At 42.3% G+C, this 547500-nt stretch overlaps 4 protein-coding genes across 18 annotated transcripts; 2 read left to right on the top strand and 2 right to left on the bottom strand.

Moving 5' to 3' along the window:
- The first annotated feature begins 79119 nt into the window (after positions 1–79119).
- Positions 79120–383337, top strand: SRCIN1 (SRC kinase signaling inhibitor 1). 11 transcript variants are annotated; one of them, XM_075278229.1, is made up of 24 exons: positions 79120–79388; positions 117185–117232; positions 232599–232882; positions 285744–285860; positions 290239–290262; positions 330095–330290; positions 330724–330922; positions 331753–331846; positions 338443–339275; positions 342247–342339; positions 347312–347346; positions 348886–349061; positions 349903–350078; positions 350213–350343; positions 351655–351802; positions 354609–354921; positions 355746–355986; positions 356080–356234; positions 359338–359490; positions 362793–362924; positions 366852–366932; positions 371813–373063; positions 375576–375719; positions 381221–383337. In XM_075278229.1, exons 1-24 carry the CDS (start codon positions 79367–79369, stop codon positions 381350–381352), a joined length of 5178 nt encoding a protein of 1725 aa, XP_075134330.1. In that variant the 5' UTR covers positions 79120–79366; the 3' UTR covers positions 381353–383337. The 11 variants fall into 11 exon arrangements, with proteins under 11 accessions (XP_075134330.1, XP_075134328.1, XP_075134335.1 ...); XM_075278227.1 differs by having other exon boundaries at positions 331753–331915; positions 354630–354921; XM_075278234.1 differs by having other exon boundaries at positions 331753–331915; positions 381498–383337.
- Positions 383338–393967: 10630 nt separating this feature from the next.
- ARHGAP23 (Rho GTPase activating protein 23) lies at positions 393968–459200 on the bottom strand. 4 transcript variants are annotated; one of them, XM_075278242.1, is made up of 25 exons: positions 435623–436242; positions 424300–424476; positions 423625–423643; positions 419318–419416; positions 418947–419025; positions 417925–417979; positions 416366–417629; positions 415699–415854; positions 412944–413055; positions 411903–411960; positions 410359–410496; positions 409870–410163; positions 409421–409482; positions 408511–408635; positions 408195–408316; positions 407721–407876; positions 406969–407047; positions 406574–406647; positions 405757–405846; positions 405130–405255; positions 404523–404564; positions 403806–403899; positions 403467–403489; positions 398749–398780; positions 395897–395992 (listed from the first exon to the last, which is right to left on the bottom strand). In XM_075278242.1, exons 1-23 carry the CDS (start codon positions 435809–435811, stop codon positions 403470–403472), a joined length of 3630 nt encoding a protein of 1209 aa, XP_075134343.1. In that variant the 5' UTR covers positions 435812–436242; the 3' UTR covers positions 395897–395992; positions 398749–398780; positions 403467–403469. The 4 variants fall into 4 exon arrangements, with proteins under 4 accessions (XP_075134342.1, XP_075134340.1, XP_075134341.1 ...); XM_075278241.1 differs by lacking the exons at positions 403467–403489; positions 435623–436242 and adding an exon at positions 459020–459200 and having other exon boundaries at positions 393968–395992; XM_075278239.1 differs by lacking the exon at positions 403467–403489 and having other exon boundaries at positions 393968–395992.
- A 21669-nt stretch (positions 459201–480869) lies between these two features.
- Positions 480870–505568, bottom strand: SOCS7 (suppressor of cytokine signaling 7). 2 transcript variants are annotated; one of them, XM_075278303.1, is made up of 10 exons: positions 504886–505568; positions 494397–494461; positions 494216–494320; positions 493916–494017; positions 491694–491824; positions 491442–491610; positions 491112–491240; positions 490845–490980; positions 486038–486195; positions 480870–482434 (listed from the first exon to the last, which is right to left on the bottom strand). In XM_075278303.1, the coding sequence occupies exons 1-9, from the start codon at positions 505476–505478 to the stop codon at positions 486075–486077; spliced, it is 1551 nt and encodes a 516-aa protein (XP_075134404.1). In that variant the 5' UTR covers positions 505479–505568; the 3' UTR covers positions 480870–482434; positions 486038–486074. The 2 variants fall into 2 exon arrangements, with proteins under 2 accessions (XP_075134404.1, XP_075134403.1); XM_075278302.1 differs by having other exon boundaries at positions 480870–482415.
- A 19160-nt stretch (positions 505569–524728) lies between these two features.
- GPR179 (G protein-coupled receptor 179) lies at positions 524729–541070 on the top strand. The gene is made up of 11 exons (XM_075278243.1): positions 524729–526454; positions 533050–533158; positions 534052–534136; positions 534337–534530; positions 535279–535347; positions 535434–535543; positions 535628–535866; positions 537441–537579; positions 537848–537953; positions 538033–538176; positions 538387–541070. Exons 1-11 carry the CDS (start codon positions 525484–525486, stop codon positions 540775–540777), a joined length of 4557 nt encoding a protein of 1518 aa, XP_075134344.1. The 5' UTR covers positions 524729–525483; the 3' UTR covers positions 540778–541070.
- Positions 541071–547500: the final 6430 nt, after the last annotated feature.

The following is a 547500-nucleotide window of genomic DNA, read 5'->3' as shown; positions in this document are numbered from 1 at the left end:
TATCTATCTATCTATCTATCTATCTATCTATCTATCTCTCCTATCTATCTATCTAGGCATCTAGGCTAGTCCTATCTATCTATCTATCTAGGCATCTAGGCTAGTCTTTCTATCTCTGTCTATCTATCTATCTATCTATCTATCTATCTAGGCTAGTCCTATCTATCTATCTATCTATCTATCTATCTATCTATCTATCTATCTATCTATCTAGGCTAGTCATATCTATCTATCTATCTAGGCTAGTCCTATCTATATCTATCTATCTATCTATCTAGGCTAGTCCTATCTATCTATCTATCTATCTATCTATCTATCTATCTATCTATCTATCTGTCTCCTATATCTATCTATCTATCTATCTATCTATCTATCTATCTATCTATCTATCTATCTAGGCTAGTCCTATCTATCTATCTATCTATCTATCTATCTAGGCTAGTCCTATCTATATATCTATCTATCTATCTATCTATCTAGGCTAGTCCTATCTATATATCTATCTATCTATCTATCTATCTATCTATCTAGGCTAGTCCTATCTATCTATCTATCTATCTATCTATCTAGGCTAGTCCTATCTATCTATCTATCTATCTATCTATCTATCTAGGCTAGTCCTATCTATCTATCTATCTATCTATCTATCTAGGCTAGTCCTATCTATATCTATCTATCTATCTATCTATCTATCTCCTATCTATCTATCTATCTATCTATCTATCTATCTATCTATCTATCTAGGCTAGTCCTATCTATCTATCTATCTATCTATCTATCTATCTATCTAGGCTAGTCCTATCTATATATCTATCTATCTAGGCTAGTCCTATCTATCTATCTATCTATCTCTCCTATCTATCTATCTATCTATCTATCTATCTATCTATCTATCTATCTATCTAGGCTAGTCCTATCTATCTATCTATCTATCTATCTATCTATCTATCTGTCTCCTATATCTATCTATCTATCTATCTATCTATCTATCTATCTAGGCTAGTCCTATCTATCTATCTATCTATCTATCTATCTATCTATCTATCTATCTATCTAGGCTAGTCCTATCTATCTATCTATCTATCTATCTATCTAGGCTAGTCCTATCTATATCTATCTATCTATCTATCTATCTCCTATCTATCTATCTATCTATCTATCTATCTATCTAGGCTAGTCCTATCTATCTATCTATCTATCTATCTATCTAGGCTAGTCCTATCTATATATCTATCTATCTAGGCTAGTCCTATCTATCTATCTATCTATCTATCTATCTATCTATCTATCTATCTCTCCTATCTATCTATCTATCTATCTATCTATCTATCTATCTATCTATCTAGGCTAGTCCTATCTATCTATCTATCTATCTATCTATCTATCTGTCTCCTATATCTATCTATCTATCTATCTATCTATCTATCTATCTATCTATCTATCTATCTAGGCTAGTCCTATCTATCTATCTATCTATCTATCTATCTATCTATCTAGGCTAGTCCTATCTATATATATATCTATCTATCTATCTAGGCTAGTCCTATCTATCTATCTATCTATCTATCTATCTATCTATCTATCTAGGCTAGTCCTATCTATCTATCTATCTATCTATCTATCTATCTATCTACCTATCTATCTATCTATCTATCTATCTAGGCTAGTCCTATCTATCTATCTATCTATCTATCTATCTATCTATCTATCTATCTAGGCTAGTCCTATCTATCTATCTATCTATCTAGGCTAGTCCTATCTATATCTATCTATCTATCTATCTATCTATCTATCTATCTATCTATCTATCTAGGCTAGTCCTATCTATCTATCTATCTATCTATCTGTCTCCTATATCTATCTATCTATCTATCTATCTATCTATCTATCTAGGCTAGTCCTATCTATCTATCTATCTAGGCTAGTCCTATCTATATATCTATCTATCTATCTATCTATCTAGGCTAGTCCTATCTATCTATCTATCTATCTATCTATCTAGGCTAGTCCTATCTATCTATCTATCTATCTATCTATCTATCTATCTATCTAGGCTAGTCCTATCTATCTATCTATCTATCTATCTAGGCTAGTCCTATCTATCTATCTATCTATCTATCTATCTATCTATCTATCTATCTATCTAGGCTAGTCCTATCTCTATCTATCTATCTATCTATCTATCTATCTATCTATCTATCTATCTATCTATCTATCTATCTATCTATCTATCTATCTATCTATCTATCTATCTGTATTTCTATCCATCTAGACTAGTCTATCGCAGATTCACTACACAAACACCAAGTAGATATTTTAAAACGATGACCTCGTGTGAACAGCATGGCCATTTGCTAAGGGACAGGAAACAGTCACCAGTGAGCGCCACTAGGCGGCGATGTTACACCCGAGCAGAAGCGATAAACAGGAGATCTAAACAGTATCGCACACACCAAATGTCCATCGAAATAACCCGGAATATCCAGTAAATCGTTGCTGTCCCGGTAGCTACAAATCTTGTGCCCTGTGTAGTATCATCTCCAGCTCTTATATCCCGGCTATTTACTGCAGATACAGGAAAGCCGCGTGTATGTAGTGTGAGCTGTGCTCAGCACATGAGCTGCGGTCACTGGCCGGGATCACCCGCGGTCACATCATACATATACCCGATCATTTGTGTCTGCCGCCGCGCAGTGTGCACACGTTCTAAAGCGGCTTATTCACCCTGGTGCAAATAACGCACAGTAGTATACGCACATTATATCGCGTTATCATTACCTTGTAGCTCAACTTTTATAGATTTTATATTATAATAGCACAAGACCGGATATGACATAATTAATTCTATATAATACTATATACTGATTATGTACTAATCCATAAGAATATGTACAAATTATGTATGGGTTATTATGTATTAATTGTGTATAATATGTCATATGTAATAATTATGTTATTGTGTTCTATCAATTATGATAATAACAATATATCCCCAATTTGTACTAATATAAAGTATGGACCAATATGTACTAAACATATTATAATATACATAATAATAATAATAATAATATGGACAAATATGTAATAATATATAATAATATACACCAATATTTACTAATTATCATAATTACTATGCTAAGGAGTTCTCTAATCTTCAGAAAACTTTATTCTTACAAGCCTAGAAGAGGGTTCTCCCAAATCTATCTATCTATCTATCTATCTATCTATCTATCTATCTATCTATCTATCTATCTATCTATCTATCTATCACATGAGATATTTAACTATATAAAGAGATACATGGATAGATAGATAGATAGATAGATAGATAGATAGATAATAGATCTGGATAGATATATATGATAGATAAATATATATATATATATATATATATATATATATATATATATATATATTAGATCATAAATATGAAACAGAAATAAATATACTATAGATATGATATAGAAAGATTTGATATAATGAATATTAAGATGCCCTATAGATAAATAGAATTCCGAGAGATTTGAGACATTCATGTGAATAGATATAAGATGAATGTATATGTGGATATATGTTTGTATACGTGTATATAGAGAGATAATATGTATATGATAGATAGATAGATAGATAGATAGATAGATAGATAGATAGATAGATAGATAGATAGATAGATAGATAGATAGTGGGATCTCTCCTTATATTTCTGTATGTCGGTTTCGTGCAGTGTATACAGCCCCTGGGTTGGCTTTGCTAAGGATATATATATAGTACTCGCTGTATATCCCGGGCTGCAGATATAATATAATAGACGGATATATAATAGTAAGTTCTGCTCCCGGTCTGTATTTCGTCGTGATACAACAGAGTGCGGTAGTCTCCCGGTACACGGAGCCTATAGATAAGAGCCGGGCTATATACCGTGTGTATACGGCGTTAAACTTGTGTGGTATATACGGACAGAGAATACACAAAGAAGCTTAGCCCGGTGTACGGTGTATACTTGTTAGCACAGCAGACATGGTGGCACATGGGGAGCCATGTATTAGAGGGGCACAAGTGGCTTCTAGAAAGTTCATGGTGGAGCCTGCAGTATATAGTAGTCAGTGGCCGCACAGGAGCCATACATTTACCATGAAGCTACACGGTCTCTTTGTGAGATATTGGTGAAGGGGAGGGAAGGGGCGGATAAGTTTTTTGAAGCTGTGACGTCACGATGGGCCGCAGCCAATGAGGTGAGAGCGTGCCGCTCGTTGATTGGCTAACTCGTCGTCCAGAGTGTTGGGGGCAGGACGGAGAAAGCGCAGAAGGCTGCACAACGCCGTGCATGCGCTACACCCGACTCCGTGCACCCGAGCTGCGGGACCGGAGACCGCTGCTGACCGCTGCTCATAGGAGTCTACACCGCCATACTGCCTGCTCTATATGCTGCTTGCACTGAGAGAGCCCGCCGTCCACATACTGCTGTGTATGAGAAGCTCAGCACTGGCTTGTGTGATCTCACATGGAAAACGGAACTGACTATCTGCACCTGTGAATACAGAGATGGAGTATGCATGTGGACACTGAGTATTCCTGTGGACTACACTCTTCCTCCAGGTCCTTACAGCCCAGGATACACGTAGGGTCTAACTTCTGATACTAGCTGATCTCAGGAGACTTGGACTGGGTTGACCTCCACTTCATTGATCTCGTTGGATCTGTCTGGATACATATTGGCAGCATGTGGGGAGAAGGCTATGTAGCTGTTCACATTTGTTGACTGTGAGGTGACCCTGCTTCTCTTCTCTAATAGCTCTGAAAGCCACATGGACCCTGATGGAGCCCCGGGCAGGATACCAGGAAATAGCTGGCATGCGGATGGGCTACCTTCATGTTGGAGGCCGACAACTTTTTGCACTTTCGGAAGTGCTCAGCGGCCCACTAAGAGGAGTTCCTCGGGGGCGGGTCTGTCGGCGTATGGAAAGGCTGCATATTCAGAGCCGACGCTGTGACCTGCGAGAGCTCCGTGCATTGAAGGCTCTCAGATCTGTCCCGAGTCGAGCTGTGCAGTGTTGTCTTATATCCCGAGAGGATCTCCATGTCCTTTGCTCCTCCTCATGGGGGCCAAATACTGTGATTTCTAAAGACTGGACGCAACTTGAAGGTGACACACCTGAAACACCGCAAAAGGAATGTGTGCCCTCCAGAATGAGAGCCACGTTCCCAACTGAGCTTGTGGATATATTTCCAAGTGCCCCACACAGCCCAGCTACCTCAGTGGGCTACTCCAGCCCCTCAGACTCTACTATTGATCAGACAAGTTCCTCAGACACAGAATCTGACAGCAGCGGAGATGTTTATCGCTCAGTGGAGATTAATAAGATAAATCGGCAAATAATAACGCGGAGCCGTGACTGCGGAACAGTGAAGCAACCATTAAAGGACACACAAACTGCTCTGCGGGTCAGTAGTCCAACACCTCCTCAGGAATCCCAAACTATTGAATCCTCTGAGGATAAAAAGTGTGTGACCCAAGAATGTGGACAGTCTCCTAAAACAGCAGAGGACAATGGCGAAGAGGCCACTCTACCTCCAGAGGAGGAGAACCATGATGAGGATTCCCAGCCTGTGGAACCAGAGCCCAGGGTACAACAGTTCGATAGGCTGGTGCGCCAATCCAAATTGTGGTGTTACGCCAGGGGCTTTAGAACAGATTTGAGAGACTTGCACCCTGCCATTACCCGAAAATGTAGTAAGTCCCCTGGTGCCAAGAGGCCCGGAAGGCCTAAAGGAAAAGGGCTACTAAAAAAGAATAAGAAGAAACAGGACAGAAATGCCATTGGAAAGAGATCTGCTTCTAATCCTCATGCACCTGTTAGACCTCCATTTAGCTTTTTGGGGAATTTTCCAGCACCTCCCTCTCTTGTGGTTGGAGAGGATGGAGACCTGTGCCCAGCTTATTCTTTAAAGACACAGGACCAGAAAGTTGTGCCTAGAACTCACCCTGTCTGGGGCTGGCACCCAGGAGGAAATGCTATCCCTTTACCTCCTAGTCTGAAATTTCGGACATTCCCTACTGAACACTTGTGATTTGGAAGTGAACAAACCAAGTAGCGTGAGCTCCTTGGATCACCGTTTCTTTGATCTCCAGTAACTATCTTGCCCACTGGCATGACCGGTGGCCTATAATGAGTACCACATGCCATGATGTGGGTCAGTTTAAGCTTCGCCTGGAGGAGGTGCTATTTCTTCTTCTGCACTGACTTTGCTTTTACCCCTCTATAGCACACAATCAAACGTTATGTATTTATTTTTAATACCCTATGGGAACGAGACGAGTGGTTTTTTTTGTTCTTTCATTTTTTATTTTGTTTTTGGTTAACACTTGTTGAATTTCAACCGTGGTGCTATTATTGCCTAGGATAAATATTTTGGAGAGCAAAGTATTTTTGTAACTTTTCTTTGGAATACGTTATTTGTTGTTTATTGACTTTTGGTCTTCTTTTGACTTTTTTTTTTTTTTTCTTAATTTGGTTTTTTTTTTTTTTTTCTTTTTTCTTTGTGGGACAGGGGATTTTTCATGACTAATTTAGTAAAACCAAAAGAAAATTTTCAAGATATTGGTAAAAAAAAAAAAAAAAAAAAGAAAGAAAGAAAAGCATGCCAAAGTAATCTTTGTCTACTGAATAGAAGTTCCCAGGGGACTTGAGAAAACAGGACATGTGGCAGGGAAACACAACAAAGTAGATGGAGGTAGACAGAGCAGGATGGTTATAGCCTGATGGAAAGTGAAGAGGTGAGAGATGATGGAAAGACAGAGGCAAAGGGGGTGGGGAAAGTTGAAAGGGGAAAGAAAAAACTTTCTTTTTTTTTTTGTTTTGTTTTCCCCCTTTGCTTTGGTTAGCAAGAGATGTTTGGAATCATATAAATGATTTATCATTACCAGAGGCCTAGAATATATAGTGGTATATATTATGCCATCTGAATTTACTACTGTAGTAACCAATGGCACATTGAGTTCTTTTGGGAAGGCACTGAGGGGTTATCATCCAGCTGCTGACCCTATGCCAAGCTTCTGTTAACCCTATAAGTGATTCCACAGAAGAGGTATGCAACCTGTTGTTACTATCTGAAGTGGAATAAAACATCCAGTGTCTCTAGTGGAAGCTTGACATAGCATGCTGGGACTTGTGGTTTTTACTGTAGGTAGATAGCTACAGAAAGAGAGCATATTTAAGCCTTGTAAATTGTGTTTGCAGTTACAGGGTTAACCGAGGCAGCCTGCATAGCCAATGTATACCTCTGTGAGTGCACTGGGGTCAGCTCCCTAATCTGATTATTGTGTGCAGGAGAAAACAGACATTCACACAAGGACTTCTAGTCTCAGCTACAATGGGAAGAAACTGAAATTAAGTTACAAAACAAATAGCTGGTGGTCAGACTGCAAGCTAGCAGAGTGGATCGTATGTGCAGATCACTGACTGGGTCTCAGGGAATGGTTAAGTTAGGGAATGGGTTAAATTAATATTGTGAAGTTTTCTGCAACTGTTTTTTTTAATTTAACTAGACAGAAGCTGTTTGATTTTCATGCAAATTAGCAAGACAAGGGTTAATGCAGACTTGACCCATGTGTGTCAGGCACAAAACCAAATCCACACAGAAGACGCATTCCCCCCTTCCCTACTCCCCCCTGGCCCCCACACCTCCCCTCTAGGAGGCAAGAGGAGGCCTGTAGTGATGCATCAAAGGGGCATCTCGCTTGAGATCTTGTGCCAACCCCTGCTCCATGCTAACCGGAATCATTCAGTAAGTGGCTATTTACATCTAAATGAGATCCTATTAAAGGGAGTGGGGAGAGGTGGGGGATGTGTAGCCAGGCCCCATCCTAGAAGATTTATTTCTGAAAACACAGTCCCACATACCATTCTGGTATTCCCACATAGGCTTCCTCATTGCCAATGATCTATAAGTTGTCTGGACTATGAAGTTTCTTGTCATTCTATTTATTTTTGAGTTATGGAGTTAAACACATGAGGATGTAGGAATAATAGAAGATTTTCTGGTTTCTGTTGTGCAATATGAAAGCCAAACTGATCAATAAACATCAATCTTGAAGTTGAAGTGTTGTTTGTTTGTTTTTTTGTATATACCTATGGTAATTTGTCTTCTGATTTGTCTTATACAATTTTGTAATTGTATGACAACTTTAATATAATATAGACAGAGGACTCTACTAGTAGCTGAGTCTCGCTCTGTTTCACCATCTGTTGATCCTATAACAAATCTTTTTAATTTCCAGTTTTGTCCACCATAAGGAAAATCCATCTGATGCTTTATTAACACTCCTTATATTTCTATGAAGCAGACAACAGTGCTCTTATAATATGTTATAATAACTTGGGCAAAGTGGATACAAAAGTCTGATTTCTAGGAAAAAAATGTTAACAATTCTGCAAAGGGGTACAAAATGACCCGACTCCTCTTTTAGTAACTACTTGAAACAAAGTTCTAGATCCTCTTCTACTTATGTGCTGTGCAGTTCCTCTGGTTATTCCTCCTAGAAATCTATTATATTAACTGTTTCACACTCAGTTGTCAATTTATTAATAAATATCTAGCAGTAATGATTGCGGAACAGATGATCCAGAACTTTTATTTCATGGGTTTTCCTCTGCGATCTTTCTGCCTCTATTATATCTATATGGAAAATGCCAGCATTTCCGTTAGTTATAATTGACATTCTGCAACTTTCGAAAATGCAGCGTTTCCATTGCAGATTTCTTTCTGCAGTGTGTGAGTAGGATTAGCCAGAATCCCATCCACTTTACAGGTAATGTAAAATGTAGCATTTTCGCAGTGTCTGGCCCCAGCCTGATGCTGACTGTAAGGTGACTGGATTCATAAATGAAGATTTTGAACTCAATGGCTATAAAAGAGAAGTGATATAAAACTGTTTCCTCTGTATTTTTCCTCCTTTCACGTCCATTTTGGCACAAAAACTGTATGTGTGATCATACTCTAATGTATTTTAGGCTGAGGCCCCACGTTGCAGAAACGCAGCCAACGCCAAGTATGACTACAAAAGGAATGGGAAATATATATAGGAAGTTCTTATAGTCCTTCTTTCTGCTTGATCCATTCTGGAATTTAGCTAAAAAACAAAACAAAATACAGCATTTTATAGTCCCTGCAAAGTTCTAGCCAATTCTATCCACACATTGCCGAAAAATGCACGCAGCAGGCATGCTGCGATTTTGAAAACAGTCATGGTATTGGAAATCGTAACATATCCCTATGGAAACGCCAGTGAAACTTCTTCGAACTTTCTGCGAAAAGCGCTGCGGGAAACGCCATGATGCGTTGCCACTGTGGTTTTTCCTGCAGCTCTTTTTTGCTATGGTCCGCTATGTGGGGGTTTAGTCTAAAGTGCAATGTGTACCCTAAACCTGAAAATGGCTATCTATTACTAAATTAGGAGTTAGAGACAGTGAGAGACACAAAGTTATGTAAATCATTTTTGACAATTTGACAGCCACATTAGTTCTCACCTTTAGGGTGAAGACACACAATGCAGGAGACCCTGGCCATGTGTGGCCATTGACCACCATGGGTGTATGAGGCTTTCCATGCAGATGTGGAGCACGTTGTGTCCTGCTTCCTTACCGTTATAACTAATCAGAAACTGACCAGCAACTATTGTTTTGTCACCATTACTGTTAAAGTATATAATATACCTGTAAAGGTATGGCAACACAGCTGAGAAGCCATCTTCTTGTGGAGCCCAATAGTCAAGATTCTGGGTGTAATCCACCAGCCACAGTGCCTGATGGCTGAACAATTCTGAAGGTAGGTCAAAGGTATAACTCTGTATTACTTGCAAAAATGCATGGCCCTTGGCCACCATGGGGCCATGTGTGGTGCCTGCATTTTCTGTCCATGTCCTATAAGTGTCAGGTTCCGGCATCTTTCACATAAAACTGTAAGTTATTGTTTGTTAGCAGTAAATTGACAGGAGTACAATGCAAACTGTATGGATATGGTTTATTCATTCATCCCAATGCACCAGTGAAGATGTTCATAGAGCACATGAGGTGGCAATGGTCATCAACGAAAGTTTCTAGGAATGTCTGTTCCTGATCATTGCCTCCTCGATCGGCAAGTGTAAAAGAACTGAAACACAGAAATAACACAATTGAACATCTGTACTGAAAACAATTACCTACCTGATCACTGCCCTGACTTCTGGTTTACTTGTACAATGTATGTCTAAGTTAAGGGTTTTGGAGGAATTTTTATTTTCTGTAAGGTCAGGGCCACACAGGCAGGAATAGCAGTAGCTTAGCCTTTGCAGTTTTGCCAGTGGTTAAGATGCTGGGATCTACAGTAGCATCATTGTGAATGAGACTGAATAAATATCCACATGCTATAGCTAAGGCTAGGTTCACACTAGCGGCGAGTTTCTTTTCTTCTGGTACGCATGGGAACCCAAAAGACGGAAACCCTGTCTACTTTAAAAAGCGGTGACCCCGTAAACTATAATGAGGTCCGCCGGGTTTCCACCAATTTAAGCAGAATCCTGGAGACGGGCAAAGACTTGCTGTGCAAAGTGCGTTGTGCTGTGGGTTCTAAACCTGCGGCATAGTAGTTATTGCAGTGGGTTTTACACGTGGCAGGCTCAGAATGAAGAAGGGGGAAAAAGAAGAAAAAAATCACGGGTTGGTCAAAAATGGATACAAACGGTCAGTTTTTTCGATGAATACCCATTGACTAAGGCCTGGTTTACATCTGCGTTCGGGCCATTCTGTTCACCTATCCACATGAAATATGCAGAGAGAAAAGTCTTGCAAGCAACACTTTTCTCTCCACATTTTTCATGCAGAAACCACATGGATCCCATTAGGGCTCGTTCACACACGGGCAAGAGGGGGTGGATTTTGGCACTGAATCCTCCTCAAAATCTGCCCCCTCACAATAGAGGTCTAGGCAGACTGCTAGCCTTCTTTTTTCCGCTGGTGGTTTGTTCCCGCTAGTGGAAAAAAAAAGCGAGCTGCCCTTTCTTTAGGTGGATTCTGCATGCTTCTGCAGCATCCACCTTGCGGCAGCACCCTCCGGACTAAGTCCTGCATCAAAATCAGGACCAAAATACGGGGCCTTATAGTCTATGGGGTCTGCGGATTTCCTTATGTAACCGCTTTTTTTTATGTGGTTAGGTTTCCGTTCGGAGCTGTGAACCTGGTCTCATCCGTCTAAAAAAATGGAATTGGGTGTCCTCTTAAAACAGTTTGCAAGCGGACGGATACCAGACGCAGATGTGCCCAGCCTAAGTGAGCTTAAAAAAAAAAAAAAAATCCCGTTTTTACCAACCAAACTTGCCAAAGGCACACTAATTTCGTATGGCTTAATAGATGTCAGTGGGCACATGTCAGATTAATATGTGTACGTCGAGTTCTTTCCCACCTACACACTGAATCTAGTGTTCCAACATAATGTAAGCCTTATGAGGTTGAACAATTTGATTTTCTTTGTATGACATTGGGGACTTACATCTGGTGTATACATTTGTATGCCATAAACAAGCAAACAAAAATATACAGAAGTTATATTTTTGGCTTTAGCTTCTCTATAAGGTTCTTTTGGCATATGTGTGACAGATTTGTGATTATACTCAATAGTGCAACTTTTTCTTTTGTTTTCCTTCCACAAACATCTGTGGGTGTATGATGCAAATGTATGGCTTATGTTTCTGCAGTATACACATTTGGACCAAATAACCCCTGGAATTTTTTTTTAAGGAATATTGGTCACAATGCATACTTATCCATTAAAACCTGGCTTGTGGTCTGGATTATGTCACATTAAAAATGGTAGGGTATTTTTAGAGTGAAAAAAACTGCTGCCTTTGATCAGTGAATACTGATATACATAAGCTGACATGCAATGTTCTTTGTCATTTTCAGATAACACAGTGGTTATTTGGGGAGGGGGTGGTCTAGGCTGAAAGTATCCTCTATTTATACAAGATAACAATATAGTCCTGAATCAATCACTAGTATAATATATAAAAGCTCCACTATCTTCAGCCATTTATGGTTTATTTTCCTGGATCATGATGTGCTGTTGTTTTCCTTTATCAGGCTTGTAAATCTTTTGGGTTGTATTTCTAAACAATAAATACATTTAAGGGGTTGGAAAAAAATGTCCTATCTTGGGCTGGGTTTACAAGAAGCAAGGTTTGCCTCCGCTGACCCTAAAATAAATTATCTTGGTGTTGATCTGAGGTCGGTGTCCATTCTAGGAAGACGAGTCCCTGCTGTCTATATACAGTCTATACAGCGCCCTATATGTGACACTGTATTACTAAATCTGAGCCATTCTTCCCTACAAGTAAGCCTTGTGCATGCTGGGAAACTGAACGCTCCACTTAAAGTATGAGCTCAAGTCTTAGCAAACTGAAGAATATGGCTGATTGGTGAAGGCTTTGTGTACATGAGTCTTTAACCTTTGTCTCCAAAATTAACATTTCCTGTCTTTGTACAAGTCTCAAGATGAGTTACCTGCCTCGGCCTATTCACATGCATTCCTGCAGCTGCTGGGGGAAATGTCCAGCAGACATCTAATTAATAACCTATTCAAGAGGACCCCATAGAGAAGGGGTGATAAGTGAAGCTAATCACATGGCAATCCTGAATGGAATGCCAGAACTACAGTGAAGACTGACATACACACACACAGAAGCACTATATAAATGTAGATGTATATATTGGGTCTGCATAAAGTTGGATGACAAAGGCTTATGAGCACATTAGTGACTGACAGCATATTTTCAACATCTACAATTTCTAGTATTATGCATCAGTAATTGTAAGCAAAAATACGATGTGGGTCGAAGACATAGAAGAGGTACTAATCTTTTACTACATTTTCCTGTAGCTTTGTTTCCTAGTTTTGAGATAAAAATACTAAGCAATGCTGCCATGTAAACGTACCTTAAGGATAAGGCTCCTCATTGCAGAACGTAGCGGAAAAACCGCAGCATAAGCATACATTTTTATTCCGCTCCTTTTATAATTGTGTTTTGCCTGAGTTTTTCTCTGTAGATTTTCTTTTTGTTTCCCTTCAGTCTTAGGGATCATGCGTACGATCACATGCAAGCCACCAGCCGAGATTGAACGGAAAGGGGGCACACGGATGTCATCTGTTTGTCACCCATGCTTCCGCGGCCCCATTCATTGGGACCAGCAAGCACAGCCACAAAACCGGACAAGAATAGGACCTGTTTTGAATTTTGCAGACTGACAGCCCGCACAAGGATCTGCGGAAATCACGGTCGCATGCATGGGCTGATAGAAATGAATGGGTCACTGTGATATCTGGGAAAAACCCGGATAGTACACTGAACTAGCGCACGGCCGTCTGCATGGACCCTTAGACACTGTAAGCTTAGGCACATTGCACCAGAATTCTTGGACTGGTGCTTTTTCTTTACAAATTTCCCCTTTTTGTCTGAAGAATTCCATTTCTCTTAATAAAAGGTATTTTGAATGCTCTCTTTTGTTAAGTTGTGAACAGTTAGGCCCCATGTTGCGGAAACGCAGCTTCTTTTGTTGCAGATTGTGACACTTTTTTTTTGAGCCAAAGCTAGGAGTGCATTGCGCAGAAGGGAGAAGTACAATTACTTTTTACAGATTTCCCATTCCTTTTGTAGCCGTTTTTGGCTTCGGCTCTGAAAACCGCAACAAAATCTGCAACAAAAAAAGCTGCGTTTCCGCAACGTGTGTCCTCAGCCTAATACAGATATTTCTCTGCTGTGTAGCTATAGACATAGCACCATTGCAGCTCCTATTGGGATTATCACCTAACTTTCCTAGGTACCTGAATGGTAAATCTAACTAGTTATGTAGTGATAATCTCCCAATCCCATTTATTTACATAGGTAATAGGAATAGGTAAATTTACTGTTCAGGACTGTGTGAGCTGAAGTAGTGGTCCTATTGATTGTTACCCATCTTGTTAGTACTTGCAAACCCTGGACAACATAGTTATAGCAGTTGCACCTGAGCCCTGGTACGTGAGGGGTCTAAAAGCCCACCTTCATATAAAAAGAGACCAGTATTATAAATAACACATGGTAGGTGGTGTTTCTATTACACATTTTGCATTGGAGCTCCAGTTTATGCCTCTGTTGGGCAATGTGCAACCTTCTACATTTATACCGCTATCATATGTTTTATGTGTCTGAAAATCAGAATAAAAACGTTGGATCCTGTAATGTAAATATGTGTATGTATATACGTAATATATGTAATCACTATATACTGGTAAGATTCCTCCACTATTATTACTAGTTACTAGTCTCTTGTTTAGATAGAAATATCATGTAGAGAATATTACATTTTCCAATATATATGACCAACATGTTCCTATTGGAGCACTCACTTTTTCTAAGTGATCTTCTTTGTTACTGTTTTTTTTTTTTTCACATCTCAACCCCCCTCCCAGTCTCCCAATGATTTGCCCACCCCCATAAGCATTTAATCCTGGATCAATAGCAAGAGTTCTCATTTACTAGCCCACAGGCAAATCCTCTTTTGTAAATTACATGTGTTTTTATTTTGCCGTGAATTTCCTCTCTCCCTGGAACCAGCCTCAGACATTTGGTGACTTTTTTTCTTCTCCAATAAACAGATTTGGAATTTCAGGCTTCAACTAAAATCACCCAGTTTTGTCTCAAGATTTACAACCAGGAGAATTTAGGTGATTGAACTTAAAACTGTTACAATGTATTTATACTTAAAAAATACTTAATTTGAATCAAATTACTCCCATCAAGTTTGCATGTAAGTAAAAGACACCTAAAGTACTAATATATATATATATATATATATATATATATATATATATATATATTATAATATGTGTGTGTGTTAGTATAAGTACTATATATGTGTGTGTGTGTATATATATATATATATGTATATATATATATATATATATATATATATATATATACTGTATATATATATTTATATACACACAAACACAGAATACATAGATAAGCAGCCACAAAAACGTAATAAACAGTGCAAAAACCACCTTAGAATGTTACCTTGTTCTCAGAGCTGCTAATCTAATCCTTGTAAAAGATAAAGATAACATCCTACCCTTCAGCTGCCAGGCCAAGAGGACAGAAAGCCCCCCATGGGTGGGAGGAATTATACAGATAAGATAAGTAGTTTAAAAATGGGACACCTGTAAATACAGAGAAAAGTTTAGTTTCCAGCTGCATATTCATCTAATATGAACAAATACAGTAAAAATGTTGTTTGTATAATTGTTAATATTATTTACTCTGGTCGATCTTTCATTTATTTTTTTGGTGTAAAATGCAGTTTTTCTAGTTTCCTATCTTTTAAAATTTTTGGATACAGATTTTGTTATCAATCAGCCTCAAAGGTTCACTAACATGGCAGAAAAACTTGTTTGAAAGACTTGTTGAACATTTGCATTTGTGCTCATTCACACCTTCTAGTGTTAAAAGCTGGTACTAATGCATTGGATATCTAGTGGTGGTTTTAACAGAACTTTTTTTAGTTTCTTTTTTTGGAATCTCTCTCTCTCTCTCTCTCTCTCTCTCTCTCTCTCTCTCTCTCTCTCTCTCTCTCTCTCTCATATCTATCTATTTATCTCTCCCTCTCTCTGTCTATTCTATATATCTTATCTTATCTATCTATCTTTATCTATCCTATCTATCTATCTATCTTATCTATCTCTCATATCTAGCTAGCTATCTTATCTGTCTATCTGATTTCTGTCTTATCTGTCTATCTGATTTCTGTCTTATCTATCTAGCTGATGTCTCTGTCTTATCTGTCTATCTTATCTCTCTGTCCTATCTATCTATCTATCTATCTATCTATCTATCTATCTATCTATCTATCTATCTATCTATCTATCTATCTATCTATCTATCTATCCCATACCTAGAGAAAACTTTGTTTTATAAAAGATTCTACTGACACTGAAAATGTGAACAAAATTGCCAAGAAACAAAGCAATATCGACTTTCCAATGTTTCATTCTAGGCTGTAAAGTAACATCTGGCTACAGCAATACTGTCAACAAATACCAATGAAAAATGCATCAAAACACTTTGTGTGCAACCAAAATCTCTTTCAATGCAGTTTAAAAATAAATTGAAATATCTGCTCCCCGCTAAAATAGGTCACATAGTGAAGTTTGAGGGTTTTTTTTGTTTTTTTTTAGGAAAAACTTTGCATATTTTCTTGATAGTGTTATCCAGTTTAGGATCCAGAGAACCAGTACGGTATTACAGTATCTCTATATAATGGAACTTTTCAATTCACATTTTGTTGAACTTTTTCTTTTTGTTTCTTTCAGGATACATGAATACTATGCAAAGACTACGTGATGACTTTTAGGGTATTCTCTGCCCCAGTAGTCACTGGACTGGAGGTGTAAGTAGCACTGGAGCCACTTAATGCATTTATGACTTAGTGTTTGACTGTTAATTGGTTATTAGAGAGCTGGAGGTGAAGTTCATGCTGAGAAGCCACAGGAGTGAGAGGTCTGTATGAGGTGGGAGGAGGGAAAGGGACTTGTGTCACTAAATTCTCCTCCATCCTTTGTTTACATGTGACCAATGGAAAAGAGCAGACAAAGGGTTATTGTGAGCCCAGGGTCTCCCCGCTGCCCCCTCCTCCTGGACGCTTTTTACAAAGAACAAAATGGCTTGTTCCCATCCACACACCCAGATTTCCCACCCACAGACCTGATGTTTCAAAACAACTTTAAATAAATGATACAGTCACCTTACCCTCCCAGCATACAATAGAAAATGGGGTGGGAAGGAGGGGGGCAGCTCCAAGCCAGGCCTCTACATACAAGTCCAATTATTTGACACTATTTTAGGTAATTTGACTCCTAACTTCAACTGTTTGGTGAAACTGTATCCTTTTAATTAACTGAAAAACCTCCCAAAATAATAGGAACAGGGAATGGTGTTTAGCAACTTCACGGGCCTTATAAAACTTTCTAGAACCCCTGGGAAATATTGATCTGACACTATAAGAAAATATACAGTATTAAAAACCACCTATGGTTCAGCTCCATTATATATATATATATATATATATATATATATATATATATATATATATATATATATATTATAAATATATTTTTTTTTTGTAGATTGTGAGCCCCACATACAGCTCACAATGTACATTTTTCCCTATCAGTATGTCTTTGGAATATGGGATGGAAATCCAGGCTGACACGGGGAGAAAAAACTCCAAGCTCCTTGCAGGTGGGTTTTTTTGCCCTTGGTGAGATTTGAACACCAGGACTCCAGCGCTGCAAGGCTGCAGTACTAACCACTGAGCCACTGTGAGGCCCCAGCTCCATTATATTTTTGTCAAATCTATGAAAAGTACAAAATTCTCCTAAACATGTAGATCCGAGGATATCCAACATGTCTCCTATAAAGATCGCTCAGAAACAGTGGCGTAAATACCAGGGTAGTAGTGGTAGTGGCTGCCACAGGACCTCGGACTTAAGGGGGCCCCTAATATATATATTTTTTTTGTTAATAGGCCGTTACCTTCTAGAGTAACCCCATTAGGTAACGGGCCTTATTTACTTACCAATCCCTGCTCCTGCTCACGGCCGCCTGCCCTTCCCTTTCTGCGGAAGCGGAGGTGGCTGTGATCAGGAGCAGGGATCGGCAAGTGCTATCGTTATACTCTGGAGTCTTTTCATTTCAAATGTTGGCCTTGGGGCCCAGCCATTCCTAGTTACGCCACTGCTCAGAAAGATCTGCCAGATTCAGGAAAACCATGGGTGCTTTATACATTATGGAGCAGGGGCTGTACGTTGGTGCATCAGTGAATTTCCACAACCCCCTAAAAATAGAGGACTTAAAATGTCAGCTCCTACTGCAGATAGAACTACAGCTCCAATAGTATGATTGTAGTATAGGACAAAGTTAGTACTTTCCACATTTTGTTCAATTACATAAGGATATGGAGGACATGCCAAGTTGTTGTAGTGCCGAGTTGCGGACTGGGCTGTTTGTCCTGCTTTACAACTTTACTATCTGCAATAGGAGGTAAGATAATTTTACGGCCTACTTGGCAACTCTTGTAGATTCAGTTGTCAACTATATGGTCAGCAAGGGATGGTCATAAGTAGTTATGCCCTATTTGTTTTCCTATTGTTGACTGGCTATGGTGTGATATTCTAAAGGGCAACCCTAAGGCACAGACAATATCCCTGACGTGGACACCCCATTCTTCTCCCTTCAATGTGTTGGGTTTATCAGGGAGCTCATGGACAGCCCGTGCCTGATATAATGGGTACTTATGACTAGTGGGTATATATTATAAGACCATGCAGCTGATATAATGGGTACTTATGACTAGTCGGTATACAGTATATTCTAAGATCATACAGCTGATATAATGGATACTTATGACTAGTGGGTATAATTATCATGATCATGCGGCTGATATAATGGGTATTTATGACTAGTGGGTATATATTCTAAGATCATGTGGCTGATATAATGGGTACTTATGACTAGTCGGTATATATTCTAAGATCATGTGGCTGATATAATGGGTACTCATGACTAGTGGGTATATAGTATAAGACCATGCGGCTGATATAATGGGTACTTATTACTAGTGGGTATATATTCTAAGATCATGTGGCTGATATAATGGATACTTATGACTAGTGGGTATAATTATCATGATCATGCGGCTGATATAATGGGTATTTATGACTAGTGGGTATATAGTATAAGACCATGCGGCTGATATAATGGGTACTTATTACTAGTGGGTATATATTCTAAGATCATGTGGCTGATATAATGGATACTTATGACTAGTGGGTATAATTATCATGATCATGCGGCTGATATAATGGGTATTTATGACTAGTGGGTATATAGTATAAGACCATGCGGCTGATATAATGGGTACTTATTACTAGTGGGTATATATTCTAAGATCATGTGGCTGATATAATGGGTACTTATGACTAGTCGGTATATATTCTAAGATCATGTGGCTGATATAATGGGTACTCATGACTAGTGGGTATATAGTATAAGACCATGCGGCTGATATAATGGGTACTTATGACTAGTGGGTATATATTCTAAGATCACGTGGCTGATATAATGGGTACTTATGACTAGTGGGTATGTAGTATAAGACTATGCGGCTGATATAATGGGTACTTATGACTACTCAGTATATATTCTAAGATCATGCGGCTGATATAATGGGTACTCATGACTAGTGGGTATATAGTATAAGACCATGCAGCTGATACAATGGGTATTTATGACTAGTGGGTATATAGTATAAGACCATGCGGCTGATACAATGGGTACTCATGACTAGTGGGTATATAGTATAAGACCATGCAGCTGATACAATGGGTATTTATGACTAGTGGGTATATAATATAAGACCACGCGGCTGATACAATGGGTATTTATGACTAGTGGGTATATAATATAAGACCACGCGGCTGATACAATGGGTATTTATGACTAGTGGGTATATAATATAAGACCATGCGGCTGATATAATGGGTACTTATGACTAGTGGATATCTATTATAAGACCTTATTATAAGAAGACGCCGCTGATAAATAACTCGGCCCACATTCCACTTCTACATCAGCTTGTTTGGACTGTTTCCTAAGAATATGTAAAAACTACACATTAATATAACAGTTATAGACGCTCAGCTACTTGACAAATTGTCAGAGATTAAACATTTTCAGACAGCTGAAAGGATATTCCCCTGACAGTATATTTAGAGATAAGTGCATAAGAGCGCTCATTCGCTCAGACAGGAGTGGTTTACTATTCTCAGCACTCGCTGCTGTATTGTGGGAAGATATTCTTATGATAACATGCTGGATTTACCATCGCATATGAGGCTGGAAAAGCTGAATCTGTAAACTGTGTGTTATGTACTTATGAGTGTAATCCTTCATTATTAGCAGTATTACACACCCTTCATTATCACTATTAGGGTATAATCACACAAAGCAGATTGCTTGCATATATTTCTATAACTGAAAATCTGTTCTATACATCTGAGGGCTGTATCTACAGAATGTGTATGGTGCATAATATTTGCAGCATATGTTACTATACACTTAGACTTAAAAAGGGTTGTCCAGGTTTTTTTTTTATATGAGGATGTGGAAGGTGAAAAAAAACCCATACCCATCTTTTCCCAGTGCTCCAGTGTCTCCCACTGGAGTCCAGTCCTGCTGCTCCAGTGTCTTGTTTTGGCGGAAGTCTCCACCACATGTGACCGTTGCAACCTAAGGAGAGGACACGGGTGTCACAGATGACATTTGCGAGTGACGTCCTGGTTCCTTTACTTTGGCTGCTGATTGGCCTGATTGCAAGTCCAGCTTTTTCATACAGCCAGATCAGGGAGAATATAATAGATACCTCATAGACTCCATTGTGGGCAGTGGGCTCCCTTAGGACCCATTGTTATCTGTCTTAAGATGTATATATGATATATTACTTTTATTGTTTAATCCATTCTTCTAGTCCAAGGACAGACCAGAAAGACGGATTACAGTGTTGGACAAAAGTATTGGCACCCCTGCAATTCTGTCAGATAATACTCAGTTTCTTCCAGAAAATGACTGCAATCACAAACTCTTTGGTATTAATATCTTCATTTATTTTGCTTGCAATGAAAAAACACAAAAGAGAATGAAAAAAAAGTCAAATCATTTATCATTTTACACAAAACTCCAAAAAGTACCTGAGGCACCTAACAGGTGGTGGCAATAACTAAATCACACTTGTAGCCAGTTGAAATGGATTCAAGTTGACTCCACCTCTGTCCTGTGTCTTTATGTGTACCACATTGAGCATGGAGAAAAGAAAGAAGACCAAAGAACTGTCTGAGGACTTGAGAGGCAAAGTAGCCTAGAGGCAATCTCTAGGCTACAAGTCCATCTCCAAAGACCTGAATGTTCCTGTGTCTACCCTGCGCAGTGTCATCAAGAAGTTTAAAGCCCATGGCACTGTGGCTAACCTGCCTAGATGTGGATGGAAAAGAAAAATTGACGAGAGATTTCAACGCAAGATTGTGCGGATGGTGGATAGAGAACCTCGACTAACATCCAAACAAGTTCAAGCTGCCCTGCAGTCCGAGGGTACAACAGTGTCAACCCGTACTATCCGTCGGTGTCTGAATGAAAAGGGACTGTATGGTAGGAGACCCAGGAAGACCCCACTTCTTACCCAGAGACATAAAAAAGCCAGGCTGGAGTTTGCCAAATCTTACCTGAGAAAGCCAAAAACGTTTTGGAAGAATGTTCTCTGGTCAGATGAGACAAAAGTAGAGCTTTTTGGGAAAACATATCCACATAGAGTTTACAGGGAAAAAAAAAAGAGGCCTTCAAAGAAAAGAACACGGTCCCTACAGTCAAATATGGCGGAGGTTCCCTGATGTTTTGGGGTTGCTTTGCTGCCTCTGGCACTGGACTGCTTGACCATGTGCATGGCATTATGAAGTCTGAAGACTACCAACACATTGTGCAGCATAATGTAGGGCCCAGTGTGAGAAAGCTGGGTCTCCCTCAGAGGTCATGTGTCTTCCAGCAGGACAATGACCCAAAACACACTTCAAAAAGCACTAGAAAATGGTTTGAGAGAAAGCACTGGAGACTTGTAAAGTGGCAGCAATGAGTCCAGACCTGAATCCCACAGAACACCTGTGGGGGAGAGATCTCTTGATGGCAGTTTGGAGAAGGCCCCCTTCACATCTCAGGGACCTGGAGCAGTTTGCTAAAGAAGAATGGTCTAAAATTCCAGCAGAGAATTTTAGACCGGAAGCGGTTGTGCGCAGTTATTTTGTCTAAAGGTTGTGCTACCAAGTGTTAGGCTGAGGGGGCCAATACTTTTGACCGGCCCATTTTTGGATTTTTGTGTAAAATGATCAATGATTTGACTTTTTTTTTCATTCTCTTTTGTGTTTTTTTCATTGCAAACAAAATAAATGAAGATATTAATACCAAAGAGTTTGTGGTTGCAATCATTTTCTGGAAGAACATGAGTATTATCTGACAGAATTGCAGGGGTGCCAATACTTTTGTCCAACACTGTATATCTCCACATATATATGCACTAGCTGGTACCCGCGACTTCGTCTGCGGTGATTGTAGAAGTGGGTATATACAGCGTGGGTAAGGTTTTCGTATCAGGGATGGGATATGAAATGTAACTTTGTATCTTCAGAGACAAAACTTCTTTGTAATTCAGAGAATACGTGAGACTTTTGTGTTGAAGTTACTTTGTATTTCAGCTGCTATATATACGGTGTTGCGAGAAACTTTACATAGTGACTTTGGACAGAGGTATTTGAAGTTAACCCCTTCCCGTCGATGGCATTTTAAAACCTTCTAAACCCCATAACTTTTTTATTTCCCCGCTCCCAGAGTCATATGAGGTCTTAATTTTTCTTGGGACAAATTTTTCTTCATGATGCCACCATTAATTATTCTATATAATGTACTGGGAAGCAGGGAAAAAATTCTGAATGGGGTGGATTTGACCAAAAAATGCATTTCTGCGACTTTCTTAGGGGCTTTGGTTTTACGGTCTTCACTGTGCAACCAAAATGACATGTCCCCTGTATTCTGTGTTTCGTTACGATTCCGGGGATACCAAATTTATATGGTTTTATTTACATTTTGACCCCTTAAAAAAATCCAAAACTGTGTTAAAACATTTTTTTTGGAAAAGTCGTCATATTCCGACAGCCGTAACTTTTTTATACGTGCGTGTACGGGAATGTATAGGGCGTCTTTTTTTGCGGGGTTGGGTGTACTTTTTAGTTCTACCATTTTCGGGAAATGTTATTGCTTTGATCACTTTTTATTCAAATTTTTATCAGAATCAAAAGAGTGAAAAAACGGCGGTTTGGCACTTTTGACCATTTTTCCCGCTACGGCGTTTACCGAACAGGAAAAATATTTGTATAGCTTTGTAGAGCGGGTGATTTCGGACGCGGGGATACCTAACATGTATGTGTTTCACAGTTTTTAACTACTTTTATGTGTTGTAGGGAAAGGGGGGTGATTTGAATTTTTAATCCTTTTTATTTGTTTTTATATTTTTTTTACTTTTTTTTTAAACTTTTTTTTTTTTGCATTTATTAGACTTCCTAGGGGTATTGACATGGGTGGGCGGTGTCGCGGATTGTCAGAGCGGTGGGGGTTGGCAAACATGGCTGCTCCGGAGCGTTAAAGAGAGCCTCCTGGAGTATCGTTAAGGGGAGGGGCAAAGTGGTAAAGTATATGTATATGAGATTGTGTGGGGTTAGGGGCTAGGCTGCAGAGGGCAATATGAATTTTGTGGCTTGCTATGGTCCAAAGTATGTGAGATTTCAGAGATGGTGGTGTGAGTTTGGGTTTTGTGGGGGTCCTGGCACAAACGTATGTGCGCTATTGTGACGAAAAGTAGCCTATTGCGCAATCGAGTGTAGTAACTATGTTTGTGGAAAATTTCAGCCAAATCGGTCGAGCGGGTTTTGCGTGATTGAGGAACAAACATCCAAACATCCAAACACACAAACCCACAAACATCCAAACTCACAAACTTTCACATTTATAATATTAATAGGATAAACTGAAAAACTGTCAGATTTGTTTAAATGTCTTATACATTATTGGGGGGTTGTAGAAATAGATTAATGTACCAATAAATTTCTCATTCTTAATAATATATAATGTATCCATACTTTTACACACACACACACACACACACACACACACACACACACACACACACACACACACACACACACACACACCATCAGTGACAAATTGGAAGATAGATGACAAGTTCCTGGTAAAGGTCTTAATTTGTAATCCATAACCTCAGGCATTATGCATATGGCTTCACCATGAATGGAGTCTGTACTGCAGACCCAGAACCCCTGTGGTTCCATAATACAGAGCCTTAAGTACATAGTTTCACAGTTTAAATACCTTTACACATTGCTTTATTGATTTCTGTTCTGACTTAGAGTTAGTTAATAATTTTCTTTGTTTTAGGCTGGATTCACATCTGCGTTCGATCAGCGTTTGGGGATTCCGTCCCTTATTCCGCTTGAAAAATGTGGAGAGAAAAGTCCTACAAGCAGGAGTTAGCTCTCCGCATTTTTTAAGTGGAAACTCGGCAGACCCCATACAGATTTAATCACGGAAACCCCATTGCAGGTGTGAACCTAGCGTTATATATACATATTGATATATTGTCCACAGACAGATTCAGAATTTGTATAGCGTTCTGCCAGTTGCACTTGGAGCAGATAGCGGTTTATCTCTGGGCACCATGATAGCTCTGGGAATAGCACTGTTGTTTTGCAGGGGTGCTGGATTGGAAGCCTACATTGGTGACTATATGGAGTTTGGATGTTGTCCCTGTATCTGTGTGATCTTCCCAGGTATTCCGGTTTCCTTGCAGACTACACAAAAAACCTACTACTAATAAGTTGATTTAGATTTTAGATTGTGAGCCCCAGTGGGATCTGTGACTGATTTGAGTGATAACACTCTGTACAACGCTGTGGAATAATTTGGAACTATATAAATGAATGGGGAATGAATGAAATGTCTTCTCTATTAGACGTAACAGCTTCTAACTATTGAGCTATGCATATAAGTTTCCATAATGAAGAAAATCAGATAAAACTGAGAATTTACATTGTTTATTTCTCTTGCTTATATAGCGCCAACATATTCCACAGCAGTTTACAGACATTTTCATCAATCACTGTCCGAAGTAGGACTTTTATTAATATACAAACTTGACTTTTTATACAGATTTAAGTCGTTTAATTTTTTTTAATACATTGTTCGAAGTGGAGTTTCTCTTTAAAGATAAAATCGGAGCACAATGGCTTTTCCTATCATTATTTCTAAGATGATCCTGTCCACTTTCCTCATTTTACATATAATTAAGATTTTAGTAATTTTCGACCTTTGCTCTCTATACAACTAGCATTCATTTTCCTCAGACTTTGGCTATTACATCTGTGAACCTTTCCAGACTGGTAAAAATTCCTCTTGTCCTACTGTCATTAAAGCACTAATAAGTCACAGATGAGGCGGCAGACCCACCCTGCTTCCGAGTCTGACTACTTATAGTGATTAATCGCTAATCAGGAAGATTGTAATGAGTGCTCCCTCTAGTGGATACAGGGAAGTAGTGAAATCAATAATCTGATGTAGCCCTGCTGCATTGCTGAGTGGCAATGAAGTCACCCTGTATGCTTGCAAAGTTTGGGATACATTCATACAGTGGTGTGGTGCTCATTGTTCAATATTGTAGTGCACTCTTGTGTGTGTGTATATATATATATATATATATATATATATATATATATATATATATATATATATATATACAGTGGCGTAACTAGGAATGGCGGGGCCCCGTGGCGAACTTTTGACATGGGGCCCCCCCTCCCCAAACCGATGCCGAAGACCTTGACTGACCCCCTCCTCCGCACTCTATTATGTCCCTTAGTAAGCCCTGCACACAGTATTATGTCCATTAGTGGCCTCTGCACACAGTATTATCCCCAATAGTGTCCCCTGCACACACAGTATTAACCCCTATAGTGTCCCCTGCACACACAGTATTAACCCCTATAGTGTCCAATGCACACACAGTATTAACCCCTATAGTGTCCAATGCACACAGTATTATTAACCCCTATAGTGTCCAATGCACACACAGTATTAACCCCTATAGTGTCCCCTGCACACAGTATTAACCCCTATAGTGTCCCCTGCACACAGTATTATTAACCCCTATAGTGTCCAATGCACACACAGTATTAACCCCCATAGTGTCCCCTGCACACAGTATTAACCCCTATAGTGTCCCCATATGTCCCACTGTGGACACCTATAAACATTTATTATACTCTGGGGTCTGAAAAGACCCCAGAGTATAATAATCGGAGACCCAGGGGATTAAAACCATTAAAAGAACAGAGATAGTTGCTTACCTGTTCCTGTCGGCTGCCGCTCTGGTCCAGCTTTAATGACGTCAGACGTCACATGACCCGGGAAGCTGGCCTGGGTCATGTGACGTCAGACACGAATGACGGAGGCCTGGCAGGATCGTGGAGAGGTAAGTAACACTGTTTTTTATGTTACCTTACCTCTCCGGTCCGCCGATCATTATACTCGGGGGTCTGCAAAGACCCCCGAGTATAATGATAGCCTCTGTGGGGCCCGCAGTGTCACTTGCCGATCCCGGCCCAGCCAGGATCGGCAAGTGAATAGGGCCCGTAACGGACTTAAAAAAAAAACAAAAAACAAAAACGCAGCGGTAGCGGCTGTCACCGGGCCCCCTAATGGCCCGGGCCCTGTGGCAGCTGCTACTGCTGCTACCACGGTAGTTACGCCCCTGTGTGTATATATATATATATATATATATATATATATATATATATATATATATATATATATATATATATATATATATATATATATAGTATAGAAATTCCCTCTAGGTACATTTTATTAGATTCATTTTATTGCCATTTTTTTCTAGATTTTGCAAAACTTTTATCTTCAGTTGTTCTGCCAGGATCCAGATAGTCTCCTGTGACCTCTTGCATGTCCTGTCTTTAGGGAGACCTTTCACGTCATGATAGCATCGTCTTGCATAAACACTATACTTGTGCACTGGATGTTGCAACAGCAGAACCTCTAGAGACATTTCTGGTCATATATTATTATTATTACACAGTCACCTTTACATTCATCCTTATCATTGGGTGTGCTATCCAAAATGATTCTTTTTACTTTAAATAGTTTTTATTGGAACATGGAAATATTTGCGGTGAACATTTACAACAAATGATCATATAACAAATCATTGATATACTTAATCGGCTCGAGAGTACAACTTTCTCCAGGGCCCAAATACAGGCGATTCAAGAACAAAGTAATAGAAGCATAAAGGCCATATTGTCATACACAGTACAAAGGAATAAGCAAAGCTCAGAGAAATATTTCCAGACAGAGAACAAATAAAGATGGACACAAAAGGGGAGACAGATGGAACAAACATAGAATCCAAACTGAAGAAGGGGAGGGAGAGACAGAAGGATGGAGGAGAACTTAGAAGGGATGTAGGTTAAGGGTGTCCTGAGTGGCACCTCCATAGAATAGCAGCCGTGAGATGGAACATCTTTATGCACAGCTTTCCAGCTGGCTGACAGGTGATAAAGGTGATCAGGTGATAAACCTATATGTACCAGCAGACCACCAGACATGATACATGGCCCCTCTACCCCCACATCTCCTAAAGCACAATGGTGAGACCTCTGGGTACATCACGGCAAGTTGGGAAGGGACCAAATAGCATTGTAGGAACACCTGCCAACCAGCCTCGCCAAGGACATATTCATAGATCTTGTCACAGTTGCTTCCACCATGTTTGACCAATTTAATAGGTCAAGTGCCCTCTTTCTACTGCAGCCTATATGGCAATTTCTCGACAATGGTAGCAAAAATAATCAGCGGCCTGAATCCCTTAAAGTTACTTATCTAGAATAGACCCTTGTTCATCCACCCATCATATGCTGAAGGGCTCAGCCCTGGAGGGTAGCTCCGATTTCTCAGAGTCAGACCAGCCGTCATGTAAAGTGATTGCAAAGTGTAGCATGCCTGGAGTCTATCCCAGAGAGCCAGGGTATAAGATAATAATAATCTATTGTATTTATACAGATAGTATTGGGAGCTAGCCGCCGAGGCCTCAATGGCCACCAACTGTGGAGTATTTCATCTCATGTGAGCTTGCATTAGCTGTGCTAGTGTAGCCACATGATAATATCTAACCATATGAGGTACTCCCAACATTCCTCTATGACGTATTCCATCTGCCTCCCCCTTGCCCATTTAAATTTCCGCAGTTCTCTTTGGAAATGTTTCAGCAATGACATAGGGGAGCCTGCACACGGAGTTTACGCTCGCTCATTCTGAACGTAAAACTCGTTCAGAGCAAGCCGTGTAAAAAACAGATCCCATTGACTTGAATACGCGCGCTCCTCATTGAAATCAATGGGAGGCTTTTTTACCTATTGCTTTCAATGTGATACGCGCGTATCACATATGGAAGATCCTTCCATATGAAGAAAAGTTGTATCCCGTGCAGTGAAGAGATGTGGGGTGCAGGGTGTACTGTGTGGGGAGAGATGTGGGGTGCAGGGTGTACTGTGTGTGTGGGGGGGCAGGGTGTACTGTGGTGGGGGAGAGATGTGGGGTGCAGGGTGTACTGTGTGTGTGTGGGGGGGGCAGAGATGTGGGGTGAAGGGTGAACTGTGTGTGGGAGGGAGAGATTTGGGGTGCAGGGTGTACTGTTTGGGGGGGGGAGAAGAGATGTGGGGTGCAGGGTGAACTATGGCTTCTAAGCTTCTATTGGCTAATACAGTAATCATGTGAAGTGATATGGAGGTTGTTCCTTTATGTGTAAGATAGTGATGTGGAAGCTAATTCAGAAGTGCCTGATTTATCTATTTGCTATTGTTTGGCCATGCATAAAGAACAGACATCAGACAATAGAAATTAATTTTCTGAGACGTACAAAATATTTTCTAAACTTTAATTAACACAAGATACATTTTTATTTATTTCACACAAAATGAGCAGGGTAAAAGAGTTGTCTAGGTTTCGATAAAAGGACAACCTCTTTTGCCAGAAACAGTGCCACTCTTGTCCATGGTTGGTACCTGGTATTGCAGCTCCAGTGTATTCACTTAAATGGACATCAGCTGCAATCTTGGACATTACCTATAAATAGGTGTGGTGCTATTTCTTCAAGGGCTTTTGTAAATTCTAAATGCGCATGAGGTGTTGAGTGTTGAGAACAAAAGCCTGGGGTAGTTAAAATTCCATCTGCCAGGCCCTTATCTCTCCTGACATCTGCCTTTAGTGGAAGGTCAGTAGGTCTAAATGAACTGTAGGTGTTCAGATGGTCTTGCTGAAATCCAGAAGCTTGTTTAATTTTTTAAAAATAAATAGAACATGTGACGCTAGGTTCACACTAGCGTTCGATCTCCGTTCTCAGCTTTCCGTCTTCTGCATGCAGAAGATGGAAAGCTGTCAGACCGGGTCCAGCCGTGAGCGGCGGTGAGCGTTTTATGCTCTCCGCCACGAAACCGTTTTTTTTTAAAATCGGACACAGTGTACTGCATGTCCGACTGTGTGTCCGATTTAAAAAAAAAAGGTTTTGCGGTGGAGAGCATAAAACGCTCACCGCCGCTCACTGCCGGACATCTTTCAAACCCATTCAAATGAGTGGGTGAGAGAGACTCCTGTAGGTTTCCGTCTCCTGCCTCTGTTTTGTGCAGGAAATGGAAACCTGCAGAACGGAGACCGGGCACAGATGTGAACGAGCCCTGACTCACATTACCCCACACAATATGATGTCATTTCAGGCTAACTTTATATGTCCAAGCTCCATCCACATGTTAAAGGACACGACTGGTGATGGCTCATAAAGTTTTATGTTTGTGTAATAACAACAACCTCTATTACAACATTGTCTGACCACTGTATAAGCAATGCCGCCCCTGCTACCTCTTGTGTCACTCCCTCTACCTCATAGATTGTACATCGCTGCAGAATATGTTGGCGCTATATAAATAAAATTTATTATTATTATTATTATTATTATTATTATTATTATTCCCTTTCCAGTCATCAAGCTGAGTTGTTTTTTTACATATTTTTCTATGGAGAGATGGTAGAAGGGGCTGCTGGAAAAGGCACACAAATAACTGCAGCTGCTACACTCTGCTACACTGTGCACACATCAACCTGTGCACAGGAAGAGGAAGAAAAAAAAGTTGGCATTATCCATGTCCTGTAATATCATTGTGTACTAACACTTTGTAATGTGTATTATCCCTGTACTGTGACATCACAGTATGTTATCCCTGTATTGTGACTGTTACTTCACTGTTTGCATTATCCCTTTATTGTGACATCACTGTGTTCTTTATTCCTGCACGGTGACACTGTGTTTATTATTCCTGTAACAAGACAGATTATGTTTATTATCCCTGTACTGTGACATCACTGTATTTACTATTCCTGCACTGTGACATCACTGTGTTTATTATCCCTGTACTGTGCCATCACTGTGTGTATTATCCCTGTCCTGTGACATCACTGTATTTATTATCCCTGTACTGTGACATCACTGTATTTACTATTCCTGCACTGTGACATCACTGTGTTTATTATCCCTGTACTGTGCCATCACTGTGTGTATTATCCCTGTACTGTGACATCACTGTATTTATTATTCCTGTACTGTGACATCACTGTATTTACTATTCCTGTACTGTGACATCACTGTATTTACTATTCCTGTACTGTGACATCACTGTGTTTATTATCCCTGTACTGTGACATCACTGTGTTAATTATCCCTGTACTGTGACATCACTGTGTGTATTATCCTGTACTGTGACATCACTGTGTTTATTATCCCTGTACTGTGACATCACTGTGTTAATTATCCCTGTACTGTGACATCACTGTGTTTATTATTCCTGTACTGTGACATCACTGTATTTATTATTCCTGTACTGTGACATCACTGTGTGTATTATCCTGTACTGTGACATCACTGTATTTATTATTCCTGTACTGTGACATCACTGTGTGTATTATCCTGTACTGTGACATCACTGTTTATTATTCCTGTACTGTGACATCACTGTATTTATTATTCCTGTACTGTGACATCACTGTGTGTATTATCCTGTACTGTGACATCACTGTGTTTATTATTCCTGTACTGTGACATCACTGTATTTATTATTCCTGTACTGTGACACCACTGTGTGTATTATCCTGTACTGTGACATCACTGTGTTTATTATTCCTGTACTGTGACATCACTGTGTTCATTATCCCTGTACTGTGACATCACTGTATTTATTATTCCTGTACTGTGACATCACTGTGTGTATTATCCTGTACTGTGACATCACTGTGTTCATTATCCCTGTACTTTGACATCAGTATGTTTGCTATCACTTTACTGTCACACGTGTTATCTGTACAGTAAAATCACTATGTGTTTTATCCATATGTGTAAAGGAGATATTTGTAAACTGTTCAAGTTCTGAACTTGAAGCTTAAGGTGGTCATGTTTGAGTGGGGCCCTATTACAAGTTTTGCTATGGGGCCCCATGGTTATGCCCCTAGTATGAATCCACCATTAATCTATTGCAATGCAAACCACAGAATCAGCTGCAGAAATTTTCTAACACACTTGTGAACCCAGCCATAATCTGGTTACTATATAGAACATTACATCCTGTTTAGGTGCTGCACATTCCTCGTCTAATGCAACAGTTGTATTGTAGAATATGTCAGATTTATTTTAAGTTAAGCATCTGCTTTAAGAATGATCATATTTTGGTCGGCAATAGATCAGGGCTTTCCAGTTTGTATGACGCAGAATTTGTACTGACCTTCAAGGTGTCATTTCCCAAAAGTCACCAGCAGATGGCAGCAGCTGCTCACTACAACATCAATATGGTCCAGGAATTACATTCATCTTCCTAGAAAACAAGCGTCTCCCTTGCATCACAGGGTCAAGATGCCGCATGTTTTGTGTATAGGAGGCATGGCATTAGATGGTGAGAAGTTCTACATTTCACTGGACTGCACTGCAATAAATGCAATATCAATCACCTTAATCTGTACATCATACCGTTCCTTGGATTGTGTCATTTAGGACTACAAAGGCAGTCAGCCATGTTGAAGTACAAGGACCGGGAAAGGCGTGTTTCATTACTAATGTCTTTCCCAGGTATCTTGTTCTTTCTCGCTGACTACTACAAGTTAATGAGATTTTAACAAGACACTGTTATTTCTACAGTGTGACATTAAGGCATCTGTCGCAGGAACACAATGTGCGGAGGATACCAGGCAGCGTTCACATGTGATGATTAAAGCTTTGTGAGGATTGTAGGTTTCTATGGCAACCGCCTCACAATTGCGTGCTGTGTTTCGGGTAACAAAACCAAAGGCAGGTGACTTGGAGGAGAAATCCAGGCTGGTTAGCGATGATAAAGTGGACGGAGAATGTTACCTTAATGCCACAATGCTTCACTTTTCATCAGCTTCTCCTTTGGCCGCTCTGCTCACCTTAGAATCGGCCTCTATTTGTAAGATTGACAGTGCGCAGTCTGTAAGGCGGCTCTGATCATGGCCCTCTCAATGGATAATGGTCCAGGTAGAAGAAATTGCCAACTATAGAAGAAAACGGCTGGTGATAAGAAAGGGATTTATTACAAAAATAAGGCAGAAAAGGATAAAAATAGGATAGGCCTCTATAATTGATCTGTGGAGGTTCAGATACCTAAACCAAAGAGAGGGCCAAATCTCCCTCATTGTGCACTGACTGGCACTAAAGCTGCCCATACACATTGGGCTTTTGTCAGCCTGGCTGTTTCAGCCAACAATCGGTATAGAAATAATGTCGGCTGATGGAAAACTTTAGTCTGCAAAAGGATTGGTTGGTAGTCCGCCAGAAGAAGACTAGTCCAATGGTTGGCTGAAAATATCCATTTTAGTCAATCATAGTCAACATGACTTATGGCAGAGTGGGGGCAATTTATCAATACTGGCATTAGTATACCATTGATAGTCCCTGCTCCGCCAGAGGATGTGCCTCACTTATGACAAGGTGCACGGCTGATCATAGATATTGATCTTAGATCAGTAAGTGTAAAAGAAGAAAACTCACCAACGATCACGTGCATCCTCCGACAGCCAACGCATTAGCACTGAAATCTATGACAGCTCTTGGCTGGTATAGGTGACAGGCATCATTCACACATGAGAGCATGATAAATACCCCCCCCCCCTTGATCTGGATGTTAATGTACAAATGATCCCATCATCAATTGCATGGCCACATGGCGCACCACAGTATCAGTCCCAGCCACAACCTTATCACATGGAAAAACTGAAGTTTTGTACCAAAATGGGTTCTTGGAGTTGGACCCCTAGTGATGAAATATTTTTTGCAACATTAACAATATTGAGTTTTTTGTCCTCATTTTCTGAATATTTAATCCATGCACTTAAAATTCTAAGGTGAAATCTGTATGTAACATAGACCTTGCTGCAAAATTCAGGCTACCTGCTTACAGATAAATCTAGCCAATGTATCATGCAGTGATAAATTCTGCAGATATAGGAGGGATATACAGAAAACGTACATGTTTCTGACCTTGACTAATAATGAGTCACGTCTCAGGTAGTACAAGCCTTCTGCTTACCATAAATACACAGTGGATCTGCTCATGCTTTGCTCCATATTAATATCTTCAGGATGCTTTTGCTGCACACAAGACAATTTTACCTTCTTGCTTCTAAGGCCTCATGCACACAACCATAGTTTTTATCTGCAATTGCGGTCCCATTCCCATTTTTACAGCAATGGGTCAATGCTGTATTTAAAAAAACGCAAGTTATGAAGCATGCTTTATTTTTGGCCACATTTGCAGCATAGACTGGTGCAGGGAATCATACAAGATCCGAGATTGCAGACAGTAAATCCAGTATGGTCATGTACAGGAGGTCTAAAGCAACTACACAGTCCAGTCACATGAATGTGACCACCTGTCAAAATCCAGAATAACCACCTTTCACAGAGCGGACCGCTGCGAGAAGTGCAGGAAGAGAGCGGATGTTGTGATGATGTGCACTGGGATGTTGAGCCATGCCGACTCCAGTGCCGTGCCCAGCTGCGCTAGATTACATGGTTGAGCATCCATGGCGCGAACAACCTGATCGAGGTGGTCCCACAGATTCTCAATTGGGTTCAAGTCCGGGGAATTTGCTGGCCAAGGGAGTACGGTAAACTCATCCTGGTGCTCCTCGAACCACGCACATACACTGCAAGGTTTATAACACGTCGCATTGTCCTGCTGGTAGATGCTATCATCCTGAGGAAAAACAATTCGCATGTAGGGGTGAACATGGTCCGCAAGGATAGATACATACTTGTGTTGATCCATCGTGCCTTCCACAATGATGAGTGCACCCAGATGGCTGATGACACGTGCCTTCTGCGATTGGTTATTTAACGTCGACGTCAAAAGTAGGTGGTGATCACATTAATATGACTGCACTGTGTATCATTATTTCTCCTCCCAGAATGCACCATTGCCACACCTGAACATTATGCTTGGAATAAAGTGCCCCTTGCCATCTGACAGACCTAGTTGCCAGTCAGGTGCACATTCTGCTGGTCCTTTCTATTGGGGCTCTGTGTGTCTGTCAAAAAGGCCAAAAATTAGACATGTCCTATTTTTTAATGGTGAATAGAAATGGACCTTTTAAAAATACAGATATGCGAATAGTCGTACTGGAATCAATGTTGTAGATTTATTAAGACTGATATTTCGCTGACACTGTGAATGACTGCTTTATAAGAGGTTTCAGCTTGAGTTTGGAACTGATGTAGATTTCCATTGCTACTCACAGCAGAAGGTTGACTTCCCCACAGACTAACATGGGGAACACAAAACCTTAGTAAGGGCTTGTTCATATCTGCACCCGGGGTCTCCGCTTTCAGGTTTCTGAAACTGGGCAGGAAACGGAGACCTGCAGGCATTTTTCAAATCCATTCATTTGAATGGGTTTGAAAAATGCTTGCAGGTTTCCGTCTCCTGTCCAGTTTCGGGCAGGAAAAGGAAACCTGAAAGCGGAGACCCCGGGCGCAGATGTGAACGAGCCCTTACTCTAACAATGCAGTGCGTAAGTAAACATATATATATATATATATATATATATATATATATATATATATTTTTTTTTTTTAATAAATTGATATGCAATATACAAACTTTGCAATATATTTCACTAAGAAAGTGCCTGTGTCTAAGTATTTACTTCTGTCTTTTTCTTCTTAGCTGAGTGATTTCGTTTCCACTCCATTCACAAGCAGATCATTTTGCAAAGAAGTCTATGGAGAGGGGAGGGATAGGAGGTGAAGGAGAAAGAGAGACCAGTGTATGAGGCCATGTTCACCATTAAATTACATACATAACATGTTGTTTATCAGTCAGAGGCATTGTCTAATAGAACTGCTGTGATTTTGCTATTCACTGCAATACAGTAGTATTGCAGTGAATAATATGAGCGATCAGACCCCCCAAGTTTCAAGGTACCTAGGGGGTCTGATCAATAAGTGTAAAAGAAGAAGACTCCCCAAACAAAATACCGAATGCAGGCCTAAGCTAGGAGTGAATTAAGCAGAAGGTGATAGTATAAAAACTTTTTTCTTGTATTTTCAATTCTTTTTATAGCCACTCCTGGGTTTGGCACAAGAAAATGAAGCAAAATTTTTCAACAAAAATGCAGTGTTTCTGCAACGTGGAGCTTTAGCCTAAGAGTTATAAGGCCCAGGGACATACTGTGCAAAATCACAGTGGGTTGGCAGTGGCAAATTTGCTGGCGGCTAACCTGTAATTTACATTTGCAGCATAGTGAATTAGATTTAAGCAAATCCCATCTACATACTGTGTAAAAATCCCAAATTGCAAAGTGACTTACGCTTCAGGTTTTAAATCCATTACATGTCAATTATTGCTGTTGGTTTCCCTATTGATGCAATGTAAAGGTTGAAAGCTGAGGGTGGCCTGCAGAGATATCTGTAGGTGAGCAACATCCAAAAAACACCCTAGTTTGTGCATTTTTGCCGCAATAATTTTGCAGTGGACCAAGCTGCAGAATATCCCGATGTCTTCAACTGGATTACTGCCACTATACTGTATGTATGATTTTTGTGCAGTAGTTGTGTTACATGTGAATTTCAGTGCAGATATCCAAAGGACAAACTCTAAAATCCACAACTTAACCTTTACGTGACGCCGACATTTTTAATTTTTGTGTTTTTCGTTATTTTATCCCCTGCATTTCAAAAGCCAGAACTTTCTAATCTTTTATGTAGTCGTATGAGGACTTGATTTTTGTGTGACAAGTTGTACTTCAAAATGGTTCCATTTATTATTCTGCACAATGTACTGGGAAGCGGGAAAAAAATTCAGAATGCTGTGCAATTGAAAAAAAAGTACCACCATTTTCTTATGGGTGTGGTAAAAATGCTATGTTAGCTTTATTTTCTGGATTGGTATGATCAACGTGATACTAAATTTATATATTTTTTTCTTGTTTTAATAACTTTACAAAAATTCTAAATTTGGAAGAAATTTTGACGCGTAACTTTGTTATATTTCAATGTACAGAGCTATGTAAGAGCTTTCATTGATCCTATGTTGGGGAATGTATGATGTTTTGATCACTTTTTATTCCATTTTTTTGAGAGGTAAAGTCGCAAAAAAACGCCAATTCTGCCACTTTAATTATTTTTTCCTGCTATGCTGTTCACCATATGGGACAAATGTTTTTTCATTGTCAATTTTGGTTGTACTTTATGTGTATTTTAACATGCTACTGATTTTTTTGCACATCTGGATGGAAAATCTGCAGCGTATCTGTCCATTGTAAACACTCCTTAAGGCTGAGGCCCCACTAGGCAGAAACACAGCAAAAAAATGCAGCCTAAAAAACTGCAGAGAAAACGCGTTTTCTGTTGTGGAAAAACGTGCATGTACATGCGTTTTTCTTTGTGTTTTTCAGTTTTGTGCTGTGGAAATTCATATCAGTTTTCTGTTGAGCTTTCATCGTGTTTTTGCTTCAGTTTCTCTTGTGCAATAAAGGTAATTGAAAGGCTGTGTTGAAAATCCTAAGGAATTATGGTCCTCTGCCATTTAGGCCAGGGCCCCATGGGCTGGACACGCTGTGGGAAAAATGGCGGCGTTTTACAGTACTTGCAAAGTGGATGGGATTCATGCGAATCCCATGCCCACTCTGCGGGGAAAAAAATTGCAGTGCGAACACGCTGCGATTTCCAAAAACTTTGTGGTTTTGAAAATCGCAGCATGTCAATTATATCTACGGAAACGCCAGCGGCTTTCCCATATATATAATTGTAACAGTAAGTCCACACAGGAAATCTCTGTGAACTTTCTGTTCAAAGCGCTGCGGGAAGAACCTCAATGCGTTCAATCCGCGGATGTTCCCACAGCGCTTTAGCACGGTGGTTCTGGCCCATGGGGCCTTAGCTTCAACCAAGCAAAACAGTGAGTTTTTGTCTGCGGATTTTGATGCTTTTCTGTGGCGTTTCTGCGGAGTTTCTACAACACATTTATCATGCTGCGTTTTTGCTACAGTTTTCACACTTTCCATAGAAATCTATGGAGGAAAAAAAACTCAGCATTTCCACAACTATAATCGACATGCTGCATTTTTCAAAAACGCAAACGTTTATGAAAAACGCAGTGTTTCCACAGCGTTTTTTTTCCACAGTGTGGGGCTAGGATTAGACAAAATTGCATTCAGCATGCTAGTACTGTAAAATGCATCGTTTTTTTACGCTGCATTTCTGCAATGCCCAAAAACACTGCGTTTCCACCCAGTGGGGCCTTAGCCTTAGGCTGAGGCCCCATGTTACGGAAATGCAGCTTTTTTGTTGTTGCAGATTTTGTTGCGGTTTTTTGAGCCAAAGCCAAGAATGGCTGCAAAAGGAATAGGAAAAAACTAAGAAATACTTAAGCTTCTACCTTTTCCTAAATCCACTCCTGGCTTTAGCTCAAAAAAACACAACAAAGTCTGCAACAAAAAAAGCTGCGTTTCTACAACACAGGGACTCAGCCTTAATGTTTTCTTTGCCAGTATACATTTTTATTTGAATTTTCATCAAACTATTTAGATGGACACTAGTTTGCCAAAAGTTTGAACCTATAAAATTCAGAATTTAACATCAAGATACCGTATATGCTCGAGTATAAGCCGACCCGAATATAAGTCGTGGCCCCTAATTTTACCACAAAAAACTTGGAAAACTTATTGACTCGAGTATAAGCCGGGGGTGGGGGGGTGGGGGTGGGTGGATGCAGCAGCTACTGGAAAATTTAAAAAATTAAAATGGTCGGAGTTTTTGGGTGCAGTAGTTGCTGGGTGCTGGGAAAGGGGAGGGGGTGTTTTGGTTGTCTGTCTGCCCCTTCCCTGAGCTTGAGGACTGTTTTTTTTTTTCCCCCACATGGAATTCAGTCTGGCTGTATATACGGTATCTGCAGTGCTCCTATTAACCCCTTCCCGACAGAACAGGAGCATTGCAGATCCCCTATATTCAGTAGACCGGGCACTGTCAGACACAGGGATACCTAATGTGTTTGTGTTTCACAGTCATTTTCTACTTTTATATGTATTCTAGGGAAAGGAGGGATTTAGAACTTTTATTTATTTTTCTAATTATATTTTTTTAAAGCTTCTTTTTTTCCCCACTATTTTATGGGAGATTCTATACATTACTATTGTGGCTGGTCATAGAACCCCCCCCCCCCAAAAAAAAAAAAAAAATAAAAAAAAATAAAAAATTTTTTTTTTTTTGCTTGACTCGAGTATAAGCCGAGGGGGGCTTTTTCAGCACAAAAACTGTGCTGAAAAATTCGGCTTATACTCGAGTATATATGGTCCCTTTTCTGTACAGGTTCTTTCCACTGGTTGAAAACAACTTTTTTCTTGTTTTTCTCTCTCAGACACAAATAGGTCTGAGCTGGCTGGCTGGGAAGGTCATATTTTTTCCTCAATGCTATATTAACCAGTTGGGGGTCAGCTAAAGATAAATTCTCTAAATGACACTGTAAGTCAAAAACCTTTATATATCTTGAATATTGGGTCATTTTAAGCTTTGGAACATGCCTCTCTCTGGACCAATTTTTTTCTCTGCTGGATACTACTTTTGTCTTTCACATTAGCGGATGTTCTGAAACCTCCAGAAAAAAAATCTATATTTTTATGGTGCTATATTTGGATAATAGGACATTAAATTGCATATGTTTCTACTGGTTGTATAACATGTAGCGGGTATATTGCAATATTGAGAAACCTCATTGTCCTACCTATGTCATACAGAAGGTAATTGGTTCATGGATCCTAACCATTACGCTGCCAGTGCTGAGCATCTAGGTGCTGCAATGCATCAATACACAGGGAACGGCCTCTTCTACAGACAGAGTCCTAATAGTTAATGCTTTTTTCTTTTTCATTCTTTTTGTGTCTGCTGTGAAATTGAGGGTAATTTTCTCTAGCAGGGAATGGCGAGCTGCTGTAGGATTTGTACCGCTGCTGAGGGTGAGCCAGCCGCTCAGCAAGAAAACAGAGCAGTCATAAAGCAATATACCACTTGAATCCCAATATTTTACAGACATATTCCAACTTATCTAAATAAGATATAACATTTCTATATATTGTACCTGAGTAAATATGACCTCATTATTTTATAGGGTATTGATCCACTGATCAATTGTTTATATACCAGTGAGAGGAAAAAATATAACAGTGATACTGCATGGCAATGCCTAAAGTATTTCACCGTAGCAGCCATTTATTGACATTTATTGTAGTATTAACTTCAGCCCCCGAAATGTTTACCCTCAACCTAGGGCACGTACGTTCAACGTATTGGATATTGCAGGAGAACAACATAAACCACATATTTACTTTGATGGTTTATATAACTTTTAATTGGAAAATTCTACCCATAGAGGTAAAAATAGTCATTTTATACATCAAGCGGCAAAGTCTGCAACACGACTTGCCGCATCCTACATTACCTATGTAGCCTAGCCTGCTATAGTGCATGCGGTCATATTGGAGGCAATCATAAACCATGTAGTCTGATATCATCTTGACACTTTTTTTAATATGTCGAGTAAGATGGGATCTCAGTGTAGTAAGGACATATTTTTATGGATGAGTACTGTCAGGAGGACATCATGGCTGGGCAGTTAGGAACATTCCCTCTGACAGTACAGCGCTATGGACCGTACAGTCAGTCACAGACTGTCAGAAATGCCCTTCTGACACTGAAGAGCTACGGTAATGGCACTAATAGCTCTTCACCAGGAACACATAATGGGAAAGTCAATGTTAGCTTTCTAATGGTATGTAATACTGCACATCTATAAGGACATGAAACGTCCTCTTTAAATACAAATATTTCTCTTCCCATAAGGCCATATACAAATTAGGCAATGAATCTTTGCAGCTCACCCAAATAATTACTATACGTGTTATACATGCTAAATCATGTGGAATACATGTGTATAAGGCAGTGATATCATACGTCAGCCTAATATGTTTTTTATTTATAACTCAAGTGATGTTTGGTCCTTCCTGGAACCCAGGAGAGGTAAGTAACAGTGTTTTTTTTTTGTTGGTATCCTCTCTCGGTCTCCAATTATTATACTCTGGGGTCTGAAAAGACCCCAGAATATAATAATTGTTCATGGGTGGTCCACAATGGGGCATAATACTGTGTACAGGAGCCACTATGGGGCATAATACTGTGTGCAGGGGCCACTATGGGACATACTACTGTGTACAGGGGCCACTATGGGGCATAATACTGTGTACAGGGGCCACTATGGGGCATAATACTGTGAACCGGGGCCACTATGGGGCATAATACTGTGTGCAGGGGCCACTATGGGGCATAATACTGTGTACCGAGGCCACTATGGGGAATGATACTGTGTATAGGGGACTCGTCCACAGCCTTGTACTGTCAGAGGGGTGTTCCTTACCACCCAGCAATGACGCTGAGCTGTGTGGAATGCCCCCCAGTACGGGGCTATGTAAGAGTACTGTCAGGAGGGGTGTTTCTCACAGACCAACTAGTCTGTCAGGAATGCCCTTCTGACAGTGGAGTGAGATCAGTGCTGAAACTAACAGCATCGATATCTCCAGCCGGGGGCACATAACGGGAAAGACAACAGTGCACTGAACTGTTGACTTTATAGTGGTATATAAAACCGCATGTGCAGGAGAAAATAAAAGGTCCTCTTTAACTCATTTGTTGTTTTTTTTTTTTTTAATATTGGTGAACATTTTTGTAACATACTTTATTAATCTATTTTACTTCCCTTTAGGAGAAACCAAGCTCTGAAGTTCTCCATAGCAATGGTCTAAGCTCTGTTCACATTGGGAAGGCGTATCATTAGTAATTTTTAAGTCAGTTTTCATACTAATGTCATGTTTAATTCTACCTTTTGGATTTATTCATTTGGAAGAGTTATAAAGATTATGTTTATAAACAATAAGTCAGTCTTGCTGGATTCTTGTTTTGAGCAATTAATTTTTTAAGATGTTTGATAAATTTGTCTGCCCTGAGAGGTTATTCTAGTTTCTATACCACCCACTCATGATCATGATATATTATACATGTACACAATATATACATAAGATGTATTGATGAAGAGTATTTATTTATATATCTCTTATATATTTAGTGCTTGATAGACATTGGGGGCAACCAATCCCAATCTAAGTTTCTTAACAGAATGTCTTTAGACTTTGGGAAGAGAGCCGTGCAAACTCCATGCTTGGAATCAAACCCAAGACCCAAGTACTAAAAGTCGACAGTACTAACCATTGAACCACCATGTTGTCTGGGGTGTTTGCTGTCACCTCTTGAGGTTACATTTCCTTTCTCTCTTCATTTCCTATTAGATATCAGGGTGTTACAGACCATGAACAAGAGAAAAATGTAAATCAAATCAAAATTTGGTGCCACCGCCTTTTACCTTTAGAACAGCGTCAATCCTTCTAGGTGCACTTGCACAAAGTCAGTGATTTTGTAAGATTATAGTCAAGTGTATAAAACATCAGAGAGCCTGGTGGATATAGGAATATTCTGCCAGGTCTGAGAGATTTGCCCTCTCTTCCAGAAGATGGGACTTCACCCCTGTGTTCAGTCCTCCTCGTGTTCAGTCCTCCAGGAGAGTATGGCAAGTATATGCATATATAGTATATTACTTGTATTACTCAGTGTAGTTATCATGGTTTCCCTTGTGTATATACTGTAATAATCAGTACTGTTATAATGGTGGCCCACATTGTGTATGTATTAAGCAGTACTATTTTAATCTGTAGATAGATAGACAGATAAAGATATAAAATATATGTTGTATTTGGAAGGGAATCTAGACTTCTGCTGCCTGAGGCAAACATGGAAATGGCATCCCCCCAAGATAAACCTTCATTGCATGCAGCAACAGTACTATAGGATTTATAAGGATTAAAGGGGATGCAAACTTTTTCAGATGCATTGACTGTTAAAATACTCCTCCGATACAGCACCGCACAATGTTAAGTGGTTCATATATCCAAATCCTGGAAAATGTCTTTAAAGTGTAAAACTGTTTGCAAAGCATAAAATCTGTGTAAATCCTGAAAATGTACTGAAAATATTATCCTAGTGGATAAGACAGCGCCGAACATAAGAGGTATATTCCACTCATGTATATGAAATCAGTACCAATTTCATGTAATAATAAAGATGGAGCTTCTTTAATTTGGCCAAATATCATGTATTTTTTTGTTTGCTTCTATATATTGTATTAAATTTAACTTTATCAGAACAAGCAATGACCTAGAAGCTGCCAAAAAATATGTTTTTTTTTTATATTTACCCAGAGTAGGGGAGACTGGGCTCTCAGCAGCAGCAGTACAGTATGGAACATGGGACAAGGAAAGAGTATTACATTACTCCATCCATCACATAATGTTCAATAATAATGGTGACCTCTAATGGGTCTCTGTGTTTGCCTTCCTTCCGCACCCCTGCAATGATACATCTGATGTAGCAGAGCCGAGTGTACATAAGGGTTCTAGTGCACTCTCGGCTCTGCTACATCTGATGGGCTGACCGGCACACGGTGTAGTTGAGCAGAACTGGCTCAACACTGCTAAGTCTCTGCATTCCCATAGGAATGCATTGGCCAGCCTTCGGCCAATCAGCGCTGGCTCTGCCGGAGGAGGCGGAGTCTAAGGTCGGACCTGAATGGAGACTGGTGTGGAGCGATCTTAGACTCCGCCTTCTCCAGCAGAGCCAGTGCTGATTGGTCGAATTCCATACTCTGGCCAATCAGCGCTGGCCAATGCATTCTATTAGCCCGATGAAGTAGAACTGAATGTGTGTGCTTAGCTCAACTACGCCGGTGGAGTAAAAAACCATCTGCAAGGAGTTTGTATGTTCTCCCCGTGTTTGCATGGATTTTCATCCCATATTCCAAAGACCTACTGATAGGAAAAAAAAAAAAGTACATTGTGAGCTCTATGTGGGGCTCACAATCTACATAAAAAAAACCCACTGAGATTAGATGTTCATTGTAAGGTCACCTCAAATGGCAAGAAGAGGGTAAGAAAGTTAGTTTCTTTGGTACCCCTCTACCTGTTATAGTTGGTACAACGGTAGTAACCCCCAAGGTCCCCCTGCCACATTAAAAATATCATAATTCTAAATGCCATAAGGTAGATAGCGGCCCCATATGTTCATATGGTGGAATTTGGCACTGAAATTGAGGTGGATACTACCTCAAAATGAGCTCCAAATTCTGTTTTCAATGGGAGGCAGATGCTTATTTTTTCTTCTAACTCATGGGTACTCCAACTAGTTTTAGCAAAGGTCCGCTGACTGGCGATCGCCATCAGGTGAGGGTCTGAGCTGAACAGTAGCTGAGAACATCCTATATTTGCTGTATTTTTGAATGATACAATCCAGGTTTACAAGAAAGATGAGGAAAAAATATTTCATTAAAATTTAACCTTCCGTGATGGACAAATAAAGTTGTGGAGGCCAATTTCACTAACTAGTGAGACGGCACTAAGACGCCATATACAAAATGTGGGGGTACTAACATGGCATTATAGTGTGTGGGGGCAATAAGGAGGTTTATGGTATGTGTGGAGAACTAATGTGGCATTGTACTGTATGAGAGGGCATTAATGTGGCATTATACTGTGTGTCACGGGAACTAATATGTCATTATACTGTGTGGTGGGCACTAACGTGGCATTATACTGTGCGTGGGAGCAATAAAGAGCTTTATACTGTGGGGGGAACTAATGGGACATTAGAGACCCACACACACAGTATAATGTCCCATTATTGGCCCCCACATGTTATAAAGAACTACTGGTGCCCCTCCTGACCATTGTGTCCCTGATACTTTACATCAGCGGCATCAGGTATCAGCAGTCATCCCTGCTGCCGGTACATGAACAGAAACAATTGCCGATCCTTGCCGCTGCTGTAAAATATCAGGGCTTAGAGGATAGCAGTCCAGAGATGAATCCTAACTGCTGTCTTATTGAAAGAGCCTGATGTCAGGGGTCTGGACAGTTGATGGCCGCAGTCTGGCAGTCGAGTATCCCTGCTGTTACAGGGAGTGAGTAGCCAGGCTTTCCCACACTGCCTCAGTACTTGTGATCTGCAGGGGTTCCAGGTTTTGGACTCTTTGCTGCAAGAGCAATGAAGTAGTGATCACTTTAAGAAAGGCTTAGATATTGTCTTGAGACAAACTATCATAATTTCATTTGTAAATGTATAAAATTACCTGGTTGATGATGTTTTTGTCTCATTGTCATAAGGGAATTTTACTTTCATTAGGGAAAAATATTCATAAGGATACCTAGTGTCATGTAATATGGCTTGGGGTGCTTTCACACTTGTGTTGTTTCATCCGTTCTTCTGTTCTATCATGTATAATGGATAAAACAGTATTAACTGTATTAAACAGTAATGTATTGTAATGTATTAAACAGTAAAGACAGAGCCAATCTATGATGTACAAGAACGGATCCTTAGGGACCTCATTGGCAATAATAGGGTCCATCGGACATCTGTGATTTTCTAGCTAACCTAGCTGGATGAAAAGCTCATGCTTGTAGGTGCTTGCAGATGTGAACACAGCCTTAGGCTTAGTAGAAAAGTGTAAAATATCGATGCTACTGCAATCTCTTCGGACATGTGGTGCTGGTGTGGTAGAGTTCTCCAACCCAATGCAACCAACAGGACAATCCACTGCACACAGTCTTCGGCAATGCAAATTATCCGTCTGATTTATTGGACACTTCACATATATTGTGTAAGGTATATAATATGTAATGTTCCATAGGATGTCAGTATAGTCACCAGCCACCATGTCAGAGGTAATTCAAAAAGATCAGTATGGAACGTTTCCGTCCAGTTATAAGTTGTATCTGCTTGTAGGAGACAAGAAGCTTGGTGGAGGTATTATACAAGTAAAGGATGCATTGTACATAAAGGATAGCTCTCAGTATTTCCATTTATGCAGAGTCAGGCTGGTCATCAGATATTTTTCTGCTGATTCCTGCAATGTTCTCAGTATCATCTCACAGTCTATACATTGGTAGAGTATAGCGGCAGATCCACTTCCATTTTTTATTCCGTCCTGTCTGATCCTTTGTTCCCCATTACTTTCATGTTAAAACCTGAAAGAGCATCCATTACTTATTCTAGTCTATGCTTTGAAATGTACGTAGCAATATGCAAATACTGCACACATCTGCAGAGTGCGCACCAAGCTATATATTCCTGCATGATTCACCGACAGCGGGGGATAGGAAATACATCTATCCCGTTTCACACATCACAGATTCTCTCCATCAACTCTCACAGACAATTCTTATTTAATGGAAATTTGTATGCAAATAAGAATATATCTTTTCGGAATTAATGTAAGCAAAGAAAAACGCTACATTAACAGTTTCAGTACAAATGACTCCACATTATCTGTTTATTTCTAGCAGCTCATCTCCCATTTTTATACAGCTGTATATATCTACATAGCCTATGTCACTTGAAACTATACATAGGACTCTACCCCCTCATTGCAGTCAATCTCAGACTTTTTGCTATATTGCTTTATCTGCCAAATCCAATTCAACCCAACAATTTTGCATCCTGTGGCCATATTGATTCCTGTACCTGAAATTCCCTTAGACGCCTCCAATTGGTTGAGCAGGTAAGAAGCAGAATAGTGATGCACTGCCACCTACTCGCAGTATATTCAAGAAATTTGCTGGAATTTTTTTAAATAACATACCTAAGAGAAGGTTATGGTATAAAACAAATAAATAATCTATAATGTGAAATCTCCCTTCTGCTGCAGTGGTCCCCACTATTCGACTGCTACAGTCAGTCACTGGCTTCGGCAGTGGAACTTGATGCTAGATGGTAGATGCTGTCACAGGATGATTTGTGAATGGTAAGTAGCAGCAGAAGTAGGAGTGGCCTTTTTAAAGGATGTGGCCTCTATAAAAGGGCACAGTTACTAGAGATGAGCGAACAGTGTTCTATCGAACTCATGTTCGATCGGATATTAGGCTGTTCGGCATGTTCGAATCGAATCGAACACCGCGTGGTAAAGTGCGCCATTACTCGATTCCTCTCCCACCTTCCCTGGCGCCTTTTTTGCTCCAATAACAGCGCAGGGTAGGTGGGACAGGAACTACGACACCGGTGACGTTGAGAAAAGTAGGCAAAACCCATTGGCTGCCGAAAACATGTGACCTCTAATTTAAAAGAACAGCGCCGCCCAGGTTCGCGTCATTCTGAGCTTGCAATATACCGAGGACGGAGGTTTCCGTCCAGCTAGCTAGGGCTTAGATTCTGGGTAGGCAGGGACAGGCTAGGATAGGAAGGAGAAGACAACCACAACAGCTCTTGTAAGAGCTAAATTCCAGGGAGAAGCTTGTCAGTGTAACGTGGCACTGACAGGCTCAATCGCCGCAACCCAGCTTTCCCAGGATCCTGAATGGAATACACTGTCAGTGTATTCCCGTATACCCGATATATACCCCCGATACCCGTTCCAACGGTGTGCCCCCCCACCTTCACCCCAGAAATACCCTGCAAGTCCCCTAGCAATAGAATTGGGGCTATATACACCCACAATTTTTACTACTGGTATACAGTGCCATTGTCTGACTGGGAATTCAAAGAATATATTGGGGTTATAAATACCCTCATTTCTTGCTACTGCCATATAGTGCCAGTTTCTGACTGGTAATTCAAAGAATATATTGGGGTTACGTGCACCCACAATTTTTACTACTGGTATACAGTGCCATTGTCTGACTGGGAATTCAAAGAATATATTGGGAATACAAATACCCTCATTTCTTGCTACTGCCATATAGTGCCAGTTTCTGACTGGTAATTCAAAGAATATATTGGGGTTATAAATACCCTCATTTCTTGCTACTGGTATATAGTGCCATTGTCTGACTGGGAATTCAAAGAATATATTGGGGTTACGTGCACCCACAATTTTTACTACTGGTATACAGTGCCAGTTTCTGACTGGGAATTCAAAGAATATATTGGGGTTACGTGCACCCACAATTTTTACTACTGGTATACAGTGCCATTGTCTGACTGGGAATTCAAAGAATATATTGGGGTTATAAATACCCTCATTTCTTGCTACTGCCATATAGTGCCAGTTTCTGACTGGGAATTCAAAGAATATATTGGGGTTACGTGCACCCACAATTTTTACTACTGGTATACAGTGCCATTGTCTGACTGGGAATTCAAAGAATATATTGGGGTTATAAATACCCTCATTTCTTGCTACTGCCATATAGTGCCAGTTTCTGACTGGGAATTCAAAGAATATATTGGGGTTATAAATACCCTCATTTCTTGCTACTGGTATACAGTGCCATTGTCTGACTGGGAATTCAAAGAATATATTGGGGTTACGTGCACCCACAATTTTTACTACTGGTATACAGTGCCAGTTTCTGACTGGGAATTCAAAGAATATATTGGGGTTACAAATACCCTCATTTCTTGCTACTGCCATATAGTGCCAGTTTCTGACTGGTAATTCAAAGAATATATTGGGGTTACGTGCACCCACAATTTTTACTACTGGTATACAGTGCCATTGTCTGACTGGGAATTCAAAGAATATATTGGGGTTATAAATACCCTCATTTCTTGCTACTGCCATATAGTGCCAGTTTCTGACTGGGAATTCAAAGAATATATTGGGGTTACGTGCACCCACAATTTTTACTACTGGTATACAGTGCCATTGTCTGACTGGGAATTCAAAGAATATATTGGGGTTATAAATACCCTCATTTCTTGCTACTGGTATATAGTGCCATTGTCTGACTGGGAATTCAAAGAATATATTGGGGTTACGTGCACCCACAATTTTTACTACTGGTATACAGTGCCAGTTTCTGACTGGGAATTCAAAGAATATATTGGGGTTACAAATACCCTCATTTCTTGCTACTGCCATATAGTGCCAGTTTCTGACTGGGAATTCAAAGAATATATTGGGGTTACGTGCACCCACAATTTTTACTACTGGTATACAGTGCCATTGTCTGACTGGGAATTCAAAGAATATATTGGGGTTATAAATACCCTCATTTCTTGCTACTGCCATATAGTGCCAGTTTCTGACTGGGAATTCAAAGAATATATTGGGGTTACGTGCACCCACAATTTTTACTACTGGTATACAGTGCCATTGTCTGACTGGGAATTCAAAGAATATATTGGGGTTACGTGCACCCACAATTTTTACTACTGGTATACAGTGCCAGTTTCTGACTGGGAATTCAAAGAATATATTGGGGTTACAAATACCCTCATTTCTTGCTACTGCCATATAGTGCCAGTTTCTGACTGGGAATTCAAAGAATATATTGGGGTTACGTGCACCCACAATTTTTACTACTGGTATACAGTGCCATTGTCTGACTGGGAATTCAAAGAATATATTGGGGTTATAAATACCCTCATTTCTTGCTACTGCCATATAGTGCCAGTTTCTGACTGGGAATTCAAAGAATATATTGGGGTTACGTGCACCCACAATTTTTACTACTGGTATACAGTGCCATTGTCTGACTGGGAATTCAAAGAATATATTGGGGTTATAAATACCCTCATTTCTTGCTACTGGTATATAGTGCCATTGTCTGACTGGGAATTCAAAGAATATATTGGGGTTACGTGCACCCACAATTTTTACTACTGGTATACAGTGCCAGTTTCTGACTGGGAATTCAAAGAATATATTGGGGTTACAAATACCCTCATTTCTTGCTACTGCCATATAGTGCCAGTTTCTGACTGGTAATTCAAAGAATATATTGGGGTTACGTGCACCCACAATTTTTACTACTGGTATACAGTGCCAGTTTCTGACTGGGAATTCAAAGAATATATTGGGGTTACGTGCACCCACAATTTTTACTACTGGTATACAGTGCCATTGTCTGACTGGGAATTCAAAGAATATATTGGGGTTATAAATACCCTCATTTCTTGCTACTGCCATATAGTGCCAGTTTCTGACTGGGAATTCAAAGAATATATTGGGGTTACGTGCACCCACAATTTTTACTACTGGTATACAGTGCCATTGTCTGACTGGGAATTCAGAGAATATATTGGGGTTATAAATACCCTCATTTCTTGCTACTGGTATATAGTGCCATTGTCTGACTGGGAATTCAAAGAATATATTGGGGTTACGTGCACCCACAATTTTTACTACTGGTATACAGTGCCAGTTTCTGACTGGGAATTCAAAGAATATATTGGGGTTACAAATACCCTCATTTCTTGCTACTGCCATATAGTGCCAGTTTCTGACTGGTAATTCAAAGAATATATTGGGGTTACGTGCACCCACAATTTTTACTACTGGTATACAGTGCCAGTTTCTGACTGGGAATTCAAAGAATATATTGGGGTTACAAATACCCTCATTTCTTGCTACTGCCATATAGTGCCAGTTTCTGACTGGTAATTCAAAGAATATATTGGGGTTATAAATACCCTCATTTCTTGCTACTGGTATGTAGTGCCATTGTCTGACTGGGAATTCAAAGAATATATTGGGGTTACGTGCACCCACAATTTTTACTACTGGTATACAGTGCCAGTTTCTGACTGGGAATTCAAAGAATATATTGGGGTTACAAATACCCTCATTTCTTGCTACTGCCATATAGTGCCAGTTTCTGACTGGTAATTCAAAGAATATATTGGGGTTACGTGCACCCACAATTTTTACTACTGGTATACAGTGCCATTGTCTGACTGGGAATTCAAAGAATATATTGGGGTTATAAATACCCTCATTTCTTGCTACTGCCATATAGTGCCAGTTTCTGACTGGGAATTCAAAGAATATATTGGGGTTATAAATACCCTCATTTCTTGCTACTGGTATATAGTGCCATTGTCTGACTGGGAATTCAAAGAATATATTGGGGTTATGTGCACCCACAATTTTTGCTACTGGTATATAGTGCCAATTTCTAACTGGGAATTCAAAATGCGCAAGGCTCCCGGAAAGGGACGTGGACGAGGCCGTGGGCGAGGTCGGGGGAATGGTTCTGGGGAGCAAGGTAGCAGTGAAGCCACAGGGCGTCCCGTGCCTACTCCTGTGGGGCAGCAAGCATTGCGCCACTCCACAGTGCCAGGGTTGCTTGCCACATTAACTAAACTGCAGGGTACAAACCTTAGTAGGCCCGAGAACCAGGAACAGGTCTTGCAATGGCTGTCAGAGAACGCTTACAGCACATTGTCCAGCAGCCAGTCAGACTCTGCCTCCTCTCCTCCTATTACCCAACAGTCTTGTCCTCCTTCCTCCCAAAATTTCCAAGCTTCACAGAACAATAACCCCAACTGTCCCTGCTCCCCAGAGCTGTTCTCCGCTCCTTTCATTGTCCCTCAACCTGCCTCTCCACATCACGATTCCACGAACCTAACAGAGGAGCATCTGTGTCCAGATGCTCAAACACTAGAGTCTCCTCCATCTCCGTTCGATTTGGTGGTGGATGACCAGCAACCCACCCTCATCGACGATGATGTGACGCAGTTGCCGTCAGGGCATCCAGTTGACCGGCGCATTGTGCGGGAGGAGGAGATGAGACAGGAGTTGGAAGAGGAAGTGGTGGATGATGAGGACACTGACCCGACCTGGACAGGGGGGATGTCAAGCGGGGAAAGTAGTGTGGATGTTGAGGCAAGTGCAGCACCAAAAAGGGTAGCTAGAGGCAGAGGCAGAGGTCAGCAGCTTAGGCGAAGCCAGGCCACACCCGGAATCTCCCAAGATGTTCCAGTTCGTACCCAGCCCCGAAAAACTCCCACCTCGAGGGCACGTTTCTCGAAGGTGTGGAGTTTTTTCAAGGAATGCGCCGAGGACAGATATAGTGTTGTCTGCACAATTTGCCTCTCGAAATTGATTAGGGGCTCTGAGAAGAGCAACCTGTCCACCACTTCAATGCGCCGTCATTTGGAATCCAAGCACTGGAATCAGTGGCAGGCAGCAACGGCAGGACAAAGGCCGCCTGCCGTTCACGCCACTGCCTCTGCCACTGCCTCTGCCTCTGCCACTGCCACTGCTGACTGTGCTGGCGATGCACTCCAGAGGACGAGCCAGGACACCACTTCATCTGCCTCCGCCACTTTGTTGACTTCTCCCTCATCCTCCCCTGTTCCTGTCTTATCTCCTTCTCCTGCACCATCAAAGGCACCATCAGGCGCTTCTTTACAACAACCCACCATCTCTCAGACATTGGAGCGGCGGCAGAAATACACTGCTAACCACCCACACGCGCAAGCCTTGAACGCCAACATCGCTAAACTGCTGGCCCAGGAGATGTTGGCGTTCCGGCTTGTTGAAACTCCCGCCTTCCTGGACCTGATGGCAACTGCGGCACCTCGCTATGCCGTCCCTAGCCGTCACTACTTCTCCCGGTGTGCCGTCCCCGCCTTGCACCAGCACGTGTCACTCAACATCAGGCGGGCCCTTAGTTCCGCGCTTTGCACAAAGGTCCACTTGACCACCGACGCGTGGACAAGTGCATGTGGACAGGGACGCTACATTTCACTGACGGCACACTGGGTGAATGTAGTTGAGGCTGGGACTGCTTCCCAAACTGGCCCGGTGTACGTCGTCTCCCCGCCTAACATTCCTGGCAGGGACACGAGAAGAACACCCCCCTCCTCCTCCTCCTCTACCGCCTCCTCCTCCGCCACCGCCTCCTCCTCCGCCACCGCCTCCTCCTCCGCTGTTAGATTGACCCCAGCTACGAGTTGGAAACGTTGCAGCACTGGCGTTGGTAGACGTCAGCAGGCTGTGCTGAAGCTGATCAGCTTGGGGGACAGACAGCACACTGCCTCCGAGGTGAGGGATGCCCTCCTCGATGAGACGGCAATATGGTTTGAGCCGCTGCACCTGGGCCCAGGCATGGTCGTTTGTGATAACGGCCGGAACCTGGTAGCAGCTCTGGAGCTTGCCGGACTCCAACATGTTCCATGCCTGGCCCACGTCTTCAACCTAGTGGTGCAACGTTTCCTAAAGAGCTACCCCAATGTTCCAGAGCTACTGGTGAAAGTGCGGCGCATGTGCGCCCACTTTCGCAAGTCGACAGTAGCCGCTGCTAGCTTAAAATCTCTCCAGCAACGCCTGCATGTGCCACAACACCGGCTTTTGTGCGACGTCCCCACACGCTGGAACTCAACGTTTCAGATGTTGAATAGAGTGGTTGAGCAGCAGAGACCTTTGATGGAATACCAGCTACAAAACCCTAGGGTGCCACAATGTCAGCTGCCTCAGTTTCTCATCCATGAGTGGCCATGGATGAGAGACCTTTGTGACATCCTACGGGTGTTTGAGGAGTCCACAAGGAGGGTGAGCTCTGAGGATGCGATGGTGAGCCTTACAATCCCGCTCTTGTGTGTTCTGAGAGAATCCCTGATTGACATCAGGGATAACTCAGATCACACAGAGGAGTCAGGGATAGCATCCGATCCGTCACAGCTGGAGAGTAGGTCCACACATCTGTCCGCTTCATCGCGTTTAATGGAGGAGGAGGAGGAGGAGGAGGAGGAGGAGGAAGAAGAGTTGTCCGATGATGTGATGGTGATACAGGAGGCTTCCGGGCAACTTCGAATCGTCCCATTGTTGCAGCGCGGATGGGTAGACATGGAGGATGAGGAGGAAATGGAGATTGAACTTTCCGGTGGGGCCAGAGGAGTCATGCCAACTAACACTGTGGCAGACATGGCTGAGTTCATGTTGGGGTGCTTTACAACCGACAAGCGTATTGTCAAAATCATGGAGGACAACCAGTACTGGATCTTTGCTATCCTTGACCCCCGGTATAAAAACAACATCTCGTCTTTTATTCCGGTAGAGGGGAGGGCCAATCGCATCAATGCTTGCCACAGGCAATTGGTGCAGAATATGATGGAGATGTTTCCAGCATGTGACGTTGGCGGCAGGGAGGACAGTTCCTCCAGTAGGCGACCAAGTTCTCACCGGTCCACACAAACGAGGGGCACACTGTCTAAGGTCTGGGACACCTTGATGGCACCCCCTCGCCAAAGTGCCGCCACAGAGGGTCCTAGTGTCACCAGGCGTGAGAAGTATAGGCGCATGTTGCGGGAATACCTTTCCGACCACAGCCCTGTCCTCTCCGACCCCTCTGCGCCCTACACGTATTGGGTGTCGAAGTTGGACCTGTGGCTTGAACTTGCCCTATATGCCTTGGAGGTGCTGTCCTGTCCTGCCGCCAGCGTCCTATCTGAGAGGGTGTTCAGTGCAGCCGGTGGCATCATCACTGACAAGCGCACCCGTCTGTCAGCTGAGAGTGCCGACCGGCTCACTTTGATAAAAATGAACCACCACTGGATAGAGCCTTCATTTTTGTGCCCACCTGTGTAAAGCACCCCAACATGAAACTCCATGTCTGTACTCAACCTCTCCAATTCCTCCGCATCCTCATACTCATCCACCATAAGCGTTGCACAATTCTGCTAATACTAGCAGAGGCAAACAGAGAGCGGTACATTGAAGAATGGAGAAACGAAATAAATAACTCCAAGAAACTCACCGTGTACCAATCCCTACAAAGGGACTACACCATGGCCACCTACCTGGAGAGAATACGCCATCCCAAGCACAGACAGACCCTGAGCCGATACAGACTGAGCGCCCACAACCTAGAGATAGAGACGGGGCGATACAGACAGATGTACAAGCCACGGGAGAAGAGACTGTGCCAGCACTGTGACCAGGGGGCCCTAGAAGACGAGACCCACTTCCTGCTACACTGCACCAAATACTCAGCTATGAGGGCCGTCTACTACCAAAGACTCTCTGCCCACATCCCAGACTTCATATCTGCAGACGAGAAGAGGAAACTCTACATCCTACTGGGAGAAGAAGAGGCCACTGTGGAGATCGCTGCCCAATACGTGTCCAGCTGTCACCAAACAAGAGGAAGATGAGACTCCATGGACTGTTATATTTATCCCAAAATGGGCTAGTTAGAGGCTCCCTCCACCATGAATTTGCCCAAACTGGGCTGGTTAGAGGCTCCCTCCACCATGAATTGGTCCAGACTGGGCTGGTTAGAGGCTCCCTCCACCATGAATTGGTCCAAATTGGGGTTTTTAGAGGCTCCCTCCACCATGAATTGGTCCAAACTGGGCTGGTTAGAGGCTCCCTCCACCATGAATTGGTCCAAATTGGGGTTTTTAGAGGCTCCCTCCACCATGAATTGGTCCAAACTGGGCTGTTTAGAGGCTCCCTCCACCATGAATTGGTCCAAACTGGGGTTTTTAGAGGCTCCCTCCACCATGAATTGGTCCAAACTGGGCTGGTTAGAGGCTCCCTCCACCATGAATTGGTCCAAACTGGGTTTTTTAGAGGCTCCCTCCACCATGAATTGGTCCAAACTGGGTTTTTTAGAGGCTCCCTCCACCATGAATTGGTCCAAACTGGGGTTTTTAGAGGCTCCCTCCACCATGAATTGGTCCAAACTGGGGTTTTTAGAGGCTCCCTCCACCATGAATTGGTCCAAACTGGGGTTTTTAGAGGCTCCCTCCACCATGAATTGGTCCAAACTGGGCTGGTTAGAGGCTCCCTCCACCATGAATTTGCCCAAACTGGGCTGTTTAGAGGCTCCCTCCACCATGAATTGGTCCAAACTGGGCTGTTTAGAGGCTCCCTCCACCATGAATTGGTCCAAACTGGGGTTTTTAGAGGCTCCCTCCACCATGAATTGGTCCAAACTGGGCTGGTTAGAGGCTCCCTCCACCATGAATTGGTCCAAACTGGGTTTTTTAGAGGCTCCCTCCACCATGAATTGGTCCAAACTGGGGTTTTTAGAGGCTCCCTCCACCATGAATTTGCCAAAACTGGGCTGTTTAGAGGCTCCCTCCACCATGAATTGGTCCAAATTGGGGGTTTTAGAGGCTCCCTCCACCATGAATTTGCCCAAACTGGGCTGGTTAGAGGCTCCCTCCACCATGAATTGGTCCAAATTGGGGTTTTTAGAGGCTCCCTCCACCATGAATTGGTCCAAACTGGGCTGTTTAGAGGCTCCCTCCACCATGAATTGGTCCAAACTGGGGTTTTTAGAGGCTCCCTCCACCATGAATTGGTCCAAACTGGGCTGGTTAGAGGCTCCCTCCACCATGAATTGGTCCAAACTGGGTTTTTTAGAGGCTCCCTCCACCATGAATTGGTCCAAACTGGGGTTTTTAGAGGCTCCCTCCACCATGAATTGGTCCAAACTGGGGTTTTTAGAGGCTCCCTCCACCATGAATTGGTCCAAACTGGGGTTTTTAGAGGCTCCCTCCACCATGAATTGGTCCAAACTGGGGTTTTTAGAGGCTCCCTCCACCATGAATTGGTCCAAACTGGGGTTTTTAGAGGCTCCCTCCACCATGAATTGGTCCAAACTGGGGTTTTTAGAGGCTCCCTCCACCATGAATTGGTCCAAACTGGGCTGGTTAGAGGCTCAATCCACCCTGATTTTCAAAACAAATGTTGGTGCCAACCTCAACTTACTACAAGGGCCAAATTCACTGCTGGTGACAAGCTCTCCTCACTGCAAGTGCCAAATACACATGTTTCAAGGTGTTTTCCTACTGTCAGAGAGGTGGTATTGAGTGTGTAAAGTGTGTAGTTGTTAGGCTGTGATGTTGGGGTAATAGAGGGTCTTTGGTGTGTTAGATGCCCCCAGACATGCTTCCCCTGCTGTCCCAGTGTCATTCCAGAGGTGTTGGCATCATTTCCTGTGGTGTCATAGTGGACTTGGTGACCCTCCAGACACGGATTTGGGTTTCCCCCTTAACGAGTATATGTTCCCCATAGACTATAATGGGGTTCGAAACCCGTTCGAACACACGAACAGTGAGCGGCTGTTCGATTCGAATTTCGAACCTCGAACATTTTAGTGTTCGCTCATCTCTAACAGTTACACATATAGCTATATAAACCCATATAATGATATGAGACTCTAGATTGTTACTAGTTAATTAAAATTAACAATTGCATTATTTTTATTTATGCTATTTAGTAAATATATATACTGAAAATATATATACTTTATATATTGGTATACAATCTACTCGCATATAGAGATATCTCTATTCACCCAAAAAATATGTAGGACAGTAAAATGTTATTTCAACTTGGTACAAGAAAAAACTTTTATTAAAGCTAATAGAACTTGTGACTTAGTCAGCAAAGTAACAGCCTTACATCTTGGGTTCAAATCCCTGTAGATACCTAATGAGAAGAATGAATAAAGTTAAAGGGGGTTATCCAGCTTCCAAAAGTTATCTGACAATACATCAACAGCAGTGTTAAATACTAACTGTTCCCTTTGCTTGTCTTTATTTTACTTGCTGCTTCTTGTATCTTTAAGGAAATTTCTAGAACAGCAATTCCCCAGTAGCTGCTGCTGAACCCTGGGGGGAGGGGCACAATAGACATTGAGCCTTAAACTGAAACCCCCAGCTGTCCCTTCCCGCTTGCCAGTCCTATACTAAGCAATAGGATAGCAACAACTGGTCGATGGGCCCTTCCTATATATATGTGACAACACAGAATGCAGACAAGATAAACAACAACAAAGGGAGGTCAACTAGCCAAGGGTCCGTTAACAGTAAAGCAACGCAGTACAGAATCAAAATCTAAGAGAATAGTCACAAGGGAAGCCAAGGGTCAGAGGTCAGCAATACAATATAACCAGAAAGAGGAGCTAGCAGGGACAAAGTCTAAGGACAGTGTCACAATAGCCAGCAAGTCTATGAGGGCTGATCTCCTGTATATAGGAAGCCCAAGACCCGCCCAAGGCTTGATTGGAAGACAGGCTGTCAATCACCCTGGAAAGACTAAAATTAACTATTTGATGGACATAGGGAACAAGGTGAAGGAGATGGGTGTGGTTGAAATTCAATTACAGAGATAGATAGAGCAGTGTTCACACAGAGCAATGAAAAACACTAAGCAAGGAATCAAACTGAACTTGCCTCCTGTGCCTCAGTGTGCGAGTGTAGGGTGGTGCAGAGACCCGAACAGGCAGAGCCGTTACTGTATCATTGTTATTTACATGCAGTGAATCTGTGGACAAACTACATTTCCCATGATTCATCTGCTTCTTCTCACTCTCTGTGCAACTTTCCTTTCACCACTCTCCCTTCAATGAAATCACAGGTAACAAATCACTCCCATAGCCAAGGTCACATGCTGCTGTGACATCTCATTTATTGGCTTCTATTGCTCACAGGGAGGTATAGTGAGTTTGCAAACAAGACATCACTCTGAGGTCATTCACCTAAAAATAAATTAGATAAACGGTGTTGAGTTTAAACAGGATATATGTAGGTATTTTGTACTTATACATCCTGCTATTTGGCCCTTATTTTTTTTTTGAAACTGAATAACCCCTTTAAACGTTAAATTGATAGAGGATCTCCCCTCATGCCCCCTCGATGGACATGTGCATTCGTCGCAGTCAGCCATTTACCTGTGGTCTTTCCCAATCGGCCACAGGAAAATGGCTGACGGACATGCGCAGTTGGCACTTTTGGACAAAGAGAAGAGGAGCGCGAGAGAAGAGGTGGGAGGCGGAGAAGAAGATGGAGGCCGTTGCTGGAGAGTTTTCAAGCAGCACTGGGAACAGCCCTCAAGTACAATGATAGTGTTTGGGAGGTTTGCGGGCCTGCGACCTCACTTACCGATCACAGCCGCCTCCACTGAAGTGGAAGTGCCTGCTGTGAGCAGGAGCCAGGATCGGTAAGTAAATAGGGCTCATTACCTGCTGGAGTTACTGCAGCAGATAAAGGCCTATTAAAAAAATAAATAAATCCATAGCGGTAGCGGCTGACGCCGATAGTTACGCCCCTGCCTATAGGTATAAAAGAAGCAGAGTCAGAATAGGAAAACACTACAGACTTTCTGTAAAAAGCAATGTGGGCCATGTCACAGCGCCACACTAACATGTTTCACCTGTAAGGTACAGGCTAGGCCCACATGGTGACATTGACTGTCTCACATGTCACACAGCCAAATTTTGCCCTGTCATGCTGCCTACTTTACAGCTAAACGCATCTGCAGGTTTGGATTGTTGACATCTGTCATGTTACAGTCGTGTTAAGTTGTAGGACACAACGCAACTACATTCACATACAGTATATTAGTTATGATGCAGTGCGAGACTGCGTTCTTTGCTTCTGTGTGTGGCTGTTGCTCCAAAGAGATAATTGGCAATTCCCTTGATACTCCAAAGAGCTGACAAAAATTACAATATCTCGAAAACCAAGGTATTGATACAAAAGGGTGAAGACACTGTTTGATTCAGTTGACCCTAACCTATATATCTGGGGGACTGGATTGATTTGCTGGGTTCTGGTGACAGACTCCCATTAAGTCTCTGTTAGTCTGGACTGATTTTTGATGCTTATTATTAGGCATGTCTAGCAAAACTAGAAGACACTATTTACCTTTTTCCCTGCGGAAGGGGAGCATTTGTATTATTCCTATGTATTAGTGATTATGATTCCTTCTTACATAAAATTACCATTCATTTAAATCTTAATGACCAGCAATGACCAGAATGTATGACCCAGTTTTTGCCCCTGATACATACATTCCCCCTTGTCACATGTCCCATAGATATATCAAGCATATGTTTCCTTTATCACTTCCTCCAGTGGCAGAGAGATATTTCTAACACTTTATGGTAATATCTATTACTACCTATTATATATTAACAACATGGCATCCGTCAGAACAGAAATCCACAAAAAAGCTTGATCTAGCAGTTCAGATTGAAACGTCCATATATTATTGATTGAGCAAGTTTTCCTTTTTTCACCAAAGAGAATTTATTTGCATAATATTTTCCTGGAATCCTGCACATTGAAAGTGGTGTGTAAAGGCAGTCTCCTTATGGAGATATACTTCCCCTTATAACTCATGCCTAAAAATACAAAAAGGCAAAGACTGTGCAACCAAACTGATGAGAAAACACACCTGTAACGTCTCTTCAGCTGCTGCCCTTTACCTTGCTCCGGCTCATCCAGGATTTGCTTGCTCTCAAGGCCATATTGTGTTGTTGTGACTCCATCACAACCCATCCAGGTGAGCAGGTAATACACCAGGATCGGCTTGGTGTTTTCTCTTTTTTTCTTAGCCAGAATCTCATCCACTTTGCAGGTACTGTAAAATGCAGCGTTTTCACAAGACTCCCCGGCCGTACAAATTCAAAGATTGAAAGCCAGGCCAAACCACACAGAAATCATGGCTGAAACCTTTGCTATTTTTGTCTGTTTTTTTTTGCTGTGGGAGGGTCTGTTGTGGGATGCCCACTGTGGATATCCTATAGCAAAGGCAAAATGTGTGGCCTTAGGCTCTGTTCACATTTGCGTTCAGTATTCCATTCGGGGAATCCGCTTAGGGACACCCTGAATGAAAACCTATACGCATTAAAAAGTGGTTAGCTAGAAACCACACGGACCCCATAGACTATAATGAGGTCTGTGTGGTTTCCGCTCGAATTACGTGGAGAGAAAAGTACTGCAAACAGCACTTTTCTCTCTGCAGATTTTGTGTGGAAACTGAGCAGGAACCACGCTGACCCCATTATAGCTAACCGCTTTTTAATGTGGACTCCCTGAATGGAATACCGAACGCAGATGTGAACCAGGCCTAACTGCAGCAACCCAGTGAACATTGGTAAAATGTTTTTCTTACCCTTGGTTCACATCTGTGTTTGGTAATCCGTTCAGGGAGTCCACATGGGAACCCCCCCCCGAACGGAATACCGAACACATTTGCTAGCAGTGTGCAGTGAAAGCACACGGACCCCATAGACTATAATGGGGTCCGTGTGCTTGCCGCGAGATCTCCGAACAAGTCATGCGGACAGAAAAATAGATTGTGAAGTACTTTCCTGTCCACGTGTTCCCTGCGGAGATCTTGCGGCAAGCATTATAGTTTATGGGGATCCTTGTGCTTTCACTGCACACCGCTAGCTAATGCGTTCGGTAGTCCGTTCGGGATGGGGGTCCCCATGCGGACTCCACCGAATGGATTACCAACGCAGATGTGAACGAGGCCTTATATAATGTGTCGTACATAGTTAAGCATGTACATGCACGTTACGTGAGCCTGACCTATATATCTCCTATCTATCTCCTATCTATCTATCTATCTATCTATCTATCTATCTATCTATCTATCTGTGTTGCTAGTTTATTATACTCTATCCTGGTGACAGACTATCCGTAAGACCACTTACACAGCTAGTTTCGTAAGTAAAAAGCACAGAAATGTTTTTGGCACAAAAACACACAGTGCTTTGTGTTTATGACTATGTGATGCTAATGGCGGTGCTTTGTTGTTATCATATAAAGGTTAATTTAACAATTGATGAGAAAAACAAACTCGAAACTTTGTAGGGTTTTACTGCTCGCTGCTAATATAATTCAATAAAACAAGCTTGGATCGGTGTGACTGTATTATAAACTGGAAAACTTCGATAATGTATTTCATTCCACAGCCCTCTAAATGGTAGCAGATTCCCTTGGGCATTTAGCTGCTTCTATCTGAATTGCCTGTTCAATTAATTAAAATGCTAGGTGAGATATTTTTGTGCCATTTTGTGAAACGTGATATTGACTATTTCTCACCTTGACACATTTAGCACCCTTCAGATTTCTGCATCAGTGAATAAAAATACATTTCTAATACAGAATGATCTTGACAAGATGTCGTCTGCTTTGCTAAAGATCCTCCCTTTTTGCAGATGACTAAGATCCAAAATTGGAATGATTGGCAGGTATCTGTCTGCAAATTGCAAGAAAACAACACCTAAGGCCTCGTTCACATCTGCGTTGGTATTATGTCCAGGGGAGTCCACATGGGGACCCCCCGAACAGAATACTGAACGCAACTGCAAGCGGTGTGCCAATTAAAGCACATGGACCCCATAGACTATAATGGGGTCCGTGTGCTTGCCGCCAGATCTCCACAGGGATCATGCGTACAGAAAACCCGTTCACAATCTACTTTCCTGTCCACATGATTCGTGCGGGCAGCACGCGGCAAGCACACGGACCCCATTATAGTCTGTGGGCTCCTTGTGCTTTTACTGCACACCACTTGCAATTGCGTTTGGTATTCCGTTCGGGGGGGTCCCCATGCGGACTCCACCGGACGGAATACAAAGGCAAATGTGAACCAACCCTCAGGTTAAACCCCCACATTGCGGAAATGCAGCTTTTTTTGTTGCAGATTTTGCTGCGGTTTTTTGAGCCAAAGCCAGGAGTGGATTGAGCAGAAGGGAGAAATATAAAAGTTTCCTATATATTTCCCATTTCTTTTATAGACACTCTTGGCTTTGGCTGTAAAAACTGCAACAAAATCTGCAACAGAAAAAAATCTGTGTTTCCGCAATGTGGGGCCTCAGCCCAAAACTGCAGCATAATTGGGGAAAAACTGCAGATAGTGGGTACACAATCCTAAAGGAAAAATATAGGGCCAGATTTACTATTGTGGTTACAACTAGACACTGACTTAAACATGGCGCATCTTTGGTGCAATGTGGTGCAGTGTGGCACTTCTCTGCTTATCTTACCACAACTAGTTTGGAATTTCCTGTCTTGCCAAACATGTGGGTATGGCTTCTTGGAAAAGGGATGTGGCTTAAGTGTACCAAATATGCGCCAAAATTGTGTTGGAAAATTCTGCCTCAGACTACGCCAACTAAGTTGGTATAAATTTAGTTTATGGTTTAAAGATATCCCACATTTATCATACACATGGTGCATTTTTAGACTAACTTTTAGTAAATACGGGCCCCAAAATCTTAAATAAAGGTGTGCCATTTACACTGGATGGTGACTCCACTTATTCACAGATCACTATGCATCATCTTGCACAAGAGCTTACCTGAGGGGACTTTCACATGTGTGCCCGTGTCTGCCCACCATGGGTTTTTGGGTTAAAGGTTTTTAAAGCAAACCGCCCGTGTCCATATGGATCCTCTTTGTGCGGAAGCCATTTTTTTTTTACATGTCTTGCATATCCGATTTTGCCAGTGTCTGTGCAAAAACAACGGTTTCCCCACGGAGAGGCTGCATATGGACACCATTCAAATGAATGGGTCTTAAAACTGACTGCTGGGAAGCCGTCCCCTATACAGTTTCCCCGGGTAGTAGGACAGACACGGGCACAAGCGTGAACGCCCCCTTACTAAGGTTTGCGCCATCCAGACATGGCCAAAACCTGGTGATGACACGTTATTATTGCAAAATCATGTAGTCAATGGCCATCCATTGGGTGTTGTTTGTGCTTGCGCTGCACTCTGTGTCTGTACTCTAAGGCTGTTGCGCAAAAGCTGTTTTTTTGTTGCAGATTTTGCTGCTTTTTAAAAAAAAAAAAAAAAAAAAAAGTTGCTAGATATAGAATGGGAAATGTATAGGAAGCTTCTTCTCCCTTCTGCGCAACCCACTCCCGACTTTTGTTTAAAATTAAACTTCAGCAAAATCTGCAACAGAAAAGTAACTTTCTCGCAATGTAGCACCTTGGCCTTATAGTGCACATATTGAGATATATAATGTGAGTATAAATAGTCATGTGAATATTCCAATCAATAATTCATACAACATGACATTAAAAATATGAAGATAAACAAGAACATATGATAAAAAGTTAATAAGGCCAATAAAGCAGATGGTTGGTGCAATGTCAGTAGTGAAATAAAAAGCATGTAATGAATGATTGATACAAAATACATCAGGTGCGAAACATACATAATGAGAAAAGGTAATGGCAGGCACAGGCTCTGAGCATCATTCTGTACATGGTTCCCATATTACCATTATTTCTCATGTACCAAATTATAAAGAGTATATTGGGAAAAGTCCCTTTAGCATTGTTATACTTTGGAAAGGTATACAACTGACTAGAAACTAAGTTGTAGTAACCCAGCCAGGCCTAGTGCCATTCTCTATTCTGGAGCTGGCATTGGCACCTGCTGCAAACAGCTAACCATTAAGATGACGGGTGCTGAACCGCTACCGATTGATACTAATCATAGGTCATCTATATTTATAAATGCTCGAAATGGCTGAATTAACCCTTCACATTAGCAAAGACAGCCTGGCACAGCCACTACATGGAGAATGAAGCCATTCTTTATGCTGGGTTCTGGTGCTTGCAGCTGCTGCAAATGCTTGATTGTTGGACCTCCACCCACTATTGGCGTATCCTTAAGGCTAAGTTCACACAGAGTTTTTTGGTCAGGATTATAAGACCGTATCTGCCTCAAAATGCTGACCAAAAAATGGCTCCCATTGAAATCAATGGGAGCCGCTCAGATCTGTTTTCCGGAAGCCGTTTCTTCTGGCTGCCAGAGAAAAGAAGCGAGATGCTCATTCTTCAGGCCGTTTCACCTCACGATTCGGCCTGAAGACACACCCTCCTTCATTCATTGGGCCTAATCCGGAGCGGAGTGCGCGGCTGGATTAAGATGCAGTGCACAGGCATTCAGTCGCGGCTACCAGTTTTATAATCCGGAACTTGAGGCGGCCTCCGCCTCAGGTTCCGGACCAAAAATCTCCATCTGAACTTACCCTCAGAGTTCTCATGGTTAGGATCAGGATATATACAATGTGAAATGTCTGACAGGAATCTAAAAAAAAAGGCTTAGAATGGGTTAAAACCATGAAATGGTACCCATCTTACCGATTCCCTGACCATTCTACTTTACTGCTTCCTGTATGATGAGATGGGCTCAGGATGAAGAGACTAGAAGGCTTAGGCTGGGCTCAGACGGGGTTCTTTGGTCCGGAATTTACCGTGGAGGCCGCTTCAGATTCCGGACTAAAAAACAGATAGCCACACCTGCAGTGCATCGGTATCCAGTCGCGGCATTCCGCTCTGGATTAGGCCCAAATGAATGGGCCTAGTCAGCTATGACTAAGGGGCAGTATGGCCCTGAAACGCGTCAGCTATCTTTTTAACTTGCACTTTTTGTATGTTTTTCTTACCTTTCATCACTTGTTTGTTAACTATCATTTTAATGGAGATTTAATAAAGAAATATATTTAGAAGATTCGTGGAGTTCCAACCTCTCCTCTTCACTTTTTGCGATACTATTTATTTGTAGGGTTGCTCTGTATGTGCACTTTTAGGATGCAGGCATATAATGCAGCACCAGAGCGAGATGGAATCTGCCACAGGACCGTCCTTTTAAAATGAGACTATCTATTACATGCTCTACCTAAATGCTGCAACCTCTTCCCAATGGACTATGCCATGTTTAGCATCTACATTTTTGTCCCTGTTCTATGGCGCCACGAAAAACAGTCCTTTTAATGATGGACAATAACAGATCCCAAGGACCCCTATGGCTGTAATGGGGGTCCCGTTGGGTGTCTTTTATTTTATTTCACAAACATCGGTGGGCAGGACTTTTTCATCATTATGATGGACTCTACACCGAAGGCTTCAAACAGACTCGGGGGCGGATGTGAATGTAGCCTTAGTGTGCTTTTAATATGAGAGAGGATAAATATACCAGTTAGTGAGTAGGAGCTTCGGGATTCCACTGGGTCTGAACATGATTTACATGTTTTAATAAAATTTAGTATAGAAAATCTTTATTGCAACACAAAAAAGCTATCTACATTCAACTCCATAGAATCAGTGTAAAAGAAATCAGAATATGAAGGCAAATATGAATATCCTTAAGATACAAATGTGGCCTATTATTAACTCTTGTAGCCCTGGTTTGCCTGTTGGGTAGTGAGCTATATCTCCTCTCCACCAGGGAGTGTCAGCATTCATCAAGGGCTGTCTGCATGGTGCATAGATGTTACCAGGGAGACTGCTCACTCTCTATGGTAAATATGTAGTCAGTATGGAAATACAGGTCAGTCCGTGTTGTCGTGCACGCTTAGGCTGGAAGGTGCATTGGTCATGGTGCATTCAGCTGTCTCCGCGTTTACAATAAAGATTTGTGAATCTCTATGGAAACAGCTGTTTACTAAGTGGCCCTTGCGTATTATGGCGGAGGAAATGCAGCCTGATGCCAGTATCGTGTAACCCCCTCATATTATCCTGCTCTCTTCCCGAGGTTTACACCTCCTTAAGACTGGCTTACCCTTGTCCTCATACCCCTAGTCCCGGCCATCATCATGACGCCCTTTCCTTGCAGTCAGCCTTGACTGGGGACTGTGGCATTAGCATTTTTAGAGCCATTGTGTGACTTTCACACAACCCATCAGTCTACAGCCATGATTTTTTTTTAGAACAAGATGAAAGACCTTTTTTTGACTTGTTTTCAGAGTTGGCTTTCATTTTTTTTTTCTTTACCTTTTTCGTCGGGTTTCTAGGTTACCACATTCTGTTATAAATGATAGGCCCGGAATACAAAAAAAAAGTCTGCCATAGTGAGATCTGATAAGCTTATACCAATGTGAATGAACATAACCTCTTCACAATACCCCTTCAAAATGTTCCTGTGAGGAGAGTGCTCCTCCATCCATGGCAGGATGCCGCCCTCCCTCCTGAGGATACAATGTGTGCGCCTCAGCTGCGGGAATGAGAACGTCTCAGAGTGTAAATAGCATCTCGATTTAGCACACTCCACTGCCTTTCTCTGCCTGGACGCAGATCAATATTCAGCAGCCTCTCTCTGGCTGTATGGCAAACTGGCAGTGTCTGGGAATCGGGATTGATCATGCTGAAGCAAACATTACACTGTACATGTACATAAACAGTATGTACTGCCTGACACAGTGTGTAAACAACCCACTAGTTACTGGCTGCCAACGTACTATACAAAACTCTGACCATTGACTGATAGCCAGTGGCATGACTAGGAATGGCGGGGCTCCAAGGCAAATATTTGACATGGGCCTCACCAGTGCTCTAATGTCCCACTGACCCCCTTCCCCCACACAAACAGCATTCCTTCCACACTATTATGCCTCATAGTGGTCCCTACACACACACTATTATGCGCAATAGTGGCCCTGCACACACTATTGTGCCCCATAGTGGCCCCGCACACACTATTGTGCCCCATAGTGGCCCCCACGCACAGTATTATGCCCCATAGTAGCCCCTGCACACTGTATTATGCCCTATTATGGACCAATTATGAACAATTATTATACTCTGGAGTCTTGTCAGACCCCAAAGTATAATGATCGGAGACCCAAGGGAGGATACAAACATAAAAAAACACTGTTACTTACCTCTCCCTCTCTTCGCTGTACTCCTTGCGGACCTCTTCAATGTTGAACCAGACGTCAACTGACCAAGGCCGGCATTGTGACGCATAATGACGCTGGCCTGGGCCACGTGATGTCTGTGACTTCACCAAACAGGCCTGGAGCCTGCTGGAGTGCAGGAGAGGTAAGTAACAGTTTTTTTTTTAATGTTCCCTCACCTCTCCTGCCCAGCGATCATTATATTCCAGGGTCTGAATATGGACGGCAGTGCACCTGTACGACAGCTACTTATTTCATATGGACGGCAGTGCACCTGTACGACAGCTACTTATTTCATATGGAAATACAATGGACACACAATACTGTGGGTAAGGATTAGAAGCAAACTTGCAGAACCCCTTTAATATTCTGTAATATATAGACAGGTAAGGTCTCCCAGAGCAAGAGTTCCCCTTTATAAGGGTCTTTCTGATATGAGTCCTGAGTAGGGGATATACTTTATGTAAAGTGAAATGGCTGCCCATAATACCCACAGCACTGTTCTCTGCTCCCTGGCACCAGCAGTGCCCACAGCTCCTGTGTAGCCATGATATTACAGCCTAGAAGAGGCGGCTCTGTGTGTCTGTGACACAGTGGGTAGGCAGCATTGTGTAATAGGGTTGTGCTAACAAAAACCCTGTAAATAAATTGTAGTTACTATATTAAAAATGGCATTGTATGTTTGTTGTACCCAATTAAAGGTTAGACCTTAATGTTTCATTTAGTTTTGCTGCAGATGCTTTGTCATCTTGAAGGAATCGAGGTAATTGGGTTATAAGTTGCTTTTTCCTAGGAAAAGGAGTAATTTCATCATCATTTTGTCATTATTTCTGTATCTGTTGGATCTAGAAATGTGGCCAATGTGAAGCATTAAACCCTGCAAGCTAATGTGAAAATTGATGTGTTTTAAATATATTTTCCCATTCATTATGTCAAGCATGTTTAGTGCTTTCTTGCTTTGCATTTAACCAGTGGAGCTGAACTTCCCGGCGTCATGGTTCACCACCCTAAAGAAAGCAAAAACAAGATGGTAAATCAACAAGCACACAAAAGCCATTCTGTTCTTAAATAGTTTTACATCTATTGATAAGAAGTATCAGAATAGGCAGATGGAGCTGAATGTTGTAACATTGTCACAGATCATATAAGGAACTGAATACACCTGTATGCCATAAAGTCAATGCTTCCAAAATAGGAGTATGCATTGTCCTATCCAACCAGTGTCTGGTGACCCAGATGGCCTTTCATATGTATATTGTACAACATGGGCTAGTCACTGACAACGAAGCATTATAAAGAAACTATACACTTGATGGAAACTGGATCTGAGACAGTGAGAAATATGGAATTGCTGATTTATTTGGGCTATTTCAGGTAATGGCGGCAGCAGCATTTCTGATAAAAATAATCACTGGCATGGCTAACATTGGCTTCAGCATATTTGGCTGTTAAAATAAGATAGCATTGCTCATTTTGTTGCTGGTGAATTGCATTGGGCACGTGGGCTTCAACTGTGGGAGGTTTGAGGAAATATGTTCGCTAGGAAAAGAATGAGGTTTTCCATATTCAAAGATGCTGTAGACTTCTAGCTCATATCACATATATTTAATGGTATTTATTTCTTGTACTTGACTAATGTTTTAGCACATGAATTTTCTTTGCTTTTTGCTTAGATATCTCCATAAGGCCATAGTGTGACTGTATTTCACTGTCCAATGGCGGGTCCAATGACCAAACCTTACAATGGCATAGATACCTTTGATGTTGTATGTTTGGGTCATTTGACCCACAATCAGGACATGATTTGAGGACAAGATACAATGGCATTACAGTGTTTGAAGTATACGTGATAATCCATTCCACTTAAAGATTTCTTCAATACTTAAAGGGGTTGTCCACTTTCAGACCAATATTGACATACAAATGTAGAATAAAAATTTATACAATTTTCCAATATACTTTCTGTATCAATTCCTCTCGGTTTTCTAGATCTCTGCCTTCTGTCATTCATTCTGTTACTTCTAGAGGATAAAAGTCTGACCATGGTCATGTGATTTACGGTCCATGGTCATGTGATGAGCACACAGGTGCACAGCTGATTACCAGGCAGATGTCTGATTACTGTGCTGTGACTATAACGAGCGGCACCTGTGTACTCATCACATGACCATGGTCAGAGCTTTATCCTCTAGAAGTAACAGAATGAATGACAGCAAGCAGAGATCTAGAAAACCGTGAGGAATTGATACAGAAAGTATATTGGAAAATTGTATATCTTTTTATTGTACATTTGTTTGTCAATATTGGTCTGAGAGTGGCCAACCCCTTTAATAGTGATGGTCTATCCTTGGGTTTGGTCACCAATGTTGGATTGGTGCGGGTTCACAGATCAGCTGTATCAACACAACAGTGTAAAGTGGACCATACATATTAAATTATGGATGGCCGTTATGCAGCCATCTGATTGATAAGATCATACATGCTTTGTATGAACGATCCCATCATCAACATTACCAACTACACTACCCAATTGGAAGGCAGGTTAAGTTTCTCTTATAAAACAAACAAACAAACAAACAAAAAAACATAAGCGCAGTAAGTCTGTGCAAGCTGGCTGATGAACAGTCAAAGAAATTGATCATGCCACCAAAGAAATTGTTCATGCCAAACATTAGTATTTCACAAATCTGTTTTTTGGCCAGCATCTATTTCTCAAATAACTGTTCATTGGCCCAAATGGTCTTAGAGGTCTGGTCTGCAAGGACAGATTTGGTAGATGTTGATGTAGTCCTGTAGCTCACAAGAAGTTATATTATTAATACAATTTGTATTACACTATTGCATATCTATGCTGCAACATTGATTTTAAATAACAATTGATGAAAATTGGATTTTAGGCAAACGTATCACCTTAAAAATGCTGTTTAATCTGCAGGCAGAATGTTATACAGCAGGAGGAGATGAACAGATTGATGTATAGTACTATTGGGGGAAAAGATTGAGTATAATCTGAGGTTTATCATTTTAACTCTTTTTATGCTTAGAAGCAGTCACCTAGTCTTGGGGCGATGCATTTAGGGATTTGCATCTATTAGTTTGCACAGTCATACATGGAGGGCTGACAGTCACTAAGTAGAATTGTCCCTATGTCTTAAATATAGAAAGATATGAATACGTATGAATATGCAATGAAAGATTTCATCAATGAATGACAAGATATACTGAATCATACAAAACTAGAGATTGATCTGTTCACTGCCTCCTGCTCTGTAACATGCTGCCTGTAAATTCATCTGAATTTTCATGGTATATTCGGGCAGATTTATGGAAACTGTCTTATTTTTCCACAGCAACCAGTAACAGCGCACCTCTCATTTGGTATTTTGCTCCTGAAAAAAGAAGTATGAAAGATACTCCATGATTGGTTGCAATGGGAAAATAAGACACTTTTTCATCTAGGCCATTTTAGTAAATCTGCCACATTGTCCATAGCACCAATTAGACACCACATTAGAAAAATGACACTTGGAATCTGGTGGCTATGGGTAACATTTCTATTCTAGTTGTATAACAGGACTAACGCATAACAGAGTTCTTGACCTCCTTACTGTCAGATTATTCAGATTATCTGTGTCATACAATTCTGTATAGTGTAATATATATGCTTGCCCTGACCTGTGATAAAATAACTTTGGACTGGTTTTTAGGCTACCCTACTACCCAACAAACTTATATAAAAGGCTGTACTTGTGGACAGGGTTAACTAGCCCTCCAAAGGGTCAGAACATCCTGTGGTGGACTCAGATTCTGGTATAATAATAGGCCCCAAAGGTCCACCTCCATTTGGAGCCTATTTTGAATTGCCGCTAGTCTAATATAATATATTGATATACTGTTAAGTCCTGTTTGTGCAGTGATAATAAAAAAGTATCCACCTCCCTCGCTGTGCTACACTGTTTCCATAACTCTCATTAACTGTCCCTTTCAGGGAGCACAACCCTTATAATCTCATCTTGGTCAAGATTGCCCTCCTATAATGGTTGTTCCACATAGATGAAGGTTGGGCCCTCAGTATCATCTCCTCTGCGGAACCCAAGTAACTCCTATCTAAAGCCAACTATACACATTAAATTTTCTTTGATCAAAATGGTCATTTTGCCTAGCAAATAGTTGTTGATTTGATATGTAGATGTCACAAATTGTCGTTCGTGGGTCGGCCAATGCCAGACTTCAATCTGGTCAAAACAGATCACCCATGCTGGATATTTTTAACAAAAAATACCAGTGCCTGGAATAATAACCCTTTTACTTGATCATCAGGCTACTTGTACACATTCACTGGTGGAATTTTTCACAAAAAAATTTGTCTTTTTTTTTTTTTTTTTTTGCACAGCCTGAAACAGAGAAGTGATGAGGGTATGTATCTACACCAGTTGACGTATGTTTCCCTCCAGTCTCATGGCATGGTAGAGGGTACAGCTCATATATGAGGAGGTGTGCATCTTATCATAGATGAGACATGTTCGGTCAATACTGAATTTCCATTGTGCTTGAGCTGGGTAAAACAGCAGCAGATAATGACATTTCTCATCATAGCCTATGCTAGGAATCCGATTTCTTAAAAATAGATTTTAGTGAAGAACTTTTGCATAGCGACATGTCATGTCATTTACATCAGACAATGGATGTGTTAGCTCTCGATAGTTGCCTGCCCAGTAAAATGGCTTTTAATATTTGATGAAGTAAATGATGATTTCCCCTTTCATGTCAGTCCTTTTTTTTAGCTAGTTGCCTAATTGTTATGAAGCACATTAGTATCTGCCACTTCTCACAGGACATTATTATCTTCCAGTAAATGGAAAATTACAATATATTTATTCCCTGTCCTTTTAAGATGAATTTCCATTAATAGGGTCTGGAGGGCAGAGGTAATTAACCAGGATCATTTGCTGGAATCTCTAGTGCCAACCATGCTTGCAGCACTGCCATAATCCCTCTGCGCTCTTGTAGATTACCTGTCAGAGAGAAGAGCACAAGCCTAATATTATGTATTCAGTAAGGGATAAAAGCCAATGATCAGACTTCTTCCTTAGGAATCAGCCATGAATTCAAACAAGTTATTGTATCTAGATTAGCATGTAGCATATGTTACTCCAGGCTGGTTATGTGATATGTGTTCTGTTCCTGCCTGTGTCCTCCCAGCTCCCGCCCCATCACTTCTAGAATTACAACTGTACAGTACGTCTCTTTGCAAACTGGTTTGCTAAGTCCCTTATTTTATTTCTTTCTCACAGTCTGAATATTTAGGAAGGAATTAGGTACTTCCACGTACAGAGTGATATATCATCATCTTTACCTTGTGGCGGTAAGTCATTTATAGCTGACTATTAAATTGCACATTATATGTCTGTACATATCTCACAAGAGAAGTGCCAGGCACTGTATACAAATACAGCAATATTTTTTAGCCATGTTTTGAGACAGTAAAATTGTACCGGTTAGAGAATAAGCAATAATTTATCTTTTGTTATCATTTAATATAGTGGTGTTTAATGATAAAATCTGACTCCGTGGTATAAAATGTTCCTGTCGACAATGTTGTCAAATAGTGCTCCATGTATTGAGTTGTAACGATTAGGTATGTTGGTGTTTTAGTGCAAGGTTAATTCCATGGAATTAGATCACTTTTCTCTCGTGATGGAGGAGGCCATTTTGGTTGTTGTGCAGGAATTAGATCAACCTGTGAGGTCCGGGAAAGGTGTACAATAAAAAAAAAAAAGCATACTCATTTGTCCCCAGTGCTCTGTTGTCCACCACCGGTCCTCAGCCTCACATGATTGCTGAGACCAACAGAATCAGTGGTCACTGTCAAGGAACCTATGACATTAGTGACATCAACCACCAGTCCTTCTCTAGGGTCTGCGGAGGCCTCTGATTGGTCTCAGTGGTCACATTAGGCTAAGGACTTCTGACATCCTGGCACTGGTGTGAGAACGGACAGACAAGGGCAGCAGACAACAGAGTGCTAAGGACAGGTGACTATACTTTATTTTATTTTACACCTTCTCCAGCCTCAACACAGATTGCTCCAACCGGGGACACAGAGGTTGGTAGTGAGCAGGGTAGGAGCAGCAGGCAGCTCCCATAACCCATGGGTGCAATGGTCAGTAGAGACCGCAGCAGACAAATGGTTGGATAGTTGTACTATCTCCCCATTTAGTCCCCTTGCCCCCCCCCACCCCCCCCCCCACCCCCCGACAAGGGGCCTTGCACCTACAGAATTCTGTATGTTTGTCCTGCCTCCAAAAAAATAAAGAGAGGGACCCCTGTCCACTTAAACTGGAGCTACAGAAAAAATTTACCAAACAGGAATGGATTTTGTAGGAATGGGAAGCTTACAGGAAACTTGTATGCAGGTAGTATTATACCCCATATATTATGTCTAAAATAATTTCAGAGACTACTCGCAAATGCTGGAGATGTGTGGGGAGGTTGATAAGAAAATGCCTATATGGTGGTATTTCAGTAACATTAATCTTTATTGGTCCAATATTGTCATCTTTTTAGGTTTGTAGGATCTCCCATCAGGAGATATAACTGTGGTTTCCCAATTTTTAATGGTTGCTAGACTGTATGTAAGAACTGGGGAATAACAGGATGTCACGTTTGAAGGGTTCTCCAGGAAAAAAGTAAAAACCCAGGGACAGCTGGGGGAAAGTGTAAAATAAAAAAGTGATACTCACCTATCCCCTGACACCCCACCATGCACAACCAGAATACCAGAGGATCGTCTGGTGCGCCCAGGTACTAACTTAATAATGGTCCTGTAGAAGGCACCAAAATTTCAAGACTATTATGCTCTATTTCATAGGGGTATTTGGAGGGTGGGCCCTAGAATAATTTATTATTACTTTATGCAAAATCTGATCATATATGGTCAGCCTCAAACTATAACCGATTCTGGCTGAATAACTGGAATATATATTATAAAGCCCTATGTAGCAAGAACTCATAATAAAATTGGTACTGTAATAAGAAAAAACATCTTTCATTCCCCTGAATGTTTCACATTGGTGTTTTTGTAGAGTGTGAAAATCTCACCTTAAATTAAAAAAAAATATGAAAAAAATATACATACATATATCTTTTTATTTGTAAGTAATGAATTGCTTTTACTTTTTTTGGAAGCCTAGTGTAAATGTATTTCTTACAGGCACATAACACTTATAGGAATTTACAAATAACCTCTACTCCTATTTCTTCTACTTTCAGGGTCAATGGTTTTGGGTAGGCTAGATGATTGGAAGTTATACATGGATTGATTTTCTCCTGGGCCAAGGAAACTTCAAGCTTCCTTTGGTTAAATGGTAATAGTTAATGTACTGACAAATCTGCCTTTTCAGCAGATACCTACTTTCTATCTACTCGTATGGTCAAGCAACCCTAGCAGTAGAAAAATTATTTTTATATTGAATGTGTGAATTCCTTGTCAGTTCAGATAAAATGCTAGTGAGACTCGGAAACCTTAAAGAGAGTCTTCGGTATTATTACATGTGTATTCAGTGATATGTAATACAGCTTTACCTGCTGGGGAATAGAATAACAGGTGCTGTTGTGACTGATAAGTAGGCAAAGCTTGAGAGTGTTCTGAGTCACTGGTCTTCTAATTGTGATGCCATTTAAAGGGTTATTTCCATTTTGGATAAACATGGATGACATAAGAAAAAAATGGCCATGTGTCCTGATCTTCAGGGTAGGATTTACCCAAGCAGTTCTGCTCTACATTGTTTTTGTAACCACCATGGAGGTGAATGGAAGCACAGCACATTCAGCTATTCTGTTTCTGCAACTGGAGCTTCGGGAGCAGAGTAGCTGAGCTGTTATACACTGCCAGTCATCTCTACAGAAACTTAATAGATTGGTGCTGCTGTTTCCATAGGTGTGGCCCTGGATTTTGGGACTTGTGGCCAGTTATCTTGTCTTGAACAGGATTTGCAAAGTTCAGAATAACCCTGTAAGAACAATATAAGGTCTGGAATACTGAAAAATGCTGAAAATCAGATATACTTGTATAAAGGAGTCCTGTCACCTGGTCTCAAAAGTCCAATGACATACATTATCTGATAGGTGCTGTCAGCCTGACCATTTTGGTGTTTTGTTTATCCAAATTCGTTCAGCTATTCAAAAGCTATAAGCCCTGTTAGTGTTAATGTTAATTAGGGTAACACTGAGCAGGGGGCAATAACACACCCCAGAGGGTGGGGTCTCTGTTTGTTGTATGCTGTATGCAGTGTTGCCGTCCTCCTTGCTAGTGTACCTTAATTTGCATCAATACCAGCAGGGTTTATATGCTTGGAATGGATGAAAGGATTTGGATAAACACAACTGGAGCATGCTCAAGGTGACAGCATCTATCAAATTATGTAAATGAATGATATCACATTCTCTTTGCACTTTTTAGACCAGATAGGATATAGATTTATTAGATACGAGGTAGTATGAATTGCTAGAAGGTCTCCATGATAACGCATCATATATAAGAGTCTCCATAATACAACTGATACAAAGCAGAAGGAAGAAGGCATGCTGTCATCACTGTCCTGCATTGCCCCTGTAACTACAAGCTATCATACCTATCATAGGTATATTAACCTACCGGAAAATTATATATATATATATATATATATATATATATATATATATATATATATATATATTTATATATACACTCACCGGCCACTTTATTAGGTACACCTGTCCAACTGCTCGTTAACACTTACTTTCTAATCAGCCAATCACATGGCGGCAACTCAGTGCATTTAGGCATGTAGACATGGTCAAGACAATCTCCTGCAGTTCAAACCGAGCATCAGTATGGGGAAGAAAGGTGATCTGAGTGCCTTTGAACATGGCATGGTTGTTGGTGCCAGAAGGGCTGGTCTGAGTATTTCAGAAACTGCTGATCTACTGGGATTTTCACGCACAACCATCTCTAGGGTTTACAGAGAATGGTCCGAAAAAGAAAAAACATCCAGTGAGCGGCAGTTCTGTGGGCGGAAATGCGTTGTTGATGCCAGAGGTCAGAGGAGAATGGCCAGACTGGTTCGAGCTGATAGAAAGGCAACAGTGACTCAAATAGCCACCCGTTACAACCAAGGTAGCCAGGAGAGCATCTCTGAACGCACAGTACGTCGAACTTTGAGGCAGATGGGCTGCAGCAGCAGAAGACCACACCGGGTGCCACTCCTTTCAGCTAAGAACAGGAAACTGAGGCTACAATTTGCACAAGCTCATCGAAATTGGACAATTGAAGATTGGAAAAACGTTGCCTGGTCTGATGAGTCTCGATTTCTGCTGCGACATTCGGATGGTAGGGTCAGAATTTGGCGTCAACAACATGAAAGCATGGATCCATCCTGCCTTGTATCAACGGTTCAGGCTGGTGGTGGTGGTGTCATGGTGTGGGGAATATTTTCTTGGTACTCTTTGGGCCCCTTGGTACCAATTGAGCATCGTTGCAACGCCAAAGCCTACCTGAGTATTGTTGCTGACCATGTCCATCCCTTTATGACCACAATGTACCCAACATCTGATGGCTACTTTCAGCAGGATAATGCGCCATGTCATAAAGCTGGAATCATCTCAGACTGGTTTCTTGAACATGACAATGAGTTCACTGTACTCCAATGGCCTCCACAGTCACCAGATCTCAATCCAATAGAGCATCTTTGGGATGTGGTGGAACGGGAGATTCGCATCATGGATGTGCAGCCGACAAATCTGCGGCAACTGTGTGATGCCATCATGTCAATATGGACCAAAATCTCTGAGGAATGCTTCCAGCACCCCTTGTTGAATCTATGCCACGAAGAATTGAGGCAGTTCTGAAGGCAAAAGGGGGTCCAACCCGTTACTAGCATGGTGTACCTAATAAAGTGGCCGGTGAGTGTGTATATACAGTCCTATGAAAAAGATTGGGCACCCCTATTAATCTTAACCATTTTTTGTTCTAAATATTTTGGTGTTTGCAGCAGCCATTTCAGTTTGATATATCTAATAACTGATGGACACAGTAATATTTCAGGATTGAAATGAGGTTTATTGTACTAACAGAAAATGTGCAATATGCATTAAACCAAAATTTGACCGGTGCAAAAGTATGGGCACCCTTATCATTTTATTGATTTGAATTCCCCTAACTACTTTTTACTGACTTACTGAAGCACAAAATTGGTTTTGTAACCTCAGTGAGCTTTGAACTTCATAGCCAGATGTATCCAATCATAAGAAAAGGTATTTAAGGTGGCCAATTGCAAGTTGATCTCCTATTTGAATCTCCTCTGAAGAGTGGCATCATGGGCTACTCAAAACAACTCTCAAATGATCTGAAAACAAAGATTGTTCAACATAGTTGTTCAGGGGAAGGATACAAAAAGTTGTCTCAGAGATTTAACCTGTCAGTTTCCACTGTGAGGAACATAGTAAGGAAATGGAAGACCACAGGGACAGTTCTTGTTAAGCCCAGAAGTGGCAGGCCAAGAAAAATATCAGAAAGGCAGAGAAGAAGAATGGTGAGAACAGTCAAGGACAATCCACAGACCACCTCCAAAGAGCTGCAGCATCATCTTGCTGCAGATGGTGTCACTGTGCATCGGTCAACTATACAGCGCACTTTGCACAAATAGAAGCTGTATGGGAGAGTGATGAGAAAGAAGCCGTTTCTGCACGTACGCCACAAATAGAGTTGCCTGAGGTATGAAAAAGCACATTTGGACAAGGCAGCTTCATTTTGGAATCAAAAATTGAGTTGTTTGGTTATAAAAAAAGGCGTTATGCATGGCGTCCAAAAAGAAACAGCATTCCAAGAAAAACACATGCTACCCACTGTAAAATTTGGTGGAGGTTCCATCATGCTTTGGGGCTGTGTGGCCAATGCCGGCATCGGGAATCTTGTTAAAGTTGAGAGTCGCATGGATTCCACTCAGTATCAGCAGATTCTTGAGAATAATGTTCAAGAATCAGTGACGAAGTTGAAGTTACGCCGGGGATGGATATTTCAGCAAGACAATTATCCAAAACACCGCTCCAAATCCTCAGGCATTCATGCAGAGGAACAAGTACAATGTTCTGGAATGGCCATCCCAGTCCCCAGACCTGAATATCATTGAACATCTGTGGGATGATTTGAAGCGGGCTGTCCATGCTCGGCGACCATCTAACTTAACTGAACTTGAATTGTTTGTCCAAAATACCTTTATCCAGGATCCAGGAACTGATTAAAAGCTACAGGAAGCGACTAGAGGCTGTTATCTTTGCAAAAGGAGGATCTACTAAATATTAATGGCACTTTTCTGTTGAGGTGCCCATACTTTTGCATCGGTCAAATTTTGGTTTAATGCATATTGCACATTTTCTGTTAGTACAATAAACCTCATTTCAATCCTGAAATATTACTGTGTCCATCAGTTATTAGATATATCAAACTGAAATGGCTGTTGCAAACACCAAAATATTTAGAACTAAAAATGATTAAGATTAATAGAGGTGCCCAAACTTTTTCATAGGACTGTATATATATATATATATATATATATATATATATATATATATATATATATATATATATATATATATATATATATTGTGTATTAAATACCATTTAATATATGATGATGAGCGAAAGTGGTGGTCATGTATGGAAAAAATCCTGCAAAGTAAGAAGCTTTTAGTAACAGAAGTGTTAATATTTTATTTTTGTCAATTATCAAAATACAGTGAAATGTAAGTCACATGAATATTTGGTGCCTTTTGCCTTCCATTAATTCTAATCTGTACACTTGCAGACAGTTTTTGCTAGAATTCGGAAGGGTGATTGTCCCAAACATCTTGCAGAGATTTTCTGTGGATGTAGGCTTGCAATCCATCTCTCTCTCTTCATGTACTCCCAGACAGACTTGTCTAATATTCAAGCATAGGTTTACTAAAATTAAATCTGTTCTTTCAAAGAAACACTTAACCCATTAGCGACTGATGGAATCTCCTAGGCTTCTAAAGAAAATGGATCTGATCTATGATGCGTAGAACAGCCAGAAGCTTTGATGATCTTCCCAATATATACAGCCCATATAAACCTGCAGATCATTGGATCAGGCCATAATTGACCAAAATCAAAGTGTGTATGACCAACCATGATAGAGGTGCACAAGGTCAAGTACAGATTCTCAGGGCTTGCAGATGTTTAAGGTGTTGAAGGCAGGAAGGTGCTTTCCATTGTGTCTATGTTTTGCTTATGCCCAATTTTGAATCAATATTAATTTGCGGGTTTTTGGCTCCTGATTATTTTATAAAGGAGTGAGGATGTATCTGTAGGGAATCCCGGTGACCTGATGCTTTGTGTCATGTTTATGAATGACATTTGCCATTTGTCTCTCCTTCTTTGGCCCTTCCCCTTCAGCTCTTACACTGCCAATCATTAGCATAATGATATACCGGCATCATTCCAGACACCTATCCCATGTTTTAATGTAGGATCCTTTAAGACAGAGGGAGAGCAAGGGATGATCACTGCCCATTAATGTATCATGAGAGACTGAGCGCTTCCTGTTTTGTTCCCCTGCACATCATCACACACTTGCACACCCTCACTCTGTCTCCTTCTCTCCCTCTCTCACATCCACACACCTCCCACCTCAATGCTTGGCTGGGCCTGATCGACTCGCAAGGAGAAAGCTGGAAAGGAAGGAAGCAACATGGGCAACACACCTTCTCAAGGCATGTCTTCCTTCAAATTGTGCATCCATTCTTAAGTAGCAGGTATTTCTTTAATTGTGTGTTAAGCAGATGGGTAGCCTCTGTGCGAGCAAGAAGTGGTGATGCTGCAGATGCTCACCTCTGTGCACAAGAAGGAGATGCTTGCAGGCACAGGGATGCCTTGTAGAGGACCAGGAGGAGAGCAGGCATAGATGAAGATAAAGGAAGAGCAGAGTAGCTTTGCTTTTAGAATGCTCTCACAAAGGAGATTGTAGCAGAGAAGAATGCAGAGAGGCAGCTGTCAGCATAAGGAGCAGAGACGGGTTTTTTTCAGGGCTCTTGGGAACATTCAGCTCTCTGCCCTAGAAACTGTATGCTGGCAACATTATTCTATATACATACCAGCTGTAGAGATTTGTCCGCGAGTGTTTGGGCAATGTGTGCGTCTATTATTGTCCTTATGCCAGTATTGCTAATTAAGCAGGGCCACAGAGGCTCCAAGGGGCAGGTTAATAATTCTGCTTCCATTCAACGCTGTCCAGCACTGTGTTTTTTCTTAAGATACCTATGTCTAACAATAGCTGATCTATCAGCACAATCACTGCATTGACGTCTTCTCCGTTTCCTGCATTTAAGGTTTTCATATATCAATATAGCCATCATCTGAAATTTACCGCAATATTAATGCCTTCCCTTTGTAGCCAATTATGTTTCTACTTCTGTCTTAAGTCTGGGATTCTGGACACAATGAGATTGAGATTGTGTCTTCTATTCCAAAAGCCATTGGTGTTGTAGTAGTACAGTGATAAAACAAAGAGACTCTAGTGATATCTATGTAAAGGGCGTTAAGATTGAGAGATGGTTCTGGGCAGAGAGAGACCTGCAGGGGAAGAAAAAATCAACTTCTCATCTCTACCATTCAGGTTGTTCTATGACCCAATTTAAGGTGTCACCTTGGACTGCAAGCTCTTGAGACCATTCCGAATGACTGTATGATTTATTTATACTCGGCCTTGTTGACTTGAGGCTGGGGCATGCTGGGTGATAAATGGGCACAAGAGTAATGTTGCTTTGGTAAAAACGCTTGCAGAATATATGTACCAAATGCATTGACCTTCTTTTATAGTAATACACACATATCCACACAAGCTACTGTACCTGCATTGTTATGTGCTTATCTATGTTTATCTTCCCATATATGTCTGGAGGGAATTATTCTGGTCATATCTTATGGTGCACTGATACTTTAGACTATGTTTGGCTCTATCAACCTTCTATAACCATGTAAGTCCCCAAATGAATTAACTTGGGCAACAATTGTATGGGTCATTTGGCATTAAGTAAACTAGACCTGACCTATATATGTTGGTGCATGACTGTTGTATTGCAGCTTGGATGTAAACGTTTACAACACATCTTTACCTAATAACAATAATTTTACCTCTTAGGGTGCTTTCACATTATCATTATTAATGTCCATTGCCCTTATTCATCATAGGATGAGAGCAATAAACTTAAATGGCAATAGAGTGACTGATGCAGACGGAGCACCGTCCATCTGCATTCACTGTAATGTAAGAAAAATGGCCTGCATGCAGTACTTTTTCTTTTGTCAGGAAAGTAAACAAACATGACGGAAGACAGCTTCCACCATGTTTTTAACTCTAGAGTGAATGGGAACAGACGTTCCGTCTCTGTAACGCTATTAAAGTCCATTGCTTTCATGCTGTGATGGATGAGAGCAATGGACATTAATACGGTCATGTGAATGCACCCGTACTAGTTGACCTTGGCGCAAGGCCTACTTCTGTATTTACTTTGTAAGCAGTTTTGTGAGGAGTGTCGCTCGCACCCGGTGTGACTTGGTCTGGCTTTCTGTTGAATTTAGATTTATTACTTCCCAATCTGAATACTTCAGTGTGAAATTGATCCGTTATGCCCCCCTGTATAACAAGGGTACAACTAAAGAGGATGCAGAAGTTTTGGTTGCACTCTGTTTCTTAACCTTACTGTATATTAGAAGACCAATATTAGGCACAGGAGCGTTAAGTTATGACTTTTTAAGTGATCTTTGTACCCTATTTTGTCATACTATTGCTATTAGAAAAGCAGGGGCAAGAAAGCATTTTGGGTAACGCAGGAAACAAAACAAGTGTCAGTCGCAGTACTGAGATTAATGGGACAAATCTATCACCGGCTTATTCTGCTACAAGGCAGTGACATTGTGCTGACATCTTTTATTTCTCCAGGATTTATAGACATGATGTTCAACATGTTTAATCATTTCAGAGCATTACATCGATCAGCCCCGTACAATATTCCATAGCCTGTTTTTAAGAGCAATGATTATGTAAAATGTTAGAATTCAATTTCTTCCTACGAGAACACTAGATCGATATATGCTGGGTCCATCCATACATCTGAATATTTTATATGCAACACTTGTCATATCGTAGGTGCATGGGAGAGATCATATGCATTAACTACAACTAACTTAGTACCAAAGTTATACTCAGACCCCTTTGACCCTGCCTGAAGATGTCGGCACTTTACGCTAAGCATAGTGCCACTGGTTTCAATGCAGTTTGACTTTTTCTGGTCTGATATGAGACGTTACCATTGCTTCACTAATAGAATAGGACTTATTATGGCGCTGGTCATGTAACAAATCATGTGACCCCTGGAATTTAGTAAGCAACTGGGTTTACATACGTTTGTTTTTGGCACACAGGACACATTCATTGGAACACTGAATATGCCTAATGGTGGAAATAGATCCTTACTAGAGATGTCTCACTGTGTGTGTATTTACATGGCTGTCTGTTTCGGGGGGGGGGGGGGGGGGGGTGTTGTAACATGGCTGTCTGTCTATAAGTGATGCTGCTATGTTGTTAATAAAGGTAACTAAAAAACCCCAATTACAAACGATTATAAAAACAAACAAACAGAGGAGATGCAGAATGAAGAATATAAGACAGACAGGATAAGATGGTGCTGTAGTAATACTATCCATATTCTGGTCTTCAATGCATTACTATTAGCCTATCTCCATGGCCATGTGAACAACGGACATGATGTCACTTCCTGAGAAGAAGAAAGCATCCATGTTTTTTTGAGCCCCGAACAACCCTTTTAACTGAATACCAGGGATCACATGGCTTGTATTGTTTCCTGTTCTCTACACAAGTAAAGTGATGGAAACTGGAATACTTCTTCAAGTGGATGGTCGTATGCAGTAAATCTGAGGCAGACATATCTGCGCACCTGAAAATAGTATGCACATGTTGCAAATCCAATCCCCTTCATATGTATGGGACTGACTTTTAGCAACACAGACTTCTAGAACCCATCTGAGGTGTATCAATACACCCTTTACATTAGTTCAGACCGCATTGAAACCATCCTGGTGATTGCTTTAAGTTCAGCTCCTAAAACTCCGGGTGATCAGTCTTTTTTACTTTACTCTATGTAACACCTTTTTATCCATTAAAATTCATGTCTCTTTTGCCAAGATATTCCATTATTTCACAATATTCAAAAGACCAATCTGGAACACTGGGGGTACTCTGTTGCTCTAAATTGCCATGTCTTACAATTCTCTAATACGTCCTCCTTACCTTTGTCCTTTTTTGAGTGATAGGGCTCGGAAGCTAAGATGAAATTATCTTATCCCTTATTATATTATGGATCAGAACCAGATTTCACCTTATAGTGATACCACAAGGTTAAATAAACAGTATACAATTCTAATGGCTTTTATTCCAAAATGTAAAAATTATAATCTGGCCATTTCACACCTAAAAATATCTGCTGCTATTGTCCTCTAATTGTATGCCCTTGTAGCTACATGGCACTTCCATTACTTGTCTCGCTCTTCTCTACATGATATTATGGTTAATTGTGATACTAAGCAGTAAGTAGCCGTATTATCACTAATTAGGTCAGCGCTGTGCGGCAGGAAAGATCCTGATATTGTGTCTGGTAACAAATAGCTATTATCAGAATGGAAAAAAAGACAAAAAACACAAATGGAAAAATGCATTGACCTAGGGTTTTAGTGTATTTCACACATACATCAGTTGTTACCTATCAATGTGCACAGTTTTATAGTCTACACAATGTACCCTGTTTTGTTTCTAACGTTTCTCAACTTTGCCATGGGCTATACCTGACAATATTGTGGCAAGTTTTCTCGCTGTATATTTAAGTGCAGGAAAAACTATGTAAAATTGAACAAGTCTATCATATGACTGAAGTGTCTTCTTTGCCTTAAAAGGAACCTATCTCTCAATATGGATTGACATGTAAAAACAAAGAGACAGAGGCGCTCATGGGTTAGATTGATAAGGTTATGTAGGGAGGATATGCATCAATGTATCCACTCATCTATTACCCTTGTACTAAAGAAGGTCCTGTAGGCAGGCATCTATAGAGATGACCTGAAGCTGGCCAGCCCCTGCAGTATACTATATCTGGATACACAGTGAGGTCCATCCTAGGATGGGATCATCAGCAGTCTTCTTAAAAGGTTAACCAGATGAGAGAGGTGCCAATGGACAAAGATAGCTACTGTTCTGAAGTTGGGTGCCATCAATGCTATCTGATCAGTGGTCTCCAAACTGGGTTATGTGTTGATAAACAGATATTCTTATTAAAGAACTACATGGTTCATGCCACAACAATAGCACTCTGTCAAGTTCTTCTTCAGATAATACCCAGGTGACCATTGCATCATCAGGTGGTACTCACCCTGGATCAGAACGATATCCATCTTTGTCCAATCCGGTTAACCCCTTTGGAAGGCTTCCCATCCTAGTGTGGACCTCAGAGTACGTGTCATGTTATACTTGCAGTCCCATCATGTCATATAGTAGGAGCTGAGTGGAAAATAGTTTTGTAGGAAAGATTCAGTATAACTTGTTTGTGTCTTTGGATCTCTGCTCTTTCTGTGCCTAGGAGTCCAGTAGGCGGTTCTTCTTAGTGACTGACAGCTAGCTCTGTATGCACTCTCATATAGTCAATAAATAGGACTACCCAATAGACTGCTAAGCATAGAAAGAGCAGGGATTCGAACGAGACAGGAAAGTTAGGCTGATTTCACATGACCAAGTTTCGGTCGTGAAAATTGGATTTCCCAGCCTGAAAACCATGTAGGGATAGGGACTCTTAGCATTATAGTTATCCTACGAAATGCTGTAGAATAGTGATTATTACACAGGACTGTGTATCAGGGGGGCAGAAAATCCTAAAATCATATATATGTATAACCCTAGAAGTCTGTTTCCCTACATAGTGTTCAGGCTGGTAAATCTGGCACATATGGAATGACTTTCACAGTTGAAACTTGGTCATGTGAAAGCAGTGTTATACTGACTGTTTTCCCCTGAAAAATTGTATAGCTTTCACCCTATAACCTGCTGCCTGCAGATCAGATACCATATTCAATGTGACAAGTTATCTTTTAAGCAACTTCTAAAGTTCTGCATTTGATTATTTATGTCATAGGTCACTTGTGTCTGTTTTCAGGCCTATTTTACAGCAGCTAAATCTACTCCTGTGTATCTTCACTTGTACAAATTCACAAACCCTTAATGCAGTGGGACAGGCTGATCAATAATGTATGGAGCAAACTCTCATTAATGTTAGCTATGTCTGCAACATAATAACTGTAGCTAAAGGCTCATGCTCATGTCATAGAACCATGTTGTATGGATCTGTAATATGGCACATATACAAATCTATAGACCTCTACTGTACCTCTCAGTGCGAGTGGAGCATATGTAGATTTTGCATCATAAAGAAATGGCATGTTTCATGTCATATTGTGAAGCTATCCTCTCCTATAAGAATTATACTGGAGAATACAGTGATATACAAGACACTATTTGGCTCCAGCCCTGTAATATGAGGCTGATGCTAATACTAAGACACAATATTGGCTAACATGCACAGCTGAAATTAACAATCCATACCACTAAATGTCTTTTCCTATACATTCCCCTTAAAGACAACCTTTCACCACCTTCATTAATGCCAGTCCTTAGCAGGTGCCGCTCCACTGATTCTGACACAGTTGGAATATTTTCTCTTGCCTCCACCATTCCTGAGCAATCAGCGTAGTTAGTTTTGGTGCCTGATGTGCTTTTTTTTTGTCTCTTTGCTGTCAGGGGGGCGGTGTCAGGCAGTGGGTGTGACTCAGAGCTCCAATCAGAGGTGGACAGTGTCAGGGCTCAGAATTACACCCCTTTCCTGCCTGTCACTGCCCTCCTGACAGTAGAGAGCCTAAATAACATATCAGGCACCAAAACTAAACAGCACTTATTGCTCGGGAACATTAGACAGCAATAATGTAGTCAGGGAGCTAGAAAAAATTGCCAATGCTCCAGAATCAGATGAACAGCGCCTATTAATTGACACAAAGCAATGGACTTGGCGGATATGTTGAAAGATCATCTTTAAAGGCAACATGTCAAAATATTTATTATTATACTAATAAAAGTATTTATTTTCTTTTTTTATTATCTTACATTTTGGGGGCAAAAATTTAGATATTTTTATTTTTGAGCCTAGCTATTATGTGGAGGAACTTTGGCTGGCTATGGGGACTAAGTAGGGGAAAAAATAATTTTAAAATAAAAAATGATTGTGAGAATTTTAACTAGATACTGAACCCCTACCATTCTTCCCTTATTTATTGTGTATATTAGACCATGAATAGAGCCCTAGGTTAGTGCAATAATGTTGTGATCCATCATTGTAACCCATATGTCCACTGATAAGACGGCAATTCTAATAATACACCCACCAGTGGTGTAACTAGGAATGGTGTGGCCCCAGTGGGGAACTTTTGATATGGTGTCCTGCACCCCCCAATCAGCAGGTAACGACCTATTTAAAAAAAAATGCAGTGGCTTCTGCCAGGCCCCTAATGTCCCCGGCCTTGTGGCAGCCACTACCGCTGTTACTCCGGTAGTTACGCCCCTGACACCCACCATCCTGCACAACACTGCTGAAAACTGAGCTACCAGAAGTACAGGAAGTACATCTGTTGTGAATGCTCTAGTAACAGAGAGAAAACAATGTTGCACTTTTTGGAGTATACATAGTGACTTGCATAATCAATAAAAAGTTTACCTTAAATAAATACATTTAAATATGTCATTTTTTTCTCGACACATTCTGATCAAAGGGGATTTCCTCACCATAGGTAACAGTAGCCATATAAACCTGTAGAGTACAAGCCGCACCAATAAATCCGCGATCCTCAGTCATTTTGACACCATAACAATCTATAAGCAATCTATAACCTTTCCCAATCCGTTCATTTACACTGTAGATAAGGCGCTGCTAAATATATCTGGTGACAATCCTCATCTACTTTCATGAAATAATACGTTGAAACCTTGTATTAATTTTTTATACTTTCATAACTTGTGTGGCCAGTTATATAATATATACCGTAATACATTATATGTAATAGGAATGTAATGGCATTTTGTTGGAATACATATCATTAAAATAAGAGTCCAAGCCTATTGTATAGTGTAAATCTCATTCAGAATACACAGGGTTAAGACAAAAGCTATAAAATCAATACGTTCCCCTGTTCCATTCACCAGTCCATCTCAGCCATTGGTTGTAATCACACTTTCATTACTATGTTACTTAACCCCTGTGAACTTTGTAGAAGGTTGTCATTGAGGGACACTTATTTTTCCTTAAGCCTTCTAGGAATGGACAGAGCCATTACACGATTATCTGTCTGTACATTTATCTGTGCTATGTCCTCTCCTCTGTAATATCTATATTATGTCCACGCTATTACGTGACGCTTACAGTGCGGTATTTCGTGGAGATAATTATTTACATTTCTCATGGAGTAATAGACATAAATGCTGTTTTCCCTGCCTGGAACAGACCAGACACAAAGCTTTTTTGACGTTGTGGTACACAGTGGGACGGATATCAGGAATCTTTAGAGTTAGAGAACAAAAGACATTGCTGTGCTCATTATTGCTACAGTAACTGGAGACTGCTGTTCATTTGGTACAGTGATCAGCATTGTGCGATTCACAGAGGATAGAAGACAAAGGAAGCACAACGTTTGTCTTATGTAGCATCTAAGAAATTTGGGAGTTATAAAGCAGTGTCTAACTGGATCGGGATAGCTTAATATACTGTCCCACTGTATATAAGGGCAGCATATTATAGCTATAGCTCTATACAACAACGCAAAACATGTGCTACTTGGCAGCTAGCAGTGCTCAGAACTAAAGCTTTATCTGGAGTCCTGGGTTCGAATCCTGCAAAGGACATCTGCAAGGAGTTTGTATGTTCTCCCTGTGTTTGCGTGGATTTCCTCCCATACTACAAAGGCATACTATACTGATAGGGATAGCCCTGTATGGGGCTCACATTCTACAAAAAAACTCAAAAAGCTAAAGCTGTATCATAGTTTGAGTCTGGCTGTATTCATGAGCGTAAAGCTGGTTGTGCTAACTGGCGGCCGTGAATGAACGGCACATGGGGGACACACAGATGTCATCCGTGTGCCTCTCATGCATCGGCTGTGCTTCCATGGCACCTTTCATTCAATGAATAGAAGCAGCGGAAAAAAGGCCGCAAAGTCGGACAGGAATAGGACCTGCTCTGTATTTTGCGGCCCAGACTGTCGACCCACAAGCGTGACCATGTAGGAGCCCATAGAATTGAATGGGTCACTGTGCTAACTGGGAAAACTCAGATAGCACACTGACCATTCATAAGGTGGTGTGCAAGGGGGCTAATACTAAATCCGCCTTCCTCCACCCCTTGGGTCCATGATTGACAGACTGCTGTGTATCCATTTAAAGCATCTGCCTCATTTTCTGCCCCAGCTGGCAGGGGTGCATTATGTGACAACCTCTAGGGGCCAAATGCCATGGTAATTTTTGTGCCTTTTTGTGCTACTAGCAGTATGAACCTGAACCTATAATATACCACCCTTCTACACTACCATACAGTTGTAGGGGACACATCCTTCAATAAGGTAACATTTTCAATAGGAATAACAGAGGAACATCATAGTTAAAATGAAAGGTATGCTTATATTTCCAACACGAGTGCAGCCTTTGTTTGTGGGCTTTGTCTACTGTGGCAGCTTATCTGTATTCAGATGGCATTGTTATGACTATTATTATATCATTTATGTGAATAAAATGAAAATGATTTTTACTGCAAGATATGAGCAGATTTAAAGTGAATTTCCATTAGCCTTCATTTTCGTCACAATATAAAATTATGTATTATTAGAAAGGTAGCATTTCTCTAAGAATATAAATAAGAAATAGAATTACTTAGCATGCAGAGTGTAATGGGTGAAAGATACATTATTGTGTATGGTTTGCATAACTAATGTCCACATGTGTAAGGCCACTTGCACACAGCCATATGTTTTGGTGCATGATCTATATTTTTTTTAACAGCTGACACACAGACACATTCATTGCTTAGGCCCCGTACACACAACCGTAATGTACATGGATCTGTGTAGGGGCCATAAGGTCACGCTGCAAAAATTCAAGACATGTCCTATTATGGCATCATTTTGTTCTGGCCATCATTCATCCAACTGTGTGGGTGGAAAGCACTCCATTTGTCATGGACAAGCACACAGTAGTGTACAGGAGGTCTACAGCCAGGTCAGTTTTTCTAAAGTGTTAAGACTGGACAGCAGTCCTGGTCAGGGGACTATTGTGCTGTAAATCATTTAGACTGAGTTGAGTGATCGGTACTCTCAGAATAGTGTAGACGGCTCTAATAGAGAATGCTGTATTGTCAAACTCAATGTGGCCATACACAATGCTGCTTGGGGAGCCTGAAAAGGTCAGTACAACTAATACTGGTGGAGGCACTGCTATGAAATCCACTTGCGATTTAACTTATAATATAAAATGAAACACAGAAAAAATCATTTATTTCTTGCTTGTGTAGTTGCCAGTAGGGGCTTACAATGTAACATCATTTTCTTGCTCAGCAGCTTGGAGGCAGATTTACTAATGAAAATGCTCCAGAAATCTGCTTCAATTTGCCCCCCTAAAACCGGGCATACAGTTCATTCCTTGCAACATATCCAGTTACATTTCTTACAAGGGAGGGGGAGTAATAGGAAAGGGGTTGCAAAAGGTGAAGCATCGTGCACCAAAAAATGTAGTCTAAGCCAACACATAGGTTGTAGAAACTTAGTCTTGTCTCAGTCCAAAGATACACCAAATGTAACATCCGGTATTAGCCATTGTGATAAATTTAAGGTTAAGGCTTAATGGGATGTCCTGCAGCAATAAAACACTGTGGAGAAAACCGTGGCGGCAACTCATCACGGTTCTTCCTGCAGCGCTTTAAACAGAAAGTTTGCAGAGTTTTCCACTTTCTGTTACAATTATACCTATGGCATTTCCTTGGGTATAATTGACATGCTGCGATTTAAAAAACCCCACCAGTTTTGGAATTTGCAGTATGTCCTCACTGCGGTTTTTACCGTACAGTGGGCATGGGATTCGCTAGAATCCCATCCACTTTGCCCATACTGTAAAACGCATATAACACATACAAGCTCATGGCAGATAGAGAAATCCTAGGAATCATAGCAACTAAAAAAGAAAGAAACACAGACACACTGCAGGATCATTTAGTTCTCTGTGCAGAGTGATGTTAATAATAGAACCGTGGTTGGAGGACATGAGGAGGGGTCACAGCATGTAGATATAACAGGAGGAAACTTTTTTTTTTTGCTATTGTTGATGGTGTCACCCATGTCTAGTACCTGTACCCATGTCTATGTCTTGTAAAACACTGCAGAGCTCATAATACTATATACCTTCCAGAACCTTACACTGTGAGGAAGACGTCACGACAGATCCTGAAAGTTGCACCATGTGCTGCTGATAACTGTCATCTTCTTGGCTTACCTTTATAGGGATCCTATGATTAAAACTCAATTTTTTTTCTCACTAACACATCGGAATAGCCTTAAGAAAGACTATTCTCCTACCTTTAGATGTCTTCTCTGCGCCGCCTTTCGGTATAAATCCCAGTTTTCGTCGGTATGCAAATGAGTTCTCCCGCAGCACAGGGGGCGGGCCACAGCGCTAAAACAGCACTGGGGGTATCCCCAATGCTGCGAGAGGACTCTCCAGCACCGCCTCCAATCTTCTTCAGGAACGTCCTCTTCATGCGTCTTCTTCTGTTGCAGGCTTCAAACTTCTAGGCCTCGGGCCTAGGGCAAAGCCGACTGCACATGCCCACTGGCCACAAGAAAATGGCCACTTGTACAGTATTGTAAGCGGCCATTTTCTTGTGGCCGGTGGGCATGCGCAGTCAGCTTTGCCCTAGGCCCGAGGCAAGAAGTTTGAAGCCTGCGCCGGAAGAAGACGCGTGAAGAGGACGTTCCTGGAGAAGACAGAGGCGGCGCTGGAGAGTTCTCTCGCAGCATTGGGTTCGCCCCCAGTGCTGTCTGAGCGCTGGAGCCTGCCCCCAGTGCTGCGAGAGAACTCATTTGCATACCGAAGAAAACTGGGATTTATACCAAACAGCGGCGCGGAGAAGACATCTAAAGGTAGGAGAAGAATAGTCTTTCTTAAGGCTATTCCTACATGTTAGTGAGAAAAAATTGAGTACGAGTGCTGCATGCGTTTCCTAACTTCATTCTTTCTGCAGACTGGTGGTGAAAAATTTGGATATTGTACATATCCCCTAGCAATGGGTGGCAAGCAGCTTGGAAATCTGCTGGAGATCTGAACTGATAGCAGAGTGAGGGGGCTTCAATCAATCTCCCTACCCTACAACCCCCAACAACATAATTGAGGGGGGTCTGAGTGATTGTTATGGCATCTGTGGGCTGCCAATCCTGCCATGGTAGCATTCCCTGCCTCAGGCAGAACTTCATAGAATGACGCCACAGGCACAGTGAAAGGTATACCTACCATGGAGGCAGGATAGGCAATTGCTATCGGAGCCATGGAGGGAGGGGGGCCCAGAGGTGCCTCTCACAATATTTTGATCTTTTTTGATGTCTGCCAGACAAGTATCGTAAATCCTTCTTCCCTATTCTGTTTATGGAAATTAATGATACAGTTTGTCAGACGTACCCCCTACCCTGGCAAGAGATCATTAAACTTTACATTAGAAAGCAGCAGTAGGTCGCTATATAGTGAAATAAAGGAGGTTGTGGAGGAAAAGGAACTGAAAGGGTTACTGCCTGTCAGCATGACAAGCGGACTCTGTACGCAGCGGTAAACACACCATTGCTGTAATTGTTGCTGGCTGAGGGATAGATTTTTATTTTTTAAATGCATTTTTTTTATTTATTCATTTTTATTTTTCAAATGCATTTAAATACATTCAAGAGAAAAGACTTTATTTCTGTGACCGTTTTCCTTCTTTAGGCCGGGACCCCACATTGTGAAAATACAACGTTCTGGCCGGGGCGGAAAAACTCTGCATTTTACATTACCTTCAAAATACATGGGATTCTATCTAATTCTATCCACACATTGTATAAAACAATATGTAGGGGAAAAGCTGCGTGTTTCAAAATGGAAACCAAATCCATTAAAAAAGCAGTTACCTGTGGACCCCATGGGGACCGCCAGGTTTCCGCCCGAAAAATGCAGAATCAAAAGTCCTGTTTGCAGGACTTTTCTCTCCGCATTTTTAAAGCGAAAGGGGGAACGGAATCCCTAAACACAGATGTGAGCCCAGTCTGAGACTGAAGCCCCACTGCACGTCTCACAGCAAAAAAAGCACTGCGGGAAAAACTGCGTCTTCAATGCATCGCGGTTCTTCCCGCAGCGCTTTAAACAGAAAGTTTGCAGAGTTTTCCTCCACGGACTTTCTGTTCCAATTATAGCTATGGGGAAACCGCCGGTGGTTCTGTAGGTATAATTGACATGCTTCAGTTTCCAAAATCGCGCCAGTTCTGGAAATCACGGCATGTCGGCATGCCGGTTTTTACCGCGAAGTGGGCATGGGATTTGCTAGAATGCCATCCACTTTGCCAGTACTGCAACCCGCCACCCTAAATCATGCCCTCAGCCCATTCGCACGGAGTAAACGCGCGTATATTTTGGCAAAATACACATGTAAAAAACACACATGTAAAAATAAGACACTCATTGACTTCAGTGACATTTTACACGTGTATTTTGACGTGTTTCTGTTACACGTGTAAAAAAAATGTCATTGAAGTCAATGGGTGTCTTATTTTTACATGTGTATTTTAAAATACACGCACGTATACTCCGTGTGAACGGGCCTGAGGGTTCTAAAAAAATTCCAAAAGTTTAATAAAGCTTTTAAAATATAAAAAACACAAATATTAGGCTAAGGCCCCACGTTGTGAGCTGCAGCCAAAAAGCTCTGAGGGAAAAACTGGCAGAAACACCTTGCGGTTAGAGATGAGCGAGTACTGTTGGGATCAGCCGATCCGAACAGCACGCTCCATAGAAATGAATGGATGCACCTGGTACTTCCGCTTTGACGGCGGCCGGCCGCTTAACCCCCCGCGTGCCAGCTACGTCCATTCATTTCTATGCGAGCGTGCTGTTCGGATCGGCTGATCCCAACAGTACTCGCTCATCTCTACTTGCGTTTCTTCCCACAGTGCTTTTCACCAGCTTCAGTTATACCTATATGGAAAGCACCAGCGTTTCCATAGGTATAATTGGCATATTGCAATTTACAAAAAGGTAAGCATGTCCGCTGCAGATATTTTTCTGAAATGTGTGGATGGGATTAGCCAGAATCCCAATCACTTTGCAGGTATTGTAAAACGCTGTGGTTTTTGCAGCAGAGTTTCCACTGCAGCAAAATTGCAGCATTTATGTTGCTTGTTGACCAGGCCAACTTTTCTTCCCCACTAAACAAATGAAAAAAAAAAATCAAAGCAATAAAAAAATGAACATCATTTGTATCACTTAATCTGGATATATCTAAACTATTGCAACAACACTTTGCTAATCCTGCATGAAAAAACATACTGTAACATCTCTGCCTGTTTGGGCCTCTGTGCCACCCTCTGCTCGCGTGCTGCGGCGCAGGAGGCGTGTGCAGTTTGATAATCTGCTTAAAGTTTTTAGTTGCACTGTGTGAACACGGCTCTAGTCCTTAATTGGATTTGCACCACACCTGTCTTCTGCCAAGGTTGCCGCTGTCCATTAAGTGGTTAATCTGGCCTTGCCCTGTGATTTACAGCTGCCTTCCTGTGAACTCCATGGGCGGGTTCTTCCTCCCTATTTAGCCTTGGTTCCCATTCACACCAGTGCTTGTTATTGCCGTGTGTATACTTGCTCTTACTGTCCCTGTTTTGCTTATACTATTATACTTGACCTTTGGCTTTCCTCATTGACTATTCTCTTGACTCCGATTTGGAACTGCATCACTCTCCTGTTACGGAACCCTGGCTAGCTGACCTCCCTTTGTTGTTGTTCGTCTTGTCTCCATTTTGTGTTTCACATATTCAGGGAGGGACTGTCCTCGTGGTTGTCACCTATTACCTAGGATAGGGCCTGGCAATAGGAAGGGAAAGCGGGGGGCTTCAGCTTAGGGCTCACTGTCTCTTGTGCCCCTCCCAGGGTTTAACAGTTCTGGGAATTGCTGTCTTAGCAATTCCCTCACACATACAATGCTCAATGGATGCCTCTCCAGCCTCAAAAAATAATGTAACTAGTGATAAAAGTCATATATTATAAATACTGCTCATCCAGCCAATAGTAAACTGTCAAATGGAAAAGGAACTTGCATCAGGCTATGGCAACACAAAGCAAATATTAAAAAAAGTAATGTTTTAAAAACATTAAAACGTTCCAGAAACCATATTTATATCGAAAACTGCATCTCCTACTACAAAAAGTAAACCCTCGCACAGCTTTGTTAACGAAAAAATAAAAAGGAAAATGTGTCAGGATATGGCGACACAAAGACAAATTTTTTCAAAAGGATAGTAAACATTACAAAAACAATATGCTTATTAAAAACTGCAGCTTACCCCGCAAAAAGTGAACCCTTGCACAGCTTTGTTAATGGAAAGATAAAAAAGGAATGTGTATAAGGAAATGGCAACATAAAAGCAGATGTTTAAAATAGCAAGTTTTTCCTGTTTCAAAAATAGTAAAATGTTACAAAAACAACGTACATAAAGCTGATGTTTAAAGAGGATTTCCGCATATTTTAATGTATGCTGTTTTAGGAAACAGACTATTAGCCCATTGTTGTAGGATTTTTGCTTTCTGACACGGTTTCATGGCTGGCAGAGAACTGAAGCTCTTTCACACTATGCAGATAGTGAATTAAAGCGCCCAGTATGTGCTGATCCCACTATTACATTTATATTATGTCCACACAATAGTATATTATGTCCCTAGACAGATTTCTGTGTTGAAGAAGAAATTGCAACTATAATATTCTGCTGCTGGGAGACTTCTGCTGACAATATTGTCCAGACATATTATTGCACTGCTGAGACAACACCTTCCAGGGCCAGTTATTGAGAAAAGTAAAAGAATAATCTTTTCTCATATTTTCACCTTGAATGGTTTCCAAAAAAATGAAGAGACTAAATGAGGAAACTTAAGACAGTAGATGTAATATTGAGACGTAATACAGTAGTGGAAACCTAAAAAGAAAGGGGGTATTTGTGCTGCCTCGTAAACAGGGTATTTAGCCTGATTCATCCCCTTCCCCGAGCACAGGCTCCTGAAGTTGTAGTGGGTTTCCTAAGGAAGAAATGTTTTCCCAATTTATTTAGTTAATTAAACATTTTAATAACTGTTCCTGAATCAAAACTGCAGGGGGCGCTGTCTTTTCACTTGACCACAGGTCACATACAAGTACAGAAAGAAATTGGTTTGGTTAAAAATCCAGCACATTTCACTGCACTATTGATATAACCCCACAAATAGACAATTACTGTATATACTTGTATATTGCGTATACTTTGTAATTTGTCATTAGAATGGTCTGTCATTAGATGTATCTGCTGCCAATAACTTGCTACAGGAGCTGATTTTGTGCAATGCAGATGCTTTATTTGCTCACGTACTAAGCTAACACACAGCGTATGATAAACCTAACCGTACTGTATGAGGCTCCTGCAGACTAGCACATTAAGGTTCTATGCATGAGCAGGGTATATGTGGTGCCAAGGACAGGATCGAATACTATGGGAAAAGGTTTCCTGATGTCATAAGACAAGCATTTGATTTATTTTAATGCAAAAGTTGAGAGGTTGTTACAAACCATCTACTGAAGAGCAATGTGCAGAACAGGTCTCATAAATATCACATTAAAGTTATCATTACTCAGAATGGATGAAGATGTGTTGAAGAATTCTGTGACATCCCATATATTTATTATCCCTGTTCTATGTTTCTGTTCCCTGTTCTATGACCTTATAGCTATTCCATGACATCACTATGTTTATTGTCCCTGTTCTATGACCCTGTTCCCTGTTCTATGTCCTTATAACTATTCCGTGACATCACTATGTTTATTGTCCCTGTACTATGTTTAGTATATCTTGTTCTATGACCCTGTTCCCTGTTCTATGACATTGTACCTATTCTGTGACATCACTATGTTTATTGTCCCTGTACTATGTTTAGTATATCTTGTTCTATGACCCTGTTCCCTGTTCTATGACCTTATACCTATTCTGTGACATCACTATGTTTATTGCCCCTGTTCTATGACCTTATACCTATTCCATGACATCACTATGTTTATTGTCCCTGTTCTATGACCTTATACCTATTCTGTGACATCAATATGTTATTGTCCCTGTTCTATGACCTTATACCTATTCTGTGACATCAATATGTTTATTGTCCCTGTTCTATGACCTTATACCTATTCTGCGACACCACTATGTTTAGTATATCTTGTTCTATGACCCTGTTCCCTGTTGTATGACATTGTACCTATTCTGTGACATCACTATGTTTATTATCCCTGTTCTGTGATATTATACATATTTTGTGACATCACAATATTTATTATCCCTATTCTGTGACATGATTGACTGCCAATGTTTAAGATCCATTTTAAGCCATGTCTAAGATAGGCAATCCATTTTTGAGAAGTGGGTGTCAGACTGACCTTTGAAAGTGTCCTCATTGATAAAGGAGTTAACCGCTTTCTGATACTGAAGACCTCCTTATGAGAGGCTGGGGAGGTTGGGGATTTGATACTCAGGACTCCCTGTAGATCAGCTACTCTGATAATGTTTACATGCTGAGAGTCAGACTGCTCACGAGTGTAGAGATGAGTGAGTAGTATTCGAAACGACCGTTTCGAATAGCACGCACTCATAGGAATGAATGGAAGCGGCCGGCACGTAGACTTTGATGGCGACCGACCGTTTAACCCCCTGTGTCCATTCATTTCTATGGGTGCGTGTTATTCGAAATGGGAGTTTTTGAATAGTACTCGCTCATCTCTACTCATGACCTGTATAAACAGTAGTGGCAGCTTTAGGTACTGCATCACTGTCCCATTGAAGTCTACAGTCTTTTTTCTGTTACTTCATGGACTACTACTATTGACCATCAGGCACAGAAATACTAGTGACATGTTAGAGGGGTTACCCAGGTTTATAAACCTGATGGCCAATCCTTAAAGGGGTTGTATGACTTTGAAAATATGGCTGCTTTTTTCTTCTCAGGAAATGACATCATGTCATGTCATAACAAACAACACTTTTACAATATGCACAGAATGAATGTGGAATTGGAATTCACTCTATAATGTAAAGCCAGGGCAAACTCATGTGAAGGCTTTACTCTGGGTATGTCATTGAACTGAAGTGTATTGACCGTTAATATCTGAGACCTGACGCTTGTCAAAATGGGAACTTGTTTTTCCACCTATAGTTTGAATAGACTTCTTAGGAATGACTGACGATTGGTTTGTGACTTTACTGAATTAAAGCCCGTCATTCTGATTCTCTGTATTTGACTGTATAGTTTTTGAGAATATAACAGAAAATTCACAATAGCAGTGCACAAAAATCTTTTCCCAAAGCGTATGAAAGGAAGAAACGGAGCCGCTCACTTCTCAGCTAATGAATACCAGGTGCTTGCTGAGCGGAGTAGCCGGCGCCAATCAGCACATGAATGAATAAACCTCATTAAAACTCACTTTATTCAGGGTTACACAAAGTTGTCAAATGTTGTTTTGTACCTGCCTTCACAACAGGTGTTGAAAACTTGCAGAAAAAGAGTTGCCTTCTGAATTTTATTTCGAGAAAATCTTATGTCTAACCAGGGGTTTCAAAAAGTTCTTTAATTTTAGCCGTATTTTCTGCATTGAAATATGTGCAGGATCTTGCTGGGTGATCTATTTTATGACCATATAAGCCTTCATACATGGTGTCCCATCAGTTTCTCTGCTGTTAATAGACTCCAAAATCCAATGGACGCAAAATCCAGGTTATGATGCAACTAAACAGATCCCTGACACAATTTTTTTTTTTTTTTTAACACAAGCAGCTAGTCAGAAGTATTTATAGTAAATCTTCCTTTTCACATTTTAGAAGCTGCAGAATCTTCTCAGTGCCTGTTGTTATCAGATGTGTAGACTTGTTGTAGATGTGTAAGAAGAACTTGCCCCTCCCCTCTCCATTCACTTAGTAAAAGAAAAAAACAGTCCCTCCACTCACTGTGAAGCAATGTTAATTTTGAAAGTAACTAAGGACAGACATCCATAGTAACAAGGAGAGAACAGCAAATTAGTTAGAACACCTAGCAGCAGCAGCAACTCCTTAGAAGTCTTTCAGGCAGAAAACAGCAACATTTTTAAATAAAGCGCAATACATTTTGATTTCTGATGTAAACTATAGTACAATTGTTTGTCCCAGCTTACACCATGTCAGTGCACAGCATAAAATGGTAAAAAGTTGCAAATTTTTGTGGAAACTTTTTTGATAGCATTGTGGTGACTATAATAAAGTCCACGATTAGTTATTATTATTGCACTTGTAGATTTTGAAGGAAAGTGTCATTGAAATTTTTGACCGAAGCTATGTCAATTTCTGTGTTTTTGCAGGTTGGTATAAAGTTTTGTTGCATGAACCTGACACCAACCAGTATCTGTGAATTTACCAATAAGTGGATTAAAGAGGCAAAATAAATATTTTTAAATCACAATCACAGCACAGCGCGATTGGCTGTGCTGTGAAGAAGGACGTCTCTGACTGACTGTCAGAAACGCCCTTCTGACCATAGAAGAGCTACGATACCGGACCGTAAGCTCTTCACACTGGGCCCAGATCGGGAAAGCCGACAGTGCGCTGAACTCAGCGCACTGTCAGCTTTCCGGCAGTATATAGAACTGCCTGTGGGCAAAATGGTGAAAGGTCCTCTTTAAGCTATAGGCACTGATTGGCCAGTTAGTGGCCTCAGAAAGAGACCCCTCGACGTCACAGGTAGTGACGTCACATGCCCTTTGCTAAGGCCACAGTGGTCATGTGCGGTGGGGACTTCTGCTGGAAGACAACAATGGACTGACAGGACTTTGCTGGTAGGCACCAGAGCATGAAAAAGTGAGCATGATTTTTTTTTCACCTCCCCTATTTAAAATATAAAAACATTTTTGCCTGGACAACCCCTTTAAAAAGGACCTTTCATGGTTTGGGGCACAGGCAGTTCTATATACTGCTGGAAAGCTTTCCCGATCTGTGCCCTGGGTAAAGAGCTTTCGGTCCCGATACCGTAGCTCTTTACAGTCAGAAGGGCTTTCCTGACAGTCTGTCAGGTATGTCCTTCTTTAAAGCAGCGCCTATCGCGCTGTACAGTGTGAGCGGGGAGGAACGCTCGGAGGAATAGCATAGAGAGGATAGCTTAGGGTAATAACATTAGCTTGGTGGGCAGTAATATAAAAATGCATGATCAGGTAGTGTGATTGTCAAGGTAGAGCATTCCAAAGAACTGGTGCAGCTTGAGAAAAGTCTTGTAGACAGGAGTGGAATATTTGGATAACAGAAGATACATATCTAAGGTCATTGGCAGAACAGAGGGGATGGATGGCAGACAGAGGCGAGTTAAGGTTTGTTCTATACCATTTAATTTAATTATCTTCTCTCGCTTTGCATGCATGAAATAAAAGTAATATAAGGTGTTTATTTCTTCATTAGTCATTATGTCAAAAAATTTGGACCATAAAATAACCTGAAAAGTTTATGCTGAGGTGCTATTCCTGTGGTTGTGTGGGCGGCCCACTGTGACTAATTCACTGGCAACACTTCTAGCCTGTTAGTCACCAGTGGCAGCCTGCACTACCTTGAAGTGTGCATTCAGCACATGGATGTGCATTTTAAGTATGTTTTCAAATATGAATCATATATTTATACACACCATCTACATTGTGATGGGGGAATATCACACTTTAGGAGCATCTCCATTGAAAACATGCTTTCCATTCTATTTTAGACAATGGTAAAATAATTGATATGGCCATGGCATTTATTTGTAACAACCTATAAATATTATCAAGCCATCTGATCAAAAAAACATTTTCAATTGGTTAGAACCAATAATTTTTAGGACCATAGTAAAAATCCATTGCTCTGGAGGACAAAACGCACTTCACACTTCATGTAATGACCACATTCCTCCTGTAGAAGAATCATGGGGCCCATTGCACATTGTCTTCTTTGGAGATAGTTGATAGCGGAGTGTTTCAGATGGAACCTGTGCTGATCAACTTGTCACTAGCGAGTCTACTTCTTCAGATAAGGATGTCTATTTTGAAAAATTGTTTGGATTGGATTAGTGTTAGGGTGCATTCACACTGAGTAAACGCTAGCTTATTCTGAACGTAAAAGACGTTCAGAATAAGCGGCGTCTAAAGCAGCTCCATTCATTTCTATGGGAGCCGGCATACGAGCGCTCCCCATAGAAATGAATGGGCTGCTTCTTTCACTGCGAGCAGTCCCATTGAAGTGAATGGGGAGTGCCGGCGTATACGGCAAGCTCTGCTCATGCCGAGCCGTACACGCCGGCACTTCCCATTCACTTCAATGGGACTGCTCGGAGTGAAAGAAGCATCCCATTCTTTTCTATGGGGAGCACTTGTATGCCGGCTCCCATAGAAATGAATGGAGCTGCTTTAGACGCCGCTTATTCTGAACGTCTTTTACGTTCAGAATAAGCTAGCGTTTACTCAGTGTGAATGCACCCTTAAAGGGGTTTTTGGGCAAAAAATCTTTTTTAAAAAAGGTCAGTTAGTGCTATTTATAGGTTGATAAGTGTACCCAAATATACTTAGCAGTGTTTTGAGTGATTTCTGGGTGTCTCTGAGAGCTTCTGGCATCTTCTGAATTTTTTTGCATGGGTAGCTTACTGTTCTTTCTTCCTACAACTACCTTGATACATTGCACTAATATCCTACTTACTCTAGCTCTCCCTCTCACTACCTTCCCCTTCCTCTTTCACTCTCTCACAACCCCTCCCTGTTTCCCTTGCTAGCCCACTCACTACTAGCCTTTTCAAACTAACTCAAACCTCGACCCCCATCATACTTACCTGTCTACCTGTCCAGATCTTCTGGGCTCTGAACATCATTATTTTTTATGTGGGGTCGGCGTCTTCTCCTGAAATCTGCGTGGGAGACTGGCTGACATCAAGAAGAGGAGAAGTCAGCGCTTCAGAAGGAAATGATGTTCCATAACCAGAAGATCTGGACAGGAAGACAGGTAAGTATGATAGGGAGGGTTCATATTGGTGACGCTCTGTTTCTGGAAACGGGGAAATGAAACGTCAATGTAAAATCTGGAAAGGAACACCCCAGCTATCTAGGTAAATATAGCTAAATATAGATTTTTTTGGTAAAGTAACTTAGAATTTAGGTGGTGGGAGGGTGTTTAGCTTAGTGTAGAAATATAATTTTATCCTGGACAACCCCTTACAGAAGGAAATTAAAGTGTGAAGAAAATTGATATCTAGAAGGTTTCCAAAAGTTTGTCCCCGTCCTGTATGTAGGACACTGTGATTTGCAGGTTTCTAGCAGAGCAGAGAGAGTTTAATATATAGCATTGATTATATATTGTATGTACCGCATTGAATATGCATACAGTAAATTCACATTTGTCACATTCCAGAACTTGGCCCTGAATTTTATGAATATTATTTATATCATTGGAAGCTGTTTTCATTATCTCTTGCTCAACTTTTTTTTTATGAGACTGAGACAATTTTCTGCACTTTCCCTGCATTAATATTATACTTCCCATTACTTCTGTATGAGATAACAAAAAAAACAGGTTCAGCCAACTAAAATATAGATATAGATGGGTCATATGAATACATCATATTGTATATTCTGGAGCCTGTGGGAACATGGCCCCTTTAAGAAGGTGAGTGTAGAATATTTGGGTGGTATTACTGTTAAAGGAAGGAAAAATCGGTATTTAACAGTGATGTAGGATCTCCAAGATTGAGTCTGGGTCTCCTGTATTTTGTAGGAAATACCGACAATGTTTCAGAAATGGGGGCACCATGGTGAAGATGAATCCATGTATGGGAGCTATAAAATTAGTGTAAGAGGACAATGAAAGTGGTTGTATTTTGGGACTAAATGACACTATGTGAAGCCTTACGCAGTGACTGAGGGGGTGGCTTGTAACTATTTGGAGTTTGGCTCTCTGAGCATGCACTGCCCCAGAAGACCTGCATTAGGCATAACAGAGTGATTTAATTGAAAAGGGGTTTCCCATAAACCTATCTACGGGATAAGTGATAAATATATGGTCGCTGGAGGTCCAACTGCTGGGACCCAGCAACCACATAGAGGGGATTCCTGAATTTCTCTGTTAATTGAGTGGTGATCATAGGCTCTACCTGCTCAGGAGGCTGAGGGCCTTTGCAGTCCAGGAGGGACTTCTTAGGGCCTTTTTCAACTCTGTGGTAGCATCACCCATATTTTTCGGAGTGACCTGCTGGGGGAGTAGTATACCAGCCAGAGATAGAAATAGACTTGACAGGCTGATTAGAAAGGCCAGCTCTGTCCTGGGGAGCCCCCTGGATCCAGTAGAGGTGGTGGGTGACAGAAGGATACTGTATGTGGTGAGCTCCATGCTCTAAATCAACTCCCATCCCATGTATGAGACCGTGATAGCACTGGGCAGTACTGTCAGTGACCGACTGCTTCACCCCAAATGTGGGAAGGAGCGCTATCGGAGATCCTTCCTCCAAACTGCGGTCAGGCTGTATATTCAACATCAGGCTAAGCGGAGATCAAATGAATGGGTTTGAAAAATGCCTGCAGGTTTCCGTTTTCTACCCAGATTCCGGCAGGAAACGGAAACCTGCAAAACGGAGACCCAGATGTGAACGAGCCCTTAGTTGCCATGACTCTTAGTATCTTTCTCTATCTGCTATGAGCTTGTATGTGTCTTTCTTGAATTATATTACTGTATTATCCATGCTGCTATAACACACTGAATTTCCCCATGGTGGGACTATTAAAGGATTATCTTATCTTACAGCTTCATTCACTTCTGTGAGACTGATCAAACCATATACAGTGTTCTGTCAGTCTCATAGAAGGGAATGGAGATATGGCCACACCTGCGCACTACCACTCCATTCGCACATGATCACTCATGATCATGGGGGTCACAGCAAGTAGACCTCTAGTCATCATGCTTTTTAGTACAAGAAAATGATAACTAGAGACACTTGAATAAATCTTCCTTGTATCTATAACCAGAACTGCTCATTATCCTTTATGTGTTAAAGTAGAGGCATCTGGGACCTTCCCGAAATAGTCACAATTGGAAAAGTTACAATTCTTTGTTCTAACTCAACAAATGGAGTTTAGAGACGAGAAAATCAATTTACCAAGTTGAAGATTCTCAGTTTTCGAGTAGGTTGTGAATCTATATCCATTATTAAATACAATTCAATTGATTTACTTCAAAGTTGGCTAATCGACTCGCCCAAATCTCATAACGTCTAAGGATTTGCAAACCATTTCACATAGTGTGACTCTCAGACTTGACTAATTGATTCTCTCCTCTCCGGAGTTAGGTCTCTGGCCCTTGCATAATGTACAATTTGCATATTTGAGCCATGTACATTGAGCTTGCCAGTTCATAACATGGACTAGAATGGAAGGGACTCGGCCTTAGCCACACATTTACTTTTATGCTGACTGCTCACATTATCGTTGTTTGCCGTGCTTGAAAAGAGAAAAGTCTAATCTGTATTTCTTGAGGGCACCTGGGTTAGACGTGTCTTCTAATAACTGGCTGTAACTTGTCATATTAGTTCCTGCCGGCTTCGCTCGGCTGCAGGTGCAGGAGGACAATTAAACTCTGCTGATGAGAAAAACGCGCCATAATGAGTCATTTACTGCTATAGAGTCTGCTCAGTTAATATATTTTTACCATCGGCTGCTTCCTCCGAACATTTGACCTTCAAAGCCCGCACAGTAAACTCTCGATTTGTTAAAAAATAGAAGAAAAGAAAAATCTTTGCTGTCAGCTTCCATATTGCAGCCCCAACGAAATGAATTATTTTAAACCTGCCACAGAAATAAACATATGTGTCACTTCAGTTGTGTCTTGGCTTACAATGCTGGTGTGACAGGTTGAAGTCCCATTAGCTCTGAATACTAAATATCCTCACAATGCTAGAAGGGAGGCTTCCAGGAATTTTAACACTGCAAATCTTACAGGAAATCTGTTGTGTTCTTTCTGCCCATTAAACCAATTAAAGCGCTGGGTATAGACTTTGTGGCTGTCGAATAAGGTCTAATTACGGAGAAAACAAGCTTTTATCTTATATGCAAATGAGCTCACAGGTGCCCAGTGGGAGGTCCTAAGTCCGGCAAGTGCTCAAGCTCTACCAAAGCCTGAGCCTCGCCTCATTCCAGTGTTGTCCTGTGTCACTCTGTCTGACACTGAAACCCCTGAGGCCTCTGCTTACAACAGGAGTATTACTATACATGTACCATTCTAGAATCGGATAGCTCAATGGCAGAAAATATCCAATATATTCCTTTTAAATCAATTACTGTATAATGTTATCTCTTGTTATATGTGAACAACTTACTCACATGAACACAATTGTTAGTACCCTTCAGTAAAAGAAAATAAAACCCACAAGGATCAATGAAATAGTTATAACAAAAGTGATAATAAATGTAAATTTACTGAAAATCAGACATTGCTATTGAATTGTGGTTCATCAGAATAATTTTAAAAAACAACAATGAAATTGACCTGGTCAAAAAAGATGGTCAATGGGCAATGACTACAATCCAAGGATTTCTGTAACTGTCAATGAGACTTCTGCACCTGCCCACAGGTATTTTGGCCCACTCCTGGTTAGCAAAACTTCTCCTGCATTCTCAGGTTAGAAGGGTACCTTCTCCAGACTGCATGTTCCTTCCACAGACATTCAATAGGATTTAGATCATTGAAAACAGAAGGCCACATCAGAATAGTCCAGTACTTTGCTCTTACAATTCTTAGATGTTTTTAGCTGTGTTTTTTGGGTCATTATCCTGTTGCAAGACCCATGACCTGCTTTCTGATACTGGGCAGCACATTTCGTTCCAGAATACCTTAAAAGTCTTGAGATTTCATTGTACCCTGCACAGATTCAAGACATCCTGTGCCAGATTCAACAAAGCAGCCCAAGAATATAACAGAGCCTCCTCCATGTTTCACAGTAGGGACAGTGTTCTTTTCTTTGTAGGCTTCATTTTTGTGTTTGTGAACATAGAGCTGATGTGACTTGCCAGAAAGTTCCAGCTTTGTCTCATCTGTCAAAAGGACATCCTTTCAGTGGCTTTATAGCTTGTCAATATGCATTTTGGTAAATTCCAGTCTCGTTTTTTTATTATTTGCTTTCAACAGTGATTTCCTCTTCAGTCGCTGTCCATTAAGTCCACTTAAGCAAAGACAGTGATTCAGGTTGCGATCTGACACTGATGTACCTGGACTGTGGAGTTCACCTCTTTCTGATCTCTTTAGTTACTATTTGTATTATCCACCTCTTCAGTTTGTCAATTGATTTTCTTATTGCGGCCACGTTCAGGGAGGTTGGCTACAGTTCTGTAGACCTTAAACTTTGGAATAATATGTGTGATTGTATGTGTGATTACGGTAAGCTGTTTGGAGATGGTCTTATAACTTTGACCTATAACATCTCCTGAGACAACTCTCTCCTTAGCTTTCTTTGGTCCATGTTGAGTGTGGTACACCATGATATCAAACAGTAGAGTAACTGCATTCACCCATTAACTGAGCAGACTGACTGGTTACAAGTGTGAAGAAACCCATGATGATAATTATGGGACACACCTTACTTCTAGGGGTAACATCAATTTTGTCCAGGTCAGTTTCATTAGTTTTTCTTTTTTAATTACTATGTTGAACCTCAATTCAAAAGCAATGTCTGATTTTTCTCAGTTGGTTTTCAGTAAATGAAATTTTTTGCCATTTTCAATTTGTTTCAATGACAATTGAGTTTTTTTTTTTTTCTTTAACAGAAAGGTACCAACACTTATGTCCTTGTGTGTATTCCCCAGCACAGTATATAGATTGCAGTTAGGCTAATTGCACACATCTATATGTTCACCGTTGGCTGTGATTGAACGTCACGGCTGGTACACGGGCAGCACACAGATATCATCCATGTGCTGCTGTGAATTGACCATGCTTCCATAGCCCCATTCATTCAAGGAATAAGAGCTGCGGAAGCACGACCACAAAACCAGACAGGAATAGGACCTGTCCTGGTCGGAACTGACGACCTGCACACTGATCCATGTGATACACAGTCATGTGCGTGGGGTGATAGAAATGAATGGGTCAGTGTGCTACATGGCAAAACTCAGATAGCACTCTGACCTACGCCACGGTCATCTGCATGGAGACTTAGTGACATTAGTTCATGTTTCCAGTTTTGCTTACACTTTGAATTCCATATTAAGAGAGACGCATACTCTGTAGGGAACATTTCTAGAATTCCAATGATCCTTCCAGATAATGGGCTCCTGCTTGAGGCAACCTATGCCCAAATGACTTATCAGGGCATATTCTAAAGACAGACTTCTGATAACAGAGTTTTCCTTGATAAGGACTCATGTATGAAGCAGAACAGAGTCATGTCAGGGCCACTAGCATTCAATGAAACCAATAGATGCCAAATGATATGACAGAGTGCTGGGTAATGTTTTCAGAAGCAGTTGATGGTTCACATTGGGAGGAATTTACTAAACTGGTTAAGGTTGCTGTATATACCATGGCATTTTACAGTACCTGCAAAGTGGATGGGATTCTGACTAATCCCATCCACACATTGTAGGATAAAATCTGCAGTGGAAGTGCTGTGATTTCAAAAACACTTGTGTCTATGTAAATCACAGCAATTATACCTACGGAAACGCTGTTGTTTACACCTGTTATTACTTTTATATTCACTGTTCAGTGACTGTTAGAGCAAGCAACTGTCAATACGACTGCTTACGTTATTGTCGGTAACATATCTATCCCCTGCTTACACTACACACCTCAACTTACAAATTGCAACACCAAGAAGGACAAGCTGTAAGATTATGCAAATCATAGAAGTACAAGGTGTCACTAAGATATGCAAATGATCAAGTTTTCAAGCACCTAGCACCAACCTGTGGCTTGTAGGCGGGACATAAAAAACAGAGAGAAAGATACGTTTTGTAGGCAGAGGAAGCCTCAAAAATCGGATCAAGAAGTATATTATGATTGTGTGATGCCTCCTGTTTGTCGCCAGTTACCACCACTTGCCACAGTCTGAGAAGAACAGAAGAGTACTTGGTTTATCACTCTGGCGGATGGCTACACTCCTAGGCCAAAATGTCAGCATTGTTCAGTGTTGCGTGTCCTGGTGGCTAGTTGCGAGATCAATGACAAACTGGAATGGTAGTAAGAGTTGTATGGAGGTGAACTTCTGCACAGACGGATTGTCTGATTGTGAGAATGGCACTTAGTGATCCATTGTGCACTGCAACTGAGTATGAATGGCACATTCCAAGCCTAGGGCAGCAAACAGTGTCCTAATAATGGCATGATGTACAGTGGCGAGACACCTCTAGACTTTTTTTCAGGTGCATTAACAGCTTACTATTTTATGTTTTTTTCTTCAATGTATCCAAGGAGCTGTTTTTCAACAGGGTACCACCAGGTCACATCTTGCTTGTGCGACTGTGCGCAGCCTGTGTAGCCTAAATGAAATTCCAAGGGCTGCAGTGTCTCCAGACTTGTCTCCCATCGAGCACATCTGGGATGTCATTGGTTAGCAGCTGCAAAGGAAGCTGCCAGCAACTGCATAACATTCCTCAGACAACCGTTAATAACCTCATTGATAGCGTGCCCAGTGCATGTATTTCTGTGAATAGTGCTCATACTTGATACTGGATAAATCGAAATGTTTTTGATTTATTTTTTTTAATCATTTGCATATCATTAACATGTCTATCGATCCTGAGATTTCTGTAATTCCAAGAATTTTCCTTCATGGTGTTGCAATGCATAAGCTAATAAACAGGCGATTGTTCACTTACTCGCTGGCAGGTTTGCATGGGGCAATGATTCGGATCTGGGAATTACACTCATTCAGTCAGTCTTCAGCTTGTGTAAAAGTTCTCTAAAGGAGCTCAAAAGACCTTTTGCTCAATTAGAAGAAACAAAGGCTATAAATGTTGTATGATAGATGGGGGAGGGCTGTTTCAGATTTAGCTTTGGGCCCCTGGAGCTATAAATTACATTTCCAATGTTGCTATTATAGATGCATTGAATAGTTGGTATCATGTGAATCAGTGCCTTTCTTTGGATGTGGTTCCATGTATGTCAATACTTGTTCTGAACCCATTTTTCATGGATATGAAAGGTTTTGTGTCCTTTATGAGTTAAATGAATAATAAGAGCAGGAATACTTGTTTCATTGTTGGGTTTTACATACTTGCAATTATTATGAGAACGTGAGCTTACACCTGCTATTTGCCACCACAGTGCTTGCTAGTTCACACAGTCACTATGAATATGCAAAATATGAATATATGAAAAAATATGAATATAATTAGAAAGAGACAGAAGAAATATGTGCTGTAATGTTCTTATATTTGCAGATGGTGGCAGAGTTTGCTCCTTGTGATAATAATTATGGTGCGTACGCTGTAGGCTCTGTCCACGGTCCTGAAGTTCATCTGTAGGATATCAGACTCTATCTCGGGATGATTTGTCTCGTAAATGTGCCGTGGTAATAGGGACACATTTATTCAGCTTAGACTAAAGACTGGACCTCCCAACCTACTGCCATCACCCTTATTAGGGGTCACCTAAATACAAGATCTGAAGCACGTCAGGTGCCGAAGGTCTGGTCAACCACACCACTTATGGCCATAAAATCCTTTATATCAGACCGAGCCGTGGGTAAATTCTGGCTAGCAAGCTTTGGATTTATGGAGGCTGAATTGTATAGGATTTTCATCTGCTGGCTGATTTACTGTAAAGCACACAAGTACATGATGGAAACCTCTGTCTGAACCAGCAGCTCATTTTAATAATGCCCTTGGGGACACACTGCGACTGCCGAGCTGTATTACTGAGTTTTTCATGTAAAGCTATGTGTTTAGAACTGTACATAATAATTAGGCTCTTATTTTTTTCCCATTATGCCGTTGCGATTACCCCCAATTTCTTTGTAAACATAGTGATTTTTACAAAAGAATTTTAAGTTCAACTCCAAGGCGCCTTTTGACATTTCCAGCACGAATATTCAAGGGGCTTTAACTATTGAGCAATGCCCTATGAGCGGATGTAAGTGGTATTTGTGATGTGTTGCACCATACTATATTGTACTTGCACTGCGCCTCTCTTTATGGAAATTATACAGTAGTGTCTTTTGGACTGTTTAAAATGCCATTAGCAGACCTTTATAGATATGGTGCTGCTATTCCACAGAGATTATCCTGCTTGTGCTGGCTCCAAAGCAGCAATCTACCTGTCTCTCCACGTCCTGTACCTACCATATGTAGTTATTCAAGAGCTGAAAGTTACTTGGTTCCATGTGCATCATTTCTTTTTCATTGTATTTTATATAACATGGTGTTTTTTTGGGAAGAATATGCAAATTTGACTTCCATGATGTAATTAGGATGCCAGTGCCTCAAGTATGCACACCAATAGAGGGCGCTGACTGAGAATGTGCAAGTCTATCTTCCATGATGTAATTAGGAGGACAGAGTCTCAGTCAAGCAAACCAATAGAGGGCGCTCCCTTTAACATCATGCCGACCTTCTCAGAGGCCTTTTTTTGCAATGATGTTGGGATGTTGGGATTATACCAGATATCTCAACATCATTGCAAACAAAGGCCTCTGAGAAGCTCGGCATGATGTTAAAGGGAGCGCCCTCCATTGGATGTCTTGACTGAGACTCTGTCATCCTAATTACATCATGGAAGATAGACTTGCACATTCTCAGTGAGCGCCCTCTATTGGTGTGCATACTTGAGGCACTGGCATCCTAATTACATCATGGAAGTCAGATTTGCATATTCTTTCCATGTTTCTTTGCAGTGGAGCGCTCATGGCTTAATAAGACTCCACACACCTATATGATGGTCTCTCCCTATGGAGTGATGATATCTCCTTAATGGTGTTTTTTGTTACATTGATCATTGTCAGCACGTTATAGGATGTAGAGAAAGCTCCGATCACAAGAAAAGACAGTTTCGTTGTCATAGTTTTCTTGGAAGTGTATTGTGACAAAGCAGGTGGAAGATTACGTCAACAGCTCAGGTTTTGGGGGGGAAAATGAGAATTGATACTTTAATCAATTTTGATGAAAAAGAAATCACTGATGGGTATGTGCGGTAGATCTCATGAATGGCATTCCGTCATAGTATAGAAAAGTTGATAAACTCTGCATGACATGAAACCATCATAGGAACTTTTGCCTTGTTCCTGTCATGTGACAGAAGAACAAACCAGAATTTAGAACCAAATTTTTTAAAAAAGCTCCTAAACAAGAATTGTAACATTTCCAATGGGTGATGTTATCCATAGGAACTTCTACAGTCTTTTTTTCATAGACGGACAAACCTCTCACTAGGTTCACAACTAGAGATGAGCGAACACTGTTCGGAACAGCTGTTCCGAACAGCACGCTCACTGCACGCTCCCATAGAAATGAATGGAAGCGGCCGGCATGTGCGGGGTTAAGCAGCCGGCCGCCGGCAAAGTCTGCGTGCCAGGTGCTTCCATTCATTTCTATGGGAGCGTGCTGTTCAGATCGGCTGATCCGAACAGTGTTCGCTCATCTCTATTCACAACCTAATCTGCTTAAAAAAGCGGTTACCTTCGGAAACCTGCGGACCTCATAGACTGCAAAGCGGTTTGCCGGGGTTCCTCCTGGTTTCCTCCCGAAAAGCGCTGCTTGTAGGACTTTTCTTTCCGCATTTTTAAAGCGGAATGGGAAATAGAATACTCAGGCGGAGACCGGGTGCATTTCTGAACCCAGCCTTAGTGATTGACCACTATCTCTGAGTGCACACTTACACTTACACTTAAAAAGACTTACACAAAAGTTACTGAATAGGACCACCAAGGGGTGTAGCTATAGGGAGTGCAGAGATAGCAGTGGCTACCTGATCATAGACCCTGAGGAGGCCCCAAAGGTCTTTATACTGCATAAAATATGCTACTATTTAAATGACACAAGATGGATAAGAGCCCTATTACAGCTCTATCACCCACTGAACTCGCAGGGATTTAAATGAACAAAATAAAAAGCTATTCTGAATGTCTTCCCACATAACTGTATATAAATCTGCTCAGCTCCTCCTGCTCTATAACATGTTCTTACTACAGATCAGATATGATGAATGTGACAGGTTTCCATTTAAAGAGGTCCACAGGTTAGTAACACATCCTAGGACCCGTAGACTGCCATACTGGTAAGGCAGGACATCATTTACAGGTATTGTGGACTTATTATGAGTGTTAAATCGTATATAGACAATAACTGGGGAAATTTACGAGTTATACCATGTTATAAATACAATGATCCATTCTTTATGTTCATGCCTATCCGGTATAATGGGAGATTTGTAGTGTTAGGATGTTAGACATCAGACCGGCATTAGGAAATAGGAAATATGTTCCTTTGGGTGGACCAGAAACCTTCAGGAGACTTCTTTAACACACAAACCAAGCTTGTTTTACAGTGTAGTCTAGTTTATCTTTCTGGTTATTAGATTACATGCACATTGGCTGTTTGTACATCACATTGACTAGACCCTAAGGAAGTCTCCTGTACAATACAGTGCAGCTTTGGGAAGGCTTAACCATACCAGACATCGAAAACTTTCTTCAGTCTTGAACCATAATTCTGTATTACAAGGAATCAATTTGTCTCCTAAAGCACTTTGGGGCAAATGTATACCTAATGCATGAGATCTGGAGAAGATGAGCATGCCAGGTCTTCAATAACAGATGCTAGGACGCACCAGTGTGTGTATTCATTGCTGTGTATATAGTCCATGCAGCTTGAGGGCAGCACTTGCCTTGGAATTAGCAGAAAGCTTTTATGTTTGGTTAATTTCCATTTTTATTCTGCCTTTGCCTGGTCTATAGCAGCCAACATTTCATCTAATAATAACCAGGGGTTGCAGTGTACGGCTCTTACGTAGAATCATTAATAATTTAGAGCACCTTCATTCATTCATGGTTGCCCAGGGCAGCATAGGCATTAGTAACAGCAGATATCTGCTCATTCTCTCAGATACCATGGCATTATGTGGATGTAGTGCTTAGTACAAGAAACATTTATACCAGCGCTTGTGGTTTGATAATGGGAATTATATTATTGCAGATAATTCAGGATTTATCTAGAAGACTTAAGAGAGATTTCCTAGAGGAAAAATCTCCAATAGAAGAATAGGACAACTATAAGATGAGTAGGGCTCGGGCCGATGTGCACCTCACTAATAAGGAGGACAAGATGCCATGGTTTTCAGTGTGATAACAAGACAAGGGTCATGTCACATTTTACAAAAGCGCTGAAAAACGAAGAGGATCTAGCTCTGATCCTGATATGTCTGTTTCTGTACATAGATGTTACAGATGCCCACCTTGATGTTTTGGCTACTTGCACGGAAAGGGTTAACTCCTTTGTGGTGAAAGCAATGCATATAGCAAGCAGGGTGGTATTGCATTGTGTGTTATATGCCTGTGTCATTTTACAAGGGGCAAGTCATTGTGCAGTCATTGTTCTAGTGCTTTATGGAAGTTGTATCATGTACCAACTCCTTAGGCCTGTTTCACATCTGCGTTCGGTAATCCGAAATAGTAGTACTTTTCTCTCCGCATGACTCGTGCGGACATCGCGTGGAAAACACACGGACCCCATTATAGTCTATGAGGTCCGTGTGCTTTCATTGCTCACCACTTGTCAATGCATTTGGTATTCCATTCGGGGTTCCTCATGCGGACTCCACAAATGGCATACCGAACGCAGATCTGAACCAGTCTTAGAGGAGGAATAAAGTTGCACTTGTGTGATGCCTTGTGGGAAAAGATGTTTTTTGCTTGTACGTGGTGAGCCCCATTTATTTTAGGCATTGCCAGGTCTCTCTAGTGCAGGATCGGCTCCATATTTAAGTGCTTGTTTCTGTGCGGTGAGTCCAGCTTGGAGGCCAGCTTGAGATTGGGATTGCTTGTAGATAAGGATGAAAGCTTGAAATGTGAAAAGCTTGGAAGTTTGTTGGACAGCTTGAGGAGTGGAACCACCTCACAGCTGGAGCGACACCAACCAGTTCCCTAAACTGATATACGTTAGAAGCACTCGTGAATATGAGATTAGGTTCTCCAGTAGTGGGCAGTACATCCCCCGAATCAGTAGAAGCTTGCTGTTTGTGGCCTGTAATTTGTAAACTAGGCCATACACTCTGTAATCCACCAAAGTATTCCACGTGCTGTTTTTGCAACATCCACCCCAGTAAAGAGAACTGTCTATTCTTCATTGCCAGTCATCAGTAATATGGCCTGAATACAGCTCAGTCCTATTCAACTGAATCGGCTGAAAGGGGAACTCCAATTCATTACCTCCCTCCCCCCTCCCCCACACAGGGGCTTAAATTAAACTATGCATAATCACCTCTCCTTTTGTAATTATAAGGACTATCATTACTCCAGACATATCTGATTTCTGATCTATTGGATACTTACTGTATATTGCTAATGAAATAACAATTCTTGAATATCTTTTCTTAGACTTCTATATTGTGCTGTTCCTCTGTTATTCCTCCCAGAAATTCATGAATAAATTGTCAACTGGGTGTTACTATTTCCCTTGTCACATTGCAGAGCTCTAGGAACCAATACTCCAGAACTGTTATTTCATACGGGACACATGTATTTAATAAAATAGACATATCATTAGATTGACAGGTCCACTTTAGGCTGATCACTGGGATTCTTGCCACTAGACCCAACTTTATGTACTTGGAACCACTTTTTATAAGATGTCAGGCTAGTAAAAATGTAGGTACATCCAGGTTAATACAGTAGTTACACCTGGGATCAATATGGGTGGATAAGACATCAGAGGTCATGGCGCATGAAGGTAATAATACCAGAAGTAATTCTATACTAATATGCTCCTGTATGTTATATTACCGTATATACTCGAGTATAAGCCGAATTTTTCAGCCCAGTTTTTGTGCTGAAAAAGCCCCCCTCGGCTTATACTCGAGTCAGCAAAAAAAAAAAAAAAAAATTATTATTTATTTTTTTTTTTTTGGAGGAGTCTATGACCAGCCACAATATTAATGTATAGAATCTCCCATAAAACAGTGCAAAGAAAAAAAAAATTTAATAAAAAAAATAAAAGTTCTAAATCCCTCCTTTCCCTAGAATACATATAAAAGTAGAAAATGACTGAAGCACAAACACATTAGGTATCCCTGTGTCTGATTGTGCCCAGTCTACTGAATATAGGGATCTGCAGTGCTCCTGTTCCGTCGGGAAGGGGTTAATAGGAGCACTGAAGATCCCCTATATTCAGCTAGACTGAATTCCAAGTGGGGGAAGAAAAAACAGTCCTCAAGCTCAGGGAAGGGGCAGACAGACAACCAAAACACCTCCTCCCTTTCCCAGCACCTACTGCACCCAAAAACCATTTTAATTTTTGAAATTTTCCAGTAGCTGCTGCATTTCCCCCCCTAGGCTTATACTCGAGTCAATAAGTTTTCCCAGTTTTTTGTGGTAAAATTAGGGGGGTCGGCTTATATTCGGGTCGGCTTATACTCGAGTATATACGGTACATTTCCAAAATGTTTAGTGTACATGTGGCAACAGATGAGAAGAAAGGACCTTTGTGTGTGTGTATATATATATATATATATATATATATATATATATATATATATATATGTGTGTATATATATATATATATATATGTATTTATTGTATAGATTTTATTGTATAGATGAACATTCCTTTCACTACGTTTCTGTGATCTGAATCATTGCCTGGAACAAAATTGAAACACACAAATCCTGCTGTCCAAACGCACGGAAGAAATCCCATCCTTGAAGTGTTTCTTCAGATGATATATCCGTGTACTGCTTTTAGAGAGAAGTGGGGGGAACCAGTAAATGTCCGCCTCTCTCCTGGACCTTGTTATCTTAATCATCATCAAACCTGACAAGTGGACATTCAATATCCTTTGTGCAGATTCTGCAGGCCTCGGTCCAGAGCTGACAAAGACTCTCAGCATGCTGCTGGCAGCTCCACACAGCATTGCTCAATGGGGATAATGAGTATCGCAGTCAGGAGCCAGGAGAATACTCTCAATATTTCTGGGAAAGGTGGGAGATATGAGAGCGTACACGTGTTCAACACTACCAGGATGTATGCCTATGTGCATATACATGAACACATAGCTTTCTGCCATATGCATATGATGGGACGGGTTTGCTAATCTTATCTAATATTTAGCCAAAACGTTGACTAAACTACCTACAGATTCTGAATAATAAATGTGGCGCACTTTTACTGTCTAGTCTAAGCTTATGACACCTATTATTTTGCTTAGTTTTGCTTTCCCTTTCACACCCACTTTGCCATTCTGTTCCCAGCCTCAGTGCTCTTTAGGTGCCAGCCACAATTCTCTCTCTCCTCTGTTGGTGATGGGGTTTTCATCCCCCATCTTAGTTTCATGCCACATGTGAACAACCATGGACAGGACTTTAATTTCTTCTTCGTTTGCTATTGACATTGGGTCAGGAAGTGAAATTGTCAAAATGAGAAACAATCCATGACAGATTGCATATGTAACACTACCCACTTCTGGATAATTGGCACAATCTGACATCAGAACATGCACATTATACGGACGTTATCTGCATAAATGTCAAAGCATTCACTCCAAATCAAACCCCATGGGGGAAGTTTATCAGGCCTTATAATCCAGGTTTTTGGCATGCAAGGCATAATAAAGTTATTATTTTTTGCACAATTGAGGGATTTGCATAAAACATTGTGACTTTTTCTTTTTTATGCCATGCTCATTACTTTTCAGAAAGGGCAGGGCTTCCAGCGCCATCAGATTCCTGATTTACCCCAGTTTGCTCTCCTTAAGGGTGCCTGAAATCTACACCAGCTATGGGTTGGCATACGACCACACGTGTGTGCCTCATCATAAATAAAGACTGGCATACTAGGTGCCAGTATTGATATACTCCCCTCCCTGTGCCTTTGTGTGCACACATTCTTGTACGGTCAGCCATAGCTCCTAAGTGGAGAATTAAATTACTACTTCATTTCTCATTATAGCCATCTGCTTGACCATGTACCAGCTCAGATCAGGTTTGTAGTCCGAATCTCTGGGCCATTTGGCAGCTAACCAATGGGTTTGCTGTTACATCTTGAGACACACATACACTGTATATGTCTATTGCCAATATTACATACCTGCCATTTTTCCTGGAATATCCGGAAAGTTCCTGATTTTGCAAATCTCCCAGCCCTCTAAATTATCCTATTAATGACGCGGGCACATTATGTATCAATCACATCACGAACAGGGGTGTTGCTGGCACATTTTCATGTTTATGTCACAAAAGGGGGAGTGCTACACCCCAAAAGGGTTGTAGTATTTCCAAAATTGGCTGTAACCAGCCCGAAAATTTGCTTGGCACACTTCACATGCCGCTCTCCCAAAAGTTCCTGTTCAAATCTTTGCAATATTCAGCAGGGTATGCAATATTAGCACTACTTCAATATTCAGCATGTCCATGAATTTTATTGATTTTAATGGGTACCATGTAATGTTTCATTGAATTCTTTTTGCTGGGCTCCTCCGCAGTTTACAGCTATTTGCAGTGGAGCTGAGATAAGCTGTGTCCAGCTCAGTGGTGTAGCTATAAGGGGGCATAGGTAGCACTCGATACCAAGCTTTGGAACCTGTGGGGTCCCCAAATGTCCATAGCAGAAGGTAGATTACAGATTTTGCATTACTGCATGGAGCCTCAAGTTGCGCCAGTTTGTTAGGGGCCCCTTTTAACTAAGATTGAGCGCTCTAAGCAGATAGTACCCTTAAAAGAAATGTTGTCCAGTGGCACAAAGATGTTCTATTCTGTATAAAATGTTATATAATTGACTTACCAATGTTTTGTATTGTTGAAATCTACTCCAATGTTCTGGTTTCAGGTTTGGACCCATTATAGTCAATAAGATCTGTTGGGCTCTGTCGGTGTTTGTCATATACATTCTGTTTTTCTATTCCTATTACAGAACAGAAAAACCGAGTGTCCAGAGGAGATGCAAACCTAGCCATACATGGTAATGTGAATTTCTGTGTCTTTAGTCATTTTAGACCTATATAATAGGAGCATTTTTTGCTATGTGTCAACTCTTTTCTTTAACTGGTATTGCAGATCTCCTTAATGTTATGTCTGTCTTCACACAGTGTACACTTATGAATATTCATGACAAGGTCCATTTCTGTCTAACCCTATTAGAATACATTATTTTTTAGCTTCTGTTACATCTTGACATGTGACTACGCTGTCATCTTATCTCTCACTTACTTCTGGTAAAAGTGATAGATAAAAGCTTGCACTGTAGCGCCAGTTTTATATCACATTCAGAGACAGACAAAATCCTGTAAGCTTCATGTGTATGAAGGTTATACAGAGAAACACAATGTTTTTGCATCTCCATGCGGTAGACCCTCTACTTGCTTATATGGTGCCTCTTACCTATATGGAGCGTCTGTACGTTGCGATGTAGACTATATTCATTCCATTAATCATGAACAGGACGTGACTCTGCCCATTTTTGGGTCCTTTGCTGTCTGTGGTGGATCCATTTTTCATGTCCATGTAAAACAGATCAACTTTTGTATGTCTCTGAGTCTGAGGAAAACAACCAGCACATGGATGGCATGGATAATATCAGAGAGATGCATAGGTACAGTGGAGCCTCATTGTCTTCTATAGATATTCTTTTTAGGAGGGCATACTGGGTTAAAAATATTGATGACCCTTTGTAAGGATAGTTTATCATTGCCAGATCAGTCTGTGTCCAACATTCGGCAACCCCATCGATGAGCAGCTGATACACAGAGAATGGAGCAGGAAGCAGACAGCTCTGTTCTGTCACTGCAGCTTAGTTCCTATTCAAGTAAATGTTAATTGATCTGCTGGTCTGGAACCTATACAAGTAACATTGCTGCCTTCTTCCTTCTCCATCCTCTGAGTATCAGCTGCTGAAGAGGGCTGATCAATGGCTCTTCTTATTCACATTGATCTGATATTGATGAACTATCCTTAGGATATTCTTGGCCAGAGAAACCCCCTTAACTTGGAATTGATCCAGAAGCATGCATGTGTCCTAAGACTCACTCAATCATTCAAAATAAATAAGAGATGTAATTTAATTGAAAGCAGAGGGACAAATTTACTAAGACTGGTGTATCGTACGCCAGTCTTAATAAAAGGCCCGACTGGTGCAGGGAACTGGAGATTTATGAAGAGACTGTGGCCTCTTCATTACTCTGTTGAAAGTCCCGGTGTCAGAATATAATTTACATCAGGTAGGAGCTGTATTTCCATTCTATCTTGCACCAGAAAACTAGGGTGAGTTATAATAAAACAGTTGGGCCTAGACATTCCCCTCAGCCTGTCTTGTTCCCCTCCTTGTTCTGCCGACATTCACACAATGTGATGAGCAAGGTACATATTGTGGTTTGTGGTGCACGGCCCTTTGATGCAAGAAACACGCGTCTCGATATCTCGATATCCTACTGCGTCAAAAACTATCATAGAATTATTATGTACTCAAAGATCACAATACCAGGTTCTGGGGATATTATCACTCCTTAAGGAGAGATCACCTTCACAGGCGTATGGTGACTTACAAAAGCCCTTTTCGCTCCACTGGGGGATTATGGGAAAAATATGCAAATCTGTTTTCCAAGATGTAAACCAGAAAACAGTGCCTCTGCTTGCTGACCTCTAGTGGCAGCCCCCTTAAACATCATGCCCGACTTAGTCATCAAGCCTTAATGCTATGATGCGGGTTTTAGCCAAATCAGTATCCCAGTATATTTGGCTAAAACCCGCATCAAAGCATTAAGGCTTGTTGAAAAAGTCGGGCATGATGTTTAAGCGGGCAGCCCCTAGAGGGCAGCAAGCAGAGGCACCGTTTTCCTATTTACATATTGAAAAACAGATTTGCATATTTTTCCAATAATCCCCAGTGGAGCGAAAAGGGCTTTTGTAAGTCTCCATAAGGAGATCTCTCCTTAAGGAGTGATAATATCCCCAGAACCTGGTATTGTGATCCTTGAGTACATAATAGCTTAAAGGGGGTTATCCACCATCTAAAAAATGTTTGTAAAAATAAGAGATTACAAGTACAGTATTTTCTATAACTGGCATATCATGTTTTTTTAATAAGGTCAAACTGACAAAATTGCAAATTTGCAAAATGACCTACATAACTCCAGTGTATATTATACATAATGGCAGCCTATGTTGTACATCCCTATGTAGGGCCTATATAGCACAAATATTCACGGCTTGAACTCTCTGTAGCCCACACAGTGCTTGAGATTAACTGTGTTCATCTTCATTCTGGATCCGTGTAACACAATAGTGAGACATGATGTTCACACTGTGGTAATTGTCTGGTGGCAGTAAGCCCCCTACCATGCACAATTCAGTGGTACTCCGGGACCACAGTGCACACTGTGCAGTACGCACACACTGAAGGACGTTCAAGGGCACAGTGCTTCTCTCCTGAAATGGCTGTCTTACAAAATGAAGACAAACCGCTGAGAAGGATCACAGCACATTCTGCTTGCAAGAAGGAATAGAAGAGCACTTCTCCTTTCTTGCTGTTTCTGCTGCTCCGTTACTTACCTTTTATGTAAAGCTTTCGCAGCTTGAGCCTGACCTAGCAGCCAAGGAGTTAACCTTTCTCAGTAGTCTTTGGAGCGACTGCGCGGGTCTGTGGCCTGTGTAATTAATTTTCCTCTAATGTCTATGTTGCATAAAGTGTGGGAAGCAGAATATGTGCGCACCTTACCAACCATGAACCTATGAGGGAAGTCGCTGGAGCTATTTTGGTTTTTTTTTGGAACACCAGCTAACTTGTATATACTTGTATATAATATAAAGACTAAGACTAGATTCACATGACTATGGTTTTTTCATGCCCGTTTTGCACCTGAGGGGCAACCATCTTCATGGATCCGTCCTACGTAGTGTATAGAAGGATTTGTGAAAATGGACAAAAATAGGACATGACCTATTTTTTGGACAGTCTATTGAATAGCCCCCGTTGGCATACAGTGAATTGGCTACCGTGTGACGGCTGTTAAAAAACTAATGCACATTGTTTAGATGTAAGGCGTGCAGTATTGTGCCAGATTCATGGCCTAAAAGCCCCTGACAGAACCCAACCCGGAAGTAGGTAACACGTGGTCTCAAACAGTCCCATTAAAGATGACATTGTGTAACTGTGAATTGTCTACATCAAGATATTTGCCTGTATAGTGCAACAATTACTGACAGTTTTATTGCAAAGTTATTTGCTTCTTTCCAGAGCACTGATCTCCTCTTCGTATCTCTGTTGTACACAGTGAGGCAAAATTTATTTAGACTGTCATTCTGTATGCCAGTTTTAATCCATTTCCCCATGGGCCCTAACTGCACCTGAATTATTAAGCAGCTCTGACCATTTAATAATTGAGGTTTACCCTATGCGTACATGGGATAGCAAATTCCCTTAGGGGGCATTCACACGGAGTAACGCCGGGCGTGTATCACAGCCGTACACGCCGGCGTTACGGCAGACTGCCGAACACTTCCCATTCACTTCAATGGGAGCGCTCGTAAACGCCGCTGTTACGAGCGCTCCCATTGAAGTGAATGGGAAGTGTTCGGCAGTCTGCCGTAACGCCGGCGTGTACGGCTGTGATACACGCCTGGCGTTACTCCGTGTGAATGCCCCCTTAGGGTGCATTCACACTGAGTAAACGCTAGCTTATTTTGTAGAGTAAAATTACACTTGTAAATTTTGCTATCCCATTGACTTCAATGACATTTTACAGGCGTATTTTTACAGGCGTATTTTTTACAGGCGTATTTTTTACAGGCGTATTTTTACACTTGTAAAAAAATATCATTGAAGTCAATGGGATAGCAAAATTTACAAGTGTAATTTTACTCTACAAAATAAGCTAGCGTTTACTCAGTGTGAATGCACCCTTAATTTGCTATTTGAAGAAGAGCATAAACTATCAATTCAATGCTTGTGTTTCCTCACTACAAGGAACACTGTATCAGAGAATCAGATAAATGTCCAGCGCTCCAGAGGGGAGCATATAACTTCACAATAAAGCTGTCAATAAATTACTCAATAACATTACCCTACATATAGACTCATTTTAAATGAGGGGGCATACTGTCTTTATGATTATACATGAATAGAAGACAACTCTAACAATAAATGTTATATGTCAGGCTGTCCTGCTGTCTCTTCTTAAAGCTTATTTTGCCTTTTTACACTGACACTCAAGGTTGTTCTAGGCCTTTTCTTATACTCCACCTTAGACTTGGGAATGAATTTAATAGAGACGTACAGTACTACTCAGCTTGGTTCTGCATGGCAGCCTCCTGCTCGGTGTCCTTTGTAGGGCACGCTGAGAGCCCAGCTCTTGGTAGATGTCACCTGGCTAGGAAACTGCTGCTTGTCATCATAATGTAGCTTATCTTTCTTCCAGCTTCCTCAGGGCTGCTGACCCAGTAAAGCTGTGATGGCAAGATTAATGTCCTTGTGTAGTGACACCAGTCCATCAGCTCAAGGGTGATGAAACTCTATGTCACACACTTCAGTCTAGCCACTTTTTCCAATGTCAGTTGTGTCGCTCTACTGTGATTTTAATGTTTAACATTATTGTTTGACTGTACATAGTAATTAGATTATAATTCTTTTTGTCGCATAATCAGAGCCTTTCTCAAGCAAAAGGTGCAGGGACAGACAAAGACAGCAGAGGGACCCTGTGCAAGAACAGGATATGGCCCCTTCCTCTGCAACATCACACACCCCCTTATGTCTCTAGTAATCCACCACTAGTAATTGGGATAATGAAATCAATTAGCTCTGCCTCTATACATTCTAGTACACACTAGAAAGTTGATTTTACTGAGCCCATGCACAAGTATTAGGCTGAGCTGCATACAAGTCACATGGTGAATAAATGTAATGTTACAAAGCCTCTATTCCTATTAACCCTAATAGACTGACACTTGCTAATTCCATGGTGGGTTATTTTGAAGTGGTCATTTACAACACAGACAGTATTCCCTTTAACACACAGTAGTATGTGCTCCACAGTGGACCCCACACAGTATTGCATGCTCCACAATGGCCCCCAAACAATATTGCATGCTCCACAGTGGGCCCCAAACAGTATTACATACTCCATAGTGGGCCCCAAACAGTATTAATTGCACCACAATGGCCCCCAAACAGCATTATGTACTCCACTGTGGCCCTCAAACAGTATTATATGCTCCACAGTGGCCCCCACATGGTATTATGTGCTCACCAGTGGCCCCCACACAGTATTATATGCTCCACAGTGGCCCCCTCAAAGCTTTATATGCTCACCAGTGGCCCCCACACAGTATTATGTGCTCACCAGTGGCCCCCACATAGTATTATGTGCTCACAGTGCCTCCCCAGAGCCTGAACCCCTATTCCCACCTCTTGCTCACACACAGCCTGTGCCATTACTCATTTTTAGTTCCAATCCAGCCCTGTAGGTGCCTAAAGAGGGTCAAATGCCCCCCGCCACACCTGTATTATATAATGGTACATAGTGTTGAGGGCTATAGTTGCGCCTCAATGTGTAGCAGTAGTGTAGCACACTACTATACTGATGTGTGAGTCCAGTGTATGCAGCCATCTTCCTCTTTAGGCTTCTTGCATGCATGCTTAATAATGGCTTGTCAGTGATAATGGTAACATCTCCCTTTCATCGATTCTCAATATTTCTTCATTTCCTAGTGACGATAGGCGATTATGATTTAATGTTATCACCAAGACATCCTAATTATATCGTTAATTAAAAGCTGCATTGTTTGGTCTATTTTATTACATTTTTTGTTCTTATTTTGGAAGGAGGATCCCTCCAGGGTAAACTAGATTCTGCCTGTATTTAGTGTGCGCAGAACCTTGGCAGATGCCTGGAGAGGAAGAAAGGGTAATTGTGTAAAACAAACGAGAGTCTTTAACATTTCATCAGACCCAAGAACCATGGCTGGTGAGAAAGAGGGTTTCTTCAGCCACATGCAGGGAAAAGTACATATCCTTCCTGGATTAGGATCTTCTAATTATGGCAGGAATGGGTGCCAGGAATCACTCTCCTCACAGATAGCCCAGTCTGGGGCAGAATAACATTTCATTAAATTCTGCGCTCCTTTCACATGCAATGAACATCACAAGACAATATAGTTTTGCATAAGTCAATGTGAGTGCCCTTGATGTTATCTGATCTCAGTAAAACTGGACATGTGCATCCTCTGGTGGTTAAGAATAGAACTGCAAATTAGCAAAACATTCATATTATCTAGCAAAATATTACATTTACAGTCATTTCTTAATTCATTTACTTTACTTACTTAATTAATACAGTAATTTCTTATACCTAGTATACTATTCATACACTGCTGCCATTGTGGTATATTATTGCAAATACCAGTGTTAGTCCGCATTCACATGACCAAGTTCCAGTCTGTGCGTTGGTTGGGTTTACCCCAGCATCATAGTTATGCATGATGGTAAGAGCCCCTTCCACCCCAGTGACATACTGTCTCATACAGATAGATAGAATGGGACACTATGTCGCTGGGAGACAGGGACTCCTTGCAGCATAGATAACTGTATAGCCTGGAGTCCTGCTCCCAGCATACTGCTCAGGCCGGAAAATCTGGCACACATATGGACGAGTTTACTTTTGAATGTTGGGTTACACTATTACAAAGTTGTAAATGAACTTTTAAGATGAAATTTACACGGTGCAGAAAAAAAGTGCTGAAAAAACGTGGTTTTAAGGGCCTGATGTTTTAATTGTTTGTTGTTCTGTCATGTTTATGAAGGTTTTGCAACATTAACCCATGATCTAGGAACTGTAATGAGTTAGGCCTGGTTCACATCAGCATTCAGTATTCCGTTCGTGGAGTCCACTTGAGGACCCTCTGAACAGAATACCGAACGCTTTAAAAAGGGTGACCAATGAAACCACACGGGTCCTTTTCTCTCCGCATGATTCGTGTGGACACCACGCATAAAACACACGGACCCCATTAGAGTCTATGGGGTCCATGTGCTTTCATTGCTTACCGTTTTTTAATGCGTTCAGTATTCCGTTCAGGGGGTCTCCAAGCGGATTCCCAAACGGAATACTGAACGCAGATGTGAACCAGGCCTTACTTGCATATTTTTGCTATGGGTTTTGTTTCTCATGATGAGTCCAGGTAAGTAAACAAAAATTATTTGGGCCCATTCACATCACATTTTGATTATCAGTTTAACTTATCATTATTATGGATAAAAAAAATCTAAACCCCCCCCCCCCAAAAGTGTGGTTTGTCCTAAATTTCTGTTCTACAAAAAATGATCCTGATGCTTATCATCCGTTTCCTTCCGTTTTTGGCATCGGTTTCTTATATCAGTTATACTGATGATCAAAACGTCACGTGAACGGGCCCTTAGTGCCAGGCAACTGTTACCATGATACATAAAATCAAACGCTACATCAAATGTATCCCATGATATTATATATATTCTATGGATGTTCATAATAAGAATATATAGAGAGAATTTATTATGTCTTGCATGTCAATTTTCTGGTCTACAAGGAATAAGAAAGTTGCACATTTTTGTGCAAAAATGATTACTTATTTCTCTTTTATGTTGCAATTTTCCTGAAAGGGGACGGAATGGATGGGACACCCCGCTGTCAGATTTATTAGCATTTGTACCAGTTTGCTGGCATACATGTCTGATTTTACTGCATGTTAAATATCTTGTATTTGCCGGTGAGACTTGTGTCCACTGTTAAATATCCGTACCTGGCCTTGAAATTGTGGGATAGACTTGTGTCACGTGTTGTAGGCCTTATCCACGATAGGAAGAAGTCAGCTTGTTATAAATCAGTGTAGAGGTTTATTAATATCTTGAAGGAAAACACAGGAACAGGGAAAATGTCCAAATAACACAAATATCAGTCAATTGTCAATAGCTTACATCTTCAGAGAAGTTAAATCATCTGGATATCTTGTAGTTACAGCTTGGTTCATGCTTGTCATCTGGTTGGTGGACTTGGGTTGGTTACGACGTCCATGGATGTCCATCTGCCTGGACCACCCACCCTGGTGTTCCCAAAGAGACCTCCTGGTCTTCCCCTGGTCTTCCCAAAGACAGACCCAGACATGTGTATTTCTTACTCATTTATATTCATGAGAGTGGGTGTTACCTTCCATCTTGTAGCTATGTAAGGAGATTTCTAAAATAGTGTACTCTAACCGCACCCATGTTCCAAGAATATAAGACTATGATGTCAGTAGAGTGTTAACCCCATGTCTGCTAGAGAATATTGTAAATATATAATATTTAACATTTCCCCCTTTTGAGAGTGAAATATCTGTTTGAACTCTCAAGATATACCATACGACAATATTCATACAATTAGATGATATCTTCTTTCTTCTTTGCTGAATACTGGAACTTAATTTTCATTGATTGTCCATGTAACAATAATTTCATCAATTTGCAATAAATTTTGTCATTAATAAATGTTATGGTATGTTATGGTAAACTGTGATCAAAGATGTAAACAATTTGATCCACTATCTAACCTACACCTGATGAAGGCTCTTCTTTCATCGTCTGGTCTTCTGGTCATCTTCTTCCATCATAATAGAAGGCTTATTACCACAAATGTAGTTCTTGACTTAAAGTCCTTTATAGATTTCCTCCATATTGTGCAGATATTATAACATTGTCCATTAAAGTTCATAGTATCAACAAAGTCCATATGTTATGTTTCACTTTACCAAAACATAGACTGTAGTGGAGTTTTTCCTTCTGTAATTACCTTGACCACCTGTCACTGTAGAATCATGTGACACTTCTGGAGCAATACTGCAAAAGCAAGGCAAGTGTGAATTCTGACATCATCCCTGCTGCTTGTCAGTAAGGTTCAGTCCTGGAATCTCAGTCTCTTGGATACACAATATCTGTGTTCGGGTTTTATCATTCACAACCCTTTTGCTCACCAAACAACTTGAAGTCTTGAAATAGAGAAGATTCCACCAAACATTGATGAGGACGTCTTTATATTTGTCCAATCATCAGCTGATCAAAGGTTCCAACCTCCAGTAATAATTTTTAAACACAGTCCTTGGCATAAGCTTAAGCATATAGCATCATACCTTCAGATTTTGTCTTTTCCCGCACATCTTCTTCTTGTAACTGTTAAAGTCTTTTTATTAACATTTGATATCAAACTTTATCATAATCTTGGACTTGATTGAAGATAAGTTTTCTTTCCCTAATAACTAAGCCAAATTAGGCAATTTACTAAACTATAATATCACAGTGTACCATACCATTCATTTATATATCATACTTCTCTTTATATTGTATCAATATTTATATTCGACTTGTAAAATATTGATATTCAATACATTTATCAAACTATCAGATAATCAGATAATAGTACTTTGGATACAATTATCTATGTAAACATCATATATCAACATATATCTTTATATCTATATGCATGAATATATATGTGTACTTTACTTGTGATGACAAATTGCAACATGACTTTGACATATAATGTGATTATTAATTACCATTCTATAGACAATCACAATATTTATTCTTTAGTTAGAACTTTTCACCAATTATACTAAACATATGTTCCTATATGAATGTGTTATCATACTTAATCATACATTTTCCTAAAGTTTAGTCACTTTATTTACCTTTTTTAATAAGAAATAATTTTATTTTGAACATTACTTTATTAAATATCATTGTGTTCTTTATCTGAGACACAATATTAACCCTTTATTCATAAAACGTATGTGCCTAAAGTTTCCTCTTAACACCTCGTCTCTTCACAGACTCCTGTGACCTTTTTCACCTTTCAGGTACCTCCAATACCAAGAATAGAGACAAGACTTAAGACACTTGACTCTGTCTTACACTTAACTGTATATATTCTTGTGTACTGGCTGTATATGAATACCATATATATGAAATAAGTATATAAAACATAAACATTTCAAAATATGTCACATCCTATAATCAGAAGTTTAAAGAATAAACCAGAGACTATCTCTCTTGATATCCCATATCCTTTGATGATATTATACTTCTCCTTTCATGAAGATGATTAGCTTATCTTATTTGCATATAAGACACTTATGTTTTCCCAATGTTTGTTTTCCCAATGTTTGTTTTCCCAATGTTTGTAGATGTTGATGTGTGTAAGTGTATGCAAGTGTGTGCATACATGTAAGAATACATAATCAATAATAATACAATAAAACAATAATACAATACTGGCTATAGCTAACTAGATTTTCCCACCATAACTAATATATTTATTATCCCATGATCCAATTACCACAATAAACCTTTATTCTTTGTTAGGTTTGAACAAATATATTGAAGAGCTATCTGTATCTTAGTCAAAAGCTTCTTCTTTTGCTACAAAATATTCACAAACTAAAATAACCTTCACCCTACTGCATCTGTCACCTTTCCTCAGCTCATGTGACTTAAACACTTGGTTTTCCTGTAGGTATAAACATATGAGGTTCCTTTTGATGGATTTCAAATATATTTGCTGATTTCCCAATTTAATATAGAGGATCACATAAGATAAAAAATAGAAAATAGAAATAGATGTCTTTGCTGGATAGATGTCTCTTTTTCCTTGTTGGATGCATCCTGATTTTCTTAGGCCTATTTGTGATGTCACAGATCTGTTGTATACACCAGTCGACACATAACACTTAGCACTTATACTGACCAGCCCATCAGGGTCACAGGTCACAATGTGTTGCTGTCAATCAACTGACCACATGAACGGACATTTACTCACAATAAGTAAGAGCTCCATGCCTAGTTGCATGCCTCCATACACAACATGGATTATAACTTGAAAATCCTAAAAACATGGACTTTACATGAAACTATTGAAAAACATGCTTAAGGTAAGTTAGGACTTATATCACTTTATCATGCATTGTTATTAGTCACACCATGTGAAATTAGTTTACTCATTAATAGTTAGACACTCCATGTATTCTTTTGGCTATAAGGAAAGAATGATGAATGAATGGACATCACTGATTGAACTGATCCATTTTTCCATATATCTATATCTGAAGAGAAAAAATAGATAAACTTTAGCAAAAACCAAATTAATACAATAATGATTTTAACCAATGGAAAATTTAATAACTTTATGGATCCCTAGTACTATTTGATCATATTCATATAATGTACATAACATGTTCCTCCTCTCTCTGCATCCAGAGAGTGGACTATGACAAAAATCTGTCACCACACATCAGGCTCTCCTCCTATATGTGTGTGTATATATATAATAATATGATCCATAGTATTATTCACAATAGCATAATTAGGATTATTTTGCAAACATTATCACATAATCATGTGGGTTATATCTGATCATTGGACTTCTCCTCATATAAATGGGATTTCTCTTTACATAGTCAAATAATACATAAGTAAATACTCAATAGACAGTCATTCCTTCAGAGATACTTTTAAACTCGACCCCTGACCTTCCTGTCAATCACATCCCACAATAACTCCACCAGGTCATTAGAGAATGCCAAGCTTGCCCTTTTCCTAAAAATATTAGGTAGCTCAAATTCCTCTTGGTTACTGGGAAGATCTGACATTTTGGAGACAACTGGTCCCTTCCCAGATACATTCCTTTGCAGATACTCAATAGATTTGGTTGGCTGCAATTCTTTAATTTCAGTTAATAATGGAATTTCAATTTGTGGATTTTCTTGCATGGCATATGGTTTATATGCAACATGTAATTTCCTACGTTTCTCATAGATTTTGTCACTTTCCCTCCTACAAATAGGGGATACTACAACCTGATTTGACAGATGTCTCTTAATAGGCTTTGCTTTTTGCTTTGGACATACTCGGTTTACTTTTGCCATTTGTCTCTCATGTGTTCTGGCCATGTCCAATAAACTAGCAGCTTCAAATAAAGACTTTTTATCTGAGGCACTGGCAAGGGTGACTGCATCCAAGAATTTGAACTTTTTAACAAAACTTTTCACCATAGATGAAGAGTTCACCTTTTGAATGACAGTTTTGTATGTCCTTTCAAATTTAGACATGAATGCATATGTACATTCTTTTCTGCCAATCTTTATCTCATTCAGTATGTCAGGTGTTGGCATGCTGTCACCTCTAGTGCACCAGATTAATTTCTTTAATCTCTCCACATCACTGTCTTTTAACCATTCATTTGACTCATTATCATAAGACATTTTTGCAGACAAACGTTCTGTAAAATCAATAGGAAGCCATAATTTAAACAGTTTATTTCTCTGTTCAATATTTAGATCAAATTTCTCTGCATGGCTTTCAAAAATTTCTGAGTTTCTACACACATGGATCTTTACATCATATGTGGGAATGGCTTTACTCAGACTGATCAAATATTCCTGAGATTTTAATTTCAATTCAGTTTCTTGTATCATTTGTTCCTCACCATCTATGGCCATTAATGCCACGTGGTGCTCTTTGTCAACATATTGAGATTTCTCATTATCTGTCTGAACAGATTTATGCATACTATTGCTTAATTTCTTCTCTGTTACCACGTCATTAAAAATCTTTACCAAAGAAGCAATATTCCTAAATACCTGCTTCTCTTTTGTAGAACAAATTCTATTTTCAATCTTAGAATTTGCCTGCTCACATTGTGTATACAAATCTTGCCATATACTCGCTAAATTGTCACTAGACACAATTTTAAACTCAACGTTACACTTTTTAGACAACGACTCTAATTTTTCCATACTTTAAAAGTAAAATCTTTACTCACCACTGTAGAAAGCTTCACCTTCAGCTTATCCTTGGAACAGTTGGTCCCTGTCAACAGAACGTCTCAGTACGTCTGGCACTTGTGGTCCTTCTGTATTTCCTCACAGGCTTTCCTCACACAGGCTTCCGTATCATATAACACGTGCAACAGTCATCTGTATCTCACCAATATAAGTTCTTTTTCGAAGTCTTCCTGAATCTTGCAATTCATACAACTTGCAAAATACTCCTCTCTTCCCCCTTAATTGCAAGTGAACGGAACAAGAAAAACAGGAAAAAACCGACCGTGCTGGCTCGCCACTGTTAAATATCTTGTATTTGCCGGTGAGACTTGTGTCCACTGTTAAATATCCGTACCTGGCCTTGAAATTGTGGGATAGACTTGTGTCACGTGTTGTAGGCCTTATCCACGATAGGAAGAAGTCAGCTTGTTATAAAACAGTGTAGAGGTTTATTAATATCTTGAAGGAAAACACAGGAACAGGGAAAATGTCCAAATAACACAAATATCAGTCAATTGTCAATAGCTTACATCTTCAGAGAAGTTAAATCATCTGGATATCTTGTAGTTACAGCTTGGTTCATGCTTGTCATCTGGTTGGTGGACTTGGGTTGGTTACGACGTCCATGGATGTCCATCTGCCTGGACCACCCACCCTGGTGTTCCCAAAGAGACCTCCTGGTCTTCCCCTGGTCTTCCCAAAGACAGACCCAGACATGTGTATTTCTTACTCATTTATATTCATGAGAGTGGGTGTTACCTTCCATCTTGTAGCTATGTAAGGAGATTTCTAAAATAGTGTACTCTAACCGCACCCATGTTCCAAGAATATAAGACTATGATGTCAGTAGAGTGTTAACCCCATGTCTGCTAGAGAATATTGTAAATATATAATATTTAACACTGCATACATAGTGCAAACATATGAATGAACAGAACAGGGATCTATCTAATATCTTTTGACACCTAGGCCTGTAACCATGACAAGGAAGAAGACTCTATGAGAAATAACTCAACTTCATTATAGGTGGAGATTCTTTACTGTAAGACCAGTGAGACTATGGAACTCTCTGCCATAAGATGTTGTGATGGTTGACTTATTGCCCAAGTTACACTAGGTTCACACTAGCCTTCAATTCTATATCCGCAAGGGGGCCTTGGAGATGGAGACCCTGTCCACTTAAAAAACAGTTACCTGCGAAAACCTGCCAACCCTATGGGGCTCCAAACAGTATCCACCAATTTTAAGTGGAATCTGTGGCAGAGTCTCCTACGGAGATTCCAACACAGATGTAAACCTAGCTATAGGGGGGTGCTGAAGTTGCAATTACTAACAGGCCCTGCAGCCATAGAAGGCCCCAAGACCATAAGAAGACATCCGTATTATAAATAGCACATAGGAAGTGGGGGGCTCATTACAGATCTTGAATTAGGGCCCAATCATTTGTTCCTAGACTTTCGATTGTTTCTCGGTCAAAGCCCTTTAATGGAATCCTAATACCAACACTGTTGCATTACATTAAAATGCATTCATTAACTATTTACATGCCTGTGTACTTTCTACAGTAATTTAGTTAGTAATGATAGGTGAATTTTGTTGTAGACGGGAAGTACTGAGCAATATATCTTGGGGTACATATAAGGACACAGAATAGCCTCGCTCGAGGAGTAGCTGGAGCCAATTCTGTTTTTGGATAAAGAAGTAAATTAGTGAAGTAAGTTGGCAGTGGTCTAGCATATCTCAGCTGTCTCGGTGCTCCTGCATATGAAGAGAAATATCCATCTGGATGTGGAGGGAAGGAGGGAGGTTACAGTTTATTTATTTTTATCTACAGGCAATAATTGTGCTAATTATCCTCCTGCCGCAGCATTCTGCCAGGAATAATGGCCATGCGGGTGCCCGCTGCTTCTGCAGCTCTGTCCTGATCAATGCCTTCTGATTGCATGCGCCATTACTGAGCGCTCACGGCCTGCATGACACAACTTTCCACTTGAGAATTCAAGACTTTCGCTCTGCTTGTCAAATCTAAGAAAATGAAGGGGGATTAGATGCCCTTTCCAGACAGATGTTAGGCTTGAATCTCCCTCTGCCTCTTTAATGACAGCCCTGTAATTATTTCCCCATTTATTCGAAGGGTCAGCGTCAAATGTGCTTTGGAATGACAGAATGGGCCAGGGCCAGGGCTTGCAGAGTATGGCAGAACTAAACAAGTCTGTCTGTGATGGGGAGAGATAAGACCCACCCCAGACATGCTGGAGGAATATTAAAAGCAGCAATGTGAGATGTATATATGTTGGTTTTCTACTTCATGTCTATTGCAATGGTTTGCTGGACAGCTTTATACATACTGAACCATAGCTGTATGTACCTGACGTTGGCTGTCGATAACACTGTATGGCAACTAGACTTTCCCTCCTCTTGGTTTGGTGCCTTTCTTCATCCATCATTATTACTTTAGGCAATAAATTATAAAAATGCCTTTTTCTATATGTATATTGTGGAATTTTTTTTTATCAATACTCTCATCATCATGACAACAGATCTCAGCAGTTCTTCATGGATTCATGTAAAATACTTCAATTGACAATGTCATTTCAACAAACTTTGCATGAATCAATAGTAGATATAGCTATAGAAGTAGGTATAAAAAGCTTTGTCATATATAAAGTCTCTTTCTCAATTTATCAAATTCTTCTCCCCCTTCTTCCAAAACTGATTACTCACCATGAATTCACTGCAAAATCCGTCTGAAACGATGAGACAGTTTCCACTCAGTGAGGGATCAGGATCAGAAATACATAGGGAGATGGCTGCAGCTTTTAGTGAGTGTTGTATCTCACCACAGTGCTGGATTTACAGTTACACCAGCCAGTACATCTCCATAATGTCGTCTATGATACTGCGCTTTCTCATTGTGTGTCAGGGTGGTTAGATAAGTAATGTCTCCTCTTCTTTGTGTGCTGTTTATAGGAGATAACATAGCAGCTACTTTCATCTCACAAGCTCAGGGAAAATGGGCAACTGTTGTATGTTGCAAACAGGAAAACTGATTGAAAATTGCTGTAAAATGCATCAGTGCCAAAAGAATAGATTTAATTATTCTTTTGGCACCATGGACTTATGACGGAAGGCATAAGTAGCTGATTCATGCTTACCAATAATTAAAGTGTGTAACATCCTACTTTGTGGGACAGTCCTGCCAAAATACAGACATTTGCTCACAGCTTCTTAAATAATATGTTAGAGTAGACACCACTGAGATTTGCATATATTCCTCTCTACACCAACTGTAGGCCCATTCCCTCCATATTATGTTTTCCATCTCCCTTGATGCTTTATGGGGCTTGAATTTATTTGCGGTTTTCATAGTTTTAATTACTTCCTAGTTTCCATTGTCCGATTCTTGATCTCCATCCAAGAGGTAGAGACCCATAAAACATGAGGTCAAACTTAGAGACAGATCAATACTGATAGAGGTCAGAGATAACAATATTCTGACTAATGTACTTTTTATTAGGTTCATTGGATATTTGAGTGTGCATGGAAGGACAAGCAATGTCCAGTTTTGGTTTTATGTTAAAAGAGGAATTGTCAATACTCCTAAGACGTCTGTTTTTATAAAAAAAAAAAAAAAAACTAAACTAAAAATTAAGGGCCTTGTCTCCAAACACTGATATTATTCCGTCAGTGACGTACTCTATTGACAAGGAGACAACACCGTCTTATCAATCTATTTATACACTTACATGGAATTTTAAGGATAGGTGCCCTGAAATTGTCAGACAGGGCAGATGAGCTGACAGGACAGTAGACATGACTACTTTATCCCAGTAAATTTAGGATCTGTACTAGTATACATTGGCCTTTTTTCCTCTCTAATAACCTAGTAGTATTTTACTGCTCTCCTCCTCTATAATTTTTGTGCATTGCCCACATCTAAGTTAAAAACTATGGTAGAAAATGCCAGACAGAATTGGGGGCAACATGGTGGCTCAGTGGTTAGCATTGCAGCCTTCCAGTACTGGAGTCCTGGGTTCAAATCCTACCAAGGACAACATCTGCAAGGAGTTTGCTTGTTCTACCCGTGTTTGCATGGATTTCCTCCCATACTCCAAAGACATACTGAAAGGGAAAACTGTAGAGTGTGAGTCCTATATAAGGCTCACAATCTACCAAAAGTAAAGATGATAGTAGCCCAATGGAGCTCATTATAGTCACACAGTTTCCCCCTACGCCCAACAGCAGCACAACTGGGGTAATCCTGCCCCTATGAGCTGTTAGGACAGGTGGAATATTTAATTACCTAACAGCAATTAACCCCTATAAGAGGTCAGAGGACCAACTCCCCTTTGTGTTTTTTTCTGTCCTGTGGGACAGGACAGGTGGACGGGGGAGAGGTGCTTTGGCCTCCTATAGGGGTCCCCTCTCCCCCCCTAAAGATTGTACCTTGCTGCGTGGCTCTCTACCTGCGCCGGTCCGGGTTCCCTGCTGGAGCAAGTGGGTGTCACCTGATGGTCCCCGGGATCTTCTGCTTCCAGTATCCTGGGTGATGACCATTGTATCTAATCCTCCGCTCTGCAGGCGGCATCGCGGACGTCCGGGCGCTGCAGGTTCCGGCAGGTAGGAACCTTTTGTCTGCCGGCGGGGGCTGGGAACTACTTCTCAGCTCCCAGGTTCCGTCCGAGCCGGGGACTGCTTCCGGGGAAACCACGCATGCGCAGGCCGCGCGACTAAGGTATGTGCTGCGGCAGGCTGCGCAGGATCATAGGAAACAATGAACAGCAGGTAAGCAACTGCTGTTAGTGTGTCTTCCCTCCCCCCCCCGCTTGCTCGAAAAGGGGGGGGCGAGTTGTTATGAAATTAGGTGGAGCTCGGACCCAGGTGAAGGGGGCGTGGCTCCACCCCTGTCCCTCCCCCAGCCGACCTATTTAAACCCCCCCTCCACCACAGTATGGTACCTGTCGCTCCGGTTGCAGGTACTTCTGAAGCATTGCTGCCTCAGGAGAAGCTCAAGAGCTGGAAGTTCAACTGCGTGTTATCAAGGTTGGTGGTGGTGGTGCTGGGGGGGGGGGGCTGCTCTGTTGTGGCTACTGTTGTTGCTGAGGTCCGGATTTTCTGTTTTATGCTGCTTCTTTCCTCCTAGTATGTCCTCCTCATCCTCTTCGACCCTCCCTCGGAGGAAAACCACTGCGAAGAGGAGACATCTGTCTTGTGCCCGATGTAATATCCCCCTCCCTGACACCTGTGAATACAGGTACTGCCAGGGATGTAGAGCGCCTCCCTCCGAAGCTACCCCAATCAGAGAGATGGTCTCCTGGGTTAAGGACTTCGTGTCCCAGTCCATGAGGAAAGTGGATGAGACCATTTCCCACCTCGCCAAGAGGCCTCAGTTGGAGCCTTCTGAGCCCTCCCTCCCGCCCCTAGAACGCCTTCACATCGGGGAGGTTGAGTCTTCAGAGGAAGACCCGGTGGTGGTGGAGAAGGAGGTGTTTCCCCTCGAAAAGATGGGTAGACTTTTCAGAGTCCTCAGATCATGTGATCGGGAGGCAGGGGAAGGGCCAAGCAGGAGGGCAAAGTCCTTTAAAGCTAGTGCGGACCTGGTCCAGGTAATGGAAGGCGAGTGGAGGCGTCCCGAGAAAGCATTTACACCTTCCGCTAGGTTCAGGGCACTTTTTCCTATATCTGAGTCCCAGCAGGGGGCCTGGGGACCACCGCCAAAAGTAGACGTGGCAGTTGCCAAACTATCCCGCCGCACAGTCCTGCCAGCCGAGGACGGCTCAAGTCTGCAGGACCCGTTGGACCGCCGCGTAGAGGGGTCCCTGAGGCATACTCTGTCGCCTCGTCGCAGGCCTCCGTGGCCATATCGGCTAATGAGGTGGTCTCTGCCCTACAGGCCGAACTATCTTCCCTTGCTAGGGATATAGACACGGGGGTCCACCGGGACGACCTCCTATCGGCTATGTCCGATATTAATTTATTGGTGGACCACTTGGCTGAATCCTCCAGGTCGCAACTAAGACTCGCCTCCAAATCTATGGCCCTCACCACTGTGGCCAGGCGACCGTTGTGGGTTAAACCATGGAGGGTGGACAACTCCTCCAGACTAGGGCTTTGTACCCTGCCCTTTGAGCCCGGTAGGCTCTTTGGCAAAGCCCTGGACAAAATCATGGAGGATCTGGCGGACACTAAAACTAAAAATCTGCCGCAGCCGCCAGAAAGGAGAAGAACTGCCTTTCGAGGCCGAGGGTCCTCCACCAGAGGTTTCAGGGGGCGTGGACGCTCCGCTCCCCAGGGCCGAGGTAGAGGACGCGGTACTTTCCGTGACCGTAAGAAGGATCCCTGACCCATTAGTGGTCTGCCATCCTGGGAGAAAGCGGGCCCGTCCATCTAGGGCCCCGACGCAAAGGTCCCAGGGTCCTTGGCTACATCTAGGCTCCACCGGCCGAGAGAACATCTTGCCCTTTTTAGGGCCCCAAACAACTTCATCTTTGAGTACCCGTCCAGAAGGATCTCCCTCCAGGCTTCGTGGTTTCCAGAATCTTGGGCGAAGGACTCAGGTTCATCTTCGACATAGACCGCTTCCGTCTCGGGATGCGGCTTCCTTAGGGAACCTTCAGGCCAGGTACACTCGCAGGATCTCTCATAGCTCGGCCCAGGACCTTAGATCAATGGGACGAACACCCAGATGGAAAACCTTGTCTTCAAGTTTCCACCCTCCCAGATGGCAGAATTTCAGCCCCCCCTATCTCCAGGGGAGTAGTATCCACGGGTCTTCCCCCAGCTCCCTAGTAGGGCTGGGGAGCCCTTTAGGGGGACAGAAGGCCTCTCAGAGCCAGGATCAAAGAAGACCCGTTAAGATTTTTCACGATTCCATCAAATCGAATCCAGTTCCGGGGATTCACCAGGGACTCTCCTACCTGGAGGCACCTTCTCTATGTCAAGAAGCTGCGAGTCCGGAATCGCTGTCCCTAGGGACTAAAAGAGCCTATCCAGTGAACCATCAGTGCCCGGCCATGATTGGCCCGGCAGACCCATCTTCACGATGGCAGGTCCTCGGTCAGGTTTACCTAGACCCTGTTGACCACAGATGCCTCCCGGTCCAGGGGAGCTCATCTGGGGGAGACCCTGGTACAGAGCACCTGGCGTTACCTGAAGAGAACGCGCTTACCCAGCTGGCAAGAAATTACCAGAGCTCAGGTGAAGCTTCTGACGTGGACTCCACAAATTCGGGAGTAAAGAACCAGGACGGACAGCCTGTTCACAGCCGTTTACGGTCATCCCGGACAGAGGACGAGAACCCTCTCCACGTCACCAGACGCCAGGATCCTCATCTATTTGGATCTATGTATTCCCCAGCGGCCAGCGGTTCAAATTCCAGGTTACAGTCGGTGGGACTGACTCACCAAGATGCGGAGGACCTTAGCCAGGTCATCCCCAGACCAGGATGCTCTCCACTATCCTATCAAAGGATGAGGTCTCCCCGAGGTGGATCTGATGGCCACCTCAAACGGCGCTGCAATATAGGAACGTCGCTCCCCAGTTCGGGAAGACAATCCTCCAGCGCTGTATGCCCTGTCAATACCAGGGAGGATCAGACGGAAGTGCGTCTACCCTCGTCAACTGAGGATTTGGAAGGTATTGACAAAACGCAGGCAGAACCGGAACTTGGCAAGGAAATCGCCATTCTGGTTAAAAAGGGCATGGTTCACCGTCCTCACTCTCATGAGACGGAGGAACACCTGGAGGCTTCCACCAGTGTAAACTCTGGTAACCCGGAACAGCCGGCCCTATCAAGGCCTGAACAGATGCAACCTCACTGCCTGGAGGTCAGCCAGCCTTTTAGCTGGCAGAAGAGGATTATCCCAGGGAGTGCTAAGAACTTTGGCGCACTCAAGAGCAGAGTCAACTAACCAGAGCTACCAGAGGGTCGCCCGAATCTTTCAGAACTGGTGTTCGAGTAACCAGCGCGACCCTGATAGGAATGCAGTCTTGGAGTTCCTACAAGACGGCCTGGAGAAGGGGCTAGCACCTGCTACCTTGAAAGTCCAAGTCTCAGCTCTGTCCGCACTCCTGGAGACCCGGCTAGCACTAGATCCTCTGATTAAGCAATTTTTAAGAGGGGCTACTAGACTCCGTCCTCAGGTGCAGCCACCGGTCCCGATCTGGGACCTGGCCGCAGTTTTGCAAGGGCTCTGTGCGCCCCCCTTTGAGCCCCTATCTGAGGTGGATTTGAAGTACCTAGCATACAAGATAACTTTCCTGTTGGCAATAACCTCCGCCAAGAGGGTCGGTGAGCTACAAGCCCTAGCGGCCTCTGAGCCATTTATAACCTTCTTTCCAGACAGAGTGCAACTGAGGTTTGTCCCAGGATTCTTGCCAAAGGTACCCACGCCTCAGAATGTTAACCAGGCAATCGTCTTACCAGCGTTTTTTCCCTCTCCCACCTCTGAGTGGGAGGAAAGGATGCACAAGTTGGACTTGGTGAGAGCATTGCAGATTTATCTAGAGCGGACTGCGTCCTTTCGGAAGTCAGAGAATTTGCTGATCAATGTGTTTGGCCACACCAAAGGGACCAAAGCATCCAAACCAACTCTATCAAGATGGATTAGAGAAGCCATTATCTGCTCCCTACGTGCTCAGGACCTCCCGGTACCAGACCTTATCCGTGCCCATGCCACCCGAGCAGTGGCGACATCATGGGCCGAGAGACGTTTTCTTTCCTTGGAACAGATATGTGCAGCGGCTTCTTGGAGTTCTCAGCTAACTTTCGCCAAACATTATAGACTTGAGTGGCGAACAAGGGAGTCCACAGCATTTGGACATTCGGTATTGGCATCAGCTTGCCAGAATCACCCGCCCTAAGGGAAAGCGATACTTGCTAAATCCCCAGTTGTGCTGCTGTTGGGCGTAGGGGGAACGAAAGATTGTGAATGACAATCTGTTTTCCCTTAGCCCAAACAGCAGCACAAGGCTCCCTCCCTATGCTGTAATTGTACTATTTGTTTGGATGTCATATTACTTCTGTTAAATAGATGTCTAAAACTTTACTTGCTACTAACACAAAGGGGAGTTGGTCCTCTGACCTCTTATAGGGGTTAATTGCTGTTAGGTAATTAAATATTCCACCTGTCCTAACAGCTCATAGGGGCAGGATTACCCCAGTTGTGCTGCTGTTTGGGCTAAGGGAAAACAGATTGTCATTCACAATCTTTCGTTGTCAGGTCATTTGGTGATCCTGCACTGCCATAATTTTCGTTGTTCTGCTCCTTTGATGCAGATGTAAACAGGACCTTAAAAATTACCTTTTTTTTGAAAATTAACAGCTTCATTACCCTCATTATGTGGACCGTTTGTGACAATTTTCTTCTCGAGTACCTATTAAGTGGGTCTGTGTAATGTCTCTATTTAACCAATATAGGCAATTTAAATGGTCACCAATTTTCCACAACCTTTGAAATAAATCTTTCAAGAGAAAAATGCTCCTTTCTCCACTAATTTGACTCTAAGTTCACATTTGCGCCATCATAAAAAAAAACTACCAGAAATCAGCAGAAGGAAAAGTCCTGTATGGAATAATTTTTTTTCTCCATTGGTTTCAGTATAAAAAGGGTGGACACCTGGCAGACCTCATTATATTCTATGGGGTTTGCCACTGTCTGCGTGTAACTGCTGTTGTGGTGGTCGGGTTCCTCGTTGTTTGGGTCCCCCAGGAGACCTGTCCTCAGTCTGCTCTCCCTTACCTGCTAACATTCACTCTGAATTCTCTGCTGAATTTTATGTTGAGATGGGCAGAAGGTCACAGAGAGTCAAATGAGCAGATTCTCCTCTACTTCCTGTGTGTTCTCTATGAGAGACATCATAGGAGCTAATCTTCCATCTGTTCTGAGACAACTAAAATTAGAAATCAAGTATGCAGAGGGAAAACTACTAAAAATGCAGGGACTCTCTAAGAGAGTTAAATGAGCAGATTCTCCTTTACTTTCTGTGTGTTCTCTATGGGAGACATCATAGCAGATAATCTTCATCCATCTGTTCTGAGACAACTAAAAATTAGAAATCGAACATGCAGAGGGAAAACTGTTAAAAATGCAGGAGATGTCATATAATGGACAGAAATTATGTTACCTCTCATGTACATACTCTGCAATAATGATTTATGCAAAGTTTTTGAAAGGTTAGGAACACTTTAAGTGATGGTTTTAGTTCATATGAACTTGTCTGCTGTTGGGTCTGCTTTTAAATAGTGAACTACTGAATCATACACTGCAAGAACATCTATTACCAGGGCCCTAGAACAAGGCTAATGTCCTTTAATGAACATATTATTACACGTTTACCTTAAATACATCCAGTAGACAAAGAGGAATAGAGCAAGCATAGAGAGCTGTACCAGGGTTTTTATTGTCATATACCGAAGAGAAATATGTTCTGTGTCTAAAGACTATAACCTAAATTGTTGAACTGTAATTCCATGTACTTATGTTATTATCACAAAAGGAGAACTGACGTGTCAGCAGTCAATTATTCCTCTGTTAGAAGCAATTAAATGTGAAAGGGGTAGAAGGGAACCATATTGGGTAAATTGAGGAAAAAATGAACTACTGAATTCCAAAATGTATTGATTTAATACAGACATTACCTAACTGGATTTTATAATACAAGCAGATATTAAATGCAGTTCTTGGGCCCCAAGCTGTGCGTCACTAATTCAAGGCTTAGTTCTTCACATCATCATGCTATACAGATCTGATAGTCTAGGGAAACTCGCGGGGCCGTTCATGTAAGGTAAGGTAGGTTCGTGTTCAGGCCACCAGATTCCCGACACTGGAAAATATGGGCCATGTGAATGTAAGACAGGGGAGACATGATACTTCTCTATAGTTCTTGTATGCTTACATTGGGTAAGCTTCTATTTACATCTGCACTATAGCTACTATATCTAATAGACTCCATAATGCTTCGTCAGTACTTATGTACTGATCTTACCTGGTAGACTCCAATGACTCAAAGTGGATTTCTATCTGGGGAAGTCATCTCTTATCCAAGGGATAAGATTGGTGGGGATCCAACTGATCAGGCCCCCAACAAACAGAATGGGTCTTTTTGGTTGCCTGCTCTGAATAGTGGCAGTCGCATGGTGGTTACACGCACGCCGCTTCATTCATTTCATTAGGATTGCCATAGATAGCCAATGTACAGCAATCTGTGACCTCATATTGAAATGAATGGAGGGGTATGAACATCACCACTGTGACCACTGATCCATGCAGAATTGGGGGCAAAAATCGGATGGGGATTAGGAGAATGACTAGTCATCATGGAAGTCAGATTTGCATATTCTTCCCTCGTTCCTTTGCACAGTGGAGCGCTCATGGCTTAATAAGACTCCACACACCTAAATGGTGGTTCTCTCCCTATGGAGTGACGATATCCCCTCAACCCTGTCTAAGCCTCTCACCTCTGTCAGATCAGTCCTCTCTGCGCCAAGCTGATGAGATGCAAATACATTGAAACAGCTGTCCTTGGCTGAGACTGTATCTGGTAAAATCCCAACATCATTGCCAACAAAGGCCTCTGAGAAGGTCGGCATGGTGTTAAAGGGAGCGCCCTCTATTGGATGTCTTGACTGAGACTCTGTCTTCCTAATTACATAATGGAAGACAGACTTGCACATTCTGAGTCAGCGCCCTCTATTGGTGTGCATACTTGAGGCACTGGCATCCTAATTACATCATGGAAGACAGACTTGCACATTCTCAGTCAGCGCCCTCTATTGGTGTGCATACTTGAGGCACTGGCATCCTAATTACATCATGGAAGTCTGATTTGCATATTCTTTCCATAGTCAATATTTAGTCAGTTTTATGTCATAAATGATGACACTGTCCAAGCTATGGCTTCACGCTCGGCATGACCTTGCCCCTTTCAGAAGTGTTGTATAAATAAGATAAGATAATCCTTTAATAGTCCCACCATTGATGCAAGGTGTTCTGGCATAGGGCCATCATAAACCTTCCCCACTGTCTATAAACCTGATAGGAAGTCCCAATGCTATGTGAACACAACCCAAGGCCTGGTCATTCATAGGAAACACTTGTCGCCAAATGTTCTCTCAGCTAACAACTCTCTCCCCCAGTTCTTCTATAGACATTCATCTTTATCTAATGGATAGAGGGAGAAAGCTGCAGTCAAACACCCACAAGTTATCTCCCTGAGAATAAAAGGATCCAGCATGTTGAAATCCAGCTTTTCTGTCCTGACTACTGCCATTGGGGTGAAAGGTTGGAAGAACCAAATATGCAATGTATGGATGGCTTGTGCCACCAAAACCATGGGGTTTGGTTGGCATACATATAAGGTGTATAGCCGGCTAAGACATAAAGAGGGTGAGCCACAATCATATTGACACTGTCCAGCAGAACAGTAATAGGATACCGAACCAAAAATACTATAGCACATCTAAAGTCTTCTTCTGCACTACGTACATACTAGTTTGTAGCCATGTATATAAAACGTATTAACCCAATGGGTATTTTTTGTTGTTGTGAGTTGTGACGAATGAGACCAACTTACTGTACACTGGGGTATCCTTGATAAGGGACCCCATGTCAGCGTCTGAATATACTTCTAGGGTAAGTGTGCCCTTGTTTGGCTGATAGAGATAAAAATACATTAGTCGGTAAATTGTTATTCCTGACCTCTACTAGTATTGATCTGTCTCTGGGTTTGACCTTTCCACTGTGTTGATAGAGATAGGATTTCTTATGTATTTTCCTGAGTTTATTATTTCATAGAGACAGTTTATTAGTAACCTTATATAGCCTTATGGGACCATCCGCCTAGATTAACTGCTGTCTGCTATGGTACTTCACAAATGACACAGGTAAATAATCCCATTATTCGGCGGCTTCTGAGCAGACTGAAATAAATAAAAGCTTATTTTTATTTGATTTTCTTGACATCATGAAGAGGTCTCATATTTAGCCTCTGTGGGCTAAGTAAATGCAAGCTTCTCACAGTTTACTCCATACAAATTCACATTTAATATTTTCATTAAATGTGGTTGATTCATCTGGTAGAAGTGTGAATTTTTTTTGTATTATTCGTTTGAGCCGACTTCCTATTGTTTCTCATGTAAGGTTATAAAAGCGGAGTCAGCGATTTCTATGAAAAATAAACATGAATGTTAGTGAATCACTTTCCCCAGGCAATAGAACAATGAGTAAAAAAAAGTGCAAGATCTAGAAAAAAACGCAATGTTGTTAATTAAACCTGATTAGAAATTGCCTTATAAAATAGGCTGGAAATAACAGTCAGAAACCATTATATCTATTAGCAAAAACAATAAGACTAGGGTTTAGCAGTGGTTTTGGCTGTGACTCCAGTCGCATGACCACAGATCGCTGGGATCTCCTACATGACCACGACTAGAAGTCATTGTCACCGAACACTAGGGGTTGCAATTTGAATCCATTCACTAACAATAGTAAAGGAGTTGTGAGGCCACCTGGCGATCTTTGGTTGTGCAACAAGCCTTAATCTGATACTGAATTGATCAGGTAACTACAGAAATGCCGGCGGCTTCCCTATAGGTATAATGGAAACAAAGTCCGCACAGGAAGCCTCTATGGACTTTCTATGAAAAGCATTGTAGGAAAAACCATGGCGCGTTTTTTCTCGCAGCGTTTTTTTTTTGCTGCAGTCCATTACATGGGGTCTTAGTCTAAAGAGATTGTTGGCAAAGGCTCAGCAACTGATAGCAATTTGGACAGAAAGAGAAGAGAATATGGGTGGGCAGGAATAGGGACTGAATCATCTACCTCAACTAGAAATGTGGCCTATAACCTATGCAAGGAGATGTAAACAGTGAGGAGACATAATGAGCCATACCTGGCAAATGAAGCAAGATAGATAAAACAATGTACTGGCTATAACACTTCAGTTAGCGTAAACCTTTTATGTCCTCTGACATCGGCAGCTGACAGTTAACTCTGGTGCCAGAGATATCAGTGCCACTAGTTTTGGTACCGATATCCCTGCACTCTCAGAAGGGTGAACCTTACACCCCACCCCCCTACAGTACTCTTCTACAGTCTTGTATTTGCTCAGAAAATGCAGAAGTCCATTTTTATTGCTATTTTATATAACACAGACTTCTTGCTCTTTGAGCCTGTCTGTGGAACAGGAGCTGCACCCCTAACACAAAATACAGTTGGGGCTTCCCAGGATGCCATGAGGTGTTAACTGAGGCTATTATCTGATGTCTGTCTATGTACAACCTGATCCAGGTGAGATCTACCCTAATGGATTGGGTTTTGTCCTTTTATGATAGTATTCTATAATTTCTACACAAGGGAGCGCCTATCTATTTTTCTTATATAGTCTTGTACCGGAGAAGATGTATTAATGCCCGTTACAAAGACTCTCTTCTTGGCATTAACTGCTGCATCTGCTGTATACAAAGAGCTCCATGCAGACAGCAAATATGTATTAAGGTGTCCTTAAAGTATACCTGTCATTGCATTTGACTTTTCAGGATAAGTTGCCATGTGTATGTACTTAAGGAATAACACTATATCTGACCTATTTATATACCTATAATCTGTACATTTGCCACTCTTTTGCATGCTGTATCTATAGTTTGCAGCAGTGTACTTTACGGAGTCTAGCTGTCATACACTGCTCACAGTGAGTAAAGGAGAATCTCCTTCTCACTTAGAAACAGTCCAGGAATATGCAGGAGATATATAGAGAAGTGCTGATGTGAGTAAAGTACTTTTATTGCCTTCTACTCATCTCTAGCATGAGTCTAAACCTGGGTTTCATGTTGGTTTCTGTTTTTCATGTTGTTCCTCCACCTCTCCTCTCCATAGACCTCTATAGAGATGGGTCATGTGACCCTCAGTCTGCCTTGAGACAGATAGAGCAGTGATTTTCACAGTTAAAGTTGTTTTATCAGATGGAAGAACAGTCTGATAAGAGCAGAAGAGTCATTTCTCTATGATAAAGTATATGACACAATCACTTGTACTTTTCAGTTATGCAAAGTTTGTTGAGATGACAACACTTATTAAAGTTACATATTAATAAACTCAGTTTTTTCTACTGAGGTATAGATGCAAACAAATTGAGATAAACATATGATGAAGTGTAAAAAAATAAAGGGTTAACTTCGCTCCTAGCAGCAATGTGTGAATATATTTCGTTTTCTGGCATTTTGGTCCATTCCCCTGCGTAGAGGTGTTGAATTCCTCTGTGATATTCTGTCAGAGTTGTCTAGGGCTGTTGTACTAAAAGTTTCTTGACAACCGAAACTTGACAGTAATTTGTTGGAGCCCGGAGAAGCCGCTCAGTTTTGTCCACTGGAGTATATTCACTTTAATTAATATGAAAAGATCTGTAAATATCAAAAATATTCCCATATGGGTCTTATATACTGAGAAAATAAAGCTATGTTACCAGTTTCTGTAGTGTGACTTAGAAATGTTCATTAAAGGGAACCTGTCTGCAGATTGTAGGTACTAAAACCAAGCGCAATACCTGGCAATGCATTCCATGGCTTCCCATATGGGGACCTTCAATTTTGCAGGCATCATCTATTTACTAAGGTTGGGGCCCCACGTGGCATTTTACAGTCCACTGTGTGGATTTTCCTGCAATGCGTGGATGGGAATCGCTAGAATCCAATCCACATGTTGCGGGAAAATACGTGTAGTGGACATGCTCCGATTTCCAAAACCGCCATGGTTTTGGAAATCGCAGCATGTCGCTTATACCTACAGAAACTCTTGCGGTTTCCCTATAAGTATAATGGAAGCAGAAAGTCCGCATTGGAAACCTCTGCGGACCTTCTGTGAAAAGCGTTGCGGGAAAAACCGCAGTGTATTGCTGGAGTAGTTTTTCCTGCAACGCTTTTTTGCTGCAGCTTACTACATGGGGCCTTAGCCTAAAAGTTAGACTTACTCTGCCTCGAGTCTTCCCCTCTGCTGTAAAGAGCCTACCCAACTTTTCTTATGTCTGCTCAATGGTTCTTACAGATTCTGTGCTTTAACAGTGTACAGTGAACTGGGTATCTCATGTGCTAGAGATACTAACAGCAGTCTGGCGCATGCGCTGTGATTCACAGAAGCCCGGGACATACTCCTGGCTTCAATGTGCAGGCGCCCAAACCTCACTGTACACTGCTGAAGCCCGGATTCCCCAGGCCCATTTGGCAGACGTAAAAGAGATTGGGTGGGCTCCTTACAGCTGAGGGGGTGACTTGGGGAGGGGTTGTCCTGACTTTTATTAGTTAGACATTAGTTCCTTGCAAGTTTATGCAGTTAATTTACACCATTCCCACCCTTGCCACCCCATACCACCCTTGCCTGTATTGATAAATAAACCACTTACACAACATTATGCTTCGTTCCCATTGAAGAACCTCCATGCTTCAGTACCAGTAGCTGGAACCATCAAGCTTATTTGTCCCTCACTTTAGAGATCTCCTGATGTAAAATTGTTTTCTTGTTGGAACGGAGCCCAAGTCTACGGCGAATCACAACTCTGTTCTTCCCTCCACTATGTAGGTAATGCTGCCTGAGGGATATCAATACCTCTGGGCTGCTTCTTCCCTCCCAGTCCTTTACATGCCAGCCCTATACACCTGCAGCATGCTTGTTGTCCTTGAGCATTGCTCACCAGCCAAATACAATGGTGTTTCAGCTTACAGAAGGTAGCGGCGCTCACAAGTTTTGGATTAATTATGTGTAAATAATGAACACGCCGCAGTTTTCTGACACTTATTAGGAAAACGGTTTGCATAAAGCTGCAGGGAATAACCATTGTGCTTGACTGCCTGAGTAAATTGAGGTGACTGATTCTCAGCAAAAAGTATATGATCATGGAAATAGTTTGTTTCATTGGCGTCCAATTACCCATTAAGGTTTCCTGGTTGTACAAGGTTTACATTCAATACAATAGGGGTTATTGTCTCCAGATCTTCACTACCACGCACCCAACATTCACAATAGATGTGTGACACTCACATTGTGGTGTCTTTGCTGATAGTTACATAGTTACATAGTAGATGAGGTTGGATAAAGACATTAGTCCATCAAGTCCAACCTATAACCCTACAATCCCTACAGTGTTGATCCAGGGGAAGGCAAAAAAACCCATAAGGCTTGTGCCAATTGCCCCATTTCAGGGGAAAAAACTCCTTCCCAACTCTAAATCTGGCAGTCAGTATAAAAACCCTGGATCAACGTGTCCTTAAGACCTAGAGTCCATAACCTGTTATATTGTTCTCTTCAAGAAAGGCATCCAGGCCCACTTTTAATTTGTTCAGTGAATCCGCCATCACCACTCCCTGAGGCAGAGACTTCCAGAGCCTCGCTGTTCTTACTGTGAAGAATCCCCTTCTATGTTTCTGGTGAAACCTTCTCTCCTCCAGACGTAGAGAATGTCCTCTTGTCACTGGCCTAGGAGTAAAAATATCCTTAGAAAGTTCTTTGTATTGTCCCTTCATGTATTTGTACATTGTTATTAGATCTCCCGTAGACGTCTTTTCTCTATACTGAATAACCCCAAGTTTGTTAATCTATCATTGTACTCCAATCCACCCATTCCCCTAATCATTTTGGTTGCCCGTCTTTGTACTTTTTCAAGTTCACTTATGTCTTTCTTGTATATCGGGTATTATGATAATAATTTGTTGTCGTATTATTTGGGTATTATATAGTACTGTTATTAGGGTACTGGTATATGTTCATAGCATGACACCATTATATAGGAACTGTATGGTAGTATTATGTAGGCTCTATATGCTATAAAGTACTATTGTTCGGATATATCTAATATGTGGACAGTGCGAGAGGACATTCACACATAGCTGTTTGGGTGCATTAACTGGATGAAAAAAATCTTACTTGACTTCTTCATTATCATGATCAGTTTTCATTTGGATTCCATCTAGGGCTTTATTCACATGACGGTTAAAATCAGCTGTCTGTGCCATTACACAACCAATTACAGAACAATGAGAATTTATCGGTCAATGCACATGTCCATTTTTTTGATGGCCCATGTGAACGGTCTATCAAAAAATAGGACCTGTCCTATTTCTGGCCATTAATGGATCACTGATAGAATCAAGTTCATAGTTGTCAACAAAATTCCAGGCATGAATGCCTCTTTCACATCCAGGAACACCCACAAACCACCCACATTGGGGGTTACTTTTACTCAAACCCCACACCTTTTGTGGTTGGCATACCCCTTCCCATCTATTTCCTGGGATTACTGGAAACTATGCTCAAGTCTGAAGCCTGAAAACGGGTGTCCCACTGATGAAAATTGGTCATGAAAAATAGACAGTTTCATCTATGTTTTTTCACAGCCATTTTTTTTCAACAAAGTTGTGTAAATGTAGCCTGCTCTACCTAACTCTTCCTTCCCCTATGTGGCAATTCCCCTGGCTTAGAACAATAAGGGACCTATTACACCTACAGAAGAAGACACAGAATGATCGCAGATCAATGATAAACACATCGATCGTGGTCACAGGGTGCGAGGAAGACCTTGGGTCCTACTTATCTACAGAAACATGGTGATGATGTTGCAAGATACTTAGAAAACGCAATAGCCAAGTGGGCCTAGTTCAAATACAGAACCTATTTAATATCATCCTGCTTGAATTCCATATACTCATATGTTTCTGCCCTATGCGTATGCAAAACAAAAGGCGCCATGAAACATACATGGTGGTCATGTACCATGGTTAATTCATTTTGGTCTTGTATATCTTCGTTTATCTTGTGCTAACTTTTCATAAGAAACTGACATAACAGACTGATAGTGAGAAATCCGCTGCTTTATCTATTTCTTTCCTAATGCTAAGTTATTCTCTTAACTACATGGATTTCTATTACTTGTAAATGGCTTTGTAATGTCTGCAGTGTTGCGGCAATCCATTAGATCTGACACTATGGAACCCTGCACTAGTATAACTATAGGGGTCACGGTGGTCACAGCGGCAACCAGGCCCAAAAGCCAAAGGAGCCCAAAGGTCGCACTCAACATACTAGAGTTAAATAAATATCTTTGATCTCTTTTCTGATTTCCCTTGATGGCTGATAGTCTTGTGCATCCTAAATGTATTAACTCTTGCCCTCTGGTGCACTGGAGTGAGAAGATTTATAATAGGTATCCTTCCACTGTCAGAAAGATGAAAATTAACCCTTTTATGCAAACGGAGATATTCTGTGGGGGAGGCTATGACATATAAGGGGGCATGATTACTATGTGGGGCCACTGACAGGGTATGATCAGAAGCTTGTGTGCCCAGACATTTTGTGAACGAGTCTAGGCCCACATAGAGAAGTAAAGAAAAATATACATGCTGCTATAATGTACGGATGCGACACAGATAGCAGTTGTGAGGAGAAGTTATGCAAGGAGCCCAAGATGAGCCTTTAGTTTCACCCCTAAACCCCTCATCCACCATAGCCCATTTGATGGTGCTTCTTTGAACCTAGGAAAATACCTATAACAGAGGCATAACTAGTGTAGGTGGTGGGGGGTAGTGGCTGGTGGTCTGATGCTTATCTGCCAGAGTGCTGTTACTCCAAGGACCTCAGTGCTATGTATCCTGGGATGGCTCCTCACTGGGCTCCCACTGGCTGAGCAGGATGAATTAGCCAAGGCCAAGCACATGCTTATACGCGGCTCAACTACTATGTGTGGCTGATCAGGGAAAGTACTGTGGAACTGCTAAGGAGCTTCACAGCATCCTTACATCAGTGATGCACAGAATACCCAACTTCCTAAGAGTCCATCTCTGAGGTTGCCGTTGTTGTAGAAGACAGATAAAAAGGAGCAACACATCTCCTGCAGCTATCCTCCTAGTGCTAGGCTAGGCTCTATGCTCCGGTACTCCCAACAGTGGTTAAGTCGCAGAGGCATGAACAGGCAGAGATGTTACAAGGTCTTGCATTGGTTTTCAATTGGATTTTTGCATATTCATGTTTGGCTTGTAAAAATGGCTACCACATAAAAATGTGTTTTTCTGATATGTTTTTGGTGCAGTTTTAACAGTACCTCAACCAGTATGTCTGAATCTACCCTTATAGTATATGACAGTATTAAGATAATATAATCCTTTAATAATCCCACCATGAAGAAATTCAGTATCTTATCTTCCTTCTCAAAGCCAATATACTGTAAATCTCATCATGATCACCACTGTGTATTATATTCAGGGTGCTTCCTATAGAGGGCAGCATAACAGAGGCACTGTCTCCCTATTTACATCTTGGGAGACAGATTTGCATATTCCTCCCATGATCCCTTACAGTGGAGCGACTATGGCTGTATAAGTCTCCACACACCTAATAGGTGATCTCTCCTTAAGGAGTGACATTATCCCTATAATCATATTTGCTAGTCAACATTGTGAAGTAGTGGCCACAGCTTACTTGGGCACAAGGCCAGAACTATAGCCATGGCACATTTACCACCTACTGTTGGGCCCATAGTCTTGGAGGTCTATTCAAGTCTTGTTAGAAACAGGTAATGATAAAAAAAATATCCTATATGTTCATGTCAAAGTAGCCATACTGCCCCTTCCTGACTTAGAGGTGTTACTTCTGCCCTCTCTTGGGACTCTAACTAAACATGGTGACGAAGTGACACAAAAGCCATGAAATTGTAAATTGAGCTCAGTAAACCATACCCAGCATTTTCTTTCACCGTAATATTGAGCAGTCGTATTATCTAGAAAATGACTGAACGAAATCATCTCTTCGATGTAATCACCAAATTCCAGTGACATTGATTCACTGTGACAAGGATTTTTTCTTTTTAATAACTTTCCTATATAATCTGCAGAGAACGCAAGCGCCTCATAATTAAAATTACCTCTGGAGGAGCCGCCATGGATGAAGCGCTATTTCTGTCTATGCTATAACATTCACAAATTGCTCACATTCTCCCTGTCACTGGTATGGATGTCAGCTCTATACCGCACTGGTTGTTACTGCTGTAAAATATGCAGGTCTTCGAGTGGAAATTTTATGGTAAATCTATTTCTTGGTCTTATATTTTGCTGGTTACCGCTAGAATACTTGCTACCTAAATGTCTGTACAAGTATTTATTTTTCACAGCCTACCCTTAGGCCTCATGCACATGAAAAACAGACTGTTTTTAGTAGGTTTCACGTCTGTTTTTAGAACAACATAGCTAAGTGGGTACATATATATACACACACGTTTTTTAATGGACTGCAATAATGTGCATTAAAAATAGAACACATCTTATTTCTATCAGTTTTTCTGGCCTGGTGGACCCAATACAAGTCATTTTTAAGCACATTTTTGGCTAATGCATGCAAAAAAATAATCAAATCTCCAAAAAACAATTTTCCCAAAAAAATTTGCACGTTGTACAACACCACTATTTGAGGAAAACAAGAATGAAAAAAAGGAAAAGAGAATAAAAAGATGGATATCTTACTGAGGCCTGGTTCACATCTGTGTTCAGTATTTCGTTCATGGAGTCCACTTGGTGACCCCCGAAAGAAATACCGAATGCATTGACAAGCAGTGAGCAATGAAAGCACACGGACCCCATAGACTATAATGGGGTCTGTGTCTTTTCCGTGCGATGTCCAAACTACTTTAAGAACTACTTTTCTCTCCTCATGATCCGTGCAGACACCGCACGAAAAACACAGGGACCCCATTTTAGTCTATGGAGTCCTTGTGCTTTCATTGTTCATCGCTTGTCAATGCATTCGGTATCCTGTTCAGTGGGTCCCCAAGCGAACTCCCCAAACGGAATACCGAACACCGATGTGAACCAAGCCTAAGGCTGAGTCTTACACACCTGAGGTCTATGTTATACAGTCAGAACACCACTTATGTAGAAATTATGACTGTCTTCATTTCTGGTTAGAGGTAATGTGGAACATTAAATATTATTTAGTACTTGTAAAGGAAGTTGAGTTGCCATAGTGTGGAATAGCCACTACATAGAGTATAAAGTCATCTGCTTCTCACTCCGTAGACAGTGCAGATATCAGCTCATTGGTGGGGGCACAAGTTATTAGACCCCCAATCTCAATTTGGTAATGATCCTACAGATAGGCTAGTCAAATGTAGTCTTAGATAACTCCTTTGAGATATCTATCTATCTATCTATCTATCTATCTATCTATCTATCTATCTCCTATCTATTTATCTATCTATCTATCTATCTATCTATCTATCTATCCATCTCCTATCTATCTATCTATCTATCTATCTATGCATCTATCTATCTATCTCCTATCTATCTATCTATCGATCTATCTATCTATCTATCTATCTATCATCTATTTATAACTAAATATCGAGTGCAAAGAAATAAAAATTACAACAGTGAGCAATATCAGCTCATGATATTATATCCGTATATACCCTGACATACACTGTTTTTATACATTTGCCTCAAGTGTTCACAGAAGGAGTTGTGATAAATTGATGGTTCATCCAGTCTGGATGGATTAGAGATGACGAATCACATACACCAGGACTCAGGAGTACTTACAGCAGCAGAAACCACCGGTGTCCACTGTCTCTCTAATAGTCTTGGCAAGTCTTCCTGTTGTAATTCATCTAGTGGGACCTTGTATACCATCTACTGACACAAACACAATTAGTCAGGTCTCACCTCAAGGACAACCTTGGCAGCTTATAGCCAGAACCGGTCATAGGAGGCCAAAGCAAAGTTTTCTCTATAAGAGTTATTTTGTACAGAATGTTATTCAGACAAGAATCATAGTGAAGTTGTTTGGTCTAGAGAAAAAATGTAGCGTTGTAGATCTAAAATCCTGCCAACAGGCAAATCCGCCAGTGTAATACCAGTGCCAGGGAACTTATCATCGCTTAAAAAACACTTTCACTGTTCAGACGTCAACCCCTGTGGGGGGACTTTAAGGTCAGCCATATTGGATGTCCCTACAGCTTCCTAGAAAGACATTTGAAGAGAAAAATTTTACAAATAAGACTCTCAATTGGTTTATAAGGAATTGTGCTAAATGGTGAACATGACAACTGCTGGAAGGGGGGCAGAGCAGTCTTCTTGTTCTGTATTGAAGACTAGAAGCTCTTGGAAGGTATCCATTCTTCTTGTGGATATGCAGTTGATATAGAGAGTCCTAGTGGCAATACTCTATGGGAAAAAGGAGTAAAATGTTCTCTCTCATACCACCAAAGGGGTTTCAAGGAATATACTATTAATGACCAATCTTACAAATAGCTTATCATGAAGTTGGTGGATGTTGGACCCACTCCGATCATCTATTGATGGCTTATTCTAATAATTGGTTGAACTTTTGGACAACTACTCTTTAAATGGAAAATCCAGCCAAAAATCCTATAACATGTCATAGATATATATGTCATAAAATTATATCAATAGGGGTCTAGCAATCTCTACAGAACACCTGAAGCTTTTGGAAGTTTTAATCATATGCAAATGTAGGGAGAAGTGCCCCAGAATCTAGAGCTAAAACCAAAGCCCAGATAAGTGAAGGCATACTCCAAAGCACTTTTCCCCTCCAAACTTCCTGCTGACAGATTCCCTTTATTTAGGCTACGGCTCCACGTTGCAGAAACTGTTTTTTTTGTTGTTGCAGATTTTGTTGCAGTTTTTTGAGCCAAAGCCAAGAATGGCTAAAATGGAAAATATAAAGCAAGTTCTTATACTTCTCCATTCTGCTTAATCCATTCCTGAGTTTGGCTCAAAAAACTGCAGCAAAATTTGCAGCAAAAAAAGCTGCGTTTTTGCAATATGGGGCCTCAGAATTATATGGGAAAACATTTTAAGTCTATTACAGAATCCTTTGAACAGAACAAGGGTGGTTTAGGTAGTTTATAACCTTGGAATATGGTGAAGATCCAAGCTCACAGTCTGCACCCGTGTGCTCTTTGTTGCTACCTCTGAGTTGTACCGAGCAGTAATACAGATTCTGACAGTAAAATAGGATACAATATTGCAGTGCTATTTTTCATTGAAAGCATTGCTTCTAGGTGAGAATAATTCAGTGGTAGAGCACCATATGGCGGCACAAATAGCGCCTCTATGCACATTGAAGTGCAGCATCAGTTAATATGTGGATATAAAATCTCTGATGTTTATGGACAGTATTAGCCCCTGTGGTGCTCCTTACTTCTTCATATCTCTGCAGTATCAGTCTCAGAATGTTATATTAAAGCCGTATTAACATGTACTACCGCCATCTGTCTTTAATCAATATTCATTTTATTTTGCTTTATTTTTTGCATCTGTCTGGGCTGTTTCATTGAGCTATCATTTATGCAGCTGCTTCCATGCTTTGCCCAGTACTTGGACATTACTGATAGCTCAGACATCAAGCACGCAACGTAGTGAGCGCTCCCTTGTTTTTAATCTTAGTATCTATAAAGGTGATGTACTATCAGCTAAGGGGTTATGTTACTGACATGAAAACACAAGTACTGTCCCTTTCCAGCAGCGTAGATCTATTATCTATTACCCCTGTCTAGCTGTCCTTTCTCAATGGGCTTCATGAGCTCAACCAGAATATTAAACTTTTCATTGCAAATCTTCCTCTTTCATCTGACTTGGTAGAGTGATGTTGGTGATAAAACATGAATACATCTGAAATTCATTCTTATGTGACTCTCTTTACAGGACAGGGTGATGTAAAATGGATATACGACGTACCTTGTGTTGAATTATTTAGAATACTTACAAATACACACCAAACACATGTAAAATTTGACTTGGATCCCTGAGTGTATAGAGATTGCAATTCATGTCTCTGCATTAAAGAATATTTCCATCTGGCATGAAAAAAAATCACTAGTAAATATATATATATATATAATATATAAGCCTTCAAGATGTTCCCACTCCTCAAGTTTTTACAAGTTTAGATTTTTCTTGGCATTAACTGTTTCAGCCTTCTGTGTTTTGATAGGAGCTAGAAGCATTGCATTTGCTGTTGTCACTTTTGGAAAATGTAGAGCAAAGGAATAATTGTTGTAACTGATAAATTGTCTGACCAGAACTCGATGAAAAACATTTCAAGGGCCTTATAAATTAAGAGAGAGAGAGACAGATAGACAGACAAATCCTCAGCACATAGAATTAAATGATAAAATTTGGGTTGTCTGCATCCACCACTAGAGGGAGCCCAATTCTAGCAAATCCCATCCACAGATTGCATTGACCTTTCACCTTATCTTTTGTCGAAGGGGTGTGTCCCTACAGTACCATCTAGCAATGTCAACATCCGCCCCCCTGTCTCCCTAGCTAAACTATCCCGCCTACTACTAAGCTCCCACCAACCCCCTCCCCATCGCATCATACTTACCTATCTTCTGCTCTGGGAGACGGCTCCTCCTTGCTCCTTCACTGTGTGCAGGCTGGAGTCGCTGTGCACAGACCTGCAGAGTAGGGATGGAGTGCCATCTCTACTGTGCATGTCTCACAGCCACCTCCAGACAGCGCATGTGCTTAAAGAGAGGAATAATGGAGGAGCTGTTCCCAGAGAAGGAAGGCATGTAATTTTTGATGGGGTTGAGGAAGAGTACTGGTGACGTTCTGTTTCGGAAGTGGTGAAATGGAATGTCATCGGATTATCAGAAAGTGTCCCGGGGCGGTCACATGACCACCCTAGGAAAATGGGTAATTAAATATATTTTTAATACAAGTAAATTAGAACTTAGGCAGGGAGGGGGTTTAGTTTAGGGGTTAATATGAATTTTATCCTGCACAACCCCTTTAAAGAGTAACTGTTGATTTGGCTTTCTTTGTAAATAGAAAGTCTATGTGCATATAAGAAAATGTAATATATCTTATTAGAGGAAAATGCTTCTATCGTCCAGATCTTTATTCACATCTATACTGCTCAGTTGTTCTAAAACCTGAAAAACTGTTAGGCTGTATTCACACTGAGTAATGCTGGCGTTTTTTGTGCTTATTTTTGCACATAGCGCCGCGTTAACGTCGCGTAGCGCCGCGTGTACGCCGCGTTAACGCCGGGCAACGCCACCGCAAAATAACGCGGCGTTAACATCTGCTATAATGCTGCTAAATACTTACTGCTTTGTGTCTGTGCTTTTTTTTCTCCCTCACAAGATCCTCCTTCCCCTTCCCTCTCCATAGACTTCTGTGTAACCTGATTTAACTGTAAGTCTTCAGTGTAGATGAATCTCTCAGGGAACTGAGCAATTTAGTGGATAGGTAAGATGCTGATAACAGGACTTAGAAGCATTTTCTTGGATTACAAAGTTTCATAAATGTATCTGAATTATACATTTATATAATAAATGTGAAATGACAAGTACTTTTTAGTTGTTGGGAACTTTGTATAAAATCGCAGATCTCCAACCAATGTAAAACATATTGTGAAATAAATAGCACTCATGTGTGGGCATTCACTTCAAGGTAATAATGATAGTCACAGTTGTAAAAATGGCTTCCAACAGAGATAGGAACCTGCGCTACGGAACAACAAAGTAGAAAGCAAGCGCAATAGGAAAAAGACATCAAAGATGGGATGAATTAAATATTTTTCCCTCTTTGAAAAGTCTCCTGACAGTGGGAACATCTGTAGGGGTCTAAGAGTTGGACCCCACTAATGCCCAGGGGGATGAAAGCTGCAGTGCTTTGAAATTACACACAATACTTCATTGTCACACTTTAGCATTTCCAAAACAGCGATGAACCAGAAAAGCCATTGATTTACTGACCCTGCGATGTGGAAATGAGGTTTCAGTCTGCTACTTGTCATACTTAGAAATCCTATTGTGAGATGTGATCTCGTAAACTGGTGAATATGTAGAACTACTGCGCTGCCAGATTTAGGTAGACGGCTCAGGTCACGCGGCAGGAGAGTAGTCAGCTCTAAAGACTGATGCGATCATCTCTGTGGCTCTATAGGGGTTTCAGATTTTTTTGGACAGAAATCTTGAAATCATTTGAGAATAATCTAAGGATTAGTTTTTCACTAATAATGTAATATCTTCTTTTAATTCTTTAAATCCTCTCCTGTCTACTAATAGAGGATGAGTAGTACTATGTAGCACCAGGTTACACCCTTAAAGGGAGTCTACCACCTTCCCTGAGTATATCTAACTATCGCCACTGCGTTATAGAGCACATTACAGTGATAAACAATATACACTGTTAAAGGGATTGTCTGGGATAAAATCATCCTTCTACACTAAACTAAACATCCTCCCTCGTCTACCTTCTAAGGGTATGTTCTCACGGCGGAATTTGCATTCCGCGTGTGAACACTTCCGTGCGGCTAGAATGGGCCTAATCGGGAGGGAGCCTCGCACCGCGGATGCCGTGACTGAATCAGCCGCGGAATCCGCAGCAAGATAGGCCAGCTTGGTTCTTTGTTCTGCTACTAGCTAGCGGAAAAAAGAAACAAGCGGCTCCCATTGAACACAATGGTAGCCGTTTTTGGAGCCAGATTTTGAGGCAGATTCTGTGTCAAAATCCGCTCCAAAAACTGTGTGAACATACCCTAAATTGCTTACTTTACCAAAAAGGTATATTTACCTAGATTGCTGGGGCGGTCATGTGACTGTGCTAGGAACATTTTCAGATTTTCCGGTGACGTTCCATTTCCCTGCTTCCGGAAACAGAATGTTACCGATTCTTGACATCTGCCAGCCTCCCATGCCTGCACGATTGAGCCGGAGTTCTGGCACTCCAACTCTATTGCACAGGCACCGGCAGAAGTCAAGAGGAGGAGGAGCCGACCCCACACAATTAAGTGATCTCCCGTGCCCAGAATATCTGGACAGGTAGACAGGTAAGTATGATGTTGTTAGTGAGCTAGGAAGGGCTAGTAGTGAGCAGGCTAGCTAGGAAAACAGGGAGGGGATGTGAGAGAGGGAGGAGGAGGGAGTAAGAAGGAGAGGTAGTGTGAGTCCACTCTGAGTGAAGAGCAATGCATCATGGTAGTTGTAGGATAAAAGAACAAGAAGCTTCACCACATAAACAAATGCAGAGCATGCCAGGAACTCCTAGAGAAACACAGAAATCACACAAAACCCTGCTAAAAGTATTTGGGTCCACTTATTAACCCATTAATAACACTCACAGACTAAAGGTTTTCTGCCTGGAAAACCCTTTTAAGTACGGTATGTCACTGACCAGATAGACTTGGTAACTTTTGGTAAGATGTTGTTTTGCAGTGCGCTGCTTTTTTCATCAAGTTGTCATGAGTTAGAATTGCACCCTGTTGTATATAGAAGAATATGTGTAACACAGTGGGGCAGGTTTACTATTACGTTCTATTATTTTGACAGTGTAAACAGTGACTCACACACTATGACAAATTTGGTTCATTTTTAGTCACTTTGGTCGTTTCCTAATAGTCAAACAGTGCAAACTTCGAAGTACAGTCTTACAACACAACAGATTTATCAATGTGGCCGAAGCTAGATGACAAAACTTGCATATGTTAAGACTAGACTGTTTAGACTAAGTTCATACCACCCTGTAGTTGGTTTACTTTGGGCCATAATTTTGCAACAGTACTTTGGTGCATTTTCGGCACATTTAAGCCACACCCCTTTTTTTTAGAATGCTTACCCACAGGTCTACCTTGTCAAAACATTTTAGCCCAAACTAGATACGCCAAGATACATCAGAGATGCACCGCATTGCGCCAAAGTTGTGTAATAGTAAAACTGGGCCTTATTCTAATTTTACACCACCTATTACAGTACTTAGTAAATCTCTTGGCCCAGATAGACACTGGTGTAAACTTGGCACATCTTTGGTTTATCTTGACACATTTAGTTTGGGGTAACATTCTAGACATGTGGATGTGGATTTTCAGAAAAAGGGAGTGAGGCCAAAGTGCACCAAAAAGTAAATAGTGTTGAAGAATTCTGGCTCGAAGTAAGCCAACCAAACAGTGGTATAAACTTAAAGTACACAGTATAAAGATACTCCAGATTTATCATCCAGCCTCAGTCATTGTGATAAATGTGGCATATTTTTAGGCTGCCTGGCTAGGTTTGCACTGCCAATATGTCCATCTACTGCCAGTAAAGTGGAAAAGGTTCTTCAAAGCAGCAAAACATCCTCCTGTCTTCTCCCATCCACAAGCATAGCTGCTCTCTTCTTGGCACCAGTACTGAGTGAAACTATTCTCTCCATTCTACACTGGGAAACATAACGCTGTATGATGTGGATTCTATCAAAATAGAAATTAGCAATTACAATCTGGCACCATGGCCATAGTCACGTGACAGCTTATGGCAGGAAAGATTCCAGAGCTATATATTTGGAAATATTAGCTTGGCGGTTGAAAAAAAAAACATATCTAAGAAAGGATTATGGAAAAATATGCTATAAAAACCTCATAAATATCATTAAAAAAATGGCCTGGGCGCATGTGCAGTAGCCGTAGTAGAAGCAGCATGCTACTGCACATGCGCCCAGGCCATTTTTTTTTAGCAATGTCAGTTCGCGAGCGCCAGAGGAGGATGGGACCCAAGGACCTCACTGGAAGAAGAGGCGTGGATGAAGAAGACGGCGGACCCTGAATGCCCGCCCACCGTGCACGATGGGTAAGTTGATCACATTATTTTTTAGGGTATTATTTTAAAACTGGGGGGTAGTTTAATATAACTTTAGCGGTGCCTGAATAGCCTTTTTAAAGGCTATTCACGCATATGTGGGGCTCTATCAGCATGATTTTGCTGATAGAGCCCCTTTAAGGTAATAGGGCCCCCTGACGTACTGGAACCCTGTGCAGCTATGTCATCCCTACATTAAGTGTCCACAACATATGGCAGTGGTTTCCAATCTCCAAAACTGGGGAAGAAGGATTGATATTTCTACATAGCATCCTCTGTTCATCAATCAGCAAGTAGCTCTGCACCAATTACTTGGTGTCTGGCACTATATTTCCCTATAAGCAGGTTGGTTAAACACATATGGACAGTAAATGCAGCGGCCAAACAGCACATCCTTATAGCATCATATAATAGAGTCACGCACAATAATAGCAGTTTTGGGCATGACCAATTATATACACACAGAAAGATTAGATAGATAGATAGATAGATAGATAGATAGATAGATAAATCAAAACTTACATTATTCTGTTCACTATGTGACAACAGTGGCAATTAAGAAGAACATTCTAAAACCAGATACATAAAGGGAGAGTCCTGGCGCTTATACTATATATGTACAGTAAAGAACAAGATAGTAACAGTTTCTGTATATTAAGGAGGGGCTCTGCAGACCACAATCTATGGCTTTCCAATTGTTTAGAGATGCTGGGATTTGTAGTTTCTACGAAAATCCTCTGAGAGTTGATCCTTTCCAGTTCTTGTAACAAGTCATCCGGACTCCAGATACGGAGAAGAGTTAATGTAACTGTTTAGCTCTCGCCCCGGGTCAACTTTTGCTAAAAGGCATAAAGCATTTAGATATAATGAGGGAAATGCTTTGAGAAACGGAAGCGTTTACTGTGCAGATGGAAGAATTGCAGCTCTGCATAAATAATGGGTCAGTTGGTACACATACCATCCATTACTTGTTACCACCTTCCCGCACTTCCCACCTCCTGCAGACTACAGACTTTACGTCTGCTCTAGTCAGGCAATCAGACCCATTCATGCACGCTTGCTCTAGTGTCAGCAATTCGCTGCTTAGCAATGCGCATTTCATGACAGCTGGGTATTAAATAAAAAGTTCTTTCTGAAATATCTGCATCGTTCTATATTAATTGACATCAAATAAACAGGCCGACATCATGCTTCAAATTATTTTTTGTAGTAGGAATGGTTGTACTGATATTCCAGTGGAAGGGCAGCGCTCCAAGTCTTGTGTCAGCAGCATAACTCTGCGCTATCCGCATCATCAAAACCAGTTAGGGATTTGTAGCCTTTGATAGTCAGCAAAACAACGGCAAATACAATGAAATATATGCTAATTGGTCATGGTCATACCGAATATGAATGAGGAGACGGGACTATCTTCTACCTTTTGATATCACATTGATAACCAGGTTTATTTTATGCACAAAGGATGTTACATTGATTCATTCCTTTAGAAGTCTCCCTGTTAATAATGACAACTCTGGCTCTATTGCCAATCCGACCTATCCTGTACACATATATACTGTATATGTGTGTGTATGTATATGTCCATGGCATTACCAGTGATAGCTGAGTCCATTCAAATAGGGCAAGGGACCCTGTTCTCATAATCTGTGAGGGTTTTACCGGTGGATTGGGGATAACATTAGATCAAATTCCTTTAAGAATAGGCCAAACAATTGGAGGTAATGTCACGAAATGTGAATTTAGTTTTAGGATTAAAGGGGTTGTCCTATGAAAAGCATCCTATCTATACTGTTAGTTTATGTGGATTTAAGACTTTTCCTAAATACATCGCTTTATCAAAACTGCTTTGTTTGACCGCTATCTTAATTTATTCACTTCATTGTTTACACTCTGTTTCTGGCCATGGGGGCTTATCTGCTCAGTTCCCAAGTGATGTAGCTGCCTGCTCTAAGGGAGGGAGGGAGGGGCTGAGTGCTCGGCAGCAGCTCTGAGCTGTTTATGTCTGACAAGTAACTGAGCTCCTCAGATTGGGGAGGGGGTTGGTGAGAGCTTCGGCATTTCTGAGCTGTCCATCTTCAGCTCTTCCATTTATCAGCCGGTTTAATTGAATTTGGCTGATAAGGGCTGAGATAGGGAGTCCGTTACCTTTGTATGTAATGGAACCTGACTCAAATCCAGCTCTGCTACATCAGTTTCCACATCAGCTTCATACTGTGGTAATTCATTACCACCAATCCCTCATTACTGACTGCAAACATAGTAGAGAGCAGAGCTAGTGAAACCCCATCCACCAATGTGCCAAGAAGACCAGGAAGTGAAGCGAGCACAGAGCCTGCAGGTTGGTGAACAAGGGTTATGGGAATACCCCTTTAAGTTATATTTCTGTTCTATGGTGTTTAATGGTCCATTATTAGGGTAGGCTCTCTTTATTATATTGTTGGGGGTTCTCTGACCATCAATATGCATGCTGTTCATATAGTAGAGGCTAATAGTAGAGTGCATGGTATTGCAGTTTTGTTGTGGGATTAAGTAAGTAGTGCGCTGGTAAATCCCAATCCCTTTAAACAGCTGATTGTAGGCTTGCTGAGAATCAGACCCCCCCCCATCTGATGTTTATGACCTATCCTGACAACAGACCATCAGTATCCTGATCCTGACAACCCCTTTCCAGTATATTTGAGAAAGTAAAACTGTGTTATGCCAAGTGCAGAGCTCCATCAACAACACAAACATTCAACTTATTTCATTTACAATCTTATTAGTGTCCCATTATTGCTTGTTACATCCAGCTTGTCGGGATAGGGATAGAATACTACCTTCATTTGTGCGCACAAAAAAAATCTTGTATATATCTTCTTGTGTTCTGCATTTCTAAGTATTTTATTGACTTCACCCATTCTGACGGCAACTATTGACTCAAAGTGCTTGTGTAGTCTTATTGTGATTCCTATGCCAAGTGCAGGGCCTGAGGAGACGTGCATGACTTCTATATTTAGTGCTTTTTATATCACTAGCCATGTCAAAGGCCCCTCCAGCCCTCATTTGGTATAACACAGTATCTGGAGTGTTCCTGGTAGCGTTTGTGTATGAGAAAATGCTATTGCCATTTTTATGTTTAATAAATAATTGGTAGAAAACTTAGGCCATAATGGAAGCCTCTATAGAGTGTGTCCACTACATTGCCACATACTCTCCATTTAGAAGGTCCAAAGTATGGTTAGATATTAAAGGGTTTTTTCAGGCTAGAAAGATTGATCCTAAGTGTGAAGGATATCGCCTTATCAAGCCACTTGGCACACCCGCAATCACCCTTCTTACTTTTCACTCACGCCCTGTGAGTGTGCTGAGTTCATAGAATAATATGAAACGAGCTTTATAAATTTTATATATTTGTTAACCTGAGTGGGTTGGTACTGGCCACTAACATATACAAAAAAATACATCATTGGATCGTCAAGCAAATATGGGTAAAAGCACAATACAATACAAAAAAATAAAATAGGAATAAAAGATAGAAAAGAAACAATACCAAAACGACTTTGTAGGTTGGTTCACTGAGTCCTGATTCCTAAGCCTCAGTGCAATTACTTAAGTCAGTCAAAGGGCATGTCTCCTATATATTGTCCACGAACAAAGAGACATTCTTCCCCCCAGGTGAGACCATATACTTCCCTAGTCTCCTCCCCTGAGTGATGTCACTCCATCTTGAAACCAAATAACTATGAACAGTCCTATTTCCTTGCCAGTCGACCATAGTGTAAGGCAAGGGGTATGGTGGGGTTCGTGGAGAGACTCCCATCGTGTAGACACCAAGAATGACCCCACAGAACCCTTTGGGAAATGTTCAGTGTCTGGACCTTTTCACTGCACCCAACAGTACCTTGTGTGGACTCCGCCTTTCGCACTCCAGAAATTTAATAGGGTGACTATAGGACTATTGTCCTCCTAGGCAAATATTATCATAAAACCATATTTCCTGTGTAGTTTGGGTTACAGACACCAAGTCTGGTGTTTGTATACTCAGAGGTCTTTCAATACACAACTCTAGGAGACCCCCCACTGTAATAATGAGTTTAGCATGGGTATGCAAATGGCGGTACGAATGGAACAACAAAAGGGCTTTGTTACAACAGACAGGGCTTGCTTACAGAACAGAAATACCACATTCCTGCCCCAAAGGGTTAATATGAACAAGGTGTAATACACAAAAGAAAAATACAGGACTGGAAATACATAACCGATGGTCTCTTCATCACACTAAGGATAGATCATCAATATCAGATGGTATACAAAAATGGAGCAGGAAGCAGACAGCTCTGTTCCCTGTGTAGTGGTCAGACCAGGTTACTGCAGATCAGATACCTTCACTTCAATGAAGGCTGAGTTGTGAGACCCTACTATCTCATAATGATGACCTAATGTCCTATTCTTAATTCATGTAATCTGCTCACATAATTCATTTACTAACCAGGTGACATAAAGTAGAATTTCAATAAATCTGTTTAATCTGCTCTGGAGTCTGGGTATTATTCCCAAAAATTCTACCTAGAGTCTCTTCTCTTGCTGTCCATAGATACCGCCACAGGTTTATTTTACATCTTTCTTGCTTCATTTCAATCCATGTTAGATTACCGCTCTCCCACACTCACAACATCTGATGAGTCTATGTTGATGCGTCCATTGAATTGGCCACCCCTGTCTCATTTACTTTACCTGCTCTCAATTTATCATACCCTATCCTGACAGCGCTCTCTCTTCTCACTTACCTTTCCTCCTAAGCCTTGGCATTTTATTTCTATCTAAATGACATTCATTTCCTTGCTTATTGATTCTGATATATCTAAACCGCTGGAGATTCACTTTTCCATCCTCTAACACAATATGTGGCTTCAGTTATGTGGAAAATAACCTCTTCACAACTCTGCCAACTCCCTGGTTGCAAATTGTGAGAAAGGGCATTTCACTGGGATGAGAAAATTGAGAAAATTGCACGCAGAGGTTATTAATAGCAATGATTTCTAATTTTTACTTTCATGGACTCCATAATCCTAACCATGATATTATATGAACCCGCACAGACCTGTCATTGGGTGTCTCTGCCATGATATTATCTGTTGCTTCCTCTTGACCGTGAATTTATTGTTGGCTGCAGACTGTAATGAATATTTCAAGGTATAACTTGCAATCCCTACGTCATTGATCCATTCCCTAACATCCTTGCTTTTCTTCATTTTACTGTGCATCATCATTTTCTGACTGGCAAAATAATAGATGAATTTAGAGAGGACACAGATTTTTTAAATAATAAGCAAGGAGTTTGGTGAGTTTCTCCATTGCAGATTCTGTCATATTTAATAGGAAGAATAGCGCTTTGTGTATTGCAAGTTTTTCAGTTAAACACTGTGGTGGATCCTGCTGGACCCCATTATAAGTCAGTGATCTCCATTAGGGGCCAGTGGTATTTGTTGTGCAACAAGTCAGGCAAGGCTTTGTGGCGTCTGAAGATACATCTGGCAACCAACTTTAAATCCTATTCTTGAAACACACTTATTGTGTTGAATGGCTTTCTATGGAGGAAATTGTATCGCAGAGCTATAACAGGCACAGTTGGCTCCAGGTTTCTGTGCACAACTCATGTGGCACAACTGATGTGTTTGTTCCTTTTTGATGAGTTTGCTCATCTAAAAGAGGTGCCAGCAGGAAACATCCAAAATAGTTTGTTTGCTGCATTATAATGGACTTCTAATTATGTCCCCACTATTATTATGGCCCCTTATGATCCCACTTAGTATAATGGCTCCTGTGCCTTCACAGTATAATGGGCCCTTTATGCAACAAAGTATACTGGGTCCTTTATGCCCCACACAGTATAAAGACCCCCTTGTGCCACATTACTTGCCAAATTACATCGTGTGAACCCGGCCTTATGGTACCTCTAGTGAGTGTTTCCCCACATTATAATGTTTGCTGGACCAATGCTTAAGCATAGAAAGAGGGAGTAACCCAGAGAGCTAGGAGAGGTGAATAGTTGATGAAGTAGATGAAGTATGTACAAGCCGCTCACTCCCCAGGTCATTAATAAGCCAATGATTGATGGAAGTGCTCATTGGATGCTCAGTTGGCCCCCCTAAGCACTCAGGAGCTGACGTCTGATAACAGGGGTCTGAACCCATAGCAGTCAGACATTTATTCCATAACCCATGGATGGGAATAAGTGCTCTAAGTGGAAAAACCTCTATAAGGCATAAAACCAATTTCCAAGGCATCAGCCCACATTATTAACACACTTCATTCACCAACTGTAGGAGCTTGTTGCAGCATTTGATATCATGAGATGACTTATAGGTTCATAAGAGTGAACATAAGTATTGTATAAGGCATTTACAGCTTTATGACTCAAGCTTTATTGTGCCATTGTACAAACTCCAATTCAAGGCGAGATGATACCTATAGAAATTCTGATCTCTATAATCAGAGAGAAAAAATATGTCGCACGCTTCACTGGATTCTGTATTAGAAATACATTAAAGGAGTCGTTCAGGAATTCTTTATTTATGGCCTAACCTTAAGATATATCATATATATATATATATATATATATATATATATATATATATATAATAGCTGGCCCCTGTACTGATCGGCTGCTCAGAGCTGTTTCTGACATCTGTATTAATAATGCATGGATCCAGATAGTTTTTATGCCCTTAATGACGGCTGGATGCCATGATTGTAGCTCATCTCCAATGACATGAGTGGGAGTTGATCTTCAGTAATGGCGTCTGACCACTGTACAGGTCACAAAGCTATATGCGTCAACAGTGGCGTAACTACCGCCGTAGCAGCAGAGGCAGCTGCCACAGGGCCCGGGACATTAGGGGCCCAGTGACAGCCACTACCGCTGGTATCATTATATTCGGGGGTCTTTTCGGACCCTCGAGTATAATGATTGGCGGCCTGGGAGAGGTAAGAAACATAAAAAACACTGTTACTTACCTCTCCACAATCCGGGCAGTCTTCGGCCTAGTCGTCTGATGTCTCATGACCCTGGCCTGCGTCCCGGGTCATGTGACGTCTGACGTCATTGAAGATCAACTACTTCGGAGGCCGACAGCGTAGGAGCCGGGAGATAGGTGAGTAACAGAGTTTTTTTTATGTTTTTCTCCCCCTGGGTCTCCGATTATTATACTCTGGGGTCTGAAAAGACCCCAGAGTATAATAATTGTTTATGGGTTTCCACAGTGGGGCATAATACTGTGTGCAGGGGCCACTGAGGGACATAATACTGTGTGCAGAGGCCACTATGGGAGATGATACTGTGTGGAGGGGCCACTATGGGGGATAATACTGTGTGGAGAGGTCACTGAGGGACATAATACTGTGTGCAGGGGCCACTATGGGGTATAATAGAGCGCAAAGAAATGCGTAGTAGGGGTCGGTTGAGGTCTTCGATGTTGGTGTCGGTCGGGGGGGGGGGCATGTCAAAAGCTCGCCACGGAGCCCCGCCATTCCTAGTTACGCTACTGTGCATCAAGCTTCATCCACTTTTAGTATGGGAGTAAGAAAGTGATCTAAATAGCTGATCCATGTGGGAATAAATTGTCGGACCCCCGTAGATCAGATATTTATGGCCTATTCTAAGGATAGATCAAACATAAAAAATCCTGGTCAACCCCTTTAAAGCATCGAATAGAGCATGCTACAATTTTTATTCTCTCTTCATATGAATACTGTGCCCTATGGTGGCACCATACAGTGTCACAGAGTCGCATAGACTCGGAATGGTGCCATACAGACTTTGTGCACATGGTGATACAATGAGGCCTCACACAAGTTTTTGAGATACATCACATAGAACCCACTGCTGTCAATATGTCAACAGGTACGTACAGTTTCCATAAACAGGTTAATTACCATCAGCAGGAAAATTACAGAGGAAATTAGAGAAACGAGATTTCTCCTAGAAACTGTTAATTTGTATCAGGCCGAGAATGATGACATGTCATGAGCTGCTGGATGTGACAGCCGACGAGAATCTCAATCAGTCAGTCAATCAATCAATCTGTGTAATTGCAGAACACAAATAGACGAATTGACATATTTCCATAGCCACCGGTGCAGGCTGGTCTTATGCAGTTTCAATGGGTGACATTTATTTTCCCCTGTTCCAGCATGTCGCTCAGAGCCGGAAACCCAACAGGAACAAGATCTTGTCTTAATTGCTGTCTTTTATGATAAGAGAACTGGGCTGCATATTTTATTCTGAAAGAGCCTCCAAACAGCTGCATCTTGTTGTGGCAGAGAAATCTATCTGTCTATGGAAAATCGAATATTTTACTTTCTCCATTCTTTTTAATGGCCCATATAATTTTACTAGTGAAATATAGTTGCAATTATAGAAAAAAAGGACATGGACTGCACATCTACTTTTTACACATTGTTCTGCTGCTACTAAGCAAAATTTTCAAAATGAACATTAGTTTTCCAGGCACATTTTGATCCAATTGTATAGACCCGCTTGACACTATAGAGAGATCCCTTTGAAGTGGTTCCCTACTTTATTCAGTGTCACTGAAACACAGGACCTGCAGGGAAATCGACCCAGAAACCCAACAGCACCCCTGTTGCCAGGCTTAGGCTCCATGCAGACGAACATGTCATTTGTCAGTGTGGTAGCCATGTGACCCATTATATTCTAATGGCCTCATACAATGTATTATCATGGGTCCGTCTAAGAGGTCATGAGCCTGGAGCAAAACTCAGAACAAGTCCAATACCTGTCTGTTTTGCAGTCCAGGGTCGCTGAAAAAAAATATTGGGTCCATGGAGGCATGGGTGGTACAAGGATATCATCCAGGGGTGCAACTACCAGGGTAGGAGCGGTAACGGCTGCCACAGGGCCTGGGACATCAGGGCGCCCGGCAGCAGCCGCTGCAGATTTTTTTATTTTATTTATTTTTTAATATGCCGTTACCTGCTGGAGTAACACCAGCAGGTAACAGGCCCTATTTGCTTACCGATCCCTGCTCCTGCTCATGGCTGCCGGCACTACCCCTTCTGCGGAGGTGGCTGTGAGTAATTGTGGTGAAGTCTCTTGTAAAGGGTGAAAGCCGCAGTAAAATCCTGCAACATACCCTGACATACGGCTGCAGCACAGGCAATATGCACTGTGGGATTTTTGCACAGCGTGTAGATGAGATTTATTTAATCTCATCCACTTTACTACTACTGTACATCACAATGGGTTAGCTGCCTGCAATTCCAAGGTATCTAATCCCCTACAAGTACATCCCATGTGGACATAAATTTAAAGGTGTCTAAAGCTTCTCATGGATGAGAACTTTTCTATATTATTCCTTCTTAAAACTTTTTATCAAATCATTAAAGAAACTTTAATATTACCAAATTTGTATTCACTAGTTCTTACAAAAGATATTTCTATAAGTAACATCCCACTAATTTAGTGCTTTTAGGCATATTTGCTGTGAGTTCAATATAATAATAGATAAGGTTGGATAAAAACAAAGCTCTATCAAGTCCAACCTATAACCCTACAGCCCCTGTAAATAGCAAGAAGGTGACTTCTACCTGCGATGTGCTATTGTGAGCAACGTTTTCACACAATGTAGGATCTATATACTGTTAAGGTATATACACACGGTATTCCTTAGTATAGTGTCTACCTCTATTTGTCTCCGATAACTCAAATCTTCAGATTATGGAATTCTTGAATTGTAGATCCACTTGAGATAAACTCTTGGCAGGGCTTTAGCTGGCCATACATTGATCAAATATTGGTTCAGATGAGAATTATCTACGAATCTTCCTAAACATTCTTCATCAGATCAGCAGAGTTTCCATTTTGCTTACATATCAAGGGAAGACAGCAATTTTGCTTTCCAGAACCTGGTAAAATCTACCTTACCCACTTTTCTTTTGTCCATATTTATTAGGCATTATATTATCGACAGATCCTATTAAAAGTATTGTATTTTATGGTTTTAAAGGTCAATGGTTGGTGCTGTGGTCATGTTGGTATAGGGATAAGTAAACAGGGAGGACTGGAGTACCAATGTTGGAATGGTGGTAGTATAAAAAATAGAAATAGGTTCCTTATTGTTTTATCACCTCTACCCTCTTTAAAAGGATTACCCAGTTCTCCAGCTCTAGACTTCCCACCAATCAGTTCTCTGAAGTGGCTGTGGCACTTGTGTATAGGAGCCTGTGCTGCAGTTCTCAGTTATATGTACCAGCTTATTTGGAAATCGCTGCACTGTCCCCTTAATGTGAATGGAACACCACTGCAATACCCATAACAGTAAGAAAAGTATGACATTGAGCATTTTAGCACAGGTACCCAATGTAAATAATATAGAGACCCTAATGCTCTTACAAGTGTCAAGGCCCCTTCAAACAACAGATCATCGTGAGTGCAAAGTCAGACCTTGAACCGATTTATCATATATATCTTCTCTTACAGTGATTATCCATCTCAGGATTTCATCTCCTCTCTTGTCTCCTTTCCCCTTCACTTCCAAGTTTTTCTGACAATTTGGGGGATGCACTTAGTCAATGGACAGTTCAAGCCAGCAATGCTCCTGAGCCTAAACTGTACACTGCTATCTTTGGATTTACATACAAAGATAGGAGAGATACAGATCAATAGAAAGAAGATGGCTAAGGTGCTCACATATCCAACAGTATATAGCATATCCACATATCCAACAGTATATAAAAGAACTCAGAACTCCTGAATTATAATGCAATCCAGTGTATTTATTCAGTTTTCATCACAGTTAGAACACCAATAGCGAGTTTTCACTCTACATATCGCCAGTTGCCCTCATCCCAGCATTATCAATGAGTCTGATGAAGTCCTGGAGGGACAAAATGTCACTATTGGTGTTCTTACTGAGATGAAACATGAATATTTAAATACACTGGATTGCATTATACTTCAAGAGTTATGTGTTCTTTTATCTAGAGTCCAAGATCAAGGCATTGTCATAGCTCTTCTCAGGGCTCAACAGCTAAGAGTACTTTGCAGAGCTGACAGAAGGCTCCATTAGCTTCAGCCACTGTGGAGAGTAATAGGGACTGACATCACCAGCCTGGCCAGTGTTGCTAGATAGCATAGGTGGCCTGAAACCTAGGCTACAAGCTGTAAACACTTGGAGATATTCAGCTGTTTCTGACTAACAGAGCAAGATAGATAAAGTAATGAATTGGGTAAAACACTTCAGTTAGATTAAGCTACAAGCTTAAATAAGATCCTGGGGATGGAAATGCCCTTTTAAGGACAAGTCATCATTTTTAAAAGGTTAAATAAGCCCTTTAAGTTTCAGCAGGGCTCTGAATGCTGAGGCTTGATTCCTAAGATTACCGATGGACTGATGTTCAATGCTTATAAATACAGTCATTTAGGCCCAATTCATTCTTGCGATACTCTCTGACACACTATCGCCTTTAGCATTTAGTAGAGCTGCAATATTTCCAGTAGAGGCCTCGATTCATCATCTGGCTGCGTAAAAATCCCTTTTAAACTGAGAACGGATAAAAATCATAACCTATTTTCCTGCATAGCTTTGGAGATAAAGGAAGCAAGCATGACTTTTCTGAGGCTAGTGATGTGGTTTATCAGCTCTTTAGAGACGTGACGATCAATAATATTACTCTGCAGTTAAATATGGTCTTAGTGTCTGTAATGAGTGTTTTTCGGGACTGATACCATCCGTTTAATTTCCAATTTTCTCAGCACTTTTGACTTCACAGTCATCCTAGATTTAATTACTGTGTCTTGTGGAAAGAGACTGATTCAACGGGAGCGCGTGCTGGTGATTCACGGCGGACAAACAGACCTGTTCTACTCTATAATCTCTATGGGAAAATTTTAGTGCAAATACTGAATATACTTCTCCGCAATGGAAAGTACGGTAACCTTTACATATTAAAAAGAAGAAAAAAATTACTCTCTCCTTCAAAATAAAGAGGACCTTTCACCACCTCCACCAACTCCAACTCTTTGCATTTCTATAATAGCTGCTGTTCCACTGATTCCAATGGAATTTTTTCTCTAGCCCCCACCATTCCTGAGCAAACATTTCTGTTATTTTCAGGACAATTTGCTGTCTACTGCCAGGTGGGTGATGTCAGGGTAGAGCTGACAGATAAGGACCGCCCACATGACAGTAAACATCATAATTGTTCTGAAAGTAACAGAAATGATTGCTTATGAATGGTGGGGCTAGAGAAAGAATTCCACCTTCCCCAGAATTAATGGAGTGGCACCTATTACAGAATGCGGAAAATTGGAATTGGTATAGATAGTGAAAAGTCTTCTTTAAAGAGGACCTTTCATGTCTTCTGACATTGGCGGTATGATATACAGCTAGAAAGCTGACAGTGTGCTGAACTCACTGAACTTTGTCAGTATGCCAGAGATAGCATGAAATTCGTTTTGGCACTGATATCCATCCACTGTCAGAAGGGCGGGACTTACAACTCAGCATCATTGTTGGACTGTAAGGCACGCCCTCTCTGACTGTACTCGTCCATAGCCATGTACTGTCAGGGAAGGCATTCCTCACAGTCCAGTGATGACCAACCTCACCGATATGTCTGATGCCAGGGCGCCTACTGGCAAAGTTGACAGTGCAATAAATTCAGACCGCTCTCAGCATTCTATAACGCCGATGTCAGAGGACATGAAAGGTCCTCTTTAAGTCCATTTGAGGACATATTCCATGTAGATCATCCAGTATCACCAGAAAAACTCAGGGCAGTTACACATTATATCTGCGTTAGCTACTGCAGGGGAAAGGTATAGAAGTATTAGGCTGTGTTCACACATTGCTGCCAGGATGCATGCCAACATGGAGATGGGTGGGGTTTTCAAAACACTGCAGATGAAGGCATTTTTATTATTAATGGTCGCATAGTTATGCAGTTGACCACTTAACCATTTGGAAATGAACATGGTTTCAGCATCAGCATTTGGATAACCCAGCAAACGTGACCGTAGCCTGCCAAATGCTGGCCACAACATGTGAACACAGCCCAACACACAATGCCCAATTGCAATGTACTACATAGTACCAATAGTGGATTATAATATGGCCTTTTTGGATGGCCTCTAAGGGCCCAGGGCCTTGGGGGCCCATGGTCACACAGGTCTCCCAACTTTAACAAGTGTGTATGATACTTAGAAGTTGTCTGTCATGGTAGTATAGTTTTATATGTCCCCGTAAAAAAATGTATGGGTACAGCTAGTCTTCCCATAAGCAAGAGGGCATAGATCATAGTGTGGACAGTATGTGCCTTCTCTGGCATACTGTAGTAGCTCTTTCATGGTGAAGTTACCCCTCCTGTACCCCATGGCATTAAAACTAAAATTGCCTTTATCTCATCCCTAACTTTGGGAATTGCTTGAGAATGACATTCCTATGAATAATTGATCAGCCCACTTAAAAGACCCTGAAAACTTTAGCCAGGTGGGGTCCACTATCTTCATACAGCCCAATATATGGTCATACTGAGTCTTCAAGCATGAACCAGTGTTTGTATTGGTTTTCCACTCTGGATAGTGTTCGATGCAGATGTAACAGCGGTTATCCCAATGGCGCAATCGATTTAAGGTCTAGGTCACACAATGATTGGAATGAAAATTTAAGAAATATGCCCAGCCTTCTGAAAATCTATATTAACATTTGTAAATTATATTGGTGTTACTATGGCTGACTATTGACTTCCATGTGATAATAAATTACTGTATATGAACCGGTGGAACCAACCAAAGCCACCCCATGTAACAGAGTTATAGATCGTGTAATAAACTTCTCAAGTTCCTGTGGGTCATAGTAATAGAAAAAAACAGTAGCGTCCATATCGTGTAAATCGGTATTATGGGATTTCATGGGTCTCTATTGAGTTTCACATTCAACATCTGTCTGTCACAGCTATTCATAAGAAAAATCAGCAGACAAATGGCAGGCCCATGTCCTGTGTCATGTCTTAAAACCTCCTGAAATAGAAAGCTATGGAAGTAAATCTTATAAAAGAGCTTGTAATATCAACCGCACCTATGTAAATTATTCACAAGATGCTCACAACTGGAAATTTGTGAGATATAGTAGTGAATGTAAAGAGGAAGGAACTTATTATTGGATGTACAGTATATAATCTTGAGAAAAAATTCCAAAAAGGATTCAAACAAAGTTTGAAGGATCTGCAGCTCAGAGGAGGTTAAAACTCAAAAAAAAACTTTATTTCATACTTTTAAAAGGACTCACCCCAAGTGGGTGAATACATTCAGAGGTTTAACAACAGAACATAGTGAGAAAAAGATAGAAAAATGTGAAAATAAAAAGTATGAAATAAAGTTTTTTTTTGAGTTTTAACCTCCTCTGAGCTGCAGATCCTTCAAACTTTGTTTGAATCCTTTTTGGAATTTTTTCTCATCGTTTTGCTCCAGGAGGTCAAGGAGAACAGGGTCGTGCACCACAGGAGGATAAATGAACGGAAGATAGGTGAGCTACTTCTCTATTTTTTCTAAAAGTATATAATCTTATAGATGGATCTCTCACTAGGCAAGAAAAAATAGAATGTATGGTACTGTATAGTAGATGGAGGGGAAATAGACTTTATTTAACTTATTTTTATGTGTTTGGTATTTGACCTTTCTTTAGTGAATTCCGTACAAAAACGGCTTTGTATTGGTCACATTTTTACTCTATTATAAAAAATAAGTCTGTAAATATTTTATCACCTATGAAAATTGTTAGTGTTTGACAACTGGTACATAAAACAGTCCAGAAGCCAGTGAAAATTCACAGAATTATATTTACAAGCACAAGGTCACTATGAGGAACACAAGTTGTGAATTACACATCTGTCAAACCCCATCATACAGCTACATTTTATACCCTGCGGCGTGCGCTGTGTCCATTCACTGCTGAAATATAGCCGCACTCCAGAAGACACTGTACAAAATTCAGGCACCATATAAATCTTTTAATGTACCCATTGAACAGCTATTTCATTTGGAAAGCATATGGAATAAAATTAAACCAAGGGAAAAGGGTGTTAGATGGTACAGTATATAGCTATAAACATGTGTATGTGCATATCTGTAAAAGAGGTGAACTGGAATCTTGTAGAAGCCAAAATGGTGTATTTTTGGCTGCAGGTTTTACCCTATATCCTTTGCAAAGGTAAAATCCATTGTGAAAACCAACAGCATAAACGCTGTGTCTTGAAAATTCATGCCGCAGGTCAGTTTACTCTGTTTTTTTTACAGAGTGTGTATAAGATTTGTTGAAATTTCATCCAGTTTGCTTCTCGGGTACAAGGCAAGGGATTTTCTGTCTGCTATTCAAAGTTAAAAATCCACTGTAGACGCATCCTGTGTGGACCAACCCTTAGGTCAGAGCCCCATGTGGCGGAAACACTGTGACGTGTTACAGTTAGGGCAAAGTGGATGGGATTCTAGTAAATCCTATGTGCTCTATGCAGTAAAAACCACAGTGCGGATACACCACGATTTCCAAAACTGACGTGGTTTAGGAATTCGCAGCATGTCAATTATATCTACGGAAACCTATGGTTTCCCCATAGGTGTAATTGAAACAGAAAGTACGCAGAGGAAAACTCTGCAAACTTTCTGTCTAAAGCACTGTGAGAAAAAGATGCGTTGCCGCTGAGGGATGCCACATGGGGCCTTAGCCTTAAACACACTTACTAACTCTCCTGGAATGTTATGTGCCAGTCATATCCAAAAAAGGGGCATCCCAGCACGTATCATGCCCTTCTAGCATGAAAAGGGATGTGACCAGGCCAATAGAGGGCATGAACAAACCAATATGGTGATGTCCAGAAGGAGGCATGATCCCTGAACCATGTTTCACTAATTTTGGCAAGTATGACCTTAAAATGAACCTCACACCAGCCTCACACACATATAGGTTTCCAGCTGACATAGAAGTCTATGGAGTGAGGAGAGAGAAGGAGGAGGTTTCAGTTGAGAGGGAGGAAGAGACACATAAACACACTCTGCTGCCTCCTAGCAAGTGTATTATTGTCTCACGCTCTACAGTAGTATCTTGCTTAATAAGTATGGTATAGCAGCTGCTGACACCCTTCCCTCTCCATAGACTTCTATGGTATATAAAAGGTAACTCAATCTGTATGTGAGGCTAACAGTCTCCTCTTTGGACATGGGTTCCATTTATAATAACAAAGTGAAATGAGCGGCCTGAAAACTGGATAAAGCTTTTTTTTATATTGTGATGTGTATATATATATACTAGCTGGTACCCGCGACTTCGTCTGCGGTGATTGTAGAAGTGGGTATATACAGGCGTGGGTAAGGTTTTCGTACTGTGTATAAGGTATGGGATATGAAATGTAAGTTTGTATCTTGTTTTTGCTGTAATTCAGAGAATACGTGAGACTTTTGTGTTGAAGTTACTTTGTATTTGAGCTGCTATATATACGGTGTTCTGAGAAACTTGACATAGTGACTTTGGGACAGAAGTATTTGAAGTTAACCCTTTCCCGCCGATGGCATTTTTTGATTTTCGTTTTTGACTCCCCTCCTTCTAAACCCCATAACTTTTTTTATTTCTCCGCTCCCAGAGCCATATGAGGTCTTAATTTTTCCTTGGACAAATTTTTCTTCATGATGCCGCCATTATTTATTCTATATAATGTACTGGGAAGCAGGGAAAAAATTCAGAATGGGGTGGATTTGAAGAAAAAATGCATTTCTGCGACTTTCTTACGGGCTTTGGTTTTACGGCATTCACTGTGCAAACAAAATGACATGTCCCCTGTATTCTGTGTTTCGTTACGATTCCAGGGATACCAAATTTATATGGTTTTATTTACATTGTGACCCCTTAAAAAAAATCCAAAACTGTGTTAAAAAATTATTTTTTGAAAAGTTGCCATATTCCGACAGCCGTAACTTTTTTATACGTGCGTGTACGGGGATGTATAGGGTGTCTTTTTTTGCGGGACTGGGTGTACTTTGTAGTTCTACCATTTTCGGGAAATGTTATTGCTTTGATCACTTTTTATTCAAATTTTTATCAGAATCAAAACAGTGAAAAAAAGGCGGTTTGGCACTTTTGACCATTTTTCCCGCTACGGAGTTTACCGAACAGGAAAAATATTTGTATAGCTTTGTAGAGCGGGCGATTTCGGACGTGGGGATACCTAACATGTATGTGTTGCACAGTTTTTAACTACTTTTATATGTGTTCTAGGGAAAGGGGGGTGATTTGAATTTTTAATCCTTTTTATTTATTTTTTTATATTTTTTTTACTTTTTTTAAACTTTTTTTTTGCATTTATTAGACCACCTAGGGGTATTGACATGGGTGGGCGGTGTCGCGGATTGTCAGGGCGGTGGGGGTCGGCAAACATGGCTGCTCCGGAGCGTTAAAGAGAACCTCCTGGAGTATCGTTAAGGTGAGGGTGAAAGTGGTAAAGTATATGTATATGTGATTGTGTGGGGTTAGGGGCGAGGCTGCAGAGGGCAATATGAATTTTGTGGCTTGCTATGGTCCAAAGTGTGTGAGATTGCAGAGATGGTGATGTGAGTTTGGGTTTTGTGGGGGTCCTGGCAGAAACGTATGTGCGCTATTGTGACAAAAAGTAGCCTATTGTTTAATCGGGTGTATTAACTATGTTTGTGGAAAATTTCAGCCAAATCGGTGGAGCGGTTTTTCCGTGATTGAGGAACAAACATCCGAACATGCAAACATCCAAACACACAAACCCACAAACTCACAAACTTTCACATTTATAATATTAATAGGATATATATATATATATATATATATATATATATATATATATATATATACAGCTACATCAAAATATATCACATTACACAGAACATTTCTTTTATCTACTTGTTCTATTCATTTAGGACCTGTCTTTTAGAACAGTACTTTATAAAGAGCCTTCTCATAAAAGTGAATAGTAGTAAGTAAGCACTTACGGCAATTTTACAGACAACTGAAATTTTTTTATTTGCAAAATTCTCTACTCACATAAATCCCACTATGAAAGCAAAGTATATATGGCGGAAAAATCTACTTTCTACAGATTTCATCTCACAATAGTATAACCTTAAGCCACATCATACAAGTTGTACATGATAAGCACGTAACATGCTAATAACCTTATTTACATGATTTATTGCTAATGGTCGCTATTGCATACAAATTTGCATGTGTTGTACTTGATACGTTACCTTGTGTGTAATTGATGCCCTAGTGATTTAGGCCAATGAATACAAACGTTTTAGCCCTTGGTATATGAATGTTCTTGAATAATTCCCACTTTCCTCAAAAGCTGTTAGGAATCTGATTGGCATTAAGTTTCTTTAAGCCAATTATTCATATAAGCGCATTATACATGAGACATTCATTAGCAGCATTTTAGTTTGCAAGCTTATTTTGTATTAAACAATGATATCGGCAAGTCTGATTTTTCTTGTTGGAAAGGGAACTAGCACATCAAATTTCCTTTGGGTTAAAGGGTTAAAGGGGATCCTATCTAAGGATGAGGAAGAGTCCATAAACTATACTACCATACTACCAGAGTCCAAGAAATATACTACCTTACATGTATTCTACCATACAACCATTATAATATGACTCTATAACCGGTATGATCTATATATCAGAGGCGTAACTTGAAACTCCTGGGCCCCAAAGTAAAATACGGAATTGGGATCCCTGTTCTATGTATAATACTGGTTACATTTTTTTAAGAGAGGTTTTTGGGCCCTCTGAGGTTCCAGGGTCCAGTACTAAATGCTACCTCGATACCCTCTATATATCTACACCCCTGGCCTACATATAACCTTACATAACACCACTATATATCACCATATAACCAGTATGCCTATATATACCATTGTATAACACTACAATATGCAACTATATAATCTGTATGTCTACACATAACCTCCCAAAACACAAAAATATACAATTATATAATCAATATGACTATGTGTAAACTCATAATATTACAATATACCACCATTTAACCACTATGCCTACTGTAAGCCAATGGCCGGTCAGGTAATGGAGGGGGTGTACATCTCACCCAGACTACTCAGGTGGGTGAGATGAGAAAACTCCAGAAGGAATGTTTGTTCTCAGCAGACAACTTTCGTCTGCTGAGCATTTTGGTAAATGCTCAGTATTGGGCTGGATTTTTAGGAATGGCAGGTAGGTTGGTAGTGGGACCTGTCATTCCACCCCCCTCCAGTCCACACTTTGGGGATGTTCCGGTAGCAACTCAGCTGCAGAGAGTCTGCTCATCAAGGAGGCTTAAGAAGCCAGCTCCAGCAACAGAGTTTGGGCAGAGCTTGGCTGGAGAGCGAACTGAGAGGTCATATTTTTGGAGCTGTGTCCTGACTGATTCTACTGGCTTTTGGATTTCTATTATTCTAGGTGAGGTAACCTATTCTATGTTTAGTTAGAGCCTAGCCGGGCAGAGATTTATTTTTGTATTGTTTCCTTTTGTTGCTGCACTGCCTTTTTGAGTGAAAATAAAACTCTACTTTTGTGTTGGACTAAAGAAACTGGACTTGTGTGTCTATGCCACCCCGCCTAGCAACCCCAGACCCTGACACTACATATAACCTCACATAACACCACAATATATCAGCATATAACCAGAATGTTTACTTATAAGACCAGAATATACCACCATTTAATCAGTATGTCTTTCTATAACAACACATTATTCCACTATATAATCAGTATGTCTATATATAGTCTCACATAACACCACTTTATACCATCATGTAGCCAGTATGGTTACATATAACAACACAATATACCACTACTCAGGGTTATCCTTGAGATGGGGCCATGGTACCACTGCAACCCAACTTGCATAGGCCTAACAATTTCAGCCAGAATTCGGAGGGTTGACTTGGGGTCGTCCACAGTTTGAACCACATTTAAAACTGTGGACAACCCCAAGTCAACCCTCCGAAACATAACAGAACATAACGAATAAACATATAAAGCGGATACTTCAATGCCAACCTACAACATGTAGGTCCAGAATGGTATTCCTCCATGAAAACCACCAACTGTGGTGATCCAAAAATAGTTTTCCATGAGTGCAACACACATATCAAAGATCAGGAAAATAAGAATGGAGGGCGGGCAGGAGAAACTGTCCAAAATAAGCAGGCTCCTATACCACCAGCCTTTCATTAAACAGTTGCTGCCAAAGATAGGGACCACCCACCAGAAACTGCAGCCTCCAAACCCACCCTCCTTAAGGTCACAATACACTGCAAACTGAGGTTGGGGGAGAAGTCCCTGGCCAAGAGACTACTCAACTATCTAATTTGACTGGGAATATAAGGTTGTTGGAGGTGCAAAGGGAATAGGGTACATTGATAAGCTTAAATTATTGACTACCGTATTTTCCAGTGTATAAGATGACTTTTTAACCCCCAAAACGTTTCTGAAAAGTTGGGGGTCGTCTTATACGCCGGGTATATGGTGGGGCAGAGGGTGGAGGAGCGGGATCGCAACCTTCCTGCCACCGCTGGCTTCCTGCAGCGGCAGTAGTGGAGTGATAATGTGGCCCCGGCCTCCACCAGGTATGTAAAGCTAATGGCGATAGCTCTGCTGCAGAGCGGTCTCCATAGCAACCGGGTCTCCGCTTAACGCGGAGGCCCGATGCTAATGCCCGCAATCAGAATGTATTCTAATTGCGGGAATTAGAACTTAACCCCCCCACCCCAAAAGTGCAAAAACACCCCCTGGGGCAGGTCCCCATCGACCCCATACCTTTAAAGTTGTAGGCCAGCTCCTGCGCGACGAGGTCGCAGGAGCCGGCCTGTTCCGGTGACAGCCAGGAGCCTAATGGAGGCTTCCAGGCCTGTCATAGCAATATTACTATCGCAGCTAGTCTATGACCAGCCGCAATAGTAATGTACAGAATCTCCCATAGACAGCAATACACTTGTATTGCCGTCTATGGGAACTTGCAAGCAAATTATTGCAGGTTCAAGCCCCCGGGGGGGAATAAAAATAGTTACAAAAAAAAAATGTTTAAAAAAATAAAAATATATTTATAAAATTTTTTTAAAAAGTTCTAAATCACCTCCTTTCCCTATAATACATATAAAAGCAGAAAACTACTGTGATACATATACATATTAGTTACCCCTATGTCCGAAAATGCCCGGACTACTTATAAAATATTTTTCCTGTACGGTGAATGTCAAAATCAAAAGTGCCAAACCCCCTTTTTCTTTCACTGTTTAGCCTCTGATTTAAATAAAAGGTGATCTAAGCAATAGACATTCCCCAAAATGGTATATCTACGGTAAATCTGGCCCCGCCAGATTGTCTGTGCAAAAAAACGGTTATCCAGGCGGAGAGGCCGCATACGGACACTGGCGGTTTGCTTTACAACCCATTCAAATGAATGGGTTGTAAAGCACACCACTGGCAAGCTGCCGCCTGTCCAGTTTCTCCAGGGTTTAGGACGGAAATCCCAGGGCGGACATTGGTGGTAGTGTGAACCCTCCTTTACATAAAAGATGGTTCGGGACTAGAGATGAGCAAATAGTATTCTAAACTATAGTTTTGAATACCTCGCTCCATAGGAATGAATGGAAGCGGCCGAACACCAAGGGGTTAAGCGCCGGCGTCAGCCACTTCCATTCATTCCTATGGAGCGAGGTATTCAAAACTATAGTTTCAAATACTATTCGCTCATCTCTATTCGGGACTGGAAAGCAAATAAAAAAGCATTAAATAGTATGCCAAGGGGTAAGTCTGCGTATATCCCAAACTCTATATTTTAACTGGAAAAGTTGGGGGTTGTCTCATATGCCCAGTCGTCTTATACCCCGGAAAATTCGGTAGTTTTTCCAATACCTTCAACTTGATCTTTAGTAAAAGCAAAATTCTGGCTTGTTTGTCTGGGATTGGGTTTTAAGCTAGAAAATGGATTGTAAGGCCACAATGGAACCTCTATTATAAATGTCAAAATTCTGTCAATAAGATACATATAAGATACATACTGTATATCGAAGGATGCCATATGATAAAGGCTGAACTCCACTGTACTTAGACCGTAAGAAGATCATATAGTATGTCTCAATCTAGGTGTAGAAATTCACCAAACAAATTCCCTTACACAAAGCCTAAAATCAGATTACAAATAAGCCTGGTAGGAATTGGGGCAGAATGTTTAACAAGCACTTTGTTTCTCCTGACCACAATAGTGGAATTGGTGGCCATTTCTATATGTCAGATTGTAGTGTGTCTGATAGGAGGAGTAGTCATAGTATAATATCATGAGCTGAATCAGCAGGGATGACAATTCCTAGGTAGTTCTATGCTGGAGATTGCAGGGAAATTAAAAGGATCCTATAAGTGGGTCATCTCTGAGGTTGGTAAGGTAATATTAAAACTCGAAGACTTCTGAAGAATAACTTTGAAGAAGATGGGCATTATAAACTGTTTGTACTTACTTATCACCACCAGCTATCCCACCCCTGTGAATGGGATGTAGATTAATAATTCATCTGCATACAGCACACGTTTTTGCTGCTTTCATTGTCTCTTAGGGGGTTAATCAGAACTTCCACCACCATATATAAATATGGGGAAATAGGACACCCCTGACATGCTCTGTTATTGGTATCAAATGGGTCGGACTGGGATCCATTGATCCTTACCTGAGCACAAGGGAAGCTGTATATGGCCATATTTCAAGTTCAGAGTTGTGGGTTTAATCTTAGACTTTTTAGGGTTTCCTCAAAGAAACCTCAGCTGAACTAAGGCTCGGAGTTATTAGATAAGAATAGTGCCTGATATGGAGAGCCATAGGCTAGCAATCTTGAAACATCAAGCATATAACAAGCAAACTTGTTATATCAAGCATGTAAGTTAATATCTTTTTATATGAAACATAGAAAATCTCCAGCACTATGAGAAAACATAGATCAAGTGAACCCACATCTTAGACTGGAGAAATTTGTGTCAGGAGAGGATATAGGAAAAATGGGTAACATTGGGGGTTCCATAGCTGGATGCATCAGGAATAGCCCCTTTGAGTCTTATTAGAGCCAGAATATTTGGAGTAATGTAGGAATATACAGCCTGTACATAGACATAAACTGTATCCATATATAACTATATAATACCATATAGTCAGGTTAGGCATGTGGTAAATTCAGGGGTTTGCTGATCAGTCCTATATTAAGTGGCTTTTGCCTCCGGCGTTTTACTTGCTTTGAATTTGCTCCAGTCTATTAAATATGAAACATGAAAACTTTCCCTTTTATCTATTAATACCAGGATATCCTCAGAATCCAGTCTACAGGTGGGAAAACTCATAAGACTTAAAAGGAATATGTTGCTTTTTTAAATTTATTTATTAAAACCAATGAGTGAGAGATATCATTTTTTATTTCACATCGTAGATTTTGTATTCTATTTTCTGTACATGATTATGCGGGCTGCCATCTTATCTCAGCATCTCCTCCCATATTAACAGCATACAGCGATATACTTTGCAGCACATAATATATTGGTGTCATAGTCACATAGTAGGGTTGAAAATAGACATAAGTCCATCAAGTTCTACCAAGGGATGGGAAAGGGCTCATTGAGGGCTATGGGGAAGTTTTGTCGGCATGTTCAGTGCAGCAGGGGGGAAAAGATCATCTGTGACTTCATCTACTGTGAGTAATAGGTGCAATGATAAATTATACGTGATGTTATCTATACAGGTGTTATCTACTATTTGTAATCCTGTCTGTTTTGTTTGTGATATAAATGAGCAGACTGCAGAAAAGAAAACATATACAGAATTGGTGAGTGTTAGTCTATTATTAGGCTTAGTGACCAGAGTGAAAATTTCTGTTCTTTTTTATAAAATATAAACAGTGGCATGGGAAATATAAATCAAAATATCAAAAATATGTTTAACGTGATGGACACAGTAATCGGACATCTGCCTGGTAACAAACTATGCATCTCTGTGTCCATCACATGACCATAGACTGTACATAACATGATCATGGACTGGTATTCATCCATTGACAATAAGCGCACTGAATGAAAGCAAGCAGAGATCTAGAGAACCGTGAGGAATTGATATAGAAAGTTTATTGGAAAATTATAGAACTATTCATTATATTTGTCTCTCAATATTGGTCCAAAACAAGACAACTCCTTTAAATATGGCGATATACACTATATAGGTCAACGCAAATACAGATTTTGCAGAATGATGATCAGCCGACGATCAAATGTTTATGAGGACCTCACAACTGGTCTTCTGTCTCCTCATTGAAATAAATATGTATGGTTCCTGGAACACGCGTGTTTATGGTGAATATACTGACAGCTGTCTTATGTATATGGCCAGCTTAATCCTTCTATTGTGGCACGTAAAGCAGCAGGATGGCAAACCATTAAGAAAAAACCTAACTCCTTTGTCCATTTTACAAGACCCACATTGCAGTCTGAAAAGTTGTGTTTTTCCATGAGTGATCTCTTGACAAACACAGTATCAAATATAGCATGACATCCTGGGGCCCTGAAGTGTAGCAATGTCTTCAATTCTTTTACACTTGGATACAATTTGAATACAATGTGACAGGTTTTAAATTTTACTGCTTCAGAAAATGTCCGTAGTGTCACTTTGCAAAATTGACATTTGTAGTGTAAAATTGGCATTGTCAGAGACTGAACAAATGAGGCGGAAGCTGACTAGTTGGGGAAAGCAGCAGTGATGGTGGGATAGGAGATGGGCACCCGTGTAGATAAAAGGAAAGGACCTACAGACTGAGGATTCCGGGTAATAAAATAGGTAAATTATTGAACTCAAACAAATACTCTTTAATGCAAATAAACATGTTTGGTGCAGATTCATTTGGGATTGTAAATAGGAACGGTTTCCATTTAAGGTATGTTCACATGGGCAAAATACTCTTTGAAATATCCCAGGAGTATTTTGACAGTGTAACTAGTCAAAGACACCCGAGGCTAATTTCTGACTATCTGCCGTGGTTGCTACCACAGGTCTGCACACTGAAAAGCCCCCTTGAGTAGGTTTAACCATCATGCGGTCATACTTCATGGTTTTATTGCAGATTTTAGTACGGAGACCATGGCAGGCTAGGGTGGGTGTCCTGCCTCCTGAGTGCCTGCCATTGAAAACAGACAGAAGAGTTTTCACATGCTGATTCTAGAGCGTTTCTTGCATTGGAATCAATGTGAAGTGTCAGTTTTGCACTGTATCTGTGGCTATCAACAGTAAAAATGCTACAAATAGACCAGTGATGGCAAACCTTTTAGAGACCCAGTGCCCAAATTGCAACCCAAAACCCACTAATTTATCATAAAGTGTCAACAAGGCAATTTGACCTTAGTATTATGCGGATCCACAATTGTGGTCAATTACGGACGGTCTGTAATAATATCACTTGTCTGCTATGAAACAGATACTGTGTGCTAAAAATAGTGAAGGGACTCTATACAGTACAAGCTGACCCACACTGGCCCCACATAGTACAATCTGACCCACAGTGACCCCCACATAGTACAATCTACCCCACAGTGGTTCTCATACAGTACAGTCTGCTCCACAGTGGCCCGTACACAGTGCAATTTTCTCTACACAGTACAATCTGCTGCAAAGTGGCCCCTACACAGTACAATCTGCTCCACAGTGGCACATACACAGTAAAATTTGCTGCATTCAGTATAATCTGCCACAAAGTGGCTCCCTCACAGTACAGTCTGCTCCACAGTGACCCGTACACAGTACAATTTGCTCCACACAGTATAAATCTGCCACAAAGTGTCCCCCTCACGGTACAAAGTGTTCCACAGTTGGGTGCCCACAGAGAGGACGCTGAGTGCCACCTCTGGTACACGTGTCATAGGTTCGCCATCACGGATATAGGGGGCGGTAGAGCTACATGAGGCTCCAGAGCCACAGGTTGGGTAATATTACTCTGCAAAGGCACACTCAGAACTTGTGGAAGGTCTGCAAACCATGTCCTATGAGGAGCGGCTAAAAGAACTGGGATTGTTTAGTTTGCAGAAGAGAAGGCTGAGGGGAGATTTAATAGCAGTCTACAAATATCTGAAAGGTAGTCACAGTGCAGAGGGATCTACCCTATTCTCATTAGCACAAGGAAGTACAAGAAGCAATGGGATGAAACTAAAGGGAAAGAGATACAGATTAGACATTAGGAAAAACTTTCTGACAGTGAGGGTAGTGAGAGAGTGGAATAGGCTGCCACGGGAGGTGGTGGGCGCTCCATCAGTGGAAATCTTCAAGCGGAATCTGGATAAACATATAGCTGGGATGATTTAGGAAAACCTGCACTCGCAGGGGGTTGGACCCGATGGACCTTGAGGTCCCTTCCAACTCTACCAAAAAGAAAAAAAAAAAAAAAAAAAAGATGCAGATTTTAGTACCTATTGTGGAAGGGTAGTAATCAAAAGTCATTACATGGATGTTGGGATCTATTATAATGTAGTGTCTATGAATTAGATCATTTGCGAGAACTTGCTGGATATTCTCAATAGATAGAAATAGAAATTTATGTTGCGCTTTTGCATGACACTTGCAATTCCCATTGACTTTCATTGGTGGCGCTATTCAAAAAAAGAATCCGCTTTGGTGCAATAGCTGTAAAATAAGGAGGCCAGAATATGGACACAAAAAGTTAAACTGCATTTGTCCCCAAGTAACATCTCTATCCTGAGTGGTCACATCAGGTGCCGGGCAAACACTCGCACTACCATAGCTAAATCCCTACAACCGCCAGTACAATTTTTATGAATATTTTGTCTTTTTAGGTTTCAGTAAGTGTATTGTTGAATATTTTTCCCCATGTACACATTTATATAAATCTACCTCGCTGTATGAATATTATTTTGCTGCAATTATATTACTTTCCGACAGGCTGTTTCTTACTCTTGCTGTCATATTTGGTGATTTATGACACAAATATGCCATTTTCCAGAAAATTGTACTTTCCCTCGAATTTAAACTTGGAAATGTAATTCCTTTTCTGAAGTAAACAATACATTGCAAACTGTTAGCTGATTTACTCAAATTACCCCAAATCCCGATTCTGAAACCTATATTTTCAGCATTTTCCACATATTAAATGCCAAATAATAGTAATGAATTACTTGAAAAAAAAAAATAAAAATGAAAGAGAAAATTCCACACATCTCAGCTAGTAAAGGGCGGCCAACTGAAATAATAGGTTTCCTCTACATTCTTACCCGTTACCATTACCTTGGTTGGTAGCCAAATTCAAATCCTGAAAATTTTATGTAAAATTCACATACAATGGTGGTCAGCCATTGGTTTTTCTTTTTTTAACATTGTCCCCCATTGAGCTCTGCGCATCTTTCTAAATTTCCCAGAATCCCATCCACTTAGCAGGTGATGTAAAACGCAGTGTTTTTTTCCACCACGTTTCCAACACAGCCAAAATGGTGCTTTTTTGCAATGTCTACAGAGGTATGAATTGTGGAGCACATCAAAAAATTGGAGGGAACACTGAATGGGGCTTAACAGGAGGGGACCTGAAAATTTTATAATGTAATGTGCCAACTAAGGGAAAAAAAAGTATTTGACCTTGATGGTTTTAACCTTTTGTTTGAGGCTAATGCCCCACATAGTGAGCTGCAGCCATAAAAAAGGAATCGGAAAAGAACGTGGTGGAAACGCATCATGGTTTTTTCCGTAGTGTTTTTCACAGAAAGTAAACAGCGTTTTCTTCTGCGGCTGTTCTGCCTCTATTACACCTACATGAAAAAAAAATCAGCGTTTCCATATGTCTGAAATCGTAGCATTTTTTTCTGCAATATGTGGATGGGATTAACCAGAATCCAACCTACTTTGCAGATAACTTAAAATGCAACAGTTTTTTGCCACTTTTTTACAACGTGGAGCCTTGGCCATAAGTGTGGGGTTTTTTTGGGGGGTTTTTTTTTATAGCTAAACTGTTCACTACATACAAGAATTTCCATGCCTGAAAAATGGCCCAAGTAGTTTTAAGAACTTGCAATCTAAAGCCATTATGTCTTTTGTAGCATAGTAAAGTGTTAGTATCGCTCCGTTTCCCTTTGTCAATGAATACAATCCCTCCTTTTACTTGGTGAAGATGGAGGATGCTTTAGACTGTTCTCGCACCATCGGCTAGCTCTATTATTTCTTTCTGGTGACGTATTCTAGGCTAATGCATATCTAGCCTTCTCGCTGGCCATTGCTGCTACCTAACTCTATTCAACCAACAAACTCTTCTGTACTAGTTTCTAGGTCTTAATATTCCATTATGGAAAGAGCTGCACTTAAGGTCTCGGTTTGCAGAGACCTCACTCCATCTGGAGGTCTCACAGCACAGCAGGAGGACTAGTAGCGTTGACCTTTACACATAATAGGTAGATACTACGGGTCTACTTGGCAAGGTTTAGCTGCAGTGGGATTCATGGATCGTATCCCACACTATATTAATGGTTGCAGTAATGTCAGAGAGTATGGCTCATAAAATGCAATGTATGTCTATTAAAGAAGCACTCCAGGAAATCTTTTTGGACATACTGTGTAACTGACTAGCAATATTGTATATACACTGAGACTTTGTATTTCTATAGCACTGATTTATTACTTAAAGGGGTTTTTCGGGCAGAAAATCTTTTCTTTACAAAGGTCTGTTAGTGCTAGCAATGGGTTAATAAGTACTCCCATATACCTTTAGCAGTATTTGGAGTGATTACTGGGTGTCTCTGGCAGCTGCTGGCATTCTCTGCCTTTGTTTACAGGTGTTATCTTCCTACTGTGCTGCTTCCTGTGTAGCTGCGACACTAGTTCCCTCCACTCAACCCCCCCACTCTGTCTCACTAAACCTAGCTCCGTCCACCATCACCATCTCCCTAAGCCTAGCCCCTCCCACCCTCACTAACTAGCGATCCTGCCCATTACTAGCCCCTCTCACCCTCCCCTGTCTCCCTGGCTAACCTATTCCGCCCACTGCTAGAAGACATAAAGACAGGGAATAGCCATCCTCGGACTGGGAATAAGGGAGGGGGAAGAGTGATGGTGACGTTCTGTTTCAGAAGTGGTGAAACCGGAGATAGGTAAGTAACATTTTTTTTTATGTTTGTATCCCCCTGGGTCTCCAGGTCATTATGGGACATAATACTGTGTACTGGGGCCCCTATGGAGCATAATAGAGTGCGCAAGGTCTTCGGTGTCAGTCAGGTAGGGGGGCCTCATGTCAAAAGTTTGCCACGGGGCCCCGCCATTCCTAGTTACGCCACTATGCACTATATAGAGTGAGACTTTGTTGGAGTGCTTCTTTAGTGCCTTTTATCAATTTTCAATGACGTTTTAGCACCTTTAACATATTTTTACTCCAGTTATGAGAAATGTATACAATATTACTTGAAAAACTGTCATCGCTGTCATTCATAGCCAATGCTAATACCACTTTTCAGGAAAAGTTACCATTGCTCTTCCTTTTCATGCTGGTTATGTGCCATGTGGGTAGGGCCCCATGTCGCAGGCTGCAGCAAAAAAGCACTGCGGGAAAAACTGTGGCGGCAATGCATTGCGGATTTTCCCGCAGAGCTTTTCCATTATACCTATACAGAAACCAACTACATTTCCATAGGTATAACTGACATGCTGCGATTTCCAAAACCACAATGTGGGAGGGGAATTCAAGACTTGATATTACTTACATTAGTAGCGAGTGCCACAACAATGGCGCTTGTGGCACAAGGACTTGCTGAGATATGATAGGCCTATAAAAGGCACACACCTCTCTATAACTATGGTGCATCAGTGCAGCCCATTGATAAGAATGGCATACTACATGTCAGTCTTATTAATTCGACCCTATTGTCTGTGATGGAGGTTGCATGTTTGAGTGTACACATGATGTATTTACAGGTGGAAAGAATATTTTTAACCACCACCTTGCCGTCACATTTACTTGTGTGTTTTGAAGCCGGCACATGGTTACAGATGTGTCCCTGTGGACCCGATGTGTATAATGTTGCATCATCTATTGCCTGTCACAGCTGTGAGCTAGGAAAGATGGTGCACATCGGGCTTCATAATTAACACTATATTTGCCTTTAAGGTAATCTCTATGGCACATGATGAGCACCCGCACATCTCTCTGATCTGCTATGTATCTTGCCCATCATCATCATTTATATGACATGCCATGACTTCACAACCACTTCCCACAACCTGATCCCATGAGACTTCCTACATCTAGGAGCGCTGCAACCTCTAAGGGGGGAATCAAAATCTCTTTCCAGCAATGCTGGTCTTGCAAAATCTAAATGGAAATTTGGCCTTGGAGAATTGATGCAAATTTACGTTAGTAGCTTGTGGTATGTCCTCTAGCATCCTTTAAACCTTGTCTCAACTCCATCTTGAGTTGATTGGCTTGGGATTTTTCATCATGTTTCTACAGAATGTAGATTATTGCAGGAAAGTATGGCGTTTTGTATAAAACTTGCTGTTACTTAGAGAAATTTGCTTTACAATGGACTTTGCTTGTGTATTAGTGGATTATAGGGATTTCTGGATGTCATTTGTTGAAAACAGCTATTGTGCTTGCGTAGCTGGAGGTTCCCATATTAGGGCATGTTCACACAATGTTTTTTTAATGAGGATTGTAGCTTGTCTTTTGTGCCAAAACCCTTGTCAGAAAATGCCCCACTTATTTTTCATTGGTTTTATTGATATTGTCGAGGTGATCGAGCAGCTTCCTGCCCTATCTTACCCTAGTTTCATCCCGGAGAGCCTGAATCCGTGGCTGGTGGCCGCACACTCATTAGCCCTACTGAATGGGGTTAATCCTTGTGTCAATCCACAGCCTAGAGCCTTGGCTCCAACAGATCTATCATCTTTTTTGCCAGATCTCAGTATTGTTGCACAGTACTCTGGAAGATGCACCTGATTTATGAGCGCACTGATTATAAAGACTGATCTACAAAATGCCAGTTTTGATAAATCCCCCAATGTTCATATTAATGTATTTTCTGAGTATACGGTGTTCTATGTTTAGAGGTGTATTCCTGTCTATTTAGTCTCCAACATTACTATAGACCTGTCATTCAGTCATGTTTTTTACTTGACAGTCTCAGCTGAATATCTTGGCTAAATTTTGGGTATACCATAGATCTGCAGTTTGTATTTCTGCCTGTATAGACGCCATTCAGGGAGCTATCGTATAGATGTAAGTTGGTGCAGACACAGGTGTAAGGTGGTGCAGAACCTTTCACCACCTCCAAGTCCAGGATTATTTGTTAGGCACTGTCCCACTGATTTCGGCACAACTGGACCTTTTTGACTAGCCCCAACCCTTCCTGAACAATAAATGCAGTAAGTTTTTATCCCCGATATGTTATTTGGGCTCTCTAGTGTCAGGAGGGCGGTGTCAGATAGGAGCAGGCAAGGGGTGTGATTCTGAGCTCTGACATTGGCTGCCCATGATTGGAGCCTTGACTCACACCCCCTGCCTGACACCTCCCACCTGACAGTGAAGGACCTAAGTCGAATATCAGGCAACAAAATCAATTGATTGCTCGTGAACAATGGGATCTAGAGGAAAAAAACCCAACTACACTGGAATCAGTGGAACAGCATCTATTAATAGATAGAGTTTTTTTCTTTTTTTTTTTTCTTTTTTTCTTTTTGGTAGAGTTGGAAGGGACCTCAAGGGCCATCGGGTCCAACCCCCTGCGAGTGCAGGTTTTCCTAAATCATCCCAGCTATATGTTTATCCAGATTCCGCTTGAAGATTTCCATTGATGGAGCGCCCACCACCTCCTGTGGCAGTTGGTGGAGGTGGTAAAAGGTCCTCTGTATATGGCAGTCTGTTCTACCCTTTATCCACACAAACAGTTGCATAGATAGTCAGGGGAGGGTTTCACTCACTGTTCACACTACTAAAAGAGAACAGTCTAAAACAGAATATATGTTTTTCTCACTGCAGATTATGTACTAAAATGTGCATAAAAAATCAGCCATGTGAACATACCTTTAGAGTTTCCCTCTGACATTTGTTACATACTGTTACATCAGCCATATGGAATTACGTATGGTAGCATTGCGGTGAATAGAGAGATTGAAGTTCAGTATCTAAACGATCTGATTTTTTTTTATATGGATCGTATAATGAGGATCTGAAGCATTTGTCAATATACAGTCCTATGAAAAAGTTTGGGCACCCCTATTAATCTTAATCATTTTTAGTTCTAAATATTTTGGTGTTTATAACAGCCATTTCAGTTTGATATATCTAATAACTGATGGACACAGTAATATTTCAGGATTGAAATGAGGTTTATTGTACTAACAGAAAATGTGCAATATGCATTAAACCAAAATTTGACCGGTGCAAAAGTATGGGCACCTCAACAGAAAAGTGACATTAATATTTAGTAGATCCTCCTTTTGCAAAGATAACAGCCTCTAGTCGCTTCCTGTAGCTTTTAATCAGTTCCTGGATCCTGGATAAAGGTATTTTGGACAAACAATTCAAGTTCAGTTAAGTTAGATGGTCGCCGAGCATGGACAGCCCGCTTCAAATCATCCCACAGATGTTCAATGATATTCAGGTCTGGGGACTGGGATGGCCATTCCAGAACATTGTAATTGTTCCTCTGCATGAATGCCTGAGGATTTGGAGCGGTGTTTTGGATCATTGTCTTGCTGAAATATCCATCCCCGGCGTAACTTCAACTTCGTCACTGATTCTTGAACATTATTCTCAAGAATCTGCTGATACTGAGTGGAATCCATGCGACTCTCAACTTTAACAAGATTCCCGATGCCGGCATTGGCCACACAGCCCCAAAGCATGATGGAACCTCCACCAAATTTTACAGTGGGTAGCATGTGTTTTTCTTGGAATGCTGTTTCTTTTTGGACGCCATGCATAACGCCTTTTTTTATAACCAAACAACTCAATTTTTGTTTCCAAAATGAAGCTGCCTTGTCCAAATGTGCTTTTTCATACCTCAGGCAACTCTATTTGTGGCGTACGTGCAGAAACGGCTTCTTTCTCATCACTCTCCCATACAGTTTCTATTTGTGCAAAGTGCGCTGTATAGTTGACCGATGCACAGTGACACCATCTGCAGCAAGATGATGCTGCAGCTCTTTGGAGGTGGTCTGTGGATTGTCCTTGACTGTTCTCACCATTCTTCTTCTCTGCCTTTCTGATATTTTTCTTGGCCTGCCACTTCTGGGCTTAACAAGAACTGTCCCTGTGGTCTTCCATTTCCTTACTATGTTCCTCACAGTGGAAACTGACAGGTTAAATCTCTGAGACAACTTTTTGTATCCTTCCCCTGAACAACTATGTTGAACAATCTTTGTTTTCAGATCATTTGAGAGTTGTTTTGAGTAGCCCATGATGCCACTCTTCAGAGGAGATTCAAATAGGAGATCAACTTGCAATTGGCCACCTTAAATACCTTTTCTTATGATTGGATACATCTGGCTATGAAGTTCAAAGCTCACTGAGGTTACAAAACCAATTTTGTGCTTCAGTAAGTCAGTAAAAAGTAGTTAGGGGAATTCAAATCAATAAAATGATAAGGGTGCCCATACTTTTGCACCAGTCAAATTTTGGTTTAATGCATATTGCACATTTTCTGTTAGTACAATAAACCTCATTTCAATCCTGAAATATTACTGTGTCCATCAGTTATTAGATATATCAAACTGAAATGGCTGTTGCAAACACCAAAATATTTAGAACAAAAAATGATTAAGATTAATAGGGGTGCCCAAACTTTTTCATAGGACTGTACTTCATGTACATCCATAACTCATCCCCAGAATTGAAAACCCCATGGCCAGTGAACCATAGAGCTGTGGATACAGGTCATTCTTCCATGTAGTCCTCTTATATAATCCCATGGCTGCATCATCTTGACTGTTTCACACGACCACATGGATATACGTCTGATGAACAAGCTGTAGCCATGTCCAGGGACAAACGGTATATTCTTTGTTCATATTCTACATGCATACTTTGTACCACCTGTTTGAAGGTGACTATTGGAAAACCCTACAAAAATATTCAGTTCCCTAATATCCATTGTAATAGATAAGGTTTGGCTAAGTGGGATATACTTCAAGTCAGTCATTTTCTGTACGCTACTATTGACTATTAGATTAGTTACATCTCCGCAACACTAGAACAATGTGAATTTTTCAGCAGCCGTTTCTAGAATGTAAGAGATATTAGCAACCCTGTGCAGCAGCTCAACTAATACCACCCACATGAAATATTTCCTATAGTCCAGAGCATAGAGAACATATTGTGCTGAATGACACATCTTCGAGATTCACAAATGGCAGGCTCAGACAGAATTGCAGAAATAAATCTTTCACAAACGCATGCCGGAACTATTGATGAGCCTTCCAGCAATGGTAGAACTTGTATACAGTATGTTATTGGAAAACAGCAATCTATAGTATTTATACAGTGCTGGGAAAATAAGTCTCTCCCTGTACCAAAGTATAGCCAGGAGTTAGGTGATATGTGGACTCACTATGTTTGTTTAATAATGAATGCACTTATAATTAAACTAAGATCTACATTCCATATACCCGAACGGGGCTTTGTCTTTATGAGACAACCCGATTACAAGGTTCCTCCTAAATTTCTAGAAGAACAGCCTTTCCTACCTCCAGGGTACTTCTAGCAAAGAATTTTCATGTGATCCATCTCATCTCTCATCTAATGAATAGCTAAATTTGGTCACAGTAAATCTTATTCCCATGACTATTCCATTTCTAATGGACCCATGAAAATATCCATGAAAAATTTTGATGGCCATTGTGCACTAGTCCATTTGTGAGTTTTTGATGGCCGACTGTCATATGTTCTGCATCCGTTTTTAATGGACTGTTAAAAAAAAAAAACAGATGAAGTCCTGGTCCCTAAGGTGGGAGTTATGGGAATAGCTGAAAGTGCTCTATGCTGTTCAGATAATTGCCATAGAGGTGAAGAGGAGTTACAGAAACAGCGTAGCAAATCTACAATGTTTCCATAACTGTGAAGATACAGAAACAGTGTTGCTCAACTGCACTATGTTGTTTCCATTTCTCCTATTCTCCTCTGTGGGAGTTATGAGAACAAGGTATTGCAACACTGCTCGGCTGTTCTCGTATATCCAGACTGTAGGGATCAGGACGGGGATTGGTTATTCCCATCTTGGTATCAATTTGCATATATTTCATGTTAAATGTTTTTTTAACAATATTAGGATCTTTACCCATTGTCAGTGAACCGCAGAATTTGGCTTCGGCGCTGGCGCATCCCCAGGTGGTCCGGGAGAAATTGAGGAAGGAGGTACAACTTGGTCGTATGGCGGGGCCGTTTACTCGACCTCCTTTGGAAAATTTGTGGGTGTCTCCCTTGGGGGTGGTACCTAAAAAAGAACCTAACAATTTCCGTCTCATCCACCATCTCCCTTATCCGCATAGGGATTCCGTTAATGATGGCATCAACCCGGGGTTGTGCACTGTGTCTTATGCGTCCTTTGACGCAGCTTTGGCTTGGGTGCGGCGTTACAGTGTCGGGGCGTTGCTGGCCAAGACCGACATTGAGTCGGCCTTCCTTCTTTTGCCGGTGCATCCGGAGAGCTTCCTTCTGATGGGGTGCAAGTGGCAGGAACAGTATTTTGTCGATTTGTGTCTAACTATGGGGTGCTCGATCTCCTGCGCTTATTTTGAGGAATTCAGCACCTTTTTGGAATGGGTGGTGCTGCACTACTTGGACGACTACCTGTTCATTGGCCCCCCGGGTATGTGGGTGTGTCCTTTGTTATTGCAGACCATGGAGAGTATTTGCCAATGGTTTGACATTCCGTTAGCACCCTAAAAGACGGAGAGGCCTGCTACGGAGGTTAAATTCTTGGGGATTGTGAATGACACTGTGAGGATGGAGTGTCGGCTCCCGGAGGATAAATTGGTGGAGTTACGGGCGCTGGTTGAGAGGGTGGTGCGCCAGAGGAAGTTACATCTGAGGGAGCTGCAGTCCCTGCTGGGTCATCTTAACTTTGCCTGTAGAATTATGCCCATGGGGGGGTTTTGTCTGCACCTGGCTGCGGCCATGGCGGGCGTCCATCATTCCTTTCATTTTGTTTCTTTGGGGGCTGATTTGTGGGAGGATTTGGTGGTGTGGGCGGAGTTTTTGTCAAAGTACAATGGCTGTTCTTTGTTTGTGGCGGTGCCAGTTTCTAATGTCGATCTTAAGTTGTACACGGACGCTTCTGGGGCTTTCGGTTTCGGGGCATACTTTCAGGGTCAGTGGTGCTGTGGGGGGTGGCCCGATGCTTGGTGTCAGGAAGGGTTGGTTAGGAATCTGGCCCTGCTTGAACTCTTTCCGATTGTTGTAGCGACTGTGATTTGGGGGGAGCGCTTGCGTGACCGTCGCGTGCACTTTGTTTGTGATAATCTTGTGATGGTGCAGGCAATTAATTCACAGACGGCGAGCTCGCCGCCAGTAGTGAGGTTGTTGCGCAGGCTGGTTTTACAGGGGTTGGAGTTAAATGCGCATTTTGTGGCAGTGCACTTGCCAGATTCTAAGAATGTGATTGCTGACTCCATTTCTCGTTTCCATTGGGACAGGTTTTGGGAGGTGGCGCCGTAAGCGGATTTGGAGGGCATTGCCTGCCCGGAGGAGCTCTGTCGGCTGGTATGAGGACGGCTATGGCTTTGGTGAGGCAGTCTTTGGGGGACGCCACGTGGCGGAGTTATTGGAGTGTTTGGGCCAAATGGGAGCATTTGGTATGGGCTCTGCATGGTGATGTGGCTCCTGGGGACTGGGATGCGTCTGTTTTGTATTTTGTGAGGTTGTGTTTTAGTGAAGGGATCTCGCCGGCGGTTTTGTCTAGGAAGTTGGCCGCGTTGGCTTTTTGGTTTAAATTTAGGGCTACATGAACTTTACTAAGTCCTTCCTGGTTCGCCAGGCGGTCAGGGGTTTCTGGAGGGGGTCTGGGTTTCAGGACTCGCGGCGGCCTCTGTCTTTTAGTATTCTGGTTCGGTTGTTTGGGGGTTCTACATCGGGTGTGGTTTGGGGATTACGAGGAGGTCTTGTTCAGACTCGCTTTTTCCTTAGCTTTTTCGGGGCTTTTAGGGTGTCCGAGTTGGTGTCTCCGTCTCGGGGGCGCTCAGGGGGTTTGTGTTTGATTGACTGCGTTTTGTCTGATGGGGATCTTGCGTGCCGGGTGCGGAAGTCTAAGACCGATCAGTTGGGTAGGGGCTTGGTTGTGCGTTTGCGCCCCTTGCCGTGTTCGGAGGTTTGCCTGTGTGGCTTGTTTTCGGTCGTTTATGGCGAGGCTCCCTCAAGGGGGCGTAGCCTTTTTGGTGCATGGGGACCTGTCCTGTTTGTCCCGCTTTCAGTTTATCCAGGTGTTGCGGCGTGGCTTGGAGGCATTAGGCCTCCCTTCCAAGGAATATTGTTCTCACTCTTTCAGGATTGGCGGCTAGGTGGGGTCTGCCTGATGAGGTCATCAAGCGTATTGGTAGGTGGGAGTCCGACCGTTTCCGCCTGTATGTGTGCCCGCAGCTTTTGTAAATTGTGGAAGGGGGTGGCCCATGGGGGTTGTAGGGTATTGTATTGGGTGTTATTTTTCTGTTTTTGGTTGTGTTACAGGTCTGTCTCCGTGTCTGGTATGGGTCATCAGCCATTTCTACGTACACTGGGGAGGATTGCGTGCTGATGTCCGGCCCTCTGGAAGGCAGTTGGGTTTCGCTCGATCCTTGGTCCAGGTTAAATGGTTGAGTGTCCGGGGTCTGTTATGGCCGCGTCTTTTATCTGTGGTACAATACTATGCAGACATGGATAGGCCTCCAGATGTGCTTGTGATCCATGCAGGGGGAATATCCTTGGGTTGAGGGCTTCCAGGGAGATTATGCGAGACATAAAGTTGGATCTCCTGCACCTGTTGTCTTCTTTCCCGGGTCTTCTTTTGGTTTGGTCAGACATGGTGGCTAGCCTTCGGTGGAGGCATGCCCGGTCGGTAACGGGCATTGATCGGGCTAGGGCGAAGGTTAATCGGGCTGTGGGTCGTTTTGTGGCATGAAATGGTGGCCTGGTGGTGCGACATCGGGAGTTGGAGAGGCCCTCCCCGGTACTGTTTTGGTCGGACGGAGTCCACTTGAATGCAGTTGGTCAGGATATTTGGCTGCTGGGTATACAAGATGAGATTGAGCGTGCTGTGCGAGTGTGGGGAGACAAGCGTGTGTAAGGGGGTCACACGCACTCGTTGTGGCGTGCACAGGAGAGGTCTTTAGAGGCACAATGGGGGTGGACGACATAGGGGTTAGCTCCACCCACTTGGGAGTTTGGATACTGGTAAGGGAACCAGGCTGGATAACGGTCCTGTGGTCAGGGTATCCAGGATCTTTTACTCCCCGATGTCGGTGCCTCTGGGCTAGGTGGATCACGGCCGGGGGTAATAATCGGAGGTTGTGACGGTGGCTTGGTGTTCGTGCCTTCAGAGGCACCTCCTTTCTGGAGGGGATGTGTTCACATTTTCGAGGTTGTTGATTTGGGAGGGGGAGTTCTTTATTTGGAATGTAGAGGTTCGGTAATTTCTTATGTAAATGTATGCAAAGTTATGCTAATAAGGTGGTGATGTCATTTCTGCTAATGTATGGTTATTGTGTTTGGTCGTGTGAAGGTGTAATTAATAAATGCCGCTGTGGCCTTTACTTCCAACTTCTGTGTCATGTCTTTCTTGCAGGGGTTAGTGGTAAGTAAGGATGGGGTTTAGCCACTCGGCTCTTCTAGCACATTTTCATTAGTCAAGTTACAAACACTGGTCTGCTTCATACGTCACAATTTTAAGCTCCTGAACCGAATGCAACATTCATAACCGAGCCCAAAACTATCCTACTGAAAGCATCATCAAGTAGACTTTGAAGAGGTTGTGCAGGATTTTGAAAACATGGCTTGTTTCTTCTTCCCGCATGGCTATGCCATATTTTCATCCCATTAAAATGAGTGGGACTGAGCTGCAGTAGGGCCAAGAAGAAGATCATTAACTCTGTTCTGCCCTTTAATTAGATTGTATATAAAGGGAGAGGTTGCCCTTAGAAGTTTCCTAAGGTGTGGGGGACATGGTGCAGTTCTTCTGTAACTCAGTATTCGGCTCCCTCACTGCGGTCCGCCGTACATTGATTTACACCGTGAGGGGCGGGGAGACCCCTGGAGTATCAATGACCTCTCATCATTCCGTGATGTGTTCTTCCTCATGTCATTGATTTGTAGATTGCATGTTTCTGCCTATCGATAATCAATTTGTACTGTATTATATATGTTCTGCGTATTTATCCTCTTTATTGAACCAGTTTAATGGGTCTACCTTGTGGTGTCTATACGGTGGGTGGGCTGTGGACTGACTGGGGTGGTAATGTGGCATTTTGTGTGCTTCAGTACACAATTTTCACTAAAACTAATTTAAAAAAATGAATGTGCACGGCTAGCTATAAGGGGCGATGATATAGTGGCCACAATTTATCAATTGTAACAGTCTCATAAGCCAGAGGGGTCCCAAAGGCCTAAAACACAACCAATATTATACAGGGTGGGCCATAAGTATGGATACATCCAGATAAAATGGAAGTGTTTGCTGATCTCACCTTACCATTTGTGGCATATTAGTACATTTGAGGCTGGGTGTCGCCCATTGCAGTCAACTGCAAAGCCGCCATTTTGAATTCAACTTTACTTTTTTCAATGGGAACAGGGTCATGTGACGCATCAAACACATGAAGAATTGCATAAGAAAAACAATGGTGTGCAAATTGTTAATGTAGTTTTATTCATTATCGAGTTATTGACACGTTTGTGACATGGAGCAACGACAGTAAACCACTAAAGGATGTGCTCAAAGTGCTGCCCATTGTGTTGAATTGTCAATGTGTGAATGGCCCCAGAGATAGAAGTCCAAGTGAGTAAGATCCAGAGACCTTGGGTGTATCCATACTTATGGCCCACCCTGTACATATAGCACCTGGGTAGTGTGGGCTCTATTACAGATTTTGCATTGGGGCTCAGGGGTGTAATTTGAGGGGGTGCAGTTGAGCAAAGAAGTGTTAGGGCTTTTTCACACGGGGCCAAAGGGGCGGATTTTGACAGCGGAATCCAAGTCATAATCCGCCCCTTTACAATGGTGGTCTATGGAGACCACTAGCATTCTTTCTACCGTTCCAATAGCGGAAAAAAAGATGCGAGCTGCCCTTTCTTCAGGCGGATTCTGCAGCTCGCTAAGCCGCGGCTTCCGCCCGGCAGCCGCAGCCTCCAGCGTCGGCCCATTCATTTGAGCCGGCTCTGGGGTGGAGGAAACCGCGACATGGTGGCAGGCGGGTTTTGACCATATTTTGACTTGGCTCCCCGAGTCAAAATATGGTCAAAATCTGCCCCACCGCTCCCCGTGTGAACAAGCCTTTAGGGATTCAAAAGGTGTTTCATCCCAATATATATTAGTGTATATATAATGATATAGTTGGGGGGGGGGGCTTGTACAGACTTCGTGTCAGGGCTCGGAGCTTTATGTTACACCTCTGGTGGCGCGCCAACATGTGCTGTATTTTGAGAAACATCATGACATACCGTAATACACTATGGCACCTCTCTAACGGTTCATTCACACTTTGCATTTTGCACATGCAGCATATCAGATGTATTCATAGGTCCATTAGTTACAAGTCCTGGTTAATGTTACTGCTGTCTCTGTAATTATATGTTTCGTGTCGTGTACCCTGGTATGACCTGCACAGAATTTGCAATGTGCTTGTTACGTCAGTGCATGGTTAATCCAGTATGCCATACACCTCTTTACTATCTTGATAAATGTGCTTGCTGTATTACAGTCAGTATTGTCAGGATGCCTTGAAGTGTGTTAAATTGCACACAGTAGCATGCAGCCCCCATAGAGCTGGGGGGGGGGGAGGCAGGGATGGTACAGTGCAGTGTAGATGAGGTACTCGCTGCATCTGTGATTCCTCTATTCTCCTGAGGCAATGTGTGTGTGTGTGTGTGTGCGCGCCTGGACTCGGCTCAGCTCCCGATGAATAGCAGCAGAGTGGATTCTGGCTTTGCTGCTGCTGTCCTGTATTATTTCGCACACTGTAGCTGGGAGCTTTTCCTTCCCATTCATTCCTGGCTTGGTTTCTGCAGAGAATTATTGTCACAATATTATTTCTCCTTTGCATCAGCTTTTATCTGATTTTAACGCTCTGCCTCCTGTCGCCTTGTTCGTGGTCCATCATGGGTCTGACCGACTCCTGAAGATTTACCGAGCTGCAGCAATAAACTGTCTTGAAGGTTCGTCTACATTCCATCAGTTTTTGGATGGTATTTCGAAGATCCATGGACGTCTACCTACTCCGTCTTGCCTTGTCGTGCCTCCTGGTTTGAGCCAGGTGATCAGATGCTGGAAAGGTCCTTCCAGGCTACGGATTGAATTCCATTGCTAGCAGAGGACAGGACATTTTGGAGAAACACTGCTCATATGGCCGCCAGGGGTTCTCGGTACTTAGTAATTAGAATTAGACAAACTCTACCTTGTTAATATCTGCCCAGGAGCACTTTAGCTGCGGGGAAAATGTGCTAGCGGAGAAAGAGGAGGCTCGTGAGATAAGAACAGGATGATAAATACAGATAACTGTCCATTCCATCCTGTGTCACCAACCTATTGTCACAGGTAAGAGTCACCCGGGTTCATCCGGTGTTACTGACTGGCGATATATACTGGCTTGCAGCAAGCGATTCCTCAGCATCTGCCTTTAGCTGGACTTTATGCATTATGTAGAACCTTCCTGCGTTCTGTGCTTGCACTCTGTGGACTGAATGCAGATGTGATTTCTCAAAGAATTGCTGCCTTATATCTCTGTGTTTTGGATTAGAACATCTTGCCAGGGGCACTGTCATATAATTGGGAAGTTTCATAGCCAGAAAACCACCAGCTGGGCAAACTGGCATGTATTTATATGGTGGCTTTACTGCTGAGAATTATGTATAGGAATGGGTGTCTTCATTAAGTGACATGGAGTTTCTCATCTGTTATCTTAGGACAATAACCTATATCTGATATGAATAAAGGCCAAGAATGGTCACACCGTTTAGAGGGTGAAATGAGGTCCTCTTATCTATGTTTACTGTTTCAGAGGTTGTCCAGGTTTAGAAAGAAATGGCTGCTTTCTTCCAATGTAATGGAACTGAGTGGCAATACCGGACACCACCTATGAACAATTGTGGCGCTGTTCCTGGAAAAAAGTAGTCTGTATTTTGAAAATTTTATATAGGTTTATAGGTATAATAAGGGGAGAACGTCCGAAGTGGAAAACTCTGCAAAAACACATTTGGACAAAATGCATTCCCATCACGTTTTTCCGCAGTGTTTTTTTGCTACGTTTCACTACATGGGGTCATAGCCTAAGGACTTTATCCTTAAAAGCAAAGACTAGAAAACAGCTACTAATTCCCTATGGGATCTCATGTGATAGAAAGTAGTGATCATACGTCCCTGACATAATGGAGAAAAACTACAGCCCTCCTCATCCTGAAAAAGATGAATGCAGGGAATAGTAGAACATAGTACAGGGGTGGTTCCTTCCTAAAAAAGCACCAGACCCATCCATATTCTAGTATTGTAGCTTGGCTAAAGTGATGTGAAATAGATGGAGCTGCAATAGCAGATACAATCCATAGACAAATATGCCAATGTATATGGACACAAGCAGCTAATGTTGAACATCCCCTTTAACGGCACAGACTTAATGTCCCTTTCTATTACTTTAAGAACATGAGCCTAACCATAGGGTGTAGATGTCTCGTGCAGGTCCTGTTGCCACAGGTGACACCCTGTTACAGAACCTCATATGATGCCTCAGTTAAAGGGGTTGTCCAGGAATAGCTTTCAAACACTATTCCTTTTTTTCCTGAAATAGCACCATACCCGACCACAGGTTTCATGCGGTATTGCAGCTCATTTACATAAATTACCAATCGAGACAAACTATAGTGTACTGGAAAGTAAGCAAACCATGTCCAGGTCCATGACTGGGTCCGCTAAGACCCATATGTATGGAGGTTTTATAAAAGCCAAGAATTGTGGCCCTTAAATGCTCTAGATGTTCAATGTTACTTTGTGATGTCCTGTGTGTATTGGGTTATATAATCTTCTATCTCTAAATCATTGTATAAATGTCATGTAACACTTAATAGGACACACATGCAGCCCATTGATCTCTGTGATGCCTTTTATAGTTCAGGCTACCTGGAGTTTTGCAGATGTATTGAATCATTTCTAGTTTCCACAATGCTTGGATGTTGGCTCACAGATGATGTAATCCTGCATTGTACCAGGCATTGTCATAGTCCAAGGTTTACAGGTCCTGAAAATTCAAGTTAACATAGTTCAGATCTAAGGCAGATCCTGACATCAGTCACATGGACGTCTCTCTAAAGGGTTGTCCATCCCCTCTCCATATGCCATATTAGGGCACATAGACTTCTCAGGACTGCCGCCTAGGGTGCCAGAGACAGGCAAGTTGTTTCAAAGAATATCCCTGTGTAGTAAGTAGGCACAGCAATGTGAATGGGGCTGTGTACTGCTTTATTTGCTAGGTCTGGCAGCTACCATGAGCTGACTGCCAGGAGTTTCAGCATCCAGCTAATGGCCAGGGATGTTCCCTGCACAACCCTCTATTGTTATTGATACACACTGGTATTGTGCTAATATACGGTTTCCCTTCCAGTTACCATTTACATGCTTAGACTGATACCGCACCTTGGAAAAATCCTTAGACAAATCAGATAATACTAGGAATTACTGGATGTAATAATTGTGCCTATATATCTGCTTATTGGTTAGTCCAGAGATACACAAATGAAATCTCCCTAATAAAAGCAGCAGCGGCGCCGAGGAATGAGCAGGAAGGGAAAATAAGAAGATTAAAATGATATTATTAAGGTCTTTTGCTGCAGTTATTGCCTGACACGAATGAAGGAGAAAACGCTGTCAATATTCTTTGCCGGCTGTCGGGTTGTGTTGACAGGCCATGCTTGACACTGATCATCCGGTGTGTACAAATGTTGTTCATCAGAGCCCAGACCTTGTTAAACAGTCCATGGAAGCGTTACCAGTCACAGGTTAACTGATGTCTTCGGCGCGCCCTCTGCTGGCTGCTCACTATAGCGCAGCCTTCTCCGCAGTGACATTGGCATAGTAATGAAACAAGTGCCACTTTCAGATTCAACTCAATGCATTTTTAATAAGCCAGATCTTTTATATGTTCTGTCAACAGATGTTCACTGGCATATTCTTCACAATATACCCCATCATCTTGTCTTAATATTTTCCTCTCTTCCCCTTCAAGCTATTTGCCTTATTTGTTTTGTGTCTGACATTTTGATTTTTTATGTTCTCCCATTTTGCTCAGGTTTTTTGTCTAGCCTTCATTTTTTTCCAGCTTGTTATGGTCATATGCTATGAGTGTGTTATGTGTCTTATGAAGGCCTCCGTGCCTTGATCATAACCCACAAAATTTTAGGTAAAACATCAGTATTTTGTTATCCTCCCCCTTCCCTTTAACACCCCCTTCCATGGCATTTAGATTCTCCATTTCTTTAACCTGAATTCACACTATATATGCAAGTACTTGCTAGATCTAGTCATTCATGAGAGTAACTTAGCAATATGCGGTGCATAGGTTGTCATCACAAGGCATGTAAGACCTAGTACCCATCCCATTGTGGTTCTCAGACTTCCCATACATTTATGGCATGTCCACAGAATAGGTCTTAATGAAAGAAATTGGGGTCCTCTGATCCCCAGTTGGCAAACTAAACTTGTCAACTTGGATCAGCCGTAGAGATAGCTGTGTACAAGTGCTTGGTTGTATCCAAAATTCACACACCTTTAAGGGATTAATGGGGGTTTCAGCAGTGGTAAACCCACCGATCTGCAAGTTACCCCAAGGGGATAACTTGTTCTAACTGGAAGACTCCATTTACTTGATAAGGTGGGGGTAAGGCCAGGAACAAGTACCTATAGAGATCCCATAGAAAAACTTGAAATGGGCTCACGCCACTATAACCATGTCCAGAAACCACCATGACTGGTCTCCCTAATTCCCAAAGGTAAGACACATGTCAAAGTACAAGAATAATGCACATGATAACCTCATTATAGGGGTATTACTCAATGTGATTTACCAGTTTAAGGATAGGACACACAGCAATGTAATAATAGTAGATTATGTCGCTGTATAGGAATAATGTCCATATTGTTCTTACAGTGCAGGTAAAGTGTAACCAGTGATGTAATAACAGTACGGTGATGTCACAGTATAAGGATAATGCTCATAGTGATGTTTCAGTACAGGGGTAGTGCAGAAAATAATATAATAATAGTGAATTGACATCACAATATATAGATAATGTACACCATGATATTATAGTGCATGCAGTGGTGTAATAATAATAGTAAGGTGTCACAGTATAGTTATAATGTACATATATAACAGTATAGGGATAGTGCTTGCTGTGATGTACTAATAGGAAGATGGTGTCACAGTATAGGGTTACAATACAGGGATAATGCAGAAAGTGATGTAATAATAGTCAGATGATGTCACATATTCATACCCACACAATGTCACAGTGCACACATTTAAAAAATAATGCTTTTTGCATTGTATTATATTTTCCATACGTCTACATACCATTTAGCTAACCATTTGAGTAAGTGCACCTTCCGTATGAGTGGAAATGGACCCCTTTAGCTGGTGGACGACCCCACAACGGCTGCTCTGTTTGTATGCGGATAGTTACGCTATTGGTCAATCAATGTAATCCTACTAGTGGAAGTCATAATGTATCATGAGTATAGATTCTGTTCCATGTGACAAATATGGGGACATTTGAGAATTGGGGAGCACTGCTGTAGTCAGCCATCTAGTGCTCTGTATTGCAATGCACGTCCTCTGAAGATGACTGGGTAGACTGGGGAAGAGGTATTAGCACAATATTCAGCCTTGTAGGGACACTAAAACTAGGATTGAATGGGGAGAGTGTTAGGGAAAAAGCATTTGCCTATTTTTCAGTTTGAAAAAACAGAGTCTTGAACAAATCTGGAAGAAAATCAGGTCATGTGCTTTGTAGGGTTGGCGTGCCAGAAGAGGGGGAGAACTTGGCTGGGGCAGCGCTTAGCCTAAGACACTTCCGAAACTAGCCCCCAACCAGAAATAAGACACTCTGTCCCCCAAGCTTCACGTACATCTAGGAGTAACTGGCATTTCAGGAGAATAATTAGGATTATTTATCATTTTAATTACAATCTGTAAGAAATCTATGAACATAGTGGATGATTTTCCAGCCAAATCTCCTGACAACTGCGGAATTATCATATTCAGCACATTTGCTCCTTAACACATCTTAGTGCATACAGTAACATTGCGTAGGGGTTATATTTTGGGCTTGCGCTCTACTAACAGACAGCATAAAGCATTTAAAGCTTAGCACCATCAGTATTCTGATCTGAGCTGTCAAATCCAGTCATCCCTAATATCCGAGCTTTACAAGAGTGATAAGTGGAGAGAGCGGCGTCTACTTCCCTCTGAAACACTCAACAGCATCACTGCACAATGCCATTACATGAAACTTGGCTGGTGCATTAAACATTTATTTTGCAAAATTATAATTTGGCATTTATTACAATGAAATAGTTCTAGGAAATGTTTTTAGCACTGCAGATGCAACGTTATAGCAAAACCGCATGTAAGTAGCTTGATGCATAATCTATGAAATATTTGCATTCACTTTTCTGCAGCGTGGCTCTTGCGGATTTATCCTTATTGTGGGCTACAGTCTAGATTTAGGGTCCTAGGGTTTAGGGTCATACTGCAGTTAGTGGGAATTCGAAACACCCAAGCATATGGTAAATTTTCTCCAATAATTCCATTGCAGTTCAGTTTGCAAATTGTTGACAAAATTTGTAGATTTAACTATCAAATCTCAGCAACAAAAGTTGAGAGGCTTCCTATATATCGGGGGGGATTTACCAAGCTATTATTGCCAATTTTTCTGGTCCAAACGTAAAATTTTTGGCACGTGGCCATATGTGGCAAACAATGTGCACTTTATCCATTTTCTGATCAGGACCCTGGTTCATATCTGCATTCGGTATTCTGTTTCGGGAGTCTGCTTGGGGACCCCTGAACGGAATACCAAATGCATTGACAAGCAGTGAGTGGACTATAACGGAGTCTGTGTGTTTTTCGCGCGGTGTCCGCACGGAACATGCACAGAGAAAAGTACTTCATGAACTACTTTCCTCTCCGCAAGACTCGTGCGGAAACTGCACGGAAAACACACAGACCCCATTATAGTCTATGGGATCCATGTGTTACAGGGCACATTAGAGATAAATATCATGCCTTTGTTATGTCTTTCACTTTTGCAGATTTAGAGCAAAACAACTTTGAAGCCTTAAAGGGGTTGTCCAGGAATCTCAATACTTGGGAGGGAGGCTGGGGAAGGTGAAATATAAAAAAAAACAACCTCATACTCACAAGTCCTCGCCGCACGTGACCAATAAGGCCAATCTCTGCGGTCACAGGAAAGGGACTGGTGACGTTACTCACATACCAGTTCCTTTCTTTAGGCTTCTGAGGCTACTGGTTGGCCTCAGTGATCACATGTTCCAAGGACTTCTGCCAGCACAAGCTTCCCACAAGCACTGGACCAGACACTAATGGTGGACACCAGAGTGCCGCGGACAGGTGAGCATGAGCCTCCTACCCAAGTACTGAGATTCCTGGACAACCCCTTTAAGCAAATGAGGCAGTTGGTGCACTCGGGGTGGGATCCAAGCTTTATTTCTATCATGTTACGATACCATACAACCTCTGAGGAATATCTCCTTAGCTATACTACCTGACAAAGCCAGGATTGTCTGCAGCAGATGGAGACAGTATGGCTCTATATTACAGATTATCAAAGATCCTCCATACCCCATCAACCAGAGGTATGACATGTAGTTTTTAGAGATGAGCGAGTACTGTTCGGATCAGCCGATGCATAGAAAAAAATGGACGTAGCCGTTACGCGGGGGGTTAAGCGGCCGGCCGCTGTCAAAGCGGAAGTACCTGGTGCATCCATTCATTTCTATGGAGCGTGCTGTTCGGATCGGCTGATCCGAACAGTACTCGCTCATCTCTAGTAGTTTTCCATAGAAACACGTAACTGCACTACTTTGTAAGAAAGAAAGTTGTATTAATACTATGTGGTTTTAGCAAGGTTTCGCCAATTCGCCAAGTACACAATCCCGGAAGGAGTTTACACTTTGCTTCCTGGCTCTGAAATTTTGGGCACATCTGAAGACATGGGCTAGTTGCCACTTGTATCCCAACACTCACAGCGTCCTTATTGACTATACACCCGCTATATTGCTGAGCCTCTATTTTAGACAGGAGCAACCAGGATTGCTTTTCAATTTCAGGACAATGTGTGTTGGCGACAGATTTAATGTGGAAATAAACCAATTTCATTTTCTGATGCCTGGATATTCATATTTTACTTTTGTACGTCATCCCCCATCTTATGCAGCGTACACAGAGCCCATTCCCAGTAAAAGTCATTAAGTCAGGTTGACAGAAAATGCCATGAAGCTCCAATATCTCCGCTGTATTCAGTGAGGGAACTGTGTAGTCAATCAACATCCCATTCTGTGAACCACTCCAACTTTCAGACTTGTCAATCACATAGAGCTTGCATCTTGAGCTCTGGTTAATGATCAAGTACGTCTTACAGCTGGAGGAAGGGAGTATGCAGGATATGTTCTGCAATAACCTTTAACATTTATTTTATCAAATTACAATAGTTTGTTGGATTTTGCTTTAAGCATTTATATTAAGACAATAACTGTAGTGGAAATGTCCTATTATTAGCCTCATATTTGGCACATTTGGTAATACCCAAGGATGCCAGCAATTTCTCACATGGAGGTACTGCAGAGAATTGTGGGGTACTGTATAGACTAGTGAGCTACTGTAGAGACTATTGGGGTACTGTAGCGATTAGTGGAGTACTGTAAAGATTAGTGGAGTGCTGTATAGACTATTGAGATACTGTAGAGATTAGTGGGGTACTGTACAGATTAGTGGGGTATTGTAGAGGTTAGTGGAGTACTGTACAGATTAATGGATTACTGTACAGATTAGTGGGGTACTGTAGAGATTAGTAGAGTACTGTACAGATTATTGGGGTACTGTACAGATTAGTGGAGTACTCAAGATTAGTGGGGTACTGTACGATTAGTGGGGTACTGTAGAGGTTAGTGGAGTACTATACAGATTAGTGGGGTACTGTAGAGATTAATGGAGTACTGTAGAGACTATTGGGGTACTGTACAGATTAGTGAGGTACTGTACAGATTAGTGGAGTACTGTAGAGACTATCGGGGTACTGTATAGATTAGTGGGGTACTGTACAGATTAGTGGAGTACTGTACAGATTAGTGGGGCACAGTAGAGATTAGTGGAGTACTGTACAGATTAGTGGAGTACTGTAGAGATTAATGAAGTACTGTAGAGACTATTGGGGTACCATACAGATTAGTGAGGTACTGTACAGATTAGTGGAGTACTGTAGAGACTATTGGGGTAATGTACAGATTAGTGAGGTACTGTATAGATTAGTGGAGTACTGCAGAGTTAAACCACACTGCCATTTTTGGATACTCAACTGTAAGATGACAAATGTTGCATTGCCCTTCTCAATTATAGTAGTATGCACTTAGGTTGGATTTGTGTCATCTTTTAGGTAGTGGCACTTTGCAGGTTCACAATGCAACCAGATTTATCATAATAGCATGACATTGTGATTTTATGACTTGTGACTAAGTCTTTGTGAAGTTTTAGCCTTATAGAAAGTTTTATAGATCTACAGTAGATGGACCTTGTTTTTCCAATACTGACATCCAATGGCATATAATGCTGCCATACAATGTCCACGCCATACATTCAGTGCCTAAATAGTCCCAGTATTAGAGGAATAGACCTTACTTTTGACCTGTCCCTTTGCCCTTTTTTGCACCTTAAATGTCCCTCTTTTTCATAGTGGAAATAGATGTGCATTAATAAACTTAACTAAATTGTAATATATGTGTGTCAGTGTCTCTGCACGGGACACTGACATGCCCACCTAGTCACGTGACCGCGTGATGTCACACAAGGTCCTTGAACCATAGCGAAACGGCCTGTTAAGAAAACAAAAAACCCGCAGGGGTAGCGGCTGTCGCTGGGCTCCTGATGTCCGGGCCCTGCCATCCTGGTAGTTACGCCACTGCTACAGTATATTCTTTGCTGCCTACTTTACTTACTAAAACTTAGAAAACTTTATAGTTTTCCATATGACATATTGTAGGAGACCCCATATCTTCATATTTGTAAAAGTATTTCCTATGTATAAATATAAATTCACTTTTTTATATGTTCTTCCAATTTCCTGCACTGAAAAACTTTCCCATCAAGAAGGGATTTATAGCATTGTTCATCGTCAGCTTCATGATTTTGTGATAGTTACATAGACAGAACAGCAGGAGAAGAGGAGCAGATGGGAATATATCTCTGCAAAACAATATAGAATAAAACATTAAACAGAATACAATCTGCACACATTTCCATGTACTACATTGTTTTCAGGGAGAAATACTCTTTTAGTTTTTTAAGGTATTTGGGTATTTCTTGGATATTTCTATATCCAGGAGTGTAGCTATAGAGTGTGTGGCAGTAGTAATATTCCAAAATTTCAATCTGTGCCTGTATTGTCCATAGACTTTCATCAAGACTGTGCAACAGTCAGACATCTATGGTTTATCTGGAAATATAAAAAACAAAAAAACTTGCAAGTCTTCAGTAGTTGATACCTTTTTTAATAGCTAACTCATAATGATGACAGATTATAACGTTTCGAAGCTCCCGGCTTCTTTTTCAGATATAACTAAAATCAATTACTGAGTTAGCCATTAAAAAGGTATCAACTACTGAAGACTTTCAAGTTTTTTGTTTTTCATATTACCTACCCACTGGCTAACACAGTACAAAAACAAACATTTTCCTTATGGTTTATCAGGTCAATATGACATAGGTTATCTTCCAAGCAATATACACTACCGGTATTCTCCTACTATATATAAATTGACACTAGATTCTTGGTGCTACTGCAACTTTGGTACCCATATAGGTTTTTGCCCCTGACAATGCACACGGTAATGTCACACTCTCTATCTGTAGTCTGCTGGTGTCAGATAAGACACAGTTATTAGGAGGTGCATGGCAGTGTATCTTGGGCTACCCTTGCAGTAGGAGTTGGTACAGATTTCTTGACAATTTTCTAGCATAAATTACAATAAAGGTGGGTTCACATCTGCGCCCGGTCTCCGCTTTGTGGGTTTCCGTCTTCTGCCAACAGGAGAGGGAAACCTGGCTGTCAGTGTCCACCTGTGAGCGTCTTCTGCAAATATTCCCAAGGTTCACCCAGGATGTGCTATTATTATAGACCTGGGTCTCCTCTTACTCCACAGTACAATATGTGGAGACCAAGGGGTTGGTGCAGAAACATAATGAACGCTTAAACTCAGCCCTCATGTTTTGTGGGATTCCTTGTGGTGTTTGTTGCTCCTCTTCTGGTTTCTTCCAGCCTCCAGGGTGATGTCACATACCTCAGGGTAAAGCTGGGGCAATAATTGGGCCTCAGCAGACACATGGGAGGTCTTAATATCATGATGTTTTAATGTAATCGTCATGAGATCGGCAGGCCCTATGTGACTGAAGAGGTTCAATCACAGGCTTCAATGGTACCCGAGGGTGCATGATGTCACCCAAGTAGCCAGAACAGGATATCATGAATGCGCCGGATGCCACATGGATGACCAAGAGAGGTGAGGGATGTGAGGATAAATGTTTATTATGATCCCACACCTCCCCATTCCTTATTATACTCTTGGCTCTAAAAAGAACCCAGAGTATAATAGTGGTTCTTGGGTGATGAACCCCCATGTTTTGGGTTTGAGACAAATCTGGTTCATTCCAAATCAATTTGCTCATCTCTATTGACTACTAATGGATGAGGAGTACAGTGATATCACAGCATTATAATACAAAGATAATGCACACAATGGTGTCTCAGAATAGAGGTAATGTCAAAACTGTGTGGCAGACCTCTGCACTGGACAAAATTCTCTTTTATGGGAAATCCTCTTTAATCGTTGCAGAGATGACTTGCCGGGAGTAAAACACCACTTCGAAGTCTAACATTATAAGTGTAAGTGATCCCATAAATGAGCAATTGTGTTTTTTTCTGGTTGTTAGTGTTTGCATCGCTGTCAGTCTCCGCGACTAATCATCTGAATCCAATGGTGAAGATTAATTAAACATTCCGGATGTTTCTGATCACGAGCGGAAAATGCAGCAATGTTTTATCTTTAATTAGCCCGTGATGATTTTGCCTGATAGTCCCATTAAACAGCGGCTATTGATGCTGTCCTTCTGTCAGTCCTATACCCTGCTCCGTACGCTCAGCACACCACATGGCTTGGGGCCCCTCCAGTCCCTGCCGCTGTCTCTAGCGATAGGACTTGGCAGAGCTGGCACCAGGCAGTTGACACAGCATGGAAGGAGTCAGGCGTGATCAATATAAACCGTGTAAGGTTTTCTCAGAAAATCGATGATTCCTGCACATCGCCCTCCTGTCCCGGCTGAGGCAGCATATTCATCCTTTGATGTATGCTACTGAAGTGCGTATCCTGCGGCCGGCCTGCTGAAGAGACTTCAACTGAATGTTAATTTTCCATAATTATTATCTTTCTCCCAGACTCGTGGATGGTCTACCTATGGCGTCCATTAATTCACAGCTTCTTTCCTATTATCTCCATCAGTTTGTCGGTCACACTTCTTTCCCTATCTTCTCATCTCTTATCTTTCATTATCTTTTCTCTCCATTTACCTCTACGCTAACATCCATTCTTAACATCTCACTCTTTTAATCTAGTTTTCCATATTTCTGCCTTGTAAAGCCCATGATATTCTCCTCTGTCTCCGTCCCTCATCCCCTAAAACGCTTTTCTCTCTTTCTAGTCTTCGCTTTTATCTTCTTCTCCCTAAACTCTCCTTTTCCTCCATTTTCTTTTGACCTGTTCTCTTTTCCTTTAACATCTTACTTAGTGACACATTTAGACTCCCTCTCTCCTTATGTGTAACCCTTTAACCTCCCCCCCCCTTCTCGGAGTGTTTATTCTCTACTCTTCCGTCCCCCTCCCGTCTCCTCATCAGGGAATACATATCAAACACATTGCGGCATGTATGAAAATGCCAGCCTAAATATCAGATAACGCTATATTAAATCTCGCTCTTCCTATGCTATAATTAAAGCGCTCTGCGAATGCGCATCTCAATAGTTCTCCTAAATTTCTGTCTTTAACTATGAGATGGACCAGGATCTGAAGCACGTTTATAATGAGTGCTAGAAACGTATCCAGATACCTGCCAGATTGTTAGATGAAAACCACTGCAGCATTTTTCTGTTTGCTCTAGTGGTATTGCAGTCTCAATGTGTTGTTGTCATTGAGTACAGAATGGGGCTGGTGAACTTGGTGCTACGTAAAGCAAATGGAACTATCTGCTTTCTGGGCCCAACATTTGTTGTGTTTTACCATTTTCTTGTTATATATGTATTTTTTCTCTCGAAAATCTCAATAAAATTCGATTAAGCATAAAGCAAATGGAACGACCAAACAATGGAGGACAAAAGCGATAGAGACCTTAAGGCTGCTGCCACCACCTATCCATGCTAATTCATAACTGCGGCTAACCTCAAGTCCCTTTTGTCCTAAGCACAGTCATTTGAGCAATATATGACACTATTAGGCCCCACATCACGGGCTGCAGCAAAAAAGTGCTATGGGAGGGGCAACGCATTGTAGTTTTTCCTGCAGCACTTTCACAGAAACCTCTGTGGACTTTCTGCTACCATTATACCTATTAGTAAACCGTCAACGTTTCCATGTATATAATTGACATGCCGCGATTTCTAAAGCTGCGACTTTACAGGGACTGTAAAATGTTTCTGCCGCGGGGCTTACTCCACTTGGGGCCCAGCCTTATTTGAGTACTGAATGTCACCATTAGGCCTTATTCAAAAGTCCACAATTTTTTGTCATTGTTCACAAACTGCATACGTATCCATTAATTACAGCGGATTGGACGTGTGAATAAGTCCTAAGTTGGATGTTGTTTATTTATTGTGCCATTAAAGGAAGTCTTATCAGGTCCTAAACCAATATTAAAGGCCATATAGGGGCCTTTAATAGAACAGAAACATACCTTTGTGGCCACAAATTGATGATGCAATGCAGAGATAATTATCTTTATATGGATATGTAAATCAGCCTGCAAGTGCACCAGGGGCGGAGCCTGATGGTCCCTCTCGACACACTCTGGGTTGTGGCAGTGATCCACCAGTAAACACCATAGATCAATGGCCGAACAATAAACATAATCCAAATACAGAATCATAAAATAATATAATTTTTATTAATAAATAAGGGTTATGGGGATATCGTCACTCCTTAAGGAGAGACCACCATTTAGGTGTGTGGAGTCTTATTAAGCAATTTTGTGCTCTACTGTGCAAAGGAACATGGGAAGAATATGCAAATCTGTCTTCCATGATGTAATTAGGAAGACAGTGCCTCAGTCATGCAGCCCAATAGAGGGCGCTCCTTTTAACATCATGCCCGACCTTCCCAGAGGCCTTTGCTGCATTGATGTGGGATTTTACCAAGTACAGTCTCTCAGCCGAGGAGAGCTGTTTCAATCAGATTGGATCTCTTCAGCCCGGCGCAGAGAAGACTGACTTGGCAGAGGTGAGAGGCTTCTAGACAGGGTTAAGGGGATATTGTCACTCCTTAGGGAGAGACCACCATTTAGGTGTGTGGAGTTCTATTAAGCCATTTTGCACTCTCTTGACTGGTAAGAGTATTAGCACATAATATGTCATATATAATATATCAGACACCCATACAAAAAATATATAACACTATAGTATGTCCACCAAAAGGAATATACATCATCTCATGACAGGGGAAGTAAGTCATATACCTATAGCCATGTTGTGTGGATAAGCAAGAGCAAAGGTCTCAACACTGGGGCCCTGGATAACGCCTCTACGCGTTTCGCCCGTACTTGGGCTTCCTCAGGAGAATCAGTTAGTGATCCACCAGTAATTGGCTGAGCGGTATTTACTATTTAAGGTATATAGGTCTCTTTTATCTATGAATTCCGATAGATCAAATTGACTTGACGGACTAGTTTACAAAGATATTCTCCATTGTCTTTGAAAATGTGTTTGCAGTGTTGAGAAGCTCCGACTCTCTGAAACAGTCAATATCTGACCATTCATTGCCAGATTCTCTACCAGATGGTAACATAGGGTCATGTCGGATAAACCCTACTTATAGTCACATTGAATATTCTGATAGATCAGCCAGTGACGGTTCCAGGGTCTTCTTCCATAGCTAATGAGAACATGGCACTGCAGAGCCAGCTCGCTATACCGCATGTTAGTAATTACCCGCACCCGTTTCCCTGATGAGATGCTGATAGATGTCCTCTTTCTTTTTGCTCTGCTGAAGGATATGGCCTGGAGAAGCATTTCTCTGTTGTTTCGTTCCTATAATTCTTCCCAACAATAAGGACAGAGGCCGCCAGGCACGTTCAACCTCCCGTGCGTGTAATTACCGGCCAGGAGCTCCGAGCTGATGTGATCGCTGCTTCTGGGGGGATTTTTCCTCCTCATGTTTGACTAGCCCATTTGATCCAGCCGGCAGCTAGTGCTTGGGTCGGAAGGCTGAGCCGAGAAAGCTAATGAATGATAAGGACTCAATTAGAGCATAACTCAGGTCACTTGTCTCTCTCTGGACACAAGTGGAGGATGCAGGGCTGTTAGCAATGGTAGATTTCATGCAAGTGTGCATTTTCTGCTATTTGTGTAGTCTACTTCTACAATTGTCCATTTCAGTGAATATAGAATAACCTTTGCTTTTAATTTCCATTAAGTTGTCATGTTCAAGTATTAAACTGTAAATTTTACAAATCGCTTTATTCAGAAACCGTAGCTGAGAATAATTCAGTAGATTAGAAGGATTTCTTTCAGGCTTGCTGCAATAAATCACCATTATTGCTCCTTATTTATATTGTTTCTTCATGCTTAGTAGTACAGATATTAACTTTTGTATTACTAAAGAAGAACATGTACCGCACATGTAACATACATGGAGAAGAGAGGGCCGCGTAGCAAAACTGAAACACTCTTCATATCAATTCACAACATGATGTTGGCTCAATCCTTATTCCTATTCTATTTCTTGTTGGAGAGAAGGACAGTATGACCCTCTGGCTGGTTCTTTTCTCTGGTTTGCCTGGGCATGGGGGCTCAGGAGTTAGCACTGGGGTCATAGAGGCTGTATGTCCTCCTTGTGTTAACATGAGCTTATACAGGCATGTAAGGCGAAGCTCCTAGGCCTCAATGCAAAATATTTAATGGGACCCCTAACTACCTTGGGCAATTTAGAATAGTGGTATTATTATATTATATATTTTATGGGGCAGAGGGACCATTCAGACTTCTATAGGGTATAGGACCTGGTAGTGACTTCTTCTTCTGCATCCTATATAGCTACTGCAGTTTACACCCACACCCTTTATAAATACAATACACTGGATACAACCGTGTGCTAGAAATGATTTCACGGCTAGAAAACGGACTCATTCATTTCCATGGCTACATATGCAGGCCATGTATTATCAGTGACCTATGTATGCTACTGTGAGCCCGGGACAGAACTCTGGACGAGTCCTTTACCTGTCTGTTTTCCAGCCCGGGCTCACTAACAGCAGTGAATGGGCCATGGATGGGATCCATGTGCGGTCTATACCATTTAATCACAGCCTAGCTACATGTGAGTAAGCATCCAACCAGAGCTCTCATTCCAAATGGGTCTCTTCACAAATGATAAATTGCCTCATTGGCATGTATGATACTGGATTAGTGACGGTTTCCACAATTGTCCCGACTCAAAGGTGTAACTGAGGGGAGAAATAGCGGCATGTGCCTCAGGTGCTGAATGCAAGAAGGGGCACCAATAAGTCACTTTGCCTTGGTCATGGTACTTAAATACAAAATGAAGGCAACAAACTTAACCTTTGACCCAAGTGCAAGAAAGTCTAGCAACAGCTCCTTAAAAATAAAGTAGTTGACGGCAGAGTTGGACTGAGGTTTATTGGACCCACCAGATGATTTTGGAGGCCCACCCTCCACAAGCTCTAGGAAATAGACCCTTCATATTTGGATGTCTTCTTGTGGACCATTATGGTGTTAGAGCCTGGGCCCACTGGAGGATTCTTTGGTACTGTGTTGGGTCAGTCTGACTGGCCATTGCCTCATTTGTTCTAAGTGCCACTATCACCCTTGGATTACAAAAAGAGTAGGATGAGACAGTGTGTGAAGGGTTATTTTCCTTCTGACCCCTGTATTGCTGAGCACACACTTGCCTTGTCCATCAGGTGAATTGTATGGTGACAGGGGAAATCAGATCCTGGATGGCATCACAATAGCAATGGGACTAGAATTGGCTTCACTTATTAAAACGGTATATAGGTGACAAGTACAAAGCTAGCTGGATCATATGATGAATAAATCTAGGGCAGAAGAACAGATAAAGCATTGGCCCCATAGCCATCAGATACTAGTTTCAATTTTCTAGGACATTGTCTGATGGGCTGCTATTCGCAACTGAGACACTTTTTTCTATCAGTTCTAACGTTTGCACCTGAAGCCATTGCATGTAGTACGAGAAGCCAGAACGTGAGCACCGAACACAAGTAAATAGACCGATGCTAGAAAATCCAAGCTGTTCCCTGCACCCGGTCTTCAGTATTCCAGGCGCTGCTTGTGGGTTTTATGTGTGATTATCTAATGCTTGTGTGTGAATAATAACCAGCCTGTGCATTTAACTATTAAATGGCTTGTAACTAAAATCATGACGCCGGCCTCATCCCTTCCTATGGCTTAGTGTAAAAGGATAAAAAGCTCCAGTGCTCATCCTGTTATAGGGCTGCAGTGGCCAGGGTAAGATGTCCTTGTGTGCCAAGTGTTGTGAGAAGTGCAATGTGAGGACACGGTGTCTGTGGAACAACTGCATGGCTGATAAACGCCACTTTATATCACATTTTATATGTCACCCTCTGATGTGCTCCTGACCTTGGAGCACACCATTCCAGAGACTGTCTCTGAATATACAAAATGCAACTTATGGAGAACAGAAGGCCATAGGCAGCAATAGTCTGGAGCCCACTCACATCTATGTGAGTATTTTCGAGACATGCTCAGTGCAAGGAGTAGAAAGGATGTGACATCATCTACTGTCAGTAATGGATGTATTTTTGGATCAGTGATGTTATCTATTGAATTACTATCTTCTATTGTAATCCTGTCTGTCTTGTCTGTTATGTAAATGAGGTTACTACTGCAAAGAAAACCCTACAAAATTGGCAAGTATCATTCAATTATTAGGCTTAATGGTCAGAGTTAAAATTGTAGGATTTAGTACTATTTTAGACACTATTTTAGTACTAAATATAGACAATTTAAAAATTAAAAGAAAATCATCAAAAAATATTAGGATTAGGTGGTAGACGAATGAGCACTGACATGATCAAGGAATTTTGTGTGGGCATCACCACTAGGACCCTGGATTTTCTTAAGTACTCACACTCCCTGCCATCCTCAGAGCACTTGGAAAATGAATTTAGATCATCATCACTATATCCAGCTTTGTGCACCTCTGTTGGCTTCGTATCTCAAGGAGATGCATCTCCTCATTATACTATGACTGAACCATTCCTGTAGATAACCTCCCTTATATGTTCTGATGGGAAGGAGATGTGGGTTGTTATCTGGTATTGACACAGTGGCGGGAGATGGCATCTTTGACCTCCAAATTATCCATTAACACTTATTTAGTGGTATCGGACTACAAGGTGTTCTTGAGGTGGTATAAGATACCAACATGGCTTTCTCATATGTATCCTACTTTTGATTCATATTGTTTTAGACAGTGTAGATGTGAAGTATCAGTTTTGGAGGAAGGCTTATCAACTTCAGTAATACATGCGTCTCCCCCAACAGATGCCCCTTCAATCTGACTACATGGATTTATGCCACCTATCTAGAAATATAGTTGTAAGATAATCCAGTATATCCTATTGGTGGCTAAGATTACTATTAGTAACACATGCCACACTTCTTGCTCTACCTCTGACTGTATTGAGTATAAAAGTCTCATGGATTACAATGCAACTATTTATCCCACATCTTATCTGAAATGCGGCAAATATGAGAAGATCAAGTGGTCTTGGAAAAGCCACTCAATCACACATTTGACTGATCTCAACAGAGTTGGTGTCAGTTGGTGAAATATCTGCACTAGCTTTTTTTTACTACCTGTCTTTATTCTTTTCTGTGTATGGCTGCTGGGGGGAATTCTGTATGGCAACTGCATTTACCACATGGCTGGCTGTTGCTTTAAAGCTGTTATGCCTACCAGTCAAACTTTGGCTAGGTTGGTTCAGCCAGTCATTGGTTTGAGATACAGAGCCAATCTGGGATTTAGTGCAGATTTCAATCAAAGGGTAAAGCAGGTTATATAACCTGGTATTGTGCAGTACAGTGATTGTGTTCTAGTATTCTAGGCTCTTTGTTCTCAGAATTCCCTCCTTGTATCTTAACCTGTTTCCTGCTGGTTTCCTGTTATACTGATTTTGGCTTGCTTTCCTGGCGATTCCCTCTCTTGTTGATTTGGCTTTAACTGTGACCTCCTTGACTCGACCGTGAGCTACACTTCTGATACTCTTCTGCTTTTATTTTAGCTATATTTGTACTCTCCTGGTTTTTAACCCTGGCTTATGTGTTACTCTTTCTGCTCACTATAAGGTTTCTGCTTTGGTCCTTAGTGTGCAATTGCACCTGTATTTTGACACCTTATTTTGGGGTTGCAAACTGGGTCTAAGTCCATCCTGCCTTGAGCACTGACTCTAGTGACCTTAGATCCAAGAGCAAACCAGAATGATGTTGGTTGCTTACTTGCTGTCTGTTAGTCCAGCTGTATGTTTGGAAATGGAATGCCCCCAGTAAAGGAATGCCCCATCTGACAGTACAGAGCTATGGACAGACTGTCAGGATGGGTGCTCCCATTTAGACTGTCAGGACCGCCCTTCTGACAGTGAAGAGCTACGGTAACGGTACCGATAGCTTTTCACCAGGGGCACATGACGGGAAAGCTGACAGTGCTCTGAATTCAGCACACTGTCGGCTTCCTAGTGGTATATAAAACCACATGTGCCCAAGGACACAAAAGGTCCTCTTTAAAGGGTAGCTCCCTATAGGTGGTAATAGGGAGACAGTCTTACAGCTTTCCTCTTTCTTATGAACCATGCGCCGCTGTTTGCTCTGTTGTGTGCCACATTAGAGGGTTATGGTTTCTAGGGAAGAACAGCTGTATTAAATCAGCCAAAATAACTGTCACGACCTGAAGACTTGTATAAAAATTGTGTGTTTTTCTGGTGGTGTTTGGTCAGGGTTTTGATCCGGTGGTCTGGGGTCTACTGGTGGTTTCCTTGCCATTGGACCATCTGTTTGGGCAGTGAATATTGGCCTTCAGAATTTACTTGAGGTTTTTTGGATCGAACCTCAGGTGTTGGTTGTTACCATTATCCTATGGGATGATTCTGGGGCCTTTATTAGGAGGAGGGCTGGCTTCACTAGTTAGCGTTTTTTGTTCTTACCAACTGGAATTTGTGGCTCAGGGAGAAGTATTGTTTTGTGGAATTACAACTGACTAGGAAGTGGTGTCAGTGTGGCCTTGTGTGTGAGTCTGGTTTATTCCTCCACACTTCTACTCTACCCTGTCCTTCAGTTCTGTTTGCCTGGCACTATCTGCTTATTTGTGAGGTTTGGGTTCCAGTTTGTTTTGCCCCAGTCCTGTGTTAACCCTTTCCTCACCTCTCCACTGTCCCTCTCCTCATTCTCTTGTTGCGTATTGTGTTGTGTTGCGTGTCTGTTGTCCAGCACATCCCATCCTGTTTGTTTTGTCTGCAGCTGCACCTTGGTTTCTGTAGGGGTGACCACCTTAGTATCCCCAGTCCCTAACTCTCTTGTAGCTCTCACCCTGTCAGCTACGCCTTCGTGTTAGAGAGCCAGGAGTTGTCAGGGACAAGGCTAGCTTGGGAACAGATGACCACCACCCGCAGGCAGGGCCTAGCTAGCTGCCGTAGCGTCAGGGAGAGTCTCCTTCCCCTGTTCCCTTAGCGGTGCAGTCTGCAGTCCAGATTCTGGGTCTGGGCATAGACACGAATGTAACAATAACCTCCATAATGTTCTTTGTAAAATCCAAGGCATGTAGAGGCACAGTAGAACCACATTGAAGTCTGTATCTGTACAACTTGTCTATTGCTGTCAGTCCAATTTTCTGGCAAGTAATGCAGTGTACAGTATATAACCAGCCTAAGTAACCATTCAGCTGAAGGTTGGTTGTTCAGACTGACTGCATCTTTTTTCTCCACCATGTGACAGGCATGCAGGTATGTCCTTATGAGTATTCATGGACGGTTAGAAGCTTATTCCTAAGCAAACCTGTGTATGTGGAGTACAGCACGGCTTGCAAACAATGATTCCGATTTATTATGCCTTGTAAGCATAAAAAGTTGCAATATTTTGTATAAGTGGTGATTTTGCGCAAATATACTGTGACTTTTTTATATTTCTGGTCCGATTTGGCAACTTTCCAGAAAAGAGAGTGTTGTGATGGGGCTATTGGTCCCCTCCATTTATTCCAAAAATCTAGCATAAATGGCGCTGGAAATCTATGCCAGTTATGCCAATGGAGGGGGCTTCTTATTTAGTGTGGGCCTCATCATAAATCAGGCGCACCCTCCGCCAGCTCAGACGTTATGAAGACTGGTGATCTAAATGCCAGTCTTCATAAATCTACCACATTATCTTTTGTGCTAGCTTAGAAGTTCCATCTAGTCTAGGACACTATTAACCAGCTAGTGAGATGGGTTTATGGAGTGACTATATGTTATCTTTCTATAATACCCTCCAAGCAGCTATTTAGTCACCAGGCAATGTTCCAGATGAAGCAGTTCCACATAGGCAGTGATAAGCCATTATCTGAGGAAGGCAAACAGAGCCTGTCCCAAGTCACATATCCGAGTCCCCTCACCGCTCACTTCTATCCTGGCAATTCTTAGTAATGTGTATTAAACGCCACATTAGTAGGGCTGATTCACCTCCCCGTTCAGCCGCTCTGAGGGCAATGGATAACAGTCTGTCAGCGAGATCTTTAATGGTTCCACTTGGATTTTTTTTTCATCATTTATTTTTCATTTTCGGGCAAAAGTGACACTTAGTAGTTAATGAAGCCTGAAGGAAACACGAGAGAAGCATGGGAGCGTAAAGTACAAGGGGGCATTGGGACTTTGTTCATTAGAGAGTCATCTAGGTGTCTCTTTCAGCACATGGATGGAGTAATATTAATAATACGCTACCGGCACAGAAAATACTACATACAATTTTACTTCATATGAAATTTACATTACATTGGAAACAATGGTGATCATTGGCAAGAATCTATATGTTTTTATTTGAGGGACTAGTTCATTCTTGTATTGCACTAGGTTCCCAGTAGCACTCAGGGCTTTGCCATTCAGATCCGCATAGGGATCTGAGAGATAGAGAGTCTACTTAAAAAGCGGTTACCTGCAAATACCATAGTCTACAATAAAGATTTTTCTCTCCGCCGTTTTTAGGTGGAATCTGCGACAGAATCTCCTACAGAGAAGGTACAGACCGAGGTATGGACCCAGCCTTAGCATGTGACATATGTATATATATATGCTATACTACTTAGGAGAAATATGACACACATAAGAATACTTAGAAGACAAGTGGAAATTAAAATAATCTCCCCTTAAGTACTGTAATATAAGTGGCATAAAGTAGCATAAATAATATAAAATGAATCTGCACAATATGCTAATCTAGATACTTGTAAGCAGACTTAAAGGGCTTGTCCTCATTGGACAATTATTACTTTTTCTGGTTCTATGACAGATCTCAATGTTCAGGCCAGGCATGCAATGATCAATAAGCACGTTGATCTTCCTTTGTCAGCTATATATATTGGTCCATGTAAAATACATCACTACTGCCATTGTTCCTCCCCCATACAGTTATATTGGTTATCACTAACATACACAGTGTGATGTGCTGCCAGTAACCTCACATCTCTTACTCTTTATACAATGTGTAACCAGTTGACATACAAACTTGTTCCCGATAGCGGGCCTGATAATTGGGCTTATAGAAGGCTCCATTGAAAGTAAAGTAATCAGAAAGTTCCAAAGATCATCAACATTCCACTTTAATAAGCAGGGATTTTGATGTAAGGGTTTAATTTACCTGCAGCGCCACCACTGGTGAAATTCAGCATTACACAGTGTCCATTTAACTCAATGGATTGACTGTGCAATGTGAGAAAAAGGCCCATTGAAAAGCTATGGGCCCGTGAAAAAAAAATCAGATGACATTTGTGTGTCATCTGAGACATAAAAAAATATAGAAAATGAGACTAAAAAAACAGTTAGGCCAGAGCCCCATGGGCCGGAAATGCCGCAGGAAAAATAGCGGCGTTTTACAGTGTCTGCAGAGTGGATGGGATTCATGTGAATCCCATGCCCACTTTCTGTTTAAAACCGCAGCACGGACACGCTGCGATTTCCAAAAGCGGTGCGGTTTTGGAAATCACAGCATGTCATATCTACAGAAACACCGACCTCTTTCCCATAGATATAATGGTAGCAGAAAGTCAGCAGAGGAAAACTCTGAGAACTTTCTGTTCAAAGCAATGTGGTAAGAACTGCGCGGCGTTCCCGCTGTGGTTTTTCCCGCAGCGCTTTAGAGCCGTGGAACGTCGCGTGGGGCCTTAGCTTTAATCTGCTTTTCACAGAAGTGAAAACCGTATCAACCACAGACAGCACACCACCCACAAATGAGCATGGACCTCACACAAACGTGGATGTGTGAATGAGGTCTAAGAGTCATGAAAGCTAAAAATTAGTATGTGTAAAAATTATATTGTTTTAGCATTGCTAATATTATACATGTACAGCAGATTTCTCTCTCTCCCCCTTTCTCCTGGCCTATAAAATAGGCCTAATATAATGTAGATATGAATCAGACATACTTTGCACTAACCAAAAACAACCGCAGACAGATGGGAGGGATTCTGGGACAAAATGGATGTGGACAGCACCCCCATAGCTTACATAGTAGCTATGACAGTAGTCACTAGTCACCCACTCATAACTGGGTTGAATACAAGGATGTAAAATATCTCTTATACTATCCAGCTCAGCTATGTCCTTCACAATCATGCCAAGCCCTCCAGTCAGGGAAGAGGGTCATCTCAGGCAAGGGGCTTGAAGACGAGAAACATATTCTGACTTGACATCAGTCAGGTTTCTTCAGTCCAGAAATCCTACTAGGGATGCTAGTCTGGTAATTTTTAAGGAGAGGATAAGGGAGACAGAAAGAAGCAGGAAAGAACGAAAAGATAAAAGAGTAAAAAATTAGAAGTTCCAAAATTAAATGTTAGTTTGGCATTGGAACGCCTTGGAATTTTTAAAGTACAAGTGCTGGAAGTGTTGAGAAATCTCAAGGTAAGGTTAGCTACTTGACATCAGGAATTACTGGTGAGGGCCAGGGAATGACAACCTTAAAAGCTATATTTTCAGTTTGGCTGGACGTCAGTAAGGCTGCACGCACACAACGGCTGGAGTAGTTTTTACCGTCACTAAAATGGATTTGTATTCCTCAAAAAAAAACATGTCTGTCTGGCATCATTTTTAAAGCCTGGACACTGATCATTAAAAAATACAGACGTGTACAGTGGTGTAACTAGTGGCAAATTTTTGACATGGGGGCCCCCCCAAAAGGGGTACGTGGGCATTCAGGCTGTATGTGAACAAGAGGGTGACTTTGGGTGCAGGGTGTATATAAGCAAGAGGGGAAATGGGGTACAAACAAGAGGGGGGAATGGGGGTGCAAGCTGTATGCGAGCAAGAGGGTGATGTGGAGGGGGAACCCCCCCCATTCCACCACACTCTTGCTCACCCACAGGCTGCACCCCCATTCCCCCTTCTTCCTCACACACAGCCTGCGCCCCCATGTCACCCTCTTTGGTCACACACAGCCTGCACGCCCATGTACCCCTCTTGCTCACACACAGTCTGCACCACCCATTCTCTCCTCTTGCTCACATAGGGCACACCCATGTACCCCTCTTGCTGACAGTCTACATTCCCCCATTCCCTCCTCTTGTTCACATTCTGCACAACCATGGACCCCTCTTCCTCACAGATAGCCTACAACCCACTCCCCTTCATTGTACACTGACCTGTACAATCCGGATAGCTCCGCCCACAAAATACACTGATTCTATCTTAGTAGCTTAAAGGACCTTTGCTGACGTCATGTCACAGGTCCTGTAACCTACTAGTATAGATGCCGGCTTAGGGACAGTGGGCAGGAGATAAGAGTTTCTCCTGTCGCTGTCACCATGCAAGTGCCGGGAAGCAGAGGCCCGGACAGCAGATATCCCCTGCTTGGGTACAGTAGTGAAGCCTGTAATTGCTGGCTTCACTACTGTTAAAAGATGGATTGTGGAGGAGGCAGCTCCTTTCTACTCCGCATCCATCTTCAGGCAGCACCCGGCGCTGCAGTAAATAGGGCCTGTTACCTGCTGGAGTTACCCTAGTATCCCGGGCCCTGTGGCAGCTGCTACCGCTGCTACCCCAGTAGTTACGCCCCTGGACGTGTATGAAGCCATAGAAATAAATGATTGCTTATTCTATCCACAATTGTGGATCTGTCAATACTGATATACGCTGTGAAGGGTGAACAGTTCTGTTATCTATAATATTATACAATAATAATAGGTGATACTTCTTAGGATAAAAGGAAACTGTTCAACTATGCCATTACATGGAAACCCAGGCATTACTGTTATTGACAGTCGCAGTCCCCAGGCATCCAATGACTGCCATAAGCCACAGGTATACAGTACTGTTATAGGTGCATACATACATGCCCACACATACTATTAGGCTCATGGCGCAGACATCACATGACTAAGCCCCAATGCACATATAATGAACGCTGCCAGCTGCATTGCAGTGTGATTTTAAGGCCAGGGCATGCTGTAGTCCCAAAGCAGTTCTGTATATTATGTGTTATGTACTGCAACATCGCCGTATGCAAAAGACATGCCTATTCCACGGTTCATAAACCTTCCTCCTCCGCCTCATCAAGCAGCATATGTACTGGAGCAGAGCTATGGTAGTATTAGTCCATGATGTACAATGTGGCTACATGTTTACTTGTGTATTCAATGACCAATGCCCCATATCCAGTACGTGAGGGATGAGATACATTCAGACATTTTAGCGGTAAATGCTTTATTGCTTTGTGTACCTCCATTTCAGCTCACAGCCTTTTATTTCACAATTGGATATATATTTCCAGTGTGATCAGGCATATCTGTCAGTAGTATAAAATGTAAGCGAATTCTTAATCTGGTCATACACATGTAATATTTATCTGCAGATCATTAGCAGATCCAGCTTTCTTAGTGCCCGTTGTTAAAAAGGTTATGCCATGAAAATTATTCATCCCCTGGGGAATAAATTGCTGATCAGTGGGGGTTCAGCCGATGAGATCCCCACAATACCGTGATATGGCGTGTTTTGTGGTGTTTTATTCATGCTCAGAATGTAGTGCTGAACACACAATGTGCACCCCAGGCTCTATTCATTTCAAAGGACGCGACAAAAATAGCTGAAATACAGGAATCGTCTACATATAGCACTCCTATTAAAATAAATGGAGTGGGGGCGCGGTTATTCTGCATCCACTGTCTACATTCTACAAGGCAGTAAGTGATCCCCATTCTCCGGATAGTGGGGTTCTCAGTGCAAAAACCTCCATATTAGAAACTTATACCCTATCCTATCAATAGGGGATACATTATTTAAATGGTATAATCCTTTTAAAGAGGCTCTATCACTAGATTTTCGTGTTTTTAGCTAAAGATATGCCTGAATAGCCTTTAAAAAGGCTAGTCAAGTGCTGCTAATTGTTTGTAGAAAGAACCCCACGTTTTTGTTAATTACCGTGGAAATTCATATGCAAATCAGCTCCACTGTGCACGGTGGGCGTTCCGTGCACCCCCTTGCGTCATACCATCTGGACACTCACTGCTACTTTCAAGCCCTCCTCCTCCTGCTTATTCACCGCCTTCATCGTCGGCGGTATTTATTGCAATCATGCGCTCCCTCCAGCACGCTACTGCGCACACTCCAGCTCCATTTTCCCTTTGCACGTTCCTGGAACATGCACAGTAGTGCGCTGGAGGGAGTGCTACTGCTCACATGCGTGACTTCAATAGAAACCGCTGACAATGGAGGCGGTGAATAAGCAGGAGGAGGAGGGCTTGGAGGCAGCGGTGGGCATCCAGAAAGTATGACGTAAGGGAGTGCACGGAACGTCCACCGTGCACGGTGGAACTGATTTGCATATCGATTTCCATGGTAATTAACAAAAACGGAGGTTTTTTTCTACAAACCATTAGCAGCACCTGAATAGCCTTTTTAAAGGCTATTCAGGCACATCTTTAGCTAAAAACACGAAAATCTAGTGATAGAGCCTCTTTAATCCTATGTGTATGACCATCACCGACATTCGATTCTCAGCAGATTTTGCCAAATGTAGCTGGATCAACCAAAAGTTTCCAAATAAATATCTTGTGAGTGTCAGATCTCAGTGGCTAGCTAACCAGCAATACCTCTTAAATTCAAATCCAGTGTCCTTCATCTGCAGATATGATCCTATTATAGGACTGAAGACAGGAAACCTTTTGCAAGTGTCATCTCCCAGCGGCCAGGTGTTATAACCAGGAGAAGTTGTCACCATCTAGAATTTATGGCCGGAGTTGGCCATCCATGTAATACACGTATAAGCTAAGTCTAGCAAGCTATAGACCTCTGTTTATTAGCGGATCTTTGCTCTGACAAATAAGGACCCTACATCCCTATGTGACATCCCAAGTCTAAACGGCATGGTCTCAGTGGGACAATCCCTTTAATTTACCGCCAGCCTTAGAAAGGAGTTCATCTGATAAGACCCCGCTGACGCCAGGAACAAAGCCTCTTACAGATTTTGTCTTCTATGATCACAAAAGATATCTTATATGCATATGAGCAAAACTTTTAATAAAAATTCATATCCAGCTTCTACACCATCAATGATATGCGATAGATAAATAATTAAAGGCAGAGATGAATCCTCTTCTCCTTTGTTAAAATGAATAATGAATCAAGGTTAAGCAGACAGAAAACATGAGAATGTAGAGAAGTCTTAACAATGGTTCCTTTACTTTATGTCGGGGTATAGAAGGCGATATATGGCAGATCAACCCGACACTATAGCTATTGGCTTACATGCAAATCAATGACACTATCAATGGTGAGGTGGAGATAACAATGCTATACAATGTGCTTTAGGTAATTCTCAGTAACAATAGGAAATCTTACATATAAAATACAGAAGGAACGTGGCGAAAAGTGTTCTTAATGTCATATAATATGTTGGACTTGGTTCATAAGTGGAGCTTATGTAGGGAAAACTGCCAATGTCCACAAGCAACCATGGCAAGGCTGCTGCAAAAGATAAAGCCCTATCATTGGCAATTCTGTGCAGTATGTAACTAGTCAATAAGATCACAGGAAGACGATGATTCCTTTTCTACGATGCTTGATGGAAGAAGAACATTTTAAGCAATTTTTTAATTTTCATTGTACGAATGATACAATATATCCTTTTAGAAAGTGAAAGATCTCCATGTTTCTTGATGTCCTCATTCTACAATATTTTCTTTGGGAAGTCAGATTGCAGCCATTATGGCGTATCAAAGTAGAAGGTGAGAAAAGCTTGCTAGGTCCAAAAGATTTCTTTGTGAGGTGTGAAGGAAAATCTGACAAGGCTCTGGGCACATATCTTCCCATGCTGTGAGATCTTAAGACAAAAGGCGAATGTAAATCCAGTATCTGTAAATTTTCTATTTGACCAAGTAATTCTGCATCTATCAGATTTCAGGCACTGACGGGTTTTAAGTTGCATAATAAAAATACAGTTAAAAATAATACCTGTGTCCTATACATGCAGCAGGGCAGTAATAGTGTTATTGTATAGAGGCATCTGCAGAATACCGGTCTGATTGACCTTTATGTCTGAAAAAAAAAAAACCTTGGATATTTGGTTTAAAGGGGTCAGATTCCTTTCTAAATTCAGCCTTTTGTTAATCCTGTCCTAACTTTGAGATGTGTTGCTGCCGTCAATTTCTAAATTGCATTCTTGTTTTCTTTACATTTGTGGAGGTTGTCAGCTTGTGTAACCTCTCTATTGGATTCCGGGGCCATGCCTGTAGCCATTTTACATTCCTCTTTGTTTAGAGAGCTCGCATCACCCCTCAGCCTCAATGAGATGCAACTCCTCTCCTGATTCTTAACCATACCCATGTGCCAGAACTATTTTACAACATTGCCACCAATCATATTATGTTAATTATACTAGTCAAACTTGTTCTTTGTCTACACACTGTACTTAAACTACTTCTTTCCCTCCATTAAAGCAGGACCCACTATATACACAATAGCTGTGTGTGTTTCTCTAAGCTAGCTTATATATGAACTTTAGTAGTTTGGACTTAGGGTTGAGCCGATCTTGAGATTTCAGGATCAATTTTAAAATCCAATTTCCGATCATTTTCCAGCCGATCCCGACCATGAAATTTTCTCGATCGGGATCTGATCTTTCCCGATCGCTCAACCCTATTAATGATATATACATGAATAGGGGTGAGCCGATCTTGAGATAACCTCTGACCACGATCCCACTGGAAAAGATCAGGGTCAGGGGCAACACAGTGGCTCAGTGGTTAGCACTGTAGCCTTGCAGCACTGGAGTCCTGGGTTCGAATCCTGCCAGGAACAACATCTGCAAGGAGTTTGTATGTTCTCCCTGTGTTTGTGTGGATTTCCTCCCATTCTACAAAGACATACTGATAGGAAAAAAACAAGTACATTGTGATCCCTATATGAGGCTCACAAACTACATTAAATAAAAATTTATTCGATCGCCGATCAGAATACGATCTTTTCCGATCCCGATCGCATAACCGTATTTGGACTTCAATACGTTGATACACATTTTACACATCAGGCAAAGATTTTTTGGAATTGAGGTTGTAGTCTCACTATTGAGCATGGGGTTAAATGGTATTCTCATCAGAGATATTTATGGCAATTGTTGAGCTGCTTTGGGGATTGCCATATAAATGAATAGAGAGAACCCTGGAACTAGTTGTAATGGGGTGTGGATAGACTTCCATTCTTGAGATAGGTATGGGTCCTAGAGGGGGCACATCTATCAGATATTTATGGGATATCCTGTGCAATTGGAATTCCCCTTTAAATATCTTCCAACAATAGCACAAATGAGAGATTCCTGATATTTTTAGCCATAGTTTTCATTGAGCAATACTAATGGCCCAGCGAGCAGTGAGACCCTGGAGAAAATGTACTAATACTATCTAAAGTGTCTAATAGATAATCTTAGACTGCGGGAGATAAATTACAGTGGTTAAGACTAGATGATAAAATGGCACACTTTTAGACTGTCTAGTCTATTTTTGGATCACCTATTTCTTTTAGCTTATGGTAAAGAGCAAGTCAATTTTGGAACAGATGTCACCTCCTAAGAAATACACCATTTCAGTTACATGTTTTTTTTTAACATAAATTATGGTAAAATCCTGAGTCTGATGTAGTTTTAGCAGTAAATCTGCTCCAGTGTGTCCCCATACCAGCCCTCCTTTCTGTGATCTCCTACTCTGCACCACTGAAGAAGAGCAATACCAAATCTACCTGCAGCAACAAACTGATGACCAATAGCCATTTTTCTAGCATTGCTTATACAATGGTCAGATAATTTTGTAATAGAAGTTATTGTCATTACACAAACATAAAACTTTATGAGCCGTCACCAGTCGTGACCTTTAACATGTAGATGGTGCCTGGACATATAAAGTTAGCCTGAAATGGCATCATATCATGTGGGGTAATGTGGGAGCGGGAACAGAGGAGGGTTAGATTTAGGGATTCTAATTACGGTACGGAAGGGTTTACATTAGGAATTGTGATAGGCCTGTCTGAAAAGATATGTCTTTAGTTTGCGTTTGAAGCTGTAGAAATTGGGAGTTAATCTGATTGTCCAGGATAGAGCATTCCAGAGAAGTGGTGCAGCTCGGGAGAAGTCTTGTATACGAGCATGGGAGGTTCTGATAATAGAGGATGTAAGTCTTAGGTGTGTGTCTGCTAAACTACACTATCCTAGAATAGTCTTTGAATGATGCAAAGTCCACACTTAAAAGAAAGATGACTTGTTTCATTAAAAATAAAATAAAGGTTATCAAAGTAACAAAATAAAGTAAATGCAAAAATTCCCTCCTGCATAGGTTCTACTTGGGAAGAATACAAAGCATTAACACAAATACTGCAATCTATATATATCACACTGATTCTGTTCATCTTAAATGCAATTTGGCCCTGTGTATATATCTAAAATGGAATCACAAAGACACCCACATACAGCCACAACTCCCTCTTCATAAGGTCTCCTCTGGCCTTCTACATGATGGCGCTCCAGCTTTTAGTAATATATGAGAATTGCTGTTGTAGTAGGCCTTGAATGCCTTTGGATGGCACTCTTGCACTTAGAATAAATCCTTTAGGAATGACATTCATACCCCAGGGTCATGACCTACCAGTAAATGAATATGGATGTCCGGGAGATTGGCTTGTGTTGTGACCCTGATAAGACAACAGCTGTTCATTCCAAGCACGACAGTGACCTTCATTGGTATCAATGTGCATGTTTCCTTCCAACCCTTGTCCATGTCAAGCAAAGGGATAATCTCCATTGTATCACTGATAAACCCATATTCTGTAATGCAGACATGGGGGCCTAATATTCTCATTGTAGACTGTGGATCAGGTTGAGCTTTTGCCATCTTGGTCCAATTTGCCATGTACCTTTCACAAAGGTCACAGCATTGCCTAACTTTTATAGAAGTCGTCTATTCCTAAGTCCTAATATTTCTAAATTATCAATCAAAATGCAAATGTAGTCAGATTTTTAGGTAGCCAGAGCGGAATTTACTACTCTTGCCATACCAATGTAACTGTGGTTGTAATAACTAAAATTTAATATATAAAAATATATATATAACATAAATTCTCCATCGTGAGAGCCTCATTCTATTGAATTCATACCTGTTCTTAAAAAATACTGTACTATGTTTCTATCCTAAAGGAATTCCCTGACTCGCTGTGTTTCTGTCAGTAGTGCTCTCATGCCTTAAGAGACTGACCTATATGCATGTCTAATGCATTTTGATCCCACAGAGGACCAAAATCCTTTCAACAATTACATTTACTGTAGGCCCAATGGCTGTCTGACTGCTGAGTATTTTGTTAATGTTTTTCTCCTGTTCTATTACCTCTTCCTGCAGATTCCAGCCGGTCTGGGACACATATGATCTCTGCGGACGATGCTGAATACCCCCGAGAGTACCGTACTCTCGGTAACGGGACAAGGCGTTTTTCTAATGTGGGCTTGGTGCACACTTCAGAGCGCCGGCACACTGTGATTGCTGCCCAGAGCCTGGAGGCGCTGACCAATCTCCAGAAGTCTGATATGGAAAGGAAGAGAGACGCTTTCATGGATCACCTTAAGAACAAATACCCGCAACACGCCTTGGCCATCCGTGGTCAACAGGAGAGGATTCGAGATCAGGTGAGAACAGGGCCACCCACAATCTTACTGTGTAAGGAAGTCTTCTCATCCCTAGAATATAACTTTCTGGGTTTTTTCTCTATTCACGGTAAATTTCAATGGGTAAAAATATTAATGATATAGGTTATATATAGGTCACCAGTTTTAGATCAGTGTGCAACCCCATTAATGAGCTCTTCTTAGCAGATGATACACAAAGAATGGAGCAGGAAGCAGATAGTTCTCTTCTTAGTGTAGTGGCTGAACAAAGTGAATGGGAGCTGATCTGCAGTAACCTGGTCTGGCCACTACACAGAGAACGGAGCTGTCTGCTTCCTGCTTCATTCTCTGTGTATCATCTGAACAGCAGATTAATGGGGGTGCCTGGAATGGCTCCTCACCAATCTGATATTGGTGGCCAATTCTTAGGACAGATCATCAATATTTTTTTTTTCAAATTCCCTTTAAGCTTAGGTCATCCACAAATTTCAAGACTTATGACTTAGTGGCAAAATTTCAATTTTCAAGACTTAGTGGTAAGACAAATAATTTTGGTAAAGTTCTATAATTTGTGAATCTTAAACTCACATTTGATAACATTTTCTACATGGCATTTGGAATTCTGTCAGAATCTCTTTACCTGAGGGGACATTTTATCTTGTGGTAGGAAGTAACTGAGAGCATTGACATAACTCAGCTAAAGGAACCTACACTTCATAATATAATTGACCTGACATGGGATGACCCACTGTGTCTATCATGCTCTGATATTTTACTCCATTTAAGCTGGTTTTTCATGTTTAGCTTTTTTATGTAGTTTTTCAATCCAAAACCAATTGTGGATCGTAAAGGGAGAGAACATATAAAGCACAGATTCACTCCTGGCGTTGGTTTCCAAAAATGCATAAAAAACCTGAAACTGTGATCTCAGATGTAGAACATAGATAGGATATTGTCCATCTATGTGATGGTGAGGGACCAACTGGACCACTATGAAAACAATAGTAAGCAGCCAGACATCTTATTTGGTAGTAAATTTGCCATTTACTTCATTAATACAGGGCGGACATATAGCCTAAATGGTTAGTCTGCAGTAGTGCCCTGACATTGCTGATTGATGGAGACATATGGTGTCAGTGAGCAGAGGATAAACAGAACCTTTTACCACCTCCAACAATTCCATCTCTTTGCATCCTTTAGTAAAAGAAAAAATATATATCCTTGTACCGTGTTAGCCAGTGGATATGAAATGAAAGAAATTTTCTGAGAGAAGTCCTCAGTAGTTGATACCTTTTTTAATGGCTAACTCAAAAAGTTTTTTGATGACATATTTCGAGCTTTCGGGACTACTATAAAGGTCCCTTCATCAGGATGGTATAACACAATGTCTGAAGGTAGGCATATATATACAGAGAAATGGAGTGTTAGGGAGCATTCACACGGTGTAACGTGCCGCGAGATTTGGCACGTGTATGCCGCGTGACCCTTTGCGTGCCGTACACGCTCCCATTGAGTTCAATGGGAGCGGGCAGCGTATGCGCCGCGCTAGTTTGCGGCCGTGAATAAATGCACGGCCGCAAACTAGCGCGGCGCATACGCTCCCCGCTCCCATTGAACTCAATGGGGACTACTATATATATATAGTATACTATATATATATATATATATATATATACTATATATATACTATTGAACTCAATGGGAGCGTGTACGGCACGCAAAGGGTCACGCGGCGTCTACGTGCCAAATCTCGCGGCACGTAACTCCGTGTGAATGCTCCCTAAGATGCAAAATAGATGGAAAACAGAACATAAACAGTTTTAAAAAAAACACATATAAGTTCGCAGGAAAGTTCTCTGGATTTATGGCTTCTTTGATCAGTGACGTGGTGTCTAGTGGTTATAAAAGGCCATAAAACCCTGGGCCCTGTTTGAACCTTGTTGGAGAGTGCGAAAGGTCTTCATAAGTTTAAATTCCCATATGAGACGATCTTTTCTGTCTTTGAAATTCCCCCTTAGTACCAAGATCTTCATATCCTGGGTCATATTATGATTTTGATTACAGAAGTGTTCTGGCACAGGGAGGTCCATTCTTTGCTCTCTAATCGTATGTCTGTGTGAGTTCATCCTCATCCTAAGTGACTGTCCTGTCTCACCTACATACAGGCCCTCAGGACACTTAGTACACAATATCAAATACACTACATTAGGTGTGCTTCAGGTGAAGTTACCTGGGATCTTGTAGTGTCGATCAGAGTTCGGGATCTTTATTTTGTCCGTAGTCAGTATGTGCGGGCAGGTTTTGCACCTCTTCTGTCCACATGGAAATGTTCCTCCAACTAACAAAGGAACAAGGAACAGGAGACCCCAGAGTATAATAACTTCACTTATGGTTAGTAACAAACTTATTCAACCCAAAACAAATCTTTGCGCCAAATCACTCAAACCTGACTCAACAAATATTCAGAGGTGATCCGCTGGCAAATATGAGGTGGCTAACGGCCCAAGCGGACCCAGTCTTGGAGGCCAATACTGGACTTTTGTTGTTATATATGTATGAATATACTTACTGCCGCAACCCAAAGCAATGCAGAAAATACTTTGGCGACATGGCAGTCAAATATGTCAGTTCTTTTCTTACGGAGACTTATATGTAACCCTAGATATTTATATGGGTGTCAAATCTCAGATCCGTACAACATAAATCTGACATAAATCTGTACTACATTTAGCACATGAGCTATTAAGGCTTTGTTCCCACTGGCCGTCATGGTTGACTTCCCTCCGACTGACACAATAACATAGTCCACTGCTCTGTTCTACATAGTACAACAATAAACCCAGCAGAAGGTTGAAATTATAGCAGATCTAATGTTGTGGATTTTTAGTGTTTTTTTCTTTCTACAATTATGTAAAACATAGTTTTATATATATAAAAAAAACATTACTACAATGTGACTTGGTTTGTGGTATTTTGGTGAAATTTTGTGGGTATGTTCCGTTTTTTCATAATGCAGCATCCTCTGGATATGACATTTTTTTCTAACATTTTTTTTACTTGTCCAACTATTTAACCATATAAGTGCTTGGTTTGCTCTTGAACACAGACCTTGCTGTCACTGTGCCTTATATGTACAGCAGATAGGTATGACATTGTATATATGGTGGATTTTAGGAAGGAGTTGAAAAGTATTTCATCCATTTGAGGGCCCGTTCACACGGATTAACGCAAGCGCATTTTAGCATAATACACGTGTAAAAATAACACTCCCATTGACTTCAATGAAATTTTTTACATGTGTAAAAAACGCGTCAAAATACGCGTCACGCTTTTTGGCGCGTATTTTGACGCGTGTTTAAACGTGTAAAAAATTTCATTGAGGTCAATGGGAGTGTTATTTTTACACGTGTATTATATTAAAATGTGCTCGAGTTAACTTCGTGTGCACGGGCCCTAAAAACACTAGGAAAAGAACACTGGAATAGATTTACTAATAAAAATGTGCAAGAATTCTAGCCCAATATGCTCCAAAAAACATACATGCTTTATACCACGTTATTTAACTGTTTTAGGGTGAATTCACACTGAGTAAACGCTAGCTTATTCTGAACGTAAAACACGTTCAGAATAAGCGGCGTCTAAAGCAGCTCCATTCATTTCTATGGGAGCGGGGATACGAGCGCTCCCCATAGAAATGAATGGGCTGCTTCTTTCACTCCGTGCAGTCCCATTGAATTGAATGGGGAGTGCCGGCGTGTACGCTCCGGCATGAGCAGAGCTTGCCGTATACGCCGGCACTCCCCATTCACTTCAATGGGACTGCACGGAGTGAAAGAAGCAGCCCATTCATTTCTATGGGGAGCGCTCGTATCCCCGCTCCCATAGAAATGAATGGAGCTGCTTTAGACGCCGCTTATTCTGAACGTGTTTTACGTTCAGAATAAGCTAGCGTTTACTCAGTGTGAATGCACCCTTAGGCTGAGGTCACACATTGTGAAAAAGCTGCTCTTTTATTGCAGATTTTGCTGCACTTTTTTGAGCCAAAGCCAACAGCAGCTTCCACAGGAATGGGATATATATCGCAAGTACTAAGGCCCCATGCACACGGCCTAGTGTTTTTACGATGTGTGGCCAAGTTTTCCCCTGAGTTCACTCCATGATGTAGTATATGGGGGCTTCCGATCTATACTGTTCTCATGATGACATGGGTGATCATAGAGCAGGTCCTATCCATGTCATTGGAACAGAATGGTTCAGAAGCCCCCATAGGGGTGATTGCATTCCACTGGAAACTGGGCCTATACATATATTTTAAGGTTATGCTTTCTGTGTCATCAGCTAGCATTTTGACGTACAATATACAAATACATTTGTTATACTTATTTTTAAAGGGAGTCTGTTTCAAGAAGACTTGATATAAAACTAGGTACAAAGCATTGTAGGTGCTGAATTCAGTGGACTGTCAGCTTTCCCTGTATGCGCACCAATGCTGGAGATATTGATGCCATTAATTTTGGCACCAATATCTCCCCACTGTCAGAAAGGCAGGCCTTACAGACTAACATCATCGCTGTGCTGTGAGGAACGCCCCCATCCCCCTGACAGTCCATAGACTTCTACTGTCACGGAGGTGTTCCTCACAGCCCAGCGATGATGTTAGGCTGTAAGGCCTGTCGTTCTGACAGTGAAGAGATATCGGTGCCAAAATTAATCTCCAGCACCGGGGCACATACCAGGAAAGCTGACAGCTCACTGTTGGTTTTCTAGCGGTATATAATACCGCACATCTATGAGGACATGAAAGGTCCTCTTTAAGGAAATGGTGCATTTCTTAGACTATCTAAGGGTATGATGGCGCTTGACATGATACACTATGGCTAATCTGATATCTAGTTTCCTGGTAACAGACTCCCTTTAAGCAATTGAACATCATCTATCACCTCTCGGTGTAAGTATGAATTATCTATGGCACATACTTGTTGTTAAGGACCCTTAGCCAGCTTGTTCCCATAACCACATCCCCATTCTCTGCTCCCTTTTCTTTCATTAGTCATGATGGACAGTTGTTGTAAAATGTTTTAGGTTTTATTCCAATAAACTACATTAGGAACATTTTTCGTGGGGCATCTCCCGATGATCGAGAAGCTTCCGGCTGATAAATGACACTCTCATTGCTTGCTATCCTGCAGGCAATTTCTGATCTCCATTTTTCCTATGTATATCAGTATTGTTTCCCCTTCTAGTAAAATCAGGTTCTTGTCCCATTTCTTAGCTGCAGAATATTTCCATGAAATATATTTGGCCCCATCAGCCAACGTAATTGTTTTGTGAAAAATATCCATGTAAATCTATTTAGCGTGAGATTTAAATAACTTTGTAATCAGAAATAATGGGTTTAGCTGACAGGAAACAATTAACGTCCCCTGTCGCAGCGAGAAAAAATACGCTAATAGAATTGTAATTTTGTTTCCTTGCAGTAAAATCACCTTTTTAATATGTGTTGTTTGTGATAACAGTCAATTAATTCGTATATGTAGAGCAGGGGGCACATGTACAAACAGATGACCCCGTCCATCCTCATTGCTGTTCCCTGACAGGCCGGGTTATTCATTCCACAACACTTAAAGGGAAATTGTTGGGAGATTTTGGTGCTGTCTTTTAAATATCGGGGCATATTTATTAATCTTGCCTCATATTTATACATTATAGACTTAGACAATCTATAAATGTGTCAGATTTATCATAGTGACTGGTCCTGGATAAAAAATTCTTTAGGCCGTCTTCTGTCTCAGATTCCTCCTCGCTTTCCAGCCCTCCGCATCCCAGAGGTTAGCTTTCTAGCACGGGTTTAGTTGCTGATTATCCCAAGAAACAATGGCGCACTCGCAGTAGGTTCTAGGGTTGAACAAGCCATAGAATCCATGGGAAGAACAAGCTGGATGCTTTTTTTTTCAGCATGCTGTGTCAAGCTCTGCCTCCCATTAAAAACAATTGGAGGCACATTCAGGATGGAATCAGCCTCAAAATCCACACAGAATTCCTCTGTGTTAACTTAACTTTAGACTGGTTAGTCTAAGGGTAAGTTCACACAGAGTTTTTTGGTGCAAAGCCGCCTCAGGTTCCGGACCAAAATACGGGTAGCTGGGACTGGATGCCGGTGCAGTTCAGCACACTTCGCTCTGGATTAGGACTAAATGAATGGGCCTAGTCGGGAGGGAATGTCTTCAGGCGGATTCGCCTCACGAAAGAATGAACAATCGGCTCCCGGGAAAAAAGAACTGACCGACTCCCATTGATTTCAATGAGAGCCGTCTTTTTGGTCAGGATTTTGAGGCAGATACGGCTTCAAAATCCTGACCATAAAACCCTGTGTGAACTTACCCTAAGTTTAGATGACCTGGCCCTTTTTTATTCCTATTGCACACATTTATGCCACATCCACAAATATGTCACACATCTAGGAACTACATCTAGTCCAAGAATAGAGGTCTCCTAAGCCCTAGCTTGCAGCTAGAGAATGTAAAGGTTGCCACACATGCCAATGCTCTCTATTTATATCTATAGGAATTCCCAAAATTAAAGAGCAGACAGCTGGACTTGCATCTATTACACATTTATGGCATGGATATATAGAAAACCGGGTAATGATGGAGCGCTAATGGCAGCAAAATCCTACTAATATTATTGTGTGTTTGGATGTTTGTTCCTCAATCACGCAAAAACAGCTGAACAGATTTGCATGAAATTTGCCACATACATAGATAGGAACCCCGATTAAAACATAGGCTACTTTTTATCCCGGTAAATGACATCACTACACGACTGCAGTGAAGGAATGTAGGTTCACACAACACTAAAGGACCTGTGATGACATCATCACAGGTCCTTCAGCCCTTCTAGGATAGGATCATGCTAGGCAGTGGGAGGAGCTACACACTATTTTGTGGGCAGAGATATATAGGATGAAGCTGCACAGTGTGAAAGCTGATGAAAATGGAAGATCAGGAGATTATACAACATGCAGGATGGGTGTGGGCAAGAGGAGTATATCGGGTGTAGAGTTTCAGTGAATACGACGTGGAATGTGTTGTTGTGCCTCTGATGGGGGAGGGGGGAGAACTTTGGCACATTTCAGCAACATCCATTCAGCCTTTTGTAACACAGAAGCTGCTCAGACAGTCACATAACAAAACCCCTGTAATCACAATTGCCCGATGTAGCAGAGCTTACTCAGTGCTGTAGCACACCTCTGTAGGCTCTCCATATGCAAACATGTACATACAGCTGGGTATCATACGCATATGCAGCGATGTAGCAGAGCCAAGATGTGGGAGCAGGCTGATCGAACTTTGGCACCTTTCAGCAACATCCATTCAGCCCTTTGTAACACAGAAGCTGCTCACACACTGACATAAGAATACCCCTATTATCCAAATGGCCAGATGTAGCAGAGCTTAAGCAGCACTGTAGCACAGCTCAGTACGCTCTCCATATGCAGAGATGTACATACAACTGAGTATGCTGCGCATATGCTGCAATGTAGGAGAGCCGAGATGCGGGAGCAGGTGGATCATCCACAACAGCAATTGGCTAAATATAAGTGCCTCAGCGCCAACACCAACTTGCAGACGAAGTCGCGGGCATATGCTAGTCCGTAATAAACGTACAAATAAATGATGTGGATGGTTAAGATGAACTGGTTCTGTTTATTGTTCCAAGTGATAAGGTCAAAGCCGTGTAAAGAAGTTACACCACTCTATATGTTGGTATTCGTTTCTCTCTCAACTAAGGAATGTGTGCTGACACCCTTTTATTAAAACAATGTGGGTTAAATAGTAGCAGAGAAAGGAAGTGATGTAACAACAACGTAAGTTTTCATATTCATTCCTGATTGGTATGGTACATCTCAATCAAACAGAAAAAGTTTAAACAGTGCCATATATAGCCAGCTACTCCCGCTCCTGCGTGGTAACCTTGGGGCGCTGTCTTTTGGTAGCAAGCCAAGCATTTGTTTTTCTTGCACCCATCCTGAATACAGACACCATCTTATCATATAACATCATTATACCAGTTTCAAGCATAAACAACTATATCTAGCATTCAGCTTTTAAGGATAACAATATCTTTTATATATTACATAATTATAAACTTCACTCAAGGACATGAACAACAGCTTAAAATGGCTACCGGGCGGGTGTCTTCTTCAGGCCTTAAAATATACAGTAACAAATACTAGAATTAAAATTTTCTATATATCCTTTCCATTTTGCATCACCACCCACTGTGTGGGACGATGTCCGGGTAAGAGCTGCAATTGGTCTGGTGGGCTCCTGACTGCAGTGACTAGAGTCTATTATTTCCACCAGACGGGCGCCCGTTCACCATATTTAAATTTCTCTAAACATTTATGCCATATCCTGTGAATGTCTGAGATAGAAAAGTCCTTTAAGTTTTGCTTCTTTGCATTAAGCAATACCTTTAAGCCCAGCCCTCTAAGTCATTCAGAGAGGTCAAAAAACTGTCTGAGGCCCCACGTTGCGGAAACTGTTTTTTGGTTTTTTGGCAGATTTTACTGCAGTTTTTTGAGCCAAACCCAAGAATGACTACAGAATGAATGGGAAATATATAAGAAGTTCATATACTTCTCCCTTCTGCTCAACCCAATCCTGGCTTTGGCTCAAAAACTGCAGCAAAATCTGCAATAAAAAAAATCTGCTTTTCTGTAACGTGGAGCCTCAGACTAAGACTAAAGCTAAAGCCACACAGGTGGAGTCCACAATGGTTTTACCTCTGCAGATTGGATGGTTTTCAGACTTTGCATTACAAAGGTTGAACTACAAGCCAAAGCCGCAGCAAATTAACCTGCTGTGGGTTGAAGATCCACAACGCAAAACACTTTGTGCCATGGGATTTTCAGCAGTGTGTGGATAGGATTTGTTTAAATCTTATCTACTATATTGTATATCTCAGTTGTGCTAAGAGGGCCAGAAGAAGCACAGGGGGTGCGATACGGCCGTTGCCTGAGTGCTGGACTCATCCATCCTCCATATCTGCTGCTGTTTAATACACCTATGGTGAGTGCCCCTCCTTTGCCTCATTTCTCCATGCTATGCTGTATATCTTAGTGGGTTAGCCAACAGTGACTAACCAAAGGGACTAGACCATGCGTGGCCCTGGCCTAATATATAAAATAAACAGGGTTCACTACATGTATAAGTCTTTTAGCATTTAGTAAGCCATAATAATTGCACATTTGGCTTAATAAATCCAGAAATCCATGTTGTTACATAGTCAAGTTATGTTATGTGTGCCAGGAGTTGCATGAACTGCAAACCAAAGTGGATTCAAGAAGACGGCAGAGGTAAGAGAAAAATATATATATGAGAATGTCCTGATGGATTCTGCCAGACACCTAAGGATAGAAGTATGGCATAACTGCAGCAATGCCTTGTCCACATGCTGCATGGCGGCTATGGTTCACCAGAACCTTCCAGATAGATAGGCTAGGTTTATCTAAATCAAACGGTAATTTTCTTGCCAAAATATTGCTGTTTTTTGCTATATGCCGTTTGCAATATGCAAATAAGCTCTTTGCTGCCATGAAGGCAATGTTGTTGCTCCTAATAGGTAAGTGGCAACGTAGCAATGTTGGCAGTGATTTAGGGTAGACACTGTTTGATTCTGGTGACGCTAACCTACCTATTGGCAGGACTGGGTTAATACGTGGGGTTCTAGTGACAGACGCCATTTAATGTTAGTTCTAAGATTGTGTGTTACAATTTCTAACCACTATGAAGATATAAATAGCTAACAAATAGAAAACCATTGTAAACCTACAGTATAAATGGCTAATAAATAGCAAAGGAATGTTAAGTACCTTAGTTAACCCTCCACATGCTGTGCAAGCTGGATTGGAACGCATGACCCCAATTCTGCAAAAAACTAGTGTTTTACATTGTGTCACATTTAGGTAAGTGGACTTTACTCATGACTCCTCAGGTAAGACCAAAGATATACAGTATATCGCAACAAATGAAAGTGAATAGCGCTGCATTGCAACCTAGGGGATATTATGGTTGCAACTTCTAGTCACAAAAAAAAATATGAACACTGCTTGATTTTTTTGCAACTAGAAGTCATAGTGCAACTCACTTACACCAGTGAAGGCGTTTCAGGGTGACACTGTGATCTATGGTCTTGCATCAGGAATTGTGGACAAAGTCCACCATATGGCTCTATGATACACAGCGTGGAATTGTGGGTAACAGTTCGGCATGTATTTACAGTAGCAACAAAGTCCAGAAATCAGACTACTCCATTTGGCGCAGTGTTTTCCACAACATTAAATTCACAGGATATCGGTCCCTTGTGGACATATCCTAAAAGCTAAAGACACAGTATAAGGGTGCATTCACACGGAGTAACGTTCCGCTCATTCTGACACGTAAACACGTGTCAGAGTGACTGCTGTAAAACAGAATCCCATTGACTTCAATGGGTGCCGGTCTTACACGCGCTACACATTGAAATGAATGGGAGGCTTTTAAACCAATAACCCACCGCATAAGATCGGCACCCATTGAAGTCAATGGGATTCTGTTTTACAGCGGTCACTCTGACACGTGTTTACGTGTCCGAATGACATGTATGAATGACACAAATGAATTACTCAGTGTGAATGCACCCTGAGTTGTTCGGGGTATGTGGATCTTATAAGCCACAGCTGAGAACCACTAAATCTGCATGCATCAGTTGTAGCTCTGAAACACATTTATTTAACCCATTCCACCTATAAAATATAACAAAAACTACAAGAACCCATGATCTATGATAAGAGTCCCTGCCCCCCTAGCAATTAATGTCCCATACCATGATCATGCTGCTTTGAGTCCGGGTCCCTGGACTCACTATATATTGGATACATGGTCTAGTGACTCCAGTAGCCAGATCCACAGCGATTAGTATAACAACAATTCCGTCACTGCTTCCGTTTTCTATACAAAAAATGACATCTGGAACCTGATTAGTTGCTATAGACAACATCTCCCGTGATAAAGCCCACAGTGTTGTGTAAAGTCCATTATGTAAATCATATCCCAATAAGGACACGTCTCTAATCCTAGTGCTCATCCCACAGTCTACAGACATATGCTCAACCACAGCCAAAAGTGAAGTCATTAACATATATAACATCTGACTCTTGTAACTGGTGGGGGGCAATGTCCATCACCTGCAGCCCTGCTGGGAACCTTGCCGGAAAATCATTTGGACAGATGGTAGACTTTACGCCAGATTATATGAATTCACCCACCTGAGGGATATCTGCCTACTGTTCACAGCTCAAATGCAAGAACACGACTCATCACAAAATGGAAGATAATCACAAAAGTTACAATGTTTCCCTTTCCTGTTAGCCAACAATGTCAGACCTTTTGTAGTATTATATTCTGATATATTCCAAGATAGACAGATGCTCAGTCTAACAGCAATGATTTAACAAAATAGGACATATCACAGGGACTATTTACCATGTAATGGCGCCGCTGCCTAGAGGATTGGGCAATGCATTTGACAAATTAAATATCTCACAATCAGTTGTCTTTGTTGCCAAGTATGTGCCATAGTGAAGGTCGCATTGGGTACAGTGACATCTTTGCTTTGATAAATGAATTCCCGCTCCACTTCTGCAGCCAGGAGACAGTCTGGTGCAGGAGGCTTCCTGGCTTTTGAAGTGGTGAATAAAAGATTGGGGTGGGTTCTGTCACATAGTTTGAAGTGTGTCTCGAGTGGGAGATGCATCTAAACTGAAATCTTTCTGAAATGGCTGTTCAGATCTCTTCTCGTCATAGACAGGTCTGACATGGCAGTGAGAGGATGGGTGCAGCTTGGAATAAGAATGCTCTGAATTCAGCTGTGTGATTTTCTGCCTGTCAGAGATGATTAACCCCTTCATTTTCCGCACTCATGTGCCACTCCAAGTAATGTTCGTCATAGACGTAGGGACGTTACCATGTCCCAATGTATTCAATATAACAAGGGTGTGACTGTAGGTTTCCTTCTGAAAGTTTGCATTACGGTGCTCAAGTTCCATCTTTGTACAACTAAAGTAATAAAGCATTTGTATTGGTACATTTTACTACATTTTACATATTGCAGGAAAATATTTGGCAAAGGCAACACCAAACATCATGCGTTGGGTGTGGCAATTTTATTAAAAATCATATCTATCCTCCGATGTCTGCTGCTGCTGTCCATTCTGTCTATGTCCACCCCTGTGTCCTGAAGTGGCAAAACTCATATCACGCTTCAGTTGTGCTTAAAGGGAGTCCATCATTAGAAAAACACCTTTTTAACTAATGGCACATTGAAATAGCCTTTAAAAAGGTTATACTACTCCTACTTTCCATTCTTTTCTTATCCCCACCGTTTCTTCTTCCCAAGCCATTTCTTCTGTTATGCAAATAACAATCACAGAGCACTGTGCTCCGAGCACCCCCCGCGTCATAATCTTCCGCCTCCCCTTAGCTCATTGTGTTCACTCCCCTTTTCCTCTTCTCTGGATCTTCTGCCTTTTGCAGACACTGGACGAAGCACTGTTCGGATATCAAATCTTGCGCATGTGTAATCGGCTCTGCCACTTCGGGTTCGGGCAGAGCAGACTATGCGTACCTGGGCTGCCATTTTGTGGTGGTCTGCTAGACAACTGTACTGCACCTGCCCAATATGCTCGTGTAGTTCTCTGGAGAACTGAGCATACGGATGCCTACGAAAGACAAATGGATCCAGAGAAGAGCAAGAGGGGAGTGAACACAATCAGCTAAGGGGAAGCGGAAGGTTATGACATGGGGGGTGCTCGGAGCATGCCCCCGGTGCTCCGTGATTGTAATTTGCATAACAGAAGAAACTAATTTTATCAGAAATGGCAGGGAGAAGAAAAGAATGGAAGATAGGAGTACAATAGCCTTTTTAAAGAGGACCTTTCACCACTTTTGGGCACATGCAGTGTTATATACTGCCAGAAAGCCGACAGTGCGCTGAATTCAGCGCACTGTCGGCTTTCCCTATCTGTGCCCGGTGTAAAGAGCTTACGGTGCCGGTACCGTAGTGCTCTATGGTCAGAAGGACGTTTCTGACAGTCAGTCAGAGATGTCCTTCTGCCTCGCAGCACCTATCGCGCTGTGCTGTGGAGCGGGGAGGAACTCCCCCCTCCCTCCCCGCTCCACAGTACAGCGCGATAGGCGCCGCGAGGCAGAAGGACGTCTCTGACTGACTGTCAGAAATGCCCTTCTGACCATAGAGCACTACGGTACCGGCACCGTAAGCTCTTTACACCGGGCACAGATCGGGAAAGCCGACAGTGCGCTGAATTCAGCGCACTGTCGGCTTTCTGGCAGTATATAACACTGCATGTGCCCAAAAGTGGTGAAAGGTCCTCTTTAAAGACTATTCCAACATGCCATTAGTTGAAAAGATGTTTTTCTAATGATAGACTCCCTTTAAGTATAACAATTTAACCCAGAATTATTTACGCACAGTTTTGCATCAGTACAACCAAATCTATGGGTCCAAAACGGTAACTATGGGCCGTTGACTACAAACAGTGGTGGAATTGCTTATAGCACGTACTAAGCGGTTTGGTAACAGACAGAGCAATATAATATATTTCCATACAGGATACGGACATGATCTGAGTCTACGTAATCATTTCTGAGCTGTATTTGTCGTCTCTGTGTTTAAGCCCCGATGTGTTTATCTTCTTCTTGTGTTAACATTTTCATCTTATTTTTTCTCTTTTCTCCTCGGGGTTCGGCGGCTTCTTCTTAGTTTTCCTGGTTAATTATGTGTATGTCACTGCTAATCAGACAGATAAGGAATTGGCTGATAATCTTAGCAGGCACCCGTGCATTCTTAAATATCAGCCGTGTCCCAGAGAGCAGACGCAGGCCTGCATTTTGCTGTGTAATATATACCACTGTTCTTTAGCCAGAAGCTCCCCTGTACACATTAAAAAAAACACAGTCTTGGGCTTCAGTCATTTTAACACAGAGACTTTCACACAATCTGATTTATTTGGATTGTAGGAGTTTGGCTGGGCTTGGAACCTGGCAGATGTGATGATAATGAATCACTCTCCTGAGGATTCCAGTATCAAACATTCAGTGCCGCACAGGCCTACAATACGACAGATTAAAGAAGATAAGATGGGAAAACTTGCCGTCTTCATTTTCTTAAGTAGACATAGAAATCGTTTTAATATTAAATAACTGGCTTGCATTTCTGTATAAGGTATAATAGAGTTAGCTGAGACTGATGCAATGTTTTGCAGCATTTTCTGCATGACCCTGACACAAACAGAAATCCTACAGTGAGCAATAAGGCTACCAATATCTTCCATCTTCATCTGGAGACTGAATGTGGGTGAAGGGCTTAGCCAAGGGGATGTGACCTATAAACCTACTGGAGACAGGATGGAGGATGGAGGCTCCTGTTGTAGCCAGTTGTCTTACAGAACTGTGAGGAGAAACGCGTGGGTAAAGATTGAGATAGATAGCTCTAACTGTAATGGTAGATTCACATTACCGTCACAAGATGAGAGCAACTTACATTAACTGACATACTAAGTATCCTTTATTATATGTCCGTGTGTTCATATAAGGTAAAAAACATGACAGAGGCTAAGGCCCCTTATAGCGAACCACAGCCAAAAAGCACGGGAGAAACCAAAGCGTAAACGCATTGTGTTTTTTCCTGCAGTGCTTTTTCATAGCGCTTTCTGCTTCTATTATACCTATATGGAAAACGCTTTCTGACAGTGTTCCATAGGTATATCTGACATGCGATTTACAAAAATGCAAAAATTTTAAATCACAGTATATTCGCTGCAGATTTTTTTCTGCAATGTGTGCAGGTACTTTGCAGGTACTGTAAAATGCTGCATCGTTTGCCAAGGACAAATCGTGGCATTAATACGATGTTGGGCCCTGGCCAGAAGTTTTCTCCCATCATGTTTTTTACTTTTCTGACGGAAGAAAAAGTCAAGTATGCAGGACTTTTTTTCCTTTACAAGATTAAACATACAGGACATAACACAGCATCAGCCTAATACAGTATGAGACAAAATATGACCAAGCAATAAAGGTAGGAAAGGCTAGGATATATTCAAATTTTTTGTGTTTAATATTTCTTTAAACATGTTATTAGAGCTAATCCACCCAAAATTTCACTTAAAGGGAACTTGTCATGAGAATTTGGGACACTAAACCACCAGGCAGGAGCTCTTTATGGATCAGTGGTTTATTGAGTGTCCTACATATTTCTATACTATTGTTTTCTGCTTCCAAGTTTAAATAAAAACCCTAAAACTAAGGCCCCACGAGACGATTCGAAGTGCTAAAGCACAGCGGGAAATTCTGCAGCAGGAACGCATTGCGGTTCTTCCCACAGCGCTTTAAACAGAAAGTTTGCGGAGTTTTCCTCCGTGGACTTTCTGTTACCATTATATCTACGGGAATGCCACCGGCGTTTCCATAGATATAATTGACATGCTGTGATTTCCAAAACCGCATCGGTTTTGGAAATCGCAGCGTGTCCGTGCTGCGCTTTTTCCCGCAAAGTGGGCATGGGATTTGCAGGAATCCCATCCACTTTGCAGATAGTGTAAAACACCACAATTGTTCCAGCAGCGTTTCTGGCCCATGGAGCCCTGGACTAAAGCTTCCCTAGAGATTAGTCCTATGTTTTTATTGGACTCGCCTTTAGTCCTCCCAGCACAAGGTCCAGGTCTTGCATTGGGAAAACTCATTGGCCACTGTTTTTTTTAATGCAGGTATGAACATCAATATAATCTTATCTGGGTATTTGGGACACTAAACCATTGATCCATAAGAACTTGCTGGTGGGTTAGTGTCCCAAATATATCTTGTTCACATTAAGCTCGGTTTGATAAATGTCACAGCATAGTGAAGATACTGCATTGTATAATGTGGGGTATTTTCCTCAACCACCCAAGCCTGTAGACTTGGGTGATCATGCATGGTCATTCACACCACTGGGAGTAGCTCCTCTCCTGCCACAACAAGGTTGTATTGGCCAATCCCTTTCCCTGATGCCTGGTCCAGGGGTTAATTGTTCAGCACTAATTTTGACAACACCATAAAAAAATGTTTTTGGCATCTGTTGGATGTAGCAATATACATACAATAGATGGGGAAGCTTTTCCAAACTGCATCATATTCTAAGACTGGGATGTATAACCTAACAAAGATTATGTATGGTCAGTTTTAAGTTCTATTGATGACCCCACTTTATGGTTAACATACAGTCCCCAATGATGTATAGATAGATACATCTATACATTCAACAGTTGTACGGCTATGGCCCATTTACTTACTGTTTGACCTGCTTAGTACGAACACAATCCAGAAATCATCTACTAAACATGTATATAGTCCATATGGTTCACAGAAAGAATTTTTATATAGAAAATATGTTCTTCCCTATGTTTAACAGTAAATCTGAATTACAGAATAAATTCTTAGCAAAACAAAAAATCCATATTTCCATATACTCCTATCATGTGTATAGAGAAATAGTACCGAGAGGCTACATAGAGATGCTTTCATGTGGTAGCTAATAAGATACATTTCACAAGTGGGTTTACTTGGTATCAATCTTGTCATTAGTTGCATCAGTAAATTCTTTGTGACCCTCGGCAGATATAAGTAACTGGTATTCTTTCCTGGAGATGTATTTCACTGCTGAATGGAAATTCTCAAGGACTCAGTGACCTTCAGCAAGATGATGTTTTACTTGCTCTGATGATTTGTTTCAGCCTGTAGTGTATGATCCAGTATTTTTTTTTATATGATATTAACAGACAAATCCAAAGATACATATAAACAGATACATAACAAACAAACTCGTATATGCTGTATTTATCAATGTGGGATATCAGATAAAAAGCAGGACTTGTTAACTTAAAGGGGTTATGCAGAGAAGAATGAAGCTTACCAATGTGTTCAGTAAACAGGATAAGCTTTATTACTAATATATATCCAAATCCCTTAATGACAGATCTCTCAACTGTCAAAAGATAAAAAGAGGGGTAGAATGTGCAGGACACTATGTAAATTTAGCCACACCCACTTATATGTTGAGTCCGCCCATTATCATCCATTTTTCTATGTGCCCCCACACAGTATAATCCTCCTTCAGTCATCCTAACATTATATGCCCTCATATTATAAAGTTTTCCTCCAATTGCCCCAAAGTATAAAGAAACTAAAGGGGGACATTAAACTGGGGCAGCTGTAAGGGACATTAAACCGTGGAAGTAGTTGGATGGGATCATTAAACTGGGGACTGTTGGAGGGGGACATTAAACTGGGGGCAAATAGAGGGGGACAGTAAACTGGGGGCAGCTGGAAGGGGACATTAAACTTGGGAGCAACTAGAGCAGTGGTTCTCAACCTTTCTAATGCCGTGACCCCGCAATACAGTTCCTCATGTTGCGGTGACCCCATTCAGTTTGGAATGTGCGTCCATAATGGCGTGCGTTCCAGCTGAATAGCGTTGCTGCAGACAGTAGCGCGGCTTCTGAGTGGCTAAAGCCATCAGAAATATGTATTTTCTGATGGCTTTAGGCATACCTCCCAACTTTTGAAGATTAGAAAGAGGGCCAAAATATGCGGCGTGTGCGGCGAATTTAGTTCTGCCCACTTTTATGTTGACTTCGCCCATTCTCATTCATTTTTCATGTGCTCCCACACAGTGTAATCCTCCTACAGACACCCGTACATTATATGTCCCCTCGCCATCTCTCCCCCAGTTTCAAATAACCCCTTCATCTGCCCCCAGATTCATGTCCCCCTCCATCTCTGCCCCCAGTTTCATGTCCCCCAATCTCTGCCCCAGTTTCATGTCCTCCCATCTCTGCCCCCAGTGTCATTCCGTACCCCACCTTCATCTTCCCAGTTTCATGTCCCCATCTGTTCCCCAGTTTCATGTTCCCCCATCTCTGCCGAGAGCTTCATATCCCTCCATCTCTGCCCTAGTGTCATACCGTCCCCCCTTCATCTGCCCAGAGTTTTATGTCCCTCCATCTCTGCCCCCAGTGTCATACCGTCCCCCCCTTCATCTCCATCTCTGCCCCCAGTGTCATGCCGTCCCCCCCTTCATCTGCCCTTCATTATGTTCCACCTTAATGTTTAAAACAAGTAAAAACACTTATACTCACCTTCCAACGCTCCCCCTCCGCTCTCTCCGCAGTCTCACTTACTCATATAGTTGTAGGCGCGATGTGACGTCATCACATCGCGGCTACACGTACAGAAACCGCAGCACAGCGTTAAAGCAGGACCTGGCTGTGACAGCTCCTGCTTTAATCACCTGTGTGTTCAACTCATCGGTATCCTCCGGGCGCCGATAAGTTGAAACCGGGACATACCTCCCACCGACCGGGACGGTTGGGAGGTATGCTTTAGGCGACCCCTGTGTTTTGCTCGTTCAACCCCCGCCGGGGTCGCGACCCACAGATTGAGAACCGCTGCTCTATAGTATCCCCCAGACACCCAATAATGCTCCCCAGTGTCCCCAGACACCTGATAATGCTCTCTAGTGTCCCCCAGACACCTGATAATTCTCCCCAGTGGCCCACTGACACCTGATAATGCTCCTCTGTGACCCTTAGGCAACTGATAATGCTTCCCAGTGGTCCCCAGAAACCTAATAATACTCCTTAGTGGTCCCCAGGCAAATAATAACTCTCTTCAGTGGCCCCTAGAAAACTAATAAAGTTCTACAGTAGCGCCCAGACTAATAATATCCCCCGGTAAACCCCAGACAAGTAATAATATCCCCCAGTGGCTCCATAAAACTAATAATGTTCCCAAGTGGACACAAACACCTAATAATGTCCTATAGTTGTCCCAAGGCAAATAATAATGTCCCACAGTGCCCCCCTTCCCAGACAACCTATTTTCCTACTGAAAGCAATAGGTGCGGGTAGCATGTATGTGGGGTGCATGGACTGTCTCGGAGTCAGTTTGTAGCCTGAGTGAAGGGTAAGATTGAGTGAGTGGAGTGAATTAACCTCTGACAGCTGCACCCATGTCACGTGCTAGGATGGTCTGTATGTGAGAGTCAGCCACAAAACACTATTATACTTTGGGTTCTCCTCAGTGGAGGCCAAGGGAAGTGAGTAAATATAACAAACAGTTTCATCTTGCATCATCTCTCCTGGGCATCCTGGTCCTTTGGTGTCCTCTTCAAGCCTCTTCCAGTTTTGGCTGACATCAGTACGCCCCAAATGACCATGGGGCCTGTGACTTCAGCCAGAGGCCGAAAGAGGCCTGAGGATTATAGTGGGGACTACTGGACTCCCAGGAGAGGTGAGTATAACAGTTTGTCATTTATTTCCAACCTCAAGTCCATTTATTATACTCTAGGGTCTGAGAAGAAAAACTGTGGCCCTAAACGTACCTGAGGGCCGAACCTCACGAGTATTTGTCTAAATGAATCTTGTGAGATCCGTCCATCTGTAATCGGCACTCATCTCTGCTGCCTCGAGAGTTCAGTACATTGACCTCCACAGGCAACAGAGATGAGTGCCGATCTCTGCAGCCAGAGATGTATTATTTCTACATAGGAGACAGCGAACGGGGAATGAGGCTTGTCCCAACCACTTTTATAATTCTGTAGGGCCCCAGCTATCTACATCTGGCTGTTTTCTCCTATCCCTTCAGACCTGGTCATGGTTGCACCCCCTGCAACCTGCAATCATTACACCCCTGGATAGGGTCATCTGTTTGTTGTAACACACCGGTCATACTCTTAGGGTGCATTCTGTCCATTTGGGTGTAGGTAAAACTTCATGTAGTTTTGATGCAGTTTTTACTGCAGCTTTTTATTATACTAAGGGCTTCTTCTACCCCTACAGTTAACAAGACATAGTCAATTCTTGTTGGCAGTTGACGTATCAGAAGATTGTGGCTTTTTACTTAGATGTTAATGCAACAATGTAATAGCAGGATTCTGGCCAGAAATACACGTTTGAGCTATAGATGAGTTTTTCCTGCACTGTGTAAACCACAAGACATAAGAGCTTCTAAAACTTTCCTGTCTGCATTAGATTCTCGCAGAGCAATGTGAAGCCTCTTCCACTTCAGCTGCATTTTCAAGGAGATTATTTTTTTTCTTTTTGGAAATAGATTCCCTATTTTGTAACCACTTTACTTACATTCTTGACATAATAGCCTTGGGCAAAGTAGTGTTTTATAGTTGAGGTTCCAACCTATAAAGCATCAACAATAAGGCAGTGAAATCTGATGTCTTTGCTACTCACAGCACTTCAGCAGCACATTCTACCTCCAGAGGTTTATTACATGGGATATAAGATTATTAGGATTTGGTTGATCAGGTCTCCTAAATTCCTAAATTCTCTAGAGACCATGTCACTAACCATTACAATTCATTATAGCATTTAATACCAATGTGTATCTGATGCTGGTGTTTTGGGTTATTACGTTAAATAGTGACAGTAAAAACTGGCCGCGTGACGTCCGTCGTCAGTGAATGGGGACAATTCTCATGACCTTTATTTTGACAGTCCATTGTCACAGATCATCAAAATATAAGTCATGTTTTATTTTTGTCCATTTTCACGGATCCTTTCATACACTCGGGTGCAAAACGGCATTGAAAAATGGATGTTTTTCACGGCTGCTTTGTACCACTGTCTTGTGCATCCAGCCAAAGACTATGTGCTCCAGTTATGTGCAATATATCAGGTGTAAGTAAAGGCATAAATGGAAGCTCCTGGGCCCTAATGTAAAATCTGCTAGCTATAATACTGGTGTCACCTTATATTGGGTGGCCCTCGAACCCCCCTATAGGTACACCCCTGGGCGTAAGGCACAGTGAAAGTCACTCAGACACCAAGTGGTTACAAGCACTATCAGTTCCTTTACTTTTCAAGTTAACAGTCTAACCCCTCGTTCACATCTGCGTTGGTATTACATCCGGGGGAGTCTGCATGGGGACCCCCCCGAATGGAATACCAAATGCAACTGCAAGCGCTGTGCAGTAAAAGATCTCTGCAGGGATCATGCGGACAGGAAAGTAGTTCACAAACTGTCCAATCCACAATCTGCCTGTCGAAGCATATACTAAAACCAACAGTCTGTAGAGCTGTCAGGTGCCCTTTAATTCATGGCAATCTCACCTCTTGTAGTGCTCCGTTATGTAGTACTGGATACCGACTCTTTACACCCTCCACTATTTTTATAGAAAAAAACATTTTAATTCACTAAACATTTCCAAAACATTATAGTCTTAGTAACTTTTGTTATTTTGGTTGCAATATAGTATATAGCATAAAAATACATGTAACGCTCGGTTCACTTCTGCGTTCAGGTTTCCATTCGGGGGGTCCACTTGGTGACCTCCTGACTGGAAACCTATGCGCATTAAAAAGCGGTTACCTGGGAAACCCACGAACCCTATAGACTACAATGGGATCCGTGTGGTTTCCGCACGTAACACGAAAAGAGAAAGCATTTTTTCTCTCTGCATGTTTCGAGCGGAAACCAAGAGGAGACCACACGGACCCCATTCTAGTCTATGGAGTTCGTGGGTTTCCTTAGGTAACCAATTTTTAATGTATATAGGTTTCCATTCGGGGGGTCCCCAAGCGGAAATCCGAATGCAGATGTGAATGGGGCCTAAGCTGTTTAGTACCATAATCACAAACTGAGTGATGGCCATAAAAACAGAGTTTTCTGGGCAAAAAATGTCTTTTTTTTAATGCCTGTTAAAGCTATTACTGGGTTAATAAATGCACCCATATATCTTTAGCTGTGTTTGGAATGATTTCTGGGTGTCTCTGGGAGCTCCTGCATCTTCAGCTTCCTGATATTTAACTTCCACCCTTTCACCTCACTCCTCTTCTCTCTCTCTCCCTTCCTCCCATACACCCTCCCTGTCTCTCTAGCTATCCTGCCCTTCCCTACCTACTCAGCCCAACCCCTGACGACATTTACAGTATACTTACCTTCCTGTGAGATAGCACGCGCTCTTCTCCATTGCTGCTCTGTTCTCTGCAGCGATGATCCACCACTACTACTCATGTGGGAGCTGTGCAGTAGAGATGGAATATCGGCAACAGTGCACAGACCAGCGCTTGGAGAAGAGCGCTTGCCCTGCAGAATCAATGAAGTAGGAGGAGCCATCTCACAGGAAGAATCAAGGAGGGTAAGTAAAATGGGGTGGTTGAGGATATTAGTAGTGACAATCCTTTTCCAGAAATGGGGAAATGGGTCATCATCGGATAATCAGAAAATGTCCCTGGGGTGGGCACATGATATAGGTAAATATACATTTTTGATTGCTTATATTATTTAGAAAGTAAGGGGGGAGGGTGTTTAGATTAGTGTAGGGATTTCCAGTTATCCCGGACAACCCCTTTAACCTTGCCAAAGTATACATATTATGCCTAGAGCTGGTGCTCTTTAAATATTGAAATTTCTTTAATGTATAGGTTGCATTAGATCAAAAATAAATTCACTCATTTAACTACTTGAGGAAATGGATATTTACATTTTTAAATTTTTCTTCCGTCTTTCATAACTTCTTATGTTTCCATCAAAATATGAAGTCTTGTTTTTTTGTGGGACAAGTTGTATTTTTTAATGGCATCAGTGAATTTTCCAGTACAAAGGTAATGTATAATTAGCTCATTCGATCACTAATACAATATATTGCAATAGTATTGCAGTGTTACATTGTCCATAAACTGATGTTCTGCTATACCCTGACTGTAATGTATTAGAACTCATATGAGGACACATCTGGGAGTGTTCAGTAGACTCTCAGCTGTCATTACAATGATCACTATGCAGTACCCCATTATAATGTTGTCAAGATGCTGATGGTTTTTAAAGATAACTTTTCATGTCCTTACCGATGAGCAGTATTATAAATCGCTAGAAAGCTGACAGTTTGCTGAATTCAGTGCCTCCCCCGATTGTACTCTTCCATAGATTTGTACTGTCAGGGGAAAGCCTTCCTCACAGCTCAACATCGATACTAGACTGTAAGGTCCACGCTTTTGATAGTCGGGAGATAGTGCAGAAAGAAATGGCAATGATATCTCCAGCATCGGGGCACATACCAGGAGAGTGCACTGAATTCTGTGCACTGTTGACTTTCTAGCAACAGTGTTTTCAGCAGCTGATATACAGAGAATGTAGTAGGAAGCAGACAGCTATGTTGTTTGTGTAGTGGTAGAGTGAACTACAACTTAGCTTCCATTCACATGAATGGGAGTTCATCCTGCAGTATCTGATCTTACCATCACACATAGAACAGAGCTAACTGCTTTCTGCTCCATTCTCTGTATATCAGCTGCTAAGAAAAGCTGATAAGTAGGAGTATCTACTGTTGTACCCCCATTGATCTGGCATAGATGGAGCAGGAAGAGGGCCGGAGAGAAAGGGAGAGAGAATTAGAAGACACGACAGACCAATCTATGAACGCCTTCTCAAAAGGCCCAGAGTGAGGCACACTCCTAAAAAATGTGCAGAAGGGTCCACTCCCCGAACCACAGCGCCAACAGAGAGGGGAGGCGGACGCAAAGATCCTATGCAGTTTCACCGGTACCAGGTGTCACCTCGTCAAAAGCTTGTAGCCTGCCTCTTGGTATTTGCTAGCAACTGAGCTTTTGTGGGCAAATTCGAGGATCCTGGTACATTGTGAATCCGTGAAAGACATGGCAAGGTCTGATTCTCACTTAGCCAGGAAGGAAGGCCGATGGACTGGAGGGGGGGAAACCAACAGCAGATAGAATTCAGAAAGATAATGCCGCAAGGGTCCAATGCCAGAGCAGACCTCCTCAATCAAAATCTGGAGATTTAGGAATGGAGGAGAGGACGTGTGACAGTTGGAGGCCACACCACGGGCCCAAGGGGGGGGGGGAGAGTGGGGGTCAGAAAGGAGATCCCGGTACGACCTCCGATCACCATTTGATCTGAAATGAATGGCTCTCACCTGTCCCAAACCATAGTAAGTTCTTGTCTACAAATTTAAATATGGTTATGTTCATGGGAAAACACCTTTAATTCCACTTTGAATGGCCAGACAGATAAAGGAACGAACAATTAATAAATCATCCCCAAACTGACAGCAGTGCTGGCGTTTGGACGTTCTAAGTGAGGTTAACTCATGCTAGTGTTACCTCTGCCTGCTTCCTCCCAGCCAAATCTAACTAGTGTTACCCTCACCTCCTACTTCTATATAGCTCCTGCAAGCCTGACATGAGGTATGGGGCCTGGGCTTTATTTATTGGAATGGACGGGGGTTCTACACAAGTCTACTGCTTCTCCAGCCATACTTTACACAGGACTGCAGGTTGCATTCCTGTGTCAAGTAAGCAGGAACAGGCAATAGTCTTAAGTAAAGTGTGGAAGGACAGGCAGCAGTCCTGTGTAAGGAAAGAAGGGGGTCTTGACTCCTGACTGCAGAAACATTGAAAAAAATAACTTATCTTACACAGGATTGCTGCCACCAGGATTCTAGACCCCCTTCTTCCGTTACACAAGACTGTTACAGTCTGCACCTCTTTATTCCTCAAACAGCACTGCTATATCCCCTTCATTCCATACACTTGTAAGGGATAAAGAGGGTACAGGTCAGGAGGGGTTCTGAAGTACCAAGGACCCACCAGAGGAACTTGTTCTAGGGATCCATCCAACATATTCCTAGTAATAGCCTACATCACAGCACATTCACTGAAATTTTGCACGTGCTTACTTCCTGTCAAGCAGCGCCACACATACTGGCAAAATTTGTGAGCTTTTCTCCTCTCCAATGTATCTTACAGTTTTCTGTCTTGTGGCCCCACAGTGCTGCCCGCACAGTATAAAGCTCCCCGGCCCTCACAGTATAATGCTTCACATGGTATATAATGCTCCACAGTGGCCCCATATAGTATAAAGTGTTTCTCAGAGCTTCCACAAAGTATAATTCTCCACGATGGCTCCATACAATATATCATTCTTGTAAAGGAATTTCAATAGGAACAATTCCCCAGTAACTGCTGGTGAACCCTGGGGAAAGGGCACGACAAGACATTGAGCCCTGAGCTGAACCCACCACTGCCCCTACCTGCTTGCCTCACTGCCCTAAATGGCAGAGGACAACTAGTCGACAAGCCCTTCCTATATATATATATATATATATATATATATATATATATACACACATGTGACAACACGGAACACAGAATGAATGGGCCTAGTCCAGAGGAGGGAGTGTCTTCAGGCTGAATCACAAGGCGAAATGGCCTGAAGAATGAGCATGTCGCTTCTTTTTTCCGGGAGCTGGAAGAAACGGCTCCGGGAAAAAAGACCGGGGCGGCTCCCATTGATTTCAATGGGAGTCGTCTTTTTGGTCAGGATTTTGAAGCGGATACGGTCTTAAAATCCTGACCAAAAATCTCCATGTGAACTTACCCTTATTTTTATAAACCTCCCCTGTGCAGGCTTTTATTGGAAAGAAGCCCAATGGCATGTACCTACAACACATGATTCTATGAGGCTTGTCCCTTTCCATTAGCGATGTGGCCCTCCGGTCTTCTAATGGACCAGTCCGAAGCTGGGTATAAAACATAAAAAAAAAAAAAAAAAACAGCATGGCGCAATAATTTATCAGTGATTTTTTTTTTTCTTTTTTAACCAACAATGGATGCTTTTATCAGAGCATCCATTGAACATATGAACACAGCATTGGGTCAGGTTCACACAGCTGTGATATGGCTGTACTACAGCCATAAGTCCTTTATAATAATTTTTACAAATTTGATAGATGATGACAGTCATTTTTATTTTAGGGAGAAATCAACTTAAAAAAAGAGAATAAGAAAAACTAATGTAATAGCAGCTTACGAAATAGCGGAATATAAAAGCAGAGATAAAGCAATGACACTGGCGTGATTAAAACCAGGAGGATAAATCAGAGGCGAGATGGATCACAGCAGACATGCAGATTGTGTGTAATATGATGGGATGACAGGCTGGGCTGTGACGCCGAGTCATTTATCCGCTTACTCGGTGACAGCCATTTCACTTTATTTTATCAACAAGGAAATAAGATAGAAGACAAAACATTTGGTCATTGTGTGCTTGCTGTCATATGTACTACTTCTCCATCATTGTTGCCCCATTTACATGTTACTCCTTTCACCATCTCTTTAATCTCCATCTCATCCTGTCTGCTTAGAATTTTGTTGATAATTATCTGTTAATTTGGCATCTTGGCAAATCTAACTGGGACGAGCCAAATGTTCCCTCTGCTGAATCGCTGAGCCGAGCCAAGATCTCTCTCATATGCTCTGTGGGCTGAGATTGGGGAGGGGGGTAGCTTGTCAAATATATTACAGTAAAACTGAAATCCAATCCTAGAGAATTGAATATGGATCTATAGTAACAATTACAAAGACACCACAATGACTTCTAGCAATCTAGAAGCCTGGATGACTACAAGCACAGTGGTAAATTCAAATAAAGGAAACACGGAGTGCGTCATACGTGAAATAGCCTAAGTGCTGCAGCCAGGACCGCCGTCATGTTTCTTAAATGGGTTGCTTGAGATTTTTCAAAAATAGTCCAAGGGCAGCAGAGACGTAAACCTGGGAGAGCTCTGCATAGAATCACGAATGACAAGCCATAGCAAAAGTGGCCTTTTAAGGGGCATTGCCTTTATAAAAAGACAGTTATACTCAGACCCCATAGAGTAATATTAGACCTCAGACTGGTAATGGTTAATTAAAATAAAACAACTGCACCATTTTTAGTTGCGCCATTTAAGTATGTTTTGGTAACACAGAATATATATATATATATATATATATATATATATATTCAATAATAAAAAAATTGCTGTAGCCTTATTTTAATAATTTTTTGCATCATGTTTGTTATTTCTCATACCAAGCTTTTTTTCCCTGCATGTGATACATATACAGAGATATATCTCAATATGCCAGTATATATATATATATATATATATATATATATATATATATATACCAGGCCCAGTTCACATCTGTGTATGGGGATTCCGTTCTCCTCTCTGCATGAAAAAGCAATGCAAGCAGCACTATTCCCTCCGCATTTTATGCATGGAAGCTGAGCGGAAACCACATGCACCCCTTTATAGTCTATGGGGTCCACAGGTTTCCTAAGGTAACCGCTTTTTTATGTGGATTAGGTTTCCGTTTGGGGAGTCCCCAAGCGGACTCCCCCGGATGGAAAGAGGAAAAAGAAAAATAGGGAAGGGAGAAATCAGAGACCATGAAGGATACAGTAAGTATGCCAGTGAGACCAAATGGCATTGAAGGCAACAATAGTATTATTAAGAGAGGCAGATAAAATCTCCAAACTACGGACATCTTTAATGCGGACAACTAATTCAGGCTCCATGGGGAGAAGTACCTTCCTCCAGTGAAAGGCAATGAGAGTTTTTGCAGCTGTTTAGAGCAGGGGTCCTCAAACTGCGGCCCGAGGGCCACATGCGGCCCGCCAAGCACTTCTGTCTGGCCCAGCCGACAATGCTGGCAGGCGTGCATTTATAATGAAGCTCCTGGGGAGCTCGGGCCAGGCCATGGAGCGCACTTCACTTTACCTATTGGAGGGCACCACTCCCGATGTCTGTGCGTTTGCTCTGCCTCCGGCCCCCTATTTAAAAAGTTTGAGGACCCCTGGTTTAGACGCTTCTCTTACCCAGATGAGAGGGCCCAACGGGACATAGAGATATCTTTGTATACCAAAACATTATGTTGGACAGTACATACTATTGCAGATTAGTATAAGAAAACTCCTATTGAAACTAATAGAGGCTGTGGCTCAGTCAGTAGGCTAAAGGCCTTACATACTGTGTTTATTGGCTCCTGGTACGCTCTTCATTGATATTCACAGCACATGTCATGTCAGCGGGGTGAGGTGACCTGAAAACTGGGAATTCTGGGTGAGTTGACATGTCTGGGATGTTAACATGAACAAATGGCCTATAATTCACTTTTAAATATCCCTTCAATCCATCACTGCTGCTCCGATCCCTGCTAGAGCTGCAGCGATGACATCACATTCATAGTTTATATGAGTGCTGGTCTGTGCAGGGACAAGTGTGGCTGGAACAATCACAAGAATGTGTTATATGATGTCACTGCTTCAGGACCACCAGGGACTAAACAGCACTGCAGGAGCAAAGGGACGATCAAAAGGTGAGTGTAGGCTATTTCTACGCAACTTCCTACCCTCGGATGATTATTGAAAAAAATTCAGACATTCCCTTTAGGCTAAACCCCCTGTAGTGTAACGCAGCAAAAAATTGATGCAGAAAAAAACACAATGGAACCGCATCACACTTTTTTTTCGCATAGTTTTCCACTGTGTTTTTGCGGAATTTTTATCTGCAGATTGTTACCTTATTAAACCAATAAGGAAACATAGTTGACAACAAAAACAACACTTTTCCGATCTGGAATAGAAAACTAGAGGCTTTCTGCTAACCACAATGGGACCCTGAGGAACCCATTATAAGTTAGTGGGGTCTGTCTTATGGTATGTTTGGCAATTGCGATAATGGGGATTCATAGAGATCAATGGACTGCTGCTCCTTTCAAATGGATGGACACAGGAACCACATTCTGGCGATTAGTGGGGGTCCTAGGCTCTTAGCATTCAGATCCCCACTGGGAGGATAACTTGTCATTAAAGAGTATTTTTTATTACAAATTTGGTAGATAAGAAATCAGTAAGAGCCTGTATGTGCTGACTTTTCAAGAAGAAATCCACTTTAAGAATAAAATAGGGGGCCACACGGTGGCTCAGTGGTTAGCACTGCAGCCTTGCAGCGCTGGAGTCCTGGTGTTCAAATCCCGCCAAGGGCATAAAACCATCTGCAAGGAGTTTGTATGTTCTCCCCATGTTTGCGTGGATTTCCATCCCATATTCCAAAAACATACTGATAGGGAAAAATGTACATTGTGAGCTCTATGTGGGGCTCACAATCTACATTTAAAAAAAATAGGAAAGACTATTTTCATAATAGTAGAAAAAACAAAATGACACTCGGTTATAAACAAAGATCTAGTCTAAATCTAGTCCCGCATTAATAATAATAATTATAATAATTTGTATTTATATAGCGCCAACATATTCCGCAGCGCTGTACAATAGCAAGAATTTAGTAAAATAAGCATGACAGTATTATGGTACAAAAGTAGTACATCTTGACCCATGGCTGATTGTGCCAGAAAAGTGACACTTTCTCCATTTTCTGATCTGATCCCTACTTTTTAGAAAAGTGTCAGTGAGGAGATCAAGGTGGGCCAAAGCAGGCATGCCTTAGCCCCACAAATTTACCATAAGGTTGGGTTCAAATCTGTGCTCGGTGAGTGCTCAGGGATATCGTTCCCTATGTCTCTTGAAAAATGTAGAGAGGAAAGCCCTGCAAGCATTTTTCACAACCCATTATAGCCTACGGGGTCTGTGGGTTTCCCCTTTATAAGCAGATTGGGTTTCCGTTCTTTGGGTCCCCAAGTGAACCCAAAGAGCAGAAACTCTAGTACAGGTGTGAACCTAGAGTCACTCAAGTCTGGCATGAGTTATACCTTAAATCTGAATGGTGACTGTGATGAAGATTTCAATTTTAACACACCGAACTTTGCAAGCTGTGCCAGCTGGGAAATGAATTAAGACTTAATTCTTAATAAATTCCCACTATTGTTTATAGCTATAAAAATAAATCACTCCATTAAAAAGTAATTGTTGCTGTCTAATTCAGGGGCTGTGCCAGAAAAGATCGATTTCTGCATTCACATCAAGTAAGGTAGATGAGATCGACTATAAAAATGGAGAGGCTTTGCCATAAAGACACATTAAATGACTTACTGACCAGCTAATTCCCGCTCACTTGTACGGGGATGTTGTAGCTGCTGGTGGACATTCAGTGAATGTTGTGCTGGAATTTTACCCCTATGTTCAGGAGCTCCATGATCAGGAAGTGATGGCGTACAGGCGCTCATCCCCAACGCCTAGACGGGTCCGATGTTATCCAGAAAACCTATTTACCTATCAGTATATTTTTGGAAGGAAACTGGCGCACGCAGAGGAACCACACATAACTCCATGCGGATATTGCCCTTGGTTCGATGTGAACACAGCACCCCACACTGCAAGGCAACAGTGCTACCCACCGAGCCACCATGTTACCCAACACCCAAGAGATGGTGTATCTGCTAATATGCCATCTGCTGTTATACTGGGAATACCTACGTGTGACGTGCAGCCTGTTCACTAAGAGGGAGGCTCAGAGGAAACGTTGCTAAGAAAATGGAGATCCACTGTAACTAAACACATAAAGCCTTCTCATTCTTCATTCTGTGCATTAACAAATGATTTGTGCTTTCATATTTTAAACAAAGAAAATCTGCCATAGACACCTGATAAAAGGGAAGTTGCATGGCAACACAAGCAAGAAATGGATTTTATACTGTTCTGTTTATTATCAGGAAGAAAATAAATAGCGAGATGAGACGGAGAAGAGCTCGGTTCTCTGCAGCTTCCAGGTGCCAGATGTGAATATTTACAAAATGTATTCACACAAGTAATAGAATACCGTATTTTTCGGACTATAAGACGCACTTTTTTTCCTCCCAATATGGGAGGAAAATGTGTGTGCGTCTTATAGACCGAATGCAGCGTGTGCAGCGTCTGTGTCCTGTCTATGAGGAGCAGCACGGAGAGCAGCACGGTGCCTGCCTGCTCTGCCCCTCCTTCCCTGTCTGTGTCGCATGTTTGCAGGAGCGAGATATGAGAGGCAGCGAAGTAGGGGCGGGCCAGACAGGTGAAGGAAGCCTGGTTTCAAGCTTGCCGAGAAAACCACGCCTCCTTCTCCCATCTGGCCCGCCCCTCCTTCACTGCCTCTCAGATCTGGCTCCGGCAATGATGCCACACAGACAGGGAAGGAGGGGCGGGCCAAACGGGAGGAGGAGGCGTGGTTTTCTCGGCAAGCTTGAAACCACTCCTCCTTCACCCATCTGGCCCGCCCCTACTTCCCTGCCTGTGTGGCTTCATTGCAAGAGCCAGATCTGAGAGGCAGTGAAGGAGGGGCGGGCCAGATGGGAGAAGGAGGTGTGTTTTCAAGTTTGCTTAGAAAACCACACCTCCTTCACCCGTCTGGCCCGCCCCTTTTTCTCTTCTTGCATAGCTTCACTTCCATGGATGAGATAGATTAGATATAGATGGATAGAAAGACAGACAGACACAGACAGATAGATGGATAGATAGGAGATAGGTAGATAGATAGATAGATGGATAGATAGATAGATAGAAAGACAGACAGACACAGATAGATGGATAGATAGATAGATAGATGGATAGATAGATGGATAGATAGATGGATAGATAGATGGATAGATAGATGGATAGACAGATAGATATAGATATATGTTCAAATCACCCCCATATCCCTAGAATACATATAAAACAAAAACATTACTGTGAAACACATACACATTTGGTATCCCTGTGTCCGAAAGCCCCCGGTTCTATTTACATTGGTGAAATATTATATTATTAGGTTATTAAATATTTCACCAATTTTTTTTCCTTAAAATTTTTTTTTCCCTATTTTCCTCCTCTAAAACCTTAGTGCGTCTTATAGTCCGAAAAATACGGTAATAGTTCCTGGTTAATGCAGTCTCCGCACCATCAATAGCCCTTATGTATGATTCTGCTATCCCGCCTCCTAGTAATCAGGGCAGGATTAGCATTTATGGGGCCCCATGTAAGGTTATGTCCAGGGGCCCTCCTAATACTTCCCCCTGTATAATACACCGTTAGTGCTGCTACACACAATATAATACCTCTTTAGTGCCCTCACACAATATACTGCCCTATAGTGGTCCGAACACTTGGCTGTCACATTTTCCTTAAGGTTATGCATCACTAAGGCCCACTAACCCCACTGGCCAGAAACGCCACGATCTGACCGAGGTGGAAACGCTGTGGTAAAAATCGCAGCGTTTTACAGTACTTGCAAACCATTCTGTTGAAAGTGCTGCAGGAAGAACCGCAATGCGATCACGATGCAGTTCTTCCCGCAGCGCTTTAGTGTTTCCGCCCAGTGGGGCCTTAGCCTAAATAAGGAAAAGATAAAGTGACAGATAAAGTGACAATCAAAAAGTAATGATACGACTGCCTTCCTATAATCCGGATATCTGTTATGCTGTATTACATGCACCAAGGCTGTGTTCACATGGAGGAATTTGTTACGGATTTCACCCCCGAATCCGGAGCAGATTCCCCCCGGAATCTGCCTCCGATTGTTTTCAATGGAAGGCAAAGACCGCAGCAGGACATGGAAAAAAGAAGTGTCCAACTTGATCTTGCCACAGGATCTTGCCACGGAATTTCTCTTAGAATTTCTCTTCATTTTCCGCTGTATGAACATACCCTAAAACAGCAAATGTGGATTTGGCCTTATAGAGGTTGCATTGATAGGACCATCCCTTTCCATATGCCCTTCTTTGGTACATAGAAGGGGGTTTCTGGTGGGCCCAGCACATCCATGTATTACATGAACAACCAATTATTTTAAAGGCCGCTACGTACTACTTCCGGCAATCCCTTATGTCGGACGTTCTTCCCTGTGGTAACAGCCTGTCGAAACATATCAGCCAATCACATAGCAGCTTTATTTTCCAATAGCAGAATACAAAATAAAACCTGTGCTGTGACCAGTTGCCAAGGGCAACACAATTTTTCATTCAGATGATGTCATCTGTCCTGGTCATGTGATGCTCATACAGATACCTGCTTTCTGATGTAGCATCAGTCACATATGGATAAAACTCCCGCCCTCATGTGCCAGTGATCACATGATTGTATAGGTGTTTACCCGTATATTTATGTGCTGGCCGCACGCAGGCATGGTGTCATCCGATTGTGGCTCCCACTATGTTGAAGGGCTTTGGCCTCAAGTCCCGTTGCACAAGTAATATTAGTGAATAGAATCTTATATGGAAAAATGTCAAGCAATGTTTGAGTTGTGGTTGTAGCACTCCAGGGATCCTACCCATCTGTGGTCACGTGACTGGAATTTCAGTAATAGTCAATGTATAGCCCCAATGGTGAGCCTAGCCTTTCTGCTGCCTGAGGCGAACGATCAAAAGGGGGGGGGGGGTGTTTAGGTGTTCATCTTTTGATCATCCACCTCAGGCAGCAGAAAGGCTAGGTTCACCACTGGGGCTATACATTGACTATTACTGAAATCCAGTCATGTGACCACAGCATGGGGAAGGGGTGCTAGTGGTAACATTACAATAAATACAATGCAGCAATATTTTGTGCAGTAATACTTACAGGAGACGTCTTCCCACATTTCCCGTCTCTTCCCTTTAGACCGCCATGACCACTTCTTCCAGCTGTGACTTGACTCTGTAGAGTTTGAAACACAGACGCCTTCTGACAGCGAAGAGCTACGGTACCATTACCGATAGCTCTTCACCGGGGGCGCACAAAGAGAAAGCCAATAGTGCGCTGAATTCAGTGCAGTGACGGCTTTCTAACGGTATATAAAACCGCATGTGCTCCAGGTGGTGAAAGGTCCTCTTTAAGGCCAGGGCCTCACATTGTGAAAACACTGTGTTTTGGCTACAGCAAAAACACTGCAGCTAAAAACGCGGCGTTTTATAGTACTTGTATTAAAGCCAAAATATTGACTATATCATGGATCAATCAGTCAGTCCAAATTAATAAGCATGCTTAAACTACTAATAATGACACAGACACTGAGTTCCATATCACATCAGCCATGCTAGCCCCTTAGCCCAGCTCAGCACAACTGACTCTTTATTGAAAGTCCACACACTTTAGAGACAAAGAAAGGAGGGGTCACTGCCCCCTTGGCGTTCCTGAGTTGTCCAGCTTCTACTGGTTTCAGTCCTTTGATGTCCAGCCTTCCTTCGTCCACCCAGACGACCCCCCTTGCTGTAATTTGAAGACTTCTGCCACAAGGCACGGTAAAGAAACAAGCTCCATCTGGGCTTCAAGATCCTTTGTCTCAGATCCATGCAACCTCATTAAGGAAAAATTAGTATTTCTACAACACATCATACATATAAAGTATATGAAACTTGATTCATGTTCTCAGACTTGACACTTGCAAAGTGGAGGGGATTCTGGCTAATCCCATACACATATTGCACAAAAAAAAGCATCAAAATCTGCAACAAAAAAAATCAGATTTTCCGTAATTTGACATACATCGTTTATAGCAGCTGCAGAAAGTGCCAGCAAAGTGAACAAAATGTAATCATTGATCTCATCCACAGCAGGTTAATTATAGCTGTGGAGTTGTGAGAATTACCACATATTTTAATAGGGGAAGTAAGGAAAAATACTGCGGGAAAAAAAACTGTGTTTTTGCAGTTTTTTTTCTCCAGTGTTATAGGCTCTGTTCCCACGAAGTAACGCGCCGCTCATTCTGACACGTAAACGTATGTCAGAGTGAGCGCTGTAAAACAGAATCCCATTGACTTCAATGGGTGCCGTCTTACGCACACTACACATTGAAATCAATGAGATGCTTTTTAACCTATTGATTTCAATGTGTAAAGCGCGTAAGATGGCACCCAATGAAGTCAATGGGATTCTGTTTTACAGCACTCACTCTGACATGTGTTTACGTGTCAGAATGAGCAGCGCGTTACTCCGTGGGAACAGAGCCTTGTTTTTGCAGCATTTTGCTGTCCTTGGCCTAATCCTTAGCCTAAGACCCCCCACAGCAAAAAAGCACTGTGGAAAAAACCACGGCAGCAATGCATCGCGGTTCTTCCCGCAGCGTTTTAGAAGGAAAGATTGCAGAGGTTTCCTCTGCGGACTTTCTGTTACAATTATACCTATGGGGAACTGCCGGCATTTACGTAGGTATAATCGACATGCTGCGATTTCTAAAACCGTTTTGGAAATCGCGGCATGTCCGCACCGCAGTTTTAACCGCAAAGTGGGCATGGGATTCGCTAGAATTCCATTCACTTTTCCCTAACTGTAAAATGCCAAGATTTTTCCCGTGGGCCCTGGCCTTAAGGAGGTTGTTCAGGAACTACAGGTTTCAGCAAGGAGGCCAGGGAAGGTGAACAATAAAACCCACACTCACCTGTCACTGGTCCAGCCACGCCCCAGAGCTTGTTCCAGCAGCCGTCCTCACCACATCTAACCAGTGGGGCCAATCAGGGGCCACAGCTGCCTAAAGAAAGGAAGCGGGATGCCTCACATACATCACCTGTGACATGTCCTTTCCTTTCGCCGCTGATTGGCCTGATTGGACTTCTGCCAGAAAAGCCCTGTCTCTGGAGACATCAGGGAAAGGTGAGTACGGGTTTTCTTTTTCTTATTTTTCCTCTTTCCCGACCTCCTTGCAGAAAACTGTAATTCTTGGCTAACACCTTTAACATCTCAATATACAGAGTCCCGATTCACATCTGCAATTAGGTCATTCTGTTCCCCTGTCCGCAGAAAATATGCGGAGAGAAAAGTCCTATAAGCAGCACTTTTTTCTCCACATTTTTTCTGCACGGACTCCATTGTAGTCTATGGGGCCTGTGGGTTTCCTGAAGGTAACCACTTTTTAATGTGTATAGGTTTCCATAAGTGTCTGGATTGCAGCCTGTGGCCCGTTCTGGTGCTGTGATACTCAGGACTAGATCGGCAGCAGATAAATCAAATTGACCCAGGTGCCGCCCCCTCCAAAGTGCCGCCTGAGGCCGTCGCCTCAGCTCGCCTCATTAGAGGTGCAGCCCTGTATAGCCCTAGCCTAAGGCCGCCTGCAGATGTCAGGGGTGTAGGTCAGTGTGCTATCCGTGTATTTCACTGATAGCACACTGCCCCATTCTTTTCTATGGGTCTGTACACACGACCATGATTTTCACGGTCCTGTGTATGGGCCGACAGTCTAGGCCACATCAGATAGGACAGGTTCTATCCCTGTCCTATTTTGTGGCCCTTGCTTCCGTGGCTCCTATTAATTTAATGAAAGGATCTGCAGAAGCATGGCGTGTGTACAGCCAGCACACGGGGACATTTGTGCGTCCCCCATGTGCAGCCTGTGCTTTTATTTCATGGCCAATCAGTTGCAGCACGGTTGTCTGCAACCAGCCTTAAAAACCGTTATCAGAGCTGTGCCTTTATACGAGCCATGCACTTGTATGTCCATCTATGATAGTTCCTACTGAATGACAGCAAGCAGAGATAGTGAAAACCATGAGGAATTTACAGTCAGATGTATATAGAAAGTGTATGGAGAACTTTACCGTTCATTATACAAAGAATGGCCATTTTCAATGAAAACGTAATTTCCTTCATAACCTACAATAATAATCACAGTTAATGAAGTTAGTGACACAAGCCACATTGTAAATGTGCATACATTCTAGTAACGGGAGTACAGTTTTGACAACTTATAGTTCAGCAAGCAGTTGTCACCATTATAAGTGGAATGGCTATAGGGCACATAATGACAGCATTATAATGTAATTTGTTGCACATTCTGCGAGAAAAACTCCATGTCTGAACTTAGCCTAATTTAGGTGTCAAGCTACAGCAGATGGCCAAAGCACTTACTGAGAAGTTTTCCAACAAACATTCAGTAAAAACTGTACATTTGTATATTAACGGGGCCTGTCGTGGTGATAGTCTCCCTTTACCAGGAAAATGTATCATTGCAGTTAGGCCTCATTCACACAGTGCAATGTGTAAATATGCTGCATCTGTTTTCTGAAAACTTTGGATATATTCCCACAAAAAATAAATCAATTTGCATGTATTTCATGGCCAACTGCCTGTGTTTAATGGCCATTTATAACAGATAGTTGGATAAAAACAGATGAATTTCATTGGTTGGGGCCGGCCGAGACGCCTCCATCCAATTCCTTATAACTCACACCAGTTTTCTGCTGTGAGTTATAGTAGAAATCTCCACCAGTAGAACTGCGGGGACTGTAAGACGCTGAGGTTAATGCCATGTGGGACCCTGGCCTGAATTATGAAGGAGGCGCAGACTCTTAACAAATCTCTCTTTCACTGTGCCAGTTTGGCTCTTTGATATGCCAGTATTAATAAATCTGCCCCAATAAATAGAAAATACTGAGCAATTCTACACTGTGTGAATGAGGCCTAATCTAGTGTACTCCAACTTCAAGACATCTCACTATTCTTTTTCCACTCATTTTGCAAAGCCCTGAGTATTCATTACTACATGGAATACTGCCCAATAACATGTACAAAACGTGAACCTGTTTTTGAGTTATATAACATAGTGCCACCTACTGACTAGATTCAGAAAATACATGGCTCATACATGTATTTTGCCGCTTCCTTTGCCGCTTCCTGTGGTAGAATAGAAAAACAGCATTTCTTCCTATTGAATAGTTGATAGACCCCAGCAGATGCTTCCTTACGGATGGTATTGATGGACACAATACTCCCGGATGTCTGGTTAAACTCCTGGTGTATGTCAGCCATTGGTTGGGTGCGGTTTCTCTGGTCAGCACTTGTCAGTCTCTATCTCCTAGTTTCGGGGATCTGCCGACTTGGGGCACATTTTGACAATCACTGTTCACCTTCCACTTCGTAATCACATAGGCCATTGTCGATTTTGGGTAATTCAGTTCGCTTGCTATGTCCCTTAAGAATCAACCATTTCTGTGGTACTCGACAATTACCCCTTTCTCGAAATCGAGCAACTCTGCACTTCGTGGCATCTTGCATGCGACTAATACCAATGCTGTTTCCTATTTAACGGTGGAAGGCATGACGTACATCACGACCACAGATATCTTCATTTGCATGTGTGTCCAAATACTTATTGGTAGACAGTGTATAGCCATAGACAATTAGATGTATTTACACATGACTTTGTGTATGCTGCTGTTCACATTGGTTCTTCTAACGGATTATTGAAAGCATAAAAACAATCAAAAATCGCTGAATAAAGGCAGCTTGTGGATCCTATGAGGCTGCCATTATATGATTAGGTTCTGCATCTTATTCTGATGCAGGAGTGAACTTAAGATCAGGAGTTTATGATCCACCTGAAAACCAGATGCAGAAACTAGCCAAGTAACCGCGCATTTCAGCATGAAGCTCATTCTGTGTGTTGGTTGGATTTACTGGTCTGAACAGTATGTGGGGAGAAGGACTCCTAGCAGGACTGTTATCTATGATGCTAGGAGTCCTTGTGTCTCAGCGACATACTGTCCTGTGCTATAATCAGTAGAGATGAGCGAGTACTGTTGGGATCAGCCGATCCGAACAGCACGCTCGCATAGAAATGAATGGACGTAGCCGGCACGCGGGGGGTTAAGAGGCCGGCCACCGTCAAAGCGGAAGTACCAGGTGCATCCATTCATTTCTATGGAGCGTGCTGTTCATATCGGCTGATGCGAACAGTACTCGCTTATCTCTAATAATCAGTATAAGTTATCCATATAGTACTGTCCTGCACTACTAGAAGTATAAATAATCCATATATAAATAATCCTGCAGTATAGTGTTACCTACCACAAGTAAAAGTGCAGATGTGTTATAGCGTTCTTATTGAGGTAAGAACACACATTCAGGTTTTCAGGTGCAGTTTTGGAGCCAAAATTACAAAATGATTGAACAAAGAGAAGCACCATCTGTCTTTTACTGTCTTTTATACGTTCTCACCTTTATAATTCACTCCTGGTTTTGGCATCAAGAAAACCTGAGTGTGTGTCTTTAACCTTACAAACTGCCTGCCAATCACTGCTATTGTGGCGCGTAAACAGCATCTAAAATAGATATGGAAGACATTTCAATTACAGGGAATATGTTTATTTTAGGAAGACTATAATGTGGAAGACAAAACTGAGTGTATGTTCACAAAATATCTGTGGGTGTTAAACAGCCTAATCAGACCAATTTCATCATCTGTAAGATCGGTCTAACTAGTGAAAAATACGCGTGTTTAAGACTGAAACCCCAAGTTGCGGAAATGCAGCTTTTTTTGTTGCAGATTTTTTTTATGTTTTTTTGAGCCGTTGAGCCGTGGCTAGGAGTGGATTGAGCAGAAGGGAGAGGTATAAGAACTTCCTCTATATTTCCCATTCCTTTTGTAGCCACTCCTGGCGTAGCCTCAAAAAACTGCAGCAAAATCTGCAAGAAAAAAGCTGCGTTTCCACAACGTGGGGCTTTAGCCTTAGGTTGAGGCTCCATGCTGCAAAAACACAATGTTTTACATTACCTGTAAGGGAGCCTGCACATGGAGTTTATGCTCGCTCATTTTGAAAGTAAAAATTGTTCAGAGTGAGCGGCGTAAAAAACAGATCCCATTGATTTCAATAGGGAGCGCGAGTATGCCGGCACCCATTCAAGTCAATGGCATCTGTTTTTTACGCCGCTCACTCTGAACGATTTTTAAGTTCAGAATGAGTGAGCGTAAACTCCGTGTGAAGGCTCCCTAAAGTGGATGGGATTCTGGTTAATCCCATCCACACATTGCAGAAAAAAATCTGGAGCGGAAATGCTGCAATTTCACCTGCGTTTTTGCAAATCGCAGCATGTCAGTTATACCTACAGAAACGCTGGTATTATCCAAATAGATATAATAGAGTAGAAAGTCTGCAGAGGAAAACTCTACAGACTTTCTGAGACAAATGCTGCAGAAAAACTGTGATGCAATTCCGCCACATTGTTTTTCACCACATTTTTCAGCTGGGGCTTGCTATGTGGCCCTCATTTAGCTTAAAGGGATTCTACCATTAAAATCATATTTTTTTGTCAATCACACGTAGAAATATCCTTAAGAAAGGCTATTCTTCTCCTACCTTTAGATATATTCTCCGCACCACCATTCGGTAGAATTCCCGGTTTTTGTCTGTATGCAAATGAGTTCTCTCGTAGCACTGGGGGCAGTCCTCAGTGCTCAAATAGCGCTTGTTTGTGTCCTTTAATGTCTGTTTACAACCATGTCTGTTTTTTCAAGCGGACAAAAAATCCTACATGTAGGACTTGTCTGTCTGTTTTTTTCAAACACAAACGGACACTAAAGGACACAATATAAAATCCCATTGAAATGAATGGAAATTACAAACGGACCAGCTAGTGTCCTTTGCTAAAATCTTATACGGACAATAGCTACCAACGGTAGTGTGAACACCCCTAATACTTTTATTTGGCTGTATCACCTCCCAATCTTTTCTTTATAATTGTCCTTATATTAAGATGTTGTTAATAGGATGATGTCCCGGAGACTCTTTTCCTAGGTTCCTCATTTCCCTTTCACCCTCCTTCTTTCGTTAAGCAAGTGTCCGGTTTTTTTTAAACATTGAGGTCTATGGGCAATGGACATATAAACCATGCATGCAGGGTTTTTCTGTCCGCTTGAGAAGTCGGACATCTTCTCTTGCGGACAGAGAAGGACGGGCACGGAGTGCAAAAGAACACACCCGATGCCCATTCAAGTGAATGACAGGTGTCACGGACACATCTAGTGTCCGCTCCTAGTGTCCGTGACAGATTTTGAGCGGACACTAGGAGCGGACACTACATGTCGGACACCGACGGTAGTGTGAACGCTCCCATAGCCTTCAGTTACTATCTGTTTGTGTCTGTTATGATAGGTGTCTGGTTTTTTTTTAAACAGACACCTTCTGAGCGGACAACAATGGTAGTGTGAACCTTACCTTATTGTTTAAAGTGACTAAGGCTCCATGAATGTGCGCATGTATGGAATAGTGAGAAAATGTCATGGATGGCACATAGATGATCTGTGTGCTGTCCGTGCCCTTCACTAACCTATTAATTTCAATAATGACCCTGGATCACAAAACATGTAGGAATAGTACCTGTCCTAATTTTTTTTTTTTTTTTATGTAGATTGTGAGCCCCATATAGGGATCACAATGTACTTTTTTTTTTTTTTTCATTTAAAGGGGTATTCCCATAACTCTTGTTCTGCAGCCTGAAGTCTCTGTACTCTCTTCACTTCCTGGATTTCTCGCACATTGGTGGGCAGGGTTTCACTTGCTCTGCTATGATCCACAGTATGACGCTGATGTGGAAACTGATGTAGCAGAGCTGGATTTGAATCAGCTTGCATTACATACAGAGGTAACGCACTCCTTATCTCAGCCCTTATCAGCCAAATTCAATGAAACCGACTGATAAGTGGAAAAGCTGAAGATAGACAGCACAGTAATCCCAGAGCTCTCACCTCCCCCTCCCCTATATGAGGAGCTCCGTTGCTTGTCAGCCCCTCCCTCCCCCACTGAGAGCAGGCAGCTACATCACTTGACAAATGAGCAGATAATCCCAAGGGCCAGTGTCAACAATGAAGTGAATAAATTAAGATAGCGTCCAAACAAAGCAGTTTTGATAAAGCAATGTATTTAGGAAAAGTCTTATATCCACATAATCTAGCAGTATAGATAGGATCCTTGTTATGGGACAACCCCTTTAAGTATGTCTTTGTAGAATGGGCGGAAACCCATGCAAACATGGGGAGAACATACAAACTCCTTGCTGCAAGGCTGCAGTGCTAAATACTGAGCCACCGTGTTGCCCCAAGACCTGTCCTAAGTTTTGTGCCCAGACTTATGACACCCTACATGATAATACATGGATGTGAATATATGGGGCCATAAGAAAAACATGGCAACACACTGACAAAGCACACAATTGTGTACTTGGAGCCTTACAGCAGATAAATAAAGGTATACAGTGTCAAACTGGAGTGCCTAGGTCCACCAGCAGTGGTCATTCTCGGCACCCAACTGTACAGATAAATGCAAATATTACCTGCCTTCCATTCAAAATTTCATAGTTTGCAGTAGTTGCTCTTGCCTTACTTTAGGGCCTTTTTACCTTTATAGGCAAGATGATTGGTGACATGGGCCTGCAGTGACAATGTGGAGATGGGGTCCAGGAGAGAGGATAGTGGTTAACCTGCCTTTGTCTAGATGTAATCTCTGGCTGCCTTCACATTTGTGTTGGAAACTCCAAGGCAATGTCCACCTTAAAGATGCAATAGTCCTGCATGCATGGCTTTTTGCCAGCTGCTTTCAGTTTAAAAACAAAGGACAACCAATGGTTCCCATTACAGTCAATGGGGTACATTGGGCTCCTTATATAACCTCTATTTTAGAGGTCTGCCTTTCCATTGCTCTGGTCACTAGTGTGAACCTAGCGTCAGCCATACAATGCATCTATTTGTAACTAAGTGGGTAGTATATTCTACCTGGTTTATTATATGGGCACATAGGCGGTGTGAGATGCCATACGCTGCCTGTCTGTATGTATTGCAGTGGGTGTACTGTGTTATGCACCAATCTTGCAGAATTGGGGAATCCACCAGTCTCCCTGGGTCAGGGGTTCACCTGTTCCCCTTTGGGCCAAGCCTGCAGGTATATATGGGAATACAATTCCAGGAGAATAGGTCTATTAAATTGACTAGTTCAGTAGGCAAACCTAGGAGTCCAGGTTTTCCAGAAGGAGCAAGAGATCTTGCTCCTCCAACCTATAGATCTGATGTATTTGTTCATACTATATAACCCTGGACAGATGCATGTGTGAATAAGCCCCTACAGTACCTTGGTAGCCCCTCAGTATCAGGGTTGGTGTGGCAGAGATTGAGCAGCACTGGCACCTCTGATCCCCAGCAATTGTTCTCAGTCTGCAGTAAGGGGAGGGGGTGGCCTATTATACCCCCCTGGCCATTATCAGTGGGCACTTGTCACATCCAGCATCCTGCACTGAGGATAATGCATCTCTCCATGACTGCAGGGGGGGCTCGCAGCTTTATCTCCTCCGTGCAGGTGTAAGGCCCCTGCCTCCTCCCCAGTCCTCTCAGGAAGGAGGTGGCCTGAGCTGGCCGAGCCTCCTCCTCCTCTGATGGATCAGGCTGCAGGAACCCCTGGATCTGCATTCCTCGGCTGCTCCTTCCCTCCTCCTCCTCCTCCTCCTCCTTCCTCCGCTCCGTCTTGTAGTATGGACTGATCTGCCAGCATCGCTGCTTATTGCACTGGCTTACAAAGTGGAGTGCAGTCTCCACGGCAACCACAGGGGAAGGGGCGCACATTGCAGAGGTCAGGCTGGTGCCAGGCGGAATGGTGAAGCCGGACAGAGCTGTGGCACAGTGCTGCATGTGTCAGACGGGCAGGGGGCTGCAGTACGTGCCCCTCCACAGCCAGCATCATGACACCAGCAGGGATGGCGGTGTTCTCGTCTCCGGTGCCCGGAGGAGCTTGTGCTGAGGGATTGCCAGTCACATCCATAGAGTAGGTAAGACTGAGGCTCCTTCATGATGTCCTCCTCATCCCCTGCACATCTCAGGCTCCCTCCTCTCTCTGCAACCTGTTCCATTTGCTCTTTGGCTCCCAGGTTGCTGCTAATGGAGAAATGTTCCAGCCAGGTGTGAATAGGAACAGAGCCAGCATTGTCTGCCCAGAGCAGTTACCTGAGAGCTTTGTATACAGTATATATCCCCTGCCAAGTCAGTGCCCACACTTCTGCCATATCTCATGTCTTCTTGGCCTGGGATTGAGAGGAGCACATTGTTGTCTGCCTTACTGCATGAGTCAATGACTTCTTGTGTAGTCCCCCATGTCCCTGTCTGTATAGGAAATGTCCCATATTCCATGTTCGGATTGACGTTTGGTGTCATTGTAGAAGCAGAATGTCATGAGTGTTAAACCTGAGGAAGTTACAGGGAACAAGGAGGGACTGGAGACCACCACATTACGCTGCATTGTGATTGACATCCGTGCTTGTATAGCCTCCAGTTAACACTATCCTCTGCCATCTGGGTACCTGCTCTGTAGTGCCAAACACTGTCTCCGTCCTTCACCTTAGTGCTTGGATCATCACGGAGCACTAGTCTAGACCATAGCACATTTGCTGCCTCTCCTGTTCTTTTGCTGCTGAAAAATGAATTTTGGATTAAATTAATTTGCATTTTCTCAGCGGCGCACGTATATTTCCTCTGGAATTAGTCTTTTCAGCAGCTGCTGTAAATCCATTACACACTAGAAAATAATAGACATATTGATTCTTTCCCCCTGTGCTTTCTTAATACATTTTTTGGTTATTATTATAAGCAATGCAACACATTCAGGGGATTTAGATCAAAACAACATATGACATGAGAAGCATAAATAAAATTATGTTGCTACATATTGCTACATACATACGTGTCCATTTTACCTTTCCTATCAGCCGTCCTCCTTCTTACAGACAGCAGGGCACAGATGACAGCGAGTGTTAGGAAATTGCTAGTAAATGAATGCGAATGTGATTGTTCTTTTTCCGTATCTCTGCCCTACCGATGCCGTCGTCTGTATACTTTTTGCTTAAAAACAGGTGTCAGTGGCAACAGAGCAGAAAGCAGACGTGTCCACTCATCCACAAAATAACGCAATGAGAATACGAACAAAGACATATTTTAATGCTGACATTGTACCTGTCTGCTCTCCTGACATTGCTGTTGTAGTAAATACATATATTCCCCATGAAATGTCAATTCTGGAGCGTCTTTTCTGATATTTCTGCATTTTGTCGTTCCTCTGTTATTCCTCCTAGAAATGTATGCATACATTCACAGCTGGGTGTTACCAGTTGTGTGTATGTCACTGTATACTGGGACTTGACGCTTCTGGGTCCCAGTGCAAAATACGTAATGGGGCCCCACCTACCTTGTGCTTTTTAGAATAATCATATATGTTATGGGTCAGAGGGACCTTTGGGGTAAACTCAGGGTCCAGGGCTCAGTAGTGATTGTTTCCTCTGCACCCCCAAAATGGTAACACCCATGCATTCCTAAATTGCTAGGAGGAATAACACATTGGCTTTTTCCAGCACTTCAATTGAAATGAATGGAGCATGGTGTGCACTGGCGCCCACCACTATATTTTCAATGGGTGTAGCATACGCCCTGTTCTCAGGATTGGTGGCGTCCAACTGATGTGACCCCAATTGATCCTGGGATTAGCAAATTTATTGAATGGAGAAATAGCTTTGTAGCGTAACCCTTTTAAACAGTACACAGTAGATACATAATGCAGTCAGTTTTTCACAGCCAGTTTGCATCTTTATGGCACCTCATAGGCTCGAGTCTATTGAGTGATCCATAAAAATGGCCAAAACGACGACATCCTATTTTTGTGGACAATCACCCTGTCCATTAAGAAAACGGACATGTGAATAGGTCTGCAGGATTGCATAGATTTTAATGCTGACGCGTGATGGCTGTGTTTTTGACATTCGTGCGAATAGAGTCTAGATCTCCAGCGAGTTGTTTTTAGAAGAACTTGCACCCATATGCCAGTCTGCCCTTTAGGCAGTATTTTATACAGCAGGATTGGCTGAGTGGATTAAGATTGTGTGTATAGATTTTAGAGGTATGTGTATGTATATATATATTTATTTATTTGAAGGGAAAAATCAGTACAACTTGTAATTCGGTCATTTAAACCTCTGCACATTCTGGGTTTAGGAGTCCAGTGGGCGGTCCTAGTCAATGATTGGCGGCTATCTCTGTAACCATACTCCGTAAGGGAGGGCTGTCAATCACTTAAGGCCACCCACTGGACTCCAAAATCCAGAATAAGCAGATTTTAGAATGAAAAGTTATTTCTTCACTTAAACTCTTTTTTTCCCACAAAGCTATAAATCAACTCTTTTAAAGGGAGTCTGTCAGCAGTGAATTGGGTATAACCCTATTCCCAGGTTATTCTGCAATTTCTAGATATACCTGTGTTATTCAGCTTTGGAGCCCCAGTTTCAGGTGAAATGTTATTTTATCCATATGCAAATGAGTAGAACAGTGCTTTACCCAGGAATGTGAGATGAGACAAAAGTCAAGGCAAGTGAATTCGTGCCCCCATGGCACTTTTTGTGAATATGGATATAACCACATTTTACATGAAATGGGGCACCAAGGCTGAGATAACAGAGACAAATATGTAAACTGTAGAATCACCTCGAGAAGGTTCTGGGATTAGGTTTATAGCCACTTTACTCCTGACAGACTCCCTTTACTAAACATGTAACGATTATTAACAATTCAAGCAATTAAAATATTTGGTAAAGCTTCCTAAAATTATTTACAAATACATCCACTGCAGTGCCAAATCCTCACTGTTCCCTTGTGCACCCTTTTATTTGGCTTTATTTTACTTGAGACTCCTTGTATCACTTTCATTTCCATGCAGTGAATAAACTACATTTCCCATGATGCATCTGCCTGCTCTCACTACCTGCTGCTCACAGGGAGGGGGGGGGGATGCAAACGAAACATCGACGCAGCATGTGACCTTGGATATGGGAGTGGTTTATTAGCTGTAGTTTCATTGCAGGGGAGAGTGGAGAAGGGAGGGGGACACAGAGAGTGATAGCAGACAGATGACTCATGGGAAATGTAGTTTGTCCACAGATTCACTGCATGTAAATAACACTGATACAAGGAGTAGCAAGTAAAATAAAGGGAGCAGAAGGGAACAGTGAGGATTTAGCACTTCAGATAATGTTTGGAAGTTGCATAACCCCTGGGTTTGGGCAAAGTCTTGTTCAATTTCTAGAAAGTTGCTGCATTGGTTAAAACTCTTCTATGTTGCTTCATATTTTTTTTCCATAAAACAACATGGCAGTAAAACATCAGGTGTTGCATCTGTTTTTCATGGCTGTTTTTTACCTTATTCACATGCTCTAGCTTTATTACCTGGTTCTCATCCTGACCGCATTCGATCACTATGGGTACAACAGAGGGACCTCTTGTGATCAGCTTATTTTTTGCAGACTCTTCTAACAAAGGGAGTCTATTAAAATCCAGCAACCCTGACGTCAAAGATATACTTGATGCCCATGGATCTTGTTTCTATCCCGAATGATAAAATCATTCGTCTCTCAAATCTCTCAAACGTCTGCCAGTCTAAACTTTAATACATTGATGCCCATGCCAGCCCGTACGTCATTGTCCCACTGGGTACAAAATGTGGCACCTTCTTTTGTTTTCTAGTACCCGACACTTGCTTGCGTTTCTTCCTCTCTTGAAATGGTTATCATTTTGCATTAAACGCTTTGGAGCTGATAAAAGCCTGTTCAACTTTCTTCTGTATTTAAAGACAATTGAAACATAGAAAGAATATAATGTAGTGGGAAGTGCTGGCGAACTGACAAGATTTTGACAAAGTGGAGGTGACGGCTGGACACAGGAGACTGAGAATTGCAGCATGTCCTCCAGCTGAGAGGAAGAGGATTGTGAGCACAAGAGGCTGCTGGCATAACCCACAGTCTGACGATAATTAATATAGTGGCAATTACATTACTGTACAAAATTATCCCCTTTTATTAATAATGGGCACAGTTATGAATGACTACATGATTTTATGTATAAAGGGACATTATATGTGCCCTCGCTCTGCAGCCTCTCAAAGACTCATTGATGAGCTCCAAATGTGACAATGGAGGATGCAATAACCCCCCCAGATAATACAGAGACTCGCACTATAACACATTAACACTTATCACAATCATTTTGCTTGAAGGTGTTGTATTGTGAAATAATATGTTTCCCAGTGTAACGTATGGGCATAATATTTCAATTTCTATTCAGAATTTTTAAGGTTTTCACACAAACATAACATATTTGCATTTCTACATTTCTAGATAATTACACATTCTTGCAGATATAAATCACTGAAAAATTTGCAGGGCTTTAAAGAAATTCTCTAACCAGAAACTGTGTCCCAAGTTCTTTCCCTTGGCTGAATAACCCCTTTAAATCTATCATAAACAGGGTCTAAAAGTTCTAACAATACCAGATACAGAATACAAACTTCATATTCATTAAGAGTCTGTTCACACAGAGTTTTTTGGCAGCGGATTTTAACGCAGAATTCACCTCAAAATCCGCTGCCAAAAAGGGCTCCCGTTTACTTCAATGGGAGCCGCTCGCTTCTTTTTTCCTCTAGCTTGTAGCAGAAAAAAGAAGTGAGCTGCCCTATCTTGATGCGGATTCCGAGGCTAACTCAGCTGTGGCGTTCACGGTGTGAGGCTTCCTCCTGATTAGGCCCATTCATTCGGGCCTAATCCGGAGCAGAATGCCGCGACGGGATGCCGGTGCACTGCACTGGCATCCCGTCACGGCTAGTCACACGAAATGTTCACGCACGGAATACAAATTCCGCCAAGTGAACATACCCTTAGAGGGGTTTTCCTATGAAAATAGTCATATTTAAATTAGTAGACCATTAATAGTTAAAAATAAAATTAGCAGAGTTTAAGTTTTTCTTTGACCATGTTCACATCTGTGCCCGTGCACGCTTTAGCCAATCCAGCTGGGTTTCCGTCTTCTTCCCGGAGACAGGGGACGGAAACCGGGCAGTCAGTTTTCAAACCCATTCAAGTGGATGGGTTTGAAAACTGAGTGCCCGTGAGCGTTTTGTACCTGTCCGCGGCGAAACCAGTTTTATTTAACCGGACACAAAGTGAATGGGTTTGAAAACTGACTGCTGGGTTTCCATCCCCCGTCCAGTTTCTCAGGGCAGAAGATGGAAACACAGCTGGATTGCCTAAAATGCACACGGGTGCAGATGTGAACCCGCCCTTAGTGGTTACAGTCTTTTCTTGATCAGTTTCCAATGGATATAACCAATCAGGTTGTATCTGGAATATTAAGGTTCTTGGTACAGTCTACATAACTGTATATGAACCTCTTTTTATTTTTCCTCTGAAGTAATGCTTATATTACATAGTAGATGAGGTCAGATGAATACACGGAGTCATCAAGTCCAACCTATAACCCTACAGTGTTGATCCTGAGGCTGATGCCAACCACTGGATCAACTTTCCCTTAGCAAAATATAAAGCCCGTCAGGGCTTGTTCACATCTGCGCCCGGCACTCCGTTATGCAGGTTTCCGTTTCCTGCATAAAACAGAGGCAGGATACGGAAACCTGCAGGAGTCTCTCTCACCCATTCATTTGAATGGGTGAGAAAGCTGTCCGGCCGTGAGCGGCGGTGAGCGTTTTATGCTCTCCGCCGCGAAACCGGGTTTTTTAATCCGGACACAGAGTCGGACATGCACTACTCTGTGTCCGGATTTAAAAATCCGGTTTTGCGGCGGAGAGCATAAAACGCTCACAGCTGGACCCGGTCTGTGCTTTCCGTCTTCTTGCATGCAGAAGACGGAAAGCACAGAACGGAGACCAGAACGCAGGTGTAAACCTAGCGTAACCTGTAATATTTTTCAGTTCAAGACAAGCATCCAAGCCCTCTTTGAACTTGCACAATGTATCCACCATCACCAATTCTTGGGGCAATGCGTTCCATGACCTCACTGCTCTCACAGTAAAGAATCCCCATCTATGTTGGTTGGAGCTACCTAGGTGTGAGTTCAGGTTGGTTTAGTTCAGTATTTATGTTCTATATATTTTTTTCTGTTCTGTATACCCTGCTTCCATTGTAATGTCAAGGTAATGATGCCATTGGTGTGGTTTTTTTTTTTTTCTTTTTCATGGATAAGTGGGAAACCTTTTTGGGCTCTTCTTTAGTCCTGGACACTTGCAATTTGGCATAAAGCCTAAAATTGCACTGCCTGATATGCATCTTAGGCTTTCTACTGTCAAGTGGGTGATCTTGGGCCATAGCAGACAAGGGGGCGTGATTCTGAGCTACAATCAGAGTCAGATAGTGTCACTTTGCTCTGCGGGTTTTAGTCACACATTTCATCCATTAAGCCGCTATTATAGATTGTGGTGGGTTAGCCGCTGGTGAGTTTGCAGCAACTCATCCATTGTAGTCCATCCCTGTGTGTCCCCAGCCCTTAACCCCTTCCCTCTCCGCAGCGTACTGTTAAATTGCTCTGAGCGTGTAGTAAATGCTCAGTGCCATAGTAGTGTGGATCTGTTCCTGCAGCATTACTTCCAGCATTCGCTGTGTTACACAGCCGAGGCCTTCGGAGTTGGAAGACTCTGACTCTGGTAGATCTTGTCCATGGATTTGCCACAATAAGATTGCGGGGTCCGAGGGGTTACCATGGCAGCCAGGAGGTTTGGAAATGGCCTTTGGACTGCCATTCCCTAGCACACATAGGGAACCTATGTGCAATGTACTGCAATCCTATGTAACAATAGCGAGTAAAAAAATAAATGTAAATAACAATAAAAGGTAAAAAACAAAAACACCTTTAGATTTAACTACTTCAGTACCGGGCCAATTTGTGGCCCAGGACCAGACACATTTTAGGTTTATTTTGTATGTGCGGTTTTGAGGGCTGTAACATTTTTCTCATGTCTCATTCAACTAATTTTTGCGTCTTTTTCGGGGACACATAGGGTTTTATTTTATGTTGTCTTTATTTTCGAATGCCCACAGGCCACAAGAAAATGGCCTCTTACAATACTGTGTAAGCAGCCATTTTATTTTGGCCTGTGGGCATTCACAGTCTGCTCTCCCCGAGGCCTAGAAGTCTGAAACCTGCATCGGAAGAAGAGAATGAAGAAGATGGAGGCGGCGCTGGAGAGAGTTTCTCTGGCAGCATTGGGGACACCCCCAGTGCTGTGAGAGAACTAATTTGCATACCGACAAAAACCAGGATTCCTACGGAACGGCGGCGCAGAGAAGACAACGAAAGGAGAAGAAAAGCCTTTCTTAAGGCTATTCCAACGTGTTACTTAGAAAAAAAATGTGTGTGTATGATAGGATCCCTTTAAAAAGTCATACATACCAAACATTGGGACTAATAAAAAGTACAACTTGCCCCACAAATCATGAGCCCTTACATATTTCCTTTTTTTTTTTTTTTTTTTTAAATGTAGATTGTGAGCCCCACATAGAGCTCACAATGTACATTTTTTCCTAACAGTATGTCTTTTTTGGAATATGGGGTGGAAATCCATGCAAACACGGGGAGAACATACAAACTCCTTGCAGATGGTTTTATGCCCTTGGCGGGATTTGAACACCAGGACTCCAGAGCTGCAGGGCTGCAGTGCTAACCACTGAGCCACCGTGTGGCCCCCCCCCCCTTACATATTTCCGTCAACAAAATAGTAAAAAAGCTATAGGCGTCAGAATACGGCAACCCCTAGGAAAGTCGTTCATTTTCAAAATGTGACGTTTTACTAGTAAAATTGGTAAAACGTAACAAAAGCTATGTGACTATGTCATAGTAATGAGTCGCCGGAAAAAGTTACTGCAGTTAATGCAGAGTGAAAAAGAAAATGCAAAAAATGATAATAGAATTGTGGGTTATTTCACATGGACCCCCCAAAAAACACTTAAAAGCTAAAGAAAACATATGTACCCCGAAAAGAAATGCCAAATGAAAGTAAAACTTATGTAAAAAATGAGCCCTCACTTAGCTATGTTGACAGAAAAATAAAAAAAATTCTGAATTTTGGAAGACGGCAAAGGAAAGTATGCTAAAAGTCTGTACAAACTACCCTACATAAGGGATTTGGGTACCTGTCACATGTAAATGTAGTCCAGTTTCCCAATTGGACTTCCATGGTCTGGGATGGCTCACAGACACCACATTTCACGGATTTATCTCCACTTATATCGCTGCCTATACGTTTAACCATGTAGTTTCTGACAGCCACTGTAACGCAGTCATCTCCTGTCTTGGAGGAAGCATTACATCCCTTCTACTATCCTCAATTAATCAGCATCGATTGCACGTATGTGTAAGACGCCTTCTGTGCTGCCATAGTGAGGTGTTATGCATCCAGCGGTGCCTTGTTACGCCATCTTACTGCGCGGTCTGGAGATATCAAACACTGTTCTTGATTGATTTTGAACCATTTCAGCATTAACTCTCGCTACACTGGACTGTATGCAGCTTAACCCCTTATATATGTATGTGTATGTAATCGTATGCCTTCTTGTTTACATGCAGTATCATAAATTTGGTTTAATTATACAATTTGATATAATATAGTATATGAGTCGTGACGGAGTTATACACTGTCTTTTACAGCTACACATTTAGCTGATCCACCAAAGCAGTTAAAGGGATTATCCAGTTTTTAGTGTTGATGGCCTATCCTTAGGATAGCTAGGTCATCAGTAATAGATCTGCAGGAGGTCCTAGGTGTGGTCTCCACATATCTAATATTGATGACCTAGCTTAAGGGTAGGCCATCAATAGTGAAAACTGGATAACTTCTTAAGGAAAATTCACTGGTTATCCCTATATTAATGGTCTATACCCATATACCCAATTGCACAAGCTTCCCAACTTTTTTCTTTTCATGCAGCTTGATCACCAGTTTCTTCCTACATTACAGAAAAAGGATGGATCCAAGAAAAAAACTTATTTTAAATCGTTTTTTTCTTTTTAATTTTCTCTTCAAGTTGCCGTTTTCAGCTTGAACTGTAGAATTTGATGGGCTCATGTAACAACTGTGTTACTGTATAGAGCAGATGCCATAATGTCTCATTACATTGCTTATGGTCTGTTGAAAATGGCTCTTGTTCAGGATAAGGACATAAAATGTGGCCCCATAATTGTGCACAGAGGAAAATATGTCAATATTTGATTGTTATTTTATGAGGGGGGGGGGGGGGGGGGGTTTGGATGTTTTTTAGCCTTCTTTGGCGTAGTCTGGGGCTACTTGGAGATTTTTTTTAGTATAACTTAACAGTCTTTAAGTCCTATAGATCTGCATGCATTTTACCATGACTGTCCTTTATATACTGTGATGTATATGCTGTACACATGGGCCTCTGGGAGAATTCTCTACCTTGTACTCTTGATGAAAAATTGCACTTTTTGACACATTTCCCCTCTTTCCCCTTTTCTCTAGTTGCTTCAAGGCTCTTCATCTATCCTGCTTGCAGGGACTTCATGCAACCCTGATGCTCTGATGTATAGAGAGACACAGGAGAATGCAGTGCCTGTGTGCCTAGATAACCCATCATCGGTAAGATGACTGCCTCTTCCTCTTTCCGGGAAGGTCAGGCTGTTTTTGCATACTGTGGGGAGCGCTGGGGCCTAGTTGGAGGATTTCTTGTTGTAAAGCGCGCACACACCTTTATGGGTAGTCATTTGGTGTAAAGGGTTTGCCTAAACTGACGGGTACACCCTAGTGCATCACTTGGGTTCAGTATTATGAAGCGATGTGCATCATCCATGCATCCTAAGCACCATTTAATTTCACGCCAATTTAGCTAACCCGGTGTTCTATATCCTGGGTGTATTCCTGCGGCTGTCAGGTGCAGCTGGGACTGAACGAACAAGCAGATAATATACTCTGTAAGCAGCTTTTCATGTAATTATTTCAGACAAAAACAATTGTACCTAAAACACAAATGAACTAAAGTACCTAGATTTGTATGTAGCCTACAAAATACTAAGCAAACACTATAGTAACACATCAGATCAATGTACTCATGTGCGCTGGTCAGTGGGCACACAACATTAGTCTAAGCACAATTCCGCAGTGAACCTTTCTCCCAGTGTCCTAACTGCAGAACATTTGGAGTATCAGTCTCCTTCCCATCTGAAGACCATTTAGATACCTGCAGATGTCCTCTTTTGCCTGTTTCCTACTTTTATGATGGTCATAAACATAGTCATTTTAATTCCAATGGCTGACAACAATACATGCCCGTGCCTCAATAGAAGGGAAGTGCACAACAGTCTCCAAAGGAATACATTCATGTTGGTCCTGGAGAAATTGCTGATTTCAAGTGTCACCTTGAAGACCTCCTGGCTGAACTTTCCAGTAGGTGTGGGGCCAGCTTTAAAGGGGCTCTATCACTGGGAAAAGTCATTTTTGACTAATCACATCTTTGCATAGCCTTTAGAAAGGCTATTCCACACCTACCTTTAGTATGTAAATTGCCTCAGTGGTTTCTGAATAAGTCCGTTTTTATTCATATGCTAATGAGCTTCCAGCCAGCTCAGGAAGTTCCCAGCAGCCTCCTCTCTCCTATTATCTCCTATGTGTGTTGGGCAAACAGGAAGCTGAGTCATCATCATCAGCAGCAGCAGCCTCCCATAGGAAACAACAGGAGAGGAGTGCACGATGCATCGTGCACCAGTCTAATTAGCATATGAATAAAAACGGACTTATTCAGAAACCACTGAGGCAATCTACATACTAAAGGTAGGTGTGGAATAGACTTTCTAAAGGCTGTGCAAGGATGTGATTATCTAAAAATGACTTTTCCTAGTGATAGAGCCCATTTAAAAATCTGGTCCAGAATACCTCCCAAACCATTAATTGTGCCATGTTGGGCCATTGAAGGCTAGTTCACACGGGAACAAAGAGGCGGATTTTGACAGCGGATTTCGCCTCAAAATCCGCCTCCATACAATGGTGGTCTATGTAGAGGGCTAGCGTTTTTTTTTTTACTCTAGCGTTTTTTTTCTGCTAGGCGAAAAAAGAAGCGACATGACCTTTCTTCTGGCGGAAAAGCAATAGAAGTGAATGGGAAGCGAAAAACGTGCGTGTTTTTTCAGCACTTTTTTTTTTTTTTTGCAAAATAACGCGTTGTGGCTTTTTGCAAAAAAACGCGCGGGAAAAAAACGTTTTTTGAGACCTATTCTTTTTACGGGAGGGGAAAACTGCCTGGTGTTTTTGGTTTTACAAAAAACCGCTCCACAAAAAGCGCGGCATGGTTAATTTAGGCATTCCTAATTAGAAAGCGTTTTTTCCGGGACCAAAATAAGCCACACGTAATTTACGCGTGAACTAGCCCTAATAGGAGCATAAGCATACCTTTGTGACCATAAACCAATGCAGATATGTTAAGATACTCATCACTTTTGCGGATATGCAAATCAGCCTCAGCACTGGGGCGGGTTTTGAGTTACCTACAGATACCTGTATTTGCCCAGTGAGCTCTGTTTCACAGGCAATATGATGTCATATTCAGTAGTCACTTGGCTTGTTGGCAGTTCGGACTCAATCTAATGAATGAGGCTGAGCTGCAATACTAAGCCTGTGCTTGGTAAGTAGTGAAAACACCCATTGCTTGTTATCAAGCCTCAGAAATACCCTTTAGGTTAAAGAGGACCTTTCATGTCCTCAGACACATGCGGTTTTATATACCACTAGAAAGTTGACCATACACTGTCGGCTTTCCTGTTATGTGCCTTGGGGGAAGAGCTATTGGTGCAAATACCGATAGCTCTTCACTATCAGAAGGGCGTTCCTGACAGTCTAGCCCCTCCTAACAGTACTGTCCATACCGCTATACTGTTAGAGGGGAGTTCCTTACCGCCCATCCATGATGCTGAGCGGTGAGGAACGCTTCCCCCCTTCCTGACAGTACTCGTCCATAAACACATGTGCCTGAGGACATGAAAAGCCTCACATAGCAAAATGCAGCTTAAAAAAATCCCAGTGAAAACACCGTGTTTTTTCCACAATTTTTTTTAATTCTATTTTTGTAGTTTTTCTCTTGAGTTTTTTCTTCCCCATGAAATATATAAGAAAATGGCACGCCACTCTGCAGCTAATATTTACATGCTTCATTTTTTAAAAGCACAGCTTTTCCACAGCTTTTTCTTCCCACAGTATGTGGAAGAGATTTAATGTGATCTCATTCACTTTACTGGTACTCTAAAATGCTGCGTTATTCCACTGTGCTTCCGCAGCAGACAGAAATACTGCATTTTCGTAACATGGAACCTTAGTCTTACAGTGTTGGCCAAAAGTATCGGCACCCCTGCAATTCTGTAAGATAATGCTCAGTTTCTTCCAGAAAATGATTGCAATCACAAATTCCAAGCCCATGGCACTGTGGCTAACCTCCCTAGATGTGGACGGAAAAGAAAAATTGACGAGAGATTTCAACGCAAGATTGTGCGGATGGTGGATAGAGAACCTCGACTAACATCCAAACAAGTTCAAGCTGCCCTGCAGTCCGAGGGTACAACAGTGTCACCCCGTACTATCCGTCGGCGTCTGAATGAGAAGGGACTGTATGGTAGGAGACCCAGGAAGACCCCACTTCTTACCCAGAGACATAAAAAAGCCAGGCTGGAGTTTGCCAAAACTTACCTGAGAAAGCCAAAAACGTTTTGGAAGAATGTTCTCTGGTCAGATGAGACAAAAGTAGAGCTTTATGGGAAAAGGCATCAACATAGAGTTTACAGGAAAAAAAAAGAGGCCTTCAAAGAACAGGACATGGTCCCTACAGTCAAACATGGTGGAGGTTCCCTGATGTTTTGGGGTTGCTTTGCTGCCTCTGGCACTGGACTGCTTGACCGTGTGCATGGCATTATGAAGTCTGAAGACTACCAACACATTGTGCAGCATAATGTAGGGCCCAGTGTGAGAAAGCTGGGTCTCCCTCAGAGGTCATGGGTCTTCCAGCAGGACAATGACCCAAAACACACTTCAAAAAGCACTAGAAAATGGTTTGAGAGAAAGCACCGGAGACTTGTAAAGTGGCCAGCAATGAGTCCAGACCTGAATCCCATAGAACACCTGTGGAGAGATCTCTTGATGGCAGTTTGGAGAAGGCCCCCTTCACATCTCAGGGACCTGGAGCAGTTTGCCAAAGAAGAATGGTCTAAAATTCCAGCAGAGCATTGTAAGAAACTCATTGATGGTGACCGGAAGCGGTTGTGCGCAGTTATTGTGTCTAAAGGTTGTGCTACCAAGTATTAGGCTGAGGGTGCCAATACTTTTGTCCGGCCCATTTTTGGAGTTTTGTGTAAAATGATCAATGATTAGACTTTTTTTTCATTCTCTTTTCTGTTTTTTCATTGCAAGCAAAATAAATGAAGATATTAATACCAAAGAGTTAGTGCTTGTAATCATTTTCTGGAAGAACATGAGTATTATCTGACAGAATTGCAGGGGTGCCAATACTTTTGGCCAACACTGTACAGTGGAAAATTATCTATATATCTTATATCCATCGATATCCACCTTTTCATTCATTCTGTATTCCAAACTCACCACTGCGATCCTATTACATATACTGTATGTAATGATGTATGAGAAGATCATATATGATATTTAATGCCATAAAAAATGATGATCAAATTATGACCAAATATGATCAATTTGGTACAATTTACATCATTTTTTGTGGACTCGTAAACTAATCCCCTTACTGTGTCCTGTGTCTACAAATTCTGGAAGAGTATACAGTGAGAACTATATATTACATGTAGCATGTGAATTTTGTCACATATAGAATGCTGGTCCAGATCAATGGCAGTAACAAATGGTTCCACAAATCTTCCCCTGTACTACTGATAACTAAAACATAGCTGCTTTATAATAATAAAAAAGTTAACAAAAAATAACAATGTTTTTTTTTTTGCTTTTTTTATAGCAACCAAACTACTGGAGCTTTAAGGTCAGTATGTACCACCCTTTACACCCCGCGTGTTGTATGTAATGCAGTGGCATAACTAAAGTCTTGTGGGCCCCCGGTACAATCTTTTGCCTGGGGCCCCCTACTTCATCCCTACTTAGAATTTTTGATAGTTGTGGGTGCTAAGGAGTTTAATCCACCTTAGTGTGGTTAGGGTAATCTGTGGGTCTCCTTGGTTTATGGTCCAGATGGAAGCTGCAATCTCAATACTGATGACAGTGCTGATGGGCCCCCTAAGGCTCCTGGGCCCCGGTACGACTGCACCCCCTTAAATTACACCCTTGATTTAGTATTCTGTTTGGGAGTTGACATGTTCCTGATATATAGCTGACTTTTATGATCCTGATCTGCCCCCTTGCAGTGTTTAAGGCGACCTGCTATACTACTTTTCTACATTCAAGGATTAAGACACCTGTGCATTGTATTACAGTGGAGTTAAAAAGAAGCATTTACGACACTTTGTTACCATTACTTTCACTATTTTCCTGTTAGTTCAAAATTAACTTAAAGGGATCCTAGCATTAAAATCAAATTTTTTGTCCCTAACATATCGGAATAGCCTTAAGAAAGGCTATTCGTCTCCTACCTTCAGATGTCTTCTCTGCCCCGCCGTTTGGTTAAAATGCCATTTTTCGCCGGTCTGCAAATGAGTTCTCTGGGCCCCAGCGCTCAAACAGCACTGGGGGTGTCGCCACTGCTGTGAGAGAATTCTCCAGCATCGCCTCCATCTTCTTCAGGAACTGGTTTTCTTCGCGTCTTCTTCCGGGGGTTGGCTTCAAACTTCTAGACCTAGGGCAAAGCTGACTGTGCATGCCCGTTGGTCACAAGAAAATGGCCGCTTACACAGTATTGTAATTGGCCATTTTCTTGTGGCCGGCAGGCATGCGCAGTCGGCTGCCCGAGGCCTAGACATTTGAAGCGAGAGCCGGAAGACGCGAAGAAAACCTGTTCCTGAAGAAGATGGAGGCGGCGCTGGAGATTTCTCTCGCAGCATTGGGGACATACTGGCGAAAAACGGGATTTTAACCGAACAGCGGGGTGGAGAAGACATCTAAAGGTAGGAGAAGAATAGGCTATTCCTACGTGTTGGGGACAAAAAATTTGATTTTAATGATAGGATACCTTTTAGATTTCCCATCCGAGGAGAAACCCTCCCCCCCCCCCAATGTGGTATTCTATAAACTGCAGTCTTTCATCTTAGGTATGCATGTCCAGAGTTTTTATCAGCATATATGTCAAATCTAAAATACATGTGACCAACGTGAGGTCACAATACAATATATGTTGGCAGTAACTTATGCACAGTTTGTTTTTTTTGTTTTTTAATGACTATACCTTTCTAAATACTACAGAGGACAGAAAATGAAGTTTTTCCTTCTATACAATTGCTGTTGCTCCACAGATCTTATATATTTGAAAAGGATTATCTTCTACTATCTGAATATCCATGATGTGACCTAAAAATGTGTATAATTAATGTTCCTGTGTCTCGATATTAAGGTTACATGGTCGTTATGGCGCCCCCTGGTGTTCTTTTCATTTTCTGTTAGAATGACCATTTAATGTGTCCAGTGTCTATAAAGGAAAAGAATCTAATAGTGCACTGATTCTTATGAGCTGGACTACACAATAGCAGGAATCAGTCTACCGGCCATGTATGAGTGTATCTTTTTTTTTTTTTTTTTATAAATGTACTTGGTGAGCCCCACAAAGAGCTCACAATGTACATTTTTTCCCCTATCAGTATGTCTTTTTGGAATATGGGATGGAAATCCATGCAAACATGGGGAGAACATACAAACTCCTTGCAGATGGTTTTTTTGCCCTTGGCGGGATTTGAACACCAGGACCTCAGTGCTAACCACTGAGCCACCGTGTGGCCCCATGTATGAGAGTATTTGAGCTACCTAGCATGTATGACTACCAGCACTGGACAAATTAGAGGGACGTTCTGAGAGGAATTGAAAAGACCTCCAGGGGGTGTAAAGAAAAGCATGTAATAGCTATATACAGTGGCAGCCAAAAAAAAAAGCACCACCAGTGGATTTTGACAAATGTATGTGATGCGTATAAATTGAGTCCCTGCAGATGATATATATACCTCCTACTATAAAATCGACTGAAAAATGTCACGTGACATGTACAAAATTGCCAAATACTCGTCATCCAGGGCAGAAGAGGATAGAAATGGAAAAAAGACAAAATCATTTTCACTACAATCATTACATTTTGCGAAATGGTGCGTTTTTTTTTAGCCGCCACTGTAGATATACGCAGAACTTTTTTTGTAAATCTTTGCAGTTGAGAATATATTATGCATGTAAATTCACAAAAAAAGGGATTATTTCTGTAGTTCTGGCTTATTACTAGGGTACGTCATTGTATGATGGGGATTCAACTTCACTTTGTGAATGACTTATCTATGATGCCGCTCCCTGTTTCAGGGGCTATAGGAATAACATTTGATTTTGTGGCTAGATGCAAAGGGGAGTTTCATGTATTATGTCTACTGACTAATAAATGTAGGTCTGTGGGTTCAATACTCGTGTACTATAGAATATATTGTGATTGGAACACAAAGTGTTTTGAGTGACTGCATGAAACCCAAAGTATTGGCTAGAATTCACTATTTTTTTTTCAGGCTCTAAGAGCTGGAGATCTACATAAATTGTTAGTATAGGAGTTGTAATGTGAAGGCCATTCAGTACCTTGGAAGGTTTTGCGGCTGCTACTTTGTAAGGCTCTCATGGAGATGTCTGGAGTGTTTTTTGTACATGGTACTATTTTGTAGGGCTGGGCGATTATGATCAGAATCACGAATAATTGGGCATACAATTAATGGCGATTATTTAGGGAATGTCCCTTTTAACGCACTCTCATTTTACAGTATGTTTATGTGTTGGATAAGCCTTGCAAGGTTCGTTTCGCAATGTTTGCTCAATGGTTTTGTTTGGACCAAACATGCAATCCGAAACTGCGATTATACTCTAGGGCGTACAGACCCCAGAGTATAATGATCAGACTCACAGGGAAGGTGAGAAAACATAAAAACATTGTTACTCATCTCTCCTGCGCTCTGGCAGGACTTTCTGCTGTCTTTGGACCATCTGACTGATGACAGGGACCGCTGAGGACTGTGATTTTCTATGTTTGATCTCCTTCCCTGGGCCTGAAGATACCCAGAGTATACCGTAATAATAGCAGTTCCAATTCAGACGTGTTCCATCCAAATGAAACTGCCGGTAGAACCTTGTAAATATTGTAATAACTGACATGAACAAAATTCCTGGTTGATGTTCGGTTTCAGTTACTATTAGCTCTACTATTTTCCCACAAAAACGGTTTTGGATGTGTCCATACTAAATCCTATCACCTATTCACAGGAGAGCTCATGAGTATCTGAGCGAGAACGAGTCCCATGTCTTGCATTTGGAGGAATTATGGTTGCTCGTGTACATGACCGATTTTTTCAAAGTCTTCGGGCCTGACAAAGATGGCTGAGTGCAGAGCTGTCAATTCCATATAGATTCAGTCCCATAGAAATTAAAAAGGGGGAGTAGTGCTCATGTGTGACCGTAGCTGTATTCAATCAGGGGGTCCCAGAGGTGGGACTTTCAGCGATCAGACTCTTATTATGACTCCGGTGGGACATCTGCTTTCACAGTGGTGATTTGGGTTTATCATAGTAAGGGTCCGTTCACGCGGAGTAAAGTGGCGTTGATTCTGGCGCGATAACTCACGTAAGAATCAGCACTGAAAACAAGACTCCCATTACTTTCAATGGGTTCCGTTTTCCATGCCGAATACATTGAAATCAATGGATAAAAAAGCCTCCCATTGTATATTTTATATGACAGAGGGATTTTAGGGGACCCCGCGAAGTCCAGCGCCTTTTAATAACTGCTCTGCACCCCTATAATTACTATCCTCCTACTTTTTTTTTCTTTAATAACTCTTTCTAAAATCACTTTTTAGAAATTTCTTTTCCATTCTGTATTAATATCTTTTGTCTGTTTAATGCTGTCAAAGACGCCTAGACAATTTACTGTGATCCTTTGATCCTAGAACATGACAAAAGAACGGGGAACGTTGGATATTTTTTGTAGGCATTACAAAGCTGAGCAGATACCTTGAAAAGCTAGATATCTCTTGGAATGAAATTCGTCCTCTGCAGGACAAATACAATTCAGCACCGTATTATGGAGAGAGGCCTTAGTGTCGGTTTCCTATGAGCCAATCCGTATTATAGGAGACCTCTGTAACCTGGCAGGTAGATGGAGCACTTGTTTGTGTACACCCAGCTGATCAGTAAGACAACTGCGTCCTCCTGAAGTCTTGATGGTTGCTAAGAAGTCAGTAAAGGTCAGGAGATGTTTGCCTGAGGAGGCGTGTGGGGGAGAGTTGGAGTCCTGGTCTGTTGGGAACTGTCGGTAACTTGGTTACTGCAGGCGTAAGCAAGTGTCTAACTCAACGTCTGCAAACATTGGAATAAAGAAAGAGCAGAGTCCCTGGTGGTTTTATAAGAAAGTAGTTTGTGATGACACATTATCAGGATGTGTCATTGATCTCCTGTACTGCCCACCAGAGTGCCGCTGTTCTCTCATGTGGCATGAGAGGCTGTGGTCCCGCAGGGCAGAGAAGCTGGGCTGTAGTATAGCAACCTCAGCATTGCTTATGGCTATGCCACTGCAGGGAGGTAAACCTGTATTATAAACGTATTCCACATTGCTGCACAGGTATTGTCTATATACTCATCGGCCCCTTTCTGCAGTGGAGGTGACATTATTTCCATATCACAGGCATGCACACTTGGGCCACTTTATAGGAAGCCAATTAACCCATCAATATCTTATGGCAGTTTTGGAGACAATACTAGAACCCTGGAGGAAACCCATGCGGGCTTAGCTGTAGCTAGACTTTCCGTTGCCTGAGGCAAAAGTTTTTAGTTTTCTGCCTTAGCCCTGTATCTGAATCTGCCCATACAGTTTGTATGCTTGTTTGTTAAACAACTATTCCTAACAAACTTCCTATTCATATACACGTCAACTTGCCCGAGCATGCATATGTATTCCATGGGGAGAGAAGAGTAAGCCGCGTCTGGACTCCTCTGGCGGCAGCTGATCTCCCTGGGAAACAAAGGATAGGGCATGATAAAATTCAGCATTCCTGATCCATCCTTACCCTGACATATGCTAAATGATCCTTGGCTAACCATATCATACGCATTACACTAGGTTCACACTACTGCCGGGTGTCTGTTCTTCTGGTCGGTCGGAGGATCAGAAGAATTGAGAAACAGACTGCTAAGATAGGGAACACCAACAGAAGCCATGGGACCCTATTGACAGGGTCTGCCGGATGTTTGATATTTTTATCTGAAATTGCTGGACGAAAAAGTTGGGCTTCTAGACTCTCTGAAAAGAGACTACGATGCAGATGTGAACCCAACCTTAGATGGGTTAGCGTCCCATTGTAATTACCACATTACGTCACACTACACTTTTGTAGATTTGGTGACATCTTCGAAATCTTATGCAAATAAAGCAATTGAAGCAATGGGGCAAGGCCTTCAACCCTGGGAGCACTGCTCTTGTTGCTCAGTTAGGATGAATGATGTCATAGCAGTGGGGGGATCAACTCTCACTGCCCGGGATGGTGCAGGCAGAAGATGATAGGGTCTGAATGGCAAGATCCGTGCACCACAGTGTTGAAGGCCCGCCCCCAGTGCACCAACTGCCTAATTTGCATGAGACTCAAAAGTTGTTTTCCTTTTGGAACAGCTGATCTGTGAAGGGTATGGGCATCAGACCCTGACAGATCACATACTGATGGCTTATCCTGTAGATAGGTCATCAGTATGAAAAATCCTTTTGGGGCCAGTCAACCCCTTTAAGCTTGAAATGGCTGTATGTAAGTTGTATTAGATGTCTCTTGAATCAGTTTTGCAAAAATATACATATATGCATTCATGTAGACTGACCAGATATTCTTGTGGCCCTTTATGATAGTCTCATATTACATTTTTTGGAAATATTCGCAATTCTTATCTGATCATAACCTTTTGCCTGATTATTTTGTGTCCTCTGGCACATCCATGGTCTCAGTCTACATCTGGACCCTTCTGTGATCTTCTTGCCCTAAGACAGTCTCTTATCCTGCCTGCTGTCAATCCCATGGAGTCATGACTGTGAGGAAGCAAGCAGTCTCTAATCTATCAGGCAGTCTCTCTTGTCTGCAGTGCCAATGACCTTATAATGCTCAATGTACTGTCACTAATCTCCGTCAGAACAATTTCATTAGGCTGACTCTGTGGGGCTGAGTTCTCATTCTTCACTCAGCTGAGTCTGTACAGTCTGACAGATCCGCTATTCATCTTGGGGTTCTTTCAGTCATTTTAGCATCTCCCGTCTCTCACTTCCTGCATTTCTACCTATATTCTCGTTTACAGCAGAGGAATAAAACCCATAGAAGAGTATCTATAGTCTATTACTTTACAGTCATGGTCCTTTTCAGGGATTAAAGAGCCCCCTATACAGTGTAACAAGATCATCGCTTTATCCTATTTTCCTGTCGCCTGCTTCTCTGCTGCTAGTCTAAGCACCATGTAATTCTTTGCTTTAACCTTGCTATCTGTTTTTTTCTGTTAATCAACTAATTGCTTTTCCTTGCAGATCCTTAGCAAGGTCTATGGCTGACGGCACAATACACCCGATATTCCTTATTCTTTGTAAATGGTGGGATATCTTTGTATATCCACAGGAATACATTGCAATGAGTCTACCACCTTCTCAATGCACATTCAGCTGTCACTACCGTGGTACAGAGCACATTACAGTGATGTAAAACATACCTATGTTATATCACTTTTGTGGATGTAGAGTTAAACAACTTGTGCAGTTGGTGCACTGGGGGCGGGACTTCAGCTCCCTTGACGACTGCCCTGGTCACTCAGACCCCTACCATCTTCTGTCCACACCACTTCATGCATTTTCCTAAATGCCCCCTATCATGAATAAAAGTGCATAGGTACCATTAACTACGGACACTCTGAAACTAACAGCGCGGGTTCACGTCTGCGCTGGGTATCCAGTTTAGCCAATCCGTCTGGTTTCCAAAGGTGACCACCCATGTGCATCTTCTGCCTGTCCGTGGGGAAACCGTTTTTTTTCCCTGCATGTCCGACTTTGTGTCCAGCTAAAAAAAAACGTGAATGGGTGACCGGCGGGATTCCATCTCCTGTCCAGTTTCACAGGGCAGAAGGCAGAAACCGTGAGGATTGGCTAAACCGGAGACCAGGCGCAGAGGTGAACCCGCCCTTAGAGGTGGGCTCTTAAACAGTAGAGGTTCAGTTCACACTGAGTTTTTTGGAGAGGATTTTGACACTTAATCCAGCCAAAAAAAGCGCCTCCCAATAGAGTTCAATGGGAGCCATCTTTTTGGTCAGGATTTTGAGGCGGATATGGCCTCAAAATCCTGACCAAAATACTCCGTGTGAACCTACCCTCACACTATCCAGTACTAGCCAGGGCGAGCGATGATTATAGGAAACACTTTGATCATTGCTCATTTGCATCAGTCTATCAGGAACAATCGCACTTCCAGCACCTTGTGGCAGCTAAATCAGGTGATTTGTAAAGAGTCAGTTTTCGGACCCCCATAGATTACATACTGAGCAGTATCCTGTGGAGAGGTCATCAGTGTGAAAAATCCTTTTGCAGCTGGACAACCCCTTTAAAGGGGATGGCTTAAAAACAAACCCCTACAGCAGTCTGATTTTTATAGCCTGCAACACGGATTGTTTGCCTGAAATCAGTCTTACTAGTAGCGGTGCCTGGTATTGAAGGGTGTGTGTCACCAGAAGTCCTATTGTTTTTGTAAACTTTTGTAATAAACATGTTTTTTATGAATTGTTGGTGATGCTTATTTAATTTTCCATGTCATATGTATACTTAAAACAAAAATTCTATTCTAAAATTCTGCATTTTTCACACTGGTGACTAAGCCTTACAATATTCTGGCACTTCCTATCCTGTACATTGTTCTGTTCACTTTTTAGCAGCCGACACATTATTAACAGGAGGCTTACAATGAAAGATAACACCTCTATTATAAGATCTTCCATTTACAATAGATGATGGTCACGGCTACTCTCTTTCACTGCAAAGTGATCTCTGCACAGGTCACAGAACATGTCTTTTCCATATCCATCAATGAACATCGCCAGACTATGCCTGGCTATGAACAGCACTTCAAGGAAAATGGCTTCCATCTTAATCATGTGCCAGAAATAGAATTTTAAAAAATCTAAAATCAGAAAATAAAAAAAACAGAATAGAAAAAAGCAATGCATCTCACTATCTGGTTATAATTCATACGATATTTAGCCCTTATATTCCCATATCATGCTCTGTCCTTTTCACTTGGATAAGACTGTGTAGCAGTGAGCTACAATATTGGCCACAGAAACTACAAAAAAGTGGAACTTTGCTTAATAAACAAGAGTCACCCCAACAATCGGATTTTTCTGGCTCCTGGATAGCCCATCCGTAATTTCGCCCTAGTAACCCCCTTTAGTTGCAGTACCAGACACAACCTACTGACAGGCGTGGCAGTGTTTTTGAAAGAAAGCAGATATGTTTTTCTACTCCTGGACAATGTTTTGGAGTTTTATAAGGACAGCAATGGGTCAAGACATTCAGTAGATTATAGAGATTTACAGTGCCTTGATATGAAGTATACATTATCAACAGCGTTTGTCTGAAATAAAGTCTTATTGTTAATGGCTGTAATTCATTAACCCTATACTGTTACATCACCATATGAATTATCCCAGTACTGTGACATCACTGTATTCATTATTCCTGTACTGTGACGTCACTCTTCTTATTGTTTCTATACTATTACATCATCGTTCGAATTATCGCTCTATTGTGACATCACTGTCCTTATCATTCCTATACTATGACACCACTTTATTCATTATTCCTGTACTGTGACATCACTGTCCTTATTATCCTTGTACTGTGACATCACTGTATTCAGTATCCCTGTACTGTGACATCACTGTATTCATTATTGCTGTACTGTGACATCACTGTATTTATTATCCCTGTACTGTGACATCACTGTATTCAGTATCCCTGTACTGTGACATCACTGTATTCATTATTGCTGTACTGTGACATCACTGTATTTATTATCCCTGTACTGTGACATCACTGTATTCAGTATTCCTGTACTGTGACATCTGTTCTTATTGTTTCTATACTATGACATCATCGTATGAATTATCACACTACTGTGACATCACTGTGCTTATTATTCCTATACTATGACATCACTGTGTGAATTATTCCTGTACTGTGACATCACTGGCCCAGATTTACTAATAGTTAGACACTGCAAACTTATGCTAGGTTCACACTATATACACCAAAATAACTGCATACTTTTCAAGTTCAGAACTTGTAAGTGTAAGTTTTGCTATGGGGTCCCTGGTTACTTTATAATCCCCGTCCTCAGTTTAACAAAAAAAAAAAAAAGTAGATATCCCTTTTAAATGAATGACCTCACAGTGAGTTGGGTACGTTTTAAAACCCACTTGGGCACCAGTAGAGCTTGTCCCACCCCTGGCTGTATTTCTACAACTTTTTGATATAGCTGTAAGGTAATTCAAATGCACAATGACATCATGGAAACTTTTTTCTCGCAGTCGGCGCACTCATGTGCCCCCCTGACAGGGCAGACCGATAGATTTTGTTCACCATTCCATTTCCATGCGTTCATAAATCTTCCATAGATGAGCTCAGCTGTAAATACGCTCCCGATGTAGCCATGAAATCATTATGCTCCGTGGTTGGCTGTTGGACAATTAATCATGCTTCCATTACGTTTCCCATAGCCCAGCTCTTGCGTCTGCCTTGCTGCACTGATCTGATGGATTGTCAGACCTATAATGATATATCTGCATTTTTATAAAGGTTGCTGAGCTCCTCCCGTGCAGTTAATATCTGTTTTCTGTGGCAATGGATACCATCAATTTAACAGATTCACTTTTTCTCCTGTGCCGAGTGTGAGTGTAATTTATTGAACGGCAACATATGGTAAATTTGGGGTTGATTCTGGATTTCTGGTCTATTTGTCGGCTCGAGCAGATGAGCACAGGGCCTCCGATTCCCTTCATGGTGCCAAAGAGTTGATGTAAATTACTGCCATTGAAATGTGCCCAAGTGGCTTCTTACCAGCTGCAGTCAAGCGCACTCAGCAGAGTGGTGTGGATGTCACTAACACATTTATTCTGAAAAAGCCAGAATGAATCCACATTCACAAAATCTTTATAAAATCTGTAATATCAATATCACATTTGCTTAAAGGGGTTGTCCAGTATTGTGGTATTGATAACCTGTTTTAACATAAACACCACTATTAGATTGATAATGTGTCTAGGACCGCTGCCGATAGGTGTTTAAAGAGTTTGAAGGTTGGGCCGGCAATACTGTATCTACTGTATTGGTCAAACGGCCATACTGCAGCTCAGTCCCATTCAAATGAATTGGGCTGAGGTGCAATACCAAGCACATCCACTATAGATTGTATGGCGCTGTGCTTTTTAAGCAACAAAGAACTCAGAACACTTCTAAAGCACTGCAGTTGCTTCCTTCACTGATCTATGGTGGTTCCAGGTGCTGGACTCCCACACACTGGATATTGATAACTTATCCTAAGGACAGGTGACCAGTATTATAGTTCCAGAAACCCCCTGAAGGGTAAGTTCACACAGGTTTATTTTGGACCAGAACCTGAGACGGAGGCCGCCTCAGGTTCCAGTCCAAAATATGGGTAGCTGCGACTGAATGCCAGTGCACTGCAACAGCATCCAGTCGCGTACTCCGCTCCGGATTAGGCCCAATGACTGGGCCTAATCGGGAGGAGGGAGTGTCTTCAGGCCGAATCGCAAGGCGAAACGGCCTGAAGAATGAGTATCTTCTTTTCTTCTTTCTTGATTTCAATGTGAGCCGTCTTTTTGGTCAGGACTTTGAGGTGTCAAAATCATGACCAAAAAACTCTGTGTGAACTTACCCTTAGGCTAAGGTCCAACATAGTAAAATACAGCAAAAAAAAAGAGCCTTCAAACAGAGTTTACGCTCCGCTCATTCAGACACGTAAACACATGTCAAAGTAATTGCTGTAAAACACAATCCCATAGACTTCAATTTGTGCTGGTCTTACGCTCGCTACACATTGAAATCAATGGGAGGCTTTTAAACCCATTGATTTCAATGTGTAGCGCGCGTAAGACCGCCACACATGTGAAGTCTATGGGATTGTGTTTTACAGCAATTACTTTGACACATGTTTACATGTCTGAATGAGCAGAGTGTAAACTCTGTGTGAAGGCTTCCAAACGGTGTGGACAAAAAAACAGCCCTTTTCATTGCAATTTTATAGAGTTTTCCTTTGCGGATGATCTGCCCCTATTGTACGGAATTGGTAACGGAAGCATTTTTGCAGGTATAATTAACATTAACCAGAATCCCATCCAATTTGGAGGTACTGTAAAACGCATATTTTTTGTTGCAAATTTTGCTATGTTTTTTTCTTGAACCAAAGCCTGGAATGGCTAACAAAAGAAATGGGAAATATATAGGAGCTTCATAATCTTCTGCTCAATCCACTTCTGGCTTTGGCTTAAAAAAAGAGGGGACCTTTTATGTCCTCATGCATATGTGGTTTTATATACCGCTAGAAAGCTGCTGAATTAAGTGAACTGTCGGATTTCCCGTTATGTGCCCCGGGGCTAGAGATATTGATGCCGTTAATTTCGCCACCAATATCTCACCACTGTCAGAAAGGCGTTCCTGACAGTCTAGCTGGACTGTGAGGACCGCTTCCCCCTGCCAGTACTCATCCATAGATTTTTACTGGGGATGGGCAATCCTCAGAGCTCAACGTCATCGATGGACAGTAAGGAACACCCTTCTGACAGTGGGGAGAGATCAGTGCTGAAATTAACGGCAGTGATATATCCAGTCACTGGGCGCATAACGCTGAATACAGTGCACTGTCGACTTTCTAGATATATTTCCAAGAGGAATAACAGAGGAATTGTACACTGCAGAGAAAAGATGCTCTAGAATGGTTATCTTATGTGGAAATCAAGTATTTAGCTTCCTTATTCAGACATGTTAGGAGAGCTGACATATTCTCTTTAAAATAGAGGAAAGTAGGTTGCAGTATTGTTACCTATACCATCAGACATCTGATATAAGCAGACTTGAAGACCGGCAAGGGCGGATGGATGTCAAAACATCTGTAATATATCTGCATATATAATATATAATCTCTGATGGGTAACTAGTAATTAAAGTGCCCTTCTGTCTACCTTGACAGATGCATGGCTCAGTAATTACATATATTTTAATACCAACCTGACAAGAAGTTGTACAAAATGTAACATTAATATTATAGTCCACGTGAAAACCTAATTATAACACCCGGTGCAGAGAAGATTATAGATAATCATTTTCTGTAAGTCATACTTTGCTTTCTCTATATGCCCTTTACGTCGTGCTAGAGGACCCTGGGGTAGGTCCCAGATTGTTGTGTTGGGTTCAGAAGTGTCGGACTGGCCCACTAGATTGCCAGGGGAGTCTCTAACACAATAATGGTCCAGCAGAAGGCAACCAGTTCTTAAAGGTACTATGGAATATTTGGGGGCAAAATAATTTTATCTGGTAGGCACAAGGAGTCCAACCCTGGTGTTCAACAAACCAACTCAACTACGAATAGGCAAAAATATCAACAGGTTGCTGACCAATGACAAGTATACTTCTCATGAGGGTCAGCCCATTGCTGCACTATTCCAAGCATAGTCATTACTTTGCCCTACTAGAGTGTCTGGAGCAGGTAATACACACCTACAGAGATCAGAGGAATCTCACATCTCTAGGTTTTAGGGTAAAATCACACAGAGTTTTTTGGTCAGGATTTTGAGGCCGTATCCGCCTCAAAATCCTGACGAAAAAAGATGGCTCCCATTGAAATCAATGGGAGCCAGTCAGTTCTTTTTTTCCAGGAGCCATTTGTTCCGGCCACAATATCAATATATAAAATCTCCCATAAAATAGTGAAAAAAAAGCAGATTTAAAAAAAAATAAAAGTTCTAATTCCCTCCTTTCCCTAAAATACATACAAAAGTAGAAAATTACTGTGAAACACAAACACATTAGGTATCCCTGTGTCTGAAAGTGTCCGGTCTACTGAATATAGGGTACCTGCAGTGCTCCTGTTCTGTTGGGAAGGGGTTAATAGGAGCACTGCAGATACCCTATATTCAGCCAGACCCCAAGTGGGGGAAAAAAAAACCAGTCCTCAAGCTCAGGGAAGGTGCAGACAGACAACCAAAACACCCCCTTCCCTTTCCCAGCACCCAGCAACTACTGCACCCAAAAACTCCGACCATTTTAATTTTTGCAATTTTCCAGTAGCTGCTGCATTTCCCCCCTCGGCTTATACTCGAGTCAATACGTTTTCCCAGTTTTTTGTGGTATAATTAGGGGCCTCGGCTTATATTCGGGTCAGATTATATTCGAGTATATATGGTACTAAAACCTTATTTTATTAGTGTTTTTTTTCCCCCTTGTAAGCTTTTCCTTCCCTGCATTTGAATGATACATAAAGACGGACCTCTTGTTCCTCTGCCTTACATGCTGATACTCCAACTCTCAGACACAAGACTAACCCTTGAGCGTTTGGTAATCAGTTCGGGGAGTCTGCACGGGGCCCCCCCCCTAACCGACTACTGAATGCATTTGCAAGCGGTGTGCCGTGAAAGAACACGGACCCCATAGACTATAATGGGGTCCGTGTGCTTGCTGTGAGATCTCCGAATTAGTCATGCGGATAGTAAAGTAGATTGTGAAGTACTTACCTGTCCGCATGTTCCCTGCAGAGATCTGGCGGCAAGCACGTGGACCCCATTATAGTCTATGGGGATCTGTGTGCTTTCACTGCACACCACTTGCAAATGCGTACGGTAGTCCATTCGGGCATGGGGGGGGGGGGGGTCCGAATGGATTACTGACACAGATGTGAACGAGACCTGACTCTTGATGCCTGACGTTTCCACCACGGGCAAATGACGATGTTTCCCGGCCCATGGGGCCCCGGCCTAAAGTACTCTGTACAAAATGATGTAATGAAAATACTCCTGAAAAAATGTTCTGCTGTGATGTAGCTGTGGTTCACTATATGGAGTCTTAACCTTAGGCCCCACATTGCAGTACCAGTAAAATAAATGAGAATTTGGTTAATTTAATCCAAAACTGCTTTTTTCAAAAATGTATTCATTTAAAAAAAAACAAAAAAACGCAACATTATAACTTTGCTCCAGAATCATGATGAATTTTCTTATAGATTTTATAGATGACAATAACACAGGGGAAAATGCTACAAAAACTCAATGAAAAACGTGGCAGAAAAACAAATCAAGCAACTAGTTGTCACTACATTTTTTTCTACAGCATTCTTTAGCAGTATTTCACTATGCTGGGACTAAGCTTACGGTTGGGGTCCCAGGTCCAAAGTGAATTTGATTCTGGCTAATCCCTTCCACACATTGCAGAAAAAAAATCCACAGCGGAAATGCTCCTACTTCAAAAAAGCTTGTGTTTTTGTAAATCAAGCATGTCAATTAAGCCTTTGGAAAGGCTGGCGTTTTCCATATGGGTATAATAGGGGTAGAAAATTTCTGTGAAAGACAATGCGGAAAAATCTGCAATGTGTTTCTGCCATGGTCTTTTCCGCAGAAATATTTTGCAGCAAGATTGATTGGGGAAGGAAGCATTTTTCTCAGGTAAGATATTCGCTGTTTTCATACTGTACAGTGTTTGCGGAAAGGTTGAACTAACTTCCATTTATCTGAACCTAAGAGATCATAACCTAGATATAGACATTTATGGTGATTTTATTTTCTTAAATGTAACCGAGCCGTCTTTATAGCATGGGCCCAATGGATGCTGAAATGACAAACGCCAGGGTAGTATGCATCAGATGACTGCGCTTCACTGGAATCCTATCTCTACATTAACTAAAAGCAGCATTTTTCAGAAATGACAATACATCTGAAAGTGGAGTGTGAACAGCCTCAGTAGGCACTAGGGCACACAATGGACTTTAAGTGCTTTACTGCGTGTAGGTGACATTTATTCGCTCTCCAGGTAATGGTTAATTTGATGTTCTCACAATGAGGAACGTTCTGATCTTCTGCCCTGTGTTGCGTTTCACCCTCAGGAGCAGCCATTGTAATGCATTTCATAATCAGGTAGAGTCCGGTGATAATAGGCCCCAGACAGATTCAGGAGAACCTTGTGATTATACCACAGGCTACCATCTGACCTGTCCTGGTCGGGAGCGCTCCTGTCGCACAATATCATTAAAAAAGTTATTCTGTTTCACATTCTTTATTTAGAAAGTAGCCATGTCATTTTTTTCACATAATGGAAGGCAATATAAGTCTTATAGGTGGGGGCGCTAACTGTAAAGTAGCTCTTTCTTATGAGGAGAGACATGGTGACAAAATAGCTCATTAGCATATCGTGAAAATCCAATATCTTATCGATGAGGAAGCAGAACAAAGGACTTTATTCACATAAACTGCAGCCATCTGACTCTTCTTAGGGTAAGTTCACATAGAGTATTTTGGACCGGAACCTGGGGGCGGAGGCCGCCTCAGGTTCCGGTCTAAAAACGGGTAGCTGTGACTCCGGATTAGGCCCAATGAATGGGCCTAGTTGGGAGGAGGGAGTGTCTTCAGGCCGAATCGTGAGGCTAAACGGCCTGAAGAATGAGCATCTCGCTTCTTTTTCCGCTTCTTTTTTTATTTCAATGGGAGCCGTCTCTTTGGTCAGGATTTTGAGACGGATACGGCCTCAAAATCCTGACCGAAAACCTCAGTGTGAACTTACCATTATAGTTCAATATGGACTGTTTTGGTGACCGACTCTCCAAGTCTAGGAGCGATATAGAATCAGCTCAGTGACTTCATTCGTATGTTCTCCGCATTCATTATCATGTCTTTTACGCCAATTTTCATTGCTTTTCAGCTGTATTTGCATGTTTGCCTGCACCATCATATAAATCTATAGGGAAAATACAGATTACATGCTGCATTTTCTGCAATATCTTTTTCTGTGGGGATGAGATTAAATGAAATGTCATTCGCTTAGCTGGTACTAAAAATCCATTGCAATTCTTCAGCAGCCAAAAACACTGAATTTCCACAATGTGGGGCTAAAACATGCAGCAAAAATTCATTGTTTTTTTCCTGCAGCATTTTTCATTGGGTTTTTGTTGCGTTTTCTCTGTCGTTTTCTTTTTTCCTTCCCATATAAAATCTATAGAGAAAATTCTTGCGATTCTGCACATAAAAAATGCATCCTGGAGCTCTTTACGTAATTAACCAAAATCGCATTCACCTTGCTGTTAGGCTGTGCTTACTCTACCGCCACTGTCCGTCCTGGGGTTTCCGTCATATTCCCAGGCATACTGGACAGGGGATGGCTTGCCGGTGGTCAGCTTTAAAACCCGTTCACTTGAATGGGTTATTAAAGGTGACTGCCGGTTTCTGTATGCGGCTTCTCCACCTGGAAACCGTTTTTTTTTTTTTTTTTTTTTGCACAGACAAAATCCTTCATGCTGGACTTTGTGTCCGTGCAAAAAAAAACGGTTTCCAGGTGGAGAGGCCATATACGGACACCGGCAGTCACCTTTAATAACCCATTCAAGTGAACGGGTTTTAAAGCTGACCACCGGCAAGCCGTCCCCTGTCCAGTTACCCTGGCATTTAGGATTGAAACTCCATGGTGGACAGCGGCGGTAGTGTGTACCCAGCCTTACTCTAAAATGCTGCAATTTTTCCTGCTACATTTCTGCAGCAAACAAAAATGCTGCGCAATGTGGGGCCTTAGCTTTATGGCGTCCCACAGCAAAAAACACTGCAGCAGCAGCACAATACTTGGGGATGGGGACCCAAAGAACGGAAACCTGAACGCAGGTATGAACCTAGTGTAAGCATTGTCAAAATCACATACATGTTTTCTGACGCAGTTTTGACGGCACCCACCTGCGCAAACCCTTATAGTCCAACTAAACTCCCTTTTTTATCTGCTTGCCGCCAGCGTGCTGTGTACTCGGTAACATTACCTGGATCACTTGTCTGGATCATGACTTTAGAGGGCTCTATTCAAGCGTCCTCAGAGCTTGTTAGGAATCACACACACCAGTGAGCAAGGCTCAGGTGCCACTGTAGAACAGTATAATCTCCTAACGTTTACAATGTGAACACAGTGCAAATGTGGTTGTGGAAAATTAAAGCTGCTTATAGGCCATTGTGTTAATGTTTAATGATTTACATGACCTTGAAAAATTACTAGAAAACACAAGGTCACGGCAACTAACATGCACTGACAGTATGAATGGCCCAGTGCACTTGTGTAGCTGTACTGGGCCCCCTTTAGGCCATGGGGGCCTGACTGTATGTAAGGACTATACTGATGATTCACTTGGCTCTTTCGGATATATTTATGAATGTAATTGTACGAAAAAGAATTAAATTTGCAAGTTGCGCAATATATTTATGGGAAGAGCTGTCGCTGGTGTAGAACAATAGCTGAGCTGTGTTCAGTTAAGGAAAGTTATTGGTATATTCTCAGCAGTATACCTGTATGAATAGATATAGCCCATAATCTGTGTTGCTGCAGTATTGCAGTTTTTTCCTCTGCAAGGTATTTCTAGAAAATCTTCCTTATCTGTGTATTTGATTGTTTCCCTTCATCTGCTTGTCATTCACTACGTTCCCAGCCTGTCATTCTGTTCTCTTACTAAAAATCCCTATAGACTGTGTGATAAATCCAGACTATATTCTGACTCCAGATTACAGTTTTGACATTAAAGGGATTCTATCATTCAGAAAACACATTGTTCACTAACCCTACGTTGGAATAGTCTTTACAAAGGCTATTCTAGTTCTACCTATGTTTCTGTTTTCCAGGCAGCGGGTTTTCTGTAAATTCGTTTTTTTGCAGATATGTAAATACAGATCATAGCGCACAAGGGCGTTCCCCCTGTGCTCCGAGCACAGCAGCGTCATAGCCTTCAGTGTGTTCGCTCCCTCCTCCTGGCCATGTGTTCACGTCCTCTCTGATGATGAGCAACCTTGTTCTGTCTCCTCTTCTTCTGCTTCATGAGCTGCGTCAGTCTTCAGTGAAATCGCAATCTCGCACATGCGCTGTCAGCTCTGCCACTTTGGGTTTGGGCAGAGCCGAAAGTGCATGCTCCATCAGTTATCTTGGTTCTTCTTATAACTGCAAGAGCAGTTCTAAGGATGAAAACCAAGATGGCTGACAGCGCTTGCGCAAGATTGCGATTTCGCTGAAGACTGACGCTGCTGATGACACCGCAGAAACAAAGGTAGGACTAGAACAGCCTTTATAAAGGCTATTCCAACATAAGGTTAGTGAACAATGTGTTTTCTGAATTATAGAATCCCTTTAAGCTATTTTGGAGTAAGGGGCGAAATACTTAAAGGGAAACTGTCACCAATGATTAAAATGCAACTTATTTGCAGTTATTGTGTCATAGAGCTGGATGAGATGAGCAGATTGATGTATACTGAACGTTTTCCCACAAAACTGTGTATTACATTATTCTATACTGAGGAGCAAAAGGGTAACAATGTTTAGAACTTGCGACTTTCAGGTTCCATATCTCACCATCCACTACAGCTTAGAACATGAGACTACCATTATATTATAGACACTCATCTTGGCTATCTCATAAATAAATTTGACTTGCAAATAGTTAGCATATGATTAAATATGCAGAACAGATTGTGATTTGTAGTATATAAGAAGAAAATAAATTTTCCACCCCCAGGAGCAAAACAGTAACAATGCAGTTACGTCAATAGAATCTGCATATCTAATCATATGCTAAATAGTTGTAAGTCATATTTATGTATGAGATGGCAAAATATCTATGATGGTGATGATACAGAGTCTATAAAATGATGATGGTCCCACGTTCCAAGCTGTAGTGGAAGGTGAGCTATAGAGCCTGAAAGTCACAAGATCCAAACATTGTTACCCTTTGGCTTGTCATGTTCTTTCTATGCTTTGAAGAAGTAACTGTGTCTGTTCTTTGGGTGGTCCTAAGAGTGGGTGACTGTTTTTCTTGTCAATGGGCCATGTCCCTGCTGACACTGGGGCAGATTTATTAACACTGGTACTTCTTGCACAGGTCTTTCTAAGTCCTTTGGAGTAAATTGTGCCAAATTAAGAGAAACATGTCCTAAAGGTAGAAGATAAAATATATACACCTGATATATGTGCGGGTATATATTATACTTGCCTGATGTTCCTGACCATGACCAGCGCCCGCTTAACCCCACCCACTTTTCTTGGCACTTTTTGAAAAATGGCAAAAAGGTAAAAAGTTGAACATTTTTGCAGTTATAACTATGGTGTGCGCAACTTTTTATAAACAGAAAACTTGCTGAAAACCCACGATAAACCATAATAAATGGTAACACCCAGTTGTCTGTTTATTCATACCTTTGTAAGGCTAGGTTCATATCTGTGCCGTCTTGCAGGTCCACTGGGGGACCGCTAAAACAGTGGTGAGCCGCCGATCCCATGAAGTCTTTTCATATTGAAAGCAGCGGAGAGAAAAGTCCTCCATGCCGGACTTTTCTCTATGCCGATTTTTGGTGGTTTCTGCGGCGGAGTCTTAGCCTAAGAATGTTGTTTTTGAGGTATACAAGTTTATACTCAGGAGAGGTCTCTTCTATAGAATTTGACTGTATAATATTTCGGTGCCGCTCTGTTTCCAGAGACTGAAAATCGGCCTGATGCTTAGCATGACCGTAAATAGGGAGTGTCTTACATTGTGTAAACTTGATTTGTTTCAATGAGGAAATACTGAAGGTCTCTTTGTGTTGTTTGTCTACCCTATTGACTTCAATAATCATGTAATATTCATTGTTTTATGTTGCTGTGGTTATTTTACTTTTGACAATGGGAGAAACTAAGCCTCCTATTCTTCCCGAAGTAAAGTCTTCAAAGTTTCTTCAATCTGTTTGCTTTACTAAGCCTGACTTGAGGTGAAGTGGAAGTGATCTTTAATGTTGGCAATATCTCTGGAAGTTGCCACATATTGCATCTTGAAATGTCACCACTGCCAGAATGAAAGGAGAGTGGATAAACAAGAGCTGGACCAGTGGCTTGATGTTCGCATTTGATCTTCTAGTGTAATGGTCTCAGCTCCAGACATCAGTGCCCACAGATAGATGCCAACTAAAAGGCTTGTTTATTTCATAAATCTGCTTAGAACAAGTTCCCGTTCCCCGCCTTATGGGTCACCTGCAATGAATGACAAAGAATATTCGATTCCACCTGCTTCTGAAGTCAGGACGTACGCTGAATTAATGTGATGATGCAACCCAGCGTTTAAAGGGAGCCTACTGCCACCAAGTCTCTTCTATACTGCATATATACTGTTGTAGGGCCGATAGTGACATAGTGAACATATTTTTTTTTTGTATCTTTTTTTTTTATTCTGTCACATGATATCAACTGCACTTCAGGGGACCCGAACTATGGAGAGCCGGACCGCTGTTTTATAATGGGGGTCCATCTAGTGTCCACCGGGTGTCCGTCATTTCAAAACTGAAACCAGCAGAGAGAAAAGTCCTCTGTGCAGGAATTTTCTCTCTGCTAATTTTCGGCAGTTTCTGCGTCTGAGTCTTAATCAAGTGTTTTTATTAATATTTACTCGTAGATTAGCCCAAAAACATTAAAGGGGTTGTCCAGGAATCTAATTACTTGGGCAGGAGGCCAGGTAAGGTGAAGCGTCAAAAAAAAAAATCTTGGCGCAGTCCAGTCCATAGCGTGCTGGGGACAGGTGAGTATGATATACATATTGTTTTATATTTCACCTTTGCCAGCCTCCTGCCCAGATACTGGGATTCCTAGACAATCCCTTTAACAACTATCATAGCAAGCAAGGTGGTGCAGCAAGACCGGACTCATTGCAAACAATGTCAAGAGTTCTCATGTGTAAGTTATCCATCATATTCACCTAAGGGGGTACCCAAAGGCGGGAACAGGAGCATGGGGGAGGAGAGGGTGCCGTAGGGCGGAGCCACCATGCCACACAGCCAATATAATGAGTGGATGGGGTGTCCCCCTCCTCTGCCAACTCACTACAGTGTTGGAAAGGTGAGGGATTCAACTTCAAACGCCCAGCCACTCTCGGGATGTAGAAAAAATGTCACTGACTAGCAAAAGACTAGGGGGTCATTCACTAAAAGGTGTTCTAGGTAACAGGAGGTCAACTGAAAATGCTGAAATTGGTGCTTTGGCCACACCTACCAATGCATCCAGGAAAAAGACTTAAAGGGGCTCTATCATTGGGAAAAGTCATTTTTAGATAAGCACATCTTTGCATAGCCTTTAGAAAGGCTATTCCACACATAACTTTTGTATGTAAACCGCCTCAGTAGTTTTTGAATGAGCCTGTTTTTATTCATATGCTAATTAGCCTCTTGGTGCATCCCGGAAGTCTCTTCGTGCACCCTCTGCCTACTCTTTCCTATGTATGTGTACAGCACAGGCTGCCTGCTTCCTGTATGCACATACAGATAGGAGAGAGGAGGCTGCTGGGAACTTCCTGAGCTGGCTGGAAGCTAATTAGCATATGAATAAAAATGGGCTCATTCAAAAACCACTGAGGCGATTTACTTACAAAAGGTAGGTGTGGAATAGCCTTTCTAAAGGCTTTGCAAGGATGTGATTAGTTAAAAATGATTTTTCCCAATGATAGAGCCCCTTTAAGTGAAACCCAATTTAATACCGAAACTTTGGAAGGATACAAAGCCCAATATTTTTTCTTTCCTAAGCCCTCAGTAAAATCACCCCATCAAATAGAAACAAAAAGTGTATAAGAAACAGTCTCTCAGTGAAAAAGAGACAGCCCACACACACTCACAATGGGTCTGCGATATGCTGAACCTTGTGGTGTGTAAAATTCCCCTATTCCCTGCAGTATCACTTCCAAACTGCCTTCAAAGTGGCATCAGCACACAAATTGTCTGTCAGGAGCTTCAGTAAATGAGTTTTCATGGTCGAACTGCTGCATACAACCCTAGGATTGCCATATGTCAGTGGAAATGTGTTTTCTGGATTGATCATATTTCACTGTCTGGCAGTCTTCTGGATGAATCTGGGCAAGGGAATTGCTAGAGTCTTAAATGCATATATACTAAATTCTCATTGTCCTGCTCCCCATCATACCCTTCTCCAAAGACAACACAACTGATAGGATGCAGTCACGGAAGGCATAGGAAAGTACAAACCTCCAACATCCGGTGACTGACAGGTGATGCCTTCTCTTTATTCTACACATTCTCAGTCTTCATCTTCTCGTTTTATCCCAGACCACCATGAAAGATTCTTCTATCGCCTGGTGCCATAACAATGTCATTCTACTGCTGCTCAGTGCTCACAAGTACTGTGTACTGCAGAGATTATACAGATAGCCTTATACAGATACCATTACCACAATAGTACCAGATTAGGGTTATACATTGTGCCCAACAAATAGCAACCCTGACAGTGGTAGGGCGCTTCATACCAAGAATGCCCCATTAGCAACACTGCTCCGATATTATTAATGCTTCTTCTCTGCCACCCATTCGTATTAGTGCTCCCCCAGTGTGTCCTATTAGGAATACTGCCTCCCATAGTAATAATGCTCCCTAAGTATACCCTTTCAGTGATAGTACTGAAGCCCCATTAGTAACAATGGTCACATAGTAATAATGCCTGCAGGTGCCCTAGTAATATTCCCTCAGCCTAAACTGCCCTGAGATATATAAGGGTGCAGGGAGCCAATAAAGTAGATTGCAAGGCTGGTAAAAATTTGGGTAATAGACAAAGATCCTGTATTTGGGTTTGGCAGATAACCTGAAGTTGGTATCTACCTTAGTGCATAGTATTTTCTGTAAAATTTAGTAGAGCTGTAATGCTAGGAGGCAGGTTTTTTTGGATTTTCCCCCTAGTTCCAGGGAAAGTCATTTTAGAATTGTATGCTTCCAAAATTTTGCCAACAGTTTAGAGATACTCATTTTCTGTTCTCCATGGCATATAGCAGTTACACCCAGGTTCTACAGGAATATATGGTTACTGTGTTGCAATTTTTTTTTAAACTTTACTTTTTTCTTTTGATTGAAATATATTTTTACAAATTTGAACATGACTTTATGGGTGGAGCGTTTTATGTTTTGCCATAATAACCCCCATGCCAGGCACATTACATTGACAATTGTGTCCTCATTTGGACAGGATCTGAAATACTTAGAAAAAATGTTTGATTATTATATCGTGACGCTCTCTCTTATGAAATCTTTTCTATGGGCCTGTACACACGACTGTGAATTTCATGGTCCCGTGTGCAGGCCGACAGTCCTATCCTATTTTGCGACCCGTGCTTCGTTTGCTCCTATTCATTTAATGAAAGGAGCTACAGAAGTAGAGCCTGTGCACAGGTGGGACACAGAGATATCCCTGTGTCCCCCATGTGCCGCCCATACTTCCAATTAATGGCAGGCCAGTTGCACCACGGTTGTCAGAGAAGGGACAGGTGACGCTTCCTGTATATGGGTAATGGTCCCTATGATTTTTTTTATGCCGTGTGTGCGTGTGATATTTTCCTAAAAAGTTGTACCAATAAACAGATTTTTTTTTTAAAATTTACGTTCAAAACGTTGGATGTCTTCTTATTTGTTCACTCATGCTCACGACCATAGTATTTATCCACACTTGTGGATAAAAGTAAGGACCCAAACACGTGGCTGTGACTTTGTGACTCTGTGTCCATGCTGTACACAAGGCCCGCAAATTATGAAGCATGTTCTATTTTTACCTGTATTTGTGGCACAGACAAGTGTAAGGAATCATACAAGTTTTTTTGCAGATTAAGGCTAAGGCCCCACGGGCCATAAACGTGAACGCATTGTGGTTCTTCCTGCAGCACTTTGAACAGAAAGTTGACGGAGTTTACCTCCGCAGATTTTCTGTCACAATTATATCTACGGGGAAGCTGCCAGTGTTTCCGTAGATATAATTGATGTGGTGCGATTTTCAAAATTGCAACGGTTTTGGAAATCGCAGCATGTCCACGCTGTGATTTTTTTCCCACAAAGTGGGGATGGGATTTGCATGCATTCCATCCACTTTGCAGTGCGATTTTTCCCATGGCAGGCAAATTGCGGCGTTTCTAGCCCGGGGGCCCCCGCCTAAGGATCATTATTTGCAGACAGTAAAGACCACTATGGACATGTGTAGTCAGAAAGTGTGACCTACTCCTGCAGTGTAGATTTGCATCAAGCCCTGACCACAGGCACCTTTGGGATGAATTGCACCATAGATTGCATTCCAAGCTTCTTGCCCAACAGTAATGTCTGACCTCACAAATCCTCTTGGCTGAATGGGCACAAATTCCCACAATCACACTCTAAATCACGTGGAAAGCCTTCTCAGAGAAGTGGAAGCAGTTGTAACTCCTTAAAGGAGGTCCAGCTTCTTATTACCGTATTTTTCGGACTATAAGACGCACCTAGGTTTTAGAGGAGGAAAATAGGGAAAAAAAATTTTGAAGCAAAAACTGGTAAAATATTTAATATATGGGAGTTGTAGTTTTGCAAGAGCTGCAAGGCCACATTGACAGGTGACCCTGCAGCTGTACGGGGACGCATAGAGTGTTTTTTTTTTTGCGGGGCCAGATGTACTTTTTAGTTATACCATTTTGGGGAATGTCTATTTCTTAGATCACCTTGTATTGAAAAAAAACAGGAGGTGATTTAGAACTTTTATTTATTTCATATTTTTATTATATATTTTTAAAGCTTTTTTTTTTTTTTTTTTACTATTTTATTCCCCCCCGGGGGCTTGAACCTGCGGTCACTTGATTGCAAGTCCCATAGACGGCAATACAAGTGTATTGCCGTCTATGGGACATTCTGTATATTAGTATTACGGCGGCTGGTCATAGACCCAGCCGCAATACTAATATAGCAGTGACAGGCCCGGGAGCCTCATTAGGCTCCCGGCTGTCACCCGAACAGGTCGGCTCCTGCGATATCGCCGCGCAGGAGCCGGCCTGCAACTTTACAGGTATGGGGCCGGTGGGGACCGGCCCCGGGGGAGAAGGGGCCACCGATACTGACCCGGCATCCGCTGTACTAGAGAGGCGGATGCCGGCGAGGGATAGACGCCATCACAGGTGCCGGGGCCTGAGACATCGCTACGCTCCTCTGCCCTGCATGAAGCCAGCGGCGGGGGGGACGGAGGAGCGGAATAGCATCGCCCCTGCCACTGCTGGTTTCATGCAGGGCAGAGGAGCGCAGCGATGTCTTAAGCCCCGGCGTCTATCACTTGCCGGCTTCCGTCTCTCTAGTACAGCGGATGCCAGGCGCCACATTCAGACTATAAGACGCACCCTTCTTTTCCCCCCAAATTTTGGGGAAAAAAAGTGCGTCTTATAGTCCGAAAAATACATGAATAGGATGAATAGGATGTCCAATACAGTCATGTGATGGTCAGTGGTCTGTACAGTGTCTCACAAAAGTGAGTACACCCCTATATATTTTTTTCATTATATAATTTTATGGGACAACACTGAGGAAATTAAACTTTGATACAATGTAAAATAGTCAGCATAAGCCAAGATTTTTTTCAGTATTATAATATAAGGAGGGTTTTCAGGGACTTGTTTTAGGATAGGTCATTAAAATGGAAGGGTCTGACACTTAGGGCCCCTGCTGATCTTCTGCTTGAAGAGGCTGCAGTTCCAATAAGTGCAGTGCCTATTCCCTGTGTTATTCCCAGTTCCATCACAACTATACAGCAGCAGCTCAGTCCCAATCAAGTGACCTACAGTAAGATACCAGTATACGGCTCTGTTCTTGGTATTCAGTGAAGAGGCTGCAGGGTCACCCTGTATGCTGCAGCACCTACAACCAACTGATCCGTGAGGGTCCCGGGTGATAGACCACACTATCATATTTTGATGACCTGACCAAAGGAGCAACACAGGCCATGGGATGTCACATTCATCAGTCACATGACCTGATTGCAGCTCAGTTCTGTTCAAGTGATTGGGATGAGCTGTGATACCAAGAAAAGCCGCTGTACAAACAGTTGTTTGATAGGGGTTATGGGTTGGGCTTCTGATGTTCTTTAATTGATGAGCCATCAAGTTGTCGATTAATAATTCCCTTTATAGTAAAATATGGTCAAATAAAAATAAACTGCAAAAACAGCATAAAGAAAAAAAAAGTTAAATTGTTAAAAAATAGACTATATGTAAAACCAGCCTATTACTAGTCAGAACTTTGTATTTATGGTACAGATCCCCAAATCCCTTTCATTGTCATATTGTAGATTTAAAACTTAACATGCACACTGCTTGCTACCACCACTAGGGGGAGTGCTAGAACTTCTTGTGTTCTATGGAAGTATAGAGCAAACGATCAGTAAGGATGAAGGCCGGCTTTATCATATATATATATATATATATATATATATATATATACACACTAGCTGGTACCCGCGACTTCGTCTGCGGTGATTGTAGCAGTGGGTATATACAGGCGTGGGTAAGGTTTTCGTACTGTGTATAAGGCATGGGATATGAAATGTAACTTTGTATCTTGTTTTTGCTATAATTCAGAGAATACGTGAGACTTTTGTGTTGAAGTTACTTTGTATTTGAGCTGCTATATATACGGTGTTGTGAGAAACTTTACATAGTGACTTTGGGACAGAAGTAGAGATGAGCGAACAGTGTTCTATCGAACACATGTTCGATCGGATATCAGGGTGTTCGCCATGTTCGAATCGAATCGAACACCACGTGGTAAAGTGCGCCAAAATTCGATTCCCCTCCCACCTTCCCTGGCGCCTTTTTTGCACCAATAACAGCGCAGGGGAGGTGGGACAGGAACTACGACACTGGGGGCATTGAAAAAAATTGGAAAAAGTCATTGGCTGCCGAAATCAGGTGACCTCCATTTTAGACGAATAGTGGATTTCAAATCCGGGTCATATGAGAATGTGAACTTTGTGACTATGAGACAGGGATAGCTGTACAGGCAGGGATAGCTAGGGATAACCTTTATTTAGGGGGGAATGTTATTAAAAATAACTTTTTGGGGCTCTATCGGGTGTGTAATTGTGATTTTTGTGAGATAAACTTTTTCCCATAGGGATGCATTGGCCAGCGCTGATTGGCCGAATTCCGTACTCTGGCCAATCAGTGCTGGCCAATGCATTCTATTAGCTTGATGAAGCAGAGTGTGCACAAGGGTTCAAGCGCACCCTCGGCTCTGATGTAGCAGAGCCGAGGCTGCACAAGGGTTCAAGCGCACCCTCGGCTCTGATGTAGGAGAGCCGAGGGTGCACTTGAACCCTTGTGCACCCTCAGCTCTGCTACATCAGAGCCGAGGGTGCGCTTGAACCCTTGTGCACACTCTGCTTCATCAAGCTAATAGAATGCATTGGCCAGCGCTGATTGGCCAATGTATTCTATTAGCCTGATGAAGTAGAGCTGAATGTGTGTGCTAAGCACACACATTCAGCTCTACTTCATCGGGCTAATAGAATGCATTGGCCAGAGTACGGAACTCGACCAATCAGCGCTGGCTCTGCTGGAGGAGGCGGAGTCTAAGATCGCTCCACACCAGTCTCCATTCAGGTCCGACCTTAGACTCCGCCTCCTCCGGCAGAGCCAGCGCTGATTGGCCGAAGGCTGGCCAATGCATTCCTATGCGAATGCAGAGACTTAGCAGTGCTGAGTCAGTTTTGCTCAACTACACATCTGATGCACACTCGGCACTGCTACATCAGATGTAGCAATCTGATGTAGCAGAGCCGAGGGTGCACTAGAACCCCTGTGCAAACTCAGTTCACGCTAATAGAATGCATTGGCCAGCGCTGATTGGCCAATGCATTCTATTAGCCCGATGAAGTAGAGCTGAATGTGTGTGCTAAGCACACACATTCAGCACTGCTTCATCACGCCAATACAATGCATTAGCCAGTGCTGATTGGCCAGAGTACGGAATTCGGCCAATCAGCGCTGGCTCTGCCGGAGGAGGCGGAGTCTAAGGTCGGACCTGAATGGAGACTGGTGTGGAGCGATCTTAGACTCCGCCTCCTCCAGCAGAGCCAGCGCTGATTGGTCGAGTTCCGTACTCTGGCCAATCAGCGCTGGCCAATGCATTCTATTAGCCCGATGAAGTAGAGCTGAATGTGTGTGCTTAGCACACACATTCAGCTCTACTTCATCAGGCTAATAGAATACATTGGCCAATCAGCGCTGGCCAATGCATTCTATTAGCTTGATGAAGCAGAGTGTGCACAAGGGTTCAAGCGCACCCTCGGCTCTGATGTAGCAGAGCTGAGGGTGCACAAGGGTTCAAGTGCACCCTCGGCTCTCCTACATCAGAGCCGAGGGTGCGCTTGAACCCTTGTGCAGCCTCGGCTCTGCTACATCAGAGCCGAGGGTGCGCTTGAACCCTTGTGCACACTCTGCTTCATCAAGCTAATAGAATGCATTGGCCAGCACTGATTGGCCAGAGTACGGAATTCGGCCAATCAGCGCTGGCCAATGCATTCTATTAGCCCGATGAAGTAGAGCTGAATGTGTGTGCTAAGCACACACATTCAGCACTGCTTCATCACGCCAATACAATGCATTAGCCAGTGCTGATTGGCCAGAGTACGGAATTCGGCCAATCAGCGCTGGCTCTGCTGGAGGAGGCGGAGTCTAAGATCGCTCCACACCAGTCTCCATTCAGGTCCGACCTTAGACTCCGCCTCCTCCAGCAGAGCCAGCGCTGATTGGCCGAATTCCGTACTCTGGCCAATCAGCACTGGCTAATGCATTGTATTGGCTTGATGAAGCAGTGCTGAATGTGTGTGCTTAGCACACACATTCAGCTCTACTTCATCGGGCTAATAGAATGCATTGGCCAATCAGCGCTGGCCAATGCATTCTATTAGCGTGAACTGAGTTTGCACAGGGGTTCTAGTGCACCCTCGGCTCTGCTACATCAGATTGCTACATCTGATGTAGCAGTGCCGAGTGTGCATCAGATGTGTAGTTGAGCAAAACTGACTCAGCACTGCTAAGTCTGCATTCGCATAGGAATGCATTGGCCAGCCTTCGGCCAATCAGCGCTGGCTCTGCCGGAGGAGGCGGAGTCTAAGGTCGGACCTGAATGGAGACTGGTGTGGAGCGATCTTAGACTCCGCCTCCTCCAGCAGAGCCAGCGCTGATTGGTCGAGTTCCGTACTCTGGCCAATCAGCACTGGCCAATGCATTTCTATGGGGAAAAGTTAGCTTGCGAAAATCGCAAACTGACAGGGATTTCCATGAAATAAAGTGACTTTTATGCCCCCAGACATGCTTCCCCTGCTGTCCCAGTGTCATTCCAGGGTGTTGGTATCATTTCCTGGGGTGTCATAGTGGACTTGGTGACCCTCCAGACACGAATTTGGGTTTCCCCCTTAACGAGTTTATGTTCCCCATAGACTATAATGGGGTTCGAAACCCATTCGAACACTCGAACAGTGAGCGGCTGTTCGAATCGAATTTCGAACCTCGAACATTTTAGTGTTCGCTCATCTCTAGACAGAAGTATTTGAAGTTAACCCTTTCCCGCCGATGGCATTTTTCTATTTTTGTTTTTGACTCCCCTCCTTCTAAACCCCATAACTTTTTTATTTCTCCGCTCCCAGAGCCACATGAGGTCTTAATTTTACCTGGGAAAAATTTTTCTTCATGATGCCACCATTAATTATTCTATATAATGTACTGGGAAGCAGGGAAAAATTCAGAATGGGGTGGATTTCAAGAAAAAATGCATTTCTGCGACTTTCTTACGGGCTTTGTTTTTACGGCGTTCACTGTGCAACCAAAATGACATGTCCCCTGTATTCTGTGTTTCGTTACGATTCCGGGGATACCAAATTTATATGGTTTTATTTACATTTTGACCCCTTCAAAAAAATCCAAAACTGTGTTAAAAATTTTTTTTTGAAAAATCGCCATATTCCGACAGCCGTAACTTTTTTATACATGTGTGTACGGGGATGTATAGGGTGTCTTTTTTTTGCGGGACCGGGTGTACTTTGTAGTTCTACCATTTTCGGGAAATGTTATTGCTTTGATCACTTTTTATTCAAATTTTTATCAGAATCAAAACAGTGAAAAAATGGCAGTTTGGCACTTTTGACCATTTTTCCCGCTACGGCGTTTACCGAACAGGAAAAATATTTGTATAGCTTTGTAGAGCGGGCGATTTCGGACGTGGGGATACCTAACATGTATGTGTTTCACAGTTTTTAACTACTTTTATATGTGTTCTAGGGAAAGGGGGATGATTTGAATTTTTAATCCTTTTTTTTTTTTTTATATATATATATATTTTTTTTCCTTTTTTTAATTATTTTTTTTGCATTTATTAGACCGCCTAGGGGTATTTACATGGGTGGGCGGTGTCGCGGTTTGTCAGAGCGGTGGGGGTCGGCAAACATGGTTGCTCCAGAGCGTTAGAGAGCCTCCTGGAGTATCGTTAAGGTGAGGGGCAAAGTGGTAAAGTATATGTATATGTGATTGTGTGGGGTTAGGGGCTAGGCTGTAGAGGGCAATAGGAATTTTGTGGCTTGCTATGGTCCAAAGTATGTGAGATTGCAGAGATGGTGGTGTGAGTTTGGGTTTTGTGGGGGTCCTGGCACAAACGTATGTGCGCTATTGTGACGAAAAGTAGCCTATTGTTTAATCGAGTGTAGTGACTATGTTTGTGGAAAATTTCAGCCAAATCGGTGGAGCGGTTTTTCCGTGATTGAGGAACAAACATCCGAACATGCAAACATCCAAACACACAAACCCACAAACTCACAAACTTTCACATTTATAATATTAATAGGATATATATATATATATATATATATATATATATATATATATACAGTATGTGTGTGTATACATATATATCCAAAAAAGCAGGCAGCACACCAGGTCGGTCATATATATATATATATATATATATATATATATATACAGTCCTATGAAAAAGTTTGGGCACCCCTATTAATCGTAATCATTTTTTGTTCTAAATATTTTGGTGTTTGCAACAGCCATTTCAGTTTGATATATCTAATAACTGATGGACACAGTAATATTTCAGGATTGAAATGAGGTTTATTGTACTAACAGAAAATGTGCAATATGCATTAAACCAAAATTTGACCGGTGCAAAAGTATGGGCACCCTTATCATTTTATTGATTTGAATTCCCCTAACTACTTTTTACTGACTTACTGAAGCACAAAATTGGTTTTGTAACCTCAGTGAGCTTTGAACTTCATAGCCAGGTGTATCCAATCATAAGAAAAGGTATTTAAGGTGGCCAATTGCAAGTTGATCTCCTATTTGAATCTCCTCTGAAGAGTGGCATCATGGGCTACTCAAAACAACTCTCAAATGATCTGAAAACAAAGATTGTTCAACATAGTTGTTCAGGGGAAGGATACAAAAAGTTGTCTCAGAGATTTAACCTGTCAGTTTCCACTGTGAGGAACATAGTAAGGAAATGGAAGACCACAGGGACAGTTCTTGTTAAGCCCAGAAGTGGCAGGCCAAGAAAAATATCAGAAAGGCAGAGAAGAAGAATGGTGAGAACAGTCAAGGACAATCCACAGACCACCTCCAAACAGCTGCAGCATCATCTTGCTGCAGATGGTGTCACTGTGCATCGGTCAACTATACAGCGCACTTTGCACAAATAGAAGCTGTATGGGAGAGTGATGAGAAAGAAGCCGTTTCTGCACGTACGCCACAAATAGAGTTGCCTGAGGTATGAAAAAGCACATTTGGACAAGGCAGCTTCATTTTGGAAACAAAAATTGAGTTGTTTGGTTATAAAAAAAGGCGTTATGCATGGCGTCCAAAAAGAAACAGCATTCCAAGAAAAACACATGCTACCCACTGTAAAATTTGGTGGAGGTTCCATCATGCTTTGGGGCTGTGTGGCCAATGCCGGCATCGGGAATCTTGTTAAAGTTGAGAGTCGCATGGATTCCACTCAGTATCAGCAGATTCTTGAGAATAATGTTCAAGAATCAGTGACGAAGTTGAAGTTACGCCGGGGATGGATATTTCAGCAAGACAATGATCCAAAACACCGCTCCAAATCCTCAGGCATTCATGCAGAGGAACAAGTACAATGTTCTGGAATGGCCATCCCAGTCCCCAGACCTGAATATCATTGAACATCTGTGGGATGATTTGAAGCGGGCTGTCCATGCTCGGCGACCATCTAACTTAACTGAACTTGAATTGTTTGTCCAAAATACCTTTATCCAGGAACTGATTAAAAGCTACAGGAAGCGACTAGAGGCTGTTATCTTTGCAAAAGGAGGATGTACTAAATATTAATGTCACTTTTCTGTTGAGGTGGCCATACTTTTGCACCGGTCAAATTTTGGTTTAATGCATATTGCACATTTTCTGTTAGTACAATAAACCTCATTTCAATCCTGAAATATTACTGTGTCCATCAGTTATTAGATATATCAAACTGAAATGGCTGTTATAAACACCAAAATATTTAGAACTAAAAATGATTAAGATTAATAGGGGTGCCCAAACTTTTTCATAGGACTGTATATATATATATATATATATATATATATATATATATATATATATATATATATTGCCACATATATATATGTATATCTTAGAGACTGCAAGTTAAATATGTGATTTACAAAAACTAAGCCCCCTCCCAATGCACAATGATACTATACAGACAGTACTACACTTGCACCTCTTTGAGCACCGGACACGTACTCTACACATCCTCTTGGAGATTGGGACACTACACCCGATCAAAGAATTGAAGATTTAAGTCCAGAAAACATCTGCAGCTTTTCTGCTGCCAAGTTCTGCTGGCCGCCAAGCCCATGAGCGGTGTGAGACAGGCAGCTGGTAATACCCACATGAGACCTAGTCATACACAACCAGCTCTGTAACAGAAGTGCGAGACTGGCATCCGGTGATACCAGAGACAGGGCCTGGTTGTATACAACTCTCTCCTCAACAAGCACGTGCCTGGCAGATGGTGATACAGCCATGGGCAGTGCCGTTCAAGAAAATACAGACATGGCAATGTAATTCATTCTGTATATGTCTGTAATCCTATAACCCCTTCCTTACTCTTATGTTTAGACTTTGTCGCATTGCTTTATAGTAATAATCATCTGGTATTTTATACATCATTAATTGTTGCCCTTATCATCCAGGCAGATTTTTTTTATAAAGACACGATTAGAAAATGTAGGCGGCCATAGCACCACTAGACATACTGTCTGCAGCAGATGAAGCAACTTACTGTATTCTCCAAAGGAGCTCTAGAGTATAGGTACAGGAGTGTAACGTGAAGTGTCTAGGCCTTAGGCCTCTCCGTATTATATGAAAGCTTCAAACTAGTGTTCATATGTGATATATATATATATATATATATATATATATATATATATATATAATAACCTGGAACAGGGCTCCCCATTCTGCTATGTTTACAATCAATAGTAAGCAGTTGCAGGAAATGTAATGGTAAAGAAAATCTGCAAAATCCACATCAGCAAATACATTCACATCAGTGTTGAGCATGCACAATATCACTTTAGACTCCATTTGTGGCGTAAACAGCGCAGAAAAAACACTGCAGTTTGCAGTCACAGTAAAGTGCATGGGATTGTAGCAAATCTCATCCCCACTTTGCGTTAAAATACGTGCTGCAGACACCGTGCAATTTCCAAAACCAGAGCGGTTTTGAAAATCGCAGCATGTTAATTATACCTACGGAAATGCTGGCGGTTTCCCTATAGGTATAATTGAAGCAGAAAGTCGGCAGGGGAAACCTCTACGGATTTTCTGTGCAAAGCTCTGTGGAAAGAACTGTGATGCATTGCCGCCGCGTGACATTACCTGGGGCTTAACCATATTAACAGGTGTAGCCAGAATGTTCAGTGCCTACAAGTAGTGTTCAACCCCCTGCCGATTTAGCAGGTTTGATAAGATGCAAATAAGTTACAGCCTTCAAACTTCAAACAAGAGCAGGATTTATTAACAGATGCATAAATCTTACAAACCAAAAAGTTATGTTGCTCAGCTAAATTTTAATAAATTTTAAACATAAAAGTGTGGGTCAATTATTATTCAACCCCTAGGTTTACTATTTTGTGGAATAACCCTTGTTTGCAATTACAGCTAATAATCGTCTTTTATAAGACCTTATCAGGCCGGCACAGGTCTCTGGAGTTATCTTGGCCCACTCCTCCATGCAGATCTTCTCCAAGTTATCTAGGTTCTTTGGGTGTCTCATGTGGACTTTAATCTTGAGCTCCTTCCACAAGTTTTCAATTGGGTTAAGGTCAGGAGACTGACTAGGCCACTGCAACACCTTGATTTTTTTCCCTCTTGAACCAGGCCTTGGTTTTCTTGGCTGTGTGCTTTGGGTCGTTGTCTTGTTGGAAGATGAAATGACGACCCATCTTAAGATCCTTGATGGAGGAGCGAAGGTTCTTGGCCAAAATCTCCAGGTAGGCCGTGCTATCCATCTTCCCATGGATGCGGACCAGATGGCCAGGCCCCTTGGCTGAGAAGCAGCCCCACAGCATGATGCTGCCACCACCATGCTTGACTGTAGGGATGGTATTCTTGGGGTCGTATGCAGTGCCATCCAGTCTCCAAACGTCACGTGTGTGGTTGGCACCAAAGATCTCGATCTTGGTCTCATCAGACCAGAGAACCTTGAACCAGTCTGTCTCAGAGTCCTCCAAGTGATCATGAGCAAACTGTAGACGAGCCTTGACATGACGCTTTGAAAGTAAAGGTACCTTACGGGCTCGTCTGGAACGGAGACCATTGCGGTGGAGTACGTTACTTATGGTATTGACTGAAACCAATGTCCCCACTGCCATGAGATCTTCCCGGAGCTCCTTCCTTGTTGTCCTTGGGTTAGCCTTGACTCTTCGGACAAGCCTGGCCTCGGCACGGGAGGAAACTTTCAAAGGCTGTCCAGGCCGTGGAAGGCTAACAGTAGTTCCATAAGCCTGCCACTTCCGGATGATGCTCCCAACAGTGGAGACAGGTAGGCCCAACTCCTTGGAAAGGGTTTTGTACCCCTTGCCAGCCTTGTGACCCTCCACGATCTTGTCTCTGATGGCCTTGGAATACTCCTTTGTCTTTCCCATGTTGACCATGTATGAGTGCTGTTCACAAGTTTGGGGAGGGTCTTAAATAGTCAGAAAAGGCTGGAAAAAGAGATAATTAATCCAAACATGTGAAGCTCTTTGTTCTTTGTGCCTGAACTACTTCTTAATACTTTAGGGGAACCAAACAGAATTCTGGTGGTTTGAGGGGTTGAATAATAAATGACCCTCTGAATAAACTTTTCACAATTTAAAAAAAAATTAAACAAAGAAATAACATTCTTTTTTGCTGCAGAGCATTTCACACTTCCAGGCTGATCTACAGTCCAAATGTCACAATGCCAAGTTAATTCAGAATGTGTAAACCTGCTAAATCTGCAGGGGGTTGAATACTACTTGTAGGCACTGTAGATACATATTGATATCAAGATCACTTTACCTACCCTGAGATTATATGTATACATTGCATAATAACCACATAGCATCACATTAATATTATTAATAATCATAATTATATAAACTTTAGGCCTCACTCTCGAGTGTCATCCCTCTACCATCATGTCACCCAGGGGGCCCCCTCCACCGAAAAGGATCATATCTATGTTCCCCTAGTTATGACATTTCTTTTGTTCTTAAATGGGGATTTATATGTGACTCGATAAATGATCCGTACATGACATGCTTCATTATGTTTCCCCTTCACAATGGTTTAAATAGTAAGTGACTTGTTCTCTTTGGTTCCTCTGATGACATCATCGTAAAATCGCTGACATACTGATCTGCTCTTTTATAAAGCCATTACCAGTGCTCTGATTAATGCTCCGTATGAGGTCGGGGACAATCAGACCCAAATAGCTTCATCCGTCAGACAGCGCTCAGCTTGTCAGTAAGTAGCCTTTACCCTCCTGCAAGAAATGCGCTCTCTGAACTTTACAGAGATGAGCAAAAAGGGCATGTGCCAAGAAGGAGAATCCTGTGTACGGCGCTGTCACACGCTGATCTGGAGTTACGGCACATTCTCTACAACTCAAGTGAAACCAGCCATTGAAATATCACATCTTTCCAGATATTTGGCGCAAAAAGCGATTTCTTCTGAACCTGTCATTCCTTCTTATAGTGTTGTAAATAGCTTTATTTGTTTCCGTATTCATGGAATACATGCTAACAAGCAGGGGGTATACAGAGTATATACAAGTAAATGGCTTTCTGGAGCAATAAATAATACTTCAAAAGGGTAGAAAATGTCAGTCACAGCATAAGAAAAGAACTCAGAATAGGTAGCGCATATCAGTAGCAGATTATAATATGGCCTTTCTAGGTGGCAGCTTCCGAATCTCTCACCAACTGTAACAATTGGGCGCCATTTACAAGTGGCCTGGGGTGGCAGTAGAATTTTATGCGGACCTAAGAATACATGCAGCACTGCAAGTACTCTGCAAACAAAATCTGTCATCCATTAAGAGCAAACACCTTTAGTTAATACATTTCAGCAGTAAAAGCAAGACAGCATACAGATTTTTCCAGTACGATTTTAACTACACTCAACCTGACAGTCTGAATGCGTCCTTACATAGGAACAATACCATACTGAGTAATGAGACGATGGGGAGATTTTTCAGTTTTGTCTGCCTTTCCCTAATTTGCATTAAATTATATGTCATCACATGATTTATGGTAAAGTTGATGCAAGCTTAAAGAGGTTGTCCAGGAATTGCATAAACCAAGGAGGAGGCTGGGGAAGGTATAGCATTGAAAAAAAATGTCTGTGCATTGCACCCCACATCATCTCTGACACCAATCTGTGGTCTCATCGGTCACATATGGCACAGGACCCCTAGCAACAAAGGCACGACAAAGACTGGACGGACAGCGGCGTTCTTTTGGTTTTTTTAGTTACAGCTCCCCCCCAGCGCCACACCTCCCATGAGGCGACCTGAAGCGAGCGCTTCAGGCGGCGCTATGTCAGGACCCCAGGGAGGGCGGCATTTTTGATTACCTAAGCCAGTCCAGGACAAGCTGTCCTGGACTGGCTTCGCACCGAGCGGTGGTTTGGGGAGGCCACTGGAGCAGCGCTGCTCCAGCAGCCTCCCCTCACGCTCAGGCAGAGAGCAGGTCCTCTCCGTGCCTGCTCTCTGCCTACGAAAAAGATGCTAAGCCCCGCCCCCTTCGTTCCACCACGCCCCCTTTGCTCGGCCACACCCCTTCGCTCCGCCCCCTCCTCCGGGGGGGGGGGGCTTTCTGTAGTTTGCCTCGGGCGACGAAAGGGGTAGGTTCACCCCTTCCCCCCCCACTCCCCCGGTCTCTTTCTTAGCTTGTCCAATTTCTGGACTACCCCTTTAAGTCTATCACTTCTGTCCTAAGATGTCACAACATTTTCTACACCGCCCATCCTACTGCAGTAAAACTGCAGGAATTTTTGCAAAAATAAATAAAATCTGGGTTACTTCAGCTCAATAGACTAACCATGCCACACACATAACATACCCTGTCTACCAATAAGTATTTGGACACCTGTGACAGAAAAGAAAAAATTTCTTCATATTGAATAGTTGGTAGACCCCAGCAGATGTTTTCTTACAGATGGTATTGATGGACACAATACTCCCGGATGCCTGGTGAAACTCCTGGTGTATGTGAGCCATCGGTTGGGTGCAGTTTCTCTGGCCAACACTTGCCAGTCTCTATCTCCCAGTTTTGGGGGTCTGCCGACTAGGGGCACATTTCAACAATCACTGTTCACCTTCCACTTCGTAATCACATAGGCCTCTGTCAATTTTGGGTAATTCAGTTCGCTTGCTATGTTCCTTAAGGATCGCTCATTTCTGTGGTACCCCACAATTACCCCTTTCTCGAAATCTGCAACTAAACTGCAACTCTGCACTAAATGGCATCTTGCATGCGACTAATGCCAATGCTGTTTCTTATTTAACGTCGGAAGGCGTGACGTACATCACGACCGCAGATATTTTCATTTGCATGTGTGTCCAAATACACTGCCTGGCCAAAAATAAAAGTTGCTAGTGTTAATATTTAGTTGGGCCACTCTGAACACGAATAACAGCGCGCATCCGTCTCGGCATGGAGTCTATAATGTTCTGTAGTGTAGACTCAGGGATTTTGATCCAATTCTCGAGTATCAGGGAGCCCAGGTTACGCAGATTCGTTGGGGGGGGGGGGGGGGTGAGTGACAGCGCAGGTTCCTTTCCAGCACATTCCAGTGTTTTGTGTGCTTCTCGTCACACCCGGACACGACCATCACTCTGGAACAATGTGAAACGTGATTCATCTGACCACATGACCTTTCTCCACTGCTCTAGGGTCCAATCCTTTTGGTCTCTTGCAAATGACAGGCGCCGATGTCTGTTGGTCTCTGTCACCAATGGCTTTCGTGTGGTGACACAACTGTTGAGACCCATTCCTTTGAGTTCTCGTCGCATTGTTCGCTCCGAAATGTGTCGCTCCATCGAGTTGAACATCTGTGTGAGCTCAAAGGTGGTTTTCCGGCGGTTATTCTTCACCAGTCGTTTTAGGGACCTACGACCACACTTTCCACGGTTGGAGGGGGGTTCTCCACCATCTCGCCATGCTCGTATGATACGCTGAACAGTTCTCTGTCCGATACCAGTTACTTCAGCTATCTCCTTGGTCGATTTGTTGGCCTGATGCAATCCAATGACTTGCCCCTTCTGGAAGGCACTAACATCTCTTCCTCTGGTAGCTCTTCCGTTGGTAGACATTGCTTCACACCTTTAATTATGATCTGCACTTGACAGGCTACAGCTCAATTATATATATTCAAGAATATATGCAAATTCCTGACATGAACAGTTCATAATTATATCAGGGGTGGAACGGTACCTTGTTGCACAACTCGACTTTTTTTTGGCCAGGCAGTGTACATATTGGTAGACAGCGTACAACCTATTTGCAATATTGTATATTTTCTTCCAGCTATCACTCAGGTCATTGATATTACACAATACCGTAGATATTTTAGCAGAAAACCTGTCACAGTTTTTATGACTAGTTAGGAAATGCAGACATGCTTATTGTAGCCTACAGCGTCGCTGCTATTCTCTGAAATGTATTGAAATATTTACACTTTATCTGGAGTAGATGATGGTTTAGCAAGTTCTTCTTAAGATGGGAACCTTGGGGCTTGTATGTACAGCGACAAACACAGCCTAATGACATTTGCTGTAGCAGAACATTAATACTGAAGTAGTATCATGTCTTACAAAAAGAGACGATGAAGTGACTATTAATAATTCGGCTACAGGATTGCAATCCTTAGAGCAGCAGATATTATATGTTATAGCGTTCCAGCCATTGGCTTAATCGTCCTGTGTCTCTGGATTACATGGACATGGTGGGGTTGACGGACATTTGTGCTGTCATGATCGTCAAATGTCATTGGTTTCGGTGCAGATATCAGTGCTAATGCTATAATTTCATACCTCTTTGCTTTGCAGACTAGAAGCTCACGTCACTCCCAAAGCTCCCAGCCCGGCCTTGCAGATCAAGCAGCAAAATTATCCTTTGCGTCAGCCGAATCCCTGGAGACCATGTCTGAAGCCGAGTTGCCACTTGGTTTTAACAGAATGAACCGTTTCAGGCAGAGTCTGCCACTGTCTCGATCGACCAGCCAAACCAAACTACGCTCACCAGGTCTGTGATCCGCTGTGTAGGGGTTACGTATGGATTGTCTGCAAACATTTAAGAAAATCTGTCCTGTAATTAATGAAAAGTTTAATTTTTCACGCACATGACATAGAATTTATCCATATGAAAAATGATCTATGGTGCGGATTTTAAAATCTGCAGCATGTCATTATATTTATTTTTTTTTTAGCAAAGAAAAATGGTTTCAAAATCCGCATGTCAAAATCCTCACCAAAATCTGCTGCAGATTTGGTGCAGATTTTCTGCATGTAAATCTTGCTCATGTGCATGTACCCTAGAAGTTATACAATAGAGCATATATCAGTGCTCCTTATGTATTACATTATTACTAATGTATTTAGCCGGTTGTGTGAAGCATTGTGCTATAGCTGCCTCTCTTTTTGTGGCTATAATGTAGTGGATGTCGCTCTGCTTTCAGGTGTCTTGTTCCTGCAGTATGGTGATGAGACCAGACGGGTGCACATCACTCATGAGATCACCAGCATGGACACATTACATGCTCTTATAGTGCACATGTTCCAGCAGAAGCTTACCATGGGAATGTTGAAATCTCATAACACAGCTATACTGATCAAAGACGAGTCCCGGAATGTCTTCTATGAATTGGAAGATGTCAGGTATGGATCAGGGGTGGCTGTAGACCAAGAAGTGACCATTTGGTAAGAGGCCATCAGAGAATAATGCCAAAGTGCAGTGTTCTCGGGAAAGTAACCTGGGTTACTGGTTATATCTTTAAGGTACATTCATACGTAGCCTCTAATCTGTGGAAAAACCTTGTCCAGATTTAATTGCGTATTTGCTGTTATCTTTATCCGTTACAGCCAATTGATAGTAGAGAGAACTGCGTAATATTCAGTTTCTCCATTGGAACCCTTTGAACGAAAAACTCTTTAGCAAATGCATGTTGATTCTAAGGTTATACACTATATACTAATACATATTGGGTAGGGTAATACGTATTGGGTAGGGTACATAGACATAGTCCCAAAATTTCTGCTGTATCACTTTAAATGAGGATGTCATCTGGTACAGGCCCTACTACGAAGACTGGAGAACGGCAAGATGAACTATACTTACAGTGACCAAGTAAAGTGTGAAGTTACAGACTAAGTTCAAAGGGATAATCCCATCTCAGGTTTTTATGACATATCTACAGGATACGTTGTGAAAGTCTGATAGATTTGGGTCCGACCTCGTGGACCTGCACCTGTCTCAGTAACGCTCTGCTCCTTGTTTGCTTTGCAGAAGTGAATGAGAGTTGCTGAAACAATTTAGCACAGTGAGCCCTATTGGGTGTTTCTGTAAATCCCAATTTGGTAGTCAAGAGATGGGATTATCCATTTAACTTTATATATATGTAAATTACACATTAGTGACATCATGGACTCTCTTCTCAAGAGCGAAAAGTCTGACTGTATTTACTAATCTCTTTACTTTTTTTTCTCAGAGACATTCAGGACAGAAGTATTATAAAGATCTACCGGAAGGAGCCCATTTATTCTTCGTTTCCTGCTCCTCACATCACCAACGGGGACGTGAGAGTAAGCGGAAAAGACCGCTGGTCAGACTGCTGTCACCGGCTTTGGCTGGGTCTGGGCTGGGGGCTGGAAGTAGGTGGCAGCGATTGCTCCCAGCCCAGAAGCATGTGTGTCCTTGTGTGGAATGGGAGCCGTGCATGTGCATGACTGTTGTTTGTCTGTACAATCAGATTGCTTCTATGTGTGGGATTATAGATGCTTGTATATTGGATGATGGTGTGTGTATTCTGTTATGTCTAGCTTTGTCTTTCACTGACTGTCTCTTAATAAATTCTGTAGTATAGAGAGAGGTTTTCATACAGTACATTATGTTTACTGCCACAAGATCTAACTGGATGGGGATTGAGCAAAAGGTCTACAAGTAGTCTCATCAGGGTCATTTTAACACATGTGCAGTGCAAAGATTTCATAAGTGTCCCCTCCTATAGGACAGAAAGGGGGTTAACAGTTTTTCTTGTATTAAGCCTTGCTCTTCTTTATGCACATTCCTACCCACTGCTTCTGTTCCCCTATACAGTAATGATCCCGTAGTAATTCCCACACAACATGATGCCCCATCACAGTATAATGCCCCCACAGTGGCCATACATAGTATAATGTCCTGTCGGTGGTCTCACATAGCTTAATAGCTGCTCAGTGGTCCAACAGTACAATGCTCACTCAGTCTCCTCAGCACAGTATAATACCCCTGTCAGGCCATATTAAAAAAAAGAAATAATACTCGCGTTACCCCTATTCCCATAGAGCTATCTGCAGGCTCTGACTCAGTGTTGACTCTGGTTCGGCTCTCATAACGTACTAGTTGTAGTCTGAATAGTGAGCAGTAACCTGGCGGCTCCCTCTTCATCATTGTATACAACTCTATGTCCTTAATCCTGTCCAATGCATGGAACAGCAGAACAGGATTGTCCTATTGATTTGGAGGCTGCTGAATAGGGGCCGCCCAGAACCATATGGCCCAGTGAAGTTGTGTCATTTATCCTAAGGGAGCGTTCACATTACCGTCGCTGTCCGACAGTTAGTTTCCGCTGCTAATGTCCGTTCAAAATCTTGTGCGGACATTAGCAGCAGAGACTAGCTGTGTCCGTGACATTTTGCATTGATTTAAATGGACATCAGGTGCATTCTTTTACACTTCGTGTCTATCCTTAACTGTCCGTTCCCAAAGATGTCCGACTTTTCAAGCGGACAGCAAAAACCTACATGTTGGGTTTTGCTGTCCGCTTGAAAAGTCGGACATCTTTGGGAACGGACAGTTAAGGATAGACATGGACTGTAAAAGAACGCACCCAATGTCGCATTAAATCAATGCTAAATGTCACAGACACAGCTAGTGTCTGATTTTGAACGGACATTAGCAGCGGACACTAGCTGTCGGACACTGACGGTAGTGTGAACGCCCCCTTACATGACTCTGACTCTTGAGTGTCTTCAGAAAACATCATGTTGGTCCACTGACATATTTGGCTGACTGAGTGTATTGTAACTGAAGTTGAGCCTGGCTTTTCTAGCCTGGTGCCAAAATGACAGCCCCTTTATTTTATTTTATTGCTCGATGAGGTGGTTGGGCCTTCACCTGGTCACATGGTCTGTCTCAATGGGTCCGGCTGATAGGTTTGACCACATAACAACAGACAGAAGGGCTCAGTGTCAAGAACTAGTAATCCACAGAAAAGTAATATCCATATCAAATCATGGTGTCACATGACCCACAGGAAAAAACAACCTTCATTAAATTAACTTTAAACTTCAAATCAATGAAATAAAAACACAACAACTTTTTAATGGAAGATAAATGGCCGTGGTGTTTTATTTATGGGGTTACCAATCCAACAATAAATAAATAATTAAATCATCATTAAAACTTCAAACTTTATAAATATTAAATAAATAATTAGAACCAAAATACCATAAAACCAAATAACAATACAGTAAACTTACAGTCCTCCCAGCGATAGCTGGGCGACTAAAACCCCCACTAATAAAACTCCACGACAGTCCATAATTGACATATTGGGCGGGCGGGTGGGCGTTGACTTCCTCCAGCTGGTCTCCTCAGGAACTGTCACAGAGCTACCAGCTGAGCAGTCTTTTATCTTCAAATTTCCCGCCTTTCACAAACAGCTGTCCAATCAGCTGATAAGCTTGTTGCTGGGCAGAAACATCTGGCAATCCGCTGCTAGGCCGTTACTGGGCAGATTATCAAGAAAGAAACTTCTAGAACCTACTCATGCCAAGGGCACAGCTGACCTTGCTTAACCCCAACTGGTAAGCACCATCTTGTAGAATTACCTCAAGAAATAGGGGGATAATAAAAAGAAGACCAAACCAAATTAGATTAAATTTATTGAAATAAATAATTAATATAAACTCCTGGGGACAGTGACACCATGTGCCCCCTCATCATATACATTCAAGGGGGCCTCTCATGATAATAGGGCACATGCTGTGTTCTGTATGTGAAGTTATTATTTTGAGGGTATCTGCCTAGAAAATCATTTCAGCATGGTCAATACATTTTCCGCTTTATTCACCAGATTTCGATTGGCCGTGTTACCATAGACATGAAGACTCATTACCAGTCACAAGAGCTGAGTAATCTGTGCACTGTCAAGAACTACACCTGTAGTATAGGAAATACAATCATTTCCTCATGTTTATTCTACTTTGTGTCAAACATGGAATAGAAAGCACTTATGCCAGATAAGCTGTGTTAAGTTCAGACTTTGCAGTTTATTTGCATTAAGCAAGTCTACCTTTTGCTATCCAGAGTAGTTTGAGCATGCGGCACATAGCATTGTGTATAGAGCAAGTAATGGGAGTCTCACTCTGCATACATTACCAGTCAGTCACTGTGCTAATGAGTCATCTCGGAGAGCGCTCCTCGCACTCTTCCCCCATGTTCCTATTCCTATCTGTAGAGACTGTAGGTGTGATCCTGCATACAAATGTCTGCAGCTTTTCCACATCACAGGGATTTCCCTTCTTCTGCATAATGCACATTTCATTACTGTCAAGGGGATGGGAAACAGATAGGTGGCGGGTTATATGGGTCTGATTTTTAATGAATTAATGTGTGGCATGAATAACAGTCCTGTTATGATTTATGTAAATATATTTAGATTGGCAGTATAGAAGTGAGCAGTATTGCATAGCTTTTCTTATTGAAGACTCTTCATCTTCCCTGCCAAGCCATTAATAAAGGCAACATACATTCATGAGAATTCATAGCACAAAGGTTGTCATCATTTAAAGAGGACCTTTCATGTCCTCGGGCACCTGCGGGTTTATATACTGCTATATACTGAATTCAGCGCACTATCGGCTTTCCCATGCTGGTGAAGAGCTTATCAATGCCATTACCGTAGCTCTTCAGTGTCAGCAGGGAGTCTCTGACAGTCTGTGAGGAACGCCCCTCCTGACAGTAGAGTCCACGGCGCTATACTGTGAGTGGGGGCATTCTTTACCGCCCAGCTAAGGAACGCCTCCTCTGAGAGTACAGAGCTATGGACTCTACTGTCAGGAGGCGCATTCCTCACAGACTGTCAGAAACGCCCTGCTGACACTGAAGAGCTATGATGGCTACGAAGAGACACTGAATGGCATCGATAGCTCTTCAACAGGGGCACAGAACGGGAAAGCCGATGTCTGCTCTCTAGCAGTATATAAAACCATAGGTGCCCGAAGACATGTAGCGTCCTTTTTAAAGAGAACTTGTCACATTAAATAGGTTCTAGTCTGCAGGTTGTAGGGTAGGCACATGTGAGAAGATTGATATATAGTTAATAGGGAAAAAATTAGTATAGGTCCCCTTGCAGACGACCGTATGAATGGTCAGTGTGCTATCCAGGTTTTTCCCAGATAGCACACTGACCCATTCATTTCTATAGGCCCATACACATGACTGTGAATTACACGGTCACGTGTACGGAGCAACAGTCCAGGCCTCAAAATATAGAACAGGTCCTATCCCTATCTGATTTTGTGTCCCTTATTCCACTGCTCCTATTAGCACACGGCCATGTGCAATCGGGTTGACTTGTTATTTCCTGGGTTTTTGAGCCCAAAGGGTGGTCCTACTCAGTCATGGACAGTCATTTCAGTATGTAGGCTCTCACTGAGTTGGACCGCCCACTAGACTCCAAAGGACAGAGTTATTTTCCTATAAAACTATATATAATCTGCTTATCGCTTCCTGCAATATTGCATTCTGTACATCAGGCAGGTCAGACAGTATTTTCATTATGGAAGGTTCTGTGGGCATACTAAGGGTGCTGCAATCCAGCTCTTCAGGTTAGGGTCACCTGAATCAAGTAGTGTATTCCCCTTGTGAATTGGTGCTGATGTTGCTGAGATGTTTTGTTAATATACAAGTGACCTCTTTGGGACAACGAGCGCCTTGTCATTGCTCCTAAGATGTAGGTGGTATCACATGCAAAACACTGGGTAGTTCAGGTGATCGTAACCTATCTATCTGCAGGGCTGAGTTGGTTCGCTGGATTCTGGTGACAGACTTCCTTTAAAAAATAAGTCATTTCTTAAGATGTGCTGTATGTATATGGGTGACTTACTGAACATGCATGCACAAAATGTTGTCTGTATTGGCCGACATATGAATGTTTGTGTGCAAGTTTGCTGCTTGTTAAGATGTATTGTTTGTGCTGTATGTGGAAATAATACATAGGGGCAGATTTGTTAATAGTGTCTATATGTGAGACAGCTTATAACTAGATTAGATGCAAAATTTATTACAGTGGCTCATGCTGAATAACATATTTTTGTCTTTCTTTATGCCACTTCTATGTTGGCTTATTAGAAACAATTTTTATGCACTAAAATTTTGGTACATCTTAAACTAATCCTCTTTCCACTATGTACACCTATTTCCTGCTCCTTTGGCATATTTTAATTAGTAAATCTTCCCCAATCATTGTATTATGTATGTGTTGAATGTGTATATGCACTAATAAGGTGCAGGTATGGAGGTCTGGATTCAATGGACTTGTTCGGAGCTTTGTATGGCATGTGGGAAATGTGTGCGAATCTTTCTAAAGAATAAAATGGAAGATAACAAAACCTAAATTATAGCATACAATACACAACCAAAGTACAGTCACACAGAATACTGGCATAGAGTGCCTACACTAGTGCCGGCATATAATAGTATACTCATTATTAGTGTCATACAGTGAGCATGTAATAGTATACTCATTATTCGTGCCATACAGTGAGCATATAATAGTATACTCATTATTAGTGCCATACAGTGAGCATATAATAGTATACTCATTATTAGTGCCATATAGTGAGCATATAGTAGTATATTTATTATTAGTGCCATATGGTGAGCATATAATAGTACATTCATTATTAGTGCCATACAGTAAACATGTAATAGTATATTAAATGTTAGTGTCATACAGTGAGCATATAATAGTATACTCATTATTAGTGTCATACAGTGACCATATATTAGTATATTAAATGTTAGTGTCATACAGTACCCAAATACACTATGTCAGTGTCTGGGGTTGCTAGATGGGGTGGCATAGACACACAAGTCCAGTTTCTTTTAGTCCAAAACAAAGGTAGAGTTTATTTTCACTCAAAAAGGTAGTGCAGCAACAAAAGGAAACAATACGAAAATAAATACCTGCCCGGCTAGGCTCTAACTAAACATAGAATAGGTTACCTCACCTAGAAGAACAGAAATCCCCAAAAAAACCAGTAGAATCATTCAGGACACAGCTCCCAAAAATATAATCTCTCTGTCAGCTCTCCAGCCAAGCTCTGCCAAAGTGTTGCTGCTAGAGCTGGCTTCTTAAGCCTCCTTGATGAGGAGACTCTCTGCCGCTGAGTCGCTGCCGAAACATCCCCAAAGTGTGGACTGGAGGGGGGTGGAATAACAGGTCCCACTACCAATCCTACCTGTCATTCCTAAAAATCCAGCCCAGTACTGAGCATTTACGAAAATGCTCAGCACATGAAAGTTGTCTGCTGAGAAAAAACATTCCTGGAGTTTTTTCATCTCACCCACCTGAGTAGTCTGGGTGAGATGTACACCCCCTCCATTACCTGACCAGCCATCGGCTTACAACTACCATATATTGTGTAAACACTATTACAGGTGACACCATTAGGGCACACATTGATCGACTTCATTTGTGGAGGACCCTAGGCTGTTACCATTTATAAATACTGGCACTGCTTGTGTATACATACATAGCTACAAATGGACAGAAATTCTGGGAGTTATGGCTGCTTGTGGATGAATTGAATATTTTACAAATATGATGATCCATGTTGGATGAATTTTGTTTGTCCTGTTTCACTTGTCTTGTGTATACGTATTGTGTCTCTTCATGGACCAGCATGAACATCTTAGGTTTCCTTACAATATGCATGTTTGTATGTAGTGTAGAATAGGAAGTATTTCATTCTCTACTAGGTAGCCCTGTTTAACCCTTTCTGAAATAGAAGAGATCTCTAGCCCTCTCCTGTATAGATTTTCATCTTTCAGGCATGTCTTTCATCATATTAAATTCTTGTTTAAATTATTTAGGTCCTCCTGACCGTGTTTTGCACCTTTCCTTTTGCAGCGTGAGATGATGTATGGGTCCAGAGATTCGTCCCCTACTCGACGCCTCAATAGTATGTCTCCTGCTCCTCACTTGGCTTCTGGATCTCCTCCTCCAGTACTTCAGTCCTCCTCCCCAGCACGTTCCCGCATGTCTTACAGTGGTGGTCGGCCACCTTCCTATGCTGGCAGTCCTGTGCATCATGGGGACAGAATGTCTGGTCTTCCTCCAGCCCAAGGAGTTTCTCCTAGTCCTAGCGCTATATTAGAGCGACGGGATGTGAAGCCTGATGAAGATTTGTCCAACAAGAATGTGGTGCTAGTGAAGAACGAAGGACTTTATTCAGATCCTTATGGAATGGTCCACGAAGGAAGACTTAGCATTACATCCACTCAGTCCCTAGCTGGACTTGGGGACCCTTTCTCATACCCAGGGGGTTTATACAAACGTGGATCAGTGCGCTCTTTGAGCACATATTCTGCAGCTGCTCTACAGACAGATCTAGAAGATGGAATGTACAAACCTAATTCTCAGATATATGGAGACACATATGGAACTGGAATGGGTTTTCGTATTCCACCATCCTCCCCACAAAAGGTGTCAGATGGAAGACTGGTCGATGTTAACCAGAGTCAAGGTCCCCATAGCCCTTATTCAGGACCATCCAGCCGCTCCTCCCCTGTTCGCCAGACATTCCGCAAAGATTCTTCTTCTTCTGTTTTTATGGACAGTCCTGTTGGTAAGCAAAGGAATCCTAGCTCTTCCTCTGGCACCAATGAAATATTCCCTGGACCAGGTGAACGTCCTCTGTCTGGTTTTAGCTCCCCAGTGCCCACCAAGGAGGTGGAGACAAGGTGAGATTTTTGACTTGCTACTTTACTGTTATATTTTGTGATTTTTGTCTCATTGGTACAAAATCCTTTGTTTTGGGACCGTATTTACCTCTATCTTTATATTGGTCATCCATAATCCATCTAGCCAATGACCAGTTACTGCTCTTTTTACTGGGATTCATGTGATACATAAATAAGGGATATACTATTGTATGGCAGATTTTTTTTCTACACGTTGAGACTCGTGCATTTATTTTATAACCCAACAAAACAGGCATGTCACAAGCAGACTATCAAATACTATCAAAAAATACTAATAAAATAAATAAATAATAAAAAATAATAAAATAAATAATAATAGTAATATATAGTAATACTAGTAACAAAAAGATAAATAATTCTATGAAAGAGGTAAAGACAATAAAGAGTTAACCAGGTAAGGGAAACAAATATAAGAAGTTTCCATGTGACATAGTATTGTCTTATATAATTTGCTTTCTAGACTCTGACCAATAATAGTGAAACTGAACAGGAACGCATCATAGGCAGTGGGGTCCATTGGGCATCATTGGTATCAGTCACATCAGGAATTCAGCCCTTCTGTTAGTTTTGCTTTGTTTGTACTGTTCAATGATGGAAAAGTGGAAATTTAGATGTTCAAATGGGTTAAAGGGGATTTCTCACAAAGCAAGTTATTTCCTATTCATAGGATAGGGGTTGTAGATCAGTGGTGCCAGACTGCTCAGACCCCACTGATCAGGAAATTGAGGGACCCCCATTCTGTATGAAGCGGTGGTCAGGCAGTGCACAAACTACTCTATTTATTTCAATGAGAGCACCGGAGTTAGCTGAAGTAGAGGACTCTCCATTTTGGCACACCCATTTATATAGTGTGTTTGTTGCACAGGCTGCCTGATCACTACTACATATAGAACAGGGGAGTAAAGTCCCTCCTTCTCCTGTTCAGTGGGGGTCTGTGCGGTTGGACCCTCACAGATCTGCAAGTTATCCCCTATCCTATGAATAACTTGTTGGGAAAAACTCTTTAAGGCTAAGACCCCACATTGCAGATATGCAGCATTTTTATAGCAGGATTTTGTGCGTTTTCTTGAGCCAAAGCAAATAATGGATACAAAAGGAGTAGGAAATACTTCTACCTTCTACTCAATCCACTGCTGGCTTTGGCTCAAAAAACTGCTGCAAAATCTGCAACAAAAAAACGCTGATTTTCTGCGATATTGGGACTCTCCACTTCCAGCAATTCAAGATCTTAGCATATATTAATAGGCGCCGTTCCACTTATTCCAGCGCAGTTGGAATTTTCTCTCTAGCCTCCACTGTTCCTGACTAACAAGCGCAGTTAATTTTGGTGCCTGATCTTCTATTTAAAGACAATCTTTCATCACCTTCAACAAGTCCAGCTCTTTGCATCATTTAATAGACACTTATCCACTGACTCTGGCACAGTTGGAATTTTTTCTGTAGCCCTCATCATTCCTGAGCAATCAATGCTGTTAGTTTTGGTGCCTGATATTCTATTCACGTGTCAGTCAGGAGCAGACAAGGGGTGTGACTCTGAGCTCTGACACTGGCTGCCTCTGATTGGAGCTCTGAATCACACCCCCTGTCTGACACTGCGCTTCTGACATTACGGAGCTTAAATAAGATAAGATAATCCTTTAATAGTCCCACCATGGGGAAATTCAGTATGTTACAGCAGCATGGATAATTCGTTAATATATTACAAGAAAGAACACATACAAGCTCATAGTGGATGAAAAAGACACTAGGAGTCATAGCAACTGAAAAGAAATAGAAGACTTCAGGATCATTTAGTTCTCTGTGCGGAGTGATCTTCGCTTAGTCTGATGTTGATTATACAGCCTGACCGCGGTTGGGAGGATAGTACATTTATCCCAGATGGGAGATAGAAAGAAAATTCCAGCTGCACTGGAAACATTGGAGCGGCGACTATTAACAGATGCTAAGAACTTGAATTGGTAGAGATGGTGAAAGGTTCTCTTTAAGCTCACTACTGTCAGGAGGGAAGTGTCAGGCAATGGGATGTGATTCTTAGCTCAGTGTGAAGCAGTGTCAGAGCTCAGAATCACACCCCTTGTCTGCTCCTGTCTGAGACCACCCTCCTGATAGTACAGAACCTAAATAGCATATGATGCTCCCAAACCAACAACATTGATTGCTTGGGAAAGGTGGGGGCTAAAGAAAAAATCCAACTGTGCCGGAATCATCAGAGCAATGGCAAATAATTGATGTAAAGAGCTGGACTTGTTGGAGATGGTGAAAGGTCCTCTTTGAGGTTGTTGAGCATTGTTGGAATAGACTTTGTTTGACATTAGACTTTCTAAATCAACAAGGCACTGAGCACCAGTAAGGTGGTAATACCCAAGTGTCCATGTATCAAAGACCTAGCAAGACATTATAATAGAAAATGGAGACCGCATGTATACTACGTAAATTATTACCATAAATTGCGAGTGTTGTAATTTTATATAACACCCTACACATATATTCTCCTAGCAGTAGCCTTGCAGAGATTGCAGAGATCATGTAGTTACTACCTCAATAAAATCCTTAAAAGCATGATATAAAGCTATTTCTATGGCTTCTCTTCGATGAGATGAATCGTGATGAGTAACACGTTTCAGGGTATTAATAAATCAACATGCCTTATGCCAAGATAGCCGCCCAATAATGAGCTGTTTATTGCTGAAGTGTTCTGCCGCTGCTAGAAATGCATCATTTATTAATTAACCTGATTAATGTGTCTGCGCAGACGTCTCTTCATTATGGTGATGGGGGCTTACGTCACATGTGCAGAGATCTCACAGCACACAGGAGAATCACATCTCTACAGCACAGTACATTGGGCTTGTGTGACTTTAATGACTCCAAATCCATGTCTTCATTTTGTATTAGAAGCCATGTCTATGTAGTGGAGTTACATTAATGTTCCTGGTGTTTTATTTTGCAGAGAAAGAATGGAAGCAATGGAGAAACAGATAGCTAGCTTGACAGGACTGGTCCAGAGTGCTCTCATGCAGAGTTCCCACAGCGAAAATCCCAGGTACAAAGAGGGAAGACACTATCAGGGAATGAACATGGCACTGGGGTTCATAGTGACCATATACATGTAGTAGGCTCTTATGACAGCTGGTACATAGATGATATGTTGTAATCCTAGCAATAGGCAGGCTTAGGTCTGCTGGTAAATCTTTCAATGGTCACAAGTAGATCAATGATGCTTAGAAGTGGGCATACACGTAAAATTATGATCAGACAGAATGAGGTAAGTCAGTCATATGTCTGATCATTTGCACTATGCCACTAGCAAGTTGCGCGACTAAATTGGTAAATCAGACGCATACGTAAAATAAAAAAAAAAACACTGCAGTGCGCTTCCCCAAAGTGGCAAGTGATCATATGTGATCCGTCTATCATTCCATACATGTCTAACGTCAGCCAACAACAACCAACAAGATTTCAAGATGACAAATAACTTGAAGAAACAGTGAACAATTGGGTAAAATTTGTATAGGGAGTCTACCACCTCCCCCATGTACTGGGAGTGGTCTTTCAGCCCTGGGCGTACTGCTCTTGCCACTAAAGTAGGATGGAGTAGCACATGCAGGAGGTGGTAGGGGTCTAAGTGGCAAGAGCAGTGCACCAGGGATCTGAAGGTCCGCCCCCAGTGCACCAACTGCCTCATTTGCATTAGACTTCAAAGTTGTTTTTCTCCAAATCTACAAACCTGACATAGATACCATGAAAGAGGTGTGATGCCTATCAGTGTAATGTGCTCTGTAATATGCTTGGGGGGGGTGATAGACTCCTTTTAAACAATGGTAGTCTGAAACGATGACAGACTCTAGCTCAGCAGTAGCTGTTATTTATCATAGTCCATTGGTAGCCCCTGAAGTAGCAGGGGCGAAACGGTCCGTCGGGGCTCAGAGTGGAGGTCGCAGCTGGTGAGCAGTGATTCATGTATATGCTCCACATTTTGTCCTATGTATGTTGGCTTATGTAATACTGGCATGTGTGTGTAACTTTACATTGGTTCTGTTACCTTATATGCTCTTACTATATAGTGGTGATGTGGGTATGATCTTTGCAATGCTACAGATATTTTTTCAATTAAGTGCCCTAATCTTGTGATACTGTGGGCAATAGGAGCCTATTTCCATTTATATATATTTAATACTGGGCCTCTCTATACACACATTTATTGCGGCTGTTCTCATCCCCTACACCACTAGCAGATTATACACCTGCTGGAGCTGCTCAGTCCAGTGCGACCTCCACTCTTGTTGTGTGTTTTTAAATGTTTTTATGTGTCTGTTTTCCTGATACCAATATTTTTTACAATTAAAAACATTTTTGTAGTAATAAATTTAGATTTAAAATCAAAAGAATTCTTTGTGGTATTTATACATTGATACTTAGTTGGTGCTTTTTCCCTTTAAACAATGGTAGTCTGAAACGATGACAGACTCTAGCTCAGCAGTAGCTGTTATTTATCATAGTCCATTGGTAGCCACTTGTTATTTCTGACCTCTTCTGCCCCATGGGTCAAGTTCTTCTACATTACCTCCACCTTAGAGGACACAGGTTACTGTTCATTTTCACCGATATCTGTATGATAGGTTAGAAATGCCCACCATGTTCTGAGGGGATATCCTCACTCCATAGTGTGAGAATGTGCAAGTCTATCTTCCATGATGTAATTAGGAAGACAGAGTCAAGCAAACCAATAGAGGGCGCTCCCTTTAACATCATGCCGACCTTCTCAGAGGCCTTTGTTTACAATGATGTTGGGATTTTACCAGGTAGTCCCTCAGCCAAGGACAGCTGTTTCAATGTTCTTGCATCTCATCAGCTTGGCGCAGAGAGGACTGACCTGGCTGAGGTGAGAGGCTTAGACAGGGTTGAGGGGATATCATCACTCCATAGGGAGAGAACCACCATTTCGGTGTTGGTTTGCTTGACTGAGACTCTGTCTTCCTAATTACATCATGGAAGACAGACTTGCACATTCTCAGTGAGCGCCCTCTATTGGTGTGCACACTTGAGGCACTGACATCCTAATTACATCATGGAAGTCAGATTTGCATATTCTTCCCATGCACCATGTTCTGATCAGACATTGCTGGTTTTGCTGTATTATTGTCACTGGAATAGACATTTTATTGGAGGCTGATTGCTTAATCCTTATTGTTCACACACCCACACACCAAGATTTATGCTCTGTTAAACTGAGTGAGTACAGGATTATTTGTCAGAGCGCTGAAGGCTTGGAAGACAGCCATTCTACAGCGCGATCTAACAATGACAGACGCCAGCTGCAAACTGTTTCATACATTCATTTTCCTAACAATAAACATACTAATCTCTTATAAGTTATTACTTGGAGCGATTATTCTTAAATTCTCATATTATTGGGTGCATGGGCGAAAAATCACTCTGTGTAAATGAGCCTTAAGGTGTACACAGCATTACAATGTATTTCTAAGGAAGCAGGAGCAATTCCTAATGTATTGTAGTTAAAGGGATTGTAGTGTTCTGACTTTTAGTGCAATGGTTTACTTTACTCATCCTCTCTCATTTTGTATTTACTACTTTTTCTTCTGCCTGATGCTGCCACTAGGGGGAGGATGTGTATACACCTGTAATCTTTTACTTTATATAAGAGGACTAAGCACAACTCTGAACTACATTAGCTGCATTTGTACAGGAAAACACAAAAACTCTAAGGCTAAGCCCTACATTACAGAAACGCAACTTGTTAGTTGCAGATTTTGTCGTTTGTTGTTTTGTTTTTTTTTTGAGCCAAAGCCAGACGCGGATTAAGCAGAAGCAAGAAGTATAAGAACTTCCTATATACTTCTCATTCCTTTTGTAGCCACTCCTTTGTAGTTAAAATCTGTAACAAAAAACCTTTCCGCAACATGGGGCCTCAGTCTAGGGCTAGGGACACACAGGGCGGGTATACTGCAGGATGCCTGCAGCAAATATCCCACAACTACATCCTGCATCCAGATTCAGTTGGTTTCCCTGAAACTATAGCTAAACGTGCCGCAATAATTGACATGCTGTGTGTGCGAACCCCACAGCGCAAGACACTGCAGGTTTTTTCAACAATGTGTGGATGGGATTTGCACATCAGCTAACCCACTGAGAATACACCACGTGGGCCCCTGCCTTAGGATAACGCTACACACCATATTTTACTGGCTGAAAGATACGGTGGATATTTCAAGAGAAATCAGCCGCTTCTTGCTGCCTTCCTTTTTTTCCATCAGCATTTTTTGCTATGTAAATACCTGCACAATACACACCAAGTAGCAAACAAATGTATTTAGGTTGTAAAATGCTTTGTAAAAGTGACGTCACTTCTTTTTTTCAGCTGTGTAAAGATATACTTATGCATACTTCTCATTGTAATCGATAAGAAACTTGGATTTTTTCACACATATTTTGATGCATAATACAAGATTTTGTGCAGTCTTGTGAACATGCTCTAAAACAGGGGGTGTCAAGCTCATTTTCACCAAGGGCCGCATCAGCCTTATGGCCGTCTTCACAGGGCTGTTAGTAATTCTGTGACTGTATAAATGCAGCTATGCCAGTTATGTGGAGTTACATTTATGGCCCATTGAAGGCCAACATAAGGCTGATGTTACCATATCGTTAATTCTAACACTGTAGATATTGGTGACCCCCACAGGTAATAGTTCTCCCCACCCCAACCTAAATTACATCACATATAGTAAAGGCCACAAAAGTCTGGTGAATTGAACACTTAACTCTATTTTCCTAGAAAGCACTAGAAAGCATGCATCCCCTGACTGTGCACCTCTTCTATTGTCCTGCCCGCTACCCTGGCACACGCACTTTGGTACCTTAAGTGATGCCATAGAGCGGGAGACAGCATGGCTGAAAGGACATTAAAAGTGGGGAAGATCCACAGAACTCCCCAGCTATAAAGTACTTGGGTCCTTGCGGAAGAAGACAGAACAAAGTGATGACATATAATGTAGCCTAATAGTCCCTAACACATAATATTTTTTTTGCCCCCACACAGTATATAGTATATAACTCCCTTTTTTTGCCCACACACAGTATATAGTATATAACTCCTTTTTTTTGCCCCCACACAGTATATAGTATATAACTCCTTTTTTTTTGCCCCCGCACAGTATGACATGCTTTTTTTTTCGCCCCACACAGTATATGATCCCCTTTTTTTGTCTCCGGACAGTACATGACTAGCACTCAATAATTTACTCACCTATCCACACTCCTGTCCAGGCCTCCTCTTCCACCACCAGACCAAGTTGTACCAGACGGTTAATAATGCCAGGATGAGGCGTCACGTCCCAGCATTTTTCAGCATTGAGATGCAATGTTTAGCACTGCCTAGAGACATCAGTGGAGGCCGGCCTGGACAGGAGCATATTGCAGTCCCTCAGTTCATACTATGAGACAACGCCTGCAGCTATCACCTTATCTCGCTTCATGGCAGCTGCGGGCCTTGTATTTGACTTAAAGGTTTATGATTGAATTGAGAGTAGATGTGGATGCACTAGTGTCTTTTTCTATTGGTAAAAGTGGTTTAAGTTCACTGGAACCTAAGGCTGCCCATATTCATTAGAAGTATGTTGGCCCTGTATGGTGTCAGTTGAGAAAAGGGCCCACATGTTGATTTTTACCATGCCCGATTCTTTTATTCTTATAGAAGTAACCACCCGCATCTCCACTCTTCCTATACAGAACACATGCTCATTCAGCCAAAGTATATGCAGGGTAGCTGGAAAAATTAAGAAAAAAATAAATGTGCATTGTACTGAGTAATATTTCTTATATACGGCAAACTTGTCAGAACGACCACAGAAAAAAGATGGTAGTTGTGAGTGGACAGCCCCTTTAGCATTAATACCATTTGAGTTTGTTGTATGAGACTGAGTATCGTCAAGTGATTTCTGGCATGTAAGCTTTTATGTCTTCCATTTTTAAATCAATTTTCTTCTGTCTATTTCTAGTGAGAAGGCCGATTCAACAAACAGCGGATCAACAAGTGAGTAGACATTAAAGGGTGGCTGAGTTTTCATGAATAGTTGAAATGCGTGCAGGGTCTTAGTGGGCAGTCTGTCTTATGACTGTATAATTTTTCATACATGGTGGCCTATCAGTTTTTCTGCTGAAACACATTTTGCATTTGTCTATCAGGCTGTGAAAAAGAGAAATCTATGAGCAAAGTCAGGAAAACTGCTTGCTGTCTATGACTAACATTGCATCAGTAACAACACAATTAGCCAGAAGTAGATACAAGTACAAAGTAGTCTTTCCTTACGTTGTAAGCTGTGAGATGTGCTTTCAGCTTACAATGCACACTGTTTCCAGATGTGTGTGAGAAGGCTTTGAGGAAACTCATCCCCCTCTGTATTCACTGTATGAAGATAGAACATAAGAACATACCTACTTACCTGCTTTGTTTCACAGTGATCACTAAGGACAGATGTTCTCTAGTAACAGGGAATGAACAGCAAATAAGCTAGATGGGAGATACCTAAGGGCAGGAACTTTAGAGTGGTTTTTAGGCAAAAAATGGCAACATTTTTAAATAGTGTGTTACATTTTTGTCCATAATCACTTGATCAAGTAAATGGCTTCATACACATCCAAGTCTGTGTCGCAGTGTCTGCCTGAAATCAGCACGGACAGTATTTTCACCTGCCCCTTTTACTCTTAACAACAGCAGACACCTGACAGACTCCATTATAGTCAATGGGTTCTGTCATGCTCCATATTTTTCTGCTATTTTAGTGTTCCACCTATCCGTTGTTCTGGTCCTCTGATGAATCAGAACAACAGAGAGCTTCTGTGAATGTGGCGAACATTGTCTGAAACATTAGTGACCATTTATATCAGTATAGTAGATCACATGTGACGCATGTATTACAGATTAGCAGATGCTGCTGGTTATGTCCCTAAGCATGTATGGTGATATATCAGTGTGGTACAACAAGGGTTGTGTGGGGTTTTGTTGCAGTTTTGGGTTTGTTTGTTTGTTTGTTTGTTTGTTTGTTTTTTTACCAAATTTGACTTAGTATTGCAACAGAAGTGAAACAGAACAAAGTGTTATTGATTGAAGAGAAAAAGCATCTTATAATAAATCAGACTGTTATTTTAATGATTGTATGGAACTGCGTGACTGCTGCGAGATTACGGGGGGAAGGGGGGCTGATGATTAGCATATTTTTGAAGTATATTTATTTTAATGACACCCTACCAGCATGGCCTTTTCTGCACCTGCAGACACTTTGCTTTCAGGTTCAGTCCACAAACTAGTCACCTCTTCTATGTATGTAAAATACAAACCCTGCACTGTGGGCAATGTGTGTTATATGCATTAAAGTGACTGGGCATGACTGACCTCTAGTGGTCAAAGGGAGAGGTGCAGCCCACATTTCATTATACAGTATATGCAAAGTAAATACAGTATATGAGAGCTGAAATATAGGGAAATAATAACCTATCCCTTATTCTACTTCTCTGTAATATAGATGTTGGTCTGTTTGCAATATATTACATTTTATTTTTCATTTTGTTTCAGCTACTGGACTCCAAAATGCTGGTACCCCAATGTCCACTCCTACTCCTGGGTCCACTTCCACCCCAGCAGACCAGAGTAAAGCGATCAGTCGCCTGCACATGCAGCTTCATCTTCATGGCCTGCAGCATAATGCCAGCGAACTAAGGAATCAGCTGCAGCAGCTGAAAAAATTGCAGGTACCTAATAATACCAAGTACTGGGGCCATAGAGGAGGCATTTACAGTGATGGATATTGAGAAAGGCGGGTTGGCTAAATTGAATTATTTACAAGGGGCCCCATTTGGATAGAAATTGTCATTTATTAACATAGAAACATGGGACATCTAGTCTGCCCTTATATTATTACTAGAGATGAGCGAGTACTGTTCGGATCAGCCGATCCGAACAGCATGCTCGCATAGAAATGAATGGACGTAGCTGGCACGTGGGGGGTTAAGCGCGCCGGCTACGTCCAAGCAGAAGTACCAGGTGCATCCATTCATTTCTATGGAGCGTGCTATTCAGATCGGCTGATCCGAACAGTACTCGCTCATCTCTAATTATTACCATTTTATCTAAGGATAGACATGAGTTTATCCAATCTATTCACTTACTGCATCTCCTTGAAGTTTGTTCCAAATCTTATGGACTCTTCCAGTAAAATAATATTTCCTGCTAGTTATTGATCTAAATCTCTGCTCATTATAGATTTAGGAGTCCAGTGGGCGGTTCTATCAGTGAATGCTAGCTATTTATGTATGCCCATACTGGGAACGCCATCATGACTCAATAGGACCGCCCACTGGACTCCTAAACCCAGAATAACTAGTCATTTAGTTCAGTAAATGACAAGTTATACTGAATTTTTTTTCTCCAAAGCTATATATCAATCTGTTCCGCTCCTCCTGCTCTATAATATGCCTCTTGCAGGTCAAGCATGTTCAGTTTGGAAGATTTGCTTTAAGTAGCAATGTAACCCTCATGTAGTACAGGATATATTTCTTGTTACATGACTCTTTATATTTCTGTGCACTATAGCTGCAGAACCAGGAGACGGTGCGGAGCATGTTGAAACGCACAGAGACTGAGATCAGTGTGAGGGTCACAGACACCATGCGCAAACAAGAAGACCCATTACAGCGACAGAGAGCTATGGTAGAGGAAGAGAGGCTGAAGTATCTGAATGAGGAGGAACTGATAACCCAGCAGCTCAAGTAAGGATTCGAGTTGGAGAACACACTATCCATTTAGTGTATCATGTGGTCACTGCTATAAGGACACCTTGATCTGCTGGATAAATAGGCAGAATCTATATTTATGAGATTATTATTGATTTTTCTTCCTACAGCGATTTAGAGAAATCAGTGGATAAGATTAAGAAAGATCTGGCCCACAACCACCGTCTTATATCAGTGCAGGAGCTGGAGGAGAAGGCTGTAGTGCTTAAACAGCTTGGCGAGACGCTAACAGAGCTGAAGGGTAAGGAACGGACTATAACCCTATACAAAAGCCTGACAACAAAAAGAGCCCTATACATCTCTGTGTCCTGAAGGCAGGAATCGCTGGTTAGCATTTACAGTGATTGTTTGGCACAAGATGTGAATGGATTTCAGATACCATTATACCGTAGATGGCTGTCAGTAGTCTGGTGACGTGAAGGGCCACCATAGGTGTTTCCCATAATTCTTCAGGTTATTATCAGAAAAACCGCACATATGAACAGGATGACTTTCATGATCATCCAAGGAAATTGTTATTTACGCAATTCCTAAATGTGCTACCACTAAAGGGTTTTTTGGACCCCCAATTGCATTTTTATACTTATTGATCTATCCATGGGGCATTCAGATCACACGATTATCTGTACTGGCCTTGTTCAGGCGCCAGAAGCTACGGCTGTGGATTGGGCTGGAAGTAGCTCTGCTCCTATTCTAGTAAGAGGATCATGCTGCACCCCTGTCCACTGTGTAGTAGTGGCACCATGCACCGCAGCTCAGACCCTCACCCAATAAGATACATATGGTCTATCCTGTGGACAGGTCATCAGTATAAAAAATGCTGTTGGGGCCTGGAATACCCTTTTAGGCTAAAGCCCCACGGCTGGAAACGCTACGCTAAAGTGTTGCGGGAAGAACCGCGGCGGGAGTACATCGCAGTTCTTCCCGCGTTGCTTTGAACAGAAATTTCACTGACTTTTCCTCTACGGACTTTCTGTTACCATTATATCTATGGGAAAGCCGCCGGGGTTTCCGTAGATATAATTGACATGCTGCGTTTTTTTCCTGGAAAGTGGGCATGGAATTTGCATGAATCGCATCCACTTTGCATGTACTGTATAATTCCACAATTTTTTCTGTGGCGTTTCCGCCGTAGACAAATCGCAGTGTTTCCTTTGGCTGAGGCCCCTTGTTGCGGATTTTTGTTGCGGTTTTTTGAGCCAAAGCCAATGACTCAAAATGGCTGCAAGAGAAATGGGATATATATATATATTAAGTTCTTATACTTCTACCTTCTGCACAATCCACTCCTGGATTTGGCTCAAAAAAATGCTGCAAAATCTGCAACAAAAAAAGCTTTGTTTCCGCAACGTGGGGCCTCAGCCTTAAACTCTATCCAAAGAGCAGGTTAGGTTCAGTAAACTTACACATTCATCTGTGCTAGGGACAATCGATAATAATCACAATTCTTAATATTATATTTCCAGTTGACAGCTCTATTGACATCTCTTCTTATATCTGTGCAGTCATTGGTGAGTTCTCATTTCTGATTATATCCTCTTCTAATCTGTAGCTCAGTTTCCCAGCCTGCAAAGTAAAATGCGAATAGTTCTGCGTGTGGAGGTGGAAGCAGTGAAGTTCCTTAAGGAGGAGCCACATCGTTTGGATGGCCTACTGAAGAGGTGCAAGATGGTTACTGACACACTGGCTCAGATACGCAAGTGAGTCATTTCTGAACTGTTCTCAGGACTGAAGCTGTTTTCATAATAATGCACCACGTCCTATGCAATCTTTCGTGGGTAAAGGAGGAGATGCTGATTTTGGGGATATGTATGGCTCAAAGATAAGATAAGAGGGAAACTTTACCAGGTTAAGCATATCAAATCAGCAATACGGTTAGATAGATCTGGCTGACGCTCGGTTCACACCTGCGTTCGATCTCCATTCTGTGGTTTCCGTCTTCTGCATGCAGAAGACGGAAACCTGTCAGAGCAGGTCTGGCCATGAGCGGTGGTGAGCGTTTTATGCTCTCCGCCGCGAAACCGGATTTTTAAAACCGGACACAGAGTACTGCATGTCCGACTCAGTGTCCAATTTAAAAAAACCGGTTTCGCGGCGGAGAGCATAAAACACTCACCGCTACTCACGGCCAGACATCTTTCAAACCCATTCAAATGAATGGGTGAGAAAGACTCCTGCAGGTTTCAGTCTCCTGCCTCTGTTTTGTGCGGAAAACGGAAACCTACAGAACGGAGACCGGGCGCAGATGTGAGCGAGCCCTTACCTGAATGTAACATCTTTTTCCCCATTAAATACTGTGCCTCTGTTACTGAGATATTCACTTATTTCATATATGCAAATAATATGCAAATTAGCAATCTAGACCACCAAGGGCAGCTCTATTGCTCCAAATTGCCACGCCCCACACTCCTCTAATGTGCCCTGGCTCTATGAAAGGGCCAGGGCACTATGCTGAAATATTCCCTGGCCTTGTGTTCTTTGAGCCAAAGCCAAGAATGGCTACAGAAAGAATATGAAATATATAAGAAGGTCTTATACTTCTACTTTCTGCTCAATCCACTAATGATTTTGGTTCATAAAAATGCATCAAAATCTGCAACAGAAAAAGCTGCATTTCCGCAACATGGAGTCTCAGCCTAAGATAACATTTTTCTGTGTTGTAAAGAGATTTAAAGAGAACCTTCCAGCTTTCTCTACTACGTGTGCAGGAGTTAAGGGCGGAGGACAGTGATATGAATGATGCCTTGTATTTTAATTGGAGACCATGTATTGCAATTTACTGCTCATGTTGCCACTTTGAACCGTGGGTATCGAGTGCCAGTTACCAGTATGGGGAAGGTTTAGTCTGGTCTGACAGCAGAGATAATTCCGTCCCTCCTTTTTGTTCCTTTTTTCTGGATCCTCCTTCACCTTTCTCCGTATTCAGCTCTTTCTTTCTCTTGCTGCTTCTCCTCTTCCCAGCTTCTCTATTTTTCTCTTTCTTGTACTTATGTTCTTTTATTAGCCATGTATCTGACAATTCCCAACACTTAGGGACCTTCCACCACTATGCTGTATGGATTTTGTGCAGCTGCAATAAATTAGATATTGAACTAGGGTTGGGCAATTAATTACAAAATAACCAATATGGAAAGTCAATTGCTGTTCACGTTGTTTAATGTATTTTTCCTCCGTACCACCCGATCTCACACTGCCATTAGCTATACAATCAGGATCGGTGATATATGAATAACCAAAAATAATGGCTCATTAATCATAATACAGGGAAAATTCATTGTAATTATGTTTTAGATCCTAATTGTCTAGCCCTGTATTGGACTAAAGAGAACATAACAGCTCTTCTAGGAAGTACTTGTAAGCTCCATTTTTATAACTTGGTATTGTGCCGTTCCTCTGTTATTCCTATTAGTTACTTATTAATAAATTGACAGCTGGGTGTTACCATTTTGGGGTGGGGCCCTTACACAGTATGTTAGTGCTGACAAAGTAGGTCTTGAAAAGGAGAATGGTAACACTCAGTTGTCAATTTACTCATAAATATTCAGGAGGAACAACAGAGGGTCCTCTTTAAATGTTTCCAGGACTCATGGAAAAAATTTGATTACTGCTACCCTCCATCTACACAAAGTGATTTGCATTGTATGTCTTTGTATACAGGATTGCTCTCGGTTGTGTGAGGATTCGCTCAGGTAGATGCTTGTAGCAGTGCAGGAAACAGGGACACAAACACTGGATTGCACACAAGTTCCACTTTATTCACTTGTAGTGCATACACTGCCTTTGCAAAGGCACAAATAACAAAAACACACACCTTCTCGACTGAGAACTGACTTAAACATAGGAACACTGTTCCCTGACTATACAGGAGACTGGCTACCAGTCTCCAACCTTGTCAATAACAACGGGTGGCACAGTACCTGCTTTGTAGGTTTGGTATGGAGAGATCAGCTCTGTCTGTGTGGTACCACACTGCTAGTCTTCACACACAGACTGTTATTAGGGCCAGATTAGTCAGCTGACCTCCCTGGTGTGAATCTTTACCAAACACCCTTTAGGTGCCTGGCTGGAATATACCTGTCTTCCCAGACCACACCCTGCACTCTCTCACAGTTGGCAGAGCTCAGGTTACTTGTATGTCGTGATATTCCAGATAAATCACTTTCTGTGATCTATTTAGTGAGAGTCTGTCACCAGAACCCAGGATATCAATCATGTCCGCAAATACTTAGGGTCACCTGAATCATAGGACCTCATTTGCATGTTGCAAAAACATCTCTGCAACAGAAGCTGCAGTTTACAAGGGGGAAACACCATTTGGTTCAGGTAACCCTAACCTATCTATCTACTGGTTTCTAGTGACAGACTTCCTTTAAGGCAGATGGAGAGTTTTGCCACTCTCAGAAAATGTATTTTGAGGGCGATTGCTCTTGCTTTCCTGTAACTCACTCCATGTGCAATGCTCTTTTGTTTTGTTTTTCTAAATGCCCCTTTTTTCTATGGTTTAAGGTGTCCTCTTATGTTCTCCAGGCAAGTAGATGAAGGTGTTTGGAACACTCCAGAGAACCTTCATAATCCCTCTCCTAAGGCAACCGATGGAGAGTTCTCCAAAAGCACAGATTTTGAGCTTCCCAGTAGCCCCCCTACAAACTTCTCACAGCTTAATGAGTCTCAGACCCCCAACTGGGAACCTGTCTGTCACAGTGATGCTGCTTCTCACACTAGTACCCCATCCCGAGGGGAGATGGTGACCGTGAAGACTCAGACAGTCCCAGAGACACAGAACAAGAAGGTTGGAGCAGAGAAATCCGTCTCCGTTGAGGTTAGTCCTGCCAATGACCTGTAACTTAGGACATACTACTGTATGTAATAATCTATGTAAATATCTGACACAATGAGCAATGTTATTATACATCTTGTGAGCCTATATCTTTATGGTATAGTATACTATGGTACAGTACGATATCCCTACTTTATGGTCTATATAAGCGTTAATAATGTGTCTGGATAAAAGCTACAAAAATCTAAAGAACTCAATGGCTTCATCCAGATATAGCATGGCTTTCATCAAATACATGGTCGCATATTCTAAAAGGAGCAATGGTAACTTGAAAGGCACCCCAAATTATATAAAGGGGGACCCGCAAGAACATGTGACTGTGTACCCCAATAGAGCAGTAGCCAAGTATGCGAACCACCGCACCATTCATCTCTGTGAGCAGTACATGGCTATCTCCAGCAGTCACATAGAACTGAATGGAAGTCAGCTTGCATACTCGACCACCACTACTTTTAAATGGGTGGGGGGTGCTCAGGATCTCTATTCTTATGGTTTGTTCTGATCCCAATGCTCAGACTACTTCTGGTCAGACACTTTCCACCTATCTTGTGATAAACTAAAATCTTAAGAAAACCCTTTTCATGTGCAAGTCAAGAAACTTTACTCCGTTTTAATTTAGGTTTATTGTCATTTTTTTCATTTCCACCCATAAAATCTGTATTCTTGACCTGCCATGTCTGAACTGTTTATGTATGTATATTAAATGGATGGAAATGAGTATCAGTCAGTTTGTCCATTGCATTGTATGTGACCGGTTATCGGTTGTTGCTCCTTCTATATGAGCTCTTTGCTTTTTACTTTTGTAGGCAGCCGAGAGAGACTGGGAGGAGAAGCGAGCCGCACTGACACAGTACAGTGCAAAAGACATTAACCGCCTACTCGAAGAGACCCAGGCCGAGCTCATGAAGGCTATTCCAGACTTGGACTTTGCAGCCAAGCATAAACCAACTGGAAGTGCAGCATCTACCCCAGAGCACCGTGCCAGCAAACCACAGCAAGCACAAAAGCTCAGCACCAAATTAGATCCTACTGGGAGAAGAGGCTCTGGTAAGGCCTGGGACTGCACCATGCACATGAGGATGGCTGAACATATATGGAAATATGCTATTAGTTATTATTTCCTGTCTTATTTACTTACAGATGAATTGACAGTCCCTAGATACAGGACTGAAAAACCATCTAAGTCCCCTCCTCCTCCTCCACCCCGCCGCAGCTTTCCATCCTCACATGGGATCACCACAACTAGAACAGGAGAGGTGATCGTCACCAGCAAGAAGGATTCGGTATTCATCAAGGTGAGAAAATAATAAGAATAATACATTTTATTTATATAGCGCCAACATATTCCGCAGCGCTGTACACTAGGGTTCAAATACAGACAGAAAGATATATTACAAAGAAAGTCATTTCACACAATGGGACTGAGGGCCCTGCTCACAGGAGCTTACAATCTATGAGGTAGAGGGGGTGATACAAGAGGTAGCAGGGGCAGCATTGCTTAAACAGAGGTCAGACAATTTTGTAATAGAGGTGACTGTCATTACACAAACATAAAACTTTATGAGCCGTCACTAGTCGTGTCCTTTAATCTTTTCGCTGCCAAGGGTCTCTGGAAATTTTGCACCTCCAGTAGCCAGAGCAATTTTCACAGTTTTGAGATGAACAAATCAAACCTAAATTGCAACATTAAAAAAGCATCCAACCCCCCCATAGCTATATATTTTCTTAAAGTACACACCTGCAGAATTGTCAGAATGCCACTTGGTACTGTATACGAACAGGCACCTTCATGCAATTTTGATTTAAAGTGAATGTTTTATGAAAAAATGCAAATAAATGTATATTAGTTGTTAAAAGCGGAAACCAAACAAAAAATTAAATGCACCAAACCTCCTAAAAATAAGAGTTCAACATGTGCAGAGTTCATACATATCACTATGGCCTGAACCCGCATGCACGTGTCTTCAGAAAATCGCTAGAACTGGAAGGAACAAAATTCTGCTTTGAAGCTGGAAATGTTAAAAAAAAGTATCATCCTATAAAATGTAGGGATTACACACCATGAAAAGTAAGTGAACCCCTAAACCCTATATATTTTTTGAAAGTAGACAAATGGGTCATCGATAGCCACATCCACCTGCATGCAACTTTGCGACCAACACAAATAATTTTTTGAAAAAATACGCTAAAACACATATTTGCACCTAAAACTCATGTTCAATCTCACATTCATATACAAAATACTTTTAAAATAATAGCTTATGGTGTATACAATGTGTAAATATACTATATGTACCGCAAACATCAACTACAACAAGAGCTCAGACTCCCTAAAACACGAATACAGAAGACAATCAGGATTTTGCTGTTGTTCACTAATATGTTAAAAAGCTATACTGCACCTACCAAACGGTGACTGTGATACCAAAATCTAACTTTTTTCAGAGTACACAGCATACCGTATATAAAAACACAATTTAATAGTTCATATATACAACCACCTTCATTCAACTTTGCGGCAAACAGAGATTGCTAGCAAAAATTGCGCAAAAATTCAAATTTGCCACTAAAGTGCGGCTCAAGCAATCCCTTTCTGCAAACATAATGTACTGTACATAAAACTGCAATATGTGAGGAGTTCATACATACCACACATGTATATATTTACAGGGGCGGGTGTTAAAGAATTGCCAAAATCGCAGAAATGTGCCATCCCGTATTGTGCATGCAAATTAAATAGGACTTTACATAAAAATGTTATTTGACATCCCCCTATAAAAATTTTAGCAATCTATACGTTCATCTCTAGTGATAATCGTTATTACTATTATTTTAGCGTGTAACGGATATCACTAGAGACGTATTTTACTGTAGAAAGCTCAGGTATAGACAGGACAGGGATTGGGTGAAATGTAAACTTTATTTGCGACTTTATGTATATGTTGTGTAAGTGTTTGGTGCGACTTTTTTTTTTGGCGCTGCGACCTGGACAATGGTAAATGCCTGGGTCACAGCGCCAATAAACTTCCTGGTTATGTTCAAGGGGTATAACATAAGAATACCCCACTACTAAAGCTCAGGGGGGAATTACATTATAACTGTATGTGACAATCAGAGACAAATGTATAGTATACGCTCTGATTGGCAGGAGAAGGGTTAATAGGGACAATAGAGTCCCTGCCACCCCCCCTCCTGCTGTCACATACAGGGTATGTAAAGAGTCTGATTGTTTCTCTGTCTCTCTCTCTCTCTTCTGAACTGCTCCGTGTCCCTCTCCCTTTCCTGTTAAAATTTGCAAATTGCTTGCTTAGACAGGAGGGGATTTCCTCCCTCATCTCTGTCTACCGCCCAACCTGTACTCTCTGTTCACTCAATGACCTAACACTTACATCCTCTATTATCAGAACCTCCCACGCTCGTATACAAGACTTCTCCCGAGTTGCACCACTTCTCTGGAATGCTCTACCCCGGACAATCAGATTAACTCCCAATTTCTACAGTTTCAAATGCAAACTAAAGACACATCTTTTCTGTAGGGAGGTGCAGCATTATGGAGAGCCTTGTGGATGAATGGGCAGCCAATGTAGCGACTGGCACAGACCAGAGGCATTGCTGTAGCGTCTGGACTGATAGATGAGCCTGGCCGCTGCATTCAGAATAGATTGTAGAGGGGAGAGTTTAGTGAGGGGAAGACCGATTAGTAAGGAGTTACAGTAGTTAAGGCGAGAATGAATCAGAGAGACAATAAGTGTCTTTAGTGTATCTCTGGTAAGCAAAGGGCGTATTCTGGAGATGTTTTTGAGGTGGAGATGACATGAGTGTGCGAGTGATTCAATATGAGGGGTGAAGGAAAGGTCTGCGTCAAACATGACCCCGAGGCAGCGGGCATAGTAAGGCCTGAGACTGCAATGGATATATCAGGAGAAAACTATACACAGTATATGTCACATGAAAAGGGAGATTTTACAAAGGCATGAATTGTGAGAAAAGTGTAATGCGGTCATAAGGAGATCCTTGTCATTTCATGTCTTCACATTGTAGGAACACAGCGTTTTTTGGTGCAAATCTTTTTTTAAGCCAAAGTTAGGAATGGTTTGAAAAGGAATGGGGAACTTAAAGGGAGCTCTTAGACATTTCCCTTATGTCAAAAAATGTAGCAAAATCTCCAACAAAAAACACTGTGTGTTTCCACAACCTGGGGCCTTAGCCTAAAGATCATTTTACTTTAGAAGGATTGGTCCAGATTTACTGTTGTGGTTGCGAGTAGTCTCTGGAATAACAATGGCACATCTACTTTGAACTAACATTTTTTCGACTTGCTAAAAATGTGGGCTTGACTTCTCAGAAAAGGGTGTGGGCTTAAATTTGACAATTTTTTTTTTCCCTCCTGTATTACAGAAGTCCGATTCTGAGGAACTGGAAAGCCAGAAACCTCAGGTGAAGCTTCGTCGAACTGTGTCAGAAGTGGTTCGCCCAGCATCCACCCCACCAATCATTGCCTCCGGAATTAAAGACGATGATGATGAAGATCGGATCATTGCAGAGCTAGAGGTGAGATATATATGACTGGGCAATTCTACTTCCTTCCTCACAGGCACAATCTGTTCTCTAAATTTTTAGACTAAATATGGTATTACAGGTAGAGGGATTTTTACTTACTTTTACATTCATTTTTCTCTATAGATATGTAGCAAGTGTTAAGTCATCTCCAAAATTTAAATACCTTGACTTAACCTCCCAGCTCTTTCTTACGATGGCCATAGACATTAACTAAGTACCAGCCAAATTAATTGACTTTTTGGCAAAGGCCCCACATAGCATGCCGCAGCAAAATAGCGCTGCAGGAAAAACTGCAGCAGAAACGTATCACGGCTTTTCCTGCATTGCATTTTCTCTGCACACTTTCTTCTTCAATTATACTTATAGGGAAACCGCCAACATTTCCTTAGGTGTTATTGACATGCAGCAGTTTACAAAACTGCAACAGTTCTGAAAATTATAGGGTGTCTGGAGCACATATTTTTTTTTACAAGTTGTGGATGGGATTCACATTCATCCATCTTGTTATGGCTGTAAAATGCCATTTTGTTTTTCAGTGGCGTTTCCACCATAGCCAAACTCACACATTTACTCCACGTGGGGCCCCGACCTTAAACTAGTTCAGCTAACCATATAGTGGTAATGGGATTGGATGTCAGAGAAGTCTGGATACAGAGGAGTCCGGCTGCAGCTTTTTATTTTTCCAATTCAGAACACATGTACCATTTGGCTGAACCGAGCATGCATGTATATGGGAGAGTTGGGCAAGACAGCTTTTGGCTGAGTAAGCGTTCTGCTAAAGTGTATTGTGACTTAACTCCCTGTTGTTAGCCTATGGCAAGAACCAAAGCTATAAACCCCTCCAACTCTATCAGTGACATCCTGTGCAACAGCATCCAGCAATGTCTCCAAAAACCTAATGAATTGATGTGTTATGTGTCCCTAGTCATTGGGTGAGGGCAACACAGCACCGGTATCAAGAGACCTGGTGGGATTCCTTTTCTTCATGTTGTCAGTTAGCCTGCAACTTTTTCTCCTATAGGAAAATATTGAGTTTGTGACTCAAGCCACATTGTGTTGCTGTATAGAACTAGCTTAAAATATACTCTCGTTTTGTCGGGCACGTCACTTGTTCTTGCAACTCGGAATACTTTCAGAAAAGGGACAAACTCCCAGTTTTTAGAGTTCATTTTTGTGGCTGGACCTTCTGCCTTTATAAGCCATAAATGTGAGACCCCTTGCTATCAGATTTATTCACACCAGACCAATTCCAGTATATTGAGCTGTGTATCCCAGATTTGACATAATTTCATCTCTCTAGAAGGAACAGAGTATTTCCTTAGATTTAAAGGGGCTCTATCAGCAAAATTTTGCTGTATGAGCCCCACATATGCGCGAATAGCCTTTAAAAAGACTATTCAGGCACCACTAATCTTATTTTAAACCCCCGTCCCGTTTTAAAATAAAACTATAAAAACATATAGGTAAATCATACCTGAACGTGCACCCTGGGTAGTGATGCACGATCCGACGTCATCTTCTGGCACGCCTACCTCTTCTTTCTTCTTCTTTCAGCGACGCTCTCCGGTCCTGGCTCTTCCCCGGCTTCATCTTCTTCCGGAGGTTCAAATCCAATTGGTTGAAATGCGTGCGAAGTAGTGCTCTCTCCAGAGCTACTGCACACACTCCGGCACCATTTTTCTCAATGGCAGTGCCACCGGAGTGTGCGCACGTGCCGGATTTCAACCAATCGGATTTGAACCGCTGGAAGAATATGAAGCCGGGAAAGAGCCAGGACCGGAGGGCGTCGCCGAAAGAAGAATAAAGAAGAGGAAGGCGTGCCAGAAGATGACGTCGGACTGTGCATCACCGCCCACCGTTCACGTTCAAGTATGAGTTACCTATATGTTTTTATAGTTTTATTTTAAAACGGGACGGGGGTATAAAATAAGATTAGTGGTGCCTGAATAGCCTTTTTAAAGGCTATTCACACATATGTTGGGCTCATACAGCATAATTTTGCTGATAGAGCCCCTTTAATATGAGATTCCTCTGTGGAAAGTCCAACACAGTCCTAGAAAACTGGAAATGCTGTAAACTATAGGGCAATGCATTAATTTTCATACAAGTAAAGGGTGTCTTGTGTGGACACCCCCATGTGAGACTTCCCCAAGGTCTCATCAGCCATTATCTGTAATAGGGCCGCTGTGTAATTGCTACTTTTTACTAACAAGCTTAGGATTCTAGGCAGCAAAATGGTGTAAAGAAGAGCTGCCGAAATAAGTCCTGGCATGGCCTGTGCTGATTTATAGTGCATGAAGGAAATACTGGACTGCAGAGAACATACATGCAGAAACACATCAGCTGGCATCAGTGCTTTATGGCTATATATATTTACATCATATTGTACTGCATAGTATTCACAGTGTTCATATATCATCTTAATTTATCATAACACAGACACTTACTTGCGATAGATTCTTTATTGAAAGCTTTCCATTTTCCATTCATGATTCTTTCAAGTCCTTTCTGTTCTGATATTACCTATCAGTTTGGACTAGACACATATACTAAAGGATAGCCTTGTCATGTGAAGTACATAGAAACATATGCCGTACAAATAGACAACTTTAAACATTTTGTATTCTTCTACTAGACAGTGTATTTTGACTTCCCAGGTGTTTCAGAGAAGTTCTGGCTCCCTCTTTAAACCTTAGGTCCATTCTGAGCACCCCACGGCATCCCATTCGGTGCCACGTCCAGAACATCTGTGGTCTAATGAGGCCACCATAGAACATGGAAAGAGCTTTACAAATAGGAAATTTTAGACATTTTGTCTTCTTCTACTAGATAGCGTATCTCACATAAAGAAAATCAATGGCCAGTATTTCTCAGAAGTTCTGCTTCTAGTGAAAGAACGGTGGAAAATGTAAGTACATACATGGATGGCAGACAAGATAGTAGGACATGAAAAACACGCTCCACAATAAACATGTATACTGCTGAGCATGCATGTTTATTTCAGTGGAGACAGGAGAGTAAGCCAGTGCCAAAGCCACACTTGGTATATAAGAATGAATCTTTCTATTCCCATAAACATTTGCCCTCAGGGGACAGTCAGGAGGCCCCCATTACATTGTAGCCAATTCCCGATAGAAATGGGCTAACTTCTCTAGTGTACGAGTACTTTAACACCTATAGAACAACTGGTCTCAGGCAGTAGGAAATACAAGGCACTATGATGTGTGTGATTCAGCGCACAGTTTTGGTGTTTGGTTTTCTATCTCCCATGCTACTGTATTTTGACTTCCCAGGTGTTTCAGAGAAGTTCTGGCTCCCTCTTTATACCTCAGGTCCATTCTGAGCACCCCACGGCATCCCATTCGGTGCCACGTCCAGCACATCTGTGGTCTAATGAGGCCACCATAGAACATGGAGGATGGAAGGTAACAGCTTGTGTTCTGGGCACCTTGGCCCGGTCTGCTGTGCACTCCTCACCGTCTAATCCTTCTCCACTCTTTCTTTTTTAACCAACTAAACCTCACTTCCTCTCTCCTTCACTCCACTTACAGTACCAAACTCAGCCTACTAATGCAACCCAAGCTGCCTGTCACTGTCATCTGCACATCTCCAGAGCAGGCACGGGGAATCACATGTTAACTGCATGTCTATAACGTCTCATGGCAGCCGGCATAACTGATCACATCGGGCATGGGCAAAGTATTACAAAGTTAAACCAGTATCTGCTCTATTGTGTATTTCTTACAATTTTGAAGAAAAATGTTACAGTGTTAGATAATGGAAGGCGTTCTGTATGCCAGTCTTAATCAAGTACCTGGCTGGGGCGCTATGGGCCTGAATTATTAAAAGGATCCTGCCTAAATAATTCAGATGCATTGATGTGTGCCAGAATTGAAATTTAAGCTAGTCAGGGACTGGCGTAGATGTCAGGTATAACTCACGCCAACTTTCCGTAAATTTTTTGTGTAGAGGGATCCCCGTCCAGGCCATCCTTGGTCTCAGCCACACTCTGTACATAAAAAAGTGGACAGTGGGAAACACTGAAAAAGTAACAATGCCGTGCATATTTGGTACAAGATCGGGCTGTGACCCAAAGATGCACCGCATGTACACCCATCTAACCTAGCATAGATGGGTTAGTAGATTCTCAGTAATATTTGCAATTGTTCCTGTATTGTTCAGTCCACTGTTACATTGGTCTGCTATGTTACATTCTATAGCCTATATACTGTATATGCCTGCAGTTTGTAAGACAGCATTACACTGGTGGGTAAAGTGGTACAATACTGATCAGGCGACGGTAGAGACATAATAGAAATTAATATCAGTGACTTATGATTTGCTTATCCTCTGACTGGCTTGTTTGGTTTCCCAATCTTTGCTACTGTTTGCTACCAACAAACATTTACAACCTATCCACACGATAGACCCCCCGACCGATCACAAGAACTCTGAGTCCTGTATATGCATGGAACAGTTATGCACGTGCAAGACACCTGCCTCATAGTGCGGCCCTCACTAACTCCTTAGGTAATGATGGGGTCACACAGTCATAAGGAATTCTTACAGCCTTCAGTGTATTCTGCATGGATATCTTTGACTCTACTACAGCAGCACATTTAGGAGTTAAAACATTAAGATGTCCATCGTTGTGCACCATACTGTAAGAGTCCCTGCAACAATAACTGATCCATAAAATTGGGTTTTCCCATAACAAGGATTAATATGTGCATAGGTGACAAGGAGGTATTCACTGGGTGAATAGAGCTGTAGTAGTGCACGTGCATGAGCACTGCACCTCTCACTAGTATAGAGACTGCCGGAGAGCTGAGTACAGTCTTCTATTATTCCCAAAGAAGTTAGTGAGGGCCTCACCTGTTCTTGTGATCAGTGGGGATCTCAGCAATCCTGTGGATAGGTCGTAAATGTTTGTTATGGATAACACCCCTTAAAGAGAGCCTTGATTGTAACATGTCTCCATATACAGCTCTCCCATATCTATAGTGGCTGTCAAAGAGTGCCCCCTGAATCACAGGCACAAGTATCCCTCACCCCATACCTGGAAGCAACCATTGATCAACAAACCATCAGCCTTTCACATTGCTCTACGTCAGAAACTATCAACTGAGTGGTCTGCAATATTACTATAGCTGTATGTGTAGTCGTAGTGTGTACCCTATGGGTGCAAATACACTGGAAAGGAGTAACGGTCAGGCACTGGCGCCAGGAACATAACTGGTGTCCGTCTTCTGTATACTGCCAGCAATGGATTGTGCATTCAGTTTGTACAGTTCCATAGTGTTGCATACACAGACATTTTACAATGGTATCCGGTTTGTCAAAATTGAATGTTTTGGTTAAACGTGTCCATACAAAAAAGTATAAATCCCACGGACACTTCTATCATGCAACATTTTCTATTGGTCTAGATAGTTTGCCATGTAATATAAATATGTATGCAAAAAATTGTTTAATTTTTTTTTCCGGTGTGAACTTATTAATGGGGGGGCTTCAAAACTGGTAGTGAAAACTAATGTATATTCTCCAATCTTAAAGGATGGATTTAATATCCTTTGCACTACTTTGAATGATGGGTAGGATTTACGCATCAATGTCCTTCTAGTTTTTACCTCAAGGGCCCAGGTATTTGAGACCTTTAGGACATTAAACGCTTTGCAGTGCCCACAGGTGGAGCTTTCCCGCGAGGAGCCTATATCTTTAGAGCAGGTGCTTTACGTCTTAGTAGTCCATGAAAAAGATCACATACCAAATACTGATGTAAAGTAGAGTAGGCCACAGCTGGTAACAGCCAAAGAGAAATTTTAACATAAAAGTACACCTATAACTTCCCTTGAAGGATCGCCATACCAGATATCAGCCAATATGCCTGCAATGGACATGTGATGGATGCTCAGATGACTTTGCTTTGCTGTGACTTCTACAGAAGAAAAATGGCATATAGCTTAGCATAACATAGGACTATGCGTGTTAATAACAGAGGGTGAAACAAGAAAGTATAGCATGGAAATCCAAGAGCAGTTTGCATTAGGAAGGCCGTGCTGATGTGCACCACAGTACGATGGGTAACAAACCCTCCTGAGCACAGTACTTTTATTAACTAAACCCCACCTCTATCTAGGCAGTGCCAACTAATGTGGCAACAAGGAAAGCGCCCAATTATTCTGCTGTTCCCGTCTAGCTTACTCCCTCTCTTAGAAGGGATCCTGATAGATAGATAGATAGATAGATAGATAGATAGATAGATAGATAATCCTTTAATAGTCTCGCCATGGGGCAATTCAGTGTGTTACAGCAGCATGGATAATACAGTAATATGTTACAAGAAAGAACACATACAAGGTCAGAATAGCAGATAGAAAAGATACTAGGAGTCATAGCAACTAAGAAGAAAAAGAAAGTCTCAGGATCATTTAGTTCTCTGTGCAGAGTGATCTTCGCTTAACCTCATGTTGATAATACAGCCTGACCGCGGTTGGGAGGAAGGATCTCCGATAGCGCTCCTTGTCACACTTGGGGTGAAGCCGTCGGTCACTGACAGTACTGCCCACTTAACCGCTTGGACATTTGCAATCTCAATCTTAAGTTTTAGTTGTTGACCCATTCAGATTGATGTTCGTGTTCTATAAATGAGTGTGTTGAATTGAATATGTTATATGGTCTGTTTTCTAAATTTCGGAGGATGGGTATTGCAGACTGTATTATGAGGATAACCAGATTACCAGTAAATATCAGAATGCATTCATAAATTGGACATGCCTTGTATGCTGATACAAGATGAGTACAGTGTTGTTCCTGTTGAGGAAAGCTACAGATCTCCTGCTCAGCATGGCTACCTGGGTATTTAGCATTGCATGCAGCATCCATCTTGAGTGATTCCTCTGCCGCCATGCTCTCTTTTCCAGTCATATCTATTAACTGACAAGAAATCCTCTACCACTTGCTTGATCTTTGTAAACTAACAAAGAACTTACCTAGGAAGACATGTTCTGTATAACCTGCCTGACTGTTCCTCCATTCCTGTGGGACCTTCTTCTTTTTGGCTGAATCCATCTTGTTTCTTCTCCTTGTCCATTTTTACAACTGTGGACTCCAAAACTCTGTACCTTTCTATTAACCCTGAGACAACACAAGAAACGGCAAGATTTTACTGACTCTACATCTCTTCTGAAAGAACTTCTTCCGTCTTTCAGCCTCCTTCTTCTACGCTCGCCTCTCTGTCCTTTCTACTTTGCTGGATCTTTCACACAATAGGCAGTCACCTTTTATAGACCAAAAGAGAATGATGAGACCTGAGCAGATGAGTGCTGAACTTTATCATCATGTCCTGCTAGGCTGGGAATTCTTTTTCCAAAGATGACGTCTTAAAGGTCCCATCTGAGGAGTCCAGAGAGTCACGCTCTCCTCGTGTCCAGGTATGTTATAGGACTGGAAGGCCTTAAATGGATGTTGATAGTTTAGAACTGGAAAAGATCAATGCTTTAGTGCACAAAATTTTTATTCTGCGCATATTCAACTAATTTTATATGGTAATGAACACTGTATTGTATATTTGGTTGTACCTAAACTAAGCACAAACCTTAATAAAATTGTCTTTTATATTCTCTAATGTTTTACACTTAGTCTGGTTTAATCTGTAGCCATGATATCCTTTACTAAAAGCATTCTGTGATAGATAGAACATCTGGTTTGTCAGTTGTATTATAGCTTAAAATCTTGTTCCAAGTCCCTTGCAAGGAAGAACGGCGCCACAACACATGAGCACGCTTTTGTAAAGCACAAAATAAATAAACTGACACCCCCAATGTGCCATTTGTTTTTGTTGCTGGCCTGTATTCTTTACTTGACTTCATGCTGAGACTAGATTTGCTCAATGTGAGCAGCATGTACGAGGCTCCTCATTCCATTTTAGTCAGCTTTCTGCCCTATACTTGCATGGAACAAGGAGATTATAGCGGTGACTGCGCATGTGCTTCCCTGCAGCAAAGAGGACGTCATTAGTGATGTTCCATATACTGGGATAAGACCGCCAGCTGCTAGCTCATGTGCTTGGTATACAGAGCGTCATGACGGTGACGTCACTGGTCACAGTACATGACGGAGCACAAACAGGCACAGTTTGGAGACTGTAAGTGTAAGTATGTGCAGAGCTACTGTAAGCATCAATTTAGGGGAAACGAGACTTCCTAGATAACTACAACTTTTAATAGTGTCACTCTCAATTCTGTGTGAGAATCGGGAGCTGTTTTCAAGTCAGAGACGGAGAGAAAACCTGAAATTGTGATTATATGCAGAGAATTATTTTAGTGTAGAATTTGGTGCAGGGACAAGCCCAGAAACTTCAGGTTTTCAGTCTATATTTTCCCTCTGATCAATATAGTTTTGGGTTCAGGATACGTCCTATTTAATGTGATGCTGTATTGCAGCCAGAGCATATTGTGATGCCCTTGCTTTTTATCATATGTGATAGAATATATAGAATAGAGACAGGCAGAGAGATAGATTAGATTAGATTATATATATATATGATATGATATGATATACATATACAGTCCTATGAAAAAGTTTGGGCACCCCTATTAATCTTAATCATTTTTATTTCTAAATATTTTGGTGTTTGCAGCAGCCAATTCAGTTTGATATATCTAATAACTGATGGACACAGTAATATTTCAGGATTGAAATGAGGTTTATTGTACTAACAGAAAATGCGCAATATGCATTAAACCAAAATTTGACCGGTGCAAAAGTATGGGCACCTCAACAGAAAAGTGACATTAATATTTAGTAGATCCTCCTTTTGCAAAGATAACAGCCTCTAGTCGCTTCCTGTAGCTTTTAATCAGTTCCTGGATCCTGGATAAAGGGATTTTGGACAAACAATTCAAGTTCAGCTAAGTTAGATGGTCGCCGAGCATGGACAGCCCGCTTCAAATCATCCCACAGATGTTCAATGATATTCAGGTCTGGGGACTGGGATGGCCATTCCAGAACATTGTAATTGTTCCTCTGCATGAATGTGTTATGTCAGTCCAGGTAGCTGCAACGGGGCTAAGGGATAGCAGTAGGGAATCTCGCCCTGCACTACTCCCACTAGCTATCCCGGTCCCTGCCTCACGGGTGTGGGTCGGCTGTACTCAGGCTAAGCCTGACCCCGACAGCTCCTCTCTCACTGATTCCGTAGGCCTAGAGGGAAGTGGGAGAAGGAATGCCCTATAAGACCTCTAGGGACTGGAGACTAAAGGGGGTCACCCCTAACGAACAAGTGAAGCTGCTACTGACAGGGACTGACAAGGGTGTGCGCTGACTAACAACACAAGCAGCACACAGGAAAAATGTGGGAAAGGATTCCCCCAAACCAATATGGGAAGGAACCATACACTAGGAAACAAACACAGGGAAACTGAGTAGAAATCAAAGGATAAGGCAATTCACTCACACAGTCAATTATACACAGAGGGAGGATTGGTGAACACAGAAGGGAAAACACACAAACCAACTCGTTCACCCAAACCTCCCAAAAACCAACCACGGAACTTCCTATATCCCAGATAACCACCTACTCCTCCTGCTAAGGCCTAGCTCTGTAAAAGCGACACTCAGCACAGAACCATGGGAGGCATGGGTTTAAATACAGAGTAGAGACCACTCCTCCCAGGTGCAAATGGGAGGACAGACTAATCAACCAGGAGATAAAGCTGCCTACCAGCAGTGCGCACGTGCAAGTCAGAAGGTGTGCACCAATACCCACGACAGGACAACCCCGCAGCGCCAGGATGCCACCCCAGACACTGCGCAGCCAAAAACAGGATCCTCCCCTCAAGGAGAAGACTCCGGATTCTCTAGGAGCATCCTTCTTCGGGAACTTGTGGAATTTCTCCACGAGTCTGGGAGCTGACACATCCGACTCCAGGACCCAAGAATTATCCTCAGGACCGTATCCCTTCCATGCCACCAGATACCATAGCTTCCCCCGAACATATTTGCTATCCAGAACTCGGGATATCTCATACTCCCCGGACTCAGAAACTGGTGGAACCTTAACTGGAGACGTTCCCTTCTTGGCCTTCTTTAACAAGGAGACATGGGTTTAAATACAGAGTAGAGACCACTCCTCCCAGGTGCAAATGGGAGGACAGACTAATCAACCAGGAGATAAAGCTGCCTACCAGCAGTGCGCGCATGCAAGTCAGAAGGTGTGCACCAATACTCACGACAGGACAACCCCGCAGCGCCAGGATGCCACCCCAGACACTGCGCAGCCAAAAACTCCCCAGGTAAGAAAAATAGAAATTAAAGAACCTAAATACTCCTAACAGAATGCCTGAGGATTTGGAGCGGTGTTTTGGATCATTGTCTTGCTGAAATATCCATCCCCGGCGTAACTTCAACTTCGTCACTGATTCTTGAACATTATTCTCAAGAATCTGCTGATACTGAGTGGAATCCATGCGACTCTCAACTTTAACAAGATTCCCGATGCCGGCATTGGCTACACAGCCCCAAAGCATGATGGAACCTCCACCAAATTTTACAGTGGGTAGCATGTGTTTTTCTTGGAATGCTGTTTCTTTTTGGACGCCATGCATAACGCCTTTTTTTTATAACCAAACAACTCAATTTTTGTTTCCAAAATGAAGCTGCCTTGTCCAAATGTGCTTTTTCATACCTCAGGCAACTCTATTTGTGGCGTACGTGCAGAAACGGCTTCTTTCTCATCACTCTCCCATACAGCTTCTCCTTGTGCAAAGTGCGCTGTATTGTTACCGATGCACAGTGACACCATCTGCAGCAAGATGATGCTGCAGCTCTTTGGAGGTGGTCTGTGGATTGTCCTTGACTGTTCTCACCATTCTTCTTCTCTGCCTTTCTGATATTTTTCTTGGCCTGCCACTTCTGGGCTTAACAAGAACTGTCCCTGTGGTCTTCCATTTCCTTACTATGTTCCTCACAGTGGAAACTGACAGGTTAAATCTCTGAGACAACTTTTTGTCTCCTTCCCCTGAACAACTATGTGGAACAATCTTTGTTTTCAGATCATTTGAGAGCGGGCTGTCCATGTTCGGCGACCATCTAACTTAACTGAACTTGAATTGTTTTGTAGAAAGAAATGGTCCAAAATCCCTTCATCCAGGATCCAGGAACTGATTAAAAGCTACAGGAAGCGACTAGAGGCTGTTATCTCTGCAAAAGGAGGATCTACTAAATATTAATGTCACTTTTCTGTTGAGGTGCCCATATTTTTGCACCGGTCAAATTTTGGTTTAATGCATATTGCGCATTTTCTGTTAGTACAATAAACCTCATTTCAATCCTGAAATATTACTGTGTCCATCAGTTATTAGATATATCAAACTGAAATGGCTGCTGCAAACACCAAAATATTTAGAACTAAAAATGATTAAGATTAATAGGGGTGCCCAAACTTTTTCATAGGACTGTATGATATATGTATCTAATAACACTGCCAGAAACCTGCATCACTTTTCGCTCTGTCTATATACAGGGTGGGCCATAAGTATGGATCCCATACTTATGGATCCCAGATAAAATGGAAGTGGTTGCTGATATCACCTTACCATTTGTGGTATATTAGTACATAGGAGGGGGCTACAACAACACTTTGAGCACATCCTTTAGTGGGTTACTGTCGTTGCTCCATGTGAAAAATGATAATGAATAAAGCTACATTAATGAGCACACCATTGTTTTTCTTGTACAATTCTCCATGTGTTTGATATGTCACATGACCCCCTTCCCATTGAAAAAAGTAAAGTTGAATCCAAAATGGCAGCTTTGCAGATGGCCGCCATAGGCGTCACTCAGCCTCAAATGTTTCCCTCCTCCTTCCCTGTTTCCCCGAAAATAAGACACCCCCCCCCCCCTTCACCTTCTGGATCACATACAACCGGCAGTCATGCCGGCACTCCGCTAATTGTTCCCCGCTTTGTTTGCCGATTGTTCCGCGCTCCAGCCGCTGCATAAAACATCCCCCGAAAATAAGAAAGGTCATATATTTCGTTAGATAATTAATTATAAGAACATGTCTTATTTTCGGGGAAACAGGGTATGTACTAATATGCCACAAACGGTAAGTTGATATCAACAACCACTTCCATTTTATCTGGGTGTATCCATACTTATGACCCACCCTGTATATACAATTAAAAGTCATTAGACTCATTATGTTATTAATGAAAGTCATTACGTCAAAGTTATTACTTTGATATTGCCAGCAGGACACAGAGTATTTCATTACATATTCATAATCAAAGTTTCTTTGTCCTTCCTATAGGATTTATCTTGCCCTTCTGTGGCCAATAGGAAATTCTCCCTGCCGCAGATTATTTTGACAGAGTGGACTTCCAATCCACCATCACCTCCAGATGAAAATAATAAATTTACCTATAAAGCAGATTACCGTGGTTTGGAAAATCTTGGTATCAGTGATGTCTTGGTGGAACAAGTGACAGACTGGTCCTACTTGACTGTCACTAAAGACGAGTCTGTTGTTGAAGACCTAGACCTGTCGTCTCAATCTGGAAAAGAAAACGTGACTGCTCAGGATGGCTGTCTGAGACACAATCTCATTTCCCAATCCAATTTTACAAATATGGATGAGGAGTGGGGCAAAAACTCAGAGCATGGTATTGTAGGCTTTATGATAAGCAATGATAGAATAGTCTCATTGTCTACAGAAGAGAAGAATAAGCTATTAGAAGATAGGCATTTCTGTGAAATGACAGAGGAGCTGGTGGGTGGCAGTTGTATTGAAATATCCACCAATGTTGTCCATGCTCAACCTCAAAGTAATCCTGTCCCTGTTCCTTCTGATGAAGGTCCAAAGGATGCCCTCAATCTGGTGTGGGACATGAAGGCTAATGTATTGGGGTTGAAAGAACATGAAGAACAGATTAACAGCCAAATGGGACATTTTGGGTCTTCATCTATTGACTATGATGGAGAGATAGAAATGAGCAGAACCAACAAGTACTCAAAGACACCAAAGCCAAGAGTCCCTGTGCCAAAACCCAGGCATTTACAAGCAAAAGCTCTAAAGTCTCAATCAATCAAGAATCCAGATGCTTCTCAACAGATCAGCATAGAAGTGTCTCCTAATATTCATTCAGATGGAAATTCCAAACTTCGACTTATTGATGTCCAAAAAATGTTGCACTCTGCTGCTAACACTGAAAGCAGTTCCTCCAGTATTCCTCAGGATGAAGCCACTGAAGATGACACTCAAGAAGGTTGGAAGAGCATGGACATTTGTAAAAGCACATACAAACGGCTGGATAGCCTGGAGGAAAGCATTCGAGAACTGGAGCAAACAATTAATACAATTGGTGTCCGGTCATCTATCATTGAGCAGAATGTCCCAGAGGAGCATCACCTCCATGCTGAGATGGACTCAAGGCAAGAACAGGACGGTTTATCTCCGCCCCAGAATGGGGAAACCACTAATGTTAAACCTCTCGAAGAAATGAACAGTCCTGTCCATCATAAAACTAAACCACCTTTGCTACCAAAGCCTCAGATATCTAAGGTGTCACTTTAGTTTTTTAATTTTCATATCACGTCCGTCCTGCAATTTTCTATTATACGTATAGATTAGAGCCTGTATGTAGTGAGTGCATGCGGTAATGTATAGCATGTCTGTTCATATACTGTACAAAAGCCATTGGCCAGACAGCTGAATGCTTGTTCTCCTGATTCTCTCATACATGTTATGTGTCAGAGTGTTTCCAATGTATAAAGGGATGAGGATGTTGAAAGTCCACAAGCCCGTTCTGTTTCCTGACATCTGCCATCAGGGGAGGGTCTAAACACCCATAACAGGCCTGTAATGTATATGGGCACCCATAGCTGTATAAAGTAGTAGATGAGTTTGGTGTTTTTACTTAAAAAATGTGGTTGACTTGTTTAATCGCAACGTATGCTTTGTATGCTGCAAACCAGCATGTATCACAACGAAACCTCTTTGACTTGACCACTAAAATTACTTTGAAAAATGGTTTCCTTAATTGTTGTCCTGTAAAGAAGGTATCCCATATGTATTATATATGACAATCGTGGCTGGATGAAGTGAGGGTCTTTTGGCGATGTTTCACCGCACCAATCTCTTGGATATGCTGGCTTTGCACAGGCTCACAGGTTGTGGAGCACTATCTCACAGTCTATCAGTAAACTATGGCAACTATCAATGGAGTTTACTTTGTATTAATCGGACTCCATATTGTAGATCTCTGACAGATGTACTACTTTTTAATTAAAGTGTTAATATAGGCTAAAATGATTAAGTGCCTATCCTTGGGATAGGTCATAAATATCAGATCAGCTATGTATGAGCTATGTATGGGTTGTCTGCCATCTTGATTCCTCCTACCCCCAATATACCATATAATGCTATGATAAGCTATGGTTAATGGTTGAGGCCCTCACAGCAATGTTTAATACGCAGGGCCCAGTAAGAGAGGATACTGGCTGGCCTGGCTCTGCGCATAGATGTCATTCAAGGAACCATAGGCTGCATCTATAGAATTGTAAGCTGGGCCAGTTGTGATGCTGTATACAACCCATCTGTATGTAACAGAGTGAGTGTGCCGTGCACCACTTATACAGGGGCTAGGGTCCCACCACCGAGGGATTCATCTGTGGCCCAGTCCGAGCATGCTCGCCCTCATGCGTCTTTCTTTGCAGAGACAGAGGGGATGGAGTCATACATACTGCACTTGCTCTGCTTTGTGTCCTAACTAACAGCAGCAAGTGATGTTCAGTGACACAGAACTTCTGTTCTCTAACTCACAATGCAGAGTCTCAGTGTATCTGACAGTTGCATGAAAAAGTAAGTGAACCCTTTGGAATTACCTGGATTTTTGCATTGATGTGGATGTTTACTTAAAGATAGAGGTGGGCGTCTTACTACTGAGACCAACACCGATCTTGAGAAAGGGGGGTGTTCTCCCTCTGTTGTGTATATAAATATGTCACTTGTTGATGGCGCTCCCATTCACATCACTGGGAGTACTCGAGATAGCGGACTGCTGCAGTTTGGCTTTCTTAATGGCTCCTATTGAAGTGAATGGGTGATCGGATTCACTCGTTCACCCAGGCTTGCTACAGTCAGCCTGAATGCACAATGGAGAAGAACACCCTATGTTCTTAGATTCGGTTCTCAGACCCCCATTGATCAGATATTTATTCTCTATGTTATAGACAGAGGATAAATATTCTTGGTGACATAACCCTTTAATTTGCTCAGTAAAAAACAAAAACAGGACAACTATTTGAGTGTTACGGGTTCAGTTACATTGTATTGGTCTAGAAATGTGCCTTTGATAGCAATTAGACCACAGTTTATTAGTAATTGATGCAGAAATCCAGGTAACTCCTAAGGGTTCACTTACTTTTTCTAATTGCTGTATGCTTCAGCCTGCCTTCCCTGCTTCCTGCTTGTGACACTTATCATTTTTTTGGCCCTGTATAATGAGAACTTTATCTCCTGGCGTCCTCTATAAATGTTGGACAATACCCAGTTTTTTCTTATAATTTTTGCACGCATCCCTCATTTCTGAATGTGTGCACTGGGATTAAAGGCGTCATGTCTGGCGAAAGTTCACTTATTGTGCAGTGCCATCCCAGGTGTGACCCCATTGGTACATTGCATTGCTATATGACATCCATGGTCTGGGAATGCCAAATACTCAGCTGTAGGAAGTAGATAAGTAACAGGAAACATTAGAGTTCCTCCCTGACCTTGTCAGTGTTATGAGTGCAGGGCCGAGTTCACACCTGTGCCTCAATGTCCTGACATAGCACCGGACTGAGGTGCCAAAGAGTCAGGCATAAAGTTGTTCAACTAAACCCAGTCAAGTCTATTTTTTGCATACATTGTGTGGTTATGGTTGTTACATACCAGTACATTTCTGAATTGACTGCTTTACGGCTCTTGGTAGAACATTCTATAGAGATATACACATTAAGTTGCGTCTCTGGCGGCTCGTACGATGAAAGGCTGGTTATTGGTGGTGTTGACTTGTCTGCCCTTTTATTTGCAGAGTGGCGGTATGTCCATTCCACCTATGAAGATGGTAAATCCAGTAGGTTCACGACTAAAGAGCGTCCAGCAAAGCAGTGGAGACAAGAGCAGCAAGCACTCCAAACAAAGGATGGAATACATGAGGATCCAGGGCCACCAGCAGGTAGTTTATCTCTAGAGAAGATGTGAGCACAAGGTTAGCACACACTGACTCCCTCTCATGTCTCATCCAAATCCTGCATCAGTCTGTGTGTTGAACCTTGTCACCAGGGTCATTCTGAGATCAGAGCCATGGGTGTAATGCAAGACAACTGTTGGTTTGTGGGATCCTCTTATCCAACCTGGCCTTTGGTTATGTTTGAGAGCTGGGCCATACTACATCAGGGCGCACTTACTACGTTGCCTACTCTTTACAAACAAAAATGCCATGGCATTGTCAGTGGTCTTCACAGCGTGCTTGCTGTGCTCTTCAGGTTACTCTTCATGTCACTGCACAGCCTTTTCACATCCATTGACAACATGTCCCACCATACGTTTATTGCCTGAGTGCTACTTGCTTGGGTCTGCTAATCCCTGTACTTGCCATTGCTTGGGAAAGTACAAATGCATCCTGGAAATTCAGACGTGACAGCTAGTATGCAGCCCCTAGACCCCCATAGACTGTCTCAAATTCCTCTTCCATTTCCTTACACACCGTGGATTTTCCCCACCGTTGGGGAAAACCTAGTCAGTAGAGGGGCTTGTACCACGGCTTCTGCAACTGAATCAGTCGTGGAGTTTGTGGCAAGATCAAGCAGGATTCCTAATTTTAGTTAAAGCCCTGGGAGACAGAATCAGGGTGGATTTGATCCCATTTATGAGACCTGAAAAAAATAAAAAAAATAAAGGTTATGGTTCTTCAAATACTATGATTTAAAAATGTAAAGAATTGTGTGAACCTAAAAGCCTTTAATAGGATGATCCTTAGTCATTTTTAAAGCAAACCTGTCACATGGTAAATGCAGTCCGATCTGCTGGCAGCATGTCTATTATGAATGTTTCCAAGCATAGAAAGAGCAAAGATGCAAATCAGCTCCTCCTCCTCTATAAAATGACCCCTATTATTAGCTAGAAGATTCGCTGTTTAATGGTGTATGTCACAGAGAGATCGTCCATAGCACGTTACTTGGATGCAACTTTTTTGGATCACTTCACTCACTCATTCTAACACTCGCCCTTCACTGCAACTTGAGTGTAAATCACACCCCAACGTAGTCCACGCACCCCAATTCCAAAAGTTGCTGCCACCACTACTGACTTACTAGGCTCAGTAGAAAACCCACTCACATATACACGCCTCTCTAAGGGCCAGTTCACACGGAGTTTACGGGTATACACGTGTCAGAATGTGAGCGCTCAGAACAGATTCCATTCATTTCAATGGGTTGTTAGGGGCATATAACGCGCATAATTTTGCAGCCGCGCAACAGTCAGGCACAAACACACTTTAAAAAGGTAATGGGTTCATAGAGAAACCACAAAGTACCATTAAATTTAATGATTTAATACCCAAATTTAAGGGTTCAGTACTATCTATGAGAAAGACAAATAAAAGATGACAAGACCAGCAAAACCGTTTTAAAAAATAAAAGGAGAAAAGACAGAAGAACATTGTAACTTAGATTCCTTTTGTTTCCATGGAGCTTGAAAAGAAATATGGCTGCCATTTGGCTTATTCGCTGGCTTTTGTAATGTGAAGCTCCTGGCTTGTGCTTAGCCACTCCTCCTGCCAGGGTGGCGCCTTGTAAAATCATACTGGATCCTATTTTCTTAGAACTTTGTATAGTGCTTTCCTCTGTTATTTCTCCTGGAAATGTATGACTAAATCGACAACCAGCTGTGTCCTTACATAGTGTGAGACTGCTGTTTGGACTGTCAGAGTGTTGTCGAATATTCCCGACTAAAGGGAATGTTAAGAATGGAATTAGGCTTGCTGTTTTTGTTGCAATTTTTTTTTCAACCTAGGTCAGAAACTGATATATTTGTTGTTGTTTGGTGTTCTGTTTTTAATTTATACAGTGCAGACCAAAAGTTTGGACACACCTTCTCATTCAAAGAGTTTTCTGTATTTTCATGACTATGAAAATTGTAGATTCACACTGAAGGTATCAAAACTATGAATTATATACATGTGGAATTATATACTTAACAAAAAAGTGTGAAACAGAAAATCTGTCTTATGTTCTAGGTTCTTCAAAGTAGCCACCTTTTGCTTTGATTCCTGCTTTGCACACTCTTGGCATTCTCTTGATGAGCTTCAAGAGGTAGTCACCTGAAATGGTTTTCACTTCACGGGTGTGCCCTGTCAGGTTTAATAAGTGGGATTTCTTGCCTTATAAATGGGGCTGGGACCATCAGTTGTGTTGTGCAGAAGTCAGGTGGATACATAGCTCATAGTCCTACTGAATAGACTGTTAGAATTTGTATTATGGCAAGAAAAGCAGCTAAGTAAAGAAAAACGAGTGGCCATCATTACTTTAAGCAATGAAGGTCAGTCAGTCCGAAAAATTGGGAAAACTTTGAAAGTGTCCCCAAATGCACTTGCAAAAACCATCAAGTGCTACAAAGAAACTGGCTCACATGAGGACTGCCCCAGGAAAGGAAGACCAAGAGTCACCTCTGCTGCGGAGGATAAGTTCATCTGAGTCACCAGCCTCAGAAATGGCAGGATAACAGCAGCTCAGATTAGAGACAAGGTCAATGCCACACAGAGTTCTAACAGCAGACACATCTCTACAACAACTGTTAAGAGGAGACTTTGTGCAGCCGCTGGCCTTCATGGTAAAATAGCTGCTAGAAAATCACTGCTAAGGACAGGCAACAAGCAGAAGAGACTTGTCCGGGCTAAAGAACACAAGGAATGGACATTAGACCAGTGGAAATCTGTGCTTTGGTCTGATGAGTCCAAATTTGAGATCTTTGGTTCCAATCACCGTATCTTTGTGCGACGCAGAAAAGGTGAACGGATGGACTCTACATGCCTGGTTCCCACCGTGAAGCATGGAGGAGGAGGTGTGATGGTGTGGGGGTGCCAAGCTGGTGACACTGTTGGGGATTTATTCAAAATTGAAGGCATACTGAACTGGCATGGCTACCACAGGATCTTGCAGCGGCATGCTATTCCATCCGGTTTGCATTTAGTTGGACCATCATTTCAACAGGACAATGACCCCAAACACACCTCCAGGCTGTGTAAGGTCTATTTGACCAAGAAGGAGAGTGATGGGGTGCTACGTCAGATGACCTGGCCTCCACAGTCACCAGACCTGAACCCAATCGAAATGGTTTGGGGTGAGCTGGACCGCAGAGTGAAGGCAAAAAGGCCAACAAGTGTTAAGCATCTCTGGGAACTCCTTCAAGACTGTTGGAAGACCATTTCCGGTGACTACCTCCTGAAGCTCATCAAGGGAATGCCAAGAGTGTGCAAAACAGTAATCAAAGCAAAAGGTGGCTACTTTGAAGAACCTAGAATATAAGACAGATTTTCAGTTGTTTCACACTTTTTTGCTAAGTATATAATTCCACATGTGTTAATTCAGTTTTGATGCCTTCAGTGTGAATCTACAATTGTCATAGTCATGAAAATACAGAAAACTCTTTGAATGAGAAGGTGTGTCCAAACTTTTGGTCTGTACTGTATATATTAAAAAAAAAAAAAAAAAACCTGCCACAAAAACTGCACGTGACCCCAACCAGCACCCAGTTAATTTACCTATTAGCGTTCAGAAAGAATACTAGAGGGAAGGCCCATGTAAATCTCTTAAAAAAAATCTGAAATTTCCCCACTGTGGGACTATTAAAGGATTATCTTATCTTATCTTATGAAAAGAGGATCCAGAATTTTTATAGACACTTGAGACATTCATTGTGATTTTATAATTTTAGGTCCCAACAATATCATGAAATAGAGATGTAAACACCTATAATATGTCCAGTTAAAGGGGTAATGGTCCAGGCCACAGAATGGCTGCCTGCTCTGTGTTCCTTACCAAGTCTCACATTTTCTATATTGTTTGTTTTCGTGTATTTTTCTTATTTGCATTATTTTTGCATTAAGTTTTTTCTTACTTATCCTTCCTTTCACCTTCATCTCTGTCTGAGATCAGCAGTATTTCACTCCCTTCCCCATATTTCTGATGAGAGGTGATATTTGCTTTTTATAATGTTGTTTTATGTACTAGGTACTATTGCTTTTTCCCGTATTTGTCTTCTCTAACCATTTATTTACCTGTGCCCTATACCCAAGCTGTGATCTTCAAGTCCCGCACCCTCTCCTTTTCCATCAGTGTCACATCACCCGGGTGTCATTTATTTTTTTGTTCCATTCACCTGAACAGAGTTGTACTGCAGTTTCCCTACACAACCAGACGGCTGAGGTCACCATTGTGTCAGGAGACCAGTAAAGACCTTTATTCTTAGAATCAGTGGTCATTCCAGAGGATGGACCCCCACCGATCATAAAAACTTCACAGTGGCAACATTACATTAAGAGAGGGCAACATCTCTTTAAAGGGGCACTTCCATCTTATAAAGGGATGGCATATTGCTAGGATATCGTCTGGGTTTCATAATACCTGCTGTGCAGTGAACGTGGCTGAGGATGCAAAGTGGTTTTATCATTCATTCTCATGCTTGATGGTGGTCCGAGAGCTCAGACCCTTACCAATCATGAAGGGATGTCATTTCCTAAGAAGGGAATAGACATTTAAAAGCAGTCACCATTAGAGATGAGCGAACACTGTTGGGATCAGCCGTTCCGAACAGCACGCTCCCATAGAAATGAATGGAAGCACCTGTCACGTACACTTTGCCGGCGGCCGGTCACCGTGCCAGGTGCTTCTATTCATTTCTATGGGAGCGTGCTGTTTGGAATGGCTGATCCGAACAGTGTTCGCTCATCTCTAGTCAACATATGTTGGGTCACCTGAACCCAATATATGAACCACTGCGTAGAGATAGGTTATGGTCGCTTGATACATGATATTTTCCCCTGTGAATTGGTGCCTCCGTTATTGAGCTTTCTCTGTATAATATGCAAATAAGCAGTTTGGAGCTATGAAGGTGTTACCGTTGCTCCAAAGAGCTAATTTGCATAATGACAAAAATGTGATATCTTGGCAACAGAGGCACTGAATCACAAGGTGATCCCAAATTAGGTGTGGTGCTGGATTGATATCCTGGGTTCCGTTTATTAGGATTGTCTCCGCAGCCAGGCAGTCAGGTGACCACTTCAGGTCCAGCTTCTTAGATCACCAATGGTCAATTGTCATTGGAGAGCTGTGGCCAGCAATAATGTTTCCCCAAAAATCATAGTATTATGTGTTTTATTTGAATGAATGGCCATCCATGCGGATGGGAGAGGTCCAGCAGAGTGCAGCTGTCTGCTCTTGGTCATAGAGGAGGCTCCCAGGCAGGGCCTTTTTATGGCTTTTTTTTTGTTATTGTCTTAGTGAGACGGACTCTTTAAATGTCTCTTTTACACCTTTTTTTCTGATCATCTTTATTTTTATACTTCACCCTTCTCATTGACTCCATCCGTTCACAATCCAGATGTCTCTCTTGTGTGCATGGGGTGAGATGTCACTATCCTAATTTCCTCAGTCTACTTCTCGCTCTCCTTTCTAGGCAGCTAGACCATCTAAAGAGGCTGGTAATGTGAATGAGAACAGCCCTGGATCGGATAAAAATGCACCTTCTCGAACCTCTATCCCTGTACTGACTTCCTTTGGTTCAAGGAACTCCTCTATTTCCTTCTAAATGATTCACTTTGCAAGTTTTTATTCAACTGTGCTCTTCTCATCTGAATTCTCCTTCATGCTCCTCGAAGTGTGGACTATTAAGTTGGCCAACTTCTTCTGGCTGAGAGTCTCCTCACCAGTTTTTCCCCTCTGCGTTTTATCAGCTTTGAGAATCGCGACACGGCAAAGGGCTGAAAACGCGGCGAGGAGTGTGAGAGACACGATGTACAACAGTCGACTCATTCCATGGTGCCTCCCACCTCCCCAGGCGTGACTGTTACCACACCTGCAGCTGCTCATCTTTCCAAATGATGTAGATATGAATCTTCGGAAGCCAGGACTTTACCGGACAGTATCTCGGGGTCCCGAGCATTGTATGTTGCTTTGGTTTTTTTTTCTCCTTATTTTTATGCTTAATTTATTTGTTGTTCCTGTAGTTTCTGTGGAAGTCTAGAGATGTCAGGATGATCTTTTTTTGTGTATTGCGTTGCCAGCAATAAGCAAAGACCCCAACCTCCCCCACCCCCAAGAGAGCAGATTGTATTTTTGGGTGTTTGAACAGCACCCACTCTTTTACAGTAGCCCAGAAGTATCACATGAAAGGTAAGTCGGGGTTCTGTGCCACGCCTGGGTTCATCACTAAAAGCACAGATGGGAAGGAAATGGTGGCTTCCGTGTCGCCAGGTGCGTGGTATTACATGATCACTCACACGGAGTGTGAGATGCCAAGACTGGTGACGCCAACACTGTTATCTTTGTCTAGCAATATCTATTCTCGGACCAGTCATGGGCAGGAGCAGAAGGTGGACTTCAGGGCACAATGTAGAGACGTTCCCGGGGCTTTCATTGTCAATAGGATTGTCAGAAACTCAAAAGGAATCAACACCACCCTATGGGATTGTTATGGGCATCTCGTATGGGTTGTTAGGGTTTAATTGTAGGACTTTCCTGTGTAACATTGTATAATATAAGCACAGACATTGATAACACTATATGTGAAGTGTGTGTGTGTTGGTGAATTGTGTGTCTACGAAAGTGTGTTTTATGGACAGGGGAGAGACCTGAAGAGCAAGTCACACTATTTCATTTGCTTCTGTCTATTCACGCACCGTGCGCTTCGCTTCTTGTTTTTGTAAACTCTTCATTTTTTTTGTACAGAGGTCGAGTTTATATAAAGACAATGAACAACCTATACAGTCACGTCTCAGATGAACAAACTAGCTCTTTCCATCCAGTAAGAGTCCTGCCTTTTTTTAATTGTATTACGAACAAACCTATATATACATATTATATATAAAAGAAATACCGAATATAAATATATATGTACAATTTTAAATATTTCCTTTTATGGTGCGAGAGGGGTTGATCGAACAGGGTAATTCCATATGGGGGACGGGTTGAAAATTTTAATGCCAGAGATTTATTCCAGACCCATAACGCCTATAGCAGGGTTTCAAGGTGCGTACAGGGTTTCCATACTTGCCCATCACCTTCTTCTGGTGCTAAAGGTGTCCTAGATCATTCCTGGACATCTCTTGGACTGAAAGTACCTATTAGGCTATTAGGTTGTTATGGAAGTTATAGATTCTATTCTGCCCTATATATCCCATTATAAATGCAGCACAACCAGATCAGTAGCACTTTCCAAAGAAGATCTAGCAATCTACGAGAGCGTTAACTTATTAAAACAGATTTATTTATTTTTTTGGATGTTCTTTATTAGTGTCTTGAAGAAATGTATTTAAAAGAATATTCTAGAAGGATTATGTCGTAAAATACAGTTTATTCTTATCATCACTTCTGTGGAAAAGTGCATAATGTCGGCAGTGTACATAGAGGACAGGTGACCCCATAGCAAAAAGTGAAACGGCCCTCTATTATGGCACCAATTTCACCACCCCGAACTGAAGGGTCTAGTGTTTAGGTAACCTCCATGCTCTTTACATAACTCTTAAGCCAATTTGCCAATCATAGTTTGTTAGTCTTAGGTCCTACACAGGTTCTCGGCACGAGACCACCATCTGGCTGGGTCCAGGGACCCCAATACAGCCATGGTTGGTTTACATGCCCCTGCACAATTTCCTAACAATCGGCACTTTTAGGCTGAGGCCTCATGTTGCAGAAACGCAAGTTTTTTTGTTGGAGATTTTACTGTGGTTTCTTGAGCCAAAGCCAAGAATGTCTACAAAAGTAATGGGAGATATATAGGACGTTTTTACACTTCTCCCTTCTGGATAGGTAATAAATGGCCATTTTCTTGGCCTCCATTGAGCACCTTTCAAGCCACTCCTGACTTTCGTTCAAAAAAACGCAGTAAAATGTGCAACAAAAAACGCTGCGTTTCTACAACGTGGGACCTTAGCCCTAAGTTGTTTCTGTTATAATAGTGGTCTCTGGCCTGTGGCTGTCAGGTTTGTAAGGCTTGTAGTTTTGCGATAGGTGGAGCTTAGAGATCAGTCTGGAAGTAACAGATATCTATGGCCATACAACCTTCAACATGTTTATTAGGATTTGCGGATTGTTAGCTTTCCCTGGCGAAACGTTTAATAAATATTTCCATTCGTAAGATTCTTCTACAAGTTGCAATATCAACAGTGAATGCTTCAGTTCTGACAGTATATCAGCCCAGATATACCCATTCTATGGGGAGAATTTATCAACCCATCTACACCAGTTTTCTGGCGTACATGGGTAACAGTGTGGCAGAAGGTCCTTTCTTGTACTGAAGAGGCGCCACATCCCTCATTTTGTTCCTCGTTCACCACTTTCCCTAGGACGGGCAAGGCAAGGAAGCCTCAACCCGACATATTTCTTATAAATCGCACTGTGTGGACTATTCAGGAATGCTACACCAGTTGCTGACTGGCCTAGACTTCCATTCTCATACATGGAGGCCGAAGTCTTGATAATTCATGTGCGCCTTGGACCAGTCAGGGCGTTTATTAACAAATTGCTGTCTTAATAAGTCTACCCCAGTACGTATAATATAGAAATATACAAAATGTCAGTCTTGATAGATGCACCTAAAAGTATATTAGAAAGCTGGTGCACTACATGTGCTGGGTGTAAAAGAACTATTCATTCATCCTGAATCTACACATTAGACACACTTGTCTATATACAGTATTTCCATCAGAACATTATGAGAAATCCCTATATTACAGATATGTTTATTTACAGTGTTTCCTGTAGCTTTACCATGTACGATGATAGAATGGAACTATAATCACCTTTACAGTCTACTTTCCACAAAATAGAGTCAGTAATGTTGTGTATGTCCCTATAGGGGCGCTCTACCGAGACATCATTGTGTCACTTAACCAGTATTCACACACATTGAATGGCTGCCTCCTGCTTAAGCAGGTTACTGTACAGAGTGTCTCCTAAGAAGAGGATTATTGGATACAGGTAAACCATGGCTGCTTTATACAGTATCAAGCATGGGCGACTCATTGGTGCTTCACTTTGGAGACCTCATGGCCCATTGCAATGGCCTCCACGATCCCCTTATCACACAAAGAGCAGCTCAACACTACAGGGAGGCAAACTTGCACAATCTTTGAGTTTTTGGGGCACGTAGCATGCCTTCTTTAACGTTTGTACTGTACTAAGTTCTTCCTTCTTTACAACCTTACAATTGGAACCATACATATATACACAAACTGTCCATCTCGCCTTTCAGATGCACGGCCAGAATTTGGGCAAATTCCAAACAAATAGAAGAAACTATGCGCGTATATGGACCAGAACTCAAGGGAAATATATAAAAATGGATTTATATTTGTATTTTTATATATCTCCCTCCAGTGCTGGTTGTATATGTATAAGTGTTGTTCTCATGGAGCTGTACTTCTATCTTCTCGTGGAGCTGAACCCTCTATTTTAAGGGATTGTGGAAAGTCACTGATGCTCCGATGAGCAGCCCATTCTTGATAATATATAACGCTCCCATGGTTTACCTGAATCTGACAGTTTGTGAACCCTTAGTCTGAATCTCTCTTATAGGAGACACCCTGTATGTAGAGGAAGTGCTCACATGGTGAATGTCATGCTATGGGACGTGCTGTCTGCAGAAAAAGATTGTTGAAGAACAGCTAGATGTCCAGAGGGCTTCATTTCTGGCAAACCGATGCTCCTGTGCTCTTCTGACTACAGTGTGAATGCTTGTACCAGCTTAGTACTTCTACATGTCTTGCCTGCCTCCATGGTCATTGTGTAGGATTCTGTATAAAGGGGCCCTTTCACCTACTCCAGTCCTTTGTATCATGTAATAGGTGCCACTTCACTGATTTTGGCATAGTCGGCATTCCTGAGCAATCAGCGCAGTTAGTTTTGGTGCCTGATATCATTAGACTCTATACATTCAAGTGGGTTGTCTTGGAATCAGACAAGGGGCCCGTAATTCTCAGATTTGAAACTACCACCTCTGATTTGGACACCGTCTCAGAATGACAACCCCTGAACTAATTCTGTCTGACACCGCCCATTTAACAGTAAAGAGCCTAATTATCATATGAGGCACCAAAACTAACATCACTTATTGCTCAGGAACTGTGGGGGCTAGACAAAATTGTGCCAGAATGTGTAGAGCAGTGTCCATTAAATACTGCAGAATTCTGGAGTGGGACGAGGTGGTTGAAGGTTCTCTTTAGACAGTCCTTTACAATATGCACAATGGTCCACTTGAACTAAAGTACTTATGCAGGAATTCTGGCGCAAGTTGCTCCTTGTTTTTGGTGCTTATTAATATCACCAGAATGTCACATATTATAGGTGTTATTTCACTTCTTCATAATTTACTGAGAAGATCATTTTGCCTTAACTTTGTGTGGGTGATGCTACAGATCTAGATCCTGGTATAGGTGCTCTGCATACATGTAAGGAGATTCTAGGAGATAAAATGATGTGGCTTATTAAAAGTACAATTATAGGGATGAAGATGATAAAAAAAATGGTCAGCTTCATTTTCTGTTCACAAAACGTCATCATCTATTACATGGGTTCTGTCTAGTATTAGACCTCGGCTCTTGTCCAGTTACATTGTGCACTTAAAGGGGTTGCCCGACTTAAAGGTTTAAGACTGCTGCTGATGGTGCCAGTAACAAAGAGAAATTTTACTGCTCTGTCCTCAAACTTCAGGTAATGTCTTGTGTTTGCAGGCCTCCTCAGCTGATGTTTGTGTCTGGTGACCCCTGCGGTCAAACACAGTCTTCTATGGTGATATCACGAACATGCTATTTGTGAAGAGGTCACTGCTGAGTCCTGTGCTTGACCGAAGCGGTCACCTGGCACAAATGGAACGTCGATGCTAGAGTCTGCAAACAGAAAACTGGACCTGCCAACACTGGAAACAGAGGAACGCGGAGAGGTGAATACGTTTTTTCATGTTACTGGCCCCATCAGCAGCCATCTTAAACCTTAAAGTCATATAACCACTGATCCTCCTTTTCCTAAAAATACGTCCAAGCTGCTGATTGTATTTCTATTTTTGTAAATTGCATATGAACAAGGGGTAGAGAAAGCCCTCTATGGTTATGTTCCATTTCTAAAATATTCTGACAATCTTCACCTCGAATACATATCAAGTCTGTTGTCAGAATGTGTGAACTGATGACATAAGCATCTCAATGGCTGACCCCGCATAACTTCTTAATGTAAAGCACAGGCTACCCATGGAAAATGGCATCAAGTGACCAATTGTATTGTTATTGTACCATGGCTTATTCACATTTTGTCAACTTTTGGGCATGGAAATCTTTAACAATGGCGAGAGCCATAGAGCGGAGTGATGGCCGCCTCTGAGTATAACGTGCCGTGGTTGGCCGACATTCATGACCATGTGTCTGGGCACATGGGGGACTGTGGGTAAGTAACAAAGTGAGAATAAGCCATTAATAAAGAAAGGAACCATATTGGACAGTGGTGATCATGAGCGAGGACGCATGCGGACACCTGGTTTTTGCATGATAAATTTAGCAATATTGTCTCTATGTTGTGAAATTAAAAAAAAAAAATATGAAAATGTTTTAGGACATAAAATTGATGAGGGGGAAATATACATTTGTTTTATTCCTTTAAAAAAAGAAAATCTGTCTATCTGAGCATGGTTAATATTTGTGAAATGTTCAAGGCCTCTCAAAGCGTCTCTCTTCGCAGTGATTCTGGGTAATGATGTCATTTTGTACAGTCAATGCTACAATTGTAGAATATAGCTCTATGTATAAATATATGGATGCCATAAATATTCCGTGAAAAAAAAATGGTGTTTTTCTTTTGTGTGGATTTTAGTTTTTCTTAATGCAGGTAAAACACACATTATCCCCTCTCTCTTTAGTGAACGCTCCTGGGGTGACCATATAAGACACATGACTGTAGGATCTCCGCTGTAAATAAAAACAAAAAAACCCTAACTCTTACGCTACACTAGGTTCACATTAGCATTAGAGATGAGCGAGTACTGTTGGGATCAGCCGATCCGAACAGCACACTCGCATAGAAATGAATGGACGTAGCCGGCACGCGGGGGGTTAAGCGTCCGGCCGCCGTCAAAGCCGAAGTACCAGGTGCATCCATTCATTTCTATGGAGCGTGCTGTTTGGATCGGCTGATCCGAACAGTACTTGCTCATCTCTAATTAGCATCAGTTGTTACGTTCCATCGGAGGACCAGAATAATGGCTAGGTGGACTCCTACAATGGTCAAATACAGAGCCCAAATAACCCCAATAACTATAATGGGATCCATCTGATGTCTGTTCTTTTATACTGGAACCGCTGGATGAAAAAGTTAGACTTTTTCATCCAGCGATTTTGGTTGCATGCAGTGAACGTAGCCATACCTGTATTCATTAATGTTCCTGATCTTAGCGCTAGAGCAAGTTCCCCCTTTTTCAACCAAGGAGGACTCATTTACATATTATTTAACCACCAGGGAATTCATACTGTATAAGAAGTTCATAAGAAGTTTTAATCTAGAACATAGGCTCAGCCAAAACACTGTCATATGTTTTGTAAAAGGTAACTGGTTGTCTTAGAGTTTGCAGGAAAATTGGAGCTCACCAGATCTTGGAGGAGAGCGCGGCTCTACAGGACAGGTAGGGAGTCTGTAGATCTAGGCCTTGACTGTGGTTACATATATGGAAAGTATGGAGAACTTGAAAAAACAGAAGTTTTATTAAAAATAATTAAAACAAATATGCTAAAAGTATACTTGATGTAGCACCAAATTATAACACAGGAGCCATAAGCTCTTGGTGTATATAGCTCCATGCCAGCAACAGATGTGGTGGATTAAGGTGCTGTATTATCTTCATATGTGCCAACACCCATGAGCCAAGTCGCTTAAAAAATTCATGAACTTGTATATTATATGTTCCTGAAGGGTCCGTTAGATAATACGGAGCAGGGATCACCACCTGCCATGGAAAATGCCTATGAGCGAAGGATCACAAGATGACTGCTACCCAATGAGAAACACTGATGTCAAAAATAGCAAAAAACCCCAAGAGGAGGCGTGGAGATATAAAAGAAACCCACACATATACACACACACACACACATATATATATATATAAATTTATTTATTTTTTGCTGCTCCATTGCTCTGGTTGGGTCCTCAGGTCTAATGATTGGTGAAACCACTGGCTATCAGACACTTATCAACTATCCTGGACCTTGGCAAAGGTCCATAAACACATTATCATCTGAGCTTTATGTGCTTTGTCCTGACTATATCCAGAGGTAGCAGTTACTGTACCTTATCTATACTGACTTGATCTCCTCCAGTGTATTGGCAGAATATACTCAAACGAATTCATTTCAATGGGATTGAGCTGCAACATGGTCATGTGACCAGTGAACATGATGGCATCGGCCTGAGAAGCATAAGAAAGTACCAAGCCCATACTCGACTGTTCACAGTGCTTCATTGTCTTCCATCGCAGTCCAGTCCCACTGCTAGAGGATCTTGTTTGGGCGGAAGTCCCTGCCACATGGCTTAAGTGAAGAAATCGGCTGCTATTTTTAATGGAAGCCACCGGAAAGGCATCAGAGTATCTTCCATTGATGCCACTGAGTATTCTGGATGCGTTTTCAGTTAGGACATCCTCCATGATCCTCAGAATGGAACATCATAACCCTCTTGGTCGTCACAATTGGTCATGTGCATGTGACTTTACGGTAAGGATGTACAGGCAGGTTTTTTTGGTGTTTTTGTGGGAAAAACTAGGAGTGGATTGAGAAAATGAGTAGAAGCGCCATCTTTCATTTGTAGGTTCTCACCCTTTATGATCCATATCTGGTTTTGGTTTAAAAAGCACATCAGAAAACCTGACAGTGTGACCTTACCCTTAGTGATTGAGTTGTCTGTTGCCATTTGCCCTGTCCGGAGCGTTCACATTTCTGCCGGTTGGCCTGGGAAACTGACAGTAATGAATCCTACCCCTCGCTGACAGACAGTTTAGCTGCTTGCGTGTATTGTGAACTACCAGGATGCACAACTGTCTCTGACAGGAACCAACAGGATTCTGCAGGTGGCTTTACTGAAGAAAACAAGTCCAACATCCTAGAGAGAGTTATGGGATGTTGTACTCTACAGTGTAACACAATAACCGCAACATGGAAGAGAGCAGAACACAACTCATCTACACACTGACGGAAATTCACCTGAAATAAGGATTTTATAACTCAAGTCAAGGATTTTCACTCATTGCAATGCATAAGGTTAAATCTGCAGCAAATGTGCCAGAGAATCCGCCTCTTTTACAGACTTTGCAGCAAATTCCACTCTGAATGTGCCACACCTTTTTTTTTTTTTTTTGTCGCTCATTTATGTCCTGTGTGAATATAACCTTAAATAGGGGCACTGCCTGGGCTAGTAAAACAGTCCCGTCCACTGTCCAGATTCACCAGCTCCAACGCAACTTAGCTGAGCCAATATCCTGAAGACAGGTGTCAGAGGTCACTAGGGTATGAAGTGTTTATAAGGCCCCACGGGACGGAAACGCCACAGAAAAAATCACAATGTTTTACAGTACAGGCAAAGTGGATGGGATTCTAGTGAATCCCATGCCCACTTTTTGTGGTAAAGACCACGTGGTTTTGGAAATTGCAGCATGTCAATTATAACTATGGAAACACCAGCACTTTTTTTGCTGTGTTGTTCCTATTACATGAATAGTAGAGGTGCTCCATGTGCAATTGCAGCTTCCATCACCCAACACTGACACTTTGGGGTCTGAAAATCCCTTTCTGCCCGGCGCCAGCTATAGGCAGTCTATAGAGTAGGTCACAAATGCCCAGCCTTATCAATAAGACGCATGAACAGTCCACAAAGCATGGTGACATATAATGCAGCAGAAGATCAGGGTCAATAAAACATGCAAGAAGCTTTATTCAGCAGTATCTCCAATAAAAAATAAAATTAAAAAAAAAAAAAAGCTGGAGAAGAAAACAAACATTAAAAATTCTTATACATTTCATATTATGTTACACATGTAGAGACCATATTTACAGAACAGAGTGAAATAATACTTTACATTATATGCAGAACAGGATTATACATTAGTCACAATACTAGTCTGGAATGGCGGCAGTTGGTTTTTTTCTTTTATGTTTTTTTTTCAATTTTTTTTTACAAAACACTTTCACTAAGAATTGTGGGTTGTTTTAACTCCTTTATTGCCAAGAAGGCTTGCAATGCGCAATGTTACTGCATGGACCTAACTGCAGCCGCCACACACAGCTTGAGCAGACTTTTTTTTTTTTTTTTGGGGGGGGAGCACATTTTAACCCTTTTGCAGCCAGTAACAGCTCACAGCACACTCCATCTGATGAATGATCCACCCTCGCCGGATTCCATCGGTAATAACAACATACATTGCAGCAACAAGTTATAAACAGTTTGTTAGCAGCACCAAGTCAATATATATAAATATATATATATATTTACAATGTAATGGAAGGTGTGGGCTTGGGGAGTCTGAGGTCAGTTGAGATTAGAATAAAAAACAGTTATAAAGCATAGGGGGGAGATACATTATTATTGGAAGGGGCTTGCAAAGTCTATGTACATAATGATATAGGCTAAGAGGACATGTAGAGCCATCGCTTGCCGGTCTCTATCATACATGAGAGCTCAGGCTACAAGGAAAACTGGAGGAACATTATATAGATGGATACGTGAAGAGGTTTGGAGGCACTGATCAGGCATCTGCAGGGGGTAGAATAGAAAGGCATAGGTGGTGGCGGGCACAGCAAAGGGGCAGCATTTAGAGTTAGTACATATCACAAAATAATGGGGTAACAGTCTAAAATATATTGCCAAAAGTCCGTAAGAAAAGATCCTTCATTTCAGGGGCAGTGAAAGGTCTATTGTTGAGCTGTAGAGGTGCGGGGGAGCAATGCTTTGTGGGTAACATGCAAGAGGCCACTTGAATTGAAGTTGAGCAGGCGGAGGGAGCCATATTCTCATCCACAGACTACCTGGGTACCAGATCTATGCCCTGTCCAATCATACACCTTCGTATCACCCCTAAACACCAGTAGGTTGCCCTCTATGGCACCCCAGCTGACTACAGCTCCCAGCATGCCTAGCTAGCATTACCTTACTTTACTTCTCATCCATCAGGACACATCGCCTGCTCATGGAGTAGCTTTCTAGCAATTCCCTCGCACATAATGCTAGTGTGAACTGGTATTCACCTCTAGTGCTTACGTCAAATGTGAAAACTTCATGTGCCCAGGCCTCTGGCGGATCAAGTGTCTTCTTAATCCTAGGTCAGATGGGTAAGCCTGTATTAATCCTATAATTCATACACATCACCATCCTCCTAGTAGAACCATTTCATTGCTGTCTACCTCTTCCTCACCTACAATCCGAGGGCTGGGGCCACAGACAGGCGATTGTCATATGACAGTGGTAAGTAAAGCAACATGCTTTTTTACCGTATGTTTTCACTCTTCAGGTAACTTCTGTATACTCAATGTATACACCTGGACTGCAGCTGTCACAGTGCAAAACGTTTGCACGTTGTGCTGCAACGGATCCAGACGCCATCAATATCAGTATCCAATCACTTTTCTCCAGTCCTACAAAAGCATTATCAATAACCATACTGGGTTGTCCAGGACTGAGCGTCACTTCCTCTTCCCAGGTGGGTGACACGGCCATGCTGCCGCTCAATCCTATTCAAATGAATGGAGCTGAGCTGCAATATCAAGAACAACTGTACAGGGCTGTACTTGGCAAGGAGTGAAGAGGCCACTGCAATCACTATCGTAGTCCTAGACATCCCCTTTAACTATCCCTTCAGGGGTCCTAACTAGTAAGTAAAAAATATTACAGGTCAAACTTTGTGAACTATCCTTCCAACTTTAGAAATCCAGCAACCAAGAACTGCAAATAATAGCTGTTGCTTTCCTCATATATTGTAGGGTTACAAGGAGATACGTAGTCACAAGACATAGCAATGCTGCACTACTACATCACACCTAGCTGATCTGTAAGGTGCTAAGAAGGTTGTATATGACTACATTCACTGACCTTACATACAGCATTTGCATTGTGATGTCCTGTCCTCATCCAGTTACTTTATAGGAGTCATTTCTCTCGTTGCTTGTCAGTATGGCACCCTATTATCTAATATGTTCCTGCCTGTGCCCTCCTAAGCTATAATATTAGGGGGCGTAGACTTTTACGGCATATCCCCCCTCCCCCTCTACCACTTGCACATTTAGTGTCATTTATAACATGCTGCAGATAGCTCTGCCTGTACCAGTCTGAGGTAACAAAAGCTTCCTGTCACAATGAGGTAAATCTGTGTAATAATGGCACTTAGATATAACAGTAAATCATCTTTCTCATGCTGGGACGGGCAGGGCTCTATCTGCACCATGAAATGTCTACCATTTATGCAGGTGATGCTGGGTCTTGTGCATCTCTTACTTACATATGGGAAGATGTTCTGCAGTTACTGAAATTTATAAAATAAATAATTTCTATCTTACACAAGTTCTGGAAGCAAAAAGAGATCCAGGAACCAGGTAGAGCCTAAACCCCAGGGCACTTCTCCTGGTAAACAGGGCCCCTGAGCTCACACAGCAAAGCAAATGACCATCTTTCCAAAATCAATTTCCGTATCTCCTACCAATCCCTCTACCTTGTATAAAGGGGTTGTCCAGTTTGGACAGTCCCTTCTTTTTACTAGAAGTGTCCCCTTATAATAATTTAATCAAAAGGCTGGTCTGTACAGGAACCCGTCAGCAAGTGTTATTCCCCTACAGCGCCACCAGAGGGGAAATTAAGCATTACACTTTTCCATTGAAATCAATGGACTAACTGGGTAATGTATGACTATACTGGGTGAGACAGTTTGTGAACAACCCTAAAATAGACTGCAAAAGAAAAAGAAGGTAGAAACGTAACATTATACATTCTGACATCTGACACAGTAGAAGTGGCATAGACGGGCCCCTCCGCCTCTACACCTGCTCAGTGGACCTGCAGGGACTGCTACAGCACAGCTAACTGCAACGGATAGCATTCTTAGGGTGCATTCACACGGAGGAAAATGGTGTGGGATTTCACACCAAATTCCTCACCATTTTCCTCCATGTGAATGCACCCTTACAAGGGGATGGGTGCAGTTTCCTGATGCAACCATTTGATCACAAAATGAGACTTGTTGCAATAAGTTATGTGACTGAAATGCGATTTCATACATGTAAATGGTGTTTCTGCGGCATGCACACGGATTTCTGTCCCATTCAGGTAAGTGACACAGTTGCAGAGACATCAGCTGTGGGTGAATATCCCCTTTAGGTATCTCAGATACTGGCATGCAGCTGCAAACTTCAACCTCAACCAGCTGGACAGCAAAAGGACAGGGTCTCAAATAGTATACAGTGTATAGTAGTGTATGCATACTTATATCATATGTATACTACGCATATAGTATACAAATGACCACACATTATGATACAGTGTACAGTAAAATTCCTTAAGCTGTAATCACACAATGAACCAGTCTAATGCCATGAAGGTATACGGCCAAGCCAATAGCCTACTGGACTACCAGGCACTGCTGTAAGAGAATTTTACAGTACATTTATACACTATATATACTACTCACAGTGTACGTTACACCTATAAGCATGCAGCCATGTATTGTGCACATGCCCCTGTTCACCTTCAGCTTGAAGTCTAAGCAGAAAAAGGGTTAAATATGTATAAAATGGAATAAGGCACCGTAGTTTGAATCTATTTTTGGGAAACTTGTTGCAGAGTTGCGAGTGATCCTCTCACATTCCCAGCAGTCTGCTGAGTTGTTTTATAGAAATGTGACGACTCCATATGTTCACTCTTCACTGAAACCCCTTCAGGGGATAGAGAAAGCTGTAACCATTCATGACGGCTGGTGATTGCTCACATTTCTTTGGGGGAGACATCATAGACACCTTTCAAGACTCATTGTAAGGTCTTGCAATGTGTCCTTCTATATCTGTAGCTGCAATCGTGAGAAAAGATGGCACCGGTCAAGAACAAACTGTTTAAGAACAAAAAGAAAGATAAGACAATGTAAAAAAAAAAAAAATCCTTTTTTCCAAATAGCTGAAGCCATGGCATCTGTGGAGCTAGTAGTATAGACTGTGTGCTCAAGATGTGAGAAGAGGCCACCGCATGGAGTTCATTGGATTTAGTAACAGTGGGGAGTCTACAAATAATGGCGGAGACCAGGAAGAGTAGGATTCTGGGATTTGGACCCTTTGTTGGCTACAGGTTCTTGAACTGCTGGGGTTTTGGCTTTCTGAGATTCCAAGCTACTCAGTCCCGAGTCCCTTCCCTCAGCCCAGGCGCCTCCACTTAAGCGGGCACTGGGTTCAGAAGCCGATGTTGCTCCAAGAGCTGGCTCCTTCCAGTCATTAAAGTTAAGGTCAGTAAGCTGCCCAGGGAGCACCACAGTGTGCCGTCGCCAAGCACTTTTCCTGCGTCGGGTTTCTGGGGAACCAGGCTTCCGCATTGCTGCCACACAAAGATCATCTGCTGCCGGCCTAATGCGCTGAGGTGTACGAGAGTGCGAGGACACTGGATCCTCTAAGCCTTCAAGTTTACCCTTACCAAATTTTTTACGAGCTAGTGTATCTCCAGGAATGAGCCTTTGCGAAGTGAATGAGTCCTGTGAGCGTGGTCGCTCGGTTTCTCTTCCTCCGCCCACTTCCGTGTCCGTTTCCATATGGCTGAATTCACTGCGCTCATCATCGGCCTCATCACCGCCACGGACACTGGAGGCCGGCTCTGAGCACAATGTAGACAGAGTGGAGTATCCAGACACTATGGAGCGGGCATCTGCAGGGATCCTCTCCTCTACAGGGGCTGGCCACCGACTGCCAGAGCTTTTAGTCTCTGCTTCAATGTCCCCTCCATCCATTAATTTTCCATCTTGGGTCTTTGAACACACTGGCTCTTCGGCCTTTTCTGGCTTTTCTATGCTCTCCACCTCCTGTTCAGGCTGCCCCAAACGTGCTACCTCCTGCTCAGAGTCGTCCTCCTCTGTGCTGCTCCCAAAACGCTTCTCATCTCTTCGTTTCCTGCGCTTACGGTTCACTGCTGAAATGAAGGGAATGGACAGGATATCGCGGGCATAGAGCTCCTTTCGAGATGCCTTTAAGAAAAAGAAACTGCATCATATTAATCCTTACTGCTTTAGGGGTATTCAAAAAAGAAAGTGACCTGTAATAAGTCAGATTATTCTTGTATTCTGTGAGAATGGATGCATTACTATCTATCTATCTATCTATCTATCTATCTATCTATCTATCTATCTATCTATCTATCTATCCCCTAGAAACACAGTGCTCAGAAGAATACCAGGCATTCATTTGCTTTAGAGATCAATGGGGTCTCAGCTCTTACAACCCCAATAAGGCTGAAGCTCCACACTGCAGAAACGCAGCTTTTTTTGTCGTGGTTTTTTGAGCCAGGAATGGCTACAAGAGGAATGGGTAGTATAAGGAAGCTCTTATACCTCTCTGCTGTCTCTAATATCATGTCCTCGCTCTATCTGAAACTAAATCTCTCTAAGACTGAACTACTACTGTTTCCACCATCTAACAGATCTGTCCCTGATATATCCATTGCAGTCTCAGGCCTTACTATAACTCCTAGGCAGCAGGCCCGCTGCCTCGGGGTCATGTTTGACGCAGACCTTTCCTTCACCCCTTATATTGAATCACTTGCACGTTCATGTCACCTCCACCTCTAAAATATCTCCAGAATACGCCCTTTCCTTACCAGAGATACATGAAAGACACTTATTGTCTCTCTGATTCATTCTCGCCTTGACTACTGTAACTCCTTACTAATCGGTCTTCCCCTCACTAAACTCTCCCCTCTACAATCTATTCTGAATGCAGCAGCCAGGCTCATCTATCAGGCTAGACGCTACAGCGATGCCTCTGGTCTGTGCCAGTCACTACATTGGCTGCCCATTCAATATAGAATAAAATATAAAGTTATCACCCTCACCCACAAGGCTCTCCATAATGCTGCACCTCCCTACATTTCCTCCCTCATCTCTGTCTACCGCCAAAACGTGTTCTCCGTTCACTCAATGACCTAACACTTATATCCTCTATTATCAGAACCTCCCCCGCTCGTATACAAGACTTCTCCCGAGCTGCACCACTTCTCTGGAATGCTCTACCCCGGACAATCAGATTAACTCCCAATTTCTACAGTTTCAAACGCAAACTAAAGACGCATTTTTTCAGACAGGCCGATCACAATTCCTAATGCAAACCCTTCTTGATGCCTTTTCAGCCTAACATATTTGTCCATGCTCTATCCACATGTTAAAGGACACTACTAGTGACGGCCCATAAAGCTTTGTTTGTGTAATGGCTGCAACCTCTATTACAAAATTGTCTGAACACTGTATAAGTAATGCCGCCCCTCCTACCTCTTGTGTCATCCCCTCTACCTCATAGATTGTAAGCTCTTGTGAGCAGGGCCCTCAGTCCCATTGTGTGAAATGACGTTCTTTATTTTGTATCTGTCTGTATCTGAACCCTACCAATTGTACAGCGCTGCGGAATATGTTGGCGCTATATAAATAAAATGTTTTATTATTATTATTATTATTATTATACCTCTCCCTTCTGCCCAATCCACTCCTGGCTTTGGCTCTAAAAACTGCAACAAAATCTGTAACAAATAAAGCTGCATTTCCGCAGTGTGGAGCTTCAGCCTAAGGAAAGTTTCTGACAAATTTTAAGAGGTTTTCCAGGACTACAAAACTGATGTGTCTACTCCATCCATTGGCTCCATTTAAAGGGTGGGCACCTCCACTGCATAGTCCTCACAATGACTAATGGTAAGACCATTTTCCTTGTATTATTCCTTAGTTGCCAGCACTAGTGACTTGGCTGGGTGTTGTGGCTTAGCTTGACCTGCTCTGCCATATTTGCGGTGTCCCTAGTGCCTTCTATGACTTGTATATGAGCCGGGGCATCATACTACTACATCCTTGCATTATGCCGCAACACCCTTGTTTGGATGTTTTATATTGCTTATACTGACTGGTTCTATGTAAAAAATCTGATGTTCCTAATTTCTATTTGCAGTCTGAAGAATGGTGGTAACATGCCGAAAACGTACTCTATGAACAGGATTAGGAAAAGAGCCCTTTACAATGTACAACAGAAGAACTTTTTTTTTTTTTTTTTTTTTTTTTAAACAATCTTTCTTTTATAATGATTCTTTTCTCCACTACATTCAGGATTAGTCAGGGTATAGCCACATGGTCAGGTTTTGATCAGGTTTTTTAATCCTTTTATAATCCGCCCCAAAATCAAGTGTGGATCACAAAAGGTGAGAAAGCATGGAGAGAAGACACTTCTCACTTTTGAATTTGCATTTGGTATTGCCTTTCAAAACAGCAGCTAAATAAAACCTGAACATGTGAGGGTAAGTTCACACGGGGTTTTCTGGTCAGAATTTTGAGGCTATATCCGCCTCAAAATCCTGACCAAAAAGACGGCTCCCACTGAAATCAATGGGAGCCGGTCAGGTCTTTTTTCCGGGAACCGGAAGAAATGGCTCCCGGAAAAAAGGAGCGAGATGCTCATTCTTCAGGCCGTTTCTCCTCGCGATTCGGCCTGAAGACACGCCCTCCTCCCAACTAGGCCCATTCATTGGGCCTAATCCGGAGCGGAGTGCACATCTGGATGCCGGTACAGTGCACCAGCATTCAATTGCGGCTGTTTTTTGGTTCAGAACCTGAGGCGGCCTCCGTCTCAGGTTCCGGACCAAAAAACCCTGTGTGAACTTACCCTGTGCCCATAACTGTTTCCCAAAGGTGTATCTGATGGTTAAGATTAAAACAAATGTGACAAGAAAGTTGACATCCGTGTTTCTTACCTTTGCTTTGGCTGAATCACTGTTGGTTGAATCTAAAATGTGAAAAGATAATATTAATAAAGCAGTTCAGGCCTGACACCAAAAAAACCGCAGAGCTCCCCATTAGTTGTCTTTTACTTCCCCTCCCTCTAAAATGTTTCACTTGGACACATCATACACAGCACAAATGGGCCACCAACAACCCACAGACATGTAGTTAACACACAATACATGATGGACACAACACCAAAAGTGCAGCCTCTTACACTTGGTTATAAGACTGTCCTTCCACTTCCTAAGGGCATGTTCATATGGCACATTTTTCCAATCACACCATAATCTGTGGCAGAAATCACAGGCCAGGCCTCAGATTTCTGCTGCGGATTTGCAGTATGACATGCCTCAGAGCAGCATGCGGATATATTCACATTCTATGGAGGTTAATCACATGTGAAAACCCATCACAGAATCTGTAGCAAAAACTGATAAGTCAATTCTCTTCTTTTTATGTGGGTCCCCATTATCTCCAATGGGCAAATCCAGTTGGTCAAAATGGACCAGAGAGTCCGATCTGTGAAGAAGTAATATATGGCACACAACTAATAAACTTGGTCATGTGAATAAAGCCTTATCCTTTATTTCTCAGCCTTATGTATCAGAAGGAATTCAAGGGTTACCTGTATAAGGAATGAGACTGGAGGAGACGTCTAGAAGTGCATTCTATCTTACCTCCAAGATACAACTATTACTAGAGCAGACATGGACAGATCCTCATGTCTGACCTGAGCCTGGGTGCTATTATTGGATTCATTGGCAGGTAACACGACATCTTTCTGCCTATCTCAGTCAGGGCATGTAAATTGTTACAGCAAACAGTACAATTGTGTGTGACTTGGCCTAAAGATAACATACAGTACAGATGAAAGAAATCCATACTAATAAAAGAAACGCTTTCTTCATCCCTGCACACAACACATAGACTACAGACAAGGAAACATTGCAGGCCCCTCCAGCACAGCGCAGTTATCAGAGGACAGCAGAGAGAATGATGGGAGCAAACACACAAGGAGATGGAGGACATGGAAAGAGAGGATAAATGATGAACAATGGGGCAGATAATGTGTGCCATGTTTATTACTGAGGTTTCAGGGACTGTCAGATTGAAGGGGGTCTGGCTCAACTAAATAGGCAACAGTACTCTGGAACAGTCACAGCTCAGTACATGGAAGGGTCTGTGACACTCCTGACCAGTCACAGCTCAGTACATGGAAGGGTCTGTGACACTCCTGACCAGGCACAGCTCAGTACATGGAAGGGTCTGTGACACCCCTGACCAGGCACAGCTCTGTACATGGAAGGGTCTGTGACACCCCTGACCAGGCACAGCTCAGTACATGGAAGGGTCTGTGACACTCCTGACCAGGCACAGCTCAGTACATGGAAGGGTCTGTGACACCCCTGACCAGGCACAGCTCTGTACATGGAAGGGTCTGTGACACTCCTGACCAGACACAGCTCAGTACATGGAAGGGTCTGTGACACTCCTGACCAGGCACAGCTCAGTACATGGAAGGGTCTGTGACACCCCTGACCAGGCACAGCTCTGTACATGGAAGGGTCTGTGACACTCCTGACCAGGCACAGCTCTGTACATGGAAGGGTCTGTGACACTCCTGACCAGTCACAGCTCTGTACATGGAAGGGTCTGTGACACTCCTGACCAGGCACAGCTCAGTACATGGAAGGATCTGTGACACCCCTAACCAGTCACAGCTCAGTACATGGAAGGGTCTGTGACACTCCTGACCAGGCACAGCTCAGTACATGGAAGGATCTGTGACACCCCTAACCAGTCACAGCTCAGTACATGGAAGGGTCTGTGACACCCCTGACCAGACACAGCTCTGTACATGGAAGGGTCTGTCACACTCCTGACCAGGCACAGCTCAGTACATGGAAGGGTCTGTGACACCCCTGACCAGGCACAGCTCTGTACATGGAAGGGTCTGTGACACTCCTGACCAGGCACAGCTCAGTACATGGAAGGGTCTGTGACACCCCTGACCAGTCACAGCTCAGTACATGGAAGGGTCTGTGACACCCCTAACCAGTCACAGCTCTGTACATGGAAGGGTCTGTGACACCCCTGACCAGACACAGCTCTGTACATGGAAGGGTCTGTGACACTCCTGACCAGACACAGCTCAGTACATGGAAGGGTCTGTGACACTCCTGACCAGGCACAGCTCTGTACATGGAAGGGTCTGTGACACTCCTGACCAGGCACAGCTCTGTACATGGAAGGGTCTGTGACACTCCTGACCAGGCACAGCTCTGTACATGGAAGGGTCTGTGACACTCCTGACCAGGCACAGCTCAGTACATGGAAGGGTCTGTGACACTCCTGACCAGGCACAGCTCTGTACATGGAAGGGTCTGTGACACTCCTGACCAGGCACAGCTCAGTACATGGAAGGGTCTGTGACACTCCTGACCAGGCACAGCTCAGTACATGGAAGGGTCTGTGACACTCCTGACCAGACACAGCTCAGTACATGGAAGGGTCTGTGACACCCCTGACCAGGCACAGCTCAGTACATGGAAGGGTCTGTGACACACCTGACAAGGCACAGCTCTGTACATGGAAGGGTCTGTGACACCCCTGACCAGGCACAGCTCAGTACATGGAAGGGTCTGTGACACTCCTGACCAGTCACAGCTCAGTACATGGAAGGGTCTGTGACACCCCTGACCAGACACAGCTCTGTACATGGAAGGATCTGTGACACCCCTAACCAGTCACAGCTCAGTACATGGAAGGGTCTGTGACACCCCTGACCAGACACAGCTCTGTACATGGAAGGGTCTGTCACACTCCTGACCAGGCACAGCTCAGTACATGGAAGGGTCTGTGACACTCCTGACCAGGCACAGCTCAGTACATGGAAGGGTCTGTGACACTCCTGACCAGGCACAGCTCTCTACTTGGAAGGGTCTGTGACACTCCTGACCAGGCACAGCTCTGTACTTGGAAGGGTCTGTGACACTCCTGACCAGGCACAGCTCTGTACATAGAAGGGTCTGTGACACTCCTGACCAGGCACAGCTCAGTACATGGAAGGGTCTGTGACACTCCTGACCAGGCACAGCTCTCTACTTGGAAGGGTCTGTGACACTCCTGACCAGGCACACCTCTATACATTGTGTACTGCGGCTTGTTCCTATTCAATCAGGTGATCATTGTTGAGAGTCAGACCCCCACCGATGGTGATACTGATGACCCAAGGTTATTGTGAAACTCCTTGCATTTGCAGGGCCCTCATCAATAGTATGAAGGTTCTAATGATAGAGACGTAGAGCTTTTTCTACCATGTAATGTAGTCTAGTACTGAATCACTTGACTTGAGCTAACCAGGAGAAAGTCTACACTATCAAGAGTTGTTTGGTCACAACAATTTTGTTTAAAGGGTTGCACTATCTTTACGCAAGGTAAAACAAAGAGCCCTACAATACAGAAGTGCTCAATATGGGTTTATAAAAAGGAATAATGAATGAAATTGGGTGAGGAGAACTGGGACTAGATACAATGAGGAAGACAGGGAGAGGCAAGCTGTGAGATTTTAAAGGGATTGTCCAGTTCATATCTTCATTCATTAATACTCCTGCTAGTAGTACAATAGAAATAACAAAACAGTACTCACCTCTCCCAGGCCTCCCAGTGGTCACCTCGTTACAAATAGCAAGTCACAGCAGTCACACGCTCTTTGTGGTCACCACTGAGGCCTGTGATTGGCTGGTGATCCACTTGCACAAATGGGACGTTACTGGTGACATCAGCTAGTGGACTTGTATACAGACCACCATAGCTGGGGCCGCTGGAGATGGAGGCCTGAGAGAGGAGTACTAGTTGCTATGTTTATGGCTCCAGAAATTAAATAATAAAACTATGTACTAGACAGCAAACTCGTGAGGGCAACAGCACCCTACAAAACAGGTCAATGAAATGCAGAGGAGAGGAGCACAAAATAGTAGCTATATATTCCCATGAACATATCTAGTGGTTCCCTTACTCTCACAGATGGGGCATTTCTGCCAACATGATATGCCTTAATTGACTGAGATGGGAATACCCCTTACCTGACAGACAGACAGAAATGGGTTAAATGATGGTTACCAGTTAGCGGGTAGCGAAGCTGCAATAGGGCATTTCATGAGTGCCCTAACATGAAAACTGCCCCATTTCATGATAGGTGCTCTTTAGGAAAAGAAGGATGGTGGCTGCAGAAGGAAAACTAGTTCAAGGTGAAAAAAGAATGATGGTTGCAATGATGGTTGTTTTAGGAGAGTATATCTGGGACATGGAGGAGCCTGCAGACACCTTGCTGGTGCCGCTCTGTAAGTATGTGAGAGCAGCAGTAACACAGGACATTAGCGTGACACAACGCCACACAGTAACAGCCATAAGATGTGTTAAATCCCTGGGCAATGAGTGGAGACAAGAGAGATGAACACTTAATCCTATTCAGCACTGCCACTCCGCAGGAACTGCAAAATGACAGGGCTTTCTCTTTGATTTTTTTTTGCAAGTTCAGTTTCATTGTCACTGGTTGAGACCGGTTAACCTCTGCCCATGCTTCAGTACTGTCTCTATAGCCCTATATTTCATATGTTATACAGGAGACATCTCTCTTGCAACCATCCAAGTGATTAGAAGGGAAAGCGGCAGAAACCAACCATACCGTTCACGGCTGCTGAAGATCCGCTGAGAGAAGAGAGAGGAGGAGGAGGGACAGATATTGGGAGAAGGAGGAGAGGAAAAAAGGCTGGGAATTATTTCAAGTCACAACATGCCAGGGAGGATCAGGCCTGTGTGTTTACACCATAACGTGATGTGTGATGTGACTAGTAACAGCCTACACTTCCTACAGTGCTGTGTGTAATAGAGACATATGTCTGTACATTGAATACTGTGATAAGAAATGCCTAATATTACTACACGTATACAGAACATTCTAAGACTATGGTGTTTCCCCACAAGACTGTTGTTTTTCGGAGGCGATAATGGCTGTAAAAGTTACCTGAGGTGTCTCCGGGGGCTATTGTCCGTCCAATGTTTGGCAGAAGGTGTTCAATATTTGGTACAGCCTGTGCATCGGACTCATCCACTGGAGTCTAAAATACAGAAATTGATTAGAAATGGAGGAGAGGAAAGCAAAACATATGGGTACAGGCCTAGGTATAAGACAAGGGTGCGTGCCAGTTTATCAGGTAGCAGATAGTTATTTGACAGCTCATATGGGTGTGTGGGGAAGTTGGCTGTTTATTTTGTATACCATCCACATTCGGGTTGTTATCTCGTGGAAACCAGTTTGAAACCCAAATTCTGATATTTTTTTAAGCAAAGATAATGAATAATATCCAGAAAAAACAGGCATATACTCAAGAGCGGTCAAGACTGCAGGGTAAGATACAACCAATATAAAACATGGCATTCCATTATTATAGCTGCTGTCTCATCTTGATAACTTGTCATATGTTAGGCCATAAGGAATGTCATAGACAGGGGTGCCTGACGTGAAACCAACTTTCTCTGTGAAGCTGCTGCCCAGAGACAGATCTCATATAGAACATCTTATACCATAGGTACAAAGTGTATATAGACCGTCACTGCTTCAGCACTCACAAGCAGACAATTCTGCTGGGGGTCCCGCAAGTTGGGCAGCTCTAATCTTATAGTGGTTGTTATGATATAAGCGCTTTAACCATTCTGTAATACTTGAAATGAATACATTTACCTTTTCAGCTTTTTCATGCTCATCACTAAAGAACCAGTCAGACTGAAACAAGAAAGAGGAAAAGTGTGACTACATAATAGATACTGAGCTGCTGGTATATACACTATATCAATAAGTCTGTACTGCTTATTTATCATGTACCTAGTGATGTCGCTGTGCCCTCATGTGCCCAGTGTTTTTTGCTTTCTAGAGCTGGGTTTGATTCTTACTATTCTAAGATTTCCACTACCACACACTAAGGGCCAGTTCACACTGAGTTAACGGGCTCGCTTTCTGGCACGTATATACGTGTCAGAATGTGAGCGCTCAAAACAGATCCCATTCATTTCAATGGGTCGTTACAGGCATATAATTTTGAGCGCTCGCATTCTGACGTGTATATGTACCAGAATGCGAGCCCGTTAACTCCGTGTGAACTGGCCCTAAAATCCATTCAATATGCTTTTTTAATTCAGTAGTTTTATTAAACAAAAGTGCCATTTATTTCAGAGACACAATAATATATGGTATATTCTATAAATTACACATGGATCACATGTGGACTATCCTCTGGTACACCGAAAAAAGAAAATATAGGCAAGTGAATAAAAATGTATTCCGTACTTACATGTTGGATAAGCGTTTCTACAATCTTATAACGGTCAGGCATGTGCGTCACCATGTCTGTCATGTTGTCCTCAGAGGTGCGAACAAGCGTAGGACCAAAAACCAAGGCCAGATTTCTGGGCTCCATCTGCAGAGCAGAAAGGAGGAGTTAAGGTTGAGGTAGACGTTATTCTGTGTACTGCGCTATTCAGGCAATAAAATAAGCCAAATGGATATACCACAGCAATCCTTACATTGTATCCAGCTGGATCTATCCTGTAACATATGACTGTGACATGTCTGTGTTTGATGTATGTCAATATGATTTAGGCTCCATTCAGATCACTTTTTTTTTTTTTCTTTACATTGGAGATGCAAAAATTGGACAAACAGATAGCCATTTACATATAGAGGAATATTAAACATAAATAAAGTAGTATACCATACTTATGTGTCTGTCCCCCCCCAAAAAAATGGGTATAATATGATGGCCATCCGTTTGTGTCTGTTTTTTGCATCTGATGTAAAAACATGATCTGAATGGAGCCTTACAATGCCATATCTGCATCATGCTATACAGATTTCTCCTATATTATCATACGGCACATGAATTTCCAGCAACTCCGATGTCACAGAACAGATTCCTTACCTTGTTTTTCTCTGAGTGATCAGCCACCGTCTTCAAGTGACGAACCAAGAAGCGCAACGTTTCATAATAGTATGAGGGCAGTTCTTTAATCTGGAGTCAAAGTAAAGAAATCAGATTCCTGAACTGAGATGATCAAAGGAAACCAAAAGCAGAAGAACTATCATCCATTCACAGGCTAGGTCAGCATCAGGTCTGTTCGCAGTGGTTCTCCTAAACCAAAGTCGAATCAGCAGACTATACTTTGGCGAGTTAAACTTAATCCAGAATGTTAAAACATAACTGAAGGGGGAAACTGTCTGAAACTGGGCGTAGTGTGAATACAACTGCCACTAAAAATAAAGCTATTGAAAGTTGTGTAAAAGTGGAGTAACTCCGTATAAGCATTACATCACTTATTCTGTATTATACTGTATGGTTGTATGCAGAGATCAGATATCCCAGAACTTTTTGCTGGCTCAATGCCTGCACAGAGCTCACCTTGATGATTTGCATTCTAGGACATATTGTTTGTATACCTGTCAGTATATAATATTCCTATGTGTCAAAAATTAACCACATTACAGGAGTCACGTGTCATAAATGCAACTATACAGGGTTGTTGTTTCCAGTGACAACTAGCAGAACTATGAATGTGGTAGAAATGAGGTATAGAGAGAGGTATACAACTTTCAGCATAGATTGTATCTATGGATAGACTATACACTAGCTTTCAAAGATAAGCAAAGCCTTCATGTCATTCACAAACTGCTGTGCAGAGTGTGAAAGTGAAGGGCGACATTACACAAGATTAAGTGTTTAGAATCAAAGGAAAATTTACCAGTTTGCGAAGTCTTTTCATCCTCTCTCTGGAATCCTCTAAGCGATTTGCTTCAATGAATTCATTGTATTTGTCTTTAGAGAAATGAATGACAGATTGTAACCAGACCGAACCCAGGCATTTCATGCCAATAGTTCATTAAATAGCGTGGCTACAGTAGATAACATGACTTTCTAGATATCTGTATATTTTATTATACAAGATATTGATGGTCTATGAGTAACGAGCTATTTAATTAACACTAGGCAATTCCTAAAGCTACCAGATAAAAAAATATTGGCTATTATTTTGTCCTGTGTTCCCAAAGTCTGTATTAGCAGACGACGCGTATTACGTCCACAGTGTAACTGAACTAAAGTACTGCAATATCCCCAAGTAAGAGCCGCCATACTCACCGTCAGTAAAGAGGGGCTCAGGCAGCTTTCTGAAGAATAATTTAAGCAAACTGCTGACCACGTTCAAGTCCTGCCAGCGCTGAAACCACAATACAATAAGATCAGACAAATGCCTTGAAGGAAATTAAACAGGTAGCGGAGTTCAGACAGTCCCTTCAGAGACCCTGTTTTCACCAGAGTACAATGCTGTTACTCTTTGACCTCATTTGCGGAACATTTTGGCAACCAGAAAAAGGTATTTAGGCAATAGCAACATTACAACAAAAAGTCTTACAACAAAGAAATATAAATTCACAACATTATTTGGTATTAAGTGTTTTCTGGACTAAAAATTTAAGAACTATCCTAAGAATAGATCATTTATACTGGAACCGCCACCAATATACAGAGAAAGGAGCATGGAGCAGTCAGCTCTGAGTAGTGGTCAGTCTAGGTCTAGATCAGTAGACCATGAATGAGAGCTAAGCAGTAGGGACTGAACTACAAAGAAACAGAGCTGTCTGCTTCCTGCTCCATCCTCTGCTGCTGAGAAAGCTGATCGGTCATCAATATTCTTATCTTCAACTAGCCAGGGTAATGATAATCTCACATAGTGACTGCTATAAACAACTTTAATGCATTTATGGAAGGTGTCCAGGGAAAATACATAATAAATTTAAGACAAAGTAAAAAAGGATTTTAATCCTTTTCAGGAAATGAATCATACATATGTCTATGACATGGCAGCCCTGATTCATCCCCATTTCTTTTACCTGGTCCTGTATGTTGGTTTCAATCAGTCCTTTGTTCAGCTGTTCTTGCAGACTGCTCACTACAGCATTATTTCCAGGAACGCGGTATATTCCCAAATACTCCAGACCCTTCTGCTCAACCAGCGTACAGCACAACTCCACTATCAGAGGAACCCCCTGCAGTGACATGAGAAACTTTGTGAAAGGTCTGTGCCTTCAGAGAAAACTCCCAGAAAGGGAAAGAGGAGAACAATAACATTCATATTAAATAAAAGCAGCCCCCCACCACATCTATACTTGATCACACCAATGAATTAATTTATGTGACCTGCCAAACCAACCCCTTTACCTTCAAATTTAGATGCCTGTTGGACCAACAAGATTTCTAGGTGGGATATTGACATTTTTGCTATTTGTACATACGTCATGTATTACTGTAACAGATTTAATATCAGGGATTTTGAAATGGAAACCTATTTGATACAGCATCCCTACCTTGTTCTCTGCTGCAGGTTGGCAATCCTCCAGTCTCACCCCAAAAGCCCGTGGTGGACACTTTTTATTCTTCTTCATAATGTTGATTCCCCAAGGAACTTTGGAAGAAGGCCCTTCCTCTGCTAAGGAAAACATAACCAAATCATCACTTTGTAACGTATGAAGAGATGTAGGATTCCTCATGGAGAGGGGTATATACTAAATATGTAACAGCATAAAGTGTGGTGGTGCTAAGGAGCACACATACAAACATAACACTATCCTACGCATTATTCTATCCCAGCATGGTTGCCAATAAAGCCCTTGCTTGTCCTACCTTTTACAGCACCGTCCGGCTTGGGTGAGCGAGGGGCAGCCAGGCCTGTTGCCCATAGCAATTCTGATCGAATGCCTAAACTTCTTGTCCCCTTAGGGGATGTGTCAGGTTTGGCCCCAGAAATGCTGAAATAAAAATAGGTGTTTAAAAAGTTGAATCTTCACCCTTAAATGCCAATATTGGTCAAAATATTTTTTAATGTAACGTTATTGCAGTCAGAGCTCTGTTTTATGATATGTCATATAGAAATCCATATCTACTGCATAGGCATAAAATAATAACATAAAAACTTGACTACTAGCAGATACCACTAAAGGGAGCTCACGGGATAACTGCATACTGTTACACTGTACAAGCACAGTTTCATCGCCAGTCTTCATATGTCCTGCGCTAACAGAGGGTGCGTCTCATTTATGACGAAATGTATGCCTCCTCATAAATCAGGTGCATCCTCCATAGGGCTTGAACTGAGATCTATGAGCTGGTGTACATTTCAGGCATAATTTATGCCACTCCACCAGCATAAATCATCATAAATCTGGTGGGGTCACACCACACACCCCTTTTAGGAAAGTGTCAAGCGTGGCGTAAAGAAGAAAAGTCACAATTTTTTGACCAAAGACCTGACTTGCACAAAAAATTGACTTTTTCACACCCGGTATGCTAGAAAACTGATGTACAAAGCGTAATAAATATGTCCCACTCAATTTACAGATATGCCGTAATCTCCCTTTAATAGTGGCCAGGATGCTGTTTTATACATGTCTGCGCAGAGATGTGGAGTTCTGCACTGGAAAAACAACGCTTAAACCGCTATAAAAATATATATCAAGACATTAATAGGCACAGAAATTTGGGCCTAAAAACAACATGGCAAAAAGGAGCACATTCAATCTAAGCCACATCTTACCTCACTTTGCGGTAGTCATTAAGCTTCTTGTTAATTAAAGCATGGCTGGCAAAGCCTGGGTCCTGCGGGGGAGTAAAGACATTGGAACAATTAATCTGGTGACCAATAATTCTGTATCACATTCACCACTTTCTAGACTATAGATTTGAAAAAAATAAAATTATTCAAGAATAATAAAGTTTAATAAAATATAATATGATAAAATATTTTGAAAAATTAACCTCAAATAAAAAATAGAAATTAATACTACAATATTAGAGATAAAAATCTCCCATGCATCAAGGTCATCTCTTCAGTGTTGTGTATAACCCCCCCGCCTCTATCAGTGGCTAATGCACAGATTAGTGCTCCACATACAAAACTTCTTACATGCATCAAACTTTAATCCCTTGCCTTTTTACGGTTTCTGTCCTAAAACCCATCAAAAAGCGGATAAAAAGCCACCTTACCTCACCCTCATCCCGACTGTTCTCTCTGATAGCTTTTACCCAGCCCAACATATCATCCCGATCCTCAGCCTGAAAGAGATATTCACAGAAGTCAGGTGTCGTCAGCCGGAAGACGTGCTTCTTCTTGGTCTCGCTGTAAGAGATGTCCACCAGGCTTCCAAGGATGCTGATTGGCTGCTCCTCCTCACCTGGCCCCGGACCCCGTGTTTCTGGACGCTCCTTGTGCAAGAAGAGGAGGTGAGGGCGCAGGATGGAGTACACGCGTTTCCACTGACGGAGCCCGCCGCCTACCTTCTACAGGGTACAAGAGAAAAAGATTTTTACCATGATACCAGCTTATATATGAGGACAGTCAGAGAGGCCGTCTCAGGCTGAGAAAGGTGGAGAAGGAAAAAATAGTTTCTGAAGAAAAACATCACAAACACTTAACGATCAGCAGCCAGTCGCACAAAATCTACATGGATACTCCTCTACCACTGCCCGCCATACCTTGCCCTTGTTAGTGAGGATCTGTTTATAGAGCAGCCAGCCTTCCCTGTGCACATCACTGAGTTCTGTATCTGAAAGTTCAGAAGCGGAGTGCCGCTTTGACCGAGCTTCTTCAGACGCAACCAAACTGTCTAAAGACTGCAGGGAAGAAGAAGAGATATATATTATTGTAACATATTTGTATCTAGCAATTAATACTAAGACAGTAGTTATAAAATCATTGTATAATACATGTCAAATGCCTGCACCCAAACTTTTACTATACTGTAGATGCTCACTGTCACTAGGTGGCACTCTGCTGTTGCTATCCGTGTAAAAACACCATAAATCTACCATAAACCATAAATATAGTAACGCTGCAGGAACGGCTCTTTGCTGGGTAGCTCAGTGTTACATTAAGACTTTAGTTCAACATTTAAAACATGTTCACATTTAGAATTTATAGTTTGCACATAATCCTCTGGTTGTGAGTCTCCATTGATGGTCTTGTCACTTTTTAACGGCAAATTTACTGAAGCATGTAGTGCTGTACATGCTGTTAATACCATGCTTTTGTACCCCAGTACAAGTCCGCGAGAACTGCTGGTCTTCATTTGGATTCCTTATGCATCAAATTCAGTATAAATTCATGGTTTCCATCTAAGGGTAAGTTCACACGGAGTAACGTGCCGCGTGATGTGGCACGTATACAGCGTGTGAGACTTTGCGCGCTCCTGCGCATGTCTGCAGGAAAATGCCTGCAGACATGCGCAGTGACATAGTCAGCCATTTTCTTGTGGCTGAACAGGAGAGAAGAGGCGGAGGTGCAGAACAAGAAGAAGACATTGCTGGAGAGTTTTCTCGCAGCACAAGGGATGCCCCCAGTGCTGTTTGAGCGATGGAGACCACCCCCAGTCTCCAGAGAAGACTCATTACCATAATGAAGAAATCGGGAATATCTAATATATATATTATATGTGCGGAGAACAAGAAGGTGGTGTCATAGGAGAATTTTCTCGCAGCACAGGTGACGCCCCCAGTGCAGTTTGAGCGCTGGGGACCACCCACAGTGCTGCGAGAAAACTCATTACCATAATGAAGAACCCGGGAATATATACTGAATGGCAGTGCAGAGAAGAGTTCTAAAGTTAGGGGAAGAATAGCCTTTCTTAAGGCTATTCCCACATGGGTTTAGCTAAAAACAGGATTCTAATAATAGAATCCCTTTAAAAATACAACTCCTCCCACAAGAAACAAGCCTTCATTCAGCAATACACTGTACATTCTGAAAAGCGTAAAAACGCTGCAACTATGTACCAATGCCTTTTGCAGCTTTAAGTGGTTAAAGGGACTGAAACTATCATAGCCCCAGTCATGCAGTAATATAATCTTGTATATCGATATAAGACATACTATGAATTATACAATTCATTTATAGCGACAGAAGTCCCCATTTTGTCCCACAGAAGTATCTCCTCAGAATAGGATTTTGTCTGAAGACATTGAATAACTGTACACACCCAGAGGCTTCTCAGTAATTACAGACACATAATGCATTTTCTCACCCCATCAGTGAAGAAGCTCCGCAACATCCGCAGACTCGGCACCCGGCCCACCACTCTCCTGTGGTCAGAGGAAGAGACAATTATCAGATTAAATTTCTAGCGGAGACATTACTGGCTTTCAGATTTCATCTGGTGTGCGTCTCCAGAGCCTCTGCACTACTGCTCACCGTCATCACTACCACAACTAATGCACCATCATACCGCATGCCTGCAGGTCCTCCGGCATCAATTAACTGAAGCAGTAATGTCACCTCTGACATCTCTATAGCTGCCATCTAAAAGATGTTTACTCACAACTGGAGCGGTGTCTGAAGAACCATGTGTAATTGCATTAGCTTTACTAGTTGTGCTTTTTACTAGATAAAACATTTCTATTACACTATATCGTGGGTGTCATGTACACAATCACATATGGCATCACATACTTCAGTGGCACTATACATGTCATTACGATAATAAGTGCATGTCCCTTACACACGTTGAAAGTATTGAATTCAGCAATCTAAAGGAAAACTCCATGAAATTCTTTCATTATCTGTGAAATGCAATTGGTCTCATTTTGCACGCTATATCTTAAAAGCCTAACTATATATATGCTTGTGTGCATGAGGACATGTTCTGCACCACCTCCCTGACTGCAGCCTCTATGGTGGAGGGGCTATGAGGGACTAGGAACACTGAAACTATATAGTCGGAGCGAGGTCATGAAGCAGCAGTGGGGTGCCATCGTATAGGCTCAGGTAATGTTGGATTCTGTTAGCTGTGTGGGTTTGGGTACAAGAAAACTACAGCAAAGCAAGGGCACGCATCATTCAAGGAAGACATGTTTTTCCCCATCAATGCTCCTTCTTCAATAAACAATTGCCCATTTTTGTGTGATTACTCTCCCCTGAAGTCTATTGGAGACACTGAAACATCTGAGCACACTATGGCCATGTCCTGATCTCCATGGCACACCATGAACTCTTAGCTGGGAATGGCATCTTCAGGGGTTCAAGTGGCCGGACACTTAGGTTCACTGTGGTGAATTTTCACGCTCACCTTGGCAACCGTACGTCATCCCGGAATGTGTTGAGTCCATCATCACAAGATTTTGAGCGCTCAGTGGTGATGGCGAGAAGGTATGAGGAACGCCGACTGGACTTAATGCTGCCTACATAATACAGAGCAAAGAAAACCCGTAAGAAAGGAATAAAAGAAATGGACTACATATGCATCACTATTGCTATAGTCACAGTCTTTGCAGTGTGAATATACACCGGGAAAACACCCAGCACACACAACCAAATGTATCCATAGGCATATATAATTTTTCCATACACTATTCTTCCGAAAATACCTGCTGATGGTATGACGCAATTGCTTTTTTTCTGTTTTATGGAAGTACAGTGTGAATACAGTATAGATTTGTATGGGCAACATATGCCACAGTATGACTTCATAGCAGAAGTCAAAAGCATCCATCAGAAATAAACTGTGAACACAGTGTGAACTGAGCCTGATAATTTAATGTATATTTATTGCTTCCCAAGATATTTAAACATGATAAAAACGACTACATATGAAGGGATGTTGCCAATGGTTCAGAAATGCTCTTTACTTCTCACGCTTTCCGCAATTTTTACAGGATTTTTGGCTAGAATATCTGATTGTACCAGGCAAACATAGCCAGAGTTACAAAGGGTTTTCCCATGGACATAACCACATTTACCTTTGTAGACAGAAGTTGAACATGCAATGATAAATCATTTCAAATGTTGAAAAATTTAAAAGATTTTCTCTAACCATCTTAGGCCTAGAGAGCCCACCTGCTAATACAGCAGTTACCTGCAGACCCACAAACTATACATAATGGGGTCCGCTGGGTGTCTGGCAGGTTTCAGTATCAAACCAGCGGAGAGAAAAAACCTCCCGTAGGACTTTTTCTCAGATTCTGCCGAAAATCGTCAGAGAGAAGAGTCTAGTACGGAGGCTCGGATACAGATATGACAGTCTGTTGTCTTAGTAGGTTGCTAAAGGATACAACCACCAACGAAGGAACTTTCTATGTCCTAGGACTTGTTAGAAACCCAGCCGTGATGTCCTTATTGTGGACTGCTTATCTTCTCATACATGTGGTGTCTCAACCTGCTCACAGTAAGGAAATCATGGCTGGGTTTCTGACAAGTGCCAGACCATAGAAAGTTCCCGTATTCATGATTGTATTAATTGAAAACGGAATAAACAGTCATGGCTATACTGGTTAGAAGAAAAAAAAATCTATAAAATATTGCAAAATTTTTAATTATTTAAATTAAAAATGAAATATGTTCATAGGAAAACCTAAGCTTTCCCACAGAGCCTTATCCATCCTTCAATGATTTGGTATCAATACATTTCTAGTGACATATGTGAGCATGCTAATAATATTATAGCACCAGCGGCAGGCCCTCAGTATTCTTGGTATGCACTAACTTGAAGATTATCAGATGACGGATCTCTCTAGAGATCTGCAAGCTATTCTCTTCTCTAACCATCTCAAATTTCAGAAACTCACTGGCCAAAAATAGCTGCAGAAATGATGTTGCTTTGACCACATTCCCATGGATTACTCAGACTTTTTAGGGTGTATTTACATAGGACTTTTCCACACAAAAAGAAAAGAAACAAAACATGAAGAAAATAGCAGCGACAATCAAATACCAACCACAAGGAAAATGTCTCACATAAACACTCTCTTAAAGGGACACTACACACAGAAATTATCTTGCCCCCACTATTTGTCAGTCTGCAGGATTTTCTGCATCTTCCAGTCTTGTAGAAAACCGACAAAGGACAACGCGGTTAATCTCCCAATGATAAATTTCCATCTGTAGCCAGTATATGACTAAATTTTGATGGGGTGCAGGGTTTAATGGTATTTGACTCCTACTGCAGACAAGGCAAAGGGGGGAGGATCCTGCTGCAGCTAAGTAGTCTTATCTCTAAAGCACAGTGAGGAGGATAGAAGGATATAGTGGAGATTCTGTGATACGAGGAGATTTCTTTAGAGATTTCACAGATTTACTTATAATATAAGCAAAGGAAAGTAAGGGATTAAGGGAGGATGTTTCTGTTTAGTGTTCCTTTAAGATATGAAAGCCTTAAAGAAAACTCTATACCTTTTTGAGATAAAAAACATATTTCAATATATACTGCGGAGATCTGGGTAAGGGTTGGTTCACATCTGTGTTTGGATTCCGTCTGGGGAAGTCCACATGGGGACCCCCCGAATGGAATACCAAACGCAATTGCAAGCACTGTGTAATAAAAGCACATGGACCCCATAGACTATAATGGGGTCCGTGTGCTTGCCACCAGATCTCCGCACATGCAGAACATGCAGACAGGAAAGTAGTTCACCATCTACTTTCCTGTACACATAATTCGTGCAGGCAGCACGCGGCAAGCACAGGCCCCATTATAGTCTATGGGGGTCCGTGTGCTTTTACAGCACAGCACTTGAAATTGCGTTTGGTATTCCGTTCGGGGGGTCCCCATGTGGACTCTCCCCGGATGGTATACAAACACAGAGGTGAATGAGGGGTAAGTGGGAGCTATATAACTATCGGTCTGGTCCCACCTCTTTCTAGGTACATACCTGCGGTGCAATACATCACCAACACTAAAATACAGTGTCGATGTCAGGAATAATTTCAATGTATAGTATTTTTGGTATATTAACTATTTAATACTATGAACAATTTCATCTGCCTTCAATGTAATAAATTAATTAAGCAGTAAATGAGAGTTCATTTATACTATTCAGAACACTCACTGCAATCCTGTGAGTAATGGCAACCGATGGAAAAGCTAAATGTTGGAGAAGAAGGACTATCAGAGATCACAGGGGCAGAGTTGATGGCGCTGGACACCACGCAGGAGGCAGGGACATGCTTGGCTCGCAGGTCAATGCTTGGACTTGTTGGCTCATCTGCAAAGATAGGAAAAATAAAGATGATGCATATTTCTTGCACACAGGCCATGTGTGAAGTCCTGTCACATCTCATGAGTGCCTAATGAAATGGTGGCACAATACCCAGTTTTATGTAGAGTAGTCGTGGGCAGGAGGCAATGCACAAGAGATCACCTCCCTAGTCCTGCTTATTATGAGTATATAAACAACATGTCTATAGGAATGCTCCTTTAAGAGCCAATGTTTGTTTACATCAGTATTTCCCAACCTTTTCAGAATCTGGGCACCCCTGGAAAAAAAAAAAAAGTCCTCCGGACAACCCTTACCATATAATTTTTACCAAAAGACCAAAAACCTCCTAAGGATGAAGATAATGTTGCATGAAAACATATGGTCACCTTCCCAACCAAAGTGTCAAGGCCCTCTGGAGCATTTCCAAGGCACCACAGGATGACATGACACCCCTGTTGGGAATCGCTGGCTTAGATGAATCAATTAGTAACAAACAAATCAATTAACAAGGTCTTACCAATAAAAGGGATGGATGTCAGAGGGTCCTCGGAAAATGGTAAGGGAGGTACCCTCTGCAACGGTCGTTCGCTAGACGTCTCCTCACTGCCTGCAGGAGAAGGTGGGAACTCCAAGTCTTTGCCTTCCTCAGGAAAGAGCACATTGACTTGTCGCGCAGCTGCCGGTGGCTTGCGCCCTGACGGGGGCTTTTGCCTTAATACCACCTCCTCTCTCCTCTCCTCTGTGGCACTGCTGTCATCTGTGGAGCTGACACTTGCAGATGGCTCTCTCCTTTCTGTTGGGGATGGGGGAGAGCTTGGATATTGTGCTGTCCTAAATGTAGGAAAGCCACTAAATGCAGTCTCCCTAAAGGAAAAAGCATGAAGCAGCTCAGTCCGACGCTGAAAAGATGGACTATAACTCCGATAACCTATGTACCCAGAATCCCCAGAACTAGAGTGCTGGGTTGGAGGTTTCGCTGCATCTCTATGGACAGGTGGCACAGTCTGACTAGCACAAGGACGTGACACTATTTGAGCTGTCCGTGGGGGTCTGTCTGAAGACCAAACAGGGCGTTCATAAGGTGGAGATATCAAAGCATTCAGCTCCAGTTTCTCCATAGATCTGCCATAACGGGTCAGGTAATTGTCCGATTGTGCCCGATGACCCCAAGAATCATTATCAGGAGGATGGTGGAGAGTATCTTGTGACACACTATGAGGCCAGTTACTATGATGGGAGACTTCCCCTAGGCGATCTTGTGAGGCACTACGTCTTCTTGGGGGCAAAGCAGATCCCCTCCTACGAGGGGTCTGTTGGGACATCCAGTTGCACAGTGCTTGGTGTCTCTCCCATTGACTCACCCAGCGGGGGTTAGTTGTCTGCTCCCATGAGTCTAGAGGAGCTTTAATCGGTGGTTCTGGCTGATAGCGTGAAGTCCAACCATATGCTGAATTATATGGAGGGCCGGGTCCTCTGAATCTGTCAGATGAGGATGGGGACCCCATGTAGGGTCTTGGGGGAGGAAGAGGATTATGAACAGGTCTGGAATAGCTTTCACGGTGAGGAGGACTGCTTCTTGGTACATCACCATGTATGGGGCTTCTGATGGAAGAAAAGTCCTCATAGTTGGAGCGCTGCCCTCTGGAGCTTACAGGATACCCAGGAGAAGACTCAGGTGGTTGTCCCCGCCATGGATAGAACACAGGGGGTGGCTCAGGGATACTATGTGCAACTCCACGGTATGGCTCATTCCCTTTCAGATATGCATCTTGTGAATACGCCTGGAAGTAAAATTACAAACAATAATATTCTATTAACAACCTGGTGTGACTCTATGCAATGTGGTAATGGCATGCAATATCTACAATGTATTGAAAGCTGAATAAACAGTTATAACTCATTGCCTAGAGCTGGTGGTGGATGGGGCAGGGGCCAGGCCAATAAAGTGGATTTGGGGCCCAAAATGGTTTAACATAAAAACTGCCTACCCCAACAACATACCCAATAAAGGTTCACATGAAGATATAGAGAGAATTGTGAAGGTTTAGCAGCTTATTGAAAGTATGTGGCACTTACCAGCTGTAGTATGTCCTCATCCCGTGGCATAATGGAGAGTTCAAGTACATCATCACTAGAAATAAATAAATAAATTATTAACAATAATATTAGTAAAAAAAATATATATGTGGAAAAGAAAGGTAAGGAACAGATCTATTATATAGACTTTCAGCTAGATCCATATATTTTTGTGGTTCAGAATCAACATTGCCCTCTCCTTCCACCCATCAGTATGCCCCATTCATTATTATACCCTCTCCTTCCACACCCATCAGTATGCCCCATTCATTATTATACCCTCTCCTTCCACACCCATCAGTATGCCCCATTCATTATTATACCCTCTCCTTCCACACCCATCAGTATGCCCTATTCATTATTATACCCTCTCCTTCCACACCCATCAGTATGCCCCATTCATTATTATACCCTCTCCTTCCACACCCATCAGTATGCCCCATTCATTATTATGCCCTCTCCTTCCACACCCATCAGTATGCCCCATTCATTATTATACCCTCTCCTTCCACACCCATCAGTATGCCCCATTCATTATTATACCCTCTCCTTCCACACCCATCAGTATGCCCCATTCATTATTAGACCCTCTCCTTCCACACCCATCAGTATGCCCCATTCATTATTATGCCCTCTCCCTCCACACCCATCAGTATGCCCCATTCATTATTATGCCCTCTCCCTCCACACCCATCAGTATGCCCCATTCATTATTATGCCCTCTCCCTCCACACCCATCAGTATGCCCCATTCATTATTAGACCCTCTCCCTCCACACCCATCAGTATGCCCCATTCATTATTATGCCCTCTCCTTCCACACCCATCAGTATGCCCCATTCATTATTATGCCCTCTCCCTCCACACCCATCAGTATGCCCCATTCATTATTAGACCCTCTCCCTCCACACCCATCAGTATGCCCCATTCATTATTATGCCCTCTCCTTCCACACCCATCAGTATGCCCCATTCATTATTATGCCCTCTCCCTCCACACCCATCAGTATGCCCCATGACGCACCTGTTTTGTATCAGAGCAATGACTTGTGAATAAGTTTTCCCGATTATACTCTCACCATTAACCTTTACGAGTCGGTCACCTGAAAAACAAACAGCTTGTCATCCAGGAAACAGCGACATAGCTAAGGCTGAGCTTACAAGATGCGGCTGCTGCAGTGTGGCTGAGGTGTGCCATGCAGATCTGCACGTGGATTTGTTCTGCAATGTGTGAACCAAATCTTAGTTTTCAAAAAAGGCACCTACTATTAAGTAACACAATGCAAGTACAATTTTAAGCTTCACCTACAGTGGCAAAAATAAGTGGAAAAGTTATGGAAAATGTTGGTTATTGCAAATTTCCATGACTATGACCATTCTCTTCCCATCACCTACCAGTGCACAATCCCGCCAGCTGTGCAGGTCCACCTTCTTTCACCTGCTTGACAAAGATAGTGTCCATGGGTTCCAGACGACTGGATGCAGAAGGGTACTCTGAAACACAACAATATATTGCTGAAGGCGGACAAGGACATTTTGAGATGATGAAAATAAATAAAATTCTTGAATTTCACAACCTAGTGCACACAGTAAGAGCAACTAACCTGACCATTTATGTTAGACTAAAGTCGGCTGAACCCAATAATTTCGGGGCATCGACAAACAATCTATTTTGTGCAGGGGCTTCACAACTCTCCCCTGACAGTGTTGGGGAGTTAAAGGGAAGGACGAGGAAGACGGATCCCGAGGAGTAGCAGGGGAACTGAGCATGCTCAGTATGCTCAGTTCCCCTGCTACTGCGCCGGCGCGGGACTACAAGCAATGACGCCGGAAGAAGACGACGAGGAAGACGGGACCCAAGGACATCGCTGCAAGAAGAAAGATGTAGGCGTGGCTAAAGATGACGTCGGACCGTGCATGTCCGCCCAGCGTGCACAATACGGTGTGATTATCATATTCTTTTTAGGGTATTATTTTAAAACGGGGAGGGGGGGGTTAATATGACATTACCAATGCCTGAATGGCCTTTTTAAAGGCTATTCACGCATATGTGGGGCTCTATCAGTATAATTTTGCTGATAGAGCCCCTTTAAGGGTAAGAGATGAGGACTGGGCTGCACAATATCAACATATCCATCCTTCTGTTTTGAAGGTATATAAGCCACCATTAACCTTTTCACTGCCAAAGGGCTCTGAAAATTTTGCATCTCCAATGGCCAGAGGAATTGTCACAATTTTGAAATGGACAAATTATCTGCAGCATTGTCAGAATGCCACTTGGTACAGTATATGAACAGGCACCTTCATGCAATTTTGATTTAAAGGGATTCTACCACTAAAGCAACATTTTTTCTAATTACCACGTCGGAATAGCCTTTAGAAAGGCTATTGGTCTCTTACCTTTAGACGTGGTCTCCGTTCCTTAGAAATATCGGTTTTAACCGGTATGCAAATGAGTTCTCAGCAATAAGGGCGGGCCCCAGCACTCAAACGGCGATGGGGGCGTCCCCACTGCTGCCGAGAGCTCACTCCAGCGACGCCTCCATTTGCAGCTGCAACCCCACCTATTCTGTCTTCTTCTGTTGGTCCAACTTCCAACGCCTGCTCAGTACGCTCCTGTATTGAATAACAAGAGCAAGAGAGGCCTCCCAATAATGGCCGCCATTTGAGCCCATTTAGAGCCCGCCCTCATTGCTGCGGAGAACTCATTTGCATACCGGTTAAAACCGGTATTTCTAAGGAACGGCATCACAGAGACCATGTCTAAAGGTAAGAGACAAATAGCCTTTCTTAAGGCTATTCCAACGTGGTAATTAGAAAAAAAATGTTGCTTTAGTGGTAGAATCCCTTTAAAGTGAATGTTTTATAAAACAAAAAGGCAAATAAATGTATATTAGTTGCTAAAAGTGGAAACCAAACAGAAAGTTATATGCACCAAACCTAAAAATAAGAGTTCACCATGTGCAGCCTTCATTCATATCACTATGGCTTGCACCCGCATGCACGTGTATTCAGAAAATCACCACAACTGGAAGCAACAAAAATGTGCTTTGAAGCTGGAGATGTTAAAAAAAAAAGTATCATCCTATAAAATATAGGGATTACACACCATGAAAAGCAAGTGCTCCACTAAACCTATATATTTTGTGAAAGTAGACAACCTGAAGATTATGTGTCTCAATGGGTTATCAATATCCACATCCACCTTCATGTAACTTTGTGACAAACACAAACAATTTTTTTAAAAAATGCACTAAAATATATATTTGCACCTAAAACTCCTATTCAATCTTACATTCACACACATCACCTACAACAGCTTGTACTCTCAAAAACACTGATACAGAAGACAAACAAGATTCACTAATATGTTAAAAATTTACACTGCACCTAACAAACTGTGACACCAAAATCTAACTTTTTTGAGATTGTGCAGCATACCTTATATAAAAACATAACTTAATATTTCAGATATACAACCATCTTCACTCAACTTTGCAGCAAGCAAGACATTACGAGCAAAAATTGCACAAGAGATTGCAAGCAAAAATTGCAAAAAATTCAAACTTGCCACTAAAGCGCAAGATCAAGCAATCCCTTTCTGCAAACAAAATGTACTGTCCAAAAAACTTCAAAATGTGAGGAGTTCATACATACCACACATGTATATATTTACAGGGGCAGGTGTTAAAGAAACACCAAAATCGCAGAAATGCACCAACCAGTTTCGTGCATGCAAATCAAACAGGAGTTTCCATAAAAATATAATTTTTTATCCCCCTAGAAAAATTATAGAAATGTATACGTTCATTTCTAGTGATAATTGTTATTAATATTATTTTAGTGTGTAACGGACATCGCAAGAGAGGTAGGTGGTGTATTTCACTCTATAAAGATCAGATATGGCCAGAACAGGGATTGAGTGAAATGTAAACGTTATTGATGACTTTGTGTATGTGTTGTTTAAGTGTTTGGTGCAACTCTTTTGCTGCTGCGACCTGGACGATGGTAAACGTCTGGGTCACAGCGCCAATAAACTTCCTGGTTATGTTCAGAAGGTTATTGCATAAGAATACCCCTCTAATAAAAATCAGAGGGGTAATACATTATCTATGTGACAATCAGAGAACAAAAGTACAGTATGCTCTTTGATTGATAGGAGAGGGGATAACATGGGCAGAAGTCCATACTACCACCCACCTGGGGTCACATACAGGTCATGCACAGATGATGATTTATCATCTCTGTGCAGTCTGCAGCTCCACTCCTACAACAGCTCTTATGATGTTGGAGGGGGAAAAGACATTTCAAAGCCCCATATCTCAGGATTGGTTAGGGCTATGAAGTTGATTCTGGATTTGGTTTGAAGATAAGAATATCATCTTTAAAATGATACCAAGATCTTCATGATAGCCCTTACAGATTTGGAGCGAATCACTGTTAAAAATGCTGTCGGGAATTGAGATCTACAATGGGATCTCAATGCCAAATAGCCTTTGTAAGATCCATCATGAAGATCCTGGTATTATTTTAAATATAAGATTCTCATCTTTAAAATAAATCCCAAATCATCTTCATAGCCCTAGCCAATCCTGAGATATCAGTATTAGTATTAAGGATGTACTAAGCATGTCCTGGGCTAGAAAAGTGCCACCCTGGGAGGACGTATAAATACTTGGGCGGCAGGGAAAGGGTTAAAGTGTAACTAAACTTTCTGACAACTTTTGATTTTCTGGAAGTATTTGTGTCATTAATAAATCTTTTAACATACTATGTTAACAAATTTTGGATCCTTTCTGTGAAATCGTGCATCTCTTTATTCTTCCCCTTGCTTCCATATTGAGAGCTGTTCCTGCCTCTCACTTAGTAACTGTGTATAGAGTACAGGGCTATGTAAAATGTAGAGAAAATGAGGGTAGGGGAGGGTCACTTCAAACAGTTATATCTTGGGCATTATAAAACATATACACTTGCTTTTGCAGCTCCATATAAATATCCTAATCCCATCTGTGTTTTAAACTAGTGATATCTCTGGAAAGAATATAGCTATGACATAAAAAGCTTTTATAATGCCCAGAATAAAACTGTTTAAAGTGACCCTCCCCTAGCCTCATTTTCTCTACATGTTACCCAGCTCTGTACTCCAAGCATGTACTCCGTACACAGTTACTCAGCGAGAGGCAGGTACAGCTTTCATAGAGTAGAAGAGAAAATACACAGATACGGGATTTCACAGAAAGGAGATAAATTTTGTTAAAGAGGTATATTACAAAATTTATTAATGACACAAATACTTCCAGTAAATCAGTCGTCCATTTAGGGTAAGTTCACGTGGGGTTTTTTGCACCGGAACCTGAGGCAGAGGCCGTCTCAAGTTAATGTCCAAAATACGGGTAGCTGCAACTGGATGCCGTTGCACCACGTGTAAACTTACCCTGAGTATCTGATGGGTGGGGTCCGGCCCCACATCAAGCAGTTGTTTCAGCGCCTCCTGCTGCTGTGGGCCAGAAACAGCTCAGTTCTGCTATTCAAGCAGTAGAACATCCACAACAGCTGGTTGGTGTGGGGTCTAGGTGTTGGGCCCACACCAATGAGATGCCTGTTGGGACCTGGAAACCCCCTTTAAACTATGCATTTACCAAGTCAATAATTATATTCATTCACAGACTGCACAGGATATCTACACCATCTAGGCCACATACCTGCAGTGCCATTTTCATCCTGCAAGTAAAAAGAGAAGAGAATGAAAACAGAGCCAGTATACGGGACAAAAACCACGACATACTTATATGTGTTTATATTGTAAAAAGTATAGACAAGTTCCCACATTTAAGGACAGAATAGACAACTTATCTCCCCCAACTACACAAAAAGGGAGATAATAAAATCTATGGAAAACTGCAAAGAGGTTCTGCAGAGGAAACCAGTCGTAGAATGTGGGCAATTTAGGGTTGGTTCACACCTGCACCCGGTCTCCGCTTTCGGGTTTCCGTCTTCTGCCGAGAGAAACTGGACAGGTTTCAAATCCATTCACTTGAATGGGTTTGTAAAGTGACCACTCGTGAGCATCTTAAGCCTGTCCGCGACAAAACATTTTTTTTTAACCGGACACAAAGTCGGACATGCAAGACTTTCTGTCCGGTTAAAAAAAAAACTGTTTCGCCGTGGAGAGACACAAGACACACACGAGCGGTCTTTCTGCAAATCCATTCAAGTGAACGGGTTTGAAATCTGACCGCTGTGTTTCCCTCTCCTGTCCAGTTTCTCTTGGCAGAAGACGGAAACACAAAAGCGGAGACCGGGCGCAGGTGTGAACAAGTTACAACAAGTTCTAACAATACGTATGGTATGTCATGTAAATTTAGGAAGGGTCATACCTGTTGTGTGGCATGGACTGCAGATTCAGGTGGATACACAATGAAATGTCGTAGGGTGAAACCAAATCCTTGCCGGGTCTTCCTGATGATAAGGGTCCTGGGCCCAACCCATGTAAAGGGCTCTTCGGGAGGTGGAGAATTGCTGGGTAGACCCCCATCTCGTGGGGCTAAGGGGGCCTGCAAACACAGTAAGTAAGAAAGGGATGAGGTGACAGGAAAATTAATTTTATTTGCTTATTTACTTTTTACAACACACTGGGTGAGATTTAAGATTGTGTATACGACTAGACACTGGCAAAAACATGGCACATCTTTGGCGTACTTGGGCATCTAATTTTGGCTAGAATTTTTCAACATGCTAGAAACATGGGTGTGGATTGTCAGAAAAACGAGAGGTGGCTTTGATGTCACTAACACTTAAAAGTGCCATGATCTGCCAAAATAGTGTCGAACAATTTTGGCAACAAAGTAAGCCAACCAATGGGTGGTATAAAGGAAGACACACTAGATTTATCATCCAGCAACAGTCACTTTGATCAATCTGGTGCATTTTCAGACTGCCTAAGTTTGCACTTTCTAAATCTAGGCCATTGTTTTCATCTTTATCAATCTGCTATAAGTTTCTATTATAAAGTTCCCAGCCTTTAACCAGGGTTACAAAATTGTTATTGAGGCAGTTCCTTCACAAAGAAACTATAAGGGTAAGTTCACACGGCGTTTTTTGGTCAATATTTTGAAGCGGATACAGCCTCAAAATCCTGACCAAAAAGACTGCTTCCATTGAAATCAACGGGAGCCGCTCAGAGATGCCGGTCATTCTTCAGGCCGTTTTGTCTCGCGATTCGGCCTGAAGACACTCCCTCCTCACGACCAGGTCCATTCATTGGGCCTAATCTGAAGCGGAGTGCGCGGCTGGATGCCGTGCAGATGCAGTGCACTGGTATTCAGTCGCGGCTACCCGTATTTTGGTCCGGAACCTGAGGCGGTCTCTGCCTCAGATTCCGGACCAAAAAACTCTGTTTGAACTTAACCTTAGATGCACTTTAAAAGGTTACTATGAGGTTTCTTTTTTTAAAACAGCACCACTCTTAGGCAAGGGCTGGGTGTGGTACTGCAGCTTATCCTCAGACATAAGAGTAGTTATTGGTGGTTGGTAGGAGACAGCTAGGATATGCCATTACTTACTGATCAGTGAGGGTCCGACCAAACTTTACCCTTACTGTAACTCATTCAGGCACATATATCTTAGTCGCAGCACTTGCACATATTCCAGATGGCCTTGGTGATGTGCAGGGAAGTCATGTACCAATCCTACCGTTTAAAGGATTTGTCCACAAGATTAGAAAACCCTTTTAACAGCACCACTCATATTGATCTGAGCTGCATTACCAGATACAGCCCATAGACAAGGACCAACAAATATTGTGTGCTTAGTAGAAGAAGTCCACTTCTAGTATCTGTATAAATTCACACATACAAAAAATCTATATACAGCATATATGAAGCGGGATCTCCTACAAAAACTGTGTATATGCCAAGAACATATGGTAATATCTATACTTGTACATCTGTTTGGCAAAGTGTTAGCTGCCTTTCATATATTTTTCATGGATTATTTCTCCTTTATAAAGCGATTTACCTTCACCCTGTGGACATATCATTGGGATGAGGACATGATTGGGGGGGCTGGGGCCGTGACAGACAGAGACATCCTGGAAATGAGTCAATTCCACATACAGCTGATCTATATGGGAGGGGGTAATGAAAGAGAGAGGGCCCAAAGGACACAGCTGCAAACAATGCCCGACTGGCACAGACAGCCTAATAGACATGGGGGGGGGGGGTAGCCCGACCCTAGGCTGTCACCACGCCCCTTGTAAATGATATCATTACACATGAAAGCTCTAGCTTCCACACATCTTCATCATCCAGATACCTACCCTCTACCGCTGTCCCCCGAGATGCCAATGTCTCCTCCCAACTTTCAGACACAATACAGGCAGCGCTCACACCCAAACATCCAGCACATTTACTCCTATTCTTGTACTATTTATCACATTACATGGGGTGGGGTGTACACAGCTTCCTGTGAGCCGATATATGCTGCTTAGTATAAACTGCTGCATGCTATATACCATTAGGGTTACACATGACAGCTGGGCCCCCAGTACGAGCACAGAACTCCCCGATAACTTACTAGTATCCACATACTGGGATGTGAGGGTGTCAGACAATAGTCGCCGTCTACACCCACCCACAGCCCCTCATGCCCCATCCACAGGAAACCCTCCATCTCTACAGGCCCCTGGCTCTGTCCATTGTCCAGTGATTTCATGGTCACTGTCATTGTTCAGTAACATTCTCCAGATCACATGGACGCCAGGCGGCACCTCCCATATATCCCTCATATCTGTCTGACTGTAGTACAATAACATGGTATGTACAATGTCTGTGCCTCCACATAATACTGATTAACCATTTGTGGGCTTCATATTGTAATGCTGTCCTATTACAAGTGTAATCAGATAATACTGACTGTAATACTTCCCTATGCTGTCAGGGTGTCCATAGTGTGGTAACACTCAGTACAGTCGTACAAAATGCCTACAGCTATACGGTTCGGCATATGATAACACTTATCCTTCTAAGGGTGTCCGCCTAACATGGTATTCACTGTCATACAGCTAACATACTGTCAGGGTGTCTATATTCTGATAAAACTCATTGTCGTACAGTTATATGCTGTTAGCAAGGCCATACTATGATAGCACTCATTGTAACACAGCTGTCAGTGTGACTGTTCTATGATAGAACTCGGTGTCCTACAGCTATGTGTTGTCTGTGTGACTTAAATAGGATAACACTATGTGTGGCTAATAAAACTGTACTGTGGTAACACTTATTGTAATACAGTTATGTGCTGTCAGTATGATTGTACTATGATAACACTGATTGACACAAAGCTCCCAGTGTGACTGGTACTATGGAACCACTTATCACACAGCCATGTATGGTCAATGCGATTGTACTTTTTACACTCATTGACGTACACCCAGATACAATCAGTCTGACTGTACTATGATAACACTCAATGTCATATAGTTGTCTACTATGTTAAACTCATTGTCACAGCTACATTCTGTCAACGTGACTGCACTATGGTAACACTCGCTGTCTTACCGCTATATACTGTCGGTGTCATACAACCACATGCTGTCAATGAGACTGCACTATAACACCTGGCTGTTATACCAACTCCCTGAAAAGACCAGCCCTATAAAATGTCAGTTCGCTTATATCTTACACATCTTAGCGGTTTCTCTGATGTGACAACCACTTTAAGAAACCACTTTTTCAATTTAATATTGTGTGTCAGTCTGAAAGAGGTATCACAGCACCATACTGTATGACTGTGCTGTAAAAGGGAACGTCTACACCCCAAAATGTTATTGTCACAAGGCTTTGAATTGTTTCCATACATCCACCAGGCCTAGGCCTCATAGCATACAGCTCTCCCCTATGTACAGCTCACTCCAGTCTATGAGATCACAGTGTTTGTGACTGTAGCGGGCAGACAGTATGTCACAGGGCTCTGTACTGTCTGTGGTGTCTCAGTCTGTGCCAGGGACAGACTCTGTGGCTCAGAAATTCATAGAAAGATTAGATGATTAGGATCTGCACAGCACTGTGTCAGCCGCTGAAGGGATATATCGGGAAAGAAAGCAGCATGCGGCAGGAGATTACAGGAGGTTACACAGGCCACGCACACATGACAGCCATAGCCAGATCTACACTACAGTCACACATTATCCGCACCACAGGAGACGGGAAAATTATAGAAGAACCGGCCAGAAGACTGAGGCCTGCAACAGAGAAGACGCAAATATAACCTTCACAATCTAAGCCTAAATTTACATGAACCACATAAAACTACACCTCAACAAATCCTGCCGCACACCCAGTGCAAGCAGAACTAGCAGAGACATTACTGCAGGCCTGACACTACATTGTTTAGTGCAATATCCCCATAAAAATAGCTAAAACACCCAACACTACATTGCTACCCAATAAACCCACCACCAACTTATACAGGGCAACCTTCACCATGTAGCACTGCACCCCTAAATGAGAGGGAACCTGTGACAAGCGCTGGGTCTCTTAATATAGAACTTCTGCACAATGGATGGGGACCAAGTACAGTAACTATATGTTACAAGTACAGTAACTATATTAGTATAGTAAACATTTTGCCAATAAGGGGGCAAACGAAGAAGTGGGCACCACTCTGAATTTTTCGGTTCTGACGGTTTCAATGCAATCACAGCTGGTGAGGAGTGTGTCATGTGACTCCGTTCGCGCTGTGAGTAGAAGATTTAGAAAACTTTCCCAGTGACTGGCAGTGTTGTGGGCGCAAGCCATAAGATACAACATGAAGTAGCTGTACAGAGCCCTGTCTGTGTCAATTCACTCTTGTAATGGCCACTTGAAGCGGCCTATCCCCAGCATTCAGACCATCCATGTAGTGCATACATGCTCCAGGTTCAAGAACGGGTCCTGTCAAAGGGACTATGACCACATTCTGGTCCGTTCTATAACAAACGGCTCCTGGAAAAAAGAACTGACCAGCTCCCCTTGATTTCAATGGGAGCCGTCTTTTTGGTCAGGATTTTGAGTCGGATACGGCCTCAAAATCCGGACCAGAAAACCCCGTGTGAACTTATCCTTACAGCTATCCCGTGCTTAGTTTGGCCTCCACTTGCATATGTCCTTACTAGAGCAGAAGCCATTGGCAGACACACTTTGTGCAGTTTATCATCTTTATTTCATTGGCACCTGACAAATAAATGCCAGCCAAACATCTAATACTCACTGGATAGTTGGTAGGTCCCTTCAAAAATGTGGAGTTTGGCTAACCCAAAGCTCCCTATACACATCAACCTTATGTCATGTGTGCATTTTGACAGGACTGTCTGAATTAAGGGGGCCTCCACCAAACTCTAATATGGATCAAGTTGTTGGATTTCAAAATTTCCAGTCCATTTGTCCTAGGAGAGGTAAACCGCTGCCAGAGGCGTCTGGTAACATCTTCCTCCCAGCTCCCCATTCAGAACATATGGACAATTAGCAGGGCCGGGTGTCCCTTCTGTTTGGAGGGTTTGGCAGAGAGAGGTGTCAGCTGGAAGAGCATTGGCAAAATTTCTCTGATGGGTATGGCCAGCTTTAATATTGGCTTCCATATTAATCAGAATGAGAAAAAAATGTGTCATGCGCCATCAGATGTCACATTATGGAGGTATTTTCCATAGAATAACTGGAGGGACTCCATATGCCCCCAAGCACACAGTTCTGCTCTGTGCAAGAGGCATAAGAGCTAGTTCACACGGGGCAAGAGGGGGCGGATTTTGGTGCAGAATCCACCTCAAAATGTAGACCGCTAGCGTTCTTTTTTCCGCTACCGGTTTGTTCCCGTTAGCGGAAAAAAGAAGCGAGCTGCCATTTCTTCTGATTCCAAGACGGAATGTACACACGTGGAATCCCTGTGTGAACTAGCCCTAAACTGGAAGTGTGTGTCACCAGTAGGATCACGAATACATGCATTTATTCAGGTACAGCTTTTATCATAAAATCTACACTTCCATCCAATGCTCCCATCACTTCAAGAACAGGCTTGATCGTAAATACTTAGCGGGTACTCAGTGTGCCCCATTGTCTACTGTACATCAAACCTATCCCAAATACTTTGGTATGATCAATGACCACAGACTCATCTGAACATATCCAATCTTCTAGGAACCATAGTCATATAGTTTGGATCAGACCATTACATGTATATTCAGGGTCCTATATACTGCCAAGCCAGGCAAACGCTTTGATAGGTATAATATGACTGCAAATAACCACAACGTCCAAGGAGAGTCAGCTAATGTAGACTGGAGATTATTAGCAGTGTTTATATCTATGACCACCCCACTTTATATATTCTTATGGCAATGTATATGTAGATATAAATACATGGAGACATACAGCTGAACACACCGTATATTACCAGAACATTAACATTTACATGCAGGCTCTGCACTAGACAGAAGCAATATTATGTCTACCAGACAACATATAATCACAAGTGGAATCTCTGTCAGACCGCGAGCTATAATTTCAAGGCCAGTAGAGGGGACAAAGCTTCCTCAAGGCTGACGAAACGCGGATCTACGTTTTCTAATCTGGACAGTGGCAATATTACAGCAGTCACTCTCCTAGACTATGTTCACACTGTGTTTGTGATACAGGTTAGTTTTATGTGTTTTGAAATGCCTTGATGTGTATGACGAAAGTACCTGTGGCCTAAACTAAAGACTGGACTTTTTGGGTTTTGCTTGATTTAAAAAAAAAATTAAAAAAAAATAGTACGTATGGGCAAAAATTTATTGTGAGGCCCTGTTCACGCAGTGGATTCTGTCCTAAAAACAGGGATAGATTCTTCCCCGTTTCTGCCTCCCATTGTTTCAACCTTGAGATTCCCCACTGACTAAGGCTGGGTTCACCAGTTGGTGCGCTGGGGGCGGGCCTTCAACCCTGGGAGCACTACTCTTAAGGCTAGTTCACACAGGGCTAGGACAGCGTATTTTGGTCCTGATTTTGGTCCCGAGGAGCGGCGTCAGAATATGACCAAAATGCGCCTGCTGCGACTGTCCCACTCCAGAGTAGGCGGGAATCAGCCTGAAGAAAGGGCAGCTCGCTTCTTTTTTCCGTGAACAGGAACAAACCGCTCATAGAAAAAAGGACGCTAGCGGTCTACACAGACCTTTATTGTGAGGGGGTGGATTTTGAGGTGGATTCGGCTTCAAAATCCACCCCCTCTTGCCCCATGTGAACGAGCCCTTACTGCTCAAGTAGGATGGGTGTTGTCAAAGCAAAGGGAGGATTAACTCTTCCTATGTGCAGCGGTGTATGTAGGAGATGATAATGGTCTGAGTGGCAGGGGCAGTGCTGCAGAGAGCTGAAGGACCACCCCCAGTGCACCAACTGTCTCAGCGGCATAAGACTTAAACGCTGTTTTCTCTAAATCTACAAAAGTGACATACATAATAAAAGTATGTTATTTATCACTGGCGTGAGCTCCATCTTATCGGGGTGATAGCTGAATATGCCTGGGGGGAGGTGATAGACTCCCTCTAAGTGTAGCTAATTATATTTCTCAATCCAAAGAAATCCCACAAAAATCCAATGAAATATTCCTCTTTTTCCACCATAAATACTCAATTGTTTGGTGGCTCCCACTTTAAACAATTCATTTTTGCTAGTAGAGTCCCTAGTAACAAACTGATCACAGTATTGGCTGGAACTAGCAGCAGCAACCAGCCATATTCCCCTGCAGGAAAAATGAAGAATTACATTATTACTACTGAAACAATTGGACTTTTCAGAATAATCCTCTAGATTGAGCGACGTTCTTTGTAGCCTCCCGCTGCTCCGGCTCACAGATGAAAGTCCTGAATGGGGGGCCACTCTCCGGCACTCACAGAGTATTTTCTAAACCAGACAACCGCTGTAGGCCAGATCCACATGTGTCAGTCCATGCGGGGGCCATATTTACTGTCAGTTCAGTGCATTAGAGATTAGCCAATTCAGGAGATTAGTGAATCATAACTCACTATGATGAAGTGGGTTCAATTCACACAGGCGATGCAGACCATCATTCCCGGGCGGGAACTGCTTGTGTGAATCTGGTTTTAATCTTATGTAAATGGACAGGGAGTCCAAGGACAAGCAGACATCTTCGCAGACATCTTCTCAGCCATCACCAAGATATTTGACGCTTTATGGCCATCCTACAGTGACATGTAGTGTATAATAAAGAGTATATGTGTTATATGTATATGGTACTAGATTATAATAACCATACGTGCTCTACCTCTACCATGGCATAGAGCACTGTATACAACTGATCACGGAGATTTCATATTTCAAAGCAAATAAGACAACTGAACAAAGGATTATGACAATGAGGGCCTAAAATGATCAAAAAAGAGCCCAAAACCATTTCTAATGTAGAGAACTTCCTTGTGACTACACATCTAGTTTAGATTTTGCTGCAGTCTTGGTGCGAGGGAAATGTCTTACTGATGGTATATGTTGGTGAGACGTGGAGATGTTGGTGTGTGGGATACTACACACAGAGTACACCGTGACCTTCAGTCGGTGGAATCTACAGACATCATAATCTCTATAAAAATATAAAATACAGTGTACTGTGTGCTCAAGGGCAGAGCCGGGAACATTTTCCAGCAGTATAATCTGTGCAGGATTACAGAATACAGTGTGCATTGTAATCTCTTCCAGACTGTGGTATATACGGATTGCTGAGGAAGATGTGGAATAGGAGGTACTGTGGAAACTTCAGGAATATCACTTCCATCATTTATATCCTTTTTATATGTAAAGGAATGCAAAAAAAAAAAAAATGTTCCTTTAAGTAGGTGATACACTTTGTACAAGACTCTAAGAGAACAGATCTGGGTAGCAGAGGCAGAAGATTTCTCAACAATTTCTGATTTATGGACTTCAATGCATATTTAGGCAGAGGAGCCCCCTATAAACCCTGTGCAGGAACATGTGCAGCCCATGTCCTTCTGTCCGCCGCTAATGGAATCCATGGGGATGTTACTTATAATGTGGCTTTCTGAAACAAAAGCCTGACCCAAATTCTCAAACTAATGAAAAACAAAGTCAACAACGCAGGGGCCAAACATGAAGTTTCTCAATTCTGAGTGAACTTCAAGCACATTCTTCAGGACATTTTGTAACATCCTGAGTGAATATAAGAGTTTATCTCAGCATTTGCTGCTATCAGCCAAGGTCACCTAATAGAAACTGAGATACCGGGATGGGCGCAGAGAAGAAAGAAGACTACAGCTATTAGGCTAGGACCACACGGCAACTTGGGCAGTGACTCCCACCACGAAACCAAAGATTACCGTGTCACCCTGCTACTCCTTTACTATTGTAGAAACCCCAAGGGTACAAAAACGTTGGATGGTTTTGGATGTGCTGGATTTTTTATTTGCAACTAGAAGCCGCAGCACCTTGGGTTCACCACGAGATATCATTCACTTACATTAGTGAAGGAGACACAGGGCAACGCAACGATCTTTGGTTACCCTATCCTTCTATAGACCCTCTGATGTAGGCCATCATTGGTATTCATAGGTGTGTCAGAAGCTAGTAATGTTGGCAGTCTGTTGGCAGTCTGTTAGCAGGGACCTTTACAGATTACATCCAAGTTTCTGAGATCTTGAAGGCGCTGCGGCCTCACCTCATGGACTGGGCAAACCTTACCCCCAACTACACGTGTATGCACAAATATATTGTGTTGCACTTGATAAAGTGGAGTTTTACCCTGAAACGCATCAAAAGAGACTTGTTTCATCTATACTTGTGATTGAGCCGTGGGTCTCCCAAGAGTGCAGACGATAGCTCTATTTTGGGTGCCACCACCCTAGTTCTCCATGTGCAGATCTCAAAGAAGGACAGGGCCCCTTCATTTCCGTCAAAGACCCTCGCCAATGGCATTGTGTCAATGGAAAAGGAAGAAATCAACTAAAGCATATTCCCTTCTTATGGTAGATACCATAAATTTTATTGAAATGATGAAAGGTATGGTTTATCAGTGTTTTGTATGTGGATTTATTGCCTACATATCACTGAATGTATTGGCCATGGATTGTGAATTATCCATCTAGTATATGCATTCCTTTGGTTAGACTACCCCTTTAAGGCTATAAAAGGCACTCAGACTGTGTGGCTGCCATAAACATCTGCTAGGCGGGGAGGTCTCTCTCCAATCAGGAGACCTCCGAGGCCTCATTGATATGTCTGCACCTGTGAATGTGTCAGGTCCATGCGTTATACGTACAGCACTCTACCATGTGCAGAAGGTGGGCTGCCCATGGTTGATCCACTTTTTATTCTCTATATTTTGCATGTCTCTGCATCTGTGTGTCTTCTGTTTTTTGTTTTTTTCAAGGACCCATAAACTTTCATTGAAGTGATGCATCTTTCACGAAAAAAAAAAAAAAAAAAAGATCCATGGTCTCCAAAAAAACTGAGGTCTGAATAAACACATTGATATTATTGGATACTTGTGGTGTCCGGACGCCATATGAATGTGAAGGCTGAAATCTGACAAATGTGTGAATGGGATTTTCGCAACTCTGTCCAATGCTATTGAAAATTTCTGAGCTGATTTTCAGTCTTCCCTTAAGAAAAAAAAAAAAGATCAGCTGCAGAAATGAGTAGCGTGCTACTTATCATGCACAGAAACGCTACGGACTGGATCCATTGAATGACAAAGGGGCTAATAATCCTTGTGCAGATCGGTTGCACACTCGCAGCAGAAATGCTGGTGTACACTTCAGATTTCTGTCACGGATCTTGTAGTAAAATTTGTGTTGGACTTGCACTATGCAAATCTGCCATGTGCGAGCATACCCTTACAATAAAAGTAGAAGACAGGGACAGCTGGCCGCAGACACGAACTGAAGTCAATGGGAGAGACAGTCGAGAGCATTTGCATTCTTCACTGTCTTTACGGGCACTCAATTCGCATTAAACAACCCAACAATATCCATTACATATCCATTTTAATTTTAGTTCCTCGTAACCTAAGGGAAGAACCATAACACAGTACGTAATCTACCCCAGGCCACTTTGGCTACTGAAAGTCTAGGACTCATGTGTTTAATGTGCGTCATAGTGACAGGTCTATGCCAGATACATGTCAATGTGACAACAAATAATACAATGACTTTATAAAAGCACTATCAGGGAGGATTGTCATTTCTCGCCAAGTCTTTATACCAATGGCCAGCGTATACTCCTGTATATGGACTGTTGGCAGAGCAGCCGCACGCCCAGACATCCCCAAGTATGCCAGTGTGCAATGATCAGCAGTTCCCAAACGTAATGTCCCTTAACTATGCTGTTCTTATCCAAGCGGAAGCCGACGCTGCAGGGGAAAAAAATAGAGCTGGCCGTCATGAAACTAAGGAAACCGCAGGCCCTGAAACTCAGAAAAACCCAGTGCTGAAAGATGTACCCCGTCCTGGACACATGTAGACATATCTATACAGGGACCAAATATTCTGCATTGCTAAGAGACGGTCTATAAGTAGCACCATGCCACCCTGCATACTACACATTACTCTCAGAGGATATATATATTCAGTTAGACATTGTCTGCATACTTCAGTCCAGCATTAGATCGTGTAAACACACAGTCGCACATATTTCTGCTATTAAAGTGTTAATAGGCCATGTATCTTACCCCTTGCTGCATACCCCAATGAGAACCCCTTGTCCTGGTTGGAAGAGTTGCTGACTTTCGTTCTCCATTCCTTGAGCTTGCAAGCCAAATGCAACATGGCTCTGGTGAACTGCAATCCACTCCCACTACCTTCTCCCAGCACCAGTTTGGCCCTTGGGGGCCCGACATGCTTCTTTGCATGACAGGCATGGTCTGATAAAACGTAGAATCCACTTGAAAGGGACAAGAGTGTTTTCCATTATCCAAAACTTCTTAGTTTGACAGTCATTCCCGAGGACGAGTGTAGTTGACAACGGGTGGGAGGAGGTGTCAGAGTAAAGAGTGGACACATACGGGCACAAGGCGAAAAGGAATGACAAGGATCAGCTATCTGTATGACAGATCTGCTGCAACACAGAAGCTGAAGAGCACAAGAGACAGACAGTCATGGGCCACTGAATGGAAGTGAGCGCAGGACAAGAATAACAGATAGACGGAAAGAAAATGGAAAGATGGATGAAAGAAAAGACAGAAAGAAGACAGCACAACAGAAAAGCACAACTCATGGGAGGGGAAGGTCCTCGGCACACAAAGAAACAGTCACAGCCAGACATCCACATACACAGGGGAAAACTCCTGGTCGCCTGTGAGGCAGCTGCCACGGGCCCTTACCCCACCCTGCATGTGCCTCTCCCCCTCTACTCTGTCCCTCTCCACACCCCTACGACTGTCTTTCCCCAGCCCCAAAGCTGACAGCAGCACAAGGGGGGGCTGGCTGGCCGCTGGGGGGGGGGGGGGGGGGGGTGTGAGGCTCAACCTGCCCATCAGCACTGCCAGACTGTCTGCTTAGGACACTGTCTGTCTATGGGTGCACACAGTATGTTTATCTATGGGTGCCAGGCTATGCATTTAACTGTGCCAAGCTGACATTCTGACTCACACAAAGATTGCCAGGCTATGGCAGAGCATGCCAGGTTTGGATTAAAGCAAGAATGCCAAAAGGTGCACCTTACAATGGGTCAGCCAAGCTGTGTGACTGACTGCTAGGAATGCCAGGATGGGCACGTGCCAGGTATGTGTCAGAAAATATATCAGTCTATGCCAGATAAGGGCAAACCTGCTGGTTCACGGATCAAATAGCCAGTACAAGAGTAAGAAAGTCTATAGAATGGCAGTGGCTTCCTGCACATAACTCTCTGTCACTCACTTATGTCCCCGTGCGTAGATAGCCCTCTCTCTCTGGTCTCTATGGCTTTCCGTCTTTCTCACGTTTCCTTCCTTCCTAAATATGTTCTCACTAAATGCAGATCTCAGGGACGCTGGAAGAGAAGGAGAGAGGCTAGTCTAAAAAACAAGGGGGGAGGGTAGAGCTGGGTACCAGTATAGAATCGAGAATACATGCACCCTGACATGGGCTGACAATCGGGCCAACAAATGTTCATTCCAATCATTGATATGACCCGACTACCTGACAAATGAACTAATCTGGCCATAAAATGGCCACTGGTTCTCAACTCATCTTTCTATGTTAGGTTGAAGACCCACTGTGCAGACGTGCAGTCGGGTAGCTGCTATATATTTGCCGGTGGCTAACCTACAACCTACAGCATATCGATTATAGCTGCAGGTTTTACCAGGGGTGTAGTTGTGGGGTGTGCAGAGGTAACAATCACTATCAGGCCCTGGAGCTTTAGAGGATCCAAAGGCCTCTTTATCACATAAGAAGACACCAGTATTATACGTGGCTTATAGTTAGTAGTGGGCCTATTACATTATGTGCACTGGGGCCTAGGAGCTTCAGGTTAGACCTCTGGGATTTCCTAGTAGCTTTCAACCTTTGCAATGCAAAGGCTGAAAACAGAATCAGACCCACAGTGAGCCGCAAAACACAACCCATAAATAATATCGCTTTTGGCTGCAGCGTTGCTTGGGCTATGTGTGGCATTGCAGGTATAGCATCAATTATTTTTAATGGGGTTCAGCTGCAATACCAAACCCAACCTATGGACAAGAGTGGCACTGTTTCTGGAACATAGTGGATCCTTTTATCCAACCCTCAACAACCGTTTAAGACCCAAAGAAAAGGTGTCACTTAATCGAAAGAAGAAAACATCAGCAAATAATAGAATTGTGTAGACAATAGGACTAGAAGTTTTCACTTAGGCCCAATTTTTGGGTTGCTACCTACCAGTGACTGGAAGTTTGTATTAGTGTACTGGTGAGAAAATAAAAGGCTCCTAAAGTCCACAGTAATTTGTCTAGCTCGGCCTTGGCATGACTGAAGCCTGGTGCAGATTTCATTGATGTCCATGAGAATCGATAGGATAGGTCTCATAAATAATGGTTCCTCTATCGAAATGGTTGTGTCCACCATGTGTGAATAATGGGCCCATACAAAGGCCCTTCATAGTGGAGTTTCTTTGGCCTGCAAGTCCTGACAAGTAAAATAGAGCGGATACAAAACACTTGAACCCTTTGAAGTGAATTCTGCGGCCCTCATGTACCACCACTCTATACAAGCTGCCAATTGTCCAGCACTCCGTAAAACAGACTGTAAAACAACTTCACAAGGACTGCGACACAAGTCTTAAAACCCCAGAATGGAGTCTGCGGAGAGAACACATCTCACGGCAAACACAACACAAAGCCCCTGACAGAAGTGGGAGTCTGAAATTCATTATTCATACAGGCCCAAGACAAAGACCATAGAGGGGGAGTGGGCGAGGTGGGCCGGGATTGTTAACCCATCATAGGAACTATGCACAGCCGTTCTCATGGTCCAGAACGGGCACTTCTAAGGAGAGGAGAACACAGTTTATTGGGCTCCATTTGGTTAGACTATAATGGGTTTCCATTGTGTGAGATATGACCCACAATCTGACCATTATGCTGAAAGTGAACCACATGTCCATGGCATACCAACCTTCAAGTGCGAATAAGCATCAAACTAACTGTAGTTATTTTACATTTTTATATAACTGAGGAATGGTCTTTTAAGCAGTTTTCCCACAAGCATTTTTACTGTATTTTAGAGTGTTTTTGAGAGAGAGAAAAAAAAAAAAAAAAAAAAAAAAAAAAGGAGCCCCGATGTTAATCCCTACATACATCACATTTTTTTCTATGGTGTTTTTTTTTGCCTATTTGGCCTTTTTACGTTTCAAAACGCAGCAAGACATTTTTCCTATTATTTTCTTTATGAAAAAACCCCACAGTAAAAATACTGTGCACACAAAAACACCCCCCCAAAAAACAGAAAAAAAAAATACATGCATCCAATACTAACATTTTCTGAGGCCAAGACCTGTGTGTAAAGGTAGCCCTATGGAGATTTCTTAAAGGGGTTCTCAGAACAGCAGCTACAAACAGTGGTCAGGCCAAATATAACACTTGCACAAGCCCCTACTTCTTCAAACTTCTGATCGACGAGGGTCCTACAGGGGAGACGTCCACTGATCTGATATTGATGGCCTCCTAAGCCAAGGATGAATGACCCCTTTAAATGCTGTAACATTTAATAACACTGAGCTATAACACCAGAAGAGACCTATGGGCTATAGTGTCGCTGTAGTCTTTTGTCATACACCCCACCAAATTACATCAGTTTTTACTAACTACCAGTCTCCTGGTATATTACAGCGAGGGAATAAAACCACCAACCAGATACCTGTAAACAACACACAACATATAAAGAAATGACAATGTGCTTTTTACTCAATCACCTTCATACAGCTGATATACTGTATATAGTACTATATAAATGTTATACTACACATAGCATACAGTGCGCCTATAGGGACATCACTAACCTACTACCGCTCGGTGTGCACAGTACTACTACTCCTATCTGTAATAAAATCCTAGCCACTCACTGAATATTATTAATATGCAGAATGACTCATAACAGAAACACAAGAAAGTAACCTGTACTTATGGCGAATTTCAATATACAAATACTGCTACACCCATCAGGGCCTTTTACCAAAATACTGAGACTTGTAGTTCCAGTTATGTCATCTTTCCCTTTCTGTTCTTCCCTACAAGCTGTAAAATTACATGTGAAAAACATTGCAATGGCTCAGCCCCCAGTTTGTATTTTTACACATCATTACAATGTTTGACACTCTTTCTATGTGTCAGACGCGACAAGGAAGGTCCCTTATAATCATTCTTTCTGGAATATTCTCTCTCTTCCAGCTTTGTGTCCCCAGATATAGGATAAAAGCAGAAGCGCGCACACGGGAACAGATCATTATCTCCCCAGTGACCTGGGATTAGCTGACATGTCTAGGTGGGTGACAATAAAACACGCACGGCCACACATGAGCGCATTATTTGGGGTGAGCAGGCACAGACAATGATGGGGTAGGATGCATGGCCCTGGAATGAAGCCGGGCAGGGTGTGTGAGCGTATGACAAGGGACATGTGTAGGAAGAGCTAGGTGCACCTGTTACACCCATCGGCTCACTCTCACTGCTCTCACAATGGGATCACACAGGATACTGCAAGGAGGGAAGCTGGACTCTTACCATATACATAAACTGCATATACTGAATCATATCAATGAATCCTCTACTAGGTCCGTGCTGGAGAAATGACGTCATTTATAGAATGTTTTTTATATGGATATGAAGTGGTTACATTTTTTCTTACACAAATGGGTTAAAAAAATATAAAACAAGCTATACACAACCTCACCCATCTCCTGCTGCTTCTGTTCTGGTGCTGCCGGGCTCTATTTAAAGGGCTTGTGCAGACACTTATCGTAATGTGGGGATCCCACCACTGGGACACTCAGTGATCAGGAAAATGGGAAACAAAGTCCACCTGAATCTTCCCGATGAATGAAGTGCTGGCGCTCTTTTCAATTCTATGGGGCTGCCAAAACTGCTTATTTAACATAAAGGATTCAGGACTTTCTGTTCTCCATGTTCCTGATGACTAGGAGTCCCAGCAACACACTCCCAATCCAAAGGATAGAGGATAAATGTCTGGAGTGCCACAACCCCTTTAACACACAATGCCCGCTCACCCAACCCCTGGGCACGGTGGTACCCTAACTCAGCCAGCGATAGGTGGAACGGGATTCCTGTGTGTCAAGAGGGAGTAAGAAGCACAGACCGGAAAAGCGCCCCGACAGAACTGGCAGCATTGTAAAAATACAAGTGTACCCGCTGGACAACCCTTCTGAAAGAATTGCAAGTATTTCAGACGACAAGAAGTGTCTGAGCACGGACTGTGTCTCAAGGTGACTTTTCAAGAAAAATGTCTAGCGCAAGAGAGTTAAACAACTCAAGATATGTAAAGTCTGTGGTTGGGCAGAATTCACACAGACTATCCCACAATGTCAAACAATGGCGCCAGGCAGTCAGATTGTACTTGCAGATGTGAATATTTTTGCAATACAATACAGTGAGCTCCACCATCTTTGCATTATCCAATCAGATATAGGTTGTACAGATCCAATTGCATGTATCACCGCATTGCTCCATAGTCATCCTATCACTGTATAAAAACCCATATCAAAGTCTTGTGGCGATGCAGGAAACATGTGGGTAACTGGCGGTCATCCCTCACTAAAGTGAATGAAATTCCTGTGTCAGGGCTGTGTGAGCAGGAAGGGGCAGAGCAGGCCGAAGGTTCCTGTGGAGTCAGCACAGGATATTACTAGCAGGTTTAGCACCTTCCTCTCTGCTGTACTGTCCCCTGTCTGCTCACCTCCTCCCTATGTCAGGGGACATGCTTACTACAAACATCCCACACTGTGTGCCTGCTCTCAGGATTCCCATGTGGTCCCGCTACATTGTGTTTATTATTCACTATCCTCCTGTCTCATGTGTCAATGGATTTAGCAAGAAGTTTATGGTGTTAGTAATGAGAATGATCACAGTATGTGGAATCCCCCCAGTGCACCATCTTACTTATTTCTGGCTACAGGACAGTGTAGAAACATCCATTCCCCATCACTGCCCCATGTAACAAGCCCCGAGATCAGCTGAACAACAAGCAAGTGCTCATGTGTCAGCTGATCTCATCTTAAGATTTCTTGGCATCACATATCTCTGTGTAAACACACAGCCTATGAAACCAATGGACACATGAGCAATCATAAGGATCCATTTACACAGGCAGATTTTATACAGCATGTCTACAGGCGTATTTGCACATGGCAAGGATTGAGAATGAACATTCAATTGTCCAATCCTCGAACTATGCCTTGGAAAAAAAAAATCCTTACACAAGCGCTGATCGACCTGCTAAAGCTGGTGAGGCTGGGCCGCAAAACGGACAGGTATAGGGCCTGTCCTGAGCTTTGCACTGGCTCACTACCACATAAAAAGGCTTGTCATAATACATGGGCATGTGTATGGGTTAGATGAATGGGTTAGTGTCATAAAAAATACAGGCAAAGCGGGCAGTTGTGCAAGGAGCCGTAGGCTGAGGCCACACATTGGAAAAAACTGCTTTGAGTTGCAGATTTTCCGGGGGGGGGGGGGGGGGGGAGCTACAGATGGAGTGTGAACTGTACACTTAGGACTTCTACTTCTCTCTTCTGCTGAATCCACTCTTGGCTTTGAAAAAAAAAATGCAGCAAAAATAGACAACTTTACCGCAATGTGTGGCCTCGGCCTGAGGCTGTTTTTACATGGCTGAGATCGGGCCAGGAAACCAGGTCTGTATGTGCCCGATTTTCGTAGATTTGCCCTTAGTAAGTAGTAGGGTAGACTTCTATGGTAGTGATAAATACGAGACATCTGGAAAAGCAGGAAAAGTTCAATCCACTGAGACAGGAAATCAGAACAGAGGGCTGCTGACCTGACTTTTCCCATTTGGATCCCACGCACCAGGGAGAGGCGACATGCAATGCACAATGCTGAAGAGGTTCTCCACATGCATGCATTTACAACAACAGAACAAGGCTCCGCTGCATCAGCCAACCATACTGGGTCAAATCCATCGTATCCCCAATGGTATGAGCTACAAGATTGTAGTAATACAGGAAGAAGCATTACAATAAGCAAGTAAACTACAGCTTAGAAAAATAAACTACAAAACTACTCACAGAAAAAAAGAGAAAAAATATGCCGAGTACTAGAATGCTGAAATGCCTGACCGCTGGGGGTCCACCTCCTAGCCCTTCATCTTTTAGGGGGAAAAAGGGGCCCCATGAGCTCAACTGTGAAATAAAAACATTGCCTGCAAAAGGAGAAGATCAGAAGAGTCCCTGCTGTACATATGTGAATCTCTGTATTATTGTCTATACAAGTTACAGGGGTTGTCTGAAGTTGGGCAACATGCAGGAGATGGAGTAAATTAAAGTGAGCTCTACTTACCCGTTGTATCCCCTGCCACTCCAGCACCCACTGATGCTTGTTTATAGGGCCGCAGTCATGACAATGCGTCAGTAACACGTGACCTCTGCAGCCAACCACTGACGTCAGATGTCCTCAGGGGGATTCAACAGGTAAGTAATACTTACTTAGTTACGTTACACCCCGGCCTGTGCCACAATTGTGAAGAGGACCTCTCCAGAGAGGTCTTTAGTAAATACTTGTATTCATCATGAAATAATAATTCTGGTGCAGTGTTTCTGGAGGATGACGTTCCATTAAAGGGGTATTCCCATAACTCTTGTTCTGCAGCCTCCAGGCTCTGTGCTCTCTTCACTTCCTGGATTTCTCGGCACATTGGTGGGCGGGGCTTCACTTGCTCCGCTATCTGCTATGTTTGCAGTCAGTAATGAGGGATTGGTTGTAAATGCATTACCGCAGTATATAGCTGATGTGGAAACTGATGTAGCAGAGCTGGATTTGAGTCAGCTTGCATTATATAAAGAGGTAATGGACTCAGCCCTTATCAGCCAAATTCTATTAAACCGGCTGATAAGTGGAAAAGCTGAAGATAGACAGCACAGTAATCCTGGAGCTCTCACCTCCCCCCTCCCCTATCTGAGGAGCTCCATTGCTCCAGATTGAGCAATCCATTGAGCAGATAAGCCCAGTGGCCATAGAAACGCAGTGTCAACAATGAAGTGAATAAATTAAGATGGTGGCCAAACAAAGCAGTTTTGAAAAAGCAATGTATTTAGGAAAAGTCTTAAATCCACATAAACTAGATAGCATACTTTTCATGGGACAACCCCTTTAATCCTTGGAGAAATTTACAAGTGGATGTTACCAACTGGAGGAGTATCCCTACCTAGTCTTACATGGACCAAAAAAAAATGCTGCTGGCGCCAGAATGTGTAGTGGCACCTAAAATGGGACTTATAACACCCAGTTGTTATATTAAATAAAAATATTCAGTTATCCTGCCCACCTACCTAATAAATGACATACTCTTCTATCCTCGGCATTCCATTGCCCCTCTTGTGCCAATTTTGGCCAGACTAGAAGTAAACAGGCTGACATAATAGCTGCGGCCAGTCATTTTAATACATTGATGGACCGCCATGACCAGTGTGTGTAAATCCTGTCTATGAAGGAACGGAGGGATCAATAACTCAAGCACATAAACCGCGAGCCGCCAGTCAACGCAGCTTGTGCTCTGTAAACCACTGCAAGTATTTATTAGGAAGTTGCGGCTATAAAAGTTTACCTTGTAGTAGCTCTCCTTGTGCTTTGTAAATGGGACGGAAATTGTGTCAAGTGGTTCCCAGATATCATGACTAAAACACAATACAGCCTCCCAGTGTAAGAAATACAAGGAAGAATGAAGTGCACACATCAAAGAATAAAGCCAAAAGCAACTATGCATTGGGGAAAGGTAATCAGGGCGAACATATACAATCCCTAAGAAAACAACTAGAACAAACAAATGGCACAAACTGCAACTTTACATACCGGTAAAATGCTTTGCATATGTTGTCATGACCTAAGCTGCGCTTGCAGGGATCAACCGCTAAAGCGTTCACCGGTATTAACTTTTTTTTCTCTCTATAACGCAGGAGAGATCTGCAAGGCTGAACATACATGTGAAGTGGGCTCATCTACATGGACAATAGGTACCATGTTGAAAAAGTCCTCCTCGGCTTATACTCGGGTCATTACGGTAATTCAGCAATATCATAGTTACAGACCCGGCATCCAGACCTGGCATACAGACACCGGGACGGGTGCTGGGCCGCAGCATTGCCACACTCATAGCAGGAGCATAGCGATGCTGCTCATTTCAAACTGCAGAAGTACTTACGGTACTTCTGCTAGCAGGCCCGGAATACAGACCCCGCTCTATGCAGTCTGCAAAAGAAATGACAATTTTTGCAATGTATTGCAATGCATTAGCGTTGCAATGCATTGCATTAGTGATCAGACCCCCTGGGGCTCAAGACCCCTAGGGGGTCTAATAAATGCAAAAAATAAATTAATTAAAAAAGTAAAAAAAAATAAAATAAATAAAGTATTAGTAAATAAAAAGTATTAAAAATTCAAATCCTCCTCCTTTCCCTAGAACACATAAAAAACTAATACTGTTAATACTGTGAAACACATACATGTTAGTTATCCCTGTGTCCAAAAACGCCCGCTCTACAAATCTATAAATATATTTTTCCTGTACGGCAAATGCTGTAGCGGGAAAAAAAGTTGTCTAACTGCCCCTTCCCTGAGCTTGAGGACTGTTCCCCCCCCACTTGGAATTCAGCCTGACTACATCCAGGCTAAGTATAGGGTATCTGCACTGCTCATATTCCATCAGGAAGGGGTTAATAGGAGCACTGCAGATACCCTATATTCAGCCAGGCTGAATTCCAAGTGGGGGGGGGGGGAGACAGTCCTCAAGCTCAGGGAAGGGGCAGACAGACAACCAAAACACCCCCTCCCCTTCCTCAGCGTCTACTGCACCCAAAAACTCCAGCCATTTTAATTTTTGAAATTTTCCAGTAGCTGCTACATTTCCCCCCTAGGCTTATACTCGAGTCAATAAGTTTTCCCAGTTTTTTGCGGTAAAATTAGGGGGGTCGGCTTATACTTGAGTATGTACGGTAAGTCATCTTCTAAGGTAACCGTTCACATGAGACTAAGGTCGGCTGAACCTGCCAATTTCAGTAGTGTTGACTGACCATTTAGGACCTGTTCACACAGATTTACGTTTTCTAAACTGGACTGTGGCAGTATTTACAGCAGTCACTCTCCTAGGCTGTGTGCGTCCATCACATGACCATGGACCGTATATCACATGACCATAGACTGTACATCACATGACCATAGATAATCCTTTAATAGTCCCACCATATGCAACTAAGAATGGAATAGTGCCCAATAAAGACATATGTTCTATGGAGGGGACAGAAAATAAACAGAGTAACAACTTTCAGGCCATTTTGTAATGAGGTTTCCCAAGTGTTTCCTTTCGAGATTCATTAGAGGTAAAATGTCCTTGTTTCAAAGGAATTCTAGATCAGGAAAGCAAGACACATCTGGCAAGACTGTATCCGCTTAATACAGATATGATATATAGCCAGCCCTAGTGTCAATGTAGATGAGAATGTGGAGTAGGAAAACCAATAATTGCATCAAGAAATCAATAAAGACAAGTCAAGATGTTTTACTGACACCTACTGCTGGGCATATGGATGTGATGGCAGAGGGTCCCCCATAAGACACATAAGACACTCTATTGTCATGCCAAATCCAAGCTGGAAAATCCAACCCACACATCAGACAGATCAGGTGGATTTCCCGGCCCAAATTCAGTCTGCAGACCGAGACTCTTTGCAATATAATGCTCTATAATGTTAAGAGTCTCTGCCTCCTTGTATACTCTATATACAGTATGGAACAGTGGAGCCATGGGGAGACAGGAACCCCGAGCGCCTGACTGTATATGGGCTAGGAAATCCTCACAACGTACGGTCCGGATTAACTTATGCCATTGTGGTCCAGGCCAACAATCTTTACAGGCAAGTTTTTCTGAAAACAGCCAGTGAAATCTCTAATGTATGGCGAGTTGAAACTATCTGGAACAACGCACAGAATAGATAAGGAAGACTTCACTACTGCTTGTGCATTAGATTATTCATAGACATTTACATAATCCCAGGCTGTCAGGTCAGGAAAGTCAGATAACAGTCCCCTCTGCACCCCCTCCCTCCTGAAGAGAGGTCATCACTATATCCTAGAGGTGCAATGCTTAAGATAGGAAGCTTCTTTCTTCTCTTTAGTAAAATTACTATTAGAATAGCAATCCACATAGCAGCTATAGAAATGCATTCACATCTTCAGGTTAGGATCACAATCTTGTTATTGATTCAGCTGCCCCTCGAGCATCATCCATGGAGAAAAAAAAAAAAGTAAAAAATTGAGAGATGAACGAACAGGCCCAGAGGAAAGAAATATAAGACATGGTTGTGGTGTTGGAGTCGGTGACAGGTAGGAGTGGAGTTGGAAAAAAAAGATTCAAAATATAAATTATTCGATATTTTAAATATTACGCAACTATCGATATTGTGAATATTGTCCTTTTTGTGAATTAGAGGAACTTTACTACACCTGTCTGACCATGTCTGCCAGCCATTTGGGAAGAAGTTGCAGTCAGTGTTTTGGCCTACTTCACAGCCCTGATATAGACTGCTAATGAATCTTGACTAGGTTGTAAAGGGTTAAGAAGACACTCATAACATATTCCTTCCTTAGGCTGAGGCCCCCACAGCGTGGAAAAGCAGCTTCTTTTGTTGCAGATTTTGCTGCAGTTTTTTGAGCCAAAGCCAGGAGTGGATTGAGCAGAAGGGAGAAGTATAAGAACTTCCTATTAGAGATGAGCGAACACTATTCGAAACAGGCATTTCGAAAAACACGCTCCCATAGAAATGAATGGATGTAGCCGGCACGCGGGGGTTAATTCATTCCTATGGGAGCGTGCTATTCAAAACGGCTGTTCGCTCATCTCTACTTCCTATATATTTCCCATTCCTTTTGAAGCCATTTTTGGCTTTGGCTCAAAAAAAGGCAACAAAAGAAGTTGCGTTTCCGCACTGAGGGGCCTCAGCCTTAGGCCGGAGCCCCACATGGTGGAGTAAATGTCGTAGTTTGGTCACAGCATTTTACAGTCCCTGACAAGGGGATGGGATTCTAGCGAATCCCATCCACACACTGCAGAAGAATATGTGCAGTGGACACATTGTGATTTCCAAAACTATTGCGGTTTCCCTAAATTGCAGCATGTCAACTATGGAAACCCTGGCAGTTTCCCTATAGGTATAATGGAAACAGAAAGTCCGTGGTGGAAACCTCTGCGGACTTTCTGTGAAAAGCGCTGTAGGAAGAAAAACACAATATATGGGTGATGGGATTCTTAGGGTAAGTTCACACGGGGTTTTTTGGTCCGGAACCTGAGGTGGCCTCAAGTTCCGGACCAAAATATGGGTAGCTGTGACTGGATGCTGGTTCAGTGCACCGGCATCCAGTCGCGCACTCCTCTCCGGATTAGGCCCAAATGAATGGGCCTAGTCGGGAGGAGGAAGTGTCTTCAGGCGGATGTCGCGAGGCGAATCTCCCTGAAAGAATGAGCATCTCGCTTCTTTTTCTGGGAACCAGAACAAACAGCTCCCGGAAAAAAGAACTGACCGGCTCTCATTGATTTCAATGGGAGCTGTCCTTTTGGTCAGGATTTTGAGGCAGATACAGCCTCAAAAGCCTGATCAAAAAACCCAGTGTGAACTTACCCTGCACGTAAGCATAACCTGTACACCTGCAAGGGCCAGTGACAGCTCAATTTACTGGAAATAACTAAGTTTTAATAAATAAATTTTAACCTGCAAAAATATTGTGGAGTGTTATCAGGAATGAATATTCCTAGAAATGGGAATTCCTGATAACTAACCTGATAATTCCCCTATGTAATAACCCCATAACCTGATATTTGGAACTTGTAGGCTTATACACATTAGACAGATGTCAGCAGATCCATCAATGATATAGCCCAGGGGTCAGCAACCCTCTGCAAGAAGCTGTTGTAAAACTACAATTATGCCATTCATTTCTATGGGAATTCCAAGAATGGCCGAGCTCCGCCCTCATTGCTCCAAATAGCTAACTTGCAGATGGCCAAAACCAGCAATAACTTGGCAATGGCGCATGGATGCACAAGGGTAATACACTGAGGTGAGCCTAATGTATCTGTAATTTATAGTAATATATATATAATATAATAAATCTATAAACAGAAAAAGTGATATAGTCAATACATTCCCTTTAAGGAACTTGTGCACTGGTGGCACCAGAGTGTGAACACAGCCATGAAAATAAGAAGTATGTCTGGAAAAGATCATGCTGAAAGTGAATACACTGCCTAAGGTAACACTGATCAATACCATGACGTAATTTTAATCTGCACAGCCAAGTGGGGAAAGGGAAGTGACAACCTCTATGAGCACATTGCTGGCTCCGAGCAGTAGTTGTCACCCTGCCAGTCCATAGAAGACTGCTGGCAGGCGGACTGCAGTACTGTAACATATGACCCACCAAGACGTATGAACAGCTTCACATACAGCCATGAACAAAACATCCCGAAAGTTAAATACCAGCGGCCATTTTCTAGCTGCTGTGTATAATGCTGGTTTGCTCCAGGGATCTGTCTGTGTTCCCACAGATGCACGAGTTTCGTCAGCTGGTATGAAGTCTCGGCACAATATACAATAGCACAGGGCTGTATACTGCACGGCCCACACTCAGTAAGGACATGTCTGAGAGGCTGCTTGTGTGCAGATGACATTCCTCCTCTGCATATCTGCATGTATATACATGTACACATGCCTGGCGCTGGCTGCCACACGGGGATTAGCCCTGGTTTATAAATATTAACAGAAAGAAGTCAAAAGAATAACAGAAACTTGTGGCTATAAAGTAATTTCCAAGTCTGTATAATGCGTATATGCAGATACATAAGCACTAATATCCCCGCTAACACAATGGCGGCCATTTACATGACATTCTATTTCAGTCTTCTATATACAAATCCTGAATAAGAGAAATATTTAGCATCATAACTATGGGGTAGAGAGACAACTTCCATAAACATATATGTATATATATATATATATATATATATATATATATATATATATTATAAATAATGGAGAGTTACACGGAAAATGCAAGGGCATAAACCTGGACAGTGGCTATTTTTATGCCTCCCATAGCCTCCAGGCAATGGATAACATCATAGTCTTCATCACTTCTTATATGTGGCCACTTTGTCTTGTGAACCTGAGTGCACCCATGAGGGCTATGACGTTGGTAGGCCAAAGCGCCTCCTTTAATTTTCCACAGCCCGACTCCAACTCCTCCATCCTCACAAATGACAGTCATGGCCAGACAGAAGCAGTAAAGTCCCTCTAAGGGCTAGTTCACATGGGGGAAAATGGTCAGGATTTTGATGTGGAATCCACGTGAAAATCCTGCTCAAAAAAACGCCTCCCATTGAAATCAATAGGGTCGGTTATTTCCTTTTTCCGCGAGAGGTTTGTTCCAGCTTCCAGGTTTGTATTAAAAAAATAAAAAAAAAAACTGGGGAAGGGGAATTTTAGATGTAACAGAAGTAACTGACAGAATTGTGAATGCAGCTCTGGAGTACAATACAGTCTATAATACAAATAAGTAATACAAACACATTTACAAAGTTATTCAACCTTGGCTAAAGCTTAGACTAGGCTCACGTATGGCGGAGACACTATAGGGGCCTCAGTCACCGAGTCTATCCTAAATGCTGGAAGAAAGTAGCAGTAGTAGTAATATACATTCACTTATAAAGACGGGCCCTATGTTACCATCCCATATAGACACTATATTATACATGGGTCCTCAGGCTTCTACCTGCACGTAGCTGTGAATTTCACACCGACTGTAAGACTTTTAACCCCTCCTCCACACCTGCAAGGCTTCACACCCAATAAACAAGTTGTTTTCGGAGGGGGCATGTCATTTCTGAAGCACACATGTCACTTTTCAAAAGGACTCCACAAAAATGCACGTCTGACACTAGAAGCCTGTGCAGAGCAGGACGCAGCACATTCTTCACACGGCCATACCGCTCTATGGAGGGCTAAGAGACTGGAATATTGTAGGGCCCATCCATATTATCTACAAAGGAAAAGGATCATCTCAAGAATACATAAGAGACTTGCACAACCAGCAGGTCTTTTAGGGACAGGAATGGTCCATAAATAACACGTAGGACTGCAGAGAATTGTAAAGAAGTATACAGCCCCCTACAGGAGGTGTTCACACTTGGGTCAGAGACTTCATCACAGATTCAGTCATTTTGACAGTAAAATGATAGATACCTCAGCGGAATTCAACAAACCCCATTATATGGCTGTGGGGTCTGTCAGGGCCCACCTATGTCTGTCAAGAGATGTAGCCTATTTATCAAGCCCCTACTGATAGATCTGTAGGGCATCCATGGATAACTTGACATGCCAGGCAATCCTATAGAATGGTATCAGAAGACCAAGCTGCTAGAGAGTTAGACCCATGTTCATATACGATACATTATTACATATCTGTCATAACACCAGTCAGATCCATTCATTTCTATGTCCTTAAAACCACATCTGTAGTTTGTGCAGATCTGTATGGGAGCCATTAGTCTAAGCTCCAAAATATCAAGCAGGTCCTATTCCTGTCCATTTTAGTGTCTCAGTCTGTCTATTCCAATGACAGGGTCAGCTCTGTGCTTGAAGCCATGGGCTGGGGCCCCACGTTGCAGAAACACAGCTTTTTTTGTTTTTTTGAGCCAAGTCAGGAGTGGATTTAGCAAAAGGTAGAAGTATGAGGGTATGTTCACACAGCGGAATTTGCATTTTGCGTGTAAACATTCTGCATGGCTAGCCACGATGGGATGCTGGTGCAGTGCATTATTGTAACAGAAAGTCCGCGGAGGAAAACAGCAAAATTTCTGTGGAACACACTGCAGGAAGAAACGTAATGCGTTCCTGCGGCGGTTTTTCCAGCAGCGCTTTATCACTGCGGGTCGTCTCGTGGGTCCTTAGCCAACAGAGGTTTTCCAAGTATTTGCTATTGAACACCTAAACTAAGGATAGCTCAAAAGGGAATATGAAGTGAGGTCTAAGACCCAGTTCACATCTGCAGCGAGGATTCATTATGAGCCTATGTCACAAAACCTGTCAAAAAGCACTAACGAAAAAGCACAGTAAAATGGCAGACAGCAAAATAGAAAATTGACAGGCGGAATATGGTTCGTGGGTCCATTGGGTTCTATTGGTGTTTGTCATGGAACAGAAAAATGGAAAGGCTTATAGAGATATGGACTCAGCCTTACTAATACATCTACTGTAAGGCCTGGTTCACACTTGTGCGTGCTTTCGGTTCAGGGAGTGCACTTGGGGACCCCCTGAATGGAAACCTAATCTGTATAAAAAAAAGTGGTTACCTTAGGAAACCCGTGGACCCCATAGACTATAAAGGGATCCTTGTGGTTTCCGCTGGGTCTCTGCACTTTTCGCTTCGCGTTTTCCATGCGGAGATGGGAACGGAATCCCCGAACGCAGATGTGAATTGGGCCTAAGTCGGATATAGATATGTTAATATATTTCCCTCCATATTTTTCCTTGCTGCCAACGTGGCCAGTACAGGTGGGAGGCGTAAGTACTGATGCATTCTTATCATGACTTTGCACATAGCCCTATGTTCAGTAAGAGCAGATGTACGATGGCGGACGTACACAGGCCTGGGTCGCATTATGTTAAACAACATGAAAACCAAATCCTACAGTCCTGTGTTTAATGATGTCATCAGTTAAGTTTAGTGTTCATGTAAATCTGTTCTAGCAAGTAACGGATGTCATTTATAATAAATGAAGATATGTAAAGCCTTGTACACACCACAGCCCACACAAGAGCTTGAGAAGTAAACAGCAAAATGTATTAGAATATAGGAAAGAAGACAAACAGAAACAGATGTAGCAGAGAGGAGTGTCCTAGTAAGGCTACATGATCTCATCAGAGCAAGAAGGATGAAGTCAGGGGTCAGGAACAAAGAGGAGGGTACCAAGTAGGGGATCCCATTTATGACATCCATATGCCCCCATAGGACAAACAGAAAGGGGGGTATCACTTTTTAGCAAAGGACTAAAAGCGAAGTGCTCAGGACTCAGATTTTCATGCCGGCTCCTACTTTTTGTTTCTCATCATTATATCTACCATTTAGATAACTTTTGACTTATCTTATTGAGGTTTTTGTAAGTGAGGGTGCTGGGATCCCCAATGATCAGAAGTGGTCAGATGAGCGTCGTGTCCATGTGGGGCTGAGCTGCCCTTCCTGGTCGAGGAAAGGGGCACAGTACTGAGCTGAAGCACTTGTGCCAATTGGTGGGGGTGCCAATCCTCAGGCACCTACCTGAAAACTGTCACTAGACGTATCAAAAGTTTTTCAGAAATGAGTTACCCTTTAAGCATTACAGGACAGAATGACTAGAGCCAAACAGGCTGTGGATTAGAGGACGTGGTAAAACCTAATGCCACACAAGCAGAATGTCCCTCTATTCTGTCCAGCACTGTCTCCTTCCATAGGACCCGCAGATACCACACAGTATGGTCACATATACAATGTTATCATACTGTCCTCCGTCCACACTGACAATGAAGCACAAAGCTGTGAGTGACAAGCGGTACTAGATTTTAGGATCTGTGCACAGTGGGGTTCTTTGATTCATTCTCACCATCTGCAGTCAAGATGGCCAATATCATAAGTCCTAGGAACTTACCAATTATTAAATGGGGCTGCTTGGGTTGCTAAGCAACTGGGAAACTTTTTCTGAGACAATGGGACGGATTTATTAAAACAATCTAAAAGCAAAACGGTCTTAGTTGTCCATAGAAAGCAATTGCAATGCGGCTTTTATTTTTTGGTGCAGAGTACAAAGTAAAAGCTGTGCTCTGATTGGTTGGATGAGCAGCTAAGCCTGATGCAGTGTATATAGAACAAGCGACCCCCTGCCTGTGTATGGCCTTCCTGTCTTGTGACCCCCAATACTTATGGTTGGAGGCTACATGACACTAAGACTTCATGCACATGAGCAGGTATGCAGTCCGAGTCTCTTTCAGTCTTCCATTATGATCTTCCGTTATTCAGATCTGTCTGAATGGAAACACAAATATTGGAATGGAACAGAACCTCAGAGGAGACTCGGAACTGCTTACTCATGTCATGTGCATGAAGCCTGAGTGTACAGAATCTGTTATTACATCCATGGCAACCCCAGAGCAAGCACAATTTTTACATTATAAACACTGCATCCATAGCCATCTCCCCCTGATGCTGGTATAAGCAGAGTGTACATTAAATAACTTACCATTGGGCAACCCCTGGCAAAATGATCCCTCCTGGGAACTCCTAAACCTCTATGCCTACTGGGGCAGCTCTTGCTTTACTGATCTCACAGGAAAGGATCCAGGCCTTGGTTTTGAATGTTTTCCAGGATTCTTATATTCATGAGCAAGGATCGGTCATCAACGACAGACTGGGGGCATCTGACATCCCACATCCCCACGATCAGCTCTTTGAAGGGGTTGCAGAGTTAAGGCCCATTCATTGGGCCAAATCCGGAGTGGAGTGCCACGACTGGACGCCAGTGCACTGCACCAGCATCCAGTTTCAGCTACCCATATTTTGAAACGGAAAGTGAGGCGGCCTCCACCTCAGGTTCCAGGCCAAAAAACCCTGTGTGAACCCGGCCTTAAGGTGAGTGCTGCAGTCTCTTTACTGCTTAGCAAGCACAGCACCATACATTGTACAGGTATACCATCTAAGGGAAGAATGTCATGTTTCTATGGCCTGTGTAGAAAAGCAGTGCTCAGCTGTGAAGTGGGTACGCCAAACCAGACTCCTCTAGATCTGACAATGATAACCAATCCTAAGGACATGTCATCAATAGTTAAGTCCCAGAAATCCCCTTTAAGTAAACAGCTCATAACACTGACAACTAATGAAGCATCTGTCCATGCTTTCACCTCCATCTAGTCCATAATGCATTGTCTGGTGGGTTATTGACTAATACACAACTGGTCAGGGCGGGCACTCATGTACACAAGTATATTATAGGTCCATGCAGCTTCTGAGTTGTTCAAATCCATAATATGGTACAAGTAGAAGTTTATGGGGTGCAACTGTACCTCTGTATAACTTCAATTTCACATGGAGGGAAACAAAGTATGTTGAAACATTGGTTTTAGAGAAATATATAAGAGTATTGAACATGATGGCACAATGAGCGCCCATCATTTTGCCTAAAAGTCTTAGCAGCTTAAAGGGTTCCATCTTGGCAAATGATGGTTGAGGTCGGAACAACTGTCTACAAGTCCTAACTAGGATGATCCCGGTAAAAGTCATAGCGACTGAACATCCCCTAAACTATTTCAATGTATGTGAAAAGAGGTCGCAGGGAACAGAGCCTAGAAAAGTCACGCTTTGGTTAATATCCTTAGTTGCTGTGGAACTACAACTTCCAGCAATCTGCAAAAGACTGCAAAATAATCCAGTCCTAGACTATGCAACAGGCTTTGAAGGAAGAACAGGCTAAGGCCCGAGATAGTGAAACGCTGCAGAAAATAAAGCAGCGGAAATGTAGATTTTTTTTTTTCCACTGTATTTTTTTATTGCACTTTTGCTGTTTTTGTGTGGGGTTTTTTTTTTTATACCTTTTTAAACACCATGTAGCCAAAACACCATGATTTCCTAAAAAGCACAATGTATCCTCGACAAGTGCAGCCCTGGGTGATCTAGTGAACTATTTGCCATTGCCCGGCCTCTGCTGACAAGTCTATATCTTTATCTCATAGAAGTGACATGCCTGTTGATAAACTTCTTGCCGCCATTCATTGCACTGTTAATACACAACGTGAATAGAATATGCTATACTATAAAACAGTGCCACCCACAGGACAAATTATCATGAAATATTGCAGAATGCCCGCAAAACATTCCAGCCCCACAACCTTTGAATAAAATTCAGACGCAGCACATGAGACACACAAAGCCCATATTGTTAGAAGAAAAATAATTGTTCTCATTAATCCCCCATTCACTTAGGCTGACATATATTTTGTGGAAATTGCACATTGTCATGCTGCATCATAATGCTCCTGGCTGGGTGACTGTGAGATGCCATTGTCAGACAGGGCAGGGAGAGCGGGATGCAGGAAGTTGTTGTGTGCAGGGCCCCAATGGCCGCACAGATAGAAATCAGGCCACATTAGTGGGATAAAGCACTTGGGGGAGGGCGGTGCACCGTGCACACTACTACTCCACATATACAGCGCAACTGCCTATACCTGGATCATGGGAAGGAAAGGGGGAGCCGTTCTCATGACAACCGCAGACTGTGCAAGCAAATGATGAAGGCATCTTTAATGCAAACCACAAAAATGCACCAGAAACCATAGGAATGATAGAGGCCCGAAACATACATGTCACAGCAGGCAGATCAAAACATGATCTCTGTATGTCAGCGTTCCTGTCACATAGAGGGAAGTGCAACCGGCCTACTCACAGCTCACTATGAATCCATTCATTTACTCACAGACACATTCCTGGAAATGATGACCATTATTGTCTAGGATATCGGTTTTATCGCCATCGTAAGCATGAAATCATAAGTCTATATATAGCGTGCGATTGTGGATTTCAATGCCAATGGTCGACAATTCCTTGTCTATTGGATTTATGTCAACATCTACAATCCACTTTAGATAAGTGGTGCCAGATGTATCTGGCAGCTACTTATCTCCACCCCCCTCTATAGAAATAATATACCAGATGTTTATGCAGAGTCTGGGAAGACATCTGTCCTGCCTATGGTCAGCTAACAAAACAGTACGGATGGCCAGAGCCATCTCCGCTCATGGAATAGTAATGAATGTATATATATACATACATATATCCGGCACATACTAATTCAGTCATTAGCTTTAAAACCCTGTATTGTAATAGTGTGAACAGGATCTAAGTCCACTTCATATAACTGTAACGTCTACTATATCTATACTAGTAGTTGTGTCCAAAAACACCGTGACCACCTGTGTGTATAGTAAATAATGGCGTATATTGCAAACCCAAAGGACTCATTTTATAGAAGAAGCGTTCTGTGACCGGGCATAGGGATCTGTACGGCAGAAGGGAGCAAATACGTGAGCTTGTGATCAGTGGAGATGTCTCTGGGACGTCCACTTAAATACAGTGCGTAATATTTTCCGACTGGGCTGGGATCTGGCCGTTTAATGGGGACACATGTTCATACTGGCTTTTCTTTATTAGGATGTTTATAGATGCTCAAGATTAACCCTAGTTTATAGCAAACAATGAAACCAGACTATACTAACACATACACATACATTATAAAAGCAAATGTATACTTGTTACTCCTCTATAGGCATCTAAAGGCCTAAACCATTTGACTCAGGCCTGTTTCACATCTGCGTTTGGGTTTCCGTTCAGGGAGTCTAATTCGGGATCCACTGAACAGAAACCTATGCGCATAAAAAAAGAGGTTTACCTAAGGAAGCCGTGGACCCCATAGACTATAATGGGGTCCGTGTGGTTTCCGCTCGGTTTCTGCATGAAACATGCGAAGAGAAAAGTGCTGCTTGCAGGACTTTACTCTCTGCATATTTCATGAAGATAGGGGAACGGAATGGCCCGAACGCAGATGTGAACCGGGCCTCAGTATTTGGTACATTGGCAAATCAAGTGTTGGAGAAGGTTTTGACAAAGGTCTTGACCTTGCTGCACCTCACCAGGAGGACACCATCTCCGGCCACATCTCCTGCCCTCTCTGTCTTATCAACAACCAACAGTTTAGTCATCACTGTTATTGTCAGAGGATTGTACATATACAGCACGCACTGTTGTTCTCTGTTATCCAGAGAATATATATATCCATATATTCGTTACATCAGATTGTAGGATCTGTGGCAACAGACAAGGCCTGTAGTCTCCGGGATCCACAGCTTTGCTGGTTTTTATTTTATACCTTTTTATCTGCTAGTAACAGGTCATGCACTTTACTACATAATCTTACATAGGAAGCTCCAGTGCAGTGGTTGTCTATACAACCCATCAGATCAGTAGTGTCATTTACAAAGGGCGCTGGATAGCGGACATCAGATAGGTTGTTATGGGCATCTGCCTCATTTTTCCTTTAACCGCTTTAGATTCCACATTACATCTTATGCTTTTTGGGCACATGATAAAGTTTTCAGTCATAGGTCTGGAAGAGACGCCACAGCTGGCTGGTGATCTTCCTGACTTTAGTAGGATTCAATGGACCCACATTTTATATCCAGGCAGCACCAAGTACTTTTTCAGTGTGTATCCACACACCTAAATGGTGATTCTCTCCCTATGGAGTGACGATATCCCCTCAACTATATATATATATATATATATATATATATATATATATATATATATATATATATATATATATATATTATACAAAAATGTAAGGTGATACTACATATCGGGATCAAGTAAAGATTCATTCACAAGTTGCAAACAATAATAAATACTAAGATGATTGATACAAGGGTAGGTAGATATGCAAGAATAATACACAGAAATACAACCAACAGGTCACTTATAGCACATCAATATGGAATCTCAACAAGTAAGCAGGCCATCACAGTGCAATGGTATCACTAAGGCTCTGTCCACACTGGTATCTGACTCTGTGATTTCTGCGATTTTGCCAAAGCCAAATGTTATCAGATTCCTTTATTTAATTTTTTTTGGCTACCGAACAGAATAACGCAGTTTGATACACTAAAAAAAAAAAAAAAAAAAATGGTGCTTTGTTATATTTATCACTAAAATCAAGGACTTAGGGCTAGGTTCACACCAGCATCCTAGGCTTCAGTGCAGATTCCACCAAGAAAAGTCAGAAAAATCTTATTTAGGGGGTAAAATGAAGGTCTGTGTTGTATCCAGGGGATCCAGCGGGCACGGTGACGGGTCCAGCACTGACATCATGTCATGTTTGCTTTTTCTGTTACTATAGAAGTATTAAAAATACAAGGCAGAAATAGGGCGCAGATACGGCCATGATATATAGGGGTGAAGTGATCCAGCCACATCCTGTAAGCATGTTCTATATACATTACACTGCAGGTATATAGGGTGAGGTCAGTACAGGGAATAGAATGAAAGAATACAGCTAGAAAGTGAAGTACATGGCTCCAGATCCAGCTAGTAGTGAGGAGTCTCTGTATATATATATATATATATATATATATATATATATATATATATATATATATATATATATATATATACACAGGGGCAGATACAAGGCGATCTCTATCTACTCGTGGGATCTGCCACCTCTGCTGCCACCCCAACCCCACCCTGCCCCCAGCCCCAGCGCGTCCAGGCGCAGACAAGGCTCGCTCGGTGCCAGGCGCCTTTTACCTGAGCGGCGGGGGAAGACGGGGATCCCACCAGGCAGAAAGCCACGCCATTCATTTAGGTGGAGGGGCCGGGAATCCCTGGCAATGGCCGGAGCCTTCCTCCTGTGTCTCTCTCCGGCTCGCACTGTGTATAAGTCTCTCCCTTCTCACAGGATGACAGAGGAGCTCCCCTCCCCCTCCTCCTGCTGCTGGAGGCGAGGGGGAGATACAGGGCAGAGCCGCGGCTGCTGCTGCTGCGGGGAGGGGGCGAGGAGCTGTCACACTGGGGGCACTGACAGAGAGAGGACACAGGGAAGAGGAAGGAGACGGAGGAGAGATAGACTGCAAGAATGGCAGCTGATAGCGAGACACACCGGGCCGTCAGATAAAGAAGGCGCCCGCCCGGGGATGGAGAGATGTCAGGAGGAGCCGATCAATAAATAATAGATCCATAGTCTCTGTCTCTTCATATCAGTGATATAGCGGCGGTCTATACACATTGGCCCCTATATATACACATATATACTATATGGCCTCCTGTAGCAACCAGCGCAAATGCAGCAGCTGCCCATAGCAGCCAATCACAGCGCAGCTTTCATTTCAAATCCGCACTAGAAAAATAAAAAGCTGGATTCTGATTGGCTGCTATACAGCCCATCAGGTAAAGCTGCCACATCAGGCCCAGTTCACATTTGCGTTCGGGTTTCCGTTTGGGGAGTCTGTTATAGTCTATGGGATCCAGGTATTTTCCCAAGTAACCGCCTTTCTATGTGTATAGGATTCTGTTTGTGGGGTCCCCAAACCCGAACACAGATGTGAACCGGGCCTTATAGGGTTTGTCCACACAGAGTTTTTTGCAGGCGGATTGTGCGGCCTCCTGACTCTTCCATTTATTTTGATGGGAGTCACATAAAGAAGTGTCATGACCTCTCGTCAGGCGGAATCTGCCTTGCACACCCCATTGAAATGAATTGGGTGCAAAAATAAGATGCTAGTGTTCAATGGGCTGTGCAAGGCAGGATCCACTTGAAGATAGGTTCAGCCTGTCTTCTTTCTGTCTGACTCACATTGAAAAGAATGGGAGGTGCTTTTTGAGTTACATTCTTCATCAAAAAACTCTGTGTGAACTTACCAATAGAGGTATCCCAATTTAGGATAAGGTCACACATACCAAGTCTTCTGTGGGTGTTTTCACACATTAGATATTCCAATGTCAGGCCACGGGCTGCGCTGGAAACACCACGGGAAAAATCACGGCATTTTACAGTACTTGCAAAGTGAAGGATTCATGCGAATCCCATGCTCACTTTGCAGAAAAAATCAGCAGGTACAAAATCTGTAGCACAGGATTTTTTTTAAGAGGACCTTTCATGGGTTTGGGTTACAGGCAGTTCTATATACTGCTAGAAAGCAGACAGTGCGCTGAATTCAGCGCACTGTCGGCTTTCCCAATCTGTGCCCTGGGTAAAGCGCTAACGGTCCCGGTACCGTAGTTCTTTACAGTCAGAAGGGCGTTTCTGACACTCAGTCAGGTACTTCCTTCTTCAAAGCAGCGCCTATTGCACTGTACAGTGTGAGCGGGGAAGAGTGCCCCCTCCCCTCATGATAATACTCGTCTATAGACGAGCACTGTGAGCAGAGGGAGGGGGTGTTCCTCCCCGCTCACACTGTACAGCACAATAGGCGCTTTTGTGGAGAAGGACGTTCCTGACAGACTGTCAGGAACGCCCTTCTGACTGTAAAGCCCTACGGTACCGGGACTGATAGCGCTTTACCCGGGGCACAGATTGGGAAAGCCGACAGTGCGCTGAATTCAGCGCACTGTCGGCTTTCTGGCAGTATATAGAACTGCCTGTGCCCAATCTGATGAAAGGTCCTCTTTAAGCAGTGCATGGATGGGAATGGTTTAAATTGTATTCATTACACTGACACTGTATATTGCTGTGACTACACCATGTGTAGACCCAGATGGCCTTAAACATGTATAACATATTAGCAGGATATGCCATAATGGTCTGACAGATGAGGGTCCCCTGGGACATTTTTAGGGTATGTCCAATATGGACTGAAATGTTGCAGATTTTATGCAGCGTATCTGCCAGAAAACCACAGAATCAAAAAATGAAGCAAGTGAAGCAGGTTTTTATTTTGTACTAAAAGAAAAAACTTGCAGCAAATCGACAGTATCTTCTGAAAAACGTGATGGTTGTACATGAAGCAATTATACACGCAAGTCCATGAGCCAATGCTAAAAGTGGAAAATTTTCTGTTTATTGCCAAAGGGAGTCTGTCACCAAAAAGTTATTAAACCACCCACAGTACCTTATAGTGCTCAGAGCCGTGAGCACAGGTCTAACGTTTGGAGAACGGATGCTTGATTTTGACCTAAAACCTTTTAATCCTATTTAATTGAGTTGAGATGCATCAGGGGTGTATCCTGGGATGTCAAAAATGCAGCACCCATTCTCCAGACAAAATTTATATATATATATATATATATATATATATATATATATACACACACACACACACACAGGTATATATATATATATATATATATACACACACACACACACACAGGTATATATATAGTAAATGCTATACTTGCCACATGAATCCACCGCTAAACCAGCCATTTAATGGCCTTAATGATGATTTCCTTCTGTCCAGGAAGTGCATTGCAGTGGGGGACAAGGCAGAGTAGGGAATGGAATGGTGGGGAATCTGTAAGGTGAGTGTGGCTATTTTTACTTTTATATATCAGGTTTTACCATTTTAAGTATAACTTGGTTTTGCTTGAATACACCTTCAAGACTACGGCTACACAGTGACTTGTGGCCTTCCAACTTTAAAGGGGTTGGCCACTTTCAGACCAATATTGACAAACAAATGTACAATAAAAAGATATCCAATTTTGCAATATACTTTCTGTATCAGTTCCTCACGGTTTTCTAGATCTCTGCCTTCTGTCATCCATTCTGTTACTTCTAGAAGATAAAAGTCTGACCATGGTCATGTGATTTACGGTCCATGGTCATGTGATGAGCATGTCTGATTATTGTGCTGTGACTGTAACGAGCTGTACTCATCACATGACCATGGAATGTAAATCACATGACCATGGTCAGAGTTTTATCCTCTAGAAGTAACAGAATGAAAGACAGCAAGCAGAAACCTAGAAAACCGTGAGGAATTGATACAGAAAGTATATTGGAAAATTGGATATCTTTATTGTACATTTGTTTGTCAATATTGGTCTGAAAGTGGCCAACCCCTTTAAGATTACAGTTTACAGAAACCTAATCCGCATATTAAAGCAGTTACCTAAGGAAACCCGCGGACCCCATAGACTATAATGGAGTCTGTGTGGTTTCAGCTCAGATTCCATACGAAAAATGGAGAGAGAAAAGTGCTGCTTGCAGGTCTTTCTCTGCATTTTTCATGCACAGAGGGGAATGGAATAACCCAAACACAGATGTGAATCGGACCTATGTCTCCCTATGCTAAAACCCATACCTAGGTGTATAGCGCATTAATAGACACCAAAATAAAATGAGGAAAGAACAAAAGCAGATAAAGGAGTGTTAGAAAAAAAATAATAAAATACGGTAGCTTGGTGGGGCAAAAAAAAAATAAAAAATTTAAATTGAGCAGGTGAGGTGAAAAAAAATTGTAAAAAATATCATACTCACCTGTCCCCAAGGCTCCGTTGTCTTCCTAGCGTGGTTAGGTCCTTCTCCTCGACAGCTGTGATGTTCCGAATCTCTTTGCTGATTGGCCTCAGTGGTCATGTGTGGCGGAGACTTCTGCTGGCAGACAACAATGGGCCAGGAGGTCCAGACAACACTGGGAGGCACCAGAGCACCGGGGAAAGATCAGTATGATTTTTTTTTTTTCACCTCCCTCAGCCTATTTAAAATATAAAATTTTTGCCTGGACAACCCCTTTAACTATTAATACTCTAGTGAAATACACTGTGGTCACTATCATTAGCTGATGTAGTAATGCTACATTGAAGGGGTCAAAAGAGTGTTTAAATAGGTTTTTACAAGAACTAAATATTGATGACCTATCCTTAGGCTGAAACACTCACCATGGTCTCTTTAAACAGCTGATCCGTGGGAGTCCCAGGTACCTTAAGATTAGGTCATCCATATTTAAGGGTTGGTTCACATCTGCGTTGGTATTCCGTTCGGGAGTGTCTGCATGGGAACCCCTGAACGGAATACCAAACGCAATTGCAAGCGGTGTGCAGTAAAAGCACACGGACTCCATAGACTATAATGGGGTCCGTGTGCTTGCCACCAGATCTCCGCACAGAACATGCGGACAGGAAAGTAGTTCACAATCTACTTTCCTATCCACATGATTTGTGTGGGCAGCACGTGGCAAGCACACGGACCCCATTATAGTCTATGGGGTCCGTGTGATTTTACTGCACACCGCTTGCAATTGCGTTTGGTATTCCATTCGGGGGTCCCCATGCAGACTCTCCGAACGGATTACTAAACGTAGATGTGAATGAAGGGTGACTCCCAGAAAAACTATACAAATAACTGCACAGATATATGGACACCAACATAAATATGGTCACAACTTTTTTTTTTTTTTTAGAGCAGCAACTTAAACATCCCGAATGGACAGAAGTAGTAGAGGCTTTATCCAGTATACTATAGAAACATAACTACTACATATTCTTTGCTAGAACTTCTATCAACCATGAACTCTACTTATGAAGACACAGAGCAAGAGAACAACAGATGTACACATCAATGAAGACAAGAAGCCGCCAGTCACATCAGATCTACCAGTCCTAGAACATGAGAGACAGTCGTTGCTTTGTTGTCTATAGGATACAGTTATATGTAGCGTTGAATCTGCATGTGGCATAATGTATGTCTGAAATACTGCGTGGCCCACTGGTTGGTATTGCCACTTCCTACCATTTGGTTTAGATGCCACCTAGGCAACATGTGCATGAAGTTTCTAAGGACATTCCAATCTCTTTCCTCCCCCAATAGGTGATTTGGCTTCCTAAAATATTACCGCTAGAAAGTGTGTGCACATGTTAAGAATTAGAGCGAGTATATACAGTATCTCTATAGGTCTTGTATGTATAAATAATTTCCCTTTATCCTTAGAGAAGAATTCTCAGTGCCACACACATGCACACGTCACAGGCTGAGGAATTTCTGGTTTCCTTGAGCCAAAAAAATCATTTGTAAAACAGGAAAAGGGCGTCACTCTCCATATTAACTCTTCCTGAGCCTCCATCTCCCTTCTCCGGACAGAAGGCTTCCTGTGTCACACAAAATATGTGCGAATAACAAGGGTCAAGGTTAAACAGTTAGTAAAACATCATGGCAAAAAGAGGTAAAATACTTACCATGGGTGGGGCGGAACGAGTGTGGCCTGGCTTCTGTATGGAACGATGGCTGGTTCTTTGTGGGGCAGAGGTAAAAGTAAGCTTCATATAGTCGGATATTTCAACTTTTGCCAGCCATTCATATGATATAAATTACTCTCTTGACCGGAAAAATTAATTCAAGAATACTTTTCAAGAACTTTTTGTGTGAAACTTCATATTTAAGATATCACTATTTTAGAGCCTAAACTTAGCACATATTCTTGTACATAGACTCAAATTTTTCGGCCGGGGCCCCACATGGTGAAAACACTGCAATTCTGGCTAATCCCATCCACACATTGCAAAAAAAAAAATAATCTGCAGTGGAATTGCTGTGATTTCAAAAATACTAGTGTTTTTTTAAATCGCAGCATGTCAATTATACCTACGGTAAAGCTGCCGTTTTCCGTATTGATTTAATAGAGATAGAAAGTGGAGCCGTAACTTTACAGTAGACTGGGTACAAAGCAATCCATAGTGGGTACTTATTGCTTTGTTCCTAGCCCAAAGCAGATACTAAAAACCAATGCTTCATTCAGACAAAAGTGCCCCATTCTCCAGATCAGTGAAGGTCAGCCCCCTCTCATGATCCACAAGTTCTCCCCTATCCTGTGGAGCAGATGGCTCCATTGTGTTTGACCAGTGGATGTCTAAGTGATCAGCCTCCCCAATCTGCATATTATCCCCTATCCTGTGGATAAGGAATAACTTACCTTGGTTCGAAAATCCCTTAAAGTTCGGGGCCCCACGGGTTGGAAACGCCATGGGAAAAATTGTGGCGTTTTACAGTAACTGCAAAGTGGATGGGATTCTTGAGAACCCAATGCTCACTTTGCAGTATAAACTGCGGCACGGACACGGCTCAATTTTCAGAACCAGCTTGGTTTTGGAAATCGCAGAATGTCAATTATATCTATGGAAACGCCAGCGGTTTCCCCATACATATAATTGTAACAGAAAGTTTGCGGAGGAAAACTCTGCGGACTTTCTGTTTAAAGCACTGCAGGAAGAATTGCAATGCGTTTGCCGCCGCAGTTTTTCCCACAGCACTTTATTGCTGCGGGATGTCCTTTGAGGCCTTAGCCTAAGTGTTCAATTTCCCTGCAGTGCCACCATTGGAGGAATAATTCATTATACAGATCCCTTTAACATGAATAGGTTATCTGTGTAATGTATGACAGGACAAGTCCTCCAGAGCCAGGAACGCTCTTTCCAATTGGATCCTGAATAGAGGAATACCCTATAACTCAGAATTCCCTGTTAGTGTATGAAACACCACCCTGATGGGCCTGTAATTGTTTGTGAATCTTACAATTCATTCGAAGGAAGTATTACTGCTTTATACAGCCTCAGAGTGCAACATAGTACCCATAGAAGTCTATGAAGTCTGACTTTACCACGGCATGTCTCAGATTTTCTATAAAGACAGCTTTAGAGACACAAAATCCAGGTTTTAGCCACATTTATAGGTCTGAACGCATCTAAATAAAGCTGATATAAGTTTGATTCAGCGGAGCCAGGTTCGGGATGGTAAATACAGTCTTAAACTTGGCCATGTGATAGCAATCTTAAAGAAAATACAATGTGTCATGGTCCATCACAGTGCTTCTAAGGACTAGTTCACACGTAGTTATTTGGTTTGGATTTTGACGCGGGAAGCCGCGTCAGAATCCGGACCAAAATGCGCCTGCCACGGCTAGCTGCGATTGTTGCGGCTTCCGACAGTCGCAGCTTTCCGCTCCAGACTAGGCCCAAATGAATGAGCCTAGTTCTGAGGGATTGTCTTGATGCCGGACCAAATAACTACATGTGAACTAGACCTATGGAGGACAGATGTCTTCAAAGCAGAGTCCTGTGCGGAGACATTCCACTGCGCCATACATGGTGGCAAGGCGCCACATGACTCTTTAGCTACCAAACCAATAAGTTAAAGTTGTCAACATCTTGTTCAGTTGTGCACCCAAGGGTGGACCAACAGGTCCATACCAACCTCCAAGACATCCACATTATAAACTGTATCTAGAACAAAACCTCTAGTGCGAGAAAGGTTTAGACTTGTTAATTGATGCAACCCATTAGTTCCCTATATTCTCTGTCCCATTGATTCCAAAGCTCTCCATGTTCTCTTATACTATACAATTTACCTGGCTGAAGGTATGTTCTAGTACTCTGAATATTCTGACACGTGGATATGTGATTATTTTGCAATATGATGTACATCCTTTGCCGTTTTGTAATTTTTGTGTGTTCAAAACACGAATAAATATAAATTTAAAAAAAAAAAGAACTGACAGAAATTCTTTGTGAAGTCCTTGAGATTCCAATAAGTACTATCCCAAGCTGTGACTGTTTAGGATGATGAAACATGGCCTCCTCAGGAGAAATCATTCCTGGAAAGGAAATGGATAGCAACGCTAATGCCGAATAGAGGAAAGACCTCCTAATATATCTCAGTGGAAATCATTAGTCAGTAGTGTGTAATTCCATATCAGAGATGGAGAGTTTGGGGAATCCATTTTAATGTAAATATGTTCTACTTATTTTCTGCCACATTTGCAGGACAAAAAGTGCTTTTTCTCTCAAATCATTCCTCAATAAAACTAGCGTCCGATAAAGGGAAGTGTATAAAGTGTGAAGCACCCTGAATTAGGACGTCCTCAGCGTCTTCTGTGCATATGACCCTACTTGGATTTTATTCTTACCCAATGTATATAGTGTGGACGTCAAGTATAAAACCCATGAGCAAAATTGTGTTTTTAGGTCTAAAATTATTTGCTTATTAAATGATAGTATATCTTTATAATAGTTCGAGCTGTTTCTAATACAAACTCTATGACAAGACATGTATTTAAATGATAACCTTCTGCCTGCGCATGCCACCCCAAGGGGTGAGTACTGACGTTGGATTTATTATTGCATTTAATGCAAGTTTCTTTAGTAAATACCTTGTTTCAGAGGCTGCAGCCAAACAGAATTTTATCATTGAACTCTATTCTCTCACTAGCACTGGGCACGTTACAGGGCAATGCAATTTGCAAATGACGCCAAAATTTTTAGTTTTAGAGAAGGATATTTTTATTTAGTCTCTGTTAGTAGAATTTAATTCAGCACATTTGTCCATCTGTAAAAACCAATAAATATATCTTGGAAAACCCCTTTAAGTCCTAAATTTGATGACTATAACGCCTGGCCAGTAACCCCTAAAGTGCAGCCGAATAAGTATGGAGTTGTGTTTAGGGGCACAGTGGCTGTGGTAATGGGGCATAGTATAGTAATAGTAAAACTGAAATTTTCATTTTAAAAAAGGGTCAAGCATTGTCTCTCAATTCATCTTTATAGAACTACCATAGGGGAGTGGATGACAACAGGAGGTTAATATATGCTTATTCCATAGAGAGCCGCAGTATGGTGGTTAGTACAAGGTAGCAGTCATTACACGGTATTCCTATAATAATCCCTAGAATGTTTATAGAGCTATTCCTATCATACAGCATTTAAAAAACTTTTCATAATTTGTAAGGTATTAGAGAATTCTTATTATGTCCGCACAGTAAACAATGCCCAGATATACTATATGGTTCCGACTAGACATTAGTGAAAACATGACACATATTTGGCGCATCTCTGGCACTTGGACTAGTGTTTTTTGACTTGCAAGATGTGTGTACGGATACTCAAAAGGAAGGGGCGCGGTTTAAATGCACATGATGCACTAAAAATGCACCAATATCGAGTTACATAACTCTGATTCAAGTTACGGCAATTAAAAGGCGACATTAGAGTAGACCGGGGTAGGCAACCTTTGGCATTCCAGCTGACCTCTGGACTAGACTGTCTACAGATATGTCAGCAAAGGTGTAGCTAAAAGGGGTGCTATAGCTACTATAGCAGTTACTACCGAACTCTGAAATAGCCCCAAAGGTCCTTCTGCCACAAAATATACCACTATTTTAATTAACACAACAAGGTAGTCAGGGCCCCTATTATAAATTTTGCAGTGGGACCCTGGAGCTTCAAGTTGCCCCCTCTGTACACCAGATTTGTTATCCAGCATTAGCCACTGTCACAAATCTGGCAAATCTTCAGACTGTCTGAATATTTACGATTAGTAAATCTGGGCCAATGTGAATGGAGTCTTCCTGGCTGTCTGTCAAATGTCAGGGGAAATGGAATTGAACGTTCAGCAAGTTTGATTTCATCATATCCAATCCATTATTCTGCTAGATAGGACCATTCTGTTTCAGCGTATCTCCCTCTTTCTAAAGAACAGGGAACCGTACTAAAGATGCATGTGTGGGGAGATCCCTATCAGATGAATGAGTGTTTATAACTATAGCCAGGTTATCCTTGTCTACACCTGCAGTAGACGTGATTTGTCAAATAGCTGTATATGGTATTAAGAAATTGTTCATTATGCAATCCCTGATATTTTGGCACAATTGCCTTGACAGCCCTTCACATGAAATACAGATGTAAAATCATTGGCCCGTAAAGCTACATGACAGATATATCTATCATGAGGCATGGTCAGTATATGCTGTATGACATCATGGAGATTGTGCAGACACTGCCAGGGTACCTGTATGGTCAGTGACAGGAGCATGCCTCACACATAGACAGATAAATTCAATCCCTTGTAGATAAATCCCTTAGATACAGAGGTCAATAGCAATCGCAGCATCAAAGCTGTTAGACAGCGGGTAGGAGCTCCTTCTGCAACATGGTCAGGGCCGCCGATAGGCCAGTACTACTGCTACTGGCGTCAGGGGCCCGGCCAAATTTTAAAATGGGGGGGGCCCGGGCCCCCTGGCGCCGGCAGCAGTCATTGTATGTCCTGTTTCAACTCAGATCTGCGTCCAGAGGACGCAGATCTAAGTTGAGCACATACGCGGCTGAAGCGAGGAGCTGACACAGGTCAGCTCCTCGCTTCGCCGCTGCCGCCTGTCTCGCTGACACATATGCGGCTGAAGCGAGGAGCTGACCTGTGTCAGCTCCTCACTTCGCCGCTGCCGCCTCTCTCGGTGACACATATGCGGCTGAGCCGGAACCCGGCTCAGCCGCATATGTGTCAGCGAGAGAGCCGGCAGCGGCGAAGTGAGGAGCTGACACAGGTCAGCTCCTCGCTTCAGCCGCATACGTGTCAGCGTCAGCGAGAGAGACACCCAGCGGCGAAGCGTGGAGCTGACCTGTGTCAGCTCCTTCCTTCAGCCGCATGTGTCAGCAAGAGAGACGCGCAGAGAGCGGCGAGGGAGCGGAGGAGAAGGTAAGTTTAATGTGGAGGTGGAAAGTGAATCTGGGGGCAGATGAAAGAGAGGACGGAATGACACTGGGGCAGATGAAGGAGGGGACGGCATGACACTGTGGGGACATGAATCTGGGGGCAGATGAAAGAGGACGGAATGACACTGGGGCAGATGAAGGAGGGGACGGCATGACACTGTGGGGACATGAATCTGGGGGCAGAGATGGAGAGGACATGAATCTGGGGGCAGAGATGGGGGACATGAATCTGGGGGCAGAGATGGAGGGGGGACATGAATCTGGGGGGACATGAATCTGGGGGGACATGAAACTGGGGGCAGAGATGTGGGGACATGAATCTAGGGGCAGAGATGGAAGGGGGACATGAAACTGGGGGCAGATGAAGGGTGTATATGAAACTGGGGGAGAGATAGAGGGGGGACATATAATTTACGGGTGACTGTAGGAGGATTATACTGTGTGCGGGCACATGAAAAATTAACAAGTGGGTGGAGTCAACACAAAAGTGGGCGGGGCTAAATTTGCTGCAGCGCGCTAAGCGCGCCACACATTTTGTCCCTCTTTTAGTTCTTCAAAAGTTGGGAGGTATAGAGATGGGGGGACATGAATCTGTGGGCAGAAATGTGGGGACATGAATCTGGGGGCAGAGATGGAGGGGACATGAATCTGGGGGTAGAGATGGAGGGTGTATATGAAGCTAGGGGAGAGACGGAGGGGGACATATAATTTACGGGTGACTGTAGGAGGATTATACAGTGTGCGGGCAAATGGAAAATTAATAAGTGGGCGGAGTCAACATAACAGTGGGTGGGGCTAAATTTCCCGCGGCGTGCAAAGCAAAAATGGCAGGGGGGGCCCAGACACTTAGGCTGTATGGGGCCCCAAAATTCCTGATGGCGGCCCTGAACATGGTCACATGAAGCTGGAGGCCTGAAAGAAGGATGTCTTGCGAATCCGCCTCAAGACACTCCCTCCTCCGGACTAGGCCCATTCATTTGGGCCTAATCTGGATCGGAGTGCACCGGCATCCAGTCGCAGCTACCCGAATTTTGGATCGGAACCTGAGGCGGCCTCCACATCAAATTCCGGTTCGAAGTACCCCATCTGAACCCGGCCTTAAAGGTATTTTACATTGTATACTCCCATCCCTGGGTAGAGTGCTCTTTAATACTTTCCTTATCATAATCATGCCATCATTAAAATCAAGAGACAAAAAAAAAGTGAAAAAAATTGATATTCATTATCAGGGCAGGTTCACAGAATCAAACAGTCCTGGCATCAGAGCTAGAGATGCGAGGATTCGTTGCCCAAAAATTTATTGCATTAGAAAAATTGTTTACTATATTGGGGGATCTCTTCAGGCCCAAATTACAATAAAGTGAGGACAAGGAGGGCGACACTTACCTGTGCTATGCCCCACCATAGTAGTCATAAGGCTACCGATCCTATACTTAACTCCAACATTATCTTGATCATTATCAGTACTCGACCCTCATGTCACCGCTGATGCCTGTTATTGGTCACAGTGGTGACGTGGTAGGGCAGTGCACATCATTGTGCTCCAAAGCTGCAGGATCATTACATCAACGTCAATGAAGTGATGCTAGAGTGTCATCATGCAATAACAGCTGACATTTTTCATCATTTGAAATTTTGGGAAGATTCAGGAAAAATTTTAATTGCTAAAAAGGGAAAAATATTTACCGTACAGGAAAAATATATTTATAGATTTGTAGAGTGGGCGTTTTCGGACTGTGTATTTAAGTACTTTATATGTGTTCTAGGGAAAGGTGGGTGGGTGATTTAAACTTTAAATATTTTTTTTTTAATTTTCTTGTATTTATTATAACTTGAACCCCAGGGAAATTGATCACTAATGCAATGCATTAGACTGCCTTCACATGGAGTGTAGCGCTCCGCTAATTCTGACACAGAGTGAGCGGCGTAAAACAGATCCTATTGACTTCAATGGGTGTCAGCTTACGCGCCCTACCCATTGATATTAATGGGAGGCTTTTTTACCTATTGTTTTCAATGTGATACGCGCGTATCACATTGAAAGCTAGCGCTATATATATATATATATATATATATATATATATATATATATATATATATATATATATATATCCTTCCATTGATTTTAATGGGTAGCGCGCGTAAGCCATCACCCATTGAAGTCAATTCACTCTACATGTCAGAATGAGCGGAGCATAAACTCTGTGTGAAGGCAGCCTTACAATGCTAATGAACTGCAAAAAATCAGTTCTTCTATTGCAGGATACAGGCCTGGGAGTCTTCAAAAGGCCCATGCCAGCATCTCAGATCCAGGATGATCCAGAGTGGCAGTCCTACATTTTAGGTGCTGTCCTCTCTTTCCAGGCACTGATTGCAACTTTATTGGCAACTTCAGGACGCAGATATAGTTTAACAGAATAGTGAGGCACAAATCACCTTCAGCCCCTTTAATTTGTATGCTTCAAGGGTTTTATCGGACTATAAAACACATCCTAGAATTATAAAAGAAAAATAAGACAATATTTAATACTAACACAAACTTCCTTAGTGGTTGAAGAAACTATAAGGTAAGTGTGAGGGTTAAGAGCTAAATGTTAAATCCTGTTAAACTTAGTGTGTCTTATAGTTTGGCCAAACTGCTATTTTTTTTTTATTTTAAGTTTTTTTTTGCTCTGGGAAATTTTCTGCACACAGCCCTCCCCCCACAGATCTGTTATACATACAGTGTTGGCCAAAAGTATTGGCACCCCTGCAATTCTTTCAGATAATACTCATTTTCTTCCAGAAAATGATTGCAAGCACAAATTCTTTGGTATTATTATCTTCATTTAATTTGTCTTCAATGGAAAACCACAAAAATAATTGTCAAAAAGCCAAATTGGATATAATTCCACAGCAAACATACAAAGGGGGTGGACAAAAGTATTGGCACTGTTTGAAAAATCATGTGATGCTTCTCTAATTTGTGTAATTAACAGCACCTGTTACTTACCTGAGGCACCTAACAGGTGGTGGCAATAACTAAATCACTCTTGCAGCCAGTTGAAATGGATTAAGGTTGACTCAACCTCTGTCCTGTGTCCTTGTGTGTACCACATTGAGCATGGAGAAAAGAAAAAAGACCAAAGAACTGTCTGAGGACTTGAGAAGCAAAATTGTGAGGAAGCATGAGCAATCTCAAGGCTACAAGTCCATCTCCAAAGACCTGAATGTTCCTGTGTCTACTGTGCGCAGTGTCATCAAGAAGTGTAAAGCCCATGGCACTGTGGCTAACCTCCCTAGATGTGGACGGAAAAGAAAAATTGACGAGAGATTTCAACGCAAGATTGTGCGGATGGTGGATAAAGAACCTCGACTAACATCCAAACAAGTTCAAGCTGCCCTGCAGTCCGAGGGTACAACAGTGTCACCCCGTACTATCCGTCGGCGTCTGAATGAGAAGGGACTGTATGGTAGGAGACCCAGGAAGACCCCACTTCTTACCCAGAGACATAAAAAAGCCAGGCTGGAGTTTGCCAAAACTTACCTGAGAAAGCCAAACACGTTTTGGAAGAATGTTCTCTGGTCAGATGAGACAAAAGTAGAGCTTTTTGGGAAAAGGCATCAACATAGAGTTTACAGGAAAAAAAAGAGGCCTTCAAAGAAAAGAACACGGTCCCTACAGTCAGACATGGCGGAGGTTCCCTGATGTTTTGGGGTTGCTTTGCTGCCTCTGGCACTGGACTGCTTGACCGTGTGCATGGCATTATGAAGTCTGAAGACTACCAGCACATTGTGCAGCATAATGTAGGGCCCAGTGTGAGAAAGCTGGGTCTCCCTCAGAGGTCATGGGTCTTCCAGCAGGACAATGACCCAAAACACACTTCAGGTCAGCACTAGAAAATGGTTTGAGAGAAAGCCCTGGAGACTTGTAAAGTGGCCAGCAATGAGTCCAGACCTGAATCCCATAGAACACCTGTGGAGAGATCTGTTGATGGCAGTTTGGAGAAGGCCCCCTTCACATCTCAGGGACCTGGAGCAGTTTGCCAAAGAAGAATGGTCTAAAATTCCGGCAGAGCCTTGTAAGAAACTCATTGATGGTTACCGGAAGCGGTTGTGCTACCAAGTATTAGGGTGAGGGTGCCAATACTTTTGTCCGGCCCATTTATGGAGTTTTGTGTAAAATGATCAAAGATTTGACTTTTTTTTTTTTTTCATTCTCTTTTGTGTAGTAAAAAATTTGTGCTTGCAATCATTTTCTGGAAGACAATAAGTATTATCTGACAGAATTGCAGGGGTGCCAATTCTTTTGGCCAACACTGTACAGTATAGTGCAAAAGTATTCCTACCCCTTGAACTTTTTCACATTTTGTCACCTTACAACCACAAATGTGAATGTATTTTATTGAGGTGTTAAGTGATAGACTAACAAAGTAGCAGATAATTGTGAAGTGGAATGGAAATTATACAAGGTTTTCACAATTTTAATCAAATAAAAATCGGAAAAGTGTGACATGCAAAAGCATTCAGCCCCCTTATATCAATACTTTGTAGAGCCACCTTAGACTGCTTTAGGGCGGGTTCACACCTGCGCACTTCAGGCAATCCAGCTGGGTTTCAATCTTCAGCCCCGAGAAACTGGACAGGGGACGGAAACTCGGCAGTCTGTTTTCAAACCCATTGAAGCCGTGAGCGTTTTGTACCTGTCTGCAGTGAAACAGTTTTTTGTTGTTTTTTTTTTGTTTAACCGGACACAAAGTCCTGCATGTCCGATTAAAAAAAACTGGTTTCGCCGTGGACAGATACAAAATGCTCACGGGCTTTGAAAACTGACTGCTGGGTTTCCGTCCCCTGTCCAGTTTCGAAGACAGAAACCCAGCTGGATTGCCTAAAGCATGCACGGGCACAGGTGTGAACTCGCCCTTACAGCCACAAGTCTTGTTTTCCCTTTTTTCAACCTGTGGAGCCCTGACTTTTTAGGGGGGATTTTTACTCTGCATGTATGTATATATATATATATATATATATATACACACTGTATATATAAATATATACCGTATATAATTTATTTATATACACACACATACACAGTGACAATTTTTTCATACACACACATACATCCATCCCCCCACCCCCCTGCCCTGGATCTCAGGATATGTCGTCTCCAGGAACGAGGGATGAATGAGCGGATTGTAATTCAGACACGTGAGCAGGGTGGCTGCAGATTGGCAGCATGAAGTAAGGTGAATATACACTCATATCCTCTACCAGTCAGACCACCATCAAAAACACATCAGGGAGGAAGTCTTACCATGGCAACCAGATCCCACAAATGGAATTTCCAGTCTCCAGCCAGCAGGTCATCTAGGGGAGAGGTCACACGACTGGAGTCGCTGCATTTACACTGCTGCATAGAGGTTCAGATAAATGAATAGATTTACTAATTAGAAAAATACAGTCCCTAATAAAAGTAAATAAATGTTTTATCACCACGGTACAATTATAAAAGAAAAGAGCTCACTCTTACCTTTTGCATCTAAGATGGTAGGCAGGAGAAACTCAAGACCTTAATTATTTAAGACAATATTTAGGAAAAACAATTGCATATTACTTATTTCAAGTCAATTTAATTCCCTTCAAGCCTTATTAATTTGTAGGCAACACCATAGTGAACGTACTGTACATGCAAGTGTGGAAAACATCACCCCCTAGTGGGCGATATATAGAATAGTAGGAGCATTATATACTATTCTAACGCTATGTTCACATTAGCATCCAGATTTCCATTCTTCGGAAACACGAAGAACAGAAACTAACCTGCTTAAAAAGCGGTTAGCTGTAGACCCCATAGACTATAATGGGGTATGTCAGGTTTCTGCCCCAAAAAATGCAGAGAAAAAAGTCCTGCATGCAGCGGATTCAGAGACGGAAACCTCAGAACGTAAAGCAGGCGCAAGTGTGAACCTACCCTTAAAAATAATTCAAGTCTCACTGTAAGATATAGGTGTCTGAAGTGACTCGCGAAGTGGGGGGGAAGTGGATCCATGGATAGGAAGAAATGCAAGGCTTGTACGCAGCTGCTCTGGCGTGGAAATCCATACCATGAAGCTCCTAGCACACATTTAAAGCCACACACACTATATATATATATATATATATATATATATATATATATATATATATATATATATATATATATACACACACACAGTATATGAGCAACAAAGTGAATCATACACAAGGACCCCATATACAGACACACTGTACATAAATGTCAATAGGCTATCAGATGAACTTTCCAAACAGTGCTGCCATAGCAACACCCATGAAATTACATCTCTCCAAAACTATAGCGGCTCACACGTATAATAACGCCAAAGAGCACAATTAAAATGTTCCGTACTCGGTCTTGACAATGCCACACAGCAAATGCCCAGAGGAATAATGCCAAAGCATATGCCAGCCACACAGAGAATCAGCTGAAGCAGGCATCCATTGCTTACAGATTCTCACTGCAGGGATGGAGACTATAGACTATATACCTGCTGTGCTCAGGCTGATGGAAGATAAAGCCATGACATGTTTCACAATCCATTCCAGGGCACGGTGGGTCGCTGTCATTGTCATCCATTCCTGGCCTTTTCTATCACAAGTTTTGGGAAAACGCCGTTTCATCTTCTGTCTTAACATCTGGATGGCAATGAGCACCTTCTTTGCACATCCTAAGCAGGTAGCAAGTCAGATGTGCAGTCCTGTAGTATAACTGACATCTGCCATCCATAGGATGTTATATATTTTATTAGGCAGCAAAGACCACTGCTGGGGGGCAGTATACTCCTTAAATTGGGCATTCACAAAAAACACAAATACAAGATGAACTCTTAATGTGCACCCAAGAGACCGTAGCGTAGTAAATATATCAACAGCGCATGCGCAGACTGCTTCTAAGTCCACATTACGGAGATGTAAGCACGCCTGCACATCACTTGTGCTTATTACTTTTAATCTGTACTGTTTCAATGACCAAGTTTTTTTGCTCTCACTGTACAGTCCACAAAAGAATATACATGAAGTGCAGAAATTGAAGACACTTACTTTATAAGGTACCTATTAGGCTACATTAAGTGTTGTGTACTGGTCTCATTCACACAGTATAGTGCATGACGTCTATATGGCTCCTTTAGCAAGTCAGAACTCCTATTACCTATAATGGCTTTTTGGCCGTGGCCCGCTACGTGGGACCTCAGCATTACTCACCCTCTCCTGTGCTCCAGCGCTACTCCCTGTTCTCTTCCAGCCTGACGTCAAGGACTGCTGGAGGCCTGTGATAGGGCCTCAGCAGTAACATGGTGTTGCAACATTTGTATCACAAAGCCACATGGACTGCTCAATTACAGGCCTCAGTGGTCCCTGCCTTCAGATAAAAGACCAAAGAGAACAAAGAGCTGCATTGGGGCCCAGGAGAGGTGAGTGAACACAGTTTTTTTTATGTTTGCTCACCTCCCTTGGGCCTTCAACCATTATACTCCAGGGTCTGAAGGAACCCCAAAGTATAACAGCAGCAGTTTCAGTTCAAACGTGTTCGGTACAAACGAAACCGTCCGACAAACCCAGATCAACACATACTCATACGTGAAAAGGGATTTAACAGATTGTTAAATGATGGTTAAAAAGTCAGTTATCGTTTTCTTGTCTTATTCTCTTACTTCTGCACATTTATACTTCCTTAAAATCTCAGTGCAATTTATTATTCTTACTTATATAGCGCCATCATATTCCGCAGCGCTTTACAGATATCGGCAGTCACTGTCCCATATAAGGCTCACAATCTACATTCCCTATCAGTATGTCTTGGATGTGTGGGAGGAAACCAGAGTACCCGGAGGAAACCCACGCAGACACGGGGAGAACATACAAACTCCTTGCAGATGTTGCCCTTGGCAGGATTTGAACCTAGGACTCCAGCGCTGCAAGGCTGCAGTGCTAACCACTGAGCGTTTTTCAATAGTAGCTTTCTAAGACCTATACCCAAGATGCACTTTATACCTCTGCCCCAAATACTTTGCTGGGATTGTAAATTGGGTTCTCCTTTCTAGTTCACTGGAAAGCAGCAATAAAACAGATCTCTGAAATCCCTGACTGAAGAATTGCTGAGCAGATTGGCTACAAGATTTCCAGATTTAGTGTATAGATGGTTAGATAAAAGGCATGTCCAACATGTAAACACCCCCAATGCACTGGAATTTACAGGTTGAACATTTAAAGGAATATTAAGTGCAAAACAAATATACTTTGTCATGCCAACTACATGGCAGGAGGGGCAATGCATGAAAACTGAGAGATAGAGTAATGAAAATGCCTAGAGTTCAGCAATTAATCGAATAATAATCAAAACTTACCGTCACGTTGGTTATTACAGTATTCACAAGCTTTTACCTGCAGTTTTGTTCAGACAGAAAACATGGGAACCGGAAATGCAATTATACTCTGGAGTCTAGTCAGACCATTCTCTTCATGAAGGACACCAGGAGAGGCCTGAAGAGAATGAAGAGCATCACCAAAGCACAGGAGAAGGGAGTAACACCATTTATTGTTGTTGGTGGTGTTTGCTTATCTCCATTGAGTATCCGCTCACTATACTCCAGGTTATAATAATAGCAGTTCTGGTTCAGATATGTTTAGTCTGACCAAAACTACCCGGCAAACTGGGCAAGGTTCACCCAACACATACTCACCCCTTATATAGTCTCTTGTACCCCACAACAAGTAATAAAATGTATCACATCTGCATTACAGAGTCGGATGATAATGAGGCAAAAGGGCAATGACTTACCGTTGGTTGCAACCCAATTCAGCCATATAATCCACCTATTACTTTTTAAAATAATCACCATTAGTCATAAACTGAGGTAAATGCCCAATTAATCACGATTTGTATTTAGTTTATAAATCTTCCAGCACTAAAAACACTTCAGATTTGTGTCACAATTTGCAGCAAAGCACAGGCACGTCACCTTGCACCACATTTACTAACGGGTTTAGACTCATGGCCTCAGTAGGACAGGAACGGTTTAGCAGGAGAGTAATGTGGCTTAAAATGCAAAATTGTGCATCAATGTACAAACATTTTGATGTGATTTTAGTATAAAACTAAATCGCCATATAGGTGGTGTACTACTACAATAGACAGTCTGACCACGTTCCAGATTTACCATTGAGCATCAGCCAGTGTCACATTTTTAGGCTGGCTGATCTAAATTTACTGTGTCCAACAAAAAGACAGGATTAATCAATCTGCTCCAATATCAGTTTTGTCTAAAGTAATCTCAAACTGTGTGCGATCCATGGTTATAGGGATTCTAGAATTAGAAAATTATATGTTTTGATGTAATGGCACATTGGAATGGTCTTTAAAAGGGCTATTCTACTCCTACCTCTCATTCTCTTGTGCTCCCCGCTGGCGTTCCACCTGTGCTCCGCGCACACCAGCTTCATCAACTTCTCGTTGCCCCATCAAAAGCATCCTATCTATACTGCTAGTTTATGTGGATTTAAGACTTTTCCTAAATGTATTGCTTTATCAAAACTGCTTTGTTTGGCCACTATCTTACTTTATTCACTTCATTGTTTACATTGCGTTTCTATGACCACAGGCCTGGTGCTGAGCTTATCTGCTCAGTCCACAAGTGATGTAACTGCCTGCCCTCGGGAAAGGGGGGGGCTGAGTGCTGGGAGCAGCTCTGAGCTGTGTATGTCTCTGCCACAGACAAGTAACGGAGCTCCTCAGATAGGGGATGGGGGAGGTGAGTGCTCTGGGATTTCTGAGCTGTTTTATCTCCTGCTCTTCCAGTTATCAGTCCGTTTAATTGAATTTGGCTGATAAGGGCTGAAATAGGGAGTCTGTTACCTCGGTATGTAATGCAAACTGACTCAAATCCAGCTCTGCTACATCAGCTTCATACTGTGTTAATTCATTTACAACCAATCCCTCATTACTGACTGCAAACATAGCAGAGCAAGTGAAACCCCGTCCACCAATGTGCAAAGAAAACCAGGAAGTGAAAAGAGCACACAGCGTGCAGGTTGGTGAAAAAGCAAGGTGGGAATAACCCTTTAATGCCTCCCTGTTCACTCTCTGCTGCATCTTGTCCTCATCTTCAGCCTTGCGCAGACATCCGACGCTGCTCTATATGTAATTGAAATCACGCGCATGCTCCGTCGGCTCTGCCAATTGGAGTTCAGGCAGAGCCGACCGCGCATGCTCCATCAGCCATTTTGCAGTGGTCTGTTACACAATTTTAAAAGCGTATAGCACTGCGAACGAATCCCTTTAACCGATTGTTTATGACTGCCTATACTAGCTGCAGACTAAGGTCACATGAACTACATCTCAGCATTTTAATAGATACTGCATATAGAACTAAACAGACACAGAGGCACACAGAGTCCTTGTGGATATGAAGTACACACATCAACATACAGCAGGAGGACATTCAAGTCTCCACTGGATATAACCTAATGGGGTTTCTCAGGGAAATGGTTTTAGGATAGGTCATGAATAGCAGATTGGTGAGGGTCCGACAACCTTAACCAGCTGTGGTACTGTTAAGGTCCAACTGAGCTGCAGGCTTCCAGCTCTGTGTTTTATAGAGTGTCGCAGCTGCTGCTATCAGCGATGAGTAGGCCGGTAGGGTTGTCTGACCCCTACCAATCTGATATTGCTGACCTATGCCAAGTATAGTTCATCATTTATACCTGAAAAACCACCTTAGGCTAAGGCCCCATGGGACGTCCCGCAGCCAAAAAGCGCTGCTGGAAAAACTGTGCCGGCTATACATCGCGGTTCTTCCCGCAGCACTTTAAACAAAGCTTGTGGAGTTTTCCTCCGCAGACTTTGTTACAATTATTTCTATGGGAAAACCGCCGGTGTTTCCGTAGATATAATTGACCTAATACAATTTCCAAAACAGTGCCATTTCGGAAATCATGACATATCTACACCACGGTTTCTTCCTACAAAGTGGGCATGGGATTCGCAAGATACTGTAAAACGCCGCGATTTTTCCTGCAGCGTTTCCGCCGTGGGCACATCGCAGCGTTTCTGACCTGTGGGGCCCTGGCCTTGTAGTCAGGGCTCCTGTAACGGCATAATGTAGTAGTCTCCCGTGTACACAAGAGAAAAGCAGACAACAAGCACACTAAGGGATGTAGTTATATCTAAATTGTTTATTTTAAACCCACTCTCCACCCGTCTTGAAGTATTTAACAACATGGCAGAAGAGAAAAAAAAAAAAAAAGTCAGTTCATCAGAATCAAAGACAGGAGCTGAAATCAAGACATAGGTGAATGCTTTAATGTCTTGGGGTGGGGAAGGGAAGGGAGAGACAAAATAGAAAGACTGATCACTAACACAAAACAATTTTTGCAGTTATCTCCTATTCAACGTCTACAAAGAAATAATTCTTGGGGGGGGGGGGGGATTCCAAAATATATGCTTAAAAAATAAAAATTAAATTGGGAAGAACGTGTCCCTCTCATGCCTATAACACAGTATATACAAACAGGGCTTGAAGGACACCTTAAACGTTTTTCTTTTTTCTGACATCCCAAATACGCACGCAGGGCCAGTTCTGCAGCAGTTTTCATATATTAAAATCCAACAAGGAAGAAAGTCAAAAGACAAATAAAATAAATTACACACAGACTATTTTCAATAAATTAAGCGCAGAAACAAAAATATACACAAAATTCAGTAAATTTAAGGAGGGGAAAGTTAAGGTTGTGCTGGAGATAAAATTTTCCTAAGTTTCCTCCATGAGTTTAATTTACATTTTCCCTTTTAAGGGCAACAAAAGAAAAAAAAAAATCCTTACCCCTCAGGATAAATAATAAAAAAATAAAATTAAAATAAAAAAGGATTAACCGTTGCGGTGCCACAATCAATTCAGTGTGGACTTTATGGGGTGGCTAAAGCAGTCAGGTCGCACTCACTGTGGGTGCAACACTTACCGGTCTACATAACCTATGTACCGGGCAGCCATAACCATCCAGTCAGAGATGAATGTATTATCTCCAGTAGTAACCTTTTTCCAGTGCTATAAAGACCTGTGTCGAGACTTAAGTGTGAGAAGCCACATCACAGGACGGAAGGACATTCAGCACTCGATGAGTAGAACTTCTCTCTTCCATCAGTAGTAAAACTCACATGTGTCCTTCCCTTCAGTAGGTTCAGGGCAAGACGGTCACTCGTAGCATAGTCTGTCCACAATGGGTCAAGAGGACTTCCAGTTTTGTTCATGAGATGTATGGTCTCTGCGGACCTTCACTAATAAAATAAATAACTGTCCTTTCTGTAGGCGGACTGGCGTCCCCTAGTATTGTGAATGAGAATCAAGGAAGCCCTGAAGACAATTCAGTAGATGATGGCCAGTTGTTCAGTAGCTATGATGGGGCAAGAGCCCCTGTTGTTCAATTTCATTACAAGGAGATTTCATCAAAATACAATACTGTAACATAGTAAGGATGCTGGCAGGACAGTGCGACCAGCAACTTACATTCCAGTGGGGGCGCTTGGGAATCAGGGGGTTTGTCAGGGTGCTGACACCCAATCCAAGTTAAATTATCACCCCTTAGTCTTTATACGGATAATGTGGAGGGAGACTTAGAAGTGGTCCACTGAAGGTCTGTTCCCCCCTTCATATTCCTCCATCCCCTGGGGTGGGTCCAGTGTACTCAGACCAGCACAAAGTTTCCTAACAAGAAACAAGAGACCTAATGCAAATTAGTCCAGTGGGAAAAGGCATCCTAAATATGACATAATAGCAACTGAACACTATACAATACATGCTGCTTGGTCACTACATAATACTTGACATCTCAGCAGACACCAGCCTTACTGCTAATCTATGGGCGATAAGTGCGGCAAGGAATGTGGGTGCAGATTGGGTGCAGTCTTGAGCTACCTCAAGGGAAAATTGGACTACATCACTATTTTCTTACTTCTATACATGTGAGTGCTGCAGAATACCGCTCAAGGACAAAACCCCTATATGGTAAAATGTTGCTTGAAGATAGACTCCCTTAAAATAGTTGTCTCGGAGTGTTAACTTCCTTTTTCCAGTCGCCTCGGCGTACCGGGCTGGTTCTGACACTGGGTTATGTCATCAGAACCAGCTCCTGTCTCCTGGGCTTGCTCTGCTCACTCCGCCCTCCACAGTTTCCACAGGTAGTTTTAGTTACCTGTGCTTACAATAGTCAGTCAATCCCCCTAACACAGGCAAACTACCTGTAAAAAATGGAGGAGAGGGAGTACACAGAGTGATCCTGGAGATGGTGGCTGGTTCTGATCATGTGACAATGGGTTAGTCACCAGACGTAGTCGGTTGATTTCCAATCTCCAGATAACCCCTTTAAAGAAATGTCTCTAGTGCATCAGGTCCAAAATGCCTCTCAAACTATTAACAGTGTCATGCAGGGGCCTTTGACAGGATCAGAAATATTTTTGTAGCCACAGCCAGTGAAGCAATGCATCATCTTCTTATGGATATATAAAACAGTATGCAAGTGCACTGGGGGCGGGGCTTGGCTCTTCTGGAGTCAACATCCAGGGCCACCATGTTAAGCTCTTAGTGGCATTTTCAGCCTCTGCCTGTTTTGTAGCTTTCTGTAGGCAAATCAGACCAAACCCAATGCACTTACAGAATGACGTGCTTATGTAAGGATCATTTCTGATCAACAGAATCATTGATTTGTGGCCCCAAGGGTATGTTTCTGCATCTATACTAACACAGTAGTATATTAATGATACAGTATGGAAGACATTTTGAATCTGACAAATATCAACAAGAGAGAGAAAGAGAGAAAGAGAAAGAGAAAGAGAGAAAGAGAAAGAGAAAGAGAGAAAGAGAAAGAGAAAGAGAGAAAGAGAAAGAGAAAGAGAGAAAGAGAAAGAGAAAGAGAGAAAGAGAAAGAGAAAGAGAGAAAGAGAAAGAGAAAGAGAAAGAGAAAGAGAAAGAGAGAAAGAGAAAGAGAAAGAGAAAGAGAAAGAGAAAGAGAAAGAGAGAAAGAGAAAGAGAAAGAGAAAGAGAAAGAGAAAGAGAAAGAGAAAGAGAAAGAGAAAGAGGAAAGAGAAAAGAGAAAGAGAAAGAGAAAGAAGAAAGAGAAAGAGAAAGAAAGAAAGAAAGAAGAAAGAAAGAAAGAAAGAAAGAAAGAAAGAAAGAAAGAAAGAAAGAGAGAGAAAGAAAGAAAGAAAGATAAAGAAAAAGGAAGGAAGGAAGGAAGGAAGGAAGGAAGGAAGGAAGGAAGGAAGGAAGGAAGGGAAAGAAAAAAAGAAAAAGAAAGAAAGAAAGAGAAACATAAAGATAGAAAAAGAAAGAGACTATATGTATATATTTATTTTGCATGTTTTAATACCTCTACAAAAATTCAAAAATTTTAAAGAAAAAGAAATTTCTTTGAATACCCATATTCTGACTCCTGTAACTTTGTAAAATTTCAGTGTAAGGTGTTTTTTGTTAGACAATATGTAGCTTTGTAGGTTGGTGAATGTACTGTGTTTCCCTAAAAATAAGACAGTGTCTTATATTAAATTCTCGTACTAAATATAGGACATGTCTTATTTTCGGGGGATGTCTTATGGAGCGGGGGACAACCTGCTCCATAAGACATGCAGGAAGTTAGGGGAGGGGATGGGGAGGTAGGCTACTTACCTTCCCAATCTTCATAGCAGCACTGGTGCTGCTGTTGATCGCGACGGTGAAAGTGGTAGGCGGGGCTTAGTGAAGCAGCCAGCAGTTGCCCGGAGAGCCTCACTTAGTGGGTATTGCAGCCGGCTGAATGCTGTGCACTGTGTTCCATGTGCACAGGAAAGCTGGCTGCTGCCTCTGCTGTGATACCACTGTTCTGGCTGCTGTGGGATGAGCCGACTCCCCGTAGCATATGCACAGCGGCATCTCCCAGCTCATCCTACAGCAGCAGGGACAGTGGATACAACCTACAGTATCACAGCAGAGGCAGCAGCCGGCTTTCCTGTGCACACAGAACATCGCGCAGTGTTCTGCAGGCTGCAATGGTTCTCGGGGGGTGCCTTATATTAGGCAATTAAACAGACACCTCCCCCATGCCTTATTTCTGGGGATGATCTATTTTCAGGGAAACACGGTATGATATTTTGAACACTTTTCATCCTTTTTTTTTTTTTTTCTTTTTTTTAGGGAGGTAAAAATTGGCAAAAAAAAAGTCAATTCAGCCATTTTGATTTTTTTTCCTGCTATATGGGACAAATGTTTTTATATTTTAATATTTAATATTTATTTGGGTATTTTCAGACTTGATGATGCCTATTATGTTTATCTTTATTTGTTTATATTTAGGGAAAGGGGGTAATTTAAACTTTTAGGATTTTTTTTTAAAAACTATGTTTTTTTTTAAATGTTGTAGCTTTTTTAATCCTCTAAGACGGCTTGAACATACGATCTTCTGATTGTTTATGCTATGCACTGCAATACTAATGTATTGAAGTCTATAGCAGATTTACTATGTAACTATTCAAGCCTTGTAGTTACATTACTATGGGCAGATCTGGGACCCTTCAAGAGACCCCATTACCGACCATACTATAAAAACCAAAAGTAACCGCTCAGTTACTGTAGTTGCATTTGACCACAGCATCTGAGTGGTTAATTGTCCTTGATCAGCCATCTTAGATCATGAGCAATACGCCAGGGTCCCTGCTGTGAAAAACAGCACAGATCTGGCAGCTAGAGCGTCCGCTCTGCTTCATAGGGGACGCCATAGCTAGTCACATGCACCAGAACATACATGTACGTTCTAGTGGGCATAGGGATTAAAGGTAAATGCACACAGCATTTCTGGCAAAATACATAGCAGGAAAATCTAACAAGTATTTTGCCACTGAAGCAGTTTGTGCCATGGGTTTGCTCACAGTCTCTCTATGGGGCTTATCATTGTGAGGACATGTGCCACATTACAATGTTGAAATTACTGCAAGATGTGGTAGAGTGTGAAGCTAACCTAAAGGGGCAGTGTCATGAAGACGGGAAGCTGTGTCCTGGACAGCAGCCATGTAGCCAAGGGAAGCAGCGCCTGGCCAGACATTTTACCCTGCAGCGCCCACTACAGGAGAAATGTAACAATACCTTACCACTAATACATGGATAGAAAGGGTCTTCCACGGTGGCTTTCTGTTCTGGTTTATAGAGGTAGGTCCTGAGCAGAGACCCCCCCCCCCCTCCTCTATGACAAAACAGCCTATTTAATGGTTTGTCAATTAGGGGGCTTTGGAGCACTTTATTAGGAAATATACCCTACAATAAGCCATGTAAACGCCAAAACAACAATGCTATTGCTAGTTACCTGGGTCCAACACGATAAGTTACAAGTAGAAGCCTTGCTACGTGGAGCTCTCTGTCCCGGACTCCATTTTGGGAACATGCCGGGACTCCTTTAAACACAGGTATATTTCCTCTTGTGGGTCATAGTAGTAGAACTTGCGCAAGTATGAGATGAGAGGCCTGCAGAATAGAAAAAAAAAGATCAGATAAAGTGTTACAACAGCGTATCGTATTATTAAATAACAAGGGTGGATACCTCATAAAGTTGTTAAAAGGGACTTTATTGAAGGCACATCAAAAGTACAAATGCAAATATAAAGTAATCCCTGTTCTTGAAATGTAACTATGTGCAGTCCTAGACCAAGCCATGCAGTCTTAAAAAGACAGTCAATACGCACAATGACTTTATGTCTCCTGGAGTATTGTAGTCGCGGTGGAATAAACCTATACAATTGTGCAATGAAGAGATTTCAATGGGATTGTGTCCAACACAAGTATGACCATTCCATATCCATGTTCTGTCCTTAACATTTGCTGGTCTGCAGACTGCCCCTTTTAGGATGAAGACACTTTTCGTAGTGCCCGCCTACAGTAATCGGTTATTGCATTACTTAAAGGAGTTGTATAGGACTTGGCTGCTTTTATCTTCTCATATGTTGGTCACATCGCCATGCTGTAGCTCAGTCCCATTCATCTTAATGGAATGCAGATGTGGCATCGCCATATGACAAATGGACATGATGTCACTTCCCGAGAAGATGACAGCAGCCATGTTTTTGAGTGCTGCACAGCCCCTTTAAAGGGGCTCTATCAGCAAAATCATGCTGCTAGAGCCCCACATATGCGTGAATAGCCTTTAAAAAGGCTATTCAGGCACCGGAAATGTTATATTAAACTACCCCCCAGTTTTAAAATAATAACCTAAAAAAGAATGTGATCTACTCATGCATCGTGCACGCTGGGCGGGCATTCAGGGTCCGCCGTCTTCTTCATCCACACCTCCTCTTCCTCCGATGTCCTCGGGTCCCGTCTTCCTCCGGCGCTCGCGAACTGACATTGATAAAGAAAAAAAAAAAAAATGGCCTGGGCGCATGCGCAGTAGCCGTAGTAGAAGCCGCATTCTACTGCGCATGCGCCCAGGCCATTTTTTTTTTTTTTATCAATGTCAGTTCGCGAGCGCCGGAGGAAGACGGGACCCGAGGACATCGGAGGAAGAAGAGGCAGAGCTGAAGAAGACAGCACACCCTGAATGCCCGCCCAGCGTGCACGATCCGTAAGTAGATCACATTCTTTTTTAGGGTATTATTTTAAAAAGGGGGGGGGGGGGTAGTTTAATATAACTTTTACGGTGCCTGAATAGCCTTTTTAAAGGCTATTCATGCATATGTGGGGCTCTATCAGCATGAATTTGCTGATAGAGCCCCTTTAATGGAAGTGAAAATTCGCAGTCTAGTGTGCAGCCGGCACCCTTATGTTGCGTACAAGATGCAGATTATGGTAACAATTGTTGTTCCCCCATTCAGATTACATTGACAGCTATAATAGGCCAACGTAAATGGGTGCCGATCATCGTGTTTATTGGTGATCACTGCATGTCAGTGCTGCAAATCGGTCAAAAAATAATAAAGCTTTTATATGAAGCGATGTGGGGGCAGGGGGTCATTGTACCTCAGATATGCTATTAAGGATTTCAGTGGGTGACAACGCAAGTGCAAAACCGAAGGGCATACTATTTTTTTCTACTTTTCCTACATGTAGGTACAGGTCTGAAATAACTAAAGGTGCCCATACACATTAGAAAGCTTTCAGACAAATGCTCATTCAGCCACAAGCTTGTCTGGGTTGCTAGTTTTTAATGGACAAAGGGGAGAAAACTGCTGCCAGACAGTTCTCATGGTGGCTTAAATCCCAGATGAACATGATAAGATTTATCATGTCCGACCCAACCTTTCCTTTCCTTGACATCATCTGTCAGGGGAATTGCAGTAAAGCCCCATACAGGTTTTGTACAATGGTCAGCCCGCCTACATCAGACACAGTACAAAGGGGAGAACCAGCCATGAAAACCAACCTTCATGTCTCAAAAAAAGAAATCTGAAATATCAATGTATAAAACTATACACAAAGGGATTGGCATTGCCCATCCTACAATTAAAGATAAATGGAAAGATGCTATGCCCAGTCTTTTATTATACTCAAAAAGGCCATCTCATGAGAAATCCCTCTGTCAGTGCCAATAGATTCAGAAACTAGAGAGGGGGCACATACCCTCCACATGTAACTTATTGTATGGTAATACATAGTGTGATTAGATTTATGCTCAATTGTAGGATGGGCAAGGTCTATATTCCCAATACACTGTTTATGCATTGATATATGGGATTGCATGGATTTTACAAATCAGATTTGTTAGATGTCTCTTGTGCTCAGGACCTGAGTATTGAGCAATTTTGCAAAAAAGACGTATAAAAGTGACCTGAGGAGGCATAAGGAGAAATACTCTATAATGATGGACGGTCACACATCCCTTTTCTTGTCCATTTGCAACAAAGACGACAGTTCTGGTCTGAAGGGCAATAATGTCACTTACTTGTAGCATGTTATAGGAGCGATATATGAAAGTTCTTAGCCTTCTAGTCTATGAAGTGGGTCACACAGCATCACACAAGAGCACAACAGAAAATCAGTAATGTCGTCTATGTAGTGACAGGGGGTGAACAAGCTGTGAGACGGCAGCAGACAACAGCACAGCCCCCAGACCTCCCAGTGCAACAAAAACAGCACTTAGCAGGGGCTCAGCCTGGCTCTGCCTAATAATTAGTGTTGATGCTGGAAATGATAATTATATAGAATGGAGAATTGTATTTACACACACACACACTGTTCTGCACAGTAGTAGGGAAGAGATGGCACGCCAGGCATGGTGTCTGTATGTATACACTGAGGAGAAGGAGAAAAACTGATACAAGGGGAAAAAACAGGACTGGAAAATGCTAAATGCAACACTGCCGGAGTTCTCTCTATGCTCAACACGTGCAAACTCCAAGTACAACTGCAGAGATGGTTAAATAAAAGGCTGTAAGGGGAGTATGTCAGATTCTTAGATGCCTACTAAATCATTAACAGGGGGCTTAAAGGGGGGTAAGCTGGAAATTTACAGTCTGATCATTGAGAGGCAGATTTCTGATGGTGAAAAAAGGGTTCCTGTTTCAATAGAATGGCAGTGAAGGCGTTCATTATTCATTTTCTTTCGTATTATGCACAGTCCCATAGATGAACTCAACTCAACTGATATAGGGGTATAAGAGACCCTCAATTCTCGATCAGTGGGTTGGAATCCCAGCGGTAAGACATTTATCGTATATACATAGGATAATTGCTCATAAATGTGAAGGCCATTGAGAGCAATAACAGTTGGAATAGCAGAGAATGGAAACTTCATGGGTGGTCTTAAGCAAAGCAAGTGCTAAGGCTAGTTAGTAAACCTTTCCCAATGGCTGGTCCTCCACTGATCGCTCAAACAACATCACTGTATGCACTGAAATCTCCTGGCGCATACTCTGTATTTCTTGCCTATACTCGCTAACTTCTGGCTCTACTGTACAAAGCTGCAGCCATCCAGAGAGAGGTGTTGGGCAAGATTAACTAACAAGAGTCAGAGTACTCGCTGTGCTTGGGATCTCCTAAGGGAATACTTGAATAAGCCATCAAAATATGTATTCTAAGCCATTGTGGTTCAATAGTCATAAACGTATGTGTCCACATGTGTACCGGTCCCCTACCCAGCACTGTTATTATGCATAAAGCATCTGACCGGTCCCTTCCATTTTATTCTACCAGGATCAGTCAGATTGAAAGAAAAACCTTTATATGGGAACTTGTCTGCAGTGTTAGATAATAGGGGAATGATCATTAGCTCCTATGCCAGACTGCTGTACATTAGGTCAGAAGCAGCTCACGATGTTGGTGGGTCACACTGAACCATTCATGTGATCTTCTCCTCATGATCTCTAAAGAAATACTTCTATACAAGGTTTCAGAATTACTCACAAGAGACTACAAGTTACAATGTAATCTATTCTACAATTATGTAATGGGAGAAACTAGAGAGGATGTGAACAAAATAAATAACTGACAAAAGAAAATAAACTTACTATGATTTTTTTTTTTTTTTTTAAGGATCCGTCCAAATGCAACAAATCTACACTACACCCTATATGCTACAAGTTTATAGTAGTTTGCGCTACATCTTGTGCCATTTTTTCTTCAGCTAAATGTGCACAGGGCTTTGAAATCCCCATCTACATGCACTGTACTGAAAACGGTCACAGGTTCTCTCTCTACACACCGCACCCAATAAACAGGTGTACCTAAGGGTATATAAGAGAGAGGACAAATCTGTGACAAACACACTGCAAAATGAACATGTTACATGCAAATTTGTGACAAATTTTCCTGCTGTTTTCATCGAATGCATTGCAAAGTGTGAAATCTATAGGGAAAAATCAAAGTGACATGCCATGGATGTTGCGACACCTCATCCTGGCACTGTAATATACTGTGGCATGTTCACATGTAATTCCACAGTGGAAAATAAGCAGTGTATTTGGCACCAGCGGACATACCAGTTTCTGCCTAGTTAAAATAATTTTCTCCCATTGAGTTTTATTGAATGTTAAATATGTAAGTTGGCAAATTAAGTGAATTGGTGAAACAATTAGCTCCAGATTGTTATCCAAGAACATTACAGAAGACAGCTTTGTAGGCTGTTCTCCAAACGCTATAGCAGGATGCAGCCTGGGGCCATGAACTGAGACCTCAATACTCACTTCGGTAGAGGGAGCTCAGGAATGTGGTCTATCCGGACCAGTTGTCTAATACGGAAGCGACATAAATGTTGCAGAGATTTCACATTGCTGAAGCGGGAAACGGGGTATAGTAGCTGCACTGGGGTAGGAGGAAGACCTGAAAGATCAAAAGTAGGCTATATACAGGGCAGCAAATAGAAAATATGGATCATAAAAACATGCAATGACAGATAGGGAGCCATATGCACTTTGTACAGTTGCCTAAATTTATGCCATTCTGTTGCTTACCTGGCACCCGTGAACGCAGGAAATACAGGAACTTCCCATTTTTTGAGTGCATGATAGCTCGCTTTATAAACTCCACTACGGACTGGCACCGATCTTCAAACTTGGGATGGCACCATAGACTGAATGTGCCTGAGAAGCAAGAGTACAATAAGGGTTACTATGCTCACACAGTGACCGTAAAGCCATATTTAAAGCGTATATTTTTTTGTGGATACTTAATGTAGATTCAGCCTCAAAATGCAGGACAGATTACATTATAAAGCTATTACAATGGGATTTCAATGTGACCATTTATTGTGCCCAATTGTCTACTTTCCTACATCCTCTCACCTCGATAGTGCTCCATGCGCGTGTGATGGGTGATGCCCTGTGAGCGGAAGCTGAGGCTCAGGATATAACGGGGATCAGAGCTATCTCGTACAAGGAATGAGCCATCTGGTTTCCCTTTCAATTTCATTTCGGCATCCTCCCAGTTCATAGGACCCCAGTACCAACCGCACTGCAGGAAGAAGAAAGGGGTGCTAAAGTCAAAAGAAGAGCCCAAAAGAGACAAAAGTAGGAATTATATAAACTAATGTTAACCTTTTCCAGCTCTCTCAAGCTTGCAGCAAAACTACTGGGATCCTGTCGGAGAATGGGACATTGCAAGGGTTGTACCAGTGGGACTGGCGCACACTCAGGCGGCCGAAGAGGTACCACTCGAGGAAGGGGATCTGCAATAAAACAAGGTGATTTTCAATGAGTCCTACTTTTGTAATAGCTTTTCGCTAAATCGACTACTGTTTATACACATAAAGCAATAAATCAAGAACGCCGCTACCTGCATATGCACCTTACCGCGCCATTGTATACTGCCATTTAATTTGACCCACTTTCCCCCATGCTTTACACTGCAGCTGTACCCAAGGTCAAACATGGATCTTGGAACCGCCAAACATATATAGAGCCTAGTCTGCATGTATAGATGTGTCCAGGAGTTCTCCATTTAAGGGAGTCTCCAGGACCCAGCATATCAACCAAGCCCTGTAGATAACCAAGTCAATAGAGCTCTTTGGAGCAATGAGGGTGGGGCTGCTTACCTATTTGGAGTATAGTGATGCCCTCCTTCCTCCAAAAACTCGTCTGAACATTGACAAACCAGCATTATCTGGGCAATGTAGGCAAAGATTCACAAGGAGAGAAAAAAAATTGTTTGATTCAAGCAAACCTAACCTATCTGCAGAGCTGGGTTGATACATCTGGTTCTGGTGACAGATAAACTTCACAATTAATGCATAGGTTATAGTTAAGATAACTGGTGCACTCCTTTTTAATCCTTCTAGTGTGGTTTCATTGAACCATGTGTTCTGCATTGACAGTGGTCCCTTAAATTACATTATTAATTGGGTTTGGGACAACCAATGTAAGCTGAAACTACGATTTGGGACACTAAACCCTCCCTCGCCCCCAGTCTATATGGGCCTGCTAATGGTTTAGTGTCTCATATCGACCTGAAAGAATCTCAAAGTTTAAAGGAAAAAAATAAAAATAAACTATAACAAATCCTTTACATGTAAAAGTCAAAAAGAGCTGCTGGAAAGTGTAAATCACTTTCGATGATGGGGACAGGAGCTTCTCAGTGTGCTGCATAGAACACAGTATACCCATATATACGGTATACCCATATATACAGTTCGGTCCTGCTGGTCTAATGTTATCTTCCAATGGTAGTTCCCACCATACATGACCGCTGAGACCAATCAGCAGCCTCAGAGAACGGTATGTGATGTTACTACCTATGACATCCTGGGGGTCTCTTCCTGAGACCTTCCAGTGGCTTCAGCGGAAGGGACCTGGGACATCATAGCCGGCGAGCAGTTTCACTTAGAAAATACAACCCAGCAGAAGGACCGCACAGCACTGGGAGTATACCGGAGTACTGGGAATGGGCGAGTAGGATTTTTTTTATACATATATATATTCCCTGAGAGATTTTAAAAATATTTCCCCCCGGATAACCTTTTCAATGTTATGTTCTGCAAAAGGACATTTAATCTATTAAAAGATGTAGAACCCTTGATACAGAGTAAACTAAATGCAGCAAAAAACAAAAACAAAAAAAAAACCTCTTATGCTAGGTTCACATTAGTGTTGCATCTCCATTGTTTGGGTCCATCGGAGGACCATTGTTTTTAAACTGAAACCAGTAGAGGAAAGAGTCCTTTGTCGATTTTGCAAACTCTGCAAAGGAGTCTCCAGGGCAGATGTGAATGAGGCCTTAAATTGCATACTTAAAGAGGACCTTCCATGATTTGGGGCACAGACAGTTCTATATACTGCTGGAAAGCTGACAGTGCGCTAAATTCAGTGCACTGTCAGCTTTTCCGATCTGTGCCCCGGGTAAAGAGCTATTGGTCCCGGTACCGTAGCGCTTTACAGTCAGAAGGGCGTTCCTGACAGTCAGTCAGGTACATCCTTCTTCAAAGCAGCGCCTATCGCGCTGTACAGAGTGAGCGGGGAGGAAAGCTCCCTCCCTCTGCTCACAGTGCTCGTCCATAGACTAGTATTATCAGGAGGGGAGGGGGCGTTCCTCCCCGCTCACTCTGTACAGCGCGATAGGCGCTGCTGTGGAGAAGGACGTACCTGACTGACTGTGAAGAGCTACGGTACTGGGACTGATCTCTTTACCCGATAGTGTGCTGCTTTCCAGCAGTATATAGAACTGCCTGTGCCCCAAACCATGAAAGGTCCTCTTTAAAAACTTCATAGTAAAATCAATAAACATGATAAATCTGATAATCTAGTATATAGTAGTAAAACCTGACCTGGAGCATGTGGTGGTGGCGGTGGGGGCAGCGGGAACGACTGGAGTGAGGATCCCATAGGTCCTACTAGAACAGACGCTGGTTGTATACCTCCAATATCATCTGGAAGAAGGGGGAAAAAAATAATACAATAAATAAACCATATTTCAGAACACTAAACAACAAACAGAAAAATAATAAGTCTATGAGCCTCTTTGAAAATTTGATCGCTTGCTGTAGGATAGAATAATGTGATTTTTTCACCATCACATTTTTGACATAAAAGTCAACCAAGATGCAAGACAATAGAAAGTGCATTACCTAGAAGACTCAGGCTCCTGCGAGGAGGAGGTGGTGGAGTAGGGGGGTGGGTAGAGCATGAACCTCGGTGTGATATGTCCACATCCACAAGAGAAACGGTTTCACCTGTCACAGATGAAGGCAGATTAGACAATGTAATGGGAACGCCCATTGCCAGAACAAAAAATCTGGGACCACTTACCAGTAAAGAGGGGACTGAAGGAGACTGGAGAGAAGGCACTTTGAGTTCTGGTTAAACGGGGCTTCCTGTGAAAGAAATACATTGATAAGTAATGATGCGGATTACACCATTTAATGGGCCAGACCTGGCTGAGCTTCCGTACTCAAAACGTCAGATCAGTTACACTAAGCTGCTTTTAGCCACTAAATGGAACGAATTTCCCAACCTGAATTTGGTGTCTGAAGTGGCCTTAAAAGATATGGTGGTATATATTCCACTGACCAACCATTCATTTGTTCAGAGGAATCCAGATAGACTGGGCTGGTGGATTTCAACAAGCCCAAATTTTTTTCTCTTTGGGGGGTAAGAGATGTCTAATGGCAGTTTAGGGCATCCCGCTCAGTATTTTATTCCAACATACAGAGGGAAAAAAAGCATAATGGAAACATTGTACATCATCTGTGTTTCTATCAGTATTTCTAAGGCAAAAGTAGTAATGGGTCCAAACTACTGAGCAAAATACTGCTGTGTGAATGATGCCTTATTTCCATCTTGCTATACAAAGTACATGCATGCTTCCCAAACCAAGCCTGCATGTGTTTTATGGCGGGTAGTTTGATTTACACCTATGTAAAGTGTATGGACAGCTTTAGGCACACTGACGCTCTCTGAACCTTTTTCATCTCTTATTTTTCAGAGGCCCCTTGCAAAATAAAAGCAGTCGCCTGAATGATTGTTGCTGACAAGTGTTTGCTAACTCCTGTTTTGATTTATCCAATTACTATTATCAGCTTCTTAAAGGGGTTGTCCAGTATTGGCAAATGTTATTGCTTGTATAATGAGAAGTTGTACATCTCTGCTTGCTGTCATTCTTTGTTTATTTCCAGTTAATCAAAATTTGTGCATGGTCATGTGCTATACGGTCCATGGTCATGCGATATACGGTCCATGGTCATGTGATGGACACATAGGTGCACAGGTCATTACTAGGCAGATGTTCGATTGTGACAAGGGATGTACCTGTAAACAAGTGTGATCATCACATGACCATGGACCATATATTACGTGAGCATGGACAGATTTTTATGCACTAGGAGTAAGCAGAATGAATGACAGCAAGCAGAGATCTAGAAAACTGTAAGGAATTGATATAGAAGATACTTGGCAAATCTCCATATGTCTGCACTGCTAGAAATACTGTCTTCCATTAAAATATAAAGTGTCCCCAAATGTTGCAATAAATGCACTAAGTATACCAATAAGCAAGCCCATGTAACACACCATGCAGCACCCATGTCTTCAACAGCACCCAACACTTGGTGGATGAGCAACCTCATAATCAGAAGGCCACAAGGCTACTATGACATGTAGCTTGAAGGGGATGTCCACTATGAGTGTCACTAAATCCCCTTTACTTCTCAACATACTCCATGACATAAATCCACAGAACATAAGAAAGGCTGTGGAGCAATGTGATGCCACCTCCACTGTGTACAGACAGAGGATCCGAAGGAGGGCCTGGCACCCTGTCATGAATCAAGAAAGAAAATACAGAGTTCCCATGGCAAAGAAACTCAAAAATATCAAATGCTGAAGCCGTCATAACACTGCCCCCACAGTGACATACTGCAAGCGTCTCCCAGCCACATAGATCAGAACGTGCCGAATATATACCATGCTCTACCTGGTCACAAAATGACATGTCCTTCCTAGCTTTTATCTATAGTATAGTTTGTTATACAGCTCCCTCAAGACCTTACAAAGCTGCTCGGCACACCTTGGAGGATCACCTCCCCACCTCCGATATACACACACTTAGACATGCATGTTACCCGCTATGGCATATACAGTATCATGTTGAAGTTGCCAGCATCAAAAGGAATTATTAAGAAAAAAAATTAAAAGTCCAACATGACCAATAGCCAGAACCAAGAGCAAACAGCTAAGGAGAGCTTTCCACCTCCCAAGGAGAATCTGCAGTAATAACAAGCGGACAGTAACACCACATGGCCATATTTATTATTACACATAGTGCCAGGACTTGGCTGGAGCAGACTGTGACAACCTTTGTAAGAAGAAATGAAACCGATGTTGTCAGTGACTGATCTGATCGAGGTATACGGGGAGAAAGACCCTCCAAGTGCCAGGATAAGTCCCTTAATTCCTGAATGCATGAACAGTCTGATTTTATCCCTGCTATCACATTAGGGATATGACACTAAAGAGTCTTACAGAAGTTCTTACCTCTGCTATAGGGGGCTCAGAAGATGATGCCGAATATATATATGTAGGAGCCACTAAAACATGCATCTTGTGGCCGTCATATCAGAAATGGTTATGCCGCACATCTTCTAGGTGGCTGTTTTGAGTCATTAAAAATGATGAGAACCTCCCCATTAAAGGGAGTCTGTCACCAAAACCCATCGTATCATCCTTTCCACACAGATAGATTGATGCAGGTGACCCTAATCCAACAGTATTTGCCCCTTGAGATTTGGTGCGTTCACTGCCAAGACACTGCGGTTTTTGACAATATACAAGCAAATTCATTGGATCAATAGGAGTGCTTCAAAGAGGTAAGTGACAACACTCTGATCCAAAGAGATTACAGTGCTAAACATCATACCTTTGTTATGTATATAACTTTTATAGATTTGGAGAATAACTGATATCTTATGCAAATGAAGCAGTTGGTGCACTAGGGGCGGGCTTTCAGCCCAGGATGCACTGCTCTTGCTAGGAGATGATGTCATAACAATGGGTGGATCAACTCTTACTACAAGGTGTGGTGAAAGCAGGAGGTGGTCTGAGAATGCACGCCTCCAGTGCACCTAATGCCTCATTTGCATAGGACTTCAAAAGTAGTTTTTCTACAAAAATGACACACACAAAGGTATAAAGTAGAAACCTGTCCCAGTCTGCATGCCGAGTACAGATTAATGTATTAATGGCTTAATCCCTGCTTGTTATGGGTTTAGGATGGATGAAAAATTCCACTCAGTTTGAGAATACTGCTATATCTACTGATCAATAAAATCCCAATAAGGAAAAACCTATATCATATTCTATGAAAAGTGTAAGTGCATACATTATAGCAGAGAACATGGCCGATGCAGCTTCACTGCTCACCTCTGCCTCCTGCTTGTGATAGATTTCTCCCCATCAGCTTTTATAAGCAAGAGGCAGAGAGAAGTGTGACGCTGCATCCCATAGGATAGAAAGGATATTCTGCACTGAGCTCTACCATATCTCACAGAATATACTAGCCTGTGTAGGGCCAATAAGGGGAGCACTAGGAGGAGACATCACTCCCTCTGCCAGTTGTAATAATGGGGAATATATACTAGAGAGTAAGAAGACAGAACCAGATGGAAAGGAGGTGTCAAAAAGATAAAGACGGTTATAGACCTGGCTCTCTACATTATTTTTTAATATCCCCGAAGGGAAGGTTTTTAGCTGAACTGTATGTCCAGGTGAATCCCTTCCTAATGGTCATCCCGATACGGGTTTGTTACTTTCCATATCACGCTGGTATGCTGTTTGCTCTGTTATTCCCTTGCACTATTGTACTTTATTGTGACTAATTGTTTATATGTGGGATTCTTGTCACTATTACGGGTATACAACCTGTGCTTTACCTTCTATTCTTGTTTGTAGGAACCTTTTTTTTTTTTTATAAGGATTAAAATTAATATATGTTTTGGGATAATTATTTTTTAATAATAGCCTACACTGAACTACATCGGGGAAAAAAACAAACAAAACACTGCAGCGCTAGTTTTATTGTTCCACTTGCAAACAGTGACTTTTCATGAGAATCTTACAATAGGTTCTCGATGTGGGAAGGAACAAAGGACCCAGGGTGCCCCTTCATTAAACATGGCTGAGCAGCAGTGCTAGACACGGGCAGCTGTGTAGGGTATTGCATCAAAGGAACACATGCCTGTGAGCGAGAATGGAAATATACGCCAGGAACAGGAACTGGCATAGATTTCCCATATTACTCACACCACTTTTCTGGTGCAAGTCATATTAAATATGTTGGGCCGAGGCATCTCTTTCCTGCACCCTCTCACACAAAGTGGCGAATGATTTGTGGAACGAGATATGTGGCGAAGCTTTGGCGCAAGAAAGGGCCTTACGCCAAAGATGTGCCCCATTATCACCCATCTATGCCAGATAACTAATGTAGATGGGATAATAAATTCCCTCATTGCCCCTAAAAATGTTGTCTAATCTAAGCCAATATCACTGCTAGCCAAGAATAGAATATGCATTACTATTTTCTAACAATAGAAAGATAAAGCTCCAATAATATAGTTGTCCTGGGCTACAATGACACTTCTTAGGCTGGTCTTACACGACCGTATTGAATGTACGGTCCGGAAGTTGCTGATCAGTAACACTAGTTGCTGATCGGCAACATAGACTCCGCAGACGTCTGTGTTCTGCCGCACTCGCCCATAGCGTTCTATGGGCGAGTCCGTGCAGTGCCGCAATTCACGGCCATTACGGACATGTCCTATAAATTACGGACTACAGATAAAATATCCGGTGGTGTAAGAGGCCACATTGAATATAATGTGTCCGCAAATGGTCCGCAATTGAAAACCCTCAATTGCGGACTTGCATAACGGTTGTGTAAGACCAGCCTTAAGCATGTCACTGGATGTTCTGTCTCACCAAAAACCTTGGAAACCACTTTCAAGAACATATTCAGGAAACTGTCTAAATAACAAATCTGTATACTTTCATTTGTAACTGCTCCATTTGGCTGCATCATCCTTCAGATCTGTCAGATGGGTCCATGCAGCATTTGGGGAAACAACAGACCTCGAGCTAGACAATGAGGCCGGTTTTCTGCATCAAGTCATTGGAAATAATGGCATTCATGCTAGACACTATGTGAATCACATAAAGGAGAAGATCCATCACTGCAAAGGTACAACCAAAAGCATCTAGTTACAGCAGCATGCTCTAGTATACAGTAGGTGCTATATAACACTGTGGGTGCTGACCACGGGAAGCTGTGGCCAACAGATGACCGGTTATACAGATGCTATACAAAAGCGGCTCAAATATGCCCCAACAGGAGCCGCTCTCAGAGCAAGAGAAAACTGAGGGGTTTAAGCTTTATACAGCCTGTCAATCTGGAAATCCCCAATTTCTCTATCTCATGTGTACAGATGAGAAGATCCTTATAATGAGCGTTTCCCTATCATACCACAGACAGAATTATACTTCGTATGAGGTTTTCAGAATGGATGTATGACCTGCTTAAAGGGGTTATCCAGCTTCCAAAAATTATCTACAAATACATCCACAGCCGTGCAGAATCCTCACTATTGCCTTGTGCACTGTTCACTTGGCCTTATTTTACCTTCTGCCTCTTGTATCAATGTCATTTACATGCAGTGAATCTGTGGACAAACTACATTTCCCATGATTCATCTGTCTTCTCTCTCTATGCACCCCCCCCCCTCCCCGGGGTGAAGGGGGGGCTTCTCCACTCTCCCCTGCAATGAAAACACAACTAACAAATCCCTCCCTCATCGGAGGTCACATGATACTGTGATGTTTCATTTGCACTGTGAGCAGCAAATACAAAGAGCGACAACAGGCAGATAAGTAATGAGAAATGTAGTTTGCATGTGGGGATAAAACCCACCAGCAAACACTTCTGGAAGGACATGTGTGACAAAGCACAAAAAGACTGGGTAAGTAAACAATCCTCGCCTAATTTGACAGATTACGGGTGAGATCACATTTCTAGTAAGAAAAGTCTCTGAGCAATGCCAAAGGGCATAAAAACAAGTTGAGCACCTTGGATTCCCAAGTCTAAAAATGCAAAAGCCAAATTGTATTTTTGATTGCAGTGAGCTCCCTCTAGTGGCAGCTGTAGGGACTGATAAGGTTATGTTTTAAAGGGTTTGGCCACTTGAAGCTGGGACATCACATGGTGTAAACATCTCATCCACACATTGCAGTTAATGGAACCACGCTTCCCCCTGTCCCAAGGGTCCGTTGCCTTGTTATAACCCTAGACTATGACCTGTCCTTCAAGTTTCATGTTCAAACCCTCAACAACTCCTGCCGCCTCCAACTCAAGAACATCCTTCGAATCCGCTCCTTCCTCACCTCTGAAACTGCAAACATGTTAGTCCAGGCCCTCATTATCTCCCGCTTAGATTACTGTAACACCCTTCTCTATGGACTCCCAGCTAACACCCTCGCCCCCTCCAGTCCACCTTAAACTGTGCTGCTCGCTTAATACACCTCTCCCCCTGTTCTTCATCGGCTGCTCCCCTCTGCCAATCCCTTCACTGGCTACCCGTTGCCCAGGGAATTTAGTTGAAGTTACCAACGCCAACATACAAAGCCATCCGCAACCTGTCCCCTCCATATATCTCTGACCTAATCCTCCGCTACCTGCCCACACGTAACCTCAGATCCTCCAAAAACCTCCTACTCCGCTCTTCTCTCATCCGCTCCTCACACAACCATCTCCAAGATTTCTCCCGTGCATCCCCCATACTCTGGAACTCCTTACGAAGACACATAAGACTGACCCCCACAATCACAGGCTTCAAGAAGGCCCTGAAGACTCACCTATTCAGGAAGGCCTACAACCTCCAATAACACTATCACCACACCACCATCTGTACAGTCTCCCCCTCTCCTTCTGTCTCTATCCCCTTCCCTCATAGATTGTAAGCCCTCGCGGGCAGGGCCCTCTACCCCACTGTGCCAGTCGGTCACTGTTAGTATTATATCTACCTGTATATTCTGTGTACTGTATGTAACCCCCAAATATAAAGCACCATGGAATTAATGGTGCTATATAAATAATAACAATTGCAGCGCTTCCATTGTGCATATTGTTCTGCAATTTCCAAAACCATTGCATTTTCCCTATAGCGCTAAAGGAAACAGAAGGTCTGCAGAGAAAACTTATGCTGGCTTTCTGCAAAAATATACTGCGGGAAAAACCGTGCTGCATTGCCGCGGAGGTTTTTCCCACATTGCTTTTTTTTTTTCTGTGGCCCGCTACGTGGGGCCTTAGCCTTGAATGGTCATCAGACTCATAGCATAAATGAATAGCATCTGCCACTTACTAAGTAGCCCTCTTGACCCATCTGCGCCATTCTCCTTATAGATGAAGTGGCCCAGGCCATTATTCTAGCTCCCTGGCTTGTGTGGATGATATGAATATCAATAACATGAAGAACCACGTGGCAATTACATCAATTCATAGTAACACACTGCGCTCTGGAAATAAGCACAAGGGCCCTCAATCCCATTGTGTGAACTGACTATTTCTCTGTAATGTATCTTTTTGTCTGTACTTGAACCCTACATTTTTTTAAAGTGGTGCAGAATATGTTGGCGCTATATAAATAAAATGTATGATTATTATTATTAGTGTCCTCTATTGTCCCACAGTCCTCCAGCCACTGCAATTTTGTGAACAGGAGCACTGTCCACACAAGCCTGGCAGGCAGCAGAACAGGGCTAGGATCACTTTATCCATAAGGAAAATGGCGCTGTGGGTTCAAGAGGATTGTAGTCGGTAGGTGCTATTTATCTATAGCCATCAGTTTAAAGTTCATTTAAAGTGACCAACCCCATTAAGTCTGAATCTATGAAGCAGGGATCAAGGCTTGAAGAGGTTGGTCAGGGTTAGAAAAGTCATACTCATTACCAAAAACACTACAACATCTGTCCACAGGTTGTGAGTGTGACATAGCAGATGCTACCAATGGCCAGGTTTGGCATAGTTCCTGAAAGAAAGCAGTCTTCTGATCCTAAAACAACATTTTACAGAAAACCCCTTGGCCACGGTGAGTCCTAAATTTAAAGACTTAGATACTAAAAATAAGATCTTTAGTCACATTGATGACCATTCTTGTCACTGTCTGGAGATTGAAGATATCCAAGTTCTCTATAGAGACCATCCTCACAGCAATATTTGGAGGGGGAAATCACAGACTTCACTGATGCACTTGGACCTTATCAGAAGATCTTTTTAACTCAATGGTCCCTAAATATTTCATTTCTAGACTAATAGTTCAGCTAGGAACTGTGAAAATAAGAGCTATAGACTTTTACTAAATGGCTCTGACTACAGTGTCAAGTTTATTATTTATTTTTTTTTTTTAGAGGCACAAAAGCAATAAAACAATGGAGACAAATAGATAAAGGGTTTCCCCGCTACAGAAACTGATGGAATCTCACTAGGACCTGCTATCACTTTAAGGTGCTTTCCAGCCTGCAGGTGCTTTTCCATACAGATGACCTATCCTGTGGAGGTGTGACATGTAAACCACACTCTGCAACCGCTGATGACTACTATGTGGAGCTACAGAGAATGACAGAGCATCTCCACTTCTATTCAGGTACCAGGCACGTGGCTGCAGCCCCATAAGCTGTACAGTGGGGGTGCAGGGGCACTGGAGCGCTTTGCCTACTACTTGCATTGGAGCAGGTCTCCTTCCAACCCCGTCTGGTGCAGTAGCATTCAATGACCCGAGACAGCCTGCATCTCTGGGTGTCAGACCCCGACTCATCAGAGACTCCTGTAAATAGGACATCAATATAAAGAACCAACAAGGGGGGCGAGAAAACCCCTTAATGATGACCAATGCTACAACTGTTCACAGGTTGGGGCATCACAAACAATCATTTCAATGGAGAGGGCTGCAATACCACACAAAGGTTAGGGATGGTAGTGTTAGGTTTTTGAAAGAAAGTAGCTCCCCCCCCCCCACGGGTTGTCCCAAGAGCTAAACTGATCCCCTATCCTCAAAGTAGGCAATAATTGGTGGAACTTTTATAACGCTAACTACCAATTTGTTGGCTCTCCACAGATTACAGCGCATTTGTCATTTTTCCTCTATACCCCACCATTCCTGAGCAATCATTGCTGTTAGTTTCAGTACAATTCTGCTCTCTACTGTGAGGTGAGCTGGAGCAGACAGACTGGTCCACTCTCCAAAGGATAACCTCACTTGGCAGTAAATGAAATTTGAGGCAGACATCTGTCTCAGGTTCCTTTATAGGCCCGGTTCACATCTGCGCATAGGTTTCGTTCGGGGAGTCCACTTGGGGACGCTGGAACGAAGATCTGATCCGCATAAGAAAGCAGTTACCTTAGAAAACCCGCAGACCCCATAGTCTATAATGGGGTCCGTGTGGTTTCCACTCTGTTTCCGCATGAAAAATGTAGAGAGAGAAAAGTGCTTCTTGCAGCGCTTTTCTCTCCACATTTTTTATGCATAAAGGGAACGGAATGGCCCAAACATAAATGTGAACTGGGCTTTATTTGTTCAGCATCCGGATCCAATCTCTGCCTCCCATTGAAAGCAGAATCAAGTTGGAATCTGATACTGATTTTTGAGCAGAAACTGCTTCAAAATCAGTGGCGCAATCAGCCATGTTAACATACCCCAAGTGTCCTGAAACAGCAATGACTGCTTATGAATGGTGGGGGCTACAGAGAAAATTCCAACTGTGCCAAAATCTGTGAAGCAGCAGCTATTGAAGGAAGCAAAAAGATCCTCTTTAAATGGAGCAATGGTTGGCCATGCACTCTGATGGACTGATGACGATAGCCAACATGCAATCAGGCACAGCTACATGCGCGAGAATTAGTAAGAGGCCGCAGCCTTTCAGTAATTCTGGAGAGTTGTGTGCCTGGCAGGAAATCAATTAAGACTGTCGCAAGGATAGTCAGTCTTAATACACCACCCCTCCTCCTGGTTATGGACAGATCCCTTCAACAAGTACAGTTATCAATTTATATAAAAAAAAATATACAAGTATCAATTTCTAAAAATCTATCAAGAATAACAAAGGAAAAGCAAAACACAGAGTTATAAGAAGTGTCATCCTTATGGGACTTCTTGGGCACCTCCAACAGCCCCAAAGAGATGAATGGAGCAGCAGCGAGTCTGTATGTCCCCTGCTCCATTCAGACAGAAGTACAAGGGACCTTGATCTTGTGATCAGTAGGGGTCTTAGCATCTTGGAACAAACCCTTTAGTGCAGATGGATCTATGTCTGATGTGTAGGAGAGATGTATGCAGTGCTGAGATGACTCAGTTATAGGACATGGCCTGAAGGTGTATTCATAGGACCGGCCCCTCCGGGATACACGGTACATGTACCAGCCACATTCCCGCACTGCCCACAGCCATGTGAATGGGTCTGAATACTCCCATCAAAGATTCTCTAGAACATCTAAATCCTTGAATTGTTCCATTCTGGGAAAGCTGGGTGACAAACTGCCCAGAGGAATCACACAACTTTCTCAGACTCCTGGACGCCTAGGTTTATGGTATAAGGAAAGTAGAGTGTCTGGAGCCTGAAAAAGCTGAATGGCAAGTACCTCTGGCAGTATGATCACATGGGGTTGTCACACAGCTTTTCAGAATGGCTGGTTTGTAAGTCAGGGGCCCAGGAAAGCAAGGTGACAGCAGCACTAAGGAGCCAGGAGCACACCGCCTCTCACCTGCCCAGCTCCAGCTCCTTGTCCCTGGACATGTCGGTCAGGCTTCCCCCGGAGCCCCCCAGCTCTCCGCCTCCTCTCCTGTCAGCAGCCCCCGCGGTACCAGCGCAGCTCTTGGTGCGGAAGATCCTGGAGAGGCGAATCCTCAGTGAGCCCTTCCTGCCCGCACTCCTCCGCGCCGCCGCTCCGGCCTGGCCGTCCCCCGCAGTCTCCCCGTCCTCTTCCTCCTCCAGTCTCCGGGCCTCGGGGGCCTCTAGCACCAGCAGGGCATCGCTGGTCTCCTCACACGGACAGCCGGCCCCCCGCAGCCCCAGCGCCCCCAGCTGCAGCTCCAGGCCCTCGCCAGACTGCGTTGCTTTACGGTGACGGTTGCACAGCTCTGCCGGCTGCGTCGCCCCTTCTGCAGGCACCGCTTCTCCTCCTGCCCCCGGCTCCTTGGAGGCCTCTGCATCCTCCACCTCTTCCCCTCGTAGCATATTCCTGAAAACCATGAGCCTGGGTCTGGCTGCCTCTTCCCCGGCTTCTGCTCCGCAGCCTAGCAGCCGGCTCAGCACCCTGTAGGACGCGGCCTCCTCCTCTGCCGCTGCGCCTCGCATGTCCCCGGTGGCTCCGCAGGCCCCGGCCCGAGCCTCGGCCTCTCCCAGCTCCGCTTCCCGAGCTCCGACAGCTCCCTCATCGGAGCCCGCCCCGCCGTATCCGATACAAGACAACGTCACTTCCGGTTTGGTGAATGACAGCTGTGGGGTCTGTTTCCATGCAGGGGAATAACGCTCCGCCCATAGATCTGTCAAATGCGCCGACTCTCAGGAAGGTGTCGCGAGAGAAGGAAGCCGCCATTTTTTTGGTGGGTAAGCTGCAGTTATTGTTTTGTTTATCAATGTGTTCAGGTAAACACACTGGGGGAGGGGCCTGACACCTGGTGCAGAGGAGCTGTCCACAGAAGCCAATCAGATCACTGCTTTCATTTTTTTACCATCTTGAAGAACATAAAACGTGATTTAATTGGTTGCTATGAGCAATAACTCAGTTTTTATTTCACCTTGTGCATGGATTTCAAAGGAGTATTCTTGCTTTAGCAAATAAAGTGTATACGTTGTATGATGAGATGTGTGTATCATGTTTAATGTCTCCTTAAAGTCAGTGAATGGGAACCTTGTCGTTGTTTACTTCCACAGGGTGACAACAATCGCATTGGGTCATGTGTTGGACACATAGGTTAGTGCTGTATCCCAGGACTGGTTCCTAGAGGGTTGTAATACTGGACAGTTCCCTGTGCCATGAGGGTAACTAGCAGCGTAGCAGCTCAATGGGAAACATCAATTAAGAGGGTCCATTTCTTCTGAGACCAAGGATGAATGTAAAGGGGGTCTCTGGTTTCTAACATTGATGGCCCATCCTTAGGATAGGCACTTAGACTTTGGAGTACTTATATTATGTCAGTATACTTTACACATTATTGATTTCACATGCCACAATTGAGAAAGGGGCACAGAACCCCGAAACGCGTCGTGTATTTGTTTACCTGCTTGTGAAAAAATAAAGATACTCTTGGAATGATTCCTGAGTAAACGCGGTTCCTTTCCACTGGCATCTCCCACGTTGGATGTGGTCCTGGTCCTTTGTTGCCATATCTCCAATTCTATAGAAGTGTACCATCCAGGTGGGCATGCCTCACTGACCTATGTTGATATAGATCTATAACGCCCCTCTGACAGTGCAGTGATAACAGTAGCTGAAATTAATGGCGCCATTATCTCTACAACAGGGGAAGATAGCGGCAAAGCTCCATGTGCTCTGAATTCAGTGCACTGTCAGCTTTGCGATGGAATATAGCATTCCCTACCTAGGAGGACATATGAGGTGCTCTTTAAATATCATCCTGGAGACCTTATCATATTAAAGATTTTATGAAAGTGTTCCTCTTACTTTACTCTAGATCTTACATGGGGCATCTAGCGATACAGGCTACATGCTGGGTGATACAGTTGCCGAGACAACTAATCAATAGGACCCTTGGCACAAGACTACGGGTGTTGGTGTATAGGAACACCTTAAATGGAACTGTTCAGGTGGTTTGGAAGTAATAAACTACATACTTTCAGACAGTTGCCACCTGGTGTCCTAAAGAGTGGCACCATGCCCCCTTTTGTGCATATCACATCCCTTTTGTGTGCCATGGGCACACAATGTGTTGACCACACCCTATTTTTGGGACATGGCTGGCACATGAAGTGACCATGCCATCTGTGAAATCATAGATAGCCTGGTGAATGTAGGACCATTCTGTCAGGCAAAGAGATTTGCCCACTGTCCATGAGATCACCACTGTTTTCAGGAGCCTCATGGATGCCCAGGGAGAGTTTGCAAGTATGATAAACTACCAGCATGGCTTTATACAGGGTTCAGAGTTACAATCTTGTCTTGCCTACTTATACTAGAGTCCCCAAAATCAGAAGAAAATTAAGTTACAGCTAGCAGCTTCAACCCTCTGGCCCATGTACTTAGCACTCAATGAACCTGAAGTTAGGACACCTTGCTTCACTCCACTTGTCCTGCACATTGGGCGCATGCGCTGAGGGTCTATTAACCTTGCGTTCACCAGGCACAATTCACAGCAAGAGAAGGGTCGGAGTGGACTGTGGTGAACCATCCCTGGCCAGACATCAGTAAATAAGCCAGGTATGAGAACTTAAACCTCAGCTGCATAACACCATGCTGGTGGTTTAGGGTCCCAAATCACCCAACAGGTTCTCTTAAAGGTTTGAGTTTACGTTAACTACGTAGGATAAACCTAAAGCATTGGTTGACATGTTGCAGATTGAAAACTGACAGGGTCGGTATCTTGTTGCTGCAGTTTTATGTTTCTTTTTACAGCTTGTGTAGATTTGGTAAAATCTCATCCACCATGGTGCTATTATTCATTGCAGTGGGTTCACTGTAAGTCCACGGTGACTAACCCAATGTCTGTTCTCTCTGTCGGGCTCCTTACCTTAAAGGAGTTTCCCACAACATAACCATATTTAAATGTGTAGACAAAGTATTTTTCAAATAGAAATAATTAAAAATTTTGCAAAGCTTTAACGTCTTCCCGACATCCATCCAAAGACGCCTGGAGAATTCCAGAGAACAGGAGAAGTATGTAATAATGTTTTTTATGTTCCCTCACCTCCCCTGGAACTCCGATTATTATACTCAGGGGTTTAAAATAGGTATCGAACTTCCAGCAAGATCAGAATAGGTGTACTACATCATCTCTGTCCTCCAAGCATCTGGGCACTTGTTGTCACCCCCCATCTTGCTCAAAACTCTTGGGGTTCCATAGACAATTATTTGTAGATAAGCCTATTTGCCATACCCTTACCCTGATATACTACCTGCATTATACTAGTTCTACTGTATATATTTAGTAAGATGCCCTCTGCAGTACAGCTAATAATGCCTTGAGTTTTTTTTCTTTCTCTCTCTCGAGACGCAGCTTGTTAATGGATGTGCAGTGTTTGGCAGTATTACAGCAGCATTTCTCATGTTCTTCTCACGTCAGCCATTGGCACATTCTTGCATCATGTACTTTGAATGTGTTGGTGTTTGCTACGCCTTGTTTGTTAACATTTTACCCATGTGTATAATGATGGCATGTAGAATTCATTTAATACAATTAGAAAGACCTTGCAAGGACTGAGCTGTGCCCTTGTCCTCCACAGTGGGTGTCAGCTGTAACATACAGCCAGGATCAGGGCTAGTTAGTATTACACTGCAGGAGTATTGATAAAGTGGTCAGAATATTGCACAGTCTAGTCCTATAGTGGGTCTACAATATCAGATCTTTAGGATCCTGATGTTTTCACAGTGTATGGAACCAGAAGCAGTTTGGTACAATTTATACTGTCCATGCTGTGCTCTTGCAGCAGAGTTGCAATAACATGGCACGGCCTCTACACAATGTACAGACCCTTCTCCTTCCAGATCCTTACAATCTGCAGATATTAGCTATTAGCAAGTGTCAGGTCCCCACTGATCTGATATTGATGACCTATCATAAAGATAGGCCATCAATATTTGGTATTGGACAACACCTTTAACCTTCCTATTATTCCTCTTTTCCTTCTAACAATAATGCCAGTGTTTGCATTTCTGCTGAAAAGTTCCAGTTCCCTGGAAGTTTTTAAAGTGTCGGTTCTGCTTTTTTGTCACACTGTTTGCTGACTAGTTGAGCCAAAAAATTGTTTGTGATATGGTGACATTGGTCACGTCTTTCCTTGTTTTCATGTACTGTGTATTTTCAGCTAGTTACTGTGTTTTGTGTTATGTGTGTTGTTCTTTATTTCCTGCCAGGTAGTAAACTAAATATCCACAAGAAAAACAATCGTGAGTATGACACTTAGTATATAAAAGGAATATATTACACATCCAGTCTAGGTCAATAAACTTGTCAAAATTTTATTTTTTACATCTTACACATATATAAAAGATGGACATTAGAAGGGGAATCTACAAATACAAACTGACTGGGTAAAAGTGAAGTGCAACAGATGGTATGTGGTCCCTTTAAGTATTTACATACAATGGAATGCACATGGATTAAGCTAATGCCAGAAAGGACCTCAGCATTGGAGTCCTTTATACACCGTGTGTGGACATTATATACACATAGCAATAGTATCAATAGCCGCTGAGGTATATATCATGAGTGGCCACTAAGTTATACACATTGCCACAACAGCTCAAAGAAAGTGCTAGAAGTTTAAAGTTACCATGTGATCCAATATATGTCTCCTATCCATTAAAGTAATAGCATTGATACACACACATTGGTGACTATAACAACATAGGTTCACATGTATCCTATACTACTATATACAGGTTTAATAGCACTGTGGCTTACCCATGTTGCCAATAGGAGGTATACAAGTCAGGACAGGCACTCACTCCCCAGTACCTGACGCGCGTTTCGGCTATGCAGCCTTCGTCAGGTAGTAAACTAGAAAGGCTGATTTGTGTTGCTCTTTTTACCTCTGAAGACAGACATATTTGGTAGCTACTTTCCTCAAAACTATTAAAGAGAACCTTTTACCACCTCCAACAAGTCCAGCTCTTAGGACCAATTAATAGCTGCTGCTCCGCTGATTTTGGCATAGTTGGATTTTTCTCTCTAGCCCCCATCATTCCTGAGCAATCAATGCTGCTACTTTTGATGTCTGATCCTATTATTATAAATGTGAAAGTTTGTGAGTTTGTGGGTTTGTGTGTTTGGATGTTTGGATGTTCGGATGTTTGTTCCTCAATCACAGCCAAACGGCTGAACGGATTGGGGGGAAATTTCACACACATCTACATAATTCCCACAAAATACACATAGGCTACTTTAAATGTGGGTCACTCACCCCAAATGGCCACCGTCACCCTCCAAAGACCCCTTTGCCTCGGCTGTAGAAGCTGGCATTCTGCCAGCCCAGGTCTTTCCACGCACCTCCTGTTGGTGCATGGCAGGGTGTGGGCGGGCTAGGGAGCCAGCGCTGCAGCACCATACGTTGCCGGCAAGGTGTGGGCGGGCCGATTGACCGGGAAGACCGTAATCAACATGGCCACATGCTCCAGCCGCCGCTGCCACCCCAGCCCGCCTACACACTGCCAGCATGCCGGCCGGCTACACAGGACCGGCAGATGTTGCCAAGATGTGGACAAGATGAGTCCAGCGGGGTGGGGGGTGGCCGGTGTCCGCAACGATCCTCTACCGGTGCGTGGGCGCTGCTCCTTCTCCGCTATATTCCTTCTCCGCGTCAGCACCCGGACCAAGCTCCGGGGCCGGCGTCATGTTCCTATGCCAGCCGGGAGCCTTGCGCAGGGTCCCCGTCCTGTCGGTCTTTTGCTCCTACTGCAGCCTAGGCTACATAACCTGCAGTAGAAGCGCTGGTATAGCTTAGCATAAAACCGGCGCTTCTACTGCAGGCTACGTGCCATAGGCTGCAGTAGGAGTGAAAGACCGACAGCCCGGGGACCCTGCGCACGCCTCCCGGCTGCCATAGGAACATGACGCCGGCCCCGCAGCTTGGTCCGGCTGCCGACGCGGAGAAGGAATATAGCGGGGAAGGAGCAGCGCAGCGCCCACGCACCGGCTGAGGACATCAGGACAGGTCAGCTTTCTCCGGGTGCTGGCGCGGCACACACACCACGCAGCGCCGGCAGAGGAAATGCCATCTTAGTCAACTGAGCTGCGGGAGCAGCTTGCTTAAGGGTGAGAGGGGTGGTGGGGCATGGGTGATCGGTAGGGCCCGGGGGTGGGGGGGTTTGCTGGTTTGGGGGTGATGCTGGTGGTAGGGGTTAGAGAGGGGGCCGGGGGGGGGGGTCGGGTTTCACACCAGAGGGCAGAAGGCAAGTAGGGGGGGGGAACCAAGGTCACGGGTGCGTGGTGCTGGGGGGAAGAGGTAGGAGGTGACTGTAACTCTAAAGGGGGAAAGGGGGCCGGGGACGCGGGTGGGGGGTAAGGGGAGAGCCGGGGGTGCAGTTGGAGGGAAAGGGGACGGCCAGAGGTGCAGCAGCGGGGCCATGGGGTCCTGGCCCACAACGCTGTGGGAGGTGACCGCGCTGGATGCAAGGAAAGGGCCATGGGGTGCCACGGGCCGCGCTGCAGGTGGATCGCGCAATGGGGAGGGGACAGCGGACGAAGTCGCGGGCTATAGCTAGTATGCTATATAGTCTCTGTACTGTCAGGAGGACAGTGTCAGACTGGAGCAGACAAGGGGTGTGGTTCTGGTTGCCACTGGTTTCCTTTGATTGGAGCTCTAAATCACACCCCCTGCCTGACACTGCGCTTCTGACATTACAGAGATTAAGTAGCACATTAGGTATAAAAACTACCTGCACTTGTTGGTCAGGAATGGTGGAGGCTAGAGAGAAAATGCCAACTGTGCTGGAATCAATGGAGCAGCAACTATGCTAAGAACTTGAATTGGTGGAGATAGTGAAAGGTCTTCTTTAAAACTATGACACACTTGCATAACTCACTAGGAACTATTTTCAGGGCTTAAAGGTGTTGTCCCATCACAAGGATCCTATCTATACTGCTTGTTAATGTGAATGTAAGACTTTTTCTAAATACATTGCTTCAGCAAAACTGCTTTGTTTGTCCGCTATCTTACTTTATTCAATTATTGTTTACACATCCCTTGACTTATCTGGCCAAAAGTCCAGTGAAGTAGCTGCCTGTTGTGAGGGGGGAGGGAGGAGGGGCTAAGTTCTCGGGAGCGTGCCTGTGTCTCTCTATTTTATTAGTCGTCCCCCCCCCCCCCCCGGGGGGGCTTGAACCTGCAGTCATTTGATTGCATTTCCCATAGACGTCAATACAACTGTATTGCCGTCTATGGGACTTTCTGTATATTACTATTACGGCTGGTCATAGACCCAGCCGCAATACTAATATAGCCGTGACAGGCTTGGGAGCCTTCAGTAGGCTCCCGGCTGTCACCGGAACAGGTCGGCTCCTGCGATATCGCTGCGCAGGAGCCAGCCTGCAACTGTACAGGTATGGGGTCGGTGGGGACTGGCCCTGGGGGGGGGGGGGGGGTATTATACACCTTGGGGGGAAGGGGCCGCCAATACAGACCCGGCATCCGCTGTAATAGAAAGGCGGATGCCGGGGGGTTAGACGTCGGCACATCGCTACGGTCCTGCCCTGCATGAAGCCAGCAGCGGCAGGAGCGATGCTGCTATTCCGGGGGAAGGGGGGGGGAGCGGAATAGCAGCATCTAACCCCACGGAATCCGCCTTTCTATTACAGTGGATGCCGGGTCTGTATTGACATTGTGAAGGCTGGGGAACTGACTGGTCTTAACAATGCTGCATCGGGAGCGCACACACAGAGCCAGCGGCATAGAAAGCTGCTGGCTTTGCATATGTAACCCCGCCCACCAATGACGCAACAAAGCAAGAAGAAAGAAGATTTTCCAGCAGCGAAGAATGGTGAGTATGCAACGTGGGAATACCCCTTTAAATGCTTATTTGATTCAAATAACAGATTGTAGGACCCAATCACCAGAGCAGGACTTAAGGAAACAGCTGAGCATTTCTGCTTTATGCTGTTTTCTTAACTATTCAGCTGTGCTATGCTGTTTCTGTAGCTTTCATTCATCTCTATGGGAGCTACCGAAACTGTGTAGTGCAGCACTGCTCGTCTACTCCTTTAGCTCCCACACTGGTAGTCGGGACTTATCTTGGTTGAAATTGGATGAGAATAACTCTGGAAATTCCCCACAAAATATTGTAAAGTTTTCCAGTTTTATCATTCTTCCCAAGATCCCTTCATATCGAAAAAAAAATTAAAACTATGATTAACAAAAAAATCTAATGCAAAGTTTTAAAAATCGCTCAAACTACAGCGGTCAATTATTTATTTCTTTATTATCCTTACTAGAAATCTATATTAATGCTGAATAAATATGCAAAAACCACATAAAAAAACCGCAAAGCATTTTTTCCGATTCCCACTGATTTCAATGGGACAGAGAGTGGGATTACCTTATTCTCAACATTTATGTGTGTGAGATAACAGGCACTGAGCCCTGTTGGAACCCTTGTCAGCATAATGTGATTAGCTGACGTGTAAGAGCAGGATATATTAGCTCTGGGAGTAATCATGATCCAGAGAACTCAGCCCCCCTCCCCTCCAGATTGCAGTGAGTCACGTCATACGTCCTATAATGCTAGAAAAGGAAAGATACTAGGCCGGGGACCAAGGAAACAATGTGTAAACTATGGGAAAAATAATCTCACATAGCAGGCAAACAAAATGCATTGCTCAAGCAGTGTATTTAAAAAAAACTCTTGAATTTGGGGTTTTCCAGTATCACAGAACAACTAACCAACCATTAGTGTAAACTCAGCTCACCTGACAGTAAAGCACTTGTGATGTCACTGATACTTACCTGACACCCACTTATGATGTCACAGCAGCTTACCTGACTAAAACCCACTAGTGATTTGACAGTAGTTCATGTGACTAAAACGACTGTTGTGTCACAGCTGTTACCTGACAGAAACGTGTTATGATGTCACAACTATTTATCTGACAAAAACACAAGTAACCTGAAAGAAACACAGTTGTGATGTCACAGCAGCTTACATGATAGAAACACAGAAAATTATGATGTCACAGTAAGTTTTTCTTGTGAAAAATACATCAGAAAGAACATATCCTAATACACAGCCTAAGGGTGCATGCACACTACGTAACGCCGGGCGTGTATGAGAGCCGTACACGCCGGCGTTACAGCAGGGCTGCCGAACACTTCCCATTCACTTCAATGGGAGCGCTCGTAAACGCCGCTGTTACGAGCGCTCCCATTGAAGTGAATGGGAAGTGTTCGGCAGTCTGCTGTAATGCCGGCGTGTACGGCTCTCATACACGCCCGGCGTTACGTAGTCATACATATAAGATAGATGTCGGTTGAAATATACAGTAGTTCAACCAACTCCTATCGCACTCTAGGTTCACACTAGCGTTCGGTCTCCGTTCTGTGGTTTCCGTCTTCTGCATGCAGAAGATGAAAACCTGTCAGATCGGGTCCGGCCGTGAGCGGTGGTGAGCGTTTTATGTTCTCCGCCGCGAAACCGTTTTTTTTAAAATCGGACACAGAGTACTGCATGTCCGACTCTGTGTCCGGTTTAAAAAAAACCGGTTTTGCGGCGGAGAACATAAAACGCTCACCACAGCTCACGGCCGGACATCTTTCTCACCCATTCAAATGAATGGGTGAGAAAGAGTCCTGCAGGTTTCCGTCTCCTGCTGAGTTTTGTGCAGGAAACGTAAACCTGCTGAACGGAGACCGGGCGCAGATGTAAACGAGCCCTCAGCCGATCTCCCCATGTAGATGACCACTCAGCTTGGCCAAGAAGTTCTCGTGTATTGAATGATAGAGGGGAGCCAGTGCGGCAGATACCTTTGGTGGGGGCTTATCTCCTCAAGAAGCACAAAAATACTCTACTGTCAGGGTGCGGTCACAAATCATGTAATGTGTATGATCAACTTAAAAGCCTCATCATGATATAATCTATAGCTGTACAACAGACAAAACTGTGTCTTGGAAGATCCCTTAACATCAAAGATTTGGCTCAGTGTAAATCCCTGATTAAAATTTATAGATAGTCCATTCTCGTTCCCTTCTACTTCTTTCCCTCAGATTAGCTAATAACTTCTAGAGAAGGTTCAGACACTATTTTATTAAGTCTTTATTGAAATACATAAATTTAATAATTTCACAAGCAATTACCCAATTCCAGAAGTTATCATGTTGTTCTTATTCTTTCTAAGCGTGTTTGTGTTGCAGACTTCATAGAAGGGACCGCCGAAAATTAGTGGAGAAGAAAGTCCTGCATAGAGGAATGGGTTTTTTTCAGTTTTGAAGCGGCGAACACCATTATAGTCAATGGAGTCCGTAGCTTTCTGCATGTAACCGCTGTTATAGTGGTTCGACCCAAACGATGGAGCTATTGTGAGCCTAACATAAGCTACTAACATTAACATCTACTAATCTACCTATACCTACTTTCTTTCTTATGGTAGAGTTGGAAGGGACCTCAAGGGCCATCGGGTCCAACCCCCTGCGAGTGCAGGTTTTCCTAAATCATCCCAGCTATATGTTTATCCAGATTCCGCTTGAAGATTTCCATTGATGGAGCGCCCACCACCTCCCGTGGCAGCCTATTCCACTCTCTCACTACCCTCACTGTCAGAAAGTTTTTCCTAATGTCTAATCTGTATCTCTTTCCCTTTAGTTTCATCCCATTGCTTCTTGTACTTCCTTGTGCTAATGAGAATAGGGTAGATCCCTCTGCACTGTGACTACCTTTCAGATATTTGTAGACTGCTATTAAATCTCCCCTCAGCCTTCTCTTCTGCAAACTAAACAATCCCAGTTCTTTTAGCCGCTCCTCATAGGACATGGTTTGCAGACCTTCCACCATTTTGGTTGCTCTTCTCTGGACTTGCTCCAATATATCGATGTCTTTCTTGAATTGAGGCGCCCAGAACTGTACACAGTATTCCAGGTGTGGTCTGACCAGGGAAGAGTACAGCGGAATAATGACCTCTCTTGATCTAGATTCGATGCTTGTCTTAATACATCCCAGAATTTTATTAGCCTTTTTTGCAGCAGCACCGCACTGTTGGCTCATGTTGAATTTGTGATCTACTATTATGCCCAAGTCCTTTTCCCCTATGCTATCACTTAGTTCTATTCCTCCCATACTATATATGTTTTTTACATTTCTGTTACCCAGATGTAGAACTTTGCATTTGTCCCTGTTAAATACCATTTTGTTCGCCTCAGCCCATTGTTCCAGTGTGTCTAAGTCCTTTTGAATGCACTCTCTCTCCTCTCTAGTGTTGGCTATTCCTCCTATCTTCGTATCGTCTGCAAATTTTATGAGTTCCCCAATAATTCCATCGTCCAGATCATTTATAAAGATATTAAAAAGTACTGGGCCCAGAACAGAGCCCTGCGGCACCCCGCTTTTGACTTTCTTCCAGTTTGATGTGTAGCCATTTAGTATTACTCGTTGTGCCCGATCATTAAGCCAGTTGTGAATCCACCTAACTGATTTTTTTTCAAAGCCATACTTAATCATTTTTTCAATAAGAAGGTTATGTGATACTTTATCAAATGCCTTACTGAAGTCAAGATATACTATGTCCACAGCATTCCCTTGGTCCAACCATTCAGTGATTTTGTTGTAGAAGGAAATCAGGTTAGTCTGACAAGATTTATTGGTCATAAAGCCGTGCTGGCTCTGGTTAATTAATGCCTTCCCATCCAGGTACCGAAGTAAATGTTCCTTGACAATTTGCTCAAAGATTTTTCCTGCTATCGAGGTCAGACTTACCGGCCTGTAATTTCCTGGATCGTCCCTTTTCCCCTTTTTGTAGATGGGGACAACATTTGCCCTTTTCCAATCTAAAGGGACCACTCCTGTTTCCCATGACTTACCGAAGATTATAGCAAGGGGTTCTGTTATTTCCTCTGCTATCTCTTTCAGGACTCTAGGGTGTAAATCATCTGGTCCTGGGGACTTGGTTTCCTGTAACTTGGCTAAGTGCTCTCTTACCAGACCTTTGCTTATAGTCAGCTTGGAGTCCTCCTTCCCCTCATCTCCATCACCATTAATGTCGATATTTCTATTAGTTTCTTGGGAGAAGACGGATATAAAATATGAATTTAGTAGCTCCACCTGCTGTTCCACCATGTTAACTGTTTCTCCTTTGTCATTCTTCAGGACTCCAATAGTCTCCTTCACTTTTCTTTTGCTTTTAACATATCCCCAAAATCCTTTTACCTTACTCTTTGCCTCTTTTGCAAGCTTCAATTCGTGTTCAGCCTGTTTCTTGTCCTGCCATCGCTGCCCCCAGTTTCTTCTTTGCGACCATCACCTAAATTTGCGTGAACAAATGGTCTACCGGGGGTGGTCTTCTCGAAGAAAGTGACCAGTATGCAAAACTGAAACAGAAAATCTGTAACAGAAAATATGGTCTGGGTAAGGAGGCGATCTTCTCAAAAAGGTGATCTTATTGCGAGGTTTCACTATATTTATGTTTCGGTCATAGCAGCAAAGTCCCATTGCAGACACCCTTTGCTGTCCTCTACACAGCCCAGCTGAAATTTGTGCTGGACCTATTAACGTGGCAAAGCTATCAGGAGTAGAAAGTGCATAGTACAATGGTGTCAATATGGCCTTTTATTGGTATTAAATGAAAAACGTGGTTTTTCACGGTGAATTAATCTTTGAGTGCAGTGTGCATTCCATTATACTTATCGATCCAAGACTAGATATGGAGGACTTCTGATATAATATTCTGAAGGCTTTCAGCTTGTTGGTCCCAGTGTACCCAGTTAACTATTCCAAATACCCATGTGTACAAACTGCGGTTTCAGGGCCCTTTCAAATGTCCATGGGTTTTATCCCTTGTAGTGACTGCAGGAACAACGAAGAATAAAAGAACTGATGCAGACCTGAGAAGGTTCAGTGTATTATTCGAGGGAATCTCAGACTGCACGTTACAAAGGTTTTGTAGTGAGGATGAAGGGTCCATGTGAAAAAGCTGATGTATGGCCCCAGCAATTTTAATGGGTCTGTGTGCAATCCACAAGACTGTACTCAGCGTTGCACTGTTCCTCTTTCATTCCTCATGAAATGTATGACTAAACTGACAAGTGGGTGTTATCATACTCCTTGTCAGTAGCATATGTCTCTGCATACTCTGACACCTATCCAGTCAGATTTTTTTGTGCAATTTTTTTTATATTTTACACGTGAAACACATTAATTTAATGTAAAATTAACATAATGACCAAAATCTGCATCAAAACTGCATTTGGTATTTTTTGATAGCTTTAACTGTGCCAAACTGCACCATGTGAATGGACTGAAAAACCACACACAGCTTTTTCTGATGCAGTATTAATGCATTTTTAACTGTACCTAACAGCACCATGCGAATGCACTTAAAAGTAACGAAACACCAAATTCTTGAAATAGGGTACTTTTATAAGTTTTGATAAAATTTTGTTCAGATTTTTTTATTAAAATTTTTCAAGTGGATTCAAAAAGAGAACTATTATCTGCCTTTCATTCTTTCTTTCCTTATAGGATCCATATCTGATTTTATAGAAATGTCATGTCCTGAATTAGGGCCGGTTCACACCAGCGCCTGATCTCCATTTTGCAGATTTCCGTTTTCTGTCGGCAGAAGACGGAAACCCAGCATTCAGTATCCGCCGGTGAGTTCCTTCTGCTCTCCACGGTGAAACGCAAAGTCCTGCATGGCCGACTTTTTGTCCAGTTTTAAAAAAACAGTTTCGCCACGGAGAGCAGAAGACGCTCACAGGCGGATACTTTGCAAGCCCATTCAAATGATGGGTTTGAAAACTGCCTGCCGTTTCCGTCTCCTGTGCAGTTTCTCAGGCAGGAAACGGAAACCTGCAAAACGATGATCGGGCACAGGTGTGAACCCGCCCTTAGACAGATAACCCATTGATGTGAATGGCAACTATGTAACACTTAGTGTACCTTCACTTTCAAACAACTTTTGATTTTCTGGCCTCACTTCCAGTTGGTCTCACTGCTTTTCACTGGAATATTGTTGTACAGACTCTAATAATGCAAGAAAGCTTGGGTTGGGACGATGGAGTCATTTGAAACAGCCATAAATGAGGCTTTAAAAAAAAACACGGAACCATGCTTTTGGTATCCTATGATAAATGTGATTCTTAAGTCTACCTGTAGTATTTCCAGAGATATCATCAGTTGAAAAAAAGAGTCAGGATTGGTATACTAATATATAGCTTCTCCGAATCAGGACTGTGTTTTTAGCTGATGATATCTCTGGTGGAACTGTAATCTTAGTGTCATATGAAAGCTGAGCTTCCTGAGCCATAACTGTTTGAAGTCACCCTGCCAGCCAAGTTGCACTGTATTATTGGAGACTACATCCATACTCCAAAGTCAAAGTATACAGAAAAAAAGGTAGATTTCAGCGTAAGATTTTTCGGATCAGTCACAAAATCTGTTAATAAAGTATATTATAATATTTATTAATGTCACAAGTGCTGCCAGAAAAGTAAAAGTTGTTTGAAAGGTTATGTGTGCTTTAATCTCTCCTGTGGAGGCACCGTAGGAAATTGACCACTTACTGTCAGGTTTCCCGGCAGATTACAGCTGATCTCTGGGGGTCTCAGCAAATGGACACTGTGTGATTTGCTCATTCTCAAGAGACCCTACTAATAAGTGGAGGATGCCCAGAAGGGAACCCAACTTTAACAGTTACATTCTGTGTAAAAGTAGTGGAACTATAAGAAAACTTTTAATCAGCCCAACTACTTCCTTTCTAATAATAAAAGCAGATTTAACCTTGTAAAACCCACCATCTTGGCCCGCAACTCATCATGGCAGAAAATCTTTCCAAGATTATGATGTCATGAACCAATGTTTCTGAATTGCTCATTGTATATTCAATTATGAGTCGAGCTAGATATAGGGAAAGGGTTAGTGTGCTTGACACTTTCTCTACACATCTGTGACACATCCATGACTCCCCAGGCTCACTACAGCCATCTGTCCTCCTGCTCTCCATTCATACAACACTAATTGGAAGCGACACAGGCGGAGAATCCATTATATATAGAGCCTGCGGGAGGGGGAGATAGACAGATGATTATCGCTAGGTGTCACCCTGTCCACTATATACGCTGCATGCTAGAGGAGAACAAGGCCAGGATGTCACTATCACCTCATCTTGTCATCCTTAGTGCCATGTGTGAAGCCATCCACTTTTTAATGTAATTATTATTTATGGCTGTTCTTATATAACATTGTTCTGCTGATGCTTTATTCCTATACATGGTAGTTAAAGGGATCAGCTATTGTTTCTGCGGATGGACATCAATGTTACAAAACCTTAGAAACAATTGTCCCCTATACATGTAAATTACTTTTGTACACAATTGGGCTTTAGAACAGGTTACTAAATACATGTCACTTGTACTGTTACCATATGGTTGCCAATGATGTTATCATAAGAGATGCACTTTGTACAACTGCACAGGTCATACAACGCTAAGGCTAACTGTGTGTACAGCAGCACTCTATAGACTTGAGTGCTTTAAGGCCATATGGTTGCACACTCTGCAGCACTACAACACCCAAGTTGTACAGCACTGTTATACAGCACACAAGTCTATGGGATGCCACTGTACACATGGTTAGCCTTAGCAGTGTGTTATCTGTGCAGTTGCACAGTGCACATCACTCATCATTGACCCTCATTGCCTGGGCACCTGGAGCTTGTACTGCCATTAGCACACTCGGTGCCCAAAACTATAGGATAAGAAACAAATGGCATCTGCAATGGCACTGTCACTTTATATTGATAGTACCAATGACACTATTCATTTTACTTACTTTCTACATTTGCTCCAAGTACCATCAATCAGAGCTGTGGAGTCGGGGAGTCTGAGTTGGTATCGATATTACAAAATTATTATTTTTAATTATATTATACCATAATTATATATTGATATATTATCTTTATACCATAATATTGTATAAATAATTAGATGCATCATATGTTACATATACAGTCCTATGAAAAAGTTTGGGCACCCCTATTAATCTTAATCATTTTTTGTTCTAAATATTTTGGTGTTTGCAACAGCCATTTCAGTTTGATATATCTAATAACTGATGGACACAGTAATATTTCAGGATTGAAATGAGGTTTATTGTACTAACAGAAAATGTGCAATATGCATTAAACCAAAATTTGACCGGTGCAAAAGTATGGGCACCCTTATCATTTTATTGATTTGAATTCCCCTAACTACTTTTTACTGACTTACTGAAGCACAAAATTGGTTTTGTAACCTCAGTGAGCTTTGAACTTCATAGCCAGATGTATCCAATCATAAGAAAAGGTATTTAAAGTGGCCAATTGCAAGTTGATCTCCTATTTGAATCTCCTCTGAAGAGTGGCATCATGGGCTACTCAAAACAACTCTCAAATGATCTGAAAACAAAGATTGTTCAACATAGTTGTTCAGGGGAAGGATACAAAAAGTTGTCTCAGAGATTTAACCTGTCAGTTTCCACTGTGAGGAACATAGTAAGGAAATGGAAGACCACAGGGACAGTTCTTGTTAAGCCCAGAAGTGGCAGGCCAAGAAAAATATCAGAAAGGCAGAGAAGAAGAATGGTGAGAACAGTCAAGGACAATCCACAGACCACCTCCAAAGAGCTGCAGCATCATCTTGCTGCAGATGGTGTCACTGTGCATCGGTCAACTATACAGCACACTTTGCACAAATAGAAGCTGTATGGGAGAGTGATGAGAAAGAAGCCGTTTCTGCACGTACGCCACAAATAGAGTTGCCTGAGGTATGAAAAAGCACATTTGGACAAGGCAGCTTCATTTTGGAAACAAAAATTGAGTTGTTTGGTTATAAAAAAAGGCGTTATGCATGGCGTCCAAAAAGAAACAGCATTCCAAGAAAAACACATGCTACCCACTGTAAAATTTGGTGGAGGTTCCATCATGCTTTGGGGCTGTGTGGCCAATGCCGGCATCGGGAATCTTGTTAAAGTTGAGAGTCGCATGGATTCCACTCAGTATCAGCAGATTCTTGAGAATAATGTTCAAGAATCAGTGACGAAGTTGAAGTTACGCCGGGGATGGATATTTCAGCAAGACAATGAGCCAAAACACCGCTCCAAATCGACTCAGGCATTCATGCAGAGGAACAATTACAATGTTCTGGAATGGCCATCCCAGTCCCCAGACCTGAATATCATTGAACATCTGTGGGATGATTTGAAGCGGGCTGTCCATGCTCGGCGACCATCTAACTTAACTGAACTTGAATTGTTTGTCCAAAATACCTTTATCCAGGATCCAGGAACTGATTAAAAGCTACAGGAAGCGACTAGAGGCTGTTATCTTTGCAAAAGGAGGATCTACTAAATATTAATGTCACTTTTCTGTTGAGGTGCTCATACTTTTGCACCGGTCAAATTTTGGTTTAATGCATATTGCACATTTTCTGTTAGTACAATAAACCTCATTTCAATCCTGAAATATTACTGTGTCCATCAGTTATTAGCTATATCAAACTGAAATGGCTGTTATAAACACCAAAATATTTAGAACTAAAAATGATTAAGATTAATAGGGGTGCCCAAACTTTTTCATAGGACTGTATATTTTCATAGAAAGTCAATCACTGTCACAGTCACAATTTTCTGCTTCTGACTGGCCATTTATGAAGCAGAGCAGGAGTCAGAGTCAGGCTGTGGTAACATAGAGGAGTCGGAGTCAGGCTGTGGTAACATAGAGGAGTCGGAGTCAGGCTGTGGTAACATAGAGGAGTCGGAGTCAGGCTGTGGTAACAGAGGAGTCGGAGTCAGGCTGTGGTAACATAGAGGAGTCAGAGTCAGGCTGTGGTAACAGAGGAGTCGGAGTCAGGCTGTGGTAACATAGAGGAGTCGGAGTCAGGCTATGGTAACGTAGAGGGGTCGGAGTCAGGCTGTGGTAACATAGAGGAGTAGGAGTCAGGCTGTGGTAACATAGAGGAGTCGGAGTCAGGCTGTGGTAACATAGAGGAATCAGAGTCAGGCTGTGGTAACACAGAGGAGTCGGAGTCAGGCTGTGGTAACATAGAGGAGTCGGAGTCAGGCTGTGGTAACATAGAGGAGTCGGAGTCAGGCTGTGGTAACATACAGGAGTTGGAGTCAGGCTGTGATAACATAGAGGAGTCGGAGTTAGGCTGTGGAAACATAGAGGAGTCGGAGTCAGGCTGTGGTAACACAGAGGAGTCGGAGTCAGGCTGTGGTAACATAGAGGAGTCGGAGTCAGGTTGTGGTAACATAGAGGAGTTGGAGTTAGTAGTGGGTGTTTATACAATAATACAAGATAAGAACATTGCTTATAGTGAGCAAGTAGTGTCAAACTTCCAAGTCGTATTGTAGGTGGTGCTATCTGTTCTTTTTTACTACCCTTGTAGCACCAATCCATGGGAAGGCAGCTGTACTAGATCTAGCTATATTCCCTGGTGTATTAGTTTATGGCATATATTTATTTATTCATTTTGCTTTCTTGTATAGCACCATCATATTCCACAGCACTTTACAGACATTGACAATCACTATCCCAGGGCTCACAATCCATATTCCCTATCAATATGTCTTTGAAGTGTGGGAGGAAACCCATGCAAACATGGGGAGAACATACAAACTCTTTTCCAGCTTAGGACCCCAGCACTATAAAGCTATTATGTTAACCACTGAACCACTGTGCTGCCCTATGTATTATTTAGGCACTGCATAGTATATTATAATACGCTGTAAGGAATGGGTGTATAAAGGAGGTAGTGCACATGGCATCATCCATCTTAAACCCAAATTCCTATATCAATTGCTCCATCTAAGTCAAGGTTATGCAGTAAATGCCTGTTTCATAATGCAATGACTTCTGGTTATATTTTTGCCAATATACCCTTGAGTGATATCATCCATGAAACCTGGTGCCAGCTGTCACTTCCACCCGTGTCAGTTTATTGCCCTCATCTTCACACAGGTTGTAGCAGAGATTGTATATACAACAGGTCAAGAAAATGCCATGTACTGCAAAAGAGCCGAGATGATAGACCCTTGAACACACACTCATGTGACAGCTGTTTACCATCAAAGACTTACATAGAGCTTCTGCATATTAATCTACCTCCCCATCAATGTGCTCAGTAACAATATCACTTTGTATGTGTCGGATAAGTCATTCTTCATGTTATCTGCATCTCTTTTGTTCGTCACTCTCTATTACATGCCTTACTCAGTGTCTGGTCTATCAAAGGGAAGCCCCATGTTCCTGTACTCGCTCCTTTTTCGCAGCAGACTGTCTGATGCTGCTGATGGAGGGGGCAGAACTCAGCCTCAGTTGCCATGGAGTTTTAGCCAGGGTGTGACGACACATCTAGCGACTCCTAGCCTAGGGAAAAGACAGAACAAACCCCCCTTTTCCCATAAGACTATCACCACAAAACTGTCTGCATCCTACACAATCCATCAGCATCGTATAGTCATGCCATCTTTTACGCCATGTCTCCATTTGACCTTTAACTTGGTCCCTCCTTACCTCTCGTACTCTCCAGCTGGCATTGCCTGCAAAATAGGGCAGTGCACTGTTGCTCCATATGCCAACTTGTTTCCCATATTCCCCACAGACTGCAGAAATGGCGAATACCATAATAATTCTCCATGGCCGTACCTCTAAACATCAGTCCTTATCAGAAAGTCTCTTAATATTGCATTGTCCTCCTAAATACAATGCCATGTACAAATGGACAATGCAGATCATCTTTCTACAGAAACACATGATATTCTGCATCTTGCCTCCATGAGGCACAGTACCCATGATAATCTACCAGTTTTCCCCTAACATCTGCATCTCCCAGACTCTCCTCCCTCGCATTTGAGCCTTTTGATCGTCCCCCAGCATTCCTTGCTCTCACACCTCGATCTATTAGCAAGCACAGGGATTAGGCAGCCCTGTCATGGGAAGCGGGCACAGGGCAGGGGGCAGTGCCAGGCACAGATTGGGGAACGAAGTGACGTACATATAACCGGAGCAAGATAGAGAGGGAGGGGGTTACTGGAGAGAGAGAGAGACAGAGGAATAGAGAGAAGGAGAGAGAGAATCGCAGGGAATAGAAAATATAACAGGGAAGACAGATAAGTGAGAGACTGAGAAAAGTGGTTAGGGGATGTAACAGGATGGAGATGTAGAGATATAGAGGGAGGGGTGAGACAGGAGGGAGTGGGAAGGAAGCATGGGAATCTTAGTGCAATAGAGAAGACTAGATACGTCCACAGTGCACGTGAGATCGTAGCAGATATCTGTTGCTTAGGGATTCCTCCGTAGATGGCATCAGATAACTGGCGATTCATGCCCTGACGGGCATTTGGTCCTTCTGTGCCATGGAGTGTCTGTGTTCAGAAGAGAACTGGCCAAGACTCCTCCAAGGATTGCCAGGGAAGGGATCCCTGGCATGATTTCTTCCTCACGGAGAGATGGCGGTGCTATGGTGGGCACTGTTATGGTGCCATCATGCCCAGCATTTTCTCCATGCCAGCGAGGATTTTCAGAGCCCTCCTTGGAACTATGCCATCGATGAGTGGACACCGACTCCAACCCCCCTTCCAACACCAGCATCTTCATCTCCTCTGCCAACTCCCTCAGTTCCTGTGTCTGTTCCCTTTTTTCCAGACTCTTCTCCCACTCCTCCGGTTTCATATTCCCTTCCATTTTCGCCTTCTCCTACATTACCAACCCAAACAACTCCATTTGAACCCTTCACGCCCGATCCAGACCAGCCTGATGAAGAGGGCAAAAAGGCAGCTGTTCAGTTCTTACACTCAGGTGACCTTCTTTCTCTATCAGAAGCCAACTGCTCAAGGAGATTTGAGCTAACAGACCTCCAGGGGTCTCCACCTGAGACACTTCTCCATCATGTCAGAAGGCCACTGGATTACTTACTGCATGCTACCAACTTCCTTAACATGATATTTCAGGCTAGTGACATGCGAGAATCCAGCCTAAGGGAGGATATGGAATGGTATCACGCCTTGGTTCGAAGCCTGGCTGGAGGGGATCCACATATACACAGGGCCATGCTCTCTTTCACTGCACACCCTATGTCCTCCAAACCCCTGCTGCTACTTCAGGCTACCAAGGTGGGTCATGAAATTCTGCTTCAGGACCTCTCCTTATCCCTTCATCGTGTGAGACACAGGATGGACCTTGGTAACTGGAGCACCTTTCAAGCCAACCCATCTCTTACCAAAGCAATTCTACTAAATGACCTCCAGAGCCTAGAAACTCCAAAGTGGAGCCGGGGTGACAGCTACATTGTGGACCCAAGCCACGTTCAATGGTCTAAACCCTTTCTGGAGTGTGAAGGTGGTCGATTTCTACAAGGATGGACGGTCTCACTGTTCACTGCATTTTATGGGCTGAAACCTGATCTGAGTCCAGAGTTTAAGTAAGTGAACCTCCATATTATTGTGTGGGAAGAGGACAGATGGGATCTTTGAGGAGCTTGGAACATGGAGGAGGGAGAGAAAAGGGATGGGAGGGGGATGAGAGTCTGACTGAAAATGTATTGGTAATGTCTCTGTTGATGATACAATATGATTATTACTCTTAGGGGAATGATACTAACTGGGTCATACTATAATATGCTGGTTATTATGCACAGCTCACATAATAGTGAAATTTTCTACTTTGCTTGCCATTCGCCCATTCTGCCTCTCACCTGTCCTTCTATTTTCCCTCCCCCCCCCCAGATTAGACTCTCACACACGCTGATTTCTGTATCACTCACATCCGCCCTCAAACTGAGCAGCTGTTAAGCTGCAAATCTCCCATCCGCCAGCTTCAGCGAGCAGATGGCCCTAGAATGCCAGGTCCTAACTGCCTGTGCATACCCCTGCCTTTCCCCCCCAGCGTCCCTTTATTCATTAGCAGACACCGTTTCGGTGTCCGTAAAATGGCCTTCAAACCAACATTCTACCACCCAATTCGAGGGCGTTTCCTATGAACATAACGATATATAAATTTGTAGACTAAAGTTAAAAAATTTTGCAACTAATTTAAAAATTTTGCAGAATTTTAAAAAATTTCTCAAACCATCTTAGTGGTGACAGTCCATGACAGTCTTATTGGATAAGACCATGAATGTAGGAACTTTCCACGGTCTGGCACTTGTCATAAACCCAGCCACGGTGTCCTTTATTGTGGCCGCTTTATCTTCTCATACATGGACTGACCTTGTCTGATAACCTGTCCACAATAAGGAAATCATGACAAGACTTCAGTGTACGGACAGTTCCTGTATCCGTGGTCATGTATACTGGACTGTCACAATTAAGATGGCCGATCTTTAAATCTTATTTATATTTACAAAAAATGTTATATTTTAATTGTCTACAAATCTTTAAAGATGGTTCTATTTATGGGAAAATCCCTTTAAGTATAATTTTATTTTGGGATATTTTGTTTTTTAACTTTGTATTCATAAAGTTCTAACATTTTACCAATTGTGTTGCGAGACATTTGCATTTAATATAATTTTGCTCCCTAAGTTTACTGTCTAAATGCCTAATTCACCCCTTAGTATGTAATGTGACATTGCCAATATTTGTCTTATTGCTAGAACCGGGCTACAACGGTGATTCTGTGCCTTACAGTTAGTTTAAAGGGGTACTCCAAATTTGGCAAATAAAAATTACTCATTATATAATTGAAAAGTTTCATCAAGTATATAGAGGTTTGAGTGTATTTGCATTCACAGTATATTGTGTAGTCAAGTTGTACACATAAGATCACATTCTGAACACTTGTATGGCCAATCGCTATCCCCTGACTGCCTGGTAAACATGCATGCGTAGCTCTACTAAGCAGGCCTGCTTATAAGGGAGTAGGGAAAGATGGGGAGAGAGAGATAAGCCGCTGTCAATCCCCTCTAGGGGTTTATCTCCTAGATATACCAGTCTTTCCCCAACAGTTCCCATACACACTAAATCATTGGCCAACACTAGCCAAATACTGTATATATGATCAGCTTCAGTCTTTACCTTTGCTTTTCACCTATTATTGTATTTATGTCACACAATATTATTTTCTCCCTTTGCAGATACATAATGATCCAGCAATTCCTCACTAGTCAATCATGCCTTTGGCCCACGGAAGTTGTCTTGTTGCAATATGTATCAACCCTATGGTGGTATTTACATCATGTTTATTACATCCGTGTAAGAAATCCACTTAACAGACGCAAAAAGATGTTTACATAGGGATCAATGAAAAATAATCAATTTAGGTCCGTATTTTTGAAGGACATAAAATATGGTATACTACTTGTTTTGCAACTACAAAAAAAAAGATAAAACTGGTAAATTTATCTGCTAAATGGATGCAAAAACCATGATGTGAATGCACCAACCTGACCTTTCAATATTACATACTCTATGTTTGTTATTCATCCTTCAGGATCTCAATGCATGGTGATGTTGGAAAAAATTATATATACAGGGAAAAATATTATCTTAGTAGTAGTAATAGTAAATTAGTGAACCCACAGTCTATAAATGGGTCGGCATATCATAGGGTTCAAGTATTAAAAGCATTCTCTATGACTTTGATGGCTGAAAGTTTGAGACTGATCAGCGGATATATCATCAGGGTTGAAAGCGATACATAGGTGGCCACCACCTCCAGGAGGAGAATGATGGAGAAGTGACCGTGCATATGCGCAGTTCTCTACATTCACTTCTATGGGAGTAGGTATGCGCCACCGTTTATGTAACTCCCATAGAAGTGAATGGAGAGAGCTGCACAGTCATCCTCCCCTGAATGCTACACCTGCAGGGACCCCTCTTCTTCACAAGGGGCAGGTCTCAGAGATGAGAATACCTCTTTTAGGCTAAAGCCCCACATTGCGGAAACACAGCTTCTTTTGTTGTAGATTTTGTTGCGGTTTTTTGAGCCAAAGTCAGAAGTAGATTGAGCAGAAGGGAGAAGTATAAGAACTTCCTATATATTTCCCATTCCTTTTGTAGCCATTCTTGGCTTTGGCTTAAAAAACCGCAACAAAATCTGCAACAAAAAAAGCTGCGTTTCAGCAACGTGGGGCCTCAGCCTTAGGCCCGGTTCACATCTGCGTTCAGTATTCTGTTCAGGGAGTCCACATGGGAATCCCCCGAATGGAATACCAAACGCATAGGCAAGCGGTGAGCTGTGAAAGAATATGGACCCCATAGACTATAATGGGGTCCGTGTGCTTTCCGCACAGTTTCCGCACGAATCATATGGATAGAAAAGTAGATCATGAAGTACTTTTTTGTCCGCATGTTCTGTGCGGACACCGCGCGGATATCACATTGACCCCATTTTATAGTCTATGGCAGTGGTTCTCAACCTTTCTAATGCCGTGACCCCGTAATACAGTTCCTCATGTTGCGGTGACCCCAAGCCAAAAAATAAAGGCTTGCATTCCAGCTGAATAGTGCTGCTGCAAACGGTAGTGCAGCTTCTCAGCGGCTAAAGCAGGGGTCATCAAACTTTTCAAACAGGGGACCAGTTCACTGTCCCTCAAACCAGTAGAAGGCCGAAATATAGTTTAAAAATAAATTTAAGATTATATACTCCACAGTAGCACCCCCCCCACAGTATTATATGCTCCACAGTACGTCCCCCCACCCCATTGTATGATATGCTCCTCATTACGCTCCCCCACTGTATTATATGCTCCTCAGTACGCCCCCCACCCCACTGTATTATATGTTCCTCATTACGCTCCCCACTGTATTATATGCTCCTCATTACGCCCCCCCCCCACTGTATTATATGCTCCTCATTGCGCCCCCCCACTGTATTATATGCTCCTCATTACGCCCCCCACCCCACTGTATTATATGCTCCTCAGTACACCCCCCACTGTATTATATGCTCCTCATTACGCCCCCCACTGTATTGTATGCTCCTCATTACGCCCCCCACCCCACTGTATTATATGCTCCTCAGTACACCCCCCCCACTGTATTATATGCTCCTCAGTACGCCCCCCCACTGTATTATATGCTCCTCAGTACGCCCCTCCACCCCACTGTATTATATGCTCCTCATTACGCCCCCCCACTGTATTATATGCTCCTCATTACGCCCCCCCACTGTATTATATGCTCCTCATTATGCCCCCACCCCACTGTATTATATGCTCCTCATTATGCCCCCCACCCCACTGTATTAAATGCTCCTCAGTACACACCCCACTGTATTATATGCTCCTAAGTATGCCCCCCCCCACTGTATTATATGTTCCTCATTACGCCCCCCACCCCACTGTATTATATGCTCCTAAGTATGCCCCCCCACTGTATTATATGTTCCTCATTACGCCCCCCCACCTCACTGTATTATATGCTCCTCAGTACAACAAACACACACAAACACATACAATCACACACTCACTCTATTCTACTTACCCATGAAGAGCGTCCTTCTCCTTCAGACTGCAAGCGTGGTGGCGTCATCGTGCTTGCGTCAGGACAGAGGTCACTCTCTGCAGTCAGTGTAGGCCGTGGCCTACACTGACAGCTTTCAATTGCATGTGCAATGATTCACTCACTATTGGGGAATCGGATTCCCTGTTAGTGAGCGATGCAGGCTATGGCGCGCGGGCCACATGTGGCGGGTCGGATAAATGTCCCTGGGCTAAAGCCATCGGAAATATGTATTTTCCGATGGCTTTAGGCGACCCCTGTGTTTTGGTTGTTCGACCCCCGCCGGTCTATGGGGTCAGTATGCTTTCATAAATTCACCGCTTGCCAATGCATTCAGTATCCCGTTTGGGTGGAGGGCGGGGTCCCCACGTGTACTCCTCGAACAGATTACCAAATGCAGATGTGAACCAGGACTGAGTCCTGTAGAACCCCTTTAATGCTAACTTCACCTTTTGCTACTGCTAGTGGTTAATAGAAACTGTGCTTTTTGGAGTCACAGTCTTTATTATAATCCTGCCATTCTGCAGGCTTCACAACTCTTAATGCGCAGCATTCTTTGTACACAGATGTACATTACAGATTTGGCTCTGGTGATTTGCATTCTGGGAGTCGCAGTCTTTACATTAGATACTACCGCGTATTAGGTTGAGTCTGGTATATAAATGGAAAACCTGGCCATCCATATCAGGTTTGACTTCTTCTGGTACATAAATATACATGAATAGACTGTAGAGATTCTGCAGGGAGATGGAACATCGTATCTTGAACCTGTCTCTTGCATGAAAGATCATGGCCCATTAGAGTGGTTGTACCAAGTTTACAACTTATTACTTATCTATAGGATAAGTGATAAGTGCCTGATCATTAGGCATCCAACCACTGGGACCCTCACCAAACATGAGAACAGGGATTCCTTGTCTCCAGGATTGAGAATGGGTGCTGCTGCTCCATTCGTCTTTACAGAGTTGCAGAACGCATGTTCAATCCGCCATTGTATTCATATAGTGGGGCTTGATAAGTGTCAGACCCCCCACTAGTAAAACACTTTTCACATATCCTAGTAGTACATTGTAAACTTGGTCCAAACACTTTAAAGAGTCCAGGATATCAACCCACTCCCAGAAATAAAAAGGTTAAGGTCGCCCAAACTGTTCCTGAGATATTGCTGTTTTCGTTATGAAATACGTAAGTGAGCTTTTTGGCGCAATAAAGGCATTGCCATTGCTCCATAAAGGTAAGGGACAACACCCTGGTTGCTCCAAAGAGCTCATCTGCATATTGACAAAAACAGCGATATCTCAGCAATGGAGTCAGGAATTCACAAGAGGAAAACATTGTTTGATTTTGGGAACCCTAACCCATCTATCTGCAGAACGGGGTTCATATGCTGGGTTATGGTGATACTTCCTTTAAGGGATAATAATGAATATGGCCAGCTTACCAGTCCTACTGCCTTACGCTACGTTCACTCTAGTGTTTGCGTCTCCATCCCCAATTCAGCTTAAAATCAGCAGAGGGAACAGTCCTGCAAGTCCTGCAAATTGGCGGATAGTCTGTTTTTCTGCATGTAACTGCTTTTTAAGCTGATAGGGTTTCCGTCTTTCGGGTCCCGATGCAGAAACCCAAACACTAGTGTGCGAGCCTAGCGATAAAAAACCCAACTCAGCTACATTAAGATGTGTCAGATAACAATCTGCTGAATACAGATCTGGGATGTCATAGAGGCTGGAACTCAGGATCACTGCAAAATGTCTGATGTCATGTATTTAGAACATTATTACATTTTTGCAGTGAATGGGGGAATTTACTAACCCATCTCTTCTCATTTTCTGGTGTAGAGGAGCATAAATTAATCTTTGGCACACGGCCCTTTCTGGCACTAAAGATGCCCTCCGGATGTTGCGGGCAGAGTCCAGGCAGGCTGGGTTGGAGATGCCTGGGCTCGACAGATTTACCATAACTCATGACAGAAAGCTGGTGTGAGTTAGGCTAAGGCCCCACATTGCTGCTTTTTATGTAGCCTCATATAGGGCTCACAATGTACATTTTTCCCTATTAGTATGTCTTTGGAGTATGGGAGGAAATCCACGCAAACACAGGGAGAACATACAAACTCCTTGCAGATGGTGTTCTTGGTAGGATTTGAACCCAGGACTCCAGCACTGCAAGGCTACAGTGAAACACTGTGTTGCACCACATTGCAGCTTTTTTTGTTGCATATTTTGCTGCATTTTTTTATCCGAAGCCCAGAGTGGTAACAAAAGGAAGATCTTATACTTCTACCTTCTGCTCAATCCACTCTGGCTCAAAAAAACGCAGCAAAATCTGCAACAAAAAAAGCTGTGTTTCCGCAACATGGGGCCTTGGCCTGATACATCAAATCTACGGCAGTTTTTCACTAGCATAGATTTAAATAATGGTGCAAGAGGCCAGGATTCTTCATAATTCAGTGGAACAGTAGATTAAGACTGGCACACGGTAAATCCCCCCCATATGTCTGTATATAATCTGCTGGTTTGTGCACATGTAAAATGACTAGTGTACATAACATTTTTCCTGTTCCTCCTTTGACAGGGGAACATTGCATGTGGATGTGCGACTATTGAGTCTGGGGATAGACCAGTGTTCCCAAGGATCTGCCTGGTTCGCCAACACACACATCTGTGATGAGAACAGTACACAGGTAATAGCGCCTACAGTGGGCTGGAGATGTACATGACTTGGGCATAGCACTACCAGAGAGAATGACTTATTATCTGATATTAGAGGACAATGTAGACAGAATTAAAGGACTGTACATAATTTAATAAAGTGGTTCTTTTTTCATAAACAGCACCACACTTGTTTGCAGGCGGTATGTAGTATTGCAGCTTCTTTGAAGAAAGTAGCCATGGTTTTATGATCTTCCAAAAATGTGTTCCTTAAATTTAGATATCTAGAGAAACACAAGTTCACTAATAGAGATGAGCGAGTACTGTTCGGATCAGCTGATCCGAACAGCACGCTCCATAGAAATGAATGGATGCACCTGGTACTTCTGCTTTGACGGCGGCCGGCCGCTTAACCCCCCGCGTGCCGGCTACGTCCATTCATTACTATGCGAGCGTGCTGTTCGGATCGACTGATCTGAACAGTACTCGCTCATCTCTATTCACTAAGCCTTCCTTTGAGATATTCTAGTATGTCAGTTTGCTTTGTTTTGGTAAGACAATGTACTACTGTGCAAATAGATTTTATTATAGGGCTGTGCAAGATTAAAAAAACAACATGGCTGCTTTGTTCAAAGTACCATGCCTGTCTTTGAAATATGTCTGGTATTCCAGTTTTATTGCAATACCACACACAACCTGTGATCAAGTGTGGCACTGTTTCTGTTAAAGATATCATGTTTTTCCTAGATAATCCCTCTAATGAATAGATGTTTTTCTGAGATGTAGACACTACAGCAAACGTGGGAGTTTTCCTTGGCTATTAATGTATAGATTAGAAGTCCCTAGTATGGGATAAATACATAAAATGTCCAGTATTGGTAGTCTTCTATAGTTGGCATGTTCTGAGCTGCGTATCCCCCCTTAGTGCGTGTCGGATGAAAGAGATGGCTCCATCTTGGGCAGGTACCGATGCGTTTGCCGGCCTGGCTATTACAGGAGACAGCCGGAGGGTAATGTAGCACTGTGTGCTTATATCTATGTGTATACGTACATAGATGTGTATTCTTACATTTAGACTTATAGCTATCTACTCATATGGTATTTGTATTTTGTGTGTGTGTAACAATAAATGGATATATTTGTGTTCACCAACAAGAATACACGGTGTGTCTATATCACCCTTTCTCTCTCATATATATATGCTTTGCAGGTCCAGACAATTCTTACCTTGGGGCCACCTCCTGTCTACCTTGTAGTAAAGGTTGCGCCACTTGCGTAGATAACTCGCCATGCATGGTTAAAGAAGACTGGGCTCTGCGTGTCACTGTGTTGTCATTACAAGGAGCTGGGATGTTGGGAGTCTTCTTAAGTATGTTAGTGTCCTATAACTTCCGAGAGAGCAAAGTGAGTATGAGCATCAGCATAAAGTTGTGATATTATGAAGCTATGTAAAAACGTTTTTCCGTAACAGTAGAAAGAGGACCAATCCCCATAGAATAACAATCCTGGAGCATCTTTTCTTAGATATATTGTATTATTCCTCTGTTATTCCACAAGGAATTATAATCTGACAACTGTGTGTTACCAAGCACCTTACAGTCAGGGTGTAGGCAGACATAGTGGAAGATTTATCAAGAAAGATGCATCATTTTTGCCAAAAAACTGTCTAGCATGCTGTGTGCCATCGCCTAAAGCATTTTAGACTTGTACGATAAAGAGTATGGCCTACTGGTAATGGGTATGGCCTAAATTGTGACATTGTGTTCCAAAATAAAGGTGTTAAACCCCTACTAATCTAATATTGAGGATCTATCCTATCTTAGTCTCTGGGAACACCCTGTAACATTTCTAGATGTTCCTTAGCATGTACAGTCCAAACCATGTTGAAGTGAATTTGCATTGCTGTATTATATAAAAGTGTTAAACATGGCGGAAATCCAAGATGTCTCTATTATTGTAGCATATCCTTAGCCTAACTGACGGCCAATCATTGATTATAATTAATACTGAAGATGTCTTCACGATGGTGTAAGGACCATCATATGTAGAATGTTGTGAAGGAACAGCTGGATTGCCAGAAGGTTGCTCATCCATGTCCTAAGACATCTTCTTCTTTGGTAATAACACCTGCACCTTGTCTCTTCCCATACAGAGGATTCGTGCCTCAGGTCTTCTCCTCCTGGAGACAATCCTTTTCGGGTCACTGCTGCTCTACTTTCCAGTGAGTTAAAAAACACATTTGCTATGTCACAATAAATAAACCCATGGAGAGTTTTTGGTTTTCTTAAAAACCCTTTTGGATTGCAGGTATTTATCGTCTATTTCAAACCAGGTGTGTTCCGTTGCATGGCTCTGCGCTGGGTGCGTCTACTTGGTTTCTGTATTGTATATGGGACCATAGTACTAAAATTGTACAGGTAAGATTGTAGCTGAAATTGCTGCAGTTGGGCATGTACAAGTCCATGGACTAATGCATTCTATTGTGTAACACCTTATAACAGGGTAATGAAAGTTTTCCTATCGAGGACTGCCCAGCGTGTGCCCTACATGACCAGTGTGCGATTACTACGTATGTTGTGTATCATCGTGGCGGTTTGTATCTGGTTCCTTGTGGGTTGGACTGTAGGGACACTGGAGAATTTACAAAGAGGTGTTCCTGTAGTCATCCGTACACAAACACAAGAAGGGCTGATCTTTTACACGTGTGATTATGATCGCTGGGACTACATGATGTCTCTGGGTAAGTCCGCTAAACTGTGCCAGGTTTTATATGTTAGTGTTCTCATGCTTTATGGGTGCTAGATGCTTCTACGTCACACCAATAGCATATAGGGCAAGTTCACACAGCGGAAAGTGAACAAGCATTTGAAAACAATATGAGGCAGATTCAGGAGGAAATTTGATGATGATTTTGAGGATGAATTCACCACCTCAAAATCGCACCTTAAGGGGGAATTCACACGTAGTAAAGTGGAGCGCAATATGGCACGTATACACGTGTCAGCAGTTTGTGCGCTCAAAAAGATCCCATTGATTTCAATGGGGGTTACGAGCGTATACGCCGCGTAATTTTGCGGCCACAAAATTATGCGGCGTATACGCTCGTAACTCCCATTGAAATCAATGGGATCTTTTTGAGCGCGCAAACTCTGACACGCCGTATACGTGCCAGATTACACCGTGTGAATTCCCCATAACAATTGCCAGAGCAGATCTTACAGATCAGAAATCTTCTTTTTTTTTATGTAGATTGTGAGCTCCATATAGGGCTCACAATCTACATTTTTCCCTATTAGCATGTCTTTGGGAGGAAGTTCATGCAAACATGGGGAGAACAAACAAACTCCTTGCAGATGTTATCCTTGGCAGGATTCGAACGCAGGACTCCAGCGCTGCAAGGCTGCAGTGCTAACCACTGATCCACCGTGTTGCCCCTAGATCAGAAACATTACAAAGTGACGTGACAAAGATGGCATCCTAAGGCAGTGCCACTTTGACTGGGATCTTCAGTAGCACACATACTACAACTATTATTTTCTATCAAGAGTCCATGGTTATATGAATTCATTAATACACTTATTTGCAATGGGTGAATTCAATGAGTACCTCCAATTATAATGACCGCTTTAAAGAAAAATAGTAATAAAAGTACAAGCAATATAGGAAACTTTGTAATAAATCTTATTAAAGCAAAATGGTTCTTTCTCCATTTAACAGGCTAAGTTAATTCTAAAATAAAATTCGAGAGCAGGGGAAGAAGGAGGCAAGTGGAAAAGACACTCATATCCTTCACCTACTCAACTAGCTAAGATAGATAGGAGAGATACATCATGTCCTATTGCATCTTTTGGTTTTTGGACACATGGCTTTAGACATGACTCTGGAAGAGAGCACGGGTATTGCCACTGACTTCAGTGGGATTCTTGGGACTCATTAAGAAGTCTTGAAAACTAAAACTAAATGCAGTGGAGTCTTAAAAACACTCAGGACAATAAGAGTTTGATTTCATGTTTTGAAAGTGTATTGGACTTGGCTTAGGTCATGGATTGGCTTCTTGGGCAGCCTTGGAACAAATCTAATGAACACTCAGACAGGCCAACACTTTATACTTGGGCAGTGAAGGGTACTCTTTCTAGTATATTACAAAGTTTCTATTCATTTATGAAAAGCTCTTTTACAATCAGAGGAACATTAATAATTAGGAGGGGTCTCCACATGCTTTTGGTCACATAGTGGATATATGCAGAAGAAGTGTAATGTGATGTTCTCATACCCTGATATCTGACTGGATGTGATGCTGTTCTCTCCCCACAGCCGAGTTGCTTTTCCTTTGTTGGGGCAGTTACCTGTGTTATGGGGCTCGTACGGTGCCCTCTGCTTTCCATGAACCACGTTACATGGGACTAGCGATACATAATGAGATGCTTATATCAACTGCATTCCATATTCTCAGGTGAGGCAAGAACCATCGCGGTACAAGTAAATGTTTTCCATCTTCACTCCATGGTTTGCACATCAGTTTTTGGAAGATGATCCTTGTTCTACCCTTACGTTAGTTTTTGGTGTGTACCCAGGAAGCATGTTTTGTTGGTAGAAGATTAACTCTACGTTGTGCGCTCATTCATTAGAACCATCTAACTCCAAATATGTCTTGTAGCATGATATGCAATGCAAAATTCACAGCCCTGTGACAGTCTGTTACACTGTCTTCTTCACTCTAGGTTTGTTATGGTCCCATCACTTCATCCGGATTGGACACTTCTTCTCTTCTTCATTCACACACATGGAACAGTCACAATGACACTCACCTTGATGTTTGTGCCCAAGGTAATTAATATTATCTGTGTTCATCCATTTATATAGAAGATGTTCTCTCGCCAGATCCCAATGTAAGCGGCTGTGTTAGTTCTTGCATGCAGGAGGTCCTCCGAGAGAAGAAATTGCAGAGGTGTATGAAGATGAGCTGGACCTAAGACGATCAAGATCCAACCTAAATAGCAGCATCACATCAGCCTGGAGTGAGCACAGCCTGGACCCTGATGACATCAGAGTGAGTCCTGGAGAAAGATCTATGGATGTTAAGACTTACAATACAAATTTGGATCCATAACTTTTACAGAAATTATATGGCTGTAATGGAGAACAGTTTATATGGTTTATGTGGATAATGCAGATAATATCATAAAACTTATCTGAAATTTACATGATCGAAAATATATAAGCCCTAACAGTTTGTCACATCTCATATATCTGTCTGCAGGATGAGTTGAAGAAACTTTATGCTCAGCTGGAAGTCCATAAAACAAAGAAAATGACTCTAAACAATCCACACCTGCAGAAGAAACGCAGTTCTCGAAGGGGACTTGGTCGATCCATTATTCGACGAATCACTGAAATGCCAGATTCTGTTTCAAAGCAAAGCAGCCGTGAGGAACGTGAAGGTTCACCTGGCTCGACTGGTGGACAAAGGCGGAGGCAACAAGACAGTAGTAGTGTTAAATTGCGTGAGGAGTCTTTGAGGCAGAGAGTTCTTTCCTTAAGAAAGTCACATAGCACTTATGACCACATGCAAGAATCCAAGGATACGGGAGCTACTTCCCCACGACTGGAAAGCTCTGCTCGGGATGCCTCCTTAAGAGACTCCCTCATGAGGAGGAACCTTGCTCGCAATGTGTCGCTACGTTCACGTGGTGACTCTCTTCGTCAGGCCCCCTTAGTTTGTAAATCTCTTAGTGCCCACAATCTACTAGGTGATAAAAAGCCATTGGGTGTACAGCCTGGGACTCTACAGAAATCCCATAGCATGATCGGAAGTGCTAGAGGAAAGGGACCACTTACAGACACCTCATCAGAGCGAACAATGGAAGGAAGCCGAAACCCTTTATTGGGTGGCAGTTTTGACAAAGCAGAAGTATGTCCATGGGAAGTTCAAGAGCTCCCAATACAGTCTGAAAATCGATCGCAGAAGCATGTCACCTATGCACCAGGAAAATGCAGCAGTTTAGACAGCTCTCATTCATCAGGGAAGCCACATGTTCCACGTGTAAAGAAAGGAGAGGTGGGAGGGAAGCATCACAGTTTAGGTAGTGGTGAAGAACCCATGAGTCCAGAGGAAAGTCATCACTGTGGGAATCAAGGTGAAAATGGCTGCTCTTCTCCACTAACCATTAGGCCTGGAACAGTTCAGAATGATGGAGGGACAGTATTCAAAGGCACAGGGTTGCAGACAACAGGTACAGGAGTAAAGAGGCCAGAACCAGTAGAAAGCACAAGACCACCATACAAAAGTACCCTAAAAAGTTTGGTTCTTGCAGTCAGAGCATTTAAAGGAACAGCTGTGTTAAAAGAAAACAAGGAAAGGATGAAGCAAGCTATGGAGGGAACTGTAGGTGCAAATAAACAGCTGCTTGAGGAGGTTTGTCCTTGGGAAACAGAATCCAATTATACAGCGGACACACAACAAAACCCCCCAGCATTCAACATGGTGGAAGATAAGGGACCAATTTGTTCCTCCCCACAGCCAAACAGGAATATAGACAAGATGAGACAAGAGGAGAAATCCTCCAGACATACCCCTCCATCCAGCAGGTTAGAAAGAATGAGCCAGCTGAGAGAGGCAGTTTGCCCTTGGGAGAGCATGGAGGGTCCGAGAGATGCTCCACAAAAATCAAATAGTGTGGAAAGTAAAAGAAGTGAAATTTGCCCATGGGAAAGTACAGACAGTGAAGGTCCAGGCGGTCCACTTAGTCAGTCAGGTAGCAACCTTTCTTTCCACAGCCCTTCAGCAGAAGGAAAAAAGGGTCCTACTGAAAATGTTTGGGAGGGTGAAGAGAAAAACATAAGAATGGGGATCTGTCCCTGGGAAAGGCAGGATACGGGAAAAGCAAGAAGTGAAATATGTCCATGGGAAGCAAATGATGAAATATTAGAAATGGGAGCTTTGAGTGGTAGTAAACTTGCACTTAAGCTTGAAGTCCTTGGCAAACAAAGAGATGCAGTGTGTCCTTGGGAAAGTGAAGAATCTGGAGGTTCTCCTGGTGTACTCAGCCAGTCACAAAGCAAGATGTTTGATGGGTGTCCAGTTCAGTCCAAAACATCAGACAGTTTGGATTTGGAAGCCAGGAGAGGTGAGATATGTCCTTGGGAAAGCCTAGATTCTGAGGGAACTCCTGCAACCATGAGTCAGTCCCAGAGTCACAGCTGGGAACCGCCTTCAAAGGCAATGGATGAAACATCTACCTGGGATTCATCCCAAACCAGTAGGCCATCTAAGAGTCAGCTAATGAAGTCACAAAGTAAACAAGATTCTTTGAACAGCTGGTCAAGTGAGGATCCTCGACCACTATCCAAAATCATGAGCAAGAGTGAGAGCCGTATTGGTGACCTGTATTCCTCCGAAACCAATGTAAAACATGATAGGCGCTGTCACTACTCTCTGGTGGAGAAAAGTAAGAAGTGTACTGAGGAGCAGGAAAGCAGTGTAAGCAACACACTAGATACAACTAGACAAAATGCCGAAGCTGCAGGAGTAGGAAAGTCAAACAGACAGGCAGACATCTGTCCCTGGGAGGTGGGCGAAGAACCCACTGAAGTAAATGAGACTGAGGTTTCGGTCAGCAAAGCTGATGTGTGCCCATGGGACTTCCAGTAAAATTGAAGAGAAGGTGCCCTGCACCAACTCTACTATAGAGATAGCCTAGAAGGTTCTGAATGTGAGAGCTACAATAGGAACAATTGTGTGAGAGGTAGAATATAAAGATGAGAGTGATGAAGCAGAGTATACGTGTGAGTATAGAAGCAATGGAAAATATTATTATAAAATTTTTGATTTTAAGATACATTTTAAAATATCTGCAAGATTGAAATTGTTCTGCCCGACAAAGTTATGACGTAAATTTGATCCTTTGTCTGTGCCCAAATCTACAAATAAAAAGTTTTTCTTTTCTTCCCTGGCCTCCTAATTTATACAAACAGTACTTTATTTAAGGAAAAAAATAGGGTTTTTTATTTACTATATCACAATGTAGTGGGGAGACTTTCTTCAACTATAAGTCTTCAACTAACCATGAGCCTCATTTTAGGCTGCAGTCTAAGGCCCGGTACACATCTGCGTTCAGTATTCAGTTTGGGGAATCCGCATGAGGACCCCCCAAATGGAATACCAAATGCATTGACAAGCGGTGAGCACTGAACGCACACGGACTTCATAGAGTCATGCAGAGAGGAAAGTAGTTCATGTAGTACTTTTCTCTACGCATGAATCGTGCGGAAAACACACGGACCCCATTATAGTGTATGGGGTCTGTGTGCTTTCATAAGTTCACCATTTGTCAATGTGTACGGTCTTCGGTTCGGGGGGTCCCCAAGCAGATTACTGTGGAATACTGAATGCAGATTTGGACCAAGCCTTAGGCCTCACACACACGACCAAGTGTGCAGGCCAAAGCTCTCCCAAGTAGTTGTCCAATGCTCAGTTTAGATGACTATAGAGCAGGTTCTGTCCTGTCACATCGGAATAGAACGGGTCTTAAGCCCCATAGAAATTATGGTGCATGAGGTCTTAAGGTGCCCCTTACACAAGTGAGTAAGGTTGGCCAAGGCCACTGGTTTAAGTGAATCTATCATATGTGTCCTGGGGTGTGCCAACTCTTCCCTGACACATGATGCTGGGTCAACAAAGGATGGGACTTACTAGTGGTGGCTTACTAATTTCTGTTCATTGTGAATACAAAGATGCGTAGCCATGGTGTACATGTGTATAGTACTGTATGAGAGTTGGGAGGAATAGCTGGTCAGCTGACAGCTAAATGTATAGCCAGCTGGAAGAGAACCTGCCAGGATAAACTGCAATATTAAACCATCTACAGGACTTAGGACCTGATGGTTTAGTGCCCCAAATAGGCCTACTGTAACCTTTCCATGTCTGCAATGAGAAAGCACTTACCTAGAGAGTCTACGAGGTCTCATTGGTCTCTTCACCGCTTCCAATGCCTGAGCCGTCGTTCAGTAATGCTAGTGAAGTAAACGGAGATATACTGCTCAGACTTCAGTGAAGGACGGGTTATAGGGTCATCCCATCTGTCCCCAAGAACCAGATATATGGGGAGCTAGAATGCGCACATTGCACTGCAACATTCAGAATTATTTTGTGCTGATGACAGATAAAGGGACTTATCCAACAAATATACATCCTAAGCCAGGCATGGACATTAATCCAAATGGAAGGGGTGCATAGGCGATAAGCTGACACCAATTATCTTTTGTGTATGGCTAGTCTTAAAGGAAAACCCTAAGCAATAGCTAATAAAGAAAAAGCAATAATTCTCTCTTTGGTGTTCTTTAAATCCCGGTGTCATGTCCAGATAATTCCTTTAAAGAGGACCTTTCATCAGATTGGCCACAGGCAGTTCCATATACTGCTGGAAAGCCGACAGTGCGCTGAATTCTGTGCACTGTTGGCTTTCCCGATCTGTGCTCCGGGTAAAGAGCTATCGGTCCCGGTACCGTAGCTCTTTACAGTCAGAAGGGCGTTTCTGACAGTTAGTTAGTAACGTCCTTCTGCCCAGCAGCGCCTATCACGCTGTAGAGTGTGAGCAGGGAGGAACACCCCCTCCCCTCCTGATAATACTCATCTATGGATGAGCACTGTGAGCAGAGGGAGGGGGCGTTCCTCCCCAATCACTCAGTACGGCGCGATAGGCGCTGCTGTGGAGAAGGACGTTCCTGACTGACTGTCAGAAATGCCCTTCTGACTGTAAAGAGCTACGGTACCGGGACTGACAGCGTTTTACCCGGGGCACAGATCGGGAAAGCCAACAGTCTGAATTCAGCGCACTGTCGGCTTTCCAGCAGTATATAGAACTGCCTGTGCCCAATCTGATGAAAGGTCCTCTTTAACATATTTGCATGGATTTACTGTAGACTCTGCTCAGCAAATGTATAAAAAAAAAAAAAAAATCAGGGAGGACACGGATGCTTGTGATGCATACTAAAACCAGCCATCTCCCTTTTGGATCTATAGTGTGGTAAATTTAGATCTCAGCAGAAGCCTGAAGATCCAGCAGCGTCAGCAGCGCTTGTTGTTAGAAAGCTGTCTAAAGCATAAGATACTTATCTGCAGATAATTGGCAGATCCAGCCACATTTGGTTAAATACGCTGATCATTTTATGTTTGTGGTATTTTCTTTACGCCAAAGTCAGAAGAGGATTCAGGAGGTAAGAAAAGTCCTGCATTCAGATGACCTAAATATGCCTGTATAGTAGCCACATATTCCATCCGGACTGCACCATCCATTCCTATGGAGCTACTAGATTGGGTTATTATAGCTACAGCTAAATGGGATTTGCATCTGAAAACTGTAAAACATGGAGATCCTGGAAGTATGGCCGGCTGAATGCAGTCTAATGGTCTCCTTGAACTGCCTCCTTCCTTTAGCTAAAATAACTGTTACAGATACTGCAGTGTTTAAAGGGAGTCTATCAGTGGTATTTTACATTATTAAATAATCACTTCATTCACATTAGAAAGGATATTCTAGGCATATCTTTGCTGATGAAATTCATTTGTCCATTTTGTCCAAAAATCGCTTTTTCTCATATGCTAAGTAATCTTCTTGGGGAACAGGCGGCATTACCCCTGTGCTCCGAGCACACCCGTGGCATCACCTAGGAGCGTTGTTTACCACTTTGTTCTTCAAATCTGGACACCGCTTTCTCCTTGTCACTACTTTCATCAGCAGCCTTTCCCAAGAGTACTGTGCACAAAGCATGTAATGTACATCCGGCCCTAAGCCGAAGTGGCCATGCGTATAACGCATGTGCAAAATTTCATTCACGTCAACGGAAAAGGCTGCTTATGAAAGCAGTGACAAGGAGACGCAGCTGTCTGGATTTGAAGAAAGGGACGGTGAACAACGCTCCTAGGTGATAACGGGGGTGTTCTCGGAGTACAGGGGTAACGTCCCCTATGCTCCAAGAAGATTAATTAGCATATGAGAAAAAGTGATTTTTGGACAAAAATGGATTTGGTATAGGTATGCCTGTTCCTAAATGCTACAGAATGATGTGATTATTCAAAAAATAAAAATATCAATGGTAGACTCCCTTTAAAGGGGCTCTATCAGCAAAATAATGCAATATGAGCCCCACATATGCCTGAATAGCCTTTAACTATTCAGGCACTGCTAATCTTATTTTAAAAGCTCCCCCCGTTTTTAAATAATACCCTAAAAACGATTATTAAAATCATACTTATCTGTGCACGGTGGGCGGTTCGTGCACTGTTGGATGTCATCTTGCTTTCACGCCTTCCTCTTCTTTCTTCTTCCAGCGACATCTTCCTGTCCTCGCTCTTCCACGCCTTGTTCTTCTTTTCTTCCGGAATGAAGAAGTTTGCGAGCGTACTGCGCATGTGCAGGGGAACTTAGAACTACGACAAAAATGGCGCCGGAACATGCACAGTAGCACTCTGGAGGGAGCGCTACTACGCACGCGCGGGATTTGAACACAACCCGCCGGAAGAAAAGAAGATCAAGACGTGGAAGGAGAGGCCAGAAGGATTTCGCTGGAAGAAGAAAGAAGAGGAAGGCGTGACAGCAATATGACGTCCACCAGTGCACGAACCGCCCTCCGTCCGACGTCATTGAAGAAGGACGGCAGCAGAGACCGACAGCGTAGGAGCCAGGGGACAGGTAAGAAACAGTAGTTTTTTATGTTTTTATTCCCCCGGGTCCCCGATTATTATACTCTAGGGTCTGAAAAGACCCAAGAGTATAATAATTGTTTATGGGAGTCCACAGTGGGACATAATACTGTATGTGCAGGAGCCACTATGGGGGATAATACTGTGTGCAGGGGCTACTATGGGGGATAATACTGTGTGCAGGGGCCACTATGGGGCATAATAGAGCACGCAGGAATGCATAGGAGGGGGTCGGTCGAGGTCTTCAGCGTTGGTGTCGGTGGGAGGGGGGGGCCATGTCAAAAGTTCGCCACGGGCCCCCGCCATTCCTAGTTACGCCACTGGCTGTGTCATGTGATCAGCAATCAGACTCTCCAAGTCTAATGTGTGGGAAGGAAGTCACTTTTTCTAGTCATTCCTCTGAGAGCCTCAGTGTGAGTTTTGGTGAATAGAGAAACTGACTTTCTGTTCTCGTGAGATGCTGTGCGAGATGGAAAGTCTGAACGCTGATCAGATGACACAGGTTAGGACCAGAAGGGAATGAAAAACGTACTAATATAGCTATTAATAAGATTATTTTCACTGCAATTTACATCACATACCTTTCTAATGGATAATAGAATAAAAATATTTGTAGTAGTGCTACTTTAGTACAAAAACAGACTAGTATCCAAAGCAACCAGATTTAAAGCAATAACTTAAAGTGTTAAAGTTTCAACACCTTCACCTTGTCCAGTTCTTTGCATCACTTAAAAGGTGCCACTCCACTGATTTTGGCACAGTTGGAATTTTTTTCTCTAGCCTCCACCGTTCTTGAGCAATCAATGCTGTTAGTTTTGGGGCCAGATATGCTTTGTAGGCTCTCTATTGTTTAGTGGGTGGTGTCAGGTAGCAACAGGCAAAGGGGCATATTTCAGAACTCCAATTAGAAGGACAGTGTCAGAACTAAGAATCACACTCCCTTGTCTGCTCCTGCCTGACACCACCCACCTGACAGTACAGAGACTAAATAGTATAAGAGGCACCAAAACTAACTGTTCAAATTGCTCGGGAATGGCGGGGGCTAGAGAAAAAATTCCAACTGTGCCAAAATCATTGGAGCAGTGCTTATTAAATGATGAAAAGAACTAGAGTTGGCAGAGAAGGTGAAAGGTCCTCTTTAATTTGTTACTGTCCCCAGTTTTTTTTTTTTTTTTTTTTTTATCTTCCCCCATAGATTTCCATTGTAGTCTTCCAGCTGGCTTGGTCTTGGAATATTTATTCAGCCATGCTCATATTATACAGCGCTGGTCTGTCAACATTTTACGGTTTCTCAGAACATGACATCTCAATCCTGAGTGACAATTCCAGCTGATAACTTCCAGACATACGTCTGACAAAACTGATAGAAAAACTGCACATTTACTTTCTTGTTATGTCTGGCATGATCAGTATATATGCCGGCTTCCTGTCGCATTCAAGACCGTTACACATTATGAAGACTGTATAGGACAGCCATAAAACAAATAAGTTAAAACAGAGTTAGGCTCTATTCACATGGCCAGAATTCACAGCTCTACGCTGTTCATGATACTCTGCTTTCACAGATCCTGACTCTTTCATCAAAAGTCAATGGATATGTGGAAAAAACCCCAAAAGGGTACAACATAGGATGTTGACTTGACTTGAGGGTCGATACATTGACACTAAGCAAATATGAACCATGTCTATGGGTCATGTCCAATTTAATAGATCATTTCCTCGACATTTGTAATGTCAGCCATGGCTAACTTAATGACCAAATCAATTCATTAACCATTAATTGGGACAGACACATCCACCAGGGAGCAGTAGAACTGAGGGAGTGTTAGATTTTAGTTACAGCTCAAGAAGAATAAAACTCATAGGCTGCACAACAGAAAATGTAGAGATGCATAATGAGATAAGGCGTTGCACTAAAAACACCAATGTGATATACCTACATTATGTATAAAGCTATGTGTATATCTGTGCCAGGAGCCTAAGACAGGTGAGCAAGCTTCAGCACTTCAGTTCTTGTGAAGCTGCAACTCCCAACATGCCATGACTGTTGTGAAACTTCAACATCCAGCACTTCATGACACGCGTGTGTCAGGGCGTATCAGGAACTTGTAGTTTCGTAATAGTTAAAGTATTGATCGTTAATTACCCCAGCCTAAAGTCGCCCATACACATTAGATTTTGGTCAGATGCCCCATTAGTCCTTTTAGGCCAAAAAGTGGCTGGAATACTGGCATCTATTTTTTTGAAAACACATTCACCATACTGAAAAATGTTGTCTGGCAGTCAGCTAGAAAATAGCACTGTAGGCATGATCGCCACCAACTTGTGCAGACTCTGTGCTTATATACAGTCATGGCCAAAAGTTTTGAGAATGACACAAATCTTATATTTTCACATGATCTGCTGCCCTCTGGTTTTTGTGTGTTTGTCAGATGTTTTTATCACATACAGAAATATAATTGCAATCATATTATGAGTAACAAAAGCTTATATTGACAGTTATAGAATGAGCTAATGCAGCAAGTCAATATTTGCAGTGTTGCCCCTTCTTCTTCAGGACCTCTGTAATTCTCCCTGGCATGCTCTCAATCAACTTCTGGACCAAATCCTGACTGATAGCAGTCCATTCTTGCACAATCAATGCTTGCATTTTGTCAGAATTTGTAGGTTTTT

Source organism: Leptodactylus fuscus, chromosome 6 (genome assembly GCF_031893055.1).
Source record: "Leptodactylus fuscus isolate aLepFus1 chromosome 6, aLepFus1.hap2, whole genome shotgun sequence".
NCBI lineage: Eukaryota > Metazoa > Chordata > Amphibia > Anura > Leptodactylidae > Leptodactylus > Leptodactylus fuscus.
Note: the sequence above shows the minus strand (reverse complement) of the source record. Positions and strands in the feature narration are given on the sequence as shown.

Bases quoted from the DNA above. Each gene is read 5' to 3' on its own strand.
- SRCIN1 (XM_075278226.1), top strand. From the start codon at position 79,367: ATGGGCAACACACCTTCTCAAG. The intron at 290,263-330,094 runs GTCAGTATGTAC...TTTGCTTTGCAG, and splicing joins CAAACTACTGGAGCTTTAAG to ACTAGAAGCTCACGTCACTC. The intron at 356,235-359,337 runs GTGAGAAAATAA...CCTGTATTACAG, and splicing joins AGGATTCGGTATTCATCAAG to AAGTCCGATTCTGAGGAACT.
- ARHGAP23 (XM_075278239.1), bottom strand. From the start codon at position 435,811: ATGCCTGTCATGCAAAGAAGCATGTCGGGCCCCCAAGGGCCAAACTGG. The intron at 407,877-408,194 runs GTAGGGATGCTG...ATGTCACTGCAG, and splicing joins AACCTGCAGCAGAGAACAAG to GGGGTTCCTCTGATAGTGGA. The intron at 395,993-398,748 runs GTAAGAAACACG...TTTTTCTTAAAG, and splicing joins GTGATTCAGCCAAAGCAAAG to GCATCTCGAAAGGAGCTCTA.
- SOCS7 (XM_075278303.1), bottom strand. From the start codon at position 505,478: ATGCGAGGCGCAGCGGCAGAGGAGGAGGCCGCGTCCTACAGGGTGCTG. The intron at 494,321-494,396 runs GTAAGTGGTCCC...CATCTGTGACAG, and splicing joins CTTCAGTCCCCTCTTTACTG to GTGAAACCGTTTCTCTTGTG. The intron at 491,611-491,693 runs GTTAACATTAGT...TTCTTCCTGCAG, and splicing joins GCTTGAGAGAGCTGGAAAAG to TGCGGTTGGTACTGGGGTCC.
- GPR179 (XM_075278243.1), top strand. From the start codon at position 525,484: ATGGCGGTGCTATGGTGGGCACTGTTATGGTGCCATCATGCCCAGCAT. The intron at 534,137-534,336 runs GTAATGTAGCAC...TATGCTTTGCAG, and splicing joins TTACAGGAGACAGCCGGAGG to GTCCAGACAATTCTTACCTT. The intron at 537,580-537,847 runs GTGAGGCAAGAA...TCTTCACTCTAG, and splicing joins ACTGCATTCCATATTCTCAG to GTTTGTTATGGTCCCATCAC.